This window comes from Cervus elaphus, chromosome 29 (assembly GCF_910594005.1).
Source record: "Cervus elaphus chromosome 29, mCerEla1.1, whole genome shotgun sequence".
NCBI classification, from domain to species: domain Eukaryota; kingdom Metazoa; phylum Chordata; class Mammalia; order Artiodactyla; family Cervidae; genus Cervus; species Cervus elaphus.
The window spans coordinates 58,206,106-58,746,447 of NC_057843.1; the positions used below are offsets into that span (position 1 = coordinate 58,206,106).

Consider the following 540,342-nt stretch of genomic DNA (forward strand, 5'->3'; position numbering starts at 1 on the left):
TAGGTTGTGCCTCAGAGGTCTGGGTGATAAGCTTTCTTACAGATAGCGGCCAGCACCAGGGTCTTGTGCAGAGGAAAGTGAAAGTCGCTCAGTCGGGTCTGACTCTTTGCCACCCCATGGACTATACAGTCCATGAAATTCTCCAGGCCAGAAAACTGGAGTGGGTAGCTTTTCCCTTCTCCAGGGCATCTTCCCAATCCAGGGATCGAGCCCAGGTCTCCCACATTGCAGGCAGACTCTTTACCAGCTGAGCCACCAGGGAAGCCCCAGAACACTGAAGTGGAGAGCCTATCTCTTCTCCAGCGGCTCTTCCCAACCCAGGAATCAAACCAGGGTCTGCTGCATTGCAGGTGAATTCTTTACCAGCTGAGCTGGTAAAGAGGAAAGACAGGCGTAAAACGGAAAGGAAACAGGAACCGACTCTTGGTGTCCTTGTATGCCAGGGCTTTCTCCTGAGGACAGTGGGAAGACACAAGATGGTTTCAGTAAAGCGAGAAACCTAGTGGGGTTGGAGTTTTAAGGGGAAGGAACCCTCAGGATGGAGGGGGGGGGGGGCAACAGACAGAATAGTGTGGCCAGGGAACGGTATGGGAGGGGACTCCATTCACTCCCTCACTCAATCTTGGACCTAGCCTATCTTTGTTAAAACAAATAAACAAACATGGGTGACCCAGGAGAATTTCCGGAGGGCAGGGAAGTGCTTCCTTCCAGTCAGAGGGCATGCATTCTAGGTCACTTCAATTGTGTCTGACTCTTTGTGACCCTACGGACTGTAGCCCGCCAGGCTTCTCTGTCCATGGGATTCTCCAGGCAAGAATTCTGGAGTGGGTTGCCATGCCTTCCTCCAAGGGATCTTCCTGACCCAGGGATTGAACCCGTATCTCCAGCATCTCCAGCATTGGCAGGCAGGTTCTTTACTACTAACACCACCTGGGAAGCCAGTCAGAGTGGAGTCGGACAATTTACCCTTGGAGCACAGTTATCCATCCTGCAGCCTGGGATGGGCAGGCAGTGAGGCAGAGAACCAGGCAGACAGGAAGAAAGGGGCAGCGCAATCATGCAGTGGTTGGAGCATACTCTTTGAAATTAGACAGACTAGCTTCCTATTCCAAGTTTGGGGCTGTCTAACTGTAAGCACATTATTTAATATTTATACATCAGTCAGGATAGTCTAGGGTATGCTGCAGTGACAAACAGCTCTGAAATCTAAGTGGTTGTAAATAACAGAGGTTTATCTCTTGCTCATGTTACCTTTCACAGGTACCTTAATATCAATAGTAACTACAGAAACTGTGTTGATGGAGGCTTCTTTTCATTACGTCTTCTGCAATGACTAAGGCACTGTGGAGAGAGCATTGCAACTCACTTAAATGAGTTGCCTCACTTTCACTCTGGTTTCGTTGGCCAGAGCTTGTCTGGCCGTGTCTATCTTCACAGGGTGTGGGGAAGTGAGAACTGGAATGGTGCTGAAAGGTTTACACACACTGAGTCTCAATTTCCTTATCTGTAAGATGGGAACAAAACTACCAACCTGAGGTGGTTATCATGAGCCTAATGAGAGAATGCACACCAGGGTCTAGTTGCCCTCAGACAATGAGAGCTGGGGTAAAAAACAAGAACAAAAAAAAACACCTTTGGGTCCAAAGGGAAATAAAGAAAGCATTTGTTGCTTTTGGAGTTTCCTAGACAACATGGTTCATTTGCCCTGAAAAAGCAGCTGTGCCTGGAACAGCTGGAGCTGGAGTTCTGGCCTTGATTGGGACCCCAGGAGCCCCTAGTGCTCCTGGAGCTCCCGCTTGAGAAAGGCTTTCCTGCCTCCGTAAGTCTCAGGGCTGAGCTGGGTGTTCTCCGAGGCAGCCTCAGGCCTGCTCTCCAAGACCATGCATTTCAAACGCCTTGGAGGCCCCGAGGAAATAGCATTTCTGTTCCAAGAATCAGTTCCCTTTCATCACCGTGAAGCACGATACCTGGGGGAAACGGTAACTGAGACTTTGCGAGTCTCCAAAGACGAGTGTGTCTGCACGAGCTGAGTAATTAGAGCGGTTTTCTGCACACTTGCCTAATCTTTATTTAAGACATTTCACTTAGGTACACATCTAAGTTATTCAAAAGTCAGTTAGATCCGAGACATGTGTATCATCTAACAATCTCTCTTCTCTATTTTAGAATAGTTGAATAAGCACCAATAACCCTAATTGCAAATATTTACTGAGCCTATGTGCTAAGCAACCGCGCTGCGTACTTAACTTGAAACAACTCACTTAATGTTCATAACAACCCTCTATTCTTTCCTGTACCTGATCTGAGAAACTCAGGACTCTGACTTGCTTCCATATGAAGTCATTTTTAATCACCTTTAAGGGGAAAGTGGGGAATACATGGAGAGTATTTTGTCTCTGAAACTAAAAAAATAATGGTAGCTAACATGTATATGGAGCTTGTTATGTGCCAGGCACGGTCGTCCATGCCTACATGTATTAGCTCATTGGTCCTCTCAATAGCCTGTGAGACAGATAATATTATCCCCATTTTACAGTGGAGGAAACCTAGGAATAGAGAGGTTATGCGATTCTCTCAATGTTACCCTAGCCAATAGGTGCTAGAATCAGCACTTGAACCCAGATTGAGGCTCTTCTTCACTGTACCTTCTGTCTCCTGGAGTCTAGCAATCTTGATGTCTTTAACCACCATAGGGACCGGCTTATGGAGGACAATGATAAGGAAGTTTTTCACTAACTTCTAGGTCAACAGAACCAGGATCAATGGTATAAGTCACAAAGAGGCAGATTTGGACTCCATCTAAGAAAGATCTTCCTCAACTCATGTGGTTTAAAGATCAAACAGAATTCCTTGTAGGCAGTAAGTCCTGTTGGGCTTGCATGGTTCAGATGGTAAAGAATCCACCTGCAATGCAGGAGACCCAAGTTCTATCCCTGGTGGGTTGGGAAGATCCCCTGGAGAAGGGAATGGCACTCCACTCCAGTATTCCCGCCTGGAGAATTCCATGGACAGAGGAGCATGACGGGCTACAGTCCATGGGGTCACAAAGAGTCAGACATGACTGAGCAACTAACACCATCAGTATCAGAAAGCTCTCATCACCAGATCCCCTCAAGGAAAGACTGGATGACCTCTCCCAGGGAGTGATCGGTACGACTCCTTCCGTTGACTTAGATGGCCCAGGTGATCCTTTCACATGACGATTTTATGAACATTACAACAGTCATGACATCTGAGTACGGCATAAAGCATTCCGCTAATATACCCCTCCTGTACTTAACCCTGGGGGCGGATGACAAAGCTCCATGAGAGGTACATACCTGTACTTAACACTGGGAGCAGATGACAAAGCTCCATGAGAGGTACATACCTGTACTTAACACTGGGGGCAGATGACAAAGCTCCATGAGAGGTACATACCTGTACTTAACACTGGGGGCAGATGACAAAGCTCCATGAGAGGTACATACCTGTACTTAACACTGGGGGCAGATGACAAAGCTCCATGAGAGGTACATACCTGTACTTAACACTGGGGGCAGATGACAAAGCTCCATGAGAGGTACATACCTGTACTTAACACTGGGGGCAGATGACAAAGCTCCATGAGAGGTACATACCTGTACTTAACACTGGGAGCAGATGACAAAGCTCCATGAGAGGTACATACCTGTACTTAACACTGGGGGCAGATGACAAAGCTCCATGAGAGGTACATACCTGTACTTAACACTGGGGGCAGATGACAAAGCTCCATGAGAGGTACATACCTGTACTTAACACTGGGAGCAGATGACAAAGCTCCATGAGAGGTACATACCTGTACTTAACACTGGGGGCAGATGACAAAGCTCCATGAGAGGTACATGTGAAGGCCCAGGATACTTTACCAGAGCGCAGTGGGATCATCAGATTAAGCTCACAGCAAAGCTACTCTGACACATGATAATGATGCAAATAACTGTTGTTACCTGGGTGATCAATTAACCTAAGTTCACTTTATTGACTCTAAGTAGTGTAATTTTCACTAGGCAAACCTGCATTTTTATGTTTTCCTTTTCTAGCTTTATTAATGTAGCTGACTTTTAGAGCAATGCTGAATTTGGTAGTTTTTCTTAATGCTCTGTAGGGTTTTATTCTTCTTGGCGCAATCCTTAGAGAATGAGAGGTTGTTGGAGATTGGGGGCAGGGGGCAGCTCACTTGTTCGTTGGGCCGGGAGAGCTAGGCAAAGGCCGAGGACCTAGCTGATAAGCAGGTGCTGTGGGCAGGGGAGACTGACAGGAACAAAAGACAGATGAGCTTGGGAGTCAGGAGGGAGGGGGCAAGCTGGCAGTAGAAACCAAGTGACCCCCTCCAAAAAAAAAAGGACCAGGCCCTTGGGGCTGAAGCCCAGGGCAAGCGGAAGGAAGTAGTCACAGGCTATGAAACAGTGAAACCGGAAGGAACCATATGGATGCGATGTGGTCCCCGCCTCAGCTCCTGGGCTATTGTCCGGGTCCCCTGGGGCAGGAGGCAGTTCTACTTGGGCAGGGACATGAGTTCTGGATGCACGGACAAGAAATTGGTGGTAACTGATGAGCAAAAAGGACCTAATACAAAAGAACCAGGAGCTCCTGGTAGCAAGTTCAGATCAGTGCTTGTAGGCAAACCCCCTCTCTCCTCAGCTCTTACTCTCATGGGGGTAGAGGGCACAGGGCCAGGATGCCAGCCCCAGCTCTTCCCTGAATCCACATGTAGCCTTGCCAACTACCCTTCCTTCTCTGGCCTCAGTTCCTCGTCTCTATGATGGGACTATTGGTTTAGATATTCCCTAAGGACTTTCCAGTTCTAAAACATGGTGGGGGCTCTCAAGACATCTTGTCCTTCAAACAGGCTGTCAAGGAGGTTAAACCAACTTCGAGTTTCTCTCTCTCTCCTCTGCTCAAGAATCAAGGATTTCTCTGAGATGGAATTTTTGATTTACAGTCCCAAGAGCAAAGTGGCACAGGAGGGAATAATAAGCTCTTTAGACTTGGAAGCTCCTGCAAGAAATGATGGATGTCCCCAAGGGAAGGTACATCCAGGAAGGTGTCCCCAGTCCCCCAGCAGGAATCAATCTCCCTCTGAACACCCAGCGCCTCCCTGAGAGTGCTTTCTACCTGGTATTTCCAGTAGCTGCTTATGTGCCATATCCTCCATGAGGTCCCAAGCCCCCAGGGTCAGAGATTGTGCATCCAATAGGCTCAGGCGAGATCCCAGGCACAGCTACTGTCTGGCTGGATGAGGGGACTTCTCTGATTTTCAACCAAGTGTCCTGCTTCTTTTTGTGGGGAAGACCTACTAGTGTCTGTGCTGCTTAAGTGAACGGAAGGCCTACTACTTAGAGTTCCTCTTGCAAATAGAGAAAAGGCAGTGGGGTTACGGGTGGGGTTCTAGGTGGGAACTGTCCAGTCTTCCCCTAGAATGCAGCCACCTCCAGGCTTTGCGTCTCCCACCTACGGCCCTGACTCCAAGCTGCTTCACAGCAGATCCTGGGGGGACGGGGCCTGGGCTGGCCTGCAGGCTTCTAACAGACCTCGCCACCTTCTCAGGGTAGTGGCCCAAGAACTGGGGCCTGGTGGTATCACACTCTGAATGATGAACGCCATCACTGATGATGCCTTTTTTTTTTTTTTCCAAGATAAGTATTTTATGTATTATTTTTTTAAATTGGAGTCTAATTCTTGACAACGTTGTCTCAGCTCCTGGAGTTTACATTTTGGCAAAGTCTGTGCCAAGCCTTTACCTGCTGAATCTTCATCCCAACTCTCGGGCTCACGCTTAGCTGCTCAGTCGTGTCCGACTCCTTGCGGCCCCACGGACTGTAGCTCCCCTGTCCATGGACTTCTCCGGATAAGAATACCGGAGTGGGTTGCCATTTCCTCCTCCAGGGGATCTTCCTGACCCAGGGACCCAGTCCGAGTCTCTTGTATGTCCTGCGTTGGCAGGCAGGTTCTTTACCGTCAAGCCGCCTGGGAAGCCCCATCACAAGTCTGTGGTGGTAGAACTATCGTGATTCCCAAGTCACAGATGAGAAGACTGAGGCCCAAGTGCACACAGCCAGGGATGCTTTTCCTCTGGCTCCTCACATGGCTCCTCCTCATCCCTATGGCCTGAGCCTTGAGCATTTCTTCCACAGACCAGCCTCTTAACCACCCTCAATCAAGAGGCCCCTCCCTCACCCCACCATTCTATATCCAGATCTTTAAACTTGAGCTTGGATCAGAGTCTCTCAGTGGGCTTTAGACACAGATTGCTTGGCTCCGTCCAGAAAGTTCTGAGTCGGTACAGCTGGGGTGGATCTTGGGAATCTGCATTTCTAACAAGTTCCCAGGTGATATCTATGCTGTTGGTTCAGGAACCAGACTTTAAGCTCTATCAATCACAAGTCTGTTTATTTACTTTGAAACACTAATGAGTCTGTAATTGCTCCATTTCTGTATTTGCCTAATTGCTTATTGTCTCCTCCACCAAATTGTAAGGTTCAGGAGAGCAAGGACAACACAGTGTCCGTTTGGTTCACTGCTCTATCACCAGCTCCCAGCACAACGCGCTGATAGGAGCTCAGTATGTATTTGTTGTATGAATCAGTGGGCGAGCCGAGGCCACTCGAAACTGTTCTGAACACCACTGAGGACCACATGCCTTTGACTTCACGCCCTCCAGCTGGGCTGGCTTCCAGTTATCAGGTACATGGGTACCAGACGTCTACTTGTGTCCACAGAGACTGTTCCACACAGTCCAGTCTATACCTTGGAAACTGCCCGAACCCAGAGAGGCCAAGAGGCCGCTCGAGCAGTGTGCGGGGTGCTGTGAGAGGCAAGGCCTCCAGTGTCTGACTGCCCACATGGGGCAGGGCAACCGAGAGCCCAGGAGGAACCCACCCACCGCCTTGTTGGCTGACTGGCTCTGCTGGGGGTGTGTGCAGCCAGCCCTGGAGGCCCCCGGGCCCACTGGAGTCTGACAACCCAGGCAGCTGGTGGCACTGGGATGCCTGGCTGCCTGTTGAGGCCCACAGCCTTGTCGATGCTTCCTCCCGAAGAAGAAGGCAGGGGAAGAAGAAAACGAAGCGGAAGGACAAAAAGTCGTTATAAGCAAATTGCTCACTGTGCTTCTCTTTGGCAAGCTAAATGCTTATTGAAATTAAGATAAGCTTGACAGACTTTTGTAAGCAGTTTGGGGGCCTATCTGAGAATATCTTGCCTTGAGAGACTTCTATTAGAACTGACTCCACAACTAATAATGTGGTCTCTGTCACTTAACGCAAAAGCCCCTCCTAGACCCGCACAGTGAAGCGTTAAGGAAATAAAATCTTTTTTTTTTTTAAACATATACAGCAAAGTTTGATTTGTTGAGAACATTTCTTCAACTGACAGGTTACAAGCCATGTCTGAGAGGCCCACTGGGAACTTTCAAAATTTGAGCAGCAGTTTCTAATCACTGATGATCATTAGCATTTTAGTGAATAGATTTTTGATAAGAAAAATCTTTGCTCTGTGGGAAGAAAAAAAAAAAAAACTCTGACATTTGATAATGCAAACAGAGTAGCAATTTTAATTAGGCCTCCAGTCCTCCTTGGGGTGGCAAACACTGCACAAGATCCAGATGTTTTTTATCTTGCAAGATGTAAACTCATGGTTGTGTCAAGCCATTGGTGCTGGGTGCCGCGCCACCAACTGGGTCTCCAGGGTGAACAATAATAACCACTGTTTGCTGAGCACTTATGGTGGGCCAGAGGTGGTGCTGTTTCCCCTGTATCCTCTCAAATTGTCCTTACAGCAATCTGATGAGATAGCTACTATGATTATCATTTCCATTTTACAGATGAGAATACTAAAGCCCAGAAATTTTCAGCAACCCGGAGTCACCCAGCTAGTGGTGGAGACACTGACCCTGGTCTTTGTGACCCCAGAGTCTCCACACTTACCCACTGGGCCATCCTGCTCTCCCAGATGCTACGCACTGGGGACAGACAACGTGAACAAGCAAGAGCCTTGGGCGCTTGCCCTGGCTCTGTCACTGCGTGTGACGAGTTGTGTGACCTCCCCTGGCCTTCATCCCCCAGTCTGTGGAATGGGTATGTGATCAGCCATCTCTTCACTGGACTCTGGGGAGCAGAAGGCTCTGGGGGAAAAGTGTGCTTAGAATAATTTTTTCTCTTGTGGAGCTAGACCCCAACACTGTGTCTTCTTCCCCTTGATCTTAGATCTTAAGTGTACCATGCCATCAGTTTTCATGAATGCACATCAAGAAAAAACATTTCTAGGCAAGAATTAATCTGGGTTCTATTACCATAGATCAGTTTTGCTTATTCTAGAATAAGTGGGATCATATATTATACACTTTTTTGTGTCTGGCTTCTGTCCTTCATCATAATATTTTTGAGATTCATCCATGTTGTTGAATCTATATGTAGCTTGTTCCTTCATCTTATTGAGTTATATTCCACTGTATGACTACACCCCAGCTTACCAATTCATTCTCCTGTTAATAAATATTTAGGTTGTTTCTAGTTTTTAACGATTATTATAAAATTTCTATGACAATTTTTGATGTAGCCTTTTACAGACATACGTTTTAATTTCTCCTGGATGAATACCATAAGTCATTGGGTAGATATATGTTAAGCATTTGGAGAAACTGCAAAAAATATTTTTCAAAAATGGTTGTTCCATATTACACTCCAAACTGTGCAAGTCACAATTGCTCTCCACCTCTGGCATCTGGTGTTGTCAGCCTTTATCATTTTAGCCATTCTAGACAGTGTATAGTAATATCTCACTGTGAGTTTGATTTGTATTTTCCTGATGACTTATGATGTTAAATGACTTTTAAAGTACTCATCAGCCATTTGTGTATCTTTTTTGTGAGGTGTCCACTCAGGTCTTGTCTTTTTTTTTTTTTTAATTGTGCTACTTGTCTTTATTATTGGGTTGTAGGAGTTTATATATTCTGGATATATCTTTTATCAGATAAGCATGTTGTGAATATCTTCTTGTCATTCTATGACTTGAAAGAAAGTGAAAGTCGCTCAGTCATGTCCGACTGTTTGTAACCCCATGGACTATACAGACCATGAAATTCTCCAGGTCAGAGTAGGTAGCTGTTCCCTTCTCCAGGGGATCTTTCCAACCCAGGGATCTAATACAGGTCTCCTGCATTGCAAGCTCATTCTTTACCAGCTGAGCCACCCGGGAAGCCCAAGAATAATGGAGTGGTTAGCCTATCCCTTCTCCAGCAGATCTTCCCACCCAAGAATTGAACTGGGGTCAGTTCTTTACCACCTGCATTGCAGGCAGATTCTTTACCAACTGAACTATGACTTACCTATTTATTTTCTTGATGGCAATTTTCCGATGAACACAGTTTTACTTTTGATCAAATTCATTTTCTCATTTTTAAAAATTTTTATGCTTTCTGTGTCCTTTCTAAGGAGTCTTTGTTCATAAAGATATTCTCCTGTGTTTTTCTGTTTTCATTTTAAGGTTTTTAACCCATTTAGAATTTATTTTTATGTATGATGAGAGATGAGGTCAAGATGCTTTGTTTTTCATATGGGTGTTCAGTTCCTCCAAAACCACTTGTCAAAGATATTTTCCTTTCCTCAAGTGACAATATATGTGTTGACCCATGTCTAGATCTTCTACTCTGTTTCCAAATTTTTTTATGTCTATACTTTTACCAAAATCACACTATTTGGGTTTTTATAGTTTTATAGTATATCTTAAAATCTGGCTGGAGTCTTTTCATTTTGTAACTCATTTTCAAGATTATTTTGGCTATTATCAGTCCACTGCCTTCCAAATAAAATTCAAAATTATCTTGATTGGGATTACATTGGATCTTTAGATCAATTGAAGAAAATTGACATTTTAATAATATTCCTATTAGTCTTCTAAACTATTATTTTTTTCATTCAAGTGTTAATTTACTCAATTTATTCAGGTCTTTTAAATTTCTCTCAGTATTGTTATAGTTTTAAAGTTTCTGTGTAAAGGACTTTGACGTGTTTTGTTAAATTTATCCTTAAGTGTTTGATCTTTTGAAATGCTATTGTAAAATATGTTTATTTTTAATACCATTTTCTAGTTATTCACTTCTAATGTATGGAAGTACAATTGATTTTTATGTATATTGTGATATCCTAAATTCTTTTATTAGTTCTAGCAGCTTTTTTTTCTTTGTAGATTCTTTAGGATCTCCTATATACACAGCCATGCATCTGCAAATAGAGACATTTTAGTTCTTTTTTTGCACTCTGCATGCTTTTTATTTATTTTTCTTATCTTATTGCATGAGCTAGAATTTTCTCTTCAATGCATCTTAATTTTGGTAAAAGTTGGGCTTCCCTGGTGGCTCAGACAATAAAAGAATCTGCCTGAAATGTGGGAGATCTGGGTTCAATCCCTGGGTTGGGGATATTCCTTGGAGAGGGGATGGCTACCCACTCCAGTTGCTTTTTTAAAAGTATTTATTTATTTAACTGATTTATTTTGCTATGCCAGGCCTTAGTTGTGCTATGAGGGATCTAGTTCCCTGACCAGGGATCGAACCCAGGCTCCCTGCATTGGGAGCGTGGAGTCTTAGCCACTGGACCACCAGGGAAGTCCCCCACTCCAGTTTTCTTGTTTGGAGAGTTCCATGGACAGAGGAGCCTGGTGGGTGACTGTCCGTGGGGGTCACACAGAGTCAGACACTGGCACTTTCACTTCACTTTCGGTAAAAGTCAGTCTTTGCAGAGGACTCAAGTTTTTGTTTGTTTGTTTTGTTTTGCCTTTCTTCATAAAAAGCACAAATAATTAGCTGTAAAAACCCTTCTATCTACAGAGTTGGTATTTTTCCAGACCTAAGAAGAAACTAAAAAATTTGGCTTTACTTTTTTTTTCTCCTTGGCATGGCATGAAATTTAACTTGGATAGTAGTTATTAGTGCTGTTTGCCAAGTACTTTGGTCTTCCCACCTTTGGGCAAAAACTGGCATTTCACTTCCCAGACATCTTTTTGTTAGGTAGGGCCATGTGACTGGTTTCAGCCAGTAAGTGAGTGCTGAAATGATACGTTTCAGTTCTGCACCAGGACATTGAACTACTACTGATTCAAGAGTCTCCAGAGCTCTCTTTTTCCTCTAGCATAACCAATTTCCTCATACATTAACCAGTGATGCTTAGGATGAAAGTTACTCCATCTTCTTGTATCTCTGAATATCTACAATTAACAGAGCCCTTACTTCTGACCCACAATGGACATATGGCTTGAGGAAGAAGTAAAATTTGTTGTTTTAAGGCACTGGGGTTTGGGGATAATTTGTTACAGCAGCATTATCTACCTTATTCTGACTAATACAACTTGCATGAAGTTTTCAAAGAGAGATGGCTAAGCAATAATAGGTAGAAGCAATGTAAAAGAATATATTGTTTTTCTTCTCTAAGTGAGACAAAGGCTATATATTCCCAGAGAAACAAGCAGTGAGTCAGAACTCAGAGTCTTACTCAGATCTTGTGCATAATCAGATCCCCAGTGCCCAGCACCCAGCACATAGTAGGCATTCAAACAAAGTGTTTACTTGATTCAGTTAAGTTGGAGTTCTCCTTTCAGGCTCTGCTTTGTGAAATAGAAGCACAGCATTTTCTGTCACTTTTCCCCACTAGCATCTCATTGCCTGTAAATGGGAGTGACAAAAACAACTTGTCCTTGAGAATTGTTGGGAGAAATTGAGCTGATCACAAAACACTTTGCAAAATGTAAAATCCTATCTAAGTGGCAATTTTCTCCTTTGCTATGCCAATTGTAATAAATATTGTTTTTAAAGCTGACTCCTGGCTTGCTTTCCCATGGCCACCCCATAAAACACTCCAACACGCTGGGGGTTATTGTTTACTCTGGATTTGCGTGTGTATGCATGACACTCACTTGTGTAATGCTATTTGTTTACTGAGGAGTTGAGTAAAACCCATCTTGTAGCAATAAAACTTGAGAATGATGTCATACCCCATTGGAGAGGTGATGAATCAGAACAACTGACCCAGGACAACTGTACTATATATTCCCCAAAGGCAGAGGGCCTTGTTTCAGCTATTTCTGCAGCCCTAGTGTACCTAGATTAGAGAAAGTTCTCTGTGAGTAATAATATTTTTTCATCTTGGCCCAGATTGTATTGAGACCATAGGTTCCTAGCTTATGTATACCTATGGGCAGAGTTCAGGAACTCCCACAAACTATGCATCTATGATTGTTAAATTCATGTTCACTGACCACTTAGTGTTGACCATATGCTAGGGACTAGGAGGAATGCAAAAATTACTGATATATTTCTTGGTCGCAGTGAGCTCCAGTCAGTGGGGAGCTAAAGGACACATTCATCCATTCATTCATTCACCCATTCAGTCATTGCTTCTACTAATTCTACTAATGTCAATTGATGTTCTAGATACCATTCTAGGTACAAAACAAAGTCATGGCTATTATAGGAGCATATTTTCTAGAAGGAGGAAACAGGCATTAAATCATTACAGTAGGAAATATTTTAATATGATAAGCAAAGTTAAAGAAGATTTTAGAGTTCTGTGAGCACAAAAAACCAAGGGGAACAGAGTTTATCAGCAGGTCTCTGCGAAGGAAGTTTTCTTTTAGCAACTGACCTCTGAGTTCAGACCTGAAGGGTAAATTAAGAGTTACTTGGTCTGGGGGAGGTATAGGGGAGGGGAACAAGTCAGGCAGGAGAGAAAATACATTTAATGTGAGAAAGACTACATGATGGGCCACAAATGAGAGGCAGATAACATGCTAGAGGAGGTCCCAGAACAAGTTTCATTGTTACTAGGGGATTGAGGGAGGCTGCCAAAGGTAGAACATAGTAGAGGATGAGGACTCTAGGGTAGACTGTGAACAGCCTTGAATGCCAGGCTAAGGAGTTTGGACTTCCCCCACTGTGGCAGAGTCACCAAAGGTTTTGGAATAGGAGAGTGATGTGATCAGAAAATTTAGGTGAGAAGGGCTCCTTCCTACTGTATGTAATCCAAAAGGATCTCAGAGCTTCTGGCCTCCTGGAGCTCAGAGAAAGGTTTCAACGGTCAGTTCTCCTCTGCCCACAAGAAGAAACCACGTCTACAAGACAGGCAGGGAATAAGGGACACAGGGTCCTGCAGCTGGCACTTATTTCTTTAGTGGCAAGAAAATGTGTGTATGAGCATTGTACCCAAAATGGCCCAGGGCAGAGAGCTGTGTGTGAAACAGGCTGATATGAGAAAAGACCTTGTATTAGTTTTAGGACCCTTTAAGGTGCAAGGGAAAGAATCCCAACTCAGTCTAAAATAACTAAAGAGGATTAACTGAGCTATGAGACTGCATACTTACAGGCAATGACACTGTCTTCAGGATGGCTGAATCCAGGGCTTAATCCAAGTCATCAGGATGCTCTTTCTTGCTCCATCTCTTGCATTTGCTTCCATTTATATTATTGGCCTCGTTATCTCCCATTACAGTTTGGCTTCCTTTAATGCAGGTGAAGAAAAGAACTCTTGAAAGTTCTAGCCTTACACTGCAGCACAAACAGGGAGTTTCTGGGAGTCAGTATATAAATTACAGGGAAGCACTCAGATTGGTCCTGGTAAGTCACATACCCATCTCTTGGACCAATCCCTGCTGCCAGAGGGAAGAGGTACTGTGGTTGGTCAGGCCTGTCTGGAGACCGACTGGCAGCCCCTGCCAAATCACACACAGTGAAGGAGAGCAGAGCCCCAGTGGAAGCAAAACTGAGTTGATAAAAATAACCCAGAGTCATTATGGTCTGTTTCTCTGGCTGTCCACTGTAAGGCAAGCGACCCATGGAAGAGTGTTTGTATTCATCCTAGCAAGCTGGGAGGCCAGGTCATTCAAGGAGAAAATAATTATAATAATTTTATTATATACATATTTTTAATGAGCTTTTTAAAATATAGACATTACTCTTTCTTAACTTTCATTTATTTATTTGGTTTGGCTGTCAGCACAATCTTCATGGCTGCATGCAGGCTCTCTCTAGTTGCCTCAAGCGGGGGCTACTCTCTAGTTGCAGTGCACAGGTTTCTCCTTGTGACTTCTCTTGTTGCAGAGCGTAGCCTCTACAGCACACACCTAGCAGTTGTGGGCCACAGGCTTAGGCATGTGGAATCTTCTCAGACCAGGGATCAAGCCCGTGTACCCTACATTGGCAGGTGGATTCTTTACTACTGGACCACTAGAGTAAAGGTCTTTTTAAAATATTCTTTTCCATCATGGTTTATCATAGGATATTGAATATAATTCCCTGTGTGATACAGTAAGACCTTGCTTTTCATCCATCCTATATTAATAATTTACATCTGCTAATCCCACTCTCCCAGTCCTTCCCTCTCCCACTGTCCTCCCCTTTGGCAATCGCAAGTCTGTTCTCTATGTCTATGAGTCTATTTCTGTTTTATAGATCTATGCCAAATTTGAGATTCCACATATAAGTGATATCATATGGTATTTGTCTTTCTCTTTCTGACTTACTTCACTTAGTATGACAATCTCTAGTTGCATCTATGTTGCTGCAGATGGCATTATTATGTTCTTTTTATGGCTAGGTAGTATTCCATTGTGTGTGTATATATATATATACAAACACACACACCAAAATCTTCTTTATCCATTCCTCTCTCGATGAACATTTAGGTTGTTCCCACGTTTTGGCTATTAAATGAACTTTTGAAAAATAAATAAATAAATAAATGAACTTTTGAAGACAGGCATGGTAAATAATTTCCACATGACAAGATTACTGAAAGCTGTGGAGTTCTGTTTTCAGTAGAGGTCCAGTTGCTCCTCCAAGAGATGGCTCTGTAATTTTGAGGGAAGAGCCTTGGTGGGAAGTCAGGTGATTGGTCTCTGGCTCTGAGCTTGCCCCCAGCTCACTCCGTTCTTAGACAAGTCCTCTCTACAATAAGAGGGGTGATATCTGCTGGTAGACTCATGGACTATAGCCCCCTCCTGCAAGATCCACTCTTTCTGAGTTAAATCACATTGCAGGACACTCATTGCTCCCACAAGTACAAGACGCCCCACAGGGAGCATGTGAGGTCTGCCCCCACCAGCTTCTCTCTGAGGACTGAAGAGCGTGTGGTTTATGCTGGGGTTAAGAATAAACTAAAGTTCAGTATTCCTGAAATGCCTGGCTGTGGCTCCACTGACAGGGAGCTCCAAAGAGGGCATTCACCAGCTGTGGTTTCTAAGAAGCCAGTTCGCAGAGTCACAGAGACCGTGGGCCGGGAGATCTGAAAGGTCCCTGGGCCGAGACCCGGCCCTGTGCTGGAACTCCTCCCTGACAGCCAGGAGAGCGCTCCTCCAGTCTCTGTGCACACTTCTGTGATGCGGGGCTCATGCTCCTCCTTGGACCCCTCAAGGGTCCAATTTGCCTGTGACACCTCCCTACAGGTGCCAGGGGTACAGAAGAGCCTCCTAGTCACCATACGGGGAAAGGAAAAGTCAGAATGGCTGGAGACTTGAGCAAGTAGCAGAGACAGGAGATGAGGGGCAAAGATGGCAGGATCTTAAAGACTGAAAAGGAGTCTGAACTCTGCCTCGAGGGCAAGGGGACACCTCTGAAGGACATTGAGCAAGGCGGAAGATTAGCCCTGGGGAAGGCCCCCCGGGATGTAGTGTGGAGGACAGTGAGGCTCATCAGGAACCTGAACCCAAGGGGGATGATGGATGTGGAGTTGATGGGGAGACAGGTGGGAAGACCGAAGGGCTGGCTGAGTGGCATCTGGTAACCCAGCAGATGTAGGATAGCACCCAATGGGAGGACAGCAGGTGCTGCTGGTGGGATGGGAACCCAGGGCCACAGCTTTGGACAAGGAGGTAAGTTCACCTGCAGACGTGGGGCATGTGAAATTCGTGGGGAGCCATTTGGAGACTTTGCGGATAGTAGTAGTGGAGGCAGGAGGTTCAGACAAACCCCCTGGTTCCCCCACTTCTTCCTCAGCAATGATTTACCTATCCTGGGCCACTGAGAGAACTAGTCTACTCCAACTGGAGTCGCAATTTCTGAACAGGCACTCTGTGTGGAGCAGGGATTTTAACTGTCCTTCCTCTGTGAGGTCTCTTGAGCTTGGGGTCCTGAGGGGTCCCGCACTCTCTGGGGACAGGGAGATGCCCCTGTATTTTCCATTTCTCATTGGCAGCTCCAGAAGGGTTCAGAAGGTAGGTGGAGGCTGGTGGAGGGGGCGGGGCAGGGGGCGGGAGGAGAAGGAGCCTGGAGCAGGTGCCCAGGTGAAGACAGGAGCGGAGGGCTTACAACAACAGGATGGATGAATGTGGGTTTCTGTTTTACTAAACATTCCAGGGGGAGCATTTCTCATGTAAAGTGAAAAGTATGAAACTGTTAATCACTCAGTCGTGTCCGACTCTTCTCGACCCCACGGGCTGTAGCCTGCCAAGCTCCTCTGTCCACAGGATTATCCAGGCAAGAATACTGGAGCGAGTCGCCATTTCCTTCCCCAGGGAATCTTCCCAACCCAGGGATGGAACCCAGGTCACCTGCATTGCAGGGGGATTCTTTACCGTCTGAGCCACCAGGGAAGCCCTCTCATGGGTAAGGAAGGAGCCAAAAGAGAGGAGCCTTAAAAATAGAGGCTAGCTCCTTGAGTCCAAATTTTAAAAGCATAGGAACTGCTGAGAGGGGGAAAGAATGGATCAGATGGCTATAAAAATGAGTTGAAATGAAAGGAAAGAAAAGACAAAATTATTATGCAAGCAATACACGTTTATATTTGTGAACTAGAAAGTGCAATGTGTGGTAAAGAAAAGGAGAGGGTGTCCCTCTAGGCCTCCCCCTTTCCTTTAGGTGGCGGGGTCACAAGGCCTGACTCGCCCAGCGCGGGTGGGGAGAGGTTGGGGGAGCAGGCAGGGGCAGGAAGGCTGGACCCTCTGTGGGTGGCCGGAGCCCTGGATCCTGGGCCTGCTCAGTGCGGAACTCTGGCCTTGGCCGTTGCCTCTGGAAAATGGGGCGAGGCGCCTGCGGGGCGTCTGGCCCGAGGGCTGAGCTGCTGATGGGCACGAGGCAGGGGGACGGAAGGAGCCGGCTGGAAGCTGGTAATTAATAAATGAAATGCCCTGGGACTGCCGCGGAGCCGACTCAGATGACATATCTGTCGCGGGCTCGGCAAACCATTAAATGACCATTTTCTGACAGAACGACTTCCCCCGCTGCCGCCGCAGAGCTGCCTTGACTTGCCTGGGACGCGCGTCCTTCTCACCCACTTTTCTCTCGGCCCGCCCCTCCCCCACCAGCCCCTCCCCCACCCAGCCCCCCGCCCCTCCCCCACCCAGCCCCCCGCCCTCCCTGCCGTGCCGTCATCCTGGGTGTTATCTCCCTTCCTGTCTCTCCGTCCCTCCGCCTCTCTCTCTGTGCGTTCTCGGCGTGCCTGTTTCTGCCCTCTTGGTCTCTAGGCATCTCTGCCTCTCTCCTCCCCTCCCACCCCGGCGTCTCTTCTCTTTGTGGCCACCTCTCCTTTTCTCGGCTCTCTGCGCGCTCTCTCTCCCAGCCCCTTGTCCTCTCTTCCTCCCTCTGCTTCTCCCCGTCTGTGTAAGGTTTAACTACACCTCCCCCCCCAACCCCCGTGTCTGGCTCAGCCTCCCCCCTCCCCCGGTTGCCTGACGGCTCCAGTTCATTTCTGCCTGTTTAATTGGGCCCCGGATGAGTTTGGTCGACAGGGCCATTCATCATGTGGCCGCGGCTGGCGGCGGAGCCCGGGGGAGCGGCGCTGACAGCTCCGCCAGGCTGGGATGCGGCCTGCGTCGGGAAGTTCACATATTTGGGCATTAGTGCAGCTATTAGTTTAACAAGCTTCGTTTATCCTTGTCACTACCACTTCAGCTTCCCATGTAATCATTTGAAATGTAGATTACAGCCAGACAAATGGGACAGCGCAAGATGCACAGGCTGGAGGGATGACACGCCGCTGCTCGTTAGGGCCACCTTCCCAGCCCCAGCCCCTCCCAGGCCCGGGTTTGATTAGCTTAATATTCACATGATTTCGGTGGGAAGCGCCAGTCACCTGCGCTGAGCCCCTGGCGCTGGGCGGAGGTGCCCCAGGTGAGGGGCAGGGCAGGGCCCCTCTGGTCTAAAGACCAGCCACCCCTAGGCAAGGATACGGGAAGGCCAGGGCCTCAGAGCCTGTCTCCCCAAACCCCCTCCTAGGGGGTCTTCTTCTGGGGATGAGGGGGTTTCCAGACTCGGCTTCTCTCTCTGGCTCTGATTTCTGCAGCCTGGACCCTGGGCGCTGCCTCCCTGTGTGACCCGACTGAGGTCTGTCCTCTGGGCGTCGTGCCCCCCTCTGGAAAGGAGGGTTTCAAATGAGATCATGTCGGCCTACTTTTCTCACCTTGGTTCCTCTGAGGGAGTCCCCCAGCTTCTAGTCACTTCTGTCTCTCACCTGGGAGACGAAGGGTCCTTTTCAGAATGTGAACCTGGCTGTCTACACCCTGCCCCAGAGGCCCTGCTGTAGCCTCAGAGGGGCTTCGTTCTGCCCCTCACAGAATAGGGCAGAGCCTCTAGGTAGGGCTTGGGAAGGGGTGGCGGGGAGGGTGCGGGGTTCCACCGCTGCCCACCCTCCAGCGCTACGTGCCTGCCTTCAATAGCGCTGGATACATGGGGTCGGTCTGTTTATTTCCATCCCCCTGGACTGTAAACGCCACGAGGGCAGGGCCTGCCTAGGACAGAAAGGACGCAGCCGGGCTTGTCGGAAGCGTCGTTGGAACATGAGCTCCATCTGCGGAGTCTGTCTCTGGTGTTCCTCACACAGCAGCTGTGTTGTGCCAGGGCTCCTTCTTCCGGGCTCCCCTCTTCCGCACTCTGCTGATGTGTTCTGGGAGGGTCAGAGTCTGATTCTCATCGGAAGGCTCCTCTGAATCCTTCAGCTCCCAGGAGAACATGGCCAGCCCACTTAGAGTCCCACCTGGAAGAGTTTAGTGACAAGACTCCATGCAGAGGTGTGACCGTCACAGAGGAGACTGATGTGGATGGCAGGCCTCAGTGGGGATCTCATAACCCTGGACTGAGGGAAGGTGGGCTGGGGAGGAGAGTGTCATTGCCAGAACCCAGAGAAAGAGCTGGAACCATGGAAGAGGGGCTGTAGGAGGATGTAACTCTAAAGGCAGCCATGCAGACCTAGGGTGAGGTGAGGAGGAGTGGGGGCTGAATTCTCCGATGAAGTCACGCTCCTCTCCCTCCAGGCCCTGGCTGGTGCCTCCCAGGGGCCAGGGTTCTGTGTGATGTGGGCCGCAGTGACCACCTCCTAGGATGCAGGGCAGAGTAGAGGAAAGAGATGAGCTGGTGGGTTAGGGGACAAACGAGGGTCTGGAGTATCCCACGTGTGGCCCTCACACTCCCTCAGGCTGCCCCTCTGCATGGGGGCCAGGACACCCCGGAAGGGCCCCAGGAAGGCGCATCTCAGGACCAAGTGGGCTCCTCCAGAGGGCTTCAAGGGACAGGGACACCGTCAGCTGCTGCCTTTACCGCGTGTCTTCACGGGCACCTCTCTGCATCCAGCCCAGCTGGCCTTAAGCTTGGTGTCTTTTTCCACCTCTTTTCCCTGCCGAGGCGCCTGTCTCCCTTTTCCTCCTGACACCTTCTGAGTAATGACACCAGACCTTGAAGCCAACGAATCGTGAATCAAAGTGGCTTCTCGATATCATAAAAGAGATGTTCTAAACCCCAAACATAAAGATCGTTTTATCTTTATTAATAGTTTAATGCATCTGAAAAAGCTATTTGACATTTTTTACACCTCCAACTCCTTCCTTCATGCATTGCTGGTCAGATTACACCAGGGTTCAGCCACTTAAATCCACTTAATAACTGACTAAATTCTACACTGAATTTACATTGAGCTACAAGCTGATTCTAGGATACAGATGAATTTTCTAACGGGAAAAAAAATATCCACACCAACACCCTGACTCCAAAATTGTAAATCTGCTTTAGTAATGAAAAAGGAATTAAACTATTGGGATTGATGTCATGTCTAACAGCATTTCCTGATGAAGACTCTGCAGCACAAGGTGAAGAAATAGACCTTGATTAATAATCTGGAGTGTTTTCTTCACCTGTTTAATTGAAGTACCACATTGGCAAACACACACGTGAAATTAATTGAAAAATGGGAATGTGGGCTCAGCGAACAATCCCTCTCTTCCGCTTCTGGCAGACTCAGGGCACATCAGTGTAGGACACTGTTAGTAGAAATGTTTGGTCATTAATGACACTGACTTAGAATAACGTCTTGTCGGCTAATTGTTTACATTGTAGATACACACACCTACCATGACCACCACGATCTCAGAAACATATCCAAACACATATGACCACATTTAGCATATAAACTGGAGAAGGCAATGGCAACCCGCTCCAGTGTTCTTCCCTGGAGAATCCCAGGGATGGGGGAGCCTGGTGGGCTGCTGTCTATGGGGTCGCACAGAGTCGGACACGACTGAAGTGACTTAGCAGCAGCAGCAGCATATAAACATACACACACACTGCAGCCTGGAACTCTACACACCCACACTTTGGGCACATACATGCAAATATTCTCTCAACAAGAGACATAAATGCATGGGTCCATAAATGGTACACACATACTCCCAAGCCAGGCTTAGCAGAGAAAGAGGGGAAAAACCTGCCCTCTGCCTCTCCTCAACTTCCCAGAAAGAAAAAAAATGTCACTGTCAGCAATGTGATAGGACTGTCGAAGACAAGTAGGAAAAAAACCTCAAACCAACCATGGAAGTTGTGAAACATAAATCCCAATTCTATTTGTTCTGCGACAGTGTACCCAACACACATTTTTCAAACCACACATTTTCAGATAGAAAATCAAAACCCTCACCAGGCTCGGAATGGCTGAGGAAGTTGGATGGAAATTCTAGTGTCCTGGCAGAAGGAGAACTGCTGGCTGGCTGGGACTGGAGGATGCTCCTGGACCACCATCAGCAGGCATTAAGTGGCCTCTCATCCTCTCTGTTTTAGAGTTGCTGTGACCGTGTCCGCACACCCAGGGCTGTGATTGGACAAACATTCCATAGGTATGTGTGCGTACGTGTGAAGTCACTTCAGTCATGTCTGACTCTTTGCAACCGTATGGACTGTAGCCCGCCAGGCTCCTCTGTCCATGGGATTCTCCAGGCAAGAATACTGGAGTAGGTTGCCATGCTCTCCGCCAGGGGATTTTCCTGACCTAGGGGTGGAACCCATTTCTCTTACGTCTCCTGCATTGGCAGGCAGCTTCTTTACCACTAGCACCACCTGGGAAACCCTCCATAGATATATTCTCCACTAAAAATTTCTTTCTTCTGGGGAGTCTCCAATAGCTCTGATCACCACGCAGCTTCTAGGGCTGTCTTCTACTCCCCTGAATTGATAGCCAGGTCTGTTTCTCCACTGAAGCTCACATGATTGATTTCAGACCTCCAAGTAGTCTGGGAGCTCTTCCAATGCTTAACTTCTTTCTCTCAAAGACCTCTTCCCAATAAGGATCAAATATTGACTAAAGCAGCTAACTCCCAGTCCCCAGAGAAGTAGATAATGTTACTATATATTATTCAGAGTAGTGTCTGTTTATGCCCACATCCGGTTTTTCTTTCCCCGAAGTTATTTTGTTAATCTTGAGGAAATGTCCCAAGACGTCTTGAAAAGCTTCATGTTTTTGGTGGATTTGCTGTGCAAAGTCCCTAAAACCATTTGAAGACTGAAAAAAAAAAATGACATCCTTGGGTGAATTCTCACCCAAGCATCATTCTTCCTCAGAAAGAAGTTTCTGGAACAGACAGTCAGGCCTCTCTTTGCAGAAGCCTCACTCTGCCCTCCCCAGTGTGTCCCTCATGGACCCCGAAGCCACCGTTTTTAATAGTTCCCGCAGGAAACCACCTGCTGACAGGCAGTCTGCTGCCATTGGCTGCCTGGCACGTCTTTGGCTTGGGGGTAATTTCCAATGACAGATGCCTCATTGTGGCCAGTTCTGCAATTTCATCCTCCACTTTCTTCCCAGCGGTGGGGAGGGCACTAGTGCTGACCGGGATCCAGCTGGTTGGCTAAGCAGGATCCAGTGAAAGTATTAGTCGCTCAGTCGTGTCCGACTCTTTGTGACCCCGTGGACTATAGCCCACCAGGCTCCTCTGGACAGGATCCAGTGCCAAGGGGCTTTTGAGGGATGAAGATCATCACAGGGAAGGAGCCTTCCCTATCTTTGATCTCTTATTGACTCTGAGTCCCTCTGGTCAGTGCTTGGTCTCTTGCCCTTGATTCATTGGGAAATGCAGACTCAGCGAGGTTTTTTAGAGGGAAGGCCTGGACAGCAGGTGGTTCAGCTATATGTCCCCTACCCCGTTGTGCAGTCAGAGACACTGAACCCCAGGTGAGGACCTTCTGACATGGGCTCATGTATGTACATGTGTGCTAAGTCGCTTCAGTTGTGTCTGACTCTGCAGCTCTATGGACTGCAGGGGGCTCTTTACCACTAGTGCCACGCGGGAAGCCCTCTGACACGGAATTAGGCAGGGAGATGACAGTTCTCTCTTGGGAGGAGGGATCTTAGCTGATCCCTCCTGAGTTTCTGAAGTAGGTCTGGGTCCTCTGCCATCTGCACCTAAGTCCACCCTATCTTCCATCTCCCAGCAATTCAGTTAAACAAACATTTATTCAACAACAATCGGCTGAATAAATAGTAAACGAATGAGTCTCTTCTTTGCACCGAGCAGTGTGGGACGGGCAGTGGAGACGCGGTGGTGTGGCAGGAACTGCTGCTCATGTTCCAACAATCACCCTCTCCTTTGCCCATGGTAACAGACTTTGTCCCTGGACAGATAGGGCCGCTCAGATAAAGATCACCTTCTCCAGGCTCCTTTGCAGCTAGATATGGTCACGTGACTCAGTTCTGGCCAATGGGATGTAAGCAGAAGTGTCAGGTGCCTGCCTCCGAAGAGACAACTGGTTCTCACTTCTTGTCTCCTCTGTCCTGCTTCCTGGAATGCTGGTGCTGTCATCTTGGGCCTTGGGGCGAGGGACACAGCCCAGGGAGGGCCAACAATGTCTGAGTCTTGTCCTTGTGAGCCTGCTGCCACCAAGTTACCATATCTACCCTGTACCAACTTTCAGACTCCATATGTGAGACAGAAGAAGTCTTATGTCTTGTGTAAGCTACTGTGCCTCTGGATTTTTCAGTCATTCATAGCTAGTCAATTATAGGCAGTAAAATAAGTACTTAACAAAGTTTGAAAAAAGATCATATTCTTTCTAGCTTTGCCAAGAAAACATTGGACTTTTTCAAGGGGAAATTTTATTTAAAAAAAAAACTAGATCCTCCTGTTGAAAATATTTCAAATGAAGAGATATGTGTATGTACACATGTACAACTCACTTTCCTCCCGCCCCAAGCAAGCATGGATCAAAGAGCATTGATATTGGCTGAAGGGAGGAGAAAGCACTGGACATTTCACTTTAAAATGCAGATCCTGACAGCAGTTCCCAGTCACCCCAGCTGATTTATGCTTTTTCCTGGAATTTTAGTTTTTCTGGGATTTAACTTTTGGCTGCATCAAGGTGTGGTGAGTTGAGGCATGTAAACACAAGGGCAGATCAGCAGATCTGCTGGCTAAGAAGATACCCACACAGGAAGAGAAATCTCAGTCTCTCCTGGAAGAAACCTCCAAACTTCCAGGGGATGCTCTTAAAGCCATTTTCCCTCGACTTTGAAGAGAGGAAGCAGCAGCTCTGTCCGTAGGTCTCCTGAACTTGCATTTTCCCCATGCTCCCCACCACTTCCTCTCTGTTTTCTTGTAGTTGTGGTGGTGAATGGGGGGTGGGGGTTACTGAACAGTCAGGTCTGTTCTCTGAATTGTCACCTCTCAGCACTGCAGAAGGTGGCTGGACTCCACTCTTAGAAGCTCCATGAACTTTTAGTTTTGACTTCGGGCTTTGATTAGGTAATTTTTGGACAACAGGAAAAAGTCCACTAAGCATCAGTGCCTGGGAGACAGTTAGTGCTCAATAAATGCTAGTAGGTATGATGGTTCAGAGCTCAATCCAAAGGGTCTTGTACTTAGAAGCAGGGCAGAAGATCAGAGTGGACCAGAAGCACAGTTACTGATGAGAAGCTGTGGGACTCCTTCAGTCCTCGGGCGGGGAATATGCTTGTTCTTCAAGCCTGGTGTCAGCTTGAGTTCAACTGAGGTTAGGGCAAAGCGTGGGAGCAGGGAGCCGGGTAGGACATACTCAGCCATCCTTTGGCTTCAGCCTCAGCCTCTTCATCCTTCACCTCTCTGGAGTTGGTAGAAAAGAATTGGGTGAGATTAAGATTCTCTGAAATTCATGCGTTCTATAGATACAGCCTGGCTCTCTGCCCCCAGGCCCATTTCCTCTTCTTCAGCGCACAGCAAGACTGCATTTCTCAGCATCCTTTGCAGCTGGGTGTGGCCACTGGGTTCTGAGAAATTGAATGTGAATGGAAAGGAAAACCTCCCAAGGTATAATCCTCCATGGTCCTTCCTCTGTGCAGGCTGGATGCAGATAAATGAGATAACCTTGGAAACCACATGCGGCAGAGCCAAAAGATAAAAGGAGGCTGGATCCCTGAGTCGCCTTGTAGAAGGCTGCCTGCTTATCAGGTACACCCAACCACTGCGTAAGTGAAAAACAGACTGCTGTGTTGTTAAAACATTGAAATTTATGGGGTGTTTGTTACATCAGCTGGTGTTGCCTCAACCAGTACAGGTTTATACAGTCATTGAGGAAATGAGTTTGCATCCCACTGTCCATGCTTTAACAACTTCTAGGAGTTTCAGAAGTTTATCTGCCATGCTCCATAAAGTATGCACAGTGTTTTAATTCCACTTCCCAGGAAGATTTTCTTTCCAAACCCTCTTCAGGGGCCTTCCCTATTAAAAAGACCCATTTATAGAAACTACTACTTAGCATTTTTGGAACTTGTTATCCTATTCAGCAGAGTCTAAGTCAGGAGGGTTTGAACTCAGACAATTACTGCTCTTGATTAACAACAAGAACTGATGAGTTGGCCTTTCCAGTGTGCTAAGCAAACTCAGCCAAGCAGAAAATATCACTGAAGGGGAAACAACGGGAAGTGATTTTCTTGGTTACATTACTAGCTGTCGCGATATTTACACATGTTTGTGGATAATGTGGGAACCTCTGTTGCCCATGCCCTTCCAGATGACACTGTTGGGTTTGAAACACCATGAATCCCACTTGACCTGGGCTTTAAATGTCAGGAAGTGGGAGTGGGCAGGCCCAAGCGCAAGACCACCACTATGCTCTTTAGAGTCCCTGCTCCTCTGGGTGTCCCCGGGGCCAGCACCCAGGCCTAGCCATCAACAGGCAGCTGTGGCCTGGTCCTGTTGGACAGCCCAGCGGCAGCCTGGAGGAATGTCCATTTCCTCACACCCTTGCCCAAATTGGGTGTTTAAAAAAGACCTTTGTGAAGTTGAACCATGTTTCTAATCTTGAATTGGACATTTACTAATATTTAGTATTTCTTCATTTATGAATGATCTCTGCATGTCCTTTTTGGCTCAGGCGGTAAAGCATTTGTCTATAATGCAGGAGACCTGGGTTCTATCCCTGGGTTGGGAAGATCCCCTGGAGAAGGAAATGGCGGCTCACTCCAGTACTCTTGCCTGGAAAATCCCATGGACAGAGGAGCGTGGTAGGCTACAGTCCATGGGGTCGCAAAGAGTTGGACACGACTGAGCAACTTCACTTTCACTTACACTTTCATGCATGTCCTTTACCTATTTTTCTTTGAGATAGTAGTATTTTTCATGTGATTGCATACAGTATTTTCATATATTAAGGGCATTGCTCCTATTCACATTTTGTAGGTTTTTTTCCCCCCAAGTTGTTTGTCTTTCATGTGGAAAAAAAAAACTGTACATATAAAGGTAAAAAAAGAGAAACAGTCAAACGTTTTAGATTTATTAATTTTATTTTGGCTTCACTGGGTCTTCTTTGCTTGGAGTGGACTTTCTCTCACTGCGGTGCTTGGGCTTCTCCCTGAAGTAGCTGCTCTTCTTGGGGAGCATGGGCTCCAGGGTGCTCAGGCTTCAGTAGTTAGGGCACTTGGGCTTAGTTGCTCTGCAGCATGTGGAGTCTTCCTGGAGCCGGGAGCAAATCTGTGTCCAGGCAGATTCTTTATCACTGGACCACCAGAGAAGTCTGAGAAGCAGTCAAATATTTCTATTTTTTCCTTTGAGACTTTTCTGTCTTTATAAACTTATAAAGTCACATTCCATATTCTTACCTCTGGAGCTTTGTTCACTGTTCCCACTGCCTGGGATGCCTTTCTTTCCTACCGTCTCTAAAATTTCTTATTGGGATCCTGCCTACCTATCACAGCTCAGCTCAAAAAATCACCTCTTCCAGGAAGCCTTTCCTGATCACTCTTCCCCCAAATGAATGGAATCCCCGCTCTGAGCCTAAATAAATGTTCTGTCTGCCCCACCCATAGGTGACATTGGTTACGTTGCCTGGAATTAAAATGTGCACATCACCTGCCCCAGATGGCAGGCTCCTCGTTGATTCATTTTGGCACTTCACCCTTCTCTTGGGCTGTTTGGGCTGTTGTAACAACAACAACAACAACAAAAAGCCACAGACCGGGTGGCTTAAATTACAAACATTTATTTCCCAGTTCTGGAGGTTGAGAAATTCAAAATCAAGGTCTTGGCAGATTCAGTGTTAAGTGAGTACCTATTTCCTATGCCCTCATAAAGTAGAAGGGGGTCTTTTTTATTAGGGCACTAATCCCATTCATGAGAGCTCCACTCCCATGACCTAAGCACCTCCCAAAAGTCCTACCTCCATACACCATCATATAGGGGCGTAAGTTTCAATATATGAATTTGGGGGGCAGGGGGAACAAATATTCAGTCTGTTAGGGGAGTAAGTTTCAATATATGAATTTGGGGAGCAGTGGGAACAAATATTCAGTCTGCAGCAACCATCTTCCTGCATTTAATACTAAGCCTGGCTCAGAGAAACTTCTAGCTAGAGTTTGATCTTTGCATGGTAAAATTTTGATTTCTTTATGGCAGAGGCAATATCTTGACAAAACTCACACCCATCATTCAGAAAAAAAAATCTCACACAATGCATAACCTGTTCCTCATAACATCTTCCAAGTAAACATTATCATGTATAATACCCATTATACAGATGAAGAACTGTGGCTTCTAGAAGTTAAGAGACAGCTCACATCACCAAACTGACCCTTAAGAACTGCAGCTGAGACTCCAGCCTGGGCTCTTAGGTCCCGTGATCCCTCTGTCTTTTTCATGGCTCTGGTGTAACTCTGTCCCTTGATGGATCACCTCTGTCCCCAGCATCCAGCACGGGGCTTGGCTCCAGTGGAAGTTTGAAGAACAACAAAAAAAAAGGAACAAATGGGTATAAGGCTTGAGCCTCACACGGCAGGCCTCAGGCATCTGCTCCGCCCCTCTTTGTGATGGTTGCTGAGGGCTGAGGGCAGAGGAACTGCTGGACCAGAACGTGCCTGAGTGTGTTCAGGGTGGCATTTCCACCCTCCTTACTCGAAGCTGGTAGGGCTTCCCTATAGCTCAGATGGTAAAGAGTCTGCATGCAACACAGGAGACCTGGGTTCAATCCCTGGATTGGGAAGATCCCCTGGAGAAGGAAATGGCTACCCACTCTAGTATTCTCACAGGGAGAATTCCATGGACAGAAGAGCCTGGCAGGCTACAGTCCATGGGATCACAAAAAGTTGGACACAACTGAGCGACTAACACTTTCACTTTCACTCTACAGGAGGTCTGGCCCAAGCCCACCATTCTGCATTGTATGGGGGCTCCACATGCCCTGGTTACTGCAGATAACCAGGTAACTGCCCCATGAGGAGGGCAGACATGAGGGCTCTGTCCCCAGAGAGCCGGGGACAAGGGCTGCAGCCTCAGGGACAGAAGCATGGCTCTACCTCACTGGTTCCCTTAGGTTTGGAACCCAACCTTCAGTTCCCAAATACTGCTGCTTTCCTTTGAAGTTTGTGCCCCTAAGTCCTGAGTGCTGGGGAGAAAGGAGCTGGGCCAGTTCTCCATGTAGCATCTCTCTCTCCCTCAGGAATCACCTTTGTCACCATCCATTGCCAAAATGAATGGAGGCCGCTCAGCCAGCTTTATTAAATATGAATGAGTCGCAGCCCATGGCCCCCACGCGGTCACTCGCCCACTCCATCTCTGGCAATTACCGTGTCGCACACACTGTGCCAAGGGGCGCAGCGGTCCCTGCCTGCCCTTGCAGACTGACACTGCCCAGCAGGGGCAGGGTGCAGGCTGCGGCTGCCTGCCCCCGATGGAAAGCCACCCCGGGCTTCCGTGCAGCCAGAGCACGCAACTCTGAAGGCCTAGAGACACGGCACCTTCCCCACGGAAGGACTGCGGATTCTTAGGCCCTGAGCTCTGGCCAGATATGGCCTGTGGCTTTTGAGCCCAAAGACAAAGCCTCCTGGAAGGTGCGGCTTCTGAACTCTGCTGCACGTTAGAGGGGTGTGGGGCGTGCCCAGACTGCTTAGGTTCTAGGCAACTTAAAAATCCAGCCTGGTTCAAGGTTAAGAGCATGTGTGCACGCATACACCATTACTGAGCATACATGCGTGTTCACTTTCACAAGAACCCCTAGATAATAAGCTTCACATTAGCAGGGTCCTTGTTTGCCAAGTTTGCCAGTGCTAGGGACAGAAGAGATGCTCAACCACTCCGCCGAATGAACGAATGAGGCGGGTGTTACGGGCCATTTTGGAGCTAAGGAAATTGAGGTTACAGAACTCAGCCAATGATCCCCATCACAAGTCAAATCCAGGGGTTTAACTCTCACTCCCCACTGGCCCAGGGGCTGGCAGTTTGCCTGGAACCTCTCAAGGGTGGGGACTCTGCCTCTCCCACCCCTGCCCAGGACCCAGTCCAAAGCGCCAGCACATCATTCAAGTTGCACAGATTTGTTTGGACCCCGATTTTATCAGGAGAGCCAGTAAAACTCCCCACAACTCTGATGGGCTTTGTCAAAGCTATCAAAGACCATCTATGAAGTTGTAAAAATGAATGCAATCAAATGTTTTTTCTGAACTTAAAAAATTACTTTTATTTTAGGAACCAATAAAATTATGGCAAATATTTACAAATAATTATCTCACATAAAGGTTACATAAAATCAATTCTTCACTAGGAACAGTCACTCATGAAAAGACACACAGATATTGAAACTACGCCAATCTTATTGCAAGTTTGTCCAACTAATCTAAAATAAAGGTGTTGCGGTCAATCATTTAACTTAGAATAAAACCACAAATTCCAGGTTCAATGAGAAAAAAATTTTAAAAATGAAACCAAAATCCCACCCCTCTTTTTTCCCCAGTCCCACCCCAGCCCCTGCCCTCCTCCCAACAAAAGAAAAATATGTCTGACATCTTTGGCAAATTGGCACTGCTGTAATTACATTCAAATATTATTACACACAAAAGCAACACACATCACTAAGGAAAAAAAAAAAACACCAATATTTCAAGTCAATTATTTTCTACTAGAAAAAAAGAATACAAAACATACACATTTTTAAGAAGCATTTTTTTTTTTCAATCTGTTGGAGACATCATCTCCCACTTTCAAAGGCAATTCAATTGTGGTATTTTTTGTTTGTTTTTTGTGTTTTTTTTGTTCTTTTTTTGTACTTTTTTTTTTTTTTTAACAAGTAAGCATCTATGCAGGCATCACAAACTTTGGCGGTAACAGTAGATATGTATTTTTTTTTGATGCTGGAAGGTCAGTCCCTAAGACAGTCAACTGTCTCAAAGAATGAAAAGCAAAAATCCATGTGTCTGCCTGGCAATGAGTTCCATTTGCAATGTAATCTGCATTTCTACAAATACTCAATGTCCAAGGCCACTAGAGACTGAAAAACCAGGGCAGCATCTTCCAGCAAGAGTCAGGGCAAAACCCGAGTCGGATTTCCACCCTCGGCCCAAACTTGGAGGCCCAAAGGCTGGGCGCGAGAAACGGCGTCTCACCGCCCCCACCCCCACACCGTGCTGGCAGCTCGGATCCAGGGCACGGGCCTGCCTCTTCCTGAGCCCCAGGACAGGCTCCTGCCAGGTCTGCTCGCCTCCTCTGACCACAGGCAAGAAGAGCAGGCAAGAACTGGCATGAGAAGACTCAGTGCTTCCTCTGAGTTTCAAGTACGTCTGAGGTGTCGGGGTGCGAGTGTGTGTGCATGTGTGTGTACACTCACATGGGCACGCATGAAGGGGAAGGCCAGACTTGCAGGCTCTGAGCTTTGCAGGGTGTTGAAAATAGACTCAAGACTTATTTATTTTCTTTTAGCTTTATAGCAATTAATTGGCTATTGATTGGTTGGAATGTTCAACTCTCCATTTCCTCAAATACAATAAAATAGTTTCATTAAAATGTATTCATGCTTGAAAATAAGGGAGCCATTAAATGGTTTCCTTTCTGTTCCACTCCAAGGGAAATGCACTGTTTGTAAATCAACAATCCATCATCCAAAATCACTTGTTCTTTACGGTGCTTTTGGAGAAGATGGGGGATGTGGCCACGAGCGTGGCGACCGTGGGGATAAGTGCAGTGCTGGGGCTGCAGTGGGTGGGCCCAGGCTGGGATGAGTGAGGCTGTAGGCGGGCCTCCTCCAGCCAGTCCTCAGAGTCCAGGAGGAGGGCCCCCAACTCCCAAGTAGTCCCTCCCTGCCATGCTCAGCGTTGCCAAAGCTGAGGGGCAGAATTCCTGCCCTTTCCCTCTGGCCCAGAGGCCAAATATACCACCCGAGACCAACTCCCTTTTAGAATTCATCAAGATTCCCTCAATAAATGGATAAACAGCTGCATTTTCTCCTCATGTGGCTCACGAGTCTTAAGATGTGGGAAGAACAGACTTACTGAATGGTAGTTCTGTTTACCCTTGGAGGTGAGCTAACAGAACCCCTGGGAACATGTGGATTGAAACTCTAGAATGGTAGGGATGTCACCCCGAGGTCCCCTTTGGTTGGGGGAGGGGGAGTCCAGGAACGGGACCCCGTGTTGAGAAATTACAGCGAATGAAAGATCAGCTGGTGCCTGCCTGCTCCCGGCAAGAAGCGCCCTGTCAGAGAGGCTGCAGCCCCCTCGTCAGGAGAGCGGGCTGGCAGGGGACTTGCTCCCGGTCGGCCCCCTGGGACCTGGCCGCCACTTCGGAGGCGCAGCCTTGCTGACAGTGGGGAAGGTGGATCAACACCGCAGCTCCACCATGAATATGCAAGAGGGAATCCTGAGTTTCGGGGACAACAAGGGACAAGGGGCCGAAGGGGCTGCCGGGAGGTGGGGCAGAATGCAGGCTAGGAGTCATGGCCTGACTGTCCAACTTTTCAGTAATGTATTTTGTTACCTTTTACGAAATGTGCTTGCCTTGGACCTCTCCGAGGCCCGAAGAACTAAAGGAATACATTCTCTAGCAGCACCAGTGTGCGTGCCTGGAAACCATCAGTGGTGGGCTCCTGGGTTGGTGAGGCCAAGGCCGCAGGGCCGCCTCTTAGGAGGAACGTCAGGGAGCTGGTCTCTCCTGCAGGGCTGTGGATCCACCCACGCTGGCCTGGCCCTGGCCAGTCCAGGGGCCTGGATTCTTCTTTACCCTCGTGGCAGCTGTGTCTCAGACCTAGCTCGTTTCCAGGTATTTGTCAGGAGTGCTTGGTTTGTTTTCAACGTTTGCTCTCCACGGCTTGGAGCTAAATTCTAACTGAAGTATCACCCAGAAGAGGGTGGCTGGAGCCAGAGGCTGCCACGGCAGGGCATTAGCTCAGGGATGTGACTTCTCGTAAAGAGATTTCATCTTCAGCTCCCGTGTGGCCACATCTGGGGTGCTTCCCCGGACCTGTGGAAGACCCTGGCAGCACTGACCTCCCCTCAAAGACAACAGTCCTCTATCCCGACCACATCCCGTGGTAGGAGGTGAAGAAGGGAGGCACTGATTAAAGACTGGGGTGGGGGCGGTCACAAGCTGGTGACCCATGGGTCAAACTTCACCCAGACTTTTTTTTTGGCTGACAGAGCATTTTAAAGTTCTCACACTTGAATGTCATTGGGTCGGGCAAGCACCCACCAGCTAGGATGCCTCTGCCCTGGAGAAGTGACATGGTCACCCCACCTGCCCGGCCCAGGAAGCAGCTGCTCCAGGGCTCTTGAGATGGTGACAGTTGCTTCCCAAGGCTGCGGGCACCCCTGATGGTCCAAATCTGGAGACTACTGCATATTGTCACAGCCAGGTTTGGAGTCTGTTCCATAAGAAGAAGGACGAAGAAAAGAGGAATGTGGGGACATCTCTCCTGACACTGGCGCCCGGGGCCCTGAGAGTCAGAGCCGGGCCCACGTGCAGGCCCTGTCAGGCCTTGGGTGAGTTCCCATGCCTGCTGAGTCTCAGGCACAGCAGGGAAGGAATAGGGATGAAACCTCAGAAGTGTTGGTGTGGATCTGGCAAAGACCTTGCATTTTTTCAGTGTTAATGGGAATCAAGTTGGACCAGCAAAGTCATCAACACCGTGGCCCCTCCACCAAGCCAGCCTCCGAGTCACTGTTTTTTCATTCCTCACTGCAGGTCTTGGGGTTTCTAGGAGACTGAAGGGTGTTTCTAAGCCAAACATTCCCATGACAGGAGCATGAATCTGGAGAGAGAATGAAGCCGGGAAATCTGAGCATTCTCTTCACCTCTGGCTTGCCATGTAAGCCTCTCACTATTCCCATCTATAAAATGGGCATTGTGATCTTTGCCCCAAGGGATGGTCAAGGATTGCAAAGCACCATACAAACATCAGTTATGAAAGGGCGAACCCTAACTAAGGCGCCTTGGGAAAGGGATGTGGATTTGATATGTCATCAGATTTTTCTAGGTTGCAGATAGAGTGATGATATGAACATTTTTTGTAAAATCTACAATGTCCTTTTCAAAAAGGGCTGGAACACGGGGCTGAAGGCGCATGGAGCAACGCCCCCGGCCTCCTGCCCCAATGCTGGTGAAAGCCCTGGCCTCGTGTTTTCCATTCAGAATTCTCTGGCATCTACTCAACGGCTTGTGTCCTTTGGAAGCTTCCACTCCAAGCTCCTAGGCAGCTCTGCAGGCAGCATGGGAACTCAGTGGTGAGATCAGGTCCGTGGTGGGAACATACATGTGCTTGCGTGTACGCCTGTGCTTCTGCCTGGCAGCCCAGGAACCAAGTGCTAGTCTAATCAATACAAATGCAATCTGAGGACTCCAGAGGAGAGAGGAAAGGCATGGAAGGAGCTCATCACAGGTCAGGAGGAGGAGCAGGATGGGGAGAGGGGTACACTTGGGGCCAGGTGGGCTTTGGTGAGAAAGGATAGTGTGCACTTAGGTAGCCAGTTCAGGGAAACGTGACCTCCTCCCAACAGCCTGAGACCACAGGAGCGTCAGGATCCAAGGGTGTGGGTGCCGGAGGCCAAGAGGCCTGTGCTGCAGACCCCAGACTCCACCACTTTCTCTGGAAGGGAGGGAAGGTGGGAGGGTCCCGGTGACATACCTGCTCCTATCCTGCCTGGGAGATGGAGGTGCGAGCTGGTTCATCTGGGCTCCTGGAGGTGGGCGCTGGCCCAAGCTGCCTCCTTTCTTTGCACAGCAGGTTTCAGGATGGGGGGTGTGCCCGCGGTGAGCCCACTGGGGCCACCTCTGCCCTGGGGACTGGGCTTCCTTGGCAGTTCTAACAGCCCCAGGATACATGGTCTGAGGAGGTGGCCCAGAACCGTCTCCTGCGCCCTCACCATCAACTTCCCACCCCAGGGAAGGAGGATCACTACAAGCCAAGAGTCAGGGGGCTGAGCCCAAGCCTCATCTCCACCAGTCGCTGCCTGGGGACTCCACCTTGCCGAGCCTCGGTTTCCCCTTCTTATAGGGGTATTGTGATGGCGGGGGGACATGTGGTGGTGGTCAGAGAAGGTCTGCTCTGTCTCCCTGCCTGGTCCTAGGTCTCCCCAAGCGAGGCCTCAGTTTCCCCTGAGGGGAGCTGACTTATGCCTTCCTCAAAGCTGATTTCCACCCCTCTAGGTGTTCTTTTTTTTAAAACTTGGTCCAAATATTAGCAGGACTCAGGTGCCCCAGTCTTCTTGCTCGGAAGTGGAGGGCCTGCCCCAGATGCCCCTGTCATAGCCCCAGCAAATGGGCAGAGGAAGTAAGGGAGGGGGAGGGAGCTGTCGGGTCGTCCTACAGGGGAGCCCTGCTGGACCAAGGCAGCCGAGGCTCAGAGAGGTGGAGGGTCTTGCCTGAGGACCCACAGCAAGGCAGGCAAAGGTACAGCCAGGACAAGACCTCTTGGGCCTGATGACGTCAAGCATGGGCTCTCTCCACCCCAGCTCCTTGCCAGCCTGGTGACATGCAGACATCGGGCACATTGTCACAGGAGACGGCCAGGTCCGCTGTCATGGCCATCATTCAGTCCAGATTTGGATGATGCCTCTACCTGGCTGTTCTGAGTGGGCAAGAGAGAGTATGCAAGGAATAGAGGCCCAAGGCAAAGAGATGGTGGCCCCTGGTACCTCCATTTCAAAACCACTCCCAGTTCACACAATAGTTCCTCACTGCCTGTCCCGTTCTAGGAAGCTTTCCTCTGCTCCCCAGATCCTCCCAGGTCGCTTTTTCTGACCACTCCAGCCCACAGTGAGTTCTCCCAACTCCCACTCCAGGCTCCCAAGGCCCTTGGCCATGGCCTGACCATCACAGCCCCTTGTATCAGCAGGCAGGTACCCACGATGCAAAGCAGGCATCCGCCCCTACCCGAGCACCTTGGTTCCCAGCTGCATAGTAGGCTCAGTGAGATGGAGAGGGGCTGCTCAGGTAGTTCTGGCTGACTGCTGAAGGTGTTTGTGGTCCTTGGTCCAGACAAAGTCCTTTCTGTTAATCACTGTCTACGTGGCAGGGACAGGCTTGCCCTGAATCCACTCTCTGGCGTCTTGGAAGGTGGGAGAAGTGTCCGTGGTGGGTGTCCAATGTGATTTGAGCCTGGGAGCACCTTAGTAAACACATCCCAGTTCAGTTCAGTGGTCCAAGGGCAGGGGGTCTGGAGAGCCTCATGCTCCACCTTGGACCATCATCTTCTGGGTCTCGTCCGGCCCTAACGTTCCAAGTCCACAATGCAATTGGTATCTTGGATGCCATCTCACTTTAGAACAATAGCTGAGGAATCTCCTAGACAGTCCTCTTGTGAGTCCTTTGATACAGAAAAGAGCTGCTTGCACTGCATTGGGCCCAGGGAAATGGGGGCAGGAAGCCAGGAAGGGGTCTTGGGGGAGGGGGGTGCTTAGAGCAAAACCAACCCAATGAGACTCTTAGTCCAGATATTAAAGAAGTAGCATAAGTGGAGACTGGGGTCGGGAGGTGGGCATCCTTAGTCTCAAGGGCACCTCCAAACCCACCTTTGGGGGTACCCAGGGCAGAACGGTGGCTCTGTGCACAGGTCCAAGTCTTCCTGTGACACTTTCGGAATGCTGGATGCAAAATGGGTGGGCAGTCTGCTCAGCTGGACCCTCAGGCCCACAAAAAAAGCAAGAAGGTATTTACACGGGTGCTGTTGAAGCAACAAAAGCAAACTTCCCCTTCTGGGCCTGGGGCAGGAAGAAGGGTGGACGGTCAGACAGCTCGGGGTGTGGGGGTGGGGTGGGGTGCTGGCAGGCTGCGCTGGGGCTGTGGTTGTCTGCAGAACAGTCTGTCGGTTTGCAGGCACCACCAGGAGAAGCTCATGGGTTGACCTTAGAAATGGACAGGTGTCTAGAAGTCCAATAGCTCTATCATAGACCCTGGAGTCCCTGGCAGGAAATGCGGGAGGGAGTTTCTGGCGAGTGGGGGGTTGCTGGGGGGGATGGTCTCATTGGGCCCCTCTGGCTGTGTTTGGAGGGGGCTGGGAGGCTATGGCCTTCAGTGATATGTGTCAGAAATGCTTGGCGCCTGCCTGGCTCTGGGGGTCAGTGGCGGTCGTAGGCAGTGGCAGCTGTGGGCGGGGCGGCTCCTCTGGCAGCAGCAGCGCTGTAATAGTACGGGGAGCCTGAAAGAGACAGGAGAGGCCGCAGAGTTGGAGGGAGACCTCGTACCCCGAGCTCTGTGCCCGGGGTCCCTTTCCACCAGCGTCCGCTACCTCTGTCCCTTCCTCTCGCTCTCCCAGTCCAGACCACTGTCCTCTCTCACCAACGTCTTGGTCCCTCCTCAGGCCACTGCCTGCTTATAGGTTTCAGGGCCTCCTCGCCAGCTAGAGCTGGGGTGGGCAGCCTGGGGCCGATCGCCCACCCCCGATTCGGTAATTCATGCTTTACTGGGACCCGGCCTTGGCCTGCTGTTTCTGCGTTGTCTGTGGTGCTCTCAGGCTGCTGCCGCGGAGCTGAGTATTGCAACAGAGCCCACATGGCCTGCGAAGCCTGACATATTCACTAGCAGGTCCTTCACAGGGAAAGTGTGCCTTACAGGAAAAGATTTCTGACCAGGAACATGAAAAGTCATCGCTTCGTAGTTTGGCCCGTGGAAGCTTGGTGACCTAGCCCTGCCAACCTCTGAACTTCCCTCCACACCACCACCCTCCTGCTCACACTCAGGCACCCCGCCCTGCAGAATCCAATTCCACAGCCCTCTCAAACACACCAGAGTGCCAGTGGCCGCTACCGCGGGGGGAGCACTTGCATCCCACCCTGCCACGTCCTTTACACATGTTGTCTCATTTAAACCCACGGGGCAGGTAGCGCTAGCCCATTTTATCATACTCCCATGCCTCTGCGCCTTTGCCATGCTCTGCCTGCTGCCTGGAACATCTTGGCTGCACCTCACACCCGCTTCCCTGTCTGCTGCATAGCGCTGCCTCCTTCAAGTCCCCGAGTCCCTGTCTCCTCCTCTGGGACACCCCCTTTCCTGAGCCTACTCCCTGCTGCAGGCTGGACCACATCCTCTGATCACTTCCTTCTCTCCGTCTCCCCCGTCCCCTGGATGGAGAGTCCCACAAAGGAGCTGGGTTCTGCTGTACTCCGTGTTCACTCTCAGCCCCCAGCCTGGAGCCCAGCACATGCTGTGTGCTCATCTGGGTTGGCTGAGAAAATGAGCAATAGCGCTGAGTGAACCAGCAATGGTAAAGACCCTGCCCATTCATTCGTTTATTTTTCCGACCCCATTGGCTGCAGTGCTGGGCAATAACGAACAAACGCAGGCCAATGCTCAGGATCAAGAGGGGATCAGAGCTCTGAGAACAGAGCTCTGGGAATGCAAGATTATCCTGGCAGAGTCAGGCTTTTCCTAGAGGAAGCAGGTTGGGTTGAGCTTAGGGGATGTGAAGGTTTGGGTATGTGAATACATGGGAGGAGGGAAGGGTGTGGCCCTGCTTCCTGTGACCTCCGGACAGAGCCAGCGTGGGGCCTCTTGTTTCAATGCTGGGCTCTTCCCACTGTCTCTGGGCTGCTATCTTTGATGACATGCTTTGGATGAGACCTCCAGAAGCCCTGCTCTGTGCTCAAACTTCTCCCCAGGGACGAAAGAGTCTGAGGATTCTCAGGGCGACAAGCAGATTCTCAGAGCCATGGGAGCTAGAGACACTGGGCCATCCCCTCCTTTTATGGGTGAGGGTGGGGGGGCGGGATGTGGAACTGAGGCTCAACAAACAAAGTCATGTGCCCAAAGCCACAGAGCCTGGCCTGGAATTCTGGATGTCAGTCCTGGACCAGGACTCCGTGGGCCATGATACAGTCACGTTGGAGAGCTGTGTTTATCCAAGTGGCTAGCAGCTGGGGTCCTGCCAGCCACTGCAGACCATGTGTCTGCTGGGGTAGGAACAGTAAGCTTCTTAATTCCCCAGGGGAGGTGGCTCATTCTGAAATCTCACCCAAATCTAAACCAGTCCTGGCAACTCTCCCAGGTTCCATGACTGGGCACCGAGGCCTGGAGATTGCCATTCAGGCTCTATCACTCCTGGCTGAGTGACCCTGGACAAGTGGCTTCCCTCCTTGAGCCTCAGTTTTCTCCTTTGTAAAAGGAGGTCACAGGGGGCGCTGTATGAGGGCACCCACGAGGTAAAGATGTGAAGGTGCTTTGGAAATTGGCACTTTTCTAAGCCCTGTATATCCTTTAACTCTTTTAATCTCCACAACTAGTGGCAGCACTAGTATTGCCCCCATTTAGCAGACAAGGAAACTGAGGCACAGAGAGAATAAGGAGTTTGCCCACGGTCACCCTGCTAGTATGGAATCAAGAGGACAGGACTGACCTGTGCTACCAGCCCTCCAAACCCAGCCCTAATTGGTGGACATAATTCTCCCTCCTGGCCCCCAGGAGGGCAGCAGTGACAGTGGGGGAGCAGTCAGTGCTGGAAGGCACGGGCACCAGCGCCAGGCGGGAATATTCCCAGAGATGGGTTTTTCTGCTGCCTCCTGTCACCACCCTGGTTGGACTCTTGCTTCAGGTGTCTGTCGGCCTTCTCTGCTCTCCCTTCTGTGCGATGGGGCCAGCCACCCCCGGAACATCTGCAATGCCAGCCTTGCACCCTCCCTTCAGGGCCCAGGTGAGAGGGGTGTGTGTATGTGTGCGCGTATGTGTGTGAGGTAAGGGCCAGCCCCACAAGCCCAGGCCTGGCACAGAACCAGGAAAGTCACAGGAGCTGCCCACACAAATGAGGGACAGGACATCCTGGCTCGGCCCTCCGAGTTTCCCTGGAGTAGCTCTCACCCTGGGCTCTGACTCTCTCCCCTCTCAGAGGCTAATCTCTTGGCCAGGCCGTCCAGCGGCCCCAGTGTGAGGGCCCCATGGCAAAATCAAAGAACGCCTACATTTACCGTGAGAAATGAAAACATCACCTCACAAAGCGCTCTGTCTTCCTGGTGCCCATTAGACCTCCGTCTAGAATAAACTTGTCCTTTCTTCTGTCATTTTTCGTCTCTAATTCACATTATCATCAATTTACTTCTTGACACAGTCATTCCGGGCTCCTACGCGCTCTCTAATCCCCTTACAGCGGCCACAGGCGCTCCGGTTCTAATCCTAATTGACCGCAGCGGCCTTTCTTCCTGCCGCCAGCCCGCCACCCCGCCTGCCTGGGGCCCCAACGGGATGCCGGACCCTGGCCTTCCTGGCTGGGCCTGGCGTGGGTAGCCCGCGGGCAGCTCCCAGGAAGGAGCAAGAAGAGAGCCTCAATAGGTGGCATCACTTGTCCTCACTTTGGCGGTGTGTCCCTGAACGAGGCTCCCTTCCGCCAGACCGGCTGAGGTGTGGGCAGGGTGTGTGTGAGTCCTTCCTGTTTTCACAGCTCCCCCTGTGGCGCAGAAAAGCCTCAGAGCAGATTCCCCCTGACACCCTCCCTAAGCAGCAGAAATGGTAGGTCTGCTTCTCGAGCCCGGTGGGTTTCCTCCAGCTGAAGCCCTGAAGACCCTGGGGGAAGGGCAGGCTGGTGGAGGGGAACAAGCCTGGAACTTACCACTTAGGGCAGAGCAACATATGGCAGGGCTTCCCAGGTGGCACTAGTGGGAAAGAAGCTGCCAGCCAGTGCAGGAGCTGTAAGGGGCACGGGTTTGATCCCTGGGTGGGGAAGAGCCCCTAGAGGAGGACATGGCAACCCACTCCAGTATTCTTGCCGGGAGCATCCCATGGACAAAAGAGCCTGGCGGGCTATAGTCCATGGGGCTGCAGAGAGTCGGATAGCATGCATGCATGGCAGAACAAACTTGGCGCCTCCCTCGTCTTCAGGAAAGTGAGATCACTGCATTCGGGGCCTCGGGAGAGCATCATGACCAGCTCGCGCTTGAATGATGCTGCTGGTGGCCATTCTCTTCCTTTTACACCTGAGGCAACTGAGGCCCCCTTTGGTTGATGACCTAAGACTCCCCTGGCTGCAGATTTGGGCAGTACAGGGGCCATTTCTCATGTTGGTAACAGCCCAATATTGTTTACACGTTTCTTGTGTTTCCAGAATTTTCTGGTGTGAGCCCCTGCTGGGAGTGGGTGCAGAGGCACCCCGCTCTGGGTGGTGACAGGACAAAGCTCCCAAACACCCTGGCTGAAGCAGCAACACAAAGCAGGCTGCCCGTCGGCGCCAACAGCAGGGTGTTTATGCTGGAGCAGCCCGAGCACGTTCCCGGCTGGAGTCCCATACCTATCTCTCTGATCCTCCTAGAGATTCGGGGAGCCCCCACTATTCCATAATAAATTCACTTTCTGCTTAAACCAGTGAGGGTGGAGTCTGTCGTTTGCAACTAAAAGCCTGACAGATAAAGTAACCCAGCTTTCAAAAACAGACCAGCACTGTCCTCCTGGCGTACAAGGACTGAGTTATCTGGGACTCTCAGGCTTGTTCCTATGGAGAGATAAGTCTCTTTTCTGGTTGTAGTTCTGTTCAGACTGAATTGGTCAGGAAGAGTCAAAGTACCACATCACACACTGATTATTAATACAGGCTCTAGAATCAGGGTGACCCGAGTTTGAGTCCTCATTCTGCTACCCGCATGCTGTGTGACCTCAAGTAAGTTAATTAACCTTTCTGAGCCTCACTCTCTTCATTGGTAAAGATAATCCTATGTGCTGTCTAGGGGATAGGATACTTGATAGGATAAAATGAGGGTAGGATAAAAACCCACATGAAGGGTTTTGCCGAGTACCTGAACAATTAGCAAGTGCTCATTTGGATGAACAGAGTTTTGATTCTTTTTCTGTTCCCCACGCTGGTTCTGGCACCCCTCAAGGCCCTGAGCACATCCTAAGACAGGCTTTCTCATCACGGCAGACCTGCCTAAGGCTCTCTCCCCCCCAGGCTGTGAGCTCTTTAGGGCAGAGTCCACAACATTTCCATACCAGACACCCGGCCCACATGTAGAATTGTGCATGTCAACTGGATTTCACTCTATCTTGGGCAGCAAAGGCCTCGGATGCGGTCTAGCCCCACCCCACCTTTGACATCCCCTTGGGCTCCTAGCTGCCCACACCATCGGGTGCAGACGTCTCAGTCTGGCATTCAAGGTCCCCCACCTCCTACTCTATGCCATGGCTACGCTTGCCCGAGCAGCTCCTTTCTCACTTCTCTCATTCTGGAACTTGCAGGCAAATGAGCCTATTGGACACCTCAAAAAATTAGAAAAAGGCAGCCATACCCCTGTGCTGGGGCTCAGGGCTCTGTGCCGCGCATGGGCTTGCTTTCAGCCCCCACTTGACCCCCTGGGCAGTGCACGGCCATATGTGGAGACCCTAGGTTAACATGGCCTCACTGGTGTCACGTCCCCATCACAAGGAATTCCTCCTACGGTCTGACCCAGGCCTCCTTTGTGCCACGTCCCCTGTGGGTCTCTCAGGAGTGCTGGGACCAGAGCCCTGTACGAGGTCGATTTGCAGGGAACAGCTCCCTAGCTTAGGCTCCAGACCCACCCCCCGACCCTATCCCTGCTGAAAGACTGGTTCAGGGTCAGCATTTGCCTCCTGAGACTAACTGGGCCAACTCAGAACCCAGACCTCTCAGGAGGGCTTGTTTAAGGAAAAGCATAAGGTAAGCAGACACCTGGTTCAATACTTAGAAGTAATTTTTACCAAAGCCAAAAAATAAGTCTAAGCCATCAGTCCACAGATTCAGCCCCTGTAGGAAGTCATAGAAGGTAAGAGCCCAGTCTTCTATATAATGAAATCTGCAGGCACAGGTAGCTGGCATTGTTCCTTATTTTACCTGAAGTTTTGCATGATACACTTTCAAAATGTTTTGGGCAGTCCAAGGCTCAAATGTATGGAAGAACGGCAGCCAGGAAGGGACAGTGTCTGCGTCATTGTCTGTCCTAATCACCAAAGCACATTGGGGAAGGGGCCAAGGCTGTGACTTCATGGTCTCCTTTGCAGACCCATGCCTGGCAACTTGAGTTCAAAGACATTAGGTTCTTGCCTTTTTGACGAAGTCTATGGTTCTCAGTGCTTAAATAATTCAGAGGATCCAGGGAATTAACAGGTTCTTACTTAAGAAAGCCTTGCTAAGCTGTGCAGACAAACCTGGATGGTCTCAGAGGCCCTTCCACATCTGACCTTAGTGGAAATTACTCAGCTGATTGCTGGGAAGGAATCATGTTGCTGCCTGGAGGCTGATGGGCTAGGTCCACCCCCAGGGTGATTGACATCTGTGAGGGGGACCCTTGCCTCATGCTCCAAAACCTTCAGCTCCAGCTTGGGCTCACCAGCTGGTTTCATGTAAGTTCACTGCAACAAAATAACGGGCTCCCCTTGGCCTTCTAAGACAGCCCTGTGGGGTGGCTCAAATATCTTTGGTGATGTACACAGATCATGCTGGCCCCAGCCATGGACCATCTGCAGTCTAAGGCCTGGGCAGAGGCTGGGCACCGTCTGAGCTTGGCCTGGCACAACTTGGCAGACCTTCAGTCACAGGGCAACCAGTTTCCTGTGGTATCCACAGCAGACATCACTAATCAACATCCGAGCCTCAGAGTCCTCATCCAGACAGACAGCCACTCCCAATCAACCCAAATCGGCCCCTGGCTGCCCTTACTTAGAGATTTATCACCAACCTGGGCAGTGATCCTTAGGAAATCTGTTACTCTTAGGCAGGCACTTTTCCTGCTTTTCTCTTCCTGTCTCAATGGCCTTTTTAAGTCCGTTCCCCTTCTGTGCCATCTCCCGTCGCCCACCAAGGCGCCTGGGGGATGCTGATAGCACAAGCAAGCCTGCGGTGGTATTTGCTGTCCTGGAGCTCCAGCACACACTCCCATGTTGGCAGTGTCTGGGAGCTACCCGCCCCCCAGTGACCAGGCCTGATGATGTGCAGGGCCCCGGTCCAGCGAGGCCCCGATGGGCGGCCGACGGCCCAGGGGCCCCGCGGGGCCTCTGCCAGTACTCACCGAGCAGCCCCGGGTTGGGGAACCTCCAGGAGTCGTTGTACGAGGGGTACTGAGCGTGGCTGTAGGGGCTCCCGGAAAACTCACTCCCTGCATGCGGGGGCGGGAGAGAAACGGGAACCGAGCGTCAGGTCAGGTTCGGAAAAGGCCACTGGCACCGTGTCCCCCACAAACGGTGGGTACTTGGTGTAACTAATAAAGGCAGGTCCGGTCCGCCCCCTTGTCAAGAGGACAGCTGTCACTGGCATTGTCTGTATTGCCCCTTAGAACTTGACTCATCGGCGTGAATGCCAGGTGACGCTAGTGGTAAAGAATCCACCTCCCAATGCAGGAGAGGCAAGAGACACAGGTTCCATCCCTGGGTCAGGAAGATCCCCTGGAGGAGGACATGGCAACCCACTCCAGTATTCTTGCCTGGAGAACCCCATGAACAGAGGAGCCTGGCGGGCTATAGTCCGTGGGTTGCAAAGAGTCGGAATGAAGCGGCTTAGCACCCATGCACATATTTCCCCTTAGAACCTTTTCTTATTCTGGGAGTGAATACCAGTCTCTCACACATGTACCACTGAATTACCACATGCCAGGTATTCCCTAGGGTAGTAGGCCCACTTTGCACATGAGAAAACTGACGCCCAGGGTCTCTCAATACAGCCTGGAGTCACCCGACCCAAGCCCAAAGGCCCAGACCGTTTGCTTCTCAGACCTCAGCCCTGACTGAGGTCACTCCAGGACCACAGCGTGGGTGCAGTGCCACCTCCCATGTGTTTCCGGAGCGGCTCTGGACTGGAAGGCCAAAGATGACCCCAACTCTGGTCTAGGCCTCTGGGCTGTGAATCCGGAGGTGGCTGCTCCCCAGGCCTCTCTCCAACGGGGAAGATGAGACATAAACTCAGACCCTCTGCCAGGAGGAGGCGGAGGGCACTTTGCTGACATGAAGGGACGAGCCAAAGGGCTGGGGGAGCACAGAAGAGCGCGGGGTTAGGGCCTCTGGGCCGCGGGGGAGGAGCAGAAGCCGCAGGCCGTGCCGGGTGGGACAGCACTGGGCCTGGGGGCCAGAGTGGAGCCTGAGGGCCGTGCACTCCCGCCCAGCGGCTCGCGGAGCCATGACGCTTGCCTTTGGCACTTGCCTCCCTTCCAGCCGCAGGAGGGCCTCTAGACCACTGGGCAGTCACAGGAGAGGAGCCCAGAATCCCCGTGGCTCTGTAACAGGACAGGCGCTGCCTGTCGGCTCCCTGCGGCTGGGCTTCTGCGGGCACAGGGGCCCCCGTGCCTGTTAGCCGGTTATATGGGCAGCTGGCTATTGAGCGGCTTTTTAGGCCGCCGGTTACAGAGCATGTGGGCCCCTCCCTGGCAGTGGTGACAGGAGTCTCCCAGCCCCATGAGACCACCCTCGGCACCATCCACGCTCCCATGGACTCCTTTTAGGTGCCAAAGGGCCGAAAGGCAGAAGCCTCTAGAAGGGCCACCAGCCCCAAGTCAGGACTTGGAGCACCGCCGTTCCCTGAGAGGCCTCAGCTGACATCTTAGGGCCCCTGGGGCTCCACCAGGTACAGTGGGAACGAGACAGCAGGGCTGAGAGCCAGCCGCTCCCAGCCCGCAGGCCCAGCTGGCCTCCTCCCCACTTCCACCAGCAACCGCAGGCAGAATGTGTGCGTGCGCGCACACACACACATGCACACGTGTGCTCCTCCTTGGGGCTCTCTGGGGGCCACTCCCAGCCTGACAGGCTGAGCCTTCCAATTCTCTGTTTTTTATGCCTCAGTGGTCAGGGTGTCAGGTTCCGGCGAACGAGGGAGAGCGTGGTGACAGTGTGGGGCCGCGGCAGCTCAGCCCCCGGCGTATCCATCAGCGCCACAGCGCCTCCGCCTCCTCCTGGGGGGTCCGGTGGGGGAGCAGAGAGACCGAGCTGCCTGGAGAAGGGGGACAGCCGCACTTCCCCCGGGGCTCTGGGCACCCTCAGAGCTGCCCCATCAGAGGCGCTTCCTGACAGCACTGCGCCTGGCCCCGGGGCATGGGGCTGTACCGGCTAAGGCTGTCTCGGCATCTCCATCGAGCAGCACCGGGCCCATCTGCCAGGCCCAGCTCCAAGGCCACCTCTTCCAGGAAGCCTCCTTGATCTCCAGCCCCTCAAAGTACAAGCCTTGGGCCTACCCAGCTGGAGCTACTTAGTTAACTGTGTCCTGTTTTCCATCCTGCACCCTCCCCCTCAACTTTGTCCCCAAATTGGCAACAGGCCATAAACAGTTCCGACTCCTCTAGAGGATGTGCCTAAGTCAGTGTTGCTCACCATCCTCGACCACGTCCCCACCTGCCTGACCTTCTAGAATCTCACTCCGATACCTCTTCCTCTGGGAAGCCCCCCTTGATCCCCTCTGGGGGTGCACTCCATCTCCCGCTGAGCCCAACACCAGCTTTGCCCTGCGACACGGGAGTGTCTGTCTCCAGGTCAGTGTGACTCTGCTCAGCACCCACACGCCACCCACCCGCCGTGTGACAGCCCGTCCACAGCAGTCAATGCACCTGGAACCTCCACCGGGACACTGCGGTCTCGTCTGCACGGCTCTCTCCCTCACCTCCTTCCAGGCAATACTCCAAAGTCACTTCTAAACCATTGCATTTCCCATGGAAACACCTTCCACTTTCCCTACTGAACTTTTCTCCATGGAACTGATCACAAGCTAACATATCTTAACTAACTGTGCTCATCTTTCTTGTTAATCCTATGTCCTCCACAAGGAGATAAGCTCCCCGGGGCCAGGGAGTGTATGCTTGCATCTCCATGTCTAGCAGGCCCTGAAAACCATTCATTAAATGAGTGAAGGAGTGGGAACTCCTCCATCTACCAGAGACGACTCTCAAGGCTTCCATTATTAACACCAATAGCCAGGGGTTTATTGAGCACCTGCTATGTGCCAAGATTCAAACCAGTTTACATGATCCATTGCCCAGGTTCCATCTACCATGCTGTCCTGCTCCCTGGTGGAAGAAATGAACCTCCAGGGACCCACCCCGCCTGGCGTGGTGGCACCCTCAGTGGGCCGCCATCCTGTGAGATGCCCCTTGAGAGTGCGCCCTCTGGGTGAAGGGAGCTCGACCATCTCCGGGGCAAGAGGTCGACCTCAGGGCTGGTCCAGCCACATGCTGGGGCCTCTGGATGAAGAGCCACACAGGCAGCTGGCAGGGCATGGGCGGTCCTCACCCACGAGAGGTTGGGGTGGGTGGGGGGCGGGGCAGGTCCTCAGTTGCCGAGGAAGATGCCTGTCTGTAGACCTGGCCTAGTCAGCCATAAGGACGGCTGGGGAGCAGCAGACCCCCCAGACTCGAGCCCACATGATGCCACTGAACCCGGTGGTCCTCAGTCAGTTTGGCACAGAAGCTGAGAGCAAGGGTTCTGGAGCCAGACTGCTGCTGCTGCTAAGTCGCTTCAGTTGTGTCCGACTCTGTGTGACCCCATAGACGGCAGCCCACCAGGCTCCCCCGTCCCTGGGATTCTCCAGGCAAGAACACTGGAGTGGGTTGCCATGTCCTCCAATGCATGAAAGTGAAAAGTGAAAGTGAAGTCGCTCAGTCATGTCCGACTCTGTGTGACCCCATAGACAGCAGCCCACCAGGCTCCCCCGTCCCTGGGATTCTCCAGGCAAGAACACTGGAGTGGGTTGCCATGTCCTCCAATGCATGAAAGTGAAAAGTGAAAGTGAAGTCGCTCAGTCATGTCCGATTCTTAGCGACCCCAAGGGCTGCAGCCCACCAGGCTCCTCCGTCCATGGGATTTTCCAGGCAAGAGTACTGGAGTGGGGTGCCATTGCCTTCTCCGGGTGGAGCCAGACAGCTGGAGCCCAAATCCTGCATCTGCCTATTCCTAGCTCAACAGGTTGACCATCATCAGGATGTTCAACCCCTCTGGGCCTTTTTCTCCTCAGTAGTCGGGACAATGAACAGATCCCACTGCCCATGGTCACTGCAGAGACTGAATGAACGATACACAGTGTCTGGCATGCAGTGACTGCTCATCAAATGTCAGCCACAAGGACCATGAGCTGACATCAGTTACCAAGGCTTCCTCCGCATCTAGAATCTCATTTAACTTTCCTGACAGTCCTGTGAAGTTCCCAAGACGGGTGCATCTTTCTGCATTTTATATGAGCAAATGGAGGCTCAGGAAGGTGGGGGGACTTGTCTAGGGTGGGGGGCAACTCCAAGTCCAGCCTCCTGTCTCCCAGCCCAGGACCCTCTGCCCATGCGGCACCATGACACCGCCTTCCCACCCCAGGGCCTCTGTCTTCCATTTGCACAAGGGCAGGTGAGACCCAGTGATGTCCAAAGACCCTTCCTGTCTTCTGAGCCTGAATTTCACTTCTCAGGTGCCATGGTGCTCCCAGCAGGGAGGGAGGCTCTGTGGGCTCCACCAGATGATGACTTCCTTTGGGACTAGAGGTTTCAATCTCCTGCTGACTCTCCCTTGCTTAAATTCACCACCATCACAGCACCCAAGGAGCATTTGCCTTCTTTCCTTTAAATCTTAGGACTGCAGCTTAGAAAAGTGAGTCTGGTCCAGCCAAGAGAAGTTCCAGGAAAGCACTAGGAACGCTTTCTGCAGTGAGAGGAGCATGTGAGCAGGAGAGGTAGGGGTTTGATGTGCAGACGGAGACAGGGCATTCCGGGCACAAGCTGAGGTCTGGAGTTGGGGGGTCAGAGTGTGCCCCCTGCCCAGCCAGGTCTTCACAAGGCCCCAGAAGAGGCAGCCCGCGGAGCAGAGTGGGGTGGGGCAGAAACATCATGCTTTAGGGCTGGGACTGGAGAAGCCTTCAGACTTGGCAGTACCTGGACCTGGAGAACAGGCTGGAGGAGGTGAGCCCATGGTCAAGGAGAAGATGTGGCCGCAACCCACGCGATGGGGAATGGGAGATGGGGGACATCCACAGGCACAGACGACGCTCCTCAAGGGCAGGAGTGAGACTGAGAAGGCAGGATGTGAAAGTCCACTTCTGGCTCATGGTTGGGGTCCCGGAGGAGCGGCCAGATGGCCCAAGATAGACAGAGCTCTCACCGTGACACTTCTCGTATGACCAAGGATACCATGGGGCTCTCACCTCTTCTGCTCACTGATCCGTGCTTTGGGCATCTCTCAAAAATACCAGCCCATCTAAACTGGGCAACCTGTTCTTGATGCTTTAACAGAAAAGCTCCTGTGACGCCCAGCGGGGGTGCCGGCCCCCGCCCAGCAGCTGTCACGCAGCAGGCAGCAAGACCTCCGTCTGAGGAATCACAGCACACAGGCCCTCCTCGGAGATGGCTCCTGCGCCGTCTGCTGGTGCACCCCCAGAAGCCCCCAAGAACTCTCAACAACGAAACATGCGTCATCATCTCCTCCATCTCCAGCAGCCCCAGGAGCGAGCAGTCCTGGGGAGAAGACTGGACCTTCTGAGACAAGGCCTGGGATCGGCCCCGGGAGCTGGACCCCCACACTGGGGCCCACACAAGGCCAGCGGAAAGTGGGCAGGGGCCGGGGAGGGGGCTGCCCGTGAGGTGGGTGTGGGCGTCGTGTGGCAGGGCTCAGGGGGAGCTTGCCCCACGCTCTGTAGCGGCCTTAGGGAAGTAACAGAACCTCTTTGGGCAGAGTCTTCTCATCGTAAATATGGGCCTAATAAGAACCTATGTCATAGGACTAGTGAGAGGTAAACGAGATAATATTGCTGGAAGCGGAGAATTACCTTTTCCCATGCCAAGGAGGCTGGGGAAGCTGGGGCGAGCGGGGAGAGGAAAAGGCCTCCTCTAAAGACTGAATCAGGCCCTAAAAGGAATTTTATAGCTTTATTTACTTTTATTGCTGAGTTCTTGGATGTGCAAAAGGAGGCCCAGAGCGGGGTTCAGGAGTGAGGATGGAGAGGGGTCAAGGTTGGTGCGTGAGAGGAAGGCGGGACCTGAACTGGGGGAGGTTTTGTTATCAAGAGGGAGCGGGCAGACAAAAGGAGACGCCATGGGGGTGGAGAACATTCGAGAAGTGAGCGTCTAGGGGACTTCCCTGGTGGCCCACTGGCTGACTCTGCACTCCAGTGAGGGAGCCTGGGTTTGATCCCTGGGCAGGGAACTAGATCCCACATACTGCAACTAAGGTTTCACAGCCGTAACTAAAGCGGTCATGCTGCCGGGAGGACGGAAGACTTCGACTGCCACAACTAAGACCCAGCACAGTCAAATAAATAAATAAAATATTGAAAAAAAGAAGTGGACGTCTAACTCCCATTTTAAGCCATCCACATGGGGACATAAAGCCTGCCACATGCTCAAATGCCTATATGACTGGGCTGGTGTTTTCTCCCCACGTGGAAATTGAAGGAAGCAGCTGAGTGCCACATTTGAGCAGCGGGTGGCATTGAGGTGAAAGACTGTGGTCCAAGAACAGTATGGATCACAGAGCCCAAGAATTCTGCAACATCAGGAAGCCGGAGCCACAGGTGGGCATGTCTGGGTGAAGTTAGGAAGCGTCCAGAGGGCGTGGCACTCCATCTGAGGAAAACCCACCCAAGATGTTAGAGCAGAGAGTGCTGGGGTTCAGGCTGAGGGACTTGGCCTCTCACTGGGCATCCGAGGGACTAGCAATCACTCCCCTCGTTCCCACCTGCCCCCCAGCAACCCACTCCTTCCCAGAACTAACGCAAAGTAAACCTGGCCATTACCCCCTCTCTACACCACAAATTTATCTTACATTAAACCTGGCCAACCTCTGCTGGGACTCATCATCCCAGATGTTATGGACTAGACGAACTTGAAAGATAATTTCCTTCAGCCTCCCCTTCCCCAGGGCCACATGGCCAGGCAGGGCCACAGCAGGATCAGGACACTTGCCTATCCCTAGGTCCTCGGGCTTCCACCATCCCAGGGAGAGCTTCACTGGGCCAGCCAGCCCTCTCCTCCCCATTCCCCACCTCTGGTATGTCTGAGAATTTTCAAATACAGAGCAAAGTTGAAAGAGTTGTATAGTGAACGCTGTGTACCCACTACCTAATTCCATCATCAATATTTTCTTACACTTGCTTTATCAACTGTCTCCCTCCAGCCTTTCATTCATCTTATCTTTTGTGTATTTCAAAGTAAATTGGAAACATCAATACACTTTCCCCTAAGTAATTCAGCATGCATATCATTAACTGAAATTCATTATTTGTTTAGAAGTTTTTTCTTTTGCTATAAAGTATACACATAATGAAATGCACAAATCTTAAATATACTATTACTGTGTTTTGACAAATACATACACCTGTGTCATTCAAACCTCTATCAAGATACAGAACCTTAAACTTCACCCCAGAGAAGGAAAGTTCTCTTCTGCCAGAGAAGGGGGTCTTTTGACCCACTGAGAACCCAGTTATGGTGATCTGACTGAGTCATTCCCCCATGAATACGGAGCTCTACGATTAGCATTGACAATCCAAACCCTGATTGCTAAAAGGCCCCTGACCTGCAAATCAAAAGCCCTTGCAAAGCTATTGTATTAAACAGAATCAAGCTGAGGAATGGATGGTCTCCCTTCAAAGACCCAGAAAGAAAGCAGAGGTTTAAGAAATTTAGGATAAATGGTGGATTTTCCCAAAACAGTACTGTCTTCCAAACATAGAAGAGTTTACTGTAAAAAAAAAGAAAAGAAAAGAAAATGAGGTAACTAGAAAGGATTGATTTGAAATTAAAAGTTTACAGGAGGCCACAAGAAAAGGCATGAAATGCAGCTGCCTTGAAGATGCCAGGGCCAGGAAAACCATCAGAATCAGAAATGTTTTCAGTTTACCCTTCGTTAAAAGCTCAGAGATGGCAAGAAAGTCGAAGTTTCCTAAAATTCTCCGAAGTGACAGGTAAACGGGCTCAGTGTAGCTCTTAATTAACCCAAAACGACACCTGCCAGATGATGGGGATTTGCAGAGCGCGCCGGGGGCCGACCCCATCTGCAGATGGTGGGCTCCCGCCTCTGCTCCAGGCCTTGGCTGACTGTAATTAACATACGGAAAGTCTTTCAAAGTGACTTCACTGCCAAGTTCTATTTCTGAAGGATTCGGACTGGGCTTTGAAAGGAAATCTTTGCACAGGAAGAGGAAGGAAGGATTTGAAAAGAGCCTGTGAGATTTCTCCAGTCACTCTCTGTGGTTTTGTAGAACTGCGTGATACACTGTGGCTTAGGGGTCAGTGGGTAGCTGGGCAGATACAACCCTGTCCTTGGCCAGAGCAATCCTGACCATAGCACCCAACACGGGCATTGTCAGCCTTGCAAATATATTACATATTGTTTATATAATCACATTATATAATATACCACATATTATTATAACATACACACACATATATTTTATCACACATACATGCAAGTGTACACACAATATGTATAATACACACATGTCCACACATACCCGTATGCACACACACACACACGAGATTCTGGGGCTCTGTCAAGTCTCTGAGTGATCTTGATCAAGTTTTTCTTTTCACCCAGACTCAGTTTTCTCATCTGTATAGGTGGCGTGTACGGGAGAGATTTAAATAGCTGACCTCAAAGGGCTTTCATCACTCAGATCCTCCTCTTTCCCACTTTCATTACACCCATTCCCACCTGAGTCCCCGTGAAGGCCAAGGTTTCTCAACCATCCTCTCTGCAGAGCCAGACCTCCCTGGGCTTCCAACAGAGAAAGGAAAACCCAAGCAAGCTTGGTAAAGGTCAGCCCTGTCAACCCAGACAGCCCAGCACACAGAGCATTGATCCGTCCCTGGAAAAAACCTCTTCTCCCACCAGCAGGGCCAGCCACGAAGGCCTTCAGAAAAACCAAGAGAGGAGAAAAATCGAGGGAGAGGGCAAGAGTGAGGGGGAGAAGGTAGAATGTCTCCTCTCTGCTTCTCTAGGGAGCCATGGACTTCACAGCCGGACAGCGGTGCTGGCCAGGGCAGAGGCAGGGTGCTGCCCCTGGCCTTGGTCCCCTGCAGGGAGGAGGCTGTGTGCCTTCAGCCCCCTTCCTGTTACCTACAACCACAGACCCTGAATACTGGAAGCCTTCAGGGAACTTAGGGGAAACGACGCAACAGTCACATTTCAGTGCCTCCAACACGGACCACAGGGCCTGCACAGACCCCACCAGCTGGCTGCCCATCGGAGGCAAGAAGTGGGCTTCCTGGGCCACGCGGGGCCAGCAGAAACAGCCGCTGGTCCGACCAGCGCTGCTTGGTTTTCGCTTGTTTGTTTATTTTCCACACTGTGTTATTTCTTCCCTGGCGGCCCAGTGTTTTGAAGGGGCGAGTGTGTCATCAGCTACAGAACAAGCGATTTACAACTGTCTTGTTCCCAAGGCTGATTTCCTCTCTTTCTGCGATGTGCCCGGCCCCTGTAGGTATTTCCACGTGTGACCCGTGGCTATGCTATGACTCATATTGAGCAATTCTGATTCCGTTTTAATCTGATCTCTTGCTGGGGTATTATTCCAAAATTCTGTCGCAATGTTCTCATTTAAGCAAACAATGCACATGACAACAGTGTTTCACTGGGGTGTAAGACCACCCCTGATTTGTGAGTGTGTGTAAAGAACAGCGGAGTCCTTCGTTTCCAGTCTGCCCTTACCTGGGAGTACCCACAGGCAGCACATGTGTGAGGATCAAGCTGCAAGGTAATGCCCAGGATTCTCAGAGTGAGCCTGCAGGGTCTGTCCCAGAGAATTTCCCAGCCATATCTCCCACTGCCCCACCGATCTTCATCTGAAACGCCACCTTCCTCCTGCTCCTCATGTCCAGCCCCCACCTTATCAAAAGATGGCTCAAATACCACCTCCTCCAGGTAGCCTTTCTGGATTGATCATCCCCACTTTCTCCTAAGTCTCCAACCGTGGCTCTGGCTGGGAGCACTTCCTGTCCAGACTCAGGATGGTTGTCCAGACTGGCTTCTGCTGCTGCTAAGTCTGTGGCTCCTCCTTGTGCCTGACAGATCGCAGCAGCCCCTGCTGTCCTCCCCTGCTATGGACGGCCCCACCCACAGTGCTAACACTCGCTGGATGAGCACGCGCATGCCCTACAACTGTGCCTTGAGCCAGGTGCTTCCAGTGTCAACAGAAACGGGTCATGAAACACTGTGGTCTTCGGTCTTGGATAGAAGCCTGATGCATGAAGCAGAGACAGAGAAAGACAGCAAAACACACAGGAAAGAGCTGTGGGCTATGTCTGCTGCAGCGGCCTGGCTGCAGGCCCCACAGGCGGAAAGGAACACTGGATGGGTGCCCCCCTGAAGGACTAGGACCCCCACCAGGCCTCTCTGGGCCTCTGTGTCACATAATGATAGCAACAAGGTTGGATCACTCCCAAAGAGCAAAGAGAACTCTTTTTAAAAGGAAGGAGTCAAACCCACTGATGGTTACAGTTCAGAAACCAGAACCAGATGGCATTCCAAGCACAGTAGGGCTGGAAAATGGAGAAGGTTTCTTTCCCTTAGTACTCATTTGGCCATCAGAAGATGCTGGGTCTAGAGTCTACCTGGAAACTTTCTTTGAGTGACCAGGATGTGACTCAAAGCCCCCATCCCAAACCTAACCTGCCAGACTGCAGGTTCTCCAGAATTCAGCTGGAGTGGTATTGAACTGTACTTCCGAGAAAACCCAGCTCACATGCCTGTGACGGCTGTCTGATAAATTCACGGGAGTCCTGCATGTCCACTCCATTCAGCATTCAAACTGCCCCTGCTCCACGCAGAGCTCTGTGCTGGACCACCTCCACACACGTAGTGGATGGAGCCCAGGCCCCAGTCCTCAGGGCACTCCCAGCATCTAAGAGGCTTCCTTAGACCCAGAACTGGACACGCAGGCATCCGTTACCAGTGTGGAGGACTTAGGAGCAGAGCAGAAGTTATCGTTTATCCTGGCCGGGGCGTCCAGGAAAGCTGTCTGTAAGAAGTGGCCGTGATCTGGTCTTTGAAGGACATGGAAGCTGCTTCATTTAACGGGTTACCAAAATCTGCTCCACCAGCCCTGGCTGCATTCTGAAGAGACACAGTGTACGGCCCCTGTCCCCATGGAAGGGACCCTGGGGGGCGAGGCAGTCTCCAACTCCTCTCAGATAGAAGGGGGTTCTATAGGATACAATGCATCCTGGTGCGGAATGGGCCACAGAGACCTGGCTCTTATCTGTTTCAGCTCACCGTCAAGGCAACTGCCAAAGAGGACCACTGACCGATAAACCCCGAAACCCCTGAACAACCCCAAACCACACGACTGCTTTGGTAAACGGGCAGGCACTCATAATCTGCACAGGTAGTTAGATCAGCCTTGGCTGCCATTCTGGTTGATAACTGAGGCGATGGGGAAGACCTCAGGCTAGGAGCTGGTCAGTCCTTGTCAAAGCCCCTCAACTACTTAGGTGAGTGGCCTTGGAGAAGTCACTTTACATCTCTGAACCTGAGTTCCTTATTTGCAATGTGGCATTACAACAATACACAGGACTCAATAACAATATCAACGCATTTCAAAGTCTTCTGTGAGCCAAAAAGTGTTCTCCAGACATGAGGGTCTGTTACTGGATGTTTAACTCAGGTCTTGGCACATAACACATGCTTGGTGTGACAGATGGAAAAAATGGATGCACCGGGACTTGTTTTGAATGAAAATTATATTTCCAGATGATTTTCTCATATTTCAACAAGTGCCCCAAATTTTGATTGTAGAGAAAGCCTTGAACTAGGAGTCAGGGCCTCAATCTCATTCTGTCCCTACCACTGTGTGACCTTGGACCTGTCCCTTTCAAATTCACTTAGCCTCAGTTTCCCTAAATGAACCAATGTGGGTGGGAGGTAGGCTAGATTGGTTTCCATTCTCTCTGCACTAGGGAGCATTTTCTCTCCCCTGACTCCCTCTCAGGTGTCCATCTGCTTGCTTAAACTATGGGTCCAACCCCATGACCTTTGAGAGTGTTCTGTGAGGTCTTTTTTTCTGGGAAAATAGACAATTTCCACCAGGCTGCCTACAAAGCTGAAACAAGCCTCCAGCCTCAATCACCAGCTCCCAGACTCAGAAACCAGCCGCAGCCCCTGGCAGCTCAGAGGCCCTCTCACCTTCCCACACATTCCCAGAGCCTCCTGGGATGCCTTCTCTCAGCCCACGTCAGCCCAAAGCTCTGAGTTACTTTCCTGTGGCCGAGACCTTGGCCTGTCCCTCAGAGCAGCCAGGGGTCGTCCTTGGAAGAACCGCCTGCCCCCAGCTGGGCCTGGCTCAGCGCGGAGGCCCGAGCTTCCTGCCGCTGACTAATGAGAGGAGGTGATGGTGTCACACCTTGCCGGGAAGTCACAGGGCTGGTGCCGACCCACGCTGCCTGCCATCAAATTTTAATGCTGCTGCTGACATATTTATGGAATGCCTCACCAAGTGTTTGCGAGGAGACCAGACAAGATTTACCTCCACAATTACTACCACGATGCGCCGGCTCTGCTGTGCCCTGGGAACTTGCAGCACAGGCGGCCGGAGCCCTGGTGCGCCCCGAGGAGGATCGCACTCAATTCCACACACCTTTCCCGCCCCCAGAGCGCAAGACCTGGGGCTGGAGCGCAGATGAATCACACACGGTCCCTGCCAACTGAGAGCTCGCAGTCCACGGGAAGGGGCGACACACACATCGATCACTCGATTCCTACGTGGCCGGGGACCATTGCACAGATCCAGGGAGACAGGCAGGCTGGGCTAAAGAGGGGAAAGGTATTTTCTCTATCAGAGTCAGGGTCAAGAGCAAAGCCAAAAGCGGGGCTCCACGGGGCCACTCAGCTGCTTCAGCCCTCTTAGTCATTCCCCTGCCTGGAAGGGCCCCGTGGTCTCCATCTCTCCCCACTGCTGGGCTCAGCGCCTCTCCTTTCATAGCTGTGCCCCCATTCAATCCTCGGGGTGCCCTCTCCAAAGGCCTATGGAGTGGATGTAGCCTCCGGGTTCCTCTCCCTTCCCCACCGTGTCAACAAGTCCCTTCCTCTTCACGCCGTAGGGCTCTCTCTGAGCGGAGAGGTGCCAGAGGGCAGAAGGAATGTACATGATCCGGGTCCGTGTTCTCAAACCTTGCCGCCTCCTTAGAGTCCTCTAGGGAGCTTTAGGAAAGCCACACAACCAAGACACCCCCAAAGTAGTTCAATCAGAGTCTCTGGGGTGGGACCAGGTACCAGGATTGGTCCAAACTCCTGCGGTGATTCCTCGTACAGTGAGTGAGAAGCAGGGGACAGGCCCTAGCTACTCAGCGTGCAGTAGCATCAGTGGATTTTGTTAGAAACGCGGGGTCCCAGGCCCCAGTCTAGTGTTCCTGAACCAAACCTGCTCTGGAAGATGACGCCCACATGGTCTGTCTGCAGTAAAGTTTGAGAAGCACTCACTCACATTAAGGAGTTTCCCAGGGTCCTTGGAGGCGCACTGTGTCTAGTCCCCAGGCCTCCTGAAACCGGCCCCTAAGAAAGCCGGCCTCTAAGAAGGCTAAGTGCCAACAGCTGACCGCTAAGGGGCCGGCTGGCGTGGGGGCACTGCCGGCAGTGGTTGGGCGGCTGCCACCAGTAAGAAGGCTTGCTGAAGCACTTGTCCTGTGGAGGGAGCTGAATCAGGACAGCCCTCAGGCCGATTCTCACAACTGTCAACTGGACCAGAGGCAGGAGTCCCAGGGAAGTCCCACCTCTACCACAAACTTAGTCTTCCCCAGTCCAGGCCTCGTTTCCTCATGGGTGAGACGGTCAGCCCTGCAGCTGGCTGCGCTAATGGAGACCTATTCTTTCCTAAATCTGCCTGACACTTTCATCCGTGTCCTCTGTGACCAGCCCACAGACCTAGCTGAGAGGCAGCTTAGTGGGGAGGGCCCTAGGAGGGGGCAGGAAGATGTCTTTGGGGGCCCGGGAAGGAAGAGTGAAGAAGCTTCCTAAGGGTACAAATGCAGGGTGAGCTGCGGCGGGCGGGAGCCCCCAGGGGTGCTGGGGAGACCCAGTGTGCATCTACGTTGGCGCTGGGCACACAGCAGACAATGTTTCATCGGCCTACTCGTTCAGCAGGTGTTAGCTGAGAGCTTGCTAAATACCAGGCACTGCTCTAGACACTGAGGATACAGCCATGAACAAAACAAACACTCCTGCTCTCAGGGCACTTATATTCCAGTGACACAAACAGACAATAAATAGGAAAAAAAAAATAAAGCATACATTATGCATTAAGAAGAAAACATAAGGAGATGATATAGGGGCTGGGGATGGCTTCACCAAGAAGGTGACTTTCGAATAAAGAGGTGAAGGAAGTGACAGTCAGACCCGTGAATATCTATGGGAAGGGCAGTCTGTGCAGAGGGAGCGGCAAGTGCAAAGGTCCTGAGGCTGGGGTGCGGGTGGGATGTTGGAGGAGCAGAGAGGAGGTCTGTGAGGCTGGAGAGGAAAAGCGAGGGAGGGGCAGGTAGAGATGAGTTCAAGGAGGGACGCAGGAAGGGGAAGATCTTGTGAGAACGTCAGCCTCTACCCTGAGACAGCAAAAGAGGGGCAGGACCAGACTCAGACTGTAACAGGCTCACCCTGGCTGCTCTGGTGAAAATGGACTCAAGGGGGTAAGGCTGGCACTGGGGAGACCAGAAAGGAGGATACCACAAACATCTGCTGAAAGGCGGACCCACCCACAGAGTGGGCACCTCTGGCCACGTGGATCTGCAAGCTACGAGGCTGGAAGGGCCAGGCATTGTGGCCATGAAAGCAGACGGTCAGCTGGCTGAGGCCAAGGACATTCATAGGGTGAGGCCTGATATGGACTGCCTGGATTCTAGTCTTGACTCCGCATGGCCCTGGGCCAGCCCATTCCTCTCACCGAGCCTAAAACAAAAGTAATCATCAGGAGCGCACCCACAGGGCTGTGGTGAGAATTCAGTGAGTGTGTGGATGTACCAACTGCAGGTAAACGGTCGGTCCTGTCCCATCCTGCCCACACCAGCAACGCCACACACGGGAGGGCGATGTGTCCCAATTCTCCACTAGGGGGAGCCTGGGCAATTCTTCCTCCAGCAGAAATGAAGTTTGCAAGCATCCAACCTGGCTCATTCAGGGAATTACAGAAGTGCCCAGCATGGCCCTCTGGGGTGGGAATGAAAGCATGCCTGAGCTGTCCTTCTAGCCTGGGATTCTGTGGTTGTGGGTGGGGGGAGCTAGTCTCTTCTCCAAGACATGTTCCGAGTGGCCCAACAGTAGCTACTGAGAGGTCACTACCTGGAGACCTAAAGCTCCCTCAGGCTCACAACATAGCCCCCAAACAACAAAGCAAAGAGTAGGTGGAAAGGAAAAGCCACCCGTGACTGAAGGGATTTGAGCAGGATGGATGGCTTTCTGTTCACCCCTGCACATGTCTGTGTGTTCACGTCCTCTCTTGGTCCACGCATTATTCAGGGTGGCTTCTCAAACCTTCACTGAGCATCTGCCCTGGGGCAGGCTCTGTGCTGGGTGGTGCTGTGATGCCACAGACACTCAGGCTCACGAGCCGCCTTTGGCTGGCTCAGACAGCCAGCTGGGGTTTTGAATTTCTCAAGGTCTCTCTCATCTCTTCGTTTATCTGAAGTCTATGAAGAGTTCCACTAAGATTCCCTTAAAATAGACAAAGGGGCCAGGGCAGCCACGTAGGGATGAGTAGGTTGTTCACTGCACAAGAAAAGCCGACTGATTGGGCATGTGGGGACTGAAATTCAGCCTGCTCTCCACTTGCCAAACCCTGGACCTTGGAGTGGGGCTGCATCCACTCATGGGGAGGAAGGAGCAAGGTCCTGAGACACGACCTGGGGGGAAACCTCACGATCAGCTCCGTGGCGTCCCCTCTCGCTCCAGCTGCTGCTTCTTCACGCTGCCCTCACAGGTCAGGAGAGGAACATAAGGATGGATATAGCAAATCCCAAACGACTGCCAAACCTGGGCTGCTGGGGTTCTCTCCTTTCAGCCCACATTTATCTAGTATTGAGGATGTGCCAAGCACCGTAAGAGGCACAGATTGCCTACAAGGGTATCATTACACCTTTCACCGTTGAGACAGAAGTATGGTCTGGCTCTCAGGGGTCCTGGTTTTTCTCTTGCTAAGAGGATCTGAGCAGTCAAGACTGGACTCCATTCTGGCCCTGACACTTGGGCAAGTTACTCTGTGTAAAGTGAGGTCTCAGCGTCCTCCTCTAGGAAATGGGGCACCATCAACAAACCAACCTGACGGGGCTGCTGTGAAGGGCCAGTAGGCTGGGAAATGACCTGCTCATAGACATTCTCACTAGATGCTAGCTACTTCTGGAAAGCGGGGCCTTCTCTTCTCATCCTCACCACAGGCCCTGGAGGAAGACTATAAAAGATGCAAAGGGGGCAAGGTGACTGGAGGCAGGACTGAGGCCAGGGCATCCGGCCTACCCCCCACACCTTCACAGCCTCCCCCAGGTCTCCCTTGTAGCTGGAGGGATTGCACGCTCAGATGTGGATAGAGGTGTTCCAGGTACAGGGGAAGCTGAGAGGGATGTTAAGTCAGGCCTGGAGACAAAGAAGGGAGGGCCAGGCGGGATGTGACTTGCTCCAGTGGGTGCGCGGTGGAGAAAGTGCCCCAGGGCTCCCATGGGGCCCGCTCTCAGAAACCACCCGCCGTGAGGGTCCCTGGGCCCCAACCTGCCCCGCTCAGGGGGCCCCACTCCACCCTCACGCTGCCCCATCCAGCCAAGGCTGGTGGACCTGAGCCCCGACCGGCCTCCCCCAGCAGCCCTCCCACCCGCTCCCTCGCCTCCTCTGGCTGGCCGGCGTGGTGGCAGCCCTGCCTGCTCCCCGGGGAGCCCGCCGCCAGGCCTGATGGCGCTGATGGAGGGAGGGAGGCCGCCAAGCTGTCAGTCTGGAGGTGCCCCTCGGAGCCCCTCCTGGCTGGAGCGAGGAGGGTGGGCCGGCGCCGGAGCCGGGCTGTCAGGGCCTTCACAGAGACGAGGCCGGAGAGGGGCTGCCTGACAGCTCGCCCACCGAATTAGGACCATTTGCATGCTAATTTCCAGAGCTCTAACGGGCTGGCAGGCTGGCTGGGGGGTGGAGAGTGTGCAGAGAGAGGCGCCGCGGCCTCCCTGCCCGCCTGGAACAATGCTTGACTGATCTAGCTGCGTTAACGAGCAAATTATGGTAATTTTGTTATTACAAATGCATAGAAATTTCCAAAGCGGGCAGCCATTCAGGGCAGCTCCCTGCTCCTCCCCACTCCTAAATACCGAACCCCTGTTTGTACACATGGGCCTGGCACCCGCTTCAGGGATGGAGGTTCTGGGGGACGAGGCTTCCCTCGGAGCCTCTTGGGGAAGGCCCAGAGCAAGCTGGTCTTGGGCCAGGGATCCCTTCCCATCTCTGGTCCAGCCCAGCAGCCCCCAGACCTCACTCTCCTGTCCCCTGGGGGTCCCTGGGCCTGGCAGTCCCATGAACCCACCACATTCGAGCTGGTTTCTTTCCATCCTGAGCAGGTAATATGGGTGATTCTCCCTGTGGGTGCTCCGAGGTTTTGAGAAATTCAATGATTTCTCTGTTCACTCCGTGAAGTGGGCTCAGCTCCCAGGAGATCAGGAGATCAGACTGTCCGATGAATGAATGAGTGAAGGAAGGAGGAAGGCAGGAAGGAAAGAGAGGAGAGAACAAGGGAAGGCAGGTTAGGGAGGAAGGGAGAGGAGGAAGGGAGGGAGGGAGGGAGGGAGACCAGAACTGATTCTAGAAATAAGGACAGTTAAGAAAGACCCCACCGGATCAGCTCACTGGTGGTATAATTAACCCAAGACCTCACCAAGAGTTTATTTGCCAACTGGCAACCCCTCCTGGCATTTACAACTATCCCCTGCTAGAATCACAATTTGTCCCAGTTTTTCTGGTGATCTTCTTTTTGATTAAAAGTACGTTTTTGGAAGCACACTCCGGAATGCATCCAGACAGAAGCCTTTTCCAAGAAAGTGAGCTCCCCACTGCCAGCAGCGCAGCATGGTAGCTCCAGCCACGGGCCAAGGCGGGCACTAAGCTGGATGGTGAGACCCCGTTAAAAACCAGTCCACTCGTGGGAGGGGCCAGCTGGTCCCCTCCTGGGCCTCTGCCTGCGACCCACTGGCAGTCCTCGGATTTTACGACAGGGATTTCAGGTTTGGGCTGATGTTACTGAAAGATCAAGAAACTGCCTCAAGTCCATTTTGGAAGTCAGTGAGGAATAAACTGTCAATTACAGAGGAGAGCGGCACAGAGTCTGCCCCAGGTGGCCAAGGAAGCCTGGGCGGCCGGGTTCTCCGAGCGGGTGCTTGGGAGGCAGAGACCTAAATGTGAGCCGAGACTTTATAGACTCAGCTAGGGTCATGGCCAGATTTTGCTATTTGTCTGATTTTCTAATTGGGTCACAAGTTCCAGAGGGCAGCCGAGTGCAGGAAAAAAAAAAAAAACACAGTCCTTTCTTTTTGGCCAGCCGCCTGACTCGGGGAAAATCTGAGGGCAGGGGGGGTGAGGCCTCACCAAGGTCCCGGGCTGACGCTCTGACCAACCCGGGGACAGCTCGGCCTCCATCCCAGGAGATGCTCCTGTGGCTGACCAGATAGGGCCTGGGGAAGATCCATGCTCAGGAGGGACATGTCGGGGGCGGGGGGGGGGGGGGGGTGGGTGGATGGGTGGGGGAGTTGTGCTTCGAGTTGTTCTAGAAGCCAGGTCACCCAGAGACCACCCCAGGAAGGCCGGGCCTACATGAAGTCAGGACAAAATGTTTCCTTTTTTATCGCTTTGGTGAAGAAGTAGAGGATGTGAGGATGTGGTGGGTTATGTCCCACTAGCCCAGTGGGAACAAAAAGACAGGCTGTGGCCACAGAAAAAAAAAAAAAGGCCTCCGGCTGGCTGTATGACCTTGAGCAAGTCCTTTCTTTGACCTCATCCGCATACTCCTGAGCTGGTTTCTAAGGTCAGCCTGGCCAGTCCATCCCTGGCAAAGGGAGAGTGTACCGGGCCACCCCAACCCTCTGCAAGGCACGTGTTAGAGGAGGCCTCCTCACATCACACAGACACGTCCCACCCTAGAGCCCTGCTAGCCGCCTGCAGTGCTGCCCGTGCCGGCGGGCCCTCAGCTGGAGCTTCTGCGGAACCAGCACCTCTGTTGCTGCCCCCAGGCACCTGCTCTGGATGCCCCCCAAGAGTCCAGGGTGGTGGGTCGTGGGACACGCTGCTCTCCAGGTTCCAATCCCCCTGCAGCCACTTCTACAAGTGACTCTGGCTCCTTTCTAGGGAGTTTTCTTTCCAGGAATGCCCCCTCCTCCCTCCCTGAAAAGTACTCAGAAAATTTGCAGTCACAAAGTTCTGGGGCCAGGGGGCTTTCCTTCAATCCAAGACTCCTCAATGCAGACCTGGGACCTCCCCTTATCTCAGAGAGGCCCCCTTCTCTTGGGTCCCGCAGAGGGAGCGCTGTGCTTCTAACAGTCAAACTCCAAACTGGCAAAGCCCTTCCCTTGTCATCCGGACCCGACCACTGGCTAGCTGTGTGACCTTGGGCGAATCGCCAATCCTCAGCCTCAGTTTTCATCTCTGTGAAATGGGGCTAAAAACCATGCCCTCCTGATGCTATGGTGGGGAGCTGCTGAGACCACACACAAGAACTGTACTTTGTAACCATCTGTCCAGATGGTGGTTCATATTCTTCGCATTGTTGTGAACAAGACCTCGAAATGGTCACAACTGTCACGCATCCTGCTTTGGCAGGACAATGCCCAAGGCGCGCATGACCTGGGACTGCGCTTCAGACAAAAGGACGTGATAACATAGTCGTCATCCGAACGTTCCCTTTCCCTCCTCCTTCATGTCCCTCGCTCCCTTCCACTCCTTCTCTCTCTCTCTCTCTCTCAGCTCTGGATCTAAGTCTTCCTGATTCAGATCCTTTATTTGTGCCGGTGAGCATAGACTCCTTATAAAGAAAATTCATTTGTTCAGGGTCACCGCGTGGTTTTTCATTAAAAACAAATTACCCGCATTCAGGGAGGACATCTGGGCTTCTCAGGTCCCATTAATGACTATATTTCCAGCCTTCCCAGCCCGCTTGGGCTCCCCTTGCCTGTCACCCTGCGTTCCCGGCCCCAGGAGGACAATGAGAATGACAGTCAAGTGAAAGGGGAAACATGAGGGATGAGGGCGAGAGGCGAGCCCCCCGAGAGGGGAAGGAGGGAAAAGGGAAAAAAATAAATAACTCAAACAGAGGGCAACAAGGGCCATTGTCTCAGCATCTTCCAGCCAGGAGCCAGAGCAAATATTGGAAGAGCAAGCTGGGGCGTGTAAGTTGAGCCGAAGCTCTGTTTAATTACACAGTCGGGCCCCAAGCCCCCGACTCCGGGCCAGACAAGATCGGGAGGGGCACGCGCCCGATTCAAACAAATTCTCCACCTCCTCATATCCGTGGGGCGCCTACTGTGTGCAGGGACTGGATGGCTGGAGGATTCCAGCGGAGCATCCAGGAGCTGGGCGAGGCAGACCCTGGGCAGTGCTCGGGGGAGAGGTGTGCCCCCGGAGCATGGGCGGCACGTGGACAGGTGAAGATGGGGAGAAGAAGGGAATGTACCCGAGTCTGAAGTGTGGTTGCCTGGTGTCCCGGCTTGGGAAAGCCTTCTTTAGGCCCTGACCTCTGGGTCAGGAAGGCCATCCACACCCCTAAGGAAGGCCAAGGAGACCAAAGCCTTGCCCCTGGGCCCACTTTTCATGGGCACCAGGGGCTGGGAGAGGCCGGGACCAGAATCCAGGCGTCGGGCCCCGCTGCTCCCCCTGACTGGCTGTGCACCCTGGCTGGCCACGGCACCGCCCCGAACTCAGCTCGCTTACCTCTGAAATGGGGATAAACATGCCAACCTCAGAGGTGCCTCCAAATTGCCACTGGGGGTGACAGGTGCGGCTCTCTAATAGTCTGTAAAGCACCATGTGGCTGGGGGCGAGGCTTGTTGCTGGAATTAACTTAGGGACAGAGGCAGTTTGGCTTCACTCAAAAGCATTTTCCTTTGAGAGGGCAGAGCCCCATTGCTCTCCCTGCCCCTCCAAGAGCTCTGGGCGTTGCCAAAAGTTCTCTGGAGAGAACAGTCCCGGATGGAATGACCCACAGGCTTAGCGGTGGCGGCCCGTCCAGCTGAGGGCCAACAGCTGATGAAGTTTTAGAGGCAGGGGCTATAGATGCCAGTGGATCCAAGGAGGAAATGAAGACGGCCCTGGTCGACTCAGTCTGGATTTCGGAAGGACTCTGGTATGCGCACAAGTAAAGCGTGTCTTTACTTTATATTTATCTTTATATTTACCTTTATATTCACCCTCCCTGCCCCCGGCGGAGCACGCATTCCAGGTGTGGAGCCCCTGAAGGCCGCCGTCGCCTGTGACGGCAGGGTTAGAGGACACAGGGACAGCCGCACGGGATGAGCACGGCCCGGGGCTCCCTCCTCCTTCAGCTCCACCCCCAGAAGTGATTTACCTGCTTACACGTGAAGGTCTGAGGCCATTGCCTTCGCATGTCCCAGCCCCAGTCCTGAAGGGAAACTGCCGCCCTCGTGGAACAGTGGTGGTGGCCCGGGGGCCCTCCAGTTCAGCAGAGGGGTGATAGCAGATTTAGAAGCCCTTGTGTGGCAGGACCAGAAAGCCCCCTATGGAGCATCTAATTCAATCTCCTCGCCCCCTACCTCCTGCTTTGAGAGAGTAGGAAGTCCCGAGACCACATTTCAAGGTCACGCTGTGAGGCTCTGGCAGCTAGACTCAAAACCCAGGCCTCCTGGACTCCAGTCAGACCTTCGTGCCCCAGCAGGCTTTCCATCTCTGAGCCTTTGCTTCTGCAAATGTGGCTTCTGCAAATGTTCTTCCCCAGCGTGGCAAAGCCTCATAAAACCCACGTGGAGTTTCTCCCCAGTCCCAGCGTCGCTTCTACGCAGGGTTCACATGGGACCTTAGTCACAGGCGCTGCTCAGATCAGGCCACTCCAGGCCCCTCATTCTCCATGCCTTGAAGGCACAGAAGCCTCCCCTGCAACTCACATTCAGATCTGCCTGGGACAAGCCCGCCATCTGTCAAGGCTGCTGCTTGCAGCACTTCATGTCCCAGACATTTCTAGGGATTGAGGCTCGGGGTCTTCTTACACATAGTCCCTCACCCAGAAATGCCCTCCAACTTCTCAGACTGGCAAACTACCCTTCAAGGTGAAGCTCGGATCACCTTCTCCAGAAAGTCTGCCCTGATTTCTCCCCAGTGCCCCCAGCAGACCTAGCAGCCTCTCTCCTGCATTTCCTCAGCACCTTCCTAGATTTTAGCTCTAAATATAGCTTGTGAGAATGATATTTAGTATCAGTGAGCCTGTTGGGCTGCAGCCCATGGGGTTGCAAAGAGCTAGACACAACTTAGCAACTAAATAGCAACAACATCTCACAACCTCATCAAGCTGCCAGAAGTAAAGTCGCTCCTTATATTTTGCTTCCCTGGCGGTTCAGTGGTAAAGAATCGCCTGCCAATGCAGGAGAAGCAGGTTCAATCCCTGGGTCAGGAGATCCCCTGGAGAAGGAAATGGTAACCCACTCCAGTATTCTTGCCTGGGAAATCCCATGGACAGAGGAGCCTGGTAGGCTACAGTCCATGGGGTTACAAAAGAGCTGGACGCAATTTGGCGACTGAACAACTCACCAACTAGACTGTGAGCTCCCTGAGGGCAGGGGTTGTGTCTGTAACATCACACCTAGCCCAGAGCCAGCACCCGGTGTTTCTCAGGAAATATCTGAGAATGAATGAAAGGACAAATGAATGGCTACTTGCCATTTCATCCTGGCTCTGTCTGCTGTTCCCCAGGGTCTATGTTCCTGGTGTGGAGTGACTGGGGGCCACTAGAGGGCAGCAAAGAGTCAGGAACAAGCAACAGGTGTGCGTGGCGTTCCAGGGCTGCCTTGGAAAGGTAAGGAGGCAGCTTAGAAAGCGCCCAGGCCACAGGACCCACAGGTGCTCTGGTGAGAAGGTCATAAGAGCTAAGAACAAAGGCTATTCATTCCCTAAGCAAACGTGCTGGTGCTTGGGCCAGGGAGGCGCTTGAGAAGGGAGCACTGATCCAATCTCACAAGATGTTCTAGCCTCTCCACTACGTCCTCCCTGGCTTCTGCCGGCCCCTCCCAAGCCTGCCCATTCTCACGCTTTCAGTTCTGGTTTTGGGGAAGGGTCTCTACACAAGGCCGACAACGGTGTCCCTCTGACTCCCATCCACGGGTCTTGGCCATGCCTATGGAGCTGTGCAGAGTTCCAAAAGCTGACAAGTTCAAATCCTAACCTTGCTGGCCACTGGCCTCGTCCTTAATCAGCTTCTCTTCCTGTCAACCCCACTTACCCAGCTGGGCTGGCTGGGCCATGCTCCCCCCACATGAACCCACTCCAGTCGCTGAGCTCTGCCCCCCTCCTCTTCAGACAACCAAGGATACTCTGCTTACAGCCCAGCTTCTGGCCTTCTTTACCAGGACATCTTTCTCATTTGGACCAACCCCAGGTGTCTCTTCATTTTTTCCAGGCATTCAGAGTCTACCCTGCTCCTGCTTGGCAGCACTTTTGCTTGTGACTGGATTCTTTTCTGATTTGGATCTCCCACAGATCCACGGGCTCTAAGGGACGTGGGCTCTGCTGGAGAGCTCTTGACTTGATACCAGCTGGGCAAGGCCAGCTCTAGGCATGCCTGCTGGGCTTCTCTCTACCACACCCAGCTCAGACCCCGGTATAAGCATCAGCAATTGTAAATAAGAATAATACTAAATAACACTTACATTGCACTTCATATGTGCCAGGCAAAATTCTAAGAGTTTTTACACATATGACAGTCATCCCTAGGTATCTGCCAGGGTTAGGGACCAGGACCCCCAAGGATATCACAATCCACCGATGCTCAAGTTCCTTATATAATATGATGTAATATTTGCATACAACCTACATGACCCTCCTGTATACGTTAAATCATCTCTTGATAAACTGCAATACCTAATCCAAAGTGAGTGCTATGTAAACAGTTGCTAACACTCAAGTTTTGCTTTTTGGAATTTTCTGGAATTTTTTTCTGACTATTTTCTATCCATGGTTGGTTGAATCCATGGATGCTGAACCCATAGATCCAGAGGGCCAACTGTACATCATTTAATCCTCATTCTTATTATCATCACCCCCATTTTATAGATGAGGCGGAAACAAGGATCCAGAGAAGTTACATAACTTGCCCCAAGTCACACAGCTGGTGAGAAGCAGGAGGGTGATGCACAAGCAGGCAGCCTGGCTCCAGGTCCCGGCTCTCAACCACCAGCCTCCCTGCTTCACCACGCGGCTGCCACCGCGGGCCCTCGGGGCGGCTCAGCCTCCGTGGCTGCACTGTGGGAGTACTCAGCTGAGCTCTCCCAGGCAGCCCAGCCCCAGCCTCCCCCACCCCCCACCCCCACCCCCTTCTGAGTGGCATCTACTATTGCCTGAGTGCCACTATGGGCCAGGCACTCTGCCAGGAACCAGGGACACAGAGGTGAACAAGACAGACCGAACCTCGTGTGCCGTATAACCCTCGAGTACTGTACAGACCTGGGGGGAACTGCACAAGGAAGGAATAAACGAATTAAATTAAATTCCTCCCATGGTGCTTAAATAATGAATGAAAAGAACAGAATGCCTTGAGAAGGGTGTGATGGGGGTCTTGGTTTAGATGGTGTGGTGGGCAGAATAACACTTCCACCCCGCAAAGATATCTGCACCCTAATCCCTGGAACTCATGACCAGGTTGTATGGCAAAGGGGAATTAAGGTTGCTAATTAGCTGACCTGAAGATAAGGAGATTATCCTGGATTAAGCAGGTGAGTCCATTAAAACCACAAGGGTCTTTCTAAGAGGAAGAGGGAGCAGGAGAGGGCAAACCTGGAAGATGGCAGCATGATAAAGACTCAGGCCAGGGATGCGGAGCATTTACAAGCTGAGGAAGGCAGGAAAGGATTCTCCCTGGGTGACCCCCAGAAGGCACACGGCCCTGCTGACACCTGGACTTCAGCCCAGGGAGACCCAGTTTGGATTCCCAACCTCCAGAACCATAAAACGAGAAATGACTGTTGTTTTAAGACAGTCACTAACTTGCAGTGACTCGTCATAGCAGCAAGAGGAAGCTAACACATATTTGGTGAAGCGTTAGGTGAAAACGTGGGAGTGAGAGGGAGCCAGGCAGTCTGGGCCAGTGAAAGTGGGAGTAATGGAGCGGGCTGAGTGCACCAAGCCGAGGAATCGCCCCTGTGGGGGGAGTAGGTGTCTCCATCCCTCCCACTGGAGTCCAGGACCCAGTGCCTGCCCACACCACCTCACTGGCCTCAGGGGTCCACTCCAACCTCGCCATCACCTCCCACTTCTTCAAGAAAGCCATCAGTTGAGCGATTTCAAGAATGGCATCTAGAGGTGATGCACACCCATCCACAGTGAGCAGCTTCCGGGACAGAGAGCCCACCAGGCTCCTTCTAGGGCCCTCGTCAAACAGCTGCGTGTCTGCTGCAGCCCAGGGGAGGTAAACACGACATGGGCAGGATTTCCTGGCACTCTGGCCGGAAGCCCCCAAAGAGGAGTCCAGTAAGGGGTATGGGGTGAGGCGAGTTCATCTCAAAGACAGTCGGTTACCTTGCTTCTTAGACTCACTGAAGCCAAAGGGCAGTGAATGCCTCCATCTTTCCCCCAGCCTAGAATTTTTAAGAGTTTCAAATGCCATGTCAATATCCGTTAGGTTGTGCAAATACCTTCAGGCGGGAATCAACTAGTTACACTGGTCAAGACACTATGGAATCTTTGGTGCAAAACTTTTGGCATTTGCTGGAACTTGAGGAAAATAAAATCTGAAAACTGTCTCCATGCCGAGCTGATGTGGTGTGCCGTGTTGGCTTTGTTCAACGTAACTAATTAGCCGAGGGCTGTGCAGGGTTGGCAGAGCCACAGGAACTGAATCTACAAACGCTCGAGCAGACCAAGTAGCCTTGATCTGCATATGTGAACACATCCTGAAATCAGAGAGGGTGGACAACCCCGACAGCAGAACCAAATTCGAAATAAACAGGAGTCTAACTCACCAAGACTGTGGTTTGTATGGAAAAACATACTATTTTTCCAGGCCCCAAAATTCAACTACCCAAGTGGACCCCAGACATAATCCCTTTTCAAGTGTATTCTAAAAGAAAACTTCATCTATGGAAGTCTCTCCTATAATGGAAGAGGTAGCAGCCAAATGTTTCCCAGAACCTATGCTGGGTTGTGCTAAGTCGCTTAGTTGTGTCTGACTCTTTGCGACCCCATGGACTGTAGCCCGCCAGGCTCCCCTATCCATGGGGATTCTCCAGGCAAGAATACTGGAGTGGGTTGCCGTGCCCACCTCTAGGGGATCTTCTCGACCCAGGGATCGAGCCCAGGTCTCCCACATTACAGATGGATTCTTTACTATTTGAGCCACCAGGGAAGCCCTTCCCAGAACCTAGGGTAGGAAAAATAGCTCCAAAGATTTCGGTTTCCCTTGGGATTCACTTCCAGTCTGGGAGGGAGGGCTGTTTCATATAGTGATACTGACTTCAGCCTTCTGGGCTCCAGGACTGTGAGAGAAATTTTCCCACTGTCTTAAGTCACCAAGTTTGTGCTAACTTGTTATGGCAGCCACAAGAAATTCATACGCAGGTCAATATTAATTTTCCCTCCCTCCTGCCTTTAGCCAGACACTCACATAAAAGGAGTGTGTTATGGGCTATGAGAGGTGTGGAAGAAGAGGAAGGCAGAGGACCCACTGTGCTGAAAGGTGGTCTAGATCTGGGCCGTTCCAGCAAAGACCACGAGTGTGGGCCAGCGCTGCCCCCATGAAGCCATCCAAGAATGTGTCTGGAAATCCTGTTGCAGACAGACTCCCAGAGATGTGATGCTGCTGTGGACAGGGGGAACAGGAGCTAAGGGCCTGCTTGCTAAGCGTGGAGTTGCGGCCCCGACACCAGGTCTGGTGCTGAGTGAGTGCTAGGGCTGCGTGAGAAGAGGACGCGGGCAGAGAAGGAAAACAGAAGGGAGGGGGGAGGGAGGGTGCCGAGAGAGATGTGGGGCCTCCCTGCCAGAACGCCTGTCTCCCTTCCTCCTCTCCACGCAGCCTCCCTCTCTGCAGCGCCCCAGGGGGCCACCCCACCCGGCGGGCTCCGTGGCCGCCCGGCCAGTGGCTGCTGGTAGGACCCATGAGGCTTTGCTCTTGTGCGGGTCTGTGGTTCCTGCTGCCACCATTAATGCTACCTGCTGTGGGCTCTGCCGGAACCCCCGGAACACCCAGCCATTTGTATCCCGAGCCTGGTAATTAGGATTGCAGGAATCCCAGGGGCTGGAGGGCACCTCTGTCTGGATAAACTTGGGCAAGTTCAGCTGCTGCTCTGAACTCGGCCTCTTTGGAGTTGGCAGCAGGGCCCGGCAGGGCCAGCCGAGTGGCCCCGCTTCGCCGCCCACATGCCCTCAGGGCTGGACCTGGGGCTGCCACCTCCCCCTCTGCCATCACTGTGAAGCAAGCATAGACAAACGGAGGGTGCACAGGGGGGCAGAGGCCAGGAGTACTGCACTGCGGGGCAGAAGACCTGGATTCAAGACTTCCCACCTCCACGCTCTGCAGCTGTGGGCAGCTCCCTAACTCTTCTGAGTCTCACTAGCCTCCTTCTGACCCTGGGGACCCTGCCCACCTCACAGGCTGTAACACCGCAGGGCTCCTGGGCAAGCACTTTGCACTTGACAGAGTGATCCACAGCCACGAAGTTCCTGGGCAGTCCCAACTTGCTGAGGGCTGGCAGACAGTGGGGGTGGAGGCAGGCAGGAGGGTGTGTGCCCCGCCGCCTCCCGCTCTTGCCCTGAGCACAGTGGCTCTGCCGTGACCCCTCCTGGAGGCAGAAAAGGCGAAGCCTTTGCAGGCATGGATCTGGCAGGCCTCCCCGGCGTTGGCAAGGCCCAGGGCAAGAGTACACACAGAGGCCATTTCCCATATGTCTCATATTTAAAAGTCATAAATCAAGCTAACAAACCGTTAAATGAAATATGCTCTGTCCTCCTACCTTGTTAAATAATCTCCGTAATAACCTGGAAGGCCAGGAGAGAATTTAGAATTCTGGGTCTCCTCAGAGCCTGTGCCCGGCCTTGGCTGGATGGGGAAGGCCCACCTGAGCCCTGATCCGCCCGGCTTCCTTCCCCACGCCCAGCCTGCTCGTCTTCACCGGCCTCGAACACGGGTGTGGACACCCAGGCTTCACGTCCACACTTTGTCCACACTGCCCACTGAGAGTCAACCTGGGCCCGAGGGTGTGCATGTCGGTGATGTGGGCTGGCGAGAAGCCGGAAGGGGCTTAGGGCTGTTTGGGCAGGCTCCCGGGTGGGCTGGAAGGAGGGGTGTGGGCCCCAGGTGGGCACAGCCCCTTGGCCCGCAGACGCCTCAGTCCACAGGCACAGGGGCACTTCTGTGCCAGGAGGGGGTGACTCCAGAGCAGGGGCCCTCCTGCGAGGCCTCAGGGTGGTTCACGCTGGGCCAGGGCTTCTACTGTGGCTCCACCGCCTACTTGCCGGGCAGCTTGGGATGCCCCAGCTCCTCTCGCATGGCAGCCCACTCCAGTATTCCTGCCCAGAGAATGCCATGGACAGAGGAGCACGGCGGGCTACCATCCAGGCAGTCGTGAAGAGCCCGACATGACTGAAGCGACTTAGCGCGCACATAGCCCCTCTCTGACCTTCAGCCAGGTCCCGTGCCCCTCAGCATTCAGGGTCCCTGCGTGGCCAGCGAGGGTGTCTGAGGGACAGTCAAGGACCCCCCTGTCTCTGATACCCTCCCAGGTGCTGCCGCTGGTTGACAAAGAGGCCAAGAAGGCAGAGCTCAGCCTGATTTTTTCAGGTTCACTCCTCCCAAGCAGGGAGGTCATTGGGACCGTGTGGGGAGGGATGCCCCCCAGGAACCCCAAATGCCTCCTGCTGCAGAGACGCAGACAGCGCAGACTCACCAGGCACCATCCCCGTCAGCGTCGGCGCCGAGTAGCTGCCCTGTCCAGCGGGGGGCACGTGCGGAGGGTACCCAGGGAGGGTCGTGCTCGCCAAGTCGCGGCCTGAGGAGTCAAAGCAACAAATCACAGGGTGAGCATCCCCACGGCCAGCTGCTCCATCCGCGGCTCCCCCGACATCTGCACGTTTGGCATGTCTGGATGCTTGACGCCAGTGTGCACGCGCGCACACACACACACACACACACACGTACTCACCCACACCTCCAGCCGGGCTCCACCAGCAGGAAGCAAGGATGGCTCGGTCGGATCCCTGGGAAACCAGAGCTCCGACCACAACCCTTGCTCTCTGCTCCCCAAGTAGGGCTTGGACTTCTCCGTCAACACACCGTGGCTTCTGCTGGGCCTTCTGCACATGGCCCAGCGTCACCATCTTCCAAGAGCAGCTCAGCCATCTCCCAGCCACCCACAGTGGGCAAGGCTCTGCCTGCCTCAGACCCAAATCTGGTCCTTCTTCCTCTTTGGACCAAGAGCCTGTCACTCATTCAGTGATGGTGCAGGAAGCACCTCCTGACACCAGACACTGTTCTGGGACGTGGAGGTTGAGGCCTCGGCCGTTGGGGACAGACGTCCAGTGGGCATGTGTCCCCCTCATCGCAGGCTGCCAGCTCCCGAGGGCAGGGGTGACACCTCACTCAACACCCAGAAAACCCACCTCCACCTCAGGGCTCGGCACCTAGTGGGTCTCTGTGAATAAACGCGTGAGTGAACGGTCCGGGTTCCAGACCAAGTGGAAGAAAGCCCCAAAGCAGTAGAACTCTGAAAGGGCCCTGAGGTTCGGCGCTCAGGGAAGGAGCGGGCCTATAGCTCTCCAAACACTGATGATCACACGTACGTACTAAGGTGCTCGCGCCTAAGAGCAACAATCCAGACCCTGGAAGATGGGACTGTTCGGTGGTTGCCTGTTGAGCCCTGAGGACGAGACCCCACCCTGGGGGGAGGAATTGGCAGTTGCCCCTAAAAGAAAGGGATGCCCCTGCTGTCAGACTATGAGATGGGCAGAGACAGCCCAGGCTGGGGCTGTTCTAACAGGTCAGCTTCCCTACCGGAAGGTGCTCTGGGTAGAGCACCCACCCGGCCCTGGGCCCAGGCTCACACCCTTGGTGACAACAAACCACAAAGGCTTATGCAGAAACTGTAAACACCAGGCTCTGTTTTCAGTCTTTCAAATCACTAACCCTCAACAGCGCTATGAGGTAAGATACTGATACTTTGCCCAGTTTATAGGATAACGAGACAGAAAGGTCAAGTAATTTGTCCAAGGTTGCGCAGTAAGGATTTGAAGCCAAGCAATCCAGCGGCAAAGACCATGGGTTTAGGCATTCTGTTCTACTGTCTTGCACATGTGCCTGGCTGGGCTTCTGTCCCCCGTTCTCAGCTGGGACCGTAGGCTGAGCCCTGTCTTTAGGCCACACTGTCACCGGCTCACTCCATCATGCAGAAAGAGATCCAGCTACACAGCTTTTGTAATATATGTGTTGGAATGAAAGAAAGGACCACAGTGGAGGAGGGAGGCCAGATCTGCCTCCTGGACGATGGAGGCGTTACCCTGATAGGACGCTGCCTGCTGGGCCAAGCCCCAGGAGGTCCATACCCCACCCATCTGCCTGAGATGGATAAGAGGGTCCTGAGAAGGGAAGGGATTTGCCCAGGACACTCTCCTCATTTCAGGCAAGGCTGGGACTGGAATCCAGCTCTCCTGTTTCCTGGGGTTTTGGTTCTTTCTTCAACAGGGGTTGTCCTTTCGGTCACATCTGAACCTCAACAGTTTCTGCCGCTGTTACATACACTTTAAACCCTGATCCCCAAAGCAGAAATGCAGTGCCTCGCCAAGGCACTCAACTCAAGAAGCTAGATAAAAAAGCAATAAAATGAACCTAGGGAAAGGAGGAGGAAGGAATCGATAAAGAAAAGCAGAAAATAATGAATTAGGAACCAGAAAAGCAGACACAATAATAAAAACACACAATAATAAATAATAAATACAACCAAGAGTTGTTATTTGAAAAGACCAATGAGATAGACAAACCAAGGACAAGACTCAAAAAAAGAAGGCACAAATATCAAGATAAGGAATGAGAAGATACAGCCAGAGATATGGGAAAGATGACATTTAAAAAACATAGAAACATGCATGGATGCTCTATGCTACCAAATGTGGAAATCTCGTCAAAAGGCACAATTTTCTAGGAAAACATGAATCACCAAAATTAACTCAAGAAGAGGTAGAAAATATTAAAAAGCCCAATCATATCAGAAAAGGTTGTTTCAAATTATTTTTAAAAATAAGGTGCCTTGTCCATGTAGTTTTTGGGGCATTTGTTTTTGTCTTTGTTTTTGTCTTTTGTCTTCTTTTAAAACTTCAAGGCCAACTAATAAAAATAAATGAAAAAAAAAAAAAAAACCTTCAAGGAACGCACACTTCTATAGGATACATAAAGCTAAGAAAATGTTCATTTTGCCAATGTGGCAAAATCCTGATATAAAAATTTAACAAAGTCACTCAAAAATGAAAATTAATGGCTGGTCTCACAATTTATTAATATGCAGGCAAAAAAAATCTACTATCTCATTGATGAAGCAATATAGAGATAGAATAGTACACCATGACCAAGTAAGCTTTATTATAGGTACGCAAGGTTGCTTCAATATTAAAACATTGCTTGGGAATTCACATTAATATGTCAAAAATTCACATTAATATATTCAAATTAATATATTTGATATGATTATATCAAAAGCTGTGGAAAAGGCATTGGCTAAAATTAAAGAACACTTATGGCTCAATAATAAAAAGACAAACAGCCCAGTGTAAAAATGGGCAAAGGACTTGAAAACACATTTGTCTAAAAAAGATATACAAAAATGGCCAATTCCCTATCAGGGAAATGCAAATCAAAACCACAATGAAATACCACGTCACACCCACTAGGATGTCTATAATAAAAAAGATGGGTTATGACAGTGTTAGAAAAGATGTGGAAAGTTGGAACCCTTATACACTGTTGGTGGGAATATAAAATGGTGCAGCCACTTTAGGAAAGTCTAAAAGTTCCTCAAAAAGTTAAGCATAGCATTACAGTGTCTCCCAAGAGAAATGAAAACATGTGTCCACTCAAAATTTGTACATGTATGCTTCAAGCAACATTATTCCTAATAGCCAAAAGAATATAAACAATTCAAATATCCATCAACTGATGAATGGATACCGAAAATGGTATATATTCATACAACATAATCCTTAGCAATAAAAAGGAATGAAGTACTGATACACACTACAACATGGATGAACTTGAAAGAAGCCCATCATAAAAGACTGCATACTCTATGATTATATTAATATAAAATGTACAGAATGGGTAAATCTGTAAAGAGAAAAAGTAGATTAGTGGTTGCCTCAGGCTGGGAGTGGGGAATAGGGGGAAAGAGAGTAACTGCTAATGGATATGAGGTCTTTCTGGGGGGATGATGCAATGTTCTAAAATTGGTCATGGTGATGGTTGCATGACTTTGTGAGTGTTCTAAAAACCACTGAATTGTATACTTTACATGGGTGAATTTTATGGTATGTGAATTATATCTCAATAGTACTGTTATGTTTTATTATTGCCATCTATCATCACCATCATCATCTTCTTGAAAAAGTCATTTGACACCAAAAATGTAGGAAGGACATAATATTAAACTGTTTATTAAACCAAATAAATTTGTCTTTATAGAAAAAATATACAGCAAAAGAAAAGATTAACAAATTGAATCACTTAATAAAATAGACCAAAAACTTACTGCCTGGTAAAAAACAATATGTGGGTGCCAAGTTGCTTCAGTCATGTCCAACTCTTTGCGACCCAATGGGCGTGGCCCACCAGGCTCCGATGTCCATGGGGTTTCCCAGGCAAGAATACTGGAGTGGGTTGCCATGCCCTTCTCTAGGGGATCTTCCCAACCCAGGGATTGAACCCAGGTCTCTTGCACCTACCTGCATTGCAGGCAGAACCTTTACCACTGAGCCACCAGGGAAGCCCAGAAAACAATATAAGCAAAGTCAAGTGATAAATGGTGGACTGGAGGAAATTATTTGCAGCATAAACCATAGATAAATGGCTACTATCCCTATATATCAAAAACTCATAAGAATCAAAGGGAAGAGACCAAAAATCTCATAGAAAAATGGGCAAAACTCAGGAACATAAAACTGCTATTTGTTGGGTGACTGGTCAACCAACAGAACAACAGCTTACTTCGAGGTTCCTATGAGCCAGGCTCTGGGCCGGTATTTCACAGGGCTTATCTCAGTCAACAACCCCAGAAGGTGGGTGCTGTTATCATCCCCATTCTACAGATGAAGAGATGAAGGCTGTTATCATCCCCATTCTACAGATGAAGAGATGAAGGCTCCAAGCAGCTGAGGTATGTGCCCAAGGTCATACAGCTGATGATCATGATCCCTAACCTTTCTGCCGCACTTACTGTATTTTAGGCCCTGTTCTAACACTAGGCAGAGTTCTGAACACTGTTCACTGTGTTTTATAGATACTAACTCATTTAATCCTCCAACACTCTATAGGTCAAATAATATTATCCCCATTTTACAGATGTGGAACTAAAACATAAGAGTTTAGGCACCCGCCCAGGGTCTCCCAGCTCATGAGAGAGGCCTGGGGTCTCACAGCTCATGACAGAGGCATGGCCAAACCCAAGCATTCTGGCACCAGATCCCTCACACTCCCCCAATACACGAGGCACTTGCTCTTTCCCCATCCCTAAACTGGGGGTCCCTAGATTGCAAGAGCTGCTCCCACCCTCCCTCCCCTGCTCTGGCAGGGCACATAGTAGGTGCTTAGAAAACACCCGCCAAGGCGAAAATTAGTCAAAAGACATTGGTCCTACCATCTGAAAGGAACTTTGGTTCCCATCTCACCAACGTCTCAGAAAGCCCTTCACCGTGGAAAGCCACAAGAAAACCAGGCCTCATTTATCTGTTTTTTGGTTGGATGCAACTTCTTCTTTTTCATATACAGCCCATTTCTACGCAGGCTCTCTCTACGCACACTAATGGGGGGAGATGTGAATCCAATTAACTTCAAATTTAGCTCATAATGAACTTATCTCATTTTGCTACCAGCCCCATTCTCATCGTGTGGCAGTAATTAACCACTGGGGGTTGTCACTCCCAGACACATGACGTGGAGATCCTCCCAGCCCCTCACTTCAAACCCTTACAGAACTCATTACCCTGACAGTACGCAAACTCTTCACTTTGAACACCAGGGCACCAGCCAAACGCCCCCTCTATCTGCCCGGATGTGAGTGTGAGCAAGAAAAAGAAGAGAGCGGGCCACTGAGAAGTCATGAGTTACTGTGAATGAAATGGGAGCGAGAGGCTGGTGATGGCTCCACAGCCAGAGAAGGCCTGGCTGCCTAGACAGCCCTGCGTGGGAGGTTCTCCCCAGAGGCGGGGAGTCTCCACCACAAAGCCCAAGCTCTAAGGAACATGGCAGAGCTGGCCAGGGAACGCTAAGTCCTTTGCAAACTGGCAATCATATCCACCAGGGACTGTTAATGCTCAGAAAGTCTGAACACCCCAGGCAGAGGCAATGGTGACTTGCCGTGTGACCTTAGGTAAGTTCGCCCACCTCTCTGGGCCATCATTTTCCTATCAGAACACTTAAGCCGTGGGAACAGATAGCCTCTGGGTTTTTTTTTCTGTTTTAACATTCTACACCTCAGAGGCCTCATTTTAGCCCTGTGTTGATGGAAGTGGAGGCTGGCACCAGCTGCTATAGAGATGCCCACCTCGCCTCAGCGCTCCTGCCCGCAGTATCAAGCACCCTGGAGCCCCTGGATTAAATCCTAGTGAAAGGAAGGTAAGCACCACTCTGGTTTTCCTGTCTTCAGGAAAGGAACTTATGGCAGGAGATGAGGGCTGTCAACCTGCACGTTGTCGCCAAGGCCCCCTCATCCAATGTTCCCGCCGGCGACCCGGCATCTGGCTTGAAGAGCTTCCACTCAGTGGTGGCTAGTTTTCAGAAGTTGGAACTCTGGATTCATCTCATTTGGGAACCTCCTGTCTATGTGAATGTTGGCTCAACTCCAGTTTGTAAAATATACACTGAGGGCCAAAGAAAATGTTATCCGAAGACCCCGTTTAGCCAGCATGGCCAATTCTCAACCTTCCTCGTTCTCGAAGCTCTTGAGTCTTATCTGAACCATCCCATACCACCTCTCCACCAGTTTCATCACCCGCCAGGCCTTTTAAGGACAAGAGCCCAGCCTGGGTGTCGAGGTAACTACCAGAGAGGTAGCCCCCAGGCAGGGCAGAATGGGCCAGGGATGGAGGGAAACCCTGCAGGAGGTGACTCCTGAGACCTGCGGCATGACCACATCAGCTCCCTGAGGCCATCTGAACCTCCTGCCAGCCTCCCAGCCACGCTGGCTTCCCAGACACCCCTCCTCCCTCGAGCCCAGTCAGTCCCCGAGCCTCTCCCGGCTCTCCATTGCCTGCGGCCCTCTCCTCCCTGGCCCGACCTGCCCCAGACTGTTCTTCCCTTCGCTCTGTTTTCTAGCGACCTCATCTGTCCCCTGCCCTGATCCTGCCACACCCTCTGTGGCCGTTTCTTCCAGAGCCCTGGCATCCAGCCCCCGATCCCTTCGGCTCACACTGAAGGACAACTGGAGTCACACAGAAACTCCGTGAGGGCCGAACCCAGGGAGGGCTCTGAAGCTAACACTTCCGACTCTGTCTTGGTTCAATAATTTAACCAGAACTGCAGACACTTCCACTTCTATGACATTTCTCAGAAAGCTCTTCCTCAGAGTCACAGAACCATGAGAAACCCTTTTGCATGTTAAGAAACATTATTAAAACTTTAAAAGAAAAGGTCATAAAGGTGGGAATCATAGCCTTTTCACGTCATGGAGCACTGTTACCTGTCATACCCAGGGATCATAGCTCTAAGAAAATGTACCTGTGTTTGATGAGTCTTTACTACTTGATTAGAGCCCAGAAATGGGGAAGTTACATGTGAATGTGTAGATTTCTCTCAAGTAGAAAAGACAACTCCAAAGGTCTGGGTTTATTGCCCCGTAGGACATTAACCGATTCTGTATCTAATCTAGCAATTTTACTCCAACGTTTTTAAAAAATGCCTTTCTACATGGACGATATAAACCCTGTTCCTCAAATGTTCTTGGAACCACTTTTATCTTTTTATAGGTTCACTCATTAATTTACGAGTTGAATAAAATCTTCACATGTGCTCATTCTATATTTGTACATGAGTTATGTTCTTAATTCTTTAAAAATTTACACTTTCTCGCTCGTTACGGGAAAAAGCCAACCAACCCTGAGTGAGACGAATTGAAGGTTTTCAACCGACACCAGAGCAGGTGAGAGGAAACAATTGCTACCTTCGGGGAGGGAGAGAGGAGCACGGCAACAGCCGGGACCCGGGAAGGGGATGAGCCCTGCTGCACAGTCCCTGGTGTGTGCCCATAGGTGTGCACACAGCCTGGGCACCGTCCTTCCAGCTGGGGTTTGAAACGAGCGGCAGTCTGAATGGGGGTTGCTCCCTGCTCCGGAGTCTCCCTTTGTTCGGACCTGCAGTAGGCAAAGGATGTGTGAGCCGGCAGTGCAGACAGGGAACATTTAACCTACAGGGGGAGATCTGCCAGGAGGCAGCACACAGCATGTGTCCGCAGAGTGGACAGGCTAATTGCAGATGGGCCCATCCGGTCATTAAGGCGGACCTGGCCATCTCCTAACGACAGGTTTATTAGCCATTCGTTTAGGTGGAGCTATTTACTGAGAAATAATAACCCTCAATTTCTTTTCCCCAAATTACTGAATCCCCACTTTCAACGATTTCTGACTGACCCTCCTCTCATTGCCGGGGCTAAAGATCTAATCTGGATTTGTGGGCAGGAAGACAACTCTGAGAATTCATTCATCACGGCTCTGTTTACTTCACAGCTTCAACCCTCCCCTCTTCTTTCATTCCAACAGGCTCTGTCTACTGCCCTGGAATCACTGGGAACTTCCGGACTCCAAGGACTGCGTTTTAATTGCAAGGGAATGTTTGAATTTCATCTGCCTGGCATTTTTAGAGCAGACACTGGGGCCCAGTCAATATTTCCATGTACATTTATGACATGATCTTCCTCCACTAGCAACTGTTGATCCAGTGTAATAAACTTAGAAAGGCAAGGTTCTAACGAGCAAGGCTGCAGAGCGGCTCTGCCATGCTCATGGCTCTGGGCATCCCTGCCAGGACAGGCGCTGCTCCAGGGACAGATGGAAGCCATTATTTACAACAGGAGCATGGCCAGGGCCACTGCGGGCAAGCTCAGGTCTTCACTCACTCATCTGTTCACTCATTCATTCACATGTTATCTGATCCCTACTGAGTTCTACCACCAGAGGACCCGGGGATGACAATAATGACACTAATACCCACAACAGTAACAGTGATTGCTTATTCAGCTCTTACTAAGTGCCAGGCACCAGTCGGAGTGTTTGTATGCATTATCTCATTTAAGTGTCACAGCCACTCGGGGAGACACAAACCTTGATAAGCCCCAGTTTGCACATAAGATGGTGGTGTTCGGAGGCAAACCGAGGCCGTGTAACGCCAGTCTATGCCTTTACCACCCCTGTCCCTGCACTATTCTGCTTCAGTAGATGAACTGCAAAATATAAAACACACCTCCTTTTTGACCTGCTTCTAGGACTTTACCTACGGAAAAACACAGAAAAGTACACCAAGATTCACATTTAATGGGAAGGGAGGGACGGAGACAAACCAAGGGCTCCCCTTGCGGCTCAGTCGGTAAAGAATCTGCCTGCAGTGCGGGAGACCCGGGTTTGATCCCTGGGTTGGGAAGATCCCCTGGAGAACGAAATGGCAACCCACTCCAGTATCCTTGCCTGGACAGTCTCATGGACAGAGGAGCCTGGTGGGCTGCAGTCCATGGGGTCACAAAGAGTCAGGCACAACTGAGTGACTAACACTTACTTACGCTTAGTAAAAAATAGATTAATCTATCTGCTGACAGACACATAAAAATGTTACTGAAAGCATACACAAGACATGTTTAACTTTGGGGTGAGGATTCTGGATGGGAGGGCTGAGGTTGGGGAAAGGAGAACCATTTTTCATTTTATATTTTTCTGTATGGTTTGAATATTTAACCACATGCATGTATTACTTTTTGTTCAAAATTAACTTTTTGATTTAAAATTAACGTTTTCTTAAGAACCAGACACTGTCTGTGCCCCAAGGGGCCCGCTGACAGCCTTGAAGGGGAGGTAATAATGAATCTAAGATGCACGAAATGCATAACTACCCACCCCACCCCTGCTCCCACCTCAGCAGCTCCTGGGCCAGAGCTGTCACGGTGGGCACTCCCTGCTTTCAAAGACAGCATCATGATGCCAGGAGCACCTTGACCAAGTCACACGTCCACAGCTTATGATCACACCAGCCCTGCCCCAAGCCAGCACTCAGCCTCGCGCAGAAAGGAAATGCAGTGATGTCCCACCCATCCAAAACCTGCCATCAGGCACCCTCAACCCTGACAACCTGGCTGTCAGTTGCCAAAAGGTGGGCCCAAAGCCTGTCCCTAGAGCCCCCGGGCACCAGCTCTGGCAGGCCAGGTCCTCACTGGCACACAGTTCCAATGAGCTCAGTGGTTTGGCTTCCCAGCTGCCAGCAGATTGAAAACAGCAAAAAAAGAAGGGGGAGAGAGACTTCCAGAGCCAGGCAAACTGATGTTAGGAGAAGTGACAGGTGATAGGTGAGCAGCTAGGATGGAGACAGGAAAACAATATAATCTGACATGAGAAGCCCAGACTTCAACAGTCCGGGGTGCCTGGTGGAGGGCAAGCTGCCTGCTTACAGACCTCCAGGGGCTTTGCCGCTGCAGCCAGAGAGGTTCAGCGATGTGGGTTCAGAGACAAACCCTGGGTGCTGTCGCTGAAGGAAGGTGAACTTCTGTCTCTCCAGCATGATTATCTGCATCTCTTATCTGAGAAGCCCATATGACAAACCAGTGCTTTGAAAGTTGGCTTGGGACCTATATAATCATAGGTAGCAGATGGAGAAAAGCCCAGTTGTCCATCTCAGTCCAGGATGGGTCCTTGGAGAACACTGGTCAGGTGCATGGCAACAGAGAAGACCGCCAGGACACTGGATTGCTGATGGAAACCCGCCATACTTCCACTCCTGGTTATGGTACGCACCCACCCAAGCTGGCTGGAGAAGATTGAAAATGTAATCTTGCCTCCAAGTGTGCCAGAACCATGGGGTCCCGTGGCTGGACTGAAACTTGGAAGTTTCCCAGTCTCGCCCCAACTCAAGGCTGACAGTATTCTCATCACATTTGACAGTATTCTCATCATCTCCCCACCTCCAGGCTGCTAAGGCAGAAGATCCTTCCTCAATATAATGGTTGGGAATGTCTTCCTTCTCAAGAATTGGTTTACACATCAACTATATGATTCCTAAATAGAAAGTGGAATGGGTTAAGGAATACACAGAAAGCATAGAGTTCCCTTGAGGTGAACTTGCAGACCAGGGGACATTACATCTTTGTGAAAGGGCGCAGTGTGGCGTGGTAGTTACGGACAACACTGGGCGTACTTGCCAAGTGGGTAAAGTCACGTACGAAGGCTGGAGCTCTGTTGAGCTCTATTTGCCAGGCGCTCTTCCACGTGTTTTATGCCTTGTCTCATTTAATCGTCAAAATAATCCTACATTGTAGAAATTATTATTATTGCTGTTGTTGACAGTGAGCGGATGAAGCTAGAGGTTAAGTGCACCGGCCATGGGAGCAGACTACTGGATTCGAATCCCAGCTCTGCTCCTTACTAGTTCTTCTGTAACCTTGGGCAAGATTCCACGTGAGTTTGCTCATCTGTAAAATGGGGCTAATGGTAACACCACCTCCTAAGCCTGTTTAAAAGAACTAAAGAGTTAGTATCTGTGAGGCCCTTAGAAAGGTGCCCAGCCCACACATGTGTTCCCAGCTGTGACTGCTATTCCCTCCAATATTTAGAGGAGGCCCCTGAAACTGAGAGAGGTTAAGGATCTGGCCCGAGGTTGCACAGGCAGAAAATGGTCCAGGAAGAGGCTGTGGGAGCAGGATAAGAAACCAGGCAACCTGGCTCTTAACCACCAAGTACCAAATCTAGGATGGGTTTGAAATATAGTCAAGGATGGCAGGAGGCACCTACTGGACCTCTCCAGCTAAAGGGTGAGGTCAGGGCTAGAGGACGGAGCAGGAGGGCCCTGGACTGGATGTCAGAATGCCCTTCCACTTCCTTACAGGGACTTCAGGCAAGTCCTCCCCTGTCTAGACAGTCTCATCTGTGAGCCCAGAGCTTCCCTCCCAGGTCACCCACCTGGAGGAGCTTAGACAACGGTAGAGAAGTGAGGAAGATGTATTACCAGGTTCTCGGGCTCCTTCCACGTCTGGCTGACAGCCCATTTATTTTAAGAAATAGTCAATAGGTGCGTGTTACAGCCAGAAAAGCCCCCAATAGCTTCTGATCTACTGTGAAGGGATCGAGGCCAGTCACAAACCCTAAACCAGTGCCTCGGTCCATCCCCTCCTGGTCTGGAAGGTAACAGCCTGGAGGATGTCATGAGATCCGGGACCAGAAGCAACAGAGCCCAACCAGATGATGCCCCCTCCCTCCAACTGTTTCCTCCAAAACACACAGCGAGGCTGAGATTAGAAATCGCCGCGGAGGAGGCCCACACGAGGAGGCTGAGCAGGTGCGCTGCTTGCCGAGGAAAACCAAGCCCACCCCACAGAGGCACCTCCCAGGGTGCAAGGCAAATTAATGTGCTGCAGAGAACATGCATTAAATCGCGCTGCTGGGGCCGCGGGCTGCTGACATGCCAGCCCACCCCTCCCCGGCCCTCCCCTCCCAGAGAAAGGCCGAGTCAGGTGCCAGGGCCTCTGAGAAGCACAGCGTAGCTCCGACTCTTATTTGTAAGCCTCTGCCAGTTCTGGTATCACCCATGCCCTGTCCCTCTCCTGGGCCATCAGGATCACAGAAGGGCCCTACAGAGCAGGAGCATCACGAGGGGACAAATGCCAAGAGCCAGCGGAGCCTGGGTTCAGTTTGACAGTCATTCACCATCTCAGTGCCCACAGCTGGGCAAACAGGCTCAGAGTCCTGCCCAAGGCCCCACAGGTAGCAAACAGCAGACCCAAGATTCAGTTCCTTCAGTCGCAGTGAAGGCTTCCTGGAGGCAGCAGCAGTGGAACTGAGCCTCAGTGGGTAGGCTTCCTCCAGGGACACCGGGAGCAGGGCTCAGGCTGAGCCAGGGTAGGGTGGGCAGGACCAGTGGGTCCCATCACCATGAATGAGCCTCGAGGGGCAGCGCGCTTGAGAGTGGCATGAGTTTCCTCAGGACCTGGCAGAAGTTGGGGTAAGGTGGGTGGGCAGCGGAGGTGTGAGGAGGGAGAGCCAGGGTCCCAGAGGTGGGATTAAGAGCCAGGCTGAGGAGAGAACACACGAGTTCCGTGAGTAGCCTTCACACAGTCTCAAAGGCCACTTTGGAACTTTGGGGAGCATCAGCATTGGGGAGCATCTGCATCCAAAGGACACGAAAGGTCGACCAGGTCGGGGTCCTGGCCACGTTCCCTGGGGCTCCCTGGGGCACTGGGGGCCCCCTCAACCACTGAACCTCGACTCTGACTATTTACATAAACGCTTCCCAGGAAGATCTTATCTCTGAGCAAAAATTTTCTTGACACAAACTAAAACTTAACAATTGTTGGAAAATCAATCTAATGGCAGGTGAATGAAAAAGTCCCTTTGAGGGTGAGGCCCAGAGTTCCATGCACAGTCAGGCCTGGGCCCTATAACCCCTCAGCTCCGTGATCCAAACAGGGGTGGGCACTGGTAAACAAGTCCATCTGGATCTAAACTTGCCATGCAAGCATGCACGTGCATGTGTGTGTGTGTGTGTGTGTGTGTGATTTTTGTCACATCTTTGTATTTATTGAGCCTGCCAGACAGAACCAGGTAGGGGAACACACATAAGAATCAGACTTCCCAGAATTTGCCACTGGCTTCTCTCTGCGCTACCAACAAATGATTGCACCTCCGTAAGCCTCCCTTTCCAAATCTGCAGAATGGGGATGTTACCCTTTGCCCTGTCCGCCAGGATTCCTAGGCTTTGGGAATGGAGGAAGGAGGGATGGAGGAAACGAGAATGAGGAGGAGGAAAAGTCTAGCTTTCTGGTGAAAAAATGGAAACATTCAAACATGCAACCCAACGTGGCACCCGCTTGAGTTTTAAAGCCCCGTGGGTCGGTGCACACCACCCCTGCCAACCCAGCACTCTTCATGTCGTCTCAGCAGGTTCCCTAATTTCCGCCACTCAGGTTCCTTGTCTACAAAACGGATATGACACCCATTTCACAGAGCTGTTTGAGGTCTCAACCAGGTCACTGGGGAGCCTGGACTCAGGACCAGCACGTGGTCAAAGGCCTCCTCCCTCCCTCCTGCCCCAGCCCCAGGTCCCCAGGCTCGCCCTCCCATCAGAAGCTCCTTCTGCTCCAGCCATCCCCACCAAAACGAACCTCACTGGGCAAGAGGACTCAGAGAATTAAAACACGCAATCAAACAGCTTCTTGATGGGAAATGCTTTAGAAATTTTCGGCTCCATTTACTCCTCAATCTAATTTTGTCCTCGGATGCACATTATGCGCAAGATGGGATCTCATGTGGTTTGCCTGTGCTCCGCACACCAGCAGGAGGCAGCCCACGTCTCAGCGGCTGCACACGTCTTTCCACCGTCGTGAGTGGCATAATGAGGGCACCCCTGGGCAGGAAGGCCCGTCCTGGGCATCCTGGCACCCACAGCCCACCCTCTCCCACCAGTGCCCCTGCGTGGGCATTGGGGAAGGCATCACCAAGTCACAGCCCCTCCACGTCCACAGCCAGCTCAGGCCCCAGTGTGGACTCCAGTCACCACCCACCCCTCAACTGCCTCCCTGCCTGGCTCCACCTCCTCCAGCATCCCAGCCCCTCTGCCGACAGACCCTGCACCCCTCATTCCCACCACCTCGGGATCAAGTCCAGACTCCTCGCTGCCCTCCATTCCTGCTAAAGTAGTGGCGCGCCCAGCCCCGACTCCAACTCCAGCCCCAAATAGCTTGCTTCCCCCCAACGTGCCTCCAAACCTCAGCACATGTCGCTGCTCTGCCTTGGCAGCTCTGGGCAAACTCCACCAACGTCACCTCCTGTGGAAAACCTCCTCAGATCCTTGCCCTGCCCACCCGTTAGTCCTCGCAGAACCCCTGTGCCTGCTCCACGTTATAGCGCTTATCAGGCTGCCCAGGATGGCTGTCTGCAGAAGACACAGACTGAACCCTTCCAGGGCAGGAACACTGTCCCATTCATTCACGTCTTCCTACAAAGGGGGCACAGTGCTTAGTGGGGGCCGAAAAAAGCTCACTGGTCCATTCATTCATTCATTTATCCTGAAAACCTCTCTGGGGAATTCCCCGGTAGCACAGTGGATAAGAATTCACCTGCTACTGGAGAGGATATGGGTTTGATCCCTGGTCCCGGAAGAAACCACATGCTACAGAGCAATGAAGCCCGAGCGCCTTGAGCTTGTACTCTGCAACAAGACATGCCGCCGCGCAAAGCAATGAAGGCTCAAAGCAGCCAAAAATAAATAAATAATCAAATATTTTTTAAAAGAACACCTTTCCAAGCCTTTCTTCTAGGCCCAGCCCTGTGGGTCAGGTTCTGGGGATTTTGTGCCCTTAAGGAGGCTTTGAGACTGATGGGTGATAATTTTCCATCATCCTCACTGGAGAAAAGCCACCATCAAAGCTCAGAGTTACCCAAGTTCTAAGAAAGAGACGTGCCTCCTGCCACCTCCCGGGACTCCTCAGGGCTGGGACTGGACCTCTGGGTCCTCACTTCTTCCCTCCCCGCTACTCTCCAGTCCAGTTACTCAGCAAAAGTCGTCACATCCTGAAGAGAGCCCAACCCTACTCCCAGGCTCCAGGTCCCACTGCTGCCTCTCACTAGGGCCTTTCTGGACTCCATAGAGCCATTTCCCCCTCTCTTCAGGGGGTTTCTGGCCTATGTGCAGACGTCCCTGGGTCTGAATTTAATGATGCCTCAAATCCTATGGAAGGGGCTGATTGCAGTCAATAAATGACCCAGAGAACAAGACCCTCCTAACTCCAAAGCCAGGGTCCTTTCAGTCCTGCTAGCTTGGATCTCTTCTCTCCCTCCCTAATTCTTCAAACATCTTTCTCCACCTGACACCATGAACACCCTTCTATTGTTTTGACAGTTTTCCACCTTAAGGGTTTAGCGTCCTCATGGCCGAAGTTAGAAGCTTGATCTCCCAGCCTCCCTCGCAGCTCAAGCGCAGATGCCATCTTGGCTCCATCAAGCAGACACGCATGTGAGTCGTTAATTCAGAGGCAAGTGACACAAAGAAATAGGTGCCTGTGGAGATAAAGGTCCTGTGGTGATGTCTGGTGTCCAGGGACAGCAGCATGAGCTGAGGGTTTTGTGTCCACAGGCCAGGAAGTGGCGTTTCCACAGAACCAGGTACGTGGTATTTCAAGTGTGGTTCACATGCTCAGGTGTGGTTCCGATGTGATTCCCGGCTCTGAAGCCTCCAAGCCTGGTCCCATGGGCCTCCTGAGAATCCTAATGTCTTTTCTACTTAAGCAGCCAGAGAGAATCCTGCTGTTCCCGCCTCAGAGCCTTGGTTGTTCCAGGTCCCACGATGGAGAGCATTCTCCATCTTCCATTTTCCGAGACTTCTCCATGACTTCCCCCAGCCATCCTTGTTCTCCAGTTCCTTCCTGGGGCTCCGCTGCTCTCAAGACTTTGTGTCTATCCATCTTCATCAGGTGGATCCATCTCCACCGTGCCCATGACTTCCCAAGTGGTATTCCCAGCCCTGATGCCTCCTCCATCACCTTCTGGATGTTCCCACTTGAGCATTCCTGGGGGACCACAAGATAGCTAAACCAGCTCTTCTTCCCGTCGTGTCCCTCTGACTCCATCGCCCCAAATTCCTAACGGTGAGGCCCAGCTCCTTCCCCCGGGGAGTTGCCCTCCGCATCTGCCTGGTGTGCACAACCTTGGCCAGCTTGCTCCACCCTGCTGAGCCTCAGTTTCCTCTTCCGAAAAACGGGGCTCAAGTCTGTCACAACCCCACCCCCAAAGGATGGAAGGAAGATTGGAAAATAACAGCTGCAAAATCAGTCGGTGAATTGTAAAATGTGGCCCATAAGCAAAAAGATATTAGCATACTGTTAGGATTTGGTTTCACTGAACAATTTCTTGCTCACCTTAGAGTGATGCTGCCATTTCCCCTTCCTTTAGAGTGGGGAGGCCTCCCACTCTCTTCCCTGGACCAGATTACCCTTGGGATTTTTAAACTCACCATCCAGCTGTTCCCATCCCCCCACCCTCAAAACACAATTGTGACAGTCACGCAAAGAAAGGCGAGAGGGGGAAAAAAATCCATAAAGGCTCGGCCAAGCGGCAGCCGGTGGAATTCTCCAGCTCCTGACCACCAGTTAGTGACGTCAGGATTTATAACTGTATTAAATGGTGTGACAGGGAGCCTTGATATATCAGTTCCCCCTTCTTCCCAAATCACAGACAATAAAAGCTTTGGCAGTGAAAGTCATTCATCATCATAAAGACCTGAGACATCCCAGTCATCAATTTCACTCACATCCTTAATACACTGGAGGGAACGCAGGAGTCGAGCACCTCCAAAAGGGGGAGGAAAAAACACGAAGGAAGATTGAACAGGAATAATTACAAAGGTCAAAGAAGGGATTCCTCTGGGGGCGGGGGGCATGGGCAGGGCTGGGCCCTCCTGGAGGTGTGCTCAGCCCACAGGGGAGATGAGCAGCCGCCGGGCGAGCTCCAGGCAGCCCAGAGGCCCAGCCCTTAGACCAGACCCTGGGATCCTGCAGTGAGAGACAGCTGACTCAGGCTGCAGGACCAGAGGAGGAAGGACAAGGAGCCCGAGTTTGGGCTCCGCGGCTCCAGGCTGAGGTCTATGGGAGTATTTGACTCCATCACCCTCATTACACAAGCGAGGTTTAGAGATAATAAAACCACAGTTATCTTTTGTAATCTACACCCATATGGGCACAGACGGCTATTCATGGTAGCTAGGGTCTTGTTTTGGGCAACGCCTTTGGAATAACTATCCAGGGCTGACACTGCTGGTTGTGAAAGATACTGTAACACTTGTGGGCCAGGCGGGAAAGAGATACTGCTCAGAGGCCCTCAGGGCACCCTCTGCCACCCTGCCCCTCCCCTGGACCCTCCAAACACCTCCAGTCCAGCCTAAGTTTCCGGAGAAGAAGGACTGATAATACCTGCTGCTGCCTGCCCATCCATTCAATAGCCCTTCCCTGAGAACCTACTGTGTGCTGAGGCTGCTGAGGTCTGTCTGGGTGCCAGTTGTTGGAGGTGAGTCAGCCCAATGCCTTCATCCAGACAGCATCCAGGATGGAGACCAGCCATGTCAGTCACAGCCCCAGGGCTTGGCCCTGATCGATGCATCAGCCTTGCGGCCTGTTTCCTAAAGTGGGGCCCGAATTGGACCTCCTTTGGCCAGATGGCCGGCCTGCCCCGGACACAGCAGCTTGGTGAGGAGCAGTGTGGCACAGTGGTGAGGTGTGTGACCTCTGGAATCTGACAGTTTGTGTTTGAAATCTGGCTCCACTACTTAGGAGAGATGTGACCTTGAGTAAACGCCTGGGCTTTTCGAGGGCTCAGTTTTTGCATCAGTAAAATAGGGATAATAAAACTTTCTCATGGAGTTGTTTTATAGACAAGACAAGTTGAGGTATGTGAAGTGCTTATAATAACGCCCATTGCCTAGTGAGTGGGAAGCACGTACTAGTGGTCATTCCTGCTAGTGACTCTTGACTCAGTGGAGCTCATCCAGGATTGAGATCAGCTCTGGGGAAGGGGCTCTTACCTTAGCCTGCACTCCAGATGCCAACCGTTCAAACAGGGCTACAAACCACCCTATCCTTGAGGTGGGCACGTGACAGAAGGAGCCAATGGGTCTGGAAAGGCAAACGCTTCTCTGGATGGGCAAGTTCAGATGGGCAGCAGGTGCCCCTAAGGATTTGTGCCAAAACCAGCCTTACCAAACATTTATAGAAGATGTAAGGGTAGGAGTAGAAGTTCCATAGCCTCTCAGGTAATGAAAATAAAAGCTAATAGAGAGAAATTAGAGAGATAATTTTTCTGGGCTGTGAACACTGGCAGATTAAAAAGGGCTGCAAACCAGCTGAAGTTAACGCATTTGGAAGGAAATAATAATTGTAATAATATCTTGCATTCAAATGCCCCTTTTGCTCCTCGAAGATGTGTATATGTGTGAATTATGCCAATAACCTTGATAGTAATATCGATGGATAGGGTTTGGGGTGATCGTGGGAGAGCTCAGTTGCTTCAGTCCTGTCCGACTCTTTGCAACTGCACGGTGTAACACACCAGGCTCCTCTGTCCATGGGATTTTCCCGGTAAGAATACTGGAGTGGGCTGCCATGCCCTCCTTCAGGGTATCTTCCCAACCCAGGGTTCGAACCAGAGTCTCCTGCATCTCCTGCATTGCAGGCAGATTCTTTACCGCTGAGCCACTGGGGAAGCCCTCGGGGTGATTAGTAACAAGTAATCATATTAGACAGCTCATTTGTTCATCCATCCATCCACTCAATCATTCAATAAACACTTCCCGAGTACCTATATTGTTCCATGCTCCATGCTAGACAGAAGATAATCCAGACCCTCACAGTGTAAGGATAAAGTTAGGCTGGATACAAAGAATCCTAAGTCAAAGCACAATGGGATAACAGCTGAAATGATCCAGGGCCCACAGAGGGGATTATCACTCTGCCTGTGGGGCAACTGGGGAGGTCTTTCTGAAGGAGGTGGTACTTGAGGATGGCTCCTTGGAGACATTCCCTGGAGTCACATAGACAGAGATTGGTAGGCCTGCTGGTTCCTCAGTCCCTCAACCGGCGTCATGAGAGCTACGCGTCGGCAAAGCTCTGCACCAGCTCACACTCACCCCCCTGCTGGGACGCAGGGGGGCCTGAGCACCCAGCACCGTCAGGTTAAAAGAAGAGGTATCGCTCCTTACAGCTCACATGTGCTTCACTGAAGTCCTGCAAGGAGAGGAGAAGCCAGGACGATCATTCCCATTGGGCAGATGTGAAAACTGAGGCTCAGAGAGAGCAAGCGTGTCCCAAAGTCCCCAAGGAGTTATTTATGGAAGAGCTGGTATGAAGATTTGTGATCCTGATCCAAGGCAGCCCATTGTTCTTCCTTTCACAGCAGACTACTGCCACCTCTGGGCAAATGACAGAAGCATCCTAAGCAGAGGAACCAGCAGAAGCAAAGGCTTAGAGTCAGGACTGGGAAATTGAGGAGGAAAGTGATAAAAAAAGAAAGGTCTAGATGAAGGGTTCCATCGGGCATGGATGAGGCAGATAGATGGCAGAGGACCAGTCAGAGAAATGAGGCTAGGAGAGGTGATACATTCTGTTCTGGAAGGCTGTGTCTGGAACAGAGGGAGGAGCCAAGGGATGTGGGTTCTGGAAATGTCTCATGTGGGGAGAACTTGAGTCCTCCGTGTCTCCATCTTCTCCATGAGGGAGTTGTGCTAATGATCTCTAAGGACTTACCAGCATCAATATTGCAATCTCTTGACCCTAGGGCCCTGGGGAGGGCATGATTGTCACAATACTGGGGCAGATGGAGGAGATACAGTGAGGACCAGCCAGTGCTCACAGACATGGTGAGGAGAGGTCAGGCAGAAACACCAAAAGAGGGGCTGATCCCCCTCCCAGGTGATGGTTCTCCCAGGATTCAAGGGGGTGTGGGGTCCTCAAGGAGACCTTGATAGTGGGCGCTGGGGTGCTAGGGCAGACAGAATCATGGCCCCCCAATGCCTGTGCTCTGTCACCTTACAGAGAAAATGGGGCTTTGCAGGTGTGTACTTAAATCAAGGGTTTTGAGATGTGGAGATGATCCTGGATTATTCAAATGCGCCCTCAATATAATCACCAAGTCCCCATACAGGAAGGCAGGGTGGTCAGAGTCACAGAGAGATGTGACAACAGAAACAGAGGTAAAGAAGACAAGATGATACTGTGCTTGCTTTGAAGACAGAGGAATGGGCCATGAGCCAGACAACATGGGTGGCCTGGAGAAGCTGGAAAAGACAGGGAAATGGATTCTCCCCCAGAGCCTCCAGAGGGAATGGAGCCCTGCTGACACCTTGATTTTAAGACTTCTGACCCCTAGAGTGTTAAGGTAATAAATTCATGTTGTTTTAAGCTATGATGTTCATGGTAATTTGTTACAGGAGCATTTGGAAGCTAATACAGGAGGTCAGTGGAACATCAGTAGAGGCAGCCATCAGGGCTGCTCCATGCTGGACACATCCCACCTCTGGCGAGCTCCTCATCTCCTGGCTGTGGAGGACCCCTAAACCAAGCTCTCTGAACTGAGCTGCTTTCATGACCTCCAGGTGTTTGAAAAACAACACTTATTTAGTAGTTATGTTCCGGGCAGAGTTTTAAGTGCTTCTGAAATATTGACTCATTTAATTCATGTAACAAGTTCCTATTCCCATTTTATAGGTGAGCAAACTGAGGCATGCTCAGTTGGAACTGAGGTCACCAACTCATAAGTGGGAGAAGAGCTGACATCTGAAGATAGGTAGTCTAGCTCCAGAGTCTGTACAAGAGATTCTGAGTTTGATCAGCTTCCACAGACCCCCAGGGCCGCCAGTCTAACTGTGCCATGGGGGAATGTGAGAGAGCTCTGGTTGGGTATCTCTGATGACAAGGAGCCTATTACCAAACAGAGGCAGTACAGTACAGGGGTTAGAGAAAGCCAGCTCTGCTACTTACTGCAGTGTGAACCCAGGCATTTTCTTTTAACTGTTAGCAGGGACAAAAATAGTACCTAGTTTCATCGATGAAATGAACCAAAGCACATAACAAATGCTCAATAAACATTAGCTATCACTGTGATTATCTCTGGAGGGAGCCTATTCCAGTTTCAGAAAGCTTTGTTAAAAAATTCTTCTTTGCACTCAAGTAAAGCTTGCCTCCCCATGGCTTCCCCTGATGAGCTTCGAGCAGCCGCACCTCCTCCCCACACAGCCCTGGGCGTGTGGGAGGCAGCACCAGGCCCCCAGGCTACTGTCTTTTTAAGCTGATAGCCCTGGGCCATCCGTGGATACCTAGGTTCCCCGCCCGCTTCCCCTCCTGTAACCCATCTTTCTCTGTCTGCAGCCCAGGTATCAAATACTGAAAGGGATCCAGTCCTGAGCCCTGAGCGAGGAATTCTCCAGCCCAGTCTGCTAAAGACAGCTCATGATGGTCCATGTAGAACATGAGAAAGGATGGAAATTCTGGACCTACTGAACATGTTAGGTGTCCATAAAACAGGAAATTAAAAATTTTTAAAACTGACCAACAGTATGAAAAGTAAAAACCCATTTGGAGGAAATGATCTATATCTGTATAACCCGATACAGTTTTTTATGCAAAGAAAAAGTTCTGGAAGGACATCTACCAAACCATCAACTCTGCTGACAGCAAAACAATCTAAGAACTTGGTGAACTGATACAGTAACATGTTGCTACATACATTTATTTATTTCACAGTGAGCAAGTACTCCTTCCTGTTTTAAAAGGGATTAGGAAAACTGAGGGTGTTGCAAGAGATTAGACCAAGCTTCAGAGCAAAGAAACCAAGAGTTCGTGGTTCCTCCAGAACAGCTTCTACATGGACTCCTCCACAAAATATTCCCAAACTCCACAGTCAAAGGAAGCAATAGTTCCCTCCTCCACACCTTCAGACATTCTGGTTCCTCCCTGGTATTTCTCTTTCCTGTTTGTTTTGCTTTGTTTTGCCTTGTACATGTATCCACAGTTACCTCCCTCATCAGATTATGAGTACGCTGAGAGCAGATACTACAGCCAGAAGACCAAACCTCGCTAAGAAACCTGAAAAGAGCTGGGGTTTGACGGAGAGGTGAGTGAGGGAATGAGAGAATGAATGAATGATGAATGGTAACCACTCTGCTAATTGCCAGGAGTTACAGTTTGGTGTTTTCTCCTGCAGATAATGGTCTGGCAGTGGAGATCTCTGACCAGGAGGACAAGCTAATGAAATCGCTATTTTAAGAAGATGGATCACAGCAGGGTCGGCTGAAAGGCTGGAGGCCCAGAGACTTTCTTGAAGGCTATTTGGAAAGGTCGGCTTCCAAGCTGCCTGCAAGTGCAAAAATCTATGAGTGTATTACCAGGAAGGCCATCCAGCTTTGTTTATTTTTATCCTACAAAATGCAAGGTCAGAAATAACTGGAGTACTTCACACTGAAATTATTTTTTTAATTGACACTGCTCTTTACACAAATATTAATTCATTTATTCAACAAATAGTTCTTGGGAACACTGCGCTAACCTGAAAGCAAATCATATTTTCCTTTGATGTGCATTTTAATTACAGAGATGCTTGAATTTCATTTGGACTTTATTAATAAAATGATCAGACCTTTCTGGCTTCTCTGAACCTCTGACTAGCCTTCCAAACACTGAGATTCCAAAATTCTAGGTTTCTCTAGAATCTGTAACAGTGAGTCTATTTAATAAACACTGTAACCTCCAGTTGGATTCATCTTCAATCTTTCTGGAGTGTAAATAGCCTTGTTTTTCTGGGGAAGTCCCACTTTGGGTGCTGAGTTTTCTCTCTGGATTGTCATTCCCTGAAGCAGGTTCGCAACATTTAGTTTGGACAGAGTGTGACATCGCTGCGCTGGGCTGAAATGCTGAGCCGTCGCACATTCCGGAGAACCTTTCCCCCACTAATGGATGGCTTATGCGCTGAGCTGTTATTTGGGGAAAGCCATTTCAGGCAGGCGGAATAGCATGAGCAAAGGCCTGGAGTGAGCAACAGGCAAGGCCAGCTGGACAGCCTGTAGTCAGCCCTTTCTGGCCTCACAAAGGGGTTTTCTGCTGGGCAGGAATAGGTGTCAGAGGAGACAGGAAAGAGGGTCTGGGGCAGGTCTAAAACTCACTGGAGCCAGCAGGCAAGGAGAGCGAGCGAAGTTGACCAGACAGAGACTGGGACGAACAGGGAAGCGTGGTTCAGGCAGGGGAAAGCCCCTTCTAAACTCTGCCCACCTGTGGCCATGTGGGACTGTGGACTCTGGTGGACAGGCTTCCAGTTTTTCAAAAGAAAAAGGAAGTTAGACATTTTAGCCTTTATGCTAAATATCCTAGTTTAAAGGCGCTTTTAAATTTAATTTTTTGATAAAGGATAAATTAATATACGCGTGCTAAGTCACTTCAGTCACGTCCGACTCTTCGTGACCCTATGGACTGTAGCCTGCCAGGCTCCTCTATCCAGGGTTCAAAAAATTAAAAACGTAGATGATATTCAGCAAAAGGTCCACTTCCTACACCCACTTCACAGACAAGACCCAAACAGGGTTATTGAGCATCCTTCCAGAATTTCTGTATGCTGTGTACACACATACAAACATGGATTCCCACGGCCCCTCCCTTCTTTACACAGAAGGCAGCATTCCGCATGCTCCATTCATGATTTGTTCATAACGTATCTCCAAGGCCTCTCAATCGGGACATACAGGGCTTCCTCCTCTCCTGCCGCCGCACACGACTCCGTCCCCATGAGCTCCTCTTTACTGAACAAGTCCCCTACTCGTGGACATTGGGGCTGTTCTCCTCTGATTTCTAAAATGTGAGCTCTGATTTTTTTTTTTAAGTTTAAAAAACACTATTTGGGCTGGATCACGAGAACATAGAATGCCGGTGTCTGGGTCTGAGTTCACAGAACAAACACCAGCTTGTACTTTGCCAGCCCCTTGGCTGTGGTTTGCCAGTGAGGAAGGAAATGACTTCAATGGAGAACAGCCTCAGAGAAGTCCTGTTGAAGATTCTTTGCCTTTGAGGTAGTGAAATCCCTGTCACTAGAGGTGACCAAGTACTGATACAGAATTGATCCCAGGGCTGGGTGATGGGTCAGGGTACCCAATCTCAAAGTTTCCAGCGTTCCTGAGGCCTGACTATGAGTTGGGCCCAGCTGGCAGCTGAGTTCTTTCTCAAGAACTGAGATATGGCCCCACCCTCCCAGCACCTAATTCACTCAGTCATTTATTAAAAGGCATTTCCCAGGGCTGTATCTTCTATCCAGATGACTTTCCCACAAATCTTCTCAAGGCGTCTCCTGGCTGGGGTCTCAGATCAAATGCCACCTTTTAGAGGCTCGAGTTCATCTCCCGCCCCCTTGTCTCTGCCCCCAGCCCCAGTCTCCCTCTCCCCCTGCGTTATTTCTCCCTGTGCTATGAACTCAGACCCAGACACCAGCATCTCTTTCACGGCCAGTGTGAAATCACCTTGTAAACCTTTTTCCCGTGTTTGCTGTGAACTGTCCGGCTCTCACCAGCAGGTAAGCTCAGCAAGAGGAGGGACTATCCACCCAGGCCTCGATGGTACCACCAGCCAAGCCCCGAGGGATAGCCCGATATACAGTAAGTATCAATATTATGCTGCCCTTCCGAGGCAGACAAGCTAGAGGAAAGCTTAATGGCTGAACACCCGGTTACGGAGTATCATGCTGTATTATAGCTTTTATTGTCACTTTTCCAACACCTTTTGGCAGCCTGGATACATGAGGTATTCTTTCTACTTTCGCTTTTATTTTTTATTATGATTTCACTTTGAGTGAAGAAATATTTAGTTGGGTCTGACTGAACCACATAAAGGCCCGTAAAACACAGGTCAAAGGAGGCGCTCCCCACAGAGAGGTCATTCAGAGCGACGTGGCACCTCGCCAGACTTTTCAGTACAAGAGCCCAGGAACATACTAATAGCTGCCACTCATTAAGTGCTTACTCATCCAAGCATCGGACTAAGACTGCATGGACCATGCTCACGGGCTTCCTGCAGGGAGTACTATCTGGGCCCCATTTTACAGACAGTGACCTTGAACGTGGAGGCTAGTAACATGCCCCAGGTCACAGAGCTAGAATACAATGAAGCTGGACTTCAAGAGCAGGCAGTCTGGCTTTGCTGCTGACATTCCCAATTACATGCTAAAAGATATGCCTTCTGGAAATTTAAACTGGGATTTTTTTTTTGTTTTAGTCCATTGAACCACATATTGACAGCAGGCTGTGGAAGCCATGGCCTTGGATGAACCCCAGTTCCAGCTCTAACTCACTGGATGTGGCCTTGAGCAGGTCACCTCTGCCCTCTGGACCTGGGTCTCTCCAGCCGTGAAGTGAGCATTTGCCCCGCAGGGCCCTCCCACCTGCACACCCACGGTCAGGATGTTTGCTCTGAAGGAGACTAGAAAAAGCCAACTGGGTCGCAGACCCGCCAGATCCCCTTTCCTGCCCACACACACTCGGATGGCCCCTGAGTGGCTCGCAAATCTTTTCCATTCACTCTCCTTATATCCTCACAATGGCCTTTGAGGCAGGTGGGCCAGGAATTGTCATCCCTGTTTCATAGATAGGAAAACTGAGGCTCAAAGAGGACAATCTGTTTGTTGAAGGATAGGACAGTTAGGTTTGATCCCTGGATGGCGAAGACCCCTGGAGGAGGAAGTGATAACCACTCCAGTATTCTTGCCTGGGAATCCCATGGACAGAGGAGCCTGGTGGGCTACAGTCCATGGAATTGCAAAAGAATCGGAGACAATTCAGTGACTAAACAACAACAGCAGAGTCAGGTAGTAAAGCCCAGGCTGACTCCTGGGTCTAAGCGCTCTTTCCTTCAGCCCGCAGGTTCTGTTTACACGAGAAAGGCAGAAGATGGACTTATAATCCTTTCTTTCAAGTATCAAGTTTGGGATACTGGGGGTCAAAACACTGAGCCTGAGATACCAGCAAACCAGAGCTGGTGGTTTGGGGACTTGGAGCATCTGTCTGTCTTTGTGGGTGCTCATCCCCTGGCCCCTGGATGGTCTCTGCTACTTAGAGGATGCACCACGGGGAGCCCCAGACCCTAGGACCTGGGTCACTCACTGGGCGGTATTTCTCAAAGTTGTTTAACCAGAAGACACATCTCTCAGTCTCCTCCTGTCATTCCAACTGCAGATGCAAAAAGAGGGTCCTCAGGGGAAGGCGCCAGCAAGGACATAGGCTGGCCCCATTTCTTTGTTCTTCCAGGCAAAGTGTCAGGCGGGCACAGTGAGGAAAGACTGCTGGGTCCTTTGCTGGCATCCACCTGCTATCCTCCCGGGCAGGTAGGGACAGAGGCTGTTCCGTCATCAAGCCTGTGACCCAAGGACACATCTGTAGGTAACTAGCCCCAATCAGGACCCAAGCTGTTGACGATGCAGGAATGGGCAGGTCATATCACTGCTTTGCAAATGGTGGGCCGTTTCTGAACCGTGGCCCCGGCTGGTGGAGCAGGAGTTTAACTTAATATTTTATATGGCATATAAATGATGGAGAGACATGGACTCCTTCTCTAACGAGATCGTCCCTGGGTGGCCTGGAGTGTGAGGACTTGGGTGGAGGAGAACAGAGTCCACCCACCTCCTAGATCCCAGACTGGCCGTCTACCTGAACACCCACCGCACTGGGCCTGGTGAGGAAGGGAGAAGGGGAGGGTGAGGCTGGAAGACTCAGCTCTTCTCCGAGGAGCTCAGAACTGTCAACACATCCACAAGGACAGGTGGAATTAAATTAACAGCGCATGTGACATGGAGGCCCACCCTAACAGCTTTCAGGGGCATTCCTTCCCCGTGTTCCAACAGCTCTCAGTGGGGTCGGCAACTTCCCCCAGAGGGTGTTTTGGAAATTTGTGGGGGTTTTTATATGCTTGACAGGCATTATTGGTTTGGTGTGGAACAGTCCCACACAATGAAGAATCTGCCTTTCATCCTGCACTATCGTCCCGTCCTGCCCGACATACATAGAGGTGAGAAATCTGCTTATAATTATTTAAATCTAGAATGGAACTTCATTTACATATAAATGTGAACTTGCAGTTTCCATGGTCTTAATACACACTGAATTTTCTAGGAATGCAACTACCGTGTAAATTGAGTAAAGCGCGTACTTTGTTTTACTTGGAACTTTGCCAAGAGTTCCTCACCTATTCGTAAATTCCTGCTCACAGTATGTCAGACACAGCAAGTCTGTGTTCAGGTTTGTTGCCGAGTTCACGGTGATTCCGTGCACTGGGCAAGCCCTGGGCTACTCCTTTATGTCTTGCAGTTTAGACATGCAAGAGTATTTACTTATCAAAGTACATAGCAATTAATTAAAAGCAATTTCAGTTGTTTCTCCTTTATCTAATTAGTTCAGTTCAGTCACTCAGTTGTGTCCAACTCTTTTCAACCCCATGGACTGCAGCACGCCAGGCTTCCCTGTCTATCACCAACTGCTGGAGCTTGCTCAAACTCATGTCCATCAAGTTGGTGATGCCATCCAACCATGTCATCCTCTATTGTCCCCTTCTCCTCCTGCCCTCAATCTTTCCCAGCATCAGGGTCTTTTCCAATGAGTCAGCTCTTCGTATCCAGTGGCCAAAGTATTGGAACTTCACCTTCAGCATCTGTCCTTCCAATAAACACCCAGGATTGATCTCCTTTAGGATGGACTGGTTTGATCTCCTTGCAGTCCAAGGGACTCTCAAGAGTCTTCTCCAACACCACAGTTCAAAAGCATCAATTCTTCGGTGCTCAGACTTCTTATGGTCCAACTCTCACATCCTTTATCTAATAGTTGAGCATTATTTTTATTTTATTTGAAATTACTTGTGAAGATAGGCTATATTTGTTATGAACTGAATTTCAGGAGAGTAAAGGGGCACTCTGAATATCTGCTGTCCTCAGGGGACACCGGGTGGGGCTGAGCAGAGAACCCGGGTTTCAGCGCGGCACTCCAGTGCCCCATGAAGCAGGGGGAGGGGCCGAGCAGCATCTCCTCCCGTCATCACACACATGCATCTGATCTGCATGCGCGTGTCCATGCCTCTGTGTGTGCGTCCTTTATATTTTTTCACTAATGGGATCATACTAAATACATTATTCTGCAAAAAATATTTATTTAAACAATTAATGTGTTATATCTTGAACAATTAGTGTGTTATATCTCGAACACATTCATGTCAGCACAGATAGCTCTACTTAGCTCTTTTTAATGGTTGCAGAGTAGTTTATTGTGTGAAGGAACCATAATTTATTAAACCACCTCCTAGTGATAAACATTAGTTTTTTCCATTTGCTTTTCATGATAAATAGCTCTGTCATTATTATATAGATTTAGGTATCACTGTGCATCTGTGTGAATATATCTGTGAAATAAAGTTCTTAAAGTGAATATAAAAGTTCTGGGTTAGATGGTAGGTACGTCCATTTAAAATTTTGAAAGTTATTGACAAATTTCTTTCCAAAAAACACTGCACTGATTTATATGCATATAACAGTGTAAGAAAATATCTGTTTCAGAAACCTCTCCAGTTGGGCCTCAAGAAACATTCCAGTCTTTGATAAGCTGATAGGTATTATTAGAGTCTCGTGTTTATTTTAATTTGTAGCTTTAAAATTATGAATACAGTGCATATCTTCTTATATGCCATGGGACATCTGCATTTTTCCTGTTCATTTGCTTTACCCATTTTTTTCTATTGATTTCTTTCTTTTATTTCTAAAAACTTCTTTATATATTAAGGAAATTAGCTTTTTGTCACCTGTGTTCCACTTAGAAATTTTTTATTCTTTGTCTTTTGAGTGTTTTTACATACAAATGAAACATTTTTATTTTAAGCAGTAATTTCTCTCATTTTACTTTGTCTTTTGTATTTGGAACAAATTTTATTTTTTTTTTATTTTTTTAATTTTTTATTAGTTGGAGGCTAATTACTTCACAACATTTCAGTGGGTTTTGTCATACATTGATATGAATCAGCCATAGAGTTACACGTATTCCCCATCCCGATCCCCCCTCCCACCTCCCTCTCCACCCGATTCCTCTGGGTCTTCCCAGTGCACCAGGCCCGAGCACTTGTCTCATGCATCCCACCTGGGCTGGTGATTTGTTTCACCATAGATAATATACATGCTGTTGGAACAAATTTTAAAAGGCCATTCCCACTCTAAGGTTATTAAAATATTTCCCTTGTGCTTTTTTTTTCTAGCTTTATTATGGCCTCATTCTTTCAATTTAAAGTTTTGATCAACTTAAAATTTATTTTGATATAGAGAGTGAGGTATGGATCCAATAGGTCAATTGTCCCAACACCATTAACTGAATGATTTATATTTCCTCTACTGATTTGAAATGCTGTATTTATAAACACCCAAAGAGTTAGACATGGCTGAGCATATGGTGCAATGACAAATGATCTGAACTCTGTATGCTGTTCCATTTATCTATTTGCTTCATTTTCAGTTAGTAGTTTTAATTGTTGTAACTCTATCATAAAATTTTAAAATATGCTGTTTTATTCACTTTTTTATTTCAGAATTTTTCTAGCTACCCTTGAGTATTTATTTGTCTAGTAATTAGTGTCATTTTGGCAAGTCTTAAGTTCTGTTGGCATTTTGATTGAAAACGCTTTGAATTAATAGAATACTTTAGGGGAACTGACATCTTCATGGTGTTGAGTCTTCCTATCTAAGAACAAGCTGTAGCTCTCCATTTTTTTTTTTTTTTAAATATTTATTTATTTAGGCTGCACCAGGTCTTAGTTGCAGCATGCAGGACCTTCTACCTTTGTTGGTGGCAAGTGGAATCTAGTTCCCTGACCAGGGATTGAACCCAAGTTCCCTGTATTGGGAGCAAAGAGTCTTAGCCACTGGGCCACCAGGGAAATCCCTCCATTTACTCTTTTATACCCTTTAGTGGAGTTTTAATGTTAAGTTTATTTCTCAGCACTCTCTTTTTTTCTTTTTTTTCTTTTGGTGCTGTTGCTACTGTTTTCCCCTATTTTATTTTTCTAGCTAGCTATTGTTCACTTACAAGAAAGCTAATGGTTATATTTGTAATATTATACTATTGTGTATGTGTTATATATTTATAATTAGAATAATTTTAATAGTTCAACGTTAGGTGTAATTCTGACTTAGGTATGAGATATTTATATTTGTATTCATTTTCTGCTCTATGATATGACTTTAAAATAGACAGATCAAAATACAAACAAATCTTTGGTCAAGGGTTTAACCTAAAGACTCAGCTCACATCCAGATTGGCCTTCTGCAGACCCTGAACGGCTAAAGCACCCAGCTAGCTTTTAGCACTGACTTTCTGCATCAAGGGTTTTCAGCTCAAATTCCTTTCCAGATTAGGCTTGTAAGATAATGAGAAAGCAGGTGGGTGGAGGCCCTGTCTTGAGCGGCTCCTGCCTCTCATCCTCCGCTTTCTACAACCATGTAAGAATACCACCCAGTGTGGCCAGATCTTCTGATTTTTCAAGACAGCCAGAGATGCAGATTAAAAAATTTTTAATGTTGACTCAAATTTATAAGAAGTCCTACATGGGCCCAAAACTAACCATATCTGTTTTTAGATATGGTTCTAATCTGTGGGTTAGGTTAGCCCTTTGGGCAACTGACCACCAGTATGCCACATCAATAGATAAGAATCTCAGAAATACAACCACAGTCTCAACGTTTACTGGATTCCTTTCCATCTAAATAGGCTTGGGCAGATGGTAGACTATGTCTTCCTGTGATCTGCCTAAACCCATGAACCCCAAACCCAATAACAAACCCTCCATCTGCAGGGCAGGCCCCTCAGGGGTCTCACGTGATCCTCACAAGGGCCCTGAGAGACGAGGACCAAAGTCACAGCAAGGAAGTGAGGGCGCCAGGATTAGCCCCAGGCTATCTGTGTGGTAGAGAGGCCGACTGTACCCGCCGGGTCTTCAGTTTTACCTCTGCTGCTCACTGGCTGTGATTTCTGGTAAGCTACTTAATTGCCCCAGGCCTTTTAAGAAATGGATCTGATATAATAGTACCCACCTCCCAGGGCTCCTCCAAGGGTAAAACGAGTTCATCTTGCAGAGTGTCTGGAACTCCATAACTACTAGATAAAGTGACTTACTATTATTACTAACTAATCCAGGCTTCTCTCTACTTTACCACCCCTACCTATCCAATTATTTGTACTTCTTTGAAAAGAATAAGGACCCAGGAGACTGTGCAGGCCGGCTCTACCTCTCTGCCTTCCCCTGTATACTTCCTCTCCCTGAGACTTGGTTTCTGCATCTGTAAAATGGGGATGCTGTCAGAGATCTTGTCACAGACCCTCATGACCCCAAGGAGGAGGATGCATGGGACACCTGCGATGTTTAGTAAAAGAATGAACCTCAGTTCATTCTGACTGAGGTTCTCCATAGATCCTTGCTCCGTTACGGACACCCCTATCCCTTGCAGGCTCAGCTCCAGCCTCTGGCCCCATTTCAGGCAGACAGGGGACCAAATCACTCTTGCCTCTGAACTGATCCCCACGTGGTACCTGGATCTGCAAAAAGAGCCCTGGCTACTCTCACCTGAGCCCCACGAGCTCCAGTCTCAGAGCTGGGCCTGCCCTGCCTAGGAGCCTCCGTGAGGCTGGGAGAGAGCCTGCCTCATCCAGCTCTTCCCCTAAAGTTCTAACCCAGATCCAGCCCTGATGCAAGCACAGCCCACTCACATCTCTAAGAACCCCTTGTCTCTGACTGCTTCCTGGGTCTCGTGTATCAGCCTACGGGGACATCCCACCACCTTAGGCTCTCATCCAAGTGCCCCCAGCCCTCCACCGTCTGTTCAGTACCCAAGACTGCCTCTTGCCCGTTCAGTCAGACATCTTCCCGGAGTTGGTGGCTGAGTCTGTCCATCCGTATTAGCCCAGTGCTCCTGGAGGAGGGCGCAGTGTCTGCCTGTCCCACCCTTGTCGTCCAGCCCCTCTCACAGCGGCGAGCCTGACGTGACCAGCCACCTCACAAGGAGTAATAATCACGCCATATTGGGTGCTTGTGTGCGCTAGACCAGAGTCTAAGCAGCTCACGTGTTTGCAGCATTTAATTCTCACAGCAACACCATGGGGTGGGTGCTAGCACCATTTTACAGATGAAAAGACCATCTCTGTAAGGCCAGAATTTTTATTTAACTTCCTCAAGAATATGCAGCTACCACAAGTTCAAATCCAGCAACATGCCTCCAGGGCCCACACGCTTCATTTTCACACTGACAGCTCAAGCGACTGGTCTTTGAGAAAGGTAGCCTAAACCTCCTGTCCTTCTTGACTCCACCTGGAAATCTGAAACTCCTGGCAGCGATCTGGCAGGAATCCCACTCACCCTACGGGCTGAGGCCCACCAGGACTGCCTTTCTCCCAGACAGCTAAATCCCAGCCATCTGAACACTTCACCCCACTCCCAGGGGCCCTGAAATCACCCAGCCCCTTGAGGTGAGGCTTCCCTGCTCCATCCACACCCAGCCCACTGCCCATTTGCTACCTGCTCTCCTCTGGCTCTATCAGAGCATCTACAGCCAAGTCTTAGTCCCCCAAGCTGCTCCAGGACCTCTTAACCTCATTAAAAGAAAGACGGCCCCTGTCAAGCCCCAAAGCACCAAGAAGCCATTTTCATCACCACACGCGTTCTCTCCCTCCCCGCCATTCACCCCTTGCCTCACCACACCCCAGGTGCCCTCACCTGTCACAATGGGGTAGGACTGCGGCCCAGGCACACTGCTCCCGATGTCAGCGGGGGTGGGACTGGTCAAGTTGGCCTTCATGTCATCCAGCCCTCCTGCCAGCGAGGCCATGGTGGAATAATCGGCGGTCTGAAAGAGGAAACAAGACAGATGTCTCAGCATGGAGGTTCCAAAGCACTCCAGCCACATACCACTGCCACGTTTTGGGCTCAGCCAGATAGCCCGTACCAGCACCAAGGCTCCTGGGGGGCTCATGGATCCCTGGCATCGAGAGGACACATTCAGCTCGATAGAACAAGACAGGTGTCCAGAATCAGGACATCTCCCCAAGTGAGGAAGTGGACAAGATTCAGTGCAGCTTCACGAGAATTCAAACCTTGCTTCTTTATGGCCTGCAGGTTCCCCTCCCTCAGCCCCAGCCAGCCAGGGACAACCAACCTCCTCTATGCAAGGAGGGAGGCATCTATAACCAAAGCAAGGTAGAAACATGAATCTTGTAGCCAAGAGGATGAAAAGGAAAGTTTCTCATTTCTGTGCTCTTAAACCGCAAGTGTAGAATCACAAAAACAAGGGTTAAAGGGAATTTGGGTCATCACCTAGTTGAAACTCTCAGTTCACAGAGGAGGAACCTGAGAGCCAGGGGGAGGAGGGCTGTGCCCAGGGTCAACAGGGGATGGTTCACCATAAACTCTCACCCCAAAACCATCATATCAAAGCAAATGTTCCTAAATTCTGGAAGCGTGTAAACACCAGTATGCTGAAAACCAATTTACCAAATCCACACCAACCATGTACACTTGGCCCATGAGTCATGCTCTGTTCTTTAAGCCAGTGCATGAAACCAGAGCTTGGGACGTGTCATTTCCTTGGCACCACTGTCAGAATGGTCTCCGGAAAGGTTGTGAAGCTGCCAACATGGGTCTTCCCACTCCAGGAAAAACCACAGTATAAGCAAGAGTGACAGGTCTCTTCTTCCCATTCCCCACTTGAATCCCAGGCCTATCTTCAGGTAAAGAAATTATTCGCAGATACCCAAGCCAAAGAGTTTGGCTGTGCCAAGCTCTGGTGCAGGGAGTCTCCTCCATCACCCTGGCACTGCCAAAGGATGATGCCTTTCTGTCTGTCCAGGGTTATGTCCTTAGCAGACAAGGACAAGGAAACAAGCAGTCTTCTGAAAGGAGTTTGCAGGCTTCCTGGGCAGGATGATGAGGGCTGAGTCACTGGGAGGGAAACCAGAGGAGTCACTGGGCAAGTGGCGGGCAGAGGGGACGAAGACTCAGGCACATCCCTGGAGCTTTTCTCTGCAAATGAATTAGAACGTAGTTCCAGGGCGGCTCGAATGCTGAGCATGGTGGGCGGCAGCCGTGCGTCCAGGAGGTACGGCAGGCCCAGGCACCCTGAGATGGGTTCTTGTCCAGAGCTCCCGGGACTTTGCACCTGTCTCTAGCAGAGGCTGATTCTGCAACGTGCAGAGAAGAGCAAAGGCCCAGAGTCAGCCCAGGGGCTTCTACAGGAGAAGGACAAGATGGTGACAGGCCTCCCCGACATCAGGAATCACTATAAAGCTGCAGTAATTAAGACAGTATGAGACGGGCACAGGCATGGATAAATTGACCAGTGAAACAGAATCGAGTTCAGAAACTGATCTGTGCATGTATGGAACCTTGATATATGAGAGAGGGGATGTACAAATCAGCAGGGAAGGATGAGACTCTAATAAACAGTGCAGGGGAACCAGTTATCCATTCAGAAACAAAGAGGGAAAAAAGAAATTGGATCTTTACTTTACACCAGACACAAAAATCAATTCTGGGTGGATTAGAGACCTAAATGTGAAAGGCAAAGGCATCTAACACGGTCCAGACTTGGGAACAAGTCTGCCCTTCATAGAAAAGAAAATGTGTGTCCCTGGAATGCTCACAGAGTTCCTGGTCACTGTGAGGAGAGTAGTGATTCCTGGCCAACCTGCTGCCTTGCTTCAGTGCCTCTTCCTCCAGGAAGTCCTGACTACCACTCTGCCCAGGAAGCAGGAGTTCAGAGTGGCAGCAGGACAACACGAATCATAATATTCACAACTACGTCAAAGCTCACACTTGTCAATCACCGAGTCTATGCCAGGAGCTTTTATCTGTGTTATCCCATTTAACCCGCACACTTACCCCCATGTAGTAGGGCCTACATTATTCCTATTGTACAGATGAGGAACTGAGACTTCTAACGAAGGAGGAACGTGTTTGCCTAAAGAGTCGGACACCACTGAGCGACTGAACTGAACTGAACTGAATGTCACACAGCTTCTGGGTGCCAGAGCCAGGATGCAAACCTGGGTCCATCTGACTCCAAAATCTTGACAATCACCCTAATGATTTTCATACTGTGTCCTAACCCTTCAACAGGTAGGAAATCACTGCGCTAGTACTAACCTTTAAAATGGAAAACAGAGTCAACTAGAACAGAAGAGTCTCTCACATAGAAAAAGTAAATCCTGTTTCATCATTCTTTGTTTCGATGTATGTGGATATGTGTGTACTAGGTAGAGATGACAATATATTTCTTGCTGTAGGTCTCACCCAGCAGTCTTCATTCCAGGCAGCAGAAAGCTACTGAGAAAAGGTCACTGTCTAGACTTTATCCAGCACAGAATGGGACTTGTTCGTGCAGTCAACTCCTCATTTGCTTAAAAAATTAGGGTGTAAAGCTCATCGGAGGCCCTCCTTCAGAGCATTGCCACGTGCAAAACCAGGAGGTCAAAGTGTCTCTGTGAGGGTCTCTGGGGTTTCTGAGACCCTGGGACGGGGACAGGGCCTATCATCTCCCTAGGTTCCTGTGTAGAGGTCTGAGCAGAGTGCATGCTTAGTGCTTATTGGGCTTTTTTTGTGTGCAAGATGGCATGTGAGGCCCAAACATGCTCCCTGACCTTCATCCACACATCTCAAGGGAAAAGACACGTGGTCCTGAAGCTCCATCCAACAGGGATAAGGGCACAGAGCCATTCGTTGACACAGCGCAGGAAGTGGTAAGGAAATGTTTCGTGGGCAAGCTGTTATTTATCCTGGACCTGAGCAATCCCTGACCCTGATCTCTGCTGAGCAGAGCTGAAAGAAAGCTCAGAGGTGATATGGGAGTGATCCAAATACAAGGTACATGTCAATAGTTGCATGCGGAAGAGGTTCAGATGAAAAAGTAGACAAGCTGGGATTCGACTCTGAAGAGCCTGCACAGTGAACACTTGGATGAACAAATGAGTGAGTGACCCTTATCCTCAGGAGAGCCAGGCAGTACCTTGGCTAAGAGTAGCACCCCTGCGCCCTCCCCACCCCACTTCCACGTCTGTCCCCTTCCTAGACTCCGGGCTGGGCAGCTGCGTCCACAAGGGAAAGCCTCTTTTTCCCAAGGAGCATAGCCAACCCGAGTTTAAGAAAATGATCAGAGGATGGCCAACCCTGCCTCTTAACATATTTAATATCCAGATGGAAGAGGCTCTTTTGTTATTTGATTCTGTTTTAGTCAGTAAATTCAGTATCAAAGTTTGCTCAGTCACTTCAGCAACTGGGTTTGAATCATCTCTTCCAGACACAAAATCTGGAACTTGTGTAAGACATGCAGTGGGAGATCCAAAAATCCAGTTGCTCAACCACCAGTGGTTGCCAGAAGGTGCGATGAACTTCCCTAAAGAGCTGGGGCTGAGAAGACAGCTGGATTCCTAAACCAGCTGCCACTGCCCTTTGCCACATGTGCCTCCCACCACCTCCTGCTCACAGGGCTGAGACCCATCCTCTCCTTTGGTGGGATTCTATAGCTCCTGCTCTGCTCCTGCATGAGCCAGGGGATGCTCTCATTTCATTCACTAGGTAATTATTGCCCAGTTTCTCACCATTCTCTGTCCCACTCAGCCGCCTGTGATTTTTTGCGGCAACTGCCTTCTCCATCTCCTGGGGTCCCTGGACCTCGTTCCACTGGCCACTCCTCAGTCACTCCAGGAGCTGTCCCACCTCTGCCTGGAAGGTGCACGTCACTCAGCCACTTAAACTCCCAAGACCCAGTTCAAATGCCATCTCCTCGGTGCAGCCGTTCCCGGACCCCACATTCCTACACAGAAATCATGAGTCCCTTGTCTATGTGTCCGTAACTGGTGTCATTTTGCACAGATCTCTGTTATCATGCTTGCCACCACGTACAATGGCTCTTTGTCTATCTCCCTCTGGGTTGCCTTGAGAGCACAGAGCAGGAAATAGCCTGAGAGCCCCCTAAGTGTTTGTTGAATGAATGAATGCATGATCCAGGAGCATGATATTCACCACAAAATCCAAAAAATAACTGGGGAGGGTTTGAACAAGAGCTCGAAATAATATGCTAACCTCCCACCTCTACCCCTCAAAGTCAGGTGACCAGAAAACAATGTCCTTGTCTACCATGAGGCGTAATCCACGAGGAAGTGACTTCATTGTTCTGGGACAGAATATCAGGCATTCAACGCTGATTAGAGGCAATAAAAGAAAACAGCCACACAAAGAACTTAATAAAAACAAAACAAAAATCCTCTAGAGACACTCCCATTAGAACATTCAAATTCCATGTCAATGTCTTCTACAATTCATTACCCACCCAAAAAAAAATTACTACAGGGACATTGGAAACCCTACATATCCTTCTTTGCCTTGGTTGCCAGGAAGCTTAGTCAAATTCAGAGCTCAGTCACCACAAGTGTATCATTGCTGGCACCTTGTAGAATGATCTTAGTCTTTCCTCTGCATAATTTCAGAACTTTTTCAGCCTTAGCTACTGTAGATATAGGTCATTGTTTATTTTGCAGGATACTTCAAGTCCTTTTTGAAAGTGGAGGCTGGGAGAGGTAGAAAGAATGACAGAAAAAGAAAGACGGGGGGAACGATCAGGAGAGAGAGACAAGAAAAGCGGGAACCGGTGATTGGTGTCCCTTTTCCTGGTGACAATGGCGTCTGTTTCCATATCTCGTAGTTCTTTGGAAAGCCAAGGGCTGAACAGTGGGGCTGTGTTGGTGCACCTGGGCCCTTGGGAACACAGCCCCCCGCACCTCCCTCCACTGGCCCCCCACCCTCCCTCCACTGCCCCCCCACCCTCCCTCCACTGGCTGCCAAGCCACCAACATCTGCAGGCAACAGTTGTGCTCCACATTCCTACTTTTACAAGTTTTTGGAGTTCTTTTTGTGGATTTTGTGCTTCTGTTCCCTTCCCATTAGGGCTCCTTGGTGCTGTTCTTGACTATGACCCAGGAAAGAAACTAAACTGAGGTCAGCAAGTCACAGGTCCATATAGTCAAAGTTACGGTTTTTCCAATAGTCATGTATAGATGTGAGAGTTGGACCATAAAGAAGGCTGAGTGCCAAAGAATTGATACTTTTGAACTGTGGTGCCAGGAGACTCTTGAGAGTCCCTTGGACTGCAAGGAAATCAAACCTGTCAATCCTAAAAGAAATCAGCCCTGAACATTCATTGGAAGGACTGATGCTGACGCACCAATATTTTGGCCACCTGATGCGAAGAGCTGACTCACTGGAAAAGATCCTGATGCTGGGAAAGATTGAGGGCAGGAGGAGAAGGGGACGACAGAGGATGGGATGGTTGGATGGCATCACCGACTCAATGGACGTGAGTTTGAGCAAACTGTAGGAGGTGGTGAAGGACAGGGAAGCCTGGCATATTAAAGTCCATGGGGTCGCAAAGAGTCGGACATGACTTACACACTGAATAACAACATCATCAAGTCCCAGAGGGTCTACTCCAATGGAACCAGTTGGGGGAGAAACTTCTTTGCCTACTTACACGAAAAGATGTTCAATGTCACTCATGAATAGAGAAGTGCAAATCAAAACTACAATCAGACATCACCTCACACCAGTTAGAATGGCCATCATCAAAAAATCTACAAACAATAAATGCTGGAGAAGGTATAAAGAGAAGGGGAACCTCCGACACTGTTGGTGGGAATGTAAACTGGTATGGCCACTAGGAAGAACAGTATGGAGGTTCCTTAAAAAACTAAAAATAGAGTTACCATGTGACCCAGCAATCTCCCTGCTGGGCATGTATCTGGAGAAAACAGCTTGAAAGGGTACATGCCTCCTAGTGTTCATTGCACCACTATTTACAACAGCCAAGACATAGATGCAATCTAAATGTCTATCGACAAACAAATGAATAAAGAGGATGTGGTGCATACATACAAGGGAATATTATTCAGCCATTAAAAAGAACAAAATAATGCCATTTTCAGCAATATGCGTGGACCTAGAAATTTTCATACTGAATGTAGTAAGTCAGACAGAGAAAGACAAATACCGTATGTCACTTTTGCGCGGAATCTAAAATCCTGATACAAATGTATTTATTCACAAAACAGAAACAGACTCACAGGTTTAGAGAAGGAATCGTTACCAAAGGGGGAAGGGTGGGGTAGAAGGATAGATCGGGAGTTTGAGATTGACATGTACACATTGCTCTATTTAAAATGAATAACCAACAAGGACCTACCCTATCCTTGAGCACAGGCAATTCTGCTTAATATAATGTAACATCCTAAATGGGAAAATAACTTGAAAAAGACTAGATACATATATATGCATGACTGAATCACTCTGCCGTACACCTGAAACTAACACAATATATTTTTTTTGAGAAAAGTCTCTCCTCGTGTGACTTAATTTATTTTTTTAAACCTTTTGTTTTGATGGACAGGGAAGCCTGGCGTGCTGCAGTCCATGGGATTGCAAAGAGTCGGACAGGACTGAGCGACTGAACTCAACTGAACTGATTTTGCGTTGGAATATAGTCAATAACACAACATTGTTAATCAACTATCAGTTCAGTTCAGTCGCTCCGTCGTGTCCGACTCTTTGCGATACACTAATATAGAATAAAAAGTTAAAAAAGGATAGGCAATCATTTGTCAAGCATGGTTTAGATGAGTGGGCTCCACATTTTCAGTATTTGCATCTTGATTGATAAAATATCTATTAACGAAATAAAAAAATTCTCCACCTACTGCCATAGACCCCTAGGAGGCCTCAAGTTCAAGTCCCACCAGGTATGCACCTCCTCTCAGATACCATGCTCCAAATGACAGTCTTGCACTCGCAAATGTCTGAGCCAGAAGGATGTTCAGGGTTATCTTTTCTAACCTGGAAAAACTGATTGAGGGAGGGGAATGGACTTCCTTAGCTCATTTTCATCTGCATAAAATAAAGCTGTTGATCCCGTAGTAGAAAGAACGGTGAACTAAGAGGAATAACACAGGGTTCCTGCCCCAGTCCTGCCTCCGTCTCACCTGTGTGACCGCAGGCAAGCCGGGCCAGTTCTCTGAGCCTTATTTTCCTCACTAATAAAATGAGATTTAAGCCTAACCCTCCGCCGCCTGCGGGCCGGGGCAACCATAAAGATCCGAAGCGTAAGGAGAGGGAGCGCACTTCGGTAACCGCACTTGGGCGGCAGGAGAGGTCGTGGAGCGGACTCCTAGCGGGGACTCGAGGCGGCACGTGTCCCGGGGAGGTGTGTGCTCGGCGTCGTTCGGGTCCCTAGGAAATTACCTGGAAAAGGGCTGCCTGGGGCTGCACCAAGTACTGTCTCATCAGCGCGGGGCACCACTGCCACAGCATGGGGGAGAGAAGAAACAGACACGTGAGAAGGAGGGCAGCGCGGGCCGGCCGGGCGGGACGGGCTGCGGGGCTGCAGCCTCGGCCGCGCCTGGGGCCGCCACAAGGCCTCCCCATCGCCTGCGGGTCCTCCGGGGTCACCCGGGGCCGAGGCGGCCCTGGGGAGGTGGGCCAGAGCCAGGCCGACCACCCCCTCCTGCCCAACGGCGCACCTACCCAGAGGAGGACAGAAGCTGGAGTGGGGGAGCCGGGTCCCCAGGGCCTGGCCTGATGACAGGCAGGAGCGTGGCTGGGGAAGCCCGCCAGGAGGACAGGGCTCAAGTCTGCCACAGGCAAGGTCCATGCAGTGCGGAGCCAGGCCAGGCACCTCACCTTCTCGGCTCCTTTTCTCATCCTCAACGTGGGGATCCATGACCTACCGCACAGGGTCATGACCAGGCATACAGGAAGTGATGAGAATGTCAACTCCTGAGGGCAGGCCTTTTTGTTCTCCTGTTTTTCCGTCTCCATGGCCAGGATCCCAGTGAGTTTATCAACATTGATATCCCAGTGTGATTTTACCAGATGTTATCATTGGAGGAAACTGGGTAAGGGTATATAGGATCCCTCCACATTATTTCTTAGCACTGCACGTAAATCTACCATTATTTCAAAATAAAAAGTTTAATTTTAAAAAAGAAAAAAAGCAACACGAAAAACCATAAACTTTCAGCATTCCATCTCCACTAAACCAAATAGAAGATGAATCAAACTTGAAAAAGAAATGTTTGCTGAAAGGAGGGATAATGAAAGATGCCTGCAAAAATACTCCATAATCTACAAAGTGCTACTGCCAGAATTGTCAGAGAGGAAGAACTGCCAAGAATTCTGAATGGCCTCACTCTTCCAGGAAGCCCTCCTGGATTTCCCCTCCTGTGTTCCTATAACCCCAAAGTGCACACACATCCCTACAGCTGCACTTAACACTCTGTGTTGTATATTTCATTATTTAAGGGCCCTCATTCCCCAACCACAGTGTGAATTTCATGAGGATAGGGCTGTGTCTCCCTCCTCTTTGTGACAGCAGCTCCTGGCCCAGTGCCCAGCTCTGAACAGATGTTACATAAATGCCTGTGGAACCAAATGAACTGGGACAGGTACCATGGCCTGGCTCTGCCAACAGCATCCGAGGGGCTTCCCAGGGTCACTGAGACAGTAAGTGACAGAAAAGTGCTTTGATTCATCAGAAAGTACCCTAAGCATGAATGAGACGTGCTCATTATTCATGTGGTTCTCCAGAACTGTGTCCATGACTTGGTCAACATGGTCTGCAGTGGAATCAAGGGGCTTCCAAGAAGAGATTTGCAAGGTTTAACTGACTCATCTCTTCCTATTCCATTTACAATGTGCCAGGCGTCCCTCCAGCCCATCCCCAGACATGCAGGTGGTGGGGACAGAAGGGAAAGCCCAGGGAGGAGAATGAAATCAGATATTGTGGCTTCTGTCCCAGAGAAACTGTTCTAGCACTGACTCAGCTGGAGGCCCTCTTCTCCCACCACGGCCACTTGGAGAAACGTGTGTGTGTGTGTGTGTGTGTGTGCCCAGTTGCTCAGTCATGTCCAGCTCTTTGTGATCCTGTGGACTGGAGCCCACCAGGCTCCTCTGTCCATGGGACTTTTCAGGCAAGAATACTGGAGTGGGTTGCCATTTCCTCCGGCCCAGGGATAGAATCCGCGGCTCCTCCATCTTTGGCATTGTAGGAGGATTCCTTACCTGCTGGGCCATCAGAGAAGCCCTAGAGAATCTTAGTGACCAAATCTCAGGACCCAAGGGAGCTCGGGGGTTATGGAGGTTGACCTTCAGCTGATGCTGAAACCTCACCGGGGATGGGAAACTCTCTACTTCCTGAGGCAGCCGCTTGGTGGCCACACAGCTCTGGCTACCACGAAGTGCTAAGGCCTCCCCACGTCGGTCCTGAGTGTGCTCTCTGGGGCCCCGGCTCCAGCGAGTGTCCTCTCAGCATAAGCAGCTTGCTTCACCTCATCGCCTGGTTAACTCAGGCTATTCTCACAGTCAATGCAGAACTCACCACAAGCTCATGTGAAATGGAGAGTGATTTTGTACCTGATTGTTTGGAAGTATTCATTTCCTCCCACCCCTAACCAGGATGCTATTTGTAAGGGAATGCTCTGTGTTTGTAAACCCTCCCTGGCTCCTCACTGCCTCCGGGTAATGTTGACCCAAACCATACAGACCCCAAACCAAATCCCAACCTGCTTTTCCAATTTCAACTCAGATCTACCTACTTTCAAAACCCTACCCACGACTCCAGCCACACCACACTTGCACTAATTCCTGAGCACCCCAGTCATTCCACTGACTGCCTCTGTCCACTCTGTTTTCCATCCTCACCCCAGTCCAAATCATTGTTCTCTAAGGCCCACTTCCAATGCCATCTCCTCCATAAGTCTTTTTGGTTGAAATAAATCATTTTCCTCTCTGAATTCCCCCAGGATTTTCACCACCCTGTGTTTGGGGTATTTATCACCTCTTGATGAAAGTGAAAGAAGAGAGGGAAAAAGCTGGCTTAAAACTCAACATTCAAAAAAGTAAGATTATGGCATCCAGTCCCATCACTTCATGGCAAATAGATGGGGAAACAACGGAGACAGTGACACACTTTATTTTCTTGGGCTCCAAAATCACTGCAGATGGTGACTGCAGCCATGAAATTAAAAAACATCTATTTCTGCTTTATTGACTATGCCAAAGCCTTTGACTATGTGGATCACAATAAACTGTGGAAAATCCTTCAAGAGATGGGAATACCAGACCACCTGACCTGCCTCTTGAGAAACCTGTATGCAGGTCAGGAAGCAACAGTTAGAACTGGACATGGAACAACAGACTAGTTCCAAATAGGAAAAGGAGTACGTCAAGGCTGTATATTGTCACCCTGCTTATTTAACTTATATGCAGAGTACATCATGAGAAACGCTGGGCTGGAGGAAGCACAAGCTGGAATCAAGATTGCCGGGAGAAATATCAATAACTTCAGATACGCAGATGACACCACCCTTATGGCAGAAAGTGAAGAACTAAAGAGCCTTTTGATGAAAGTGAAAGAGGAAAGTGAAAAAGTTGACTTAAAGCTCAACATTCAGAAAACTAAGATTATGGCATCTGGTCCCATCACTTCATGGCAAATAGATGGGGAAACAGTGGAAACAATGGCTGACTTTATTTTTGGGGGCTCCAAAATCACTGCAGATGGTGACTGCAGCCATGAAATTAAAAGAGGCTTACTTCTTGGAAGGAAAGTTATGACCAACCTAGACAGCGTATTAAAAAGCAGAGACATTACTTTGCCAACAAAGGTCCATCTAGTCAAGGCTATGGTTTTTCCAGTAGTCATGTATGGATGTGAGAGTTGGACTATAAAGAAAGCTGAGAGCCAAAGAACTGATGCTTTTAACTGTGATGTTGGAGAAGACTCTTGAGAGTCCCTTGGACTGCAAGGAGATCCAACCAGTCCATCCTAAAGGAAATCAGTCCTGAATATTCACTAGAAGGACTGATGCTGAAACTGAAGCTGCAATACTTTGGCCACTTGATGCAAAGAACTGATTCATTGGAAAAAACGCTGATGCTGGGATAGATTGAAGGCAGGAGGAGAAGGGGACGACAGAGGATGATTGGATGGCATCGCCAACTCAATGGACATGAGTTTAAGCAAGCTCCTGGAGTTGGTGATGGACAGGGAAGCCTGACGTGCTGCAGTCCACAGCGTTGCAAAGAGTTGGACACAACTGAGCGACTGAACTGAACTGAGCTTGATCCCAGTCATTTGACATTGTATCTGCTCTCCCTCTGAGATGAGGAGGCATGTCCGTGAAGTCCAATTTGGGCCAGTAGGCTGGGTGGGACATATCCTAAATGAAGCTGAGCAAGGGAGAGAGGGAAGGAACAAAAGATTCTGGGGTCCACCATGAACCTCAAGAAATCTGTAAGCTGAGCAGGGAGAGAAGGCCCTGGGCTTGCAACATTCTGGCTCTTGTCCTCCCAAACGCAATAGAAGAAATGGCAAGGCTTGGAGAACAGAGCCCCACTTCTGAGCACAAGAGCCAGGACCCAGCGGCCAGGTTTCCTGGATGATAAGACACAGTGGGAGGGAGCTGTGCGGAGGAGGGAGAGGAGGACTCCCTCCTTGGGAATTGCCAGGGTCTGCTCAGACTCTGCCATCCAGATCCTGAGGTAGCAAAGAGGAGGGAGATTTCCAAAAACAAAGCTCTATCTCAGAGCAGCCAAATTCCACCGACTTCTTCCAGGCAGTTCATGGTGGGGCCTGGCTGTCCCATCCTGCTACAGGGAAGGGAGGAGGGCAGGGAGGCTCACTACCACCAAAGGGGCCTGGAAGGGGCACGCAAAGGGATGTCCTCCATCCTTAACTGCCTGGTACGGGAGTGGGGGACATCCCAGGATGCTCAGAGGTCACTTTCTTTTGGATTTATTTCCCAACTGCAGGAAGACAGAAAGGCTATCCCTGCAGCTGTAAAGAAACAAAAGACTTCCCTCTGTAGTGCAAGATTAATAGGGTGCAGGCCGGGAGGGGAGCTTGGATGCCCTTCCCCACCACCACTGCCCTGCCACTGCTGAGCGGTGACATGCGTGTGTGCACACACACAGGCACACCCAAATACACACTCCTCAGGCCAAAGGTCATCTCTCTGCCCCTTCTGTTCCCCATCAGGAAGAACCTTCTATCAGGCAACACTCTGAAAAGGCAAACAAGCAGTCTCGGGAGGGCATTCCCTCTATCACCAAGGTCTGCTAGAGCCAAACTGACACCGCCAAGAGAAAGAAGGCTGAGAGGACCAGGCCTCTCACAGCTAATTCAGACTCCGACTCAGAGGATTCTAGCACCTCTGACCTAAACCCACAGACACAGGCTGAGTCAGGAGTACTCATACTTGTTGGATGCTTACTACACACCAGTGACTGTTCTAGGTGTTACCGTGTGTAAGCATGCATGTGTGCTCAGTTGTGTCTGCCTCTTTGTGACCCCATGGACTGTAGCCCGTCAGGCTCCTCTGTCCACGAGACTCTCCAGGCAACAATACTGAAGTGGGTTGCCATGTCCTTGTCCAGGGAACCTTCCCAATCCAGGGATCGAACCTGGGTCTCCTGCATTGCAAGAGAATTCTTTACCGCTGAGCCACTGGGATACCCTCTAGGTGTTAAAGCCCATTAATTTATTTAACCCTTACAATGACCCTCTGGGTAAGTATTATCACTCCCAGTTTATAGAGGATGAAAATGAGGTAGAAGGGACCAAACCAGTGTGCCTGAATCACCCGCATCAGTGCGACCCCAGCCTGAGATCCTGAACTCCGCTAGACAGCACCTTCATCAACCCAATCCTGGTCTGGCTGGGAAAGCTGGGACCAGAGAGTGGAGGGAGCTGAACACAGGGTTAGACTCCGGTCCCGTCGGATCCCCCACGACGCCACAGGGCCCAGGACAGGGAGACCGACCACCGGTCCAGAAGCATCTTCACAGGCTTCATGATCCTCCACCTGCGACAAGCCCATTCCTCCTCCTCGCGCACCCTTTTCCTTTCCTCTCCTCCAATCTTGTCTCTCCACCCCTTCTCATCCGAGCTCAAGAATGACCTCCAGTATGACATGTTTCCAGGTGGGTTCAGCCAGCGACAGTAGGAACTTCATCCTTTGCCCTCCGCACTTCATCTCAGAGGGCAACCTAAATGGTAAACACTCAGAGGACAGTCATGCTCAGACTGATGCTGGCGTTAGCGAATAATCTTCATAAGAGCGGGAAATAACAGAAAGAAACAAAAACGTAACATTGCACTATTAAGAGAAAAATCAGGCATCAGACTGCTTGGTTCAAGTGCTGTGCTCTTTACTGAAGGATAAATTCTGGTTTTAGAAAAACGAGAAACGAAAGGAAGGAGAGAGACACTAGGCTTCGGCTGAAGCTTTTCTGTGTAAGTTAATACTATTATGTAAATAATAGAGACAAAACTAGCACAATAACAATGGCGTTTCTGTTTATTCGCCTCTTCATGAAGATTAACTTAAGAGCCTTTGTTTTTAATTATTAGAAATATGTTTGCATTTTGCAGTCATGTGTTAATTTCATGAATCTTGCATTTCATACCTGGAAAGAAAGCATAATAACCATTCTTTGTGCTAATACCTACAATTTATTTAAGCAAGCAAGCCATTGGCCTTGAGACTGGACATGTAAACAAACATACTTCTGAAGGCTTGGTTTGAGCTTGGTTTTTAACAATCCCTTTCTCTCTCAGATACACACACACACACACACGTACATACATACGTTAAATTTAGCCTCCTGGTTTTATTTCCTTCACCTCTCAACCACAAATCAAGCTTCAAATAATATAAAATTGCTGGCTAGAAAGAGGCTTCCCACAAATAAACAAAAGCTTTGAAGCCAAAGGCAGAGATGTTCCCATCTCCCCATCCAACCCTCTCCACCTCCTCTGCCTGCTCCAACAGAACACCCTCTCTCTGCCCAACTGCCCAGGAAAACCCTGAAATCTCTCATTTTCATTTCCAGGAGAGGAAGAGGTTTGATCCCCCCACATAAAAAGAAAAGTTCAGTAATAACAGGAAGCTGGGAAAACCCAGGCAGACTCTTCCCTGCCATCCATGTCAAGCTCACAAAGAGAAAAAAAAAAATCATACCATCCGACATGGTTGGAAGAGTTTAATCCAAAGCACTGCTAATTAATATCCCCAGCTTTCCAGAAGCCAGTGCCACATACAGCTGCGAGGGCAACAAGGCTGTTCTCCCTTCAATTTTATGGGAAGAACATTTTCATTACAAAGCCTCCTCCCAGGCCCTCCTCTCTCGCCAGATTAGCTGAGAAGGAAGTGGATAATCCATATATCAGAACTCCTCCTCTCTCCATTAATTTTATTATTTATATCGCATTATTAAAGTTTATTGGTGCAACCCTCTGTGCACCTGGCCAGAGCCCTCTGACAAACAGTGGTATCCTCCTGCATCTTTTACTCAGGGGGACTTTATGAATTGGTCACCAGAAGATGCCAACTTTTTGAAATCTGCCTCCGAGAAGGAGCGGACTCCAGGGGCATCTCCTGCCTACTCCCCCACCCCACCCCACCCCCAACACACGCTCACCATTTTTAAAAACAAATGCTGAAGGTTCTAAACCCACTCATTTGTGAAATGTATGAGTACTTGATGGCTTAGCATGAGCTCTGGGTGCTCCCCAGGGGACTCCCTAAAACCCTGGGGGAGGGGTGTCCCACGTGCCCCCACCCAAGTCAAGCGTCCCCAGCTGAGCCAGCAGACTTGAGCTGTTTTTTAACCCAACCTGCCAGACCACGGACAGGCCTGGAGAGGCCCTGCGTCTTACCATTTTATTCTGAAGCCCCATGTGCTCAAAGCTGTCTCTTTCCAAGCCTCCTAAAGGGACCCCAAATCCAATCTAAATGTCTCGGATCTACCTGTTTGTCTTTTATACATATAAATAGCTGCATTTCCATTCTCTCTTTGCTTCTCATTTTCATTTGGTTCTAATATCTGCATGTAAATGTCGGAAAATAGCATCTGTAATTGGAGATTATGAAGTATGGCCAGCTCCTGACAGGCTGCTAAGGAAGATGGATTATCCTCATTTTTCTGTAAATTTTGTCAATTTTGGAATTCATAAGCTATCAACACTGATCAAAATGGGACTTCACAGCTGTGTCAAAAAAAAAAAAGAGAGAGAGAGAGAAAGAGCAAGAGAGAGAGAAGGCGCGCGCACTCTAGAAGGCAGGCGGTTATGCGCAGGGGCCCGGCCCCAGGCAGCGAGAGGCTGGCACCGCAGCCTGAATGCCCCGTCCTGGGGCGGTCACCCTCCTCCTCTGCCCTCCCCTCCACGCTGGCAGCTCCCTGCTCACGGGCTTCCCTGGAATTCGGGGTGGGGCTGCCTAGCCCCCTGGCTAAATCAAATAGCTAAATCACGCTACTGGAAGGCCACAAATCCTTCAGGGCACCCACTCAAACCCGAGGCTTAATTTATTGCCGGGCACAGCCTTCCTTATTTATCCGAGGAGTCTGCGGGCTCCCTCAGCGCGGACCTCCGAGATGTTCTACTCCTTCCAGACCATCACGGCCCACTTGAGGCAATTGTACTGGTCTCTCTCTCTCAATTTTCCCATTACTGGAAGTAAGTACTGTTGGGACTCTGTAATAGCCCGACTGCAGCCCATATCAATAACAGATGAGGTTTAATCGTCCAACACAAAAATTATTTAGGCGCCGTAAGGACATTCAATGTCATTTGCATAATGGCATTTCTATCGCATGCACCTAACCCGTCTTGCATAAACAAGGCCTTGGGACCATAAATAATAATAAATCATGACGTCTGCACGCCTCTTGCAGTAATAGGAGCCACTCTTTGTGGAAATTATTTCAGCAGGAAATGGGCACTGTAATTTTAAAGACATGTGGTGCAGGGAGGTGCGGTAAATCACGCCTGCGCACGATCTCCGGGAGCAGCCGGGGCCCTGCCCGGAGCCCGCAGTGACATCCCAGGGTGACAGGAGGCGGGGACACAGCACGCACCACTGTCCCAGTAAACTGTAAGAGGGCGGGATGCACAGAGCCCAGTGTGGGGAGAGTCGGCTTTGGACCTGGAGAAGCACCCAGGCCTCAAGTCAGAAACTGTCTTTGTTCTAGCAGAATGGAAGCTCCATGAGGGCAGTGATTGTCAATTTTTTCCTGAGGAAATACCCAAAAGACATGCAGTGAGAGGAGACAATCCTGGGCTCAGGTAGGGAGCGGATGAGAAGAGCCCTGAAAATAGGCTAAGGTGAGATAAATGGAAACACAGACCCAGGGGAATTAGGGAAGGATGGGGCATAGAAGCACAGGTACCGCTGATCTGTGAGTGACAGAGTGAAAATGTCCAATAAACTCTAAGCTGTATTGCAAGGCAGCTGTGGGATACTAGAAAGGCACAGATGAGGGATGGTGAATGGAGCAGAGTGTGAGCCTGCAGGTCCTGGAGGCAGACACAACTGGATGAGAATCCCAGCTCCATGCATTTCAGACTGGCTGCCTCTCCCCTCCGAGCCCCAGCCTCCTCATCTGTCTAGACAGCATAATACCTGTACAAGCAGCCCTCCTTATCTGTGAGTCCTGCATCCACGGATACAGAGGAACAACTGCAAGGGACTTGAGCGTCCCTGGATCTTGGTATCTGGAGGCAACCTGGATCCAATGTCCTGGGGATAGGATACCAAGGGATGACTATACTCAGCTCACAGTGTTCTGAGGGTTAAATGAGATAATGTGGGCAAAGTAACCAGTGCTCGATGAAGCTTTGCCATTGTTATTATTGGTACAACAACTATTATTCTTCAAGACACAACAGGAGAGAATTCAGGTACAGCTCTGCCTCTTTCCGGCTGTGGGCCTCAGCCACCTCTGATCTGCCCAAGAAGAGCATGATAAAATGACCCCTACCTACCTCCCAGAGCTGCTAGGACACTGAAAAAGGCAGCGCTGGGAAGCTCCTTGTTAGTGGAACATGCTGTCTGCACAAGAAGGATGCATGTTAACATTCCTCACGAGTCCAAAGAACTTGGGGGGGAGGTCCCTACACCTGCCCCTGTCATCTCCAGCCATCCCTGGCAGCACCCTCAAAAGTTTATGCTTTCCAGAAAAGTCCTGACAGGATACACCCTAAGGCAACCACAGTGTTGCCTCTGGGAGGGAGAAGAAGGGACTGAAATTGGAGCTGTTATTAACAGTTTAAGTCTTGTCTGTAATGTGTTAATTTTACTGGAAGAGAAGTACCACTTGTGTCATTGGGATTTTTCAAGCTGATGGAGTTCCATGCCTCTAATGGCCTGGCTCACCCTATTCCCTCCACTGGAATACATGAGGATGGAACAGCAGCAAGGGGCCAACCAAGTGATTTAACAACAACCACACCCCTCACCCAAAGGAACCGAGAGAAACAACATGATGTAATTTCTCCGTCCAGTCTGCCTTGCCAGACTGGGAGGCCTGGGCTGTGTGCTGTGCTATATGGGGAAAGATGTAAATTTCAGGCCCCAACAGTCTCTTGGGGGGTAGGTGGCTCTGGCACCAAAATGCCACCTTCAGCTTACACACTGACCTCACCCTTGCCAAAATAAGAAAACCACTCAGAGCCAAATAAAGTCTGGAGTTTAGTTATTAGTCTTGTACCAATGTAAGTTTCTTAGTTTTGACAAGTGGATCGTGGCTACATGACGTTAACAATAGGGGAAACTGGGTGAGAAGTACATGGGAACTTTCTATATTATCTTCGCAACTTTTCTGTAAATTTAAAATTGCTCCAAAAAAAGATATATGTAAAAAAAAAAAGGAGAAGCAGCCAAACTTCACTCATAATAAGAGAAGAGCCCATTGAAACCACAATGTACCCCTTTTCATCTATCAGATTAGCAATGATTCAAGGGGTTGATCCTCCACTGGGAGGGGGCTGTTGGGGAAAACAGGTCTTCTCATTTCAGGGAGAAATGTCTTTGGAGAGCAAGGTCTCTATCTTTCAAAATTCACAAGGTACACACACTGATCCAGCCATTCCACTTCTGGGAGTTTATCCTACGGGTATAGTCCCATATGGACAAGGATGCTCACTGCAACCTCTTAAAATTTTTTTTAATTTTTATTCATTTATTTTGACCACACCCTGAGGCTTGCCAGATCTTAGTTCCCTAACTAGGCATGACCAGGGATCAAACCCATGTCCCCTGCAGTGGAAACATGAAGTCCTAACCACTGGACCTCCAGAGAATTCCCACTGCAGACATTTTTTGAAAAATAAAAAGGTTGGAAGTCACCAACAGAAGCCTTGTTAAATAACATATGATACCCCATATAATGGAATACTACGTAGCTGCTAAAAAGAATGAAGCAGCAGTCTATCCATACAGAACAATCATCAATAAATATTTGTTAATGGAAAAGAAAAAAAAATGGAACAATGAGAGGGAGGATTATATATATATATACACACACACATCTACATAAATACACACATATATCTTACCCTCATCAAAGTATTGTATGTAAATCTCTAAAGAACAGAGAAGAAACCGCTAATAGTGGCTGCCTCCCAAGAGGGTAACTAGACGCAGGGAGAAAAAGAGCCAGGAGGAGACTTCACTGTATCCATATATATTTGGTATTGTCTGAAATTTTTACCATTTGCATGTACTACCTATAAACTTTTTTTCGAATAAAATAAAAAGTGTTGGTCGGGTAAGTGGCAATGAGCACATGCTGCCTCAGGGCTCTGCCCGTGGGCCCCTCAGGCCCCCACCTGTCTTAAAGGGTGCCCTGCATACCTCTGCATCGCCCAGCCTGCCTGGCACGAGTCTCTGGGCAAAAAACCCAGCAACTGGCGGCAGGATGCACGAACTCCTGGGACTCCTGTGTCCGCCTGTGTGTCTCAAGCCTTGGCCCCACTCCTCAGCTCAGGGAAGGACTGAGGCCCTCCCGCATCAGACCTGCAGCTGCAGACAAGCATCTGAGCTGGAAGGGATGTGGGGCATCCTCTTTCATCAGTTTTCAGTGGGAAGTTGAGGCTTGATATGGGAAGTTGAGGCTTGATGTGGGAAGAAACTTGCTCAAGGATACAGGGAGGTAGGCTGGCCCAAATCAGAGCTCAGGTTTCAGGAAAAGCAGCACTTGCAGTTCGAGCAGGAAAGAAACAAGTTCCGTTTTCTGGCTCTCAACTGTCTCGCTGGCAAGATGGGAATAAGACTGTGTGTCTGCCCTGCGTATTCCCAAAGTGTGACGAGGAATCAAACAAGGTCACAGGTAGGAGAAGCAGTCAAGAAACTTCTCGGCACCTTCCACGGACAGAAACCTCCGCTGATGTGCTGGGTGGGCCTTAAAGAAGAGCCGGCATGGGTGCACTTACACACCCCTGCCAGGTTGCCAGGGTTGTGCTTAGATGCTGAGGCAGCTTTGATGTTGCACTTTGCTCCAACCCAGTCAGAGAAGTATGGTCATGTTTTACTCTTCCTTTGTGCAGACGCAGAAATTAAGGCACAAGGAGATGAAGTGAATTTCCCATGAGCAGACAATTAATAGACCTGTAACCTAGATCATGCAGCTACAAATACTAATGTTGGAGGCAGAAGTCTTAGCAGAGATGCTGCTAGCAAGAGTGGAAGCTGGTTTTTTCCCCAAAGTGCCGTGGGGGCACAGGAGTTGCCAGTTGCCATGAAAGGCCGTGGCCAACAGGCAGGTCAGCTACCTTCAGCACAGACGATTCTACCCCAGGAAGGATGCAAAGACTCGGTCCCAGCCACTCAACAAAGAGATCCTTCTCTCCCAGCAGCTGCCTGTGTACCCAGCCCTCGGTTCTCCCATCCAGAACCTCTTCTGTCCTTGGACTTACTCTCCTCTAGCGCTCACCCCAACTCAGCCAGACCCACATATTCTTCTTCAGCTCAGTTGCACCACCCCCACCTCAACCACTTCACACCCTTGTTTTCCCATTCCCTGTGATGTGAACGGGATCACCTTGTCTGGTGGCTCTCTGGTCTGTCTGCAGGATGACTGAATGAATATACCTGTCCAGCGACAATGCCTGAGGTTCCAGGGGGGAGCGCTGGCAGAGAAGCAGGGGTGTCTCAGGTGCCCAGATCCTCCCCAATGTCTGCTGGCTGGCTCCTAGCATCCCACAGGCGTTAGTTCCAATCCATTTCCCATCCTTTCCCATCCTTCATTTTAAATGTCTAAGCTCAGCCTCCAGAACATGAGCCTGGAGTTTTACCAACCAACATTTCTTTTGAAATTCAGAACTTGGTAAGATAAAGCCGATCTTAACTCGCTTACTTCAACTCTACTGAAGACAATGCTGAGGATTTATGGGTTAGTTTGACATTCACACATATACACAAAAGCCACATCTTTGCAAGCTATGTAATACCCAAAAAGAAGGCATAGGGATCTCTGTATAAGGATGTAAAGTAAAATAATACTGCAGGAGAATATTCATAATAAAATCAGAAAAGATACATGAAAGACTTTGAGAAGAATAAACGAGCGTTCAAACAAGTGTGCCTATTAGCGATTATTGTATTAACTTTGTTTATTCATTCACTTGTTCTTTCATACCTCATCACTTTTCAGAAAAGGTTTAAGGCAGCTCACAATGGGGCAAAAAAAAAAAAAAAAGAATACAAGGAGGCGGGGAAAGGCAGAAAGGAAAGCAAGAGGCAAGTATAGAATGGAACCAATGACAGTCAACTGGAGCCACCAGAGACCACGTAAGACCTGTTTGAGTGGGCCCTGCACTGCACAGGGAGCCGTGTGGAAACCTCACATATCCTAGAAAGCAAGTACTCATCATCCCCATTTTGTAGATGAAAAAACTGAGGTTTAGCAAGTCCAAGGAACCTGCCCAAGGCCATGCAGCTGGTAGATGACAGAGCTGGGACTCAACCCAGGCAGTTTGGTTCCAGAGCCCACGTTCTCAAATACAACGCAATCCACATCATCAAAGCCAAGACTGGGGCTAGAGACTTAGGAACTTGCTAGAGAAGGGACCATATCTGGCCCTCCCCTAAATACTTTTCCCTCTGAGCCGAGTAACAGTGGGAAGCTTTTTGGTTCTAACAAGTGGCAGGAGGGAAGCTCCTCTATGCCTGCAGTTCAGTAGAGCCCCACTTGGGAGCTGACATCCTCTTGTGAAAACTGAGGGGCCTGGTAGGAACCTGGGGCTGAAGCTTCAGAGATCGGCAGAAGAGCTGCCTGCCACAAGGACAGGAACTTCCTTAGAAAATTGCTTCAGGTCCAGTTCAACACAGCGACACAGAGATGATGGAGACCCCAGAGTTCTCCTCCGTTCAGCCCTGTCACAAGGGTAATGGCCCAGGAGGTGCTGGGGGCAGATATAGCCCCTCCCATCTCTGTCATTAAAAAACAAAAGAAACAAAACTCCCTTTGGACAACTAGCTTTGATCAATGCCACTTCTAATACCTTCTGGGATGAAATCTGTTTCAAGAAAACCAAAGCAAGTAGCTTGTGAAAAGGGATTGCTATTTACAAATCTGCTCGAATATGGGAAACAGGTCCTAAAAGCAGTAACTTTTATTTTAGAATAATTGGCCCACAGCCTTTCTTACTGAAAATTTTAGATCAGCTGGTCCAGCTGTTTAGGTCACTCTTGAGTGAGACAGAAGAGCCTCAGGTAATCCCAGGACCACCACGGGCTGCGAGGCCTTGGGAAACTTACTGAGTCATTTTCTTCCTCAGTTTCCTCATCTATAAAATTACAAGAACAGGGACTTCTCTGGCAATCCAGTGGTTAAGACTTTGCCTTCCAATCCACAGGATGCAGGCTCGATCCCTGGTTGGGGTACTAAGATCCCACATGCCTCACGGCCAAAAGACCAAAACATTAAAAAAAGAAGAAGCAATATTGTAATAAATTCAATAAACACTTGAAAAATGGTCCACATAAAAAAATTTTTAAATTAAGATAATAAAAGTCCCCGCTTCACAGGCCTGCTAAAGGAATAAAATGAGTCAACTGGATGACAGAAGGGAAAACAAGTTATTGGTGACATAGGGCACAGGCTCACCAGGCTCTTTGGGGTTAAAGTCCATTTTATTAGGAAGTCACATGAGCTGTGAGATTTCCCCAGGAGACACTTGAGAATCTAGTTATCAATAAGCAAGTCCCCAGAGAATCTGAAAGCCCCACAGCCTACTTTCTGCATATCAGTTCCTAACCTCCCAAACCACAAAGAACAAATGATGTCAGCTATGCTGAGAGCCAAAACAGGAGGGAAATGGTTACCTAACTATCCCTTCCGAAGAGGATCAGAAGCCCAGAAAAAGATTAGTAGCCAGAGGATCTACAGGGCTGTCCCCAGGGCACAGAGAGCACAGGCTTTCTCCAGATTTACTCCATAGGCTGTAATTTAACACCCAGGTGCTGTTCATAAGGGGATGAGTTGAAAACAATCTGTAAAAATTAATACACCATCTCCTAAAGGGCTATCCCACAGGGGAGCAATGCTCCCTTCCCCATAGCTCCAGGCGCAGCCCTGCCCCCAGTCCTCATCCCCAACACCCAAAAGTGCGAAGTGCTGAAGTTGAAAAGACGTAAAAAAATCTCACTGTAACCAAACCCCCTGCACGTGTCCTCCCCGGCACATGGAATGTAAACACTTTAAGCCTTGTTGTATATCAAGGAGCATCCCTTCAGTTTCCTCATCTTTTAAATGAGGAAAATCAATACCAAGCTGGAAGGGTTTGTTATGAGAATTAAATGAGATAATACAAAGTATTGAACCACACGCACTGTCCAGATATTCTATTATTATTATACGTGTGTCTGCTCAGTTGTTCAGTCATGTCCAGCTTTTTGCAACCCCATGGACTGTAGCCTGCCAGGCTCCTCTGACCATGGGTATTCTCCAGGCAAGAATACTGGAGTGGGTTGCCATTTCCTCCTCTAGGAGAGCTTCCTGACCCAGGGATGGAACTTGTGTCTCTTGCATTGGCAGGTGGATTCTTTACCACTGGGACACCTGGAAGCTATATTATATTACATTTGATTATATTGCAGTGTGTGTGTATGTGTTTTAAGATGGGCTTTTCAGAATCATCAAATGCAGCCTGCATGTTCTGGCCAACTGAAACTCCTCCCCCTACCCCAGACTATACATGCACAAGGCTCTTCCTCTTCTCCCAGCACCGTCTTACTCATCTTCCTCCCCACCTGCTTCCCGTGCAGCCCCCATGAGCCTTGTCTGCATCATTCAGGCATTCTCTGAGGACGTCAATAATAAGGATAAATACATCTATTGAGGGTCCCCATGTGCCAAGAACTGTCCAAGACCTTACACACACGAGCCTCCTGTTTTGTGCTCACACTAATGCTGCTTGAGGCACACGCATCCCCATCTTCCTCTTGCGGATGGGAAAACTGGGGCTCAGTGAGGGTGGGCAACTGGCTCAGGGTCACACACCCAGCTGGTCCAGGCGCCAGGTTCCAGAGCCGGGTGACCCGCAGAGCCCTGACTGAAGCCCTTGCCTGTGGCCGGCACGGGTGACCGGTGCGGATCCCTGAGCCTCCAGACAGCTGAGCACAGCGGGCCGTGGCAGGCGTCCCCAAGGGCACGGTCACAGGCACCCGCTGTCCCAGTCCTCCCGTCAGGAGGGACACTCACAAGCTCCGAAGTATCCCAGTCTGGGTTGGAATATCCCGTTCACCCTTCAGATCTGATCTAGGATTCTGGAGAATTCCTGTCCTCTGTGGTACCAAAAGGGAAATAGGAATTTGCTTTTTTGTAAGGGAAGGTTCTTCCAACACAACCCTGGAATTATTAATTTATTACGGAGATTTCTTAGCTCCTCGGGCAGAAGTTCTAAAAGTGATACAAATTGTTATTTTGATTACGTTAATAGGATTTTCCCCTCAAAGCCTAAGCTCATTTGCCTGTGTAATCTGTAGCTGGGCCAACAGTGAAAGCAGGAAACGCCTGGGGAGGAGAAAGTTCCCAGCAACTCCTAAGCACCGCGTCTGGTCTATCACCCCTTCCACCCAACATTCCCCCGCGGGTCTATCAGCCCTCCCACCCGACACTCCCCGCACTGTGCCTCCTCACAGCCCCCTCCTGTCTATCCAGCCTGGCTTCTTTCCCACCACGACCCTGACTCTCTGCTCTGTGGAATCTCAGCGCTGACGAATGCCCCTTGATAATAATAACAACAACAATCATAGAAGTAGCATTAATCTAGTGTCTCTTATGAGCCGGGTGCTCTGCTGAGCCCTTTGCTATGTTCATCTCGTTTAATCTGTACAGCCCAAATGACATAGAACTATTATTATCCCATGATATGAGAAAACCGAGGTTAAAGCAGTGGTAAGTTAAGTGAGTTTAGACAGTAACTTTGCACACAAAGAAGAAAAGCTCATGTCCGTCTAAGTGAAAGCGCCCAGCAAGCTCAGGTCCAGGAATAAAGAAAGAATCACACAGGTCCTGGAGGTAAGCCTGCCATCACACATGACCCCATCTCCCCAGGCTCAAAAGTAACCTAACGGGTTGTGAAGTCCCAAGCAGCTGCTTTGGAAGCCTGCGCTCTTAATCCCACCTGCAGAGGTGGGTCCCTGACTTCTTTCCCAGTGGAAAGTGGGCCTCTCCACTTGCCCCAGGAATTTCTGGGCAAGGTAGAGGAGTCTGCACACTCACTGCGCCCCAGCACCAATCCCAGGGCTCTGCTCCCTAACAGCATCCTGTCACACCATCTCCCGCTGCTGCTGATGCTGCTAAGTCGCTTCCGTCCTGTCTGACTCTCTGCGACCCCATAGACGGCAGCCCACCAGGCTCCCCCGTCCCTGGGATTCTCCAGGCAAGAACACTGGAGTGGGTTGCCATTTCCTTCTCCAATGCATGAAAGTGAAAAGTGAAAGTGAAGTCACTCAATCGTGTCCGACTCTTAGTGACCCCATGGACTGCAGCCTGCCAGGCTCCTCTGTCCATTTTCCAGGCAGAAGTACTGGGGTGGGGTGCCACTGCCTTCTCTGCTCTCCTCATGAGAACCCCACAAGTCAGCCCAGGCCAGTCCCCCCGTACTGTTAGTGGACTGCTTGCACCCCTCCTGACAGGTGCCTCCTTCTTGGGGCCCTCCCACTGTCATCTTCACTTGCTCTTGACCTCATTGAGCATCCTCTCTGACTCTATTGGTCTTGCTCTCCATCCCCCTGCCCAGCCCCATGGATGGCCACAGGAAGGACCTTATCCTGTCATTTAGAACCAGCCTGCCTCCAAGACCTCACCCCCTCAGCTCCTGCTGAGTTCAGCCTCTCATCATCTTCCTTTCACATCCTCATGCTGATGAGCCAGCTCTTGTCAGAAATCTGTAGAAATTACAACAGGTGGATAAAGTTATCTGCCCTTTTGGTGGCCAAAAACAATTATACCATCACCAATTCCCTTACCCCAACCCTGGAATTGTCCACGCGTGCTAAGTCACTTCAGTCATGTCCGACTCTCTGTGACCCTATGAACCGTAGCCCGCCAGGCTCCTCTGTCCATGGGATTCTCCAGGCAAGAATACCAGAGTGGGTTGCCACGACCTCCTCCAGGGCAGTTTCCTGACCCACGGATCGAACCTGCATCTCATGCGTCTCCTACATCAGCAGGCAGCCTCTTTATCACCAGTGCCCCTGGGACGGCAAAGTGTTAGTTGCTCAGTCATGTCCGACTCTTTGCGGCCCAGTGGACTGTATCCTCTGTCCATGGGATTTCCCAAGCATGAATACTGGAGTGGGTTGCCATGCCCTCCTACAGGGGATCTTGCCAACACAGAGATCGAACCTGGTGCCTTCTGCATTGCAGGCAGATTCTTTACTGTCTGAGTCAACAGGGAAGCCCCGGGAATTGTCCATTTCCTTTTAAAAGCAATGACACTGAGTTGGTCTATGTGATAGTCTTCAATAAATTCATTGTTTTGTTTCACAGCCAAGACATCAGGAAAGGACCAACAAATCCATCTTTTTTTTTTCCAAAAGAGAAGAGAGAAAAGACAACCCCATCTGTCACAGGGTGCCAAAGCTCAGAATGGGCAGAGACCCTACTGGTCATTTCTTTCAAACCCCTCTCCTCGAAAGCTTGAAGACTTCCCTTGGCCTTCTTCCCAAGAGGCCACACTGCCCAGGCCAGACACTCCCAGTGACAGGAAACCCACAGCCAATCCACACGTGTACAGTTCTGCCTGTTTGGAAAGTTTCTTCTGACTGAGTTGAAAGCTGCCTCTCTCTAATTCCCGCTAGGTCCTAGGTCTGCCGGCTGGAGCCACAGATGAGTCTGCTGCTTCTCCATGGGCGCTGCTCTGAGATCTGATTCTACTCTTGTGTATCCAGTGCCTGCGCAGTCACTTCAGCCGTGTCCGACTCTCTGCGACCCCATGGACCATGGCCTGCCAGGCCGCTCCGTCCATGGGATTCTCCAGGCAAGAGTACTGGAGTGGGTTGCCATTTCCTTCTCCAGTGATAAAGTATGAAGTGAGTGAAGTGAGTGAAGTGAAGTCGCTCAGTCGTGTCCGACTCTTTGCGACCCCATGGACTGCAGCCCACCAGGCTCCCCTGTCCACGGGATTTTCCAGGCAAGAGTACTGGAGTGGGTTGCCGTTGCCTTCTCCAGTGTATCCAGTGAGTTTTCCCTTTTCCAGGCAAGGGTTCCACTCCTTCCACAAGTGCTTCACAAGACAGGTTTGGTGGTGGATTAAGCTGGATAAATGGTGGTTCGAGGCACAGGCCCTGAACTCTGATTGCCTGGCTTCAAGATCTGGCTCTAAATGTTTCTACTTATGGATCTTCGGACAAGTTGTCCTCTCTCCACTCAGTTTCCTCATCTGTAAAATTGGAATAATTTCACACCACTTACTCCATAGAGCATCAGGTAAAGAACTTCAGCAAGAGTTCGGCACAGATTCCTGGCACACACAGAGTGCTCAGTAAATGTTAGAGGTGTAATCCCTTCCCCAAGCTGTTCACCTCCTCTGGTCATCTTCCAGTTAGTCAACATCCTTCTTAAGGGGAAGCACTCACCTGGAATCCCACGTTACAGGCGTGGCCTGACCAACACAGGATAGTTTACATTCACTGGCAGCCACGTGACCAAGTTCACAGACAACTAAAACCCCTAGATCTTTCTCACCAGCGCTTTGTTAATCTTCATGACCCTTTGCTTGGTCTTCTGAAATCTTACTTTTATAACTATGAAGTTATTATTTAAGAAACCACTGAGCCATCCCTACACAGAGATATGCCCACTCCTGCTATCGCTATAACTGTTACACCCACACCTACAAGCCTAGAAACTCTTCTTTCATTAGTTAACTGAGACTATTCGGCACTCTGAGACATATTCGGCAACAAATAGGAAGAGGGTCTTTCATTTCTGTTTAGCATGATTCTGTGTTGCTTGAATCTTTTTGCAACATACATGTGTTACTTCTGTTTTACCAAATTGGAATCTACTCTGTGGCACTTTTTCTAACTTCTTGAGTTGAATGCTTACGTTTAACCCATTACTCTTTTACCGTCTGTATTAAATTAATGCACTTAAAGCTATGCATTTCCTCTAAGTACCCCTTCAGCTTTATTGTGCAAGTTCTTATATGCAGTGCTGGGTTTTTGTTTTTGGTTTTCAGTTCTAATATTTTGTAATTTCCATTAGGATTTCTTTTCTGACCCAGGGATTTTTTTTTTTTTTCTTCAGAAAATTGCTTTTGATTTTTACCTTCCAAACTACAGAAGACTGGAAACCATAATTTACTTTGGACTATTAAGTTGTAATTTCAGTGCACTGCAATCAAAGCACATGGTTTGTGGTGTGGATTTGGGGTATTGCTGACATTCGTTTTCACAAGCAGCACACAGTCCATTTCTGTGTGTTCTTTGTGGGTGTTTGAAAAGCACGTATACTCTCAAATTGTTGGTTTTCACTCATCTATTTGATCTAACTTGTTAATTATGTTGTGCAAAACTTACGAATGTCTCTGTTAATTTTTTGTCCATTTGATCTATCCATTAATAAGAGGGGTATGGTAAAGTCTCCAGAAAATAATATGGGGTTTTTCCCTTTGTTCATCGATAATTTTTGCTTTATATGTTTTGAGATTCCATTGCTTAGAATATACAGGTTCAGGATTGTTATATTTTCCTGTGAATTTTCTTATCATTGAGTAATGGTCCTCTTTGTCTTTAAGGATACATTGGGCTTTAATTTCATCTGAGAGGGATAGTACTCTATCATATTTTATTTAGTTTTCCTATCTCCTTACTTGCAGCCTTCCAGTACCATTTTGTTTTAGGTTATTCCTATAAGCAGCATATTTCTTAGTTTTAGTTATTTTTCATATCCTCTGTATTATCTAGCAAATTCAATCTATTTATATTTATTGGGACTGCTCAAACATTTTTATTTATTTCTACCATCTACTATCTAATTTTGTATTTTTAATGGTCTAAGCTTCTTTGCTTTTTCCTTCCTCTCCCCTGTTTTCTCTTGGACTCACTGACACTTTATATATCTCCTTGCCTCCTCTGGTTTGGAAGTTATACATTCCATTGTTATGCCTTTAATGATGACCTTTAATTTGCTTACCTGCATCCCTGACATAATCAGATTCACAGTTTATCAATATATTTGTCCTCCAGCTGAGTAATACAAGGGTCTTAGAATTTTCAACTCAGAGCAGCCCACTCCCAGCCTTATATATTATTATTTTCTTTTTTCACTTTGTTTTTAAATCCCCCAAACCAGCCATTATGTTTATTGTTGTTTAGTCACTAAGTTGTGACCGATTCTTTTGCAACCCCAAGGACCATAGCCTGCCAGGCTCTTCTGTCCATGGGATTTTGCAGCTAAGAATACTGGAATGGGTAGCCATTTCCTTCTCCAGGGGGTCTTCCCGACCCAGGGATTGAACCCGTGTTCTCTGCATCAGCAGGCATTTTCTTTACCACTGAGCCACCAGGGAAGCTGACGCTACAGTCAATAGTTATTTAAATAATCCTTTGTATATCAATTATTTGATTATCATTGCTTCTCAATTGGGACTTAAATCTTATTCCTTCTTTCTGTATTTCATATCCTTCTCATAGGCAATATATATTAATAGTTGGGTCTTGTGAGCTTTTTTAAATGCACTCTGACAGTTCCTTTCTTTTAATAGGTATTCTTAGACCATTAATATCGAAAGCAATTATTGATATAATTGGATTAATATCTACTATGTTTTTAATTGTTTTCTATTTATTGAACTTGCTTTTTATTTCTTTTTTCCCTGCTTTTCTTCTTCCTTTTCTGGGTTTAATTAAATATGTCATATGAGTCCATTTTATCTGCTTAGCACTACTTAACTATATACTTAAATATGGTTAAGAGGGTAATTTTTGTATTACGCATTTTTATCACAATTTAAAAAACATTTTTAAGTCAAAAAGATAGTTTTGGTCATTGCCCTAGAATTTTCAATATATATTTACAACTAATCTAAATTAACCTTCAAATAACATTGTACTTCTTAAATTATAGTACAAGTCCCTTCTAAGAGAGTATTCCCAATTCCCCTCTTTACCCCTTGTGACCTGTCATTCATTTCACTCATCCGTATGTTATAATCATGTGGATACAATGTTACATTTTTGCTTTAAGCAATTTCCTTTTAGATCAATTAAAACTTAAGAAAAATCAAAGAATTTTTATCTTTATTTATTCCTTCTCTGACACCCCTCTCTTTTTTTTTTTCCTGCAGATTTGAGTTTCTGACCTATATTATTTTCTTTCTCTCTAAAGAATTAATTTTTTAACATTTCTTGCAAGACAGGTCTGCTGGTCATGAATTCACTCCATTTTTGTTTGACAGAAAATCTTCATTTTTCCTTCATTTTGGGGGGACAATTTCCCAAGGTACAGAGTTCTAGGTTGGTAGGTTTTTCGTTTCAGTGCTTAAAATATTTCACTCCACTCTTTTCCTATTTGCATGGTTTCTGACATGAAATCCACTGTGATTCTTTTCCTTGTTCCTCTTTAAGTAAGGTGGTTTCTGTCCCTCTGGCTTCTTTCAAGGATTTTCTTCATCTTATGTTTTCTGATGTCTGAATATGATATGTGCAGGTTTAGATATTGTGGTATTTTCATCTACTGATTGACATTTTCTGAATTTCCCAGATCTGTGATTTGATTATCTGACATTAATTTTGGAAAATTCTTGGCCATTACTACTTCTCCTCATTTTTCCTTCATTTGGGGGGTACAGTTCTAGGTTGGTGAGTTCAGACGGTAAAGAATTCACCTGCAGTGCAGGAGACCCAGGTTCAACCCTCAGTTGGGAAGATCCCCTGGAGAAGGGAATGGCTACCCACTCCAGTATTCTTGCCTGGAGAATCCCATGGGCAGAGGAGCCTGGCAGGTTACAGTCCAGGGGTTGCAAAGAGTCAGACATGGCTAAGCAACAAACACTTCAAATACTTCTTCATTCTCTCTTCTCCCTCTGGTATTCCAATTATGCATACGTTATTCCTCTCAAAAATTGTCCCAAAATTCTTGGATCATGTTCTAGTTTTTGGTTTGTGCCTTTGCTCTTCCATTCTTTTACTTTTACATTTCAGTTTGAGAAGTTTCTATCGACACATCTCCAAGTTTTCTGACGCCTTTACTTGACTATGTCCGATCTATGGATGCACCCATCAAAGGTCTTCTTTATTTTTGTCACTGTATTTTTAAAAATTTTTCTAGCATTTCTTTTCAATTGTTTCTTAGAGTTTCCACCTCTCTGTCTACATTGCCAACATATTCTTTCATGCTGAATCCTTTTTCCAGTAAATTCCTTAACATATCAATCATAGTTATTTTAAATTCCCTTTCTAGGGACTTTCCTGGTGGCCCAGGGGTTAAGAATCCGCCTTGCAATGCAGGGTATGTGGGTTTAGCCCCTGGTTGGGGAACTAAGATCCCACATGCCACAAAACAATTAAGCCCACTCACCACAATTACTGAGCCCGCATGCCTCAACAAAAGATCCTGCGTGATGCGATTAAGACCTGACGCAACCAAATAAATACTTTTTTTTTATCCCTATCTAATGATTCTAAAACCTGTGTCATCTGTCAAATTCTAAACTCTAATGGCTGAGTCTGCTTCTGATGCTTACTCTATCTCTGCAGACCGTTTTTTTTTTTTTTTTTTCTTGCCTAACTTTTTGTTGAAAGCTGGACACGATAGTATTGAGTACAGAAACTGAGGTGAACAGGCCTTTAGCGTGAGGTTTTCTGTTAATCTGGTAGATCTCAGCTGTAACTCTCTGTATTGTCTTTCCAAATTTTGCAGTAGCTGCTTGCCCTGCAAGCTTAATGCTCTGATGGGTTGAGAATAGTCATTGCCATTCAGTTTGCTCAGCTTTATTTCTTGATGCAAATATGGGAGTGGTGACCCCCAGGCTCTTCATATATTAGAGCCCAAACCAGAAGTCTCTCATATCCTTGTTACTAAAGTACATTGTTTAGCCATTCACCAAGAGTGTATTAGTGGTAAACTCTCTTTTTGTCTAAAATGTTTTCCTTCACTATTAAATGATCATTTATCTGAAGATAGGTCAATTGTTATTATCTCTTAACATTTGAAGATATTTTCTATTGCCATCTGACTTCTGCTGATGCTTTACAAAGCGTCATCACTCCCATATTTGCAACAATAAATAAAGCTAAGCAACCTGAATGACAACTATCCTCAACCCATCAGAGAATGAAGGTTGCATCTACTGCTGTTACCCTATGCCACACAGCACGGTCAATGTCACTAACATGGCACATCTGTAAAAATTTCTTGGATGAATGAATGAATAAATGAATGAAAGAACAACCCTGCAAGGCACAGGCAGCTCTTTGACAATTCACTTGTAATCTTTAAACCCCACATACACAGATTTGCCTGTCATCTAAAAGAGTGGAACAGACAGGAAGAAAAAACTGTAAACAAGTCAAAATAAAAATAAGAGATGAATTCCCAATTTGTTTTCTCTCTCACAGAATGTTAGAGCTAGAATGGATCTCAAGGATGACCCAGTCTAATCTCCCACCCCAAAGGCAGAAATCATGACCCAGAGAGACGTGACTGATCTAAGAGCAGGCCACCATGAAAGCCCAAAGTCTTCCCAGCCTCAGACCTTTGTGCTGGCTGTTCCCTCTGCCTGAGACACTGTTCCCACCACCCTTCCCCACCTTGAGCTCAAAGGTGCCATTCTCAGATAGACATCCCTGACCTCCCATCTCAGTGAGGTCCCACTCTTTCCTCTCAGCACACCCTGATCTGTCTGTTCTCCATGCTCATCACACTCTGTAACTATTGGTAATGGTACACTGCTTTTGCTGGCATAATTATTTTGTTAAAATCTGTTTCTCCGTTGCTGTTGGTAACTTCTGGGGACCACATCTGTCTTTGTGGCTGCTGTGTCCCCAGCACTTAGCACAGTCCTTGGCACAGAGCAAGTACTCCATAAATATTTGCTGAATGAGATCAACCAAGCATTCAGGAGATGTCTACACTTGCAGAGGTCAGGGGGCTGACTCCAGAAGACAGTCTACACCCACAAAAAGCAGAGATTGGAGAATGTGACTTCTTACCAGCTACATCATTTGGGGCATGTTACTTAATTGTTCATCTGCCAAATGAAGACTATACTGCATATACTGTCTCATAGTTGACGTGAGCAAGAGAGCTGGGGGAGAGGTTGTTGTGATTTTTTAGTGAGCAATTCCTTTATCTTCAATTGCGCCTCACACTCCGTCAGACCCGCTGCAGGTGGTGGCTCCTGTGGGCAGGACACAGGTCTGTTCAATCCTTCTCTCCACTGCCTACCTCCTCGGGGTCTGGCCCTGAACCTCTGGACAGAGGATGCCGGGCACTGTGTGCAGGCGGTGAGGACAGCAGCAGCCCCTGGTGTCTAGACTCCCAGAACCCCAGCCCTGTTCTACGCAGTGGAAGAGCTGGGCTCCTCGCTGGTCTCCCAAGACCTTGCAGCCTCCAGTCCTTTGCGGCTCTGAGTCACAGCCCCCATGACTCAGGCCTCTCTGCCTGCCCGAGTGAGGACCCTGAGGGTCCTCAGTGTCCCTGCCACGCTGCAACATCAAAGGTCTCCTTCTGCTGCCTCTCCTTTCCCTTCCCCTCTGTCCCTTCCACCAGACCGTCTCACTCTTCTTATGCTAGAATCATTCTTTCAAGTTGGATGGACCCTGACTTTTAACTGATCAAGTCCTCAGTGGATTCTTAAACTTCTGATACAGCGTATATGATTCTCCTTATATGCCTCCAGTGACGGGACACTCAGTACTTCACAAGGAGGCCCACTCCACTATGGGGAAGCGTGGGCTATTAGAAAGTTCCCGTAGCCTGTCTCCTTCCCTGCTCACACCCCTAAGTCTTCCCTTCTTCAGACCAAATAGTCCCAATTTCTCCAGTCATCCCTTTGAGGAAAGGCTTTCTCTTTTAAAGATCAATTCATTTATTTTAATTGGAGGTCAATTACTTTACAATATTGTGGTGGTTTTTGCCATACACTGACATGAATCAGGACATGTGTCCACCATCCAGAACCCCCCCTCCCACCGCCCTCCCCATCCCATCCCTCTGGGTTGTCCCAGAGGGACACTGGCTTTGAGTGCCCGGTTTCATGCATCGAACTTGGATTGGTGATCTATTTCACATATGGTAATACACATGTTTCAGTGCTATTCTCTCAAATCATCGCACCCTTGCCTTCTCCCACAGAGTCCAAAAGTCTGTTCTTTACATCTGTGTCTTGCTGTCTTGCATATAGGGTTGTCATTACCATCTTTCTAAATTCCATATATACGCATTAATATACTGTATTGGTGTTTCTCTTTCTGACTTACTTCACTTTGTATAACAGGCTCCAGTTTCATCCACCTCATTAGAACTGACTCAAATGCGTTCTTTTTTTATAGCTGGTTAATATTCCATTGTGTATATATACCACAACTTCCTCATCCATTCATCTGCTGATGGACATCTAGGTTGCTTCCATGTCCAAGCTATTGTACACAGTGCTTCAGTGAACACTGGGGTACACGTGTCTCTTTAAATTCTGGTTCAAGGAAAGACTTTCAGCCTCCTCTTCTGAATAAACTCTATTCTGTCTGCAGTGGAGGAGCCTGGCCCTGAGCACAGCTAGCTCAGAGCAGAGGGTACAGTCGCGGCCCCGACTTCGGCTCAGGCCTCCAGAGACCATGCTGGTCGCCGGCAGCCCCGGCACTTCATGATTCCTGCAGAGCTCCCAGGGTGAGTAGACTGGACCGCCAGGTTGTGTCTCGAGGACACTGCCTGCCTGCAAGAGTCCATGGTCAGCCTGATTGTGTTTAACTGTGGGGAGTCTAGTGGCTACCAGTGTGAGCTCTGGACCTGGCTTCCAACTTGGCTCCACACTTACTGAGTCCCTGTGGCTAAGTCACTGAACTGATCTCACCAAGCCTCAGCCATCCTGTCTGCACAATGGGGATAACAGGAGTTTTGTGACTTTGTAAAGAGATGGGGCTGGGAGAGTTCTTCTCAGAATAGAGCCAGGTCCCTGGTAAGCAATGAATACAACAATTATTAACAGTAATGACTAGAACCCGGTGCATTCATGAGCTCAAACAAGAGGCAAGACAGCCTGGACTAAGTGGGTGAGTGAAGGGCTCCCAGGGCAGGCAGGACTCCTGCTGGGCCTGGACAGCATAGGTTTAGAAACAGACTGAAAGAGTGTTCCATCCAGGGAAACTGTGAGCAGGAGTTTGGGGAATAACAGCATCAAGAAAGAATAATAACTGCAGTCCCTGCCTCACTCCAAGCTCAGAGCCATCCCTGGGGTTCCCACGCTTGGGCACGCATTCTCTCACACACACACACACACACACACCAGCCATCGTCCATGGCGCACACACACACACACACACACACACACCAGCCATCATCCATGGCACACACACACACACACACATACACACACCAGCCATCGTCCATGGCACACACACACACACACACACCAGCCATCGTCCATGCATGCACACACACACACACACCAGCCATCGTCCATGCATGCACACACACACACACACACACACACACACACACACACACACACAGCCATCGTCCATGGCCCACTCGCATACGAGGAGCCCAACCCATGTGGAGCATGAGGGGTCAGGCCCGGCTCCAGCAGAGCATCGTGTAGGGAAGCAGAGGGCCGCGGGGATGGTGAAGGGCCGGGATGAAGACAGAAAGCTGGGATTTAGATTTTGAGCAGTGGGAAACCACAAGGGCCACCACGTGAGGATGCGCTTCGGGAAGAGAAAGCCCGCAGGGCAGCAGGAACCGCGCAGGAGGCAGGAGCCCCACGGACGCTTGCTTCCAGGAGCGCCGACCAGCCCAGGCCTCAGACTCTGGGCTCCTTGGGACGCACTGCCTCCAGGCAAAGCCAGCCCTTCGGGGTTCAGGGCCGCCCGCTGCTGCAGCCCTTTGTCTCCGACTTTCTTTGACTCAGCCCATATGCCAGCCACTTAGCCTGGCCCGCAGGTCCCTGCCGTACCTCCACCCTCCACGCCTTTATCCATGTAGCTCCCGCCTAGAACGCCCTCTGCAGCCAACTCTACCTTCTCCACAGAGCTGCGTTCTGCCCACCCCTCAAGGCACCGCATGAAAGACACCTCCTCCAGGAAGCCTTTCCCCATGCTTAGCCTGGCACACCTGTCTCCGCTCCCCACTTCCCTCCCTGCCCGCTCTCCTCCAGAATTCCCTGAAGAACGAAAACATGTGTGCCACCTCATCATTTCCTCACAGTCCCCAGCTCTCTACCTGACTTAGCAAGAGTTCAAACCCTCTCTGATGACCCAGCTCAATCGTGCTCAGAAACATAAAACCAACCCCTTCCCAGGAAGAGGATGCCCACAGAAGCAGGCAGCACTCAGCCCCAGGCCCACCAGCCTGGAGAAAGGCCGCTGAGCAGGGGCAAAGCAGCTGATGGGGGCAGGAGTCATTCCTGGCGGCTTCTCTGTTAGCAAGGGACAGGACTTCTCCCGGTTTAACCCCCTGTGACCTTTGAACTTCCCGGGAGGTCAGCAGCACGTCCCCCTTCCCCAGCTGTCTTCCTGTCTCTGGCCCGATGGGAGGGAGGGCCCTGGGCCCGTTCCATTTTGCGCCCGTATTGATCTGTTGGCAGCAATGGGCTGGATAATTAGCCAGGAATTAGGGTTTCTATTACAGCCAGGAGGCTGCTCCAGCTGATTTATCACCTGAATAATTTACTGTGATTGAAAGGAAATTAAAATGAACTCCATTTGACAACTGTGAGCTTTTATGGGCTTTAGTGAAGGCTCAAAAGCCAGATTAATAGCCTAGTGTTGGTTAATAGTCTGCCGAGAGTAAATACGGCAGGCTGTGCTCGGGGGTGGCCTTCCTGCCGTGGCCGGAGGAGGGACCAGCTCCCGCCAGCCAGCAGCGTGGCACCCATGACAGCGTCAACGTGAGTTTTACTGAAACACATTCCACTGTTCGAAACACACACACACACACACCACTCGCCCGCGTTTCTGTTTTTTTTCTCTTCTCCTCCAAGGTGATTTTTACTCACTCCACATGGAGGAAAACCAGAATTGCTTTTTCAATAACCATTTTGAAAAGGAAGTGTTTCATTGTCCTAGGAGTGTGTATACATTAACCCATTCTACCCAGGACAAGGTTTTACTAAGTTCCTGTTTAAAAGGAAGAAGCATGGCTGCTTCCACCCGGGACAGATCTTGGCAGGAAGAGCAGCCAGGTGAGGGTGGGCTCTGAGCTTGTGGAAGTGACAGGCAGGACCCCAGCCTGGCCCTGGGGAAGTATGCTCTTCCCATGGCAGTTGGAGGCAGGGGGATTAAGGAGGATCTGACCACCCAAGCCTCTGGCAAGACTCTGAGGGTTCTAAGAATGACCAGCGGACTCTGGCTGCAAAAGGCCAGTTCTGAAAACCAGCCAATCAGAAAACTGGCTCCGAGAACTGTTTGGGGACACGGAGGCCCATATATCTGTCTTGTCCAAGGTAGACAAAAGATCTTGAGGTCAGAGTCCAGGTCTGCAGCCTCGACAAATCCCAGAAGCCTGAAACGGTCAGGGTGAACGGTCTGAAAAAAAATGTTCCAGTCTGTAAAATGGGCTCACAAATCTTGCCTGGCCTGTGTAGCGGGCATTTGCATGGAGAGTCTGATGCAAGGATGGATGTGAAAGATCTTTGGAAACTGCATAGACAGGGAAGATCACTGCCACTACTGCTGGGCTATGCTGGGCTGATGTCAAAACCACACTCCCTACTGTCCCAGATACAGAAACTGAAGTCTGGAGTAAAAGTGACTTGCCCAGCTGGGCAGAGGCTGGACTCAAGTCAGACACTCCCAAGTCTAAGGCCAGTAAATCTTCATCCTCCCCCACGAGCTGCCACTAGACCCAGGAGACCAGATCAGCTCACACTTGGAAGAGGGGCCGGCCCTGATGGCCAGAGCTCTGGGCCCGCTCCTGACCCACTGGGGCTCACAGGCCAGGCTGCCAGCAGGTGTGAGAAACCTGTACCCTTGACGCACGTCCCTTCCTAGCCTGTGGCCCCTTGCTCTGCCAACATTTATCCCAAGTGACTGGGAGTGCGGAGCGAGGGTACGTCATTCATAGTCCAGTGCCTGTGTGCGTACCCGCAGCCCCGTGGTCTCACCTACTATCTCTCCTCATTACGGCCCATTACGGGAAGGTGAACCAGAAAGCACTGAGTCAGTCATTACCCCGCAGGCGGGCCCTGCCTCGGAGCCCACACAATCAGAGTCAGGCCCGCAGAGTGTCCGTGTCGTTCTGAAGGACACTGCAAGGCCAGACTGCTAGGAACAGGGTTCCTCCTCCAAGGCCCATCTCTACACAGGCCTACTGATCTGTCCCCCAGCGTCACTTCCTCCATGACATCCTTCCTCCCCGTGCTCGCTGCGGAGGCACCGTCTCTGTTCATCGGGGTACACAGAACTTTCTCCCTCACCTTACAGGTTCTGAATCCACATCACATTGCCCCTGTGAGGCTGGGGGCTGAGCTGAGGTCTGATTCATCCTGCCCTCCTGCCTCTGGGGGCCCAGCACTGTGCCAGAGTCACAGCTACCATGTAAGATACATGCGGGATAAATGAGCAAATGAGCATCTGAGCAAGTGAGTGCATGGATACGTGGGTGGACTCCTCCAAAGCATGAAGCCCTATAGTCTGCCTCGGCTTCTGGGCATTCCAAGCTGAATGAACTAGGATTAGATTCTGTGTTTGCATGAGAATCACATGAAACACAGAGGGAAACATGATCCCTGACACCTAAAGTCTGAATTAAGTAAATAAGAGCTTAGTAGAAATGCCAGAGGTTTTGTGCAGAGGTCAGACAAACCTATTCTTTCTGTGGGCCTCTAAGAAATGAGGAGATTGATAGCTTCTTTTTAGAGCCCTACTGGCTCTAAAATTATGTAATATTGTCAAAGGTTACAAGATAACTTTTCTCCCAGATTCTGGAGGGAAAGGTAGGCTCATCCAAGGAAGGTGCCAAGTTGAGTCCCTCTGCTCTCTCCTTATGGGGTCAGATGGAATGTGGCTTCGGGCATCTCTCTGAAGGGCTCCGAGCAGTGGGACAGGCTGCCTGTGATGGAAACAGACACTTCTCCCCAGAGCCCAGGACCTACAGTGTGTGAGACTAGCTCTGACCTGCACCCATGACTGTGTGATTCCTGGAGGAGGGGTCACTCCACTGCAGGAGAAAGACGGAAACGCTGAGCACCGTCTATGAGACCAGGCCCGGCTTCCCGGCATCTCCTCCTCCCCTCCCCCAGTCCCTTCCCTGAAGCCCAGCCACACTTCCCTTCCTTCCTCACTCCTGCCACACTCCCTCTGGCCTCAGGGTCTTTGTACTCTTCTCTCTGCCAGTCCGTTCTCCCGACCACGTCCCTTCGGGGCTCAGCGGAAGCCACTGCGGCCTCCAGGCTGGCTCAGTACCTGCTTTATGCCTTCAGAGAACCTCAGACGTCTCCTCCTCAGTGCCTAGCACATCTGTCATCCAAGACCCTTTGAGTAATCCTTCTTTGTTGTGATTCTTCCACACATCAGCAGTCTCCCTGAGGGCAGGTCTAAGCCTGTCTTGTTCACTCATGTACCGAGTGACTGGCTCAGTGCCTTGCATATGATAAACACTCATCAGTGTTTGTTAAGTGAATACATAACTTGTTGGGTGAGTGAGTCAGTGAATGAAAGTCACTCAGTCATGTTTGACTCTTTGCAACCCCATGGCCAGGCTCCTCTGTCCACAGAATTCTCCTGGCAAGAATAATGGAGTGGGTATTCATTCTCTCCTCCAGGGAAACTTCTCCACCCTGGGACTGAACTCAGGTCTCCTGCACTTGCAGGCAGATTCTTTACCATCTGAACCAGCAGGGAAGCCCAGACTTGTTGGGTGACCTTAGGCCAAGCCTCTTTGCCTCACTAGGCCCCAGGTTCCCCATCTGAAAACAAAGTAGCTAGATGGTCTGTGAGTGTCCTCCTAGGAACCACGCAAAGGCAGCCAGACTGTCACAGGGTGGTGGTCCCTGGGGCCTTGCTCACTCCTCCCTGTCCAAGGTCCCCTCCGGCACCTCCTCTCTCCACGGCAGCCTGTCCTGCAGCCTACACTGTTTCGGGTGACTCTTTGGGAAAACTGCAGAAGCCATCCTCTCATTAGTCTGCAGAGGAGGCTCAGCAGGTTAGTCTTCACCACCAGGACCAGCCAGCAAGTGCTGGGGAAGTCACCGCTCTAGGCCCCTGCATCTCACCCAGCGGATGGCAGCTCTCAGGACGCAGGAATCAAGTCCGAGCCACCTGTGCCTGTGAGGTCTCCAGCCCAGGGCTTGTCACATGCGGGGCACCAGGAACCAGTCTCCTGAATCAAATCTGGTACTCAGGGGGAAACTTATCGAGGTCCTGAGAGCGTCTCCCTGGGCAGAGCCTTTCTGGTCCCTCCCTTCTCTGTAGCCACAGGCAGGGACTGCTTCTCAGCCCAGGTTAGAGCAGGAGGCTGCTAGCAAGGGATCATCTTGCTTTCTTCCCTCTCTTGCTAATGACCCAGCTGTGAGTCTGTCCAGTGAGACACTTCTTCATCTCCAGACCCTTGGATTCAATTCTAAAAGCATGACAGGGCAACATGACGAGAGGGCTGACAGTGGGGGACACGCCAGGGCCATCATCACCTGGTTTATGGCCATACGGTGCTCACATATCTCCACCTGCATCCTGACAGACAGGATAATGACCCAAGACCACCTCAAGTGGCTCAGGACATCATTACACCAGCCTGTGCACAGAGCCCCGGGTAAGCACAGCCCACTCAGCAATGGCAGAGCAGCCAGACACGGAACGCCCCCCGCCGGGCCCGAGAGAGCAGGCACCAGGGCCAGCAATCGCGAGAGCCCCAGATGCGTCCTCTAGACCTCGGAGGCCGCCACTGGCCAGGTGTGGCTCTGAGTAACACCCGGCACTCTCACGCACACCCTGCCGGATGCCTTCGGGTGCGTCACCCAGGCCTGCCTGCGGGGGGCGGGTGGCGGAGGCGGCGAGTCGGGGTCATACCTGCTCGGGCTTGATGGGCTCCGCGGTGGTGAAGATGTCCGGGTAGTGCTGCCTCTCAAACACGCGGTCCAGCACCTCCAGCTGCTGTTGCGTGAACAGGTCTCCCCGCATCTGCTTCCGGAGGAAATCTCGGCCTGGCAGTGAGTGGCCGTTCGGCACGGGAGACTCCTGAATACCTTTGATGAGCACGAGAGAGGAGGAGTGAGTGCGGGTGCCGCAAGCCGCTGGGCAAGACAGGCCGGACCCTGGATTGGGAAGCGGGTCTGGGGGACACCAAGCCCACCTCCTTCCCTGATGAGAGAGGACACAGGAGCGCAGGTGGGGAGGGCTTCTTTGCCGAGGTCGCCCGACTGGTTAGGCCAGAGCCAGCTTCCCACAGCCACACGCCAGGCCCTGCGTGAAGCATGTATCATTGCAGTTAATCCCCACAATGAAACCAATGCAGATGGCATTATTTCCCCCATTTTGCAGTTGAGAAAATTGAGACCTAGAAAAGTAGACTGATTTGCCTGAGGATTGGAACTCAGGTTGACTCAGAGGCTTAACCACCAAGCACCACCGCCTCTCCTGCAGTGAAGGTCCCCTTGGATCAGTTTTGTCCCAGAGCTGAGGCCCTTACCTGGGACGTTTGCCATCATATCTTGTGACCAGCCAATAAAACACAAGTGTTAGGAAGGCTGTAGGGAAACACATGCTCTCATACAGGTCTGACGGGAGTCTACTCATCACACACCCCTGGTGGACAATTTGATAAAATCTATCAAGATCACATGGGGCTCTCGTGACAGGAATACTGGAGTGCTCTGCCATCCCCTCCTCCAGTGGTCCATTTTGTCAGAACACTCCACTATGACCCATCCTGAGCCTAGCACGGCATGGCTCATAGCTTCACTGAGTTACACAAGCCCCTCACCACAAGGCTGTGAGACGGTTAGACAGCATTACCAACTCAACGGACAGGAATTTGAGCAAACTCCAGGAAATGGTGAAGGAGAGGGAAGCCTGGCACGCTGCAGTCCATCGGGTCGCAAAGAGTCAGACACAACCCAGTGACTAAACAACAAAGTCAGGATCACAAATGCAAGTTCTCTTTGATAGAGCAATTGCACCTCTGGGAATTTATTTTACAGTTAAACTTACACCTATAGGAAGTGATACATGTACAAAGTACTAGTAGCAAAAGACAGGAAACAACCCAAAGTTTGTTTTAGGAACTGGTTAAATAAGTTATGGTCTGCTCACACAGTAGAACCCCGCGCAGCAGCAAAAAGGAAAGAGGACTTCCTCTGCGAAGTGATCCAGAAAGATGTTCAAGACACATCGTGAAATGAAAAATAAATAAATAAGATTCAGCACAGCACACAATCTTTCGTGTAAAAAAGGAAGAAAATAAGACTTTACATGCATTGTGTGTGTGTGTGTGTGTATTTATTTATATATTTAACTTTAACTTATATGCAGAATACATCATGCGAAATGCCGAGCTGCATGAAGTGCAGACTAGAATCAAGATTGCCGAGAGAAATATCAATAACCTCAGATACACAGATGTCACCACCCTTATGGTAGAAAGTGAAGAACTAAAGAGCCTCTTGAGGAAAATGAAAGAGGAGAGTGAAAAAGCTGGCTTAAAACCCAAAATTCAGAAAACTAAGATCATGGCATTCGGTTCCATCACTTCAAGGCAAATAGATGGAGAAACAATGGAAACAGTGACAGACTTTATTTTCTTGGGCTCCAAAATCACTGCAGATGGTGACCGCAGCCATGAAATTAAAAGATGCTTGTTCCTTGGAAGAAAAGTTATGACCAACCTAGACAGCATATTTAAAAGCAGAGACATTACTTTGCCAACAAAGGTCTGTCTAGTCAAAGCTATGGTTTTTCCAGTAGTCACATGTGGATGTGAAAGTTGGACTATAAAGAAAGCTGAGCGCTGAAGAATTTGTGCTTTTGAACTGTGGTGTTGGAGAAGACTCTTGAGAGTCCCCTGGACTGCAAGGAGATCAAACCAGTCCGTCCTAAAGGAAATCAGTCCTGAATACTCATCGGAAGGACTGATGCTAAAGCTGAAACTCCAATACTTTGGCCACCTAATGTGAAGAACTGGCTCATTGGAAAAGACGCTGATGCTGGGAAAGATTGAAGACAGGAGAAGAAGGGGACGACAGAGGATGAGATGGTTGGATGGCATCACTGACTCGATGGACATGAGTTTGAGCAAGCTTTGAGAGTTGGTGATGGACAGGTGATGGACAGGGGAGCCTAACGTGCTGCAGTCGATGGGGTCACAAAGAGTAGGACACAGCTGAGTGACTGGACTGAACTGAACTGATAAATATATATATGTGTGGGTGTGTGTTTCTCGTGGTGCCTTCCAGAGCCATACGAAGGCAACATGAGAAATATTTAGAGTGGTACCCATTTAGGGAGGTAGAAACTAAATGGATGGAGGCAAAAGGGAAGGAGACTTTTCATAGCATGACTGTTCTGTTTGCTTTGTTACAGAACTTTAAATGTATTGCCTATTCAGAAATGTAAATTACAAAGAAAGTACAGCATTAAATTCTCTATGGGTTCTGTATTGTTAGCTCTTCACACTATCACAGTCCCTGGTGGTGATGCCTACATTTCAAAGAAAATATTACACACTATCAATTGAAAATTAAAATGGTTGAAATATATTTTGTGAGCTTTGCGTCTGAACCATCCAAAACAAGAGAAATGGTGGGTGAAAGATTCCAGTGAGGAATGGCCTCCGGGGCCATCATTCCCCAAAGCCCTCTGGAACCAAGTTGCTCATTCAGGGCCACCCAGAAACACTGCTGGTAGACAGGCCCAGAGGAGAGGCCTCTGCTTTTGCCATTGGGAAGCCCTAGGGGGAACCAGTGTGTGTCACATCTCTCCCTGGCAGGTGCCCTTACAGAAGGCCATCGCCAGTCCCCCTTCCACCCCTGCCCCACCAGCCCGCTGCTGCCCCAAACTTCATTCATCAGGTCAAAGCCCCACCCATGTAAGAAGGAATCCACACCAAGGAGCTTGAAGCAGTGGGATGCTGTGTCCCTGAGATAATGCCCAAAGCTGGTGTTTCCCCAGATGTCTTACTGGGGGCAACTACAATACAGGCTCTGACATTTGAACAAAGACACCAGCTTTGGGTGTTGAAAGGAGTGCTGGCCTTTCAGAGTCCCCTCTGTAGGCAGAGAGCTCAGAGTGCCCCAGAAACCTCTACTGGAAAGGTCTTCAGAGGTGGCTCAGGACACCCCTGAGAAAATGGGTCCCAGGTCAGTTCTGGCCCAAGAGGATACCTAAGCTGGGCTACAGACTGAACGACCGACAGCCCAACATGAGGGCTCCTCAGCGGGATCTCTGACTCATGTCTTCCAGCCTGGAGCCCGAGGCCCTCCTCTAGAAGCCTGTGACACTGGCCTTCCTGCCCGTGGGACATCATCCTCAGATCCCCCTCTTCCATCATGGCCTACCCCGTGGGATTATCCCACAAGGGCACCAAGACGAGCGGTATGTGGGAGCTCACGGCTCAGATGCGGTCTGCCCAGCAGTGTTTTCCACTGGCTGGCATTCACCAAGGGGCCCTTGTGTGCACAAGTGTACACGCACACACACACACGGGGGAAGAAGGCTCAGCTGGCCTCTCCTCAGCTACTGCTCTGGCGAGTCGTCCTGACCCCCGGCACTCTCGCCAAAGCATGACCTTGGCCTGAGTTCCCCAGTGCTCCCACTGAGGAGTCTCTTCCCATCAGAGTAACTGCGTCCACCTCTAGGAGACTTCTCCCTGCCCACCAACTCCACATAAACTCACTAGCCCCTGTCCTCCCTGCCAGGCTCTGAACTCCTAATAAGGGCTCCTTCCTGTCTGCAGGCTCCTGGCCACTCCTGCCAAGGCCCCACCCTGCTGAGCCCCACTGGACGGTGTCCACCTCTTCCCTCCCCATCGGGCTGCCCCACCAGACGTGCCCCCACCTCGGCCTCTGGAGGAGGTCAGTCCCTGGCAGCCAGGCTGTCCTCCTGTCCTCTCGCACGGGCTTCACAGGCTGGGCTCTGCGCACAGCTCGGAGCTCCGGAAAGCCAGAGCTTCGCCTCCACTGAGGAAGCTCAGAGAGGCTGGCTCAGCGGAGGGCTCCAGTGGGCAAGGTCACTGTGTGGTCACCAAGCAGGGCCTGGCACAGAGGTAAGGCTCAGGACGCATGCCAAACCAAGCGCACACACTCAGGGTCCTTGGGAGCCCAGGGCCCAGGACACCGCCAATTCTGCAGCACAGGCAGCCTCACCAAGTCTTCCAGAAAGAAGGCCCACCACGTCCTGCTCTGGCCTTCTGAAAGTCAGCCACAGCGCCATGGGCTGAGCCTGGGAGAGTGTGCAGGCTGTCCTGGTGACCCAGGCATAGAGTTGAGGACTGCGAGCTGGGAAGAGCTGCCCCCAGTCACTCACCCCAGCACGGCCTCTGCTTTCTCTCTCCTGGCCACTCCTGCCACGAGCTGGGCATGTCAGGCGGAAGGGAGGTGAAGTCTACCTGCCACTTGGCACAGATGCCAAAAGTCTGTTATTTCCTTAAGAAGGCCTGGGGCCCTCCTAAACAACCAACCATTTATTCATTCTTTTAACAGATACCGATACAGAGTTTACTCTGCACCAGGTGATAGCCTCCCAAAGGGAGTCATGCTTGAAGTGGAAGCAGAGGACAAAAGGTCAGCAAGAGCTAAGGGGCAGGGGAGGGTGTAACAGGCAGGGGAGGAGATGAACGGGACAGAGGGAGCTGGGGTGAGGAGACCCCAGGAGACTCTGGACAGGCAGGCAGGGCTTGGGTCACAGAGGCCACAGAAGCCACAGACGTAATCAGAGCCTCAGCAGAGGAGCAGCGGGGTGGGGAGCCACGGAAAGGAGCTGGGGAAACAATCGCCCTTCACACGTCTCACTCCCAGAGCCTGACCTGCTAGTTCCTTTGGTGCAGGCTGTGCTTTCTAACCCCTGCTCCCAAAGTTTGGAAGGACTCAGTTCAGTTCAGTCTCTCAGTTGTGTCCAACTCTTTGTGACCTCATGGACTGTAGCACGCCAGGCTTCCCTGTCCATCACCAACTGCAGGAACTTGTTTAAACTCATGTCCATCGAGTCAGTGATGCCACCCAACCGTCTCATCCTCTGTCGATCCCTTCTCCTCCTGCCTTCAATGTTTCTCAGCATCAAGGTCTTTCCACTCAGAACTGAATGAGTCATTCTTCAAATCAGGTATTGGAGCTCCAGCTTAAGTATCAGTCCTTCCAATGAATATTCAGGACTGATTTCCTTTAGGATGGACTGGTTTGATCTCCTTGCAGTCCAAGGGACTCTCAAGAGTCTTCTCCAACACCACAGTTCAAAAGTATCAATTCCCTACGGACACCTTATCTTCGACAAAGGAGGCAAGAATATACAATGGAAAAAAGACAACCTCTTTAACAAGTGGTGCTGGGAAAACTGGTCAAACACTTGTAAAAGAATGAAACTAAAACACTTTCTAACACCATACACAAAATAAACTCAAAATGGATTAAAGATCTAAATGTAAGACCAGAAACTATAAAACTCCTAGAGGAGAACACAGGCAAAACACTCTCCGACATAAATCACAGCAAGATCCTCTATGACCCACCTCCCAGAATATTGGAAATAAAAGCAAAACTAAACAAATTGGACCTAATGAAACTTAAAAGCTTTTGCACAACAAAGGAAACTATAAGCAAGGTGAAAAGACAGCCCTCAGATTGGGAGAAAATAATAGCAAATGAAGAAACAGACAAAGGATTAATCTCAAAAATATACAAGCAACTCCTGCAGCTCAATTCCAGAAAAATAAATGACCCAATCAAAAAATGGGCCAAAGATCTAAACAGACATTCCTCCAAAGAAGGCATACAGATGGCTAACAAACACATGAAAAGAAGCTCAACATTACTCATTATCAGAGAAATGCAAATCAAAACCACAATGAGGTACCATTACATGCCAGTCAGAATGGCTGCTATCCAAAAGTCTACAAGCAATAAATGCTGGAGAGGGTGTGGAGAAAAGGGAACCCTCTTACTCTGTTGGTGGGAATGCAAACTAGTACAGCCACTATGGAGAACAGTGTGGAGATTTCTTAAAAAACTGGAAATAGAACTGCCGTATGACCTAGCAATCCCACTCCTGGGCATACACACCAAGGAAACCAGATCTGAAAGAGACACGTGCACCCCAGTGTTCATCGCAGCACTGTTTATAATAGCCAGGACATGGAAGCAACCTAGATGCTCATCAGCAGACGAATGGATAAGGAAGCTGTGGTACATATACACCATGGAATATTACTCAGCCATTAAAAAGAATCCATTTGAATCAGTTCTAATGAGATGGATGAAACTGGAGCCCATTATACAGAGTGAAGTAAGCCAGAAAGATAAAGACCAATACAGTATACTGACGCATATATATGGAATTTAAAAAGATGGTAACGATAACCCTATATGCAAAACAGAAAAAGAGACATGGATGTACAGAACAGACTTTTAGGCTCTGTGGGAGAAGGCGAGGGTGGGATGTTCTGAGAGAATAGCATTGAAACAAGTATACTATCAAGGGTGAAACAGATCACCAGCCCAAGCTGGATGCATTAGACAAGTGCTCAGGGCTGGTGCACTGGGAAGACCCAGAGGGATGGGATGGAGAGGGAGGCAGGAGTGGGGATCGGGATGGGGAACACATGTAAATCCATGGCTGATTCATGTCAATGTATGACAAACACCACTACAATATTGTAAAGTAATTAGCCTCCAACTAATAAAAATAAATGGGGGAAAAAATTTTAAAAATAAAAAATAAAGTGCAAAAAAAAAAGATTAAAAAAAAAAAGCATCAATTCTTCAGCACTCAGCTTTCTTTATAGTCCAACTCTCACATCCATACATGACTACTGGAAAAACCATAGCTTTGACTAGATGGACCTTTGTCAGCAAAGTAATGTCTCTGCTTTTTTTTTTTTTTTTTATGTCTCTGCTTTTTAACACACTAAGTTGGTCATAACTTTTCTTCCAAGGAGCAAGCGTCTTTTAATTTTATGGCTGCAATCACCATCTGTGGTGATTTTGGAGCCCAAGAAAATAAAATCTGTCACTGTTTCCACTGTTTCTCCATCTATTTTCCATGAAGTGATGGGACCAGATGCCACAATCCTTGTTTTCTGAATGTTGAGCTTTAAGCCAACTTCTTCACTCTCTTTCACTTTCATCAAGAGGCTCTTTAGTTCTTCTTCACTTTCTGCCATAAGGGTGGTGTCATCTGCATATCTGCGGTTATTGATGTTTCTCCCGGCAATCTTGATTCCAGCTTGTGCTTCATCCAGCCCAGCATTTCTCATGATGTACTCTGCATATAAGTTAAATAAGTAGGGTGACAACATACAGCCTTGATGTACTCCTTTCCCAATTGGAACCAGTCTGTTGTTCCATGTCCTGTTCTAACTGTTGCTTTTTGACCTGCATACAGATTTCTCAGGAGGCAGGTCAGATGGTATTCTCATCTCTTGAAGAATATTCCACAGTCTGTGGTGATCCACAGAGTCAAAGGCTTTGGCATAATCAATAAAGCAGAAGTAGATGCTTTTCTGGAACTCTCTTGCTTTTTTGATGATCCAACGGATGTTGGCAATTTGATCTCTGGTTCCTCTGCCTTTTCTAAATCCAGCTTGAACATCTGGAAGTTTACGGTTGACATACTGTTGAAGCCTGGCTTGGAGAATTTTGAGCATTACTTTGCTGGCGTGTGAAATGAGTTCAAGCGTGTGGTAGTTTTAACACTCTTTAGCATTGCCTTTCTTTGGGATTGGAATGAAAACTGACCTTTTCCAGTCCTGTGGCCACTGCTGAGTTTCCCAGATTGCTGGCATACTGAGTGCAGCACTTTCACAGCATCATCTTTAGGATTTGAAATAATTCAACTGGAATTCCATCACCTCCACTAGCTTTGTTTGTAGTGATGCTTCCTAAAGTCCACTTGACTTCACATTCCAGGATGTCTGGCTCTAGGTGAGTGATCACACCATCGTGGTTATCTAGGTCATGAAGATCTTTTTTGTATAGTTCTTCTGTGTATTCTTGCCACCTCTTCTTAATATCTCCTGCTTCTGTTAGGTCCTTTATTATGTTAGGTCCATTTCTGTCCTTTATTGAGCCCATCTTTGCACAAAACGTTCCCTTGGTATCTCTAATTTTCTTGAAGAGATTTCTATAGATTTTCCCACTCTATTGTTTTCCTCTATTTCTTTGCACTGACCACTGAGGAAGGCCTCCTTGTCTCTCCTTGCAATTCTTTGGATTAGAATCACCTGCATCCAAATGAGTATATCTCTCCTTTTCTCCTTTGCCTTTAGCTTCTCTTCTTTTCTCAGCTATTTGTAAGGCCTCTTCAGACAACCATTTTACCTTTTTGCATTTCTTTGTCTCGGGGATGGTCTTGATCAGTCTCCTATACAATGTCACGAACCTCCATCCGTCCTCCTTGACTAGGAGCTGGCAAGATGAATTTTGCATTTGTACTCATTTGAAGGTGATATGTGGAGTCAGCCTGTCAGCCACAGGTGATTCACTGAGCCCACACTGAAGGTAAGTCACTCCTCATGGCATGTGCCCCGTTGCCAGGATAAACACTAACCGTGTGCCCCCATGCCACCTCCTCCAGCATGTCTTCCTTCGTTCCCGAGTCACTTCTCCATCTCACCACTTTCTCCCTTATCTTAGAAGTCAAGCCCCCTAGACTCTTCACTCTGACATAGCACTATTAGCTACCTTGGGGAGAAACACCACAGTTAATTTATCTCTGTCTTCTCCAAAGAGAACATTTGTAGAATAAATGAACAAATTAGTAATACTACCTCCACTCCGCAGATCTGGCCTGCAAATGTCACATTCCATCTGACCTCATTCATTCATTCATTTGTTCATTCTTGCCTCAATCAACCTAAGGGAGCAGGCGCTGGGCTAATGCAGGGCAAACAGTGATGAGCAAAAGCTGGTCCTGCCCTGTCCTTGTGGAGTTATGCCCAGGGGAAGAGGCAAACGTTAACTGAAAAATAATCAGACCAGTGAAGGTGAAAGTGTCAACCATGACAAATACTCTGACAAAGAGACTCGTGGTTCTCAGGGGCCAGGGGCATGGCGGACTCATCTCTGGGTACCACAGACAGAGGGTGAGCACGAACCAAAGAGACGACATGCACAGAGACAGCTACAAAAGTGAACGCCAGAAAAACCACCCCCTACACAAGGACTGGTCTGAATCTCCAGGCCTCCAGTGGACACTTCCGTAGCATTTCCCATCCACAAAGATGCTGTCTGACTTCACTGGAGAATGTGGTCTTGGAGACAGGCTCCAGAAGCACTCAGACCCATTTTATTACAGGGAGGAAAAGCTGAATTTGCAATGTGAATGGTATGCTTAAATATATGGATAGACATGGGCAAAAGTACAAAGGTATACAGGGGGCATGGTATCTTTAAATCTTTTTTTCTACTCCAAATCAAATAATATGTAATAGACCCAGTGCTGGGCTTAGTCAACCATGGCTCGTCGAATTAACATTCTGGAAGCTAGCTTCAGGGGAGCAAGGGGCAGGAAGCTGTGTCTCGGGGAGCAAAGAAATGCTGGCTTTAAATTTCAGGTTAAACCAATGTTATTCACAACCCGGCTTTGAAGCTAAAAGCTTTACACAATCAGGTCTGGTCACGCAAAGAGGGAGGAAGCAAAAGAGCCTCAGATTCCCATCTGTCAAGAGAAAGCTGTCTCTTGTGTGTCTTAAAAGATCATAAACCCATTGCGTTTTCTTGAGAGCACAGCAGATTCAGGGGTTTTGCATTTTTTCTTGGAGGGTCCTGGTTTGTTTCTTTAAAAATCATCATGTACTTTATGTCTACAGATGCTCCCTGGGAGAAAAGAAATAAAATAAAAAACAAACAGGAATCTCCCTAATTCCTCTGGCATCATGGCCTTTGGGGTACAGCCCCAGCCGGAAGCCCGGGAGCCCAGGAAAGGAGGCTGGAGCTACTGAGTCAGTCGCTGGCCATTCTCTGAGCCCCATTTCCCTGCAGAGCCCAGCCCAAGTCAGAGCTCCGACACAGCCTCCTTTATCCTCAGCATGGCAGGGCAGTGGAAGGGCCGAGTGGGAGAAGGGCTGGGAGCCAACACACATGGGTTCTAGCCCTGACTCTGCCCTTACTTGCTGGGTGGGCCCAGACAAGTTCCTCTCCCTCTCTGGGCCTTAGATGCCCCACCAATAACCTAAGGAGGCTGTTATTCATTTCTAACCACTTTCTTTTTTTTTTTTTAACCACTTTCTTCTTTAAAATCCATGTAGATTTTGTCTACTAAATAGTATTAAATGAGCATTCATCGTATCTTTACATTTTGGTTGTGTTTTCCATTTTGGTTGTTTGTGAAGTCTTTGTAAGGGAGTAATCCACAACCCAATATTCATTCAACCTCTAAATGATGGCCAAATGTACGCAAGGGATTTTCTCTTTGCTAATATTTGGTTGAGGGATGGACATGTGGGTGGGGGAGGGCTTCTAGGAGGAAGTCAGAGACAGGAGAAATCTTTGTTTTCCCACCGAGCTACATTTTTTTGAAATTGTGAAAATAACTCCCAGATCCCACCGTTAACGCGTCTCGCACTACAACGGGCCCTTCCCTTAGCAGGCTCTTAGGTCCTCTCCCAGTCTGGCTGGCAGTGCTCCGAGGAGGCTGACGTCTAGCCAGCCTGCTGCTTCCGGACTCCGGCACCCACCACGCTCACAGCCCCGCCTCCCTCAGGGAAGATGGAGACACAGCCAGGTCTGTGTGTGTGTCCTGTGCCACAGGAGTCTGGAGCCAGCGCAGGGGGCAACACCGAACTGGTATGGCCTGGGGCATTTCCAGCGTGAGTCAAGTGAGTCCAGGGAGTTTGGGGTGGTTTTCATCAGATGCGGAGAGAGCAATCATAGCTAACTGTTAATTCTTTTTTTTTTTTTTGACCACACCACGTGGCTTGCAGGATCCTAACTCCCCGACCAGCGATCAAACCCAGGCCCCAGCAGTGAAAGCGCTGAGTCCTAATCACTGCACCGACAGGGAATTCTCTGTTGTAGCTAATTCTAAAAGCAACCCATAAAGCAGAAACCAACCAAATTCAGACCATGCTAATCTGCAGCTTTAAGAAATTGTCTCAGATGCAAGAGAAGCTTGCTGAGGGTAGTAGTGGCTCCAGAATTTATCCTCAGGAGGTGCTAGGCAAGACCATGGGTTACAAAGGGGAGGTGAGGGTGGACAGCATATTTGTTCTGGGGCTACATCAGCAAAAGACCCTGCATACACTGAGAGAGCACTATGTATCCCTAGCAAAGATGAAGGGAAGAGAAGACGTCTAAAGACAGAGGTGATGGGGGCATAGGCTCTTTAATCCCTGGTCTCATGCTGGATGGAACACTGCTCCATGCCAGCCTCCCAGGCAAGTTATCTTCACATCTTTACATTTCACTGACCCTCAGAGCATCTGGGTGGATGGGGGGGCTGCATAATCTTACCCCATTTTACAGGTGAGAAAACTGAGGCTCAGAGAGGTTGAGTAGCTGAGGTCACTCAGCTGGGATTTGTACTTCAGTCTCTTGCCTGCAGATCCAGTGCTCTCTTCACCTCCCTCCCTGGGTCAACTGCTAAGACTAAAATCCTCTGTTTCTTCATCTGCAAACCAGTAAGCAGGACATGTAAACAGAACAGTGGTAAGCAGGACCATCTCTGGGGCTTTATAAGGAATAAATGAAATAATCTCAGTGACACATTGACATGAAGTTAGTGTCCAAACAACATTAGCTGCTGTCTGCATCATTTTCACCAGGAAAACCTTTCCAAGACTGCCACAGGACGAAGCCCAGCCCTCCCAGGCCTCCATGATCTGCCCCTCCAGTCAGGATCTTCCCCAACACCATCCAGGCAGGCTACTCCTCATTCCCCAAGAGTCCATGCTCCCCCTCTTCACTGTTCCTTCCGCCGACTCACCCTTCACCCCAGCCCACCAAAGGCTTGTCTAAAAGCCACCTCCTCTCGAAAGCACAAAATCTAAACTAATCGCACCATCTTCCAACTCTCCTCAGCAAGTTGCACGGGCTACCACTGTTATCCTGGATTTCACCCCTTCACAATCCACTCTGTGAGATCCATCCTCTTGGAATCTCCATCTGATTGCTGAGGAAACTGGCAGAGATAACAAGTAACTTGCACAAGGTCACAACAAGGTCACATGGCAGAGCACTTGCATACCTTTTAAAAGTCCTACAGAGAAGCCAGCCACTGTGAGGGATGTGGTGGAGCCCATTGGCTAGGTTCAAATCCTCACTCCATCTCTTAGAAGCCTACGATACTTGAGAAACTTCAATCTCTAATCCCCAATTTTCTCATCCATAAAATGCGATAATACATAATGGTACATGGAATTCGTGAAATTGAATAAGGATATATGTAAAATGCTTAGCATAGCTCCTGGCACAGAATAAGTGCTCAATAAACACAAGCAATGTCTAGGATTACTCCGGCAACCTTTGTTTTCTTCAGCATTGCTTTATTGTGCTTTGCAGATAATTGCCTTTTTTTTTTTTTTTTTTAACAAATTGAAGGTTTGTGGCAACCCTGCAGCAAACGAGTCTATCAGAGCCTTCTTTTCCAACAGCATTTGCTCACTTCATGTCACATTTTGGTAATTCTCACAATAGTTCAAACCCTCTACCAGCAAAAAGATTACGAGGCACTGAAGACTTAGATGGTAGTTAGCATTTTTAGCAATAAAGTAGTTTTTAATTAAGGTGTGTACATCTGTTTTTAGACACAGTGCCACTGCAGACTTAATAGACCACAGTATAGGATAAACATAACTTTATATGCACAGGAAAACCAAAAAAGTGTGTTGACTCCATTTATTTCAAGTTGATTGACTGCGGCGGTATGGAAGCAAACCTGAAATGTCTCCAAGGTATGCCTGTATTTCTTTCCTTCCCTGCTCAGAGTACAAGCTCTCTGAAGACTGAGCCCATGTCTGACTCACCACAAGCAAGGGAGATGCTGATTAATGTTTATTGACTGAATGAGTGACCTGGGAAGACTTGAAGGGTTGAAGGCCGAATGGTTCAGGAGAACTCAGTAGTCAGATAGTCTCTAGCATCACTGGAGAACTCGGGAGAAAACCTCTGGGAGTGACCTCCATTACATCAGTGATCCCCAAGGAGGAAAGCGTGAACCACCTAAGAGTTTATATTCTACGTTCTAAGAAAGAGCCAAGGCAGTTCACAAAATTTTAAGCAAGAGGATGATAAAGTACCAAAACTCAGTTGAGCACTAAGCTTCCTGGCAACACACACCAAAAGGGAAACACAGCGAGCCGTAAAGTGTGTGATCTCACAGCAACAACAAAACGCCATTGATTCTTCCGCTCAAAATAACTCATAGCGCTTCTATTCTCTGCATGGTGTTTTGAATGCTTAGGGTGACTCTAAGATGCTAATAACCCAGACGTGGGTCCTAGAAGAGGGATTATCAGAGCCAGATCTCAATTAAGGGGAGGGAGCAAGGTGCTGGGATAAGGGGATAGGACTCCAGCCCCAGACAACTAGCATCAGTCAGCAATATCTTGAGAGCATCTACACTACCAGCCAGGTCCTGTGCTGGGAATCAGGGCGGCAGGACCGGAAAGGTCTCCCGGCAGCCCAGAACCAACATCGATGTTCCGGGTGATTTTATAAATGCCATCCTAAACCAGGGCCACACGCTGGGAAAAATCAGAGCGGCATGGAGGAAAATTCCATTGGAACAACCATTATTCAGCCATTAGTCTCACCCAATCTTTCTTCTCGGAGAAGGAATACGCGAAATTATAAAACTGCTAAATACGTTCAGGTTTGACCAGGGTGAATCTGATGTGCTGTGTGTTAACCAGTGAGCACAGGCTGCCAGGGAGGGAACGACCCCAAAGCGCCAAGGATTCCACACTCGGTTTGGGGCCAGAAGGCAGGTCTAAGGGGAGCTGAGCCTAGGACGACATGAGGCCCCTGACTCCTGTTCCAAGCCTCACGATCCATTCATTCCTAAGCCACCTGCACCAAATTCCCATTGAGTGTCTGGTCTTGCACTTGGCACCGGAGCTAGAGAGGGACGTTTTAACCCTTGCCTTCAAGCGGGGGACACAGACAAGTGAAAGATTCCAATGTACTAAGCTAAGTCCAGAGCCCTGAAGGAGCCAAAGGCAGAGGTAAGCCTGAGAAGCAGAGGCAGCCCTGGGAGCTAGACAGAAGCAGTCAATCCTCATACAGAGCTTACTCTGTGCCGGGAACTATTCTAAACACCTTATCCATTTAATCCACACAACAACCCAGTGATGTCAAGTTTGTGACTGCCCCCTCCCACTTTACAGATGAGGAAACTGAGGCACAGGGAGGTTAATCACCTTGCCCAAGGTCACACAGCTAGAAGATGGAGGAGATGGGATCGAAACCCAAGCAGTCTGGCTCCAGAGTCTGCACCTAACTCTACGCTAAACTGCTCCGCTTCATCCAGACTGGGAGCAGGGGTGATCCAGAAAGCTCCCCTAGCAAAGATGAAGCCTGAGTCAGGGGTAAGTGGAAAGGAGCTGGCCAAAGAAACGGGCAGGGAAGAAGTACATTCCAACCAGAAGGCACAGCACATGCAAAGGCCCAGAGGCACAAAAAAGCCTGGTGCCTGGGAATGGCTATAATTCAGTAGGTTTAGTGGGCAGAAAGAGGGCAGGGGGGGCGGTGCTGGAAGCGGAGGGAGCAAAGTGGGCAAGGCTCTTTTCTCCCTGTTTAGCCACTTCGTACCGTTATCCAGAGCCTAATATATACTCCGAGGTACAAACAGTACAAATACATTATTGAAGCTCTCCTGGCGTTGGTATGAAGCAATGGATTTCTTTGTGCTTAAATGAATCAAGATGACCTCAAAGCACAGACAAGAAGGAAGTAATACCTTGTGCATTGCCCCAGGACAAGTCTGTTCTCTCTAATCCATACTGTCCAAGTCCATTACCTCGTATAGTAGTACCTAATTACTCCACCTTACGGAGAGATAGGCACACTAATTAGGAACGATGTTAACCACCATAGTGAAACTATTCCAAAGCAGAGGAAATATTACTAGGAGCAAAAGGGTGATTTGTTTCTGTGAATTGTGCTTTCAAATGAGATCAAAGAATGCTAAAGGCTTCGTTTTAATTATACCTGGAAGGACTTCTCATGTATGCATACCTTTTCCAGCTTTCATGAACACAGCAGTCTGTTCCCCACACCCCACTGTGCAGAAATAAATAAATAAAAGGGTTTAAAAATCATATTTACTCTGATATCTTTGCATTACCCCCATTTGAGTTTTTAAATGACTGTCTTTATTTTTTTCCAAGGACAATATAACTAAAAAGAAGGTTCATATTGTGGAGTGTATCTATCTGATCATTGCACAAATGTTTTCAGGAGAAATCACTATATTTCTCCAAGATGGGTATGGGTTTTGTCATAGATCAAAGTGATAGGGAGGAAAAAAAGATAAATCATCAGAGATCCAAAAATACTTTTCATTTGGAGAAGATATCAGGCCATTTCGATGGGGCTGATGGAGTCCCTGTTCTGTCTCCATTACCTGAGGCAGGCAGCCCCAGCCAGGAGCCAACTACTGAGATTATATTCCCTATAAGATGGTCCCCAATATATATATATATATGATCTTCAACCTCTATTGATTGACCAATTTCACAAGCAAAGACTGGTGAAATGAAGCTGAAATGAACATCATGCTTTAACTCATTGAACCTATCAGGCCTGAGTTAATCTCACTGTCCACTGTCTCTGATAGAATTCAATTGATCAATCATGTTTCGGTGATAGTACCATTTCACTGGCTTATTGCTTCTTCATTTCAGAGCTTGACCTGTTAGATATACTCGGACTGGCTCGACTACTCTTGGATACACAGAGATCAGCCTCTGTCTGCCAACGTGTGTCATCTCCTGTCCCAGCTGAAAAGAACTCGAGAGGCTTTTGTGTAAATCTGTGGTATGTTTTTCCACCAGAAATACACACATCAGGGGTGGATATATGATGGTGTGGAACTGAACAAATTTTAAGAGGGGCTCTTCATTCTGCACGGAAACACCATCATTGCCTTTTACATGGCTAAACTGACGTGCTCAGGCTCTGTACTCACTGGAGGCATGCTCTTGTATTATGTTGGCAAGTGTGTGCGTCCAGAGTAAGGCACATGTGGAAATGGTAACAACAATAATAACAATAATAACAATCGCCACTCCTCAAGTACACATTCATGCTGACCTTTCACATCCATCCATCAGCTTCTCTGATTCTCACCATAGCCTCAGGAGGTGAGCAAGAGATTATCATTCTCATTCACAGACAAGAAAATGGGCTCAGAGAGGGGACATGGCTTGCTTAAAGTCACAGAGCAGAGCTATCGGGCCAGTTGAGCCTGCGAGCCCTGATGTCTCAGCACCTGAGGGCCTCTTACCCCACTGAGTCTAACTTCCAGGGAATTTCAGAACTGCTGAGTCACTTGGGGTACACCGCTCTGTCCCTGGCTACCTGGATGAAGGAAACATCCTCAAAATTAGGCTCAGAGCATTTCAGAGCTGAGGATGGAGTCTAAGATCAGTTGCAGAATCTTCTTAGCTTAGAAACTGAGACCAAGAGAGCAATAAACTGTTTTCCAAAGTCAACAAGACACTCAGCAGCCCAATCAGGACTCAAACCTGGATCCTGAGCCCTGAACTCTTCATACTTTCTCTCAACACTTCCCCTGATCCATGCCAAGCCAATAAGCTCCTGTCAACAGAGAGAATTTCACTCTCCACTGTCAACATAGCCCAATGCTCTGCTTTGGTTCCTCTGTGGCATTTGATTTAATTTTCCCAAATGCAAACCATGATGTTATGCTTTGGGAAAGAGGGGGCAGGGGCTCCACCCAGCTGTCTGCCTAGGGGAGGTGGCTCTTGAAGCCACAAGGCTGAACCCAGCGTGCGGGTCTCTGGAGGAGGCCAGGGCCATGACAGTTTGCAAATAAGCCTTGCATCTGCTTAGAGCCGGCAGTCTGCAAACACTCTAATGGACTTGCCTCTGCCCACGGGGAGCTCTGGAGAAGCAATAAATAAAGTAGGCGCCTCTGGGGGGAGCCACTGCTGAGGCCAGAACTGGCACTGAGATGAGGGGCTTGCTGAGGGTCGGGGGAGGGCTTCTGGGCTGCACGCCCTCCTCCCCGCAGTGCACCTTCCAGTAACCCCAATCCCTCAGTCTGTGTTCCAAGTAGGCCCTTGTCTAATCACATCAGTACCCTTACAATTCACTCCAGACATACAACCCTTGCAGGGTGGAGGGGCTCACGTGGTCTGATGTGGCCAGAGTAGAGACCTCTTTGGAGGGGATGAGGAGAGGCCCAGAGGCCAGACTGAGGCCCTCGCCCGGGAGAGAGCCCATGGCGGAAACGGCAGGAATGGCCACACAGGTTCCACAGCAGGTTCAGGAGACAATGAAGAGGGGAAGTGGACCGGAATTAAGGACTCACTGGTGGTGGAGGACACAACGCACCTCTGCACTGCCCTGTGAGACGCTCTGGACCGCCCTCCACCTCTGCCCCATCTCACTGGAGTCAAGTCCACGACTTACAAGGCCCCACTGCATCGGGACCCCCTGCCCTGCCGCCCCGCCGTCCTGGCGTCCCCTCTTTCCACTCTGCTTCCACTGCCTCTGCTCTGGCCACACCGGCTTCCTTGCTGTCCCTCAGTCTCCAAGCTCACTCCTGCCTCACTCAGACTTGGCATGTGCTGTTTTCTCTCCCTGGAACATTCCTCTCCCAATATCTGTTTGGCTCCCTTCTCCTGCCTCTAGAGTCTCGGCTCAAATGACATCTCATCATTATGACCACCCTCCACAAACCAGCATGTACCCCACCCAGCCCTGCTTCATTCTCTATTTCCTTACCCAGCTTTGTGGTCCTCCAGAGCACTTAACAACATGCTGTTTATTTTTGTTATTTTTGGCCACACCAAGAGGCTTGAGTGATCTTAATTCCCTAACCAGGGATTGAACCTGTGCCCTCAGCAGTGAAAATGCATAGTCCTAACCACTGGACCTCCAGGGAATTCCTTGTTTTCCTTATTTCTTTACTCTTTCCCCCCTCATCAGAATGTCACTCATGAGGGCAGAGGTTTTTGTCTATTCCATTCATTGCTATGTCCTCAACACCTAGACTAATGTCTAGCATGTGGGGGCACACAATAAACACTTGTGGAGTGAATAGATACAAGTGGACATTTCATTGAAAGTGAAAAAAGAAAACACAGGTGCAAAAGAGACAGCTACTCCATGGTGACCTCCTGTTAGGAAAGAGTACTCACCCCTCCCTGTGGGCATCTGACGATGCCCCTTTCCCTGCCCGTCTGGGACTTGGGAGACAGAACTCCCTCAGGGAGAAGAAAGGGGGCCAGCAGGCCTTGCCCATCACTGAGGCCACAGTGCCCGGCTCTGATTCAGGAGTCAAAAGATGGATGAACGACTCCCCAAGGGGGAGGCCAAGGCTTGAAAGAGTTTAAATGACAAAGATGGCGGTGTAATGAGGGCCAGCTCTGGCTCTGCCACTTGCCAGCTATATGTGCAATGAGAGTCAGTAAATTCTGCCAAGTCTGCAGCGCTGGGTCAGAGAAAGCAAGCTGGGGGGCCCCCAAATGAGACAGTGTCATCTGCATAGCAAGCACCCCCAGTCAGGCAATGAGGACAGGGAGTGAGGATAGAAAAAAGAAGCCATTTGCCTAATTAAAAAGGACAAGGTGTGTACAGAGAGGAGCACCGGGCTAAGCTGCATCCCCTGGTTCAAGCATTCCTTCCTCTTTTGCTGGTGCTTCGATCCCAAGCATAGCCCTGTAAGGGGGGCCCATTCCCTGGCAGGGGGAGGACGCCTAGAGAGGGGGAATTATGATTCAAGCAGGGGAAAGTACACTACAGGAGCCCCGAAGAGCAGGTAGCAGGGCCCAGAGACGAGAATCTCTCTGGTGTTGCTCAGTCGTGTCCGACTCTTTGTGACCCCGTGGGCTATACAGTCCATGGAATTCTCCAGGCCAGAACACTGGAGTGGGTAGCCTATCCCTTCTCCAGGGTATCTTTCCAACACAAGAACCGAACCTGGGTCTCCTGCATTGCAGGCGGATTCTTTACCAGCTGAGCTACCAGGGAAGCCCTCTTGGAGGAAACAGTTGGCATCTGAGCCAGGATTTGGACTTGGGGGCAGGAGAGAGGAGGCAGAGGGTATCCCAGACAGTGATAAGCGGTGGGTGGGGCTCTCGCCAGCTGGGTGCTTGGCAGCCATGAAGGAGCCCCAGAAACACAGCAGGCCATGCCTTCTGACCCCCCTCCCCCTCCCCCCCCAGCACAAGGTCTTGTAAACAAAATGCAGGATATATGCAGATTCTGCTTTTTCAAGTAGTCACAGAACTTCCCAAAGGAAGATTTCCCAGAAAAGAACTCATTTGTTGCGGTGGATCTCAACAAGGGCGATCAAACCAGAGGAGATTCCGAAAATTGGTGAGTTACTGTTACTGGGGGAGGCGTTCAGGCATTCAGTGGGTGGAGCCTGGGAGCTCCCTAACCCAGCCCAGCGCAGTGAGGGACTGCCCTGCATCCCACACACCTTTGGAGTAATACAGATAGGTTGGTGAGAACTCTCTTTATAAATACTTGAGCCATGAACCTAGCTCTATTTTACTTATATATACGCAAACTTGGTGTTTTAATTCACACTGAATTTTCCAGGAATACAACCATCACATAAATCGAGTGAAGATTATGCTTTGGTTTGGTTGGAATTTTATCAAGACGTTCACAATGTCAGAAAATCAGTTTACTGATGGCAACACCACCAGAGGCATTTGTATTGCCAGAAAACACAGCTGTCCACATTTGTAGCTGCCGTATTCATGGTGATTCTACGCATAAGTGCAAGCAACTGACTACTTTATTATGTCTTCTGAGCATTTACATAATGAAATACATCATTTTACTCTGATTTTATTTTTCTTTCCCCTTTTTGTTACAATTGGAGCATTGTATTGATTTTTAAATCATGTGTCTAGGCAGGTTATATTTTCTCTAAATGTCATCTTAGGATAGCAAAGGAAGCGCTACAAAATGTTTGTTTAGAGAGGCGAGATTGAATTGACAGGATTCAAACTCACTGTACACGATTTCCAAGGCCCCTTCAGTTCTGGCCACTAGGACTATCTCAAGACTATCACCCTGTCTTTCTGAAAAGGGAGAGTTATAGGGAGAGAAAGAGCTCTCCAGACCCTTTCTCAGGAACAGGAAGACAGATGCCAAAACTGCCTATAAATAAAGGTACTTTAGGCGTGAATATAAAGAGTTTATTCCTAGAAGACATTACTGGATTCCCCCTCTCCTTTTTAAAAACTGAATTCCAGATAGAATAACCCAGCTAGGGCAGAGTCAAGACGGGACCCAGGTTCCACAGCAGCTTCTCTCTTCTCCCGGGTCTCCTCTCAGCCATCCGCATCCAGGCAAAGAGCAGAAAGCCAAGGGAGAAAAGACACCCTGACAAATCAGTGCTCCTGCTGCCCTGCAAACGTGCAGAATGAGCTCTGGAGCTCGGGAAACAGGAGGCAGAACTGAGTAAGGAGTGAGAGCAGGAGAGGAGTTGCCGGGGCCTGGGGTTATATGCTACCTCTGCCACTAACAGAGTGGATAAATGCACAGGCCCTAAAATCAGACTGCTTGGGTTTGAACCCCAGCCCTGCAACTTACTAGCTGCATGACCCTGGACTGATCATTTAACCTCTCATCTTTTCCATCTACCAAAGGAAAACAGTAATAGTACCTACACTTTCTTAAAGCTGGTGTTACTCACGGTGTCTGTCACACAGTGAGTGCTTCGGTCTCAATGTCAACGGCACCAGTTACACTGCAAGAGGGGGCCGGGGGCAGAGACCTGGGTCCCGGCTCCATCTCCCCTGTGGACCACTCACACTCAACTGGTCCTCAGAGGCCATCAATTCCAACTCCTCCATTTCACAGAGGAGGACACTGAGGCCCAGAGAGGGGAAGAAATGGACAGAGTTCACACAGCAGACTAGCGTTAGATTTCCAATCTAGACTCCTTCTGCAACATTGTGCTGCTTCTTCAACATGCTAAGCATCAGTCTGTACGTTGTGGATGAGGTTGGTCGTCACAGGGAGGCACCAGGGGTCACTATAGGCAACGACAGAGGGGAAAGTCCTCAGCAAGCCTTATGAAGCCTGTGCCACCTCAAGGGATTCAGGCCACTACTCAGCACACATGTTTATCATGTGCATTGCACTCTTCTCACTGCCAAGTAAATTCCCTGAGGTCAAGGGCGTTTCATGTCAGAGCATCCTACATGTGGCAGGTTCTCAGTAAATATTTGTTGAGTGAACAAATGAATGATAGATAGTGTGTCTGAAAAGAGAACTGTGCAGGGTGGGGGGCGGTCAGGAGGAAGGAGGTAAAGGAACCCTTTGGTTCTCTAACTAGAGGGAAAGCAAGAGATGGAAGAGAAAAAAGAAATACCTCCCCATATCCACTCCTTCAATCTGTGCTCTGCCAGTCCCCAAGCTGGGCACTGAGAGAGCCATTGAAATGAACTGGAAGTGGCCCTGTCCATGGAACTCAGCAACCAATGGAGGAGGCAGGAGAAAGCTGTCCCGGCTCAGAGGCAGCCTTGTGCCTGGCATCCTTCTTTGTGGGGGCAGGAGGGCTTCGTGTGGGAGGTGCCATGGCACAAAGAATGGGGACGCAGGCAGAAGAGAGATGGCATGAAGGCACTCTCTCCAGAGCAGGGGGCACAGAGACAGCAGCACCGCATGTGGTGTGCTGAAATGCAGCCCTGAATTTGTCAAGCCATGCCCCCTAGAAGCAGCGATGTCTTCGTGTCTTTTTCTACTTTTCCAATGGAGCAAAAGACAAAAATTGATGTCAGGTTATCACTCGCCAAGATCAGAAGTCCCCTCACACCCAGAGGCAGGGGGAAGAAGAAACCACCGGGACACCAGGAGGACGGGCCAGTCCAACAAGAGAGGGATTTATGAACCCCCAGCCCAGCCCAAATCTGCACTGTGGTCCAAGGCGACAGCGGTGGGCATCGGTCCCAGGCGCCCCGGCAGCCCGGTCTCTCCGCCGCCGGCTCGGGGTGCACAGCGTCCCTGGGCTCCTGGCGCCCGGCGGGCCGGTCCCCCGCCGCCGGTGTCCCTTGCCTCCGCGCGCATCCTCTGCTCCGCTGCCCCGCTCCCGGCTGCCGCCGCGCCCGCGCTCCCCGGGGCCCGAAAAGCTGGCATCCGTTGTTACCATAACAAACTCAATTGTTCTCAGCAGGGCCCCGACAAATAAAGTCATTCATTACGGGCCTCTCCCGGCCGCCGTGGGCTGCGCGGCAATCAGCGGGCCGCCCGCCGCCCCCTCGCGGGCCGAGACACGCGCCAGCGCCGGTACCTGCCGGGGCCCGGCCCGCGGCGCCGCGGCCGCCACGCTGTGCCCGCGGCCCCGCCGAGGCCGCGCCGGCTGGGGGAGCGCCGGCCGCCTATTAGTTTTATCTCCGCACGTCAATTGACTTATACTGATTGGCTTCCTGCCGCCAAACGTCAATTAAATTGCAAATACTCGGCGGAGGCCGGGCGGGCCTCCTGGCCGAGGGCGCCGCGCGCTCCCTTCTTTTTTGCTCCGAGTTCTGACCGCGGCTGCGTTTCTTTCTCCGGCCGCCCGGCGCAGGCAGACACCATCCCCTCCAGCAAGGAGTCCTCCCTCCGTTCTGGGCCGACCTGGCGCCCCGAGACCCGGCGGAGGAGGAGCGTCTGGCCTCTCTCCTTCTCCCCCAGGCCCTCGGCCTCTTGTAGGGGATTGATCTCGCGCAGTGGCACGGAATAGTCACCAGAGATCCTGGCACATGACTCCTCGTGCGACCTTGAGCAGATCCCGTCCGCTCCGCTCGGGCCTGGCTTTCTTCGCCAGCCAAGGGGGCCTGAAGGAGAAGGCGGCCGGGGTCCCTGAGTCCGGGTGTGCGGAGGTCCGCAGAATCACGAGCATTCACTCGCGCCGACTCTGGGCTGAGCCAGGCACGGGCACAGGGCGATCTCAACAGCCCTCTTAAGTAGGTATAATTATCCCTCTTTTACAGGCAAGAGGATTGAGGCTTAGGGAAGAGGTTACAGGTTAGGGAAGAGGCCGACTGGGTCAGAATGGGCAGCCAGACTTCAGAAGCTTGTGGCTTCGTTATTGTGCGCTGTCTTCACGGGGAAGGTACCGTGAAGAAATAAGAAAGGGAAAGAGACGGGGCGCTCGCCTAGACCTGGGCACCCGCCACTGCCAAGAACAGTTCTTCTTGCCAATTGTTGTACATCCATATTAAATTCTTACAATAATTGTATGACCTAAGGTTTAGAGTCCCCATTTTACAGATGGATAAACTGACCCTTGGAGAAATTAAGGAATTTGTCCAAGGTCACTTGGGATGAACGACAACTGCATAACAACTACACTCATACCTACATGGAGCTTGACGGTTTAAAAGCACCTTCTCACACGACACTCCTCCTGAGTTGACACAAGACTTTGAGGAAGGAATTCTGGTCTCTCTTTGCCGAAAAGACAGGCATGGCGTGCTCAGGGTCACCAACACTCAAAGCCAAGGCCTTACAATTCCCAATCCTGAGCTCCCAGCCCTTCCTCCAGGAGACCTGGAGCAGAAGCCACTCAGGCACAGGCCTGGCTCCTCCCCCTGCCCACTCTGGGAAGCTAGAGAGGGGTACACAGGTCATAACTGGAGTCAGGCTGGAAAATGCTCAGGCTTGTGGGAAGAGCCAAAAAGGGGGGCTCCCAGGAAAAATGGCATTTTCTGGAAGGACCAAACGTTAGGCCCTCAGAGAGATTTGGCGGGTTTTCCTCCACTGTCTCCCATGACCCTGCTCCCCACCTTCCTCCTGGGCTGTTTCTGTCTGTCTCCTACAAGCTCTGCCTTGGGAGCGAGTATGCAGGTTCTTAACTGATAAAATGTGCCAGCGTTTAAAAGATACAAACCTGACCAATCGTTCTTTTCAGAAAAGAGATGTTAGCGGAACAAAAGTACCATTCAAAAGTGCCGGGTGGCATTTGTGTCTCAGACAGAAAGGAAACGAAGAGAGAGAAGATGGAGGAGGAGGGAGGGGGAGCAGCAGGCAGGAGGGGGGAGGCGCGATCTGGAGATGGAAGGGTCAGCCGGCTCTTGGCATCCAAGCGGAAGATCCAGAGGGCAGGGATCTGACTGAGATCACATAGCAAGATAGTGGCGAACTGCAGCCAGGAACCCAGGCCTCTCTACCCTTAACCTGTTCATCCTGCCCCTGCAAGCTGTCCTCAGCCACAACTCAGATTGTTCACTTCAGAGACAAAGCAGAGATAAAATTCTGCCAATGTAAATTCTGGTGCATGTGTCTTTTTCTTCTGATCCTGGCCTGAATAATCCTGTCATTAGACTTAGCAATATAAATGAAATAATCATTTGAAAAAGAGAGAAAGATGGGAATTCCCTGGCAGTCCAGTGGTTAGGACTCAGGGCTTTCACTGCGGTGGCCTGGGTTCCATTCCTGCTTGGGGAACTAAGATCCCACAAGCTGCAAGGTGTGGCAAAAAAAAAAGAGAGAGAGAGAGAGAGAGAGAGATTGAGAGAAAAACAAAGGAGCTAGGAATTTAGAAAGTTCTCAACACAGTCTTTTTTGAGGAATCTGGATTCAGGGTTAAAACTCTTCTCTGATGATAAAAATAATGGGAACTGCTATTGTTAAAATTTGCCATGTGCCGGAGCTGATCAAAATATCATAGGTAACATTTTTTTGTTACCAGGAAATGCAGGAATTATTATCCCCTCTTAACAGATGAGGAAACTGAAGCTCATAGACATCCAGGCCCTCATCAAAGCCTGCAGGCCACTGAGTGGCAGGGCTGGGCCCGAGCTCCGGTCCACCCACGGTCCTACTCTGCTGCGGCGTCAGGGCCACATGTGGTCAGCCAGCGGCGCTGGAAGCTGACCAGCTTGAAGATGTCACAAGACCTGTGCACAGCAGTGTCAGGAGAAGCGTGAGGAAAGACTGAGCCTCTGAGTGAGGAAGCAGGCTCTGTGCAGAGGCCCCCCCCGAGCTCAGCCTGGTAGGGCGAAACCAAAGGTGGGCTCGAGTTCCCCTGCTGGAGAGAGCTAAGGACATTCCCCCTGATGCCATCCTGAGTGACACTCTGGGAGAGGCAGAGCGGGGTGGCAGGTCAGGCTACTCTGGAGCCAGCTACCCAGGGGCCAGTCCCAGTAATGCCTCTGGGGAGCTGTGTGACCGTGGGCAATTTCCTGCATCTCTCTGAAGCTCTATAAGACGGGGGTGATAAAAGTTTCACCTGGCACAGGGGCAGTGAGTATCAAGCGCATTAACAGTTTAAAATACAAACGGCAGGGACTTCCCTGGCGGTCTAGTGGTTAAGACTCTGTGCTTCCAATGCAGGGGGCGGAGGTTCAATTCCTGGAGGGGGAACTAAGATCCCACATGCCATGTGGCCAAATAAATAAATAAATAAAAGGAATATATATGGCAAACCCTCAATAAGAACTAGCCATTAGAGTCACAGTTTCCATTTGAGGCTGTGATCTATGTATACCTGGGGCATATGCTCAGGTAAGGCAGGCAGAACAAGGGCCCTAGACACCAGCATGCAGAGCTGTGCATATTTGTGTGTGTGCACACACATGCATGTGTGTTTAAATCACGGGAGAGCTCCCTCCCCATTCTGAATGGTTGTCATGAAGTCCTTTGTATGGAACCAGGCAGCAGCACTGGAGGATCGAGGCCTTGGAGTCAGGCAAGGGTAAAAGGAAGAAGTCTGATGTGCGGGGCTCTGGGTTCTCCCCAGCAGCCTGCAACCCCTGACCAGATGGGCTCCAGGCTTCTATGAGACGCAGAGGCCCTATTCAGTACGTATTTGTTACCAAGAACCAGTCCTGTGCTGGGCACCAGGGCCATAACGGTGACCGCTACACTGTTCCCGTCCCCACAGGGCTCACAGTCTCACAGGGAAGACAGATGAATGACAAATGTGATCTTTTTGTCAACAGGCAGGTTCTGTGTGCTGCAGATGGGGCCAGGGGAGCTGACAGTTAGGAGTAAGCCCTGGGGAAGCCTTCACTTTTAGGAAGTGACATGAGCTGGATCCTGAAGTTGTGGGTCCTCAGCTGGGTAAATGGTGGGGGTGGGGAGGGGGCAGTTTCCAGGTGGTGGGAACAGCATTACCACAAAAGGTGTCCTTTACGGAGCACACATCATGCATCCGGGTCCTCCCAGGCACCTGGCGTGCATTACCTCATCCAGTCCATATAACCACCCAATCATGGGCACAGTGGGTGCCCTTGCTTTTCAAAGAGGGAAACTGAAGTTCAAGAAGCTGCCCAAAGTCACACAAGTAGAAATCGGTGGAGTCAGCACCAGGACCCTGGTTGCCTGGCTCTACCACCCACGCATGTGACCCTTAGGCTGCAAGCAGGAAAGAAGAAGTGGTATTCAAGGGATGGAAAGAGGTGTGGTATGACTGGGGTGAGCATGAAAAAAGGAGGGTGGAGAGGGACAGGGCTCATGAGATGGGCATGGATCTGACCACAGAAGGTCTAGCAGCCTTGTTACGAAGTTTGGATGATTTCTGAGAACAGTGGGCAGATTTGAAGAGTGAAAACTCTTCAGGCGAGTCACTGATCACAACTGTATTTCAGAAGTGCCCCTGGGGCTGCTATTCAGGAGGTGGGCTGTTTGGAGAAATCAGTGATATTGGAGGTGGGGACCCGCTAGGAGGCTACAGCAATAATCCAAAGGAAAGGAGACGGTGCTTTGACCAAGGCAATGGCAGTGAGAACTGAGAGAAATCAGCAGTTTCATGAGACAGTTAGGCCAGAGATGCAGTGACATTGAAAAACACCTACCGTTAAGGATTGGTTTGTGGTCACAGGCAGAGGTGCAAACTTTCTGAGTAATGAGGATGGTAGAAGGCCTGCTTCTGGCTAGCTTGAGTTGCCAGGAAAAATAATAAATAGCAACCCCTCCCTCTCCTACAGCACCAAAAAAATGTCAAAGCATTTTCCAATTGGCTATTTTATCTAACAGCTATGAGGGAAATATTACTATTATCCCCACAGACAGGAGGTGAGCTGCCCAAGATCACACAGCCAATGGAGAACTATCCTGAATCCAAGTCCAGCTCTGATGCTTTCTCTGGCACACCACCAAATGTCAGAGCCCCAAAGATCCCTCGGCTCATCTGTCCAAATCTCATTTTAACACAAGGAAAGCAAGACTAGAGAGAAGTGACTTGCCCAAGGTCACACAGCCAGCAAGTAAAGGCTTAGAACCGAGGACTGGGTTCCCAAAAAAGGTTTGCATCAAGACATCTCCACCATGGAGGTGAGGAAGGACAAGACTGACCCCCAACAGCGATGTCCCTGCCTCCCCCTTCCCTGAGTAAATGCTGGCAGATAAGTGAAACTCAGACAAGTGGTCCATCTGCCTAGGCACTGCTGCCCTCCACCGAATTACAAGCATGCCAAGCTCACAGGTGGTCAGCACACACTGCCCTGGCACCCCTCTTGTCCCTAAGCCTAGACAGCAACTAAGCTGTCTTGGGTCGATGGTGCCACCTGCTGGCTGGCACTGGGAAGTGTCCGACCCCCTTGTTGCTTTTCATCTTGCTCTTTTCTAGTCTCCTCTCATAGGAAACATCTCACTACAAGCATATCTCTTCTGGCATTTTTCAATTCTTCCTAAGTGACTTTGGGAAATTCTCTTTTTCTCCCTCACCTGCATTTTAGTCCATTAGCCCAAGGAAGGAGTAATGAAAATGATAAACTCGTGCCAATGAAAACTGGAAATTTCAAAGTGAAATCACACACACACACCACTGGCATTCTGCAGAAACTCAGAAGCCCCAGTGGAATGAAAAAAGTCTCCCTTTTTTTCAATTGTCTTTCATACCTGCTTTCCCTCAAAGGCTAGGAGGCAAGATAAATACCAGGCCTGAATGGAGGACAGAGCTCAGATGGGATGGGGAGATGCGGCTAGATCCCCAAACATCCAGGAAGCCTGCTGGGCAGAGATCAGACCTCAAACCCTACAGATAATCTGCTGGAAGTGAAAGCCTCCGCAGCTGTGCCTTTCTGTGGAAGTTCAAGGTTGGGACAGGACCCAGATGCCCTGCACACCCCCATCTGCTAGAGGACAATTTCCAAAGCCCAGCAAGTCTCGTCACTCCATCCCCCAGCTCAGAGGCCTGCCACCACGGTTCCCACTGCATTCAGGAAAAAAGAACAGGGGAAACTGACGGCAGCTTTCTTTTAATAAAAACCACTTAACTGTCCTCCCTCTCTGTACAGATGATAAATAAACTCAGAGTCTGCAGCAGCCTGAAGCAGAGATTCTCAAAGTCTAGGCCAGGACCCCTTCAGTGATCCCCAAGACCCTTTCAAAGGGTTTGTGAGTTCAAAGCTATTTCCATAAAAATACAAAGTTGTTATCAACCTTCTTCACTCTGATGCTTTTACAGAGGCTCTAGGATGTGTGATACCACAACAGATTGGATACAGAAGCAGCTATGAGAATCCAGCTGTCTTCTATTAAGCCATATACTAAAGAGATTTGCAAAATCATAAAGCAGTGTCGTTTTAAATGTTTTGGTTTGGGAAATATAGTTCTTTCTTATTTCAGACAACATGGTTTTATGTTACTTGTTTATTACCATCATTTTTAATGAATTAATAAATATTTTCAAACTTTGTCCATTTTAATTAACCCACATAAATTCGAAAGCTCTTTGGGGTCCTTGAACGTCTTTAAGAGTTGAAAAAGGATCCAAGACTGAAAGTTTGGGAACCACTTGTCTGAAATAAGGCCAAGAAGACTCGAGATGGGACCAGAAGCTCAGAATCTTGGTACCAAAGAGAACCTTGATCCCATGTTTTAGATGAGGAAACTGAGGCGCAAAGAGAGACGGGGATTTCCCCAAAGTCACCAGCAAGTCGGCCACAGAATGAGGACAGGAACGCAGAGCCCCAGGCTCCCTCCTCCAAGGTCCCTCCCCGTCTCATGAGCCTCTGGTGGCTGGAGCACTTTGAAGTCCCGAACTGCAGATCCTGCAGTTTGCAAGGATTAACCATATCCCAAAGGCAGAGAGCAGCCTCGTAGGGGACCAGGGCAGGCGGGGTGGGGAAGAAAGCCAAGTTCACACCACCCTGGACTCCAGACGGCCCCAGCAGGGAGCCTGCCCGCCATGAATGAGACCATCTCCTCTACTGTCCCCGCACCTGCCGACCCACACTTCTGCTTCTGGGTGACCCCAGGGCTGACTCACACGCTGCCCCCTGCCCTTCGCGGCCCCCAGGGCTCCCTGGGCCACCAGCGCACGGCCCCGTGGGAAGCGCTGGCGGGGGAGGGGGAGGGGAGCTTGGGTGAAGCAGGTGTGCAAACAACAGGGTTTGGGGGAGGGTGTTCAGTGGTGTCGGCTCTCACGAGGGTTCGCACTCACTGAATCAAAGTGAAACTCGGGGACCCAGGGGCCGGAGGAACTGAAACCGACCCCGCACCCAAGGGACGACCCCGGGCACCAGGGAAAGGCCCACGGAGCCCCTCTAACTGACCACCTGGCCTCAAGCCCCCTGCTTCACCAAGGAGGCCTCAGGCCCTCGTCGGCCGGGGGCTCAGCTGAGGTGCCAACGACGGCAAGGCCGGAGGACAGGAAAGTGGCCAGCCAGGCTGGGAGACGGGTCCTTAGCATCAACGCCACCAAGCGCCTCCCCGGGCCTGGCCTCCCCTGTCTGGCCGCTGTGGACAGAATGACCCCAGTCTCACTGTTGCTCCGAGCTGCCGAGGGGGGGAACTTCTTGGCCCTGCCCTCTTGCCTCTCCCACCTCACCCACCTCTGGCCAGTCTTCTGACCACATACGCACGCGCACATGCACACACACACACATGCACACGCGCACACACACATGCACATGCACACATACACACATGCACACACGCACGTACACACATGCACACACGCACATACACACATGCACATGTGCACATACACACATGCACACACGCACATACACACATGCACGCACACACATGCACACGCACGTACACACACATGCACAGCCCCACCCCGCGTGGCCAGTGCCCTGCCTCCCACAGCCTTCAGCTGCCACAGGCTGGACTTGAGCTGCAGACTTTTTCTGCAGAATCAAAAACAGGACTCCAGAAGCTCAAAGGCAATCAGGTAGGGAAAAACCGAGCACAAATATTGTGAGCAAGGTGAGTAGGGAGCAGTCTGAGGACCCCAGGCCCAGGAGCCCCCGACCATTGCTGCCATGTAGAAAAGCCTGCCCAGTGTTGCCAGACCTGCTGTTTTCTTTCTCAAGAAAAGCCAGATACCCTGTCGGAAATATCCTTGTTTTTAAATGTCAGTAACTAACTCAAAATCATTTTAAATACAGGACAAGCCAAGTAAAGCATGACCAGCAGGTTGGCAGTTGTGTTCAAAGTGATGCTCTCTGAGCAAACATGTTGGTCCAGGCCCCTGGCCAGACAAAAAGAGCACTCAGGGAGGGCCCCCTGCATGGGCAGCGTGAGGGTACATGAAGGGGATACCTTGTGGAGGGCAAGGAGGGGACCTGCCCAGCTGAAGCCCCAGAGAGACCAAGACAGAGTGGTGGCCATTTCCTTCTCTCCCTGCAGAGTCTGTCTGGTCTCCAAAGTGGCATGCTGGTCTGGATGAATCCAAGGGCCTCAGCCAGTGGTGAGGCACCAATGACCCACTGAAAAATCCCCCAGGGACTAGACTGACTCTGGAAACCAGGCCAGTCAACAGGCCAGCCTTGAGGACACCATACTAGGTGGAGGGCCTTGCCTGGACAATGGCCCAGAGACAGAAGGGCTCAGACAAGGTGCGGGACAGCAGCACCAAAGGGATGGGGAGGAGGAACAGGAGGCCAGCGAGGGAAGGTCAGGGCTCGTTGTCAAGAGCTGAGGCCCAGGAGTGATGGGCTAATGGGGTCAGGTCAGGGCTGCTGATGGCTTTCAACGGTGGGGGCAACTAATGGGCTGAGCAGAATGGAGGAAAGGAGAGGAGATGAGAAACTAAGATTTGGCCCATCAAATGGCAATAGGGCACCAAGGATGTTCTGAGGAGTCCATTCTGTCCCTCTAGGTTTTCTGAGTTTTCACTGTGTGACCTGGTCAGACCCCTTCTCTTCTTCAAGCCTGTCTTCCCATCTGAATGACGACTAGGGTGACATGTCCCAGGGCCTTCCAGCTCTGATAAGGGCTGGTGAAAACCAAGCTGGTGACCCCAAGCCCGTGGAAGCCCAGCCATCCCAGGCCCAGGTGTTCTGCCTTCTGCCCTCCATCCTGGAGGTCTCCATGTCTTATGTATCCAAGGCCTCACTTCATGGAAGACTGAGGCTTAACCCTTTCAGTCTTCCATCAAGGGGGCTAAAGGTCCGGAAGGAAAAGGAAGCAAAGGAAAATGAGTGGCCCTTTCCTTTGCAGCTGACACCTGGGGGCGCTGTTGTTTAGTTTTGGCGCCCAGGGGGAAAGACAGTTACAAACAGGAAGTCGGTGGGGGCAGGTCAGCCAGTTTCAGCTGCCAAATAGAACTGCGGATGGAACCTGCTTGCCCTCAGCTTGTGACCGGCCTCACACGCCCTCAAAGCCCCAGTCTCCCTCAGTGGCCATTTATTAAATTCTTAACTTCCACCAGACCCTGGAGCTATAAACCCTTTGCTGGAATGACTTCATTTTATCCTCACAACAACACACAAAACGTGGGCCCCCTCTACTTTCCAGGTAACAAAACGCAGGCTCAGAGAAGTAAGTAACTTGCCAAAGATTTCACCGCATGGAGTCCTCACACCAGCTGGTCCCTGGCCTGTGAGCCTGGGGCCTGGCCTTAACACCTCGTCTTATTTATCGGGGCGGAGGGGGGGGGGTGGCTACAGAGATCACCAGTCTCTGGAATGGTGATGCCACAAGGGTGCCTACCACTCAGGAATCCCGAGGTTTTCCACACATCTCATTCCCTGCTGGGAATCTGAGCAGAGTCTCTGCACCTTCTGCTCCAGCCGTCTGCCTTCGGACCCAAGCCCAGGAGCAACAGACAGTGTCTGAGCGTCAGTAAAGGAAAGGAAGGCCGGGGCCTGCCCTGAAGTCAGAGGGTCCCTGGGGCCCTTCGTGGTCTGTGAACTTCTGAAACCCCTTCCCTCCCCAGTATGGCTCCCACGGAGGTCTGCGCTGAGGCTGTTGGCCCTGGAGAAGGAGAGAGAAGAGCTGGTGAGAGAGAGAGAGAGCTCATACAAGAAAAGAGGGTGAGTGAGTGTGAGGGTGAAAGAGAGAAGAGAGTGAATATGAGAAAAAGAGTGAGAGCTGAAACGAGACAGAAGGGGACACAGAGGAAGTCCCTTAAACAGGACATAAACAGAGGCGGTGAGGCCCAAACAAAAGACACAGGCGGAGGCCCCAAGGCAGAGATGAGTCACCCCCAGAAAGAGGGGTGGACGCAGTCATGACAGGAGCCCCCGCTCCCTGCTACATGCCCCCAAACCTCCCCGCGAGGGTCTTGCTAGACTTGGCATCTTCTCAAAAGGACAGGCCTCTTCCTGTGCCCTCTGTCCCCAGAAGGCAGCCCAGGGCCCAGAAACTCCACCTGCAGTGTACCCCCTACTGCCCCCAAAGAAGCTTCCAGCCCCCACAGTCCACACCAGCGCTGGATTGGCCAGCTTCCTGAGCTAGTGAAAGGGATTCGCACTCCGCTGACCTCGGTGTGTGCGGGGCCTTTCAAACCGGGGGGATGAGGGGAGGGGGAGGTCGAGGGGACCTGAATGGGGGCCCTGGAGACAGCGGAAGGAGGCCCCACTAGAGATCAAAGGCCCAGGAAGGAACAGAGGGTCTGGGGCTGCCCTTTCACCCATGGCCGCTATTCACAGCTCTGCCCGCTCTGCCAAGTCCAGCCCCACCATCACCTCCTCGGGGCCTTCCGGGAAGGGAGGCACTGCCCCGGGCTCTGTCCCCCTCGCCCAGCAGGATTCCTCAGGTCCAGGCCACAGCTTTCCCCACAGACGCCCTCAGGACAGCCCGACCCAGAGATGGAGCTGCCCCTCCGTCTGGGCAGCACCCCAGCCTGACTCTCAGCCATTCACAAGCCTCCTGAGCCCCCCTGCGGGGCCCTGGGCCAGGAGGCCAGGCTGGGGCCAGAAACAGGTGATGCAGCTCCGCCCAGCCAAGCCCACATGAGGGCCAACGCAGAGCCAGACAGCGGGAGGGAAAACAAGGAGGCAGAACCAATCTGGAATGCCAGGCAGTCACAGAAGCACTTGCCACCCAGATTGTAACAGGCCTCAAAAGTCACGGAGTCCCAACCAGAATGCTTTCTTTGGCTCTTCTGCCCCCAACCCTGTTCATGCCTCCAATGATGGGGAGCTCGCTACCTTTCCAAGCTGAGGCTTCTGACCTTGGTCCAGCCTGGCTCTTGTCTGAAAGCCGTTCCTTGCCCCGAGCCATGATCTGCCTGCCTGTAGCTTCCTTTAGCCAACCCCAGCTCTGCCCTCAGAGGCCCCATGGACCTCTGCTGCCTCAGCTGCAGAACTGTTCATCTGAGATTTGGACACAGTGGCCACGTCCTCAAGGCTGGTTTTGGAGGCAAATGCCCCAGGAAGAGTCCTAGAATTTCTAGGCTAAAAGGGCCCTTGGCAATCCCCTGGTCTAATAGTATTCTAACTTCTTTGTTCTTGCTAAAGAATGTTTTGCTCAAATTGAGCTTTCCATGGAAGACAAAAATAACCAACAGAAACATTCCTGGTTGAGGAGACTAGAGACTCCCCTCCTCCTCCACCACCACCATCCTCACTAATTGTGAACCCTCTACAGGCACGTGACCAATCCATTCCACCAAGGACTGTTTACTGAGCACCTACTATGTGCCAAGCAGGGTGTCCCTGGTGGCTCGGTGGTGCAGAATCCGCCTAACAATGCAGGAGACGTGGGTTCAGTCCCTGGGTCGGGAAGATCCCCTGGAGAAGGAAATGGCAACCCACTCCAGGATTCTTGCCTGGGAAATCCCATGGACAGAGGAGCCTGGCGGGCCACAGTCCGTGGGATCGCAGAGTTGGACATGACTTTGTTGCAACTAAACAACAATGCGCCAAGCACTTGTATTCAAGCCACGTCATTCAGTACAAAAGCCACTGAAATGTGGCTAAGTGCAACTGAGGAAATAAATTTTCATTTTATTTGATTTTAATTCATTTAAGTTTGAAAACAGCCATGCAAAACATTTTTCCTTTCATAAAGTGCCACTTCCTACGAGAACCCTTCCCAGACCCTCTGGGTCGATGTCAGCCCTTCCCTGCTCTGCCCTTCTGCTCTGGGGGCATCCTCCCATCACAGCGTCCCCCTACACACTGCCTGTCACAGGGACTTTAGGTTGCCACTATTGCCCACCAGCCTGCCAGGTCTAGAGGCCAGGTCCTCTGTAATGGAACTCTCCCATCACCCACCCCCGCCTTGAACCCTGGGCAGGAGCTCGGAGCCAGGAAATGCCCACAGGGTAAAATCCAAGTCCAATGGGAGGAGACTGAACCAGAGTTGAACAAGCCACTCCGCTGTGTACAGCCTCAGTCACCCATCTGAAAAACGGGATGAGGACCCTCAGCTGTCTTTCTTTTGGCCTTTTATTGCCTCTCTTGCCCCATGGCCCTTCACTCAGTCTGCTGAGAGCTCCTGAGGAAAATGGTGTGATGGCCCGCAGCCTCAATGCGCCAGAACCCAGTTCACCAGCATTTCCCCAGTGACTGATTTCTTACTTTCTCACCACACTCTTGGCAGCATCCAACCTGCTGACCATGCCCTTTTGCTTGAAACCCTCCTCACACCATCCCCAGGCTTGGTCCAGCCCAGGGAGCTGGGGAGCTGAAGCCTCAGGGGCTCTCTCCACTCCTCTGCCCACCCAACCCCCTGGCCACACCAACTCTGTGGCTTTGCCAACATCATGGAACTCCATGGGGCCTTGGTTTTGTCCCCTGTGAAAAAGGGTGGCAATCTCCACCTCTTCAATTCCTTCTAAATCCAATGCAAGGATTCAGAGAGGTATAGGGGGAGGATGGAAAGGACAGTGGGGAGCACCTCACTATACTCCTCCCAGGCAGTTTGCTGCTATGAGCAAGGGCGCTTCCAGCCACCTCTCTGCCCAACCACAACCACCCTCAGTGATGCAGGGCAGGGAGTGGGTGGGGGCTCTGCTTGTGGCTTGGTCTCCCAATCTTTCCAATCCTGTAAGCTTTCAGGGCCATCAACTCATTCTCCCTTAGCCCCAGACCACAGACGGGGTCACCTCCCAAGTTTTTCTGGGGATCAGGGCTCAATCATAAATTCCCAAACTGAGGATCTGAAAGATCATCAAACCCTGCATCTGATTCTTGATACTCTTACACAGCAGCCCAGCAAAAGGCCACCGAGGCTCTGCTAACACACCTCCGGTGATGGGCACTCACTACTTCCTGAGGCAGCCCCTTTTTGCCCTAGACCACGCTCATATTTGTAGACTTGTACTCTGAGCTGAAATCTCTTCTGCATCTGTCTCACACTGGCCTTTGAGGCTAAGCAGCAGTCTCATTCCTTTTGCCTTCCATGTCAGCCCTCCAAATATTTGAAAGCAACAATCCAGCCCTGCTCATTCTCCTCCTCTTGGTACCAAAACATCCTTAGAGCCCTAACATGTTCCTCCAAATACCCCTTCATCAGGTTATCCCCATCTGGACACATCCCAACGTGTCACTGTCCCTCTTCAAGGTCAATACTTTGGGTCACAGCCTTCAGGAAGGATCTGCCCAGCACAGAGCAGTGTAGACGAACAACACCCACATCTTGACCACTCTACACCTTCTCAAGCAGCTTGGGAGGCTCGAGTGACCACTCACCAGAGACCGAAAGCCATTAGCGTGCTCAACAAACACAGTGACACAGTCTCCCCAATTCAGGACCTGTGTGTTTGATGGTACACATCAAACTCAACTTTTCTTTTTTCCTCTTCGAAACTCTGCCTCTATCCCTTAGCCTCTGAGGGAGCCTCAAATACCCGCCCCTCCACATGATCAAACACAGCAGGCCCCAGCTTGGGCACAACTGCAGTGAGTCCAGGTGACAATGAAGAGATGACACCATCAAGCCCATAAACCAACAGAGAGGGTAGGCCCGCTGCCTCCTCCAGGAGCACGGCCCAGCAAGCCGCCAAGGAAAAGACTGCTGCATCTGCTGACATCAGGAGCAGGGGAAGAGGTGAGGCAGGTTCCAACGGCCGTGGATCATCTCCCATAGCTCGACGCAGAAGCCGTGGGCCCAGCTCCTGCCTGGTCTGGAACACACGGACCACAGGCCGATCCACCACTGGGCCGACTCAGCTTTCTAGTTACGGATCGTAAGTACTTAGGCACGTGCGCATACAGAACATACATCCCTTACAGGGAGTTGAGAAGGGGAGCTGTGCCAAAGAACTGAATAATTGAATCAAGATTTCTGTCACGCTGCTCTCAGGCCCTAAACCCTGGCTTTTTTTTTTTTTTCCCCTTTCCTTTCCTGACAAAGGTTTTGCAGACTCCCAGGGGGGTCATTTCTCCTCTCAGACCCAGGAATGTCAGCCCAAGCTGGCAGCCCACCCAGGGAAAGATCAGGGTTAAGGTGGGCCAGTGTCCGGGACAGAGGCAGCCAGTTCTGGAGGCCGGGGCAGCATACTGAGGGTTGAGAAAAACCAACAGGGAAGATTGACATCTATTTAATCCCTGGGAGGCCCCTGCATTCCTTCCTTCCAGGCCCTAAGGGCAGAGATGAGATTACTCACTTCCTCAACCACCCACTCCCAGCACTAGCTGAAGGCCTGGGAGGGACCCCAGCCGCTAAGCCTACTACAGGAGGGGTGCCCATCTCTCTGTGCCCAGACCCTTCCTCTCCCCAGAGGTCCGCCCAAAAGGGGCCATTGCTGCAGTGCTCACACCCCCACACCCTGCCTTTGGGCATCACATCTGCCCAGGCACCGGCTTCTCAGAGGCGGCAAAGCACAGGCCAGGGAGTTCTGCCAGGCCCGCCTTTCCCTCCAAAGGGTGAAGATGGGAGGAGGCCAGGGAGAAGTCCAGTCCCAGCCGGGCCCCTCGTCCTCTCCCAGGAGGCTTAGCCCCTTCCCTCTCCCAGGAGGCTTAGCCCCTTCCCCGAGGGTCAGGTGGGGCTGGGCCCGGCGCCTCCAGAGCTCTGCAGATAAGGGGAGCGCAGAGCGGTCGTCTGTGCTCCCGCCCCTGACCCAGGGCCTGGAAACAGATCCCTCAGAGTCGGTGGGCCCAGCCCCGACGGCGCGCGGCGGCGGCGTCTCTTACCTTCGTCTCTCTTGCGCTTGTTGGTGTCGGCGCTGGGGGATGTGATGCCCAGGATGCCGCTGATGGAGTAGGAGGAGCCCGCCGAGTCCGTGCTCACCGAGGACACCTGCGTCACGGAGCCCGTGGACACTGCGCGGAGGGAGAGGGCGGTCAGGGCCCGGCAGGGGGCTGGGGGGCGGCTCCGCGGAGGAAGGCTGGGCCCCAGCCATCGGGCCAAAACCAAGGCGCTCCCCCAACGCCGGCTCGGTGGGCCGCGCGGAGAGGGCGGGGGCGTGCTAAGGGTGCCTCCCCCAGAACGGCAGCCACACCTGAAAGGTAAGAGCGCCCCCCTCCCAGGAGAACTGACAGCGGTGAGAGGAGCTCACACCCAGCCTATCCGAGGATGCAGGAATCAGGGGGATGGAGCAGAGAGCCTGGGGAGCTGGAACCCACAGCCAGCCAGGGCTGAAAGCAACCTACCATTTAGGCAGGCTCACTGCCTATTTGCACATGCACCCATCCACGCAGACATAAGTATCTGCACACTCACACACACAGCTAGCAAAGCACCGCATGAAGACTGTCTCTTTTTTTAATAGCTCCTCACTGTCTTTTCTCCTTCCAGTTTACCTGGATTTTAATATTAAAAGTGAAAGTGAAATTACTCAGTCGTGTCCAAATCTTTGCCACCCCATGGACTGTAGCCTACCAAAATCCTCCGGCCATGGGGTTTTCCAGGCAAGTCTACTGGAGTGGGTTGCCATTTCCCTCTCCAGGGGATCTTCCCGACCCAGGGTTCAAATCTGGGTCTCCTGCGTTGTAGGCAGACACTTTACTGTCTGGGCCACCTGGGAAGTCTTATATATATATTATATGTATATAATATATATATGAATATACTCTATGTTATATACAATGATATATAATAATGTTAATCTTTTCTGAGAACTTACTCTGTGCCAGGCATTCTTGCATTATCATATTTAATTCTGAGAACAAACTTATAAGTTAGGTCACTGGAAAAGTACGGGAACCAAGGCTCAGAGAAGGTAAGTGACTTGCCCAAGGTCACACAGCTAATGAGACAGTGCAGTAACTGGAACCCAAGAACTAAAGTCTTAAGCCCTGTAGTAAGCTGCTCCTCACTAATGAATCATGAAAAAACAATAATATGCTTCACATGAATAACGTACTTTTCGTTTGATGCTTGCAATAACTGAATGCTATTATTCATTCTCATTTATCAAGTGAGGAACCCGAGCCTCCATACGGCAGAGTGACTGGCTCAAAGTCATCTCACGGATAAGCAGTAGCACCAGGGCTCAGCCTTGGGTCGTCTGGCTTAAAGTCTAGATTTCTTCTGCCCCAAAACGTGGGTTGATGACTTACTGTGACTGAGGTATTAATATCTAAGTTCCTAAGAATAAGAATGGGGGAGGGGAGGTTTCAGCAAGTTTCACATTAACTCCTGGCCCCAGAATCTAAGAGGGAGACCCTTCGGTCATCAGGGTCCTCTCAAGCCGTACAGCTGAATTTTCATTTCTGGGCTGTGGGAATTCTTTCTCGGTTCATTAAAACCTGTAGACCAATCTCAGGCACATTTCCTTTGGCTATAACTAGCTGGAGGCAGGTGGAGCTGCTTTTGACTCTAAAGCGTAAGAAAGTATTGGAGATGGTGGTGATCCGTTGAGAAGCTGTTTGTTGCTTTCCTTGGAGCACATCCAGCTTTTGCCCCTCCAGACCTAAGGGGAACAGAGCTTTCTTCTCATAGTTGAGTTTGATTTTAGATCTTCCTTAGGAGACACAGAAGTAGAAATCGTTAACTTCTCTTTTCCTTCACCAGAAGAAGTGCCTCAAAATAGATTTATGCAAATCTCACAACCTTTTTTGTGTTAAGGTGCAAAGAACAGAGGAAGAAAGAAGATCACAAGTCATTTGATACTTTAAACAACAACAACCACATGTAACCAAGGTTCACCATGCTGCTGACAGAGCTGATGACATTTGTTCCAATATTTTGTGATCACACTTAGCTCAAAAGACCCAGGTTCCAATTCTGGCTCCTCCACTGACTGGCCATGTGACCGAGGGCTAGTTATTTCATCTCTCTAAAGCTTCCATTTCTTCACTCTTCGATAAGTTTATAAACTATTAGGGGCGGCCCACACAGAAGATATGGTTTTTATACAAATTTCTGAGATAAGGCATTCTGCTGTCCAGTGGAATTATTCCTCTAACCCAACTGGAAGAATATTATCAGTTACCCTTAGTAGTCATTGCTATAGGACCTGAAATACTTAAAGCTGCAAATGAAACCCTAGACACAGCTATCTCTCCAGAAACTTTCCTCACTCCTCTTCACTCCAGCTCAGCACGGCTGGTCCGTCCCTCTCTTCTGTTCCCAGTACCCTGTGCTTTCTTCTGGAGCCTGATCTCAGCGTTTGCAAACTTCTCTTTGTAATTGTCGTTGTTCTTGTTGTTCAATCGCTAAGTCATGTCTAACCCTTTGTGATCCCATGGGCTGTAGCCCATCAGGCTCCTGTATCCATGGGATCTCCCAGGCAAGAATACTGGAGCATCGCCTTTTCCTTCTCCGGAGGTCTTCTCAACCCAGGGATCAAACCCACATCTCCTGCATTGGCAGGCGGATTCTACCACGGAGCCACCAGGCAAGTCTGAAAACATCTGTGGAAACCTGGGTTCTTTGTGATAGTCCCCACTAGACCAAGAAGCCCTTGAGAACGGGGGATTTTGTCCCATTCCCTTAATGATGTTAGTCTCCACAACAGGTTGCATAGCAGGGGCTTAGCCAATGCTTTTTGGAGGGATTACTAAATGAAGAATGATTTTATGTAAAGGAGGAATTCTGTCTTACTTTGATGCAATCAGAGATCTTCACGCTTTCTCCCAGCTAACCAGAGGTGTTTCCCTTATCCCAGGTGGAGAAATAATACACCTTGAGTAGAAACACATCATTTCATCTCAGGATCTTTGCAGGGAAGGGAAGGCAAGGGAAACTTCTGAATTCCTGAGTAGTAGGAAATATAACTCCCCTCCTTGGTCACGGTCAGACTTTACCCATGAGTGTCAGAAACCCCAGTGGCAGCCCTTGATAGTTCACGGAGCAACGAGATCGAAGCAAGAGAGAGAGAGAAAGTTTAGGAAGTTTTGCCACATCTTCACTCAAGACTGCAAGTGCACAAAGAATTGTAGAAGGGCTGGTTGGTAGAAGAAAAAAACACATTCAAAACTACTTACTGACTAATGATGCAGAAAATGTTATGAATAAGTATCCCTTTCTTGATTTATTACTTTAATTATCTGACATTCTATAGACCCCCATTAGTGGATTTTTTTTTTTTTTTTTGGCTTAGATTTCAATTTTCTGTCTCATGGTGAAAGCTATTTATCATAATAATCAGTAAAATTCAAAACCTTTTAGCAGTATTTATAAAATTCATTTACCAGGTTCAGCCCTTGGAGAATGACAAAGAAGGCACATTAGTACGTGTGCCGAAGTGTTTTATGCAGAATTATCTGTCCATAAGAATGATTAAAAGTTCTTTTGAGTACTTGGAGCCCATTAGATTTTTAGATTTTTTTTTTAAAAGTTCTTACCTATGCTGTGACTGGACGCTGGAACTGGCTGGTTGGGTGGCTGTTGTACCTTTGTCCGGATGATCCTGTGAAAAATTGAGAAAAAAAAATTGCTATTTTTACCATCACAGCGGAGAAGAGATCTCAAGTGGCAATGCCAGAAACCCATATCAAGTTGGGTCGCGGACGTGGGAACAGATTATAAATCCAGGTCTGGAACTGGGGGTTTGGAAAAATTATAGATTAGTTCTAGCTCAGCCCCTACCTCCCTGGGTGTCTTTGGGTAACTGGCACCCCTCTTGGGGCCTCAACTGCCTCTTCTGTAGGAAGAGATTGATGTGTTAATATTACAAATAGTCATCCTATTCTTGGAGCAGCTTCAGCTCCATCAGGAACTCACTGAGCAAGTTAGGAAGTTACTTCTCTTCCCTGGACCTCAACCTCCCATCTGGGGAATAAAGCCACTGAACTCGGTGACCCCCCTGTCCCCTGGCAGCCCTCACACTCTGGTTTCTCTGCCTTAGAAAGCCACAGGAAGAACAACATCCCTGCCAGGTGGCACAGGGGTTAAGGATCTGTCTGCTGATGCAGGAGACACAGGAGACGCAGGTTCGGTCCCTGGGTTGGGAAGATACTCTAGAGGAGGAAATGGCAACCCGCTCCACTATTCTTGCCTGGAAAATTCCATGGACAGAGGAAGCTGGCAGGCTACAGTCCAGGGGGTCACAGAAGAGTCAGATATGACTGAGCTACTGAGCACACATGCACACCATCAGAAATTATCAAGGGGGAGAGGGGAGCAGTGTGAATGTTGCTACAAAACTGGAAAGGGTCAAAGTGCTGCCACTTTAACTCTGGCCTGGCTTGGCTAAGAGGAAGCCTGGATTACACAGAACAGCGGAAAGGCTCTACAGAGCTGGAGCCAGGGCTGTCCTGCATGGCCTTCCCGGAGATCTTGCTCTAGTTCTAGGGTGAACTTGACTGCGACCCTAGGTAAGTCCACTCCACTATGGGGGCCTCAATACAATGAGGGAATTGGAACAGACCACTCTTGGCTTACTTTAATCCATCCTTTTTAGATAAAAAAAAAATCTTATCATAAAGCCCAGTGTATAAAATGGTCAATAGCAGCGGCACCTTCCCTTCGCTACCTGGCAGCTCTGATGCCTTCAGCAGAACCTCGGGCTCTTAGTAAATTTCCAGCTGGGACAACACGTGAGGCCTTCATGAGACCCCTGAGCCCAATGCATTGTAGAGCAGCTGAACAAAGTGAAGTGAAAGTGAGTGAGTCACACAGTCATGTCTGACCCTTGGCAATCCCACGGGCTGTAGCCCACCAGGCTCCTCTGTTCAATGCAGGAGACACGGGAGAAGCAGGTTCGATCCCTGGGTTGGAAAGATACCCTGGAGGAGGAAATGGCAACCCGTTCCACTATTCTTGCCAGGAAAATTCCATGGACAGAGGAAGCTGGCAGGCCACAGTCCATGGGGTTGCAAAGGAGTCAGGGATTGATGTGCCTGGGATTCTCCAGACAAGAATACTAGAGTGGGTTCTCCAGGGGATCTTCCTGACCCAGGGATCGAACCCCCGTCTCCTGCATTGTAGGCAGATTCTTTACCAACTGAGCCACAAGGGAGTGGTTGACCAGGGCCAGGCCAAAAGTCACCTGGGGTCTGGAAGAAGATTCCTTCCTTGGCACTTAGGAGAAGGGTGGATGGTAATAAAATGTGCAGCTTCTTTGGAAAAGTTCTATCCCAGCCTCCAACTGTGACCTTTTAAAGAACATTTATTAGAGTGCTTCCTAATTATAAAAGTCCTTTGTGTTCATGGTAGACTATTTGGACAAGTATAAGGAAGACATCTAAAACCACATTTTGATGTATTTCCTTTATGCTCGCATTCCTATGTGCATTTGGAAATATCCATTTTTTTTCTTAATAAAATCAGGATTAAACCACGTGTACAAGTCTATGTCCTGCTCTGTTCAGTCAGCTTTATATAAGAAACTTTCTCACATTCCAGAACATTCTTTCTGGAAGTTCGTTTCAGGCTGCACTGGTCTCTAGTTTGTGTACCAGGATGGGGAGAAGAGGAATGGCAGATGCCTCCTCTAAAATTCATCAGGCCTTGGGCCCTGCTCTCTGTGATCTCACAGCTCAACGCTGGGCATGGAGGGCACTCTGCATCCCCAGCTGACAGCCTGGAATGGACGTTTCTGTTCACACCACAGCCCGGCCACGGGCTCTCTGAATCCCAGGCCACCCGGGCTCTGCAGAGGGACTTTTGCTGTTTTCTGTTGAGTCAGCAATGTTTTGCCTCAAATATCCTCACAGTGTTTGCTTATTTGTTTTCTCCAATATTCAAACCACTTATTTTGACTAAGCAAATAGGGAATGTCTTAACAAAGGCCCAGGAGTGAGCCAGTTTTTCAGACTACAGGAATTAAGCTAGCATCTGACCTAATCTGGGCATGTCTGTGTACGTCACCTTCTCTGTGTATACACGTGTGTGTGTCTACATATATATCGCTAGATGTGTGAACATATATGGAGATGCAAGATTTAACTATATTTATCTATATTTTGATTTATACACATATAAACATATGGTAAAATATATTGTAACTATTTCCCATTGAAGTCCAGCATAAAGTCCTAATTTTCAAAGCATTGTCTTCCATTAAATTCTTACATAGGCAAAGAAAATTATATTTTCCTTATTTTTCTTTAAAAATATTTGTAAATTGTCGGCAAAACATAATTCATTGTTATAAATCATTGAGCGGCAGCTGCAGTGGGGTAAGCAGGCCCCAGAACCAGACTTTTAGAGTTTGAACACCAGTTTTACAATCTGCCATCTGCATGACCTTGGGCAAGTTACTTAACCTCTCTACCTCAATTTTTCCATCTGCAAAATGAGACTAAGAATCATTCTCGCCTCATAGGGCTATTATGAGCATTAGTTAAGTACTTAGACCAGTGGTTGCTGCATAGTAAATTCTCGATAAATGTTAGCTGTTGTTATTTTCATTGGTATCTTCATAAAGAATAATGAATAGCTTCAACCTTAAAAGGTTCATATTTTCCACAAATGCCTTAAAAACACATGGGATCCTCTTGGGAGCTGGGGAGGGGAGGTAGTCATACCCACACCCTATTTTAAGGCTGTGGCAGGGCTGTCCTTTATGGGGGGACCTGAACTGTAGGGAACCCTTCAAAGGTATCTCCAGAGACAGAGATTCTGCCCATCTGCCTGCAGCAGCTGCCAGGAAGAGAACAAAGAGCATCATCTTCCACAGAGAAGAAATGGGAGCTGGAAAACGAGACTGTAACTGAATTAGAGTGATTCTTAAAAAACAAAAAAATTAACATCAGGACTCATCACCATAAGAGTCACACTCTGGACTTTTCTAAACCAGAGACAATTGAGGCTAATTGACAGTCAGCACTAAGAGGTACAGCCCTTTACTTTACTTTGCCTGACCTTGAATGCCATAGGATCATTCTAGATGGTCCAATGGGGGAGGAAGCTCAACAATCAACGAACTCCTACAAATAAGAAAACTAAAGCCCAGAGTGCTCAAATGACCTGCCCAAGGTCACGTGGCAAGTCAGCTCCCATGCCTGGGCACTTTTCTTTGAACCACATTCAAAGGAGGTGGGACATTAGCAGAGGCACTAAATACTTCCTATGTAACACATAAAGCCTTTCTGGATTCAAAATCCATCTAGAATCCAAAGATTCCAAGTCTGAGCAACTTTAGATATTACAGACATTGGCAAGGGTCCCATTTCAACATCACCCTCACTGCTTGGAAAGGCTAAGTCTTCTCACTATCACCCCCAGCCGCCACCCCGCCCCCCACCACCACATACAAAATTCCACTGAAAGAAAATCGTGTGGCCTTAAAATAAGAAATGAGGTTATAGGGCTGAAGAAATACCCATGTTTACTGCACTGATCAAACTGCCATTGGTTCCATAGGTGCAGAAAGAATCTTGGGCCATCAACTGTACTAAGAATGCAAAAACCAAGGGTCCAAGCTGCAAGACAGCCAAGCTGCAGAGAGCCCACAGGTGACAGGCAGGCCGGCAATTGACATGGAAAAGAAAGAGGAAAGGGATGCATGATCCCTGAAGGCTTGCTGCCCAAGTGAGGCTGAAGAACTGAGTTTATAGAGGGTCATCCCCAGGTCACACCCATCGCTGGACCAGGCCCATGTGGCCTGCAGAGTACATTTATTTTCATTTGAATCAGTTGTCAATATTGGTAAGTTGGGAGCTTTACATGAATACATTAATTTCTCCTGAAAAATCAGAACACCCAGAATATTGGCCCCACATTCTCACAGGACAACCACGGCTGGCGCTAAATAGGGCTGCCCCTCTAAGCTGGGAGTGCCACTCGGTTTAGGGCCATGGGAGAACAAACAAAGAAGGAAGATCCCATCCGTCCCCTCACCCCCGGCATTGGGCTCAGCTCCAGAAGAGTCACCTCCAACTGTCTCAGGTTGGAGTCCAAGCATCCTTTCTGCAGGTTGTGAACATCCCAGCATGTATTTGTCCTTAAAAAGTCACATAAACATGATGGTTTGTGTCCCAGGAAATCTCCCACAACCCCAGCAGAAGTGGTTCAGTGTTGCTTCACCCAGTCAGTCATAGCTTCCCAGGCAGGATCCCCAGGAGGCAGCAGGAATTCACACACTTCTGGTGGGGCGGGGGGAGGCGCTGTGGCCACCAGAATAGCTACCCATCCAGCCACCCCTCCCTCCCCAGCTGTTTGAAGGAGTGGAGCAGTGAGACATCGCCTCCCAGGGAAGCAGCGGCTGGGAGAGGGAGCTACGGACCTCTTACACAACATTTGCAAGACAGTTACTTGGAAGCGGCATCTGTTAGAATGCAGTGGGATCTTTATGTGGAAAATAAAACTGTGTACTGGGACGGCTCAGGCTTTGTGGGGGTGTGGGCAGGGGAAAGCAGTCACACAGACACAGGACTGCCACCCCCCACCTGCCATCCGTAGTTTATTTGCATTGCACGGTCTGTTGCTAAAGACACCAAAGAGCTCTCATTGAAGAATGTGGTGAGGAGCCAGAGAGTGCTCCCAGGAGGAGCCCCAGAAAGAAGCGCAGGAAAAGGCTATAGATCACAGAGGAAGCCTACAGACAGGCAGCAAAGCATCCAGGCTGCGAGGCTGGGGAAGGGAGTGGGAAGGCAGCGGGGATGACTGCTTCCCCTTGCCGCTCTCCTCACAGTTCCTCAGTTCTCGGTTCTGTGCTGGCAGAGTCCTACCCGGGAGTGGAGGAAAGAAACAGCCCTCCTCTTCCCATCAGGGGACCTGGGCTGCACGCCCACTTCGAGCTCAGAGTCACAGTTCCTGTGCACTCCCGTGCACTGTGTATAGATACCGGGCCTTAGTTTCTATACCTGTCACAAGAGAGTTAAGCCTTGAGGCTGTCGGAGATCACAGATGTGGATGCCCCTTAGAGGCACAGCCAGTGAGGACACTGGGTCACCATGTGGGCTGGGACACCACAGAGAGCCCTGCGGCTAGCCACCGCCCCGCAACTAGCAGCCTGACCCCCCACACAGCACCACTCGGGACACAGAGCACCAGCTGAGCTGTGATTTCCCTGGACACGCCTTCAAGTACCCCCTTCACAACCTTCACCACATCTGTAATCACTGTGCTCGGGCTGCTTCATATGCTTCTTTCAAATAACGTACTTTTTAATTTAAATAAACCTATTTTATAAGGGAATATTAGTTCTTTACCATAATTGGGGAGAGGTAGTTTGTAAAGTTCACTATCGCTGGTTTGATGTGCTAGTTTTATTTTTCTAAAGGACATTCAAAAAACAGTTTTCCTCCTTGTAGGACAGAAGATAGAAGCTAGGGGCCAGCAAATGATTTGTGCTTGTCCCGCAAAGGCATTTTCTCATTGACATTAGTTGCCACTGTTTAAAGGTATAGAGATTTCATATACACAAACACACACATGCATACGCAAACAAGTGCTAGTTTCTGGATTCTCTTTAAGAACGGAAAAAATCGGGCTACCACTGGGCCCACATGCCCAGCGGCTTTCAGTTGGAGCCGAGAGACAACTGCCCCTTCAATACAGCTTGGGTTCCTAGTTTGCACAGACCCAACCTTCCCTGGCTGCCTTATGCCTGAGCCACTTCCCCGGGGCACCACATGCCTGGTTCCACGTCAGCACTGGCGTTTATGACCTCCACAGGCCACCTGAGTTATCTTTGAAACCACCTGTGTAACCTAGATTGAAAAGTCTCTGGATCCCCAGAGCCTGACCACCAGGTTTATGGAAGCTGCTCTGCTCCTTCACCGCTCTGAGCAGCTCACACCTCACTCCACGTTAAGGTTTTTGGAGACACAGGTAAGGGGGAAAAGTCACGTTGCCTGGTGCCATGGAAAACTTCCAAAGAGCTGGAAGTAGGGGACTCCAAAAGCATACAGACCCCCTCATAATCCAGAAAGAACTGGAGCTATTCCCCCACAAGCCCCCTAAAAACCTACTCCAGGATCCTTGTCTGGAGAATCCCAAGGACAGAGGATCCTGGCGGGCCACAGTCCATCCATAGCGTCCCAAAAAGCCGGACAATGACTGAAGCGACTCAGCACCGTATGGCACTGCAAACCCAACACAATAACTGCTACCTCTCCAGCGATTCTGTGCCTATTGTCAGGCTGTCCAGACCCCTCAGTGAAAGCTAGAACCCCTCCCTGGACAAGGAGCCCCTCTCGAACAGAAACCAAGAGACAGATCGTACGTCTGATTTCCCTGGTTCTTCATAGCACCTTGTGGGATGCCAGAGCCAACGTAAAGGTGAGAGAAAAAAATCAGGCTAACGGTTTATGAGACAGCAGGACTCTAACTACCAACATGGACACTCACACGGCGATTCTGTGCGTTTGAATCATCATGGAAGCAACAACTGTCAGGACCAGAGGGGATCTTAGAAACAGTCTGGTTTGACCACCTCGTTTTGCTGCAGGGGTCCCCTGTGCCCAGGCAGGCTCTGCACAAGAGCAGGGCGTGACCTTGGAGGAATGGGAACTGCTCAGGTTTTCAGTCTGCTGGCCTCGCTTTTCTTTGTGGGGTTCAGAGAACCATCATTTCTGTCATCTCACAACTACATCCTTGACTCTACAGGTTTCAATGGAGCTGAGACCACACCCCCTACAACAGAAAACGTTCTTTCAGGAATTCAGTTCTGAAAGCTCTGTTGGATGTATTCTGGACCAGACTGGATAAAAGAAAGCCCTCCCAAGAAGATCCTCTGCCTGGTACTTAAGGTGTCTCTCTGATTCTTTCTGTCCAAAGGTGAGATTCAGGGCAACTGAGGAGAAGGCAACCCCCTAACTGCACAGTGTCTTAGTATCCTGGATGTCACTCTAGGAAAACACAGACCCATATCAGTACCACCAGATCCTGGGCTCTCAGAGACAGGAAGAGCCTTGTCAAGGTCACACTCTGAGTTTGTGGCAGGCCTGGCAAATCTGAAAGGAGCTGAAATCTCCCAACTGCAAGTTCAGGCTCTGTTCCCCACATTCAGTGCCTCAACCTCTGCCCAAACTGGAGGCAAAGATTTTCCTCCTGGGAAGCTCTGAGGTGGGCCAGTGCTAACCTTGGGGACTGGCGTGCAAGGTAAGCGACGTTTGTGAAGACCTAACAGGACAATTCATTGTTGAGTGCTCCACACGCAGAGGCAGGTAGTGGAGGGAGTAACGGAAATGACTCGGGAGTCAGAAAAATTTGCAGCAGCCGGGTGCTGGCATAGCCTCCTCTCCCTGGGCTTAGGACTTCTGCCTACTTTGGCGAGAAGAGTGATAGAGAGACCCATCCAGCCCTGTGCCCATCCCTCCTGACTGATAATCCCTATGGGGTCTTGGTGAAAGGAGAGACCAGATCTCCAGGAAAGGCACGTGCATAGCCACAAGCATTCCCACCCGCTCCCCCCCAGACCCTCAGCTTCCCAAAGGCACCGGCCACTCACCTGTTGATGGAACTGACGCTGGGCACCGTGTCGTTGTCACACACCCGTTCCGCCAGCAGCCGGTCCCTGATCTCCCAGGCAAACATGGTGGGATTTTGGCGTTTATACTCAGCGATTTTTTCCACCACTTTGGGTGTGGCGACCTTTGGTTTGGATCCTCCAATTACCCCAGGCTTGATGCTCCCTGTCTCATAATACCTATGACCCAAGGAGAAAGGAGCTTAGCCATGAGAAACCAGAAAAATGGACATTGGTAACAAAATAATGGACTACTCTGTCCAGGAAATACCCAGATCTGTGCTGTCTGGTATGTAGCCACTAGCCATGTATGTGGCTTTTGAACGTTTGGAAGGTGATCTGTTTGAACTGACATGTGCTCTAAGCATCAAATACATATCAGGTTTTCAAAAATTAGTATAAAGTCAAAATCTCAGTAATGCGTTTTCCTTTGGTTATATGTTGAAATGATCATCTTTTTAATATATTGGATTAAATAAAGTATACAATTAAAAGTAATTGTATCTGTTAGTTTTTCCTTTTCTAATGTACTACTAGAAAATTTTAAACCTCCTACATGGCTTACATTACATTTCCATTGGATAGCGCTAGTCAGAATGCTCAGCCTAAATTAATTAATTGTCACATTTATCTACCATTTGATAGCTCACAGAAAGCGTTCCAGTTGGTTTTCCCATTTGATCCCCACAACACTTCTAAAACACATAATTTTGAATTTCTAGAGTACAACATTCAGTTTTGAATGACTGAATGCGTGAATGATTACACAAACAGGTCTCCATCTACAGACGTAAAACAGACCCACAGAGGTTACATGGCTTGCCCAGGGTCACTCAAGACCCAGGGCCAAGCCAGGACTGTGGCCCAGCCCTCTGAGCTAAAATCTCCCCAGAAAGTTGCCTGTGCCTTTCATTCGTCAGCTCTCCCATCCCCTAGCAGACTCACCTGCTTTCTGTGACACTGTCCCCTAAAATGCAACTTCTTTTTCCATAAGAGAAAAACAATAACCCTAGCATAAAATTTTAAAAAATTTCGGATTCCAGAATTAACTGGCAATATGAGTTACACATAAGTCAAAACGCAAGCAATCAAAAAACAAAAAAAAAAAAACCCAACCAACCACAAGTCACTGCAGCTCTTCCAGGGACCTCCTCTGAGGTAAATCGATGTTTCTAAGGACATTTCCATGCTATCAGCTCTTCCTCGTTAACGCAAATAGGATGTCAGGGTTTTACAGTAAAACCGAAACCAGGGAGAAGAGTGCCATGAAAGATCATTTCAGGGGAAAAAAATTACTTGGTTCCTTTTCTGAATCTGAGCCTTCACTGGATGTCTCTCTCAACATTTGCAGAGGAATTTTTGACTTCCACTTGAAAAGGAGATTATCTTGTAGTTGGGGAAAAAAAATTTTAATAAAAAAGACATTTTAGAAATGACTGGAAAAATTTAAACCTAACAAGAGTTTACAATAGGTAAGCAAAGGTGGGTCTATGATGGTTAGGAAAGATAACTTAGGACAATGACTGGTTACATTGAAAGGGATGCTGAAATTCTCAGCTTGGGCAAGTCTGGTTAGGGCCAAGGTAGTGAATATTCTAGAAATAGAAGAAACAATTTGGGAACAGTGATATGGATGCACAAATTCTATTTTTCATTGAGAAGACTGTCATGTACAAATTTGTGGACCATAAAGCAAAACTCAATCTATGCTCCCTCTTTCTATAATTGCTAAAAGTCTGCTATTAATCACAAACAGGTTTTTAGAAATATCCAAGAAAATACTTTTTTTGCCAGAAGTCTAAAAAGTATCTAAATCAAAGCACACAGCAATCTTGGCAGATTCGTCAGATCCTTTCGATTTTACAACAGAAAATTATCTGTTACTACAATACAGCATCTCATTATTTAGGCGCAGTGCCTTAAAGTTTACAGAGTCTTCCTCGAATTATCTTGATTCTCACATGAGTCCTGAGAGGCTAGCAAGATTTTACGTAATCAAAGGGAAAACTGATGATCAGAAGATTAAATCCTTGCCCAGCCCCCTTTTGGAACTTAGAAACAGTCCCAGGCTTTCAAACCTGACTCTGAATCCAGTGGTCTTCCCACTAGAACAAGCTGCTGCTTTAGTTATAAAAATTAAAATGACACTAGTACTAATAATGGAGATCCCCTGAAATTACAGACAGCTCTACTGTTTACCAGGCATTTTCATGTGCATTTTGTCACTTATTCATTCAATCAATAGTCACAGAGGGTCTGTTAGGACAGGCACTGTCTTGGGATGGGGGTTCGGGCACACAGAACACCCTCTGCTCAAAATATGTTAGCCCAATGGGACTGCAATATTTATGCAGAAACTCTGAGAGGGTGGCAGGATTAAGCCCTCACCACCCCCAATACTTGCCCCGCTTGCATGGCGGGGGTTAGCAGTGCCAAGGACTCTATCCATCCCATCTGAGCACTGCCAACCGTACAAGTCTATGGTCCCGACACAGGAGATCTCTGTCTTCCTTTTGTCTGACACATAGTCCAGGCACTTAGAAGACAGCCCTGACACTCCAGAAAACCCCAACAGGCAACTGTGTCAAGTGAGGATTCTGACTACCCTTTCATCTCAATAACCACCCTTTCATCTCAGCAAAACAGCCATGCAGCCCTTACACACGACAAGAGGAACAACAGCCACTAACCCACAGTGCGGTTTGGTGCAAGGAGCATTAGTTTGAGAGTAAAGAGGTGTAGATGCCAGTCAGGGGCTCTGACCTAATTCACTGTGTGACCCCGATCAACTCACTCAGCCTCTCTGGGCCCCAGTTATCCCATTTGTATAATAAGGGGAGGATGTTTGCCTGGCCTGCCTTGCAGTGCTGCATGAAGACAGAAATGCAGAGTGGTTAAGAAAAAGCTTTGCAAAACAGAAAGAGCACGTGTTGTGGATTAAAATCCTCTGAGTGTTTATTACTATGTAACACACCACCCAATTCCAAATGGCATGAACCTCCCAGCCAGGCTTCAGTGAAAGAAGACAACAGCCCAGCTTTCTGGATGGATTTAAATGGGTCTCACATGCCACTGGGCTCTGCCTCTCCAGTCCCTCCAGAGCCTTGAGCTCTGTGGACAGAATGCCACAGTCCTGGCAGACCGCCACCTTCCTGAGATGACTCGGACTGCCCCAGGGACCCTGCCTGCCTCGCCACGCAGCCTCTGAAAACCACGGCCACCACACGCCACACGCTCTCCACAATCTGTCACCCCATGTGTGCCCATCAAATTCTTCAGTGACCGAAGAAAAAAAAAAAATCAGTGGCTAGAACAAGCCCAGTTCAGAAATTCCCAGTCACACTGTTTTAGGGCTGAACTTGTTTCTTAAAAGGCAGTTCTAATTAGAGTGACATTTTGTCCACTGTGGTTCTTAGTTATGAAAATAATGAGCTATGAAATTCCAATTTATTGTTGACAACTTAAACGGCCAGGCACCGGAGCGGCGCATAACTTCCGAGTGCCACTCTACCTAGTGACAAATCTATTCCGGGGCGCGGGAGGCTGCCGGCTGGGCCTGGGAGGGTCCCTGTGTCCTTCAGCCCCCCAAGGAAGATGTGGAGGGCTCCTGGGTGCCAGAACATGAGGACCCGGCATCTGGATGTCCCCTCTGAGAAGGGCTCAGCATCTTGCTCTGAGAAGATTCCAAATAGCAAGCAAAATGTCGGCTCAGCAAAGACATCTCAGCAAAAACAAAGGAAGGGCCTCCTTTCTCTCTCTCTCCACCTCTGTACAATGAGAAGGCTTCCCAGGAAGACATCTAAGATTCCTCGGCCCCCCAAGTCTGACGCTAAAATGATCTGAGATATTGTTCTCCTTTCTCTTTCTATCTTGTCTTTATTCCTCTCTCTCTCTCTTTTTTAATCAATCCATTTCTTTTCTGTTTCTTTTCTTTTTCTTTTTTCTATCTCCCTCTCCTCTAGTTTTTTTTCTTTTTTCTTTCAATTTTCATTCTCACCCTGTTACCTAAAATCACTGTCTAATAAGAATACCATGCTGATGTCCTCCCACCTCCTGGAACTCAGGCTGAGGCTTGTTTGCTGCTGAGGGCTAAAGAAGAGAGAAGCGCACAGCCTCCATGGCTGGGATGAACTGGTGTGGGTGGGAGCGTGAGGAGTAAACGGGGGGATATGGTCTCTAAAGGTGCTGCCAGACCCCTGGCCCTGAAACTTCTCTTGGCCTCCAGCAAGTCTTCTCAAGTTTAAAAACTATTATTCCCGCCATCTGAGAGAATGTCTTAAATTCTAGCAGGTGGGAAAGAGTAAGCAGAAAGTCACAATGGCACTGACGTACTTCAAAATATTTATTTTCCACTCAGCCATCTGTTCTCAGACCATAACACAAGCTACAGGCCAAAGGCTGTTTTCTGACCTGCAAGAGAAATCCTGAGAGAGTACTGACAGCTAAACCCAAGAATGTTCCAGGCTGCCAGCGCAGACCTATAACAACTTCACTTGCCTGGAAACATACTTGAGGCTTTGGTTTTGGGGTGCAGCGAGGTGCAGACGGTCTCAGAGTTCTTAAGGTCTCTTCCCAGCCTGAGTGCTGATTGGCTGGAAGCATCTGAGTCACTCATTTTGCCCTCTACATTTGTCTCCTCATCTCAAAACAAGCTTTCTTGGACCATCTCACCCAAGAAAATAAACATGCGCGTTAAGAGGCTACAGAGCCCTTTGGGAGAATTGGCATTGCTGGTATTTTTCTTGCAGCAAATTGCAGGGTCAAGTGGCAACTTTCAACTGTCTAATTTGAGAGTTGGTGTTTGTTTGTTTGTTTCCTCTCTAATTTCATATATATTTAGGATGCCTGTCACTATGAAGGAAACAAAACATATAGAAGGAAAACACTGCCGCCCAAAATAATAAGCTAGATGATAACCCAGAACTGAAAATGACAGCTGACTTTTAAAAATGGAATGCGCTTTTTGAAAACATTAAAATGAAACATTGAAGTCTGGTTATGTGATTTTATAACTTGTGGATTTCCCACCCAGCACTGCTCAGGCACCAAATATAGAAGGGGACTTCCCAAGAACCTCTTATTCCTGGGTTCTTAGGAATAATTCACCAGGCTTTCAGAAAACATGCTACCCCTTCGAACTGAGACATCCCATTCTGCAACAAGGGTTTCCTGGGGTTACTTCGAGTTGAATGGCCTCAAAAAGGCTTTGCAAAGTCCAAAGTACTGCACATGTGGACGTGCCACCATGATCCTCGCTAAGACACTACCACATGGACAGCTGCTGGGTCACGTTTTAGGTTATTATTTGAAAAATCAAGGGAAGCCTGAAGCTCCTGCCTTTACCTGCCAAGAATTTTGCTGACACAACCATGGCTGACTCGAAGCTGCCTGGAGATGTCGCAGGGCCTGACGCCTTGATGAGCAAGTTCCACTATCCTTTGGCGGACTACATCCGGGAGTGGCCGTCCATTCACAAAAACCCCCCCAAGCTGATTCACTCCTCCATGTCCTGAAACAGATCAGAAATAAAAGGCAAGGGAAAGGGTGGTTAGAACCAGTCACGCAGGAGAAGAAGTGCCGCTTTGAGGACCCACAGTCCCTCTGATCAGAAATGGCAGTGGGCTGGCTATCTTGAGCCTGGGGTCTGATCGCACAGGCGACATGAACACCTCAGATTGCTTTTTGAAATTCACCTTAGCCTTTGTCCTTCTTCAGCCAGTGATTTGGGCTATTGATGGTAAGCATCTTCATGATATGTTTCAGTTAGTTGCTAGCATTTTCTTTGTAATTTTTTTTTAAACAATGGAATATATGAAGACCTCAATCTGTACTTGGGACAGAACTTATTATATACATGATGCTGAAGTCTAAGATAGATCCTAGGGAGAAAATACATTTAAAAATACATAAAATGTAAAGAGATTTTTAAAAATGAAACTCTTTCCCTTTTAACAGACATCTCTAAAAGTGAAAAGGATTACTTTAACAAACCTAGATCTTGGGGACAGGGGAATGTTTTTTAAATCAGCAATCTGATTCAAGAGCTAAGGATTAAAAAAAAAATTTTTTTAATAGTGTCTGCAGATTGCCGAGACAAAACCAAACCACTGCCTTGATAAAAATCCTTTCTTTAAGAAGGTGAGGCTCATACCTCAATGAAGATGGCAAAAAAACAAAAAAAAGTGAGGCTGACATGCAGACTTGACCACTGTACCCTCTCAGAGCACACAAAAGAAATAGGTCAAAGGATCACATTCACTCTACTGTATCAGAATTTGTTACAAAGGAGTTTCCCTGGAATTTTTGGAGTGTTTTACAATTGACAAGCAGCTTTATGTTGGTTCAGGGAAAATAAAGAAGCCGGAGGAGGCTTCTGAGTCCCAGGTTGTACAAGGGTTCTGGAATGGACTTTAAGTAAAAGGAGTTTGGGAAAGTACCTCCTCCACCCAATAAGCTCCATTCTCGTAAAAACATCAAGGTCCATCTAGATGGAAACAGAGATCCAAGTAAATGAAGAGCCAAACCAGTAAACACAGAGTGATCCAGCGTAGCAACATCATCGACCTTGTAGCTGTTAATCAGACACTGACTGACATCATTGAGGACTGTCAAAGAATTTCCAATGCTGCTGACAGCTCAGAGACCAAGGAAGAGGAAATCGTCTCCTAACCTGGGACTTTGCAGGGACTGGGCTGTACCAGGGAAGCCAGGGCATCTCAGAGGTCACACACACACACACACACACACACAAATATACTCCAACTCGAAAACATAAAATAGCCACCTCATCTCAGCTATTCCCCAGCACTGAACTACTATTCAGGTTCATGAACAATATCTGAAATAGAGGAGAAAACTACCCATAACATAACCTATTTCTTAAAAACTGCCAAAGCTATTCACTGAATTTTCCCATGAGAGCCCAAATTGAATATTTCCCCAAATTTTCAAACTCAGACTGATTTCATTGGAGGAAAAATTTTTTTTTATAGATAACAACAGTACTCAATTCGAGTTCTAAGCTGAATTTCTCTCTGATTTTCAAAATGAGTTTTAATCATTTAGATTGTTCTAAAACACTCCAGACATAAGAAAAAGGAAAACCACCCTGAACAGAATTTTACAGTTAGGAACACAACTGCATAGTTCACCTAAAACAGAAAGACTACAGCCACCCTTGGTCAAGGGTCTTAAGAAAGCTTTGTTCTGGGGTTGGGAGCACCTAATAAAAAAGGGTTGTATGGATCTTTCAATAACAGGCTGGATTTAAGAAGCAAGTAAATTAAAAACTGAGAGGACAAAAAGAATGCTAAAGGCACCTAGCACACTTCTGAGACAATCTATTAGTCCAGGCACTGGGGCCATCTGCAATAGCTTGTTCCTTATACTACTGGCGATTTAAATTTTCTGCTCAAAACACGGTAGCAATCTTTGGAGGATTTAAATTCCAAAAACAGTCCTGCAGGACATTTGTGATCTTTGGAGACCATTTGTATTATGGGGGAAAACCCAAGGGTGAGGCACTCGAGGTGACACCAAGTCCCCACACCCTCTAGTCTTGACCACAAAGGCCAGGCTACCAATGCTCTTCAGAGTCTGATCCTCATATCCACAGCTGACACCAGACCCAGGATGACCTGGGGACCCCTTACATCCCTCAACTTCCTGGAAAGGCTCCCCAAAACTCTTGGCCTTCTCTGCCTCTGAGAGAATATGTCAAGGGGGGTGGGTTGGTAAATTAAAAGTGTCATCTGAGAAGGCAATGTCTCTCACTTACCCCAAGATTGTAAGAAGCAAAACCAGAAACCCGAGAGAAGGGAGGCAAGAAGATGGAGAAAGAAGCCAGAAAAAGTGGTGTGAGGGCAAGTGTACAAAGAGCAGAGACTCAATGAGAAGAGACAGCAAGAAGAGTATGTAGAAGGGAAGCTCAGGTTAGAAATGAGGAGAGGGAGAAAAAGGGGTGGATTGACCAGAATGGGGCAAAGAGAGGCAGGGGAAAAGGTGAATGTAGTGTATACAGTGGGAGGCAAGATGAGAGAAGAGAAAAACGGAGGAAGCCCAACAAGGGGGTATTTGGAAGAAAAAGGGACATCTGCGGAGGGGGGAACCTTTGTTTTCTTGGACCCCAGCTCCCGCCCTGCACTTCCTCAGAGAAGCCAAGTCCCAGCCTCTACTTCCGACAGACTGGAGTACAGTGAGGGTTCACCACGTGGGAGGTGCTGGGGGGAGACTCGGACTCAGCTACACTTTTCAGGACCAGGCCAAATTTTCAGGGAGACGCCGACTGACACAGAGACAGATGCAATAAATCAAGGCAGAGACCAGGAAACCGACATGCAGATACAAGAGAAACCCAGCCCCGCCCCCACAGGGCTCTCAGAGCCGCGTTTGGAGGCGGGGAGGGCAGGGGGGAAGGGATGAATACCGATGCCCCTGGGACTTCTGTGGCTCTGGTCTGGAAGGGGCTGGCCTCCATAGAAGCTCCTCAGGCCTTGATAAGAACATGCTACCCACCAGGGTCGCCCCTGTCCACACCCCCAGTGACCAGGTCTGGGCATAGGGTCTTGGGGAAAGGGTCTGTGCTGACTCAATGGTAGATTGAACTCCAGGATCCACAGGGTCATTGAAATTCCTCCTAGTAATATCAGAGAGGATAATTAAGGGGACACACAAGCATGCAAACAGAAACACAGGAAAGGGCAGGAATGAAACCTTACTGGACTCTCGAACCGATAGGCGCTGGCACACAGGGACAGTAGGGCCAGGGATACAGGCATAGTTAAATTAGACAGACAGTGCCTTGCACTTCTGTGTAGCCATCCAGGTGGCCGCTGCCTACTCTCTGGAATCTGAGTCCCTCTCTCTCCCGTTTCGTGAATCTCAAAAGACTGCCTCCAGCACTGTCCCTGGGAATTTCCTGTCAGTCCTTTTGTCTCTCTGACCTCAGTACCATTCTCTGTAAAATGGATGTAGCTGAAAGTTTAGAAGACAGTTGGTTAGGAGACTGGCTATAAAAGTGCTTTGTAACTGGTAACCATAGCTGGGGGTGGGGACAAGAAGACTCAGAAGCCCACACCCTGGCAGTGCCTGCCCCTCCCCCATACCAGCTATCCACGGCAGCCACCCAGCTTCAGTGGGGGAGAGGGGAAAGGAGTTGGGGTGGTAAGAAACTGGTCAGGGCCAGGAAGAACGATAAGAAGGTGGGACTCGGTCTGAGCCCCTACTTACCAGGCAACCTCTCAGGATCTACTACGCACCCCGCCACTCAAGCTAAAAAAACTGGGGCTCCAAAGTGGAGCCTATATTAAGGAAACAAATAGCTTTGGATATCAAGACCAAGGGCACTTCCAGAGAAGACAGCTCTGGAAGCTAGGCGGGCTGGGGCCCAACCCCCACCGTGCTGCAGGGAAAATTGAAAATGGGAGGAGGGAGCACTTCCAAAGGATGGGGCAGATGAGAGGCCGGAGGAGGAGGGATAGAGAGGGGCATTAGCAGTTGGCTAACCCACACCTGGAAGAAGCTACCTTCTTCACCCTCATGCACGGCCTTGAGACCACCAGGTCTTGATGCTATCTGCCTGAGCGCCTGGGCACAACCTCTGGGCAGCCAGGCTCTGTGCCGAAGGGGAGAGTGGATTCCCGCAGGCAAGGATAGAAGCGCAAGAGCAGCCCTCCCCATTTTGTCCTCAAATCGCTCCTTGACCGAGCTAAGGGCTTGGTCACCTCTCAGAGTATTGACAGAAACTCCTTTGCTTTTCTGGCTTAGTCTGCGAGATCAGAGCTTCCCCAGAGCCCGGCTAAGTCTGTACAGGAGACGGCTGCTGGGGGCGCTGGGGTCACCACGGACTGGAAACCGTTTTGGCATAGGCCCCAAACGGTGAGGAGTCATTTAGGCTAGGATCCCAGCTAGCGGCTTCTCTTCGAAAATCTCCCCACGGCTTTGGTGGATGACCTCGGACTCGGGAAATTGGACACAAAGAGAAACTGACTTGCCCGCAGCCAGTCCCCACAGCCTAGATCAGCATTTCCCTGCCTACCAGGCCATTCGGCCTCCGGGGCAGGAACGGACATCTTCATCCCGGAAAGCTCGCCTTCTCTCCAGCCGGGTCTCGGCTGCCTTTGTTAAATAGGGGACCTAAGGCTAGGTAAGCAGAATCCTGCGCTTTCTGAAGGCTCCCGGCGCGGAAGCAACTCTCTAACCTGCGGCCCGTGGGGGCCGGAGCTGGGCACCCGGCTGGATGCTGCCGAAGCCTGGCGCCTTGCTCCCAGCTCCGCAGCAGCTCTGAAGGAAAATACGATTCGTTCCACTTGGAATTTCCTCGAAATCTCCGAATCTAATCCGGCGTTAACTCACCCGTGAGAGGAGCGTTCATCTCACAGGAGGCTGTGCTAATGGGTGAACTGCTGATCCCGACGGGTCAGGCTGGCCTCGCCTGCGCCCAAAATGACCCTTCCCCGTCTCCTACACACGCGGTGTCTTTCAGAAGACGAGGGCGCCTGAATGGTGACTAATTGGCTTCTTTTTTTTGTTTTGTTTTGTTTTGTTTTTTGTTTTTAAGGGGAGAAGCCATCATGAGGCAAGCGTCCTGCACAGAAGGACTTGATAGTGTCTTTAAGGGTCTCTGTATGAACTGGAGGCTTCTAAGCAGAAGCTCAGCTCAGGGTCAGTTACTTCGTTGATTTTTCAAATCCCACTCCTCAACTCCAGAATGCCTTTGGAGCTCTGGACCTGGTGTTCTCGCTTAGCTCGCAACCTCTTCCTCCAGACATACAAGCCCAGAGGCACTGCTGGGGCCCCACTTTCCCTCCAAGCCCCAGTCTTGATCAGCCCTATGGGTTACAAAGGCGCCATCGGGTTTAGGGTGCGGGGCGCTGAGACTCAGACTGACCTCTCCCTACAACTTCATGCCCTCCAACTGGCCCGGCCCAAAGCTCTCTCCAGGTCCGAGTCCCGATTCTCCCGGCACACTGCGATGTTGCTGCCAGAGCCCCGGAAAAGATGCAACTGGCTGCGTACACTACCGGTTGCTGGAGGCGGGATTCCCGGTGTCAGGTACGCCTGGCCGGGTCGACCAGGCGCTTTGCTCCACATCCCCTGCCTGGGAGCCCTGCACTTCGCAAACTTGACAGCACTGTCACAGAAGTCCTGGGTCCTCCCATCCTCAGTACCTGCCCCGCGGCCTGGAACCACCAACCCCATCCCGGCGGGAGAGTGAGAGAAGCGAGCTCGCCGCCTACTTACTATGCATGGATGCAAACGGGTCGTGCTTACAGTGTATTTCCATCGGGGCGCTCCAGACTGCAGGCCGGCCCACGCTGCCGCCTCCCGGCGCCAAGGGGCTGCCCAGCGAGGCTACGGAGCCGCGCAGCCAGGCCGGGAACTGTGCGAGCTGGGTTCAGAAAACACCGCTGGAGCTTCGGGGCCTCTCTCAGAGCCGCTCTGCCGGGGATCGCCGAGAGCTGCGCCTAGAGGCGGGAAACGGCGCTAGTGCAGTCCGGCCGGGAGCTGTGCGCCCAACTCCCGGTGGCTTCCCTCCAGGGCTGGCTCAGGCGGCGGCTCCGCACCCGGCCCGGGGTAGCTGCGGCCAAGGCACCCGCAGCTTCGGGGGCATAGTTCAGGGGCCCGCCTCCGGGACCGCCTGGAGCCCCCCCGCCCGGCCGCCGGTAGGAGCGGCTCTAAGGAGGCCTGTGGGACACACAGCCCTTGACTTCACTCGGGGGGCAGCGAGGCCCGCGGGCGGCCAGGCTGGTTCCGCGGCCTCGCTGCCTCTGGAGTCTCTCCTCGATCCCTCTGTCTCCACCGGATCCTTTCTCTCTCTGCTGCTTTGAGTCTCTGGGCTCGGACGTGCCCTTCAGCTTCTCTCCTCTCGGCTCGCCGACGTCTCGGACGAAGTTGCAAAGAACTTCCTCTCTGGCGGCGCTGGAGTCCGGGCGGGTTCTGAGACGCTTACGCCACTGACGTTGGGGCCAAGACTCCGGAGTCCCTGGGAGCCTGCAGCCCTCACACCCTGGGACCCAACGCTTTCAAAGTTCCCGCGGGCCCCGCTGCTCCCTCATCGCCGGGACCACGAATGGGGACGACAGCGACAGTCTCCTCCTCGTCGGAGTATTTGTCTCGCACCCACCAACTCTTCGAGCTTCCGCCGCTTTCTCTCGGGGGTGGGGGTGGGGGGGTGGTCTGGTTGGAAGGTCTTTCAGTTGCCTCTTCCGGGACGGCCGCCGCGCCTACCCCAGGCGTAGAGCGAGGGACAGAGAAGAGACCGAAAGGTCCCCTAGACCAAAGCCGCCGGGACTGCCGGTGCTGAGACGCAGCTTCTGTCGGCTTTGACTGCCAGCGCCGCTGCCACCACCGCCGCCTTCGGCGCTAGCCCTCCGCCTGCTCGGCGCGCACAGTGCGCCACCGCGCCGCCCCGGAGCCGCTTTCAGGACCCGCTGCGTGTGGACAGCGCCGCCCGGGGCTCAGCCTCCCTCCGGGCGGGGGCGGGGCGGGGGCTAATCTGCCAATCACGCTTCATCAAACCAATCAGAGCAGTGGCAGCCGGCTCTGACCCGAGACACCACCCCATTGGCTGAGCAACCGGCGGGCTCCGCCTGATTAGCCGATACCTGGGCAATGGGAGAGAATGGAGGGCGGGGCCCAGGCGGCGGCGCCACGTTCATTGACAAACGCGCGGGGCGAAGGCCTAGAGGAGTGCAAATTGGGGGAAGGGGACGGGGATCCACACAGTGCCAGGAGAGTCCCGCAGCAAAACCGGCGGGAGCCTGACCTCCCAGCCGCAGCACTGGGACCCTAAAATGTCCTGAGGAATTGAGGGCAGCCTAGGCAAGGATGGCGGGTGGGGAGTGTGGATGGGGAAACAGTCTCCAGAAAACACGCTCGTGTGCACACACACACACACACAACGGATGTTGGAGGAAAACAAGGAGCTCAGTAGAAATCCAACTTTCAATCTAAGCACCATCAGACTTGCAATGGAAACGTAGCGTGTGCACATTTGCTCCGTTCTGACCTCAGTTTCCTCGTCTGTAAAATAGGAGAGTTGGCCTACCTAGTTTTTAATGAAGGCTCTCCTTCCAGTGGAAATATTTCAAAATTTTATCAAGCGCCAACTAAGCTGACGCTGCTGCCTCTTCATCCACCCTCCTCTCCTGCTCTAACGGAAACACTCTCAATTCTGAGCTAACCATAGACAGAGACATGGGGTTGGGGGAACATCTCACAATCCTTTAAAGTTAGTAACCAGGATGCTCCTTTGCGGGGGGTGGGGGGTGTCCACCTGAGGCTTTGGACAAGGTTGTCCAAGCACTGAGCCCCGGGTACCCATTTCCAGCCTCAGACAGGAGTTTCCAGATGCTTTGAGGGCTAATGATGCGCCCAGCTGAAGACTTCTGTCTGCACCGGCAAGTCTGCCTCCGCAGCAAGACCTGAATAAACCCTGTCCCATCCAGTGCTAATGAGAGTCTCTGAAGCGGGTGGGCGGGCGAATAGGTGTATTCAGTCTGCAAGGGCCATGCAGAGTCGCGCTAAGCAGTGTTATTACGCTGTAGCTTTCAGTTGTCAAGAAAACCCGACTTTTCCTCTCCTGGGGAGGTTCTTGTCGCTTTTAAGACAAAAATGGGTGGATTTCTAGCAGACTTTTTTGGTCCAGAAAGGCAAGGTTTTTGGCCAGCAAGAATCAGCTTCTCAGGAGTGTGAGGCCCTGGGACCACAGGCAAAGGAACTGCACTTAGAAATGGAAGCATGTGATAGCCATTCTACACTCAGGAGGCAACAGTTCTGTGAGTGCCTACGTTTGCTGGCGCCCAGGACAGGAAGAGTAATTGAAGATTCCCCTTGCCCAACAGCTCGTGGGAGTTGATCCAAGACCCACTATTTCAAATTCACAAGCGATGATCTTCTAATATTAAACATAAATCCACTTAAACAAGGGCTCTGAGATGTCTGCTCTGGACCTGGACTTGTAAGGAAGACAGAGCACCAGCTGACCCTGGGAGCACTCCCAGGACATTCTTTACTTCAGTTACCCTTCTCTCTACCTCTGTCCAATTTCTCACACTCAGAACCAGATCAGACCTCGGAACCACCTTCTGTTCCTGTCCTAGATCCAGCTGCTCCTGAAGGGTAGATAAGTTTCCAGCAGTGACACCGTCTCCAACCCCTCCAGGGCACAGCTGCAGAAAACAGACCCAGGAAATCCTCTGGGGGCCCAGGAGGCTGCTATAGGCCCTGGGATGGGGCGGCATTATCTCTTTGTCTGGAACCCTGCCTGTCCTGATCTTCAACCACACCCTCCTCGCCTAGGAGCTGGAAGATCGAAACTACAGCGAGGAACCAGGATTGTGTTAGGGTTCCCGCATTCACTCCACCCAATGGTGCTTGATGGATCAAAAGTGGACTAAGAATTCACACAGCAGTTCGGCTCTCCCACCGGAGAGGCGGGAGTATGGGAACGCCCTGAGGGAAGCAGTCAGGGACACCTCCACCCCTGCTCTAGTTCAGGCCTGGAAACTCAGATTCTAAAGTCTTATCGCTAAAAGGGTCGTGAGGCTATGTCTTCCCCATTTTATAGATATGAAACCTGAGGCCAAGACAAGAGGCTACTTGTCCAAGGTCACATAGCATGTCCGGGATAGAGGAAAGGCTGTGAACCAGAAACCTCTTTCTCAGAAGGGTTTCTCCAGAGCCACTCTTGGCTTGTGGAGAGTTGTTTTTTTGGGGGGTGGGGGATGGAGGAGGAGGGAACCCAAATAGGATATGTCAATACAATCCGGTTTTCCTTCTGATACCAGTGCGGCTTGGACCGAATCTTCCCCCAAAGCACTGCCAGGGTTGAATAGAACCGCACATTAAAATATTACTCAAACAGGAATGGGTCAGACTTCCATTTCGCACAGAAGGTTTTTGGGCTTCTGGACGGTGTTGGGCAACCTAACCTGGGCTACGACAGCAGCCCCCTTTCCACCTTGTGGTGCACAGTGGGGAGGGTGTGTCCCTGCAGATAGGAGATTATTCACAGCCGCCTGAGTGGGCCGGCCTCCCCGAACTTCTAACATCAAGAGGCACCATCAGATATCCTGGCCGCCTAATTCAGCCCGAACAGTGGCCCAGAAAAGTTACTTGACTATCCTGGGATAACACAGCAATTCCTTGACCAGACCAGCACCACTCCTTAGTCCTGCCTCCAAAAGCTTTCCCAGCTCACAAGTCTGGGTCTAGGAGAGACAAGTTATCAGGGAGCTGGTCTCCAAGCTGCTGTGCTGAATGCGGTAGGGCGTTGCTGTATGCAACAGCCTTGTGGTTTCATTCCCCAGGCATGACTTAGGGCCTATACTAAGTGAAGGAGGCAGGAGATGGGGAAAGGAAAACTTCCAGAAAGAAATTTAATTTGTGTAAATCGAATTGCCTTTGAAAGTTTTGCTATTGAAAGAAAGCCCAGTCAGAAAAATGTCTGAGAAGCCGCCCTCAGAGGAACAGCCACCTCAGGCTCCATACACAAACCTGACTGTACCCAGAACACTCTCCCTCCCCGCCTCTCTTCTGCTTTCGCCTGGGCCTGCCCCTCCCGCACCCCGCTGTGCCTGCGGGTTGGGGCTGCTAGAGCACTCACTGGGCCTAAGATTGACTCCTGCGGCCCAAGTCCAGCCCATCTCCCTGTTCCTGCTTTGGGTAAAGCGAGGCCTACAGGGCTCAGATTGGTTGCTCAATTCCGGAAAGCCAGAGATGCCTGAGCAATGCTATCCTAACTTGGTGGGTCCCTTCTAATCCTCATTTTAAAAGCATCAAAGAGAGAAAGCAACTGACCCTAAATTACACAGCAAGTCGGGTCAGAGCCATTTCCTGCATGATTCCTTTCTCCTGGATCAGAGGTCTACTCTGCCTGGCCCAAGTCTGTTGGTAAGAATGGTTGAAGTGGGAGGAAAAGGGGAGAATTTAATCATATTTTTCAAAAACTGTGTAAAGTGCCTTTGTCAGGTTTTTTTATCATTACCACCACACCTCAAAGGCCAAGAACTCTGGGACTACCTTTATTTATCCCAAAGGTGCTTCCTGCTTTTCCTAGGGCTCAGCTTCCTTGTGTGTCTGAAAAGAATCCCCGAGATGAGACCTTTCAAGGTTCTGAAAGATGAAGATCCATGGGTAGAGGGTATTATTCCACCAGGCTCATTCCAGAGCTAGGGGAATTGGTGCCAAAGTCCACAAATGCAGTGTTCAGCCTACCCTGCTCTCCCTGGCCTTGGGACTCCTTAACCCCGACCTCAGCTAACTTGCCTGATTGTCATGTTTCTCCAAGGGAGGGTGGGGGGCACATGGGGCTCTATTGCCTTTTCAAGCAAGAATAAGAGGTTTAAGGGCGGAAGAATTACCTTCCAGTCCTACTCATTCCACACTTCCTTCTGTGTGATCTCAAATAAGTCCCTGCCCCTCTCTGGACCTCAGTTTTCCCTTTTTTTAGTACCACAAGGAAGAGGCTAGACAAGAATATGCCTACGTGGCTCCTTGTTCAGGTAGGATCTCACCCAATCTTGGACTTAAGCTAGAAGACCAGATATGCCTTCCCCATCGTTCAGATGGGGAAAGCGAGGTTGAGTGAAGGCATGGAATACAGTTCTGAAGGACGTAAAGGGCCATCAAGTGACCCATAAAAAGCCTTGAAGTTGGGAGGGGGAGACACCCAAGCAAAAATCCCAAACTAGACCTGGACGCCCCCAACCTGGGCAGTTTCTCAGCTCTCTTTTATTCCCCAGCCGTGCTGGTGCTGCGGGCTGGAGCAGCCAGGCGCAAGTGTAGTGTTACCTGAGATATCATCCTTTCCCAGGCAGGGCCCTCATCCAACTGAAAGGTGAAGAGGGGCGTGGCTCTCCTGATTTTTAAACTGGCCAGGCCTGAGGGCCCCAGCCCCACCCAGGCCTGTCTTGAAGAGGAAGGAAATGCTTTATCGATTAAACGATTATTCAGGCGATTGAACTAATCAAAGAGCCCATCGACCGCCATGAATTACAGTCTTTGTAGACAGCTTGTCTAGAGAGGCAGCCAGGCCAGCCACGCAGACCCTCTGGAGCACCCTCTCAGGCTTCTGACCCGCTCCCAACACACGCACACTCCCCAGTCGCCAGTGCAGATGCTTCTGGAGTCTCACCTACTGGGAGTAGTGGGGAGAGTGGGTGGAGCAAAGGGGGTTTCCAGGTTCCCTTTCCTGCGCTGCCACCCCGGGGGACCTTCTTCATCTCCCTGCCGCTTAGGTTTCTGCCCTCACTTCTCTTCAGTCCTGATTTTGGAAACACATACAAGCCTAGGGAATTGCCCTGGGTTTCGAGATACAAGCTCACCCCCCACCTCTCTCCTTTTTGACCCCTACTTAGGGAAGGTGGAGGTAGGGACTCGCAGAACCACAGGGATATGGGGAATGGAGTTCTGTCAGGGCCAGAAGTGTATTTGGATGGGAGTTTAGCACTTCTGGCCTAATGAGTGAAAGAGGCAACCATACCTGGCTTTCACCTCAGGGCAGACAGAAGCTTCCTGCAGCCTGCCACCTCCTCTCCGACGTAAACACCCACTGCTACCCACTGCCTGGAACTGTGGGAGGCACATCCGGCTCTGTGCCAGAAAGGCCTGCCTGTGCATATACCGGTTTAGAGGTGTATAACTGCCCCAGTTAGACACACGGGTCCACCTACTTTCACTCTCTTCCTACCCACAAGATAAAACTTGGGCATGTGCCTGCGTGCGCGCACACACACACACACACACGCACACACACACACACACACACACGCACACTCCAGTGTCAGAGGCTTATCTAAGTAAGAGTTAAGGCAGGCTGGGGATCCCTAGGAAAGTCACAACTAGCTTATAGGTAGGCTGCCTCCTCTCACCTGCCAGGGTTGTGCCTGCAACAGAAGACCCTTTTGTATAAATGGTAGGCTCAATAGTACCTACAGAGTGAAGCAGTGTACACCACACGTTCCGTTCTCTCAACAGAACGGAACCTGAGCCCGACTGATGGCAGGCTTAGTACAACAGACCCCCACAGGTCCCAGACCTATCTTTGTGTCTAGAGGCAGGCACTTTTGTATACACTGGTATATGCCCAGTGAAAAGTGGCTGACATTCAAAAATGGAGGGGTCAGTGTAACCATCTTATTCTCACTTTCAGAATCACTTGAATTGTGACAGGCGAACACAGACCCTTAAAGGAGTAGATGTACAGACACTCATCAAAATTTTACACATATATAGCCACGCATAGACATACATTTTGGATACTCAAAAGAACAGAACCCAGGAACAGCAACTCATAAACAAATATTAACAGATTTATGAATATAAATACACACACATGCACATAGAATCTTCAACACACACACTTCCTCTACATACATATATATGAACATATACATATATATATAAAGGGACACACAAATTGTCATGGTCACTCACGCACACTCTGAGCCCCTATGTAAACACACAGACCCAAACTTTCAGACCTCCAGATAAACATCCGTATGAAAATTCAGAAATAGAGAAAAACACACGCAAACTCACAAACACTTGAACTGATGCAGAAGTGTGTGAACAGATCGTTGAAGAGAAACGTGCCGCAGACAGACGTGCAGTCAAAATCCTTGCGAAAATGAGGCGCACCCCCTCCCCCAGGGCCGAAGTGTCTGAGGACCAGCGCCCCGCTGGGTCTCTTGAGTTAGCAAGCCTAGAGCGCGTATCGCGGTCCTACCTGTCCTGCCGGTCCGAGGAGTCGGGTAATTTTTCTCTAAATCCATTTTGATTTTTCAGAACTTGATGTAATGGACAGGGAAAAAAAGTTTCCACTTTTTTGTGCTTTTTTTTTTTTTTTTTTTGGTGTCAGGGGCCGCTCACAGGTCGGAATAATTCAAGCCTTCCGCTCCCCCGCCGAGCTGGGGTAGCTGATCACTGAGCTGAAACTAAACGTTTTAGGTGGAAAAAAAGCGTCCGAAGGCACCGTGAAATGATTAAGGAACTAAAGAGCTTCTCGCCATGTGAGATCATGTCCTGTTCTCGCCAACATCACAAGATGTCCCCAGACACGCCGCGCCCCCAGCGTGCCGCCCCGCACTGGGAAAGGGTGTCCGCGCTCCGCGGCCCGGCCTGCTCAGCGGGCCAGACGGGGCGGGCCGGGCCGGGCCGGAGCAGTGCCGGAGGCCGGGAGAACCGCAGTACAGCCGCCGCGCCGCCCTGGACTTTTATAGGGGGCTGGTGGGGGAGGGAAATAAGGCTTCAACTGAGCCGGGCGCTAGCCTACACTCTACCGGCAAGGGGCCGACCATAGGCCAGCCGGGAGCCCTGGCCTCACGGCCGCAACTTCTACAAATCTCTGAGTCTGGGTGTCGTGGCCCTCTGTTCGGTGCGCGAGGCCGGTGACCCCTGTAGGTGCAAACCCCTCCACGTAAGAGGGTCAGGCCACGTTTTTCTTTTTTTAAGAAACTAGCCACTCTCCCAAGCAGGTGCAATTTGGAAGGGCTTTAGGGGCAAGCAGTGTTGCCAGGCATAGAGAGGCGTTCCAGTTTCCTCAGAGTCACCCCTAGGGCGGCGCCCGCCCCCCGGAGTCCTCAGCCACTCCACCCCCACCCGATCTGCAGCTGTAATACTGTTGCTGAGTCTAGGGCAGAGCCAGAACCCCCCAAACACCCCAGTACACACCCTGTCCCATCCTGGACGGGAGCACAGACGGTAATCTGTGAACTGTTGGAGATAAAATCCGGGCCTCCTCTTGGGAGAACCGGCGCTGAGCAGAACCAACTCAGGAGGTCCCGAGGGTTGTCGGGAGTTCCGGACACCTTACCCCGGCCCATAAGTGGAATCCCCTTGCCCGCCGGCCCCGAGCCGTCGCGGTGTCCGGGAGCCCCAAGACTTGATTTCAGAGGGGACATCAGCCCGAGAGAGGCCGGGCAAAGGTTTGGCATGTTCAGCCCGCTCTCTTCGGCCCGGGCTCAAGACTTCCCTCCCCTTTCTAGTCCCAAGTCCCGGGTCCAGCTGCTTGGCTTGGCCACTGGAAGCCCATGGGGCCCCGCTGCGGGGTGGTCGCAGGGGCAAGGTTCTCTGCGGGCGGGGGAGAGATCCGCAGGAGGACTCTTGGCCCGCCGGACAATGCAGTTTCCAAAAGTGAGTCGTCCTCAGAGAGAGTGTTGTTTGTTTTTTGGAGGGGGTGGTCACGAGGATGGGCCGCAACCTAGGGGGAAGAGCCCAGAGCTCGAGAAAAAGGGGGCGGGGGGCGCGGGAACCGGACATCACTTATCCACTGAGCCGATTTCGCCACAATCGGAAACGTGGCTGTGGATTCCCCGGCGGCCCCCTCCCCCACCCCCATCCCCCCAAGTAGTCTGCGCAGTCCCCCTGCGCCGCCTCTTCCTGCAGCCTACGGGTCCGGGTCCCTGCCCCGGAGACTAGATTTTTGGGCACCTCCGAGCGCTGGACTCTCCCTCGGCAACCGGGCCCAGTCCCTGCTTCCCGCCCTCCCGCCTAGCCGGCGCGGGGAGGCTGAGCCGGGGAGGAGCGGCCTTCAGCGCCTAAAGCCCTCCCGGAATTGACATTTCACCCTGGGCTGGGCACGGGAGTTGTTTGGGTTGTTGTTGGTTTTTTTTTTTTTTCTATTTATAAGGTTTGTTTTGGTTTTGTTTGTTTTCTTTTCATTATCTGAGAGTCTTTTGTTGCTGGTTTTTTGTGTGTTGGTTTTTCGTGGATTTCATTTTAGCGGGTTTTGCTCTGTGAATCTTGGTCTTTGGGGTGGATTTTGTTTTCTGTCTTGTGTTTTGATTTCCGTGTGCGTATTGTATTTTGTCCTTGTAGACTGTCGTTTTGTGAGTCGTTTGAAAGGCTGTTCGTTCTGCGCGGTGTTTTGATGTTTGTTTTTTTTTTAATTTTTATTTTGTACTAGTGGGTGTCGTTTGTGTGTTGTGCGTTAGGTGAATTTCGTGTATGTGTTTCGTTTTCTTCGATTTTGATTTTGTTTTTATGTGCAGTGCGTTTAATGAAGGTTTTGGCTTATGTTTCCGTGTGTTGGCTTCAGTTTTTGTGTTTATGGGATGCTTTGGTGAGTGTTGCGTGTGTGTTTAGCTTTGTAGGGGGCTGTGATTAGGGAGGGGACACTGGTCACTACTTCATTCCTGTCCTCAACCAGGAAGGGCAGAGGATTAGGCCAAGCACCAAGAGCCTTGGATTCGTGGTGCTCGGAAATACCTGACCCGGCACCACTGCGTTGTACTCCGAGCGCTCCAGACCAACGCGAAACAAACGTGCGTTCCCGAGGGGGCGCCCGCCCTCACTCGTAACCCCGCCGGTCGTGTGGCACCAGTGCCCAGAATAATTCACAGCCCCCCCCCTCACTTGGGATACCCAGACCCAATCGCCATCTCTTTGCCCACCCTATCCGTTGTGGATCGACCTCCCCTTGTGCCTGGCCAGCCTGCTTCGGACCTCCCGGACTCTCGCGGCGTTGGACCGAAGGACGCTCCCTGCCGCGGAGAAGGTGGCGAATCTCTTCGGGGGACCCGGAATTAACGCTGCGGCCCTAGAGATACTGGACAAGGGGCTACGGACGCTCCGAGTCTAGGCGCACATCGGGATCTGGGCCCCGGAAAATCCCCGATCTCACTTGCCCGTAGCCCTAGAATCCTAGAAACGCAACTCCGCTCAGCTTTCGGTTTGGAGAGCTTGCCCCAGTTCACCATCGACACACAAATCCACACTCAAACATACGCATACTCAGCTAGAGAGCGAGCGAGCCCGCGCCTCGGTAGCAGCGGCCTGCGTGGCTGAATCAGCGCTGGCACCATCTCAAGGGGAAGCCAAACTGTAGTGACCGGAAATGTCCCAAGGACGCAATAAGGGTTTTTTGTTTGTTTGTTTGTTTGTTAATTTCCACGTCGCCGGAACGTCTTCAACCTCGAAACACCTGGATTTGTTTAATGCTACACCGGGGAGAAAAGGAGAGGCAAATTTAGAGAGGCAGAGCGATCTACCTACTGGCTAAACCGGCGAGGAAGTGCGGGGAAAATCTCTAGAGAAAGAAATCTGGAGAGGGAGAGACAAGACTGTGCGGAAAGGTAGATTGGAGACCCAGGAAATGGGATGGTGCGGAGAGTCCTCCAAGGCCCCCGCGCGCGCTGGCATTCTGAGAGAGGGAGAAAGCAGAAACCGAGAACAGAGTGACAGGAAGAGTCCCAGAAGAGGTTGGCCTAGGCACACAGCGCGCTTGCCTCCAGCTAAGACGCTGCATCCCGGGGACTGGGAGGCCGGCGTCGGAGGCGAGGAGTCCAGGCTCTGCTCTGCGGCCAGAAAACACCCGAAGACTCCAGGGTTTGTGGAGCCAAGACTGAGGCTCGATTTCGGCCCAGCGCCACCCCGAGACCCACGGCCCGGAATCCAGGAAAGGTTGGCCCACCGCGGTCCGCCGATGGGCCTCTCTCCGCGTGAGCCCTGGGAGCAGCCGCGGGGAAAGACTCCGGCCCTGTGGCTCTGGGCTGGAGCCTACCCTGAGGGCGGGTGGGAATCTACGACCAGCCCAGTAGCTAGGAAGAGGCCCCGCCCTAAAGCTGGGGGCCCAGTTCTGGGAGCGGCTGAGGCCACTGCGGAACTCGCGGGATTCGGGGTCCGTGCAGCGCGCACGTGGCACCGCACCTTCCGCAGGAGGCGCCGCCGATGCCCAGCCCCGCCCCGCTGCGTTTGCTGGGTCTGGACGGTGTCAGGCTTGAGAGTGGACGCTAAGTCCCGACGAGTAGGTTCCCTATGGCCTAAGCTTGGGGCTTCCCTAGGGGCGGCGCCCGGGTGAATGGGGGCGCCTCTTCACAGGCAGCTAAGTCCCCGGCCGCAGAGCGCAAAAAACGCGCAGCGCAGGCCAGCCGCAGACGCCGGTTTTCCAGCGGTGCCCGCGGTGCAAAAGGGCTGAAGAATAGTTTGGGTTGAAGCACCCATTACTACTGGCATTGGGGTACTCTGCACAAAAAGGGCTTCGAACTCTGGCTGCTGGTTCGAACTCTGGTTCGCTGGGACACCATGTGCTAGCGGCTCTTCACCCAGAGACACAGGCGTAGTGCTAGAAAACCCGATTGGGGCTGTCTTTAGGGATCTGAGGCTCATGGTGGGTTATTGCTATTCTTGCTTTACTTAACTGTCTTTCTTTCTTTAATTAGAAGTGTTATTGAGAGAAGCCTCAAACAGCGCAGACTCGGGTCATTTGAATGGGTTCATTTCAACTGAGATCGACTCAGTGCAGTTTCATGACTGGTTTCCAACGTACAGGTACACATGGCAGACGTCAAGTGAATGCTGTTTACAGGGACGCGATTTGAGGGCAACTCTTGGAGAATTCTGAGATAAAATTCACTATCCTGTGATTACATTCACAATTATATGAATATGGGAAACAGGGAGTCAGTTGCATTTAAATTTTGCCAACACGTCCCAGCAACCCACTAGTATTACCCAAGAACCCAAAACGGGGCACTGAAAAGATTTACTGGCACTCTGATTATTTAAGACTGAAAGCAGTGTAAATCAGTTCATTTCTTCCTATATATCCTTTTAAATTTAACAATACCATGATTTGTAAGTAATAAAATCATATTTTGCCAAAGAAAATTTATATGCAGGATGTTTTACTTCTACCAATATTTATACGATGAACTGTTAGCTTTCCCCACCCCCTTTTTCTTCTGCTGTTTCTCCGTGTAATGTAATGTGAGCTTTAAATATTCATGTGCCAACCCGGACTTGCATTTATTTAATATGTTTTAAACTAATAACATTTTAATGTGATATAATTTGATTCCATGAAGTACAGGAACATAAAGGAGCCTACTTCACAAGCGATTTTGAGTGCGTGCACGGGTTAAACGATTCTTACAGTTTTTGGACACAGATCAGAATGTTAAATGGAGGTGAAGAGCCCCTGTAAGTAGGCCCCTTTAATGTTCTCACTTGCTTCATTCTCCATTTTTCTGTAATAACTTCAGAGCTGTGACAGAGGATCACAGCAAGAGTGGGGTGTTTTCCCTGGAGCCTGTAGGGTGACCTTGAAAATTGCCAAGTGAGTACTTCAGTCTTGTGGCAGGTTTTGGGCTGATTTTTATTATTTCTTTTGAGGGCATGTTGTACGGAGAGGAAAGCGGACGGCAGGATAAAAAGTCTGGATTTGAGAGCATGCCTGAAATAAAACCGTGTGCTCTAGAGTTCTTCCAGGTTTGCTGCTGATTACCTGTTTTTAACAAATTGACCAGTTTTTTGCTGGCAGCTTCCTCCACGACTCAGCCCAGAATAAGATGGGGGAAAGGAGCTAGGCTTAGGTCCAAAGGGCCTTTGAAGTGAGCAGGATAGCCAGTCCAGTGTCTAGCAACCTCCAGAGACACTTCCCAAAAGTGCTTCTATTCTCTTTTACTTTGTATTTGAGGTGGGAGCCAAACCTTCAAACGCTGAATGCCAGTTGACTAAAAAATTGTCAGCAGTAAGAATAATTAAAGATGTCCCCTAATTTATTTTCAGGCAGATGAAAGTCATTTGGCATATCAAGTTGATATGAGGAGCTTATGAACATAGAATAGAATGAGAAAGTTGTTTTCCCCCTTAATCATGAAAATATTTCTAATGGGAAATCATGATGCTGTATTCTTCTGTATTGACAGAAGTGTCTACACTAACACAAAAAAATTAACGATCCACTATTAGTAGTGAAGAATCCAAAGTGGAGCGTTGAAAAGATTGGAGGTCCAGGACAAACTATTCATATGAAAAGAATCATACTAAATTATTCATACTAAAGTGCTGCTAAAATTTCAATGAAAGCAATTTTTAGGACAAGTGTTGGTAATTTTCTGGCAACATCTGTATAAATTCTCCCAGAAAAAAATTAAGGAATATATATCCAGATTTTGTATTAACATCATATGTTTATATATATTATAGTTATAATATATATAATATACGGGGGGCTTCTTTTGTGCATAGGCAGACAGAGAGCTCAAAGATGGGCTTCTTGTTAGGTACAAATTCTGAAAACTAAGGTATGAGAGAGAAGCAGCTTGGTGAACTGAAAGGGGGGCACTTTTTTCCCTAGTTTGGTATTGCAGTTGGTGTCTCATGTCTCATGCAATTTGCACGTAGACTCCTGTACCCCATGAAGTGACAAAAGAGAATTAGGCAGGGATGGAAACCTGCCGGTGTGGGCAGGCGGTGCCTCAAAGCACTCCTTTGGACACACGTTCCTGGTGGTGGGGAGTTTGCTGCCTCTAAACCAAGCCTGACCTTTTGTCTTTTGACCTCTGATGCATGAAATTAGGTGGCAAAAGAAAATGTGAAGAAAAGGATACAAAAACATGGAAAAACAGCCCTCTTGGACAATAGTCATTGTATTAGATCATAGAGGAGCTGCCCTGCTCAGCCCGAAGTGCTTGTTTGTAAGGCTTCGGGTCTTCCTGGCCACTGGTGTTCCTGTTCTCCTTTGTGGGAGATCTGCATTTGTTGGGGGAGGGATTAAGCACTCTTTTTAATTAAGCTTGGAGCTGGGTTTTGTCCCAGGTCCAAAGCCCGGCTAGCAAGTGCTTGGCTCCTCCATGTCCCCTGAGGCCCTCAGTGCAGGCCCAGTGCCCAGGCTGTGCCAGCCAGGACAGCTTTTGGAGACCCAGGGGAAAGCTCTGTCCCTCAGCCCTTTTGGCCACCCGGGAGGGAGCTGTTTCCAGCCAGCACAGTGGTTGTGGCGGGGGGTGGGGAGGGGGGTAGCAGCATGCTTCCAGGTCCAGAAGGGCCACACACTCCAAGTGGATAGCCCTCCACTCTCTCTCCTAATGCATTTGGGGGAATTTGATGCCTAAGGTCCTGGAGTGCCCTGTCTCCTCAATCTTAGGGGCCAATACTGTGCCCTCTACTGTCAGGAGTGCCAGAAGGGAGGGTTAGAACGCGTACAGAGGTGCCCTCAGGGAGTCTCAAGGCAGTGACCCCAGGAAGCGGTGCCCAACCAGTGCCAAGAGCCCCAGCATGATGCCACTTGAGCCCCAGATCCTGTCCAGAGAGGAGACAGACCTCTACTTAGACCGTAAGAGTGTGTGGATGGATGTCACCAAAGGGGACTGTGGGAAAACCCAGCAGGGTGGTCAAGCCAGACTCTGGAAAGGGGGAGGCCAGAGGAGACCCTGCTGGGGGCATGACCTCAATGAGTGTTGAAGGGTGAGTAGGACTTTGCTAGATACATATATTAAGTCCCCTGAATACAGACAGACCTTCAAGTTGCACAAATGAGCCCAGCTGTGCTACTCTACTGCTATACTTTTCAAGGTACTGTACTGTGAGATTTAAAATGCTTTCTTTATTGTTTGTTTGTTTACGATGCATTGTTTGTGTGAAAAGTATTACCAACCTGTTACAGTACAGTCCTTCATAACTGACTGGTATAGCGGATAGTTGGGGACTTAGGCTAACTTTGTTGGCCTTACAAACAAACTGGACTTACGAAAGTGCTGTCAGAAATGGAACTCATTCATATGTAGGAGACATACTCTAATGACACAGGGAGCATAATTAATGCCCCCATTTTGCAGGTGAGACTGCTGGAGAGCAACATATTGTGCTGGCCAGTAAGTTCGTTTGGGTTTTTCCAAACTCTGTAACAGAAAAACCTGAATGAACTTTTTTGCCAACCCAATATATGTCAAATACTATGAGAAGAGCTGGTTTTCCTGGTGGTTCAGTGGTAAAGAATCCACCTGCCAATTCAGGAAATCTGGGTTCAGTTTGGAAAACGAAATGACAACCCACTCCAGTATTCTTGCCTGGAAATTTAATGGATAGAGGAGCCTGGCGGGCTACAGTCCACAGGGTCTCAAAGAGTCGGGCACGACTTAGCGACGAAACAACGATGGACGCAACGTGAGAAGAGCTGACCAAGGGCTCAGGGGTGACAGGAATGGTAAGTGATTCTGAGGGGAGGGGTTCACGGTGAAGTTTGGGGAGTGGGGCAAAGAGGCTGAGTAAAGTGGGCAAGCCTCTGCCACACCTCCTTTGAGACTGTCAGATTCTCTCCTTCCCATATGGAGTGGACCTATCAAAGGAAGAGATAGGAGAAAGGCTCTAGGACCAAGAAGAGAAACACAGGAAAGCCTAATTTCTATCAGTTTTCCATGTTTTGCCCTGGGGAAATCTACAGCATTCATTAAAAAACAAAAAACAGCCTGGAAAAAGAAAATGAAACACAAACAAACAAAATCCCACCTCAGCCTGGCATGTTTCTCACGCACCTTAGGAAGTGAAGCTGGCTGTTAGCACTCACTGCCCAGGCCACACAGCGCGGATCTCTGTCCTGTCTGTGGCCCTGTGTGTCTGAGACGGGATGCTCTGTCCCGTTCTCACCGTCAAGGCTCTCCCTCTGGGACCCCAGCTCTTCTGGCAATCAGTCACTCAGTTCCCTGATGACAGTAGCTTCTAAACTTCAGTGTGAAAGGAGTCATGTGCAGATCTTTGGGCCCCAACTCCAGAGAGCCTGATTTAGTGGTATGGGACTGAGCTTCAGACTGAGTCAGGAAACAGAGTCCCCAAGGAGAGCAATCTTAAGATTTGCAGGTGGCACCCATGGGAACATCTGAATTTCCTTCTGATCTCTGCAAGACTCTCTTGCTGAGCCCTTCTGGTTAAGCACAGGTCACTGCTGCCTGCTCCTGTGGGCTTCTGTATCTGCGTTATGCACTCCATGAGTGAACATCTCAAGGCCTCAATGGCTCCCACACTACTGCTTTTGTCACACTATTGTAGCAGTTTGCCCTTTTGCTTTCTGTCATAACAGGAACAGTGTCACATGCTCATTTGTGAGTCGGAGGAATGAATAAATGTGGCGAAGGGGAAATCCTCTGTGGACTGGGCCTCTGTGTTCCATGAGTCTCGTCCTGCTATGCCATATCCTAGCAGTGTGGCTTTGCCTCCCTGCCCCTCAGTTTGTTACCCTGTATAATGGGGAGATTAATTGCCATTCACTCAGCCTACTCCTCAGGGCTGTTGTGAGGAAGCTGGGCACTTGCTTCATGAAGTATTGTTCAAATGGGTTTAGATTCCCCAAAGCTGTTCAAAGAAAATGTTTTTTGGTTGGCTAAATATATTTCTCCTTTGGTAGAGGAGTGGATGGCCCAGCATTTGACAGGAGTGATGAGTGAAGGTTTGTATGGGAAGAAGCCGACAGTACTCATGTGTTGAAAAATTGTGCGGTTCTTTTCAAAGTATCCTTTACTGGCACTTCAAAAGGAAAAGCAAAGAACAAAAAATTCAACTCAAGCACATCTGAGAGCCATAGGTTAACAGCTGTCATGAAATTGCTGCTAAATTTCTGAAAAGATGGTGTTGGATCTAGAATTTCTGGGGGGATGAAAAACACAGCTGGGTGGAGCTGAAAAGGGAAGAAAACCTTAGATTCTAGATGGAAAATGAAAAGACATAATCCAGTCAATAATACATTAGGGAGGTGAACTCTACTGTACACTCACACACACACACCTTATGCTTTATAGAAAAATTTTGTTCTGTGGGAAAGAAAACTCAGAAAAGATGAGTCATAAGTCATGCATTCTATCTGATTCTCCACTAACCCCTAACCCCAGGAGTCCTCCAGTGGGCATTCTTTTCATAGAGAGGCCAAAAAAGGCCAGAACCTGTAAGATGGTACAACTAGGAGTTTATCAATTAATATATTGCTAATTAAGTAATAAATTAGTAAATAATTCACTAGCAGCACAGGGAATTGGGGTAGTGAGACTCATTACATTGTGTGAGTTGTACCTAGTCTGGCCTCTCTACAGCATCCCAGTAAATAATCATTGAACCTGAGCTTGAATGGCTCCAGGGACAGTGAGATTACCAGCCCCTTTTGAAATTGGTATTAATGGAATGGCTGCCAGGAAGTCCTTTCCTTCATTGGACATGCACTGGCCTCCATGTAGCATCTGTCCACTGTTTCTAGTTCTGCCCTTTTGTCCTCTGGTCCTAGTCAAGGCCCTCAGGGAAGAACAAGCAAGGTGGTATAAACTTTTCTTGGAAAATTTCTACTTAGACAGTGCAGGGGGTTGGGGAGAGGGTTTCAATTTCTCTTCTATGTGACTGGACAAGTAATCCCAGCTAGAAGTGGTGGTCTTGGGATGTCATCTGGGGTAAGTATATTCAGGAGTTAAGCAAGAGAGGGATTATGGACCTGAGAGTCTAATATGCAGAACATTCTGGAATCCCATTCCCATAGCTGTGTCCCCATTGGCTACAGATTCCACCCAAGTCTGTCTTTAAAAGGACAGTGTTACAACCACCACTATGAACGCACTGTCCCTGCGATAGCCCTGGAAGACCGTCGGATCCAGCACCTTGCCCCTGTTTGACAGGTGGAGGCATTAAGGCCCAAAGAAAACAGAACTGCCAAAGGTGCCACACCGCGTTAGAGGGAGAGGCAGGACTAATAAAGCATGACTGACGTTTCTTTAGTGCTCACTGTTTACAGGCCACCGTGTTTCACATACACTGTCACCATGAGCTGGGTCTAGTCTGAACTCCGAGGCTCAGAGACACAGAAACTGCCCAGGATCACAGAGTTAGGAGATGGCAGAGCTGGAATTTGAAAGCCAGTTCTGAATTCACAGCCAAATTTCTTTCCTTTTAATTTTAATGAATGAATTAATTTTTTGTTGCTGGGTCTTCGTTGCTGATGCAAGCTTTCTCTAGTTGCGGTTCTTGGTCTTCTTGCAGTGACTTCTCTTCCTGTGGAGCACAGGTTCTCAGCGCCCAGGCTTCAGTAGTTCCTGCTCGAGGGCTCTAGAGCATGGACTGAGTTGCTCCACAGCATGTGGAATCTTCCTGCACCAGGGATGGAACCTGTGTCCCTTGCATTGGCAAGTGGATTCTTACCCACTGTACCACCAGGGAAGTTCCCAAAGCCAAATTTCTTAACTGCTAACACTATACTGCTTCCCTAGAACCCAGTCCTCCCCCCCCCCCCCACTCACCCTCGCCCAGATTCTACCCCTCTGCCATACTGACTCCTAAAAAAAAGATGCACCTGGACACAGTTTTGGAGGGTTTGTAAAGTACTTTGGTGACTTCCTAACGCTTTATCTCAGGGGATCCTAACAACTCACCTGGGGGACAGCCTGGGTAGAAATTTACACTATCATTTCACAAGGCAGGATTAGTTGGGGTCCCTTTGATCTGACTGGACCTTCTCCACCACTCTCTATCCATCTGAGTGGAAGCCTGGCAGGTTGAGAAATATTTAATGTAAGAATGGGGAACCCAGGCCCTGTTGACAAGACATAGAGGAACAGACATCTGAAACTGGCTGGGGAAACTTTTAATCCAAAAGAAAAAAAGAGTTCATTTTCTTTCTGTATATGTTTTAAGTAGAATAATGAGATAATCTTGGATTAAAAAAAAAATCAACCCTACTGTTTATATTTTAATTTATTCTTAGAAGGGTAGGAAGGAAATGCAACATGTGGGTCTTATTTTATAACTTGTGATGGTAAGCCACATTTAATCCCTTTTTTCAGTGAAAGGATTTATGAAAAATACAACAAAATGTAACTATCTGTTGCTTTCATTGTATTTTTTCAAGATTTTTATTTAGTTCAGAATGTTACAACAATAAAGGAAATTAAAAGGAGAGAAAATTATCCATAATCCTACCATCCTAACAAATGAACTGCTCAGTGCTTCTCTTCTGTCCTGACTTACATGCTAGTTAAATTTACATAGGTAATTTATTAGTGTGGTTACCGCTTTGTATTCAGGTTTCTCACTTAACAGTTTATCATTATAATTCCACATTGTCTTCATAAATGATAATTAAAATAGCATTTTAATAATATTTCATAAAATAATTATTTTAATGGCTGCTTAATACTCTTTTAAATGGATATGTCTTTCCTTAGTATTGTGTATTTAGGAAGACTCAAATTTTCACTATCACAGATAATCCCAAAGTGCATGTCTTCATACCTCTCACTTTCTCCTTTTTTTTTTTTAGTCTCCTAAAATCCCCAGATCTAGATCAGAATGGGGAAAATCCCCAAATCCTAGGTCAGAGGGCCTTTGTGTGGTTATCTACGAGAAAATCACTTTGCAAAAGGCTTTTATAAATTTATTTTGCCTCCAATAATGGATGAGTGCTATAATTTCATGCCATTCCCTTGCCTCAACTAAAGGAAATCTACAGACAAATGAAAGATAATGTGATAAGGAGCAATTTTACCCCTTAAATAAATGGTTTGACAAACCTGTCCTCAGTTCTCTACTCTCTTATCTGTGTGGCTGTCATAAATTAAACGCCTTTACCAAGGATGTGAGGAAAGCAGCAGAGCAATTGCTATACCCACTTTATAGCTGAGGAAAGTGAGTCTCAATTCTGGGTTTTGCCCACAGATGCCCAGTGAGCCCTAGAAAATAAAGGATGCTCTTTATTTTCTTGGGCTCCAAAATCACTGCGGATGGTGACTGCAGCCATGAAATTAAAAGATGCTTGCTCCTTGGAAGAAAAGCTATGACCAACCTACACAGCATATTAAAAAGCAGAGACATTACTTTACCAACAAAGGTCCATCTAGTCAAAGCTATGGTTTTTCCAGTAGTCATGTATGGATGTGAGAGTTGGACTATAAAAAAAGCTGAGTGCTGAAGAATTGATGCTTTTGAACTGTGGTGTTGGAGAAGACTCTTGAGAGCCCCTTGGACTGCAGGGAGAACAAACCAGTCAATCTTAAAGGAAATCACCTCTGAATATTCATTGGAAGGACTGGTACTGAAGCTGAAGCTCCAATACTTTGGCCACCTGATGTGAAGAACTGACTTACTGGAAAAGACCCTGATACTGGGAAAGATTGAGGGCAGGAGGAGAATGGGCAACAGAGGATGAGACAGTTGGATGGCATCACCAACTCAATGGACATGTTTGAGTAAGCTCCGGGAGTTGGTGATGGACAGGGAGGCCTGGTGTGCTGTGGTTCATGGGGTCGCAAAGAGTTGGACACGACTGGGTGACTGAACTGAACCGCCCAGTGAGTTAGTGGAGGTGCCGAGATTTTTGTGATATCATTATTTGTAGTGAACCAAAGTTTTGTGATTGGTTTCTTATAACCTCGTGGCATATCCTCGGGTGTTTACTACTCCTTTGGGTTTTTGGAGAAGCTGGGAAAATATATCCACATCAAGTAAATTTGCAACTTTTTTTTTCTCCTTTGGCTGTTTTGTGTGGCTTTCAAGAATCTTAGTAATAGGAATCTCAGCTTCTGGACCAGACTGAGTCTTAACCACTGCACTTCCAGGGAAATCCTGTATTTGTCATTTCTTTTTAAGCAAGCATCATAGACCTTCTTGCTTCCAACTGCTTCTCAAAGCATGGGCTCACTTTGGGGGAGATCTTTGATATATTCTTGCCAGAGAATCTCTGAACTTCAGAGCTTGAAGGAACATCAGAGATAATCTCATCCATTTGGCTTATTTTAGAGATGACAAAGCTGAGTCCTTGAGAGGAGAAAGGACTTGCTCAGGTTTATTCAGAGTTGGCAGCAGAGTTAGTATCCACCTCATTTTCTACCTACTGGTTTAAAATGTTGCTTCAGCACATTAGTGGGTCTGTTGTGTTTTCTGAGCTACTAACACTGTGACTATTTCAGGGTCAAAACTATTTGGGAAACACTGGATACCTTATGTTTCTTTTGAAGCTCCATGGTGAAATAAGTCTGGTAATAATGAGTTAAAAAACAAGTTTATTGATTAAAAGTCTTTAGTACTCCAACTGACATTTGCTTTTATTTATTTATTTTGGTGGGATTTTTTTGGTGGTTTTTGAGCAAATATTTTTTTAACTAGATTTTATGTATAAATTTAATATGTGTTATATATTTTTCAACTCAGTAGTACATACACATGGCTCAAATTTCAAAGGCACAAAAAGAATCTAAGGAAGAGCCTCTTCTTATCTGTTCCCTCAACCACTCAGGTCCCATGCCAATCTGGCAACTAGTGTTCCCAGAATACTTGCAGAGGTAGTTCATCGGTGTACACTTAAAAATATAGCTTGGTGTCACATGCTGGTACATAAAGAAATTTCTCATTGTTTGTTTCTGTAGCATGGTGTTCTGATCAATATTTGATCTCCAACTGGAATATAGTCTTCACCCTCAAGGGCACACAGATTCCTAGAACAAATGAGGTATCTTCATTACGATCCCTAAAAGAGGTAGTAATTGCTCATGAGAAGCATACAAAGTGTGGTGGGCATGTGGAAGAAAGAAAAGATCCCTCTCAGGTAGGTGTGGTTTGGGGTAGGAGCTGGAACCTGGGAAGGTAACTGAGGCAGGAAAGTCTCAGCTGAGGGATAGTGCCAAGCTGTTACTCATCTCACTGACCTTTGTTTTAAAGCAAAGAAGCCCTGGATATCTGTTTCTGGCCAATATCAACATTTAGATGCTAGGCACAAAAGCTTCATTTTTATTAGCTATATTGGTTACCCTTATATCAGAACCAGTCTTAAAGTGGAATCAGACATGTATATCAGATATCATTTGGAGTAATGAGTGTATTTTCCTAATCTTTCCAACACCAACCTTACAACTCATCTCCAATAGCATGCATACTAATTAATTTGTTTTCCATATAGTAATAAGATTAACAACCTCGCATTTACACGGGGTACTGAGTCATGTTCAAATAAAACAAGTTCTAATGAGAAAAATTGGATGCAGCAGCAAATCACGTCCCACTTGGCATCCAGGTTTATGTGTGTTTGTCTGTCTTTGTTACTTTGTCTGTATTTGTGTCAGGATCTCACTGTAAACAAGATGATTTCTTTCATGTTGGGTTAGTCTGGGTAAATTTGTTTAATGAACAACAAAGTCATTGTAAACACTGCACAAATCTGAGTGCCTTGCAGCGTGGCTAGGAATCTTTTAAGCTGCTGCAAAAAATAAAAGGTGTCAACCAGGAAAACAATAGTGGGGGGGAAATGCTATTAATATACACACTCTTATGCAGCCTGGACCAGCTATCTCTGGATAGTTGAAGAGTTCATGGTGAAATGGGATGTGACCTTGGACAGTCACTCTGTCTCCCTTAATCTGAGCCTCAGTTTCTCCCTCTGTCGATTGAACAGAGTGTTCTAGGCATGTGAATGTCCCATCAGAATCAACTAGGGGGTCTTTAAAAGAGTACAGGTGGCCAAGCTGTTTCACTAAATCCCAGTCCTTTAAAACTCCAGTTTCTAAGGGTCACTGTCCCAGAATCTGTGTTTTAAAAAATAAGTTCCTCAGGGACTTCCCTGGTGGTCCAGTGGTTAAGACTTTGCTTTTCAGTACAGGGGACACAGGTTCTCTTCCTGGTCAGGGAGCTAAGATTCCCGCATACTTTACGGTTAAAAAACCCAAAACATTAAACAGAAGAAATATTATAACAAAGACTTAATTAATTAATTAATTAATAAAGACTTAAAAAAATAAGTTCCTTGGGTGATTTGATGAGTAGTGGTTTGATCCTCACTGGACTAGACAGATTACCAAGGTCTTTTCCAGGTCTTAGGTTGTTTTTTCCTGATTTCATGGCCATAAAACCCCATGATTCTAAAAACCCATCTTGGAAAATACTGTTGCTTTCATCTGAGCCGAGAAAAAGAACCATTTATTGTGCCAGGAACCTGGCTTCTAGTTCTTTGACAGATGAAGGACCAAACATCACTATACTCTGAATCTGTCTCTTCATTCACAAAACAAGGGCTCTGAACCAGGCAATGTCAGAAGGTCTTCCACTCTGGCATCTCAGAGCCCAATTTCTGACCCCATTGGGAATCTCCATCTGCGTATAAACTGCCATCTAGTTCACTTTCAAAGACAGAGATTGGCATGGAGGCTGGTTGCGGTCATCTGCAGTAACCTACTCATTCTTTCTGAGGCCAAAGAGTACCTCTTCTGGCCCCTCCCTCATGGTAGGTTCTGCTCTATCTGGCACTTTCCTGAATAAGAGCCAGGAGGGTGTGCCCTGGCTGACAGCCTGGCACTTCCAAGACCCTCATTGTTTTCCGCCATTTGAGACTCAATTCATTCCAGGGAAGAATACTAGAGTGGGTTGCCATTCCCTTCTCCAGGAGATCTTCCCAACCCAGGGATTGAACCCGGGTCTCCCATATTGTGGGCAGATTCTTTACCATCTGAGACACCAGGGAAGCACATTTTTCAGTATCTGTCACAATGGAAGAAGTAAAACTGAGGGAGTCCAACACGGTTACTGTTCAATTTTGTCCTCAAGAGACAATCTAGAATGTCTTAAAAAAAGACTCTGCTGGGGCTTCCCTGGTGGTCCAGTGGTTAAGACTTCACCTTCCAATGCAGGGGTTCGGGTTCCATCCCTGGTTAAAGATCCCATATGCCTTGTGGCCAAAAAACCAAAACATAAAACATAAGCAATATTGTAACAAATTCAGTAAAGACTTTTTTTCAAAAAAGAAAAAGACTCCATTCCTTTTAGGGAAAAGTGACTTGGGAATCTTTTACAAAGTATAAAGATCCTTGGGGAAGTGTTTCCACTTGGGGACATAACCTCAGAGCTCCCCAATTACCTTCCCTTCTTTTTTTTCACTACTTGGTAAGCATTCACTCTGCAAACAGCAGCACTGCCCTCCCTTCCTGCCTCAGACATCAGCCCTTGTGCCTTCACCAGCAAGTCCAGTAGCTTGTCTGAGTCCTGGTCTCTTCACATGAAAAATGATGGCGTTGCCTGCAGCTGGTGGCGGCAGGGTGAGGTGGGCGCACACAGATGTGGTTTCAAGACCCAATCTGCCATACCTATGATCAGGTCTGAATCCACACATGTGGCAAAGTAACAGTGTGGAAAATGGGGGCTACAGGCTTTGTGTTGATAAACCTAAGAAAGAGTGGAGAAATCACTTTCCATTAAGAGCCCCAGTTCAGTAACACTTCAGTATTACCTGCCTGGGCGGCCTTGTGCATTGCTCTGTGGGGAGGCCGGGTTTAATGAAGTAGGATAAACCACACAGGCACATTACTTAGCCTCAGCACAGGCAGGATTAACTTTACACTCCATTTGCAAGAGCAAATCTCCTCTCCTAGAGTTTGTTATAAAGGGATTTAGAATCACAGAATGATGGAGCTGGAAGAGAGCTCCTAAGACATCATCATAATCCTCCCCCGTCATTTTACAGAGGGTCAAAAACTGAATTCCAGAGAGTGGAAGGGACGTGCCCAAGGTCACCTACTGAATCAGCGGCGGAGCTCAGGTTGGAACCTGGGTCTCCTGATCCCCAGGACTGTGTCCTCGACATTTTCCGATGAATTATTACCCGGTTGTCTTGAAACAAGAGAGGGTAATGCAGTTTTCTTGATGGCTTTACTCCATACCCCTTCCTGGGTGTGTGAACAAGACAGGTGATGCTGAGGAGGAAGAATCTGTTGCACCGGTTGCATTAGGAACATTCTGAGATCTTGGATTATTCTAGGAACTGTACCCTAGGGGCTAAATGCAGATAGCCCTCATAATTCCAGCAGCAGCAGCAGCAGCTAACACAATATTTAACACTCACCATGTACTGCCAGGCTCTGTTCTATATTCTGTATAGTGTTAGTGTTAGATGCTCAGTCATGTCCAACTCTTTGAGATCCCACAGAGTATAGCCCGCCAGCCTCCTCTGTCCATGGAATTCTCCAGGCAAGAATACTGGAGTGGGTTGCTATTCCCTTCTCCAGAGGATCTTTCTGACCCAGGGTTTGAACCTGCATCTCCTGTGTCTCCTGCATCACAGGCAGATTCTTTACTGCTGAGCCACCAGGGAAGCTCGTATTCTATATAAGTGCTTCCTATATTTTCATTCATTCAGTCTTCACAACAATCCTGCAAGGCATTTATTATCACGTACATACTAGCATCATCCTCATTTTACAGAGGAAGAAACTGAAGCAGAGAGGTTAAGCAACATGCTCAGGGTCACAGATTGCAAATTGCTGAGCTGGGATTTGATTTGAAGCAAGGAGTCCAGCTCCAGGGTCTGGGCTCTCCTAGTCTAGCCCCATCTACCTTTGTGCCTATCCCACCTTCCTTCTGGACGCCACCCTCCAGTAAACACATTCTCCTCCTCTCTCCTGTGTATTGTCCTCCTCTCTGGCCATGATATGCTGAGAGCTTCTGGTTCCTGAGCTTCTGCTTCCTTTTCCTGGAGGACCCTTTTCTTATCTGCCCCTGTCAAAGATCTTCAAGGCCCAGTTCAAATGCTCTAGATAGAACTTCATATCTAGAATCTCTCTCTTTTCTATATTTGTGATTCTTACCCTTTTTCAGAGGGTGCTGCATGTTTTCAAGAGAGATAGATGTTCTTCCAGACCCACTGTCTAACCTCCCCTCTGCTGGGTGCCCTTACAGGCCAACCTCTGTAGGTGCCATCAGCCAGACCTTCTTGTCCTTGTACTTTTTTTTTTTTTTTTTTTGGTTCAGCCAATGAGAGGCATCAGATAGAACACAGAGGACAGGAGAAGACAGAAGTAAGAATGCTTATTCCTTTGATGCTCTGAAAAGGATATAGCTGGGGATGTGGGCTTAAAATGAAGAAAAGTAAGATGCTGTTTAAGACTTTTCTATGCTTCTCTGGTTCATCAGAGTAATCTTTACCATGACACTAATGGCCCTTTGTGGCCTGGTCCCTGCTCAGCTGGCAGTTTCATCTCTCCCCAGGGACTTCTCTGTGACATATCATAACAGAGGGGTCTGAGGTCCTGCCAGGAGGAAGGTGAGGGGAACACAAAGGCTGCCTTCAGAGTCATCAAATGCCCCTTTGACAGGGAGGGTCAGGAGACCTTCTGACCAGTTCCTGGAGTCAGAATCTTCTGCCAACTGCACATCTCAGAGAAGAGCAGCAAGGATGAGTCAGCAGCAGGTCTGAAGAATGACTATGAGAGCAGTGGGAGTCAGGAGAGACATCAGATACTGGGAAGGAAGAGGGATCTGGGGTGGGGGGAAATGGGGTGGCTTGGATCCATGCTGGAGGTCAGAAGAGCTGCATAGATGGGAAGGAGCCAAGAATATTGGACTCCCCAGAACTGAGAACCAGGCTGATGATGGGGGAGGCTATGGAGAAGTAGATTTGAGCTTCCTCAAGGGAATATTTTTCTACCAACTAAGTCTGTCACTGTTAGGTTTACTTGGTGGCTGTGAGCCCCAAATCAAGGAAAATAAGGGACAGAAGCCCAAATCAAGGAAACCTGAGGGAAAAAAAGAGACTATTTGAGTTCATGTAAATGGGTGGTTCAGGGTGGAGTTTGAGGGTGTCGTTGGATTTCTCACCACTGGTTCTTGCTTTGTACTAGCTTAGTTCTCTCACTGTGCATCTGGACATTGCAGACATAGCTTCAATTCCTACTCTGCCCAATCTCAGTGAACCTCATTGAAAAGCATGTATACAGTCTCAGAGAAGGACTTTGACAGGTCCATGCCCAGAACCAAGCCAACCACTTGGCTGGAAATAGGAGCTGATTGTCAGGCCTGGTCACATGTAAACCATATCAGATAGTATCCAATTAGGAAACAGAAAGTATTCTGAACAGAGGGAATTTATTGGTTATACACAACGGATGGAAAGGCTTCAGGAGCCTTCATGAGAATAGTGAAGCAACCCAGATACTAGCAGGCTATTGCTAATCCTAAACTGAAGGGATGAGGTGGGTGATGGTGCTGGAGGGATCACCCAGGACAAGGTCGACCTCAGTGGGTCTGTGCAGTGGGAGCTGGATCTAAGCCATGGAAGAAATGCAGCTACAGTACAGGACTCTGAATCCATCTCTCTGTATCCAGAAGGGGACACAGATACCTTGCTTCTCCCTTTCTTCCCCCTCCAGTCTCCTGCCAATGCCTCTCATTGATCAGACCCACCAAAACCCAGCTGACATGGGAGTCTGGGACTGAGGACCTCTGGGGTTAGTCCCCTCCCCTCTGCCATACAAAGAAGGGCAGAGGAAAGGCCGGGAGGGATGTGAGGGCAAACAGACCAGGGAGCAGCATACCACCCGTGTCCTCTTAGAACCACTTGCCATAAAGAAGTAACTGTTCCCCCAAGCAAGCTGCTGCTGTTATCAGAAGGGGAAAAGAATGCTAGACAGCATTTACCAGCTGTCCAAGTATGCAGCAGGTTGCTTTCTGAGGTAGTGAGATGTCCATCCCTGAAGGTGTTAACAGACTGGATGCCTGTAGTCAGGAATCTGAAGGGGCATTACTGAGTATAATGGAAGATGATCAGACTGTCCCTAAGTCCCTTCCATTCCTGTTTTTAGACATGCTGTTTCTTCCATAAGCCTAGGTCATTCATTCCCATGATTAAAAGACTAACAAACTTGTAAACTGCAAGCAGATTTGATTTGTCACACACTGAGGAATCAAGAGGGGCACTGATTGGAAATATTTCCCGCTTGCGTCTGGTTTTTCCTGCTACATCTTTGCTAGCGTGTCAGCAGTATTGTTGCCAAAAATGAGACCTAAAAGTTTACTTTTACCTTTTTGGCAGAATCAATAAGCTGGATTATTAAAGTTTTGTCTTCCCTCTTTGAAACCCCCAGAAGAAAAGAAATCACAAGAACAGATCTTGGCATAGAAAGAAAATGAGACAAAGAATGTAATCATAATACTAGTGAATGGTTTTCAGACTGACATCTGTACATTAAGAATATGTAAAAATACCAATTTCATGCTCTGACAACTTATTCTGCATCAGGGGTGGGGTAATGCCTTGGGAATGCCACATGTCAAAGCATTACATAATGTCAGCTATTCATGTGCTCCTTTGATGAGATATCACTGGGAATGGGAATTCCTTAAGGGAGAGATGTCTTAAGAAGAGGGAGGGAGAGGGGAAGCAAAAGGAAAGGAACGAAAAGGAAGGAAAGAAGAGACAAAGGAAGAAAGCTTTCAAGTCAGAATAAAAGAATGACTGTACAAAGAAAAGTTAATATATACATATATATTTAAACATAAATACAAACCCAGTCAAAGCAACCATGTGGAGGAGTTACTCATCTATTTTTTATTTTCTACAGTTAGAATATCCATGTTGGATTTCTTTCATATGTAAAAGTTATTTTTCACCTGAATTTTTATAACATCAACAAATACCTTGCCCAATGCATAATTTCATACAATGGCTATCATATAAGTAAAAATTCACGTTTTCTAAGATTTTTATCATAAGAATTTCCCCATATTATCATATAGGCTTCACAAAGACTGATTAAATTACCTAAGGATATTCCAAAGTATACTTGTGCTAAAATTTACTTATCTATTCTTGTGTCATTGGACTTTTAGGGTTCCTCCTCATTTTCTCATAATTACAGATAACAGCAGATGCACATCTTCATACAGTCAATGCTTTCAACAAACTTTTCTATGACAGGTACTGTGTTAGGCAATAGGGATTATCTGGAAGGATTCCATTTCTGGGTCAGGAGGGAAATACAAATGAACGCGCAATTACAATTCAGAACTCTAACCGTCTGCCACCTGATGTGTGGTTCACAGACCAGCAGCATCAGCTTCACCGGGGATCTTGTTAGAAATGGAAAATCTTAGGCCCCACCCCAGACCTACTGAATCAGAATCTGAATTTTAACAAGACCCCCAAGTGATTTGTGTGCACATTACAAGTTTGAGAAACTGCGAATCCCAGTCCTCTCCTGTCTGCCTTGGTAGGTCACTGGATTGATCATTCTCAAGTCTTCCCTGCCTTTCCAATTTCTTGTCTATTTTTCCACAGCCACAAACATGCTCAGGTCTCTCTTAAAAACACACTAAAACCCCTCAAACCTTAATGTTACTTTCTTTCTGCTAAGACCCTCAAAGGACTCACCATGCGTTCTCCATAACAGAACTCTCACCAGGGATTGAACCCATGCCCCCTGCAGTAGGGGCTCAGAGTCTTAACCACTGGACCACCAGGGAAGTCCCTGACCTCATATTATTGATGACATGCTTTGAGATTTCTTTTATGGAATCTGATGATTCTTAAATAGATTAGGATCTCAAAAGTCTTGCTAGTCAATGTTCATTATACAGTCACTTAGATCTAAGCCTTGAGGCACAAATCCAACAAGAAATAATAATGAATGAGAGTAGATCCTTGAAATACTAGCTCCCAATCCCTAGAATATTAACATAGTGAGACTATCATCACTTATATAGTTTGATTTACGGTATATATTTTTAAAATTTCATGATTTCATAAGGAAAAGCAGTCTCCAGGAAAAATTAAAAGCCAAGGATATGAATGTCTAAATTTTCAAGAATGATTTCATAGCCTGGGTGAAAATTGTGTGCTCTCTCCATCACCTTGCAATTTGAAGAACTGAAAAACCATGAATAATAAAAAAGGATGTTAAACTTTTCAACAAATCCAGATGGGTACCAATGTCATTGAGAATTCCTGAGAATCACCTTGATTGCTGCTTCAGACTAGGAGCCTGAATTAATATCGCTTCCCATTTGGGCTTTAAGTGACACAGTTTCTATAATTACATTTTAAAACTGTATTGATGTTGTCTATTATTTTTGGCAAATGAAAAACATCCAAACTTTAAAGGGTAACATTCAGTCATTTCACTCGCCAGTCTCTATTTCTGCTTTAACCTTTCAGAATTGGGTGCAGCTGAAAGAATGACGGACTGTGAACTGGAAGCCAGCGCTAACATTTTCACTGGATACTTGCAAACTCTGTCTTCATTTTGGGTCCTAGATTTCCCTTCTGTAAAATGATGGAGCTGTTCTCCTAAATGTCCCTTTCAGCCACTGTTCTAGAGTTTCTTATTCTGCAGTCACTGGATGAAGAGAAATTGTCAATGAAATGACAGGGGAGCCATAAGAACTCAAGTTTCTTTTTTCAGGGCTTGAAGAAGGCTTTTTTTTAAAGCACTTTTTTTTTTTTTTTTTTAATGTGAACCATTTTTAAAGTCTTTGTATAATTTGTTACAATATTGCTTCTGTTTTATGTTTTGGTTTTTTTGGCTGAGAGGCATGCGGGATCTTAGCTCCCTGACCAGGGATCAAACCTGCATCCCCTGCATTGGAAGTCTTAACCACTGGACCACCAGGGAAGTCCCCCATAAAGAAGGCTTATTCTGCTTTTCTAATATTAGGGAGCAGGGAACTGGGTCCATTTGGGGATCATGTTGCTTATCATTCCTACTTTCCCTCATCTCCTAATCTCCCCATGCCATGCCATGTTCTGGACAGTGGGAGTCACTGATTGTTTCTCAGTGTGAGTCACACTTACCAGTTTTCTTTGCTTACCTTATTCCTTTGCCAGAAGATCCCCCTGCCTTCTCTATCTGGTACTCTTTTTCTTTTCAGTTTTACTTTTACTTTTATATTTTGACATAATTTTAGACTTAAATATAAATTGCACAATGAATACAAAGAATTCTCAAATAACTTTTACCCAGAATCCCCAAACGTTAACTTTTTATCACCCTTGTGTTATTACTCTCCTGTCTCTCTATCTTCCCTTTGCCTCCAACACAATTTTTTTCTGAACCACTTGAGAGTCAGTTTCAGACATGATGTCCTTTTAGTGCAAGTACTTCAGATTATACAGTCTAAAACGACAAGGACATTCTCTTACACAGGGATCGCCAGATGGCTCACTGGTAAAGAAGCTGCCTACCAATGCAGGAAACATAAGAGATGAGCGTTTGATCCCTGGGTCAGGAAGATCTCCCAGAGGAGGAAATGGCAACCCACACCAGGATTCTTGCCAGGATAATCCCACAGACAGAGGAGCCTGGTGGGCTATCGTCCATGCGGTCACAACGAATCGGATGTGACTGAGCACACTCATTCTCTTACATAACTATAATACAAATATAAAGGACTGTGGGCTGTGGGGGCCAAATCCAGGAAGGGGAAAAAAAAATCAGGAGAAGAAACAGCTACACAGCAGTGTCATCAAATCTAGCTTTATTTGGATTTTGCCAATTGTCCCAATAATATCCTTTATGGCACAAGACAGTCCCAGATCACACATTGAATTTATTGTGTATCATGTCTCTTTTATTTTCCTTTAGTGCAGGATAGTTCTCTGTCATTGTTTTTATGACACTGACATTTTTGAAATGTCTGAAGGGTCAAGTATTTTGTAGAATGTCTCTCCATTTGTTTTTGTCTCACAGTTTCCTCATGATTATATTCAGCTTATGTGCTTTGGTAGGAGTACCACAGAAGTGATGTGTTCTTCCCAGTGAATTACATCTCTCTCTCTCTCTCTCTTTAAGTGAAAGCCCCTCTTTCTTCCCTTCCACTCCCTTCTTCAGAAGTCAGTAATCACTCTTATAGATTGGCATCCATCCAGTATTTTCTCTAGGCATTTATATAAAGACATATCTATATATAGCCATAGACAGATTCTTTATAAACTATAACAAAAATGAGTTCATAATATACCTACTGCTCTGCAATTTGTCTACTTCACTTAACTGTATGTCTTGGAGATCTTTCTATGTAAGTACATTGAGATTTATCACGTTCTTTTAAAAGCAGCATAATGTTAAAAAAAAAATAGTATAGCTATATCCTTGATTATTTCATCCTGCAATGCAACAGACCCAGGTTCAATTCCTAGGTTGGGAAGATCCCCTGGAGAAGGAAAAGGCAAATCACTCCAGTATTCTTGCCTTGGAGAATCCCATGGACAGAGGAGCCTGTAGACCATGCAGTCACAAGAGTTGGACACGACTGAGCAACTAAACCTATTGATGAATATTTATGTTGTTTTCCTTTCTTTCTATTACAATCTTTCTACATATGTTTAATAACATAGTTCACAATTTTGATAGATCCTGTCAACTAGCTCCCTTAAAAGGCTTTTCCAATTGGTATTTCTATCCACAGTGTATGAAGTCATTTGCATTTTTCTGATTATTAGTGATGCTGAACACCTCTGATTATAGTCCACAGCCTTTTGGATTTCTTCTGTGAATGGCTTGTTGGTGTTCTTTGCAGTTAGAATGCTGGACTGTTGTTGTTTTACTAACCACTTACCTGGCCTCCTCCTCTGCAGAAGGAGGCTTCTTTACTTCCCCTAGGCAGCCAGCTGCTCCCTCCTTTGCTGTTTCATAACACTGTTCAAACTGCACCCAGGTCTTTATTGGCAAACATTCCACACTGAATCCATTCATTCCACAAGCGATCTCTGGGAACTTGCTATCTCTGGGTACTTTGCCTTGGGTTAAGTGCTGGGGAGACAGGAGCAGTTCATCACAATCTTCACCCTTTGAGGAGTTTAGTTTTGAATGGCAGCGGACTCATTTGAAAAGACCCTGATGCTGGGAAAGATTGAGGGCAGGAGGAGAAGGGGACGACAGAGGATGAGTTGGCTGGATGGCATCACCGACTCGATGGACATCGGTTTGGGTGGACTCCAGGAGTTGGTGATGGACAGGGAGCCCTGGTGTGCTGCGGTTCATGGGGTCACAAAGAATCGGACACGACTGAGCGACTGAACTGAACTTTGGGTATAGAAAAGAGCATAGGTTTTGGATTGACACAAGACTTGAGTTTGAATCCCAGCTGTGCAGTTTAGAGGAAATCACGTGACCTCACCAACTCACAATTTCCACACTAATGAAATGGGCTAACACTCCCTTACAATATATCTGAGAAACAATACACCTAAGTGGCTCACAAGGGCCTGTTACACGGTAGACTTTCCGAGAATGGATAGCAATGGAAAGGCAACTGGTAGAAGGTCAAAATGATTAGTGAATTTTCAGAGGTTCTAGGTGCTAGAAGAAAATAAAGGAGGTAGTGCCTCTGTCTGCAATGGAAGGGTAAGGACAAGTCACTCACCCAGCTCCTGTCCCCTATATCCCCGACCTTGCCTGCCCTCTGCAGCAGCTTTCTGCCATGTCCTGTTACCCCAGTTTAGCTGCTCGCTGGTGATGGAGTACTGCCACTGCCCTGGGGAAAGCAGGTGCTTCCTTTCTCAAATAAATGGCTTCTTTAGAACATTCTCTGTAAGAGAGGCTCCAGGATATTCATGCATGCTGCCACCTGTGATCTCAAGAGGTGTGGACCAGAGACGGTGTGAGGTGGAAAGAGAAATACTACGTGTGGGGAGAGCCTCAGAGACCCGGATGACACACACAGCTCTGCCTCTGCCAGGTGACTCTCGGCAGGTCTCTTCCCTTGTTGGTTTCAGCTCCCCCATCACAATAGGAGACTAATTCTCATGATTTCTAAGAGCCATCTAAATGAGATCTCACCATGTAAAGGCAGGCTGTGTGTACATATACACTACTCTGCTTGGTTAGAAATTTCCACATCCCCGGGCCCCCTGCAGCTCTTTATACCATCTTACTATCATGGAGCAGTACACTGCATTGCAGTTATTTGGAGTCATGACACGGTTTCCCGCTGAACCGACAGCTGGGTCCATATCCATATTCCTTTAACACCATTACTGAGTGTTGTCTGTCAAGCACTATGTTAGCTGGTGAAGATACAAAGACAAAACATCTATTTCTGTTTTCTGGGAGCCCATCCTCCAGTTAGGAGACAATTTTAAGAGAAACAATTGCCATGATGGAGGTTTCTCCAAAGTGTAGGGAAGCCCAGGGAAGGCATGTTTGTTCTCTCTGTCTGAGTTGGAAGGCTTCCCTGAAGACCCAGTGTTCACCAGAGTAGGGTGAAGGACAGAGAGGACTTTATAGGCTGTAGGGGTGCTCTCTGTAAAGGCAAAGGTAGGATAGAACATAGTGTTGCAGCAACTGCCCAATCTTCAGCTTGGCAGTGAAGAAGTAGGCAGATGTCAGCTCATGAAGTGTTCTTCATGCTATCCAAAGAAGTCTAGGTTTTATGACATAACCTGTCAGGAGTGATTAAAGCATTTTCAAGTGTATGAACATACCAAATCTTTGTTGAGTGCAGGAGTAATAGTGGGAGGACTGGACACAGGAAACAGGAACATTTCTTAACTTTGTGGCCTTGGGCAAGTTACTTAGCCTCTGAATCTGTTTCCTTTTTTAAAACTCTCAACCTCAAATAGTTGTTAAAATTTAAAAGTTTATATGTAGTAAATTTATAGACATAAGACTGACACTTGATAAAAGCTCAGTATATTGGTTTTTAAAAGAGAACTTTTTTTTCTATACAAATATACATTACCTAACAATCCAGTAATTTCTGTGACCCATTTCTTGGCCTGTCTCCTCCTCTGCAAAATCTGTGTATGTGTGTGTGTGTGTGTGTGTGTGCACACGCGTGCTCAGGGGAGTCCAACTCTTTGCAAATCCCATGGACTGTAGCCAGCCAGGTCACTCTGTCCATGGAATTTTCCAGGCAAGAATACTGGAGGAGGGTGCCAATTCCTATTCCAGGGGATCTTCCCCACCCAGGGACTGAACCCCTGTCTCCTGCATCTCCTGCACTGGCAGGTGGATTCTTTACCACTGCACCACCTGGGCTTCCTGCAAAATGGGTGGGTCCTCCAATTTTATCTTTTCATTGTATCCTGTCTTCCTTTCTAGCACTTACCATAATGTTAACTAACATTTCTAATTATTTTCCAGATCAAACTGTGACTATAATTAACTATTTGTATTCTGCTCCTCTGGGTAGACTCTAGCTCTATGAGACCAGAGACTTTAAAAAATTTTACTATTATATCTGCAATTGCTAACACTGTCTGGCTCTTAACATGTGTTCAAATCAGTTCAGTTCAGTCCCCCAGTCGTGTCCGACTCTTTGCAACCCCATGGATTGCAGCACACCAGGCTTCCCTGTCCATCACCAATTCCCGGAGCTTACTCAAACTCACGTCCATTGAGTTGGTGATGCCATCCAACCATCTCATCCTCTGTCATCCCCTTCTCCTCCCGCCCTCAATCTTTCCCAGCATCAGGGTCTTTCCAAATGAGTCAGTTCTTCGCATCAGGTGGCTAAAGTAATGGAGTTTCATCAGCTTCAGCATCAGTCTTTCCAATGAATATTCAGGGCTGATTTCCTTTAGGATGTTTAAATAAATGTTGGCAAAACTAATCAATGTTAAGATTATCTTTCAAGCCTGTTGTCAAGGGCCAACGAATTGATAAAGATGGACAGCGAGTTTATAATTAAAATAAGTTGCGAGAAGAGGAACCCGAAGTCAGGGACGCCCAGCACAATCTGTAGCTCCTGAGGCTTCCAAAGGACCAGTACTGACTTCAGTCTTTAGCAAGTGTGCATTTCTTAAAGGTTCACATATTACATCTGTTGTCTTATATTATAGTATAAAAAAGAGCCGAAAGCGCCCCAGTGTAAACTAAGTTCAACTTCAACTTAGACATGGAAGGGGCTTGCCTAAGATCACTTAGCTCAAGAGAGAAGGATCTAGAAGCCAGGCGCTCTCAAAGAGGCTTTTCCCTCGCTGGGGTTCCCCGGATCCGTCAGTCAAGCCTCCCGCTGTACCAGCCCTCGTCCAGTACCCGGCTCCCGGCTCCGCTCCCGCGCCACGTGGCACAAGGAGGGTGTCCCCCGAGATCTGGGAGAAGGCGGAGCCTGGTCTAAACCTCGCCCTGGAGCATCATGGGAGATGTAGTGTTTATCTCCAGCACGGAACGTGCTAACTCTCCTCGGTTTGGCTCGGTAAGTAGCATATCACCTGTGCAGGTCATTCAAACAAGCTATTCCTTAACACAGATTCAGCCTAGATACTTGTGAAAGAAGCCGTGGAGAAGGAGAAGCAGAGCAAGAAAGGCAAACAAATAAAAAGACTCTATGCGGGGAAGGCAAAGGGTTAATCGTTGTTACGCACGTCTACTGGAGGCGAGGAGTGGGCGGGGACAGAAGACGACTTCCAGGAGCTGTTTTCACCGGAAGTGCCTTCCGTCCTCGTGGGTCCGCGCGGACGCCGTTTCCTTACCTCATTTGTCTTCGCCCCTCCCCGTCCCTCTACGCGTTTTGGTTCCTGGTTGGTGCTTCCTGGTCGCAGCCGCGGCAGTGAGTATGTGTGACGGACCCCAAGGTGTCCGTGGCCGGGGTGCCCCCTGCCCGCCCTCCGCCTCCCCGCTAGGCTGTGGAACTAGCGCGTGTCTCTTCGCCGGCCTCCGTGTCCCCGTTTTCCCCTCACTCGTAGCGGGGCTCGTCTCGTGGCCTCTCAGTCGAGCTCTGCCCCCACGCGACTCCGCGGACCCGCTGTGGTGTCCGCTTCTCTCTGCCGCTCCGAGGCCTGAGGCCGTGGTTCAGAAATGGCTGAGCGCCCATGGCCTTGGTGGGGAGTGGCGTTTCTGCCTACTTTACCTCCACAACCCCCAGAGATGCCTCTTTTAGGAAAGCCGGTCTGTCAGTTAAACGCGAAGAGAGGTTGGCTTTTGAGAACTGAACAGTCTTGGACCAAGTCCAACCTCAGCTGTCAGAAGCAGCAGCTGCAGCTGTTGGGACAGAAAAATTTCAAGGATTGGGCCCCTTCCCGCATGTGAAACGAGGAGACCTGCGCTGTGTTCGCTGATGCCTTCCTTTTATCTTTCACATCCTGGGAGCCGACAGTTAAACTTTAGGAGCTGCAGGTGTTGTGGGAAAACTGGCCGAGTGAGAGGCAGTAGGCCTGAGTTCCAGGGGCGGCTCCACCACCAACTCGACGCTGGTGACTCTAAAAATCTTAGAAATCTTTTCTAGCGTGTATTTACCTTTATTTCCGATTACAGGATTGAATTAGGAGATCTTTTAGGCTCAGTGAATATATAAGCTTCTCAGAGCCTGTTTCTCTATGTATAAAATGAGAGCGTTCAATTTAATGACTTTCAGGTCTCTTCTAAAACTCTTTGTGTTTTAAGTATTTAGACTGTGTATATTTCAGACAGTATTGTGCTTTAAGGACAGTTCACTATGGCTGCTTTCAAGAGAATCTGAGAGTGGGGAATTAACCAAGGAAGACATGGAAGTGAGGGTTGTAAAATAGCTTCAAAGATTAAGATGCTGTGTAGCAAAAGAAAAAAGACTGAGGGTGAAGGAAGTGTTGTGATAAAATTAGTTATCCTGTAAAGACTTTATGTCAGGAACAGCTGGACTTGTCTGAATAAATTAAGCATTATTTTCTCCTACCAACATCTTGTATTCTGATTTTTTTGTGACCATTGTTTCCCACATTTGGATTCTTTATCCCAGTTTGATTTACTTCCTAATGAAAGTCTTTTTTGAAGAGTGGAAAGAAATTTTAACACAAAAGTCAATAGTGTTTCAAATCTGTCAGGATAGCTCACCAAGAGTAAGTCAGAAATTTTAAGTTGAAATTAAACTATTAATCATGTTCTAATGAAAGCTAGGCTTAAAATCAAGATGTGAATTTCATTTAAATTTCCTTGAGATGGATAACTGTCTCATCAAAAAGAAACATAGGCTAAAAGTTCTTTGAAGAGAAATAACACAGACTGAAGTGACTAGTTAGTAGACTGTAAGAGTAGAAATGTTGGTTTTAAAGATTGTATAGTAAAATCTGGAAGCTTAAATAAGCTTTAAGTTGTCTAGTTTAAAAAATTTCAGTGAATGAATACTGCTCCTACTTTTGAATGGTGAGAGGCTTTGTAGTTATTCTCTTATGTAAGAGCCATCTTTTTTGGTTGTGGCATTGCTATTTATTGTCTTTGAATACCAACTTGGGATGTTCTTGGATAGTAAACTGACAATGTATGCTTTTCTTTCCAGTTAAAATGCCTCTTTCATAGTTTTTAAACTCTACTGGGAAATAAAGTGGATATTTGTGAGATAAATTTAGGTGTTAAAACCAATGCATATATAGCTTTGAAGGAATTTTTTTTAAATCTTTATTTGAAGTTGTTCATTTTTTAATGTTAGTGAACATTTGGTTGAGAATCAGGGAAATGTGTTTCTTAACCAGGTAAATAACTTTGGATAGGCCTCTTTATTTCTTTGGACCTAAGTTTCCTTATATATAAATTGAGAAGATTGTATGAGATACTCTGAAAGGTCTCTTCCAGATTTAAAATTTTGTGACTCTCATAGGGACTTTGTTATCTAGTTAAGTGTGCTTGAGAATTGTGTACAATAATCAAAAAGCCGAGAAGTCCTTCTAAATTAAAACAGTTAGAGACATGTATATTTTTTCATATTTGTCCTCTGAGTATACATAAAAAAAGAAAATTAATGCATTTGAGTGTAATTAAGGTAGTAACATAAACCAACACAGCCTCAGGCAAATCTTTACTCTGGCAAATATAAGCTACATAAATAGAAGAGCAGGTTATGCTGAGCACAGTTTTCAGTACAGAAGGTACAAAATCCTCTTAAAGGCCATAGGGGCTAAATTGTTAAATTCATTTTTCTACATTTCAGGGAAAGAGATAAACCCTTAGACCCAAGGAAGTCTGTTTTTATTTTATTTCTGTAGTTTATTTTTGGCATACATTCACAGGTGTGCCTATGGCTCTATTCTTAATCCCTTTCCTTTGGGATGGCTCCAGAGTAGTACAAATTTGTAACTCTGTAATTTAGCTCTTTAATTTTTTCAGTGCTGCACTGGAATTATGTTTTATCTTAAGTCCACACTGGATCCTCAGGATGGATCCAGTGAGGATTTTGAAGGAAGCATAATTCCTTTGACTTCTTTTAGAATTAATTTACCTATTAAATAAAAAGGAAAGGATTCATCTTTTATTTGAATTCCTCTGAGGCTAACATTTCAATATAAACTGATAAATGCTATGAGCATTATCATTCAGACAGCCACATTCAACTTGTATGACAACAACAGCATAGCAACCTGAAGGACAGTGCAAGAAGGGAACAGTTATATTGTACCTTTTAGAAGGAAAAAAAAAAAGACATAAAGAGTTGGGTTCCCCCCAACTTTACAGAGATAAATTGACAAATAACATCGTGTATGTTTAAAGTGTACAACATAGTGATTTGATGTATGTATATATTGTGAAATGATTACTGCATTAAGGTTAGTTAACAAACACATCCATCACCTAACATATTTGCCTTTTTTGTGTGTGATTAGAATGTGTAAGATTTACACTCTGATGAGACTTCAGATATGTTGTATAGTATTGTTGACTCAGATCTTTTGATTCCCCCCCCACCCCCCAGCTTTACTGAGATATAATTGATACACAGCATTGTAAAGGTTTAAGGTGTACAGCAAAAGTTTGTTTCTGTAAAACAAGAGACTCCAGCATGGGTGTAGTACATTTTTGCCTCTTGTTCATTTGACTCCTGGAATCAGCAGGTTGTATCACCAAAAGTACCCTGACATTTTGGGCAGAGAGCTAAGAAAACAACTAGTCTTTCTAAATACTTTGTAGCTAAAAGCAGAGTAGAAAGAATAAATTATTATTTTTAATTGTTCTCTAGACTGTCCATGATTTTTTAACAAAAGGTTTTTTTCCAGCACTTTCATTTTGATCAGTGTTCCATTAGTACCTAATCGAAACATCTGTGTAGATTTTTGGTTGATAATATGAGAATCTTTGGAACAGTTGGAAACAACTACAAAATTCATCTCACCATAATGTTCATACTTTAGACACATATTAAGGGCTTCCCAGGTGACTCAGTGGTAAACAATCTGCCTGCCAGTGCAGGAGACACAGGTTTGATCCCTGGGTTGGGAAGGTCCCCTGCAGGAGGGCATGGCAACCCACTCCAGTATACTTGCCTGGAAAATCCTGTGGACAGGAGCCTGGCGGGCTACAGTCCATGGGGCTGCCGAGAGTCAGACTTGCCTGAGTGAGTGAGCACCAGCACCAGGCACATGCTGGATTTATTAGAGCTTTAAGACAGATTCCTGATGATAGTATTTACGCATTCATTCACTCGTCAACAGCCCTTGATAGAAACCTTGATAAATGCCAGTTATCCTGTGTGGCTTTGGGGGTCCGTTGTTTAATAAAGTGCATATAGTTCCTGCCCTCCTGGGGGGTGTGCTCTGTGCTCGTGGGAAATTTACCTTGTATTAGTAATTAGAAATGGAGAAGGCAATGGCACCCCACTCCAGTACTCTTGCCTGGAAAATCCCATGGACGGAGGAGCCTGGTAGGCTGCAGTCCATGGGGTCGCAAAGAGTCAGACATGACTGAGCGACTTCACTTTCTCTTTTCACTTTTATGCATTGGAGAAGGAAATGGCAACCCACTCCAGTGTTCTTGCCTGGAGAATCCCAGGGATGGGGTCGCACAGAGTCGGACACGACTGAAGTGACTTAGCAGTAGCAGTAATTAGAAATGTGAATGTTTTGAAATGATGTGGAAACCTTTAAAGGTGAGGCAGTTTAGCCTGGTGGGTCAAGGAAAGGTTCTCTGAGGAAGTATTAATAATATTTAAACTGAATTGAGAGATGAGGGGGATTTAACATACTTAAAGCTGAGTTTTACCTCAATTTTAGGTCTTTGGTTAGTTTGTATTTCATGCATATCTTTATAGGTAGCACAGAGACAAACTAGGTTTATCATATTTTAAAAATTTTTATTTTTAGCTGCACTGTGTGGCTTGTAGGGGGTCTTAGTTCCCCCACCAGGGATTGAACCTGAGCCTACAGTAGTGAAAGAGCTAAATTCTAACCACTGGATTGCCAGGGAACTCCCTATTAGATATTTTTATGTATTCTTTTGGTCAAAGATCAGGAAGTCATAGGATTAATTTTTTAATTGAGAATAAAAATATATACCAAGGCAGTAAATAAAATAATTATGTCCTTTGTAGATTTCAGTTATAATTGAAGTAATATTCCTGTGTGAGAATGTATACCTGAAAAGATGGATACAGAACCAGGGAAAAGATGATGAATGGATGGAATAGTAGTGAGAATGACCTAAAATATTTTTGTGATGTTTGGCATCTTGGAAAAAAAAATGATGGGTGTCTGAAACAGTGGGTCTCAGCCTGTTTTTTCTTTCTAACATACTTGTGAAATATAACATTTCCATTAATATTATGTAATTTAACTCAGTTGTTAGTAGTAATTTTCATTTGGGAGGGATGGGCATTATTAGAGTGGGTCATAACGGAATTTAGAAAGCTTTGAAAAATGGTACTACCCTAAGAGAAAAATCTTTTTTTAATATGTCATTGAGAAAACTGATGACCTTCACAAAAGTTAGGTCTAAGAGGTGTATCGTTATGCACTAAACAGGCATGATCTGATCTGTTAAAATATATTCTTTGTGTGACTTTCTTTTTTACAGCATCAAGGTTTACTGACTTTCCATGATGTTTGGTGGTTATGAGACCATAGAAGCGTATGAAGATGAGCTTTATCGTGAAGAGTCATCTAGTGAACTGAGTGTTGATAGTGAGGTGGAATTTCAGCTCTACAGCCAAGTTCATTATGCCCAAGATCTTGATAATGTCATCAGGGAGGAAGAACATGAAGAGAGGAACTCTGGGAATTCTGAATCATTCAGTAGTAAACCAAATCAAAAGAATTTAATTGTCCTTTCAGATAGTGAGGTCATCCAACTGTCAGATGGGTCAGAGGTCATCACACTGTCTGATGAAGATAGTATTTATAGATGTGAAAGAAAGAATTTTAGAGTCCATGCAAAAGAAAAGACCCAAGGTTCTCCTGCTTCTGTTCATTCTAATGATTTAGCAGATAAGAAGTGCAAGAGGGATATTGAGAAGTCTAAACCTGGAGAGAGATCAGGTACAATCCAGGAGGTCATGATTATAGAAGTCAGTTCAAGTGAAGAGGAAGAGAGCACCATTTCAGAAAGTGATAATGTGGAAAGCTGGATGCTGCTGGGATGTGAAGTTGATGATAAAGATGACGATATCCTTCTCAATCTTGTGGGATGTGAAAAGTCTGTTAATGAAGGTTAGTATCATATTGGCCATTTGAAAAGTAGTATCATCTTTAATAAGGAAGACTGCTTTTCCTAGACAAAAGACCATTAGGGTCTGTTCCATTTAATTCTGCACCTTTTTGTCTTGTTTTTGGCTTGTTTCTCATGAGACTTTCTTACCAATGGCTACTTTAATGGTGGTCTGTCTGAACATCAGAAAGAGTATGTCAGGATATCAAAGACACTCTGCTTCTGCTGTAAGCAAATTCATAACTGTTTCTTCCTGTTTGGCTAGAGCCAGTTCTGGACGTGCAATCTTAGTTCCTCTCTCTCTCTGCTTGGTACCACAGGTGAGTACTCCATCCACCTCTGACATTGGCCCTATGCCCTCATTGGCCAACCCTGTTGGTTCTGCCTTTTCCTAAATGATTTGCTTTCTCAGGAGATAGGCATATAGCAAGCATGTGGAATGCCTGGTACATAGAAGACACGAAATTAGTATTAAGATTTTTAGGAACTCTACAATCAGTAGTGTAGGAAACTATGAAGAGCTGTAAGTCTACAGTAGACTGTGGAAGAGAATGTAGATTCTGAGAGCCACATCATGGAGAATTGAAGTTTTGGTGTTAGTTTTGTTTCCTCTGTCACATGTAGTAAGCTAGTAGTGATGCTTATCCTGTGAAAAAGTCCGTTACATTTTTCTCCCTTTATGTGTAATGCGTAGTCTCTTGCACTGTTTTTTTTTTTTTTATTTTTTATTTTTTTTTTGCACTGTTTTCTTAAATGATCTTTTACGTCCTCTCGGGACACTGTTAAATCGGTAGTCTTCAAATGCCCTTTGCTCGGTATTAAAGTACTAAGTGTATTGCTGCTCCAAAACCTTTAATAGCACGCACTCGTTCTCAGAGGAAGATGATGGTATTGAATATAACTGATGCTTTGAAGCCCCAGAGATTAACAGACTTTTTTTTTTTTCCCCCAAAGAGCCAGATGGGAAATATTTTAGGTTTCCAATCCATAGGAAACCTACTTCCTAACTACTTAACTTTGCCCTTGTTTAAGAGAGCAGCCATGATACCTGAAGAAATGAGATGGCTGTTTCAATAGAATCTTACAAAACAGGTGTCAAGCTCAGGCTTTAGGAGGCCAACTTTGAGAATTTGATAGCAAAAGGAAGAAGAGATAGACTAGTAGGTAGAATATAGAGCAGAATCAGGTAAAGTTTTATCAGAAAGAGAGGTTTGGTAATTTTTTAGGTATAAGGGGAAATCTCTTGAAGAAGGAGAGATTAAACCTATTTGGTGGATTGGAATAGGGGAGGTAAGTCAGAGAAGGGATCAGGTATATATGTCTGAATTAGTCTTGGAAAGCTATTTAATTGTGAAATTATCAAATATTCATAGAAGTGGAGAAGAAAGAATAAATTCAGATGGATTGAGATAAATGAGTACGTAAGGCCCGTTTCCCACATATATGGCCTTATATAATGCATGCTTCTGGCTACCTGTTGTGATAACTAATTATACAGCTCCCCAAGAGTCTAAAGCTCATAGGTTGGAAGTCACTGCACTAACAATTCAACAGTAAGAGAATAAAAAGATTGCTTAGAAGTAGTATTCAATCAAAATTAAAACAATATGAGCTTGTAATGAACTCATTTTGAAGGATTTCATAACTTTTCCCAGTAATATCTAGGGAATGATCCAGGGTTAGGCAAAACTTTGCAGAACATCAGAACAAGCATTTATTTAGCCTAGCCTTTCTCTAAATTGCTTTCCCCTAAGGTGACAGCTAGTTTCATCAAATACTAATGTGTTCATGATGATCTGCCACTTTTCTTGAATTCAAGTTCTCTGTGTCCACCACGCTGAATATTTCCATTTGGGTATCTTATTGTTATGTCACTTTTACATACTGAAAAGTTTGAAAAATTGGAAAGGGAGTTGGTCTTTCCACGGAAAGAGGAGCAGGGTAACTGGGTGGTGTTTTGTGCTGGGACTAGAATTTCTCAGGGCAGAATGACGGGGATTGATATGAGTGGTGGGGACGGGGTTAAGAGCAGTTGAACCACAGGGAGATGAGGATTCCAGAGGAAAGGGAACGATGGATTTGTCAGGTTTGGCTTTTAGGAAAGAAGTTGGTAATTAGATATGTAGAGACATCTCTGGAAAACAATTTTAGTATTTTTTGTTATAAGTAGACAATAAGAAGCATGTCTGTCTTTAACTGTATTTTGGAGAGGGGCTATTTGTATTGCATTTGTTTATTTTTATTGAGGTGAAATTAGCATAAGATTAACCATTTTAAAGGTTCAATTTGGAGGCATTTAGTACATTCACAGTGTTGTAGAACCATTACCTCTATCTAGTTCCAAAACATTTTTACCACATCCAAGGGAAACCCCCAAATGTTGTCACCACATCCAAAGGAAACCCAGCACCCATTGAACAGTCACACCTTGTAGCCTCCTGCCTCAGACCCTGATAAGCACAAACCTGCTTTCTGTCTCTGTGGGTTTACCTGTTCTGGATATTTCGTGTAAATAGAATCATCCAGTATGTGACCTTTTGTGTCTGGCATCTTTCACTTAGCATGGTGTTTTGGAGGCTTGTGCATATTGTAGTATGTGTCAATACTTCATTCCTCTTTTAAGGCCAAATAATATTCCATTGTATGTATATACCTACATTTCGTTTATCCATTTATCTGTTGATGGACATTTGTGTTTCTCCCTGTTGGCTGTAGTGGGTACTGCCACTGTGAACATTCATGTACAAGTATTTACTTGAATACTTGTTTAGGGTATTCTTTTGGGTATAAACTAGGAATAGAATTACTGATGTTTCTATGTTTCAGTTTTTGAGGAAACGCTAAACTTTTCCGCAGTGGCTGCACCATTGTATGTCCTCACCAGTAATATACGAGGGTTCCAATTAACTGCAGTGGTTTTTACAATGACTTGTCATGTTGCACATTTCTGTTTGATTTACTGACAGACTCTCTATTATTTCTTAGCTTTTTTTTTTTCCCTAGTCTTAGTTTTTTATAGTTATTGCTTACATTGGCTTATGATTTTCTAGAATGGTTTTTTTCAAATAAGATTTTCCTTATGTTTTCATCCATTTACAGTTTTTAAAGACATTGATTCATCTTAGAGGTATCCATTCTTAATGTATGTGTAGTATATAAATTTATGTCACTTTTTTTTGCAACTTTGGTAAAAATATTTGATTGAAGACCTAAGTAATTCCAAGTAATTCTTGATTCCAGACATTCAGTCTATGTTCCTACCATCCATATTGAAATTTACCCCTACCCTTTGTTCCTGGGATTTGTTTTTTTTTGTTCTAATCAAATGGAAACAAATTTTGCAAGTCTATAAATTAATTTGTTTCACTCTTCTATAGATTCTTAATGAAATATTTATATGTCCCCTATTTTATTTCCTTGATCTACAAATGCTGTAATCCAGTTTTTCCAGTTAATAGGCAATGTATTCAGTACTGATGCCTTTTTGAATGTGCTTTCCTTTCTGATCATGATTAGCCCATTCAAAAAGAGAGAAAATATTTTTTTATATTGTTGAAAGTTTTTGGAAATTCTGGCATGCTTTTGAAATGATGATGATCGTTAAACAACAAGAGTAATGTTGTGTACTATTCCCCGTCTTCCCCAAACTCCCCAAACTGGCATATTTGAAATATCAATATGATAGAAGAGATTAACAACTCCTTGAGGATAAGTCTTTGCCTCAGAAGCCTTCTTGTAATATTTAGAATAATTTTTTGCCATATATATTACTTTGTTTTCCATTAATTGTTCAAATATTGATTGAGTGGTGTTTCAATTGGTGTTTCAATGAAGAAACAAAATATAATAAGCTTAAGTTATTCACAGAAGTCTCTTCTTAAGCATAGGAGTTAAGTCTTTCCAAATCCTGGGGATAGATATGGTTGAAAACTTGAAAAACTTTTTAAAAAGTAAGATTGGTGAATTTGAGGTAGTACATGAAGGTCTGATAATCCATATTTTTTGTTAACTCTTGCTAAATTTATAGTAACCAGTGCAGCACTGCTCTTGCTCTGTGGAAACCTGAGGCTCTTTCCCATTACTTCAGTTTCATTGAGGTGTGTAAATGTTTGTTTTGCTTTAAGACACAATTAGAATACATAATAAGGCAAGTAATATACAACCAGGAGACATTTGCTTCCCTTTTATTCTTCCTCTAAATGTTTAATACTTTTCTGATTTAAAGTTGTTGATTAGCTTCCTTGGGTTCCAGGAGCCCCTGAGGGTGTAGCACTTAGGTCGTGTGCTCAGGCTGGCCTTCCTCTGTATGTGCAGCTTGATGATGGGCTCTGCTTATAATAAACCCATGCCCAAACATAGGCCTTCAGTACGTGTTCCACATGGCTGTCAGCTGTTTCTACTGAGGGATATAGGAGTTTATTTCTAAGGTCTAGAAGTAAACTTCACTTCCTTTCCTTTCTTTACTCTTTCCTAGGTTTTCTTTATGTAAACGATACCTGCTGTGTCATTTGTCTTCCTTTTAAAATTCTCACCCTTTACTTTCGTTTATTATTCCCAATGGGATTAGCCTGTGATTTATGCCTTTACTAGAAAGACAGGTTTCTTGGTTTAAGAAAAGATGCACCAAAGGAGATAAGCATGTTTTTTAATTTGTGAGGGGAATCTCCATTTCGGGAGGCATTATTGTATAAGACAGCTGAATGATGGTAATAAGTGCTATAGGAGTTATACATGAATAGTCACCAACTTATTTTTGTTCATAGGAAAGGGACTTTATTAGCTCTAGGAGTGGTTGTTAAATTATTTTTTTTTAACTATAGAAATTTTAAGGTATACAGAAATAGAATGTTGTAATAGCTTCAGTTTTCCATAAACCAGCTTCAACAGTTATCAACTTATGACCATTTTTTTTATATATATTTCCATGTCCCTATATTACTTTGAAGCAAATCACAGTCATTATACCATATCATTCATTTATGTGCATACCCATCCATACATATATTTTAATTTGTATTTCTGAAAGAAAATTAACTCTTTTTAAGAAACAATCATTATTATCAGACATAAAAAAATTACCAATAATTCTTTTTATCATTAAATAACCATTCAGCCTTCAGATTTCCCTGATGGACTCTTAATTTTTTTCCCTGTGGTTTATTTGAATCAGATCTATTTATTATAATTGGGTGATAACTTGTGTCCTTTAATCTATATGTTCATCCTTTGTCTCTTTCTTCTATGTGTTTTTTTCCCTTCCTTATAACTTAGTTGTTGTACTGACTGGGTTGTTTATCTCCTAGAATTTCCTGAGTCTGAATTCTGTGACAGTGTCTAACCTGCTCCACTGTCCCCTGATTTCCTGTGAATTAGTAGTTATCTACAAGTTTAAGTTCAGGTGTCTCCCTGTGACTGTGCCAGCAGCTCGACAGATAGATAGGTTCGTTTGTTTCATTTTGCTTTTCATACGTTATTCTTCAGTATTACCTTTTAAAAATTCAATTTGTTGGATAATTATGTACAATAATATAAGGTTCTAAATTCAAATCGACAAGACTAGGTAAAAAATATTCAGAGAAGTCTGCTTTCTGTCCATTCTTCATCCTGTTCCCACTCTTCCTTTTAGGGGTAATTGTTAAGAGGAAATTGATGATTTGTCTTTACATTAAAAAAAATATAAGCAAATATTCAAATATCTTCATATCCTCCCTACCCCTTATATAAATAAGCGGTAGCATATGATCCACACTTTGATCTACCTTGCTTTTATTCTCTTAACAGTACATTCTGACGATCAGTCCATAATAGTATCTAAAGATATTTTTCATTTCTAGGCTAGGACTGTGTGCTATTTTTGTATCTTCTACACTGATCTGAGCTGGACATGTAGGCATATAATGAATACTTTTTGGAAGTGAATGAGTAGTAACTTCAAATAATTGGTGAATAATATATACTTGTTACAGTTTTAAAATGTATTTTAAATGTATGATAGTCTAAGTCCACTTTCAGAATCATGCTTTACATTTTTACTGTTTCTTTCTCACTTAATAATTTTGAAAAATTTAGTGAAAATTTTAAATAGGTTCAGATTTTCAAAAGAAGATGTCTTTTAGAGAATGAAGAGTATAGCGTTTTTAAAAGTTGAATAAACCTCTTTAGTTCCTAGTGTATGTGATTGTTATGGTATAGAATTTTACATTGAGGTGGAGCTTCAGTATGTACGGTTTGGCACCTCACTCTGGTTCATCAGCATGTGCCACGTAGTGTATATGTGGCACGCCGGGGTGAATTTAGTCACATAGAGTAGTGTACGCAGTGTTCCTTACATAGTACTACACGAGGTCGAAGTGAAATTACGACTTTAGTAAAAAGTCATGACTTTTGAAATTGAAGTGAAATTATGGCTTTTAATGACTTAGTGCAGCAAGTCTTTTAATTTTTTGTGTTAAGTTCCTTTTACCCTTAAAAAATACACATATAAAAGTTGTGGATATAATTTCAGAAGTTGAAGAACTTATCTAGAGGCAATTGCTGGCATTTATTAGGCACTCAACTAAGACTTGATAAGTAATTAAAATATGAGTCTAGGGGTTTACCTACTTGAATTTCAGTTTTTCAAATATGTCACATTTTATTTGACCTGGGTCTTTATATATGCTTGGATCAGTTTCTGTCTTGCCTGGTTGATACCTATTCATCCCTCAAGTCTTAGTTTAAGGTTTACTTCTGAAATGAGGTAATGGACATAGGCTCTCAGTTGGTGAAGGTTACTAGGTCTGTTACAGCTCCACAGTTGACTAACTGTGACTTAGGGTAATGGAATTCCTTTATTGGTAAAATAATAAATTTTATTTCATTAAGGTTGTAAGCTAAAATGCAACAATGGATAGACTAACCATGTAGTAGGAAAATATTTTGATAAAACTCATGTAACAACAAGATAAGTTCACTATTACCATAGCAAGCATGGGCATTTAGCCTCCACTTGGTTTTTTTAAATTAAAAGTTCTCAGATTTTTTGGTGAACCCACATTGCTTTTGAACAACATGTCTCTAGTATAGCACTTTATTTTAATAATTTTTTTTAATTTGGTGACATTTTATTATCTATTAGTTAAAACCTAAATCTGAAGTCTTAAAATGAATCCAGTTATTACTTATTGAATGTTTACAGTGTACAGGCACTATACTGTGAAGTTCTTGGGATTCAAGAATTGCTGTGTAGTCCCTTCCTTCAGAAACCTTAAACCGCATGACAATATGGGAAGTGCACTGTATTTCCAAAGTTAAATACGTTTCTGCGATGCAAGAGATGCCCCAATACACAACCATTTCCAGATGAACGTTGGAGACTTTTTAAAAAAGATAGGCTAAGTACAAGACTGAATTGAAAAGTAACCCTTTGAACTCAGTCTTGAAGAATGGATAGGACTTAATGTTCAGGTGAAATGCAAGGAGGAAGAACAAAGCTGAGAGCCCTAAAACTGTATTGATGCCATCTATGTTTAATGAATGGTTTACCATGTGGCCGAGTATGATTAAGTATTTTAATAACATACCCTTTTAGAGGCTGCTTCAATTCTGCGTGTGCTGTTGGAAGATTTCTTGGTTATTATTTTGTTCCAGTATTTTTTTGTTTCTTGCTTGTGTGTCTTTTTCTTTTCCTTTTAAAAATTGGGTATTTTATGCAATTTAATGGCAGATAGAAAAATTTTCTCAGATGGACCAGATGCTGTAGGTTAGTCAAAGGACATGACCAGCTGCTTAAAGTGTATGTTTCGTGCAGGGCTGTTGAAAGTGGAGCATGTGTTGAAATATAACTTCGGCGCCTCATAGCTTGTGTTCTTCTTTACCATCTTTTAACATGGAAAAGGAACACATTCAGTTAGTTTGGAAATGAAAATAAATTAAACTTTCCTTTCAGTACTCCTCAATTTTTTAAGCTGGTATTTCTCCCCTTTCTGTGTTCATCAGCTAACCAGTCAGTCATAGTTTCTAGAGAGAGCATAGTTTCTAGGCTTAATAGTTCATAAGAGTGGGTTGCTATTTGACATACTTTTTATTGATGTATAGTTTAATTTCTGCCTTATAATTGAAAAATGGCCACATGTTAGAGTTCTGGTGACTGAGAGCGCCAAAGAACTCCCTCCCTGATGTTTTCAGCTTTTGTAAGCCTGCACTACACAATTCCTAAAGCTGCTGTTGAACTGTGTATCTAGTTGTAGCATGTCACCTTACACTTAACTTTTGTGAGGGCATCTTTTTATTTAATTTCTAATTAGCATAATGACTTAACCTGTGTTATTCACTGTTCCATGGTGAAGTTGTCCTAAGGAGAGAAGAAATAAAAATGTTCAATTTCAACTTTACTTGTGAATGGAGTGAAGTTTGAAAGCCTTTTATGGCCATTGTTCAGCAGACTGAAAATCTCATTTGAAATCCCAGAAATGTTAAGGCAGCTTTAGGTTGGATTTTAGTAACATTTTGGAATGTATGTGGCTAATTTCTGTGATTTCATTGTTGATCAGCAACTTAGGTATGCATTCTTCCAAAGTCAACCTATGACTTTTAGTCTAAATTCACTTCCAGTAGCTTTTCAACAGTGATAAGTACCTAGGGAGATAATGAAATTTTACTTTTTTTTTTTACATTTATGATAGAAACTGATTTGATTTTAATGTAAGACATACTGAATTTGTTGAGAATTACTTAAAAAAATAGCATGTTTACTTGCCATAAAATATTAATCATTTAAAGGTCTGTGTGTTTTTTTTGTTTGTTTATTTTGGAATGCAGAAGCATAAAATTAGATGGCAAGATTTTCATTCTTAACTGTCATATGAAGTTGAATCCTGATGTCTGGATAAAGAGTGCTTAAGTATAAAATTCTTACAGCTGTTTGCTCTAAAACTAATCTATTGCTTATAGAGATCACTTATCTATGAAGATAAGTTTAGTTTATAGATAGTATGGTCAGAAGGTAAAATTTGATATGAACCACATATGATTACTGTCAAACATTTTTCAAAAGAAGTACAGAAATGGAGAATGTTTACTTTTTTTCCCCCTTGTAAGAGTGAAGGCTACTCAGATAATTCATATCTCTTAAGTAGATCTTGTTTATAAGACTTTACTAAATTTGTATTTAGTTTCAGGTTAATTTACTAATCTCTTGTTAACTTCCTCTTGGTTATTAACACTTAATGAAATAAAAATGTTGACTTATTGGAAGCTTTTTAACCAAAAGTTTTAAAACCTTTTAGTCATTGTTTGTTATAAATTAAAGGTATTTTCATGGTTAAGTTTTTAGCATTTTGAGTTACTTGCCAGATTGTTGTTGATTCTGCTGATAAAAAGGAATATTTTAATTGAGCATCAAGCATGTGCAAGGTCACATTTTCTTTTTAAATTATATAGATGTGCTTAAAATATACAAGAATAGATTTGACTTGTTTTGTAGTTTTTCAATCTTGATCTAATATCAGTAGATCTGGATAGAGATATAAACTCTGCGGGTAAAATTATTTTTGTGATTAATGTTTGGATTCACATATAAGGGCAGTCTAATAATGGATTATTTAAAATTGAATCTTGTCTGGTAAATGTGTGTACTTTTTATTTCCATGGCAGTTTTACCTTAGAATTTCAACTTTTGTTGTACTTTTGAAAATTAGTACACAGTGGACTTGAGACCATCTGCTCTTATCCCCATCTCTTGCACATACATTTTAAGTGAAGATAGTATAACTCTATAATGAGAAAATAATTTGTGCTCTTTCCTTCTGCTTTTGCCTAAATATATGTCAATTTATAATTATCTCAGATGAAAGAATAGCTGTTTAGAGCTGCTGATTGAGAAAAAATGTTTTATTGGCAATACCTTGAAGTGCGTAGGTCACTTTTGATTTTGCTTTGTAACTAGCACCTGAATTACCTACTGTAGGGAAAGAAAGCCCTAATTTCTAGAAAGCTTTTCAATACTCTTTCTGTATTTTTAGTTAATGAGAAACTCTAAGGATGTAGGAAACAGGCTGGTTATGATTGATCCATAAGGTTTATAAAGTAATTAAAAAATTAAGCTTTGAAAAAAGTCAGGTGAGAGGAATTCCAGATAGAAATTCACAAATTTAACTGAAGAAAGGTTTTATATAAAGAAAAGGTGTGCAACCATGTTAATCTTGAAACTCCTTATATTGTACTAACCATTTTTTATTGTTAGTCTGATATTTTAAAAAAATGAACTTTATCTGTGGCTTTATTTAGAAATAGCATTACTTTTCACTTTTAAGGAGGATTTTAATCTTCAATAAAATTTCACTTTTGAAAAATCACCTCACTCCCATATAATTAGTATTTTGGTCTACACTCAGTACCCTGTATCTACTCTACCTTTTGGTTGACTTTAAAAATTACATAAATTTGTGGGAGAAAAAATATAACTTAAGTATTTCTATAAGTGTATTCTTATTTGAATCTAGTGTGACTGGCTTTTATGTGTAGGAAATACTTCCCCTAAAAACATTCATAATATTGAACCTAAATGTTCTAGATAGGTGAGTTACTGGTTAAAAAAAAAAAAAATCCATCAGTTCTTAAGTTGTGGAATATTTGTATTGGTTCTTAATACCGTGACTGCTTTGGTTGTTCTAAGTTGCTTTATTCTTCTGTTTGAAATGCTCTAGTTTGGGAAATTTCCTTTATTACCTGATTTAGCAGGTGAAATGTGATGATTGTACCACAGATCATCTTAATTTTCAAGTTTTTGTTAGTTAAACTATCTTTGGTGTATAATTCTTTATGGGTAGTCCAAGAGGAGTTGTGTTCATCTATGATTGTGCCACCACTTAAGTTAACATCAGCAGCGAAGGGTCTCCTCTCTGACTTTTCTTCCCTTCATTAGATTTTTAAACTGCTTTAACATTATTTAAGTATAGAAGGAGATAGAGTTGTAAAACAAATTTCTGATTTGCTGATTCTCAATATTAAGCAGTAGGGATCCTTTTTCTTCCTTTAGCTATATCCCATACATATGTATATTTTGATTTGAGGGGAAAAACTTAATTTTCTTTATGTATAGTGTAGATATGGTTATTTATTATTTTTTTAAATTAATATAACTAATAAAGTTTGTTTGGAAACCTCAAAAGCTGTTTAATAATATACCTGCAACCTTAGCAGTCACTTTTTATTTATACAGATTTCCCTGCCTATTGTGGCCGTTTGCTCTAATTTAAATTTCCCATGGCTTTGGGTTGCAGACTTGGTTTTCTGCAAGAGTGCCCATGCTTACATGGTCATATATTCTCGGTGACTTTTCCACTTTTTCTTTTTTGTTGTTTTGTTGATTGCTAAAGGGAAAGAGGATTTTTTTTTTAAACTTGTTTCTTTGTTTTGATCTTTCTTCCTTAGCCCATCTATTTGTGCGTTGTTTTGTTGTGTTTTGGAGATTGGGAAGAATTATTGTGTGGACTTAGATCCATGGGGACTAGAAGTGAAAAACTAATTCTGTTCTTGGTTTTGTTTTCCTAATGGCAGTAGCAATTTAATTTTTGCTCAAAAAGATTGAGAAGCTCAAAAGATACGTTAGCTCTGTGCATGAAATTGATAGAAAATTATTAATCCCAAAATTTTCTTTTCATAGTCACCCTATTATTGGAATAAAAATGTTATGTTATAGTTGAACTAAGTAAATCCTAGAAATACTAATTAGCAGTGTACAGTATTGTTATAAATTCTTAATTTAAATATTATTGTGTATTCAGAAGTTATTCACAGGGAATCAGTTGTAATCTGATACGCATTTTTTTTTTTTTAGCATTTGTTGTCCATGGTGTGGATATATTCAGATAGACATGTGAATATACATTTGACTAGGGACTTAACATTTTTAACTTGACCACATTTAACCAGATATAAAAGTTTGCTTATTCCTGCAAAACATGCTTATTTTTCAAATATGAAGAATTTTGTTTTATGAAACAACTTTATGCTGCTGAAATTTAAATCCTTGGAGAAGTGCTGTGGCAATTTAAATATTGGATAGTTCATTACTATTGTAAGGGAAAAGTAGAGCCCTCTAGCCCTAAGATCTCCCCTAAATACTTTTTCATTAAAATCTGAAGACTTTAAAATCAAATTAATGTGATCAAAGCTACTTCTATTTTACGTTTGTTTTGTGAGGTGCCATCACACAGCATTATTTAACTGGATTTTGTATTTATTATGTTAATATACAATAATAAAAAGATCCTTTTAGCATTTAAAATTGTAATAATTTCCTAATATGCCATAAAATATTATGATGTACAATTAACTAATAGGCTAAGAAAACTTTCTAATGTTGATAAAAAGGATTAATTTTGATATGCATAATTTTAGGTGTGTTTGTTTAATTGATTATATACCATGACAGTGAAGTATCTGAAATTCTCTTTCTTGCTCTCTGTTAAGTACTTTGGGAATTGGGGTAAGGGCATGTTTTCTTTGTGTCTAATAATTGTAGATTTTTGTGAATTTTAGAGCTCCTAGAGTATGAGACTGATTTACGGAATTTACTATTACCAGGAAAAACGAGCATTATTGAAATTTTATTTTCTTTATTATTTTCTAGTTACGTATCTTGCATTTTGATTTCTACCAAATGATTCCTCAAGAGGCAATTTCTTTTAAAGTACAGTGAGTTTCAAACTAAGAAGAAAATGTTTACTGATAGTCTAATTAGTCTTTACTTGATGTACATATGTATCTACTGAGAAACACAAATCACCTCTAAAATGTGTTTGTTTCTAGCATTTTCATCAAATCAGGGTATAATCTGTGAGATGAAAAGTGATCCAGTTGTGAAAGTATGCAGTTTTTAAAATAACACAAAATTCTTCTGTTAGCACATTTTACTAGCAAATGTTTATTAGTTCTTAAAGCTCATGCATAGATTTATTGTGTGTGTGGCTTTCATAGGAGAGCACTATAAAGCCGAACTTGAAATTTATTAAGGAAAGAACAAACTGGTGAAGTGCTTTCATGCTATTAAAAAACTTCACAGACAATCGTCAGACGACTTTTTTTTTTTTTTTAAGGTCATGATTGCCTGGTGCCTTTTCCAGTCTTTATTTGAAACTCTCATTTTGTAGGATTTCTTTTTTGTTCTCCCTCTTTCTTTTTTCTTTTGGCAGTGGGTGGAAGATTCTTTTAAAACTGAATGGCTGAACATGTATAGTAACTACTAAAGTATAATGGAAATACTTTTATTCTTGATATTTTTTTTTAGGCCAGAAAATGCTGAGAAGGTAAGCCAATGAGGGTAAAATTACGTTGTGCAGTGTGGAAACTGTTCAGTTTTCTGTTTAGAAAAGTGGATTCTGACTTAGGGCTTTAAATAAAGGTGGTCTGTGAAATATTTTGCAGTTCTCTTATAGCTTGGTGAGTTTGAGGTTTTAATGTTTTAGTGTTCTAGTTGATAGTTGGTGTTTCCGGAAAAGTAATATTCTATATATGGGAGAAGATAGGGAGTGAGACCAGAACAAGAACTGGGTGGGGGGAAGAAAACCTCCTTCCCAAAATATTGCCTCCTGACAGGTAGAGATTTATATGCCATTATAGATTTTCAAAACAGTGCTTAAACTCTCTTTTTCTAATAGTTCACTTAAACTTTGACATATTTCACAAAGTTTGATTGTGATAAGTATTAACAGTTTTCACTCTGGTCTTTATCCTAAATTGATTTAAGGCTTACAGGATTAATAAAAAATGCCTTAACGTTCAGTTAAATTATTGTGTTCAATTAAGTAACAGTTCTTTGACTATAGTATTTTATTTTATTAATGTGATAAGCTAAGATTATAAAAGGTCTTTAATAAAAGTCCAGAAGCTGAATTAATGAAATTAACCTTTATATTTTGCCATAGAGACAAAATACATCTTGGTGTGTAATAATTTTTTTCTTAGTACTATATGGACATCTATTGGTTTTCAGCATATAGAAATCCTTATAATACTAAGAAAAAAATTATTACACACCAAGACATATTTTGTTTTAATTTTAAATATTGACAGAATCATACTTTTTTTAAGTTGCAAAAACTTGAGGCAAATGTGTAAAATATGCTAGTGGTTGGTTTATTTAGATTTCAAGTGATTAGACATCATGAAATAGGTATAAAGCCTGGGATCTTATTTCATCTAAGAAAATTAATTTAGCACTAGATAAATCTTTTCAAATATGGTAAATCCATATAGATAATTGTTTTTAATCCCTAACTAGAGATGCTGATATCTTTTTTGGAAGTCATAAACTATTTTGAAAAGTGTGAAAGGGGAAGAGTAAATTTCTTTTAGGCAGATTTGTATCATTTTAACACTGGATGTTATTTGTGAATTCATGTCACAAAAATGTACAAAACAGGTATATTTTAATTCAGTAGGCTGCTGAAGACTGTTGTGATAAAGTTAGAAAATGTATAAATTATTTTTTTCTTTTTTAAAATTTAGTGGTTCATCTTGGTACTTTGTCTCAATTTCAGTCTGCTTAATTTAGATATACTGTGATTATTTGTTTAAAAAATTTATTTCCAGTTAAGTGTTATTGCTTGGATACATTTCACTGTTTCTATTAAATTTTATCCATCTAGGACACTATCAGCCAACTGTTACTATTTCAGTGTTCTTTTTGTGGTGGAGTTGTAAGGTACAGACTTCAGATCTGAGTAAGAGCTCATGTATATTACAGTGTATATGACCATTTCTAATTTGACCTGTTACTGTAAAGAAGGCTAACAAGTGTGTATGACTGGCCCACCCCTTTTGGAGCAGTTGAAAACAGGCCTCAGAAGACTCAAAGGAATTCTTTTAACTCCTAGCAGGGCCACGGGGTCAATGTCAGATTTAGTCATGCTGTTATTTTAGCCCAGTGGTCCAGAGAGATGGCTGAAAAGTGAGTCTTTGATTTCTTTTTCTGTGTGGTTATTAACAGGATTAAATGTAAGCCATTGTGTACTTAGCACCAATTAGTTTCTCATCTGAGAGGTTCATTATGATTTTTTGTCAGCCTTCGTCTTGTAATATTTGTTTCATTGTTTGACTAGTTAAGGGGCTGAATGGACTAAAGGAAAGTTTTATAGTAGTGCTTTTAAATTCATTGAGAATTTTAATAGGTAGTCAACTTTTCAGATATGTAGACCTTGATTAAAAAATGGAGCACTTTGAAAACTGACATGGAAGATGGTGAAGTTAAATAACTTGTTAAAAATTTTTCTTTTCCTGTTGTACTTTAATTTTAAAATGAGGCTCTCTTTATTATATAAAATAATACTTTAGTATTTTTAGAAATTTGCTTTGGTTCTTACACATATGTCTAAAAATAGGTTCAGTTTGCTGTGAATATGTAATTATTGTTTGGGAGGCACACACACTCAAAAAAAAAAAGAGAAAAACATACCTTCAAAATTAAAAAACCCTTAAAATTTCTAAATGGGAAACATAAACTGATTAAAAACAGAACATAAGAATTCTGAACATAATAAAGATAATTGTCAGATGTAAACAAGCCTTGATTTTAAAGGAAGCAGCCTGGAAATTGATTCTTTGTGCTGTTATAAATAAGTAAAAATGCAAAGTTGTAAGAGTTCAGAAAAGAGGAGCATACTTAACTTTTTAAATTGCTTATCAATTGTTGGTTTTTAAAAAATCCTTGACTTTAAAAATTCTATTAAGATAAATTTTTCATTGAATAACATCCCTCATTTAAAATATAATATTTCAGTAAAATTTTGGACGAAAATTGTTCTTATAAGTTTGATTGGAGATGCAGATTTCAATTAGAAGCAAGGAATATAACCCAGAATTAACACAGAAGCGTTGTTTTGTTCGTAGGTAATTACCTGGGACAGTAGGTTTTGTACCCCATTGTTTAAGTGTGTAACACACTTTTTCACATGAATTCATCTCTGAATGGAAATGCTTGGAGTCTGGTTCAGGTTTGACATTGAGTTCGTTTTTCACACGTTAAAAATGATCAATATTTAAACAAGAGCAATTACTATTTTAACTTACTCTTTATAGATGAGTTGCTTGATTTTTCTCACATTGTTTGATATACTGTATTTAGATATTATACCCTTGTACTGACTTCTTTGCTTATTGCCAGAGTTTTTTGGTACCTAAATTACTTTATTATGACTTTGGTTATTTAAGATTTGATGATCCAGATCATTATGAAGCATATGCATCCTGACATTCAGGGTTTTTCCTCAACACGATTTTGGGCATATAGTGGATTCACAGCCCTTGCTTTCTAGTGCTTGTGTGTCCGGTTTTCTTAGATACAGGCACATTTCTGTTACGTCTGTATATGGAGGTTATTTTTCTTTTCTCTTTAGTCGTAATTTGGGAAGGATTTAGATTCTACCAATGAAAAACCTTACTTCTGACCATATGACTATATGCCTCTATTACCAAATTACACCTGTTTTATCATTGTGTCTCTCTTAATTCTCCCTACCCTATTTTTAAAACTAAAAATGATAACTGAATTAAGTTGCCAGAGATTTTTAATTAACAGGAAGTAAATCAGTAGTAACTTCCTCTGGTGATTTGTTGTTCATTATATAGGAAAGTAGTTTCTTTTGAGAGGGAAATGCAATTTGAGAGGGAAAACAAATGCAAAGAAAAATAATGCTTTTTTGCTATTCAACATTCCCACAAGATATTTGGAAAATAAGAGAGAAATCTTTAGTGTAATGGGCTTGTAATATGAAAAGGGCAGATTTTAGAATAAAAGTTAATTTCTTCTTTTTATTACTTTGTATTTGACTTCAGAGGAGGCTAATAAGTTGAAAATCTGACTCAGTAGCAAGTGCTCTAGTAGTCATAACATTTAGATAATTTTAAATTAGTGAAAACCTTTACTGATTGACCTAGTATTTGAAAAACATAGCTAATAACATCAACTAACTTAATGACTCTCTTGGTATCATATACCTAAGGTTAGTTCAACCTTAGTCCAGAAATTAGCATTCAGATAACTGTAGACAATACAAGGTAGACAGTCTGTCTTAAAGATGATTTGTTAGGACTTCTGTTTCTTTTAGCATCTTTAGTAAATCCACTACAGAATACTATTTTGTTATTAAAAAATGTTTTAGAGATAACAGACTTTGTAATGTAATTGAAAAATGTTGTGTCCCATGAAAACTACTTTTAATCATACTTTGTATTTCTAACTAGAGGAAGCCTAGCAAGTATTGAAAACAAAACGAAAAACTTTTTTGACAGTCTAGTGTTGCATAATGTAGGGATTAGTTGTGTGGTCTTATTTATTCCATGAAATTAAAATGCAAAGTTAGAAGGAATAAAAATACAACCTTCCAAGTGTCTAAATCCCAAGATCATAAATGGAAGTTGAGTAGTGAAGAGAATAGAGATCTAATTTTTAAGTCTGCTAGCTAAATTTTATATACAAAGCATTAATCTTTCAGGCTGTTAAATTTTCTACAATGCAAATGACCTTTTTTTTTTTTTTTTTCTGTAAAAGGCATGACAATCATAATAGAATTAAAAGTAATAGCTTATGCAATGCTTTTTATCAGCAACCAAGGAACCATCCATATTTGACTATTTTGTAACTTAGAATTACTTTTCAATGGATTTTGAATGTAAAAGAAACATTTGTGACTTGAAAGAAAAGAGGCATTGTTTTAACTTCTTATATCTGATGAGTTTTATTTCATTTTGCACAAAGGGTACTATAGATCCTTATCCACAAAAGTAGTCATGTATATAGTGTTATTATTGGTTCAGCCAGGCTCATTGACCACTTAAAAACATTTAGGTTTTAAAATTACTACTATTTGTCACCTAATTTTTGACACATTTTAGCTTATGAGAGTTTGATTATAAAGGGATTTCATAAAGGTGCTCTATGAGAACATTGATGGTAATGATAGTTGTATCTGTATCTTTTACTGACTTTTACCTGGTATTGTAAACTATCAGGAATTGTTTCTTCATATGGGCTTACCTGGTGGCTCAGATGATAAAAAATCTGCCTGCAATGCAGGAGGCCTGGGTTTGATCCCTGGGTCAGGAACATCCCCTGGAGAAGGGAATGGCTACCCACTCAAATATTCTTGCCTGGAGAATCCCATGAACAGAGGAGTCTGGAGGGCTACAGTCCATGGAGTTGCAAAGAGTCAGACACGACTGAGCGACTAATGCTTGATCACTTGATTGAGGAAATAAGGCTGCACTTGCATCTGTTGTGACTTGTTTTTTTAATCTTATGAGTATGTTGTAGGAGTTGAAAGTCTGTAAACTTTTGGTTATCTCTGATACTTATTGGTAATAAAGATGTAAGTAATCTGAGATAGCAGATAATAGCCAAAGAAATAGATTTTACATCCGTTCATTCAGCCAACAAATAGTCAGGGCGTTTGTGAGTGACTGTGTAAGGTGTGCTGATCCATACAGAGATGAATCAGGCACAGACCCTGACCTCAGAGATCCTACAGTTTAAGAGAAGAAACTAAGAGATGAGTTGTTTAAGAGCAGTTGGGTTGCAGAAGACGAAAGATATTGTTTTGGTGAGGTGGAGGTATGTGTGGGGAGACAGAATATGTCATGATCAGGTGGGCGGCAGATTCTTATTTCTGTTTTGAATAGGGCTGTTTCTCAGAATGGGTTCCTTCTACTCCTAGAGTTCATTTTGAGGGAATGGATTTTGATCTCTTTAAGAATTGTTGAGATTTGTATTTTTATTTTGATGCTTAAGAAAGGAATTATACAAGTCATAAAGATAACCCTTTTTACTGATAATTCATGATTGAAAGACTTTTTTTGTAGAATCAGACTTGAGTCTCTTGAATGAGTGTTTCTCAATTTGGAATTTGTGGGCCAATTTGATGTTCAAGAGAACCTTTCTTTTTTAAAGGAGTTTGTATTTCTTAAGTTTGAAAAACAAAGGCTTAGGCTATTATTTTGTACTCTCTGGGCCACATTCAAATTGATAGCAGGAAGTGGCTGGCTTAATGTGAGTAGCCAGGGGAACCATTTTGGGGTTAATTTTTTTTTTTCTTTTTCTGGAGACAAGGCAATTCAGAAAGGTACCTGAGAGTTCACTATAAGTCCCCAAATTCTCTTGAGTTTTTCTGAGTCACCCCCATTTAGGATTTGAATTGAATTCATCGGCGCACAGCTTGTGTGATTTCAAACAGTAATGAACTATAAATTTATTAAACAGAGGGTAAAATATTCTGAACATAAACTAGTCCTGTTAAAATGGTGTCTCTTGTAAGGCTTTTACTCTAATTCTAAATAGCATCCTATACAGTAAAGTTTTTGTGTAATTGATTACATTTGGAGTCAAATTTTACTTTCTGCTTATAATTTTATAATAAATTAGCAGTTTAATTTCATTAAAGTGAGTTAAACCTAGATTATTTGGTAGAGTATGGTATATGATTTTGTTTCATAAATTGGGGTGAGCTCATAAGAAATAAACAAGTACTATATAATTTGTTGCCACTAGATATATTTGGGTTTCAAATTGGACAAATAGAACATACTAAGTTTAAGAGCATCTGTACCAGATATTTCTAACATTATAGAATTTGGGGGGAAAACACTGAAGAAATTCTTTCCTATTTTACTCCTTCTTCCCTTCTTAAATATTTTAGGGGCTAAAAACTACTTTCCCTCTCCACAAAAAATAAGCAAAACTGATCAGAGCAATAATTTTAGATGATAGCTTTCATTCCCTACTTTTTTCTGAAATCAGTCTAGGCTTTTATAATAGGATGGGGAATTTCCTAGGAACTACTGCTTTTACCTGGGAAAAAGACTATTTTAATAAGGGAGAGGAAGCTAGGGTGACATTATTTGTTCACATTATTCATAGAATAATTTTGGTTCATCTGTAGCTTATTATTTTCCTATAGTGTTTTGCATGTAATATATGCTACTTTGAGGGTATTTTATTACTGTTGGAGGTTCTTAATAGTTCATGTGTCAGCTTGCCTTTGTGTGAAAGTATATTTAAATTGCTTTGACAGATACTTTAAATAGCAAATGGGAAACACATAAATTCAGCATTGCCATGTTCTCTCTTGTTTTGCCGTTCTTATTTTTTTTTTTAATTCTCAAGCATTTGTAAGCATTTCTTATAATTTCCTGTGCATAGAAATTCTCTGAAACATTAAGAAGCTGCTAAAAGACTCAAGCTCTGAAAGTCCCAAAGATACATCACTGCTTGACTGCAAACATTTTTAAGAAGTCACTGATTATAATGAACACAGCCTTTAATGGCAGTTTTTCCTCTCCTTTTCATGAGAATGTGACAGAGTGTCATTAAGGTTTTAGAAATGAATGCTCGTGAGGAAAGGAGGATCACTAGGACTACAATGATGCCCAGTAGGTGGCCGTGGGATTCTCAGTTGGGCTCTTTTTAGGTTTTTAATCAGGTTGGAGAAGGGGGATGGAGAGGAAGAGAATGGGAATAGACAGGAGCTTGGGGACACCTGTACACCCGAGCCTTTTACTTTCTCATTGATCCCTGTAAATGTTGAATTTGTAGAGTCTAATGTGGAAAGGTAAGCCAAATTCTAAATGTTTTGATGGCTGATAAACAAAATCAGCCCTGTTACAGTTTGAAGCAGATAATTCTCTTTTTGCATGTAACTTAAACTCTTTGGATATATTAAATCTGAAATTCCATTTAAATTGTAATTCCACTTCTGCTCTGAGGATATTGTTTTAACCCATTGTTCTTTTGTATGGTGACAGTAATTGCCCTGGATGTATTCTGCAGGGCAGTCAGGTTGTATCATGGAAGAGGGCAAATAATAAATGTGTGCATGGAACAGCTATGTCTCAGGACTGAAGTAGAAAGGCATATTTTTACATCAGACATCGGCATGACATCCAGAAGGCATCACGTCATATATGTGTACAGAGCTTTTAGTGGAGTTTAGGGTGGAAAGAGAAGTTATTTTTAAGTATACAACCATAATTTCGCCCTTTGCGTTTCTTAACACTTGAAACCTTATATTTAATGCATCCTAACATTTAACATCTGTGAATTTGTGTGATGGTTCTTTAACATTACAGTGTGTGTCCTGGGCTTGAGAAGTTATTTTTCTGTTCAGTAAGTCTTAACATAGTGTTTCAAACAGCTTTTTTTCCTTTCTTGTGAATCAGTGTAGCATTGGAATTTATAAAGACCTGATTATTTATCTATTTCTTTTCAGCTGGAATCAGAAAGAAATTTCTAGAATACTGCAGGTCTATTTTTCAATGAGAAGAAGTCTTTTTTTTTTTTTTTTAGCTCAAATGATCCTTCTGTACTTCATTTTACTTGGGATTTTTTGACATTAAAGCTGACATTGGGAAGGTAGCTTTCATTTTACTTTTTTAATAGGTACTTATGTTTTATGAAAAATTATAAAATGACCGTCATATGTTAAAGCTTTAAAAAAATTCCTTTTCCTTTGACTCTAGGGTAACGTTGGGGCTTTTTTGAGCTCTGAATATACATTTAGCTACTGTGGGTTGTGTCTTGATAGGTTTTCTGGTAGCTCGTTGCCACATCAGCAGTTCTTTGACAGTGTATAGCCCCAAATAAAATACAAACCCTCATGAACTCCCTCATCCCCCTTTTTAAGTGAAGAATAGAGACCAGCAGTTCTAATCTCTCCTTGGAAACCTAGATTTAAATTAGAGTAAACAAACGGGGGTGATAGCATGCCTTGGGAAAGGTTTGAAAATTTCCTTCCCTTGAGTCTTAAAGATTTCCAGTTATCTACAGAAGGTTTAAGAGCCTTCATTATTTAATTATGTAGAAAATACATAGGAAAAGAGAGAGACCTGAACTTTCCCCTTTCTCTCTTTTTTGTCCTGTTTGCCTTTACTTAAATAAACTTTTGATTTTAGAATGGTTTTAGGTTTATGGAAAAATTCCAAAGATAGTGCAGAAACTTCTCATGTGTTCTACACCCAGTCTGTCTTATCAGTAACTCCTTACACCAGTGTGATACATTTGCCAAAATTGATGAACAAATATTGGTATCTTGTTATTAACAAAAGTCTGTACTTTATTCTAATTTCTTTAGCTTTTGCCTGATTTTTTGTTGTTCTGTGATTCTGTTTAGAATACCATGTTACATTTAGTTATCACGTCTCCTCGGCTCCTCTCTCCTGTGACAGTTTCTCACATTTCTGTTTGATGACCTTGTCAACTTGAAGAAATACTCCTTGGGTATTTCGTAGACTGTCCCCAAATGGGGATTTGTCTGATATTTTTCTTACAGTTAGCCTAGGTTTATGGTTTTTTTTTGGAGAAAGATCACAAAGGTGAAGCACTGTTCTCATCACTTCAAGTGTAAATACTGTCCACATGACTTATGATGATGTGAGCCTTGTTTACCTGGTGAGGGTCGTGTTTATCTCATTTCTCCACTGTAAAGTTACTCCTTCTCCCTCCCTTTTTTCATACTTTACTTTTTGGGAGGGAGTCATTATGCACGGCTCATACTTAAGGAGTAGTGAGTTAATGCTCTACCTCCTTGAGGGTGGAGTACATACATAAACTCTTGGAAATTCTTCTCTCTGGGATATTTGTCTGTTCTTCCTCATTCATTCATACATATCAGTATGGACTCATAGATATTTATTTTGTACTTTGATCCAGTATTGTTTTGTTGTTTAAATTATTGCAGCTTTGGCCTTTGGGAGCTCTCTCAGAAGTTGGCTCCTGTGTCCCTTTGACGTCATCTTATCATCATTATTAGTATTTGTTAAGTGCTTTCTTACTTTCCAGCACTTTAAGATGCTACAGGCTCATCTTACATATTTCTTTCGCTAGACCTAGAATCAGCTACTTCTCAAAGAAGTGCTTGTTCCTTTTACTAGAGAATGTATTAGGAATCAGGATTTGAGTACTCAAGTGTTTGTCTTTACATTTAACACAGTTTTAACATAATGGATTGACTGAAATCAGACATATTTGAATATCTGATCCTTGATGATAATACATAAAATTCAGTAACTGATTCAGACTGTAGCCGTGTCCCCAGTGGTTCGTAAGACAGACTGGGTTTACTTGGAGGTTGATCTAGATATTTACATCGCCCGTTTAAGACTCAATGTAAGACTTTGTTTATTTTGTCTTTGTTTATATTGTCTTGTCTTGGTTCTTCTTAAAAGTCTTTCAGACTTTTTACATTTGCTTCTAAGGAAACATTGTCTAAGTTTATTAAAAAGTCTTTTGTATCTTCATAAAACTCATACTAATGTTTGCCCATAAGCCCTTTTTAAAGTTACCACTTCTCCGAACTTGAGATGTATGTTTTTCCCTCTTTGAGAATGTTTGGACTCAGAGTGATTTTTAATTGGGCAAGTTACCCAAACCTTTGGTATAGTTCCTCCCTTGAGTATGGCAAGGTTTTTAAGCATAGTTTAGGCTATATGCATTGCGTGCTAAGATTATATGCAGCATATTAACGGATTTTATTTAAGTTAGCTTTTTAGAGAAACTGCCATAAAAAGGGAAGTTACTAGTTAAACCCTTTTAGGGTATGGTGATGATTTGTCATAAGAGTCTTTGGAGATCTTGATAACTCTTGAGAGTGGTAGGAGCAGAATTGGGAGCAACCTTCTTTCCTTTAATACTAGTCTCAGTTTTTCCCTTTCCTCTCAGGATTTTTTTTTTACTATTTTATGACTAAATAGAATTTCTCTTTCTCTTCCCTTCCCCAGCCAGTCACAATGGCAGAGCAGTTTGGTAGGCAGTGAATGGGTAGGTGATTAAGAGCATAAGCTTTGAAATTGAGACCTAGGTTTGATTTTTGCCACTTACTATCTATCTCATTTTGAGCAAATTCCTTAAATTTTCAAGTCTCCTTTTTCCTCATCTGTAGTGAAGATAATGGTGTCTACCTTTGGGGTTTCTTGTGAAGATTAAATGCAATAATGCATTTATTATTATTCCACATAAATGTGGAACACTTAACCACAGTCCTTGGAACATTGTAAGAGCTAAATAATCTTAATAACTATAGTGACTAGCTCTAATCCACTTTTAGAGATGAACTGTTTGAAATGTTGGGGTGTTATCATAGGCAAGAATATAGTATAAATAAAAAATTGTTTAGAATTGTATATCTTTAATTGCATGGTATGTAACAGTTAACTAGAGATTATTAATCCTAGTTTGATGTTTTTAAAAAGTTAAAATGGATGATTATAGCATTTTGTATAATAATCTTAGTAAGTTTTGCATTTTATTTATTCAGATTTATTAAAGTATAGAGAATTTATAATCTAAAAGTTAGTATAGTATATTATTTGACTTTTGGGAAAAAATGGAATTTATTTAATTTTAAGATGTAATCAGAGGGTATTTAATATTCTATGGATGCACATTTGTGAGCATTCTAACTACACTGAGTATTGGAAGATTATAAAAGATGGCTGTAAAGATGACATTTATATAGTTCACTTATCAGTAACTAAGTCAACATATTAATTTTATTAGTATGTAATAGCAATGCTTTTATAGTTTTATTGGCTTTAGTAGTCATGATTTATTATTAAATGTATTCTAGTAAATTCTCCCTTTAAAATATTTTGTGTGTGAATACTATTATGAACTAAGTTCAGTGATTGAATATCTCATGCTTTCAGTTAAGAGCATTCAGTTCTTTGAATGCTCTTTGGTATACTAAGAAGTTGGATATTAAAGAGTGCCTTAATTTTTTAAAGTCCTCATTCTCAGAGAGCAGCTCAATAAATTTAACCAGATTTCAGATTCCTATCTATTGATACTTACCTACTTAAAATATACTGTCTTTGTTCTCTTAAGTTCTTCCAAATATCTTATCAACTGGTAATGGTTAAGGATGTGAGTACAAAGAATATTTCGTTTTGGGACTGCCTATCATGCAGTGTAGATACCCCATCAGTTCACAGATATTTATTAATTGCTTTCTTTGTTAAGCACTAGAGGTACCTATAAGGTTGGGTAAGACTAGGGTTCTTGATCTGTCAAAAATATCACCATTTGGTCTGCCATCCATCCAGAGTGACCCCAACTTTGCTATAAAGACTCTGTTGGCAGTTCGAACATGTCAGTTCATGGTATTAGCTGTTGTTTTGTTTTTGTTTTAATTTGACCGTAGATGTGTTAAAATTCTTACGTAGCTAAACGTTGGAATCAGATAGTCTTCATCCTCTTGTCTCTCGATGGATTTTTTTGCTTTAATCTATATGATTTGCTTTTCTTGTTTCTTTTCCAGTTCCATTCTTCCCTCCTTAGTAAAGCTGATTTTTTCTGAATATTTACTTGAATTAAATTTTCTTTTGATTTAAGCCATCTTTCATGAATTTCCTCCAGATACATTAATATTAGATATCTAATTTCTTTTTTTAAAATGGCCATTGTGGTTCAGTATATTTTGGCTATAAAAAGGCTATTTTAGCTTTTCTTGAACTTCTCTCCTAACCTATGTATTGGTTCCAAAGGGAGAGATCACATTTTATCCCTTCCTACATACCCTAGAGCATACAACAGAGTACCTTGTATTTGGCAGATCTTTAGTAAATGTTGAATAGATTCTCTGGAGTAAAATTGTTTTGAAATTCTTTTTTTATGGAATGAACAATCCAAGTGACCATAAACAGGTTAAAAATACCTTGCATAAATATTTTTGACTTTTGCTTAAGCTATTAAATTCCTTATAAAGTGGGTGGGTCATTGTTAAAAAGATGGCTCTAGTTAGGCTATAAGCTGAGCTGTTACTCTGGTAACTGAAAGTTTATGAGCTTTTCATAGTAAATGGATTTCCTGCCCTAAGGAGTTTTAATGGGAATGTTTAAATAGCTATGCTTTCATTGCCATTTTTTTCCCCTCTGCATTTGTTAAAATGGTAATACGGTCACTTTATTCGGCCTCCAAATTAGCTGGTGTTTACTTACTCCTGTTACCGGTGTTCTTTCGTTAATGCGTTTCTCCTCTCTCCCCCGCCTCCCTCCTCTTCCCCTCCTGTGCTTTCCCCTCTTGCCTCACGCAGCAGCAGCCTGGCTGTGACAAAGGCGTTGTGAAAGTTCATGAATGTCCTGGTCCAGGGAGTTCGTAACCTAGCCCAGTGTTTCTCAAACTGTGGACTGTTGGGCCCTTGTGGTTCTTGCAAGATTAAAACTAGTATTTCTGTCATAATAAGATACTGTTTTCCTTTTTCATTCTGTTGATGACTTGCTCTGATAGTACAGAAGCGACTGGGTAGGACTGCTGTTGCCTCAGTGCGAATCATGCTGTGGCACCAAACTATACTAGTAATTATATTCTTCACCACCACAAACTCAGTTAAAAACAAAAACAACAAAACGGGTTTTGCTCAATGTCCTCGATGAAGCACAAAAATTTGTTTTCTGACATTTCTACCCTTATTGCTTTCCTCCATTATTCTGTGTTATCAAATGAGTACTACATAGCCACTTGTGTTGTATCCTGAAGTGTGTTTATTGACTGAAGGAGGAGCATTTGTTCAGTTTTATGAGCTGAACTAGCCTCTCTTTGCATGAAACATTTTTACTTCAAGAACAACTGACAAGCTGCCACTATACAGAATTGGGTATTTTATAGATATTTTTTTGAAAATGAAACAAGTAAGCACGCCACATCATGGAAAGTAAATGCCAACATTTGTTGCCAATGATAAAAATTTGAGCATTCAAGCAAAAATTAGGATTTTGGAAGATAACACTGTGAGTTGGACAAAACTTTCCTGTTTTTAAAGACTTCTGATGAGATCAGTTGTGATGCTAACAAATGTGATTTTTTTTTTTATTATTATGTAATGAAATGTGTTAACATTTGGGAAATCTTCATAACTTAATGAAGCAATATATTTTCCACATGACCCATAGATGATGTTACAATGTGTGTTAAATGATCCTCTCAAGGTACAAGACAGATAGACTAAAACATTTTAATGTTAACAGAGTACATAAAAGTTCATTGATACAGTTTTATCTTCTACTGCAGCTAAGTTTTGTTACTATGTCAAAGAAGGATGGTCACAGTTACTTGAATAGGCTACCCCCTTTTCAACTATATATCTATCAGACTTGATTTTCTTTGTAATATTTCAGCCAGAGTAACAAACCACAACAGATTGAAGGCGGAGGCAACTATGAGAATCCAACTGCATTTTATTAGGCCAGTCATTAAAGAGTTTTTTAAAACACAGCCACTCTTCCTACTAAACTTTTTTTTGAAAATGAAGTTATTTTTTTACAAGGATGTTATGTATATTAACATGATGAATTTATTATGTTAAATGAATTGATGCTTGTTTTCAAAGTTGCTCAGCTTTAGTTTCTAACATGGTAAATAGTGATAAATGACCCATATTTAAAAAAGGCTTTTGGAGTGCTTAGTAATTTCTAAGAGTATGAAAGAGTCTTGAAACCAAAAAGTTTGAAATCCAGTCATCTAGTACAAGCATATAGGACAAATACTTAAAGGATGTTTGAATATAATGATAATTTGAATATGATAACTGAGAATGGTATAAAATTCTTTGTGTTCAGGGAAGAGAGGGAATCTATCTCTTTCTGACAGGAAACCAAGAACACTTCATTAAGGAGCTAAGTATTAAACTATGTCTTGAAAGAGAATGTGTAGTTTTTTCTGGAGGTAGAGGAGGATGTAAAATGTAGGGAGAATCAAATGAATCCTGTTCTTTAAAAAAATTTAAATGTATCTATATAGATGACAGATACAGTATTACTTCTTCCTCATCGAGAATTGGTGACTTGATTTGTAGAGATTGACCCTTTCTAGAGAGTCAGCTTCTTTGTAATTATTTCTTCTTCATTGCCTGTCATTTCTCCATGCGAATCAGGCTTGGTAAACCTTTAACTAAATGCAGAGTTAATGTCTCTGTTACATCAAACATCTGTGATGGCAAATATATAATGTGAACAATTGTGTTCATTGGCTCCATCCTAAGGAATCTCACAAAGGAGTTTTATTTTACGGAAATGCTTATATGTTTGTCTACTGTGTACATTTAAGTTCTTCTGTCTCCTTCACCCCTACTTTTTCATTCTGGTTATATATTTCTTTCTAGTTCGCTTTTGACATGGCTGACTTGAGCCTATAGTTGATTCTCTGATTCCCCCGACTTTTTCTCATTTTTCTTGTTTTCTGTTCTTTCATTATTGAACTAGAATAGATCAGTATACTTACTCTTTATATAGTAAGTGGGTTTTCTTTTTCTTTTTCTTGACATAAAAATCAGAGTAGTAATGTATTTTACATTTATATTCCCAGAAAAAAAAAATTCTCATCAACAGCAGACCTTGAAATGTATGTATGTGTGTGCATATATATATGCACACTTTTTTCCTTAGAACTAGAAGCTTGAGATTTTTCTCATAACCTACAGTGCTTTTTGAGGGAGTCCATTAAGGTTCCTTAATAATTATTTTCTGTATTAAGATCTCTTTTGAGGATTGAGGTACTGAAAATTAAATGTGATACTTGCATTTACTAAGAAAATATGGATACTTCTTTGTTGATTAGAGTAGAAAGCTCTTTGTCTAGTAGTATCAGAATCTGTAGTCATTTACCTGATGAAAATGAAGAATCATGAAAAATTGTACATATGAACATTATACATACTATTTAAACTTAAAACATGTTTTAAGTTAACGCTCATTTGCCTGTCTTTTGGTAGGTCAGAACCTTTTTTCCTGAGTATCACTGTCACTCTGCTAATTAAAGTTTTTCATCATATTTCTCTCATAAACTAATGTTTTGGAACAGCATACATGCCCAATCCACCCCCTACCCTGTATTAGTCTTTTTTTGTTGGCTTGCCACCTCCTAGGTTGACATTCTTTGAGCAACTCATTTAAACCACAACCTTTTCTTTTTAATCATTTCATTTGATTTACATAGCACTTACCTACAATATATATCACAGTGAGAAGTGCAACTGGCAAAATTAGCTTTGGAATAAATAGAGAATATACTTCCAAGTGGTTAAAGCAGAAGAGAGGAGGTGAAATTAAGAGTGAACTACTTACTCATGAGCTAGTATTCTATAGCATCAATATATTTTACAGAATAAATTGAGAGCATTTTAGTTATTGGGTAAAGATCTGTTGAGAGCATTTATTGTAATGTTTTGAGTCTAAGCATGTTCCTGGACAGAAACTAAATTAAAATGCTCCAAGGAGTTAAAAAAAAAATAATGTGTATTCTATTTCTCCCTTTCTATTTCCCAAATGTTTAGTTGTGCTAGATTCCCAAAGAAGTTGTTTGGTTTTAAGCACTTAGACTCACATCAAATAAGAATATGTAAGCAGGACAAATTTGATGAGTAATGCAAAAGGGAAGAAACAAATACCAAAAAAATTTTTTATTATGAGTGGTGGTGGTCAATGAGAAGAGGATGTAGAAATGTGAGTGTCTGGTGGGAATACAGAACAGAGTAAGTTTGTCTAACAGGTTTATATGTTTATATGACATTTTCCCCTTGAGACTTGGACATTTTATGATGAATTTTATAGTAATGGACATAATAAATGCATATATTTTTAGCTAATATGGAAACAAAGGTTTCTCTGGAGTGACTTGACTAATGTGCTGTTTATTACAAAGATAGTTAAATTATAAAATTACTCTGGTAGCTTTCTCATCTTATAATTCTTCTTAGGCTCTAATCATTTGAAGAATGATTTTGTACAGAATGTGTAAAAGATCAAGGAATATGGAGCAGCTTACAGTTTTTTATAACTTGGTTTGCAAGTGGCAACAAAATATATTAGTTTGTCTGCTGAATAAAATTCAGCTTATTTTTCTTCCTGCAGCGTATTAATTGTATTATAGTATGCCGCGGCCACTTTGAATGCAATCCTCCTAGTCTTGGAACAGCAGCCAATTCCAGGAATTAAGAGAATTAGGTTACTTTGCCTAGTGGCACAAAACCTACCCGAGGTATTAAATCATTGGCTTGTCTGGGGCACAAACAGAAATAAAGTTTAGAGATAAAAGTTGATTTGCATGCTGTTCACACTTACACAGCTTTAACAGGTATATTTTTCTGTTTCTGTCTGATTCATATAATCTTTTTTGAAACAGATTTTCCGTTGTAGTTATGTCTAGAGGTGTAGAACTTTAATAAAATTTTAGGATAAATACTAAATTTAGAATTCACCTACAGTAACTTGATGCTGTTGTTGACTATGATAATAGTTTAGTCTACCTTTAGAATATTTAAGAAAATATTAAAATATGTGGTTACCTAACATGGCTGTTATTTAAAATTTTTGAATCACCTATTAACCTGTTATATCACTTAATGTAAGAAATCAGTTTGGTAAAAGGAGAAATGATAGCTTCATTTGAACTTCAGTCTTTCCAAAAAATGATGTTATTTTTGTACTGGAAGCAGTAGAGTCAGGGATGAGGTGATAATATGAGAACCTTTTGATTTTGTTAATTTTGTTAGGGTAGAATTTAGCCAACTTTTATAACTGGTATTGTATCTCTTTAATTTTATAAGATTTGTGGGAAATTGTTTTTAACTTTTCACTCTTCAGCTCTGAAGATCTTACAGAAATCTTTGCCTTTCTGTACCTGTAACTGTTGCTATTCCATCTTGAAGCTATAAGTATGTGGGACAATGTCTTTTTGGTTCTCTGAATCAAATCTCTGATCTCCATTCTGCTCTAAAATATCTTGAGAATAAGAAAGAAAGAATTGCTTTGGAATAACTAATCAGTCCTTAGGGGTCTTTGGCAAGTCTGCAAAGGAGTAAAGATAATGCAGTGATTAATTAGAAATAGCCTATTTATAATGTGGATCAGGCTTGACACAGATCCTCAAAAAATTTAAACATTTCTTCCAAATCAGAATTTCGGGGAGTTCCCTTAAACATTAAACATGAAGGCCTTCTGTGTTCAGAGTGCCACTGTGACCCTTAGTGGCTGCCAGACCTCCACTCTTACGGCACTGTTTGAAAATACTGCTTAAAGAATGTTGCAGTTGGAAGGACCTAAAAGGTAAGAATTTCCCAAATCCTGTTTTATTGCCAGAATTTAAGAATATGTCCCCAGGTTCTACCCCAAACCTATTGAATTAGAAGCTATGTGGGTGAGACCCAGGATTCTGTATTTTAACAAGTCCCCCAGTGTTGGGCTGGCCGGATTGATTGGTAATCACTGCTTCAAGGCCAGTGCTCTCATTTTCTAGATGAAAAATCTCAGGCTCAGAGGAGATAAGTGACATGTCAATCTATATTCAGTTTGGTCCTCTTCTCTGCATCGCAGCCATAAAATACACAGTCATTTGAGGTCAAATCATGATAGCTACAGAAATCCTTTAGTTGGTAGACCATACTCAAATGCCTCCTAAAAGCTAGCACTTCTTCATGTGACGCTTCAAGATCCTGTCATGGCAGACAACGTTTCTTTTGCTATGGAAAGTGGACATCAAATCTTTGGCAGGAGAATGATCCAAGGATCTTGTCCTTCATATTAGTATACTAGAATGAGCACAGTTAGATACTTCGGAAAGTTGTGGAGATGTTTCAAGAAAAAAAATCTCTTAATAAAAATCCACAAATGAAGTGTCCTTAAGATGACTTAGCAAAGTGATACTCTTGTTTAGAAAAAAACCAAAATTTTGTTAAGGTATAATTGACATACTTCAAACATTTAAAATACACAGTTTAATACATTTTGTTATACGTGTACGCACAAGAAGCCGACATCATTCAAAATAGCAAACATATCCAAAACTTTCAGAAGTTTCACCATGTTCCTTTGTAATTCCTTGTCTCTTGCCTCTCTATGCCTTTCTTCACCCCCAAGGAACTACTGCTTTCTGTAATGGTAGATCAGTTTTGTATTTTCTAAAATTTTATATATGTGGAATTATAGAGTAGGAACTCATTTTTTGGGAGTGAAAGGGTTGGCTTGTTTTGATCGGCATAATTATTTTGATATTCATCCATAATGTTGCAGGTCTTGATACTTATTTGTTATTGCTTTGTGTCTATTATATGGATATACCATAGTTTATCCATTCCTTTGTTGATGGACATTTGAATTGCTTCTAGACTTGCTTATTACCAAAAAAAAAAAAAAAACTGCTAAGAACATTTGTGTGAAAACCTTTATATAGACATATGCTGTTATCTTGAGTAAATACCTGGAAGTGGAATGGTTGAATCATGTGGGTAGGTATGTTGATCTTGACTCATAACTTTACTAAAAACTACTTAATAGTTTGAGAAGTTCTGGGCTATTTTCTGTTTGATTTTCTATGTTGTTGAACATGTCGTCTGTGAATACAGTTAAGACTTTTGTTTCCAGTTTGGATGACTTTTATTTTTCTTGCCTTATTGTCCTGAATTAGGATGTCTAGTACAATGCTGAGTAGAAGTGGTCAGAGTGAACATCATTGTCTTGTTCCTGATTTTGAGGAGAATTTGTAGTCTTTAACCATTATGTATAATGTTAATTATAGGTTTTTTTGTAGATACCTTTTATTGATTTGAGGAAGCTTCCTTCTATAGTTTACCGAACATTTCTATAAGGGATGGATATTGAATTTTATGAAATGCTCTTTATATGTTTTATTGAAATCATGTAATTTTTGTTAATATGAATTATATTAATTGATTATTTTTGAGTATTAAAGCATCCTGTATTCCTGGATTAAGCCATACTTAGACATGATATATTAAATCAATCTGCTGATGTTTAGAATTTTTGCATATATATTAATGAGGGATATTTGTAGTTTTCTTTGGTTTTGGTTTGAGAAATACTGACCTCATTGAATGAGCTAGGAAATATTCTGTTTTCTGAAAGAGTTTGTGTAGGATTGGTATAATTTCTTCCTTAAATATTTGGTAGAATTAACTAGTGAAACCATCCGGGTCTTGAGTTTTCTCTTTGGGAAGCTTTTAAACTGCAAATTCTTTAGGAGACCTAGAGCTGCTTGTGCCTAGTCACTCCATCGTGTCTGACTCTTGTGACCCCATGACTGTAGCCCGCCAGGCTCCTCTGTCATGGGATTCTCCAGGCAAGAGTACTGGAGTGGGTTGTCATGTCCTCCTCCAGGGGGTCTTCCCAACCCAGGGATCGAACCCAGCTCTCCCGCATTGCAGGCAGATTCTTTACTGCCTGAACCACCAGGGAAGAGCTACTTATACTTAAGTTACTTCTTCAGTAAGTTTTAGAGGTTCATGTTTTTCAAGGATTTAAAAAATTTCATCTGAGCTGTTGAATTTATTGGCCCTGTGTTGATCATAATATTTCCTGATTGTAATATGTTTAGAAGAATGAGGCACTCTAGTGATAGCACCTTTCTCTGTTGTTTTTTTCCCCTTGATTTGTCTAGATTGCGATTAGTCAATTTTGTTGATTTTCTCAAAGAAGTTACTTTTGATTTCTAGTTTTTTGTTTTTAACTTTGATTTTTTTTTCTTTACAGTGGATGTTATTTGCTCTTATTTTTGTAGTTTTTTAAGGTGTACACTAAGGTTATTGATGTGAGACCATTTCTTTCGTGCTATACATTTCCTCCTAAATACTATTTTAGCAGCATTCTACAAATTTTGATATGTTGTGTCTTCATTTTCTCTCTGTTCAAAATATGTTCTGATATCTTTTGTGATTTCTTCTTTGATCGACGGGACTTTTATTCCGAAATCTGTATTTAGTTTCCTTATATATTTTTGGATTCTTTGGAGAGTTGGTATTAATTTTTTATTTAGCTTGTATACTAAATAACAATATACATACTTTGTATGACTTGAATCCTTTTAAGTTTATAAAACTTATATTACAGCCTGGAATATGATCTCTCTTGGTAAATGATCTAAAAAAGAATGCCATTTAGGTCAAAATTGGGAAGATTTCAGCAATTAATCAGTGTGTTTTTCCTGTCTCCCCACTTTGGGTATTTCAGTTATATGTGTGTTAGCTTACTTGAAATTATCTCATAGCTCACTGCTGCTATTTTCATTATTTTTAAATCTTATTAATTATTTTTTTCTCTGTGTGTTTTATTTTAGATAGGTCTTACTGCTGTGTCTTAAGGTTCACTAATTTTTTTCTTCTGCAGTGCCTAGTCTGCCAGTAATTCCACCCAATCTAGTATTTTTAATCTGAGAGAGTATAGCTTTCATCGGTAGAAGTTTGATTTGTATCCTTTTAAAATATCGTCCATGTCTATGCTTAATTTTTGTACATGAGGGATGCAGTTATTACAAGTGTTTTAATGTTTTTGTCTCCTAGTTTTAACATCTGGGTTAAACCTAGGTTGGTACATTGATTTTTCTCTTCACTGTGAATCATATTTTCCTGCTTTTTTGCATGCCTTCCAATCTTTGATTAGATGCCAGACACTATTTGGTACTGATTACTTTTATATTTCTATAAATATTCTTGACCTTTCTTCTGAGATGCAATTAAATTACTTTGTAATTATTTGATCCTTTTGGGTCTTGCTCTTAAGACTATTAGGTGGGAACAGGACAGTATTTAGTCTCAGGCTAATTAATGCCCCACTACTGAGGCAAGACCCTTTTGGGTGCTCTACAGAGCATACAGTGAACTATGAGATTTTGCAGCCTCACTGGTGAAAACAGGTACTATTTGCATCCCCCGTGGGTGCGTGGGTCTGTCTGATCTTCTTACACGATTCTTTCCCTAGACGCAGATGGTTTTCATACACACGTGCTGAATACTCCACTAGATGGTCCCCCCTGTGGGGACCTGTGTGATTGTTTTGCTCCCCTTTATTGCTGTCTTTTGAACCTAACCTGCCTTGGTCTTCTAGGTTCTTGGCTTTTCTCTCAAACTCTTAGTATTTGTCAGGGTTTGCCTGGGTTCCCACTCGCTGTCGTGTGGCTTGGAAACTCGCAAGGCGATAAGCTACAGTAACGGTCGGGTTTACCTACCCGTCTCTCAGGGTTTGTTGCCCTTTATTGCCTGATATCCGGTGTCTTACCCTCCTTGTTTCATGGGTTTTGTCTGCTTTTAAAGTTTGTTTTAGTGGCTTCAGGTGGGCTGGCAAATAGATTCTTACTCCTTTGTCTTAGTTGGAGGCAAAGGTTTGGTACTTACTCTTGATTTGATATAATTTCTTGAGGTTTGACTTTGTGCTATAGAGCATTTCATCTGTTTCCCTAATGGTTTATATATTTGGATGCCAGATCGCTTAGTTCTAAATCTGCTTATTGGGAGAAAGGCAGTTCACTTTACGTTTGCTATCTCCTTGTATTTTTGGCGTATTTTAGCATATTCATTATTCCTAATGCCTGGTAAAATGAATTACATAAAGTACTGAATATGGATTTATGGACTTAATAAGTTAACTTTAAAAGGCCAGGAGGACCCTTCCTGTGCTCTGGGACGTCGTTCTAATCCTGTGTAGTTTGTGTGGCGGTTCTTTGAACTGCTGAAAGATCCTCTAACAAGCCCCGGTTACTGTTGCTGTGCTAAGCAGTGATTTTGGTCTTGGTGGTCCGTGAGCTGGAAAGCCCAGCTGCAAGTTCCGCTCTTTATCAGGGAACAAAATACAAAGGCTATGTACTCAGGACCCTACCTGTAGTAGACTTTAAAATATCTTGTTCTACTAGTATTATATCATCTTTCTTATCTTTTTTCTGTTTTTTTTTTTTTTTTTTTTTGAGATTTGGTATCAACTCAGGGGAGCCATTCCATTGATGTCAGGAAGGCAGTTATTTGTTGACTAAAATTCTGTTACTCTGGGATAAGTTCTTTCTGAAAAGACACAAATATTTTGTTATGAGAATGGAGCCTATCATTTCACTAGAGACCTACCTGCTAGGGGTGAGTTGTCATCCTGAGAAATGCTTGGAAGACTTAAGAGACTCAACCTGTTTTGCAAGCCACATGTCTGCCAGTTCCTCTGACCCTAGATTGAGCTCCAGTGGGAATTTCACTTATGGTTGCTTAATCTTGACTCTAATTTCCCTGGTAATCAGCATTGTTGGTTTGTAATTAAAAGTCTTCAGAAATTCTTTAAGATATATTTGCTTTCTTAAAATCATTGTGTAATGGTTTCTGTAATGTGGGGTTATTGTTTCCAAAGAATAAGTTTTTTATTGTATATATGTACTACCATTCCTTTAGATACAAAGTGGACTATAAAGAAAATTTCTAAATTCTGGATCTCATTTCTTATTAAATTATTGCTGTATTCTTTTTGAAAAAATTTTGAGTCCATGGAGTATGGAGCAAAAGTCACTGGGGTCCTGGTCCTGTCAGTTTGTCTTATTCTGCCTTCTTGGTGCCCTGTTAAGTTTATACCTTTCTTGCCAAGTTTAGTGAGCTTATTAATGGTAGCAGTTTCTCCTTTGGTGTTCCTGTGTCAGCCTAGTATGTAAATTTGTAACATTGAGCAGTTGGTAAATTAAGAAATTCAATGTGTCTACTAACCATATGAAAAAGACCATAAATTAAAAACTTTATTTCAACTTACATTAAATGTGCCAGTGTCTTTGCCAGTTCTGTTCAGTTAGGATTTCTTTTTGCCCAAAGTGAGAAGTTTAATCTGGCCAGTCACTTTTGCAAAGAGCCAGGCATGTGTTTCCCACCAGTTGTCTTATAAATGTGTCTTTGATAGAGGTGTTGCTGCTAAGCCTTTAAAAAAATTAACTAAAAAAAAATTAATGCTGAGGTACCTACCACATGTTTTTCTGGAGCAAAAATAACATATTTGAGAGGAAGAAGGGATACTTAATTCTAAAATTTAGGAATGTAAGTGTTATCCAGTGTGTCTTACAAGTTTGATTTTTTTTTAATGGAGATGTTTATTAAAAATGAATTTTTGAAATTACAGAATCTCAAGGGTGAAAAAAATTTAGAAATTATCTAATTCTACTTAATGATATTAAAAGTAGATTTGATGTTACTGCTATGGTTATTTAGGAAGCAGTCCTTATTTTTAGTGTGCTTTTTTGATGGCTCAGCATTAAAGAATCTTCCTACAATGTAGAGACACAGGAGACGTGGGTTTGATCCCTGGGTTGGGAAGATCCCCTGGAGGAGGCAAATGGCAACCCACTCCAATATTCTTGCCTGAAAAATCCCGTGGACAGAAGAGCCTAGCGGGCTACAGTCCGTGGGGTCACAGAAAGACACAGCTGAGCGACTAAGCACGTGTGTGCTAAAATAGTCTGAAATGGAGTGGAGGTACATTTTTGGTACTGGTGAGAATTAGGTGGTAGAATGCCAACTCAGACATTTTATTGCTGCTGAACTGTTAGCATATTTGTAAATACTGCATTTAAGTGTTGTGAATTTCTATAATAGACAGAATTAGTACAGGTTAATTAAAGTCTTTATTTGGCATCTTCTTGAGAGACCTCTTCTTTGGGGACTCTCTTTTCCTGCTGATGTTGCCTCAACCAGAGGATCTTGAGTTCTACAGAACTAGTCACTAGTAAGTCGTAAATGTATTAACTTATAATGGTTTAAGAGGTTACCTTTTTCAATGTAATTTATATTTGATTCACAGCAATGGGTTTTTTCAGGTGGAAAAAATTATTTTTGGTTAGATATATTACTAGTATCTCTTAAATCATACTGATAAATTATCCTTTACTCTGTGGATGATGCTGGCCTGGTCGGTTACCAGCTTCATTAAATAAAAGACATTTGTATATTCAGTTGTTTAATGGTGTATGATAGCTGTGTTTTATGAGCCTCACGCCTTTTAAAGTTAAAACGTGCCTTTCTGTGTCTATCACGTTATCAGTTTAAGAACAAACTGAAGATTAGAGGCAGTGTATGGGCTTCCCTGGTGACTCAGACGGTAAAGAATCTGCCTGCGGTGCGGGAGACCCAGGTTCGATCCCTGGGCCAGGGAAGATCCCCTGGAGAAGGGCATGGCAACCCACTTCAATATTCTTGCCTGGAGAATTCTGTAGACAGGAGGAGCCTGGTGGGCTACAGTCCATGGGGTTGCAAAGACTCAGACCTGACTGAGCAACTAACACTTTCCCTTTCACTTCATATAGTAAAGGAGATTGTGTACCTGTTACTTTTACTCATTTGTTTTTTTCCTTCTTTTTAAAAAAATTTTTAATTGAAGGATAATTGCTTTGCAGAATTGTTTTTTTCCTTCTTATCCCCACTCTTTTAGGTATCATCTGCCAATGACTCCAAAGTCTGAGTTACAGTCATACCCTCCAATCATTCCTTTACGATCTCCGCATTTGAGTGTCTTAGAATTGTCACAAATTCAGCTTAACTCATCTCTATTTTTAAACTAATCTTATAGTGTCTTAAATGTGTCAGTGGTATCATCATTCCTTAGTCACCCAGGAGAACCATTAACTGTTGTAATACACATTCATGACAATGTTTTAATAGTAGTTGTTAATATTTATTAGTTCAGTAAACATTTTTTGAACTCCCACTTACATTCAAGGAACTGGAGCTACACAGATGAAGATTTCTTCTGTTCTCTCTAGGAATTTGTAGTCACACTGGGTAGAGACAAGTGATAAATTGTGCAGCAGATTACTAAGCACTCTGGTTAGGCACAGCGTGCTTAGGATGCTGTGGGGACAAAGAGGGGGGCACCTTCCTAAGGATGCAGCTCAGGGAGGAAGGGGGGGGGGAGCTTGAGTGACGTTTTGGAAGCCCACATAACAGTAAAACAATACATTTGGGAGAAATGTTGAAAGGCATGACTTTTTAGGAAATACTTTGGCATTATCTGAGGCTTTAAAGAGTGATTGATTCTTTTGATGCATCATCCTAAGGAAATTATTTGAAATAGAAAAAAATTCTTTATATATAAGTGATTTGTTTTTGTAAATATTTTTATTTATGAATAACCAATGGGCAGGTAGCCATTGTTTTGTAATCACTGTGAATGGAGCATGACTCTTGAAAGTTGTGAATTGATATGTTGTACCACCTGTAACTTATATGGTATACGTCAGCTGTACTTCAATTAAAAATAAAGAACACCTGATTCTGTGATTCACTGGATCTAGTTAGAATACCTTATGCAGTCTGTTTTTCTTGTCATCTCACCTTGAGAATACATGTTTCCTTACTCTTTACTGTAACTTATATGGTATACGTCAGCTGTACTTCAGTTAAAAATAAAGAACACCTGATTCTGTGATTCACTGGATCTAGTTAGGATACCTTATCCAGTCTGTTTTTCTTGTCATCTCACCTTGAGAATATATGTTTCCTTACTCTTTAAAGTTCTTTTCTTTTCTCCTTAAGTATGTATGTGTGAACCTTGTGTAAACCTTATCTGACTTGCAGCTGCAGCTCTGAACTAAGGACTCTGGTTCATTGTTCTACAGCTTTGGCTTTCATTTCCTGTGATTCCAAACTTCGGCTCTGTCTCTGCTAGTTTGGTCTCACTCCTCAGAGTTCGTCTCTCCATTTTATAGCCTGTGTCTCCATCTCCCAGAAAACTGTTTTGTTCCTTTCATTATGAATAAACAGAATTGTCTGTCTTACAGACCATATGACCTGGCCAGCCTTTTCACCAAGTGTTAATATTTGATATTAAATTAAGAAGTAATTTCTTAGTTCTGTTTAAATACTATTGTTGTAATCACTGTTTTTCTGTCTTCTATTGAAAATGTAAAGTATTAGGTTGAATTATGTGAAATTGATATAATGGCTGAATGTGGCAGTTTCACATTCTTCAGATGAACATTTTTTAGCCTTAAGGGTTAAATACACTTTTATTAAGTTAGCCTGAGAACTCTGTCACCCCATAGATTGTTGCTTCAGTACAAAAAGCAGCATCAAGTTTTAAATGATAGTCTATCACTGTGCTTTGGGAAACACAGAAGGTTTTATGCTGGTGGCTTAGTATATCCACCTTTTGTAGTCTTCACCTTGGAATATGCATCTTTCTCATCAACAGTGCTTCTCAGGTCAGTCACTGCCTTCTGCCTCTGACTGTTTAATCTATCGCCATTTAAACATTACAATGTTCTTGAGTTGTAGAGGTCTTTTAAAGCCAAAGCTATTTACAGGAAGAACTGAAAAGACATAAGAAATGTAAACCTCAAATGGTGGTAGCATAACTGTGAATGCTGTACTTGGGAAGACACATCAGTTTGGGCTGCCACAGTTTATGCAGAGCTGAGGCCTTGGACCAGTGGTTCTCCCTGCTGTTAGGATAATCTGGAGAGTTTAAGAAAAAAACCCTGCTATTGCCCAGGAGTTCTGATTAACTAGGACCTGGGCAGCGGCATAGAAAAAGCTCCAATATGTTTGAGTCTAATGGTTAGTTCAAATTGAGAACCTCTGTTTTTGACCAACTTTAAAATCAGAGTCAAGTAAGAAATATGTACAGACTTGAACAAATCACTATAGTGATTCAAAGACTAATATTTGTGCACTATGAGAAGCACTAAGTCTTAGTTGAGACACACAGATCTTCCATCTTTTGTTGTGGCATGACAGGTTATGGACATGTCAGTCCAAATCCATTACTCATAATGGAAAGATAAAACCAAAAGAAGGAAAGAGGGAAAAAAACAGAAGAGGAAGAAAGGAAAGCGAATGATGGTGGCATGTGAGCCTCTGAACAGTCAGCTGTCCAGTCTGCTGTTGGTTGGATATGTGGAAGCCGAATACATGGATACAGAGGGCTGACAGTACTGTGTTGTTTTAGATACGGGACTTGAGTATCCATGGATTTTGATGTCCTTTGAGGATCCTGGAACCAATCTCCTGTGGATAGGAGGGCCAGCTGTATTTCAAAGGTTATGAGGATGAAACTAAATTATAAGTAAGGTGTAACTTGGTATGTGCTGTTGGAATAACTCACAGTAAATGTTACAAGTTCAGCTGTTGCAGCAACAGTATTTGAATTTACAAATATAAGCATAGAAGTAAATTTTAGGTTTCAGTGGATAGAAACAACTGAGATAGACATTAGATTTTTTTTTGGATGTTAATATTTCAGTTGTATAGGGAACTACAACTGCCTAAACTGGACTGGAGGTGGATGAAATTGGAGCCTATTATACAGAGTGAAGTAAGCCAGAAAGAAAAACACCAGTACAGTATACTAAGGCATATATATGGAATTTAGAAAGATGGTAACAATAACCCTATATGCGAGACAGCAAAAAGAGACACAGATGTATAGAACAGTCTTTTGGACTCTGTGGGAGAGGGCGAGGGTGGGATGATTTGGGAGAATGGCATTGAAACATGTATATTATCATATGTGAAACAGATCGCCAGTCCAGGTTCGATGCATGAGACACGGTGCTCGGAGTGGTGCACTGGGATGACCCGGAGGGATGGGATGGGGAGGGAGGTGGGAGGGGGTTCAGGATGGGGAACACATGTACACCCGTGGCGGATTCATGTCATTGTGTGGCAAAACCACTACAATATTGTAAAGTAAGTAGCCTCCAATTAAAATAAATAAATTTATATTAAAAAAATAAACTGGACTGGGCTTAAGTAGGGTGAATTGACAGTATTTTAAAATGTGGTGTTTTTGTTGTATATAAATTTAATGATCTTTACTAAGTGATGTCATAGTCATTTTACAAAGCAATGTAATGTTGCTTGTTTTATATACTTCTTGATAAAGTGTTTTATTTCCCCTTCTTGTTTGACCACATAATATCAGGGGTATGCCTGTCATTGATTTTTGCCTTTTACTGTAATGTAATGTTTGATTTTTTTCTTAGCCTGGGATGTATCTTGATTTTCAAAATAACCAGCCATGCTATTTACATGAAACATATGCATACCCATGTAAATCTTCATTGATTTCCTGAGAGGAGCTGTGCTTTTTCCTTTTTCTTTTTAAAAACATTTATTTATTTATTTATTTTGTTGACAGCCTTAATAATGTTTTCATAAAATATGATGGATTTATAAGTCTGTTTAACATGCCTTTCCCTTTTTGTCTTAGCGCTTTGCTTCTAAGTTGCAGATGCAGTGGCTGAACAATACGCTGTGTGGTGTGACAGGTAAATTTCCCAATTTACCTGCCGTAATACTGTGCTGTGTAATGCCATTCAATCATCTCTGAATTTTACTTGCCTGATTAGTTGAGTGAAGCAGATTTTCAATTTAAATGTAACTTCATCTGCTTGATTAAAAATGTAACAGAACATTATCTGCTGCAAATAAATTTCAGTGGAAGAGATGATTTTCCCTGTTTAAAAATAACATCTGTTTATATTGGCTGGAAGCAGACGATTAATACTTCTCTAATTTCGAGGTTTACCAGTCCAGCTCACCTGTCTCTTTGCATGGATAGTTGAAATTGATGGCTGTCGAGTATAAACATTTACCTGTTGATGTTCAGTTGATGGATTTCTTTTTTAAGGATAATACAGAATCCCATCATTGGGCATTCATTTATTTGCTGCTCATCAAGATGATTGACAGTTTTGCCAACAACATGGCAAAAGGATCTTCCTTCATGATGCATACGAGAAAAATTTTACCCCTCAGTGATGAGTGCCCTACAGGAAACAGATTCTTGTGAATTCTTCTTCATAGTTAGTATTTATTTGAATTCTAAGTTCAGAGTCCCTGAGTATAATTTAAGTCAAGTGTGTAGTAAATGAGGGTGGGTAGTGCTCTCCTGCTGGCATCTTTCATCAAGTGATTATATGTGTAGGCCAGACAGACAAGGAGGGAGAAAGATAGGAAAAACCAGAAAGGTTATTTTTTCTCAGTGCTTAGCATAACGTTAGGCATGTAATAGACCACTCAGTAAATATCTTTTGGCTTCAAATTAAGTATTAGGCACATGGTATATTTGATATTCTACACATGAAACAAACTGGATCTAATTGGTTTAAATTCGTAGTTAAACTTACAGAAAAAGAAATTGTAGAATGCTAGTTTGTCTCTCGCTCCTTTTTTAAATGAAACTTCCCCATGGGTGTTTATTAGAAGTAGATTTTCAAATGCACACTTATATAAATATACTCTAAAATTTTACTAAGTAAAATTCATTAAAAAAATATTTATTTGGCTCTGTTGGGTCTTAATTTGGGCACATGGGGGTCTTAGTTCCCGGACCAGGGATCAAACTCACATCCTCTGCATTGAAAGATGAACTCCTAACCACTGGACTACCAGGGAAGTCCCAAGTAAAATTCATTTTAAAAAATAGATATATAAAAAAATTCTATCCATGGCTGATTCATGTCAATGTATGACAAAACCCATTGCAATGTTGTGAAGTAATTAGCCTCCAACTAATAAAAATAAATGAAAAAAAAAAATCTAATACCTAGTAAAACAGCAGTACAATTCAATGATTTTTAGTATATTTAGCATAGAGTAAAAACAGTATTTTTAAGAAACTGATATAGTTCCATAACCTCAAAAAAGATTTTTTTTTAATGCTTTGAATTTATTTTGATAGGGTATTCTGAACCTGTCACTTATTTGTCGAGAACTAATTTTGTGTTGTTTTGATACCATTTTTGTTGTCTTTTGTCATAAAGCAAATAAAAATGTTCTTGGCGTGAAAGCTACTGAACTGATGTATTGGAAACTGGTTACAGTTGTAACATTAGGGGCTCTTGGCCACATTATGTATAATTTAAATAAACATCCTGTAATTTATATTTTCAAGTAGAGATTTGAGATTCATATCAAAGTATTTTAAATCAGATAATCAAGACAGTTAATCAGTCTTTGCTTCCAAACAAATGGGGTAAATTTTAACCTTCAGTCAGTTTTTCAACATCTTAGATGATTTGGTTGTTTTATTTGCAAAAAGTAAATATTTGGAGGTTGAATCTTTTCAAATTCATCAGAATAATTCTGGATATTAGTAGAAGTTTTTGCTGTAGTGCTTTAGGAGAACATCTCAAAGCATAAAAATGTAGATAGTTAAGAAGCATATATATTTGGTATATTCTTAAACTTGTAATTTTATCATTGTAACAAATTACTTTAATCTTACTTAAATATTTAAGTGAAATGTGAGACATGTAGGTTTCTTTAAAAAAAAAGCTAGATAAAGTCAACATAAGAAACTTAGAATATTTTATGTTGTAGATTTCTTTGTGCTTCGTATCTATTTGCAAAAGGTAGATGAGGTTTTCTGTATTTCACTTGATTGGATGATATTTAATGAAAAAGAATAAACTCAGAAGAGCAGAGTCTATCTAAAGAAGAATATACTGTTACTTGAAATTGTATCAAGGTCTTCAGAGTCTTCAAAGACTTGTGCTAGTACCTCTGTGATTTGTTTTAAACTTCAAAACTTTGTCATGCAGCTGTATCTTAAAATGGGGTGAAATAACAACATTCATAGCAGCTTTTTCTCATAATAACCAAAACATGGAAATAATGCAAATGTCCATCAGTTGATGAATGGATAAATTGCAGTATATTCTTAGACTGGAATGTTATTCAGCCATAAAAAGGCATGAAGTACTGAGGAATACTACAGCATGTATAAACCTCTAAAACATGCTGAGTACAAGAAACTAGATATAGAAGGCTATCTGTTCTATGATTTTATTTATGAGAAGTCCAAAATAGGCAAATTAATAGAGATAGAAAGCAGGTTAATAGTTGCCAGGGGTTGGGAGGAGATGGGGGTGGGGAGTGACTTTAATGGATGTGATATTTATGGAAGATGTTCTGGAATTAAGTCAAGGTTGAACACCTTTGTGATTGTATTAAAACACAAAATTTTATACTCTGAAAGGGTGAGTTTTACAGTGTGTGACTTACATCTCAAAAAAGGGGTGTGGAAATATATAAATTTCTGGTGTATAGAGAAATTATTACCAGAAGAGTTTGTCATTATTCATTTTTCTTTCATAGGTAAGTTCTTAATCTGATGCTGAGAAGAATGAGAAGTAGAAGTTTGAGGCTGGCCTTTTTTTGAGATTTAAAAAATATTGTAAAATTATAATTATCAGTCTTTTATAAAACCTTAAGCATAATTTTAATTTCTATTAATCATGGAAGTATACTTTAACTATAAGCTGTACTTTATATTAGTATTATTTTTACTTATATGCTTTTACATATCATTTAAAGATCCGTAGTTAGGTTATAGAAATTTAAAAGATGAACAAAGACAGGCATGTGGAAAACTGTCTATCTTGAAATTGTACTATCATTTTTTGAGGTTTTAGTGTACTTGTTTCAATTTGAGAGATTGACAGCCTTTAAGGTACATTGTAGAAAGTATGTTAAATTGTAGAAACATCCTGTTGGAAATATTTAGGAAAATAAGAGCAACTTCATATTCAAATCGCTGTAGATATTTGTGAAATACAAATATATTTTCATAATACGTTCGGTTGATTTAAAATGTTTCTTAGCAATTTTTGCATTAACAATCTTATAAACTAGCATTAGCTTTGTAAAATGTTCATGTTGCCAAAATTAGGGATTTTAAAAATTCATTAAATAATAGTACCACGTGTACCTTTGAAATTGTGAGAACATTCCTTTTGTGACTCAGAGGAGAGAAACTTGATACTCGAACATAAAATATTAGTTCAGTTTCGAAATCAATCCACTGTGAAATATAGGTTGTCTTAGAGGTCAGTCATACAGAATTGTCTCCTTTATTATTTGAAACATGGTTTGTTTTCAGCATGCTACAGAAGTTCTTTACCCTCAGTTATATTTTGGAGCTGCTGAGCACATTGCTGGGTTGACTCTAGCTGTTAGCCCTTGGGTCCCATTGGCGTTCTTTCTTTTTAAACTGAAGTATAGTTGATTTATGATGATGTGCCAATCTCTGCTGTACTGCAGACTGACTCAGTTATATACATGCATACATTCCTTTAACATATTCTTTTCTGCTACGGTTTACCCCAGGAGATTGTATGTGGTTCCCTGTGCTTTACAGTCGGGCCTTGTTGTTTATCCATTCTAATATAACAGCTTGCATCTACCAATCCCAAATTCCCAGTCTGTCCCTCTCCCTGCCCCTGTCCCCTTGGTAGCCACAGGTCTCATCTCTGTGTCTGTGAATCTGTTTCTCTTTTTTGTCCACTGGCATTCTTAGCAACTTAATTTAGTTGCTTGCTCTTTTATATTCAGTTGAATCATTAAAAAATGGTATAAATTCAAAGTGTTTTGATCTACAAAAATAGCTTTATATTGTTCAACTCAGCATGCATTTTTGCTTCAGGTTACTAGGCAAGTATGAGTACAATTTCAGAATTAATAATAAATATTTATTGTACTTTTCTGAGCACTTTGTATGTATTCATTTCATCCTCACAATCCAGTGAGTTACTGCTTGTATCATTTCATTTATAGTTGAGGAAATAGGTATAAAGAGGTAAAGTGATGTCCCTAAGTAAGTGTGAGTCTCAGGATTTCAACCCAAGCAGTCTTGCTCCGAAGCCCACACACTTAACGACAGTGCTGTGTTCTACTGTTAACACTACCCCCACCCTCCTCTTCACCCTTTGGCAGTTTTGTAAACTCAAGCCTGGTTTGTTCTCTTGCCTCTCCTTTCCCTACCCAGTGTTAGTTAGATACTGGACTTTTATTATGTTATTCCAGATGTGTTTTATAACTGCAGGAATAGATATTCAATGGAGTCTTTTAGCAGAATTCATTATAACTGTATTGTGCATGTAATTTTGTAAATTTCCGAAGCCTTCTATCTTCATGTCAGTTCAGCTAACACTTGTTGAGTGCTTTTGTGTCAGATCTTATTATGTAGCAACTTAATGTGTAATAATGTTGTTAACTGAATTGATAAATCTAGCAATCAGTCTATGACATCTAAAGATTCAGACAGTGTTTTGGATCACTGTAAGTTGTTTCCTGTTTTATTCAGTCCTTAATGGTAGTTTTCCAGATTCCCATTGTTGACTTCCATCAATGGATCAAACGTTTAAAAAAAATATGCCAGAGCTGGGAGAGCAAGAAGTGTTCCATTTTTTACTGGTAGGGCTTGGCAGGATTTTGTTTCTGCTCTCCTGGTCACGTACTCATCCTGAATCCCCTGACACCACTTTCTGGAATTCTTTCCTTTTGTAGTTGGGATTAGAAGGGAAATAGTATCAATACTCTTACCAGGGCAGTTCAGTTCATTTCAGTCACTCAGTTGTATCCGCCTCCTTGCGACCCCATGGACTGCAGCATGCCAGGCTTCTCTGTCCATCACCAGGTCCTGGAGCTTGCTCAAATTCATGTCCATCGAGTCAGTGATGCCATCCAACCATCTCATCTTCTGTCATCCCCTTCTCCTCCTGCCTTCAATCTTTCCCAGCATCAGGGTCTATTCCAGTGAGTCAGTTCTTTGCATCAGGTGGCTAGAATATTGGAGCTTCAGCTTCAGCATCAGTCCTTCCAATTCAGGATTGATTTCCTTTAGGATTGACTGGATTGACCTTGCAGTCCAAGGAACTCTCAAGAGTCTTCTTCAACACCACAGTTCAAAAGCATCAGTTCTTTAGTGCTCAGCTTTTCTTATGGTCCAACTCTCTCATCCATACATGACTACTGGAAAACCCATCCTATATGGACTTTTGTTGGTAATGTCTCTGCCTTTTAATATGCTGTCTAGGTTTGTTATAGCTTTTCTTCCAAGGAGCAAGCGTCTTTTAATTTCATGGCTGCAGTTACCATCACCGGGGCAGTTAGATTTAACATAATATTTAAATCAACATGATATATCCAGACTTATTTAAAATTCTATAGTCCATTGCAGTGGTTTATGTATCTGATTTGCTAAAGGGGTAATTTGTAAATACTGCATTTACAGACATCTGATTCTTGGGCTGATAACTATCTAGGGTTGTTTTGTGGGTTTCTTAAATTAAATGGAATGACCTTGGACAGTAGACCTATTGGGCCTAGGGAAACTGAAAGTCTACCTTAACGAAATAAGCCTAAGGATTCATTTCAAAATAGGAAAAACTGAGGCCGAGTTGAGCAGGTTTTTATGAATGAAATTATTCTTTATTGAATTGCTATTAAAATGACTCATTTGCATGTAGAACTATCAGGTCCAGTGTTAGATTATCAGTAGTTACTAATATCATTACAGTAGTAGTAGATGGGGAGGGGATTCTCATGCTAATTTTGGTGTTCCAGAGCTTAAGGGAGCAGCCGTCTTATATTTAAGTTATTGCTGATTTTATCATTGTTTGCTGTTGCTGTGCGTGTGTGCTAAGTCACCTCAGTCGTGTCCAACTCTTTGCGACCACATGGAGCCTGTCGCGCCTCTGTCCATTGGATGTTAAATAAGTAAATCTTTGACTTAAAAATGGAAGCAGTGATTAATTATGAATAAATTTATTTAGGCAAAAATTTCCATCATGAGGGACTTAAGTAATAGAAGGGGCTAAACTTGGTGAAAATTGAGATAAAGTGATCTATACATCAGATGTCTTAAACTGGTTAGTTAAATTGGGTATGTTATTTAGGTTAGGCCTGGCAGCGCACTCCAGTACTGTTGCCTGTAATCCCATGGGCAGCGGAGCCTGGCGGGATACAGTCCATAGGGTCGCACAGATCGGACACGACTGAAGCAACTTAGCAGACACACAGGCAATTTTTTATAAATACTTCTTTATAAAATTTAAAATAGTATAAAAGAGTATCAGTTTATGGTGGCAGTAATATTGTGTTCCCAGTAACTTCTACTTTGTCAGATCCTGTGGTCCATTCTCATTCCTGTTTTTGGATTAATCATCAGAGGTTGACATTTTTCCCTTGTCTTTAAGATTTCCTTCTGTCTTGGTTCCTCTACCCGCCCTGGCCAAACCAAGGATTCAATATTTGGTTTGTCCTTTCTGCAGGACATGTAGTATGGGTAATGCTTAAGAGTACTGTGCTGTGCTTAGTCGCTCAGTCGAGTCCGACTCTGCGACCCCATGGACTGCAGCCCACCAGGCTCCTCTGTCCTTGGGGAGTCTCCAGGCAAGAATACTGGAGTGGGTTGCCATGCCCTCCTCCAGGGGATCTTCCCAACCTAGGGATGGAACCCAGGTCTCCCACATTGCAGGCAGATTCTTTACTGACTGAGCCACCAGGGAAGCCCAACGCATAAGAGTAGGGGTATAAAATTAATTTGTCTTTATAAATCTTGGTTCTGCTGATTATGTAGGCCTTAGGCAAATCACCCCACCCTGTTGTGCTTCAGTTTCCTGACTTACACAGTGGAGGCTTGTTATGAGGATTAAATGACTTTATATATGTACTAAAGCTTTGAGAACAGTAGTTGGTGCATAGTGTCATGTGTTAGCTAGTGTTACATGTTTCTGATCTTTAAACTTTGTTGGCCAGAGGGCTTGGCCTTCAGGCTTCTCTTCTGTAGTCATTTTCTACAAGATTTCATAAATTTCTGTGACTCTCCTGAGAACTTAGACTATTTGCTCTGGCTTCCCCATTCCACCTCATCTTTACTGAGATGTAATTGACAGTCTTCCATATTTAATAGACATCCTAAGAAATCAGATCTGAAGTTTGGATTTGGCTTCCCTAGTCTCTCCTCAGTCCCTGTACTTTTTCACCTCAGCAAATAGAAGCTCCATTTTTCCAGTTGCAAAAAACCACTAAAATAATCTCTGACTTCTTTCTCTCACACGCAGTGCATCAGTAAAAACAGTTAGCTTTGGGGTATATCTAGAATCTGATCTCTCATCATTTCTGTAACAGTCCTAGTTGAATATGATTTTTTGATGGATTATTGCATAGCCTTCCAACTGTTCTTTCCACTGATATTCTTGCCCTCTTAAATTCTACTCTCCATGAAGCATATTTTCAAATAAGGTCTCATACACAGGTAGTCAGTTAGGTTGCTCAGTCGTGTCCGACTCTTTGTGACCCATGGACTGCTGCATGCCAGGCCTCCCTGTCCATCAACAACTCCAGGAGTCTACTCAGACTCATATCTGTTGAGTCGGTGATGCCATCCAACCATCTCATCCTCTCTCGTCCCCTGCTCCTCCCACCTTCAATCTTTCCAGGCATCAGGGTTTTTTCAAATGAGTCAGCTCTTCGCATCAGGTGGCCAAAAAGTATTGGAGTTTCAGCTTCAGCATCAGTCCTTATTCAGAATTGATTTCCTTTAGGATGGACTGGTTGGATCTCTTTGCAGTCCATGGGACTCTCGAGTCTTCTCCAACACCACAGTTCAAAAGCATCAATTTTTTGGCACTCAGATTTCTTTATAGTCCAACTCTCACATCCATACATGAAAAACCATAGCTTTGACTAGACGGACCTTTGTTGGCAAAGTAATGTCTCTGCTTTTTAATATGCTGTCTAAGTTGGTCATAATTTTTCTTCCAGGGAGCAAACATCTTTTAATTTCATGGCTGCAGTGACCATCTGCAGTAATTTTGGAGCCCCCCAAAATGAAGTCTGTCACTGTTTCCCCATCTATTTGTCATAAAGTGATGGGACCAGATGCCATGATCGTAGTTTTCTGAATGTTGAGCTTTAAGCCAACTTTTTTACTCTCCTCCACTTTCATCAAGAGGCTCTTTAATTCTTTGCTTTCTGCCATAAGTGTGGTGCCATCTGTATATCTGAGGTTATTGATATTTCTCCCTGCAGTCTTGATTCCAGCTTGTGCTTCATCTAGCCCAGAGTTTCTCATGATGTACTCTGCATATAAGTTAAATAAGCAGGGTGACAATATACAGCCTTGACGTACTCCTTTTCCTATTTGGAACCAGTCTGTTGTTCCATGTCCAGTTCTAGCTGTTGCTTCCTGACCTGCACACAGATTTCTCAGGAGGCAGGTTAGGTGGTCTGGTATTCCCATCTCTTGAAGAATATTCCACAGTTTGTGGTGATCCACACAGTCAAAGGCGTTGGCGTAGTCAATAAAGCAGAAGTAGATGTTCTTCTGGAACTTTCTGGCTTTTTTGATGATCCAGTGGATGTTGGCAATTTGATCTCTGGTTCCTCTGCCTTTTCTAAATCCAGCTTGAACATCTGCAAGTTCATGGTTCACGTACTGTTGAAGCCTGGCTTGGAGAAATTTGGGTATGACTTTGCTAATGTGTGAGATGAGTGCAATTGCGCGGTAGTTAGAGCATTCTTTCGCATTGCCTTTCTTTGGGATGAGAATGAAAACTGACCTTTTCCAGTCCTGTGGCCACTGCTGAGTTTTTTGCTGGTGTATTGAGTGCAACACTTTCACAGCATCATCTTTTAGGATTTGAAATAGCTCAACCGAAATTCCATCACCTCCACTAGTTTTGTTTGTAGTGATGCTTCCTAAGGCCCACTTGACTTTGCATTCCAGGATGTCTGGCTCTAAGTGAGTGATCACACTATTGTGGTTATGTGAGTCTTGAAGATCTTTTTTGTATAAAGTGTATTCTGCTTCCCTAGTGGCTCAGAGGGTAAAGCATCTGCCTGCAATGCGGGAGACTTGTGTTCGATCCCTGGGTCAGGAAGATCCTCTGGAGAAGGAAATGGTAACCCACTCCAGTATCCTTGCCCGGAAAAATCCCATGGACTGGCGAGCTCGGTAAGCTACAGTCTGTGGGGTCGCAAAGAGTCAGACACGACTGAGCAACTTCACTTTCACTTTTCACTTTTCTGTGTATTCTTGCCACCTCTTCTAATATCTTCTGCTTCTGTTAAGTCCATACCATTTCTGTCCTTTATTGAGCCCATCTTTGCATGAAAGTTTCCTTGGTATCTCTGATTTTCTTGAAGAGATCTCTAGTCTTTCCTAGTCTATTGTTTTCCTCTATTTCTTTGCAGTGATTGCTGAGGGAGGCTTTCTTATCTCTCCTTGCTGTTCTCTGGAACTCTGCATTCAAATGGGTGTAGCTTTCCTTTTCTTCTTTGCCTTTGGCTTTTCTTCTTTGCACAGCTATTTGTAAGGCCTCCTCAGACAACCATTTTGCCTTTTTGCATTTCTTTTCCTTGGGGATGATCTTGATCCCTGCCTCCTGTACAATGTCATGAACCTCCATCCATAGTTCTTCAGGCACTCTGTCTATCAGATCTAATCCCTTGAATCCATCTATCACTTCCACTGTATAATCATAAGGGATTTGATTTAGGTCTTACCTGAATGGCCTAGTGGTTTACAGACTTGGTTCAATTTAAGTCTGAGTTTGGCAATAAGGGGTTCATGACCTGAGCCACAGTCAGCTCCTGGTCTTGTTTTTGCTGACTGTATAGAGACCTTCTCCATCTTCGGCTGCAAAGAATATAATGAATCTGATTTTGGTATTGAACGTCTGGTGATGTCATGTGTAGAGTCTCCTCTTGTGTTGTTAGAACAGGGTGTTTGCTACGACCATTGCGTTCTCTTGGCAAAACTCTGTTAGCCTTTGCCCTGGTTTGTTTTGTATTCCAAGGCCAAATTTACCTGTTACTCCAGGTATCTCTTGACTTCCTACTTTTGCATTCCAGTCCCCTATAATGAAAAGGACATCTTTTTTGGGTGTTAGTTCCTGAAAGTCTTGTAGGTCTTCATAGAACCATTCAGCTTCTTCAGCATTATTGGTCAGGGCGTAGACTTGGATTACTGTGTATTGAATGGAATTTGCCTTGGAAACAAAGATCATCCTGTCGTTTTTGAAATTGCATCCAAGTACTGCATTTCTGACTCTTTTATTGACTATGATGGCCAGTCCATTTCTTCTAAGGGATTCTTGCCCACAGTACCAGATATAATGGTCATCTGAGTTAAATTCACCCATTCCAGTCCATTTTAGTCGCTGATTCCTAAAATGTTGATGTTCACTCTTGCCATCTCCTGTTTGAGCACTTCCAATTTGCCTTGATTCATGTACCTAACATTCCAGGCTCCTATGTAGTATTGCTCTTTACAGCATTGGACTTTACTTCCATCATCTGTCACAGGTACTGGGGGGTTAGAATTTGGACATATCTTTTTTGAGAGGAACACTATTCAATGTACTTCAGAGAATAGGAGTTTGTATTCCTTGTATTTAATTTTCAAAATTTCAGTTTGCTTAACATCTTGTATTATGCAGTAAATCTGTTGCATGTTTATTTCTGACATTTGGGAGGTTGTATTATTTCTCATCCTTGTTGCTCAGAAAAATGAGCTCTTGCCCTTTTGTGGTGGAATTTTTGAGTGGGAAGGAATCTTTTTTGTTAACCTTTCATTTTTTTCACGGTATTAAAAATGTGTTGTAAACATACTGCAAATATATGTTTAGTTTAATATTTTTTATTTTTAGATATTTCTTTAATTTTATCTTTCTTTGCCACCTCTTATGGATAGCTCATAACTAAATCTTAAAATTTGGGGTAGGAGAATTGGGAGATGTTAATCCACTTCCAAGATTGACATCATTTTCAAAGTAACTGATTGCAGAGATAAGCAGAATATATTTTATTTAAAAGCTATGAGAGATGGATTTTCATAAACTTTCATCCAAAGGAACTAGATTCGTACATTCAGTATGAAAGGGTGTCATGAAAATGTAAAGTTCATTAGTATGCAGTATATTTTTATCCCTTTGAATGTAATTTAGAGATTATATGCTATAATAGGATTTACGTATGACATTATACTGTTTAATCTTTAGGGTGTTACATCAAGGACAGTTGGCAGTAACTGAAGTTTGCCTGCATTTTAAGAATGTATTAGTGTTATGGAATATCATGAATTTTACTTAAAAGTAAACAAAATTCATACCCTTAGAATATTAACAAAGTCACTTTTTTCTGCAGGCCAAGAATAAAATCTTTAAGAACTAACAAGGTGAATTAAAGATGAAATGATTTGTTTCTAAGATTAGGCTTTAATTAATTTATGGGGGATGATTTTGGCATTTCTTCAAAGTATTTGTTTTTGTGTATCTGAAATTGCACCTCATCAGTAACCTAGCTGGAATTTATAAAATGGAATAGATAGTCTCTCCTCTCCAATTTGGAACTCAAAAGGAGCTCTGACTTCCAAAAGGTAAGCATATTTTTCTATCAGGAATAACTTGCCATTGTAAAATAAGACAAACAAAAATAATGGCCCCGGGAATCTTCTTCAGGTTTTTTGTTTTTATGAAATAAATACACTGTTATTTTACTGGCATAAAATGTGTATTTTGTTTGACCTCATTTTAAAGAATTTGTTTTAATCTCATTATATATACTTTCTTTTATGTTGGGTTTGAATAGTTTGTCAGCTCCTAAAAGGGCAAAGAAACTCTTTCAGCTTATGGTCTTGACAGTACAAGGCACAAATAGATACTTACAAGCTCTTTGATGTCATTGTTTCTACTTTGGGAGAGGAGAGGATCAATGAAAATGAGGAAAATGTGGAAAATGTGCAGTTAAAGATCTATGGAAATCAGATTTTTTTACACAGTTGCTCTTCTTAAAGGATGCAAGCAGCAAAATAGCTGTCTTTTTGCCCTGTTTTGAGTTGAGGTTGTTTGATATAGTTTTTGTGTTCTGTTTGGCTTTCTGTTTTCTAAAATATTTTAAAGATCTCGAGGAGAATGACTATTACCATTTCCATTGCTCATCTCATTCCTAATGTTCCAGTTTCGTTCTGGTGTCCTGTTGCTTCTCTCTGAAGAATTTTCCTTAGCAGTTCTTTCAGAGCAGATCTGTTGGTAATGAATTCTCTTAGTTTTCCTTCACCAGAGAACATCTTTTTTTCTCCTTCATTCCTGAAAGCATGTTTTCCCTGAATATAGAATTTTGGGTTTACAGTTCATTTCTACCAGCACTTAAAAATGTCATTCCATTTCCTTCTGACCTCTATAGTTTCTGATGAGAAATTCTCACAGTCATTCCAGTTTTATTCTTCTCTAAGTAATAAAAGTAAAGATGAAAATTTGAATTTTCAGCCATTGTTGTTGTGGTGTCTCTAAGTTGTGTCCGACTCTTTTGTGTCCCTATGGACTATTGCCCGCCAGACTGCTCTGTCCATGGGATTTCCCAGGTAAGAATACTGGAGTGGGTGGCCATTTCCTTCCTTAGGGATCTTCCCGACCCAGGGATGAACTCATGCCTCCCATATTGCAGCAGATTCTTTACTACTGAGCCACCTGGGAAGCCCTTCTCAGGCATTATTTCCTCAAAATTTTAATTTCCGAATATAGATCTCTAGTTCATGCCACATAATTCGCTGAAGTTTTGGCCTTCTAAAATTTTGTCTCCCTGTTCAGAATGGATATTCTCTGTTACTCTGTCTTCAGGGTCGCTAGCTATTTCCTCTGTCATATTTATTCAGCTGTTAAGCCTATCTGAAGGGATTTTCATATTTGTTATTGTATTTAGTTTTTAAGTTTTCCTTTTGTACTTTGTATCTTTTATTTCTTTGAAAGAGATTTTCCATCTTCCCACTCATTTTAAGAGTGTTTGCTTGTATTTTCATAGTAACTTCTTTTTAAAGTTTTTATAAATTATAAAATTTTTAATAAATTTATAAATTCATTTATATCAGATAAATTTATCATTTGTGTTATGTCATGTTGACATCTGTTAGTTATCTTTTCTCAAAATGAGATATTCTTGTCTCTCTCTGTGTCATGTTATTTTGGATCATATCCTTGACAATTTAAGTATTACATTATGAGACTGTGGTACATTAAATGGGCAGATTTAGAAAAACATTTCAGGGAGACAGCGGAGCCTGCGGAAGGCGGCGGCAGCGGCGGCGGCGGCATCTGCAAGCCAAGGCCCAGGCAGGGCATGGTGGCGCCGACGGCCTTGTAAGAGCGAAGTTACCGCGGGGCCCGCCATGCGCCGGCGGCCCTGACATGGGCGCCAGCGGCTCCAAAGCTCGGGGCCTGTGGCCCTTCACCTCGGCGGCGGGGGGCGGTGGCCCAGAGGCGGCGGTCGCTGAGCAAGCTTTGGTGCGACCGCGAGGCCGAGTCGTGCCCCCCTTCGTATTCACGCGCCGCGGCTCCATGTTCTATGACGAGGATGGGGATCTGGCTCACGAATTCTATGAGGAGACAATCGTCACCAAGAACGGGCAGAAGCGGGCCAAGCTGAGGCGGGTGCATAAGAACCTGATTCCTCAGGGCACCGTGAAGCTGGATCCCCCCCGCATCCATGTGGATTTCCCTGTGATCCTCTATGAGGTGTGAGCCTGGGGGGTGGCAGGCATAAACACCCCCTGCCCCAGCAAGACACCCCCAAGCTCAAGGTGTGGCTTCCATTGAGGAACCTAGGCTGGGGCCACAACAGTGAATAAACTCCACTGGCCTGGAACCTTCAGCTGTGAGCAGGGCAGTCCTACAGTGCTGGTTGGGTATTGGTTTGTATGTGGACCAGAGGTGGCTGGAAGCTGGTGAGGGCTGATGGCGGAGTTACCAGTCCACCTTTCCCAGCAGTCCCTACAAGGAGCATGGCAGGGCACATGCTGGTCAGGAATGCCTGGTTCCTGTGCCCCTGCCTGGCCTGCATTCTTCCAAGCTTGCCTAGGGCCCAGCCCTGCTAGAGGCTGCAGCACTTTACAAGCAAGGTCTGCCTTTTTCCAGCCCCAGGGCAATGGGAGCTCTACAAAAGTGGGAACTTCCTTTCCCTCACTTCCTTTACCCTCTCGTTGGAGCATTTCAGCCGTTTGCTACCTCGATTCCTCCTGTGTTGGATAGAGGCTGGGGGCAGAACAAGCCTGATTTTTCCTGCCCACCTGCCCATTTGTTCCCAGCCCCAGATGGATGAACAATTTGCTGGCTGTTAATAGGAATAGGGACTGGTGTGGGAGGTTTCTCCCTCTACCCAGGGCTGGCCCGATCCCTCCCCACTGCAACTAGTTGCCCCCCCCACCCCAAGTTGAGAGGGCATAGGATGGGGATCAGGAAGGGCTCTGGATGCCTGTGCCCCATCCCACCTACTGTATCTAATCCCCCTTGCCCTTACACATCCGCCACCCTGTGGTGAGGCACAGCACCCTAGGGCTGGTCCCAGTAGCTCTGAGGAGCCCACCACCCTTTTTCCTACAGTATACCCCTCCCTTCAGGATCAATCAAAAGAAAAGTACTGGAGCCCCTGGATAGGGGCGGAAAGGAGAGAACAACCATAATAGGAATACTTAAAATGTGAAAGCTTGTAAATAGTTTAGTCCATGATGTTGTTGGGGGCAGAGTCTGATTTCTACATAGAAATGATTTTTTTTTTTTTATTCCTTACTGTGCAAACTCTGTGCTTTAAGCGTGTGAGAAATGGCTTGGGGAGGGTAGTCCTCAACCTAGGAAGGCTGTTGTGTTATTTGTTCAATAAAGTTATTTGTAGACCCTGCAAAAAAAAAAAAAAAAAAAAAAAAAAAACATTTCAGACACTGGAATCCTTTGCAATTTTTGCTTTGCAGATAAGTATGATAACTAAATCTTTTCCTGTGTAAAATAATACTACTTATTTTTATGTCTTTCTAATTTGTCATAAGTAGGAGTCCAGTTCAAACATCTAGCATATTTTCCACAAGCTTCTTGTTTGTTTGTTGTACTTACTAGAAGTGCATTAACATAGGTGTGCTTCTATAGGAGTTTAAACTCTGGGAAAATGTCTGTGCCCACACAGCCGCTCCCCGCCCAAGCCCCCCACCCGCCCCCCACCCCCCATGCTGTCTGCCTCTGCTCCGTCCTTGGCCAATTAGAATTCCAGAGGGCATTAATAACCATTTAAATTAATCGGATTATACCTGCAGTTGCCAAAGGTAAGGTTCAGACTGTTTAACCCCCTGTTGATGAACCCTAACACCAATCAAAACTGGATAGGAATTCAACATTTTATTTTCATTTCTGTCCTAAGGAAGAAAACCTGAAAACTCCATGACATAAAGCTTATACAGACTGTTCAACCTATCCACTTGCAGCAGTCTAGTAATGCAAGGAAGCCCTTCCATTAATTCAGCCTTCATTAGGAGACCAGAGCTAAATAGTTTGATCTTGTGAAAATACATTTGCATTGTTAGTGAAAGCCCTTTGGGGCAGAGCTGTGGGAAGCCACCTAATAGTAAATAATCCTTTAGTGTCATAAAGAGCTAAAAATTATCTTAGCAACTGATGTTGCAGCAGTAATTTGACAACAGAAATCTCCCAAGAGACGTTAAACAGGTGGAAAAGCAGCTATAATTTCACAGCTATGGATAAAAAGGAGTGGAAACTGAATGACCAATCTTAAGAGTCAGAAGAAACTCTACCATAAGAGAAGAAACTACAGGTTATCTAGTCTAAGCTCCCTCATATAGTTATTCTTTCTTCCTCCAGCATGGTGGACATGGCCACCTAGTCCTGTGCAAACATCTCAGTAGCAACAAATAATAAAATGGCAGCCCATCCCATTATCAGATGATTTGTCATTGTCAGAGAATCCTGGTCTGAAATTAATACCTGTTAATTCATAGAGCATTATTCAAATACAGCTGCATGTTGGACTATCTCCCCCACAGTCCATTCCCTGACTCCACCACTAGATCAGGTATATGTTTTTGATATTTAAAAATATGTTGGAGAATAAAATGTTCAATAAGCATGACTGTAAGAGCACTCTTCATACATGGTTGAAGTTGAAAATTTTTAAACAAGAAAAGGAATCAGATGCAATGTGTGTCTCTTTCCATGTAACAGACTGTTTTCAAAGAATTATTCTTTTTACTGCTAATCTGTGTATCAACAATGGAAAAACCTTCATTCAGGAACTAAGTAAGAAAAATTAGTTGGTTTGAGAAAAAGACATCTACTGGAATCTGCACAAACCTACTTCAACAAAGATATCTGCTAGTCAATAGATGTCATCCCCTACACCTGTCTAAAATGACTCATTTCTTTTCCTGATTACCACTTATGGATTTTTCTCTTCTTCAAAAAACTTTACACAAAATGTAAACTTCATACATTGGGATTATTCTTTGGTCTGGATCTTTTCTTTGAATGAAATAAGCTTTGGGATGCTTATTTAGATGTTCAATGGAACAGTGTGGAGAACAGTAATTGTGTTTGGGCTAAAGAATTAATCCATTTAGTCATGGGAAGCATTAGCTTTTCCTTAGCAGCTGAATTGTGGTGAAACTTCGGGGCTGTTTTAGGATTTTAGCCTCAAATAGAAACTTAGAAATGAAAGTTTATTTGTATAGATGAACATATGCTTTTGAATAATGAACTATTGAATTGATTTCAATGAAAGTGAAATTGTTTTTCAATTCTCAGTTCTTATTTTATCTTTGACCATGAACTGAAAGCTACATCTTTGTATTGCCCAAATTAAAAAAATTTTTTTTTAATTCAGAAAAATACATTCTAACAGAGAAAGTGGTTTGACAAGTAATAAGTCGGATGGCTTCAGAAAGCACTTGTAACTTCAAAAATTTCTGATGGTTACTATTACACTTTTGTACTGTGTTAATCACACATTGTAATAGAACTACTTTTATGAACAAATTAGTCTCTTAAAATAGAAAAGTTTTCTGCATTTTGATACTTCACAGGCAAAAAAGAAAAGAATATTGGGAAAGTCATATTTTCATCTCAGAAGGATAATTATCCCAGAGTGTTCAGATGCTCAGTTGTGTCTGACTCTTTGCAACCTCATAGACTGTAGCTGGCCAGGATCCTCTGTCCATTGGATTCTCCCAACAAGAATATTGGAGTGGGTTGCCATTTCCTCCTCCAGAGGATCTTCCACACTCAGGGATCAAACCTGAATCTCTTCCATCTTCTGCATGTCAGGTGAAGGTAAAGGTAAATTCTTTACCATTAGTGTCACCTGGAAAGCCCAGTTATTCCATATATTTGATGAAATATTTTTTTTTTCTTTTTTTTTTTTGAAAAAATTTTTTAATAGTAGTTTAAAGGATTCGGTGAGAGGGAACCTCCTGAATGATATAAGCTACCCGCATATAGACACCTCTACTATAGTCTGCTGAGATATGTATGTTGAGGTTTTTTTTTTTTTTTTTAAAAACCTTTATGCTTTATTGTAGCCTCTCTATTCATGCTGTTGGATTCTCCCCTTTGTTCCATGTAACATGTTATATGCACTACCATTTATGGAGCATTCACTATGGTAATAGTACAGAGTTGAACTGTGCTGAGATGGATGGATAAATACTAAAAAAAAGAAACAAGTTCTAGTTTCAGTCCAGACTTTCAGAGCAGTAAGTTAAAGCTGTTTAGTTTACCTCCAAACCTCTGTATAAGCGTCCCTCAAAGAATTAGCCCTATGTGTGTGTATATGTATGTGTGGGGAATAGTCCTGTACATTTTTACTCTCTCAGTAGAGTTTTTTTATTTTTATTTTTTTTTTTTTATTTTTTATTTTTTTTGAGTTTTTTTAAATAACAGATTTACTGAGATATAATTCATCCATTTATAGTTTATAATTCAGTGGTTTTTAGCCTATTCACAGAATTGTGCAACATTCACCATAATTACTAAATAACAACACAACATAACAACATAATAACTAAGCAACAACAAGCCATCTTTGGGGTTTCTGTGGTGGCTCCAGTAAGGAATCCGCCTGCCAAGCAGGAGACATAGGTTCAGTCCCTGGATCGGGAAGATCCCCTGGGGAAGGAAATGGCAGCACACTCCAGTATTCTTGCCTGAAAAATCCCATGGACAGAGGAGCCTGGCGGGCTGTAGTCCATGGGGTCCATAAGGAATCAGACATGACTTAGCAACTAAACACCACCACACTGTAATTAATATGAAAACATTTTATCACTCCAAAAAGGAATTCCCATTGGCATCACTCCACCGGTATCCCCAAAACTCTCAGCTCAAGGCAACCACTAATGGACATTTCGTATAGATTTATTTGATAGGTGGTTCTTTGTGTCTGGCTTCTTTGACTTACCGTGTTTTCAAGGTTCATCCATGTTGCAGTAGCATATTTCAGAACTTAATGCCTTTTTATGACTGAATAATACTTTATTGTATGGGTGTACCACATTTTGTTTAACCATTCATCAGTTGATGGATATTTGGGTTTTTACTTTTTGGCTACTAGGAATAATCCTGCTTTGAGCATTTGTGTACAAGTTTTCCACCGACTTCTTAATTCTCTTGAGTATATACCTAGAAATGGAATTACTGGCTCCTACTCATTTTCTCTTTTTTAGAAAGCATAATTTACTGTAAGTTTAGTATCTATTTTTCCTTCCACTCTCATTGTGTCTCTCCAAATAAGGCCCTGGTTAATTCTCTGACTCTCCCAGGTCTCTGCCTGAGGAAATTGTTTTTATCTTTCAAGGCATGGCTCAAATGTGTCTCCTTTATGAGATCATTTCCAGTCTTACCCACCAAATAATTATTTATTGTATTAATCTTTAGCACTTGATGAATATTGCTGTTGTATTAACGTTTTATGAAGGCTACATAATGTGGTTATATATATTAGTCTCACTAGACTTTGAATTCTTGAATATAGTGATTGCCATAAATCTTTGTTTCTTTGGTATATGTGTAACAGAATGCCTGGCACACAGCACTTAGTAAGGATTGCTGGGTTAACTTTTTAGTCTTCTGGTTCACTTTTTCCATGATATAAATCCGTCTCACACACTACTGATTTTCCTGTTCCTTACACTTGCATTCAAGACTTATTGTTTCCACCTCATCAACCAGAGTACCCGTTTCCCCAGAATTTCTTGTTTTCCAGCTTCATCGCTTCATCCTGCTTTCACCCCTGTGCAGAATTTTATTTTCTCTTCTGTCTCAACCTTTTAGTAGCCTGCTTACCTTTCAAGCCATTTGTCAGACATATTCCTAAATCACATTTAAGGATGTTCATCTATATTCCTAGGGTTAGCCTAAACTTTAGAATCTACATTATGCATTTATCTTGTTCTCTTAGGTACAGACCAAGGGACAGTATGTATATTTAGTCAGTCTCTAGTTTTCAAAACCTGTTTTACAAATAACTGGTACCAATAAAAGACCACCAACATCTTCTAGCCACCCAAAATAATTTTTCCTCTCCTTCCTACTGCCCACTTCTGATTTTCTTTCTTACTCTTGTTGTTAAGGTGCCCTTTTTTCCCTTGATAGGTATACTCACAGTTTTTATGATAAAGTAGAAGATAATTACATCATTTTTTGCCGAGAATGGGCCTATGAATGAACGAGCTGTTTCATAAGACGCACTCATCTGAGTAACTGTATGTTTGCCAGAGAGGTACCTAGGTAACTCAGTGCCTTAGGATGCCACCACATGTTTCCTATGAATGTTGTATTGGATTTCTCATTTTCTGGAGGGCGTTTATTTGTTTATGACAGTTTAAGGATACATTTTGAGGCTCCCAGGTGGCTCAGTAGTAAAGAATCTGCTTGTCAATACAGGAGATACAAGTTCAATCCCTGGGTCAGGAGGATCCCCCGGAGAAGGAAATGGTAACCCACTCTAGTATTCTTGCCAGGATAATCCCACGGATAGACAGGACGCTGGTGGGCTGTAATCTATGGGGTTGCAGACGGTTATTCACGACAGAGCGGCTGAGCACAAGGGTACATTTTAGTTTGCATTGATAGAAGCAATATTAGCTAGGTAGTCTGATTCAGTAAATGGGTGACAGTGTGATGATAAAGCCAATCAAGATCAAAGAGATGCTGAAGAGTTGTCTTAAAAAAAGAGGTGTAGAAATATACTCTGGCAGAAAGACTGTCGTAGGTAGATAGACTCTGGATTCAGATAGATTAGAGGTTTTTCTTTCGTTTTGGACACCGTTAGCCTCAGTTTCTCTCCTATATAAAGTGGAGATTATAGTACAAAGATTATTAATTAGGAGTGAATGAGAACCTGTGAAATGTACTTAGCACAGTACCTGCACATGGGTACTGCTACATATAGATACTAATTCTTTCTTCCCTAGAATGTTTATTAATTCAGACTGTTTCCATTGTTTTACTTTTCTCTGCTCTCAGGAATTTCCTTCTCCCCCTTCTTAGTCAGTCCAAATCTATCACCTTACCTGAAATCTCATATTCTCCACTGTAGCTTTTCCTGTGTGACCTTTGTGACCTTATTTTCCTCATCTTCAAATTGAAAGATTGAATTGAAGGCTTCGCTCTTCTCTGCTCTTCATTATGATTCTCAGAATCGTACTTAGGCATTGATATTACTCTTTGAACTCCTCTGGCACGTTACTTGCCTATACCACACAGTTAAGCACTCTGATTGATCTTGTAGTTAGTGTTACATTTTCATATGAGTATGGATATATTGAGAACATGCTATAAAAATTGGACCAGTGCTACTTTATCAGTATTTATCATTTGCACCATAGTGACATTTGAATATAGAGGAGAATACTGCTCTTGTTGGGTCATTATTTTTAATAGAAAATTGAATGATGGTTAGAACCCAGATTGAAATACTAGGTTCTGCCTTGATTGAGGAGACAGTACAGAGGTCGATGAGAGACTTTAAGAGTCTGCTTAGTAAGACAGTAAGGTAGAGTAGAGTTAAACAGAAAGAACCTTGATAACTCAAGAAGCTTCACTCATACAGGTAGAGAAGCATGCAGGGTGAAAACTGGGGATTTGGTATAGAGAATTGAACTACTTGGAGTAATGGTATTCCAGAAACACATCTGAAAAAGTAATAGTGTGTGGGGTTAGATTAATACAGATTCTAGAGGATGGAGAGGATTGGGGTTTGCACAGAGGAACTTGGGTTTGCACAGACAGTATGCTTAAAGTTTAAATGATATATTTATTATCTTCATGTATTCTTTTCAAAGGGAAGATTTATTTTGGATGTTGTCCTGGTTAACTTCAGGAAGGCTTCTATGTGAAATTATGCTGGAATTGGTTTTAAGAATGTAAATCCCATAAATCCACAGCTTCAGTAACGAATTGAATCTCTAAGAAATACAAAGAATTTAAGAGAAAAATCCCACTTAGAATACCTAATATTATATTACAAGCAGTTATTATATATATAGATTCTGTATCCAAAGGATATCTTCATATGTGATTGGATTTTTGTCCCTGCCTACTCTCACTTAGGTATTGCAGAACTAGATCTTGAATTTCTTGGATTCTGGCATATTTAATAAAGGCAAAGCCCTCTTAAAGCACACTGCATTACACCCCTAAGTGTCTGTAAGGCTTTGTTGAAAAATTCAGTGAACAAGTATCTATTATTTTATAAGCCACTATAGGCATTGCAGAAAAACATACAATATAGTTCTTTTGTTTAGTCTCTTCCCACCTCCAGTTCAGTTCAGTTCAGTTGCTCAGTCATGTCCGACTCTTGGCGACCCCATGAACCTCAGCACGCCAGGCCTCCCTGTCCATCACCAACTCCTGGAGTTTACCCAAACTCATGTCCATTGAGTCAGTGGTGCCATCCAACCATCTCATCCTCTGTCGTCCCCTTCTCCTCCTGCCCTCAGTCTTTCACAGCATCAGGGTCTTTTCAAATGAGTCAGCTCTTTGTATCAGGTGGCCAAAGTATTGGAGTTTCAGCTTCAACATCAGTCCTTCCAATGAACACCCAAGACTGATCTCCTTTAGGATGGACTGGTTGGATGTGCTTGCAGTCCATGGGACTCTCAAGAGTGTTCTCCAACACCACAGTTCAAACGCATCAATTCTTCAGCACTCAACTTTCTTTATAGTCCAACTCTCACATCCATACATGACCACTGGAAAAACCATAGCCTTGACTAGACGGACCTTTGTTGACAAAGTAATGTCCCTGCTTTTTAATATGCTGTCTAGGTTGGTCATAACTTTCCTTCCAAGGAGTAACCGTCTTTTAATTTCATGGCTGCAGTCACCATCTGCAGTGATTTTGGAGCCCTCCAAAATAAAGTCAGCCACTGTTCCCACTGTTTCCCCATCTGTCATGAAGTACATGAAAAATACCACCAAGGATTAATATTTGTGATGTGATCTTGCAAACCAGTGTATTTTGTGCCTAATGTAATAGTTTGGCAAGTGGGAAGATGACTTTGTTATGGGGTAAATATGGAATTTGCATGGAGAAAGATACAGCTGAGTTGAATTCTGGAGAGTCTGGTATAGAGAGGCTTTGACTATGTGAAGGAAAAGGAATGGCATTTTAAATAAGGAGAAGTGGTGGTGATGTGTTTGTGAATTATATAGGAGAGATAACTACTTGCAAAAACATTAGTTCAGTCCTAAATGTGAGGGGAAACTTATACTAGGTTGGCGAAAGCAGTACTAAAAATAACAGATTGCCAAAATAGTTTTGAAATAAAAACCAACAGGGCTTGATGGCTTGACAGAAGGATTGATGAAGAGAGGACTGAAACTTGAGTTTGTAAGTGTAGGTGATTTTTTAAGATGATTCTACCACCAGTAGAAATAGAGAATTTGGGAGGAAGAGCCAGTTTAGACATAAGTTTGTGAGTTTAGTCTTAGATGTGTTGAATTTGAGTTACTGTTGATTTAAGTGAAGAAATTATCAAGGTACTTCATGAAATAGGACTAGAATGAGCCAGGCTTAGAGATGTAAGTATATGTAGACTTATGGAAGATATCTCAGAAATCTTGTAATCTACAATTTTATGATTTTGCTTCACTCAAACCTGCCTTTTGTATCCCTGGGTCATGCTGTCCACTATAAAATAGGTTTGTTGTGTATTTTGAATGAACAGTGAAAGAGTAATTCTTTTTTACAAAGCTATTTATAAGAGTGGAGTTGTATCTACACATGCAGCCACTTTGCCAGATCTCTGCTAGAACTAACAGTAATATTGTCTATCTAACTTGAGAAATCCTTTGCCAAAGAATAGTCAAATTAACAAATGTAACTTATGATTCTGTAGCAGATAAGAGTATTTGATTGAAAGGGGAGTTAATTTTAAGAAATGGGTATATTTTTAGTGGTGCAATGATTTTGAGATTTATGAGAAGAGAACTCTTAGAAAATACGTTGTTTTACATTTCCTATTACGTTTTTGTTTGATGTCTAGCTCTGTTTCATTAAAACCAGCTTTAGCACTATAAAAGTTAAAATATGTTAATCAGTTTTAGTATGCTACTATTTAAAACTGAGTGTTTAAAATTAACTTTTTCCCCTAGTGTGTTCATTTATGAGCGCCTTATTTTATTAATATATAAATATTTGATTTATATGTATTTAGCTTCTGTGTAGTATAGTATTATGATTATTTTAATGCCATTTAACTACAGTAAAAATTGTCCCAAAATAATTTGGGATATTGTTAAATAGTTAAAATCTAAGCTTTTTGTCTTAAGTAGAAATTTAAACATTTGTAATATGCACTTTTTTTGAAGGAGTAAGCTCTGGTTAATGATGTTAGGTAATTGTTGGGTAATTATTAAAATGATTGGATAATTATTAAAATTCATCTTGTCAAATAGTGTAACATGTTAAGAAAATTTAAATGCATGATGTACTTGTCAGTTGAGTATTTAATACTGTTATAAATTGCTTGTATTTTGTTAAGAAGTCACTTTGTTTTGTTTTGTTCTTATAAGGGAGGAGAACAGCAATTCAGACAAGGGTCAAAGCAAGGTAAAGCAAGTTGTTAAACACTTTAAGAATTACACTTTTTTTTTTTTGGGTCCCTTCTAGTGTGATACTCTGAAGGCAGCTGCTACAGATAAACTCTAGAGCCCCAGATGGTGGTTGCCTAATCCTCATGAGAATTCATGTCCTGAAAGCAGCTCTTATCGCTCCAGACCTGACATTGTCTGTGAGCTTTCACTAAGGAGAGAATAATATAAACATACTATGCATGAGTTTCACTTCTTGAATATGTCAAAGACACAGGAAGTTATAGTAAAGTATAACAAGAACAGAGTTCACATTATTGAAAGTGTTATTTAAAGCACTTGATGCTAACTTGTGATGAGTGATGGAATATGGTTTGGGAAGAAAGATACAATGGATGTTTTCATGAAACAAAAACACTGTCTTCCCAGTGTCATGAATTCAGATGTATAACTGTCATTAAGTGTGCAGAACCCAAAAGAATACACTGTTACGTGACTTGCTGTAACAATTTAAAACAATTCTTTGCATAAATGAATGGCTCTATTTCCCACCCAGTAGTCTTCTGTTTGGAAAGTCAGAGTAACAGTCCCACTATTCTGAATTTGCCGTTTTGTTCAAAAGATTTCCAGGAATCTTATCTGCATGACCTGGATTCTTCACAAATGGCACTGTTTTTCTCTTTGGCATAGTAGTGAAATCTTTGGAAGCAGGGTTGTGTAGACTTCACCTACTCTAGGCAGTGTCTCATTGAATATGTGAACAGAAATAATTGTTGAATCACCCATCACTTGATTTTATGACTCTGTAGGCAATATGGGGGCTTTTTCTCCCTGAAAATTATAAAATGTGTAATCAAATAAGAAACTATAGTGTCCCTCATAATATAACTTTAGCCTCTCTTTCAAGTCTTTATATCTCTTTTCTATGAATACTCTGTTCTCTCGCCACTCTGGACTTCTCATTAGTCCCAGAATCTGTTATGCCTTTTTATGTTATCATACTATGTCTCATTTAATTTCATCTTCCTGAAGAGCCTGTGCTTGAAGGAGCTTCTACTCATCCTATGAGACCCAGCTCAGATACCACTTATTCTGTGAGTCTTCCACAGATTGAAGCATTTCCTTTTCTTTTCTCCGGTGGTGGTACAGCAAGACGGGTCTGTCTAAGGGCTTCCCCGGTGACTCAGTGGTAAAGATTCTGCCCGCAGTGCGGGAGACACGGGAGACGCAGGTTTGATCTCTGGGTTGGGAAGAGCGCCTGGAGGAGGGCTAGGTAACCCACTCTAGTATTCGTGCCTGGAGAACACCATGGACAGAGGAGCCTGGCAGGCTGTGGCCCATGGGGTCGCAAAGAGTTGGGCATGACTGAAGCGACTGAGCATGGTCTTTCTAAGGGGCAGATTTGAATGTCTCAGAAAAGTTTTAAGTGTGACTGCTTTTTATATCAAACCCAGCAGTGTATCAGCCTGGTGGTTTCCGTCTTCATTTTCCTGCTCCACACCTCAGCTGGCCTCATCCGCTTGGCTAGTGCCCTGTCACAGAGTTAACTTGCTGTTACTTTTCCTCAGCCTAATTTATGTTCCTTTTTTTTTTTTTTACTTTTGCAGTAGTGTGCCTCCATATCTGTCCATTTTAGTCTTTCTCATCTTTTAAGGTCTTGCCCAGTATTGTCTTCTCCCTGAGGTCCCCACATTCCAAATTAGAAATCACAGCGTTATTGAACAGACATTATGTATAAGACATTGTGTTAGATTTGGTTGAGTACAAAAACTAGTCAGAAAAGAGAAATTCTCATCCTTAAAGAGTTTATAGTTTAAAAGGGATAGCTGTTGTATAAGTTAGAGAGTGATAGGAGCCATGAGAGACAGCATTCAGTTGCAGAACAATTCCAGTCATCCTTTGGTATTGGCAGAGAACGGTTCCAGAACCCATCTTGAGCACCAAGATCTGTGGATGCTCAGGTTTCATCATTGGCCCTCCCTGTCTGCAGATGCGGAACCCACAGATATGGGGGGCCAAGTGTACTTTCAATTGGGGTGCTCACAAGAGTCATATTTTAGTAATTCGTGTTTATCCGACTCCTCTGTTTAATTGGGAGCTCCTGATGCAGACCCATCTCAAACTTGACTATGTAATGTCTAACACAGTATCTCAGGGGGTAGGGAGAAAGAAAATAAATTTTAAAGGTAAGATAGAATTGAGTAAAATCCAAACATGGGTTATTAGATGGGACCAGGTGATTGGGTGAAGCAAGAGGCATCAGAGACCCATGATCAATGTTTTTGGTGTTTTTTTAAACATTGAATTAATTAATAACTTCCCTTTGGTGGGTTTGTTATGTTTTCCTTGCTTTATGACTTTTTTTTTTTTTTGCCTATCATGTGCTTAGTCTGAAACTTCCTGCTTACCACCTGTATCCTAGAGCTGTCTGCGCACTGGGCTCATTTTCTGTTGCTTCCTGTTGCTGTCACGTTGGCCTCCCTCCCCTGCCCTCCCACATTCTTTCTGGGGGTCTGTTTCCTGCAGTACATTAAGAGGCCGATGAAAACATGCCCCAGATGGTGCTGTTCTTTATCATGATCTCTCGCCACTTTGTGTTCCTATTTAAAAGAACAAACAAAAAGCAAAACAAAAAGACCCACGCTGCTGGTTTGTAGCCCAGCTGGCTCTGATTTCTCCGGCCCCTGTTGGTGCTGTTGCGGCTCACTGCCGGCTTCTGCTCTTTCTCGGTCTCCTCCTTCGCTGTGCTCACAGTTCTGCTCTCGTGTTTGCATGCCACCATTGTGAATCCTTTATATTCTCTCACTGACTGGATTGTACGTTCTCTTATTCTTGCTTCCCGTTCTAAATTCTTTTCCTTTTTTTCTGTTCTGTTTTTTTAAATTCAGTTTCTATCATCTTTTCTCTGTTTTCTTCTTCATTTTCGTTTGTCTTTATTATCCTCAACTGTCCCTTTTCCATTCTTCATTGTATATCGTTTTAGACAAGTAAAGCAAAAGAAACAACCCCCCAACCCCTCGCAAACAGGTAACTTCTCAGCTGTATCAAGGCCTCATTTTCTACTTCATTTCCATATTCCCTGTTGCTTTCGTAAGAGCTAACACCTTGCTTCTCCCTTCATTTATTACTTTTCATTCTTTTCCCCATCTTCCTTCCCCGTAATAAATCTTAAACAGTAATACTGGCTCTTCTCCATCACTTTAACTTACCATTCCATATGCTTCCTCTCTCCATTCTTCTGTCCGTGTGTGTGAAGGCCCTAAAATGCGGAAGGTTAGCTAATGTGCAGCTGCAATGCTGAGTCCCGCAGTACTGGCTATTTTACCTCTTAGATGGTTTAGTGGTGAAGATAGAAGCAGAAACCACATCAAATGGAAGAACATTAAAAGATTAAAAATTGGAGAGTGTTTATACCTGCTTCTGTTAATTATGCTTTTTGGAAAATGGAAATGTAATCGAGGAACAACAGAGTAGCATAAGGAGACCAAAAGTGAACCATGGGGTCACTCTCTGTCCAAAGATACTTATTGCCACCCATCCCCACCCTGACTGTACCATCCACTAGGTTCTGTTCATTAGAAATGGGTGTGGCTTAACTGATCTTTTAAAAAATGCAAGTGTCCTATAATACTAAGTCTCATTTAGACCTTGTGTGAGTTACTTTTAATCAGATTATGAATAAGAATTTTAATTTTATTTGAATATGTGGGAAGGCTGGTGGAGGGAAGGCAGGCTCTAATGGGTATAAAAAGGAGCTGTGGAGAACATGAGTATCGTTGCATTCTTCTGTAACTTTTGTTTTGAATTCATTGCATTTTTTTAACTGAAGGAGGTATTAGTAATATTCTAACTTAATTTCTTTATTTCATAGGTAAAAATAAGAGAAGTTGACTTGTTTAGGTCTTCTAGCTTCTTAGTGATAAAAAAGGGACATTTCTACCCATTGTCCTCCTTACATCATCATGTTATTTTTATACTACAGTGGATTCCTAACCATTCTCTGACTTTAAATGAGGGGAACAGGATCAAAAAGGGACAGAAGGTAATATGTGTATGTGCCTTACCACCTCCTTTTTCTTCCTTCCCCCCTTAATCATTAGCATATTATAACATTCTGGATATGACTGACTGAGGATCTGTTGTATTACCTATTGAAGAAAATAAAAATGTTAGGTGTCTATTAAAGAGGAAAGCTAATAGATATATTTAAAAGTCTTTATCTGCTCTTTTACTTATATTCGTCAAAAACACAACTTATGAGATATAAGATTGCTTTTTGTCTAGAAATTCTGAATGAGTGGGAAGGAAGCCAAAACTGACTAGAGAATCAAGTGGTCCAGCATTACTTGAAGAGTTGAATGTGTTTAAATCAGCAGGTCCCAATGACATGCATCGCAGGACACTTAAAGATTTGGCAGATATCATTGCAGAGGCGCTAGCAAATTACCATGCGCAGGATGGGAAAGGGGCAGAGTAGTGGTAGTGCTTCTAAGTCACCACTTTTGTTAGTCTAGTGCTCTTCACCTCCTCCCCCCAAAGCTATAGAAACAAAGAAGCTATACAAAACTCACATTATTTGCATTGCATTGGCCCTTGAAAACACCATTTACTCAGCCATACCCCATTTTCATTTGTCATTTTCCCAACTTAAGCATTCTAAATTATAAATCCAGTATGGGCTTTAAGAACTTGTAATGTCTATGGAAAATAGAGGGTAAAAATAGCACTTCAGTTCATTAATTGTTTGTGGAATTCCAGTTTGCAGAGTACATTTAACAGACTGCTTCATTTTATCTGCCAACCAACTCAGAATGTTTTTGATAAAGATAAAAGATTTACACTCATTGGATTCAATTTGTATTATTAATCCAAATCTCCTTTACTTGTTTATTTATATCTTCTGCCTGCTCCCACGAAAGGATTTGAGATAGATTGAAATAGGATGCGCCTACAATGGGACAGTTAAATATAAAGTCATAGAATAAAAGATTAGATAAATTTCTTCTGAGAACCTGAGGTGAAGTTATTACTTAAGCTTTAACTTTAGCTCTCGCTTTGGGAGCCAAAGAAAAGGAAAATATGAGGTGTGTGTGTATGTATGTATGTATATATTTGTTTGTTTAATTAAAGAGGAGCATAAAAAAAATAAAGAGGAGCATATTAGTCTTTAGCTTATTTCATGGTTATTTATGCACAGTGTATTATGTCTGTTAACTTGTTTAGAGTACCAACCACATGGATCAACGTTTCTAGTCATGACAGTATTTATCATGAGTGATCAAGTGATTAAATACGCTTTCTTAAGAAACACTGAGTGATATAAGTTATAGACAACTATTTAAGCCAAGGTTTTATAAAGGCTGCAAAATAGTTCTTTATATAACCTTTGCTTTTATTGACACCCCTCCCCCTTCCAGAACACAGAGTATAACTAGGGAGGGCAGATGGTATTTTGAACAAATCATCAATTTCAGAGTCAGATGAGCCCAGATCTAGTCCCAGATCTATGTATTATTTTGGACCCTTGGACAAGCTGTGTAACCTCACTGAGCTTTAGTTTCCTGATTTGTAAGATAGTGCTATTAATATTGATACTTTTCTCAGAGGAGTTTTGGGGTGTCTAAATGAAGTAATCCAAGCAGTTACTCAACAGTTAGTTTCTTTTTAGGGAAAATAATAAATATCCTATACTGAGCATGGCTTTGCCAGCTGTATAGTTCTGTTTATTCCTTCCTTCTCATTAGTCCCTTATGCTGTAGTTGTCATATACAGTACATGTGTTTTCACTAAAAACCCACAACAAAACGTTGTGATTTTTCTTTAACCATAGGTATTTTTTAAAACTTAGGAGGAGAAAATTACTTCACCTGTTTACTTGCAGTATCTAGTGTTCTTCATTGCTTCCTGAAAATCTGAAGTAATACCTACTTGGTATTATTTCCCTTCAGCCTAAAGAACTTCTTTTATCTTTCTTGAAGTGCAGATCTGCTGGTGATGAGTTCTCTTAGTTATCATTTATCTGAAAAGGTCTTTTTGGTTTGTTTTTAATTGTTTTATTCATTTTAATTGGAGGATAATTACTTCACAGTGTTGTGATAGTTTTTGCCATACATCGACATTGAAAAGGTCTTTATCCTGCCTTTTTATTTTCCCCTTTGGGTGTGTTTGTTGAAGTGCAGTTTAGATACTGTGGAATTCACTTTTTAAGTAAGCAGTTTGATGAGTTTTGACAAATGAATGTGGTTTTTATAGCCACCACTAGATTTAAGATGAAGAGAATTTAAAATACCCCAAAACTTGTCCTCATGCCCCTTATAGTCCGTCCCCTCCATACTCCTGTTTCCTGACAGCTGCTAATCTGATTTCTGCCCTGATAGTTTTACTTTTTGCAGAATCTCATGTAGAGAACTAGACAGTTTGTAGCCTTTGGTCTGACTTCACTTAACATAGTGCTTTTGAGATTCAGCCATGTTTCTGGATATTATTCTGGAGTATTCCATTGATTAGTTATACCATAGTTTATCTGCTTACCAGTTGATGGACATTTGAAGTTATTTACAATTCTTGGCTATTATGCATAAAGTTATTTTAAACATTTGTGTACAAGTCTGTAAGTGATAGACGTTTTCTTATCTCTTGGGTTAATACCCAGGACTGCCTTGCTCGCTCACACTTCAAGTGTACGTCTAACTATTGGAAATGGCTACACTGTTTTCCAAACTAGCTCTATCATTGTACATTTCCAGAGCAAGGTAATGAGGACTGCAGATGCTTCACAGCCTTGTCTGCGCTTGGGATCACCATGTTTTAAAATTTTAGCTGTAGTAGTGGTTTGTAGTGCTATCTCTTTGTGATTTCAGTTTGGATTTTGCCAGTGATTATTGATGTTTAACTTTTTATTAATGTGTGTGTTTGACATGTGTGTATTTTTGGTGAATTGTCTGTTCAGATCTTTTACCCATTTTTAAATTGGGCTGTCTGTCATCTTATTGAATAGTGAATATCCTTTACAGATCTGGATGAAACCACTCTATCATATCATTTGCAGCTCTTTTCTCCCAGTCTTAGCTTGTCTTTTCCTTCTCTTGATTGTGTCTTTCTCAAGACAAAGGTTTTAGAGTTTGATAACTACTCAGTTTTTCCCTTTATGACATATCCTTTTTGTGTCCCATTTTAAAAAACAAAAAACCAAAAAACCTAACCTAAGATCATAAAGATTTTCTTCTAGAGGTTTTATAGCATTTGATTTTACATTTGGGTTTATAATTCATTTTGCACTAACTTTTGTATATACTGTAAAGACAAAGAAGTTGATTTATTTGCATATTTTTCTGTTTGTCCTAGGACCATTTTTTGAAAAGAGAATCCATCCTCCTTTGAATTACCTTGGCACGTTTAAGTATTTGTGTTTTGATTGTAAATGGTACTTTTTAATCCAGTTTACAATTTTTAGGTGATAGTATAGGCTTAAAATGGAATTTTGTTTGTCTTTTATCCTGCAACTTTGCTGAACTCAGTTCAGTTATTTGCGTTTCTTTAAGATTTTCTACATAAATTACCATGTCTTATGTACATAAAGACAATTTTACTTTTTTTATTTTTTGCTTTATTGTACTGAATCAAGACCTCCCCAAAATATTGAACAGAAGTGGGAGAGCATGTATTCTTGTTTTCTTCCTTGTCTTGGAGTGAGGGGATTCTCTTTGACCAATACTTGTGGGCTTAGCTGTAGAGTTTTCTTAGATGCCCTTTATCAGGTTGAAGTGTAGTTCCTTTCTGTTCTTAGTTTGTTGAAGATTCTTATTAGCAATGGCCATTGGGTTTTTTTACATTCTTTTTTTGTGATCACATAGTGTTCTTTTTAAAGATTTTTGTAAACATCATTTGGTGGTGGTGGTTTAGTCGCTAAGTCATGTCCAACTCTTGTGACCCCATGGACTATAGCCTGCCAGGCTCTTCTGCCCATGGGATTCTCCAGGCAAGAATACTGGAGTGGGTTGCCAGTTCCTTCTCCAGGGGATCTTCTGGACCCAGGGATTGAACCCGGGTCTCCTACATTGCTGGCAGATTCTTTACCAACTGAGCTATGAGGGAAGACATCATTTAGGTCATGGTTAAAATGATGAAATACATTATTAAACCACTTGTGAATTTCTGTGAGCTAAAGTTTACTTGTTCATGATATACACTTTATATATTTTTGGAATCTATTAAATTTTAAAGAGTTTTTGCATTTGTGTTCATGAAGGATATTGGCTGTAACATTCTTTTCATCTAACATGTTTGTCTGATTTGCATTAGGATAGTGCTGACCTGATAAAATGAGTTGGGAATGTTCCCGTCTCTTGAGTTTCCAGAAGCATTTTTGTAGAATTCTGTGTAATTCTTAAGTAATATGTGTAGAATTTTATAGAATTCACAAGTGAAGTCATCTGAACCTGGAGTTTGCTTTGTAGGGAAGTTTTAAACCATGAATTCAGTTTCTTTAATAGATGTAGGGACAGTTGACTTAATCTCTGTTCTTGATTAAATTTTGGTTGGTTGTCTTTCAACAGATTTGCCCGTTTGGTTCTCAGGTTTTTTGGTCATAAATTTGTTTCTAGCATCCACTTAATGTTAAAATAGCTTTTAATGTATGTAAGGTCTATAGTGATGTCTCCTCTTGCATCACTAACAGTGGTAATTTGCATCTCAGTCTTTTCCAGTTCTTTTTAGCTACTTCTCATTTTATTGAACTTTCTCAGAGAGGCAGCTTTTGATTTAATTTGTCCTTTTCCTAAGACGAAAGTTCCTATCATGATCTGAGGCCTTTTTTTTCTTTCATTGTTAATATTTAATGCTTTAAATTTCCTTCTAAGAAACTGTTTTAACTTCACCCTCTTAGTTTTCATAGGTTGCCTTTTCATTTTTGTTCAATTCAAAATAAATATATTCTAATTTTTCTTATACTTTTTGTTTCTCTAGATAATGAGTTATATATTCTATATATTATATATATATAATGAGTTAGATTTTCAGATATTTGGGGATTTACTTTTACTGTAGTAGAGACAACCTCTGTATGAGTTAAATTCTTTTCAAATGTATTGAGACTTGCTTTGGTCCAGAATAAAGGTCTGTCTTAGGGGTTATCATGTCCTCCTCCAGGGGATGTTTCTGACCCAAGGATCAAACCCAAGTCTCCTCAGTCTCTTTTATTGCAGGCAGATTCTTCACCCACTGAGCCATCTAGGAAGCCCCTTGATGACCCATGCACATTCAAGTCCTTACTAAAGGATTCTGCTTTTGGTGAGCCTTTAGATTCATACAAGTTAATATATCTAAGTTGCTTGATAGTGTTCAAGTCTTCTGAATCTTTACTGATTTTTTTTAAGTTCACTTTTTTATTAGTTATTAAGAGAGGAGTATTGAAATCTTGCTTTAACTGTTGTTGATTTTTTGATTTTTTTCCCCCTTTCAGTCTTCTTAGTTTTCAATTTATGTTTTTAATCCCTATTCTTAGGATTATTACATTTTAGTGAATTGACCCCTTTGTCATTATTAAAGGGAATCTGTCTATTCCTGGCAATGTTCTTTGTTCTGCAGTCTACTTTTTCTAATATTAATATAACCAGCCCCTCCAGCTTTCATTGATTAATATTTAGATGCCATCTTGTTTACAGTCTTTATTTTTAGCCAGTATGTGTCTTATATTCAAAGGGTTTTTCTAAAAAATAATAATAATAAAGTATTTTTCTTGTGAATAGCACATAATTAGGTTTTTTCCCTGGCGTGGATAGTTTTCCCATATATAGTCAAATTAGTGTTTACCTAGAAACTTGATGAAGCCATTCTGCAGAGATGGGGAACTCTCTTTGGGGGTAGCCCCTTCCTCTCTGGTATTTTATTCTGGTTATTCTAGCCAGTTTGACTTGCTGAAACTCTGTGGTCTGTCTTTTCAATTCAGTGGTTCAGATAGGCTTTGGTTTAGCTACCCCTCCCTAAATTTTGACCTAGGAACTCCCAGCACGGTAAGCCTCGCCTACTTTAAGATGTACCTGGTTTGTTTTCCCTCTCTAGGATCACTGTTCTGCTCTTCCTATTATTCTGTGTCTGAATGTGTTTCATGTGTTGTGTGGGATGGTATATATACATAGTCCTTGTTACTACATAATAGCTGGAAATACAAGATTGCTTTGATTCTTAAAAGATATATTTGGTGCATATAGTTTTCTCATTTAGCAGCTTTATTTCTTTTAGTGTTTTATTTCTACTGTGTTTTGTTCTTTTGATGGTAAGTCAGTGGTCATTTATATTGTTTTCTATATGTTGTGTTGCTTTCCTGTAGCTTCTTTCAAGATTTTCTCTTTATTTTTGTTTTCTAGGAGTTTGACTCTGTGATGTGCCTAGTTATGGTTTTCTTTGTACTTGTCCTGGTTCAGTTCAGCCAGGTCAGTCACTCAGTCGTGTCCGACTCTTTGCGACCCCATGAACCACACACAGCACACCAGGCCTCCCTGTCCATCACCAACTCCCAGAGTTTACTCAAACTCATGTCCATCGAGTTGGTTATGCCATCCAGCATCTCATCCTCTGTCGTCCCCTTCTCCTTCTGCCCTCAATCTCTCCCAGCATCAGGGTCTTTTCCAATGAGTCAACTCTTCGCATAAGGTGGCCAAAGTACTAGAGTTTCAGCTTCAGCATCAGTCCTCACAGTGAACACCCGGGACTGATCTCCTTTAGGATGGACTGGTTGGATCTCCTTGCAGTCCAAGGGACTCTCAAGAGTCTTCTCCAACACCACAGTTCAAAAGCATCAATTCTTCAGCACTCAACTTTCTTCACGGTTCAACTCTGACATCCATACATGACCACTGGAAAAACCATAGCCTTGATCAGATGGACCTTTGTTGGCAAAGTAATGTCTCTGCTTTTTAATATGCTGTCTAGGTTGGTCATAACTTTCCTTCCAAGGAGTAAGCATCTTTTAATTTCATGGCTGCAGTCACCATCTGCAGTGATTTTGGAGCGCAAAAAAATAAAGTCTGACACTGTTCCCACTGTCTCCCCGTCTATTTCCCATGAAGTGATGGGACCAGATGCCATGATCTTGGTCTTCTGAATGTTGAGCTTTAAGCCAACTTTTTCACTCTTCTTCTTTCACTTTCATCAAGAGGCTCTTTAGTTCTTCTTTACTTTCTGCCATAAGGGTGGTATCATTTGCATATCTGAAGTTATTGATATTTCTCCCGGCAATCTTGATTCCAGCTTGTGCTTCTTCCAGCCCAGCGTTTCTCATCATGTACTCTGCATATAAGTTAAATAAGCAGGGTGACAGTATACAGCCTTGACATACTCCTTTTCCTATTTGGAACCAGTCTGTTGTTCCATGTCCAGTTCTAACTGTTATCCTGGTTAGAGGTCACTGAAATTCATTAAATTTTGAAAGTTTTACTCATTATCTTTGTTTATGCTTTTATTTTATGGCATGTAGTTTCCAATTACATATATATTAGACCTCTTGCTATGTTCCACAGGTTATGTTGCTCTGTTATCTTAAAATCTTTTTTCTTTTTGTCAGGTTGAATAATTTCTATTGATCGTTCTTCATGGCCACTGACTTTTTTTTCTCATTACCTCCAAATTGCTGTTAAGCCTTTTAGGTGATTTTGTTTAAAAAATCATGTATTGTGTCTTTCAGTTCTAAAGTTCCCCTTTTTTCTTTGTGATTTTTGTTTTTGTGCTGTGATTTCCTATTTAATTATTTCAAGTATTTAAAAAAGTAACAAGCTTTATTTTTTGAACAACTTTAGGTTCACAGTACGATTGAGTAGGAAATACTGAATTTATACTCCCCTTGCCCTCCTACCCCCTCCACATATTCATACTCATGACCTCCCATACTTTCAACATCTGATACATTTATCTGGTACATTTATTACCATCAGTGAACTTACACTGATATACTGTTATCATCCACAGAAAACCCCGTAGTTTACATCAGGATTTACTCTTGGTATTACTCATTCTGTGTACGAATGTGTAATGATACATATCCACTATTGTGGTATCATACGGAATAGTTTCACTCCTCTACCAGATTGCTGTGCCGTCTTGCGTTCCCACCAACAGTGAAGGAGAGTCCTGTTGCTCCGCGTTCTCGTCAGCGTCTGATGCTGCTAGTGTTCCGGACATTGGCTGTTTTAGGACGTGTGTGGTGGTATCTTGTTGTGATTTCAGATTTCCCCATGGATGTATGATGTTGAACATCTTTTCATGTGCTTATTTGCCACCTTTATATCTTCTTTGGTGGTATAGCTGTTAAGACCTTCTTCTCATTTTAAAATTGGGTTATTTGTTTTCATATAGTTGAGTTTTAGGAGTTCTTTGCATATTTTGGATAATATCCTTTATCAGATGTGTCTTTTGTAAATGTTTTTTTCTAATCTGTGACTTGTCTTCTCATTCTTTTGACATTGTCTTTTATAGAGCAGGAATTTTTAATTTTAATGAAGTTCAGCTAGTCAGCTGTTTCTTTCATGGATTTTGCCTTTAGTGTTTTATCTAAAATTTCATTGCTATACCCAAGTTCATCTAGGTTTTTTCCCACGTTCTAGGAGTTTTATAGTTTTGCATTTTATATTTAGGTCTGTGATCCATTTTGAGTTATTTATTTTTGTGAAGGGTGTAAAAAAAAAAAAACCACTGAGTGAAAGGTCTGTGTCTTGATTCAATTTTAGCATGTAGATGTTCAGTATTTCCAGTCACCTTTTGTTGAAAAGACTCCATTGTATTAACTTTGCCCCTTTGTCCCAGCATGTGTATTTTATACCTTTTGTAGTTGTTCCACAGTTCTTGGATATTTTGTTCTGTTTGACTTTTTTCCCCTCATTTTTATTTCTCTTAGCTTTTCAGTTTTGCAGGTTTATGCTGAGACCTCCTCAAGCTCAGAGGTTCTTTCTTTAGTGTGTCCAGTTTGTTAACAACTCCCATCAAAGGAATTCTTTGCTTCTTTTACCATATTTTTATTGTTAGCATTTCTTGTACTTCTTTCTTAGCATTGTCATCTCTCAGCTTATATTATTCATCTGTTTCTTGCCTGTTATCTAATTTTTCCATTAATGTCCCCTAGCATATTCATCATAGTTTAAAATTTTTTCTAGTCTGATCTGATATTTCCAACATTTGTGCTATGTCTGACTCTGTTTTTTGATGCTTATTCTGTCTGTTCAAACTGTGTTTTTTTCCTTTTAAAATGTATTGTTTTGAGCACCTCGTTGACAGTCCAGTGTTTCATACTTCACGCTTTTACTGCCAGGGCCTTGGTTTAATTCCTGGTCGGGGAATTAAGATCCCACATGATATAGTAAAAAAAAATTTTTTTTAATAAAATAAAATTTTAAAAGGGTTCTCTCTTCACAGAGGTGATACACTGGATTAAAGGAACTGTGGTAAGTAGGCCTTTAGAAATGGTGAAACATTCTGTAGGCCTCTGGTTAAGTCTCAGTCTTTTGATGAGATTGTCTCCCTGGATTGTGAACTTCCCTAGTGCTGCTTTGGGTTTTTTTAATCCTCTTAGGTGGAACAGGATGACTAGAGGGGCTTGGAGTTGGCTATTTCTCTTCCCCCATGTGAAAGACTAGAAGAAGCTGAACTTGGTTATTTCCCTCCAGGTAAATTAGGCTAAGAAAACTCCAGTAGGTCAGGCTCTGGTAAAATAGTTTCTCCTGGGGGCAGATCTTATTAAGAAGAACAGAATGCTCTGGCATATTCCAAAATGGTTCCATTCCATTCCCCATACCAGAAAGGTAAGGGACTTTTCTTCAGATTTCACTGTGAGGGCCTGGTTTTACCTCCTGGAGGTAAAACTCACAAAGGCATGGGAATCTGCTTATGACTTGGTGCCCACATTTTTAACTCTCAAACTTGTTTAAACCTAGTCTCCAAGAATTTGTCAATTACAATATAGGTTTTTTTGCACTGTTACTGGCTCTCTAGAGGTTTCTGCACTGGTTACGTTTTGATGCTCTGTATCTGCCTAGCTCTCCAATTTCTGGGGCAGTGATTTGTTTTCTCTGATGGATCTAAGACGAGTTGTTGATTTATTTAGCTTTTTACCTGTTGTTAGGATAGAGTGATGACTTCTAAGCTGCTTATATGCTCAACCAAAAACTGGAAGTCTGCAAGCATATTTTGGGTTACTTCAGTATAGTGATAACTACTTTAGGGTTAGGGTTGCTCTTTGGAGTATAGGTTACATTTTCTGTCTAGTAATTTGGGGATGTTTTGTTAGAGGTTGTGAATGATACATTGTAGAGACTTTGGATTCTCTTACCTTTCTCTGAAGATGGTTGTTTTCTCTCTCTTTAAGTTTCTCAGAACTGACCAGCTACTTTGACAGTATTTAAACTTCACACTTGTTTTTCTTACAGTTGGCTACAGATGGTATCCTTATCGTTCTACCTTATCTGCTTTAGCTGGGCTGCTTGGAGTGTGTTCTGTGTGTGTGTAGTTCAGTAGTCAGTTATGTTTGGGCAGCATATTTATTTATTTATAGCATTTTGGGCTACCTCTCTCTGACTCTAGTGTCTAGATTTCCCTTCCCACTTTCTAATTACTATAGTAGCCCCAGTCTCTGACCTCTGATTCTTTAACCAGTAAGACTGCAGCTTTCTATTAAAACTTTAATTATTCTCTTCTCCCATTCCCACTGCCAGAACTGTTGATTGAGGGTGGCTTCAGGTGAAGAGCTGTAAAAACCGTAAACTAACCCAGTGCTGCTCGTCTCTTTCAAGCATTAACTTAACCCCATTTCATGTATGTTTTTGATTGTTTTCTAGTGCCTTCATGTATAGTCAGTTCTTATTATTCGTGATTTTGTATTCGGGACTTCACCTCCTTGCTGCATTTTATTTGTAACCCCCAAATCAATAGTCACTGTACTTTTGAGACTTGGGTGGGGCAGCAAAAAATTTGCCTGATGCACATGCTCTTCTCTGAGGTCAGACGGACAGTGGTCTGCTTTCTTGTTTCATCTTTCATACTTGCTGATTAGAGGATGGAGATTGTAGAGGGCAGTGCAGTGTAGTGCAGGATCCTTCAGCTCTTAACCACCTGTGAACCTTATTTTCTCTTTTGGAAAATAAAGAAGAAAGGATGAGTTGTTTTTAGGGTATAAGATTACAATCTGTGAGGGGTGTGTGTGTGTGTACACGGTTGACTCCTGAACAACACAGGTTTGAATTGCATGAGTCCGCTTATGTGCAGATTTTTTTTTCAATAGGAAATATTACAGTTCAGCGCAATCTGCAGTTGGTTGAATCCACTGCTGGAGAACTGTAGACAGAGAGGAACACATATATGGAGGGCAGACTATACATTATATGTGGATTTTCAACTGTGTGTACGGTCAGCAGCCCCACCTCCATGTTCAGAGTCAGTCATGTGTTTCCTCTAGGAGCAGCAGCTTAGTATTTGCTAATTCCATGTTCATGACAACTTTATAGTACATAACATGTGTGAATAATAACTCTCAAGAATAATTGTTTTTTGTATTGTGTACAGAATTTATAATTATTTCTACAAGGTAAGTGGTCTGATATGAGCTTACTCCATCATTATCAAAAGCAGAACTCTACCTCTATTTCATTTGGTAATTGCAGAATGTTCTATAAATATTTTAAAAAGCACAGGAAGGAGAATTATGTATCACTGTTGTTGCCACCACATGGTGATAACCACGGTTAACATTCTGGTGTTAAGTAAGTTGTATTTAAGGTCTCAGTTTCTTGATCTGTAAAGTAGGGATCATAAAATTATATATCATAGGATTTGGGGGATTAAAGATTAGTATATGTGAGGCACTTAAAGCTGCATGGAACTTATTAAATGCGATAGAATTACTAGCAATTAGATACTTTTATAATTGATGTTATCCTGTAATTCTGCCATTTTAAATTGAGTATGCTGAGTGTAATTGTATCTGTTACTGAGAACTGAACATCAGTGTTATGAGTGAGACTCTCAGTTGTTACGTTTGAGGTGCAGATTTGAATTTTGAAATCTGTGTTTAATGTTCCTCAGGGAGGAGCTTTTCCTGATTTTTTTTTTTTTTTTTGCTTCTTCTGTTTGAAGTTTTTTTGTTCCCCTTGATAACTAGTTTCCTTCTCTTTTTAAAAAAATATCTGTGTTATATTCTTCTATAAGTTTATTTGGTTTCCTTTCTTATTTACAGCTTCTAATTTGCTGTCTACTGAGAAACCCCATAATTAAATCTGTTGATGTAACATCTAAAATAACAGTGTATGTTAAGTATGTGACTTTGTGAGTGCCAGTATCTGCCTTTGTTTTTATTGCTTTTTTGATGGATTTAGGAGCCAGAATCTTAAAATTTATTTTTATCTTTTTATTTTTCTGGCCACACTGGGCATTATTTGGGTTCCTAGTTCCCTGGCCAGGGATTGAACCCATGCCTCCTGCAGTTTAACCACTGGACTACTAGGGATGTTCCTAGAATTCATGTTTTTTAAAATTTTATTTTATTAGAAAAATATAGTATGGTAGTTCCTCCTGCCCGCCCCGCCCCGCAAACTAAAGTAATTCATTGGAGTAGATTATGCCAGCAGAATGAAAAAACATCTCCATGTTAGAATTTTCACTGAGTTGGATAATTTTTTTCCCTTAGAAGATATAAAGCTTAATGTTGTAAGGAATAGGTACTTCAAACAGAAGAAGCAAAAAAAAAAAAAAAATCAGGAAAAGCTCCTCCTTGAGGAACATTAAACGCAGATCTCAAAATAGGTACAGTTAGTTTCTAATAGAATATGAACAGCATATCTTGAATATAATTTTATTTTTAATCACATTTTCCTGCTTTTATTTGTCCCTCTTCCTGTTTCTTTGGTTGAAATTTAATGGACAGGTTTAAGTTTTGTGATTAAGCTCTGAGGCCCTGGTATCCTGGCCTGCCTTTTTGTGTCGGTGGTGTTCACATAATTTTTTTTTCGTGGATGATTTGGTGTTCCTGCTTTTTCTGTTTCACATTCTTTTTCCACTTCTTAGTGTACCTTCTTTTTAAGTTTCTTAAGCATTGTTTATTAAACTCCTTCCCCAGCTCTTTCTCACTTCCAGCTTTAAGAGGCGTGTGTGCTCCCTGGGAGAGAAGAAGGGTGAAAGTAAGAACAGAGGTGTCAGTGTAGAATGAGACAGAGTGAAAACAGAAACAGGAGAAGGGGAGCGTGTGAATGTGCAGTCGGTCATACTGATGGATGAGGAAGGGTTGGAGTATCCTCCAGGGCTTGGGAGAAGTCATCCCGAACTTCTCTTATATCCCACATCCACATCATTAGCAAATCTTGTCAGTTTCAGTCTGTGAAGTATACTTAAGAGTCAGAATCTGGTCACTTCTTACCCATCCACACCATTGCCATGTAGGTTTAAATCACAGTTAAAACCTGGACTGTTGTAGTAGTTTCAGACGTGTTCTTTCTTCTCTGCCTTTTGGCACCCAGCAGTTAGTGTGGTCCTTTTAAAACTTAAGTCAGACGGTCTCATTCCTTTTTAGAAACTCTTTGTTTCACTTAGAATAATACCCAGTGTCCAGTCCATGGTATGAAAGGCTGTAGATGATCTGGTTTTGTTAGCTGTCTCATCTTCTCTCTTGTCTCTGACTGCTTCAGCCCCACACTGACCGCTGAGTCTTGAAAGTGCCAAGTTCATTCCTGCCTCAGGGCTTCCTGCTGCATATGCCCTCTCCTGGCCACGGTTTTTCCTCAGCAGTTGCTTGGCTGGCTCTCTCAGCTTCTTTCAGATCTGTGCTCAAGTGTCATCTTAATCTGAAGGATTTTCTCTGACTATCTTATTATGGGAAATGCATCTTCTTCTTAATGCCATCATTCTTAACCCGCTTTTCCCGGTTGCATTTTTTTTGATAGATTGTATTGCCACTTTACATATTTTATAAGAATGTGTTTATGAATGTATATATTTATCTAATGGCTTTACCCTACCTGCTAAAGTAGAAAACTTCTGGTTGATTGCAATATCCCCAGGACTTAGAATACTACCTGTCTAGACTCTTAATAAATATTTCTTTGAATGCAGGATAGAATAAATAGGAAAATATAGGCAAGAAACAGTTGTGTTTCTAAGGGAAACCAGTGGCATTTCGAACTGACTCTAGAGATGTGGAGAGTGGTTAAACAGGAATGTACTTCGTAGATAAGGGATTGGAATGGATATGCCAGTGCTGAGGAGTGTTTGGTGGGCTGATTAGTTGGGCGGATAGTAATATGTGAAATCAGAAGGCTTTTCTAACAAGGACAAGTTTTTTCTATTTGACCTCATACCGTCTGAGTAGCTCTTCTGTTTGTTGGTTGGTGTTGCCTTACAATACGAACAAGATTTGTTTCACCCTTTTGGCTCTCTGGTTTCTTGTTGAGACCAGTTTCTAGTCCTTTCCTGCCAGCTTGATTGTCTTCTCTCTGGTGGCTGGCCCTCATCTCCCTGGCTTCTTTTTTGTCAGGGAGGGCTTTTTATATGTGCACTTTATCCCTGAATGCTGAGAGAATACTTGTCAAACTGACAGATGGGGTGACTACTGGTTGCCATTTGACATGGAGAACGACACCTAAAAGTCTGCCTTTGCAGCTGTGGGCCTTTGAGAGACTCAGTGTAAGACGGTGTGCTTTATCAAGTAGAAATAACCATGCTGATGAACATTTAGTGTTCATGATGTTAAAAATGTATCCTTTCTGTAAACTTATACTTCTCCCTCATACTGAACATGTTAGTCTTATATCTTAGCTTTTTCATAGAACAAATAAGAGAATACAGAAAACACCAATTTTTAAAGACTATTGCCTAGTAATGAACTAGGTATATTATTTCATTCATTTGCTCTGTATACCACATCATTTATCTCCCTCCTCTGTTTTGACACCTGCAATGGCTGACTTGTGTCCACTAAGTAGAACTCTTGAAGCTAGCACTTAAGATTATGTTAGATTTGTAATATACTTCCCAGCCTACATTTTTATTTCTCAGCTCCCTCTCGTATTCCCTATAATCTGGTCCACTAGTTTTCAGGGTTCTTCACAACTTCTCAGGAATTTCTTTGGAGAGAGGGGATTCAGGTTGGTAGAATTCTGTTTCTGTTCTTAGGGTTTCATTTCTTAAGATTTCTTAGGAAACTCTTCCTTAGGGTTTCATTTCTTTTGTACCTTTGACTTTCTTTAAAATAGGGTTCTGTAAGTAAAAGAATATTTGAAAGTGACTCGGTTTGTTTGATCGTGTGATTAGTCTGTGTCTGATAGTCGCTTTGTCTTTCACACACACACACTCCCCTCACACTTCCTTGTGACTTTCCTGTGGTTCCCTCTTCCTGGAATGTTAATGTCTCTAATTAATCATTTATATAGTGAATTTTGTTGGCCACCTGTAACAGGATGATAGTTTTAAACATTTTAGTTCTAAAGAACTTTAAGGAAAAAAAAAAAAGAACTTTAAGGAAACTGGAAATTAACTACTTACATGATCAGAATCCTTAAGGTTTAATGTATGTTTTGTTACCTTATGGCATTGTATGCCTGCTGGACAAAGACAGACTCTTGAGTTTGGGCCACATATTTTTCCATGATTGTATGCTTCTGAAATATTGATGGGGAGCTCCCTGGTGGCCTGGTGGTTAGGACTCTGTTCTCACTGCATGGCCAGGGTTCAGTCCCTGGTTGAGGAATTGAGGTCCTCCACGCCTCGAGGCACGGCCAAACATTTGATTAAGTTTAGTAGGAAGGTGTGATTTTTGGCATGTATATTACCTGTAGCTTTTGTTGTCATTTTAATAATGTACCTTGTATATGAAGCCAAGACAAATTACATTCTGATAGACATTTTTTTCTGATATTTTTATTCAAAATTTTACAGAACGAGGTTTTGTTTTTTTGTTCCCACCCCCTCCTTCAAACACAATCCAAGTTTTTCCTCTTGATGAATTGGCAAGTTAAACTTTTGTTTTCTTAACTATTACTGAAAACTTCTGTACAGTTTACTATGAAAACATAGTACAGTTTTTTACAGTACATAGTATTTTCCTTCCATCTGAGCCATAAAGTACTGATTTCTCTGAAGCTGCTTGATTCACACTAGTGGTACTTACTTTGCATTCACCTAGCAGGTAAGTATCTTTCATAATAAAACTTTTTTCATTTATACATACTTGTAGAGCTAGAGTTTTTATCTCTTGACATTAATGAGGGGATGTTGTTTTATATTTAACATTTTCTCACTATACATGTTAATATGTAATTGTTACCTAACAGACTGTAAAGATAGTTGTTACTGGTATAAAACATTAAAAATCATTTCTCTCAGAAAACCTGTAGGTAAAGCAGTGGTTCTCAACTTGGTGCTTTTGCCCCAAGGAGTATTAGGGTATTATCTGGAGGCATTTTTGAGTGTCACAGCTGAGCGGAGATATGTTTAGCACCAGGTATGGTGCTGAACATTTCTAAGGACAGCATCCAACATGGAAGGATTTTCTAGCCCCAAATGTCAGAAGTACTGAGACTGAAAAACCCTAGTCTAAAATATAACCAGAAAATGTCTGTTTTACTTTTAAGAAAAATATTTTTTCCTTTCTGTGCATGTGTATAGATTTAGTCAACTATTATCTTGATAATATTTTAAAAATGATTAGTACATCTTACTTTAGAAAAGATCAGAACTTCAAAAAAATAATTGTTTTTTCCTAAAAGGTATAATTGTGAAATAGCTGAATTTTGTTTCTTGCTCCCCGCCCTCTTTTGAGTTGGATGATGGTTATCATTGGGATGAAATGAAAATTAGAGAATCTTAGTAAGTATTTCTGCCAGCAGTAGAACTCTTAAGACCATTCTGTTAGTTTAAGGCAGCTCAGCTTTCCTTTAGGGTCCCCATCAAAAACAGAAGATCAGTTCACTTTGTTGGAAGAATTGCTTTCCCCCGCAGATCAGTAGAGAAAAGATTAGTAATGTCCCCCCCGCCTCAGCACCTTCCCCTTAAACACAGTGGCAGCAGTTTGTGTACGTTGACGCTCACACTGTACCAGGCGTAACACGTGCCTTTCTCTGTGCTCATAGAAACAGAAGGTCAACACACAGCAGTAAGGGGCAGTGTTTCTCTGAGACATACTTCCCCGCTTTTACTATGTAATGTTCCTTGGTAATTAATAGCAAGCTGAACTTTTCTTCTTAATAGCTAGCCAGTTGATAGTCTATAGAACATATAGAATGAATATTTCAGAGTTTTATCAAACCCTTGGATATTTAGTGGTCTAGGTTTTTGTTTTACCACTTTAAGCAATAACCCAGGTACATACCTTCATGCTGAATTTTTTTCTAAAAATCAAATTGGTTTAGTAATGCTTAGTGCAGAGAAGAGATAATGAGGATAAATCATAGATTGTTTGACTTTGAACTTTTCTTTTTGAAATTGTATTTGACAATATTTAGTTTCAGACTGTATGATGACTTTAATTAAACCACAAAAGATCCTCCCTCCACACCATTTTGAAGCTGAATGTCATTATAGCTCAGCTTGACCTGATCTATGCCTTGTCCTTGTGTAAGGGAGGTAAGCAACTCTTATTTAAAATAACAAAATACTACAGAAACCTGTAGGTCCAGGGGATATGGAAAGAAACGCTTAGAAGTTATCTGGGTAAATACATTATTTTAAGAAGAACTAGTTAAAATTTCAGAAGCAGATTGTAGAGAAAAACTTCTTGATAATTGCTTTATTAATGAAAAGATCATAATGCTGTCTGGAAGCTTTTACAGGTGTCAAATTCAGAATGTGCTTTTTATTATTCAAAATATGTTTATTTGATGACTATACTTAACCTAGATACTGAATCAATATTTTAGATCATTGATCTGTCTGCAAGCAGAGTGGTATAGGAATAGGTTGGATGCATGGATTTTAGTCCCAGCTTTGCTGTTGTTGACCAGTTGTACAAATATGCCAAAGTTTTCATATCCTAGGATCTTCCTTCCTTTCTTTTTTGGAAACTTAATTGTTTCTAAAGTTTTTCAGTTCTAGATGTCTGATTTATTATCTTGCATATTCTTTTAAAGAAATACATGAAAAACAAAGAAATAAATGATCATCAGTTCAGTTCAATTCAGTTGCTCGGTCGTGTCCGACTCTTTGCAACCCCATGAACCACAGCATGCCAGGCCTCCCTGTCCATCACCAAATCCCGGAGTCCACCCAAACCCGTGTCCATTGAGTTGGTGATGTCATCCAACTATCTCATCCTCTGTCGTCCCCTTCTCCTCCTGTGCTCAATCTTTCCCAGCATCAGGGTCTTTTCAAATCAGTCAGTTCTTCGCATCAGGTGGCCAAAGTATTGGAATTTCGGCTTCAACATCAGTCCTTCCATTGAACACCCAGGACTGATGTCCTTTAGGATGGACTGGTTGGATGTCCTTGCAGTCCAAGGGACTCTCAAGAGCCTTCTCCAACACCACAGTTCAAAATCATCAGTTCTTCTGTGCTCAGCTTTCTTTATAGACCAACTCTCACATCCATATGTGACCACTGGAAAAACCATAGCATTGACTAGACTGACCTTTGTTGGCAAAGTAATGTCCCTGCTTTTTAATATGCTGTCTAGGTTGGTCATAACTTTCCTTCCAAGGAGTAAGCGTCTTTTAATTTCATGGCTGCAGTCACCATCTGCAGTGATTTTGGAGCCCAAAAAAATAAAGTCTGACACTGTTTCCACTGTCTCCCCATCTGTTTCCCACGAGGTGATGGGACCAGATGCCGTGATCTTAGTTTTCTGAATGTTAAGCTTTAAATCAACTTTTTCACTCTCCTCTTTCACTTTCATCTAGAGGCTCTTTAGGTCTTCTTCAGTTTCCGACATAAGGGTGGTGTCATCTGCATACCTGAGTTTATTGATATTTCTCCCAGCAATCTTGATTCCAGTTTGTGCTTCATCCAGCCCAGCGTTTCTCATGATGTACTCTGCATATAAGTTAAATAAGTAGGGTGACAATATACAGCCTTGATGTACTCCTTTTCCTATTTGGAACCAGTCTGTTGATCCATGTCCACTTCTAACTGTTGCTTCCTGACCTGCATACAGATTTCTCAAGAGGGAGGTCAGGTGGTCTGGTATTCCCATCTCTTGAAGCCTTTTCCACAGTTTATTGTGATCCACACAGTCAAAGGCTTTGGCATAGTCAATAAAGCAGAAATAGATGCTTTTCTGGAACTCTCTTGCTTTTTCAGTGATCCAGCGGATGTTAGCAATTTGATCTCTGGTTCCTCTGCCTTTTCTAAAACCAGCTTGAACATCTGGAAGTTCACGGTTCACGTATTGCTGAAGCCTGGCTTGGAGAATTTTAAGCATCACTTTACTAGTGTGTTAGATGAGTGCAGTTGTGCAGTAGTTTGAGCATTCTTTGGCATTGCCTTTCTTTCTTTGGGATTGGAATGAAAACTTACCTTTTCCAATGTGGTCCACTGGAGAAGGGAATGGCAAACCACTTCAGTATTCTTGCCTTGAGAACCCCATGAACAGTATGAAGAGGCAAAAAGATAGGACACTGAAAGGTGAACTCCCCAAGTTGGTAGGTGCCCAATATGCTACTGGAGATCAGTGGAGAAATAACTCCAGAAAGAAGGAAGGGATGGAGCCAAAGTCAAAACAACACCGAGTTGTGGATGGGACTGGTGATGGAAGCAAGGTCCGATACATGATCATGCATTTATTCAATAACATTCTGTTTTCAGGCCAACATTTCTCTGACAGTGCAGAGTAAATTAGCAGCATTGAAAAGACAGGTGGGAATTGGAAATGATAAACACTTTTACATGATGCACGTACTGCTGAAGTTTTTAGGTCCTTAACCAATATTTGGTATGTGATTTGTTCACTGGTATTTGTGTGTGTATATGTGTTAGAATTCGTCAACAAAGTAATGATATCATAGTTTGTAAAGAATCATTTTGCCCCTCCAAAAGACATTTGAAACCCTTATTTGCATATCTAAGTGGCAAATCGCTAAACTTAAGTTACCCAGTGGTTTAACGAAGACATACTGAGATAGGCGTTAGCACATCTGAGTGTACTGAGTTCAGAATATGAATTACCTGGTAGTGAGCAGTGCTGCGTTCAGGTAATCTCTGTGGTGTTGGATTGTTCTTGTGTTAAGAACACATTTTCAAATAAGATATTGTTTCCAGGTATACAGAAAGGGAAACAGTGAATGGTTCATTATGTTGAATGAACTGAGCATTTTGAAACTGCTCTACACTTTTATGACCATGTAACCTGATTTCATTATGCTGTATGTTTCCTAAGTGTATTCGCAGTACTTTTAAGGTCTTCACTAAGAGCATATAATTTTTCAGCTATATTTCTAAATCTTGTGCTATTTCCCTAACCACTACTATATGAATTAGTTATTTGGCTACAGAGTGCCTCTGTGCCCCCTTACCACCCCAAGATTTTTATTTTATGACCTCTGCTGTTAGCTTATCAAGCCCACTTTTATTTTCATAATTATATCTGATAATTCTAAATAATGATTGCTGGAGGGATGTAGTTAGTGAAAACAAATTTAAGGTGGTGAAGATATTCTTCTCCAACGTTAGCAATAATGAAGTTGAATTTCATGTCATCCACTCTCTTGTACTTATTTAGAGGTTTGAATCATCAGTTTTTGTGGAGCTAATACTACAACCTAGGCAGTTGAAGAAAGTTTATTTCTGATGTAATTTCAGAAATTAGAGTTCAGGAAAATAAAACCTTTATTTTGTAGATTGACTCTCCCTATGTTATATTAAATTTTAATAACATTGGTATTCTGCTTGTTTTATGAAACCTTTTATTACAAACAGTTATGAATATGAACATCTCATTTGACTACTGATGAACAGAGGGAAAAATCTAAATTAAAACTTTAAATACCACTATTTAATTACCCAAATGGCTTTGACTGTGTTAAAGAGTGCCTGGGATTATTCTGTTTTTCAATTTGTTTTAATGCTTCCTTGGTAAAAGCTGATGGATTCCCAGGCCCATTGCTGTCACTGATGAACTATATAAAGATAAATGACATTATGGTAAATTCCACTTAATGACACATTTTTAATTTTCAGAACACAGACATTTTCAGGCTAGTGAATGAAGGCTAATTACCTCAAGATCAGAACAAAATAACTCCTCATTTCGAAAGATAATAGAAAAGAAATGTTGCAGATTAATGATGCTATTTATCTTTAAAGGAAAAAAATTTTATCTTTATCCAGATAGCATAGTTCCCTGAGGAGCATGGTTATAAAATGAATCTGAAGTCGCAACTTAATAGGTTATTAAAATTGTTTGAGTGCAGGCCCTCCTGCTTTAGTCTTTCCATAAATTTAAATTGAAGGTTTGCTGTATGCAAAAAGGAGCAGCTTGTTTATGAGGCCAGAGGGAGCGACAGACGTCACTAACAAAAGATGCGCTTAACCTCATTCTAGCACCTCGCTTTTGTATTTATCTGAATGAGACGCAGCTATTTGAGAAAGTATTTTGAAATTTACTACCATTCTTAATTGATCCTAAGTAGTAAGACCTACTTGGACTTGTTTAATTTAAGATTAAAATAGAAGTGGAAGCTGTAACTGTTCAAAGCCTTTACTGAATATATAAAAATCAGTTCATAATCTGATTTAATTGCATGTGTGTGTGTTTATATACACATATGTATATTTTAAAACATTTCAGTTTTGTTATCTAAGTGAGAGGAAAATATCTTAGCCTGTGAAGGTGTGATTTTGTGGTCACAGTTGGAATTTATGTAGGAATTGTTCAATAAATCATTATTCACAGTTACAGGATTAGCATTAATCCTTTTGCTACACTCCCACACAGGTTACAAAGTAGTGACTCGGAGAATATTACTTGATCATAAAGGCTTTAAACTCTTCCTGACATCATAAACTCTTTAACTCTAGGTAGTATAACTTTTTTTTTTTTTAAGCTAACTAGGCCATATAGCGTTTTCTGTAATTTTCATTCTCCTCTCTTTGGTAATACATGATTTGTCTATATATTGATCATGTTTCTGAGCCATAGAAAAATGTTTGTGCTCATGAGAGGAAGTAAAGTGTTTCTGACACCTCAGAGAAATTTCAGTGTATTATTGTGAGATATTATTTTACCTCTCTCCAATTTTATTTGCTCTAGTTAAAAGCCATGTTTTATCTCAGAAGTGCAACAGTGTACTGATTGTCCACAGCATCATTTTAACATGAAATTTTCTGTTAAGACATTTCTTACAAAAGTTAAGAAAGGAATTCTTTGTAATTATAATTTCAGTAGACATTTGATTTTATGTTAATTGTTATGAAAAATTTTATTTTTAAAATGTTCTTATTTAAGTAGTTTTGACTGTAGGTTAGGGGTAATTTCTAACAAAATAAGTTAAAGTTATTGAATGGGAAATCAATTAGTCATATTGACTAAAAACTGAGAGAAAGTACTAAAAAATACACTGAGTCAAGTACTCTATTTCACTCTCCCTAATATTAGTACTTTGTTATTACTATTTATTTTAAATTACCAACCACAGCCTTACCAGGCTTTCTTTATTATTTATAAACTATAGGTATATCCTTCATACATTGACTTAGGGAGAGAAACTGGTAAGACTGCTGAAAGTTATTTTTTATAGACAGGTAGTTCCTCTGTGTAAACAAAAATAAGTGATACTTTTCTTAGTATCAAAATCATTTCCTTATATAATGATCTTAAAGAAGCAAGGATGTTTCTTGCATATGAGAGAAATTTTAGTTCATTTGTATTCTTCAAAACCATTATCAGTGTGCTAAGCAATGTGTGCAATAAGCCTATTCAGTCTTTAATTAAGCATATAACTTACAGTTATAATATGATGCATATAACTGTACATCACAGTAATATAAAGATAGGAACTACAGTATTTTGGCAGTTTAATTTTTTTTTTTTTTTTCACAAAATTTGTTAAAATGGAAGTTCTGGGTAGATTGTTTAAAAAGATAATCATTAAATGAAAGGGTATCACATGGTACTGTCCAGTGTGAGTTCTTGATCACCAGAATCAAATATGTGAATAAAGAATGGCTAAGGACAATCATTTTGGATACTGCAAGAAGAGAAAATAGTAAAGATTATATACACAAAGGCAAAGATAAGGAGACAAAGTGTGGATCATTTTAAGGCAAGGGTAGTCAGTATTGGATACTATAGAGAACGTGGAACCTAATTATGATGTAAGTCATTGGTTGGCAAGTGCACAATTCCTGAAAGTATGAAATGAGGTTTCCATGACTAGAGAACATGATATTGAATAATTAGATTCAGGTGAGTGATGGTTGAAGAAAGTAAACACAAGAAGTCAAAGAAAAAAATGATAGCATCTGTTGATTAATTGAATGTAGAGAATGAATGGGAGGAGAGTGAAACATGACTCCTAAAAAATGATCTTAGTGGGTTTTTTAAAAAATTTGGTTTATTAGGAACTAAATGTTTAGAAACTCAGATAATATGTAAGTATAAAATCAATAGTAAGTCATTCATTTATTGATTAAATGTGCTGAGTTTGCTCTGGGTAAGATATTGTACAGAGTTCAGTGAAGGATTCAAAAATGAATTGATTGTAAACATCTCCCTTAAAAATGTTATCATCTTCAATAGCAAAGCAAATTAACAGAACCTCAGAATAAAGTTAACAGGAAACATACAGAGTCCATGAAGAATACTGTAAAAATTAACTGAGTTAATTGTCGTTTGTGTGTGTGTGTATGTCTGTTCACGCTAGTTTCTAATGTTATTCAAGTCTTCTGTATCTTTGTTGATCTTGTGTCTAGTTATTCTGCCCATTATTAGAAGTGGAGTCAAGAAGCGTATCCATGGTTAACTGACGTACAGTTCACTACAGTCTTGTGTGGTTTCAGGTGTGCAGATCGGTATATGTATGTCTGTTCTTTTTCACATTATTTTCCCTGTGGGTTATTATAAAATACTAAGTAAAGGTCTCTGTGCTATACAGTAGGTCCTTGTTGCTTATCTATTTTCTCTAGAGTAGTGTGTTTATGTTAATGCCAAACTCCGAACCTATCCTTACCCCCACCTTCCCCTTTCACCTTCGGTAACCATAAGTTTTTCTATGTCTGTGGATCTGTTTCTGTTATGTATATAATTTCTTGTATCAATTTTTTAATATTCCACATATAAGTGATATCATATGATATTTGTCTGGCTTACTTATTATAATCTCTAGGTCCATCTATTTTGCTTCAAATGGCATTATTTCATTCTTTTTTATGACTGAGTAAAATTCTACTGTATATATATGCCACATCTTCTTTATCCATTCCTCTGTCAGTGGAAATTAGGTTGTTCCCATGTCTTGGCTATTGTAAATAGTGTTACAATGATCATTGGAGTGCATGTATATTTGAATTACAGTTTTTGCTGGATATATGCCCAGGAGTGGGATTGTAGGATCAGTTATTATTACTAAGTAGTCTGGTTCTGCTTCTCTTAATTTCTTTATCCTGCATATAGATCTTATGTTCTTATTTCTTTGTATGCCTCATAATTTTTTATTAAAAGCTGGACATTTTGTATGTAATATTGTGGAAGTTCAAGAAATCTGATTCTTCCTCCTTTCTAGTGTTTATTGTTGCTACTGCTTGTCATTTTTGTTGCTTATTTGTTTAGTGACTTTTCTGAACAAATTTTTTGAAGTCTTTATTCATTGTCATTTGTGGCTGCTAAAGTTTCTGTTCTCTTAATTATTAGTGATTTGATAGCTATCTCTTTGAACACCAGGAAACCTTCCCCTACCTCTGTTACCACCAAAACCCTCGCTTTTCCCAGTCGTTGAAGATGTGTGCCAGAAATACCTTAATGTTGAACCAGGCAGTTTGTAGCTCTACTTTAGCCTTTACTTCCTGCTTGTGTGGAACTTGAACTTCAGCCAGAGGTGAGAACATAGGGCCTTCTCATATCTTTTGGGGCATGTGCTTGGTACTGGGCATGTGTGTTGTGTTCTAAATTCCCCGGAATATGCTGGAATTTTCAAAGCTCTTACTGCTCAAAGCATCTCCTTCTCTAGCCTTTCCTTACAGGCTTATTCGTTCCAACTGTTGACTCTTGCCCAACGTGACAGCAGCTAATGCATGTTCAGCAGATGCTGCTACCACCCCCCTCCCCCCATCTCCACCCCTGTGTACACACGCCACCACTTCAGACATGAGAAGGTTCTTAGGTGATAGAACAGTAAGCGACCAGACAAGTCAGCACAAAAAGCTACAGTTCTGGTACTTGTAACTTTATTATGTCAAGAATGCACTGTCATCTTGCAGGGCTGTCACTGAGCTAGGGATTGGTATCTCTAGGTTAAAATGAAGCAAAGCTCTCTTACCAAAATTCAGCTGCTTTTTTTTTCATTAAGCATTCCCTTTGTCACTGTAAGCTTTTGATTTGATTCCATAATTTGAAATACTTGATTCTGACGGTTGCCTCAACTCCCTTGTTGCTTTTGTGAAGTGATGGACTTCTGGAGTTTCTTCCTCCACCATTTGCTGACACTTAGGAGAGAACTTTATAACATTGTATACTAATTTTAGAAAGAAAGATAACAAGTCAGTGATCTAATCTTCTACCTTAGAAAAGAAAAGAGAACAAGAGAAAGAAAAGTAAATTAAACCTTGAATAAATAACCTGAAAAAGGATATTTGCTATGACTGGTGCATTCTCTTGGCAGAATTCAGTTAACCTTTGCCCTGCTTCATTTTGTTCTCCAAGGCTAAACTTTGCCTATTACTCCAGGTATATCTTGACTTCCTACTTTTGCATTCCAGTCCTGGTGATGAACAGAACATCTTTTTTAGGTTTTAGTTCTGGGAGGTCTTCTGGGTCTTCACAGAACTGACTTTGGCCAAGCTTCTTTGGCTTTGGTGGTTGGGGCGTAGACTTGGATTACTGTGATGTTGAATGGCTTGCCCTAAAAATGAACCGAGACCATCCTGTCATTTTTTAGTACTGTATTTCAGTACCCAAGTACTGTGTTTCAGGCTTTTGTTGGTTGTGAGGGCTGCTCAGTTTTTTCTATGAGATTTTTGCCTGCAGTAGTAGATACAGTGATCATCTGAATTAAGTTCACCCATTCCCGTCCATTTTAGTTAGCTGATTCCTAGGATGTCGATGTTTATTCTTACCATCTTCTGCTTGACCACATCAATTTAACTTGATTCATGGACCTAACATTCCAGGTTCCTATACAATACTGTTCTTTGCAGTATCGGTTTTACTTTCATTACCAGACACATCCACAACTGAGTGTCGTATCTGCTTTGGCCCAGCTGCTTCATTCATTCTGGGGCTGTTGGTAATTCTCCTCTGCTCTTCCCCAGTAGCATATTAGGCACCTTTCAGACCTGGAGAACTCATCTTTTGGTGTCATATCTCTTTGGCCTTTTATACAATTCATGAGGTTCTCATGGAAAGCAAAGAGGAACTAAAGAGCTTCTTGATGAGAGTGAAGAGCTAACTTAAGACTAAATATTAAAAAAACTAGGATCATGGCATCCGCCCCCATTACTGCATGGAAAATAGAAGGGGAAAAGGTGGAAGTAGTGACAGATTCCCTCTTCTTGGGCTTCAAAATTGCTGCAGACAGTGACTGCAGCCATGAAATCAGAAGACGATTGCTTCTTGGCAGGAAAGCAATGACAAACGTAGACAGTGTGTTGAAAAGCAGAGACATTACTCTGCTAGCAAAGGTTTGTACAGTCAAGACTATGGTCTTCCCAGTGGTCACGTACAGTTGTGAGAGCTGGACCGTAAAGAAGGCAGAACACCAAAGAATTGATACTTTCCAACTGTGGTGTTGGAGAAGACTCTTGAAAGTCCCTTGGACAGCAAGGAGATCAAACCAGTCCATCTTAAGGGAGATCAACCCTGAATATTCACTGGAAGGACTGATGACTGATGCTGAATCTGAAGCTCCAGTATTTTGGTTATCTTACGTGAACAGATGACTCATTGGAGAAGTCCCTGCTGCTGGGAAAGACTGAGGGCAGGAGCAGAAGAGGGCTCAGAGGATGAGATGGCTGGGCAGCACCACCGATGCAATGAGCATGAACTTGGGCACGCTCCGGGAGATGCTGAGGGACAGGGAGGCCCGGCGTGCTGCAGTCCATGCGGTCACAGAGTTGGACATGACTGGGTGACTGAACAACAACAAATAACCTCAAGGAAATAAGAAAGATCAAAAGTTAATAAACTAGAAAACAGAAAAACCATAAGAAAATTAGTGAAATAAAAAACTAATCCTTTGCAAAAATGTTAATAAAACAGTCTAGATAGACTTATCAGGAAAAAAACAAGATAAGACATAAACCACCATTATTAGCAAAGTACCAAGGGATATCACACAGACACTGTAGATACCGTACGTGCTGAGTTGCTTTAGTCGTGTCTGACTCTTTGTGATCCTATGAACTGTAGCCCACTAGGCTCCTCTGATCCATGAGATTCTCCAGGTAAGAATATTGGAGTGGGTTGCCATGCCCTCTTCTAAGGGATCTTCCCGACCCAGGAATCAAACCCGTGTCTCTTATGACTCCTAAATTGGCAGGCTGGTTCTTTATCACTAACACCACCAGGGGATATAATATCCTGTAGGTATTAAGGATAAGAGACGTTATGGAGACTCTTAAATCAGTAAGTTTTAATGAATAAGTACAGTAAGTTCGATGAAAAAGACAAATTTCTTGAAAGACACAATGTTTAGTTAAGAAGAAATAGACCACCTGGATAGCCCTGTTACAGAAGTTGAATTTTTAACTGTTAAAAACCTTCCCAGAAAAGCCTCCAAGTTCAGATGGCTGTCAGATGGTAGATTATACTGAACTTTGAGGATGAGAAAATGTTAATTCTATACAAATTCTTTAAGAATATAGAAGATGAGGTAATGCTTTTCAACTTATAAGCCTTGTATTACCATGACACAGAAACTAGATAAGACAAATAAGTTCATCTTCATGAATGTAAACACAAAATTTTTAACAGAAACATTAGGAAATGAATCCTGTATAACATAAAAACCTTAATAAGTCATGACCAAGTGACTTATTCCAGGAGCTAAGATTGATTTAACATGTGAAAATTATTTAATGTTACTCAGTATGTTAACAGACTAACAGAGAAAACCCATATGATCATCTCAGTAAATGCAAATAAAGCATTTTACAAAATTTAACACCCATTCACGACCGATTAGAAAACAAAATTTAGCGAACTAGAAATGAAGGGGAGCTTTCTCAGCCCCATAGAAGGCCTCTTTAAAAACCTACAACTAAAGACTGAAAGCATTTATTCTACAATTGGGAGTAAGACAAGACAGCCCCCCCTCAGCATTATACTAGAAGTTGTGCCTTAAGGCAAGAAGACAAAGGCATACCAGATTGTAAAGAAAGATACAGTTGTCTTTTATTGTAACTGATGTGAAAATTTCCTTGGAAAATTGTAAGAGATCTATAAAATAATTGCTGGAGCTAATAAGCTTAGCAAAGATGTAGGAAATAATTCTGTCTCTATATATTGCCAGCAAACAAGTGGAACTTGAATATTGTAAAAATTCCATTGGAATAGTATTAAAAATGTGAAATACATAGTGATAATTTTAACAGAGTAAGACCTGTACACTGAAAACTAAGGCAATGTAGAGAATAATAAAGATTCAGATAAGTGGAGAACTACGCTGTGTTCATGGGTCAGAACATTCGGTTTTTTTGTGTGTCAGTTCTTCCCAGATTTATTTGTAGATTCAGTGCAAAATCAACCAGAATCCCAACAAGCTTTTTCTTTTAGGTGACAGTTTCTAAATTGATTATAAAGTGTATTTAGAAATGCAAAGAATCTAGAATCCAGTAATTAAAACACTGTGATATCTATTATTGTAAAGTAGGCATAGATAATAGGACAAAGGAACAGAGAGTCTAGAGGTAAACCCACGACAGTGACAGACATTTCACTAGGAGACGTGGATAGGCGTTTTAAAATAGTGATGTTAGACCAGTTGGATTATCGTATGCCCAAAATGAGGCATAATTCTTACATCACTTGACATATAACAGTTAACTTTCAAAATCAATAAACAAAGTTTTATTGAGACCAAAGCCTCATGGTAAATTTTTGTTGATGTGTCAAGAAGTAATTATTTAGAAACTTCTACTTCTTCATAGGTATATTTTAAATCTTCTTTTCTAATGTAACTGCATTTTCTAGCAAACAAAAGAACGTAAACTTACAGATAAAGAGAAATAAAAATCTGTGAACTTAATCACCTCTTATTTCAGATCATTTCTTCCTTTTCCATCTGTTCTTTTGATAAGAGTGTAAGTGCATGTTTCTTTATTGCTTTAACTTTAGAGATTGGAGAGGTGAATTACTTGGTCGGATTCACTGATCACTTGTTACTAGTGTGAGGTACTGCTGACATGTGGTTTGTGTTTTGTACTGACCAGTGTTAACTCACCTAAGACAGTATTCAACTTGATGGTGTTGATTTAGGGATTTAAAGTACATCTCTGTTCCTCTTCCATTTCCAGATTAGATTTACTATAGATAAGTTATAGATAAATTCTCAAGAAAACACCTGTCTTCAAAGTAATGTCATCTCAGATAGTAGAGTACCTTTGTATGCAAACTATTTTAAAATTGAAGGGTATTTTTATATTTGTCATTTCATGAAACATTATTCATGGTAGAAGAGTTTGAGGGAGGAACCTTATTCAAGGGAGAAGCCTTTTGTCTCCTGGCTTGCTATCTGACTATTTAGTGAGTTAAGCAATGAAGTTCTGTATTCACAGGATTTCTCCAGACATAGTGCAAGATATAAAACCAGCCCACAAAGGCTTCCACTTTTTGAGAGCCTTATGGTTTGTTTATGGTGACATGTTGTCTATCCTGTAAGGTTCCCTTGAGTATATTTTATTTTGTTATTCTTGGTTATAAGATCTGGACAGACTTGGACTGACCAGGAAGTATATCTTGATTCAGCCCAAATAGTCTTGAGAGATCACATTGACCTCTTGGTACTTGAGAAGGAATTGATTTAGGTGTCTAGGCAACTATATTGTTCAAAGTTTTATAATATTTTGTAGAAATGATAAATCACAATTGCAAGTATTCAGCATTTTTAATAGACAGCATATTAAAAAGCAGAGACATTACTTTGCCAACAAAGGTCCATCTAGTCAAGGCTATGGTTTTTCCAGTGGTCATGTATGGACATGAGAGTTGGACTATAAAGAAAGCTGAGCACTGAAGAATTGATGCTTTTGAACTGTGGTATTGGAGAAGACTCTTGAGAGTCCCATGGACTGCAAGGACATCCAACCAGTCCATCCTAAAGGAGATCAGTCCTGAGTGTTCATTGGAGGGACTGATGTTGAAGCTGAAACTCCAATACTTTGGCCACCTGATGCGAAGAGCTGATTTATTGGAAAAAACCCTGATGCTGGGAAAAATTGAGGGCAGGAGAAGGGGATGACAGAGGATGAAATGGTTGGATGGTATCACTGATTTGATGGACATGCGTTTGAGTAAACTCCAGGAGTTGGTGATGGACAGGGAGGCCTGGCGTGCCGTGGTCCATGGCGTCGCAAAGAGTCAGACACAACTGAGCGACTGAACTGAACTGAATAGGGAGACAGAGACAAGGAGGCCAAGTGTTTTTTTCATCAGTTAAATGAAATCTATCTTTTAAAAATATTTATTTTATTATGTTGTAAAATATGTAAAGGTACATCCTTTTGTCATTTGATCCTGATGTTTAGAATATGTATGTGTTTAGAATATCTGAGTTTATATAATTTTGGGGTATGTTTAGACTATTACATATTTGGAAAATTCTTTTTACTCAGAAAAAATTTTTTGCAGTCCTTTTATTTCATTTTGCTACTTTTGTCTTGTTCTGTTGTATAATAAAGTAAGAACAAGCCACTTGAGAGTAATGTGTTTACCCATTTAGGGTAAATATTTAGTTCTATGAAAGAATTCAGTCCAGGTTATTAAGTTTGATATTAGTCTATATTCAAATTTATGTTGTAGAAAAACAGTAAGATTTTTAAATTATATCAAATTGATATTTTTATATTATATTATATAATTATATTAATATTTTATATTGAATTTTAAGTTAGATTACTTATTTGATCAAGTTTATTATCTTTGACATATATAATTAATACATTCATGTTTTTAGAAATAACATTTTAAAATGAGTATTTTTACTAAAAATGCTAATATATTCCTTATATTGTCAACTAAATTGCAAAAGAGCATATAAAAAATTATATCTTTACTATCACAAATATTCTAAGCAGTACTTAGAAGTGGCATTTTCTCACATTGGTAGTTTTTTTTGTGTTTAACCATTACTGAGTATATAGTATTAATGGCATACAATACATACTTCCTTTTTATCTGAAAGCATATCAAATGTTCAAGCCACCAAGTTTTTTTTGTTTTTTTTTTTTTTTGATGTTTTGTTTTTAGATATTTTAAACGTGTAGAAACTTATAGGAATAACACAATGAGCCCCATTATACCTTTCACTTAGATATTGAATACGTTAACATTTTTGTTATAATTGCTTTGTCACTTAACCTTCCTTCCCCTCCTCCTCTACACAGAGACACACACATTTTATTACTGGTTTTGTTTGTGTTTTTTATTAATTAGTTGAGAATAACTTGCAGACATCAGGCTCTTTTACCCCTAAATATTTCAGAATACATATCCTTTAAGTATCCTACACTATCTTACATAGCTACAATATAGTTAACAAACTCAAGAAACTTAACATTTATAAAATTCTTTTATCTAATGTAGTTTCTGTTTTTCAGTCGCTCAGTTGTGTCCGACCCCATGGACTGCAACATGCCAAGCTTTGCTGTCATTCACCATCTCCCAGAGCTTGCTCAAAGTTGTCCATTGAGTCGGTGATGCCATCCAACCGTTTTATCTTCTGTCGTCCTCTTCTCCTCCTGCCTTTAGTCTTTCCCAGCATCAGGGTCTTTGCTAATGAGTCAGATCTTCACATCAGGTGGCCAGAGTATTGGAATTTCAGCTTCAGCATCAGTCCTTCCAATAAACATTTAGGATTGATTTCCTTTAGGAAATCAGACATTTAGGATTGATCTCATTGTAGTCCAAGGGACTCTCAAGAGTCTTCTCCAACACCACAATTCAAAAGCATCAATTCTTTGGCACTCAGCATTCTTTATGGTCCAACTCTTACATCCATACATGACTTCTGGAAAAACCATAGCTTTGACTAGATGCACCTCTATATTTATCTAATGTAGAGTCCAAATTAAAATTTTCCAATCATGTTCCAGTCCTTATGATCTAATCCAGGATCAAGTATGGCATTTAGTTGTCTTTTGAGTCTCCTCAGTCTTGAGCAGTGTTTCAATTTTTCTCTGTTTTTCATGTTATTGATGTTATTGACACTTTTATCAGTGAGTTTTGTAGAATGTCCTATAATTTGGGCTTGGCATGATAAGATTCAGGTTATATATTTTTGGCAGAGGTACTAAGTGATAATATGTTTAATTTTGTTACATCAGGAGGTTCATTTTCAATTTGTCACTTTATTGGTATTAACTTCTATCATTTGATTAGGATGGTTTCACCATATTTCTCTTTGTAAGAATTTTTCCCTTTGTAAGCAGTCTGTGGGGAGATACTTTGAAATAGTGTGATAGCCAGTTTTCCAACTAATTCTAACCCTGTGTTTTTAATATCCATTGATGATTCTTACCTGAATCAGTTAAGCTTGTTGTGGTTTAATTCACCAAATTTTGCATGCACAGTTCTTAAGAACTGCTGTTAAAAAATACTGTATGCATGTGTAAATGTAACATAATCAAATATTTTTAAAGTTAGAATATCTATAATATAGTTTTTGTGATTAGTTTGCCGGTAGCTGCTCTAAAAAAATGTTCACAAACTTGATTGCTTAAAAAAACAGAAATTTATTCTGTTATATAAAGTTCTGGGGGCCAGAAGTCCAAAATCAGTATCACTGGGCAAAAATCAAGGCTCCAGGAGGGCTCTTATGGAGACTCTAAGGTAGAATCTCTCTCATGCGTCTCCCAGCTCTGTTGTCTGCCAGTGTTCCTTGGCTTGTGGCGGTATCACTTCAGTCTTCAAATGCAGCGTTGTCAGATCTCTTTTTGTTCCTTCTTACTGCCTGCTCTTCACTGTCTCAGACCTCCCCCTTGAAAGGATATTCTTGATTGCACTTACTTGTGTCGTTTATTCCAGGGGGGGAATTCTGGATCCCCCTAAATGCAGCCCAGAAAGCTCTTTGTTTGTGTTTCTGTTTAGATTGTGTCATTTTTCTTTAACTTCTATGGATAGAAATCAATGTAATTCTGAATGCTGTCATTTTTCTCAGCAAATTTTAAGCAAATGGTCTGGGATGAGCGCAGACTCTGCCAGCACAGGTAGTCCTTTGTACCCACAGGCTCCTTATCCGCGGGTCCAGCCAGTCACTGATGGAGAGCACTTACGGGGGGAAAGTCCCCTCAAGTTCCAGAAGGAAGTGTTTGAAAGTGTTCATATGCAAGCAGCCGTTTATATGGCATTTACGTTGTGTTTACAGCTATTTACTTAGCATTTACATTGTATTAGATACTATAAATAATCTACAGATGATTTAAAATACAAAGGAAGATGTGCTTAGGTTATAGGCAAATACTATGCCACTTCACATAAGGGACTTGAGCATTCTATGTTTTAGTATCTGCAGGGCTTCTGAGACCAATCCCATCAGGATATTGAGAGATGAGTATACTTTCTCTTTTTTAGCTTTTGGACTTCCTGTTGAATTTAATGGTATAATATGCTTATAAAGATTGCTTTTTATTAATTATGATTGGACTTCTTACTGAGAGACTTTCTAAATGTTGTTTTTTTTAATTGTAGACAAGTGTTAAGTGTGAAATAACAACTTTGAGTTTTTAGAGATTATTCTTTCTTTAAGGACCGATTCTATAGTCTTTGTCCATAAATCCTGCAATACTTAACCTTGTTTAGTGGCTAGGTCAAGTAACAGTAGACAGAAGCATCCCCAGCTAAGTGTTCCATCCACCATCTTTTACTGTTGAAGTGGAGGCAGGGAATTACTTGGAGGAGCAGAGAAACACTGTATAAAGGAACGACAGGATCAAGAGTGGGTGGTAGAGGCTTTCAATAATCTGAGCTCTTAGTTGCAATAACTAAAATCCAACCCTGAGGAAACAGGGTGGGAGGGGAAGGATGGTGAGTGGAAAGGAGGAAGAAAGGGAGCCAGGATAATAAACCTAGGTGTTTATCTGACCTCAGCATAGTTCAGTCATTCTAGGTCTATTCTAGAGATTCAGGAATTAACACTCTCTCCCCATTTCTCAATTGTACTTTCCTCAGTGCTGGCTTCATTCCTAGGCAGGCTATATAGTTGGAGGAAAATGACCTTAGGCAACTTAAGATTTACATGGTTTTTAATTGAGACAGTGCCTCTTTTCAAATAGTTCTTTAAAAGTTCAGTAGTGGGATCAGGGATTCACCCCTTATATGGGAGTGAGATGGGGAGGAGTGATTGTCACTCATCACTACCCAGATCATATGCTTAAAATGATTTTCCAATAAGAGAATGAAAGGAATGAACGCTAAAGAGGTAAAATAGTTACCAAAATCTAGCATCTGATTCAGGATCCCATATGTATTGTATGTGCAATAATTTTTAAAGTTAAATATGCTGAATTAGTCTTCTTAAAAACTTCAGAGTATCTTTCAGGGCTATTTGTCATTTGTCTCATGGTAACTAGATGGAAATGTTTCAGCCATTCTTTCAATAATTATTTATTGAATGTCTGCTACACTGTTTTACTGCAAGTATCATTTAATCTTTTCAAAAGTTATATATAATTTTAAGAATAACTTTTATGTATAGAACTAGATTTCAAGACAATTTTAAAGTGATTTTTCTTTCATATTTTATCACAGTATGTCAACTAACCAGGCTAAAGGATTTATGTAAGCCAAGGAACACCAAGTTATATTTTAAAACATATTTTAACCAAGGCTTACAGGCTATCTCTTTACCTTTTATTTATCTAAAGTGCTATGGGATTTTTAATGCCTACGCGAAGCATACAGTAAGCCTTTTCTGGAGGACCCATGCATAAGCACAGTGCAGCTACTCAATTTATCTACCTTGGAAGGATGAAAGGCTAAGTTGAAAAATCATTTATCAGTTCCACTTCAGTTGTTACATTTTTGCTTCAGAAACATCCTTCATCTCCTGAGTCTCATAATCTCTTGCCTTTGAGGTTGTTTCATAGACATGCTTTCACTCAAACGCCTTCAATTTGAACTTCTTCGAGAGGGGTGCCTATCTCCTAGAAGTTGCCTCCTGGGACTATTTTACTGCTGTTATTTCAGCTCCTCCCACCTAGCTTGTTGAAGAAAGTTCTCTCACCAAAGGCATTTCTAATCAGAAACCTGTGCTAGGCAGCAGTATAGCAGCTTTTTGGAAACTGAGCACCCAACCTGGAGTTCCTTAAAAAGAAGACATAACAAAACCTACTAAGAAGGCCCAAGACACCCTTTTGCCCTTCAGAATGAACTTAAGATACCCTTGCTTTTATGCTTTCAATGAATGTGTCCCGCTGGAACATGATTATACTTTCGGCTTTAAATGATAATAATTCTCTGAGAAATGTATGATAAAGCCATACTTCTTTCAAATTCATAAGCCCTAATTGGAATTACTCCTTGTGCTGTTTTTCTAGCAAGACTTAATTTTCATGAATAGGTAGTGATTCTATCTACATGTTCAGGGTTCTGTTTTCTGTCTATATTCTTCCTTTCCCGAAACTGCCTTCCCTTTGACTGTATTACTTAAAAAGCTGTTGTTTAAAATTATTGTTGTATTGCTTCTTATTTAAATGTTCTATCCTTAAACATCCTGTACATTTCTCAGAGTACTCAGACACGAACTCTGTGTATGTCCTGTATTTGTTTTATATGTTCATACAGAGGTCAAGTTAGTATTGTTTGGTAACATGGTACTTAATAAAACAATCAATAATTTTTTAGTGTCTAGGTATTCAATATCATGGCAGACACAAAGATTTTAAATAAGACATTGTTCCTGCTTTCAAGGAAATTTTAACCTTATAGATGCCATAAGGTATACATACAGGTTTAATATAGTAAGATCATTAAGGAGTGAGCAGTCAGTTTTTCCTTAGGAAATCAAGGGAGACTTCATGAAGGAGCTGGTATTTGAGTCATCATTAGATTATTGGGATATTTTGATTGAAGCTTTAATTTCCTGGATTACAACATTATATAGATGAGACATTTAAAGGGAAACAGGAGTGTCCCTCATGCATATAATTCTCGGTGGTTGTCAAAGCTTTTTTGTATTTATTTCTCATTTGTGCTTCCTAACCCTGTGAATCTACAGAGATTATATTTTTTACTGAAGTGTAAAAACCTTACCTATTTAGCTTTCAGAGTTTACTTTGTTTTCTGATTGCCTTAATGATAAGAAAACAGAATTATTAATCTTGACTCTTTCTGCCATGGTCTTTTGTCCTTCAGATTAGGTAGGACTCTAGAAGAAAAAAGAGATTTCTTGTTCCTGGTTTCTTCCCTGAAAAGTCAATATTGATCCTATCCTGCTTGACCAGATTTGTCAGTGACCTCTTATAATGTAATACTATTCCAACATTACTTTTGGCTCAAAAATTTTAAAAAGGTGGCAGGGGATGAAGTAGGAACTTTTTTGCCAATGAATTTGAAGTATTCTTGAATTTTCTGTGTTCTCATTTCTGTTTATATGTCTCTGTGAGGTGTTTCTGGATAATGTACCAGCTCCAATAGTAGAAAATGTTAGGGTTGTGCTATATCTTGCTACATAATTTTTATGTAGCGGAACTGCACTTTTTCTTTGTGTTTAAATACTCTTTGAGGAGAAGAGAAAATGGAAGAAACCTTAGCTTTAGCGTAGTAGTATTTTTGTGTGTTACTGGAAAACTGCTTAATAATAAAATTCTCCCTGTCTACTTGATATTCACCTTTTATAAAATGGCCTTTATTAAAGGAAAATTTGGTTTTGATTCTGCCAAAATAAAATTTCATTCCTTAAGCTATTATTCAGAAGCATGTGTCTCACCTGATTGATCATTCCAACTATTTCTCTCTGTGCTTCAAATCATCAAAATCCCATTTGCCCCACTGCAGGGTTGGCATAAGAATGACTGTGATGGTAGCAATTAACATTATGATCGCAATGAAGACTTTAAAAGGAAATAGAAGCTTCATTAATATCTAGCAATTTTTTTTGCCCACAGCTATGTAATTAATAAGAAATGATAGTTGGGGAAACAAAAGCAGGGAAAGCTGCTTTTTGTAAATAGTTTTGAAAATATTTTCATCCTTCCCTCATAGGATTGAAAAGCAAATTCTATTGTTATTTTCTATGTTGATTGTTTCTACTATGTAGCTTATCGTTGTGGTTAATTTTGCTTTTAACCTTTAGAAACAACACATCAAATTGGAGAAGTTGGTGTTCTACATGGAGTAATAGAAATTCATTGTTAATTTGAAAAAGGCAAAGGACTTTTAGCATACCCTCTCTCACACAAAGATTTAGGCATAATGTTTCCTTAGTTAATACAACATTGTGTAGTGCGTTCACTGCAGGACTTATTTCACTTGAATTTGCAAATAATTATTTAATGTCCTGGGTTGCAATTCTTACTTTAAAAGAACATGTAAGTACTTATATAAAGCAAAGCAGCCGTTCTTGGCAATCTCCAGTGTTTACTATTTTTCATAATTACGACTTTTATGTAGACTTTTCTTTTTGTTGTAATTAGATTCTTATTGTAATGCTTTTGCTCTTTGCCCTGTAATGTTGCTTTGTTGGTTTGTTCATCTACCTTGTAGACCTTGATGACCTTCATGTTCTAGTCCTTTGGCTTTTTACTAGGCTGAACCAAAAGAAAGCACTTGGTTGCTAGCAAAAGAGCTGAACAAAGGCAGAAAGGGAGGGTTTTAAGCCTGGGATACTGCCACAGAAAAAAGCAAATATATTTCAGCTCGGTCTATAAGAACCACATTCTGTAAGCCTAGGTACTGCTGTCATTTCATTTTTATTATTGATCATCCCTTAACCTCTGTAATTGTTAAAAAGTTGTGTTTTATCACAGCAAGATTTGACAAAATTGCCCAATTTGAACCTTTTAAAGTTGAGGGAAGTTGGTTTTCTACATGATATAACTCTAATGGGGTGGGAAGAGGGGATGAAGCCTGCCTGGTGCTTTATCTGTACATTTAGCTCAGGGTGAGATTTATTTATAAATCTTTTAAACAGATTTTTAATTTTTACTGCCTTTTCTTTTAATATCAATATTGAAGGAAAATGTATGGGAACCATTAAGAGATAGTCAGTAGACATTAAAATAAAGAGGAAAATGTTTGACAGTTTCCTTGGGTATCAAAGTAGAAAGAGGCATACATCATATTTAACTATGTTACCAGCACTACTGAATGACAATAGTGAATTTTCCAGTTCTAAGATGGCAGGAATAGCAGGTTTAAACTAACAACTGCTTAAAAATATAAGCTGCCCAGATACTGATAGAGTGAAATGATCACATTACAAGGCAATTATTAGAATAATGGTCAACATTAGCCCTTGGTTTTAATTTCCACATCATTTGAAGATAGCATTTGCTGGTGAGGTTTTGGGACCTAAAGATCATTAATGTCTTGTAGTATATATGTGAGTCTGTGAATGTTACTTGTATGTAAGTAACTCATTATGTGGAAAGAATATAGGAAAAACTTTAAAAGCTCATCTTACCTGCCTTTTCTTTGGTTGGGGTTTATATTTTGAAGGCTAGTTTAAGTTCCATTTCCATAGTAATCAGTATATTTTTTTGCTTTAGCTTGTTATAAATTTAATTCAGTTTCTAAGAATATTAAATTTATATTTATCAAGGCCTACGTGTCAGTTAAATATTGCTAGATAATTTGTTTTATACAGATTAAAGGTAGGCGAATTACCCAGAATCTAACTTTGTTAACCTGATTTTTATGTTAGTTGTGTTAGAAAGCAAATAAAATTCAATTATGGTGAAAGGCAAAATTCTTGTAAAGTATTATATAAAGGCCAAAGTATTGATGTTTTAAAAGTTTATGAATAAGAAATCTTTTACTTTCATATCACTTAAGAATAAACCAAAGAATTAATTTTTTTACATTCAACAAATAAATTCATTGAAAACAGTCCTCACATGGGGGGAAAAACACATTCATACTTTGTAACTCCTAAAATAAAGGAAAATAAGCTGTAGGAATAGCCAAAGTAAGGATTAAAATAGGCAGACGACATAATTTCTTTCAAAATAGATGGAATTGAACAAAATTTGTTCCTCTTGTTAAAAAGCCATCATTTTTTGTTTATTATTTTTAAGAAGAAACAATCCAAGTAGGTTTAAACATATTTAATGTAAAATAAAATGTTGATGTAAAGAAAATAGCCAAGAGATATGTATTTGTCAAAATTTATATGTATTTTCAGATTTTAATATTAGTGCAGTTAATAGAAATACAGAGTTATAAAGCATTGGATAAAGTTTACATTTTAAAAACCAGTTCATTTAACAAGATAATTTCCAAAATTTATCAGTGCTTCTTAACACATTTGGACTTCTCATTCATTTTCTTAAAGAATGCACACACTTAATACTTGTATATAGATGACAGTAAGGTATCTGGATTAAAAATGCTTTTCTTGCTTTTTATATAAGTCTTATGTATTTAGGAATTTTGCTTCTAATATGCCAAACCGTAGCTATTTAGATAGGTCTCGATGATAGCTAAAAGTTTTGCTTTATAGATGGATGTTTGGCTTGGCTAATGAGTATTAACAAAATGCTGTAGATGGAAAGCTATTTCTGACTTAAACTCTTGATTCTTGTGCATTAGTGCTAGTAAAATTGATGTATTCTTAGTTCCAAGTAATGGTATTTTATAATGTCATAGCAAAAGCATGGTTGGAAATGAGAAGTGCTGTCTCTTAGAAGTTCTCTCATATTTCAGCTAAAACATACTCAGCAAAAAAGATATGTAAATTAAAAGAAAATCTCCAATTTCCTATTCTGAGTAAAGCTTTAATTTTTGCTGATTCAGGAAGTAAGGTTGACATTGGAGCTTCTCATTTCATCTGGAATAATCACTTTTGGCTTTTGAAAAGTCTTTCATTTTAGCAGCAATATCTTCTAAAACAGTCCATTTTGCATGGATGAACCTGTTTTTCTCTAGATAACACAGAAAATACAACTATCAAAAACGGTAACCTGCTTTCTATAGTATTGCTTTCCTGAGTGCCCAGTGAGATACTAAAGTGCCAGGCTGTTCATTCTGGAGATTTCACTGATTTTCTTAGCTGCTTTCCTACCCCACTCCCCAAGTAACAACCCCAAACAGAAGAATTTTATAACTTCCAAATTGACTACCGCATTAAAATGTTTAACACCAGGGTTAGATAACTAAGTTGCTGACTACCTAACGAAGGTGGTTAATATCAATAGAGCTTTCTCCTAAACCAGCCTAGGATCATTCAGAATATATAATTCCAGTTCTTGAAACATAGACCTCCTTTTTTTCTCTGTTAAAATAGGTGTTGGATTGTTATCTTACTAACTCTGATATTTTCTCAGAGTTTTCCATTAGTATTTTTTTCTTCCATATATCAAGATATACTTACTGTCTGAATAAATCATAGTGAACTTGCTTTTGTTATGGGGTCAATACATAGGGTATCCAACTGAATTCCAAATATTTGTCAAAATAAGGAAAGCATAAACTACTTATTTGTTTATTATTAACAAAATGATTAGCATTTTAAATACATTTTCTGGTGTAATCTATATACAGTCCCTTAAAATTTCCAAATAGAGGTCAAAATTCTGTATTGGTTGGATTTCTGCCAGATGATACTAAAATCAAATTTGAGTTTTTCTTTCGCCTGTGTGGTAAATGGAAATGTATATTCAGTGTTTTCTTTGCCTAGAGATTTATAAATGGACCCATTGTGTTTCAGGTATATAATTTCCGTGCTATATGTATGGAGGTACTTCCTTGCTTCCCACGGTACTTGACAGTGCTCTCAAAGGATAAAATGTGTGTGCATGCAGTCCTGGACACACTATGTATTTCTCTTGCTATGTGGATTGTTAATGCTGTATGATAAACATACTTATATCAGGTTTTGTATTCTGTGTAGATAGTGCTTTTAAACTTCTTCCTGATAGCACATTCTGTTGTGTTAATGCAGTAAAGCCAAGATGACAAGATGACACAATGGAACTCTTATTAAAAACATGTTCTAATTGTTGCAGAGATATTAATGGAAATCTAGAGCTTGCTGCCTTGAGTTATTTTAAACTGTATATTTTATATTTACAGTTTACATTTGCATATTAATTTTATTAAGAATTGCTTTCAAATTAAAAGATTTACATATACTTAAACAAAAGCATGAAATTAGATTTTAACTCCAGAAACCAGTTCATTGTATCAGCACGCTAGGTGGTTTTGCATTAAGGAAAGCCAGATTCAATGACAAGTTTGACCCTCACACTTGAAAACACCATGAAGGAAAAGCAATCATGGAAGTCATGTATATATATTTATTATGTAAAAGACATGTCTTTTATTTTAAATAATGAAAATGCTGAAATTATGATTAATGTTTAAACTTAAGCCTAGCCAAAACATAGGAAAGAATTATGGCAGGAAATTTAGAATTATTTCTGAGTGAAGTTTCTTACATAAAAATTATACAGCTTTTAAAGGAAGTGATGAATTGTCCAGTTGAAATCTGTATATGTTTGTTTTCATCCTGATGTCATAAAGTAGATATCTTTTAAAATTTAAGAATAGTATAAAAACAGATTTTAAGATTTTAATAAGACCTTCCTTGGAAAATTCTAAACCTATATGTAAAATTGGCAAACCATCTGACCATTCTCACCCTATTGTGATTATTTCAGCACTATATTGCTGACTATAAGTACTTTGGAAACTCTTTAATCCAGCTGTTTTTCTTTAGCAAAATATTACTTGCTTTTTAAACCAGCTTATGTTGGAGGGGACATCAACATTGCTTCCTCCTTTATTATTCAGTCTTTATAACCATTTGGAATTATAAAATCATTTTGGAGTTCATTAGTAAATTTTAAGTATTGCCGAAAGCACTGTGCAGTGTTCAAGATTCATGTTCTGGGATTAAAACTGAGTTCATATACACACGTACTACATACTTCTAAAGCCGTGGGACAGTTACTGAAACCGCACTGTGAGCTGTGCTAGAGGAGCTAGCCCGCTTTGTTTGTAGACATGGTTGATTGGAAAACAGCAGCAACAGAAAAATGGTCCAGATTGCCTACTGAAATGCTTTAAGTCTTTACTGTACAACTGTATCAGGAAAACGTTGGTCAAAGTTCAGATGAAAACATTAACAAGTCTAGCTAGGCTTCCAGTGTTTTCATTACTTAATGTTCACAAAGAGAATGGCACAATAGACTGGATTTTTGCATAGTATGAACAGTTTGCATAAAATTGTGTGCTACAAGGACAGGAGGATAGAGTTTGTCTTCTGTGTCTCCAAACTTACTGTCTTGCACATCTTGATTCTCATTGTATTCATTTTAGAATCCGTTAACCAATAAGGATTTACCTTAAAACCCAGCATTTTTGGGTATGCTTATTGTCTGGCAGTTGTTCTTTGTAGTGCCATATGGTTGCTGCTCAGCTTGACTTACAGTCTTAGTCCTTTGGCTGCTTCTTCTCGCCATTTTGCAAAGATAGCCTGAGCTGCTTTGTGGTACAGGTCAAGTACTTGTGAAGTGAACTCTAAGGAAGTGAACTTCCATCGTGCTAGAGTATCTTCTTGAAAAAATAAAGGCTACCCTAAACCATAGTTTTTCAATACATAAATTTCCTATTTAGAGCAACCTGGATTTTCTACAGAATATACCATGATGTAAAAACAATTATGTTTTATTTTAGGCAGAGTCTTAAAAAAAAAAAAGGCTCAATTTATAAATGAGTATTTATTTATGAAATGCTTCCTTTTATTTATTTTTTAAACTGGTTAAATCTTTTTTATAACTGCAGTATAATTGCTTTACAATGTTTTAATTTCTGAAAAAGGTTACTTTTAAAATAGCTTATTCATATAAGTTCTTTAGAAGACAATTCTTAATGTATTTAAACATGATTTCATTTATAATAACTTATTGAAAAGTGAGAGAGAATTTTAATCTTCATGTTTTAAGGGGCATGAATGATAGTCAATTATTTTTGCCAAGATTGTTTTCCATCCTAAAACCTAACTAGTCTTATAATTTTCACTTTTTCTTTTCTCTGATAAAAGGGACGGTGGATGTTTTACTCTGCTTGTTCGATGTGGTGACTGTGCCATGATTGATCAGTGAGGACCACTTTGTTTTTTTCATATATATTTACTGTGGAATAGAATCCAGGGTTGGATGTTTCTTTTTTTTCAGTGAGTAGTGAAGGAAGGGGATGGTGGTGGAGGGGGGAGCATTTGTTCCATTGAATAACTTATAATAGCTAATTTCTCGGTAAGAATTCACCAAAACATGATAGATATATCTCACTTAGGAAAAAAAAGTCTTCTGTAAGATGAATCGAATCCCATTTGATATATCAAATAGGTATATAAATTCTTGGCATATCAAACCATTTTTTCTCAATGATTTTATAGTATAAAATTAGAGACGAGTTACTCTAACAAACAAATTGATATTTTAGACCCCCCCAAAAAATCAAATTTAAGATGACTTTTTAGAAGAATCACTTTCAGACACACAATACTGAGTCAGATTATGAATGCCATGTAGAGAAGTTTGTTTTATGTTTGGCATAGTGACTTAAATATAAATATAAGCAGCGCAATTAAATAAGCCAGTGGTTTTCAGATTTTCATCCTCGCCTTGAAATACTCTAATGGAATGCACAGCTCTTCTTTGTTGTTCAGTATTCTGCCTTCTAGTATTTTGGAGAAGTAGCTATTTCAATCACCTTCACAATTTATGCTCCAGCCACATTTAATTATACATAAAAATTTGAGCAAACTAGTAACAATTGGGCTATATACCCTCTCTCTCCACTCCATGCTCACATCCATTCAGCTTATTTTTTATTTATCCTTCCGGTCTTGCTTTAGTTTTCCTCCCAAGAAGTCTTATTTCATCCCCCAAAACTGAGTTGGGAATAACTGCTATGTGCCCCTGTGACATCCTGTATTTACATCTATCCAGGCAGTTTTCTTTTTGTATTATTAGTACCCATTTGTGTGTTTCCCTCCCTGCCAGGTTCTGAAGTTAGCCACTTGAAGGCAATAAGCATGTCAGCCACACTGGTAGGTGCTCAATAATTTGTTGACTTTTGGGTTCACCATTAGATGTCTTCCAAGGAATTATTTTCTTATTTAATAATTTACGACTATATTTTAAATTACAGTTTCAACTGTTTAATGTCAAATCTTCTCGTTTTGTTTATTCCAACCTGCTAAGTGAAAGAGTGGGTTTTGACATGTAACTTATTAAATAAGTAAATAATTCCTTGGAAGACATCTAACAGTGAACCAGAACTCAGCAAATTATTATTGAGCACCTACCAGTGTAGCTTCAGAGCTTGGCAGGGAGGGAAACACATAAATGGGTACTCAAGATACAAAAAGATAAGTGCCTGGATAGATGTAAATATAGGACGTCACGGGGGCACATAGTAGTAATTCCTAATTCAGTTTTCGGAAATGAAATAAGACTTCTTGAAAGAAAACTAGAAGGATAAATAAAAATAAGCTGAATGGATGTGAGCATGGAGTGGGGAGAGAAGGTTGCAAGTTCTGGGAGCAGCAAGTATGTAACCCAACTGCTATTGGTTTGCTCAGAAATGTATGTATAACTAGATGTGACTGGAGAATACACGGTGAAGAAGATTGAAAATGAGAGATTAGTCTAGAGTGGTAAATTAGGATAAGAGTATGAAGAGCCTTATACATGTGCTCAGAAAATTTAAGGATTGCTAGAAGGGATTTTGCTTGAAATAGTGAGTGACATGATCATTTTTGCAATTTAGGAAAGTCGGTCTGGCAAAAGACTGGAAAGTAGCAGAGTTGGGCAGCAAGAGCAGTGTTAGGTACAGAGAGTACTGGCTGCTTTTTAGAACAGGTCAGGGGTAGTGATTCCATTCTTCTAGGTAATGAATGCTAGAGGAGGGTCAGGTTTGAGAAAGGAAAGAATAAAAGTACTGTGGTAGAGGTTGTGCTTTCATGTAGAAGGAAAGTGAGTAAGTGAAGTCGCTGAGTCGTCTCTGACTCTGCGACCCCATGGACTGTAGCCCACCAGGCTCCTCCTTCCATGGGATTCTCCAGGCAAGAATACTGGAGTGGGTTGCCATTTCCTTCTCCAGGGGGCTCTTCCCAACCCAGGGATCGAACCCAGGTCTCCTGCATTACAGGCAGATGCTTTAACCTCTGAGCGTTAAATGTTACCTTGGCTCTGTCACTGATGAGGCCCATGATAACCTTAAACAAATCCTTTACTCCCCATTATCTTCTTCTTTGGCATCAACATATAGTAATGCTTTGATGTCCGGTTCTTGTGTTTCTGTGGGCATGCAGAAGACAGTTGTGAATATATTATGAAATATTTACTGTATGATAGCAAAATATAGGATATTATTTAGTGTAATGGAGAATATGTTTACTAAATACATTGCCATGGTACCATAGAACTGGTGTAGTGAATGGTGGACCAGTGTCCACCATCATTTGGGGTAGGAAAATAATTTGTTACGGTGAACTTTTGGCTGTAATGGTTTGTTTTTTTTTTTTAACGTAATTCCTTTGCTAGTGATTTAGTAAGGAAGGAAAGAGATCCACCTGTTCTGTGCTAGGCACTGTATTTTACATATATTTTGTGTATTTTAAAAGTACTTTGTTTATAATAATGTTCTTTAGATCATTTACTCCTTCACACCTTCACACCTCACTTCACAACCTTATGAATGTAGGTAGATATTATTATTGCTGTCTTCCAATTAAGAAAACAAGTGATATCAAGTAAGTTTCCCAGAGTCTCATTGCTCACTAGGAATGTTAAATTGCAGTGTTGAAAAGGGACCAAGGTAGATAGCGATGGGCAAAAAAAAGCAGTGAAGTATGGGTGACATTTCTTCATTTAAGTATACTTAGGAATTAAACATTTTTTTGTATTTATTCAATTGATCAGAATTTTGTACACCTGTTATGTGCCTGTCCCTATTCTAGGTGCAGTAATATCTGTACCATTGTGTTGTTTGTTTCTGAAAATGGTTTCCAAGGTAGCAGTTAAAGACATTAAAACTTCAAAGCCGTTGGCCCAATACTAACAAAAAATAAATTTCGGAACAAAAGATATTTTATATTTTCTTCATCATTTTGCTTGGCAATAAGTCATAAGCCTCTGAAGTATTGCAGAAAACAAAAGCTTTTTTCTCAACTTTTCTCTTGGTATGAATCTACTAAAAACCAGTTTTTAGTGTTATGTACATAGGCCAGCATAAATAGTAGTAGGATATGTCTGTGTAGTGCTTTAAGATTTAAGTGCTTTCACATATTTTCTCATATAATTCTCATGGGTCTCAGAGGAGGTAGTAAAAATCCAGTTACTAACCCAGCTTTGCATTTGAGGAAATAGGTTCTAAAAGGTGAAGTTTCGGATCTTCCTGTTATACCATACTGCCTCTAGATGTTTGGTCTATTTACAAATTTAAATAATTTAAATTTTAACTAATGTCATTGTGACTTTCTTATTTTCCTACCCAGAGTGTCTCAGTAGAGATTCCTGTATTGTTTGGGAAGTTAAACCAAATGTTCTTTTGTAGTCTTTCGGATTTTACAATGGCAGTTAATCCATATTTTTTAATAGCAATGTTGAGGAGCCAGGGATCTTTGGTTCCTAGATCCCTTCTAAGTGCTTAGAAGCTGCTTGGAGAGAATACTCAGTGAAAGGAAGGAAACAGCCCTTTATTGAATACCTTTATTGGATAGCTAGATACTGGCAGGTACCTTTATCCGATTTCTCAAAGATAGTAATACCATAGTGGAATCAGCAAGCATATAATAATTGAAGTAAAAGCTTGCTACTACGAATGCTAGATTATAGCCACATACTGAATACTTTTCCAGTTTTACTGCTTTGGCTATTGTTCACTGTTCTCTACCTGGAATGGTTTGTCTCATCTCAGTCTGCCAGAATTCAATTCAACCAGTCTTCGGAACCAGTTCAGCTGATGCTTCCTTTGTAAAGCTTTCTCTACTTCAGCTAGTGATGATCCACATTTTTATAGCAAATGTCACATGTAACTATTATTTCAGTCATTTGTGTGTATCTCTTATCTTTTTTGTTTTCTTTATTATAGAACATTGTCTACCCTTATCCTTGAATATTATCCTTTCCCTTAGGTCTCTTTGTCAATTCCTTCCACCAAAGTCCCTGCCCTCAATCTGTTATGCATCTGCTTTCTTCTCAGTTGCGGGGCAGGTTGGGGGTGGGGGCATGGCCGGGAGATTGTTATACCAACAAAATTTTTGGTTTTTTTAATAGTAGTTTTCCATGATACAACCTCTATTTTTTCTTTTTTTGTCCACCTTATTTTGGAATTTTGTTAAGGCTTTTACTATTTGAGTTTAAACAAACTATTTTCTGAACTTTGGATCACCTAGCTAATAAATAGTGGAGCCATTTTACCTTCATTGTTTGCCTGGAGTAATTTTCTATGTGATGGTGGTTTAGTCGCTAAGTTGTGTTGGACTCTTGCTACCCCATGGACTGTAGCCCTCCAGGCTCCTCTGTCCATGGGATTCTCCAGGCAAGAATGCTGGAGTGGGTTGCCATTTCCTTGTCTGGGAATCTTCCTAACCCAGAAGTTGAACAGGGGTCTCCTGGATTGCAAGCAGGTTCTTTTGAACTACAAAGGGAAGTTGCCAATTTCGTATGTATTTAGGGCAGAATATAAAATCAGGTATTCAAAAAGAAATCAATACTAAAGATTTTTGAGATATAAGTTTGTGAGAATATAGCCTGTTACCTATACTATGACTCTGTTTTTGTATTCATGATACCCAGCTTCATCTTTTAAAACATTGCCTGAAGAGATTTTCTTCTCCTTTAAAAAACCTTCATGGCTAACAGTTGCCTAAGAAGTAAATCTTAGCTCTGTTTTGCTTAATCCCTCAGTACTTCCTTGTACTCTAGTTGGACTGCTCACTAGTTTGCTTTCCACCAATCTAGATTGTTCTCCCATTCCTTCTGTGGTTACCTGAGTTCTGTTCTTTGCTCAAGTTCTATTGGACCCCCCTCTCCCTCCCCGATTTTTTCCATTCATTGAGGCTTGTGTAACTTTTGATATGTTATAGCATGTGCTTTTCTTTATTGTTTCTGATTTTTTAATGTTTCTGAAACCTACCATTCCCCCTGTAGTATAAAGCTTCAAAGAGAGTCCCATGGTTTCCAGGGACTATTACATGGCACATAGAAGGCATGTGTTCATTAATAACTAGTAGCAATAATGAGAAAGAGAATTGTTGATTGCTTTCTTTTGCTTATCCAAACACTTGTAATTTGACCCAGATATTATCTGAGTAGATTGGGTCACTTTTACTTGTTACCAGAAGACTCCCCTAACATATTTGATTGATAAGGTGGCCTCTTGGAGAGAAGAGTGACCTATAGACCTTCAGCCAAGTTGATACTAAGATCCCATTGATTGTAGTGACAGTGTGTTGAGTACCTTGGTAGTGGGAACTATTGGAGACATTCAAGAACCGTAGAAAGGGAAAATCGTACGCTCCTTCCAGTTTTATGTCTGAATCCTTCTTTGGAGCACATTTCTAAAAAGTCTCTACCCCTGACCCTTCCCTCTGTACTACATACACAGTTTACCTTGTTCTCTTAGAAATCAGTTCCAAGCCTCAGTAAATCAGAAAGTCTAGCAATAAGAAATTGTTCCCAGCAGAGTAGAAATGTTTGTCTACAGTTTTTCCGAAGTGTTCAGGTATCAACACAAGTGCCACAGTTTTAATTCATATGATTAATCAAACATTGCTTTGTTTTTCTGTAGCTCTCTTGGACTGCAGTACAGTAAGAGATGTGAAGACTTTGAGCCTCCTGAGTTTGACAAGTCCTGTGCTTTCTGAAGTAAAATGATAGCTGCATCCCCTGTCTCCCTTCTCCTTAACTCCTGAGGAAACTCCTGAGGAGATGGTGTGGGGGAATTATGGCTTTGGAGACAAGCAGACAGATTCAGATTTCTATTCTTCTAACAATGTAGCCTTGTTGGGATTGTTACTGTTCATTCACTAAGTTGTGTCTGACTCTCTGAGACCCCATAAACTGTAGCACACCAGGCTTCCCTGACCTTCTGTCTCTCTCTGAGTTTGCTCACACTCATGTCCATTGACTCAGTGATGCCATCCGACCATCTTATCCTCTGTCACTCTCTTCTCTTGCCCTCCATCTTCTTCAGCATCAGTTCAGTTCAGTCGCTCAGTCATGTCCGACTCTTTGCGACCCCATGCACTGCAGCATGCCAGGCCTCCTGTCCATCACCAACTCCTGGAGTTTACCAAGACTCCTCCTGTCCATTGAGTCGGTGATGCCATCCAACCATCTCATCCTCTATCGTCCCCTTCTCCTCCTGCCTTCAATCTTTCCCAGCATCAGGGTCTTTTCAAATGAGTCAGCTCTTCGCATCAGGTGGCCAAAGCATTGGGAGTTTCAGCTTCAGCATCAGTCCTTCCAATGAATATTCAGAGTTGATTTCCTTTAGGATTGACTGGTTTGATCTCCTTGTAGTCCAAGGGACTCTCAAAAGTCTTCTCCAGCACCACTAGTTCGAAAGCATCAATTCTTCAGTGCTCAGCCTTCTTTATGGTCCAATTCTCATGTCTGTACATGACTACTGGAAAAACCATAACTTTGACTATACAGACCTTTGTCAGCAAAGTGATTAGTTATCTTCATAGTTAGCTAGACTTCACTTAAATTCTTTCCGTACAGTTTTCTAATGACAGTTACGTTCTGTGAAAAGAATTGGGCACAGTGTTTATTACTGCATAATAGTTTCTCAGTACATGTGATGTCCTTTGCTAGGGTGACCAACTTGTCCTGGTTTGTCCAGGACTTTCCCAGTTTGAGCTCTGAGCCCCACATGTCCTGGAAACCTCTCCCCCACTCCTCCCTCCCTCCTTCTCTTTCTTTCTCCTACACCATTTGACTTTTCTGGGTGTGTTGACCATTCTTTGAATAAGTATAGTCAAGTTCTACTTTATAGGTTATACTTTTAGGTTGTATGTATGTATATGCATGTGTGTGTGTGTGTGTGTTTCAAGGCACGTATGAGGTTGCATTATTCAGTTAGTTTGTTAAATGCTTATTGGTTGGCCTGATTTGAAGTCTAGGAGGTTTGTGAGTTACTTGGTAAAGTGGTGATATAGTTAAAAGTGGTGACTTGGATCTTTTACCCTATTGGTGGGTACCGACTTCCTTAAGGAAATGTAGATCATATGCACAGGCTTCCATGAGCCTAGAAAGTTCTTTGTCTTAAAGCATCTCATCCTGTTAGACAGTTCTTTTAAATTGGAGTTCTCTTGGTCTAGATATGTTAGGTTACAGAATGTTTATTTGTAGAATGTTGCAATTTTCCGCCTTTATTTAAATATTTACTTAAATATTTGAATAACTAATGTGAATTCAATGCATTTAATGTTTTCTAATGAGACAGTAAATCACAATTATGATTTTGCACTTTTTTTGCATTTTCTCTGTTTCTTATTTTGCCTTCCTCTTTCCTGTCTTCAACTCTAAGATTTCTTTTTTAATTAAAAAAAATCAAATAGAAAACAAATATCTGGTGTTTTTGTCAGTGTCATGGCCTTATGTCAAGATGGTGAAAGGTATCTCTCCAAATTATTCTGCTATAGTTATTTCTTTCAAAGAAGGCCTCTTGTATAGCTATTTGTTGAATTGTGTACTTACTGAATTAGTCAAACTCTAGCTAAAACCATTTTTTTTCCTTTACCTCTCCCCTCCCCCCAAACTTGCTTTTGTTATGTATTGGCTTGCTAATCCTTGTGTTGAGCAGTATCAGACATCACCTTTCTTGGGGGCAGTTAGTCCACTCTTCCGCTTTCTTTGTCAAAGGGCTCCCTTAATAGGAGAAGTCAACAGGGAGGACAAAAAGGATTGAAAGTTGTATTTAATCAGGGTCAGAGAGGTGGTGTTCAGAGTGACGGGCCCACAGGCAGGCTGGCCTTTTATGCTTGCCGACGCAGATGGTCCCAGAGCATTCAGCTAAGTGAAGAGAAAGCTGCCCAGTGAAAGCTATTGTAGGGTAGCATCGTTACAGTTGAGAAAGGTTGCCAGGGGTAACTAGAGAGTATCACCAGTATCGTGTGATCACTAGTCTGTGCCATTGAAAATGTTAGACTGGGGATTGTATTGGGTCCCTTGGCATCTTGATGTTCATATGTAAGCAGTATTAGCTTACATTAGTGTTTTTAATTTAATTTTTCTGTTTTCCTCCCTTGTTCTTGCCTTTTTTAGTACATAAAGCATAGATTTATTTATATTTGTAATTTAAAAAAAAATCTGCTTCTACAAGCATGTAGTTTTTTGATAATATGTCTATTATAGTTTAGTATAGACTATACCAAATAGTTTAAATTTTTGCAAATACGTTGGATATATGGAAATCTAATATTTCTCATTTGAAGAGCTTGTAGTTAATTTTCCATTCCTCTGAAAGTATCCCAGTATATCCATCATGGATAGGTTTTTTTTCCTCTTCATGATTTTAAGTAACTTATAAAAGAATTTGTTGAAATATTTATCTGAAAACAGTAGATATAACCTTGAGTGAAAAATTGTGACAAAGAGCTTCCAAATGTGTATGAAATCTATCTTTAATTTTTTGCCAAAGGCAAAAATAAAAATATGCATCCCAAATGAGCCAGAACCAAGTAGCGTAACGATCATTGGTCTTAATTTAATATATACTCTGAATATGATTTTAATAGCCAATTTTGGATTTCTTTAATTTCAGCCTTTCTTGTCATCTGGATATTTTTAAAAATTGCTTATTGTCACATACAAAATGTAAACACAATAGTCTCCTGCACTCACTAGAGGAAAATGCATAGAGATTTCTATTTAGGGTAAATGTGAAACCTGAACTGCAAGTAAAATTCAGTGTGAAATAATAATAGCCTTGCAAATAAATTTTTTAAACTCAGATTACTAGTCAACCCAATTTAAGTTAGCTTTATGCTAGCTAGAGCTGATTTTGGTGTAATACCTTTTGCCCACCTGTTGATGTAAAATTGAGTGAAGACACATCTAAGACCATATAGTAATACACACTGATGTTTGAGAGCTAGATCATTTATGTTTTAGCCAACTATGTTCCCTTCCATAAATAAAAGCATTTGTCACCAAAAACTGAGGGAATCTAGTGAAATTTACAACAAGCATGCTGTCTTCCATAGTTATAAGACACAGGAGAATTCCAGAAGGTCTACAGATAAGGTAACAAAGCACTTCACTGCAAAATTCAACTTTTATGTCATTAAAAGTTAACAGAGAATGTGATTTCTCCTTATTTCCTAAAAAACAAAATGAAGAATAGTAACCAGATTGTGCTATCCTTTTAGTATCATAGTTCTTTTTTTTTTTTTTTTAAGAATCATAGTATGATTATTTATAAGTCCAGTGAAAAAATGTTAGCTTCTATCATTTATGGTAAAGTTTGGCTTTTAAGATTTATGAATAAAGATGTCAGTGTCCAAGTAAATTTTAATTATGTGCTGCTTTAATGAACCTTGATGGGTCAAAGATGTTAATGTTACTGCAATTTATAGCCCTTCATCATTTTTATTCTAGTGATCCAGTTTTTCTTCATCTCTGTACATAATACAGGTTTGTCTGAACACATGGTAAATCGAAAGAACTTGAAGAATTTTTTAAAATGAATTTAAAATTTATGCTCCATGTATTTTCATTTAAATTGACCATGTGATTTGAGCATCTATATAGTGGGACCAGGGGAATTGACATCAATGATTTACATTAAACTGCAACAGGAATTTCTTATCACTTTGGGCTTTGAATCACTACAGGTGACATGAATATGAAAGGAAATATAGCTAGCTGTTGGTAATCATCTCAACAAAGATTAAAAACAAAATTTCTTTTAAGATTAATAGATATAGGTATACATATCTTCCTTGATACAGCTTAAAGTAGACTTTTTAAAGGCAGACTGTGAAGTTAAATACCTTGTCAGCATATGTTTTTAAAAAGTAACAATTGAGGTATTGAATGTTCACTTACATTTTTAGAGTGGATATCAGGAGCCAGAAAACTAATTTAGATTTTGCTCATTTTTTAAATTTTGCTTAAATGTTAATCACAGTCTCTCTTCTTTGATTCCTTTATTAGTAATAGTAATATGTGAGTATTATTGGAATGTTAATGTTTGGAACGTTTCAGTTCAGTTCAGTTGCTCAGTCCTGTCCAACTCTTTGCAACCCCATGGACTGCAGCAAGATAGGCTTCCTTGTCCATCATCAACTCCCAGAACTTGCTTAAACTCATGTCCATTGAGTTGGTGATGCGCTCCAACCATCTTGTCCTCTGTCGTCCCCTTCTCCTCCTGCCTTCAGTCTTTCCAAGCATCAGGTTCCAGTGAGTCAGTTCTTGGCATCAGGTGGCCAAAGTATTGGAGTTTCAGCTTCAGCATCAGTCCTTTCAATGAATATTCAGAACTGATTTCTTTAGGATTGACTGATTTGATCTCCTTGCAGTCCGAGGGACTCTCAAGAGTCTTCTGCAACACAGTAGTTCAAAAGCATCAGTTTGTCAGTGCTCAATTTTTTTATGGTCCAACTCTCACATCCATATATGACTACTGGAAAAACCATAGCTTTGACTAGATGGACCTTTGTTGGCAAAGTAATGTCTCTGCTTTTTAATATGCTGTCTAGGTTGGTTGTAGCTTTTCTTGCAAGGAGCAAGCATCTTTTAATTTCATGGCTCAGTCACCATATGCAGTGATCTTGGATCCCAAGAAAATAAAGTCTGTCACTGTTTCCACTGTTTTTCCCATCTATTTGTCATGAAGTGATGGGACTGAATGCCATCTTCTTTGTTTTTTGAATGTTGAGTTTTTTGGAATGTATAATAAAATTCATTAATAATGGTGGGTCAGTAGAAGGTCTGTCCGTGTATTTTAGATATATGGGAGTTATGAAGCCAAGTAGAACCAGAAAAAAATCATGGCTAATTGCAGTGAATGCCATTGTTTCAAAAATTGGCACATTCTTCAGTTTGAAGAATATTCATACCAACTGTGTATAGTATGTACTCAAATCCTTGTTGAGTAAATACATTTAGTTTAAGACAGTAATTTTTAAAGTTTGCTGACATTTAAGTAAAAGGGCTGTCTTTAATAGAAAATTATTGCTTTTGTTGTTAAGTTGCAAAGAATTGTGAAATTTTAGAATGCTATTAACCTTTTGTCTTTCATTTTAGTATTTTCTGGGAAGATTCAGAAGGTTCATTAAAATTTTGAGGATCCCAGGTTCATTATTTTGAATATCATTTTTTTTTTCTTTTTTCAAAAAAAAGTGGAGAGGGAAAGGGGAACTGTCATGACCAGAGTTTCAAGTGATGGAGTCAAAAAGAGTCCAAAATGGAGTCAGAGAGTTAAGTCTACTAATAGGTGCTGCTGCTGCTGCTAAGTCACTTCAGTCGTGTCTGACTCTCACTTATCCGTAAAAAGCTGGTAATAACCTCTACCTACTGCAGGAATTATTATATACTTGAAATTAGATAAAGAAGTTGCAAGTGCTTCTAAAACTGAAGAGGGGTATGCAAAGGAATGATGGTTCTGATAATCACCAGTACTACTCATTGCTTCTGCTGTTCTGTAGTGTCAGATCAGCTTGCTGGTATGTTTATATTTTGATATTTGCCAACATTGGGCATTTGTATTCAGCTACTTCAGGAAAACAGCATTATAAATAATTGAATAGGTATTAATAGATGAGCAGCATGGCAGTACTTTATTCTCTGGAATCCATATTGGTTTACATATTATGCAGATTTATCTGTCTTCATTCATTTCATCAAAATAGAACTAGATGACTCATGGTAGGTTCTATAATGGAACCTGAATAAAGGAAGCGTGAATGAGTGTGCTTTTTTGCCTAGCCAAATACTGTTGATAGTGATAAGGGAAAGATCCTGAGATCTTTGTAAAATCTTAAATTAATAAACACCACTGTGACATATATTTTCTTATAAATGTTATTTCCTTATTTTCTTCCATGTAACACATAGTTGCTTTCAAAAAATATTTTTCATTGACCTGTTCAGATCAACTGTAGCCAGGTGGCTTTTAAATACAGGCTGATTTTCACAAATAGAACCACGGTGAGATGCCAGTACTGACTGTGTTTGTGGAACACGCTACTGAGATCTGTGAGTCAACAGCATTTCCACGTCATCATAGGTCGTAGATCTCTGCGTTTCTTCCCAGAGTCCCAAAAGCACCACAGGCCTGTCAGCTTTATAGACTGTTTCTGCAGTGGTTCCCAAGGTGTGGTCTGTAGACCTCTGAGTCCCTGGGTATGTTTCAGAGGCGCTTCAGGGTCAAATCTGTTTTCGTAATAATACTAAGAAGTCATTTGCCTTTTTCACTGTGTTGACATTGGCACTGATGGTGCAAGAGCAGTGATGAGTAAAACCACTTGGCCCCTTTGCACAAAACAAGGCGGTAGCACCAAATCATAATGCTATTATATACACTCTTCACTTCAGTACACTGGCAATTAAAAATAAGAAGGTTAATTTTGCTTAAGAATTCTCTTGATGGATCAATAAAAAGAATTAATTTTATCAAATCTGAATGTGTCAGTTCATGTCTTGGAACATTCTGTATGATGAAATGGGAAGTGCACTCAAAGTGTAACTTGGTGAGCAAGTGTTTCCACGTGACTCATGTCTGATGTTACAGAGTCAGCACAGATGAAAAATTTTTCAAAGCGCAAACAAGACCAGTGTTAAATTTTTACATAGTAACCAACCTTTGAGAAACTACTGCTTGTCGGTACAGAAACTGTACCGCTTGGTACAGTATTAAATAACAATATCCCCAGTTATCTTAAGAGACTGTTGAAATATAGTCTTTATTTCCCTTTTCAAATTGCATTATCTGTATGATGCTAGATCATCTTAATTTACTTCAACCAAAACAACATATCACAACAGATTGGGTATTCAACTAGATATGAGAATCCAGCTATTTTCTATTAAGCCAGGCATTTAAAAGCATTTCCAATACAAAACAATTCCACTCTTATTTCTTTCTGCTTTGAAAAATACAGTTGTTTTCATAAGAGTGTTATTTATATTAACGTGATGGGTTTACTTATTTTTAAATGAGCTGTAAACTATTTAAATTTTTTTTGGTTTTAGCATATAATATAGTAGATATTTATAGATATAACCCACATAAACAAAAGCTCTTTAGGGGTTCTTCGCAATTTTATGAGTTTGTAGGGGTCCTGACACTAAAAAATTTGAGAACTGTGAATCTATAGTAATGTTGTTTAATCAACTATTCATAGCAAAATACAAATGAAAATCCTGAATACCTTTCTATTTCTTGCCAGTTAGCTAGAATCTGTAATCAGTGCTTACTGTTTGCAAATTTTAATATAGAGATTTTGAGATCAATGAAAATTATTTTAATATTTCAGAAATTGCATGAACTTTTTTTTTTAAAGAGAAATACAAAACTGAAATAACTGGAACATTGGCAAAGTGCAAGCAGTGGCAGGTAAAATGGTCTGGGCCCAAACCTGTCAGCAGAGCTGATTATACAGACCAGTTTTGTAGTTGTAAGCAATTGAAAACAATTCTGACTAATTTTAGCAGAAAGAGGTATTGGATCACTCATAGAATTTCTGATAGGGTTGGATACACAAGCTTGAAGATTGTTTCTCCAGGCGTAATGCATACCGCCCTGTAGAGCTGGTCCAGGGCAGGCGCTGCTGTGGCTTAGCCCATAGGAGTGACTGGCGCTGTTGACATGACCAGCATCTCTGAAGCTGGAGACCTGATGCTGCTGCGAGAACCTAAACGTGGATGTAGCTCCCGGCCCCCACCACCGCGAGGGACCTCACATGGCCTGTGCTGTGTCTTCCTGCCAGATTCCAGTTCAGGAGTGTGGCTGCTATATCTTGATGGTGGAGGTGTGCAAGGGAAGAAGCAAATATCTGACTTTTTTACCTCCTCAAACAGGAAGCTAGCTATGCTACATAAGATGAGGGCTTTCCTAAGCATAGAAGGGAGGTTCAATTTCTGGGCAGTTTAAACACAAACAAAAAGCTCCTCAAACTTAATTTTACTTATAAAGGAGAGGCCATCTCTGTATTGTTGATTTAAGGAATATTTATTAAATAACAACTGTGTATAAATTGCCAAGATCTGTCAAAGGTGAATGAGACAGGGTAAATGTCCCTATCATTCATTACTCAGCAGGGAAAATAATGATCTGTACATAGATGGTCGGAATACAAGGCAGACTGTAATAAGTACTACTATAGATACACAAATTATTGTCATAGCACTTAGCAATCTGTGTTACAATTATCAGTTTATACGTGTGTCTCTCCCAGTAGAGTGTAAGCCCTATATAGCTTAATTTTTAAGTTTTTTTATCAAGTTACATTGCACATAACTTTGAGAGTCAGTAGTTTCCAGTTTTGAAATGAAAAACAGCAGTCTGTCATTAGTCCCCACAACAACCACCACTATTTCACCCTTCCTCAAAATCAATATGATCAGTTATTTCAGCTGATTCTTTTCATGTTTAGCTCTGTTGCTCTTAGTTACATTCTTGCACTGTTACCTCTTGATTTTTCAGTTTTAGAATTTTCAATACACTTCTCATCACAGAAGAAAAGATTTATCTTTCTCTGCTTACCTCTGTTATCAGTGCTCCACGGTCACTGTTACCGTCTTCTGTGTATAATTGTATTGTCCTTTTGGTTAGATCAAATGGTGGTTACATTATTATGATTATAAAAATGTTATTGAATAGCTAAATAATGAAGATAAGATCATGAATTTTCTTTCCTCTACTGTTCCTACCTTCCCACTACCCCACATCATTGTTTTAGGTTTTGTTGTTCTTGTTATTTACTTAGTTTTCCCAGTGCTTATCACTAAATCAACTTAGAATTCTTTTTAAAATATCTAAGTTTCCTCCCAGTGTGCTCACAGAGTTCGACACTTGCACTGGTTTTCGTGTTTGGAGAAATTCTGACTGCTCCATCCTGGTCTGTTCACTGACTGGTGCGCAGTGTCGCTCTGGGATTTCCTTTCACTCTCATCCTAGGAGTTCCTTTTGCTTTTCTCCTGTGGTGGAGTTTCTGTTTTTTAACATCCCATTTCGTCATCTTCCTTGGTTTACTTACTCATTTTGAAGGAGTTCACCTCCAGTAATGTCCTGAGAAAGAATACAGAGGTAGAACTCTTTAAGTTGAAAATGCTTTTCCTTGAGAATTTTGATGGCATTGCTTCATTTCCTGCTAATTTCCAGGATTTTTGTTGAGATGTCTAAGGCTACTCTGTTTTCTGATCCTTTGAATGGTCTTTCTTAATCTCTGGAAATATGTAAGATTTTCTTTGTGCCTTGGCTTGAGATTTTTTTCATCTACTATATAGTGCTCAGTAGACTGTCTCAGTAGACACTCTAAGAAATTCATGTCCTTCCTCTGTTACAAATGGTTGTTTCTTTGATGATTTCTTAACCTCGTTTTTCTAGAACAACTATTTTTCGTATATCGGACCTTTGGAATTTGTGCTTTGATTTTCTTACCTTTTTTGGGGGGGTAGGGCATTTTATCCATCTCTTCATGTTCTACTTCGTTGGAGATTTCCTCAACTTTATTTTCCTACACCTCAACTGAATTTCTTATTTTTTTCTATTAAAAATTTTTTTTCTAAGAGTGAGTGGTTATGTTTGTCTCTCTGTTATCTGAATGCTCTTTAAAGTGTGTGTGTGTGGAAAATTTAGATAATGGAAACGATTTGGGTTTGATTTAGTGATAGGTATATAGGAAACTAAACCAAAAACAAAAACCAGTTTGGGGGACTTGTACCTTGTTATGGATACAATATTTTATGTCTTCGAGAATATTCATGATAGTTTTAGTTTAATTTTTCTTATTTCTGAATAGTGTGTTTCCTCCAAGTTGCCTTTTCTGGTTTTTCTTTCTTTTGGTCTCTAGCTTTCATTCTATGTATTCATCAGATACTTGATAATCCTTAGTTGTTTGGTCATGATAAAAAGTGTGATATTTAACAACTCGCTGCGTACCGAGAGCTTGTCAACATAACTATCTAGGGAAATTTAGCTGAATTATTTTCCTGGGGATCTTTAGGACTTCCTTCTAGGCAGTTAAGAGTTCTTGGAAGAGAAAAAAAGAGTATTTGGATCATCTGTCTGGAGAGCAAAGGCCTGGTTGACAATGTTCAGGGAGGCAAGTGGGAGAAGAGGGCTGGAGATCTCAGAATCCATTATGTATATTTCCACTTAGTCTTTCAGTTTATACAGGTTCAGTTTATATCCTTGTCCCCATCCCGGAGAACTTCCTTTTTACTTACTCTCTCCAAAAAATAAATTTCCCATCATTTGCTGAAGTAGAGAAAAGATAGTCACCCAGTTGTATGTTTTGCGAAGAGTAATTGGGAGACTTCTGACTCTTTAAACTCCTTTATTGTTATTTTAGTAGGATATGAGGAAGGAAGGATGTATGCATATGTTAGTCCTACATCTTTATCTGAAGCATCTGGACTTTATGCCTCCACAGCACTTAGTATTATACACATACAGTTCAGTCACTCAGTCGTGTCTGACTCTTTGCAACCCCGTGGATTGCAGTATGCCAGCCTTCCCTGTCCATCACCAACTCCCAGAGCTTGCTCAAACTCATGTCCATTGAGTCAGTGATGCCATCTAACCATCTCATCCTCTGTCACCCTCTTCTCCTCTTTCCTTCAATCTTTCCCAACATCAGGCTCTTTTCCAATGAGTCAGTTCTTCACATTAGGTGGCCAAAGTATTGGAGTTTCAGCTTCAGCATCAGTCCTTCCAATGAATATTCAGGACTGATTTCCTTTAGGATTGACTGATTTGATCTCCTTGTACCAAGGGACTCTCAAGGGTCTTCTTCAACACCGTAGTTCAAAAGCATCAATTCTTCGGTGCTCAGCTTTCTTTATAGTCCAACTCTCACATCCATACATGACTACTGGAAAAACCATAGCTATGACTAGACAGACTTTTGTCGGCAAAGTAAAAACACACGGTAGATAGTAAATTGAATGAATGAATGGGAAGACAGTGTCCTGAATGAGGACAGTGAGATATCAATTCCTTGCTAAGTTATAGGAATTCCTTGCTAAGTTATGATGTTATAGGAAAGGGTCTTTTTGGAGCCCCCCTTGAAGATAAGGATATGGCATATGCTATGGGATCATTCATATCAATCTGTAGAAATTCAGAGGAATGAAGGTCTGTTCCTTGATGGGAAAAGTCAAGGAAGGGATCCTGAAGGAGGAGGTATCATTTCAGCAGGTATCATTTGAGTTCTAGCAGTAGTTAGGTATATAAAAGGCCTCGGATGAGAAATTGATTTGACCAAAGTTGTCTTGCAAATTGGAAGACTCGAGCTCCTGGTAACATGCCATAATGGAGGATTCTGATTAGACTCCCTCCATAGCTCTAAGCAGTTAGCTTTCATCATGACTTGGAGTAGAATGCTTTACTTCTCTGTTGCTCAACTTCAGTTTTAAAGTAGGATGATTTTTACATCAGAGTGTGTTTACCTGTCTTGCAGGGGTTTTAGGAGGATTAGATGAGATGATGTTAAAGGTATGTATAAGGAAGATCTCTCTTCCCAGTAGAGGGTTATGAGGACTTTGTCTAGGATAATCAGAATGAGCATGAGGTTAAGTTACAGATTCGAGAGGCGTATTGAAAGAGATCCAGTGAGATTTAATCATTGTTTGAGTTTAGGGAATAAAGTGAAATTAGTTCAAGGTTATTATGAAGGTAACAAATTGGAGAGTTTGCAGGGAGGAAGTATCACATGGGTGCTTAAAAATCTGGGCCTTTGAGGTCAGGCTCAGCAATCATAGCACAGAAGTTAGAATAGAGGAAGGTGGCCAGAGATACGTATAGTTAGGACAAAACAGGAAGAGAGAACATGAATCAGTGTTTAAGGTTGGCCCTTGAGAAGCAGAGAAGTTTGCAAGACAACAACCAAGGCTAGAGAAGACTTGGCTTATTATTGGATTAGCCTTCCAGGATAATACATGGTCTGTGGACTTAGTACAAAATTAAAATGAGAGACCCTTGTTCAAAAAAGCAGGAAAAAGTACAGGTACAGATACTAATATTTAACACTTTTTCCTTTAAACATATTAGAAGTAATAGCAATGCCTGAGGAGCAATATAAAGTTACAAATTACAAAAAAAAATTAGGAGCTTATGATTTTAATACTATAATAATACTTTATCATTGTGATATCTTGATCAATCGTGTGATTTTTCTGGCTTTTTCACAAATTCATTTTTCAGGTCATCAAAATTTATACTTTTAGTAACTTCATTTTTAATTGATATAATTGAAAGTGATGTCAGTCACTCAATTACAAATAGTTTTTGATAACTTTTAATTTTGAGAAGGATCTTTTTCTGATGTAATTATTACTGGAGCTAGTAAGAGCATTTTATAGGTTTTGACAATATTGGCATACATTTTTGATAATTATTTCAAGATATAAACTTTGAACATCTAGAGCCGATGATATTTACAGAGCAATTTTTTTAAAACATCTAACTTTGTATAATCAACTTTTGTGAATTTGATTTTAAATGTAAATTTGTATATTGGCATTTAAATACTTTCTCTGCTATTTACTTTTTTAGCTCCTTATTTTATATTGAAATGTAGTTGATTAATGACGTTGTGATAGTTTCAGGTGTACAACAACGTGGTTCAGTTACACAGAAACATGTGTTCAGCCTCTGCCGTTTCCTATGATCTGCAGGGGCTGTCCAGGCAACCAAAAATGGTTTCACGAGTTGTATAGAATTCACCATGTCTGGTTATGTATTCTATCACTGTATCTTCAATAATAAGGAAAAATTAATTTTTAAGTTGTCTTCTGTGTTAATAATTGGTTCATCCAGAGCGTCATATGGAAATAATATTCTTTTCCATCAAATGCAACAATCTTTAATTTCTGTTTTTAAGCCTGTGTGTTGCAACGTTGCAACGGTTTTCCAAAACTAAATTCTTTGAAGTCTGATAACTCCCATACATGCTAATAACCATGTATTATGATTTTACTTTGCAGTAATTTACTGAAAAAGCTTTACTAATAAGCATTGGCACATCCTGTCCTGGGCAGTCACACTGAGAAGTTAATATTTGTGCATACACCGCTGGGACAGGTTTCAAGGACAGATGGGTGAGCAGGCTTTCCGCCGCATAGGCTGGTGAAGAGCCCCTCCTCTTTCCTGGGGACACTTTCACTGTTGTTGCTGCCACTATGGGCTGGTTCTGGCTGACCCAGAGTGCCTTGCGGTACCCACGACTGCCTCAGGCATGCACATTTGGGCTGGTAAGCCATGGCCAACTGCTCGGTGGATATGCTTACACTTCATATGTTTCCTCTTCTAGTGTTCCACTGTTCCATTGATCTTCAGTTATAAACCATAAGTTCGAAGATAAAATGAGTAAGAATTTCAGGATGGCAACACAGAGCATCCAGCCAAGCCCAGGCTCCTCCTGAGAGCAGGCTCCTGTGCAGCGGTGAAGTCGCGCCCAGCACACTGTCCCTGTCCAGTTTACTAAAGAGTTTGCTGCCGAGCTGCCTTTAGACTGATTAGTCTATGTGACTTTAATAGAGCCCCTACCCCATTAGGGGCTGAAACTGGGTTGTTTTCATGCAGATGTTGGCTGAGTTTCCTTTAAAAACGTAAAAACGTGTGTACTTAGTAAAGACTTGCTGCTCCCCTGGGGGCCTTTGGAAGCTGAACTCCCTAGCAGCCAGAACTGTAACAATTTAATCATTGGGGGTTCTCAGGGGCAGGTCTTTGCAGTGAAATTCAGATGAATTACTCTATTGATTTACTTTATTATTTATCTTTTAGTTACCATTTGAATTTTAAAAATTTTTATCTCCTCTCTTTTTTGATTAAAGGGAGAGACTATGCATTTTATTTAGTTCTGACCCTGGTGACTTGATTAATTTATACATTTATACATCACCTATAGGTCCTCAATGCTAGAAACTAGAGGTTTGGCAGTTGCTGATACCATGGATTTCCTCTGTAAATCTTGTACCCACGTGAGAGATTTTTAAAAAAGACAATCAAGAAAAATATCTCTAATAACTTTATTATTTTCTTCTTCTTTAAAACTACAGCAGTATTTTTAGAGGAAATTTCTCTAACTAAATGCCTTTTGTCTTTGTTAAAATGAACAGGGCTTTTCAAAAAAGGTAGGAGAGACTTCCCTGGTGGTCCAGTGGGTAAGACTTCACCTTCCAGTGTTGGGGGTGTGGATTCCATCCCTGGTCGGGGAGTTGGGATCCAACATGCCTCGTGGCCAAAAGACCAAAATATAAAACAGAAGCAATAATTGTAACAGATTTAATAAAGACCTTAAAAAAATGGTCCAAAAGAAAAATAGACCATACACACAGGCGTGGAAACTGTCAGTGTGTTTGAAAGGTGAAGAAGTCAAACTCACAGACCCTGTTTACACTCAGCTGCTGCTTCGCTTCCCCCAGCACTCGTTCTGTATCGTAAAACGACGTCTTCGGTGAGCTAGATCTGCAGCTACTCCTTTATTCTCTGCCTAGCTCCTTACATTTGGTCAAAGATACTTATATAAGAACTCCCTAACTAGCTGTGACTGAAGTAAGTTACAGGTGAGCAAGATACCAACTCTCTCTGTCCCCAGAGTGGCCTGTTAGGACCTGGGGCATTTGGAGCTTCTGGGCCAGTGTTCTAACTGAAAATTCCCTCTTCCATTTAACCTAATGTGCTGTATAAACATCATTTTCTTTGGACACTATGACATAGAAAGGGCTCGGAAGTACTGCCTTTAAACTTCAAATCAAGAAATTCACCAAGGAAATGAAATTCCATGTTTAAATAGTTTTTAACCATTTATGTAATCAGTATTGCCTTTGTTCTTTTTCAGTATTTCTTCTCATTTGATCTAAACAACAGGTAATACACTGATGAAATAAATATTGAGACTTATAGTCTAATTACTTTTCTTCCAGTTATTGTGTTCATAGAAACCAGAATTTTTTAGTAAATGAAGGAATGTGACTCTTAAAAGATAAATTACTCATGATGCTCCCATACTCCTTGTTTTACTCCCATACTCCTTAAGTGGATTTCAGCCCCAAAAGAAGAAATTATGCCAGTCTATACAGTCTCCTAACAATTAGAAAAGTTTCAATCCTTTGTCATTCTTTTGATGAAAACCAGACAGGTCTATTTGATCACAGCAATCCATTTTCTTTTTTTTTTTTTTGACAATACAAATCTTCAAATTTATGCTTGCAACACAGATTATAAACAGAACGTATTTCAAAGATATGTATAATTCAAGAGGAAGTACTGGGTTTTGTAATAGGTTAATGTTAAGGTGGTGATTTTTTTTCCCCCAAATCCTTTGATGTATGAGAGAGTATATTTAATTGCATTCATTGTGTTTTTATGAATTTATTTAGGTAAAAAGTTTGGATACCTGAAAACTTAAATTAACTGTAAGAAAGTGGTTGTTTACAAAAAGTACATTGGATTATAAAAAGATAGTAAATCTACACTGTCATAATGAGTGTAATTGCCAGTGCTGTTTATTCTGTTTATCTGAGAGGCTCAGGAACTTTAGGTTCATCTTACTTTATTAGTTCCAGCTTGCTTATCAGAAATTTTTCTTACTAGCTACTCATTGTAATGACTTGTGCTATTATATTTTATCTGTTTAGAGTTTTTAATAGCAGTATCTTTACTTCTTCATTATTTGTATATGGAAAGTGTAAGTAAGGTAGAGTATCCCCTTGATGCCAAATTCACATCTTTACTCACAGCTGCAGTGGTGAGCTGCCCTCTCCTGGTCATCTGTGCCATCTAGAACTCCCAGTGGGTCCTAGGAAAAGCATTTTTTTGCCAAATCAATATTTTAATTGTGTCTTTGATACTAACATTATCTTGTTTTGTGACTGCAGCTTTGTAAAACTCTGCTGTAGTTTCTTTTCATCTCTTAGAAAAAAACATTATTGACAGAAAAGATGGGGCCATCTTCTCTCGTCCACATGTTCTTGTGGACTTTCTTCCTACCGTAGATTTTTGCCTGTTCAGTCTTAATGGGCACACTCTATGCTGTTTCTTTCTTAACTAAATTCTTAAGATTTACCTTGAATATGTTCTTTAGTATGTTCATCCCTCCTTAGGAAAAAAGATTTTCAAAAGTACTTAAATACCTGGATTAACCAAGATGATCTTTTCATGGAATATATTTTCTTAAAGATTGGCATCAAAATTTCGTTAATCCATATAATAATTTCATGTTGGAAATGATTTTACAAAAGATTCTTATTAAAACCAGTGCCTCTGTTCTTAATTTCTCATTCTAGATTTTTTTGTGACTTATTTCTTATAAGCCCATCCATAGTTATTTTACTCTCCAGGCTTGTAAATCTATGGGATTAGCATCAACTTTGGTGCTCACCTAACTATAATACCAGAATAGTGAACAGAACATATTTTAGCATTTCAGTCTCTTCTTGAAAAATAGCTGTTTATTCCTGCCTTAGTTTTTGATTTACCAGATCTTTCTATATACTCTTTTTATTTCATATTTTCAAAAGAAAAAGTGAAAAATGTTCTGGCTTTTATTATAGTTCTCAGTTAAATTTATAGCTTGTTACTAGTGAATGTTTTTGTGTAAGACTTTTTATGACGTGTTATTTCTAAAATTCATATACACTTTAATAACTCAGTATATATTAATCTTTACTAAGGAAACATATATACTTCTAAAAATTCTACAGTTAAGATCAAAAGATTAGAGATGAAAATCTTCAAACCTTTTCATTTACTAATTACTTTATCTTTCAGATCATTTTATGTCATCTTTTTTGCTTGGCCAATTCCATTGTGTATTATAAATACGCATTTGGAGAAGACTATAGGTACAAAGATTAATTGGGATATTTGAAGATTCCTTCAGGAGTTAGCTAGAATGTATCTCCATTTTCAAGTAAGAACAAAAAAGCTTAGCCAGTTAGTTCAGATCTGAGAGATTTTAAGACCCTAATTCATACTTTAAAATAATTTTTAAAAGATTATCTGAAAGAGTAACTTATATATTTAGAAAATTTGAAAATCTAGTCAAAATTCTAGGAAGTAGTTATTCACAGTTAGGAACAGATCATATACCATCTCATCTCCCAACTAGTCTGTGTTGTCTTAGTAAAGATTTATACATAGTTAGGGCTTCCCTGGCGACTCAGATGATAAAGAATATGCCTGCAATGCGGGAGCCCTGGGTTCGATCCCTGGGTTGGGAAGATCCCCTGGAGAAGGAAAAGGCTACCCACTCCAGTACTCTGGCCTGGAGAATTCCATGGACTGTATAGGCCATGGAGTGGCAGAGTCAGACACAACTGAGTGACTTTCACTTTATACGTAGTTAAGACCTGACATGAGCTTGGTGACCATGGAGAAATGTGAGCCCAGGATTCTTTAGTTGATATAAAAAAATCTCAAACTTTATAAAATTTCTGTTTGTCTTCAATGGTGAAATCATTTAAATGTTTCAACACCTGATTTTGAGCCCCTGCTGTGTCACTTACTAGTTTTGTGACAAACTTGTTCAGTTTCTTCTGTAAAACAGGAAAAAGAGGAAATACTACTCTCCTTGATGGATGCTTGTGAAAGTTGGAGTATTATGGAAACATTTTGTGAACTGTGAAATGACACACAAATGTAAAATGGTATTACTTGTAAAAATAAAAATGTACTTAAAATTTTTTTTTAATCTATGCTTGCTGATGCTTCGGATCCCTTAGGAAAACCTGCTGTTTTCTTTAGACCTCTCCATGATAGTTAGTCTTGAACTCTCATCAGAGAAGAAGAAATCGCTTGTGAAAAAGGGTGTTAGAAGACATGTTTGAGGTACAAAACCAGGCTCTTCTAATGTTTGTTGTAACAAAATAAGCTTTGATTTGTGTATTCCCACATTTGAGTTTGTGTTTCTGAATTGTGTATGGCAGTGTGTAGGGTATAGGAATAGGATAAATTCGGTAGCCTAGGAAACGTGTATCCCATCAGGAGAGAAAACAGATGTTCTTCCTCCTGGTAAAGAACTGCAGCTATCCATTTAGCAATTATGAATCTTTTCCCTAGGTGATACCCTTGAGAAAGGAGCCTTTCAGCAGACAGAATTAAGAAACGTATGACACTACTTTTTTTTTTTTTTAAACTGTATGAGACTGAGTCTTCTTTTATTTGCCTTCTGCTTTTCATGCCCTCAGTTTTAAAAAGGTAGGTAAAGTGTTCAGTTTGAATCATGTGACTACTTTACGGGACTAAATTCTTTACTTCTTAAGATCAGAGTTGAAGACATTGCCAAAGATCCCGAAAGAATGTTCCCCATTCCCCTGACCCCCAATTCAATTCACCTTAGTTGTTTCTAGGTATGTTTTTACTTACCGTTTTCTAATTTTGAGTTATTTTTAATGAAATGGTGTTATTCAAGTCTTGTATATGTTTCTCTGGAAAAGGCCAAATCCTACCGATTCTACTTAGATAATGCCCTGCATCTTCTACCTTCCCCATGCTACTGCTGTGGCAGACTATTACAGTGATAATCTGTCACTTTGCTACTTTTAAGTTCTTTCCACATTGCTATTGGACTGACCTTCCTATGGTAGAGATATCATCATGGCTTTTATGTTTCAAAGACTTTGAGTGGCTCCCCGTTGCCTAGAAATTAAATATAACCTGTTCAGCCTAGAATTTAAGCCTCTCAGTGATTTGGCTGTAGTCTGTTTTTCCAATCTGTATGCCAGAGCACTCTTCCATGAGCCGAACTGTTTCTTCCATGTTTCTCTACCTCTTTGCTTATCTTCAAGTCAGTCTCTCTTTCTGGGACGCCTGTCTTTCTCTCTCTCCCTCCCAAATCTCGTGCTACTTTGATATCTTGAAAGTGAGACTTTAGAAGAGTAGGAACTGTTGCTTTCTACAGCAATATGATAAAAAAAAATACCTTAATTCCTTTTTTAAACTGAAAAGATTTAACCTATCTCATTTATATAGTTCATCCAAGAAAATAGGAATGATCTTCCCAAATGCTTAATATGTGAAGTTTCTTTATATTTAAGATTTTTTGAGGGGACAGGAGTTACATGTCAGAATGTACCTTTATTATAATGAGGGGAAATCAGAGTGTTTTTCTAAGTTTAATTATAGACTGATAGAAAAAATACAAAACCACAGATGAACAATTCTTAGGTATAGCATATATTAGAAACTATATTCCCCAAATTATGATTAACATTGAGCAACTTAAATTCACCATCTTAAAAAAGAATTTGTAGATTCCAAATAATAGAATTAGAAAATTTTTGAGTATGATATGGGTAGATTATCTTTCCTATTACATGAAATGAAATAAAACTGCTAACCAATGTATGCATTTTCTAAAGGCAGATTTTGCTCTCTGTGCTGCTTAGGTATCACAATAGAAATGATTGGTGCCATTAGCTTGCATCCAAAGCAAAATTCATAGCCCACCAAGGCTCTAGGAGGTACCATTGCCTTGTAGTTTATATAAATACTTGTAGAGCAGCATATACCTTGTTGAGACAGGAAGATCTTTCAGCTTAGATTAGGGTGTGTGAACTAGTAAAAATCTATGTATTCTTACATCTGGGAAACCTTTCTTTGGGAAGAAAGATAGTTCTAAACCTTAGCGCATCTACATACAACATTTTCAGTGACACCATTAGCCAAAGGAACCATTGAATTTTCTGACATGGCCACCAAATCTCAAACTGGAATAAAAAAGAATAACTAGCCAAACACATATTCTGCAGATGTTTAAAGTTCTCACTAAAGAGAGGAGAAAATCCTCTTTTGAAAACCTGAGAACAGTAATCTGGCATTGGGAAATTGGGAGTCCATGACCATCTTCTTTCTCTCATGTGCTTACATTGCATTTCTAAACATCCAGCCCAACACCCTCACATTTTGGTGGGCTGCTGTGTGTATGTGTATTTTATATATATACAATGTAATTTTTAAACTTTTTGTTTTTTAATACATTGGACTTAAACCAAAAATTCCTATATACCTTTCACCCAGCTTCCCAATTTGCTGATGTCTTATTTACCTCCATAGTACTCAGTTACATAATCAGAAAATTGACAGTGATATTATACTGTATACTGAGATAATAATATCAGATCTTATTCAAATGTCATTAATTCTATAACTGCATTCTTTTTCCAAGCCTGGATGAATCCAGAATCCAGGGTTATATTTAGTTATTGTAACTTCATGGTCTTTAGTCTGGCACAGTTTTATTCGTTGTTTAATAATATTGCCACTTTTAAGAGTACCAGCCAGTTATTTTGTAAAATGTCTTAGGTTTAGGTTCATCTTATGTTTCCTCATGTTGTAATTTCAGCTGTGGTTCTTTGGCAGGAATGCTCTGGGACACAGTAATGTCCTTCTTGGAAACATACAAATAAGATATTTATACCCTTATTTCACACAAAAAAATTTTTACTATCAAGAAACTGAAATCTTAAAAATTAGTAAGTATTTTTAAAAGGTATCTTGAGACCTCTAGGAATATGTAATTGTGTTTCTGAAAAATCAAATTATGATACAGGAAGTGTATTTGATTTTACTGCTTTCTGATCATGAAAGAGTTATCTATCATTTTGTTTTCTATAACAAAGGTAGTGGAAATTTTCCCATTTGTTACTCAGAAGATATGATAGGAATATATTGGTAAATAACATTTGTAATTAATAAAAGGTAAGATCTTGGTTGGAGAGGGACATCATCTCATTTTTAAAAATGGTTTCATTGACTTTGTTCTGGAAGATTTCCTCTCTGATCACTATTAACCCATGTCTTTCCTTCTTTCAACCTTGTTCACCTTTCCTGTAGGGTAGTATCATTCATTTAGTTTTCTTCGTGTATTGGTTTTGTCATTATCATTTCATGTGTTCTATTTGTGCCCCAACTTGATTGTAAGTTCCTCAGAGCAGAAACTGTGTTTTAGACTTTTTGTTCCCCACAGGGCTTAGCACAGCACACTCTTTGTGAATATTTTAAAAAAACTCCTAGCATCTCTAAAGTGCTCTCAGAACTAACAGGCTACTACTACAAAATAATGAGAACTTACTGATAAACTGTATTTCTCTACATGGTCAATAATGTTAGGTATACATAGGTTCCAGATCTATCATGTTTTTGTTTGCAGAGAAACAGAAAGTAGTAAACTTCAAAAATCATGAATGTCCTCTTGAGCCCTGTCCTCCTCCCATTATAAAATAAGCAGAATTTCTGCTCCTTCAAAGGATTAATCCTGTTCTCATGAAACTCCACAGTTCTCAACTTTAGCATCACTGTCAGTACCCTATTTATTTGGTTTTTAAGCAAATGTGTTGTGTACTAACTATGTGCTAGATTGGGCATACAAAATGGCCAAACTGCTCTAGAAGAAAGAGAAAGCAGTGCTGAGAATGTGCAGTGAAGATCCTAACCAAGTGTGGGGTCCAGGGAACTGTTTCGTGGATTTTTAAGCTGAAATCCAAAAGATGAGTAACAATCAGTTATTTGAAATAGCACGAAAATTGCTTTGAGCGAAGGAAATAGCGCGTGCAGAGGCCCTCTCATGAATGGCTTGTTTGCTGTCCTGAGGAAAGGCTGGTGTGGCTCGAGGACAAAGTGTGAGATGAGACTGGAAAGTAAGATCAGAAATCGCAGACATTGTAGGCCATGTTAAGGTTCTTGGTCTTTATTTTTAAAGCATTTGGAAACTGTTGACGTGTGTAAATCAGGGGTAACGGGATCAGATTTGCATTTTGAAAAGATCTCTAAACTGCAGGATGGAAATTTGGTCAGAAGACCTTGAGTAGATACAGAAAGACCAATCAAGAAGCTAATACAGCATTCCAGGAATGAAATGTTGCTAACTTTGGTTAGTGAGGTGGCACTGGAGAGAAAGAATTCAATTTGATACAGTTTTAGAAATGAAAATTATCAGAACTTGGCGGGAGCGGGGATCGGGATGGGGAACACATGTAAATCCATGGCTGATTCATGTCAATGTATGGCAAAAACCACTACAATATTGTAAAGTAATTAGCCTCCAACTAATAAAAATAAATGGGGAATAAAAAGAAGAAAAAAAAGAAAATTATCAGAACTTGGTGAAGAATTCTGTATGGAAGCTGAGGGAGAGGAAGACAAGGAAAACAACACCCGGGTTTCTGATTTGTACACTGCATATATGGGCGCACCATGTACTAAGAAACACTGAGAAGGAATGTTTTAGGAAGAAGAGTTTGGCTAGGAACCTGTTGAGTCTGAGGTACCTAGGCAGTTGGATTTACAGTAGTGGTCAGATGAAGAGAGGTTTATCTCTGAATCATAAGCATAGCTAGTTAGTCTCACTTAGACTTTTAGCTATTGAAAGAGAATATAGAGCAGTGTTATGTAATATGGTAGCCACTAGCGACATGTGGTCATTCTGAATCGAAATACGCTATAGTCTAAAGACAGCATGAGAAAGATTGTGAAGTATGTCATTGGTAGTTTTTCTATATCGAGTACATGTTGAAATGATCTTTTAGATAATTAGGCTAAATAAATTATTAAAATTAAAGTGGATATGTATTACAGTTAGGTTTTAAAGGAACCTTATCTTTTAGAGATAGTATGCTGAAATTTTTACAGATGAAATGATATATCTGGGATTTGCTTAACAATAATTCATTAGGGAAGCAGGGGAACTGGTTAGGGTAATAGATAAAATAAGATTGGCCATGACTTAATAGATCATTGAAACCGCATCCATGGAGCTTCTTTATACTGTTTTCTCAACATTTGTATGCTGGAAAATGTCCAAAATAGTGAATGAGTGAGAAAGAGCACATACAAGCATAATACAGTAGGGGAAAAAAAAATCTTTAATGAGGACTTTAATGTAACTCATGTGTCAGAAGTTGTAAGGGAGAAGCAGAAATTTAAAAGTTTGTTCCCAATATTTATCTTTTACTTTCTTAAGTTCCTGCTAGGTTTGGTGATTTGACCTAGTAAAGAATTTATATTTTCAGATAGCCAACAAGTTGACTTTAAATCCTGTCTCAATCATTTGCTCTTACTGTGCAAATTATGTTGAATTCAGTTTCAGCATTCCTGTTAGTTTGGACGTGGGGAAGAAAGCCTTTCTAAAAGTTATGAAGTACAGACATAAAACATGAAAGGAAAAGTATGAAGTGAACATTTATGTAGCCATCACTCAGGTCAAGAAATAGGGCTCTGACAGTACCGCTGAAGCAATTCCCTTCTGTATCATACCATTATGTCTTCCCTCCCCCATACATATATTCATTTCTTTTATGTTTCTAGTAATCACCTCCTTTTTGTTTTTTAAACCTTTTTTAATGATATAGTTTATCTTTGCTCCTTGCATTCTTCATACTTTTACTATATATTTGTGTGTGTGTGTGTGTGTGTGTTAGTTGCTCAGTTGTATCCAACTCTTTGCAACCCCATAGACTGCAGCCCTCCAGGCTCCCTTGTCCATGGGATTCTCCAAGAAAGAATACTGGAGTGGGTTGCCATTTTCTTCTCCAGGGGATCTTCCTGACCCAGGGATCGAACCTGAGTCTCCTGCATTGCAGGCAGATTCTTTACCATCTGAGCAACCTGTAATTACTTTGCATGTTTTCTAACTTATTGGCACTGTCTTATAAGTATACTTCTGAACTACTCCTTAGTCAGCATTATAATCGTAAGATGCGTTCATGTTGATGTATGTGGCCCTAGTTCATTTTTAACTGCTGTGTAATATTCTGTTCTATGAGTGTGCCACTAATACATCCACTTTGTTATTGATGGACAGTTAGATTGTTGGAAGTTTTGCAGTTACCAGGAAAGCTGTTGTGGATATTCTTACACCTGTCTCTTGGTACACACACATGAGAGTTTCTCCCGGAACTCCTAAGGGTGTAGCTAGGAGTGGAATTACTGAGTCATGGGTGGTCTTCAGCTTTACTCGATTTTGCAGAGAATCCCCACAGTCATGATTGTAGGCGTCCTTCGTCACCTCTGTCCTGCTCATATTCGGGATGTCAAAATTTTCTGTTTTGCGGTTATATCTCATAGTTTAGATTGCTGATTCTCTGATTATTAGTGAGGCTGAGCATCGTTTTGTATGTTTATTGGATCTTGCATCGTTCTTCCATGTTTCTTCTGTTAATTGCCTGTTCCTATATTTTGCCAACTTTTTTCCTGTGTGTTGTCTTTTTTTTCCCTTAGTGATTTATAGAAATTTTTATATTTTCTGGATATGAACCCTTTGTTAGCTATATGCATTACTAACACTTCCTCCCGGTCTATGGCTTCTTTCCATTTTTCTTAATGATGTCTTTAAAAGAAAAAAAAAAGCATCACTTTTTCTTTGGAAGTAATTTCTAATTTATAAAATGTTGCAAAAATAAAAATAGCATAATACAAAGAATACCTCTATACCCATTATCCAGATTCAATTATTTATATTTTCCTCCAATTGTTTTATTAATCACACTGTCTTATATGTTTATGTATCTATATATCCGACTGTGTGTATATGTATATTCTGAGCTTTTCTTAAGTTAAATACATCATGTTTGTTCTTTTACCCCTGAATGCTTCAGTGTATATTTCCTAAGAATGGAGATCTTCTCTTATGTAACCATAGTGTAGCTGTCAACTTCATAAATTTGTATTGATAACAATTTTATCTAAACTACCAACTATACATCATTTGTTAGTGATGTATGTCTTTTGGTATGTAAAAGTTTTAAATTTTAATGTAGTTATTTTATGTCTTTTCCTTAATAGTCTGTTCTTTAAAAATCCTTCCCATTTCTGAGGCTTTAAAATATATTTTTTATTCTTACACAATTAAAAAATTTTGCTTTCCATATTTGGGATTTTAATCCACTTGGAATTTTTTTTGAATATGCCAAGAGATGAATTTTGTATATGGTGAGAGATAAATTTCAATTTTCTTTTTTCCCATTATCTCAGCACCATTTATCGAATAACCTTGGTTCCCCATGCAGTGACACTAGTGTCATGTATCAAGTTTACGAATGCAAGTCTTTCCGTGAACTATCTATCCATTCATGTACCTGAAACCCACTGTCGTAAGTATTAGAACGTTATACTAATAATAACTAGGGAAGCAGGTCTCTCCAGCATGTTCTTCTCAAATTTAACATCTACTTTGATGAATGGTTATACAGCAAACAACCCGTGTCATCATGACTTCAACAAAATATAGGATATTACTAACACAGTGAAGCCCTTAGTATCCCCCTCCCTGATCATAACCTTTGCTTTCTTCCAAAAGATTGCCTGACTTTAGAGGTAATATTTTCCTTGATTTTCTTTACAGTTTTATCACTGCTGTAGTCCCTGGACTATTATCTGGATTTGCCTTCTTTGGAGGTTTGTGTCAAGGACTTGGAGGATGTGTATTTTGTATGTATCCGCCTTCCTTCATACAACATCATGTGGCTGTGGCTCTCTGTGCTGGCTGTCAGTCAATGCAAGACACGTCATTTTATGACCGCACCAGGGCTTTATCCACCTGCTGTAAAGGGGCGTTTTGTTCTGCCCCTAATGTGCGTGTCTTGCGTTTCTTACAGGAATATACCTAGGACTAGAATTGTTTCATTCTATGGTATGCATATCCTCCGCTTGAATAGATGACAGACATTTTTTCCAAAGTGGTTGTACCTGTTTACATTCTAACCAAGAGATTATGAGAGTTCCCATAGTCTGTATCCTTGCCAACACTAAAGATTGTTAGTCTTCTTAATTCTATTTTTGTAGGTGAATAGTATTGTGGCTTTAATATGTATTTACCTAACAGCAGAAAGAAGTCAAGTAACCTTCATGTTTGTTGGTATTTAGATACCCTCGTTTGTGGAAGGACTTTTTTTTTTTTTTTAAGTCTTGCTCAGTTCAGTTCAGTTCAGTTGCTCAGTTGTGTCCTACTTTTTGCGACCCCATGAACTGAAGCACGCCAGGCCTCCCTATCCATTACCAACTCCCAGAATTTACTCTAACTCATGTCCATTGAGTTGGTGATGCAATCCAGCCATCTCATCCTCTGTCATCCCCATCTCCTCCCACCTTCAATCTTCCCTGGCATCAGGGTCTTTTCAAATGAGTCAGCTCTCCGCATCAGGTGGCCAGAGTATTGGAGTTTCAGCTTCAACATCAGTCCTTCCAACGAACACCCAGGACTGATCTCCTTTAGGATAGACTGGTTGGATCTCCTTGCAGTCCAAGGGACTCTCAAGAGTCTTCTCCAACACCACAGTTCAAAATCATCAGTTCTTTGGTGCTCAGCTTTCTTTATAGTCCAACTCTCACAACCATACATGACCACTGGAAAAACCATAGCCTTGACTAGACAGACCTTTGTTGGCAAAGTAATGTCTGCTTTTTAATATGCTGTCTAGGTTGGTCATAGCTTTTCTTCAAAGGAGTAAACGTCTTTTAATTTTATGGCTGCAGTCACCATTTGCAGTGATTTGGAGCCCAAAAAAGTAAACTCTGCAACTATTTCCACTATTTCCCTATCTATCTGCCATGAAGTGATGGGACCAGATGCCATGATCTTAGTTTTCTGAATGTTGAGCTTAAAGCCAACTTTTTCACTCTCCTCTGTCACTTTCATTAAGTCTTTTGTTAGTTTTCCTATTTATTTGTCTGGACTTGTAGGGGTTTATTATATATTATGGATGTGAATTCTTTATATGTTGGACAGATATCTCCTCCCAGTCTGTGGCTTGCCTTTTTACTCTCTTAATAGAATGTTTTGTTTTTTGATGAACAGAAGTGCTTGATTTCAGTATAGTCAAAACTTATCAAATTTTAATTCATGCTCTATTCTGTACCTACTGTGTGACCTTGGCCAGCTTTGAGCTTTAGTTTACATATCTGTAAATAGTTGGTAATAATATCCATGTCATAGGGTAATTGAGAAGATTAAATGAGATAAAACACTTATTATAGAGCTTTTCACCTAGCAGTGCCTCAATAGATGGTAATTGCCTTCCCCATCATTTAGGGTGTTCATTTTCATACTGTCTTTTGGGAAATTGGGTAGTATTCATGAGCTATTTGCAAATGAATGTTTTGAAAATTAGAATCTCATATAATTATCCCAGGAATTTAGAAGGTGGCCTAAAAGAGTAAATCATAATTAATTTGCCCAGAGAACTAAAATGTAACATTTTCTCTGATGAAAAAGATTTATATTCAGTGTGGGACCCCTGAATAATAAAACTCGTGACTGGAGTTATCCAGAAAACAAGAAGCTATGGTTTAAAACAATCTAAATCCTATAAATAATGCATCATATTTGGAAACTAGTGGTAGATTTCTTTGCCTCTAAGAAAGCCAGGTCTCTTAAATGATGAGAAATTGCTAATCACACCAACCCAAAGTACCCTCCTCCTCCTTGGAATTTTCTGATGCTTACTGATAATTTTCACTTTGACCTATTTCCTCATCCATTCATTCAACAAATATTTACAGAACACCCCTTATTATGTGACAAGCCCTTTGCTAGGGGAAAGGGACAGAGCAGTAAAGAATATAAACTCAATCCTTACCTGAATAAAGCTAAGAAAAAAAAGATTAAAAAGAATATTACAACACCATGCTAAAAAAGCAATCCCATAGTTCTGCTTCTAGTAATGGCAGAACTGTTCATGATGGGTGAACCTTCCCATGCATAATTATACTCTGGATAAAATACTATAATATAAATGTTTATATATATAATACAGTCTTTACACACATTCATCCCTTTTAAAGCATACCTTAATACTTAAAAACATAAACTATCTAAAGGTACTGGAGACCAACCAAAAGCAGGTAGAAACTGGCAGGGAGTCAACTTTTGGGGAAAAGGAACAGAATTGGGTGAGTTTCCTGTTTTTGTGGATTTTTGCCTGAGGACAGTCACTAATTGGTATAGCATGGGAGTGGCTAGAACTCTGAAAGAAATTCAGTCTTAGTGATGTTGGGAATCAGAAGAGAGAGGCTTCTAGAGCAGCTGGACCATGAAGGGGAATTCACAGAGGGGAAAGCCCAAACTATGCATATAAATATTTGCCAAATTTTTGATCCTTGAACAGACAACAGCTCTCTTCAAGGGAACCTAACAGAATCCATAGTCTACAAAGTGTCATTCACAAGGCTCAGGATACCATCCAAAATTACCAGACAAATGGAGAAACTGAAAAATTTCATGCATACTTCAGTTCAGTTCAGTTCAGTCACTCAGTTGTGTCCGACTCTTTGCGACCCCATGGACCATAGCACACCAGGCCTCCCTGTCCATCACCAGCTCCGGGAGTCCACCCAAACCCATGTCCATCGAGTCGGTGATGCCATCCAGCCATCTCATCTTCTGTCGTCCCCTTCTCCTCCTGCCCTCAATCTTTCCCAGCATCAGGGTCTTTTTAGATGAGTCAGCTCTTCACATCAGGTAGCCAAAGTATTGGAGTTTCAGCTTCAGCATCAGTCCTTCCAATGAACACCCAGGATTGATCTCCTTTAGGATGGACTGGTTGGATGTCCTTGCAGTCCAAGGGACTCTCAAGAGTCTTCTCCAACACCACAGTTCAAAATCATCAGTCCTTTGGTGCTCAGCTTTCTTTATAGTCCAACTCTCACATCCATACATGACTACTGGAAAAACCATAGCCTTGACTAGACCTTTGTTGGCAAAGTAATGTCTCTGCTTTTTAATATGCTGTCTAGGTTGGTCATAACTTTCCTTCTAAGGAGTAAGCGTCTTTTAGTTTCATGACTGCAGTCACCATCTGCAGTGAACCCAGAAAAATAAAGTCAGCCACTGTTTCCCCACCCATTTGCCATGACGTGACAGGACTGGATGCCATGATCTTAGTTTTCTGAATGTTGAGCTTTAAGCCAACTTTTTCACTCTCCTCTTTCACTTTCATCAAGAGGCTCTTTAGTTCTTCTTCACTTTCTGCCATAAGGGTGGTGTCATCTGCATATCTGAGGTTATTGATATTTCTCACAGCCATCTTGATTCCAGTTTGTGCTTCATCCAGCCCAGCATTTCTCATGATGTACTCTGCATATAAGTTAAATAAGCAGGGTGACAATATACAGCCTTGACGTACTCCTTTTCCTTTTGGAACCAGTCTGTTGTTCCATGCATACTTAAGTAAAGGCAATTAATGAACGCTGACTCTGGGACGACCCAGGTGTTGAAATTAGCAGACAGGGATTTTAAAGAAGTCATATTGACTGTGTTCAAGGATGTAAGATACATTATCTGGCATATAAAAGTCAACTGGATGAGCTTAACAACAGATTGAAAATGTCAGTGAACTTGAAGACCAAAATTATCCAGTCTGTAAAACAGAGAGAAAAAATATTATGAAAATAAATTTTAAAAAGCAGAACCTGAGGGAACTATGAAACAATGAAAGATTAGAAAACAATATAAAAGGTGTCATTGCTGTCTCAGAAGGAAAGAAGAATGAAAATGGGCAGAAAACATATATAATAGGAAAGAACTCCCTAAATTGGTGAAAAATAAAATTGAATATGTTCAAGAGACTCAGCAAATTGTTAAAAACCAAACATGAGAAATTTTTGTAAATACAGGGACGATAGATGCAACATGCTTTTAAAGTAAGCACATGAAAACTGTAGTGGTCATATTATCAGATAAGTAGACTTCTGAAACAAAGAGTAGTGTTAGAGAAAAACAAAGACATTTCAGGAAAATTAAAGGATCAAGTCATCAGGAAAGGCACAAAAACAAATCTTCAAAATAGATAAAGAAAAATTTGACAGGATTAAAGGGAGTAAGAGAAGTCCACCTTCATAATCAGATATATCAATACATATCCCATTTCTCAGTAATTGATCACAATGCTAGATTAAGGGTATAATGCATCATTGTAAATCAACTATACTCCAACAAAAAAGGATAAGGACACAGTTCAGAATGATACCATCACCCACCTTGATCTAATGGACACATATCGACCACAGAACCCAGTAGCAGAATATGCATTCTTTTCCAGAGTTGATAGAATATTCTAAGAAGTTCTTTAAGTGCTTGCTTTTGCTGCTGTTATTTCTCTATGCCACCACTGCCAGAAGCTGCTTCCATCTCATCCACCTTTAATCCCATCCCACCCCTGGCTCGGAAATCTTACTTGAGTCTCTTGAATTTTTATCACCTGTTTGTTTGGACTTTATGACCCAGCCTGCCGAAGTATTGTTACTTTTATATCAGTCTGTTATTCATTCAGTCTAATGTATGGAATTTTGGAATTTTGGAATCTTCTTTCCCATGCAGAGTTATGTCCCATGGATTCCTGCCATTTTAACATACTTTTTAACCTTGGTGTTTCTTAAAATAACTTTTATATTATTTTATCTTTGTTCTTAGTGTTTCTGGTGGGTTCATTTTGGAGCATTTACCATTAGAATGCTGTCGTGAAACCAAAGAACAGAGCAGACTTATATTTTTGTTTTTCTGTGTGTTAGTTGCTCAGTCATGTCTGACTCTTTGTGACCCCAATTGGCAAAATCCAAATAAATCTAGATTTGATGACACTGCTGTGTAACTGTTTTTCTCCTGATTTTTTATATTTGTATTACAGTTATGTAAGAGAATGTGTATGCTCAGTCATGTCCGACTCTTTATGACCCCATGGACTGTAGCCCGCGAGGCTCCTCTGTCCGTGGGGATTCTCCAGGCAAGAATACTGGAGTGGGTTGCCATTTCCTTCTCCAGGGGTCCTGACACAGGGATCAAATCTGGTCTCCTGCATTGCAGGCAGATTCTTTACCACTGAGCCACCAGGGTTCATTTCAGAGCATTGACCATTAGAAATGCTGTGAACACAAAGAACAGAGCAGACTTGTATTTCTGTTTCTGTAGAGAACAGTAACTACAGACTGCTTCGTAGAGTACAGAGGAATTTATTTATATATGATGTCAAGCTGGTAGGTAAGGAGTCTGCCTGCAGTACTAGAGACCTGGGTTCAATCCCTGGGTTGGGAAGTTCTCCTGGAGAAGAAAAGGCTACCAACTCCAGTATTCTGACACGGAGAATTCCATGGACTGTATAGTCCATGGGGTCGCAAAGAGTCGGACACAACTGAGCGACTTTCACTTGCACGTTTTCTGGTACAGAGAACAGATTTTCAGAAAAACCTGGTAAAATATCCTCTCGGTGTTTACTGACTTATTTATTCATTGATTCAGTCGCGCTGGGCTGGGTCTTTGCTGCAGCACATGGCCTTCTCTAGTTGCCCCACAGCATGTGACTTGGTAGTTGCCCAACCAGAGATTGAACCTGTGTCCCCTGCATTGGAGGGCAGATTCTTAACCTCTGGACCACCAGAGAAGTCCTCCTCTAGGCCTTTAAATATATCTTTTACCACATGTGATTGTACTTAATCTCACATAGACATTTAGTAATGATTTCCCCTCAGTTCCCAGTAACCGATCTTCTTATCTAGCTGGTTCTGTTTCCTAGGCTAAGAATGCTGAGAGAACTCTTTGACAAAAGAGATGAATTCTGACTTCTTTTATTATTAAAATATGCAAATACAAGTAAATGTTCTTTAATATTCTGTATTTAAAGTCTTGCTTTGTAATAAAGATGTCCACTTTGTCCTTGATCCAGTGTGTATTTCTTAAGGTCACAGGGTTCCACTTTCCTTCCACCTTTTAAATCTGTCTCTTCTGTCTTAACCCTTTTGAGCAAGATGTGCGATAATTGTCTTATTTCCAGTCTCTTCTGAATGAATTATGATATTATGAGCATCAGCTGCACTTTCAGGAGCAGAGAACTTGTCAGTAGAACAAGAACATATTTTCCAATTTCTCCATCAAATATTGGTAAAATATTGTTTGATGGATATAGAGTTTCACTTTTGCAAGATTAAAAAAGTTCTGGAAATGGGTAGTGGTGGTGGTTGCACAGTAATATGTACTTAATGTCTACTGTACACTTAGAAATGGTTAAGATGGTAAATATTACATTGTGTGTATTTTATCACCCCCAAAATGTTTTCATAAAAAGATGGTAAGAAAATTTAAGCAAGAAGGCCTTGAGTCATGACGTTAGTCCAGAGGCAAAATGTATCCTGCTATTGTTTTTAAGAGCTGTGCTGTCTGTTTATAGTTAATGTATAGGAGTTATGTATGATAATATGTATAAAAAGTATTGATAGAACAATGCATTTTCTGTTCTTTCAGGTTCAGAAATCATTTGCAAGAAATAAAACCTAGGTAGCCAGTGTATATCCTCCCTATCCTAAAATTTATATTTTTAAAAAGTATCTTTATAATTTTATATATATCTTATTATCTTAATTTCAGGGGAAACAAATTTTATGTTGTTTTCTTTGTTTTTATTCCTCACCACAAGATTTCACATCTAAATCTTACTGTAGCTTTTCCAAAAACTCCCATTGTTTAAAAACAGAGAACTTTATAATGGAAAAATGGTCTCCTTTTTTTTTGCCCTTACCCACTTTAATTTTTATTTTAAAACAAATAACAGAATTTAATAAGAAGCTGATTTATTCTATCCCTACTTTCCTCTTCTCCCCATTATACTACTTTATTCTCGAGTTACTTTTTGTTGTTTTAAGAAAATTGAAGATGCAGACTTTATTATAGGCACCTCAGTGAAATTGTAGGGTAATGGTGATATGAAAAAATAACTGATTCATAAAATTATGAGAAGGGGAATTTTTCAACTTTATTAAACAGAAAAAGGACAGTTGGTTTGGTTTAGTCATCAAAATAAATTGTGACCTACTGATCTCCAAGTCCTATATTGTGCTCAGATTTTCCATTGGGAATGAAGCATTCCGCTGTCCCTTTTTACTGTTTAACTTAAGCTGCAGTGAACACTAGGAGAATGGCCCTGTGGCTGAGCTGCTTATTTTTTTTTTTTAATCTATTCATTTTATACTTTCAGACAGATTTTTCCCTGGGGTGAAACAAAGGTTAACTGAAATTTCCTCTGTTGTGTACCTGAACGAATCAGCAGTTTGAGAAGGAAATCCCATTGATGGGCCAAGAGAGTGACAGGCTCTATTTAAAAAATTCCCCCGACTGTGTGGTAGACCAGCCATGCCATGAATTTAACTGTTCCTGTGGTCCCCATACTTGTACCCACCAAAAAAAAGAGAGAGAGAGAAAGCGACTTTGTTCTGCAAACGTAGCCCTAAGCTTTGAAAACCACGAGCCATTGAGTTTTGTGAATTCAAGTTAGAAAGCAACAGAGGCCAAGACTCTAGGGGAACAATATCTGAAAGGGAGTACACAAAAACAGGTAGAAACTGTTTAACTGTTTTCTCTGTGTGTATACAGATTTATGTGTGTTTATCCACACACTCCAAAAAATCTATATCTTCTCATTTTATGTAGACAGTCCTAATTATATTTAAGCAATGATGTTTGTTAAGTTTTGAAATCTGCTAGGTTTCTTTCTTTTTTTTTTTTTTTAATATATATAGCTTTTTTACTTCATTAAAGTATTTTGGTTTTAACAGGACATATATGTTTTGGAAATGAAAGTAAACACAGTATATGTTCAAATGGTTTAAAAAAACTGGACCTTTACATTACCTCTGCAGGAGCTTTGCTGTCAGAGCCAGCTCATGTATTTTGTATTTTTCCTGTTTAAGGGAAGCTGCTTTAAATATGAAAAGATGGTATCTTTAGTTGGATTAAACATCCTTAATTCATGTGTATTTAACCTCAGGACTTGTGAGCCTTGTTGAAAATCCCACTTTAACCCTGCCTAGTAGGCCTCAATAGTGCATACTACAGAGAGATTATATATAAATAGTCATGGTCTTTCTGAGGTGGAGAGTAGTGTGTATTCCCAGGGGGCATGAACTGTGTACGTTTCTAACAAATATTTCACATATGTTGCTAATTCGTATTTCTATTTACACGTTTAGGATTTAGTTTTAAAGAAGATTTTATTATCAAAACTTTCTTAAGTATATCCATCTGTCTAGTGTGGATGGGAATTTATGGAGATTTTGTAAAACACTAGAATTCATAGAGAAAATAATCCAGAGGGATTGGTTTCTGACAAGGACTTTGAACAAGCAGGTACCATTTGAGTTGGTTCCTGAGAGGAAAAAGTAAGAATTTGTTTTAAAAGGTCATTCAGGGGCTAGGTTCATGCTCACAAATGAGAAAATGAAGTTGAGAATTAAAATGATTAATACAAAATTATTCAGTATGTTTTGGAGGAACCTAGATTTCAATTCATATCTGATGTTTACATGCACAATAAGCTTGCTTCTCTTTTATTCTAAGATGGGTATTTTTAAAAGATCATTTCTTTCTTGTCAGTTATACCTCAGTAAATCTGGGAAAAGAATGATTTCTTTCCCTTTCTCTTTTGTTGTTTTCTAACTGTTTCTTCTCTCACTGTTTCCTATTCCATGTCTTTTCTTCTTCCTCTCTTTATTTTTCAGTAATGATCCTACTGCAAGTAGATTGTGGCATTGTAAGTTTAGAGCAGATTCTGGGGGAGGATCTGTTCAGATATTCCATTTGGCCTATAAAAGGCAACATTGTTCTTTTTGGCTGTAATTTTTTAAAAATCAAAATCATTCCTAGCTAGTTGAGCAAGCTGTGAATCAATCAGATGCTCATTAGTTGATGCTTACATGTGAGTAGAAGAGCTAACCAATGCCATGGATAGATCTCAGTTAATTTTTAAAGATCAATAAAACAGTTGACATCTTTTTTTTAGGGATCACTTGGTCTTTCCAATTTTATTCATTAAAAAATATTTATTGACTTTCTACTATGTGCCAGACACCGTTAGGGCTATCGAGGTGCAAGTGGTACTGTGATTAGAGAATGGTTCCTGCCCCATTATAGACCACAGCTGGAAAGTTGGGACATTATTTTTATCAAATTTCATAAAGAACCAGCATTGTTCTTCAGATAATAACATTATTCCTCTCTACAGTCCTATGTTAAAAAGTGGAAGAGTGCAAGTTGTTTTCACATTGATTGCTATGTGCTACATAATAAAATGATAATATTGTGGGAATTTTGGTAACAATTTTATTACTAAATAAACCAGATACTCATCATAAAAATAATTTAGGGGATGATAAGAGCATGTTGGTTAAAAGTATGGTTTAGAAGTGAGCCTCTGGTCTGCCACTTACAAGTTTTGTGGCACTAGACAGCTTATTTAAAAACTCACATAAACCTCACCTTTTTTCATCTGTGTAGTGAAAATAATAATAGCTGCCTCTATAAGATTGTTGTGAGGGTTAAATTAGAAAAAAAACTGTGTAAAAATGCTTCCTACAGTACCTAGCATAGACTAAGCTCTTTCTGTATTAGCTGTCCCTGTGCTCTGTGTGTTTATTGGGATGTAATCTCTCTTCAGCGTTGTGTTGGTCTCTCCCACGCAGTGTCGTGAGTCAGCCACATGTGCACTTACACTCCTCTCCCTCTTGAGCCCCCTTCCCACACCACTGTCCCACCCTCCAGCTCGTCACAGAGCACTGAGCTTTTCTGTGTTTTTTAAAAAGGACCTGGATTTTCTTCCTCTGGAAGGGTCTGTTAGTGGGAATTTGGAAAGGAACATTCTTTATGTATTGTGCGTGTTTTCTTTGTTGGAGATAATGCACATTAGCATTTCCTCAAAACTCAAGATGAACATTTGTTTTTAAGTTTTATCTATCCTGAAAAAAATGGGGAATAAAAGCGTTAACAACTAAAATGGGTTTTTTAATTTTATTTTCTTTTGAATTCAAAGTTTTTTGTAATAATATATACACAATAATATCTCCATAACTTCTTCCTGTTCTCCAGCCAGCTCTGTTTTGAGTAATAGTTATTGTAGGTCCATTGATGAATACTTGTGTTTTGGATTTAAGGACAATTCTGTCAGTAATCTTTCTGAAGCTAAATCAAAACTTGGGTAGCTTATTGGGCTTGTCTTCCATGCGATACCCAAATTCTCCCCCACATCCTGAGTCACCTGGTGTCATTAGACGATAAAAGTTTTAAAGTAATAAGTTATCATGTTTTAGATGAGTATTTTATAGTCAGACTGCTCAAACAGTTGTTTCTGTTCACTGCCTCGAGTCCCTCTCCTCCACTTCTCTTCAGTTCAGTAGAGTTTTTGCCACAGTGCTTCATTCACACTTCTCTTATCAAGATGAACAGTAATTTGCTAACAATTACAAGAATCAGCTCTCAACCTTTATCTTACCCTGTTCTATCATGGCATTCCCCATAATTGACAGCACCTCTTCTCGGATACATTTTCTTTAGCTGGCTTACAGCGCATTTACCCTTCCTCCCAACAGGTTTCCTCCCACCTCCCTGATTACTGCTTCTGAATCCTTCCTCCTTTTTTCTTCTTTTCCTATACTCATTCCCTTGGTGCAGTCACCCAGTCCTGTCTTCATGCCAATCAACAAGTTTTTATTTCCAGTTCAGGTCTATCTCTTAAACTTAAGACTGGTATATCCAGTAGCCTATTCAGTATTTTAATTTGGATGTTTAATCAGTATCACAAATCCAATCGATTCAAAATGAAATTCATCTTTCCCCCTAAGCATCTTCATCTTTAGGTTTTAGTTGCATCAACTGTACCCTTTTAGTTGCTTGGAGTAGGAGTTGTCCTTGACTCTGGTCTTTTCTTACATTGGCATACAGTTCACTAGGAAATCTCATTGACTCTACCTTCAGAATATATTAAGAATTCCTTCACTTCTCAACACATCTTATGCTGCCATCCTGGTCAGAGGTATCATCATTAATTGACTAAATTATTGCAGTCGCCACCTAATTGGTCTCCCTACTTCTTTACTTGCCTTCATTTTTTAATCTTAACAGAATGATTCTTTAAATTGTCAGTCAAATCATATCATTCCTCTGCTCAAAATCGTCCATTGACTTCCCATGTCACTTAGAATAAAAGCAAGTATCTTTATAAAGCCTGCAAGGCCCTTCATAAACTGGCAACCCTGTACTTCTCTGACCTCACCTCCCCCTCCTTTACTGGTCTAACCACACTGGCCCCCCTGCTGTTCATCAACCACAACCAAGAATATACTTGCTTGAAGGACTTCTTTGTCTGTTCCTACTGCCTGGGATATCCCAGAATTGCATGGCTAATTCCCTGGTCTCCTTTAAGTTTTTGCTTAAATATCAATCAGGTCTATTCTGTCCACCTTATGTAAAATTATAATTTGTATCCAATACTACCAATTCCCATTACCATGCTCTACTCTTTCTTTTTTCAAAAGTATTTATTACTAACATACATTATTTACTTATTTGTTATGTTTGTTGTTTATTGTCTCTCTACCCTACAGAGACACTAGAATTTACGTTTTATGGAGGCAGCAATCTCTATTTTGTTTATTTAGCTCAAGGACCAGAGTGGTGCCTCAATATGGCAGTAATTCAGTATTTATTGAATGAATAATGTTTATTATTGTAAGAGTTGAGAATAATGTTTAGTTTAACCCTCAGTATACCATCAGGTTCATTAGACCTGGTTTTAGTTTGTTTCTTTTGTGAGCATTTTTAACTATTTCTAAGAATGTATATTTCATGACTTTTATTCTTTCTTAGAGACCTTCCAGAGAACAGAGAAAAAAATTATTTTTCTTAATAGACTAAAACTCATTCTATCTCAGAATTACTAAATGGGTCCATTGGTTCTTTTTGTAAATCTAAGATACATCATGAATCCTAGTGATCTTATTTTTGCCATATCTTAAAGCATTTTACTATTTCATCATTCTAAGAATAATTTTATCATACTCATCAATTATGCCAACTATGCATTTAAGAAAAAAAGTTAAACTAATTGAAAACAGTGGAATGAGGGAATTGCCTAGAATGATTATGTAATAGTGAGGTAAATCTTCACTGTTTGATCATCCTTCAGTTTCCTTATTTTGAAGCCCAGAGTACTGCATTATCTTTCATGAATGTATAAAAGAAGTCTGAAGTCACCTTTTTTTTTTTAAAGCTTTCATTGAACAAAGTTAAAAAATCCAGAATTTTACATTTTCTGCCCAAACTGGCAAATAAAAGAAAATTAACAGAGAAAGACATTTCACAGTTATTAGATGAATCAGAACATGAACGCAGAGAGACAAGTTGTAGTATCTGGACCTTAATGATGTGATGAACTTGACCTTTTAAGTACAGAAAGGAAATAGGGTATTCTCATCTAGTCATTCAAACAACAGGAAGTTCTTTGCTACACAGTATTTTATGACAAGAATCTGTACCATCCAGCTTTGATAAAGGGATGTGTGGCAGTATTATTTCACATTTTATGATACTTGTGTACCAAAATTCACTTGATATGGTTTGTTTCAAATGGACAGATGCTGAAGGCATATGTGTATGCAGGGGTGATTGGAAGGAAATAGATTAATATGGAAGTGAAAAAAATTAACTGGATTGGTCATTCTAATTAATCAAAAAGTAAAAATATTTTGTAATTATGGAGCAAAGAAGAGACATATTTGAAAGCTGGTGTTAATTATTTACAAAATGGTTGTGCTCCAAGTTCATATACGACAACTGACTAGCAGTTAGTTATATCCAGGATGTTATACATTTCAGGTACATTTAACTTCAAAAATAGGAATATATAAAATAATAATTTGGATTTGCCATGTTTAAATTCTTCTTAAGATTTCTGATCATATTGTTTTTTCATTATCACTTTTTATTTGTGAAGTGACTTCAATTATTAAAGGGTCTGTTGGACCCAGATGGTTAATGTTAATGACTCGTTTTCTTGTGCATGCGTGCTAAGTTGCTTCAGTCATGTCTGACTCTTTGCAACCCTGTGGGCTGTAGCCTGCCAGGCTCCTCTGTCCATGGAATTCTTCAGGCAAGAATATTGGAGTGGGTTGCCATGCCCTCTTCCATGGAGTCTTCCCAACCCAGGGATCGAACCCGTGTCTCTTATGTCTCCTGTATTAGCAGACTGGTTTTTTTTTTTTTACCACTAGTGACACTCTGAGCCACCAGGGAAAGCATAACCCTGGAGATATTGAAGATAATGAGCTGCCCTAACACTGGAGATATGAAGATAGCTAAATATTAGCCTAATAGAGAGATGAGGTGCTAGTGGCTGGCATGGTAGTAAGGAGACTTTTCAGACTAGGTAAATGAAACAACTAGGCTAGTATTAAACAGGAAAATTAAATAAGAATTGTATAAGAGGAGAAACAGTGTTATCACTGTTGGTGGTGGTGGTGGTGGTGTTTAGTCACTGAGTCGTGTCCAACTCTTTTCTGACCCCTGGACTGTGGTCCGCCAGGCTCCTCTGTCCCTGGGGTTTCCCAGGCAAGAATACTGGAGTGGGTTGCCGTTCCTTCTCCACGGGACCTTCCCAACCCAGGGATCGAACCCACATTTCCTGCGCTGGCAGGTGGATTCCTTACCACTGAGCCACCAGGGAAGCCCAGTGTACCACTATATAGCCGTAAACTGAATATTGACCTGAGAGGGGAGATGGAGGAAAAAGAAATTCAGATAGATGGTTATTAGAAAGCTGAATCCTCTTTTACTTTATTAGGAATTTAGATATTAATGCATGAAATAGATAAATCCACAAATATCAGGATGAACACTATTTAGAAGTATACAGGTAAATATCAAAAGAAATAGAACTGAATCTGCCTCTGAGGAGTGGGCTTAGCACAAGAATGGGCTCAACACTTTCCTCTCAGCACAGGAGAGAACTGCTGTTTTTTTTCTTTTACACTTCTTTAGTATTATTGGAGTTTTTAAAACCATGTGCATGTATTTCTTGATAAAACTTAGCAACAAAATGGGAGATTACATATTTAAAGAGAAAACTTAGTTGATATGTATCATCTGAAGTGGAAGGCACAGGGACAGTACAACAATCCTAGATCTGAGTGGTGAACGTATGGTGATAACTAGAAGGAAACTGGAATATTGGAAAGACATGGAAAAGGAATAATGCTGTAGAATTTAAGACCTGGCCTGATTGGATAACGGGATGAAACATTGGCTTAAGATGAAAATAAACTTACATTTTGAGTCATTAATAACAGCAGAGAGGCATTTTGAGCCAGTTTCAAGTGGGGTTGTAAAAATGAGTTTTGCTTTGGATATGTTTTATTTGCAATGACTGTAATATAAATGTGATATAGCCTATAAACAATTATAAATATAAGCCTGGACATATTTGATCTTAAGTCTGGAGAGAGATTTGAAGAATATAACAGCCCCCAAAATAATAAAAATGAATTGTTCTGAAGTGACTTACTTCACCAAGGAGAAAGTGAAGAGAGAATCAGACATTGAAAACCATACATGTGCTCACATACAAAGTTAATGATAGGTAAAGAAAAAGGATTTGGGAGGTAGACAAAGAAGTGTTGAATAGAAGGATGGCTGAAAGAATATAGCTTCCAGATTGGTATTAAAATTTTACCAGCAGGTTGATACCAAATTTATATAGCCTTTAAATCTTCTCTAGAAACGTATAATATATTTTTAAAAGTAGCCTCTTCATTAAATTTGAATGTTGTATGCTTGTCATTTTATAAATGTTTCAAGTGGCCATATTGTATATTTTGCCTTTTGGACAGAAAAGGGTGAAAGTTAGGAATAGGCACCATAGTAGATATTATTAAAAGAACAACTTGCATACTCCGACTGTGTTTACTGTTTCTGTTGATAGTTTTTCCTTTTCTGTTCTTGTTAGTGTGATTTGAGGCATCTTTTATTTCTAAACAAATATTTCTTAAACAGGTGGTTTATTTTCTAAATCCTTGGGAGTAGCAAGAATGGGGGTGAGAGAGAACTCTGTGTGTGTGTGTGTGTCTGTGTGTCTGTCTGTCTGTATCTTTGGGGTTACGCAAAAGCCTTTATATGACTTTATATGACTGATATGCTTTGCAAGAGCTCTGTGCCCGTAAGCACCTGTATTTATTTCCTCTTTCTTCTTCCTCCTCTACCTCTAAAAAAAGAAAAGCTAAATCCCCATTTATCACTGACACACACTTAAAAATATAAAATTTCTGGTAAATTTAATTTGATTTAAAATAAGATGAACAATTTGATGCCTAACTTGCAAATTCTTCTACTAAAATTTGTTTTATTTAAATGATTGCCGGTTATACAATGTAAAAATTTAATGACGAAATGGTTTTGTGACCAGTGTTAAATGGAAAAGTATAAATAAGAGAAAACTAAGACAGAAATAAAGAGCAGTTTGAGAAGAATGCCTGTGAGTGAGGTGGCTCAGCCCTCAGGGGTTTGCATGTGGCATTGTGTGTGTTTCAAAAGTTTCCGTTGAAATAACAGATGCTACTGATGAAGTTGGGAATAGTAACTTCATTTGTGGCTGGTTCAGTTGCTTATTAAAAGTGAGAAGATCCCAGGGGGGAAATCTGGCATTGTGAGGTTAGACTCAAGAAAGGATATAACATAAATATCTTGCAGCTTTATCTCTGTGATCTTTAATCCATGAATACTGGTTGGGTACAGGCAAGATTATCAATAAATGTCCGATTATCTTATATTACATGTGGATCCTGTGTTTGCCAAGTAATTTTGATAACAGTGATGTTTAAAATATCTTTTTTAGTTTCTAGAGTTGCTTGCTACAGAAATTCCAGGTTTTTTCCTTAGTCATTGATAATTTATCCTATTGAGCTTTTATATGTATACAGTGAGAATCTATGTAATTATCTATTGGCTTATGTACTCCAGAACAGTGTTTAGTGACATAAGTGTACATATAAGTGTTTCCTTTTTCTTTTAAATTTTTTCCTAATATAATTCAAAGTATGCAAGATGTTGTGCTGATAACTGGATAGATAAATACAATTTATGACTTTGTGAGGGAAATAAAATATTTTTTAATGCAAAATGTTCTCTGTAGCCTAAGAGATACAAATAACCTGCTTTAGACTTTAAGAGAGAGAGAAAATAATTCTACAGAATGAATTCAAAAGAAGAAATGTTAGTTAGGTAATTCATTCAGTAAACTTGAGTACCTATGATAAATACACAATCATGGTTTGATGTGTGGAAGATATAAAGGTAGAATGCTAAGGTTAAATCCAGGATGTTACAAATTTGAGAGTGATCATTTCTGCTTTTGAGGGGTTATCAGGGCAACATCAGTAGATGAGGTAACACGTGATTCAAGACTTGAAGACCAAGTCCCCCAGTTCAAGTGGTTGAGATTGGAGTTGGCTTGTGTTTCAAGGAATACATGCATAAGCAAAGTTGCAGAGGACACAAAGACACTTCAGGGAAATTACTAGGCATAGATGCACAGGAGTGGAGAAGGTGAAGCCGGAGAAATAGATGAGGACCAGATCTTAGCAGGCACTGTGGGGCACACAGAGGAGTTTTACATTGATTCTGCAAGCATTGAGGGATCATTCAGGGCATAATGTTTCACATTTATGGTTTAGAAACATTATTTCATTCCCAGTATATACAGATAGCAAATTATTATATTCCTGAAACTAATGTAATTCAGTTATACCTGGGGTGGGGGTGGGGGGGACTCACTAAAACAAGAAACATTTTTCTGGTAAGACGGGAAGGCAGAATGGGTTGTGGTACTAGGGATAGAAATTCTAGGTGAGAAATTAGGTGTCTCTGGATCAGCCTAATAGCACTGAAGTTATTATGAATAGATTTGGTGAGCAACTATTTGAAAGGTGAGAGAGAAGAGCTGAGGTTTTGATTTGGAAAATAAACTAAGTTATTGAGAACTTGCAAGGAGGAAAAGTAGGGTTATTTGTTTTTAACAGAGAAACTCAAGGAATGGGGAAAAGGTAGAGAATTTATTTTTAGTGATTATGATTTTGAGTTGCCTATAAGAGCTCTAATCCAAATATCCCATAGATCAGGAGCTCAAGAAAAGATTCGGTCTGGAAATACAAATTTGGTGGTTCTCTCAGTGGGCATGTGTGACATAACCTGGGACAAAGAATGTAATATACTAAGTGGCCAGTGAAGGAAGAAGCAGCTGTCAAGGGGAAGAAGAACTAGGAAAGTAGGTTGTGCTGTAAGCCAAAAAATTGTTAACTGCTCACGGAGGTCAAATGAGAAAAGTACTGAATAAAGAACTGAGCTGTCATATTCAGAAGTTATAATCACAGGAGTTCCCTAGCAATCCAGTGGTCAGGACTCAGCTCTTACTGCTAAGGGCCCAAGTTCGACCCTTGGTTGGGGAAATTAGATCTCACAAGAAGGGAAGAAAGAGAGAGAGAGAGGAGAGAGAGAGAGAGGGAGTGTGCTGGCTTTGAAGTTGCAGGCAGCCCGTAGAAGCTGGTGAAGGCCAGGAAATGGATTTTCCCCAGCCTCTGGAAGGAAAGCCCTGCAGGAAAAAAGAATTTATAGTCATGGAAATTGGGCTGTGTTAGGTGGAAAACTGGGCAAAGAGCGAGATGGTGCTGAAGATCAAGGGAATAAAATGACCGAAAGTACAGAGAAGGGAAAGCACTGGGAGTGTTAAATTACAAAAAGTAAGACCTTTTAGTTTAAAATATTAGGTATGTAAAAAGGGAGTGTGGACAATACATTAGAAATGTAATGTTGTTGATTTGTCTTTTGTGCTAGAACTACCAAATTACTTAACCTCAATTTTAGCTTCTTTATGTTTTGTGGTTTATTTGTTTGTTTTAAACATTTCAGTGTGTAGGATTTGTTAAAGTAGGAGTTAATATTCCAGAGATCACCAAATATTATAGAAGATTTCAGTTCAGCATATCCAGTTGAATAATACCATGTCATATGAGTCATAGTTTGGGCTGTGTACTTCAAGGGAGAAAAGGTGTTGAGAAGGCCCCAAATCTTAGTTCCTTAGGGATTGCAGATATAGCGCAACCGTTGTTTCTTTTTTCCCAACCCCCATCTGTGAGCCTGTCTGTAGACTCACAGATATTTGGAGAAAAAACAGCTGCTAGAGACCTTAAATACTTAGTATTGTATGAAGACTATTTTGATGATGCAGTCATCATAAGGTAATTAATTGATAATTGGTGGAATTGAGTATTTCTTGTTAAATAACACATATTCCAAATATAGAGGACTTTCAGTCTATTTGGGGGCTTCCCTGGTGGTTCAGATGGTAGAGAATCTGCCTGCCAATGCAGGAGCCTCAGGTTCGATCCCTCGGTCAGAAAAATCCCCCAGAGAAGGGAATGGCAACCCACTCCAGCCTGAAGAATTCCGTGGGCAGGGGAACCTGGAGGGCTACAGTTCTTGGGGTCGAAAAAGAGTCTGACACGACTGAGTGATTTCCACGTCAATCTTTTTAAAGACTTGATGTTAATTAAATCATCCTATATTTTAAAAAATGAGATGATTGTGATTATTTACTGAACACAGTAATGCTTTTTGGATTCTTTAGCCCAGAGATACATGATAAGTTCCTTGAAGGCAAGCACCATGTGTTAGTCATCTTCTGTCTCCTACACTGTCTTTTACATGAGGAATTTTCAGTGAATATCCATTCAGAATTAATTTGACACTACATTAAATGAAAACATTTTATAGTTTGAGGGAAGTTGCATTTTACATTCTTAAATAATTAGTACTGGCAGAGTCAGCTTTTACATCTTCTTTGATGAATATTAAATTCAGGTCCACTGTTTGCAGAGAAAATCATAAACATATACCTCTTCACTGAAATGTAATGAGACTTAAAATTTTAGACGTTAGAAATTAGGATTTCTAGAACTTTTTATGTAAGGCATCTTGGGCTTCCATATAAGAAGGAACTATAGGGTATTAGACTCAAGGAGAGATTTTTCTTAGTGCCTGGCTCCTGCACTAAAATAACCAACTGGATATGCTGAACTGAAATCTTTAGTAATCTTTAGTGATCTTTGGAAAACCGTTTTACTAACTACACTTTAACAAATCTTAACTTTTGTAAAAAAAAAAAAAAGAACCAGCTCTATAATTGTGGCTGCTTCCTCAGCACAGAAATGATCTTCACCAATTCCTGCCCTTCAGAATTTAGTCAGGCTAGGTATAGTTGAAGTGAAGCATGAATTGGCTTTACTCCTCAGAAATTTAGCTCAAACTCTTTGAAACCTTGAATATAGTCTTATGGGGAAAAATAGCTGCATTAGCACTACTTAACACAAAAGCAGCAATTGCTGTTTTTTGTAGCAAGCACACATTTAAAAAGTGAATATTTATGTGACCATACTTACAGGATTGTTCTGAAGGTATAATATATATTTAAAGCAATTTACAGACAGTGAGTCACCATCCCCATATAAATAGGAAAGATGTTTATCTTTATGCATGAGAGAAAAAGAGAGAAGGAAGGAGAGAAAGGAGGGAGGGAAGAATAAAGATAGCAGAATAGTTCCAGAAATAGAAAGTGTGTAAAATGTGGAAGGTTATGGGTTCACTTTTCTTTGGGGTTTGCCTTTTTGTTTTGAAGGTTATTTCAGAAGACAGGAAGTACAAAAGCACCCTGTGGTACTGTTGGACTATCTCTGCTTTCAAGAGCACTACTCTGGCAGAAAGAGACCTGTTGTACTGTTTCTCGGAGCGCTCCACACAGTAGGAAGTCAAGACTTTTAAAGTTAAACTAAAGAAGGAAGGACATAGGAAATTTCTTAGTTGGAAAAATAGATTTAACATTCATAAGTCCTCATATGTGTTAAAGGTGAAAATGAAGTAATAATATTACTGTAAGTAATAATATTTTAATGCTCAATATTTGTATGTATAAAAAGCTGAAAATTCTTAGTAAAGGAATTATCGCACCCTTTGTTCCAGGCTTCCCAGGTGACTCTGGGAAGTGGTAAAGTGTCTGCCTGCAACGAGGGAGACCCGGGTTCGATCCCTGGGTCAGGAAGATCCCCTGGAGAAGGAAATGGCAACCCACTCCAGTACTCTTGCCTGGAAAAGTCCAGGCCTGAGGAGCCTGGTGGGCTACAGTCCATGGGGTCGCAGAGCTGGACACGACTGAGCGACTTCACTGCCCTTTGCTCCGTCACACTGTATTGTTTGCTGTATCCGTTTACCTCTTTCATTATGTTGCTTGTGCCTTTCCTTTTTACTCGTGTCCTTCATCACCTGTTAAAATCCTACTTGAGATGTTTGCTTCCAGCCATATTTTGTTAACTTACACCAGACTTGCCCTCCTGACAAGAGATGATGAAATTAGCAGACAAGGACTTTAAAACAGATATTATAAATATGCAGAAGTTTAAAAGGAAAGAGGCATATAAGAGAAATGGAAGATATAAAAATGAAGCAAAGGAAAATTACAGAGCTGAAATATATAATAGTTTGAAACGAAAAAATAAAATGAAATATTTTAGTGGTTTGACTTAACTGCTGCTGCTAAGTCGCTTTAGTCGTGTCCGACTCTGTGCGACCCCTTAGACGGCAGCCCACGAGGCTCCGCAGTCCCTGGGACTCTCCAGGCAAGAATACTGGAGTGGGCTGCCATTTCCTTCTCCAATGCATGAAAATGAAAAGTGAAAGTGAAGTCGCTCAGTCGTGTCCGACTCTTCGCAACCCCATGGACTGCAGCCCACCAGGCTCCTCTGACCATGGGATTTTCCAGGCAAGAGTACTGGAGTGGATTGCCATTGCCTTCTTAATTAACACATTTTCAGACATTGAACAACAGGCAGTACAGGACCATGATTCTTGAGAATGTGGAAATGAGTGACATACGCCTTACAATCAACCTGAATTGTGATACTAAGAAAGGGAACCCAGGCATAGTGGCCATCTCATTAAGAGGAGAAGACAGAAATCAGAGTTCAGAGAGACTAAAGAAGCTGGAATTTGTGGAGCAGAGAACTGGAGACTGGAATTCCTAGAACTTACCAAACAATTCCCAGAGCTTACCTGAGTTCTTACTTGCCAGATTGGACAGTATTGAACACCCAAGACATTCAATAGAGACCCCAGAAGATATATCTTAGTAGTAGGGCTTCAGTTCAGTTCAGTTCAGTCGCTCAGTCATGTCTGACTCTGCGACTCCATGGACTTCAGCACGCCAGGCTTCCATGTCCATCACCAACTCCCAGAGCTTACTCAAACTCTAACCCTAAGCCAAGGCTACTCTGGACCACCCTAGCAAAGCTTTAAAAGTCTCAAAAGGATCACCTGATCTGGAGGTTGCTTAACTGCTTGTCAGAACAGAGTCTCACACTGTTTAAAGTAAGAAAACAAAATCAAGACACTCAACAGTGTACCTTACTAGCACCCATGGGGTCGGGGGGGGGGGGGGGAGCGGGGAATTACCAGGCATTAAGAAAGCAGGAAAATGTCACTCATAACCAGGAGAAAAATCAGTCAAGTGATACAAACCTAGAAGTGACAGAGAATATGAAATTAGCAGCAGGGACTTTAAAACAGCTGTTAAAAGTGTACTCTGAAATTTAAAGGAAGAGAGAAATGTAATAAGAGAAATGAAAGGTATAAAAAAAAGAAATGGAACTTCTGGAACTGAAATATATATTTGAGATTAAAAAATTACTGGATGGGCATAAGGACAAATTAGATTATTCAAAGGAAAAGAGCAAGAGACTATTACCGACAACTTAAAACCAGTAAGTTCAGCAATTTAGAAGTAACTGACAAATTTTTCAAAAGTCACAAATTATCAAAACTGGCCCAAGAAGAAACTGAAAATGTGAATGGCTCCATATCTACTAAAAAAAAAAAAGTAGAATTGCTCTTTTAAAACCTTCTACAAGTAAAATTCTTGACTCACAAACAAGGGAAACTCCAACCTAGGTGACTTCAGTGGTGAATTCTATCAGATATTTAAGGAAAAAATAATACCAACTCTTCCCAACACTTCTGAACTCTTGTGAGGCTAGTTTTATACCAATGTCAAAACCAGACATTTTAAGAATTTTCTTATATTTAAGAAAAATATAAATCAATATCCTTCACAAACACAGATGTAAAAATTCTTAATAAAATAATAGCAAGTTGAATTCTGCAATACATTTTAAAGAGTAAAATCATCCTAACCAAGTGGAGTTAATCCCAGAATACAAGATTGGTTTAATATTTGAAAATGAAATCAGTGTAGTTTACCGTATTAAGAGAAAGAGAGGAAAAGCCGTGGGCTATCTCAGTTGATGCAGATAAGGTATTGATTTCAGCACACATTCATATTAAAAACCCAGGAAACTAGGAATAGAAAGGAATTTCTTAAACCTGTTATGAAAGATCTACAGCAAAACAGAATGCTTGATTATGAAAAAATATGTATTTCCCTATAGTTGGGAACAAAGCAGAGATTATTTCCTATCACCACTGATATTGAGTATCATAATGGAGGTCCTGTATAATACAGTGAGGTAAAAAAAAGAAAAGGGCAGGTCGGAAAAGAGGCAACAAAACTGTTTTTATTCACAGTATTCATCAGTGTAATGACCGTTAAAGTCATAATGAATACTGCTTCACGCCCATTCTAAGGTTAAAATTTAAAAGACTGACAGTTTCAAAACTGGTACAACCACTATGGAGAACATGATGCAGATTCCTAATAGAAACTAAAAATAGAACTACCATATGATCCAGCAATCCTACTGCTGGGCATACATCCAGGAAAAGACAGTTTGAAAGGTTACATGCACCTCAAATGTTCATTGGAACACTGTTTACAATAGCCAAGACATGAAAGCAAGCAAAGCATCCATCAACAGATGAATGGGTAAAGAAGATATGTTACATACATACAATGGAATATTACTCAACCATAAAAATGAAGAAAACAATGCCATTTGCAGTGACATGGATGGACCTATAGATTATCATACTAAGTGAAGGAAGTCAGACAGACAAATAAATATCATAGGATATCACTTACTTGTGAAATCTTAAAACATGGTACAAATGAACTTATATACAAAAACAGGAGTCACAGCTGTAGAAAACAAATGTTGGTTACCAAGGGGACAGTAGAGGGAGAGGTGATTTGGGAGGTTGGTATTGAGATATACAGACACTATATAAAATAGATAACTAGTAAGGACTTACTGTATAGCACAGGGAACTCTACTCAGTACTCTGTGACCTATGTAGGAGAAGGATCTAAAAAGGAGAGGAGATAAATACACACACATATAAGTGATTATTCACTTTACTGTGCAGCAGAAGTCAACACCGCATTGTACATCAGTTCAGTTCAGTCGCTCAGTCGTGTCCAACTCTTTGCGACCCCATGGACTGTCCATCACCAACTCCCGGAGCTTGCTCAAACTCATGGCCATCGAGTTGGTCATGCCATCCAACCATCTCATTCTCTGTCGTCCCCTTCTCCTCCCGCCTTCAGTCTTTCCCATCATCAGGGTCTTTTCCAATGAGTCATTTCACATCAGGTGGCCAAAGTATTGGAGTTTCAGCTTCAGCATCCGTCCTTCCAACTAATATTCAGGACTGATCTCCTTTAGGATGGACTGGTTGGATCTCCTTGCAGTCCAAGGGACTCTCAAGAGTCTTCTCCAACACCACAGTTCAAAAGCATCAATTCTTCAGCACTCAGCTTGTAACTAGGTTACAGGTTCTTACTCATTTTTGTTTACCCTATAGCACCTTCCCTGGTGGAAGGGCTTCCCTGGTGGCTCAGAGGTTAAAGCGTCTGCCTGCAATGCTGGATACCCAGGTTCGATCCCTGGGTCGGGAAGATCCCCTGGAGAAGAAAATGGCAACCCCCTCCAGTATTCTTGCCTGGAGAATCCCATGGAGGGACGAGCCTGGTAGGCTACAGTCCACGGGGTCGCAAAGAGTCAGACACAACTGAGCTACTTCACTTTCACTTTCACTTTCATAGCACCTTGCTTATTTTAACGTTTCAATACATGTTTGTTAAACTGAGCTAATTTAATGCAAAGACAGAGTTACCAGCTATTGCTTTGATTATAATTCTAAAGTCTGAAAAGAATCATAGTCCTAGATCTTAGCAAGACAAGGCTAACAGGTAGCTACGAGTCGAAATTAGGCATCTTTAGGACAGTCCTAATTTTACACTTGAGAGCAATCCCATTTTATATTCTGTGGTGGTGGCAGCACACACAGAGAAGATGGGTGCTCCTCGGTCCTGTGGGACATTGTCTTTAAGGCAAGACACTGAGTTGGTTGCAAAAGTCCGGAGGATTTAGGTTATGTAGGCTTAAGTAATAGTGTATTTGATTCCAGTAATGAGTGAAAAGTTGATGGAATCACAGAAGGTACCATAGATACCACTTAATCCAGTTCATTATTAAACAGACCCAGAGAGGATAAATAACATGCCCTTTGGCACATAACAAATAAGAGATAGGGTTAAGACTGGAACCCAGGTTTCTGACAAAATTGGTACCAAAAATTTAATGAAGTGGAGAATGGCTGCCTATGGAAGTTCTAATGAGTTGCCCTTAGAAAAAGCTTCCATTAGGTTTGTATTTGAGGTTAAGAAGCAAACAGGATAGAAATAAGAGTCAGCTGTCATTACCAAGATAGAATCAAAACTGAACCATGAGTAGGGCCACGAGTTGACTTGTATGTTCCTGGTGATGTCTTTGCTTCATTTACCACCAAGAGGTCTGATTTCATTTGTAACTTAAGCCTATTTTGTGTACTTGTTGGCAAATTTTCTACAGTAAGAATATTCTGTAGCTTGTTGAGGAGGAGTTTGTATATAACCTGGATATTGTTGAATTCCACGGGTATGTTAAAACAATCTAAATGGAGCTGATCTCTCTCATAAACCTTCCCTGTTTTCAATATTCTCTCTTCATGTGTAAATTTATTGAGGTTTGGGGCTGCTGTTTTGCATTTTCTTGGTTTAGGAGTTCATTTTTTTAAGGACAGTATTAAGTCAATTTTGTAATTAGTGATTTTTAATGGTCATTTTGAGTTTTAATGATGAAGGATATTGAGGTACAAAGGGCAGCTTTGAAAGTTAGAACAGAGCATGCTCCTTAGATGAATCCTTTGAATGAAAGAATAACAGCATGGTTGGTGATGAAGGAATAGAAGCTGCGGCTATTTAATGTATTCTCCACTCTCAATATATGGGTGCAGCCTCCAAATTTTATAAAGGAAATAATCATTAGCACAGCATCTGTGCTTTCCTATGGATTGGTCTTTTTGTAAAGCAACCTCTTGGTTTTCTTAGTAAAAGTATTTTATTTTAAAATATATCTCTAGACACTTACTCCTGTTTCAGTTCAGTTCAGCCACTCAGTCGTGTCCATTTCTCTGCGACCCCACGAACCGCAGCACCCCAGGCCTCCCTGTCCATTACCAACTCCCAGAGTCCACCCAAACCCACATCCATTGAGTCGGTAATGCCTTCCAACCATCTCAGCCTCTGTCGTCCCCTTCTCCTCCCGCCCTCAATCTTTCCCAGTGTCAGAGTCTTTTCAAATGAGTCAGCTCTCCGCGTCAGGTGGCCAAAGTATTGGAGTTTCAGCTTCAATATCAGTCCTTCCAATGAACACTCAGGACTGATCTCCTTTAGGATGGACTGGTTGGATCACCCTCCAGTCCAAGGGACTCTCAAGAGTCTTCTCCAACACCACAGTTCAAAAGCATCAATTCTTTGGCACTCAGCTTTCTTTATAGTCCAACTCTCACATCCATACATGACTACTGGAAAAACCATAGCCTTGACTAGACAGACCTTTGTTGGCAAAGTAATGGCTCTGCTTTTTAATATGCTGTCTAGGTTGGTCGTAACTTTCCTTCCAAGGAGCAAACATCTTTTAATTTCATGGCTGCAGTCACCATCTGCAGTGATTTTGGAGCCCAGAAAAATAAAGTCAGCCACTATTTCCACTGTTTCCCCATCTAATTATCATGAAGTGATGGGACTGGATGCCATGATCTTAGTTTTCTGAATGTTGAGCTTTAAGCCAACTTTTTCACTCTCCTCTTTCACTTTCATCAAGAGGCTCTTTAGTTCTTCTTCACTTTCTGCCATTAGGGTGGTCCTGGGGGAAAATATGGGCTTCCCTGGTGGCTCAGAGTGTAAAGTGTCTGCCTACAATGCGGGAGACCCAGGTTCGATCCCTGGATTGGGAGGATCCTTTGGAGAAGGAAATGGCAACCCACTCCAGTATTCTTGCCTGGAAAATCCCATGGACGGAGAAGCCTGGTAGACTAGTTTCCATAGGGTCGCAAAGAGTCAGACATGATTGAGCGACTTCACTTTCTTTCTGGGAAAATGTAGATTACTTCATGTCTCTTCAGAATTCCTTTCAAAGAATAGTCAAGATCAATTTGTTTATTTGTTCTGAGATAAGAAGTGTAGATAGGAGAAAGGAGGAAATCTTAACTTTGCTTTAGGGGAAGAAAAAAAATCTTTCGTCCTTTGTTGACACCTTAGCTTCTGCATTAGTCGTATGTCCCTTCCTCCTTGGCCATGGGTGGACCAAGGGAATAGCAGCCATTTGCAGGTTTGTAAAGGGGCAGTGCAAGAAGAAAGCAGCTGATAAAAGAAAAGGTAGAGCTCCCCACCCCGCTAGGTTTTTACAGTTGTATTTTTAAACCAATCACCGGCTGCTAGATATTTGACTTCTCTTATTTCACTATTTTTGATGTTGTAAAATACAGTGCTAAATTCCTAGCTCTAATCATGAGATAATATTCAGAGTCCAACTTTTTAAAATATTACAATGAAAGTCAACTACAGTGAGAAGGTGGTGGACACAGTTAATACTGATATTGGAAGGAGAAACCTTTCTTCTGCCTACTTGAGTCTGAATGGTGGGGAGGCCTGCGAATGAACTGACAGTAGAGTAACAGGAGAAAAGACCAAAGGTAGGAGCCCTCAGTATTGAGTAACTTGCTGAAGGGTAAAAGTTTGTATACCAGCTTAACAGAAGGGAGAGTTTAGAGCTTCCAAAGATAGAAGGTTGTGATGTGCTTCTTTACACAGTTTTGGAGGAATGTCCTGGTACCCATGGTCAGTGACCTCTGAGTTGGGGAAAGGGGCTGTGGCAGCTAGCTCATGAAACAGGCTTTAGTCAGATAAGGGAAGTTCAGATAAGATTTCTTTTTTGCACCTGCTGTTGGGTTTTTGGTCCCTTCAGAGATTTACAGTTTGATGATGTTCAAAGCATTTTCATGTATCTCATCTGATTCGCACATCTCATCTGATTTTTTAGGTACACTATACAGGGAAAATACCATTACTCCCATTTCACAGGTAAGGAGAGTGAGATTAAGAGAGGTTAAGTATTTTCAGAGCCACAGAAGTAGTAACAGAGTCAAGATGTTCAGGGATTTACATTTCTCATTACACCTTTGTAGTTCAATATCAGTACTAACAAACTGAATAATTATTGTCAATCAAGTGCTTTAAAGGTGTAAAGATTGAGTAACATATTTTATTTGTTTTGTAGGAGAAGATGATGTGAACTGGTTCATCAGTGACAAAGACATTGAGGTAAAATCAGAGTTGTGAATAATAGATTAATAATTTCCTTTGATTCGTAGTTTCCCTTCATTGTGATGACTTAATAAGCTTTTTAAATGTAGCAGCAGTCCAAGTATCTTGTAAGAAAAGGTTTAATTTTAGTTTATGGGTGGTTGAATTTTTCAGAAGCATGGTTAAGCCTTGATTTTCTCCAGTCAGTTAATTGCCATAATGATTTAGTCCCCTTTCCCTTTTGCTGCTTCTCTGCTATGATGAGTCCTCTCAGCCCATTTTGCCTGGTACCACCAAAGATCAACACCGGAAATAACTGCTGCTTCAGTGTAAGGAAATGGTTAGTCTATATTTAGGATGTGGCAGGTGTTTGTCTTTCTCAATTATTAGCCTTAATTGTGACAGATGGCTAGAAAAGAGAATAATTGTACAATTTGGTATAAGGAAAGTTTTAAGAGATAATTACATTGTTTCTCCTTTTGAGACCTACTTGGCTAATTCAGTAGGATAATAAATGAAACATGAACTTTTTTTAAAAAATTAAACCAAACAAGATAAAAGCATGGTTGACGTTTAGTTTTTCCTCTTTAGATAGTCCATATGATATGTTTTGCTAATACTCTCTTGCATGATATTGGATTTTGGCTAGAATATGGGACATCTAGAATTGGATCAGCGTAGGAAGAATAGATCTTAAAAGAACTCTAGGGGGAGGACATTATCTTTTTCTCTCTTAGAAGTTAAAATCCAGTTTGTAGGGATTAACCCTGGGCTGTTCAAAAGAAGGAATGTATTTGGTGACTCTGTGGTTTTATAACTTTGTAAAGGGCAAAATCATTAAAAACACCAACCCCTAACTAAAAATTTAGGCAAGCTTCTCATTCAGAAAAATGTGGTATACATTCAGATATATGTCAGCAATGTCTTTGACTCTGAATGCCACTGTAATGTCTAAATGATGCATCAGCGCCCTTACTAGACCTGAACTGTAAGCAGAGAAAGATAAAAAAGAAATGGAATCACATGGAGAAGTGTAAAAGAATACAAGAGATGGGCAAACACAAAGTAGAGCTGTCTTCATGGTACCCTTTTAAATTTTTCTAACTCCTTTAAGAACATAAAGTTCCCTGTTGCTAGCTTCTAAATTGAACAAATTATGATTGTTAATTCTGTTGAACAGATGAAATAATTTTAATCCTTGATCTTTTTTTCCCTTAGGCACAGATAGGTAATAGAAGATCATCTGGAAGATGGACCCATCGATACTATACAGCCAACAAAAATGTTACCTGTAGAAATTGTGACAAATGTGGCCATTTGTCAAAAAACTGCCCCCTCCCACAAGTATGTGAAATAAATGTTTCTTTCCATATTGTTAAAGTAGTAGAGTTGGAGCCCTTAATACCTTCTAATTCAAATGTTATGTAATATATGGGTTACATTTCATGTTAAATGTTCGTGTAGGTCACAGCCTCGAGTAGTAGTAAAAGATAATAAGTCTACAGCCAGAATCAATTTCAGTATCCCATTAGTAGTTGTACAACCTTAGGCAAATCATTTCACCTTTTGTGCTTCTCTTTTCTTTCCTATAAAAGGAGGAGGTTGAATCAGATTGATTCTTGAGACTCATTTTTAGTTCTAAGTCTTCTACTTTATGACACAGCTTGTTTCATTGTGGGATAATTTTCATTGCTAGAAAATTATAATTTTAGGCATTTATAAATGTTTATCGATGTAAATTATGTTCAACAGATACATTAACCTTTGAAATAACACAGAACTTTTAGACATTTCTTGACTTAGTGAGCCCTTAACAAATATTTCATCCCTTACCTACTCCCTCTTCCAAATGATCGTCTTTCAGGTATTTGAGGTGGCTCTCTTGTTTCCTCTTATATCTTTGTTTCTTCAGGCAAAGCAAGCTCTTTCTGTATCTTTCTCCTGTGACTTAGCTTCCAGATCTTCATCATGCTACTTTCTATCTTAGATACATTCGACTTTGTCAGTGTTCTACAAAACAAGCCATGAGAATAGATGCCAGCTAATAGTATACATGCAGACTAAGCCTTTGTGGCAACCACAGAATACAGGTGGCTTTTGTTAAGACCCTGACTTAAGATATTTTGTTCGATTTTACAATTATGTTTGATTTGACCTTCATTGGGTTCCCAAATGGAAATAATTTTTTAAGCAGTTATACTGAAAAAGAAGTATTCTATCTGAGACTGAAGTATTTTGCTAAAGAGGTTTTTCTGTTTGTCTGCCACGTAGAAAGTCCGCCCCTGCTGCCTCTGTTCCGAGAGAGGGCACCTCCAGTACGCCTGTCCGGCCCGCTTTTGCTTAGGCTGCTCATTGCCTATGTCTTCCACTCACAGATGTCTTGAAAGAGCTTCCTGGAGAAAACGCTGTGACCGGTGTGATATGATAGGCCACTATGCTGATGTGAGTATCTAGCAAATGACTAATTTGTCAGGCTTTGGGGGCATCTTGCCAATTTGTAACCATCTGCCAGCCTACTTAAAAGAATGTTTGCTCTGTGTATAATAATAGTCAATGTCCCTTTGGCCACAGATCATGTAAATCAGTACTATAATATCTCAGGATAGGGATCCTACTGAATGGTTCATCCGGAAACAGCATCAACAAAAACTGTAAACCTGTGCTAGCCTCTTTGGCATAATGTGTTTGCCAAAGTAAAGGTTCAAATTAAAGAGGTATGTAATAAAAAACATGTAAAATTGATGCACCTGTTCATAGTTAGATGAAATACATATATATAAATACTTAACAGTTGTATACAAAGGTCTGTGTGAAGCCTGCTTATTGATGGCTCTTGGTGGTACAATAGTCTAATGCAAGAAAGGCAAGCCACCAACACTTTAAATCTGCTTATCTTAGATCTTTCATTAGATTTAAAAAGTAACTTAGAAGATATTTCAATTACTTTAGCACATTGAATTTTAGCACATTGTTATTTTAGATGTCATTTTGTGTCATGGTATAAACGTCTGTGGGGTTTTAGTCACAATTTCAGCCAGAAGGGCTATAGAATTAAGTATGCCCTCACAAAAAGTAGGAACCTTTTCCTTTAATTTGTTCTTCCCAAAGACATGATACAAAGCACGAATATTTTTAAAATTTTGCATATATTGAATTATGCTTAGAGCCTTTTGCTTAAAACATTAATATGTCTATTGGAATAAATGTTTGGTATATGTGTTTATGTAAATAATATAACAGTTATTGATTATAGTTTCTAAAGGGCTTTATAAACAACAATAGGGTCACTGTCTGATAAGTTAATTTTTTTCCAGTTAGTTCTTTATGATTATGTCTCTGTATCAGTTCATAAAGGCTATCTTTCTCATGGGTAACCTTTATTCCGTTTTTACTAGTTACCCAGCTATTTCTCTACCAATACATTTAGATTGTTTTAAGCAGCAGTGCTGCTGTAAACATCTTTTTATCATCTTTTTGTATCTCTTCATTCATGTAAGAGTATTTCAGTAAGTCATATTCTAAATGAAATTATATTATTAAAGGATATATACATTTGTTGTTGTTCAGTCACTAAGTCGTGTCCGACTCTTTGCGACCCCACGGACAGTAGCATGCTCGTCTGTGCTCCCCTATCTCCCGGAGTTTGCTCAAATTCATGTCCATTGAGTTGGTGATGCTCTCTCACCATCTCATCCTCTGTCAGCCACTTTTCCTCTTACTTCAATCTTTCCCAGCCTCAGGGTCTTTTCCAGTAAATCAACTCTTCACATCAGGTGACCAAAGTATTGGAGCTTTAGCAACAGTCCATCCAATGAATATTCAGGATTGATTTCCTTTAGGATTTACTGGTTTGATCTCCTTGCTGTCCAAGGGATCCTCAAGAGTCTTCTCTAGCACCACAATTTGAAAGGATCAGTTCTTCAGTGCTCAGCCTTCTTTATGGTCCGACTGTCACATCTGTACATGACTACTGGAAAAACCATAACTTTGACTATATGGACCCTTGTCAGCAAAGTGATGTGTCTAATTTTTAATATGCTGTCTAGGTTTGTCATAATTTTCCTTCCAAGGAGCAAACAACTTATAATTTCATGGCTGCAGTCACTGTCTGCAGTGATTTTGGAACCCAAGAAAATAAAAGCTATCATTGCTTCCACATTTTCCCCTTCTATTTGCCACAAATTGATGGAACCAGATGCCATGATCTTTTTTTTCTTTTTTTTTTTTTTAAGTTTAAAGCCAGCTTTTCACTCTCCTGTTTCACCCTCATCAAGAGGCTCTTTAGTTCCTCTTCACTTTTGGTCATCAGAGTATATCTGCATGAATATTGCCAGATTACTCTTCTAAAAAATTGAACCAAAAAAAAAAAAATTGAACCAGTGTATCCATCTGCTGCAGTGTCCAAAAGTACTCTCAACCCTAGTTGTAATCAATCTTTAAATGTTTTGGACATTCAGATAAGGAGAAAATGATATCTTATTGTTTAAATTTTTATTTCTTAGGCCCTAGTGAGGTTGAATATGAGTCTCAAGACAAAATATAGAGATGGATGTTTCACTCCAAAGTAGTTTTAAACTTATTTTTCAATATTTACTAACTCTTAAAAATAGTCAGTTTTAAGTTGTCTTAGATTTATTCTGTTGTTCTCTGCATTAAGTTGTCAATTATAATTTCTTAGCAAGATTTTCTAGTTTGGCAGTTAGGTTTAAAAGCATATTTTTTAACTTCTTTCTTGCAAAGAGCTCTTAGAAACATGGTCTAGTTTGTCTGTGATAACAGAAGAGGCTCAGACATTGTCATGAGCAGTTTTTTTTTAAATAGGAAAGCACAGTACAGAACAGTTAAGAATGGTTTGATAAAGGTTATGTAATTAGCTATGATTAAATCTGTAGCTCATTCTGCTTAACTTCTTAATTTTGGCCTCTGATGTATGTTAAACTCCTTATCTAAAATGGCCTTGAGGATTAATAACCCCAGTTGTTATACATTTTTAAGATAGGGTTAGACTGGCTGGCTTCAGAGAAGGCATCACCTTTTACCCTAAATCTGCAAAGATCTGCCGATGCGTTTTGTTTTGTTTTTTAAATGACATGGTGAAAGTTCTGGATGTGAATTGGTCTCTTCTCAGCCTGCCTATCTGGTAGAGGATTCCCTTGGAGCCCCATCAGACCTGAGCTTTACTGACCTTTCGTTTTTGTCTGCACTAGGTCTTCGTTGCTGCAAGCAGGCTTTCTCTAGTTGTGAAGTGGGGGCAACTCTCTAGTTACAGCACTCAGGCTTCTCTTTGCAGTGTCTTCTCTTATTGTGGAACATAGGCTCTAGGCACACAAGCTTCAGTAGCTGCAGCAACTTCGGTCAGTAGTTGCGACTCGTGGATTCTAGACCTCAGGCTCCGTAGTTGTGGCTCGTGGGCTTAGTTGCTCTACAGCATGTGGTATCTTTCTGGACCAAGGAGTGAACCCATGTGCCCTACATTGGCAGGCCAATTCCTATCCACATTACCACCAGGGAGGTCCTCCACTGACTTTTTTGAAGAAACTTAAAAGTCCTTCCACTCTCCCAGAAGGTCTTCATGAGGATTCACTTGGAAGCAGTTTCTTTCTGGCCCCAGATTGCTGGAACTATTCAGCTAATCCCACACTTGCTTTAAATCTGTCTTGAAACCTGGCCCTCCACAGAAAATATTGTTTCCCCTGCAGCCTTCTCAAATTCTTGCTGCTTATTCTTTCTTGACCCACATACCTCTGAATTAAGCTGATTAAGATCAAACTCTTTCTCACTGGCCATTGTTGTTGTTTGGTCACTAAGTCATGTCCGACTCTTTGTGACCCATGAGCTGCAGCATGCTGGGCTTCCCTGTCCTTCACCATCTCCCGGAGTTTGCTCAAACTCACGTCTATTGAGTCAGTGAAGTTATTGATCCATCTCATCCTCTGCCACCCCCTTCTCTTGCCCTCATTTCCAAGCTTCAAGGGCTTTTCCAATGAGTCACTGGCTGCTGCTATTTCTAAATCATTTCTCCTCCCTCTTTGTGTATATATCTTTGATTTATTTAAGGCTGAGACCCTCTGACCATGATGTTCTCCAGCCTTCTCTGTCATTTTCACCTTCCCACCTACTGGGATTTATGAAGCCCTGGGTAATTGTAGATGCCCTAACCTCTTATAAATTAAGGAGATCAAGAAACTTCCATCTTTACTTTTTACACCCCTGTTGCCATTCCAGGATCTGTGTAATACCAGAGTACCAGTTGAATGTATAAAGATAATTATTAATGAAAACTCATGAGTCATATTCATATTCTTGCTATAACTCCTGAATTCTGCTCGGAAAGCTCTTCAGTTCAGTTCAGTCGCCCAGTCGTATCCGACTCTTTGCGACCCCATGAACTGCAGCACCCCAGGCCTCACTGTCCATCACCAAATCCCAGGGTTTACTCAAACTCATGTCCATTGAGTCGGTGATGCCATCCAACCATCTCATCCTCTGTCGTCCCCTTCTCCTCCTGCCCTCAATCTTTCCCAGCATCAGGGTCTCTTCAAATGAGTCAGCTCTTCACGTCAGGTAGCCAAAGTATTGGAGTTTCAACATCAGTCCTTCCAATGAACACTCAGGACTGATCTCCTTTAGGATGGACTGGTTGGATCTCCTTGCAGTCCAAGAAACTCTCAAGAGTCTTCTCCAACACCACAGTTCAAAAGCATCAATTCTGGGCTCAGCTTTCTTTATAGTCCAACTCTCACATCCATACATGACTACTGGAAAAACCATAGCCTTGACTAGACAGACCTTTGTTGGCAAAGTAATGTCTCTGCTTTTTAATATGCTGTCTGAAAGTGAAAGTGAAGTCGCTCAGTCGTGTCTGACTCTTTGTGACCCCAGGGACCCACCAGGCTCCTCTGTCCATGGGATTCTTCTAGGTTGGTCATAACTTTCCTTCCAAAGAATAAACATCTTTTAATTTCATGGCTGCAATCACCATCTGCAGTGATTTTGGAAAAGCTCTTCACTTGTTAACTATTGTATAAAAGTATTGGTGTGAACTTCCAGAGTTTTACAATGTAAAGGGTAGAAAGATGGCTCAAGGCCTTCAGAAGTCAACCTACATTATTGGTACCTTCCAAAGGAAGAGAATCTGAAGTGTAGAAAGAATCTAAATTTTGAATCTACCAGATTCTCTCTTCTTGCTGATAGCTTGTACATAAAAAGAGAATTTAAAACTGTCTATGTACATTGTAAAGTTAGGCTTTGCTGAAGGTCTGAAAATTAAAATGATGCCGTACTTCATGAAAGTACATGGAGAAGATTCACTTAATGACAGTCTACACGTTGTCAGTTTAACTCCTCCTCAGAATATCCTCTCAAGTTTCTGTCTTAAAAGTGCAGATATTGTGGATATAATAAACACCTTTGATAATAAACTTATTTAAAATATCGTTGACTCAGACAGTAAAGAATCTGCTGCTGTGCGGGAGATCTGGTTCAATCCCTGTTTTGGGAAGATCCCCTGGAGAAGAGAATGGCTACCCACTCCAGTATTCTTACCTAGAGAATTCTATATATAGAGGAACCTGATGGGGCTGTATATACTCCATGGGGTTGCAAAGAGTCAGACACGACTAAGCAACTAACATTATAAAATAGATGAAAATATTATCCAAATAAGAATCAGTTCAGTTCAGTTGCTCAGTCGTGTCTGACTCTTTGCAACCCCATGGACTGCAGCATGCCAGGCTTCCCTGTCCATCACCAGCTTCCTGAGCTTACTCAAATTCAATGTCCATCGACTCGGTGATGCCATCCAACCATCTCATCCTCTGTCGTCCCCTTCTCTTCCCACCTTCAGTCTTTCCCAGCATCAGGGTCTTTTCAAATGAGCCAGTTCTTCGCATCAGGTGGCCAAAGTATTGGAGTTTCAGCTTCAGCATCCATCCTTCCAATGAATATTCAGGACTGATTTCCTTTTAATAGTTTGATATATGCATTCAGTTGAATATGTGGTTCTGCTGACACCTGACTATTGAACTGACTTTATTGAGAATAAGGAAAATCAGGTTAGATATATTTGTTATTCTCACTTTTCACAGCATTTCAATATTTAAGCATAATGTTGAAGGAAGGAGTCATGGCTGGGATTGATTGTTTTACTTAATTTAAAAAAAGGTTGAATAAGCTTATAAAATGCTTATTTACTTGGGAGACAACACTTTGCCTAGGAAGTTAAGTAGATTTCGGTGCTTAGAGGTCTCTTATTCTCTTGATGGGTATTTGTAAAACTCATGATAATGTGAGTGAAAATTCATGTGTGTTCATTGTTCAAGGAGTAAATCCCTGAATTAGTCATTAATAATTCGTTGGAACTGTTCCCAAACCACCTAATAAATGAATATGTAAACATTTTGTGGTTAAAATTACGTTTAACCTTATGGAAATAACCTTAGCAGGGAAAAAGTTCCACATTTTTAACTGAAGGAGTGTAATTTAGCACAAAGTCTGAAGAAGAGACCAATCCTTATTTTGAATTTCAACTGAATGGTATCCTTTCTAGTCATATCTGACTAACCCGATGAATTCCCCCAGCCTCCCCAAGTCTTCCTATAGCGCATGCCTCATGGCTTAGTATTAGTCACTTACTAGTATTAGTCTCTTACAGTAGAACTAGCAGATTGAGAGCAGGTTTATGTATTTTTCATGAAAGATTTAAGAATAAGTTTGTAGAGGATAGAAATGGTTCCTTTTCCAGACACCCCCCTAGCTTCCACCAAAAGAGGAGAAAGATTGTCCTTGTACAGTCTCTAAAGCAAACAGCTCTAAAAATGAAAAGATAAACTTTAGTATTTTGTTGAGAATTTTGTGGGACTTAGGAATAAACTTAATCTTTAGTGCAGTCACATTGAGAAGACATGAGTCTTTGATAAATAGAGTCAGCAGGCCACTGGGAATTTTGTTAAATATCTAACTCATTCTAGTTCTCACTTTGCAGTTAAATTTAACTTTTAAATCCAATAATAAGGACAAATTCTGGAGCTTAGTTATCTAAGCTATGAGTTTGAAAAATGAAATTAAGGAAGTCAGATCCTCATTAACACTTGGAAGCCGAAAGTTTTATTTATTAAGCATTACAGGCTAGGGTCAACTCCCCTGAACTTGATAAATCCCATACAACTTTTGATTGGATTCTGGTCATCTCCCTTAAATAGTACACAGTGAAAGAAAATACAGCAACTGGAAAAGATTTTCAACCTCTGAAAGTATTCAAAGTGTTAATTATGGACATCATCTTTGTTAGTTTACTCATCTTTGAAAAAACAGCACTCTTCTGATCCATAAACATGGATGTCTTTCCATTTGTTTGGGTCCTCTTATATTTTTCAGAAAAATTCGTTTCCACTGTACAGATTTTTCACTTCCTTGGCTCAGTTTATTACTATTTTATTATTTTGGAAGCTGTTATGAATGGGATAGCTTTCTTCGCTTCTTTTTTTGATACTTCATTGTTAGTATGAAGGAATTCCAGTGATTTCCATAAGTTGATTTTGTAACCTGCCACTTGATTAGTTGCCACTAACCAAGTAATCATTGATTAGTTCCAAGAATTTTTTACTAATTCTTTGAGATTTTCTTTATATAAGATCATATTGTCAGCAAATAATGACAGTTTTACTCCTTTCTTTCCAATCTGAACGCCTGTTATTTCTTTGTCTTGCCTAATTGCTCTAGCTAGGACTTCCAGCACAGGCAGCTCTCCATACCCACGGGTTCACACCAGGGACACTAAGGGCCAGCTGCATTTATTGAGCGATACCGTTTTGTGCAGGGACTTGAGCTCCCAAGGACTGTAGTATCCAGGAGCTCCTGGAGCCAGACCCCTGCAGGTGACTGACAACCATCTGAATAGGGGTGGTGCGAGTGGGCAGCTTTGTCTGGTAGCTGATCTTAGAAGAAACCCTTTCAGCTTTTCTTCAACGATTATAATATTAACAGTGGGTTTATCATATATGATCTTTATTTTGAGGTATGTAATGAATTATACTTACTGATTTGCATATGTTGAAACATTCTTGCATCCAGGTATATATATATTGCACTTGGCCATGATGTATAATCCTTTTAATGTGTTCTTGAATTTGGTTTGCTCATATTATATGATACACCTTATAACTGTTAGAATGGCCATCAAGAAGGCAAGTGCTTGGAAAGATGTGGTGAAAAGGCAGCCCCTTACATACTGTTGGTGAGAATGTAAATTAGTTCAGCCTCTATGGAAAACAATACAGAAATTACTCAAAAAATTAAAAATAAAGCTACCATATGATCCAGCAGTTCCACTTCTGAGTATATGCCCAAAAGAAATGGAACCAGGGTTTTGACAAGATAGCACGCCCATGTTTTCTGCAGAATCATTCACAATAGCCAGGGTATGGAAACAGCCCAAATGTTCATCAGTGGATGAGTAGATAAAAAAGATATAATACATATATGCAATGGGATATTATTCAGCCCCATGAGAAAGAAAGCTATCTTGCCATTTGTGACAACATGAATATACCTTGAGCATTATGCTAAGCAAGATAAGTCAGACAAAAAAAAAGTATTACATAATATCACTTAAATGTGGAATCTGAAAAAAAAAAAAGTAAAACCTATAAAAAGAAAAAAGAACAGTAAAATGGTATTTACCAGGGGATAAAGGTGGGGGTATAACATAGATGGTATTTAAGGGTAGAAACTTGAAACTAGCAGTAAATAAGCACAGTATAATAAGCACAGAATATAATCTATAATACTGTACAGTAATGATGCAGCATGATAAATATTACTTCCTTGACAGTCAGTCTACAGTATATGAAAGTATCAAAGTAACACAGCCATGCACCTTAAATTTACAAATTGTAATGTGTCAGTTCAGTTCAGTTTGGTTCAGTTGCTCAGTTGTGTCTGACTCTTTGCAACCCCATGGACCACAGCACACCAGGCCTCCCTGTCCATCACCAACTCCTGGAGTTTACCCAAATTCATGTCCATTGACTCGGTGATGCCATCCAACCATCTCATCCTCTGTTGTCCCCTTCTCCTCCCGCCCTCAATCTTTCCCAGCATCAGGGTCTTTTCAAATGAGTCAGTTCTTCGCATGAGGTGGCCAAAGTATTGGAGTTTCACCTTCAACATCAGTCCTTCCAATGAACACGCAGGACTGATCTCCTTTAGGATGGACTGGTTGGATCTCCTTGCAGTCCAAGAAACTCTCAAGAGTCTTCTCCAACACCACAGTTTAAAGCATCGATTCTTCTGCACTCAGCTTCCTTTATAGTCCAACTCTCACATCCATACATGACTACTGGAAAAAGCATAGCCTTGACTAGACAGACCTTTGTTGGCAAAGTAATGTCTCTGCTTTTCTCTGCTTTTTAATATGCTGTCTAGGTTGGTCATAACTTTCTTTCCAAGGAATAAGTGTCTTTTAATTTCATGGCTGCAATCACCATCTGCAGTGATTTTGGAGCACAAAAAAGTAAAGTCTGCCACTATTTCCACTATTTCCTATCTATTTGCCATGAAGTGATGGGACCAGATGCCATGATCTTAGTTTTCTGAATCTTTAGCTTTAAGACAACTTTTTCACTCTTCTCTTTCACTTTCATCTAGAGGCTCTTTAGTTCTTCACTTTCTGCCATAAGGGTGGTGTCATCTGCACATCTGAGGTTATTGATATTTCTCACAGCAATCTTGATTCCAGCTTGTGCTTCATCCAGCCCAGCGTTTCTCATGATGCACTCTGCATATAAGTTAAATAAGCGGGGTGACAATATACAGCCTTGACGTACTCCTTTCCCGATTTGGAACCACTCTGTTGTTCCATGTCCAGTTCTAACTATTGCTTCCTGACCTGCATACAGATGTCTCAAGAGGCAGGTCAGATGGTCTGGTATTCCCATCTCTTTCAGAATATTCCACAGTTTATTGTGATCAACATAGTCAAAGGCTTTGGCATAGGCAATAAAGCAGAAATAGATGTTTTTATGGAACTCTCTTGCTTTTTTGATGATCCAGCGGATGTTGGCAATTTGATCTGTGGTTCCTCTGCCTTTTCTAAAACCAGCTTGAACATCTGGAAGTTCACGGTTCATGTGTTGCTGAAGCCTGGCTTGGAAAATTTTGAGCATTACTTTACTAGCATATGAGATGAGTGCAGCTGTGCGGTAGTTTGAGCATTCTTTGGCATTGCCTTTCTTTGGGATAAATTTGGAATGAAAACTGACCTTTTCCAGTCCTGTGGCCACTGCTGAGTTTTCCAAATTTGCTGGCATATTGAGTGCAGCAGTTTCACAGCATCATCTTTTAGGATTTGAAATAGCTCAACCGAAATTCCATCACCTTCACTAGCTTTGTTCGTAGTGATGCTTCCTAAGGCCCACTTTACATTCCAGGATGTCTGGCTCTAGGTGAGTGATCACACCATTGTGATTATCTGGGTTGTGAAGATCTTTTTTGTACAGTTCTTCTGTGTATTCTTGCCACCTGTTCTTAATATCTTCTTCTGTTAGGTCCATACCATTTCTATCCTTTATTGAGCCCATCTTTGCATGAAATGTTCCCTTGGTATCTCTAATTTTCTTGAAGAGATCTCTAGTCTTTCCCATTCTGTTGTTTTTCTCTATTTCTTTGCACTGATTACTGAGGAAGGCTTTCTTGTCTCTCCTGGCTATTCTTTGGGACTCTGCATTCAAATGGGAATATCTTTCCTTTTCTCCTTTGCTTTTCGCTTCTCTTCTTTTCACAGCTATTTGTAAGCCCTCCTCAGACAGCCATTTTGCTTTTTTGCATTTCTTTTTCTTGGGGAAGATCTTGATCCCTGTCTCCTGTACAGTGTCATGAACCTCCGTCCATAGTTCATAGTCCCTTAAATCTATTTCTCACTTCCACTGTATAGTCATAAGGGATTTGATTTAGGTCATACCTGAATGGTTAGTGGTTTTCTCCACTTTCTTCAATTTAAGTCTGAATTTCGCAATAAGGAGTTCATGATCCGAGCCACAGGCAGCTCCTGGTCTTGTTTTTGCTGACTGTGTAGAGCTTCTCCATCTTTGGCTGCAAAGAATATAATCAATCTGATTTTGGTGTTGACCATCTGCTGATGTCCATGTGTAAAGTCTTCTCTTGTGTTGTTGGAAGAGGGTGTGTGCTATGACTAGTGTGTTCTCTTGGGAGAACTCTATTAGCCTTTGCCCTGCTTCATTCTGTACTCCAAGGCCAAATTTGCTTGTTACTCCAGGTGTTTCTTGACTTCCTGCTTTTGCATTCCAGTCCCCTATAATGAAAAGGACATCTTTTTGGGGTGTTAGTTCTAGAAGGTCTTGTAGGTCTTCATAGAACTATTCAACCTCAGCTTCTTTGGCGTTACTGTTTGGGCATAGACTTGAATTCCCGTGATATTGAATGGTTTGCTTTGGAAACGAGCAGAGGTCATTTGTCATTTTTGAGATTGCATCCGAGTACTGCATTTTGGACTCTTTTGTTGACTGTGATGGCTACTCCATTTCTTCTAAGGGATTCCTGCCCACAGTAGTAGATATAATGGTCATCTGAGTTAAATTCACCCATTCCAGGCCATTTTAGTTCACTGCTTCCTAGAATGTCGATGTTCACTCTTGCCATCTCCTGTTTGACCACTTCCGATTTGCCTTGATTCATGGACCTAACATTCCAGGTTCCTATGCACTATTGCTCTTTACAGCTTCGAACCTTGCTTCTATCACCAGTCCCATCCACAACTGGATGGTGTTTTTGCTTTGGCTCCATCCCTTCATTCTTTCTGGAGTTATTTCCCCACTGATCTCCAATAGCATATTGGGCACCTGCTGACCTGGGGAGTTCATCGTTCTTTCTTTTTTTTTTTAATGAGTTTATTTATTTCTGGTTGTGCAGGGTCTTCATGCTATGTGGGCTTTTCTCTAGTTGCGGCGAGCAGGGGCTGCTCTCCAGTTGGGGGGGCGTAGGCTTCTCACTGCGGTGGCCTCCTCTTGTTGCAGAGCACGGGCTCTGGTGCCCACAGACCTCAGTACTGTGGCTGCCATGCTCCAGAGCGCCGACCCAGAGGCTGTGATGCATGAACTCAGCTGGTCTGCCATCTGGGGTCTTCCCAGACCAGGGGTAGAACTTGCGTCCCCTGCTTTGGCAGGGGGGCGATTCTTTACCACTGAGCTGCCAGGAAAGCCCTCAGGCTATTTTAGATTCTAGTTTTCCACGCTCCTATCTGGTGAGAGAGACTGTCCTCAGCCACAGTCCTGGCTCTGCCATCAAAAGCGCCGGGGCCTCTGGCAAGCGCCTGCTCCTCCCTCAGTCGGTCTGACCCTTTGCGACCCCGCAGACCGTAGCCCGCCAGGCTCCTGTCCATGGGATTTCCCAGGCAAGACTACTGGAGTAGGATGCCATTTCCTTCTCCGGGAGTTCATCTTTCAGTGTCATATCTTTCTGCCTTTTCATACTGTTGATGGGGTTCTCAAGGCAAGAATACTGAAGTGGTTTGCCATTCTCTTCTCCAGTGGACCACATTGTATCAGACTCTCCACCATGACCCATCCGTCTTGGGTGGCCCCACACGGCATGGCTTAGTTTCACTGAGTTAGACAAGGCTGTGGCCCCTGTGACCAGATTGGCCTGTTTCTGTGATTGTGGTTTCAGTCTGTCTGCCCTCTGAGGCCCTCTCTCAGTGCCTACCATCTTAGCGGGTTTTCTCTTACCTTGGACGTGGGGTGTCTCTTCACGGCTGCTCCAGCAAAGCGCAGCCGCCGCTCCTCACCTTGGACGTGGGGTTGTTCCTCTCGGCCACTGCCACCCCCAGCCTCGGGCCTGGGGTAGTCAGCCAATCTAATGATCATTTCCTTGATTAAAAAATAATACAAACAGTAAGCTATTTAAGAAGTTCAAGAAATAAGTAAATTATATAATAAAATATGATGAACTACTCATCAAGCTTTCAGTTATATAATACAAAGTAATTCTGTCTGTAGTTTCAGATATTCAGGGAAAAGTCCATACTCTAAGAATACTAATCATTCTAGGGTGGCTAATACTAATCATAGTAGGGGAATTTCAAACATATAGGAAGATCTGACTCAATTTTCAAATAAATTATTGTCGTTGGATATTATTCTACACTTTTATTATTTTTCCCTTTAGCCAGTGATCTTTTAGGCAGGAATCAATAATGAAGTAAATGATAGTGTCTTAATATTAAATCTTTTTCTCTTACCCACCTCATCACCCCTTCTACCTCCATTGACTTATATGGTTTAGGGATGCTTATACAGAATGCTTAGTATAGTTATAAGAATCTAGGACAATAGGAATGGTCTTTTAATGGAGTAGATAAAGATTTTCAGTGTAATGAAACACCCCTACTTTGCAGATCCATGTAATTATAACTCCTTCCCTCTTCCTCACAAACTGAACATCTGATTGAGAAAAGTAAAACTTAATCAGATCTAAACTTTTCCATAAATAAATTGATCAGAGACCTGTGCAGTACTTGGCAGATACCACCTCAGTTCCCACCATTGGCAAGATTCACATAAACCTCCTTTTTTTTTAAAAAAAAAATGAAGCAATAGAAGATAATTACAGGCATATATGAAGAATTGGTAAATTAAAAATGGAATCAGAAATAAACTCACTAAACAAAGTAGTAGGAAACTGAGAGAATCCTAACTCATTCTTTACAGTGTGGATACAGAAGACAGAGGAAAAGCATCCAAAGCAAAATGATCAAAGGACATTCTGATCAAAAGAGCACACATTCAATATGTGGGAGAAAAAAGACCCACATCTAGATGTATCCTAGTGAAATTTCTGAATATCAAACAAAAATCATGCAAACCAAAAACACATTACACAAACACACATACAATCAGGTTTGCATCAGACTTCTCCCATGCAATACTAAACGCCAGGAAGCAGGAGAGAAATCTCTGGAGGCTAGAGCATTCTGAGAAAAATAGATGATACAGCCAAGCTGTTGTGCATTTGTCAATTTATTGGAAAAGTCAGAGAATAAAATTAGCAGCAAAGAACAGTGAAATCAGGAAAGTATACAGTGTATGTCTGAATACTTCCTCTTAATCTGCTTTTAAACTTAATACTAATTTTAGAAAAAAAAAACTTAAAATTTAAAATCCATAATAATATGGATCATAGCAATTCCAATAAAATTAAAGTTTAGCTAAAAGAAGAAAAAATAGGCCATATAACTTTTAGATTACTAATTTTAAAATAAGGCAAAGGAAACTTAATATAACAAATGATAGGGGGAAATGGAAATGATAAGAATGTATAAAAAAAGTTTGAGAATCAAAATAGGACCAAATATATTGATTATCACAATAAGTAAATGTGTTAAATGCTCTTACTAGAAACAAAGACACCAATATCAGAAGTCATGAATGAAATAAAGAATAGATTTAACTTTAAAAAACATTTTATTCAAAGAGACCATTAATGAAGCTGAATAACAAACCAAACCCGAAAAAGATTATTATAAAATATGTGATGGGATAATTACCTATAATATAAAAAACTCTTACAGATTAGTAGAAGAAAATGACTCAATAATGGTACTCAGTGTTAGGTTGTGCTAGAAAAGTACATTTACATAATTTTTTTGGAGTTAAGTGATAGATGTTTGCAAAGATATAGCTGCAAGAATGTTCATCTCAGCATGCCAAGTTGCTTTAGTCATGTCCGACTCCATGCAACCCTATGGACTGCAGACTGCCAGGCTCCTCTGTCCATGAGATTCTCCAGGCAAGAATACCAGAGTGGGTTGCCATGCCCTTCTCCAGGGGATCTTCCCGACCCAGGGATAGAACCCACATTTCTTCTGTCTACCTGCATTGGCAGGAGGGTTCTTTACCACTAGAGCCTGGGTTGTTTGTAATAATGAAAATTAGAAACAACTCAAATATTTAAGTTTGAATTGAAGTATTCCAAACTGCTTACTGTAGTTACATCAAGAATTATAGGTGAAGGTTTTAAAAATTTCCATTGATCTTTATTTTCTGTTTTTATAATTTTCTTGTTAAGTCACTGAGGCATTCCCGACTCTTTGTGACCACATGGACTGCAGCACACCAGGCTTCCTTGTCCTTCACTATCTCCCAGAGTTTGCTCAAATTCATGTCCATTGAGTAGGTGATGCTATCTAACAATTCATCCTCTGATACTCCCTTCTTGTTTTGCCTTCAGTCTTTCCCAGCATCAGGGTCTTTTCCAATGAGTCAGCTCTTTCATATCAGGTGGCCAAAGTATTAGAGCTTCAGCATCAGTCCTTCCAATGAGTATTCAGGGTTGATTTCCTTTAGGATTGACTGATTTGATCGCCTTGCAGTCCAAGGGACTCTCAAAAGAGTCTTCTCCAACACCGTAGTTCAACAGCATCGATTCTTTGGCACTCAGCTTTCTTTATAGTCCAACTCTCATATCCATACATGACTACTGGAAAAACCATAGCTTTGACCAGACAGACCTTTGTTGGCAAAGTGATGTCTCTGCTTTTTAATAGGCTGTCTAGGTCTTCATAGCTTTCCTTCCAAGGAGAAAGCATCTTTTTTTTAAATTTCATGGCTGCAGTCACTTTCTGCAGTGATTTTGGAACCCAGGAAAATAAAATCCATCACTGCTGTCACTTTTCCCCCTTCCATTTGCCATGAAGTGATAGGATTGGATGCCATGAGCCTAGTTTTTTTAATGTTGTGTTTCAAGCCAGCTTTTTCACCCTTCTTAAGAGGGTCTTTAGTTCCTCTTCACTGTCTGTTATAGAGTAGTATCTTCTGCATAACTGAGGTTGTTTATATTTCTCCCAGCAATCTTGATTCCAGCTTTTGATTCATCCACTCCAGCATTTCACATCATGTACTCTGCATATAACTTAAATAAGCAGGGTGACAATATACAGCCTTGTCATACTCCTTTCCCAATTTTGAACCAGTTGCTCCATGTCCATTTCTAACTGTTGCTTCTTGACCCACATACAGGTTTCTACCTTGAAATTTAGTGTGCACTATTCTATTGCCTCTTATAAACATTTTAGGAATAGTATGGCAAGTAATCTTAAGTGCGGTAAGTAAGCCAAACTAGTCATCCTTTTTTTTTTCTTTACTAATAAATTGATTTTTCTTTTGATGTTCAGTTTATGAATATGTATAGATTTATGTAAACACCACCACAACTAGGATACAAAACAGTTTTACCACCCTGTAAAACTTCCTCATACTTTACAGCCACACCTTCCCCTCATTCTTAAATTCTGGCAACCGTTAATCTGTTCTCTATTACTATAGTTCTATGTTTTTGAGAATTTCATGTAAATGGAATTATACCATTGTAAACTTTGGAGACCAGCTTCTTTCACATAATATTTGAAGACTCATATGAGTTCTTACATGTATCAGTAGTTTGTTCCTCTGTAATGTTCCATTTTATGGATGTATTGTAGTTTGCTTATCCACTGAGGAACATTTGGATTATTTATAGCTATTGATTATCACATATAAAGCTGCAGGGAGCATTTGTGTACAGTCTTTGTGTGATCATGGTTTTCGGTTCTCTGGAGTTAATTTCCAGATGGAGATTGCAGATCATATGATAAGTGTGTACTTAACTTTATAAGAAACAGCTGTATTGTTTTCCAGAGTGTCTGTACAATTTTGCATTCCCACCAGAAAAATGAGGCTCTCGGCAAAATGAGAGTTCTAATTGCTCTCTATCCTCACCAGCATCTGTTATTGTTAGTATTTTTTATTTTGGCACTTTAATGGTTGGATAGTATCTATCTCACTGTGGTTTTAGTTTGCATTTGCTTAATGGCTAACAGTATTGAATATCCTTTCATATGCTTGTTTGTCATCCTTATATCATCTTTGATGAAGTGTCCAGATCCTTTCTCGACTTTTAATTAGAATTTCGAGGTTTTTTCCCAATATTTAGCTGCGTCTTTCACTGGAAATGTGACTTCTGTAAGGTTTCCCTCGTTTATGGCTTGTTTTTAATTCTCTTGACAGTTTTTTGGTTTTTTGCTTTTGTTTCTTTTTTTTTGTTTGTTTGTTTTTGTTTTTGTTTCTTGTTGTTTTGGCAGAGAAGAAGTTTTTAAATCTGGTGAGATCCAATTTATAAGTCTTTTCTTTTATGGGTCAGGCTTTTGGCACCATTTTCAAGAACTTGTTACCCAACTGCAGTTAAAAAAGTGTTCTCTTGTGTATTCTTCCAGACACCTTGTAGTTTCATGTCCTATATTCCAATCTATGATGCATTTTGAGTTCATGTTTGCATAGTGTGAGGTTTAGATCAAGGTTAATGTTTTTACATATGGGTAACCACTTGTTCCCTGTTTTTTGAATAGACTATTTTTTCTCCATTGAATTACTGTTGTATCTTTTTCAAAGATTCAGTGATCACATTTGTGTGAATTGGTTTCTGTACTCTGAACTCTGTTGCATTGCACTTACTTAGATATCTGTCCCATCACCAATACCACACTGTCCTGATTTCTCTATCTTTATAGTAAGTGTTAACGTCACATAATTTGATTCTTTAAGCTTTGTTCTTTTATGAATTTGCTGTAGCTATTCGAGTTCTTTTCCCTTTCCATTTAATTGTACAGTGAGTTGGCTATACTTACCAAAAAAATCTTGATGGAACCTTGGTCGATATTGTGTTCAATCTGTAAATCATTGTGGGGAGAATTGTGTCCACTATTTTGAGTCTTTCAATCCATGAACATGGTATATATACCTCACCATTTATTTAGATCTTCTACAGTTTCTCTTATCAGAGTTTTGTAGTTTTCCGTATATACAAATCCCCTCATATTTAGGTTTACCCCTAAATATTTCATCTTCTTGTAAATGGCATTGTTTTTTTATTTTAGTTTTAATTGTTATTGCTTGTATATAGAAAAAAATTTGGAGTGAAATATTCTGAAATGTTTGTGGTTATCTCAGGTGGTAATATTATAGGTGGTTTTTATTTTTGTTGATCTGTATTTTCTATTCTTGTAGTGAATATGCATTACTTTTATAATGTTTAATATTCTTTTATTTTTAAAAAAAATTTCTAAGACATAAAGCTAGTAGAGCTTCAGAAAACACTTTTGAACCTAAAGGGGATTACTTGTATACTTGACATGTCCTGGATGCTGTAAGATTCTTGGAAGAAGATGAAAACGAAATTTTCCTAGGAAATTTCTGTGAGAATCAGAGAACTAGAACTGAATGACAGGGCATAATTATAATCAAAAGAGTATAATGTGGTTGACTAAAGGTGAATTAGGATTACTTCAGTAGTTTTAAACAATTAAACAGGTATTTCTTTGTAGCTGTTATCTGTGATAGACTTTGTACAGTTGGTTTATAAGGAAAATCTAAATTTTCATTGTAAAATCATTTTACCTTTAATTTATCTCTTATTAATCTATTTTAAAACTTTTGGTGTCTACTAGTGAGCTTAAGGAAACAGGGTGGAATAGCGCCTTTGAGAACTAGTTTACGGTTATTCAGAACACAAGCACCAATACCAAAGGGGTAAGGAAATCAGCTTCTAGCAGTTATAATTAAAGAATGTCATCAACATAGAGTTTTAATTGTTTTGGGGGGATGTTGTGTTTATTTGCTTAAAAATGGAAGATCTGTTTGCCGAAAGTTACAGACAGAGTTAAGATGCTAGAGCGCAAGAAATAAAACTTCTGTCTTGTCTTGTGTATGTGGATTATAGGCTAGACAGGTTACCAAAATAGTAAGGATCTAGCCCTCTAAAGTTTCTCCTTCCTGATACCCACTTTCCTAGCCTTCAGGTGATAGATCTCTGGTTACTATAAGAAAGAAAGGCAAGAGGGAAAGACTAGTGAGGAAGCTGGGATTGTTATTATTGTTTAAACATTGTTGAAGAAAGGAATCAAGCAAGCTTGAGTAACCTGAAGAAAGTACGTCAGCTTCGAGACTGGTGTAAAGGAGTACTTTTGTTTTATACACTGATCAAAATATTTTACGGTTTTTTAGTTCCATAGCTTAACTATAAAATACAAGATCAGCTTTATCTGATCAAATAGTCTTTTCTGTGTATTTTCAAACAACTAAAAAATTACTGAGGAGACCTCAGTTGACTATAAAAATAAGTACTTGCTCATCATAGTAAATGGTCATTGATGTTTCTGGATTATTTTTTTTTCCTATAAAGGCTACAAGCAGCTAAATCCTAACAAAATATGCATTTTTTATTTGTCCTTCTGAAGTTTTTTTCTGTCTTTATCAACAGCTCAGTTAAACTGAGTTTCTGCTTTCTCTCAGATCTAGTCACATCCAAGAGTTGACCATTAGGCAATAGATTTCACTTACTTCAGGTACCTGATTGACGCCCATTTCCTCATGACCAACGTCGCATCAACAGTATGGAGAGTGCCGTTGACGTCACTGTAGCGACAGTGAACACAGCAGAGCGCCTGCCCTGTCAGGCGCTGTCCCAGAGGCTTTATGCTTCTCTTCTCGTCAACCGTTAGAGCAGCCCTCTGAAGAAGTCCTGTCATCCCCATTTTGTCAATGAGAAGACTGAGATACAGAAATGTTGTAACTTGCCTGCAATAGTAAATAATAGAGCCAGGATTTGAATTCTGTTTGGCCGTGGAGTCACTGATAACTAGCCACTACATTATCATGGTTCATTTTACTGGCTCTCATATTGTTTTCTTTTAGCTAAAACCTAGCAAGTATATATTATAAACATTATCAACTATTTGTAAAATTAAGTTATGTTAGTAGACTTAACATTCTAGTAGACTAGAATCTAGTAGACTAGAATCATAATCAAGAAGTCTCCAGAAAGATTTGTGATTCTCTGAGGTGAGTTTTTTAATGAAAATATACTTGCTTAAGGTAACACAATGTAACACATGTATTATTTATTTTTTGGTTGATTATTTTGATGTAACTCTATAAAATATAAATGTTATAATTTAAAATAAAGCTGAAATGTAATCTACTACTGACAAACTTGATGCCCTCATAACTGCACTTAAGTTAGGAGGAAAACATGAAAGAGAAATGTCTTTGAGGAAAAACTTAAGCTTGTCAGTTTCCCTGATGACAAAGGATTAAGAGTATAGGGATTGATTAAAATTTGACCTTGTATGGGAAGATGATTTTATGAAGTCTGGTTCGTTTTGGAGGTCGCTTAGAGATAGAGACCAATGCATGGCTTTCCATATTGACTGGTAAATTAAAAAAAAAATTGTATGGACTTTTTACACACTGCTGCATATATCTGTTGTATGGTTGTGACTCTTCATCATGAATGACAAATCTTTATATAATAATAATATAAAACTATTAAAATATATAAATATAAAGCTATTAAAATTTATCTTGAATTTTAATTGTATATTTCTATGATTTCAGACCTTGTAGCAATCTTTATGGAATTTTAATGACAGGCTAATGCCCAAGATATTCTCTTTAAAATATTCCACATAGAAAAAATTCTATTTCACATATATTCAGAGTATATATACAACAGGCTATATAAGTATTTTATGTTTCTGAGACATAGTGTATATACACAGTGACTACCAAAGTATGCAGACAATCAGATGACTTGATAGCTGTAATTATATGAAAAGCCTGCTGACAGAGCTCCAGAGTAGAAGGTTTTTTTTTTTTTAAATGTAGGCACCTAAAATTACATTAATGTGCCTGTGGGAAAGTTAAGATAGTGGTTGAGTTCAGAGGCTGGCGTGCTTTTCTTCTCATATCTTCTCATTCAGCAAATGTTAAAACTAAATTATTCTCTTTTGTTTATGTTATTTACCATCACTGAATATTGCTTGTTTGATTAAATCTTTTGTTTTGCTGCAGTGACTTGAGGGAGCCAGCCCTTAACAACAGAAGCTTTGACAAAGCACCAGAGGATTCTGTTAAAAAGTTGTGTTTCGTAATTGTAGTTGTCGTGTCAGAGCCTAACTGACTTGGAGCTGAAGGATTTTTGTGAGATGAGTGGCTGTGCCAGCAGGGACCCGAGTCTCCTGGGCTGGCCGCGCTCTCATTAAGATTTGCCGCTAGCGGTGGCGGTGTTCAGCATGTATGTGACGTGCATTCTGTTATTGTATGCTTGGCTTGTCAGCCTGCAGCTTTCTGACACTCACTTATGTCACTCTTTATTCAGAGAGGAAGAAGCTTTTGATAATTTGACAAGACAAGCTCTTAAACGATCTAGGTCATGGCCTTCACTGTCTGTGATTGTGAACATATTTCCTGAAAGCCCTGTCACTCATCACAGCTACATTTTCTCCCGGGGAGCCACAGGGCTGTCCTGGTCTCTTGTCAGCTCACACATTTTGGTTATTCATATACCAAATACAGTACTGGGGTTTTTTCTTCCCTTTTGCAAATGCTAGCATGTTAGTAAGGCTAATCCTTTCTCCTGTGCTGTGTTCCCAGCAGGGCTGCGTTCAAGGGCTCTCTCTAGTACAAGGCAGACAACTGGCCAAGGGGAGCTGAGGAGGAGGAAAGGCCGCTTAGCGCTGTTTTTGTGTTTGTTCATTGTTGTGGAAATATGAGAACTGGTGGCAAGGGCCTTGTCTATTGAGCACTTGAGTCTTGGTCTGCTGTCAGGGGCTGTTTAAGATTGAGTGTTTTATTTTCTTTGATGTTCACATTTGAGAATAGGGAAGTGGGAATTAAACAACAGATGCACTAAGCCGTTGTTCTAGTAAAACAATAATTAGCACCTGATAAAATTCAGTATGGGTCGAAATGCACAATATAAACTCTCAATTCATCTGGTGTGGCAAACTGTGTTGATTCATCTTTGAATTTTATGAATAATAACACTCAGTTATTCATGTATGGTTTATTATATAAAATACAATAGAGGGGAAAACTAGTTGGGTAAAAGTTGGCAAACAGTGTAGCACGTTGCTAAAACAGATGTACAAGTGCACTGTGTGTTTTCAGTTGTGGGGCTTGCGGAGGCCCTTCGGGTTGCCATCCGTCTAAGTGCCAGTGAGGTGAGATCACCAGGACAACCAACAAATAAACTGTGCTTTAATAGTTTGTTACATTTTCATCTTAGGTAAGTTCCACAGCAGACCAGTCATTCATTTTCTTTATTTTTTCTGGACTTTCTAGTTCATTCCATTAGCCTCTATATCTCTATACTTCATTGTAAATATTTTTAAATAAACATCTTAAAATGCTCCAGTTGTAATAGTAATCCTCTTGCTATGGAATTTACTTCATTTTATCTTAAATTTTCCATGCAATATATTGGGTTGGCCGAAAAGTTCATTTGGCTTTTTCCATATGCTGTTTTATGTGTATGCAGTATATGAATATGCATACTATGGCATTATAAAAAGAAAAGAAAAATACATACAGTAGCTTAGGAATGGTAAAAGAAGTTGAAGCTACAGCAAGCAAAAAACATTTACATTTTAAGAGTTCATTAATGAGACATAGTTAAATGTCATATATCTAGAATTAAAGGTACTTACTTTATAATGGCACCTGTTTTTAGGTAAAATATTTTTTACTTCTTTTACCCTTACCTGAAAATATATAGAAAATGTAAAATGGAACCATGTAAGGGAATGTTGAGTAAAAGTACTTGTGAGATAGTCAAGTAGGGTTTATAAAATTGTAACAGCATTGTCTAATGAAAGAAAAGAAGTTTCATGTCTCTTAGTACTAATTTTCTATATTAGGCATCATCTTCATATACAGTGCAATCAGATGATTGTTCAAAAACTCAGTAATTCTTTTATTACCAAATCGCTGCAACACAAAAAAAGGTCACATGATAGAGTGGCATTCTGCCAGAGTATGACAACTCAGTGATTGCGATTTTTCAACCGTATTATTCTGAGGACATTGTGGTAATCAAGAACTATCCATAACTAATGTATAAATAACTACTTGCTTATCTCTACAGTAATCCAACTCAAATTATATATACATAGCAAAAAGCTTATGATAGAAGGTAGGAAATGAATATTTAAGGGTATCTTTTACATTAGATCTTTGTGTGTAAATATGTTTATAAAAAATACATGTGTACATATACACACACATCTGTAAGAACTTTTGTATCCTACAAGTTTGCATCTGTTGTTTGGTACCTAACAGAATCTTTGCCTTCTGAAGCTACTTTTTACTTTCTAATAATAGTTTCCTTTTGATCAGTGTTGTTCATCCAGAGATTACTGTATATAAGTGGCTTTTTTAGTCAGACACCTTAGTTTACATGAATATGACATTTAAATTGGAAAGCTGACCAGTAAGTAGTCTAATTTGCACACCTTTCTTTAGAAAATTCCATTGGATAGATAAGCTGAAGATAGATAATGGATAAAATTTTCAGCATGTTTGGAACATACCTACTTTTATCACTAATGGTATCATCAGTAGAGATTTTGCCATTCAAAAGTTATTTTCTGAATTATTGCCATGTCCATAATATTTTAGATTGTTTGAATCATCTTTGTTACTTTTATCACTACCCTGAAAAATAAAGAGGAATGACAAATTAAATAAAGAATTGTTTCAAAGATTATAAAGGTTTAAAAAAGATATAACTCACTCTTAATTTGATGTATGCATATGTGTATGTATGTATATATGTTTGTGTATATATGCTTTTTAAACAAAAGCTATAAATTCACATCCACTTTAAGGATTGCCATTTACTTAGCTTGGTAGTTTAATTTGATAAAATCATTGCTATATTATAGTTATTATTGAAAATATTTTTTGTCATCAACAGTTCTTTTTCTGAGACAATAGTAAACTGATCAACTATTCCTGAAGAACTTGGAAGATGTGTCTCTTTCACAGAGCCGTAATTTAAGCATAAGGAAAGACCTACATGTGTGTCCACAAGGAGGTGTCTCCTGACTGGTTTTTGTTGCTGTTGCTTTGTTTGTTTTTTTGTTACCTATTCTGGTTTCAGTAAATCACTCTTTTACAAAATTATTGTGGTTTTATTGGATTTTTTATGTTCTATCTCTATAAATGTAACAGTGGAGAAGACTTGACTTTTATGGGCAAAGGTATAGAGCATAGATTCTTAAAGCTGTCTTTTGTTTTGCTTTTTTAGTTCTTTTTTATGTATTTCATAGAATGTAGCAAGTGATTAGGTAAAACATCAGAAATGTGTAACTACAGTGAAGTCTTCTTAAAAGTAGTTGTTATTAAATTGTTTTCTATCATACTACCAGGGTTCAAAATGTTCTTTTAAAAGGTGTACTTGGTGAGTCTTATTGATTTTGAACACTGCTGTTCATTTATCACTTTAACTGAGTTATGGCTCTTAATCACATCTTAGTGCCCCAAACTTCTAACCTAAAAAGAAAAAAAGAGAGAGAAAACTTTGTTACTGGCTTTCTGACAATGGCAGGGAGTGTGTTAAACCAGTGTAAAATTCAATTAAACTGTCTAGCCAGGTTTTTGGAGCTGAAATGCAGACCCTTTCTGTTAAGCTTCTTATTTTCCTGTGACCGACACCGGTGGATGCTGGGTTATGCCAAAACCAACAGGCTGTAAAGGACCTTGTTTCATGCTCGCAGCTGATCAATATTTTTATTTTCCAGGCTTGCCCAGAAATCTGGAGGCAGTATCACCTAACGGTGAGTAGAAACACCTTTTTTATTTTCCCCAAGACCTAGCCTATTTACCCTTCTCTGAACTGCTGACCATAAAATATAGACAAGCGTCTTCTGCTGGAAGATAATAAACATCTGAAGCATTTTTGCGCTGAGAAGCAATAATACACTTCTTCTCTTCTCCCCTGCCCACTACTCTGTCGTTTATCTTCCAGTTCTTGAAAGATTTTGATTGTTTTTTATTACTCACATCATTTAATGATTACATCATGGTATTTCTCAGTTTTCCTAGATGACATTCATTAAAGGGGAAAAGTATGCTAGGAGCAAAAAAGAACAGTAGTAATCCAGCAATCCACTGTCTTTAAAATGTTGTATTATCTACAGTCCACAAGCATACTATCCACACTATGTTCCATTATAATTTTTCTGGCTTTACTGAAAGCTTTACACGTATGTCTTAGTGCAGCTAGAAAAAACTTAGTGTATCTTTCACATAGAACAATTCAGCTGTCATATCCTTAAGCCCTTCTTGACTTATTCAAAATGTACAAATATCTTCTTCATACCATTCAAGTTATTTAATTCTTTCGTTTCCTTTTACTATGATTTTAGGCCAAGTAGAAGCAGAAAACAAATTCTGCTGTGGAATCAAATTGACTAAGGCTCAATATTATGAAGTCAGTTTATTTTTAATATTTAGCTTAAATAATTTCAGTAATTCACCATGAACCTGCTAGTCATTTCTTTTAATATATTAAATATGTTGTGCTGAGCAAGAGACAACAATAAAAATTACTCTTGTACTTATACAGTTATGCAGTATATTTAAAAGCAGTTCTTTAAAGTTTAACTTACTAAGAAAAGTTTTTTGTTTGTAGGAGGACATAGTAAAATAGGAACGGCACAGTTTTTACAAAGCATGTCTTCTTTCTGCTCTCCTCTTAGGAAGTAAAAACAAACCAATGAGTCGACTAGACTCTCCGTGTGCCTGTTACAGGCCCCAGAAGTCATCAGGTGGTTTGTGTTCACACTCCGTTATCACTGTTTACTTTGTTCAGAGGTTCTTGGTAGAAAGCTGTAATTCCTCTACTATCCTCATTCCCAAATTGGGTTTTGTTAAAATTCTTTAGTGTTATCCCCTACTCAAAAATAAATAAATACACGCACATGTGAGTGAGCACGGGCACACACACATATACACACGTTACACATATATGTTACAGATATAATGCATATAAATACATTATGTTTGTGTATAGGTAGCAGTTTTTTTATCCTAACACATGGTGAAATTCTTAACCTAAACTTAATTGGAATCGAGTCATGTATTATACTTTTCACTCTTTGGAACTGTATAGCAAGTTTTTCATCAGCATTTTATTAAGTAATAGCCGAATGTATATGACATTGCATTAATTTTGTTTTCCTGTAAGTTAGAGAATTCCAGTCTTGAAAACTTGAAGTGTAGGAAATACTATTTTAAAATTATTCTTTTCATTATTTGCACCTGTATTTTTTTTAATATAACTATCATAGAAGGATAGAAAACAGTGTTTGGTATAACAGATATTTTAAGGTTTGTTTAACATTGTAGCTTTTGAGAAACATAAATTGTAAAAGGAATAGTTAAAAAAAAGTAAAAACAAAATGAATTTGCCTTTGGAAAAATCACAGTATATTCTCTCTGTAGGTTTAACAAAATCATTTTGAAAACTTTGTCTTAAATCTGGAATCATGATTAATTTTTCAAAATAATATTGAAATAACTATCACAATTCTTAATTATCAAATTTCAATTAATAAGTAATTAAGTGTTAGTTTCCTGTGCAAGTATAAATGCAAAACAAGTATATTTATAATCATGTACATCAATCCAGCTAAAATAAAATAGCTAAAATAATTATGCATATAGGCAATATCCTAATGTGTGCAATTAAGCAATATGTAATCTTGAATAAAAAGCAAGATGCATGATGAGTTTAGTCATCTTCAGCTCTTTTACTAGGCGATGGACTGCCATCTATTGACTCATAGTAGCCCTCACACATGAAGGTGGCATCAGTCAGGGCAGTGACCAACTGATGAAGCCCAGGTTAGAACTGCTATTATACAGCCATTTAAGCTAATCTTCTTAAAATTGGATATTTTACACGTAATCGTTAACTAACTTCTTTTTCTAACCAAAACATGCCCATTTCTTATTCAGAATAAACGATGCTTTCTCTTTTGAAGGAAGAAGTGGATTTGTATATCTAGTTTAGAAATGTTTACGTTTGAGAAGTTTTTGATTGCATGTATCTGACTGCCAGTCAGTGAGGACAGAAGGACATTTACAAACCTAAAGTTTAACTACTACAATTTAAGATCTATCCAGGAATCACTTTCTTTAAAAAATAAACAAAAAACTGTAGGTTAAACATAGTTTTATTTCTCAAACACCTAGGAAAGAGGGTAGAGTTGACTGGCTTGAGTAAGCCCGTGAGTCACATCTGAAATTCCTTAAAACACGTTGTGAAATAAGAAAGTTAAAGAAACATTCACTATTTTCAGTGATTTCATGAGAGGTCAAATAAAGTCTCCTTTACAACTTATATCTGAATAGTAGCTTTTTAACCAGACTTGACTAGACTCACTGTATTAATAAAGAAAAAAGAAAAAGACCATCATCCTGAAGGGCGCATCCTGATAAAACTCTGGCACTACATATATTTACGTATATAAATCCATATTATGACAAATATTTGGCCATGTCATTTTTCTTTATATATTTATTTAGTGGCTATAAAATTATATCATAATTTAATGACTTTAGACTATCAATTTGTAGATCTGCATGGGAAAAAGAAAAATATATTGTTTTTATTTAGCAGTTAAATAATTTTTCTGAATAGTTTATGTATTTACCTCCTTCAAAAAATGTAAAGTTTTTTAAATCTTCAATAATATAGCACTGTTCTTGTGTTTTAATTTCTGTAATATTTTCAGATTTTGGTAAAGCCTAACTTTGAATATTCTTTTTCATCTTTCAGATAACTCATTCTAGATTTTAAAAATTTTCCTCTTTAACTATTCAAGAAGGAAAGTCCCTTCCCCCATCCCCTGTCATTTCTAGTCTCATTTATATTAAAAATCCCAGGCCAAAATGGCCACCAACAGAGTTTTACAACCAACAGAATTTTTAACTAGTAGAGGCTACAATTTGACATGTTTTGGACATTTTGTTAATCTTGTTTTTAATCTACTTACTTTAAAAAGTAACCAGGAGTTTGCTATTTGGGGGGCAGATGTATTAAGAACCAAAAAGGACAATACATCTTTTATGTTTAATTTTGTGCTTGGATTTCTTTGTGTGCATTGTTAAAATGTGTTACAACCTACTACCTTTTATTATAACTAAAAGTTTAAACAGGAAGCAAATGTGACCTTTATGAAAGAATTAAGTTTTGAGTGTTTCTTTATATATAATGTTTGGAATACCTAGAATTCAAAAAGCAGAATACTTGCTCTCAGGGACATGAACAGAAAGGAATAGCTTCTCTGTCTTTCTTTCTAGTCTAGGAAAGGCTTGTGACCTGCGTTTACTAGTAATTAATAGTAGTCTTACCTGAACTAATTAAATGCCAGAGTGTATCTTATGGACCATCACTAACAATATCATTTCATCTTGCCACTTAGTTTTCTCTCCTGACTTGAAAACATCAATTTAGAAATGCATTCTTTGGATTTTCACAATATGGAAATGGGGGTTTGAATGTTACTCTCTAAAACATTCTCTGCCATACATTGAATAGGCAACCCTAAATGCCAACAGATTTAAATTTAACTTTAGAACTTTGTTTTATAGTCCAGAAGGAAGGACCAAGAAAGTGGAATTTCATTATGAGGCAACAACTATACAAAGGCATTTATCCTGGAATTCTGATATCAGTTAGGGTGGGTGACGATTTTCTACCTGGCTAATATTAAAATGGAATATATTTTAATTAACTTAAAATGTGAAAAAATGAAGAGTTAAAAGAGTTTCAAAAAGTCAACCTCAAGCCAAAACCTTTTCTTTTCATGGACGAAAATCTCTCTCCCTCTTTTTCTCTTTCTCTCTCTTCATTGACTATATATTGGGAATCCTAAATCTCCTAATGAGAGCTTCTTGGCTACATAAACAGAACTGTAAAACCCACAAGAACCCCATCCACACAGCGGATATCAAGTGCTAGGACTTTGATTTTTCTTCTGTGTGTGTCTAAGGAAATAGAACTGGTTACATATTGTGTTTTAAAATGTCAGATACCTCCAAACAGAGTGAGAACTAAGCCTCACTCTATTTTAGAATTATTTAAGTCACCTTTTTCTTTATACTTTTTTTTGAAGCCTGGCATACAAATTATCACAAACTAAGACTTTGTAAATTCATTTTGGAGGCCCTTATTTTGGTCTTTCAGTTCACTCTGCCAGCTTCCTCAAGAACTGGGAATACTCCTCTTTAAATTGTAGGGCTTTTTCCTCTATGTCTTGAATCACTATGGTTAAGTGTTGTTATTAAGATACTACATCTCTGTAAAATTTTTCGGAGTTTCCATTTTTATTAAAATGCCCTTAATACTAGAACACTACCATAAATGCTCTGAGGATTCAGATATACATGACTGTTTTGTAGTACCTCAGGGCCATCTTTCCTTTGTAGTACTAGAAAATAAATCATGCTGATTTCTCTTTCAGGTTACTTTGGTGTCTGAATTAAAAGAGTTTTCTGAATAAGCATTGATGACTTGTTTTCTAATATTCCATTTTGATAGCAGAGATAGAAAATACATTAGTACAGTGACCAAAATTTTTAAAGATTTTTTTCAAATGGAAAATTTATGTGAGTACTTTAATATATACTTAAACACTCACCTGTTCTTAAAGAATTTAGTGTCACCATTTTGCTAATAATTTTTTAGTTCAATCTAACCATGTTTTGAATTTAGTATAAAAGATAATTACTACATTTACAGAATAGGTCAACTGATTTTTTTCACTAGCATGTTGGACCACATTTGCTAGAACTTATCATTGGAAGCAATTGGAAAATGCAATTTCAAAGCAAATGAAACCTGGAATTATCAATCTCAATAAATGAGATTCATTTAAAAATAAATACAATTTGCCAAATCATCAAAAAGCAATTTTCGAAAGCTTCTGTAATAGGAAGGGGGGAAAAGGTGAGTGTTGTGAATTATAAATGCATATGTTATTTTTACTCTCACAGTGTTTCCTCAGACCTTTAGACATTGTATATATACAAACTTATTTTTGAATTTGAGTAGAATAAATTATTTAGATTTGAATATAGTTTATTTCTATTTACTGAAGCACATGAGAGAGCCTTCATATTTTTATTTTGTCAAAGGAATATTGAGGTGTCATCTCCTTCAGTGAGAATGCCCAACTTACTGGATTTCCAGTATTTTAATACAAAAATTAGTTTGTTTTAAATGGGGACTCAATATGGCATATTTTGAGTAGTTTTAATATGTTTAAATAATATCAAGTGCTTTATGAAAATAATTCTAATGTAGATTTAAATGTTTCAGAAGAAATGAGAAGTATGCAGCATTCACACAATTTAGAAAAGATTCTTGATAAACATTTTGTCTAGGAAACAGCTGTGTTTTGGTCATTTTCTAAATATCTTTAATGTCCTAATAACCCATTATTGTGATTTCTGGTTTTTTTTAGGTAGTGCATGTTGCTAATAATAAGCTAATTGAATCTTAAGCTTTATTATAAACTTCCTGTCTTCAACTGACAAAAAAAATCCCTGTGCTGTTTGTATGCCCCTTAGTGGCTGGGAGCAAAGTCTATTACATTTAAGACATACATTTACTATATGGGCTTCAAGTTTTACTTCCATTTTAGAATTTTAAAGAAATACCTGTTGTGGTTTATATTTTCTTACCTGTTAGTAAATGTTTCTCCTAAAGATGACAGAAACATGGAAAATTACATTTGGGCATTTTGTTACTCTTTTTTTCTTTTCCTTAGTGTGTTCACCTTTATACTTACAAAGGAATTATAGTTAGTCGTTATAGGGGCAATTTCTTCTTGATACTTAAATTTTGTTGCAATTAAATCTCAATTTCTAAGTATTTATAATTTTAGCATGTATAACATTTTTAAAATATTTTCTTTCTTCTCCTTAAAAAACATAACATCATTTGTATAATCCCAAAGAAAACTACATTGTGTTTTCCTTTGAAGCTCTACACTTTGAAATACTGTTTCAAATATGACAAAAGTCAATGTAAGCTGAGATCCTGAGAATTTTAAGATTCATGAAGTTTAATACTGCACAATAATACCTAGCTGTATAATAAATTAGAATTTAAAAATCTGAAATGTTGAATGCCTATTCTTTGTCATGTTAAATACACATAAAGAGTATAGAATTATTAGGTAGGACAGTTTTAGCATATTCGAGTGATTATTATTCATATGTGCTTTGAACGGGTGGTTCATGCATTCCTTAAATATATTCCAGGTGATTGAGCTTATGGTGATCTCTGAACATTTCAATGCAAGAATAAAAGTATACTGGACCAGTTGATATTTGTAGTAGGCATTCCTTTTAGTAGTCATGCATGTGAATGACATGGTAGATTACAATAATTCCCAACAGGTCTTAAGTATTCAGGAATCGATTATTCACAATCATGATCAACTATAACCTTTAAATGTTTTGTTCAGTCATTTGACTAATCTTCAGGAGAAGGCTCCTGAAAGAACCCCTTGACTTATTGATATGAATAATCTCTCTCAATTAGTGTTATATTTTCTGTTAAGATATAAAATACAGTTGTAAACTTAGGTTGAATTAAGTTTAAGATTCTAAAAGCAAAATCTCTTAAATTACTATAAGTTAATGGATTGTTGATAAACCCAGATTTTAGACTTTGAATTCATTTGCCATTTGATCCCCACATACCAGAAAGTCATGAGAGTTACATTTTTGTACGTTTGCAGATATTTTCTTCTAGTTGTCTTGAGTTCAGCAGTGGTCCTCCAAGACCAACAACTCTGGTTTTTTAGAAATATCTAAATTATTACATGAAGAAAAATGCTACATGTTTATAGGACAGTTGAGCAAAAATATTTTTTTAATATCTTTGGAATTAAAATAGATCTCCCCCTTAATTATACCAATACACTGGTAGATCACATTTGAAAAACAAGAATTATTCACTAAGAATGTTCAGAAATCCATATTAGCTTGTAAAAAGGATTCAGTGTGTAAATCAATTGTTAATAAAGCTGTCCCAGTATTTTAATTCCTCTTTTTGAAAATTCATACAGAATTAACTGTTAAATAGATTTTAAGGTCACCTTTATAATTTTGTAGTATATTGATGTCTATAAATACCAGTTTTACATAAGTATTGTTCCTTTATATGTATTTGTGGATTATCCCACATTTCTTTTCAGTTTAAGGGAACTAAATTTTGGATTGTTCCTTTACTGTGTTTATACAATAAAATCTTAATTCCCTCATTCTTAAATCACTCACATTTCATTTATTTGTTTTTATACCATACTCCTTCTCACATATTAAAGTCTTTAGGAAAATGTGCTGTAAAATTGGGTTGAAAGGGCAGGCTTATTTCTGAGGAAATTACTAGGAAATGTTTTAATTGTAGTATAGGGGAAAGAATGCCAGCTTTGGGATCAGCCTTTGGTTTAAATTATGACTCTTTCATTTACTAGCTGTGCAAACCTAGTTAAAACATTTCCCTTTTGAGATCCTCCGTTTCTTCATCTGAAAAATGGGTATAAAGCCTTCTAGGGTTGTTATAAGTATGCTGTGAAATAATAAATGTAAAGTACTTAGCACAGTACCTAACACACAGCCTGTGTTCAGCCCTCTGTGAGCTCCAGTACAGCCATCCCACAGATGGCTCACTCCTGTAGAGACAGAACACTCGACTAGTATCCCAAACTCAGGTTATGTATTTTAAAGTCTTTTATTTGCCTAAGATGAGATCCATAATGATGCTTTTCATGTCTGTCCCCTAAAAATGTTTCCTCCTTAGAGCTGTTGAGATGAAATCCCCATAAGCAGTTTCTTTTCTTAAAATTATTTACTCAGTTTTCATTTTCTAGTTATTTATGCTCATTTTCTTTCTAGAAATATAGGTGAGTAACTTTTAATTAAATATAGCAAACAAATTATTTTCTTAATTTGATTTGCCTAAAAATCATTATAAAGACTTTTTAAGAGTAGATCACAAACATATTTACTCCCTCTCCTAGTGAAAATGATGATATAGAATGTGTACCATTATAAAGATAAAATGATATCATTTGGAAAAAACATTGTTAATAAATGTATAATTCTTAAGTGGTAACTTCATTGTCATCTGAATATAGTTATCTCTCATAAGCAATTATAATACTTTCTATCAAAGCTAGAGAGTTTATGTTAATCAGATAAAAAATGAAGGCGAGATAGCATATCAGTTTTTTGCCCTTCAGGTAAAATTGCTTCCTGTGCCTTCATATGACTGATACCAGAAACCAGCCCGATTTCACAGCAAAATGTTGAGTTGTAAGAGCTTGGTCAGTTGTTTTGAAGACTCCCACCCATATTCTCATATGGGTCCAGCAGAAAAGACAACAAAAAATTAAACACTTCTCAATGGATGTGATTGATAGTCTTTCAAAAAGCATTCCTATTCCATATTATTTACTTTAGGAAAAGCAGGAGCTAAGATGGAGCATGTTGTAAAAGCATTACTTCCCCCCTTTAAGTAGGTACTTACTGCTGTGGAATTCTCTACCTTTGTGGCTGGTGGCTAAGAGTATTTCAGTAGGATAAGCATGGGTGGGCTATCAGCAGGGGGAGAAGTATGTGTTGTAAGTCATGTGAAGTTATGACAAAAATGAGAGTCTCGGGGCTTATTTGGATCCCCTGTGTATTAGCTAATAAATATAATAAAGCTATGGTTCTGTTATTCTACAGTTTTTCAGTGGGATAGTTTATGTGCAATTATATGCAAAATATATAGGCAGATTTGAATATGTTAAGCACTGCATGTGGTTGGAAGATGTATATTAATGTGGTTTCTGTGTTTTATAGTCTACCCCAGTAAACATCCACATAAAATATCAATAGATTCACACATGCATGTGTTGTTCTCTTTCCCTTTCCCCCCACATCCTGTCTCCACGCCCTCCTCATCCCTCCACCCTTCATCAAAGCTTGTGGTCCTTTTCCATCCGTGTACTAAAAGGTTCTTTGTAAAGCAGGCCATTTGTCCATCATTGTTTGGGGTCCAAACAGTGGTAAGATACCCTGTCACCGATCCCGCGTGCTATGAATGGCAGCTCCTCTCCGGACAATTGGCGGAGGGGCCGAGAAATATTCCTGAGAGGATTATTTAACCTTTCAATTTAGAGGGCACAAAGCCTAGCTGATTAATGAACTTTCTGATGGGCGCTGATAAGCGGATCTATTTCTTTATTTCCCCTAAAAGTGATTCCTTCTCCTGTCCATATTACTATAATCTTAAACATAAAATGTGGCAAATAGATTAAAAAACAGCACTAAAGAGTTTATCTGGCTGGCAAACTGAAGGAGCTAAATTAAAATTGGTAATGACCGCAGTGGCTGAGCCTCATACATGGTTTTTAAATGCACTGCGTATTTTGAAGAGACTTATTCTCCAGCACGACTGGTAATGACTGCTCTCGGTGCACAGTCTGGGGCTGGCTTCTGCTATCCCCACCCCCTCCCACCCCCCACCCCCCAAAAAAATGAGTTGTGTTATCTGGATGGCTGCAGACACATACGCATCCCCCTTTCTCACTGCATGGGCAGACAAGGTCGATAGCATTACAAGGTATTTGTGGCAGTGCTTGTTTCAGTTTTCAGAGCTGCCAGTTTCCAGGCGGATTTGAATTACAAAAGAAGAAGCTGGCATGAAAATTGAAAGGTTTTATCGGCTGGTCTGAAGCCTCATAGCACATTGCTTATTTATGCAGTCCATTTGCACCAGGAAATATAAAAAGGAAATACATTTTTAAAATAAGGCCATAAAGACCCAGATATGTTTAAGATGGCAAATAAAATATAGATACCTATAATATCTTTCCGGGAAACGATTTTCACTTAATGTTGCACATTACTTCAGAAGAGCATTTATGTTGCTGTCATAAATTTGCGCGTTTGTGTCACTATGTAGGTAGTCTCTGGGGATTAAGAAGGAAGCCTTTGCTAACTTACTTTAAAATTAAAATAGACGGAGGGATAGCTCTGCAGTTTGAGAGCTACATTGGAAATATTTAAATAGGGTGGTAAATTAAACTTAAACTAACATTTTTGCATTCCATGTAAAATTAGCTATGGCCCAGTGAATAAATGCCACTACCTTTGGAGAAAATTGGGATGCTTTTTAAGCCATGAAGATTTGGAGCATTCAGAGGGTAAATTACTGTGATCCTTACTGTCTTGCATATGTTCATTGTTCTCTGCTTACTGAGGTTTTCTTTTTTGTTGTTGGTTTTTTTGTGGGGAGGTCAAGTAGGGTAGAATGTCATTTACAAAAGGAAAAACCATAAATTAATGAATTTAATAGCTCCTTATAAAACTTACGCTTCATTCATTTTAGTCTTCAAATATATTGTCTTAGATTTTGCCTAACATTGTGAATATATTGTCTGGTTGGGAGTTATACCAACTGTCTACCTCAATCCTTATTACTGTAGCGTAGTTTTGACTTGAAAAAGATACAGCCATGCAATCCCTTACACTGTAGGGTACATAAAATGAAGATATAAGTATACAAACATACAGTACTTCAAGGACTTGAATACTTAATAGTCTTGCCACACTGGTTATTTGCAGCCTTCAACCCATTGGCTTATAAAACTTAAGAGTATCCAAAAGAGGGGTAGGGAGGAAGTTATGTGTACATAGGAAATTTCAAATCAAATTTCAAATCAGAATAAAGCAACACACTTTATTTGCTGCAGTTCAAATGAACCCTGTTTTAGAATTCATCTTCCAATAAAGCAAATTGCTCTATTATTCTCCGCTTAACCATGAGAGATGCGATTTTTTTTTTTTTTTTTTTTTTGCAATTTTCATTTTCACCAGTGTCTGGTACCTTTCTCATGTTTTCATGACCTGGACTAATTACTTCATGTAGTTTTTTTTTAACAGAGAAAATATCAAAAGCATACACGTCTGCTGCATGCTAATGATGTGTGCTGTACATTTTTTCATGAATTTTCATAAGGATTTTTTCTACGTAGCATGTGTGACTTAATGATGTAATCACCCGATAGACTAGAAAATGCTCCAAAGGAGACGTTACGGTCTGTTGTGTACATAATACATGTTTCAAAAATCTGCCTAATTAAGGAATTACTCGATGGATTGGGAGTCTGTTGGGTACATGACATAGTTTTTTTAACACAGAGAAAATACAGGTATGTCATTATATATGGTGCTTTTAATGGAATTTTTAGGATATAAGGGAAATTAATGGCAATGTCTGCTGGAATACAATTGAATTCTTTTTTTTCACTGAGGAAAAACAAAGCTTAAAAATCTTCATGAAGGAAGCTTTGTTTTAAAATAATTTCAAAGCCTTTAGCTTGAGAAGAGACTTTCTTCCCAAATCTCTCACAGGGAAGTAATACTATGAATATTTGTCAGAACAGCAAGCAGATGGAAGGTTTGTTCAAACTGTGAGTGGAGGTTGCTAGGTGTGAGGGCCCACTCCAGAAAATCACTGAAAATGGAGAACAAGATACTAACCTTTATGGGATAAGCATTTTTGCCTTTTCACAGATTCAGCTTTGGTTCAGTTTACTGCAAAACTATTTGCCCAACTTTAAAGTTTCTTTTCTTTGATTGTTTTAGGCACCAGCTGTGATTTTCCTTGAATGTGTACCAGTTACTTTTCTGTTGGCATTTATTTTGTGAACAACACCAAAGGAAAGGGAAGGCATCCATTCTTTCCCTGATGACTTTTCATAAAACTAAATAAAATACTTAGAATACTATATCTGATTCTAGAGTTGGTAGTAAAAATAATGTCTTTAAATTGGGGGAGAAGTATGTTTTAAATTCAAACTTTTGTTCTGTCCAAATGTGAAATTCATGCCATTAGGTCACTTCAACTGGTGGACTTTGACTATGTGGGCAAGCTTTTGGATTGTTGGAACATTTTCTTGACAAATCATATTTGATTACTTGGGTTGGATATTTTTAAATACATGAATATTGAAAGGAGGCCTGAGCTGTTAGTGAGTTTATTAAAAGAATAAATTGATTGGAAATATTTTTGAAAGAATAAGGTAGTTCTCAAGTATGAAAAGCATAATTGATTTGAGAGGTGTGTATACAGATGTTCAGGAGGACTGAAGCTAAGCTCAGCACTTTACTTGGTGTTGCATTTGGTCATGAATACATTAACTTCAAGCACTTGATGTATTTGCTTTTTAATCTATATTCATATAACAAATTAGATTAATAAAAAACATAGTCTAATCTTTAAGCATACATATGATTATAAAAATAAGTCTATTTTGCATTCACAGGAGTAGAAAATTCCCTTTAATTAATGAAATTGATTGCAGATCCTATATAGTAATGAGCTTCAACTAGATACAAGCCCTCATTGGATCAAAGTCAGTCTAGATAAGGGCAGCCCAAGGTCACAGAGGGAGATCCCCAGCAGGTTCATTTGCATAAAAAATTACCGTTAGAAATAGGACACTGAGGCAGCTCTGGCGTTTTGATCTCTTGGCCTTTGTCATGGAGATTCCTGGTAGTGAAGGGAGTAAGGCCAGTGTCCCAGATAATGATTAACTGTTTTAATGGCATTCATTCATTCATTCCGCACTAACTACTCATGCAGAAAAAAGGGTTATGTAAAATGACATTAGAAGAAAATCATTTGTAATCGTTGCATCGGGCTGCACTTTGAGGAGACATTAGGAGTAAATCCGTGGCGTGGTAGGCTTACGCTTTATCTTCTGATATTTACTGAGTTTACTGGTGCATGAAAAGCTTTTAGCAAGAATAGCAGATGGGATGGACCTTTCGTAGGTAATGCTATCTACCAGGTTATTACTTCTATATATTGATGGTAAAGTAATCTCCAAGATATCACCCTACAAATACAGATTATTTAAATGTCTGTAACCAAAAGACAAACAAACAAACAAACTGCTTTCATAAATAGTTCATTTGGTTACCCACTGGGTCAGTCTTTAGATAAATCTTTTAACTTTAAAAAAAGTTCTAAAAAAACTACATTCATTCCCTTGCATTTAACTTTTTGTCTGCAGTACAGACATGTATGATGGAACTTTGAACTTAGAGCTAATCAGTTGACACATTCTGCTTTAAATTGGACCTTTACCATTAATTAAACATAAAGACATGCTCCAAGGCAGAAGTATTGAGTCACAGATTTCTATTTCTAACACTTTAAAGAGCTGTAAGATTTTTGTTAGGTCATAGTATGAAAACTTGTCCATTGGAAATCATTATTGAGTTTTCAGTACTGTATTTTATAATACAGAAATGTTCTCTAATTAGGTAAGATCTAGGCTGATTTCATTCCTATTAAGTCCTAGTACATGATAGCAGCAGATAGCATTTGTCATGTCATTTACTAATTAAATATTGTGAAAGTTTGAATTTCCATAGCACAATATAAATACTGTTGCTATTTTTATTATAATAATGGAAGCTTTTAACTAGTGGTATTATTCAGATGAATGAACATTCAGATGTTTGCACTTCATCCAGGGGCATAAATGAACAGTGGGACTAAATATGAAGCTTTTTGAATGAGATTTCTTTCAAAATAAAGTAAGTGTCAACATTAAACATGGTTTCAAAATCTTGATTAGAAGGATCTCTCTGTTCCTGGTACTATAAGACTGATTCCTATTCTCTTTGTATTACTAATTCCTTCCTGGTTCTGCCAGAGTACATCACTCACCCTCAAGGTGAAGTATGAGAGCTTACGAAGCTGTATTAATTTTTTCAGCCTTTTTAATATATCAAAGCATAATTTTATGAGTTCTCCCTTAATGACACAAAAAAAATTAATATTATTTCCCAAAGTATCAGACTGTTAAAAATAACTAAAATGTTTTGGATGCTTACATGGTCCTTGCACTTTATATATGCATTATCTGATTGTTAATTTACTAATATGTAACTGAACTCCTACTATACACCTAGGCCTGTTCCAGGAGCGAGGGTACAACGCTGAACAAAAAAACAGACAACATCCCTGCAAGTTAGGGGACAGGCAAACCAAATAAGTAAACAGTACAGTTGTCAGATGTAGTGAGTGCCTTGGAGTTTTTAAAAAAAAATGTAGTGAAACAGGATAGGGAACACCAGTTGGAGGGAGCTAGCAGTGTTAAATAGGGCGGTCAGGAGGGCCTTACTAAGAAAGTGACATGTGAGCCAAGACTTGAAGGAGGCAAGGAGCTTAACCATGCTTATCTGGGGGAAGAGCGCTGCAGACAGACAGAGCAGGGTTGGTACTCTTTGCAGTTTCCTCAAACTTAAGCAATAAAGTAAACTCGGAGGAATTCCATTAAGCTTTTCCTGTGTATCAGTAGCTCAATCAGTAGCAGAGTTTCAATATTCATGTCTACTTTAAATACTTTTATTGGCTGCATAATTCATTGTCACTTTCTAAAATTTTGGAGGCTGTAACATCTACTCATTCATCAGGTATTTATTGAGCATGTGCTGTGTTCTAGGTGAGATGCTGGGAGACTTTTTTTTTTTTTGGTCAAGAGCCAGATAGTAAATATTTTAGCTTTGTAGGCCAGTCACAACAGGCAGTGGGCCGGATTTGGCCTGCCAGCCATGGTTTGCCAACACTTACTCTAGAATCTTGGCATAGGGATGCAGAGTGGACTAGATGAAGATCTCTGTCCTTAGCATCTCACATTCTAGGAATGGGGAGGCAGATAATAATGAATAACCAGTTTAGTATATTAAAGGGTGACATAGGAAAAGGGGATCCAGAGCACTGTGGCCTCTACTCTGAGGGAAAGTGACAGGAATGAACCACTGAAGAGTTGTGTTGTAGTGTGACTTTCTCTGTGTTCTGTACTCCCAGGGAGAAGCCAGAAGTATTGTACGGGGTATAGGTGCCCCTGCATGTGAGGAAGTCCCTGCTTGTATCCATACCAGTCAAGTCAAGTTCCAGTGTCTGGATATACTTGCTAATTTGGTTCTCATCAACTCCCCTCATAATTACTTCCTTATCCTTTTGCATAGGATTTGAACCAATGGAACCTTTACTCAGTGAAACAAATATAAGTGAGAGTATTTTCCTTCTCATGAATGAATCTAGAAATCTTGGCTCAGAGATAAATTGTCATGTATCTACACAGACATAGAGAAACTTTTAAACATAGATAAGTTTTCCAGAGAACATTTATTATTTGGGGGATGGATTATACTATCATTGGTTATAGTCTATGCTAACAGTCACCAGTTAGTTGATGAGTACCTACCGTTAGCTTCACACTAGCTTCCAATGCTTTTTACCCTAAGTTATGATCTGGTCCCTTTTCACCTCTAGAACCTCCATTTCTCCCAATTTTCCTTCACCTACCACACTTCCAGGTTACAAGATATTTTTCAGATACTCAAATATAGCAAGCTTATGCTCACCTCAGGACTTTGCACTACCTGTTCCCATGCCTTAAGCCTAAAATGCTATTTCCCCAGTCATCACATACTTGGTGGGGTTATTATGAGAAATGTCCTTTGCAGTGAGAGTTCCCCCATACTCAGTCTGAGTCACCACCAGTGACCCATTTACATAACATTTTAATTGCCTGTATACCATTTATTACTGTCTGATACTGTCCGTGAATGTATATTCTTGGTTTTATCTGTCTTTCACCACTGGAGATGTGAGTAGCAATTTTTGTCTTGCTCACTGTTCCATTAGCTACTCTTTTTTAAAAAAATTTGTTTCTTTATTTTAATTGGAGGCTAATTACAATATTGTGTTGGTTTTTGCCATACATTGACATGAGTCAGCCCGGGTGTACATGTGTCCCCCATCCAGAATCCCCCTCCTGCCTCCCTGCCCATCCCATCCCTCTGGGTTGTCCCAGTGCACCAGCTTTGAGTGCCCTGTTTCATGCATCAAACTTGGACTGGTGATCTATTTCACATATGGTCATATATATGTTTCAAGTCTATTCTCTCAAATCATCCCACCCTCGCCTTCTCCCACAGAGTCCAAAAGTCTATTCTTTATATCTGTGTCTTTTTTGCTGTCTCGCACATAGGATTGTCATTGCCATCTTTCTAAATTCCATATATATGCATTAATATACTGTATTGGTATTTTTCTTTCTGACTTACTTCACTCTGTATGATAGGCTCCAGTTTCATCCACCTCATTGGAACTGATTCAAATGTGTTCTTTTTAATAGCTGAGTAATATTCCTTTGTGTGTATGTACCACAACTTTCTTATCCATTCATCTGCCGAATGACATCTAGGTTGCTTCCATGGCCTAGCTAATGTGAACAGTGCTGCGATGAACATTGGGGCCCACATGTCTCTTTCAGTTCTGATTTCCTCGGTGTATATGCCCAGCAGTGGGATTGCTGGGTCATATTGGCAGTTCTATTTCCAGTTTTTTAAGGAATCTCCACACTCTTCTTCATAGTGGCTGTACTAGTTTGGATTCCCACCAACAAGTATAAGAGGGTTCCCTTTTCTCCACACCCTCTCCAGCATTTTTGTTTGTAGACTTTCTGATAGCAGCCATCCTGACTGGTGTGAGATGGTACGTCATTGTGCTTTTGATTTGCATTTCTCTGATAACGAGTGATGTTGAGCATTTTTTCATGTGTTTGTTAGCCATCTGTATGCCTTCTTTGGAGAAATGTCTGTTTAGTTCTTTGACCCATTTTTTGATTGGGTCATTTATTTTTCTAGTATTGAGCTACATGAGCTGTTTGTATATTTTTGAGATTAATTCTTTGTCAGTTGCTTCATTTGCTGTTATTTTCTCCCACTCTAAAAGTTGTCTTTTCACCTTGCTTGTAGTTTCCTTCATTGTGCAAAAGTCTTTAAGTTTAATTAGGTCCCATTTGTTTATTTTTGTTTTTATTTCCATTATTCTGGGAGGTGGGTCATAAAAGATCTTGCTTGTGATTTATGTCAGAGAGTGTTTTGCCTACATTTTCCTCTAGGAGTTTTATAGTTTCTGGTCTTATATTTAGATCTTTAATAGATTTTGGGTTTATTTTTGTGTATGGTTTTAGAAGGTGTTCTAGTTTCATTCAGATTGTCTTTTTTCCATTGTATATTTTTGCCTCCTTTGTCAAAGATAAGATGTCCATAGGTGTGTGGATTTATCTCTGGGCTTTCTCTTTTGTTCCATTGATCTATATTTTTGTCTTTGTGCCAATACCATACTGTCTTGATGACTGTAGCTTTGTAGTATAGTCTGAAGTCAGGCAGGTTGATTCCTCCAGTTCCATTCTTCTTTCTCAAGATTGCTTTGGCTATTTGAGGGTTTTTGTATTTCCATACAAATTGTGAAATCATTTGTTCTAGTTCTGTGAAAAATAGCATTGGTAACTTGATAGGGATTGCATTGAATCTATAGATTGCTTTGGGTGGTATACTCATTTTCACTATATTGATTCTTCCAATCCATGAACATGGTATATTTCTCCATCTGTTTGTGTCCTCTTTGATTTCTTTCATCAGTATTTTGTAGTTTTCTATATATAGGTCTTTTGTTTCTTTAGGTAGATTTATTCCTAATTATTTTATTCTTTTCATCACAATGGTGGATGGTATTGTTTCCTTAATTTCTCTTTCTGTTTTCTCATTGTTAGTGTATAGGAATGCAAGGGATTTCTGTGTATTAATTTTATATCCTGCAACTTTACTATATTCATTGATTAGCTCTAGTAATTTTCTGGTGCTGTCTTTAGGGTTTTCTATGTAGAGGATCTTGTCATCTACAAACAGAGTTTTACTTCTTTCCAATCTGGATTCCTTTTATTTCCTTTTCTTCTCTGATTGCTGTGGCTAAAACTTCTAAAGCTATGTTAAATAGTAGTAGTGAGAGTGAGCCCTCTTGTCTTGTTTCTGACTTTAGGGGAAATGCTTTCAATTTTTCACCATTGAGGATAATGTTTGCCATGGGTTTATCACTTATGGCTTTTATTATGTTATGTTCCTTCTATGCCTGCTTTCTGCAGATTTTTATCATAAATGGGTGTTGAATTTTGTCAAAGGCTTTCTCTGCATCTATTGAGATAATCATGTGGTTTTTATCTTTCAATTTGTTAATGTGGTGTATCACATTGACTGATTTGCAAATATTGAAGAATCCTTGCATCCCTGGGATAAAGCCCACTTGGTCATAATGTATGATCTTTTTAATATGTTGTTGGATTCTGTTTGCTAGAATTTTGTTGAGGATTTTTGCATCTATGTTCATCAGTGATATTGGCATCTAGTTTTCTTTTTTTTGAGGCATCTTTGTCTGGTTTTGGTATCAGGGTGATGGTGGCCTCATAGAATGAGTTTGGGATTTTACCTTCCTCTGCAATTTTCTGGAAGAGTGAGTAGGATAGGTGTTAGCTCTTCTCTAAATTTTTGGTAGAATTCACCTGTGAAGCCATCTGGTCCTGGGCTTTTGTTTGTTGGAACATTTTTTATTACAGTTTTGATTTCCATGCTTGTGATGGGTCTGTTAAGATTTTCTATTTCTTCCTGGTTCAGTTTTGGGAGGTTCTGCTTTTCTAAGAATTCGTCCATTTCTTCCAAGTTGTCCGTTTTATTGTCATATAGTTGCTGATAGTAGTCTCTTATGATCCTTTATATTTCTGCGTGTCTGTTGTGATTTCTCCACTTTCATTTCTATTTTTGTTGGTTTGATTCTTCTCCCTTTTTTTCTTCATGAGTCTGGTTAATGGTTTGTCTATTTTATTTATCTTCTCAAAGAACCGGTTTTTAGTTTTGTTCATTTTTGCTGTAGTCTCCTTTGTGTCTTTTTCATTTATTTCTGCCCTAATTTTTATGATTTCTTTCCTTCTACTATACTAACCCTGGGATTCTTCATTTCTTCTTTTTCTAGTTGCTTTAGGTGTAAAGTTAGGTTATTTATTTGAATTTTCTCTTGTCCATTAGCTAATCTTAGAGCAATATCTGGCATGTATTAGGCACTCAGTAATTGTCTTTTGGGTGGTTTAAGGAAAGTATATACAGATGCTCATGCCATGTGCCTCGCACTCTGATAATTGTCACTGATGGAGGCATCCTTGGACTTAGATTTTGCTCTGCTTGTCCCCTTCTTTTCTCTCATACACAACGTGGTTTCTTGAAAATGTCATCTATATTCTGTTCTTCAGCATCCTCCTACTTGTAATAAACCCCTTACGGTCTGGCTGGTGCCTCTGCCTCTCAAATGAAACTGCTCACACCAGTTGCCAACAACTTCCTGGCTGCCAGGTCCAATGGATTTTGTAGTCTTTGTCGTATTTGATTCATCAGTAGCGTTTGACAGCTTCTCCATTCTGCCTTCACATCCATGGTGCCATCTCTTTGGGTTTTATTTCTTTCTCTTAAACCATCATGTGCTTATGGTTGCAAATTTTATGTCACATCAGATATATCTTTTAGATGGAAAAATTATTTCTCCTTACTAACTTCATGTCTTCACAGCACTCTGCTACCTGAACAAAATGTACCACTGATCATGAGTGGTCCATGCTTCCATGAAGACCTGTTTAAATGGTATTTAATGGCTTTTTGCTAGTCTTAATTCATGACCCTCATTTTTATTGAAGGATGTATTTGTTGATTGTGTTTTTGATTATATCCCAGTTTATAATAGCTGGAGTTGTAAATTCCATTTTGTATTTTCAATAGAAAGCATCTTTCAGGTTACTGTCATCCTCCAGTTTTTCATTTTAGGATACAGGAGCTCAAAGTAAAGTTGTTTGAAGAAGGTTACTTTTATAACCTATAGTTTGTTTTCATATATCGAGAAAATAAAACATCGATAATCTACCTATTTGACACATTAAATAACAAAATTAGTTGGCAGGCCAATTAGTTGGCACTCTTACTGGCACCCAATGAAGAATACAAGAAATAAACTTATTCATAAGTTTATTCTCTTCCATCCAATCTCCAAAATTATGGGGGGAATTAGTTTTTTCTCCTATTTAAGGCCCTTGACTTTTCAGGAGTTTTGCTCTCTCCATCCATTCTCTGTATCTTCAACTTCTCCATCTCTGCTAGATTTCTCACAAGTTCAGATCTCTTCCATTCTAGTAACAAACTCTGTCAAATCCTCTCCCTTGGTCCTGACTGATCTTATTTTGCCCCTTCTTATATATGCTTCTTAAAGCAATATACACCTACTCTCTGGGCTTCCCTTGTGGCTCAGCTGGTAAAGAATCCACCTCCAATGTGGGAGACCTGGGTTGGATCCCTGGGTTGGGAAGATCTCCTGGAGAAGGGAACGGCTACCCACTTCAGTATTCTGGCCTGGAGAATTCCATGGAGTACATGGGGTCGCAAAGAGTAGGATGCAACTGAGTAACTTTCACTTTCACCTACTCTCCACTTTTCTTCAACTTCCATTCACTTTTTAGACATTTTTTATTATGAAATGTAATATACATCCTGAAAAGTGCATCAAACATATGTGTACAGTTTAATAAATTAGTTATATAACTTCCATTCAAGTTATATGACACCAGTGTGTTCAAAAATAGAAAATTACCACTACCCTGAAACCCTCTGTGCTCTATTCTCTCCCCACAGGAAGTAATCACCGTCCTGGCTTTTGTGGGTTATCATTTCCTTGCTCTTCTTTGTAGTTCTACCACCTTTGAGTGCATCTTCTTCACTCTTCAACCCATTGCCTTCTATTCTCTCTACTGTCCCACAGATTCCAAAATTCTCACAATGAGGTTACCCATGAACAATGACACATCTCATGGGTGTGTCTCAGTTCTCGTCTCACTAGGCCTCTCTGCTGTATTTGACATCACAGATCAGTTCCTCCGTCTTGGAGCTGCTGTAAGGTGTGTGACTGTACCCTCTGTGGCTCTGCGTCCTTTAAGCTCTCCTCCTCTGTCTCTTTCATGGGGTTTCCTCCTGCCCCTCTCGGTTGCTGTGCTCGGGGCTCCCATCTTTAGCTCACTGCTGTGCCCCTGGCTGTGGTGATTCTGAACACTCTGGTCATTTCAGCCTCAGCTGTGTGTAGCTTACTTTCAGATCTAATCTTCAGCTCAGACATGTTTCCTAAACCTTATCTTAAAACAGATAACTTCCTGGTGGACATCTGTCTCAACCTAGATGCTCAACATCCAAAACAGACTCCATCATCTTTCCCTCTAAATTGACTCTGCCCTCTTTTCCTGTCTTTTCCTAATCAGTTGTTGACACTACTACTCACTAGTTCCCCCAAGTTAGAAACCTGATTTCTCCTTACCCTCTACCTAAAATTTTCCATTTGATACATGCCTAATTCTTTAAGAGTAAATTTAAATTTTATATTTCAAGGGAAGCTTTACCTGAGTTCCTCATCCCATCCAATAATGGATCCCTTTTGTCAGTCCATTAATACTTTGTGTATGCTTCTATTACTGTGTTTACATTGTTTGCCATTCTCTATTTATATTCCTGGGTTGGGAAGATCCCCTGGAGAAGGAAATGCAACCCCCTCCAGTATTCTTGCCTGGAGAATCCCATGGACAGAGGTGCCTGGCAGACTGAAGTCCGTGGGGGTCACAAAGAGTCGGACATGACTTAGCGACTAAACCCATCTGTTTATATGTCTGTCACATAAAAAGCTTTTATCCTCCTTTATCTGAGATACCTAATACATAACACAGTCACAGTATTGGGCCCAGCACCAAATGGAATGAGGAGTGAGGAGGTTGAGGGAAGCACATGTTGATGTTAAGAGTAAAAGAATTGTTATCATGTTACACACTGTAATCACTCAGAACCGGTCTAAATATGGGTTCTCCACACGAAACCGTAGGAGGCAGTGTTTCTAAGGAATCTTTTATCTAAAAAAATTTCTTTTGGAAAGTATGAGGTTTTACTTTCCTCTGACATTCACTAAATCTTTACAAATATTCATTTTGCAGACCAAACCTGGACCACCCAAAAAGCCAAAGACCCCTTCTGGACAATCAACCTTAGTGTATTGCTACAACTGTGGGCAAGAAGGCCATTATGGACATGTAAGTTTAAGTGGTAATTTGGACATAAAGCATTCTGTTGCTCAGGAGTGGTTGCTTAAAGGTGAACTTGAATAATTCTAAACACTTACTTTTTTTTTTTTTATAAACTAATATCTTGAATATATTTTCAACTGATTTACTTCTTTCATCCCTACCAGAGTAATATATCTGACAGAGCACATTCCTGTATTTGTTTTAAATATACATGCAGGTTAGTCTAAAACAAATACAGCTCATAGAATTATTCAGACAAATCATAGTAGTTAATAGAATGGTTTACAATTCTCAGGAATTTCAAGGATTGATAATACTTTGACCCAGCCAAACTGTGATTTTAGATTTTCTACATAGTTCTCCAGTATCTCTGGTTTTCCCTGGTACTGTGTTCAGTTAAATCTTTACCACTCACATGCAAACCCCAACACGTGCTGGTGGAAGGACAGAGGGGTGCTGCCTTGTCGACCAGCCTGCCCACTCCACGCATGCCCAGATCCCTATCCACACCTGCATGTTTCCTAACTGAAAGGGCCAAACCTGTGTTCTAGGTGCTGAGGTGTCAAAGCAGAAGCTTGTTGCTGTGAGGTAGAAGTGAGACTCCTAGCCAGTTACTTCACTAAGTGTGAATGAGCAGCAGCTCATTGCAGAGATGGGATGTAGTAAGAATCGATTCACAGTCCATACATTCTGGGAATCTTGAGGAAGAGGAGGAAAGGCAGTGGCACAAGACATAGAAAATCTGTACAGAGAAGTACACTCCCAGTCTCCAGATAGGCTTCTAACAGCCTCAGTTCAGTTCAGTCGCTCAGTCGTGTCCGACTCTTTGCGACCCCATGAATCGCAACACGCCAGGCCTCCCTGTCCATCACCAACTCCCAGAGTTTGCTCAAACTCCTAGAAACCAAAATGAACGGATATCAAATCAGATCTGATGACAGGAAGTAGAAAGCATACAGAAGTAGGGAGTCCTCAAAATGGCTAGAGGTATGAGCAGTAGGATGGAGTGGTATTGCAGATCACATCTTGAGTTTTGACCATGGCACTTCACCAGTGCAGACCTTCGGGGTAGAGCTCTATGATATGGAGAGAGATTAAAAAGTCTGGAGAAGAAAAAGTGTGGTACAGAGTCCGTCAACAGATGAAGTTTTCCTTCCTTATTGGGACAGTGGGGCTATGGGGTGAGGGACATAGAATATGAAAGCTAGGATGGAGTTCTAACACTTGGTTGTAATTTTTGCTGTACTGCTGACAACCATGTGACTTATATCGTAGGTGCTGGGGATGGGGGAGGGAGAATGAGGAGTTAGTGTTTAATGAGGACAGACTTTCAGTTTAGGAAGGTGAAAATTTCAGGAGGTGGATAATGATGAGAGTTGCACAACAATGTGAATGTACTTGTGTCACTGATATAACTTCACTTTTATAGAGCTCACACTGAAAACCTAGTTAGAGAATTTTCAGTTTTTTTGCAAAGTTATCATCTCCAGGTCTTTTTCTGCTCTGTGTTCCTTGTTGCCAAAACTCAGATGTTGCTAATACTGTTTAGTGAACATTTTCACATAAGCAATCCACTGCCACACAAATCACATAGATGTACCATTTATGCTTGCTTACCTCTTTAAAGCAGCAGGGTATAATTTTAGCATTTATATTTGTTCAATTAAGGAAAAACAATTATAGTTGAACACATACTGCTTACTAGTCACTCCTGTTAATGGAGATAGGAAATATATTAAAATCATTTGGAATTTATCCCTGAATTCTAGATTTAGATGATTTTTAATTTACAATAAAGCAAATTTGGCAGCCTTATCACTGCCATAGATGAAGAATTCTAGATTATCCACACTAATGAAGAAGATCAGTGGTGTGGCTAATCCAGAATAGTAGATAAATTATATAGCCAACTATCAATTGTCTGTGCTAATGGAGGGGACCAGCGATGTGGATAATCAAAATATAATTTACATGTAGCTTTGGAACATGTTTGTAGTACTGTATAGCTCTCTATAGCCACATCAGTCTAGACCGTACAGGATCCAAACAGGAGACTCTGTAGGTAGGTAGCTAACAGATGTCTGAGGATGCCTCCCCTTCAGTTTCAGAAATTCAGCTGTACAGATGTTAATAAATAGCTTCTTCATGTGAAAGATGCTCTAAGGTAAATGTGACTGCCCCCTTCTTTAATTCCATGTGCTCTCTCATTGGGGAGGGAGGGATGATCATGAGCAGCTCGGTACGAGACAAACTGATAGGAAACGGTGGTCACTGTGTAAGGAGACCACTCCAGGATCAGTGGGGTGCTGGGAGTAGAAGAGCACTGATACCTTTCTGTAATTCTGATTTGCTCTTAGGCTTCCAGGATGGGTTGTGGGTAAAGAATCCGCCGGCAGTATAGGAGACATTTGAGATGCAGGCTCAATCCCTGGGTTGAGAAGATCCCCTGGAGGAAGAAATGGCAACCCACTCCAGTATTCTTGCCTGGGAAATCCCATGGACAGAGGACTCTGGCAGGCTTCTCATTTGCTCTTTATATTTTACAGTTAGAATCTGTCTTAGTCCATTCAGACTGCTATAAACAAGCTACCAGAGACTGAGGAGGCTTATAAACCACCAGAATTTATTTTTTACCAAGATCATGGCGCAGAATCAGTGTCTGGTGAGGGCCGCTTCCTCACTTTCTTGCTGTGTCCTTACATGGTAGAAGAGGATAGAGAGCTCTGTGGAAATCTCTTTTATCAGAGTTCCACCCTCATGAGCTAATCACAGTCCCAAAGGGTGCACCTCCTAATGCCATTACCTTGGGGTTTAGATTTCAACACATGAATTCGGTTGAGGGGACACACAGATGTTCCAGCTATAGCAGAATCTTAGACCTAAATCTTTTATGGATATCCTTTATTCTGGAAACTTAGTGCCACCGTGGATAGAGATTTATAAAAGTAATTCTTTATGTTACCATGTAGGTTTGCCTTATAACTTTCAATACCCAAAAACAGTCAGAAACTCAACAGCAGGTTAAATCTAAAGATAGTTGGAAGAAGGAAATTATAATGAACCAAATTACTGAAATAGAAAACGAGATTAAATAGCATCATCAAAACCAAACGCTGGTTCTTTGAAAATATTTTCTTTTCAAAAGAAAAGAGACAGACTTCTGGAAAAGCTTCTCAAAGAAAAGGAAAAGATACAAATAACATGAAATTCAGCATTAGGGACTTCCCTAGCCATCACATGGTTAAGACTCTGCTTCTACCGCAGGGAGCATAGGTTCAGTCCATAGTCAGGGAACTAAGATCCCACTTGCCACATGGCCAAAATAAAGTTCAATGTTAAATCTGAAAATACAAATAAATAACTCTATGGAAAAATATGAACTAATCAAAATGACTGAAGAAGAACAAACCTACATGAACCAATACCACTAAAAAGATTGAATTAATAATCAAAATTCTCCCCACCAAAATATACCAGAACCAGGTAGGTTTGTAGTCAAGTTTTACCAAACATTTATTCAGATAGATAATCCAAAAGAACACTGCTCAACTTATTTTTTGAAGCTATTATAACCTAAAGCTACTTCAAAATATTTACAGAATGTTACCATTTTTATGAAATCTGAACACTTCAAACTTATAACGTTGTTTATTGGCATATTATTAATAGTAAATTAATAGTAAAAGTATTAAAGCATGAGAATGGCAGACACCAACTTTAAGACCATGGTGGCTTCTGGAAAGGGAAGATAAATGGGAAGATAATAATATAGATAATAATAAGATAAAAAATAAAGGTAGATAAATGGGAAGTGGGAAGGACAGTTACACAGAAGATCGCAATTCTATCATTAATGCCTAATGGGAAGAGAACTGAATTAACGGTAAATGTTGATTTGATAAAGCTACATGGTTAGGTATAGATTTCCATCACTTTATTTTCTGTACTTTAGTATGTATTTAGAATGATTCCTAGTTCTTTAAATTACAAATTATGTCTCTGTGTATGGCTGCCAGCTTGATCAAGTATCTTAGAATTACAACTTGAGTATATAATGACAGAGTTAGGATAAATCAGCTAAATTCTATGCAGGTAATTCACATATTTTCTTGCTAAGAGATACAGATAGCCTCCATTATCTTAAAGTAGAGTGTTCCTGTGAAACCTTACCTAAACCAAAGTAGCTATAAAGCAAAGAAGCAGTTACCTTATAACACATCTTTCCAATGAGTGCAAGAAATAAGTGGGGATAAAACACAGATGCTCACAGACACAGTTCAGAGCTATGGCAGCTTGACGCTGAGATGCTGAGTGTAGTTAGGGGGAGGAAGCTCGATGGTGCCACTTTTGCTACTCCCAGTCAGTTCAGTTCAGTAGCCGTGTCCAACTCTTTGCAACCCCATGTCCATCACCAGCTCCCAGAGCTTGCTCAAACTCATGCCCATCTAGTTGGTGATGCCATCCAACCATCTCTTCCCTCTGTTGTCCCCTTCTCCTGCCTTCAATCTTTCCCAGCATCAGGGTCTTTTCCAATGAATCAGTTCTTCGCATCAGGTGGCCAAAGTATTGGAGTTTTAGCTTCAGCATCAGTCCTTCCAATGAATATTCAGGATTGATTTCCTTTAGGATTGACTGGCTTGATCTCCTTGCAGTATGAACAGTATGAAAAAGCTACTCCGGTTACTCACTGTATAATGGTTGCTGCAAAAGATGCTAAAGGGTATTTTCACTTTTCACCTTTTCTTATAAAGGTGAAAATCGGCTTCATAGTTCTTCCTGTTAGTGAAAACAAGTCTTTCATAAAAGTGAAGCAGTGTAAAGCGAACTTAAAAAGCAGGGGCTACTTGTACTTTAACATTTCTTTAGTACCTAGCTAAGAAGTACTGACAACCTAGACAGCATATTAAAAAGCAGAGACATTGCTTTGCCAACAAAGGTCCAGCTAGTCAAGGCTATGCTTTTTCCAGTAGTCATGTATGAATGTGAGAGTTGGACTATAAAGAAAGCTGAGCACCAAAGAACTGATGCTTTTGAACTGTGGTGTTGGAGAAGACTCTTGAGAGTCCCTTGGACTGCAGGGAGATCCAACCAGTCCATCCTAAAGGAGATCAGTCCTAAATATTCATTGGAAGGACTGATGTTGAAGCTGAAACTCCAATACTTTGGCCACCTGATGCGAAGAACTGACTCATTTGAAAAGACCCTGATGCTGGGAAAGATTGAAAGCGGAAAGAGAAGGGGACAACAGAGGATGAGATGGTTGGATGGCATCACCGACTGAATGGACATGAGTTTGAGTAAACTCCAGGAGTTGGTGATGGACAAGGAGGCCTGGCGTGCTGCAGTCTGTGGGGTCTGGAAGAGTCAGACACAACTAAGCACCTGAACTGAAGAAGTACTGAATGTTTATGGTAAATTTTAGGCAAGATCTCAGAAGACAGAAGTGAAAGGTTCCACAGAGCAGCCTTTTTCAAATGAAAGACATTTGGTTTGCAACAAGTTGAAAAATCTTTGTCACAGATCAGGATAAACAAAGCCTACTAAATGGGACGTGGCTCAGGCCAAGGATGTGGATTTGGGAACTGGCAACCACCAGAAGACCAGAGTAAGGAGAATAGGGCAAGTGAGAGGAGTGATCTTTTCATGAGTAGGGGAGCAAAGAAGAGATGGGTTTCCTTCAGAATCATGTAGGAGCACTTTCAAGCTTGGCAAACCCACCACCACCCTCAGTTCAGTTCAGTTAAGTCGCTCAGTCATGTCTGACTCTTTGCGACCCCATGGACTGCAGCACGCCAGGCCTCCCTGTCCATTGCCAGTTCCCAGAGTTTACTCAAATTCATGTCCATTGAGTTGGTGATGCCATCCAACCATCTCATCCCCTGTTGTCCCCTTCTCCTCCTGCCTTCAATCTTTCCCAGCATCAGGGTCTTTTCAAATGAGTCATCTCTTCACACAAGGTGGCCAAAGTATTGGAGTTTCAGCTTCAGCATCAGTCCTTCCAATGAACACCCAGGACTGATCTCCTTTAGGATGGACTGGTTGGATCTCCCTGCAGTCCAAGGGACTCTCAAGAGTCTTCTCCAACACCACAGTTCAAAAGCATCAATTCTTCGGTGCTCAGCTTTCTTGATGGTCCAGCTCTCACATCTATACATGACTACTGGAAAAACCATAGCTCTGACTAGATAGACCTTTGCTGGCAAAATAATGTCTCTGCTTTTTAACATGCTGTCTAGGTTGGTCATAACGTTTTTCCAAGGAGCAAGCGTCTTTTAATTTCATGGCTGCAGTCACCATCTGCATGATTTTGGAGCCCAAGAAAATAAAGTTTGTCACTTTTTCCTCTGTTTCCCCATCTATTTGCCATGAAGTGATGGGACCAGATGCCATGATCTTAGTTTTCTGAATTTTGAGGTTTAAGCAAACTTTTTCACTCTCCTCTTTCACTTTCATCAAGAGACTCTTTAGTTCTTCTTCGCTTTCTGCCATAAGGATCGTGTTATCTGCGTATCTGAGGTTATAGATATTTCTCCCAGCAGTCTTGAATCCAGCTTGTGCTTCATCCAGCCCAGCGTTTCTCACCACCCTGCTCCCCACTATAAGAATCACTGCCCTTGTGAGCAGCGGTGTTGACTTAAAATAAGCTTGCAAAAACTACTTGTGTGAAGGAAAAAGAACAAAAATCTAAGAATTTAGCCTCACATCAGAGTGTAAATGTGATGAGAAGAAGAAAAGGAGAAGCACTTGAAGGAAGGCTGTTGGAAGAGAGAGAGATGCAAAGGACTGATAAAACACAATTTCAAATGAAACAAACCCTCTAACAGAGGAACAAGGCACTGCTGGGGGAGAATGCTGGCAGGAAAAACTTTAAAAAGATCAGAAGGGTTTCATAGGTAAAGAAGTAAAGGAAGAAAACCCAAGCCTGAAAGACTAGCAAGTAAGCACAGTTGAGTGTTTGATCCTCCCAGTGTCTCAGCAAACCACATCCTGCGACCGTAGTGCATATGAGTGATGCATCAGTGGTCCATCATCTTACCAAAGGGTTATCTGAACGGTGTGACCTTATGTCATCATAATTTCAAATACAATTTGCAGGAATGTACAGAAAGACGAATGTTTAACCAGACCTTTCCAACATCTCCATTCATCTATTACTATGATGACAAATACGAAATCCGGGAGAGAGATCAGAGAATAAAACGAAAAGTGAAAGGTATGTTACTAGACTTTTTCCTAAATCGCCTTTGCAATAGTTCCTAACTTTCTTTCTTTCTTTTTTTTTTTTTTTTTTGTGCTGTCTTTGCAGACTGCTTTGCGGGCCTTTGGTTAGCACAGAAAATGTTTTTAATAATTACTGTAGAAACTGGAACTTTCTTGATCTCCAGACGTCAAGGACCCACTTCAAAAATCCTGCATTATAATCTGTTCACAATGAACATTTTTCTCACACTGTGATTATTTTAGAAAATGTCCAGAAAAACACTTCTGTCCATTTATGCATGCAGAATTTTTAAAGGCTCCTTTGAGATTTTTCTTTTCAGCAAGTAATTATGTTTTCCCTCTAGTATTTTTCAAGCAAAGAAAAAGCTTTCTCTGCTTGGTGATTCCTGGAGCTTCCCCAAAGAAGTCATTTTTTATTGGCCACCATTATGAGCAGAGCTCCAGATCCACAGTCACCCCCCGTTTCTTCACTTGCCATAGCTAACATAATGCTCTTTCTCACCAAACTCTTTTATAACTTACATCTATTCTCTCTACCTCTCTTCTTTCTTGTTATATACTTGAAGATGGTTTACAGAGTTACTGTTTTTGCCTTCAGGACCAAATAGTTCTGTATTTTTCTCCTTTGCACATACATTGTTGACCCTTGACCTTTTCATTATTCTTTTCCTGACTGTCTCTGAGTTCAGGTCCTTTCAAAATGAAGACACTTAATTCTGGAGAAAAGTAGGTGAATCACTTCAACTCCTGCATATTTTGTGTATTTTATTTTATATAAAGTTTATCTCAACCATATGTAGAGAAATTACAGTATTAGAAGATAATGATTAGCAGCTGAATTTTTAAAAGATTACAAAGAAATGCACCAAAATGCCACCTCTGGATTAAAGGGTTGTGTGTGCTTTCTCTCTTATTTTCTCTATACTTTTCTGTATTTCCCGTTTTTTAATTATTGACAACTCTGTGGTACAGATCCACTTTGAGGCTCACTATTGTGGACTTTGTGTTTTATACTGAAGTCTATAAGTAATTACTTGTTTTTGCTTTGTATTCTAGAATTCATTTTTGTTCCCTAAATATACTACTTCCTACTCCACCTCATTTTTTTTATTGGTGATTTCTGTAATCTTTCAAGGTTGTGTTGATGTAACTTTTCATCCCTCACTGTACCCTCACCTCCCACTTACGCCTTCAGAATCACTGCATCAGATATTTGCAGTGAGAGTGCCACGCCCTGACAAAATACAACGTCAGATCTGGCACTTAAACCTCTTGGATATACAAGTGCTTGCACATGTGCACACTCAGTTTCCAAGCTAGCGATCTTAACTCTGAGGAATAATCTGCTGTCCACTGTGGCATTCACCTATAAGTACTGTGGCCAGACTATCTTCAGAGGATAGTTGAAATGTCATATGAAATTGTCAGAAGACCATTTTCTACATCTTGCTTCATCTTATCATCAAGGACTCTCTCTTTACCACTGTAGGAACTTGAGTTGGTCAAACATGACTTTTCTTCACAAAGCTAAAATGATTACTTCTCTCACTGATCTCTGTCTCCATTGTTTAACCTATTTAAACTGTGTTGAGCAAAAGAAATATCATTGGATATCTGGATGTTTTTCATATTTGTAAATATAGAACTACAACCACTGAGTTTTTAGTGAGTGATTTTTAACCTTAGTAAGAGCTCTTTAGAATGTCATATCATGAATGCATTTAAGTATCTGGCTTTCCTCTCTGCTGAGTTATTTACAGACTAGTGAAAGCTCTGAATATGCTATGCCAGTCTAACTGCTGAATATGCAGAAATACTTTTATGTTTTCCAGAACTCCAGAAAAATGGGGACTTGCCAAGGAAGTTCAAGAGGCCTCATATGGAAGCAGCAGATAAGAGGCCCCGTGACATGAGAACAAGCCATGCCTCATGGAAAAGCAACAGGTGGCCTCAAGAAAAGAAAGAAGCCCAAAAAGAAACCGTGAGCAGGAACATGAGAGAGCGTGAGAAGCACAGAAAGGCTGCCAGGTGTCAGGAAGACGATGAGGACTTCCCCAGGGGCCCGAAAGTCCACTCTGCTCCTGGCACTTCCAGAACCCAGAAGCCTCACAAGCCCTTTCACCACTCATCACATCACCTCAAGCCAAGAGAAGACAGGCTGCCCAAGGAGGGCAAGCGGGGCAAGCATAAGAAAAAGGAGAGCTATTTGGAGGAGGATAGCAATGATAATTTGTTTCTCATTAAGCAGAGGAAAAAAAAATCTAAGCTATGAGTCAGCTTCTGATTGGGCTTCCCAGTGTTTGTCTGTTCTTCATGTCTGCAACATCCTGTCCGTATTTTTATTATCTGTGATTAAATAAAATGAGATTTTTGGTTTTGTTTCTATAATCTCAGCCACATCTAGAGCTATTGAACAAAGTCCTTGAAGATCTCAATTCTCTATGTTCAACAGGTTCCTAGGTAAGAAAACAGATAAACTTCGACTTCCCCTGTTCCCAGATGTTATTTTTATTCACTCAGTATCGTCAGTTCAGTTCAGTCGCGCAGTCTTGTCCGACTCTTTGCGACCCCATGAATCGCAGCACGCCGGACCTCCCTGTCCATCACCAGCTCCCAGAGTCTACTCAAACCCATGTCCATCAAGTCGGTGATGCCATCCAGCCATCTCATCCTCTGTCGTCCCCTTCTCCTCCTGCCCCCAACCCCTCCCAGCATCAGAGTCTTTTCCAATGAGTCAGCTCTTCACATCAGGTGGCCAAAGTACTGGAGTTTCAGCTTCAGCATCAGTCCTTCCAGTGAACTCCCAGGACTGATCTCCTTTAGGATGGACTGGTTGGATCTCCTTGCAGTCCAACGGACTCTCAAGAGTCTTCTCCAACACCACAGTTCAAAAGCATCAGTTCTTCAACGCTGAGGTTTCTTCACAGTCCAACTCTCACATCCATACATGACCACTGGAAAAACCATAGCCTTGACCAGACGGACCTTTGTTGGCAAAGTAACGTCTCTGCCTTTCAACATGCTATCTAGGTTGGTCATAACTTTCCTCCCAGGGAGTAAGCGTCTTTTAACTTCATGGCTGCAATCACCCTCTGCAGTGATTTTGGAGCCCAAAAAAATAAAGTCAGCCACTGTTTCACTCTTTCCCCATCTATTTCCCATGAGGTGATGGGACTGGATGCCATGATCTTAGTTTTCTGAATGTTAAGCTTTAAGCCAACTTTTTCACTCCTCGTTCACTTTCATCAAGAGGCTTTTTGGTTCATCTTCCCTTTCTGCCATAAGGGTTAGTATCCTAGGGATAGGAAAACTTAATCTTTTTACAAAAAAGTTTTTGAAATATTTTGAAAAAATAAAAGCTCATTAAATATAATTCATCTGCAGTGTGAGTATGAAAATTAAGTCCTTATAAGGAGAAATCAGCACTAATATGGAAAATCCCTCCCTCTTTTTTAGGATTCCTTTTAATATTAGAAAGGATAATAACTATATATCTAAACCTGGCTTTTCTTGCTTCTGAAGCTGGCATCAGAATCTTACTTCGATCAGAGCATCACAGGCTGAAAATGAAGGTGTCCTCCTTGAAAGCACTGAAGAGATGGGGAATTGGATTTTATAACAGAAGTAAGGAATCCATCCAGAGTAAATGTTAAGGGACAGATTTCCTGAACCAAGTGAAAAGAGTCATCAAAAATTTTGACTTAATTGCAGTGAAATCGTTTTTTACTATTTTTGTAGCCATGCCTGAGGGATACTGTCCCTCAGATATTTAAGATGAATGCTACCCAACTTAAAAAGTTGTTTCCTTCTCCTGGGTTTTTTAACTACCACAGAGTTATACAGAAATTTTTGTATTTGTGACCTTTTGTACTTACCAGAGCCTAATGTTAGAAAAGTAAAATGTCTGAAATGTACATTTGTCTACTATGTAGAAAGACAGAGTTTGAGTGACAAAGGGGATACTTGGGTTGGACAAGTGACTGAAGTTATAGAATCTCGATAAACTGGGGTCAAATGCCAAGCACTCGGTCTATGCCAGAATAAAATGAGATGGAGAAACATGTTCCTCCATGGTCTCCAACAACTGGAGCCTTAAGTTTGTGGCTCACTCTTGGGAACCATGTGTCTGGTAGCATCAGCTCTCTCACGAGGGGAAGGAAGAGTCTCTGCCCTGGAATCAGACTTAAGTCTTTAGTCCATCACCTCCCCTGTGGTGCCCAGCTTTCAGCTAAGTGTCAGCATCCATTATGTGTTGGTGCTTGGCTTCCTAACATCTACTGGGATTGTTTTACTTGTTTTGACCCTAAGGTAAGTGGACACAGTCTTTTTAATAACCCTGCTAAAAGTGGCAGCCATGAAAAATTACTTCATAGAATGCTGAGCCTTGAAATAATTGGCATTGTTTCTCAGTAGGACTTGGGGCAAGCGTGGCTTATCATTGACATGATGTGGCTAGCATTCCTGTGTATCTGAGGACCTCTAATTTCAGGGCAGAAATGGGATTGCCTTTCATACTCAGAAAACTGGAGGCAGGAAAAAAGGAAGCACTTTTCTGTTTGTTTCTGATCATTATCTTATTTTTCCTCCGCAATCTTTTTTTTTTTAACATTTTGTTCAGGCATTTAATTTGCCCTTCAAGTTCATGTATTTAGATGAAGTTAGGAAACACAGCTGCATTTCTTCACTTTGGGGCAGTAGGGAATGGTAAGGAAAGAGCATAAATGTAAGAAGAGCTTTTGCTTATTTCCTCTTTGTTACCCTTGGCACCTGACTCTTACACCAAGTGTTTGGTTCAAGTCAGTAAGTCTACTAACACACTAACTTCCCATGCAAGAATAAAGAGTTTACCAGTCTGACAATGAAATAAGATTTTAAATGGATGTGTGATTAAGAGAAAAGCAGATGTCCCAAACAGTAAGGATCCACATAGTTGCTAAGATTGTGTGTGTGTGTGCGTGCATGCACACGCACGCACGTACATGCAGTTCTCAGTCGTGTCCAACTCTTCACAGCCCCATGGACTTTAACCTACCAGGTTTGTCTGTCCCTGAAAGTTTCCAGGCTAGAATACTGGAGCAGCTTGCCGTTTCCTATTCCAGGGGATCTTCCCGACCCACGAGTTAAACCCTGGTCTCTTAAGTCTCCTGCACTGGCAAGCAGATTCTTTACTACTGCATCACCTGGACTTTACTACTGCATCACCTGGACTTCCTAGCATATAGTTATACCATACTTTATTTGGTCATTCCTCTGTTGTTGAAGTTTTTGGTTGCTTCTGATTTTCATTAGTTTTTTAATTCCTCTATGCACATTGTATCTTCTCCAATTATTCCATATAAAACCAAATTTATGGGTCAAAAAACATGCATATATTTCATGCAGGTTTTAGTACATATTGGAAATTATATTCCTAGCAGTATATGAGAATGTTTATCTCCTCATTCCCACAATAACATGGAATATTTTCATTCCTTTTTCTCTTTGCCACTCTGATGGGCAAAGAAACATTATCTGTTAGTGCTGCGGTGAAAATATTGATGTGAGCTGTATTTATGTAAGGAGAGACAGGGTTAACAGTGTATCAACAACCTGTTGATAGAAGATACAGAAGCAGCTCCTCATAGGAAACAACTGAAAATTCTTCTGACAGCAAAAGATTGCTTGTGAGGTAATAGAACCGCTCATCCCTCCGTTGCTGTCTTGATCCCTATCTTACTGTTTTTGGTTTTCACGGTTTAGAGGGTGCTGCTGGTGTCTAGTGAGCAGAGGCCAGGAATGTGGCTAAAGCGCTGCAGCGCGCAGGACAGTCTCCTGGAACAGAAAGTTGAGCAGCCCAAAACGTCCGCAGTGCTGAGGCTGAGAAACCCTCGCTAAAACCTCAGCCCGTCGCGCAAAAGGAATTCTCACCAGGAGTCGGTGCAGGTTGCCTTCCACATCTTATAAAGCCTGTATTAGTATTAGTACTTTCATCAGACTGGTGTCTGAGAGTCTGATGGGACATGTCCCACTCATCTGAAATAAGGGCCAACTAGTTTCATGGCATGAGTATCCATAGACCATGTGGACCCCTTTGTGGAAGGACAAGGCCACTGGCAACTCAGCCAGCTTAGGGGAATTACTTACTACTATAACCAGAAAACATGGATACAAATTTTAGAGCACCAGGCTAGGGTGTTAGCTCTGTCAAGGGAATAGTGGTGTGAGAACAAAGGGAGTCAGCTGAGTCGGGGGGCGGTGCAGTGAGGAGGGTTGGAGACTATCTAGTGGGACATTTGATTGGTTAAGAATGTCAGTAGGTTGTAGATGCCATCACCAGGACCCCAGTCCAGCACAGGCATTTACGGTTTGGGCTTATCAGCATGGCAAAGAAGTACCAACCATTGGAAGACATGCAGTGCATGCCATGCAAAGAATCACTTCACATGATGAAACCATTTCAGAGTTGCTCTATCCAGAGGAAAGTTTCTGGTGCATTTAATGTATATTTAACTTATATGATGGACATTCTACTACCATCCTAACAGTTGTGAAATCAGTTTTTGAAGTGATTTACTAGGAAGTATTTCCAATAAGACCCAGTGAGGGAGTGGGGAAGTGGGACAGAGAAGAGAATGTATCCAAACTGGGTGCCTTATCAAATCAGAGTCCCACAGAGGGCAGCTCACAGACTCCTAGAGGCACACTAGAGACAGCATGGGCCCCCTCAGAGGCTCCCTGATCAGGGCTAAAGGAGTTCCTGTATCATTTTTTGTTTTGTGTTAAGTAAATCAGTCATTGTTTAACAGCTGCTTCAGGAGCATTTTTCAGTCAACTCTGGCTTTCTGTGCACCCAGGCAAAGTAGGTATGGGCAGTGAGAAGGCAGCCTCCTGCCAGTGATACGGGGATATGAATGGAACACGTCACCTGCTACAACCATAAACTCAGAAGTCCTTCCCACTAGATACTTGGCAGTCATACACTAAAATGTGGGTTTGTGTTTTTTTTAATGCAAAAAAAAAAAAACCTTCGTTTTGACGAACTGTATGTAATCATTTTTTCAGACTTTTATCAGCTTATGGTATTTGTATATAACAGTGTAACATGAAAGAGTCCAAAATACCAAATTTATTGCAGCATATATCACCCATTATCAAAAATTTCAGGGAGTTCTACTTCCAACCAAGACTGGGGTAACAGGGACCAGATTTACCATCCATCCTGACACTAAAATATGTGAAGCAGTTTTCAAGACATTAAACATAGACAAAGAAGGACAGTGAACTTTTGAGAGATGACCCCTGACTGCCCCAGCAGACTGCTAAAAGGGTTTTCCAATTGTGGAGCAAGGAGGAGAACCTGGGAAGGGCCTCATTAGGGAAACAGAGCTGGGGTCCTAGGAAAGCCAAAGTGTCTGGTTTGCAGATTGGATTACCAGAAAGGAGAGAGCCGAAGAGAGAGCCCAGAGATCTCCCTGCAGAGGGTCCCCAACTAAGTACTGGTTGGTGCACTTGTGTGAGAAAGCCACCAGAAAGAATTAGAGGGAACTGTGGAGCTCACAGAGGGCCAAGAATAGTTTCTGTTCTCACCAGAGTGGGAAACTTCATAGTTCATGCAGCATTGACTACAATACTCAAGAGTTTTTGCCTTGGTAATTGGGGTGGGGGGTGGGGGCGGAATTAGTCCTGGTCTAAACCTCTCTGGTTCTGCCCAACTAGCTTAAAACCAAGACATGAAAGAGCCAAAGTGTTTCCAAATAACCAGTTCCAAGAGCAAAGCTCAAGATCATTTATAGGAATACAAAAATATGCAGCACCCAATAAGGGCAAGTTGACAATGGAATACTACCAAAAATGCAAATTAATGTATGGTAGCAGAAGATGCATGGTTGCTTGCAGGTGGGGATGGTTGGGCAGGGTAGGAAGATTAGGAAGGGGCAGGCACAAGGAGACCTGGGGATGGTGAATACCTTCATTATCTTGATTGTGGGGATGGTTTCACAGATGTGTGTGTGTGTGTGTAAAAAGTCTTAATTTCATTCATAATTTACTGGAAACATTTTAATGTTTTTTTCACTGAGTTGGGAATATTCTGGAAAAAAAGAGCAAGACCAAGAATCAGTAGTCTACAGGCCATCCTCAATGTTTTTTTGTTTTTTAATTATTTATTTGGCTGTGCTGGGTCTTAGGTGCAGCACATAGGATCTTCACTGCTGCATGCAGGCTCTCTAGTTGTAGCATGCAGACTCATAGTTGTGGCACGTGGGATCTAGTTCCTTAACCAGGCATCGAACCCAGGCCACCTGCATTGGCAGTGCGGAGTCTTAGCCCCTGGATCACCAGGGAAGACACCATCCTCAGTTTTGTTACCTGCTTTGCCCATGGCAGGCCAAGAAGGAGACTGATCACGAAACAAGTGTCTAACTCTTGGGGCCTGGGGTGGAGGGGGGCGCAGTAGCTGACCTCTGAGGCCCAAGTGGTAGGAAATGTGTCTAAGAGGCATGCTGGTGAAAATCTGCACCAGCATCGGGGGACCACGGCCCGCGGGTTGGTGTTTGACTTTGTGGCCTGACATTCAAAGCTTTCCCAGGTTGTCTTCTGCCTCCCTCACCCTTCCAAACCCACTGGATAAATGACTAGTCCCTGAACAAGTCATGCTTTACCTATGCTGTTGCCTCCTTCCAGAATATCCTATTCCACTTTTATCAACACCCCAGACAACATTAATCCTTCTCTCTGTGGTATTCCTGTTTGAGTTTAGTCAACAGATCTTTACCATGGATCCTTTTGTGCCAGGCAGTAGTATTGCTTAAGGTTGACTTTACTAAGAAATCTCAAGGTTCAAAGACTAACAAGCAATTAAAAAGCAAACACAGAAATGACTGTCATACATGTCAGGAGTGCAAGGACAGATATGGATCACTCTGTCAAAAAGAGTGAAGGAGATGGCAGGACCTCTCTTGCCCAAGACTTCCACTGGGTCTTCATAACAGAATGTAAAATTTCCAGGATAACAATATGAAAGAGTCCTTCAGGAAAAAGGAATCTTGTCAGTAAAGGCATACAGATATGAAACAGCAAGGCTATTTGCCCATCCTCATTTCCTGGGGCCCAAACTAGATGACTTGAAGCTGTAGAATTTGTTCTTTCACAGTTCTGGAAGTCAGAAGTCCAACATCAAGATGTCAACATAATTTCCTTTTTAAATTTTTTGAAAATTGAAGCGTAATTGATTTACAATACTATATTAGTTTCTGGCATACAACATAGTGATTCAAAATTTTTATATATTGTACTCCATTTAAAGTTACAAAGGAAAGGGAAGATTATGTGCTCAGTCATGTCCAACTCTTTGCAGCCTTGTGATCTGTAGCCAACCAAGCTCCTCTGTGCATGAAATTTTCCAGTCAAGAATACTGGAGTGGGTTGCCATTTCCTACTCCAGGTGATCTTCCTGACCCAGGGATAGAACTCATGACTCTTGCATCTCCTGCATTGGCAGGCAGATTCTTTACCACTGGTGCTATACCTGGGAAGCCCACACAAATTTATTATAAAGCATTGGCTGCGTTCCCTGTGCTGTACAATATATCCTTGTAACTTACTTATTTTATACATAGTAGTTTATACCTCTTAAGTCCTCTACCTCTATCTTGCCCCTCCCCCTTCCCTCTCCCCACTGGCAGCCCTAGTTTGTTCTCTCTGTGAGTCTGCTGCTTTTTTGTTATATCCACTAGTTTGTTGTATTTTTTAGATTTCACATATAAGTGATAGCATTTGGTATTTGTCTCTCTCTGACTTATTTCACTTAGTGCACTCCAGATTCATCCTTGTTGCTGCAAATGGCAGAATTTCATTCTTTTTTAATGACTGAGTACTGTACCACATCTTTATCCATTCACCTGTTGATGGACACCTAGGTTACTTTCAAATCTTGGCTAGTGTGAATAATGCTGCTATGAACTTCAAAGTGCATGTATCTTTTTGAGTTAGCATTTTCATTTTCCTGGAGTAGAATTGCTGGATCATGTGGTAATTCTTTTTTTTTTTTAGTAACTTCCATAGTGTTTTCCATCATGGCTGCCCAAATTTGCATTCCCACCAACAGCATACAAAGGCTCCCTTTTCTTCACATCCTTGCCAACATTTTTTATTTGTAATCTTTTTAATGATAGCCATTCTGACAGGTGTGAGGTGATATCTCATTGTGGTTTTTAAATTTGTACTTCTCTGATGACCAATAATGTTGAGCATATTTTACTGTGTGTGTTAACTATCTGTAGGTCTTCTTTGGAAAACTACCCATTGAGGTCTTCTGCCCATTTTTTAATTGGGTTGGTTTTTTTTTTGGGGGGGGGGGTTGTTTTTTAATATTGGTTTGTATGAGCTGTTTATATTTTGGATATTAACCCCTTATTGGTCATGCCACTATGTAAGTGCCATGATAGTTGGTTAAATACCACACTCGTAGTTCTTTTTAGGAAAAGTTGGGTCTCAATCCCTTGATAATGAATGTAAGCCCTGCAGTTTCAGCCTGGGTTGTGTTCCCTCACAGCACCTTTTTGAGTACACGGCTAGCATTAAGTGCTTATAACTGACTGTTCTACGGCAATGTCATGGAGACAGGGCTGTATTTTTAGCTTCCACACAACAGTTCAATACCCAAATCCACACATAAGGAGCAGAAGTCACAAAAGAAAGTAAGACCGCAGTTCCCATAGCAAGGCTGATGGGAACCCATGAAGAACCCAGAATTCACAGCCCAACCCATGCCCTGGCCAGGCGTGGCCCACACTGAGCCTCCACACTGGGTCAGCCAGCCGACTCAGTAAACACGTCCTGAGTATCTCACCTGAGCCAGGTTCTGTGCTGACATCAAGGGCTCCCCTGCCCTTGAGCAGCTCTCATTTTCTCTAGTGGGTGAGACAGGTTCAAACTCCATTCAGGTATTGATAGAATACTTCCTCTGAAGTCATGGCACAGTGATGAGCCAGATAAATAAGATCCATGCCCTCACGGGGCTCAGAGCTCACAGGGAAGATAGACTCCGTACGAGTGAGTTGAGTGCTACAGAGTGTTCCTGGTGTAGAATAGGGGCTCAAACATATGTTGATAGAATAAAGAGATAAGGACTGTGTCTTCTTTCTCCTCTCAGGGGGCCCTGAGAGAGGAGAACATAGGTTTCAGTAAATAAATGTACCTCTCTGCTCCCCAATCCCATCCTGTGCCTGAGAGTACCAGAACAGGGACAACTAAAACCTTAGTCCACTGGACTGGGGTGTTGACCTTCCAGATGGAAAGGTCCACAGTGGATCCTTTGGGAAGGTGGCCCAAGGCTAGAGAGGGTGAATGTGGGGTTCCCGCTGTAGGCTTTGGGGGTTACTGAGCTGGCTGGTATTGCTCTGTCAAGCCTCAGGCAGACCAAACAGGACAAAGCCTTCTAAAACTATCAATGTGAGGCCTCTTGTTCAAATGGAAGAACAAAGAAAATTCAAGTCCTCTGACATAATGCTGGAGCAGAAATAGCCCTCCTCTTTCAGAAAACAACCACACAGACAGCTACTAAGAGAAGTATCTCAAAGTTCCCGGTTTCAGAAAGAAATCCCCTGGGTTTTAGGACTGTCCTCAGTTGTAATCCATCAGACTTGATTTCCTGCCTTCAGAGAGCTTTTGTTTTGATTGGAGGAGAGAGGAACCCTGAAGCAGACAGCAGTAACAGGTTGGAGAGAAGCCCAGAGGTGAGGCTGTGCAGGAAGGGGTCACTTCCAAGATCCGTGATGGTAGGGGCCCAGGAAGACTTCACAGAGGAAGTGACCTGAGAACTGGCCCTTGGAGCAGAGAGAAGACTTTGGCATGTAGGATAAAAGGAAATAACGTTTCAAAAGGATTCCGGGTATAGGCAATAGCTGGGATGTAGGAAAATCCAGAGCACACTTCAGAGGGTCTCGTTCATTTGCCTTGACCATGGACGACATGAAAGGGAGTTGAGGGAGGAAACTGGATCAAGATCACTAAAGGTGCCACACGTGTGGTCCTCTGTGTTTCATGTTCCTCACCCATAAAAATGGAGAGAATACCCTTTCTGTTGTAAGAATTAAAGTATGTAATGGATGGCACCCTCGGACATGGATTTAGATTAACACAGCACCACACAAGTTAGCATTTTTATAATGTTAGTCCTTTCAGACATTGCTCTTCTATGGAATTAAGTATTCTTTATCTGCCTTTATACAAAAAGGTAGTGGGTGGGTGCATCAGTTAGGGTTCTCTGGAGAAATAAAACCGATTTTTTTTTATGTAAGACTGCCCAGTTAGGACCAGCAAGTATAAAATCTGTAGGGCAGGCCAGCAGGCTGGAAACTCAGGCAGGATTTCTGTCTTAGAGTTTTGAAGCAGAATTCCTTCTTCAGGAAACCTCGATTTTTGCCCTTAAGATCTTCAGCTAATTAGATGAGTCCTTCCCACATTGTGGAGGGTAATCTCCTTTACTGAAAGTCCATGTGTTGTAGATGTTAATTACATTTATAGATCACCTTCCCAGCAACATGTAGACTGGTATTTGATCAAATAACTGGGTGCCCATCGCCTAGCTAAGTGGACATACGGAATTAACCAGCTCAGTGGTCTTGTAAGACCTTAGTCCCTAGAACATGGTACCAGACCTGCCAGATGACTTCTGTACCTTGGTAATAATTTTACATCATTTACTCCTGCTTCCTGCATAAACCTTTCCACATACCAGAACCAAGCTGCATGTCTGTGGGATATATTGTGCCAAATGCTGATGCAGCCAGATATACAGACTTCGACTTGGTGCCAAGAAACCTTTCCTGTCTGGAGTTTCCAACAGTGAGACAGACTGCCTGGGATGAAGTGGGCTTGCGAGGTCAGCAACCAAAGGAGATTTAAGCATCTTCTGAGAGTGGGCCCGAGCGCTGGGAGAAAAGCCCCCGTGGAGGGTCAACAGATTCTGATAACTCTAGATTCTAAAAATGTTGTTCAGAAAAGTCCCTGCTTCTTCCTCCTCTCTATACCCCTCCCCTACCCCAAAGTGAGGCATCAGAGGCTGGGGCAGAACATGGAACCTCCCCTAAATGGAAACCATCTGCATGTCTTTCTCACCCTTCCTCCACCAGCCCCCTCTCCCCAGCCAGCTTCGCCTGGTTGATCTTTCTGGGAGGGGAGCTTGTCAGATTCGCCTCTGCCTCAGCCTCCTTTCACACCCCACCTTATACTCCACACCTATCCCCCATGGAGCCTGAGGGGGCCCAGGGGATCCACCTTCGTCCTGGACAAGTCATGGGTCACCAGCCACCTCTCTCCTGCGCCTACACCCAGTTCATCATCTCTTCCTGGTGATTTGCATGGCAACCCTCTGTGCTTAGCTGCTCAGGGGAGTTTTCTGGTTTCATTGCCTCAATTAGCACTGGCCTCCCAGGTCACTGTGGATTCCCCTGCCAACCCACCACAGACCTGGCCTCTGCAGCCTGCCTGTCTGTGCTCCAGAAGGTCCCTGTCTTCTCAGGAGGCTTTCCTTACCATCACCAAGCCAGGCTAAGTGTGCAGCACCATCTCGCAGGGATGGGGAGGTCTTGGACAGGGCTGGATTCTTGAAGTTCTGCTCAGAGCTTCAAAGGCCTAAAGATTGTCTAGTCCACCCTGGCCCACTCGATTTCACCCCCACTTTACAGATGGGGATTCCGAGACCAGACAGGGAAGAAGTTTGTCCATGGTCATACCTCAAGTCAGAGGTGGAGCTGAGCCTAGGCTTGGGGGACCCTTTCCCTCAGCCCTCCCTGTCTTTCTGTGCCACACCTTGTCAACAGAAACCAGAAAGCATCTGAAAACATCAGCATATTAGGCGTGAGTGAAAAACATGTTTAGTGTTTAAATTTTGAGACTCAACAACCTCCGAGCATCCTCTGCTCAGACGGCAGCAGTTTGCAAGATGCTCTGGGAATGGCCATGGGCTAGGCTGCGGCATGGAGCCAGAGGGTGGGTGGGAGAAAAGACCTTCCTCCCAGGCAAGAACTCTTTCAGCACAGTAATCCAGGTATCTCCTGAGTAACCCCTCCCCACAGAGTCATTATCACGAGCCATGAAACAAATGAACATGAGGATACAGGAACCAGACCAAAGGACAGGAAGAAAATTAGAAAGGAGGGGGAAATAGCAGCAGATCCAGGGAATACAAGGGAGACACCGGAAAGACCTCAAGTTCCCAGACCATCATGGGCCAGCAGAAGTCCAGACACTTGCTATAAAAGATCATCTCAGGGTTTCCATGACAAGAATACTGTCAAGATCAAAAAGTCACCATTCTACAAGTTGGATGACCTTCAGAAGTTATTAAATCTAGAACCCTCTGCAGTACATACGGGGAAACCCATAGAGTGCTTCCTATCCTGCACTGAGTTAGGAGCAGAGCCAGGACTGGAGTCCATTCCCTGCCTCCCCGTGTGGGACTGTCTCCATGAGCCAGGATGGGCCACAGGGCCGGGGTTTGGAGAAGGCTTAGAGCAGGGGACCTCAAAGACAATGTTGAGCTTTCTGGAGCCCTGGAGCCTGGTGAGGCAAAAACACCACACAGAAAAGCTGGGGTATCTCTGTGACAATAGACTCCTGAGGTGCTGAGGAGAAACCAGTGCGGTTGTCATGAGGAAAGAAGGGCTGTGAAAGTGAAATTTACAATTTGTGAGAGAGGGAAACTGCAAATGTGCTCTCTATCCCATGCAAATTGTCTGTGGCTTTTTGTCCCACACCTGCAGCAGCTCGTGGCACATGCAACAGCAGGATCCATGGGTTTGGTTCCCACGGCCCTGTTCCAGGACAGTGGAAGCAGAGATGGCCCCTGTCGTTCAGGGAGGGATGTGCTGGCGTGCCCGGGCTCCACGCGGTGGCGTCCGCGGGGCTGAGAGCCAGTCTCCTTTGTGCCTGACTGAGGCAAACCTGGCAGGGACTAGCTCCTAGGGGCAGCATTCCCAGGCGCCCCTGCCTCGCCTGCCCTCAGCTCTGGCCTCCCCGCCCTGCTCGCCTCCTGTCACTCCCTGGTATGTTCTGCCCCCAGAGACCCCCACATTTTCCTTCTTGTGAGAATTTGCTCATGCTCCATCTCCTGCTGGAAATGCCCTCCTTCCTTTCCTTCTCCAATCCTGTCAGCCCAGTCAGAAATTCCACGAGGAAACCTCCCATTTGGTTCGAGGCACCAGCAGTGTCTCTCCCAACCGTGCCCCTCAACCTCATGTAGCCCATATCTACTCTCAGTCGTCTATTTCTTCTTTCAGGCTCCCTCGGAAGACTGGGAGCCCCACGAGGACAGTTACTGTGTCGGGTTCATCTTTGTATTCCAAAGCCAAGCCCTTCGCTTGGCACCATTGGAGGCCAGCGTACAGGCTGCCACCATCCCAGTCAGGGCCAGGGCTCATTGCCAACCAGTCCGGGTCACCTTCCCTTGGAGTCTCAAGAGGCTTCAGTCTTCCACATAGGGTTCCAAAACGTGGTCCACTCCAGAAGGGAATGCCAGACCACTTCAGCATTCTTGCCTTGAGAACTCCATGAATAGTATGAAAATGGCACTGAAAGATGAACTCCCCAGGTTGGTAGGTGCCCAATATGCTACTGGAGAAGAGCAGAGAAATAGCTCCAGAAGGAATGAAGGGGCTGACCCAAAGTGGAAACAACCAGTTGTGGATGTGTCTGGAGGTGAAAGTATTGTCTGATGCTGTTAAGAACAATATTGTATAAAAACCTGGAATGTTAGGTCCATGAATCAAGGTAAATTGGAAGTGGTCAAACAGGAGATATCAAGAGTGAACATCGACATATTAGGAATCAGTTCAGTTCAGTCATTCAGTCGTAGCCAACTTTTTGTGGTCCCGTGGACTACAGCACGCCAGGCCTCCCTGTCCATCACCAACTCCCAGAGTGTACTCAAACTCATGTCCATTGAGTTGATGACACTATCCAACCATCTCATCCTCTGTCGCCTTCAATCTTTCCCAGCATCAGGGTCTTTTCAAATGAGTCAGTTCTTCCCATCAGCTGGCCGAAGTATTGCAGTTTCAGTTTCAACATCAGTCCTTCCAATGAATATTCAGGACTGATTTCCTTTAGGATGGACTGGTTGGATCTCCTTGCTGTTCAAGGGACTCTCAAGGGTCTTCCCCAACATCACAGTTCAAAAGCATCAATTCTTCGGTGCTCAGCTTTCTTTATAGTCAAACTCTCACATCCGTACATGATTACTGGAAAAACCATAGCCTTGACTAGCTGGACCTTTGTTGGCAAAGTAATGTCTCTGCTTTTAACATGCTGTCTAGGTTGGTTATAATTTTTTTTTCAAGGAGCAAGCGTCTTTTAATTTCATGGCTGCAGTCACCATCTGCAGTGGTTTTGGAGCCCAAGAAAATAAAATCTGTCACTGTTTCCATTGTTTCTCCTTCTGTTTGCCATGGAGTGATGGGACCAGATGCCATTGTCTTTGTTTTTTGAACGTTGAGTTTTAAACCAGCTTTTTCACTCTCCTTATTGCCAAATTCAGACTTAAATTGAAGAAAGTAGGGAAAACCACTAGGCCATTCAGATGTGACCTAAATCAAATCCCTTATGGTTATACAGTGGAAGTGACAAATAGATTCAAGGGATTAGATCTGATAGACAGACTGCCTGAAAAACACAAGAATGGAGGTTCGTAACATATTGTATAAGAGGCAGTGATGAAAACCATCCCCAAGAAAAAGAAATGCCAAAGGCAAAATGGCTGTCTGAGGAGGCCTTACAAATAGCTGAGAAAAAGAAGCAAAAGGCAAAGGAGAAAAGGAGAGATATATCCATTTGAATCCAGAGATCCAAAGAATAGCAAGGAGAGATAAGAAAGCCTTCCTCAGTGATCAATGCAAAGAAATAGAGGAAAACAATAGAATGAGAAAGACTAGAGATTTCTTTTAAAAAATTAGGGCTACCAAGGGAACATTTCATGCAAAGATGGGCTCAATAAAGGACAGAAATTGTATGGACCTAACAGAAGCAGAAGATATTTCAAAGAGGTGGCAAGAATACACAGAAGAACTATACAAAAGAGATCTTAATGACCCAGATAATCGTGATGGTGTGATCATTCACCTAGAGCCAGACATCCTGGAATGTGAAGTCAAGTGGGCCTTAGGAAGCATCTCTATGAACAAAGCTAGTGGAGGTGATGGAATTCCAGATGAACTATTTCAAATCCTGAAAGATGATGCTGTGAAAGTGCTGCACTCAATATGCCAGAAAATTTAGAAAACTCAGCACTACCTACATGACTGGAATTGGTCAATTTTCATTCTAATACACAAGAAAAGCAATGCTAAAAATGTTCAAACTACCACACAATTGCCCTCATCTCACATGCTAGCAAAGTAATGCTCAAAATTCTCCAAACTAGGCTTCAACAGCATGTGATCTGAGAACTTCCACATGTTCAAGCTGGATTTAGAAAAAGCAGAGGAACCAGAGATCAAATTGCCAACATCTGTTGGATCATAGTAAAAGCAAGAGAATTCCAGTAAAACATCTGAACTTCTGCTTCATTGACTATGCTAAATAAAGCCTTTGACTGTGTAGATCACAACAAACTGTGGAAAATTCTTCAAGAAATGGGAATACCAAACCACCTTACCTGCCTCCTAAGAAACCTGTATGCAGGTCAAGAAACAACAGTTAGAACCAGACATGGAACAATGGGCTCATTCCAAATTGGGAAAGGAGTACATCAAGGCTGCATATTGTCACCCTGATTATTTAGCTTATATGCAGAGTACATCATGAGAAATGCCGGGCTGGATGAAGCACAAGTTGGAATCAAGAGTGCCGGGAGAAATATCAATGACTTCAGGTATGCAGATGACACCACGCTTATGGCAGAAAGTGAAGAGGAACTAAAGAGCCTCTTGATGAAGATGAAAGAGGAGAGTGAAAAAGCTGGCGTAAGCTCAACGTTCTAAAACCTAAGATCATGGCCTCTGGCCCCATCATTTCACGGCAAATAGATGGGGAAACAATGCAAATGAAATTAAAAGACACTCCTTAGGAGAAAAGCTATGACCAACCTAAACAGCATGTTAAAAAGCAGAGACATTATTTTGCAAACAAAGGTCTGTCTAGTCAAAGCTATGGCTTTTCCAGTAGTCACGTATGGATGTGAGAGTTGCACTGTAAAGAAGGCTGAGTGCTGAAGAATTGATGCTTTTGAACTGTGGAGTTGGAGAAGACTCCTGAGAGTCCCTTGGACTGCAAGGAGATCCAACCAGTCAATCCAAAAGGAAATCAACCTTGAATATTCATTGGAAGGACTGATGCTGAAGCTCCAGTACTTTGACCACCTGATGCGAAAAGCCAACTCATTAGAAAAGCCCCTGATACTGGGAAAGATTGAAGGTAGGAGGAGAAGGAGGTGACAGAGGACGGGATGGTTGGATCGCATCGCTGATTCAATGGACATGAGCTTGAGCGAGCTCCGGGAGATGGTGAAGGCCAGGGGAGTCTGTCATGCTGCAGTCATAGGGTTGCAAAGAGTCAGCCAAACCGAGTGACTGAACAACAACCGCCCAGGAACCAGGGTTAGCTTTCTTTTTTTTTTTTTTTAATTTTTTTATTAGTTGGAGGCTAATTACTTCACAACATTTCAGTGGAAGGGTTAGCTTTCTTGACGGCAACTAGTGACTCATTAAATACTCAACTCAGATCTCTCAGGTGGGGGCTGCTGGCCCCTCAGATATTTGGCTCCAGGGCCATGCTCTGGGCTTACCATGACTGCTGAGAGATGCAGAGTGGATGTCCTCATGTTGCCTCAGCCTCACTCCTGAAGAAACCCCGGCAGGAAACCTACAGCGCTTCTCAGCACATGTACACACTCCCACATTTTCTCTCTTGTACACTTACACATATATTCCCCCTCATGCATGCACACATCCACCCATGCTCAGATATGCATACCCCACACATGCGAGCTGACACACACATGCTCTCACACATATATACATATTCACATGCTCACATATGCACACACTTGTGTCACATGCACACATTCCCACACTCACAAATACACTTCTATTAAGCATTTTGTTAGTTTGCTTACAAACCCGTAGTGAGGGTTTCGGGGCAGCAGGGAGGTGTCACTTGACAGAGGGCATAGTTCCCACTGTCTTGCAGTTCCTTCTCCCCACTTTCACCATCTTTCCCCACCTCTTCCCTCCATTTCTCCAGCAGCGCCCCACCCCAGCGTCAAATCCTTGTCTCTCTGTTTTGCAGAAGCTTTCTGTCATGTACCCTGGAGCTGGGGGCAGCCCATACCTCTGCCTCCGGATCTCCAGCCCCAGGTATTGACTTTCCCAGAGTTATTTGAATCATGTTTCTCTACCTGGTTTCAAATATTGTTATGACTAGATGGGTTTAACAAAGTCTTTTAACAAAAGACTTTTGTCTAAAACTCTGTGCTTCTCCTTTTAAACTAGCACAGTTCAGTGACAAACACTGTTTAAAGCCTCTCCTAGTGCCTGGCACCATGCCCAGCGTTGCCAACAGAGGCAGCACTGCCCCTGAAGGAGCACCCAGTCTAATGGCAAAAACAATCAGCGGCAAGTCAAGGGTGCGATTAATGCCACCCCTGGAGGCGGAGGAATGACTCCCCTGCTGTGTGATGACCAAATTTCAGGTGAACAGAATCGGGAGGTCATCTTGGGCAGGAAGGACACGTGCACAAAAGTGCTCTAAGGTGGAGGGAAGGAGCCCAGCTGATGACCTGTGAGGGTGGAGCTGAGGGTGCGGGAGCAGAGTGAGCAAGCAGGAGCCAGACTCACCAGGGTGGGCCTGTCGGCTGCGACTCTGTCCTGCCAACGATGGGCCCCGATCCACTTGTGAAAGCCATGATTCGAAAGGGAGCCGGTATCTGATGTCTTCCCCAAAACTGTCTGAGCCATATGCCCATCTGTCCATCACCAAGGTCTTGGAAAAGTGTTTAGTGCCCAACTGTCCTCCAAGAAACACACACATCAGAGGTAACCCATGTCTGATTCCTGTCACCGTCATCGGTTTCGCCTGTACTTGAACCTCATCTAAATGGAATCATCCAATAGGGACTCTCTTATCTCTGGCTTCTTTAGATCACTGTGTCTGTGAGATTCACCCCTGGGTAGAATCTTTTTAAAAACTTTGTTTCCAACACTGAGGATTGGGGTGTGAAACTTGAAGGAGCCCAGAGTTAACACAACAGTTTTCTAATCACCCCACTACAGAAGCAGGGCTCTCATGAAAATTAGCTTTTATCCTCTTCTTTTAAAAGCTTACACAGAACATAAGCCTCAAGGACCACGATGTATAGCGAGCTGCCCCAGCCATACCGAGCAGCCAGAGTCTCACTGAAGTCCACTATTTAAGAGACTCTATTAAATTCAGGGTGGATTTTCTATGCCCAGTGGTTTTCCATTTTTGTCTTTTAATTTTTGCTCTAAGGACTTAATTTTAACAAAAGAGCCAAATTACCACCATGCTTTAAAATGAACTTGTTTAGGGAAGTTAAAAACAGGCTTTAGAATGTGGAGCTTTAATTAACTCTGGAAGATGGTAATTAAACAGCCCCTGTCTCATGCTTTGCAAAAGCAGAGAGACCAACAACTGGAGGTTCTCATTTCGGCGAAACACTGAGCCACCTAGAGAGCTTTAAAACGTCTCGTATCTCGGCTGTGCCCTCAGCCCAGCGCAGGGGATCTGGTGGTTGGGACCGAGACACCAGAATGGTTTTTAAGCTCTCAGATTCCCATGTGCATCAGAAGCTGAGACTCTCTACTTCAGGCTGACTGACAGCTGTGGACAGTGAAGGGGTGAGAGACGAAAAGGGAACGGGTGAGGCTGAGAGCCGAGGAGAGGGCGTCACACAAAAGTACATCTCAGCTTGGGAAGGAACCGAGGGAACCTCAGCCAAGCCACAAGTCACCAAAGGACATTTGCAGCCTCTCAGGAGGAATTCTGTTATGGGGTGAACGGTGCTCCCCCAGATATTGAAGCCCTATTCCTAGTACTTCAGAATGTGACTCTAACTGCCTTTAAAAAGGTAATAAGGTTAAAATGAGGCCACTAGAATGGTTCTTATAAAAAGAGGAAATTAGGACAGGCAAAATAGCAGAGCCACATGCATGGAGGGATGGCCCTGTGAAGTGGTAGCGAGAGAGCCACCATCTGTAAGCCAAGGAAAGAAGCCTTGGAAGAATCCAACCCTGCCAGCACCCTGGTCTTGGACTTCCATCCTCCAGAACTGTGAGAAAATGAATTTCTGTTGTTTTAAGCCACCCAGTCTGGCATTTTGTTATGGCAGCTCAAACAGACTAACACATTCCACGTCGGCTCTTTGGCCATATGTGTAAAGAGTCTTACAAGGGTTATTCTCTGGCCCAGTATCTCCGCTTCTGGGACTCTACCCTATACGTTAATCAGGAATGACCTTAAAAAATTCTCGGCTAAGATGGCCATAGAATATTCTTTATAGTTGTAGTTATTGGCAATGTTTGACAGTGGGTGAATGAAGGAATAAATGATAGCAATCAGTTCAACTGAGCAAGATGTTATTAAGTTGCCAAGATTTTTAAAGTGGTATATTCAGCATGATCTCTCACCTATGTGAAAACTAATTGATCTTAATCTTGATCAAGGATCTCATCCTGAGGTCTCTCAACCCCATCCCAGGATGCTGGCTGTGTGTCTACTTTCTTTGGCCTCCAGCACCTAAGTTACCTACAGGCAGCACCCCCTCCTCACCACACGTGGATCCCCAGGGAGTCTTCTAGCTTTAAGCTTATACCTCTCTATGCCAAACCCATACACAGGGGTGTACATGGGAGAAAGGCATTGAGCTGTAACTGCACTTTACTGCATATAAATTAGGCATCGGTTTTTAAAAGTGTTTTGAAATGCAAATGGAAAAATGCTGGAAGTTAATAGATACATACAGGTGACTGATACAGAGTCTGTGGATCTGGGAAAGGCGGGGACAGGAGGCTTAGTTTCTCTTAAGTTGGAAGTGTGGAGTCAGGGAAGGTTCTGCTGAGAGGTGGCTCCTGTGCTGAGACTTACAGGCTCAAAGAATGAATGGTGGAGATTGAGTGTCGCAGATATTCTCGTTCACAGGCTCAGAGGCCAGTGGGGGTGCGTTCGGGTGGGGAGGTGGGGGTGGGAAAGGATGAGGGATGTGACAGGTCACCAGAGGGAGTGGTCTGTTGTGCTGATTCCAGGAAGGCTGCTAGCATGGCAGGTCAAGTGATCTGCTTTGTCAGTGATCTCGGCCGGGGTGGGGGGTGCTGGGCAGCTGTACCAGCTGTGGGGTGCAGGGGAGAGTGGGGGGATGTGGAGGTGGAGGAAGGGGTCTAGATGATGTGGCTGAGCCCCCAAGTCACTGAACTTTGGGATACAAATGAGTGGGCCAGGCCCAGGCTGGAGGGCTAGGCTTTGTAGGTCTGTGAGTGTGGAGGGGAGGAGGGAACTGATTGGGAACTTAAACTTCGGGGACCAAAGAAGATAAACAGGGGAATGGGGTGAGAAGATCTCAGGAAAAGGTCTTGGGTTGTGGCCTTGAACCCAGACTGGGTCAGCTTGTTGGCTGATCTGTTTTCTCCTTGTTTGGGTTTTTTTTTATTATTATTATTCGTTTATTTTTGGCTGCACTGGGTCTTTCTTGCTACACATAGGCTTTTCCTTGTTGCAGCGAGCAGGGCCTACTCTGTCGCAGTGCTTGGGCTTCTCACCGTGGTGGCTCCTCTCGTTGCAGAGCGCGGGCTCCAGGCTCAGGTTTCAGTAGTTGCGACTTGTGGGCTCGGTAGTTAAGGCACACAGGCTAGTTACCCCACGGCATGTAGCATCTTCCTGGACAGGGATCAAACCCATGACCCCTGCATTGACAGACAGATTCTTCACCACTGGATCACCAAAGCAGTCCCTCCTCCTCATTTTATTTTGTAATGACCTTTTTGTCCCCTCAACCCTTACCTCAATTTACAGAGGACAACACTAAGGCCCAGGAAAGGCTAGAGAGTTGGCAAGCAAGGGGCATGCGGGTGGGTTAGGCAATGTGAGCCAAGCATGTAAGTGACCTGCTGGGGTCCTGGCCTTGGCCTGGGGCCAGCAAGCCCACTCAAGCTCACTTCAGAGCAGCCTGGACCAGGAGGACCTCAGAAGAAACCCTGCCCCTGTCACCTAGGGAGGCCCCCAGCCAGTCATTTCAGGAACGTGAACCAAATAAGATGCAGAAATGTGCCTGGCCTATCTGTACAAGTTAGCAGTTCTGAATTTCTGTTGGGTATTTTGCTTGGGTTTTTTGTTTTTGTATTTGTTTTAATTATCCAGATTAGCATTAGGTGAATTCCCATGATAAAAGGGTCCCCATTTTGTAAGACCAGGTGTCAAAGTGGAAGTAAGCACATGCTGGGTTTGCCCACCAGCCAGTGTTTAGTGGACAGAGGACAGTGAGACCCCTCCAAACCCCACTCTCCATCTTGCCGTGAATTAATGTCTCCTCACCATGTAAACAACACGGACTTTGTAAATGCAACTCTTTCCTTAATGTTTTAGTACATTTGCTCTTGTAATGAGTTGAGACCCCAGTATCACTATTCCAATGCAAACTATCCCTCTTTTCCCAACAAGGCCACTCCCCAGTTTCTGGTGCTGGAGGGACTGGAGGGATAAGTTTGGGATTGCTGGGTTGGGAGCTCTGGAAGGAAGACAGAAAAGAGAGAGTGCCGTAAGTGAAGACCTACCTGGGTCTGGGTGTATGCTCACAATTGTTAGATGAGGGTCTGCAGCGCAGAGGGGCTACCTCATCTCCCTCTAGGCCTGTGCTTCTCCCAGTCCTTCCTCCCAGCACCCCTTCCTCCCACCTCTCTGTCCAGCAAAACCCTACCACGTCCCGGGCGGGCTCAGTGAAGCCTGGCTGGACAAGCAGGCTGCAGAGAGCTCAGGCTTCAGGGCGGGAAGACCTCTCAGGATGACTGTGAAGATCTCACGCTCACAGCCACCGTCAGGGCCCCCTTGCTCCGGCATCAGTAGCTCGTCCTCTGTGATCTCCCAGCACTTGCACATTTGTACGCTTTGTTTCTGCCAATGAAGGAGATGTGAGTTCAGTCCCTGGGTCGGGAAGATCCCCTGGAGGAGAAAATGACAACCCACTCCAGTATTCTTGCCTGGGAAATCTCACGGACAGAGGAGCTTGGCAGGCTGCAAGCCAGGAGGTCACAAAGAGTCAGTCACGACTCAGCAACTAAACGACAACAATGCTTTGTTTGAGAAAAATAAGCACTGAAGTTGCAGGACTGAACACATTCTAATATCCATTTCTTGAAAAAAATGAAAATAAAACTACTGTTTATGTAGATATGAATGTAGAACATTTGGGGATGTATGCACATATGTAAAGAGATATGTCTTTTTTAATATACTTTATTTTTTATTTTATTTATTTATTTTTATTATTTTATTTGTTTCTTTTACTTATTTATCTTTGGCTGTGCTGGGTCTTGCTGTGCATGAGTTTTCTCTAGTTGCAGCGATCGGAGGCTACTCTAGTTTTGGGACACGGGCTTCTCATTGCAGTGGCTTGTCTTGTTGTGGAGCACAAGCTCTAGAGTATCTAGGCTTCAGTAGTTGCCGCACGGGGGCTTAGTTGCCCTGAAGCATGTGGGATCTTCCCCAACGAGGGATCAAACCCATGTCTCCCGCATTGGCAGGTGAATCCTTAACCACTGGGCCACCAGGGAAGTCCAGAAATATGTCTTTATGTATTCATAGGAAGAAATCTGAAGGATGTATATTTCTAAACTATTTATCCTGCTTATTTCTAGGAAGTGGGTTTGTTTTCATATGAAGTATTATTTGAATTTATTATGAGCATGTATTAGGTTTTTAAGCCTTTAACCGATGTTTCTGAAGAAGAGACGTTTCCTGGGTGTGATGTGTCTTTTCCCCTGGCTGAATTTGCCTCTGTCCCCAACATGCCAGCCCAGGCCAGGGCACAGTGCAAAGCGGGCAAGTGTTTGTTAAGCGAATCATGGAGAGTGCACCCCCCTTGAGACAGGACATGATGTTATTGCATCACAGTGCCGGAAGGGCACTCATGAGTCCTCAGGAAATATTTGTTGAGTGAGTGAACGAATGAACAAGAATCCAGTCTGAGTGATCATAAATTCTGAGTTTATATTTCTGAATCAAGGGAGTTTTTCAGTATTTTTATTTACTTATTTGGCTGTGCTGCATCTTAGCAGCGGCATTGGGATCTTTAGTTGTGGCATGTAAAATCTCAGCTGTGGCTTGTGGAATCTCACTCCCTGACCAGGAACCCAACCAGGCCTCCTGCGCTGGGACCATGGGGTCTTAGCCGCTAGACCGCCAAGGAAGACACCGGGACAAAGGTAGTAATTAAAAAATTAACACAGTGCTGTAATGAAAAAGGGAATCTACTTCAATAGAACTAGAGATGGTTGCTTAAATGAATTATATATGCTCCCTTAAGGAAGTCAACTGCATTCATAATAGTTGGGGGAATTTCTAACAGGATGAAAAAGGCTGAGAATCTAACAGTAAGGCTTTTTAAAAGCATGACACAAAATGGGGTGACTGGGCCACCAGGGAAGGAATTAATGGTTTTGTAAAAAGTGTGTTAATATCAGAAACCAAAGAGACAGTGAGAGAAGGGACCGACTGAAGAGGCCTTAGAAATGCGTTATCAACAGGTGCCCAATTTTTTTCATCATAAAGTAACAGAATTATACTTCAGAAATGTGAGAAAGAAACAAGAAAAGGGTATCCTCACACCACACTAACGTATCCACTCTATTCATGCACTTCCTTCGGGCTATGTGAATGTGCGCACATTTACCAAACCTACATGTTACCTAGGGGACTGCTCACGCCATTTCGTGTCATGCTTTTAAAAAAACTACTGTCATATCCTCAGCCTTTTTCATCCTCTTAGAAACTCCCCAAACTATTATGAGTGCCGTTGACTTCATTAAGAGAGCATATATAATTTATGTAGGCAACCATCTGTTGTTATATTAGAGTCCCTTTTTTACTACAGCACTGTATTAATTTTTTAATTACTAGCTTTTGCCCAGCGTCTTATCATTTTACTCTGGGGTACCATTCAAAGATGTTTCAGCACCTCAGATCCATGTCTCTGGGAGCCAAGGAGAGCTGGGCCATCTCAAAGTGAATGTGAAAGTGAAAGTCGCTCAGTCGTGTCCTACTCTTTGCGACCCCATGGACTGTACAGTCCATGGAATTCTTCAGGCCAGAATACTGGAGTGGGTAGCCTTTCCCTTCTCTAGGGGATCTTCCCAACCCAGGGATCGAACCCAGGGCTCCCACATTATAGGCAGATTCTTTACCAGCTGAGCCACAGAGGAAGCCCAAGAATCTCCAGTGGATCTTCTTGACCCAGGAATCGAACCAGGGTCTCCTGCATTACAAGTGGATTCTTTACAACTAAGTTATCAGGTCCCAAAGTGACCAGGCCACAAATTATTAGTTTACCAGTCCACACTAGATAAGGAGCTTCCATCAGAGAGTCAGTCACTGCTTCCTTCCTGGAGAGTCTTGCTATGAAGAAAAGTCAGCGGAACTAAACAGTGAGCCTGGTGTCTCAGTGGTGTACATTCCGGTGCAGACTCCTTACTCCTTCTTGGACGTTTAACCAAGAATTCAGAGCAGTGCTGCTCTGAGGTCACATCTTGAATAGTACTTGTCTAGACAGTTTCATTGAGCACGAGTGGAGTCTATGGGAAATCCACTTGGGTGGATTCGTGCTTGGGTTTAGAAGGAGAGTAATAACCTCCCTGCCCCCGAGCCGGAGTTGTGTCGCGGCCCTCCTGGGGAGCCACACACGAGGGTGCCCCGTCCCGCGGCTGCTGCTCGCACGCTCGTGGGAGTCTGCGTCGTGTCCCTGCGGGGTGCGCTGGTACACACAGGTCACCTGCACACGGCCGCACACGCGCGTGCACAGCCGGGGCCACCCCTGGGAGAGAGAAGCCAGGGAAGCGCGGTCTGAAGGGCCCCCGTGGCAGCTGTGCCGTTGACACATTTCACAGGACCCTCAGGATAGCCTTAAGGACGGCACTTTCTCAGTTGAATTTTGATTATTCTCAGAAAAAAAAAAAGAAAGGATTTTTAGGATTTGAAGCTGAAGAGTGATATAGTCAGGTTTGCATTGTAGAAGCAGCAACTGTTCTGTGGAGAATAGACTAGAGGGGGTGAGACCCAAGTGGGGATTCTAGCGGGAAGGTGAGAACTAGACTGGTAGGCTCCCCTCCTTCTCCCAGGGTCTGGCCGCAGCTTCTTCACGGCAGGAGTGTACTCCAAGAGTCCTGGCCTGTGGGCTTGGTCTGGTGACTTATTCTGGTCCGCGGATGGAATGGGGCAGGAGTGACTGGATACCAGTTTTGAGACTTGACCTTAATTAGGAGACTTCACATGTTTCTACCTGCTCGTACCCAGGAGAAGGATGTGCCCGGCTAGCCTGTGATCCTGAGGGATGAGACGCATGCAGCACACCCTCCCCTCCTGCTCGCGCATTCACGGGTCAGTCCCGCTGAGGTCCGTGGAGGTGCAGAGCCATGAGAAAGAACTCCCCGTTACTGCAGGCCACAGAGGTCCCCGGCTGTTTGTCAGGCAGCAGGGCTGCAGCAGCAATAACTGATACAGGGAGGACGGGAGGATGTGAACCAAGCCAGGGAGTGCCCAGGCAAGCAGATGGCACTGGTGGTCCACAGGGTGTGTGGGTGAGACTGGTGGAGCAGCTCTGAGCGCTTGGAGATTGGCTGAGGTTTCCGGGCGGCTGGAGGTGCAGCCCCTGTGCTGAAGGGTGTGGGGAAGAAGGACAGAAGTGAGCTCCTGCATTAGACCTAGGTCAGCAGCTCTCTCTCCTCGCCCTGACTCTATTTCTTTGTTTCTGAAGGAGTCCGGGGCCTGTCTGTGAGGAAAACCCCTTGGGGGCTAAACCCCTGAGTGGGATCACCTGCATCCCTGCCACCACACTCAGTGATACTCTGCCTCTGTCAGAACCCCTCCTCCACTACAGACTCGTTGGAACAAGCCCTGACTTGGACAGGGGGTGAATTAGTCTTCCAGCCATGGGAGCCACTCAAGGGAGGCCCTGTGATTTCCCAAGGCTTCCTGCTGAGAATGCAGTCTGTTCTCACTACTCTCATTTTCTTAAAATACCTGCCTTTGCATCAGTGAAACTGCCCAAAATGTTCACTTCTTTATTTCCAGCGAGACAAGTGGAGCTCAATTTTCACTGGATATTTATTTTCAATTACGTGATAACAATCCTGTTTTGTGCAAAAATAATCTTGTCCAAAGACCAAACGGTTTATCCCACCCAAGAAGCAAGGAGGCAGTGGCAGGGAGACCCATCAGCCCGTTTTCCATGCGGTGCAGCGGTGTCCCTTGCGGGGCACCTCTCACCTCGTGGGCCACGGGGCACCTGTGGCCTGGTCTGCCTGCTGGTTCCCTGCACTGCAGCGGCCTTTTTCTGCCTTGAACTGAGAAGGAAGTACCTCCTGACAACTGCCAGGTACTGGAAAAGCAACGGGTGCTGAGAAGGCCCTGAACAGAGGCCGGAGACCTGAGTTCCAGACTAGCTATGTGTCCCCGTGCGGGCCTGCCTGCCTCCCGAGGACATGTGCGCCTTGGAGCACTCCTGAGTGGTCTGGTCACCCCGCTGACCTCAGCCACTGCCCAGTCAGGCCTTGAAACCAGGTCTGAAGAAGCCCTGATGTGGTTCACTTGGCTGCAAAGGCAGGACACCCAGCCAGGCCCATCCCTCGCCACACCTTCTGATACCCGATGTTGTGTGTGCAAGATACTTTGAGTCGCTTTTCTTGCTCACCACTCTTTGGTCCATCTCACAGAGGTCTTCACTGAGTCACGTAGGCCTGCAAGCCTCATTACTTTATGGTGACGTGATACTCTTTACTTCCGCTTTCACTTCTCTACTGTTGCGATTCTGGGTAAAACCCCTCTCTACCGATTCAGCTGCCGAGAACATCTCCCAAACATCTCCCACCGATGTCTTCCTTCTTCCTAATGCTGTATTTTCATTATGAATCCAAAAATAGATGCAGTTATAATTGTGCACTGAGAAAGACTCTTAAGTTCATATGTTCCTTATTGAACTTGAACATGATCAGATTTATCAAGAACAGCAAAATGCACAGTCCAGAAACCTTTTCCCCTCACCGAGGCAGATCAGCTGAGCTCCAGCTCTGGGCAGGCGGTGGTGGAGCCCTGTGGCCCCTACTGGCCTCCTGACCTCCACTCCCCACCCCACATCCTCCCTGGGGGACCTCAGGGGGGCCTGAGGAACAATTTGGGAGAAATATGAGGAAGCCACGACAACACGTGCAAGCCTGTTTTTAAACAACCAACTATGCCCTTGAGGAAAGAGATTAGTGTTTGTGTGGGATGGGGTAGGGGGTGGATAATGTGGTTGATATATTAAGTAATGTGAATTATTTGTTCTATAAATATTTATTTATGTGGAAAGATGTTTATAAATATTTGTATGAAAAGAGTACATATTGTTAAGTGAAAATGAAATGAAAATGAAAATGTGACAATACATATGATCCCATTATTGGGGGAAAAAAGAAAAACTGCCTTTCTGCCCCCCCTCCTATTGTTACTTACATAGAGAGAAATGAGGATTAAGGTGATCCAGACAAAAAGCTGATGTGAATTTTTCTGTCCAGTATTTCCAATATTTGGTGCTTCAGGAAAGGATGATACAAGAAACCAAGGAGGAAAAAAAAAAAACCCTCGAAAGCTCTTGTTGTTCAGTCGCTCAGTTCTCAGTTCTTTGCAACCCCCTGGGCTGCAGCATTCCAGGCTTCCCTGTCCTTCACTGTCTCCTGGAGCTTGCTCAAACTCATGTCCATCGAGTTAGTGATGCTATCCAACCATCTTGTCCTCTGTCACCCCCTTCTCTTCTTGCCGTCAATCTTTCTCAGCATCAGAATCTTTTCCAGTGAGTCGGCTCTTCACATCAGGTGGCCGAAGTTTTGGCGCTCTAGGTCTATGAAATTCACCAGCCACCCCAAAAGCCTGAAACTCAGGAGGCCTTTGGACATCAACTTCATGCCATCAGCAGTAGATCGAAGGAATACTGATCAGAAAAGCCAGCTTTTCCCTCCTCCATCCTCCCCTAAGACTAGCTAAAGCTCCCCCAGGCTGGTGGAGGAAGATGAATGGAGGGTAAGCATGAACATGTAACGCTGGAGGGCTGCTGAGAAGGGGCCAAGTCCCTGATCCCTCACTCAGACACTTGGCCTGGAGGTGGGGGTGATAATAGCCCCCATGAGCCAAGGATCTGAGAGCAGAGAGGACTGAGCCTGGCCGCGCTGCTGGGGTTGGACACCCGCCTAGGGTGGGCATACCCGCTGGGACAGCGGGAGAGGCCGACGGGAGAGCCAAAGACCTCCAGTGTGCCTCGGCGGGTACCAGGCTCTTTGCCAGGCCCCACAGCGGGCTCTGCTGTCCCTCTGCTTTTCCGGGCCTGGCCAGCACTCCCCAGAGCTCAGACAGTCCTGCCACTGGGGGGCCAGGTTGGGAACGGCAGTAGGGCTCCATCCTGGAGTCCCCTGTATATTCACTGGTGTACAGTTCCCCTACCGCCCTGCTCGCTGACAGATGAGGAGACAGAGGCTCAGAGTGGTTACATGGTTTGTCCAGGTCACAGAGTGGAATTCAGACCATGGTCTGACTTCTTGTCAGTTTCAACTGGCTTCAGCCCCACATTCTCTTCTCAACTAGGTGGAGGCAAACAGATCCTAAGTGATGGTGCCAGGGCCCCCAGACCAGACTGGACAGGGATTGGGAGAGAAGAATCCGTGGAACCACCATATCTCCTAGGCACAGTTTGCTGTATTCAGATTAGATGGTGCAATCTCCGTGAATAAAATTACCATTCCCAAATGGATCACGCCCAATTTAAATATATAAGAGAACATTAACGGGCCAGGCTGTCTATTAGAATTTTGCACCAGCGTCATCTGTGGTGTGGTCTTGCTGGTACACAAGGGGCACTGTGGATATCACAAGCGTGAGGCACCCTTGGCCTTGGGCTGGCTGGGTGCTGAGGGTCAGAGTCACCCAAAGGGCTCTGACCCACTCTCCTGGGGGCTGGAGAGCGTTCCTCTGTCCGAGAACATCAGATACCCTTCCTGGCCCCAGCCACCCTCCCCACTACCCAGCTGAGTGACCTTGACAAGCACTGCTGATGGATTTCCCTGAGAGAACGCACTGGTCATAGCAAACACCCTCTTCCAACAACACAAGAGAAGACTCTACACATGGACATCACCAGATGGTCAACACCGAAATCAGACTCATTATATTCTTTGCAGCCAAAGATGGAGAAGCTCTATACAGTCAGCAAAAACAAGACCAGGAGCTGACTGTGGCTCAGATCATGAACTCCTTATTGCCAAATTCAGACTTAAACTGAAGAAAGCAGGGAAAACCACTAGAGCATTCAGTTATGACCTAAATCAAATCCCTTATGACTATACAGTGGAAGTGAGAAATAGATTTAAGGGACCAGATCTGATAGACAGAGAGCCTGATGAACTATGGATGGAGGTTCGTGACATTGTACAGGAGACAGGGATCAAGATCTTCCCCAAGAAAAAGAAATGCAAAAAGGCAAAATGGTTGTCTGAGGAGGCCTTACAAATAGCTGTGAAAAGAAGAGAAGTGAAAAGCAAAGGAGAAAAGGAAAGATATTCCCATTTGAATGCAGAGTTCCAGAGAATAGTCAGGAGAGATAAGAAAGCCTTCCTCAGCGATCAATGCAAAGAAATAGAGGAAAACAACAGAATGGGAAAGACTAGAGATCTCTTCAAGAAAATTAGAGATACCAAGGGAACATTTCAGGCAAAGATGGGTTCGATAAAGGACAGAAATGGTATGGACCTAACAGAAGCAGAAGATACTAAGAAGAGGTGGCAAGAATACACAGAAGAACTGTACAAAAAAGATCTTCACGAGCCAGATAATCACAGTGGTGTGATCACTCACCTAAAGCCAGACATCCTGGAATGTGAAGTCAAGTGGGCCTTAGAAAGCATCACTACGAACAAAGTTAGTGAATGTGATGGAATTCCAGTTGAGCTATTTCAAATCCTGAAAGATGATGCTGTGAAAGTGCTGCACTCAATATGCCAGCAAATTTGGAAAACTCAGCAGTGGCCACAGGACTGGAAAAGGTCAGTTTTCATTCCAATCCCTAAGAAAGGCAACCCCAAAGAATGCTCAAACTACCACACAATTGCACTCATCTCACATGCTAGTAAAGTAATGCTCAAAATTTTCCTAGCCAGGCTTCAGCAATATGTGAACCGAGAACTTCCAGATGTTCAAGCTGGTTTTAGGAAAGGCAGAGGAACCAGAGATCAAATTGCCAATATCCGCTGGATCATCAAAAAGCAAGAGAGTTCCAAAAAAACATCTATTTCTGCTTTATTGACTACGCCAAAGCCTTCGACTGTGTGGATCACAATAAACTGTGGAAAATTCTGAAAGAGATGGGAATACCAGACCACCTGACCTGCCTTTTGAGAAATCTGTGTGCAGGTCAGGAAGCAACAGTTAGAACTGGACAGGGAACAACAGACTGGATCCAAATAGGAAAAGGAGTACGTCAAGGCTGTATATTGTCACCCTGCTGATTTAACTTATATGCAGAGTTCATCATGAGAAATGCTGGGCTGGAGGAATCACAAGCTGGAATAAAGATTGCCAGGAGAAATGTCAATAACCTCAGATATGCAGATGACACCACCCTTATGGCAGAAAGTGAAGAGGAACTGAAAAGCCTCTTGATGAAAGTTGAAAGAGGAGAGTGAAAAAGTTGGCTTAAAGCTCAACATTCAGAAAACTAACATCATGGCATCTGGTCCCATCACCTCGTGGGAAATAGATGGGGAGACAGTGGAAATAGTGTCAGACTTTATTTTTTTGGGCTCCAAAATCATTGAGGATGGTGACTGCAGCCATGAAATTAAAAGACGCTTACTCCTTGGAAGGAAAGTTATGATCAACCTAGATAGCATATTAAAAAGCAAAGACATTACTTTGCCAACAAAGGTCCGTCTGGTCAAGACTATGGGTTTTCCAGTGGTCGTGTATGGATGTGAGAGTTGGACTGTGAAGAAAGCTGAGTGCCAAAAAATTGATGCTTTTGAACTGTGGTGTTGGAGAAGACTCTTGAGAGTCCCTTGGACTGCAAGGAGATCCAACCAGTCCATCCTAAAGGAGATCAGTCCTGGGTGTTCATTGGAAGGACTGATGCTGAAGCTGAAACTCCAGTACTTTGGCCACCTCATGGGAAGAGCTGACTCATTGTAAAAGACCCTGATGCTGGGAGGGATTGGGGGCAGGAGGAGAAGGGGGCGACAGAGGATGAGATGGCTGGATGGCATCACCGACTCGATGGGCATAAGTTTGAGTGAACTCCGGGAGTTGGTGATGGACAGGGAGGCCTGGCGTGCTGCGATTCATGGGATTCATGGGGGTGCAAAGAGTTGGACACGACTGAGCGATTGAATTGAATTGAACTGAACCCTGAGGAGTTCAGCAAGCAGGAAGTTTATGGAGGAGGTTCCTAGATCAACACTTGAGGAAGGACAGGGAGGAAGCAGCCGTGGGCAAAGAGAAGATTCTAGCTGCTAGACAGGCTCAGTAGGGAGGGGAGACCCCTGAAGCGGAATGTCCGTGGTGTTCGGAGTTACACAGAGCAAGCTGGCCAGGCCTCGGTGGCCCCACATAGGTCAGTCATAGACAATGGGCTGCCTGGGAAGGGAAGTGACCTTGGGCAGTCACTTGGAAGTCACTTGGAAGTGACCTGAGACCAGGCAGCTGGGCCTCCATGGAAGAGCGTCTTGGCAGGCAGCTGTGCCTGACGCTCTCTGGTGCTCATCCCGTCTGGCCAGTGAAGGCAGTCCTGACCCTGCCTCGTGGCCCCAGGGCAGAAAGAGAGAATGTGCGTGAACCGAAGCTCAGGCCCGCATGCAGTGAGGGCTCAAAACACATCGGCTCCCATGTCTCTGTCCTGACTCAAAGTCCAGGATGACCTGCGTTCCGCCCCCTTGGCCTCGTACTCCTTCCCCAGAATCCAGAAAACATCCAGCCTCTCTTGCACACCTCTACTGACAGACAGATCACTGCTTCCCAAGTCAGCCCAAGTCACTGTGAACACCTTTTTTTATCGTTTGTTGTGGTATATATACGTAACATAAAATATACCATTTTAGCCCATTTTTAAGTGCACAGGTTAGTGCCATTGAGTATTAATATATCCATAATGTTGTGTCACCATCACCACCATCCATCTCCAGAACTTTTTAATCTTCCCAAAATGACTCTCTAGACCCATGAACACTAACTCCCAATCTCCCCTCCCCCAGCCCCCGGCAGCCATCCTTCTACTTTCTGTCTCAGTTAATTTGACCACTCTGGATATAGTATATAAGCGGAATCATACCTGCAGTGTTTGTTCTTTTGTGCCTGGCTTATTTCACTCAGCATAATGTCTTCAAGGTTCATCCTGTTGTAACCTGTGTCAGCATTGCATTCCTTTTTGTGACTGAATAAGATCCCATTGCGTGTATATCCTGCATTTTATTCATTTATCTGTTGACGGCCACTTGGGTTGTGTGCACGTTTTGGCTATTGTGAATAATGCTGCAGCAAACATGAGTGTGCAAATACCTCTGCAAGTCCTTACTTTCCACTTTTTGGAGGATATACCTAGAAGGGGGATTGCTGTGGTGATTCTCTGCTGAAGTGTTTGAGGAAGCACCATACTGTTTCCCACAGTACCTGCACCTGTTGAGTGGCTCTGCCTGAGAAAACCGTCTTGCATGCACTGGACTCCACATCCCCATGGCTTCCCTCACTGCCTTGCCCTCAAGGCCATGTCCCTCAGCTGCCTGCTGAGCCTTGATGGCGGCCTGAGAGCCTGCTGGGCTCTCTCTGCTCTGGGCAGGTCTCCCCGGGGCCCCATGCCCCCTGAAGTTGGCTCCCCTGGTATACATGCCTCCCAGGGCTCCTCTCCAACCACTGTTTGTACAGAGCACATTCTCTAGAGAAATTCCCCCAGCCTGGGAACACCCAGGCCGCCCTGTTGTGGGGAGAGGGGGCCTCAGAGTTGGGACTGCGCTGGCGGTGCTGTGTGGAATGCGATCCAGTCCCGTCCCTCAGCCTCCCCCACCCACCAGCTGGTTCTCTGCCCCTCACCCACTCCTTTCCTCTCTTCCCTCCAGCCGCATTAGCCTTTCCTCCGTCCGCCCTCTTTCCAGCTCAGAGCTCCCCTCATTCTCACCACACAGATTTCAACTGAGAAGTCAGCGTGTGAGGGAGACCCTCACTGACTACGTGGCATCAAGTCCCCCACTTGCACCCTTTCTGTCCCCTTTCTGGCTTGGCTTCCTTCACTCCTCCTCTGGTCCTGATGCCCAGAAGGCGCCCGGCATCGAGGAGACACTCAGTGGCCAAGTGTGAAGGCCCAGAACCGCTGTCTCCCCCACTCTCTCCTCCTGGCTGGGGAGTCGGGGACCTGAGGCAAGGACCCTGCCCCAGGGTCTCACTCTCATCAGCAGTGACCTGGGTACCTGGCCTCAACCACCCCTACAGCCTCTACCTGCTTTTCTGAGTCTCCTAAGTTCATTAACCCCACTAACAAAACAAAAATCTCTAAACAGAAGTATAAATGGAACCTGGGAAATTCTGAAGGCATTTTATACATTTCAAGAGGTAACATAGGTTTAAAATTGAAATTTTACTCTGTTTCCCAGGTAAGACTGAAAGTTCTTTGATAGTCATAAGGCTTTAAAATATCTAACCTCAGTTTCTGAAGGGGTGAAGACTGTCTCTTCACCCTCCATTCCTGAAGACTCCTGATTTCTCTGTGTTGAGACATTTTTCCATTTCCCCGTCCTGGACCTATATGAAGTCCACCCAGTGGGAGATGGTGCTTGTGTTGCGTGTGTGGAGAGAGGAGTTATGTCATCACCACCAACAGGACTTCCCGGGTGGTCCAAGGGTTAAGACTGCACACTCCCAGTGCGGTGGGCGTGGGTTCAATCCCTAGATGGGGAAGATCCTGAATGCCCCATGGTACAACGAAAACACAATAAAACAACGGCAACAAATAAACCGGATCCCCCTTCAGTGGGGAAATGGGTGGTGACCGCAGCTCCTCGTTTGAACTGAAACCTCTCTAGGCAGCTGCTCTAGACATTGAAATGCATGAGTTTTTGCTCAGGGCCCTTTCAGTGTCTGTGGGGAGGTGTCATGGTGGCGCTTCTACTGCCGAGGGGTTGAAGCTAGCCCAGATCGAGGGCAGCCGCATCACAGGACACCCGCGGAGGAACCTACAGCAGGCCAGGCCCGCAGGGGCGGGGCGGGGCGGCGGCGGGGCGAGCGCAGGCCCTTACGCCGCTGGCGGGGCAGTGCAGACAGCCCGGAAGGGGATCCTCACACAGGCCTGCCTCCCGCTGGCCCAGCCCGATCCCCAGCCTTGCCGGAGGCTGGGTGACTGGTGGGGAGAGCACTGGATGCAGCTCACCACCTACGAGTCCCAGCTCTGTCTCTGCCCCCAAATGCGGGGCAGGCACGCCGTGACTCTCCCCGTTTATGAACCGAAAGGATTAGAATGGATCATCGCCAAACCTCTCTCTGTGTGATTTCTCCTTTGTTCCTGCCCTTGGTGCAGCCCCTGAGGTGGGGCCGGATGAAGCCAGGATGCCCAGGGTGACTCTGTCCTCACTGAGCCCAGAGTGTGGACACAGAACCGAAATACGAGCGTGAGGTCCGCTCGGTGGGAAGGAGACTTGAGTGTGGTCCGGGGAGGTGTTCTCGAAGCTCCTCCAAGTGAAGAGTCCGCAGTGGGGAGACCAGAGCTGCTTCCTGGAGGAGCAGGACTGGAGCTGCACCTACGGTGTTTGGGGATGTGCATACGCTGAGGTGGGCGCGGGGCGGGTAAGGGGGGAAGCATCATAGAGGAGGATGGGTGGGAGACTCGGCCAGGCCAGCAGGTGGTCCAGAAGGAGGGCCACGTGAGAACATTTCTTGGTGTCCCAGTTCTGTGGAGCAGGGAAAAAAGGGTTTGGAGGTTTGCTCATTTGTGGGGTCAAAGTCTGAACAAAGGATATTGTTTTGCCTGTGACAATAGCTTGTCTCTGGCCACAAGAGCGTCTTGTTCTGGTGACAGCGTGAATGATTAGGACTCCTCCAAAGAAGTTCTTGGGTCTGTTGCCACGTCCGGCAGAAAAGTCCCAAGTGAGACCAACCTGCACTTTATTCCATAAAAAGGCATTTTTGTAAATGTTACATAAGACCATCCGAGAAAATTTGGAAAAGCAAAATTACCCTGGGCATCCATTAATATCATCCCTGAGATGTTGGGTGTGTTTCCATCCAGTATTTTCCATAAGCATGGGTGTGCACGGGCTACTGCTATACATCTTATCTCCATATCATATGTATTTTTATTTTTTTAATTAAAAATTTTGGCCATGCCACTCAGCATGTGGGATCTTCGTTCCCCAACCGGGGACTGAACCCATGCCCCCTATAGTGGAAGTATAGAGTTTTAACCACTGGATCACCAGGGAATTTCCCTTGCATGTATTTTTAAATACATAAGAAATGCACAAGGCTCATGGGTGTCATGCTTCCTGCCCTGCAGTGACCCACCTTTAAGAAACGATGCTGCTTATAAAGCAGAGGAGGCGGTGAGCGAGATGCCGGCTGGCACACGCCAGGGTGATGTGAGATGTGTGTCTCCAGGCCAGGCAGCCGTCACAGGGCTGCCTGTGATTGCTGGCTTCTGCTCAGTGTCCTGTCTTGTAATCTCAGCATGTATTTGTGACCTTGCTCAGTGTCCATCGTCTATTAAATGTACTACAAAATTTAATTCCCGTGGTTGGTGGCTGAGTGAAGGAGCTTTTAACAGAAAGGTGTGTCCTTTTAACTCAGGAACTCTTGTTGCCATTTTTTCTAAGACTTAATCTTTTTAGAGTAGTTCCAGATTCACAGCACAAGTGAAAGGGAGGTACGGAGACTTCTCGTATACGCTCTCCTGCACACAGGCACGGCTTCGCTCACGATCATCGTCATGTAGCAGAGTGGTACACTTTTAACCAAGGCTGAACCTCCACTGGGGACTTCCCTGGTGGCAGCGGTAAAGAGTCTACGTGCAATGCAGGAGACCCGGGTTCGATCCCTGAGTCGGGACGATCCCCTGGAGGAGGGCATGGCAACCCACTCCAGTACTCTTGCCTGGAGAATCCCATGGACAGAGGAGCCTGGAGGGCTGCAGTCCTTAAGGTCTCACAGAGTCAGACGTGACTGAAGTGACTCAGCAGCAGCAGCCGCAAACCTACACTGACCTACCATGACCACTCAGAGTCCGCAGTTAGCTTCAGAGTTCACGCTTGGTGTTCTGTCTTCTATGCTGAGTGACATGCATCCATCACTTTAGAATCACACAGAGCATCTTCACAGCCTTAGAAATCCTCTGTGCCCTGCCCGTGCATTCCTCCTGCCGCCTCCACCCCCAAAGCCACTTAGCTTTTACTGGTTCCCTAGTTTTGACTTTTCCGGAATGTCTTCTAGTTGGAATCATACAGTACGTAGCTTTTTCAGATTGTATTCTTTCACTTAGTAACTTACCTTTAAGATTCCTCCTAGTCTTATAGCTTTAGAGCTCGTTTCTTTTTAGTTCTGAATAGTATCCCACAGCCTGGAAGTACCACTGTTTGTTTATTCATCCACCTACTCAAGGACATCTTGGCTGTTTCTAAGTTTTGGCAGTTATGAATAAGGCTATTATGAATATCCCTGTGCAGGTTTTCACGTGGGCAGAAGTTTCAGTTCCTTTGGGTCAATACCAAGGAGCGCGATTGCTGGATCCTCAGTAACAGCTTGTTTGGCTTTGTAAGAAACGGACAAACTGTCTTCCAAAGTGACGGTTGTGCATTCCCACCAGCAATGATGGAGGGTTTCTGTGGCTCCCCCTCCTTAGCAGCATTTGATGTTGTCAGTGTTTGGGATTTCGGTCATTCTAATTGGCGTGTAGTTGTAGCTTATTGTTGCTTTTTTAAATTAAATATTTATTTGTTTTTGGCTGCGTTGGGTCTTAGGTGCGGCATCTTTCACCGTGGTGTGCAGGCCTCTCTCTAGTTGAGGGCTGCGGGCTCGGGAGTTGCTCTGCGGCCTGTGGGATATTAGTTTCCTGACCAGGGATTGAGTCCACGTCCCCGGCATTGGGAGGTGGATTCTTAACCACCGGACCACCAGGGAAGACCCTTGTTGTTTAACTTGCATTTCCCTGATGGAGTATGATGTGGAGCATCACTTAATATGCTTATTAGTCTTCTGTTTATCTTCAATAGATGAGGTGTCTATTGAGGTTTTTGGCCCATTTTTAAACCGGGTAGTTTGTTTTCTTGTTGTTGAGTTTTAAGAGTTCTTTGTGGGACTTCCCTGGCGGTCCAGTGGTTAAGACTGCACTTCCACTGCATTGGGTACAAATTTGGTCCCGTGAGGGCACCTAAGACCCTGCGTGCTATGCAGTGTGGCCAAAAACAACAACAAAAGAGTTCTCTGTATATTTTGGATAGCAGTCCTTTACCAGATACGTCTATGGTAAATACTGTCTCCCAATCAGTGGGTGATCTTGTTATTTTAAAGAGCTCCACAGATCAAATAAGTGAATTCCAACCATGCTCTGAGCTCTGACAGCCTCGAGAAGAGGTGAGGAGGGGGATGCTTGCTTTTTCTTCCCCAGCTGGGTTCAGAGGTCAGCAGTCCTCACAGACGGGAATGGGCAGGGCTGTCCAGTGGTACTTCTTTTTTTTAATTAATTAATTTATTCTAATTGGAGGATAATTACTTTACAGTATTGTGATGGCTTTTGCCATACATCGACTTGAATTGGCCACAGGTATACATGTGTCCCCCCTATCCTGAACCCCATCCCACCTCCCTTCCCACCCTATCTCTCTGGGTTGTCCCAGAGCACCAGCTTTGGGTGGCCTGCTTCATGTATCAAACTTGCACAGGTCATTTATTTTCCATTGGTCCTTCTTAAGGGTCACTACTCATGATGGCTTTAGGCATGATGGAGACTCAGGATAGAACTGGCAATGTTCTGTTTATAGACTTTTTCTGCCTAGTCTGCCGGAAGGGGTCTTTCTAACTCTTTGTGGTGGATCTGCTTTTTTTTACTATTTTATTTTTATTTATCTACTTGGCTGTGCTGGGTCTTAGTTGCAGCTGGTGGGATCTAATTCCCCGACCAGGGATCAAACCCTGGGCCCCCTGCATTGGGAGCTCAGAGTCCTAACCACTGGACCACCAGGGATATATGGTTTTGTTTGCAAGTTCCCTTGGGGAAACCAGTCCTCAACTTCATGAGGCTATCAATTATGATGGCTTCACCCTCCAACCCTGACTCTCTGAAGCAGATAATCTTAAGGACCACTTCACCCTGCCCGTCATTACAGTGGTTGATTCAGAAATGGGCATCTGACTCAAACAGCCAATCAGAATCCTTTTCAGGTATTGTTGTGTGATCCTTGGGAAAAAGAGAGCCTTCTCTAGATAGCCTTGTTTTGCTGGGAAGTTCTGTATCTGGGCTGCCCACCACCATCTTTCCTAACTCATGGAAAGAGGAAAGCCAAACAGAGCCAAGAGATGGGCAGAGAGAGGCAAGGCTCTGATTGCCTGAACTCCCACATAAACCATGCCTGGGTGCCCAGAATTCCTTTCAGGAACCGATGAATTCCTTCATTGTCTAGGTTCAAGTGAGTTAGGTACCTCTCACTTGTAACCAAGAGCGCTTCCAGGTCCATTCAACACAGCTGCCCTGTACAATTGTGCCAGCATGCACTATGGAACCACAGGTGGCATCCTGGACTTATACAACATAATACACATTCTGCTCAGCTGAAAGTAGTATGGTGCCCAGGCATCACCCCCTCTCAGAAGCCCTCTTTGATTTCCCCAGGCAGTCAGCCCTCCTCAATGCTTCCAGGAGTTCTGTGAAAAAATGCACTGTGGAGCTAATCCCTCTATATTGCAATTTACATACACACACACCTGCCTGTCTCCCAGAGACTGGCACCTCCCTTGTATGGACTAGATCTGATTTATCTCTTTTTCCTCAGGGACCCAACTGAGAACTTGCTTAGGTGTTTATTAAGTGAATTATCGTCCAATCTCATGACAGCAAACAACTGGAATGTCCCATCTAGTTTGTTGTAAAGAAAATTCCCCTTGTCGTTGCCGCAGGTAGATCGGGAATCAACAGACTTTTTTCTGTAAAGAACCAGATAGCAAATATTTCAGGCTTGGCAGAGTCCACATCGTCTGTGTCATGACTTTCATTCCTCCTGTCGTAGCATAAAGGCACTGCGATAAGCCTGGCAGCACTCCAATAAAACATTATTTACAGACACTGTAATTTCACATAATTTCCATGTCACACGATATTATTCTTCTTTTGAGTTTTCCAAACTACTTCACAGTGTAAAAGTCATTCTTAGCTCTCAAGTCGTACAAAAATAGGAACCTGGCAGGATCTGGCCCACAGGCCTCAGTTTGCTGACTCCTGGTGTAGACGGTTGCTGGGCACCTCCATCCACAGGGGGCACAGGAAGGAAGTTGCATCTCCCCCCTGCCCTGGGTCTTGGAGCTGGAACGGCAGCCTTGGCCTTCACCTGCCCTCACTACATGAATCAGAGATTGGGCCAACTTCCGGTGACCCACGGGCCCGCGGCATGTCAGAATACGAACAGCACAGCACGTCTGTACCTACTACAGACCCAGGAGCTGAGACCGCTTAAGCCTCCCGGCGGGCCCCAGCTCACACACCTTGGTGAGTCTGGGTCCCAGGGGACCAGGTGTGCTGTGACCCGAGAGGCTTTCCCCAAACCACCCAGCAGTGGCCGGAGGACCTTGTTCCTGCAGCCGCAACCCCCCAGCTGCTGCTTTCATCTGCACACGCCCTCACGCGCTGGGCTCTTGGCTGCACCCGCCTCGCCTCGCCCCAGATACTGCCAAGCAGCAGCGGTTTGGCGGAGACCTTCCCCTGTCCCCCGCGACGCCTGCTCTCTGCCACATGCTGTGGGCCTCTCGTACCGGGTCCCCCAGCCCCGTGAGCCCAGCCCATACAGCCCAGAAGGCACCTTTGTGGAAAGGTCTGTTTCAGAGGCCCAGGTGGCCCCAGACCGGTCTTCTCCATCTGCAGGAGATAATGGACATGCATCTTTAAAAAGGAATAAATACATATATAATGATTTAGTTTAAGAAACTGAACAAATATTCGTTTTCTTAAACTGTTAATACGTAATTAACTGATGATAAAATTAATTGGGTAAAACAGCCTAAAAATAATGGAGTACTCATTACCTGAGGGACTACAACTGTGTTGCAAAGAAGTCTAACTGTTCCAGAGACCGAAAATGTCCCCAAAAGCAGCGAAGGGAAGAGGCTTTGTCCAGACCCTGGATAAGGGTTCCCGTGTGGGGCTCCCTGACGCCCCTCCTGGAGGGGGTGGAGGTAAAGACTGCCTCTTACAACTCAGCAACTTGACAGTGGATTTCAAGAGCAGCCCAAGGCCCACCCCAGCCTTGACAGCACCCTTTCATCACCACCGATTCCAAGGAAGAAAAGAAAAAACCAAACCACTGTTCACATCCTTTTGTTCGGTTATAAAGGAGAAAACTTGCACAGGCCTTAGGATCTCATCCCTTCCATGGTCGGTGCCAGTCCCCAGACTGGACACTGGCAGGGAGGCTGCCTGCCTGATCCCGGGTCTGGGGTGTTAGGGAAGGAGGATGCAAATGCAAAGTTCCCAGGACAGCTGCAGACAGAGGAGGTGCAGTCAGAGGAGCGCAGGGTGCCGGGGTCCGGTTAGAACGGCTGGGTGGGCTTCGACAGCACAGGGGAGAGGAACGGGAGCAGCAGCCCCAGGCAGGGAGGCACGGGGCCCACTGGAGACAGCTGGGATTTGGGCTGAAACGGGACCCAGGAACGGCTCGGATGTAGGGTCTCAGTTGTGCGAGGGAAGCGCTGGCTCCGACCACCTCGCCTGGCACAGCCTGGCAAGCTCTGGGTCCCACCGTAGACCCTGCCTTTTATTATTCATCTCTTTTGTGAATTCAGGTGGGGAAAGGTCTGCTGAGAGTCACGCCAGAATTCACAGGAGAAAGACTCCGTAATTTCCTTTGGCTCTGTGACTCTGGACAAAGTATTCAGTATTAATGCAGTTGACCATGACGTCTCCTGTGTGCGCGACTGACAGACCAAATTACCTTTCCTTATCTCCTGGGGAGAAAAAAGGACCATTTATTTGACATATTTCATAATCATTTCACCTGCTTGCCCCCTACGAAGAGCACGGGTGACCCGGCTCCCTCCCTCCCGCACGAAGCAGGACGCATACCCTCTAATAAAGCCCAGTTTCTAAAGAATGCTTTTAATCTTGGAATAACTGAGCGGGATTTTCAATTGTATTTTTAATTCTCTATCTACTTTTAAAAGCCCAGGTTTCCATCCTCTCCAATTCTCAGCTCATCAGCAGCGGGAGGGACATCACAGGCTCCCATCTCCTGTGGCCTCTGCCATGTGGAGAAGGCAGTGGGCAAAGTCTGCTGAGGATTGGGAGTGAGGGCTGTGTGCCACCCCTGGGCACTGTTCTCTAGGTGGGGACTTGCACATCCCCAGGCTGGGCCACTGCAGAACCCCAAAACATGTTTTAAATTGTAGTAAAAGACGCATAGCATAAAACTTACCATCTTAACCATTTTTCACTGCGGTTCGGTGGCATGAAGCACGTTCACCGTTCACATTATCACACAACCATCACCACCATCCGTCTCCAGAACTCTTTTCATCTGGCAAGACTAAAACTGTTCAGCTAAACAATAACCCCCCACCGCCCCCTCTCCCCAGGCCCTGGCAACCACCACCCTACTTTCTTTCTCTATGAATCTGACTATTCCAGGTTCTTCAGGTAAATGGAAGCATATAGTATTTGCCTTTTTGTGACTGGCTTATTTCACTTGAAATAATGTCCTCAAGGGTCCTCCATGTTATATTAATAGTATGTGTCAGGATTTCCTTTCTTTTTAAGGTTAAATAATATTCTCTTGTACGTATTAATATAGACCAGATTTTGTTTATCCATCCACCCCCCTGAGGGATATTTTCAATTAGTTAATTTATTTGTTTATTTTTGGCTGTGCTGGATCTTCCTTGCTGCACGTGGCCTTTCTCTAGCTGCGGCAAGCGGGGGCTACTGTCTCGTTGCAGTGCATGGGCTTCTCCTTGTGACGGCTTCTCGTCACAGAGCACAGTTGTCCCGTGGCATGGGGAATCTTCCCGGACCAGGGATCAAACCCGCGTCTGCTGCATTGGCAGGCAGATTCTTTACCACTGGACCACTAGGGAGGTCTGACTGAGGGATGTTTGGATTGCTTCCACATTTTGGCTATTGTAAATACTGCTGATGAACAGAAATATCTCAAGTCTCTGCTTTCAACTCTTTTGGGTATACATTCAGGAAATAGGATTGCTGGGTCAGATAGTGATTCTATTTTTAATTTTTTGAGCAGAAGCCACTTTCACTTATCCCTGTTCTGGCCTTCTTCCACTCCTCAGGCTGGAGGCCAAGCCAGGCAACACGCGAGTGTGAGAAAGCAGCCTAGGGCTTCTCCAGAGAAGGGGAATTTGCACAGAACCTAGCAGGTGGCCTCTCAGGGCTTCCTCTTGGGATTTCGAGTCAACGTTTCTTAGGATTTCCAAGACCCTCACTCTAGAGTCTGCCCTTGGGAGCTGGCAGGGGACACATTCACATATCAAATAGGATAATAGGCACCTGGGATCTAGGAGGTATGATCTCCCAGATATGACCATTATCCCATTTTACAGATGAGACTACTGATGCTCAGAGAGGTTAAATGAGGGTAAGGGGGTCCAAGGTCCCAGCTGGGAAGTGGTAAGGCTCAGACTCAAGCCTAGCTCTGACTACGTTCTACTACCTTATACTGCCTCTACTGGCATTTAAATGCAATGTGGAGAGGGACAGACCTCCTGCTACAGAGAGTGTGTAGGGTCAGAGAGAGGGGAAACCAATTCTTTTTTTTTTTTTGGCTGCTCTGAGTCTTTGTTGCTGTACATGGGCTTTCTCTAGCTACAGCGAGCGGGGGCTCCTCTGGTTTCTGTGTGGCTTCTTCTGCTGCAGAACATGGGCTCCAGGGCTGCGGGCTCAGTAGCCGTGGCACACAGGCTTCAGTAGCTGCTGAGCATGGGTTTAGTACCCTGAGGCATGTGGAATTTTCCCAGACCAGGGATCAAACCTGTGTCCCCTGATTGGCAGGCAGATTCCTAACCACTGGACCATCAGGGAAGTCTAGGGCAAAATTGATTCTGACTTAGGAAGCTGGAAGTTTCCTTGGAGGAGCTGCATTTTAGCAGGACCTTGAAAAACAGGTAAATGGTGGAAGGAACTGGATAAAAACCCCCTTGAGTGGTTCTGTCTGGTGAAAGGTAATAGATCTTAAATGCGGAGGAGAGAGACTGACCTAAGAAAATATTGGTGCAGTTTCAACAAAGGAAACTATAAGTAAGGTGAAAAGACAGCCCTCAGATTGGGAGAAAATAATAGCAAATGAAGAAACAGACAAAGGATTAATCTCAAAAATATACAAGCAACTCCTGCAGCTCAATTCCAGAAAAATAAATGACCCAATCAAAAAATGGGCCAAAGAACTAAACAGACATTTCTCCAAAGAAGACATACAGATGGCTAACAAACACATGAAAAGGTGCTCAACATCACTCATTATTAGAGAAATGCAAATCAAAACCACAATGAGGTACCATTACACGCCAGTCAGGATGGCTGCTATCCAAAAGTCTACAAGCAATAAATGCTGGAGAGGGTGTGGAGAAAAGGGAACCCTCCTACACTGCTGGTGGGAATGCAAACTAGTACAGCCGCTATGGAGAACAGTGTGGAGATTTCTTAAAAAACTGGAAATAGAACTGCCATATGACCCAGAAATCCCACTCCTGGGCATACACACCGAGGAAACCAGAACTGAAAGAGACACATGCACCCCAATGTTCATCGCAGCACTGTTTATAATAGCCAGGACATGGAAGCAACCTAGATGCCCATCAGCAGACGAATGGATAAGGAAGCTGTGGTACATATACACCATGGAATATTACTCAGCCATTAAAAAGAATTCATTTGAATCAGTTCTAATGAGATGGATGAAACTGGAGCCCATTATACAGAGTGAAGTAAGCCAGAAAGACAAAGAACATTACAGCATACTAACACATTAATATGGAATTTAGAAAGATGGTAATGATAACCCTATATGCAAAACAGAAAAAGAGACACAGATGTACAGAACAGACTTTTAGACTCTGTGGGAGAAGGCAAAGGTGGGATGTTTCGAGAGAACAGCATGTATATTATCTATAGTGAAACAGATCACCAGCCCAGGTTGGATGCATGAGACAAGTGCTCGGGCCTGGTGCACTGGGAAGACCCAGAGGAATCGGGTGGAGAGGGAGGTGGGAGGGGGGATCGGGATGGGAAATACATGTAAATCCATGGCTGATTCATGTCAATGTATGACAAAACCCACTGCAATGTTGTGAAGTAATTAGCCTCCAACTAATAAAAATAAATGAAAAAAAAATCCAATCTGCTATAAAGAAATAAAAACATACAATAAATGCTTTGCTTGGAAAAAAAAAGAAAATATTGGTGCAGTTTATGTCAGAGGATGTTTTGCCTGTGTTCACTAACTAAGAATTTTATGGTGTCAAGGACATGAAAGAATCAAGAATCTTAAATGCATATTACTAGGGGAAAGAAGCCAATCTGAAAAGTCTATATACTATATGACTCCTGTGATAAGACATTCTAGGAAAGGCAAAACGATGATGACAGTAAAAAGATCAGTGGTTTTCAGTGGCTGGTGGGAGAGAGTGACAGAAAGATAAGTAGGTGGGACACTGAGTATTTTTAGGATGTGTGTTATTATAACGATGGATAAATATCATTATATATTTGTCCAAACCTGTGTGATGTATAATACTAAGATGAACCCTAAGGTTAACTGTGGACTTTGGGTGATAAAAATATGTTAATATAGGTTTCATCCTTGGTTAAAACTGTACCATACTAGAGGGCAGATGTTGCTAATGGATGTGTAGGGGCAGGGGGTATGTGGGAAATCTCTATACCTTCCTCCCAATTCTGTTGTAAATCTAAAACTGCTTTTAAAAAATAATTTTAAAAAGTTATTTTGAAAAAGAAAAAGAAAGTAAAGCATATTCAAGTTCTGCTCTTTGCTACAGGCAGTTCTCAGGATGAGTCTTGTCAGAGTTTCACATAATTAACTCCTACGCTATTTAACTTTTTCCAGAGTTTAAGAATGTTTAAAAATTTCCAAAAATTTTATATACTTAGAGTAACTCCAATACCAAGATCTGATATATTTTTTTAAAAGCATCAGATAAAGTACATTTATCTAAAATCAGGAGCCAACGTCATACTCAATGATAAAACACTCTAATCTAGAGGGATTCACATTTGAGTTAGAATTAAGACAAGGATATCAGTTGGATATCAGCAATGTTAGCAGCTATAACAAACAAAATCCCAAATCTCAAGAGCTTAACACAGTAACAGTTTATTTCTTATTCACACAAATAACAGTGAGGACCCCTGGTCAGCAAGCATCTCCCATTAGGCTTTTCATGGACCTAAACGCCTCTGCCTCTGGTTCTGCCATCACCGAGAACCACTGCTAGATCTTCCAACGGCAGAGAGAGGAGGGGGTGGTATGGAAGGTTTTTGGGCCAAGCAGGAAAGCCCCTATGTCACTTCCACCCCTCACCTAAAGGCTAGAACTCTGGAGAAAAAGGAGACAGGTGGTGATGAAGCGTTCCTTCAAGTCTGCTCCACTGTTAGGTCACTTTCTGCACATTTTGATGAGGGGCACGCAGGCAATGACTGCCACCTCAGCACTGGTGATTGTAAACACATCCCAGTTTCAGAGATTTAAAATGTGAAAACTTAGACTCGATGAAATACTGCTTATGAATACAAGACAAAATAAGAAATACTCTATTTGTAAAAACCCATAAATGAGCAAGGGTTTTCCAGGCATGATCCCAAGGCAAAAAGCATAAAAGACAGACTGAACTACATAAAAATTAAAAATCCCTCACATCAAAAAAGAAAATTAAGGACTTCCGTGGCAGTCCAGTGGTTAAGACTCCAAGCTTCCAATGCAAGGGGCTCTGGTTCAATATCCCGGGGTCGGGGGAACTGAGATCTCACATGAAAGGGAGAGTGTTAGTCACTTAGGCATGTCTGACTCTTTGTAACCCCATGCCATGGAATCCTCCAGGCTAGAACACTGGAGTGGGTTGCCATGCCATTCTCCTGGGTATCTTCCCTACCCAGGGGTTGAAACTGAGTCTACTTCATTTCAGTTAGACTCTTTACTGTCTGAGCCCCCTGTGGCCAAAAAAAAGAAAAAATTATAAGCACAAGGACCCATGGGGGGTGGAAATATTTGTAACGTGTGATAGATCAAGAATTAGTAGGCTTACTATTTTAAAACCCTTATAAACCAATGGTGAAAAACATGAAGACTCCGAGATAAAAATGGACAGAACTGTAACAGGAAATGAATAAAAAAAGAACTAAAAATGGTTAAATATGTTAACTATGTAAAACTATTTGGAAGTCAAAGAAATGCAAATTAAAACCACAATAGGATATCTTTTTTTTTTTTTTAAATCAAACTGGCAGAGATCTGAAAATCGATAATGGTACTCGCAAAGGACTAGAAATTAGAGACTAATTCATTTCTGAAAGAGGGTAAAATGTGTGCACTACTTAGCTCTGTGAGTAAGATCTTAAAATATGCATACCTGTTAACCCAGCCATCCCACTTCTGGAATTTTTAAAATTTAGTTTTTATTTTTATCAAAGTTAAACATGAATGTAATTTTAAAAGTTGAAAAATTCTACGTGGTTTCTTATGAAAATCAGCAATTCCCTGAAGCCCCTTTCCCTCAACCCCTTAGCCTATCACCACCCTACCCTGTCTTTCTCAGTTGTAGAGATACAGATTTCCATCTTTCTGATATTTACCATATTTTCCACAAAGAACATGCTTATATTGCTACTTCTTGAATTTTCAGGTTTGGGCATTATCTAATGATTTCCCATCATGAAGAGAGGATTTAACTCTCTCACCAACCCCTGCCCCTAAACACAACCGCTACAAAACATACCTATACTCAGCTGGGCACACACCCACATGCGCCTCCCGGCCATCAGCCTCCCAGTATGGCTGTCACTCTGATTAGATCAATGTTCATTATTTGCCTCATTCCTACTGCAATGTGTGTGTGCTCATTCTCTCCGTTGTGTCCCACTCTTTGCGACCCCAGGAACTGTAGCCCATCCGGCTCCTCTGTCCATGGAATTTTCCAGGCAAGAACACTGGAACGGCTTACCATTTCCTACTCCACAGGGTCTCCCCGACCCAGCGATTGAACCTGCCTCTCCTCAACCTCCTGCATTGGCAGGCAGGCTCTTTACCACTGTGCCACCTGAGAAGCCCTTTCTGGCTGTAAATCTATTGTCAAATGAGCTGCGTAAAATGTTGTTATTTTCTTTTTCTGCACAGCATTTTGTTTTCCCTGGAGTAATAACTGACTTGTTTTAATCATTGGCTTAGCTTACTCATTTTTATCATCAGTTTAACCACAAACCCTCTTTCAGAATTTTGAACTTGTTACTCCATTGTGTTCTGACTTCCATTGATGCTGTTTTTTAAAAATCCAATGCCATTCTGAGTCGTAGTCCTTTGTATATAACTTCTTTTTCTCTGCAGACATGTAGAATCTTTTCTCTGTCCACATCACCCCATATTAACCCCAATCCTGACATACTTGATGAGCCTGGTTTGAGACCTCTTCATGGTTCTATGGTATAAATCAGGCTGCTTCTTCATCTCTGGGATACGGCTTTCTTGGGCCTGTTTAAGTCCATCTACTTTCCCACTACCAAAATGCTGTTGCTGATGACTCCTCTGTTATCCTCCTCTTTGTGGGTTGTTCTGTTTTAGTCAATTTGCTATATTGATAGTTTGGAGAGAAAGCAGTGTGGTACCAAGGTTAGGTACGGAGGGAGTCCTGCTTCCCGGCGGAGAGTCTCGACTGGACTCCTCCCCAGCACCCCCCGGGACCTGGTTTTCACTTCTGACTCCCTCCTCCCACAGTCCTCTCAAAACAGCTGTTGCTTAGCTCAGTTCAGCTGGCTGGGCAAATACCCTCAGGGCAAATTAATGACCTCAGTGTCAAGTGTAAGGAGGTGGAAAAAATTACAGTAAACCCCAAAACAATATAAGGAAAGAGATTTAAAAAAACAAAATGGAAATCAATGAAATAGAATTTAAAAAATGGAAGGTGAAGACCAATGAAAGTAAGAGTTGATTCTTTGAAAAGACAAAAATCTCTGGGAAGATTGATCAAAGAAAAAAAAGAAAATATACAAATAAATGATATTATATATGAAAAGAGTAACATAACTATAGTTAAAACAGGTTTAAAAGATAACAAGATAAAGATAGACAAATATCTGGAGATTTTATCTTTCCATGTGGCTGTATTTGCAATAAAAGATTACTGAGAAAAAATGTAATAAGAGAATGCTATCAACAACTTTATGCCAACAAATTTGAAGTCTTAGTAAAATAAATTCCTACCAAAGCTGAAAAGAAATAGATGTTATGGGTAGCCTTAAATCATTTAAAATGATTAAAGAATTTGAAGCAATAATTGAAAATATTCCCATAAAGAAAATTCAAGGCCCAGATGGTCTTATAGGTGAACTATACCAACATTTCAAGAATAGACAATCTCAGTCTTACATGAATTCTTCTAGGAATATAAAAATAATGAATAGTCCCAAATTCATTTTTTGAGGCCAGTGTAATCGTAATACAAAAATTAAACAAGTAGAGCATAAAAAAAGAAAATTATAGGTCTATTTCACTCATACATTTAGATGTAATAATCCTAAGTAACATTATCAAAATAATTCAACTGTATATAAAAAAGATAAAGTAAAGTAACCAAGTTGAGTTTGTTCCAAGAATACAAAGGTGGCTTAATATTAGAAAATCTATATAGGTAATTTACTGCATTAATAGATTAGAGAAAAAAAGCATATAATCTAAGTAGACACAGAAGAAGGTATTTGATAAAAGTATATACTGACCAATGATAAACTTTTAAGCAAATTGGAAATAAAAGAGAAGTTCCTTAACCTGATAAAGGATATCTAGAAAAACATCCAAAGGAAATATTACTTGTGTGAACAATAGAAACATTTCCTTTAAAATCAGGAAAAGATAAGGATGCCCACTCTAACATTTTTTGTTCAACTTTGTAGTTACAAATTTGTTTTTCTTAAATAATTACATTTAGTGGTAGAAGTTTATAAATAAATTAATAAAGAAGAAAATAAATGAATGACATACATTTGAAAAGACAGAGAAACTGTCAGTATTTGCAGATGATATGATTATTTAGAAAACCCAAAAAAGTCTACAGGCCAATTATTAGTTTGCAAGATTACTGGGTATAAAATCAATAGACAAAAGTCAATGAAATTCCTAGTCATTAGAGAAGAAAACACAGATAATGAATACATTTATGAAAATATGCTCAACCTTTGTAGTTATCGGGGAAATTCAGTTTAACCAAAGATGGTATTTTATACTTGTCAGACTGGCAGATATTTTTTAAAAATCTGATACCATCAAGTGTTGGAGAAGAGGCAGAGTAACTGGACCCCGCACACGCTGCTTGTGGGGGTCACCGGTACCATCTAAGTTACGTCAAAGATGCCCTAGGCTCAGCAAATTTATACTAGGGTATATGCCCCCCACCAAATCTCTTCTGAGTGTATCCAAAGAGACATTTATAAGAATGCTTATGGCAATACTGTTTATAATGACAAAAAAAATCTTAAATGTTCATTGCCAAGAAAACAAATAAAGATGGTGCATTCATAAAAAAGAAGAAAATAATATGGAGTAAATAAACAGGAAATAGAAGGATATGATCCTACTTAAAATTGCAGCATTGCACCCCCTGCCCCCCACCTATCTGACTTTATTTTTCTCCTTTGCACCTCTCACATTCTAACATATAATTTATCTATAATTCATAAGTTTTGCTTATTGTTTGGCTCACCCCGTGGGAATGTACACAAGAGTAGAGACACGGTTTGAAAGGGTACCCCATATACAGTAAGCACCCAGTAAATATTTGCTGAGTGAATTTGCTGAATGAATGCAAGACAGCATGAAGCCACATATTGAAAGTTTAAAGGCGTGCAAAACAATACTGCTTAACACTACAGATCAACGCCCCTTTGTGGTTTGGGTTACCTGTGTGACAGAGACGGAGGATCAGTGCACCCAGGAGCCTCCAAGTGTCCCCGTAAGGTTTTATTTCCTAAGGTGGCCGTGGAGGGGGAGCATTTGTCATGTTATTACCAGCAATGTTTGCATGATGGAAAACGTTCGCATTACAACTTGTTTTAAATAATAGGAACAATTGCACCTGCGGTATGTATTAAGTTTCTAAGGGTTTTTCCACATGATCTCATGGGTCAAGTGTGCAGAGAGGGGGCTTCCTATAAGACCAGCTCAGAGCAAGATGGGGCCTGGCACTGGGGTTCTTCCAAATTGCCCAAGAGGGGAAATCCCAGTCTGAGGAGGCAGAAACAGTTGCCCAGGGGACACCCCTCCTGGATGAAACGGGAGGGTCTGTGAGAACTGGGGTTTGTCTGACGCGGTCCTCACTCGGGAGCTGGGGGCTTGCTGCTGGGCCCCCAGTCTGGGGCATGCTCCTCGGAGGCAGCACTGGGTTCTGTGTTAGGAGCTGCCCTAGTTCAGAATCTGAGTCTCTGGGGTCTCTCTTTTCTCGCCTGGATTATGAGAGAATAACTAATGACCTGTTCTATGTACCTCAGAGGGCTGCTGGGAGGACCAGACAGCGAGGAAGGAAGATTGCCCTGACAGTGTCAGAGACCAGAGTCCCAGTTCAGCTTTGCATTTTCTCCTTCGATGTGAAACACCTGAATGTAAACACCATCTACGTTGTTACACAATCTTCTTCTTTTCAACTCTTTGGCCACACAGAGAGGCATGTAGGATCTTAGTTCTCCAACCAGGGATGAACCTGTGCCCCCTGCAGTGGAAGCGCAGAGTCTTAACTACTGGACCACCAGGGAAGTCCCACATGATCTTCAAAATGATAGTTTTTATTGGTCAAAGAACCATCAAGGGCCCCAGCATAATTTACAGAATCTCTCCCCTCTTGTTGTAGGTGGTGGTTACCATTTTCCTCAACTGTAAGCAACACGACAATTAACATCTTCATGTGCTTGCATTTTGCTTTGCTCTTTTGGAATTACTTCACTAGGATAAAGTTCAGACTCAGTAACTGGTCAAAGTATGTAAATGGCTCTTGCAGCTCCCTTCAGAGCTCAAGAATGGCTTGCATTCTTGATGGCTTCTATCAAAGTGCTACTTCCAAAGGGCTGGCCCTTGTGGTATGTGTAGGACCTCTGCACCTTACTCCAGGAGGGGTCTAGTCCTGCTGGGGCATAATTCAAAATTCACTGAATTCGAGACTAATCCTGACAAAAGATGAAAGAAGATGTTTATATTTGTTTACCTGTTTTAAAAAATGCCCTACGTAGCATATTGTAAATCCAGTTGGCAGCTCACTTAACTGCAGAGCTTCGAAGTTGCTTGTTTCTTGACATACATTTTAAAAGGTGGGAGAATTCAGACAAAATGAGACTTTATTAATATGTAACATTCATAAAATACTTACCTTGCAGATTTAAGACACTCACAAAATACTGCCACGCTGTGCTAGCTTTGTCACACCATTCCCACCATGGGGCACTATTATTTTAATTGATATTTTTTCCCCTAAAGAAATAGGTCTTCTTCTAACTACTGCCAAGTTTGCAGCTGCAAGCCTGCGAGAACCACCTGTAAGGCAGGGAAGGAGGAGAAAATGCAACATAGGGTCCTCTCTTGGAACCAGCTGACAGCTATATGCTCTGATTATTAAGAATTTACTTTCTGCCGGGCACTGTGCCAGGCTCTTGCCTGTGTTACCTCACTTAATCTTTGATACTATTAAATAGGTAGAGTTTTCCCACTTTACAAAAGAGGAAACCGAGGTCTGGATCCTAGGGATACGAGCATTACAGACATAGCAGGTAGACTCAGAGAGCAAGATAGAACTGATGTCAAGAGTCATTGCTCCCAGTTCTGTCCCTAATTTCTGGCTCATCGCTCAACTCTTCCGGGCCTTGTCTTTGCCACCAGGGTGAGGCTAAGGACCACGGATGGGCATGGTACAACCTCTTCACATCCTCTGCCCACTCTGGGGCCCTGGGAGGGAGAATCACTGTCTTTTCTTTACCTGCACAGAACACCAGGAGAGTCTCCATCTCAACGCTCAGCTGAGCAAGGACGGGCCACACAGACCAGACCAGCAGAGGGCTGGTACACGCTGTGTTCATGGTATCTTCATCACTCACTTAGGAGCCCCAGAACTCAGGCTTTTCATTCCCCAGACACTTTTGGAGCACCATGCTGACGGCCGTGGAGCCGGCCTTGGGGCCGGGGAGCTGGCTCCACTCCGCTGTTTCACAGCTGTGGGACTGGGTAAGTCATGTCTGTGGCCGCTGACCGCAGCTTCCTCCTCTGTAAGATGGGGCTGAGAATGTCTGCCTCAGAGGGTTGTTGGGAGGCCTGAGTGAAGAGAAGGTGTGACTTTGGCCTCATGAGAGGCCCTGTAAAGCGTGAACTGAAGCGGGTCCTCCAGGTGTTCTCTGGATATGACTCAGGTGCCCGCCAGGGACCCCAGCCTGACACCAACACCCCAAAGAGACCACAAGGGAGAAAGTGTCAGGCCAGGAGGGGGTGGGACCAACTTTCCCTGAGGGTTGGGAAGGCTTCTCAGAGGGCTCCCTGGAAGAGGTGGTGTTTGCACCAAAGGAAAAATCAGTCCTACTGAGTGATCAGAGCTGCCCCCTGCAGCCAGGACTTCCATTTAGAACCCGGACAGAAGACTTCCTATAGGAGGTAAGGTCAGACTGATTCCCCCCACCCAGAGAGGACAGCCCCCCAACATCTCAGGATCTCTGCCACCCGCTGTCTCACCGCGCAGTTCATTCATTCATTTGATTAATATTTATTGAGTATCATGTGCCAGGCACTGCTCTCCGTCCTGGAGATATGTCAGTGAACAAAACAAATCCCTTGCTCCTTTTCACAAAATTGGTGCTGAAGGTAAAGAGGAAGCCTCTGCCCCTCCCAAAGCCAAAGGCAAAGTAAAGCCCTTGAAGACTGAGAAAGCGGTGTTGAAAGGTGTCCAGAGCCACAGTAAGACGATCCAGAGGTCACCCACCTTCCGTTGGCCCAGAACACTGTGGCTTAGGAGGCAGCCCAAATGTTCTCAGAGGAGCGCCCCAGGAGAAACAAGCTTGACCACACTGCCATCATCAAGTTTCCCCTCACCACAGGGTCAGCCACGAAGAAAACAGGCAACAGCACACTTGTGTTCATCGTGGAGGTCAAGGCCACTAAGCATCAGATTAAACAGGCTGTGAAGAAGCTCTGTGGCACTGACGTGGCCAAGGTCAACACCCTGATCAGGCCTGATGGAGAGAAGAAGGCGTGTGTTTGACGGGCTCCCGACTGTGATGCTTTGGACATTGCCAACAAAATTGGGATCGTCTAAACTGAGTCCAGCTGGCTAATTCTAAATACAAAACTTTTGCTATTAAAACAAATCCCTTGCTCTTAGAGCTGACATTCTGATGAAGAATAGAGGGAAGCTAAACAATAAGTAAAAAAAATAAGGATATTTCAGGCTGGTGGTGAGTGGTAAGGAGTGAGGAGAATAGAAAATGAATGGAGCACGGGCGTAATCACTGCAAAGGTCCAATTTTTGAATAAAATCAGTAGGAAGAACATTCCATGCCGGGGAAACAGCCTGCAGGAGTGCTGGAGGCAGAGTGTGTCGTCAAGGGATTCCAGGGAGGCAGGAGGAGGGAGGGAGTGAGGATGCAGGGCGTCGTGTGGCCCTTAGTGGGCCTGACAGCATTCCTGAGTTCCCCCCAGGGGCAGCAGGGAGCCCTTGGAGAGCTTCTGAGGAGCCATGGCTTGGCCCTGGTTGCTTGTGAGCAGAGACTGGAGCGGGCTGAGGTGGAAATAGGGAGATGGCCAGGGAACCATGCAGAGGTGACCGTGGCTTAGGTGGGGTGGAGGCAGCAGAGGAAGAGGAGGTCGGATGCTGGCTGAGCTTAAAGGTGGAGCCAAGAGGAACTTTTGATGAGCTCGAGTCTATCCCCCCTCCCCCCAAAGCCCTCCTGAGGCTGCAGGACTGAAAGGCTCCCTGAGACCACCTTGCCGAACACCACCTGGAAGCCTCCTCCTTCCAAAAGTTTTTGGGGAAATTAGACCTTAAATGCTTCGTTTTCGTGCTTTTTTCCAGAAATAAAACCAAACGTAAGCACTGTTAGAAAAGCTCCACCCCCAAGGCGCTGCTCCCTCCGGTGGAGGCAGGGATTAGATGAGATTTGCAGGACTGTGTTGACTCCCAATTTAGATGCTTTCCATAAATTAATTACAGAGGCAAAGTCGGGAAGGGAGACTTGGGGAGCGGGTCCCAGGGCGGCTCTTCCCTCTTCCTGGAGAGCCAGGCTGCTGCCAGCGCTGCCCTGCCTGTGGGCTCCGGGAAGATGCTGGAACTCCCGATCTCTGCCTGAAGTTTGCTGCCGTCAGCCCCTGCGGGCTGAGCATCATATCCTCAAGGGAAGAGGTCCTAGGAGAACATGGGGCTTTGGTCTTTCTCCTGAGGGCAGTGGGGAGCCAGGGAAGGTGGCAGGCAGGGAGGAGACGGGACCAGATTTGCTATTTAGAAAGAACCTCTAGCAACTCCAGGAGACTGGCTTGGAGGAGGGGAGGCTGGGGGCCCGGAGGTCAGGTGGATGGAGAGAGGGGAAGTGGGGTCATGTAAAGAGACGGGAGTTGCCACTAATAACACACCGCCCTCTCTGGGCTTCCCCTCATCAACATGGCTCTGCCCTCTGGGCCCAGGCCTGATGCCCACCTCACCTGAGGCCTGGAGGTCTTGTTGGCAGAGCCTCTTGGGCCCTGGATCAAGGCCAGTGACTCATTTCCGAACGGTTTTGGCTGAATAAGACAGTTCTACCTCTCACCTAAGCTTTTTGTCCCTCCTCGTCACAGTTCAGGGTTTTGGCCGCAAACAGTGGCAAATGAGAGAGGGATTTCCGGAGGTGGTTTATGGGACTTCTGCTGAAATAGTTGAGTGTACTTCACCTGCAGCCTGCAGGGAGGTGAGCCATCCCTCCGGCTCCACGCTCTTTCCTGGGTTTTAGTTACTTAGTCGTGTCTGAGTCTTTGTGACCCCACGGACTGTAACTGCAGCCCACCAGGCTCCTCCGTCCATGGGATTCTCCAGGCAAGAAGACTGGTGTGGGTTGCCATTCCCTTCTCCAGGGATTCTTCCCAACCCAGGGACTGAACCCAGGGCTCCCGCATTGCAGGTGGATTCCTTACCATCTGAGGCACCAGGGATGGAGTTCACGCTCTCCCTCAGCCTGTCCTCACGGTGGCCACCCTGGCCTTCTGGCAGTGTGCCTGAGCTCCTCTCTGGCGTCCCCGTCAAGCCCTGTTCCTCAGCAGGAGGAGCACCTGGGCAAGGACAGGGAAGGGTCCAAGCCTTTTGTGAGGCCTCAGGACCCAGCCGGGGGGACACTCAATAAACATCTTCTCAGCGAGGAACCCCTGCAAGGGTGGACACCACCCCCATTTTTCAAACGGGAACACTGAGGGTCAGTAGGGGATGGGGACCTGCCCGGGCCGGAACCTGCACATCCTGGGCAAGGCCGCACCGCCTCCTCCAGGAAGCTGCACTCAGGTCTCCCGGGATGGTGCAAACTCATGGTTGCAGGGACCAGGGAAGCCCAGCTCCCTTGCCTGGGCTTTTGAGAACCCTGACATGTAACTTACACTCCAGGGCTCCCTTGGATCAGACTGAAGTTTCCTTCTGCAGGAGGAGACCAGAAATGGCACCATGCATGATGGACAGGGAAGCCTGGCATGCTGCGGTCCGTGGGGTTGCAATGAGTCTGACACGACTGAGCGACTGAACTGAACTGGACTGATCTTCTCCCTCCTCCCCACCTCCACCCCTCCTGGATCCCAGTCCTTTCCAGGCTCATTCTGGGAGCACTTCCCTGGATAAATCACTTGCATTGGAATCCTCAGCTAAGAGCCTGCTTCTGGGGCACCCCATGCTCAGCCCCGCCACACCCACAGTCCAGTCTGCATGTGGAGTTCTGCTGCCCCCAGCCTTGCAGCTGCCCTGGGCCTCCACGGCTCCATCTGTATAAAGGTGGCGCCGGGCTCCAGCCCCGTGTGAGCACTGCTGTTCTTCTGGTCCTGGATCCCTGCCTCCCAACCTCCCCCACCCCTTGCCACAACTGAACTCAGTCATTAAGGAAAGAGGAGCCCTCCTCATGTAAGAATGAATAGTTCTCAACTCACAGAACCCAGTATTCGGATGGTTACAGCTCATTACTAAACCCCAGCCATGCCCTGAGAAAGGTTGCAGAAACGGCTCTGGTAGAAATCCCCAGCAGAAATAACCTGCTCCTGCTGCAGGGAGCCCTGCAAATCTGACTGTGGTCATTCCCCTGCTCATCTCCACCCAAGCAGATTCAGGTGTTTGCGAGTCAGTGGGCTTGCAGCATCTGAGGGATGCTGCCCACTTTTGGGTCCACATGCAGGACTTTGTGGTCTTCCTTGATGGTTCAGATGACAAAGAATCTGCCTGCAATGCAGGAGACCTGGGTTCCATCCCTGGGTTGGGAAGATCCCCTGGAGAAGGGAATGGCAACCCACTCCAGTATTCTTGCCTGAAGAATGCCGTGGACAGAGGAGCCTGGTGGGCTGTGGGGTCCATGGGGTCGCAAAGAGCCAGACATGACTGAGCATCTAACACACACACACACACACAGGACTTTGTTCAGCTGCTGGGGGGCTTCAAGCCACATTGTCCCATGGAGGGAACCTGAGTCTAGGCAGCAAGAGGCCCAGGCTGGTGGGCGCTCTGCTTGGAGGCTGCTGGTGGCCCAAGCAGGTCACCGCCCCCTACTGACCCTCAGTTTGAAAAATGGGGATGGTGTCCACCCTTGCAGGGGTTCCCTCATTCATGGGGAAGATGTCTGTGGAGTGTCCCCCCCGGCTGGGTCCTGAGGTCTCACAAAAGCCTTGGGTCCCCCCCTGTGCTTGCCCTGGTGTTCCCCCTGGTTTGTGGGGACAATGGGCAGGGAAGGAGGACGATGCGGGTCAGAGGGAAAGTGGAGTGTGTTGGTCGGAGTCAAGTTAGCACATGGAGGGGCTGGCTGCTGGCTTGGGTCAGAGGAGTGTGGGTGTTGGGGTCAAATGCTGTGGTGTCACTCTGTCTTGGGTTTGAGGACAACTTTTGGCCTTGGGTGAGTCCTTCTGCCTCTCTGAGCCTCAGTTTTCTGGAGGAGCCCTAACAGTGCCGCTGTCAGGGCCGTGTGGTGGTGAAGTGCACATTGTCTCAAATCTGACTCAGAGCTGAGCTCAGCATGGATGGAAGAGACTTCCCCGTGCTGAGTCCCCCAGGCTGGGGTCCTCTGCTCCCCAGAAGAGCAGGCTGAGGGCTGAGAAAGGGGCAGGAGGATTCCTTTGCTGGGAGCAGAGCTACAGCAGGGCTGAAAGTCTAGGGGCAACTGAGGTTTGCTGAGAGAGCTGGGTCACCCCCATCCCTCTGTGCTCTGGTGAGTCCAGCCCCTGCAAAGCCTGTGGGCAGGTCCTGCTGAGCCTCCCTCCCTTTCCGCCAGCCTGCGGCTCCACATGCTCACCTCATCCCCCAGACACACCTCACTGGGAGCTGAAACTCAAACACATTATCCAAGGGCCTGGGCTGGTCAAGGGGGCCCAAATGGGCCCTTTGCTTCCTCTCTGCCCGGGGCTCAGGTCCATATGGCCATATTAGCTTCCAGCAATCAGATGTGAACCCACACAGAGGCCAAGATGGAAGCCACACTGAGCCTAGCTTGGTGTGTATCATCAGGGGATTTCTTGTCCATCTCTGGGCCTCAGTTTCCATATCTGTATAATGGGCAAGTAAGAGATCTCTGAGATCCTTTCACCAGTCATTAGAGCCATTGTACCCTCTGGCCCAGAGAGGTGAAGGGAGCCCAGACTAGAACCCAGGCATCCTGCCCCCAGACCAGGGCTCTAGGACCATGAGCGTGAGCAGAGGGAGGCTCCCAGGTTGTGAAGCTGTCAGGCCTTGAGATGACGTGGAGGAGCTAAGTGCCCAGGCCTCTGGGTATCTGGAACCCCAGCTCCTAGCTTTCTGCATATGCCCCATCACCACACACCCACTTCAAGCACAAATCAGGGGTAGGCACTCCCCTCAGGGAGGAAAGGATCAGATGATCTCAATTCAGTTCTACCCTTTATCAGCTGTGTGACCTTGGACAAGTCACTTCACCCATCTAGGCCTGAGTTTCTTCGTATGTAAAGTGGGGGGACTACACTCTGCCTCCCTGGACTCTGCAGAGACTAAATGACCTGCCTGGCATGGGTCAGACACCAAGTGGAACTCTCCTTTCCCTGGGGCCTCTTCCCCTCCTCCTGTGTCCTTATTTGGCTCACCTTCCACTTCCCATCCCGGCTGCTTGTACGCCTCTTCCCCTTGGCACACGCCCAAGCTTTCCAGCCTCTAGGCCCCTGCTCATGCTGTTCCTCCTACCAGGAATGCCTTTCCTCCCTCTCACTCCCACCGTTATCAATCTTATTGCTTTCCTTGTTCAATTCAAATGCTGCCTCCTCCAGGAAGGCTCTCCTCCGAGGAGCTCGGTTCCAGCAGACAAGAACACAGATACAGCGGCATCAGAAGGGACAGATCTCTGCCTGCGGTGGCTTCGGGTCCCTCCTGCTTGGGTTCAGTCACACACGTGGAGCGTCGTTCTCCCCTGCCCCGCAGTACACCAGAGTGTCCACTAGGTGGAGATAGAATGACAAGGTCGCCGCGGAGATGCGCCAGACAAGGGAGGCCAACAAGGTCCAGGGTCATTCGCTCATTTCTTCAACCAGTATTTCTGAACATCTGCCACGTGCGAGACTGCAGGATGACAACGAAGTCCTTGCTCTCAAGGAGCTTATGTTCTTGTGACAGGAGGTGAGAGAGAAGAAACACAAAAAATAAGGAAATAAAGCAAGAAAAACCAGGACACGGGTGAAAGCTGTACAGAAAACACTGGGATCCACCGTGTCCAGACTTTTGAATGAGCACTTCTTCGGTGAACAGCGGGATCGTAATCAAAGCATCACTCAGGGTCTCCGAGTGGCTGAGCTGGAACATTCCCCACCCCCTTGTCCACAGTGTGTTGTGAACCAGCAGCATCACTTACAGGAAATGCAGCTTCCTAGGTCAACCCTACATCTACTGGATCAGAATCTGCATTTTAACAAGATCCCAAGGTAATTCATGTGCACATTACAGTGAGAAGCTCTGCTCCAGCCAGAGGTCGGGGGGTGACCTGCAGCCATGGGCCAAATCTGGCCGCCTATTTTTGTACGATGCCCAGGCAAGAATGAGTCTTGCTTAAAAAGAAGAAATCTAGGAATTTTACGACACAAGAAAATTATATGTACAATACTTCAAATTTCAATGTTCATACGTAAAGTTGTACTAGCACACAGCCATGCCCATTTGCTGACGTGTTGTCTGTGGTGGCTTTCAGGCTGTGATGGCCACAGCTGAGTAATGCAACAGTAATGTATGACCCACAGAGTCTAAAATATTTACAAGTGGGCCCTTTGCAGAAAAATGTTGCCGATCTCTGCTCTAGTTCATCTCCTTGAAGAATCAGGGCCCAGAGAGGGGCAGTATCTTGTGAGAGCTCATAGGAGCCCAGTTTATATTTCCATATTCCATGTAAGGTCTTGTTTGCACAGCCTCTGGT

At 43.3% G+C, this 540,342-nt stretch overlaps 3 protein-coding genes and 1 pseudogene across 9 annotated transcripts; 3 read left to right on the forward strand and 1 right to left on the reverse strand.

Moving 5' to 3' along the window:
• Positions 1-29,146: 29,146 nt before the first annotated feature.
• Positions 29,147-213,726, reverse strand: PAX5 (paired box 5). Of its 6 annotated transcripts, XM_043891327.1 has the most exons (12): positions 213,387-213,487; positions 205,898-206,121; positions 200,000-200,165; positions 194,639-194,836; positions 186,642-186,706; positions 183,045-183,173; positions 145,517-145,692; positions 112,242-112,298; positions 104,679-104,808; positions 71,883-71,984; positions 42,915-43,001; positions 29,147-36,115 (listed from the first exon to the last, which is right to left on the reverse strand). In XM_043891327.1, the coding sequence occupies exons 2-12, from the start codon at positions 205,938-205,940 to the stop codon at positions 36,036-36,038; spliced, it is 1,233 nt and encodes a 410-aa protein (XP_043747262.1). In that variant the 5' UTR covers positions 205,941-206,121; positions 213,387-213,487; the 3' UTR covers positions 29,147-36,035. The 6 variants fall into 6 exon arrangements, with proteins under 6 accessions (XP_043747262.1, XP_043747260.1, XP_043747266.1 ...); XM_043891325.1 differs by lacking the exon at positions 205,898-206,121 and having other exon boundaries at positions 213,387-213,726; XM_043891331.1 differs by lacking the exon at positions 213,387-213,487 and having other exon boundaries at positions 205,928-207,085.
• Positions 213,727-242,507: 28,781 nt separating this feature from the next.
• On the forward strand, positions 242,508-480,497 carry ZCCHC7 (zinc finger CCHC-type containing 7). 2 transcript variants are annotated; one of them, XM_043891507.1, is made up of 9 exons: positions 242,508-242,641; positions 247,843-248,474; positions 421,941-421,984; positions 423,185-423,310; positions 424,238-424,408; positions 448,593-448,628; positions 470,790-470,885; positions 477,975-478,092; positions 479,933-480,497. In XM_043891507.1, the coding sequence occupies exons 2-9, from the start codon at positions 247,865-247,867 to the stop codon at positions 480,370-480,372; spliced, it is 1,641 nt and encodes a 546-aa protein (XP_043747442.1). In that variant the 5' UTR covers positions 242,508-242,641; positions 247,843-247,864; the 3' UTR covers positions 480,373-480,497. The 2 variants fall into 2 exon arrangements, with proteins under 2 accessions (XP_043747442.1, XP_043747441.1); XM_043891506.1 differs by having other exon boundaries at positions 242,525-242,645.
• On the forward strand, positions 304,063-305,684 carry LOC122686328 (tumor suppressor candidate 2). Its single transcript, XM_043891508.1, has one exon. It carries the CDS (start codon positions 304,199-304,201, stop codon positions 304,529-304,531), a length of 333 nt encoding a protein of 110 aa, XP_043747443.1. The 5' UTR covers positions 304,063-304,198; the 3' UTR covers positions 304,532-305,684.
• Positions 480,498-532,894: 52,397 nt separating the features above from the next.
• LOC122685915 lies at positions 532,895-534,047 on the forward strand (annotated as a pseudogene).
• Positions 534,048-540,342: the final 6,295 nt, after the last annotated feature.

What these genes read in the sequence shown, in the direction of transcription:
- PAX5 (XM_043891325.1), bottom strand. Translation starts at nt 213,432, where the DNA reads ATGGATTTAGAGAAAAATTACCCGACTCCTCGGACCGGCAGGACAG. An exon ending in GTCAGCAAAATTCTTGGCAG is followed by an intron (nt 194,837 to 199,999) that starts GTAAAGGCAGGA and finishes CTTGGGTCATAG; the next exon opens with GTATTATGAGACAGGGAGCA. An exon ending in GCTGACGGGGATGGTGCCTG is followed by an intron (nt 43,002 to 71,882) that starts GTGAGTCTGCGC and finishes CCCCGCATGCAG; the next exon opens with GGAGTGAGTTTTCCGGGAGC.
- ZCCHC7 (XM_043891507.1), top strand. Translation starts at nt 247,865, where the DNA reads ATGATGTTTGGTGGTTATGAGACCATAGAAGCGTATGAAGATGAGCTT. An exon ending in TGAAAAGTCTGTTAATGAAG is followed by an intron (nt 248,475 to 421,940) that starts GTTAGTATCATA and finishes TTTGTTTTGTAG; the next exon opens with GAGAAGATGATGTGAACTGG. An exon ending in AAGAAGGCCATTATGGACAT is followed by an intron (nt 470,886 to 477,974) that starts GTAAGTTTAAGT and finishes TACAATTTGCAG; the next exon opens with GAATGTACAGAAAGACGAAT.
- LOC122686328 (XM_043891508.1), top strand. Translation starts at nt 304,199, where the DNA reads ATGGGCGCCAGCGGCTCCAAAGCTCGGGGCCTGTGGCCCTTCACCTCG.